The sequence below is a fragment of the Anolis carolinensis genome, chromosome 2, assembly GCF_035594765.1.
Source record: "Anolis carolinensis isolate JA03-04 chromosome 2, rAnoCar3.1.pri, whole genome shotgun sequence".
NCBI classification, from domain to species: domain Eukaryota; kingdom Metazoa; phylum Chordata; class Lepidosauria; order Squamata; family Dactyloidae; genus Anolis; species Anolis carolinensis.
The window spans coordinates 132,453,210-133,010,541 of NC_085842.1; the positions used below are offsets into that span (position 1 = coordinate 132,453,210).

A 557,332-nucleotide genomic window follows, 5' to 3' on the forward strand; every position below is an offset into this window, starting at 1 on the left:
TCTCCCTGCTCCGCTCGCTCTGGGCGGACTTCGCGCTCCCCTTCGAGGGTACAGGACGGGGCGCATCCTTCCTTTCCTTTTGGGCCCGCCTTGATGTGGGGGCCAAAGCTGAGTGGGGCGGCGGCGGGACGGAGGGAGCAACCCAGCAGCCAAGAAACGCGAAGGGATGGGATGTCCGCGCCACGAGCGGCGAGGAAACCTATGCGGACCAATCAATGAATCCAAGCAGCACAGCCCGGGAGATAAGCCTGAGGCGAGGCTCTCCGCTCAGGGCCCCTTCCCTGTGACCCCACGGACGAATAAGTGAACGCGGGGCAAGGGGGCAGCGCTGGGCGGGCGCGTTTTGGCGGGAATAATTGCGCGGGGGGGGGGAGGAGCGAGGCAGGAGGCGCCGCTCGCCTCACCACCACCACCACTAGCGCCCACTTCTTGGCTTTGGCCGCACGCGGAGTTCAAGGGAAGAGCCGGGCAAGACCGCGGAGAGTGCGGGATTATCTCTCCTCCCCCCCCCCCCCGCCGCCGCGGGAGACCTCGCGTGGCGTTTCTCTCTCTGGGCTCTTCTCCGCCTGAGTCTTGAGGGGACAACGTGGAAATGCAGCCGGAGGCACAGACGTGTTAGAGAGCCTTGCAGGGTAAAGCAGAGAATGTTTGAGGATCAGGACATTTGTAGGGATACCAAGGGGCTTGGTTTTTTTTGTTTTTTTTCGTGTCAAGAGCAACCGGAGTTGCTTCTGGAGTGAGAGAATTGGCCGTCTGCAAGGACGTAGCCCAGGGGACGCCCGGGTGTTTTGATGTTTTTACCATCCTCGTGGGAGGCTTCTCTCATGTCTCCGCATGGAGCTGGAGCTCATCCGCACTCTCCCCGGTTGGGATTCGAACCTGGCAGCTTTCAGGTCAGCAACCCAACCTTCAAGTCAGGAGGTTTTTATCCCCTAGGCCACCAGAAGCTCCAAGGGGCTTGTTTATAAAGCTGTTGTCCTCCCAACCCTGTTATACGCCTGTGAAACATGAACCGTTTACAGAGGTCACACTCAACTCCTGGAAAGATTCCATCAGTGTTGCCTCCGAAAAATCCTGCAAATCTCTTGGGAAGAGGAGCGGACAAATGTCAGCATGCTGGAAGACGCAAAGATCACCAGCATTGAGGCGATGCTCCTAGGGCATCAACTCCGCTGGACTGGCCACATTGTCTGAAGGCCCGATCACCCTCTCCCAAGGCAGTTACTCTACTCCGAACTCAAGAAGGGAAAATGGAATGTTGATGGGCAGGAAAGGATTTAAAGATGGGCTTAAAGCTAACCTTAAAAACTGTGGCGTAGACATGAGAACTGGGAAGCCCTGGCCCTTGAGCACTCTAGCTGGAGGTCAGCTGTGACCAACAGTGCCGTGGAATTTGAAGAGAACGAATGGAGGGCAAAAAGGAGAAATGTGCCAAGAGAAAGGCGCCTCAAGCCAACCCTGACCAGGACTGCCTTCCACCTGGAAACTGATGCCGTCACTGTGAAAGAATAGGGCTCCACAGTCACTTACATATCCACTACCAAGACACTGCGCTTGGAAGGCCCTCATACTCGGACAATGAGGGATCGCCTGAGTATCTATGCTTAGTGATGTCCACTAGGAGCCAGGGCTTGTAGCAGTGGAGCATTACGGATTAGCAGGGGTGAGGATGCCACCAAACCACACCAGAATCCACCCGTTTCTCTCTTCCTTCTCAGTTTACTGGCACTCCTTGTGATATCTGGTGAGAGGGATGACTTCCCAACAGCTACATATCCTTGTGAGTTGTCCATGTTATGATGCAAAGTATCCTGTGGTTTCCGTGGTCTGAGTGGCCAGTAGAAATCTTGATGGAGACAATAGCTCTGGTTCAGCATTGCTGTGCTCTTCACGGAGGCAGTGGTCTTGATGGATTCCTCCCCTTCAACATTTGCCCTTCCTGGCCAAGACTGAAACCACTTCTGCTATAATGAGGTAGAAAACATTCATTTATTGTGTGTACTTCAAGTGTTACATAGTCATTACAATAAATGCCTGAAGGAGGTGGGAGCCATGAGTACAAGTCTTCTTGCTGGAAAGTCTATGGTCGGTCAGTTGTCAGTGTGACTTACCTCACAAAGTCATTTTGCAGTTAAAATTGGGAAGAGAAGAACAGTGTAAACCATCTTTGATTCCTTGAAGCAATAACAAGCATACTGCATCATTGGGAATATGGAGATGATCCAATGGGTGAAGAGAAGACTAACAGGAAACTTCTAGTAAATAGAGCAATGTCATTGTATTGTTAATGGCTTTCATGAGCCGGAATCACTGGAGTGTTGTGTGGCTTCCAGGCTGTATGGCCGTGTTGTAGAAGCATTTTCTCCTGACATTTAGCCTGCATCTGTAGAGGAGAACATGACCATACAGCCCAGAAACCACAAAACACCCCAGAGCAATGGCATAGTGGTAAGCTTTAAACTACTACTTCTTGTTACACTCCCCATAGCCACATCTCAAAGGAAAATCTTGAAATTCAAACTACTTCTATTGATCTTATTCTTACAAGGTTTATAAGTTATAATTGACCATTCAGGAACAATTCACCCTTCAAGTACTTTGGATCAAAATGAGGGCAGCTCACAACAATACCATGATTACTGGGAAAATCCACTCTCTTCCTCAGCTTTCATAGGGATTGCGGCCAAACTCAAAGGAATAAAGAAGTCTAAGCTGATGGCAGGAAAACTGTGGTGTGCATATTGTTATATCTGCTCATCCAGAAGTCCCGGCTCCTTATCCACATGAGCCCTGGCATCAGGGAACCATTGAGAGATGCAGTGCCTCTTTCCTTTACAGAATCATAGATTTGGCAGAGACCTTGTGGGCCATCCAGTGCAACCCCCTGCCAAGAAACAGGAAAACTGCATTCAAAGCACCCCTGACAGATGGACATCGAGCCTCTGCTTAAAAGCCTCCAAAGAAGGGCAGAGAATTCCACTACTAAACAGCTCTCACAATGAGGAACTTCTTCCTAATGTTCAGGTGGAATCTCCCTTCCTGTAGTTTGAAGCCACTGTTCTGTGTCCTAGTCTCCAGGGCAGCAGAAAATAAGCTTGCTCCCTCCTCCCTATGACTTCCCTTCACATATTTATACATGGCTATCATGTCTCCTCTCAGCCTTCTCTTCTGCAGGCTAAACATGCCCAGTTCTTTAAGCTTTTGTATCTCTGTATTTTGCCTCCGGTGGCACAGTGGGTTAAACCAATGAGCTGCTGAACTTGCTGACCAAAAGATCGGCAGTTTGAATCTGGGGAGCGAGGTGAGCTCCCACTGTTAGCCCCAGCTTCTACCAACCTAGCAGTTCGAAAACATACAAATGTGAGTAGATCAATAGGTACTGCTCCAGTGAGAAGGCAACGGCGCTCCATGCAGTCATGCCAGCCACATGACCTTGGAGGTGTGTACCGACAATACCGGCTCTGGCTGAGAAATAGAGATGAGCACCAACCCCCAGAGTCGGATACGACTAAATGTCAGGGAAAAACCTTTACTTTTATCTTATTTTGCTATGAGCTAATAATATACTTTATTTATATTCAGCTTATCTCCGCAAGGAGACTCAGAACAGATTACAGGTACATATATGGCATATTCAATGCCATTATACAATTGACAGAGACAGACAGTACATAAACAGAGGCTGTGCTCAACTCGGCTATGGGGAGGTGCTATTGTTTCATTTTTCACGCCAAGGAGCTTGTCATCCATGGACTCCTTTCCTGAATGGACTTTTGTCAGCAAGTTTTTCAGGGTGCCTTTTACCTCCCCGCCAAAGTGGTACCTATTTATGTACTTATATAGTTGTTTTTTAAACTGCTAGGTGAGCAGAAGCTGAGCTGATGGTGGGAGCTCACTCTGACCTCGGCTTGAACTGCCATCCTTCCGGTTGGCAGGATCTTCTATAGTAGGCAGTTTAAACCATTGTGCTATTATGGCCCTTCTGTGGCTGTCCTATCTTTAAAAGAATAGGAGAACATCTGAACATGGCAAAAAAAAGTGACCAAAAGAACTGAATGCCACTAAAAGGTGGCAGGGGAGGGCACACAGGTATACATATGATGCCTTTAGGAAAGAGAATTGATAAAGGCAAGGAACTGGAGGTATGAAAACCAAACAACAAGGAATTGCTTCACCAATGGGGTTCAGATGATGAATAGATAAGTGAGAGGTAAAGAGCAAAATGAATCGTGGAATAAGCACTATCGGCAATACAGAAGAAAAAATAATAATAATTAAAGGTGGTGGGGTAATGATGTCTAAGCCTTCATCTATCTCTTGTTGAGAGTGTAGCGTCTATCATCCTGTTCAAGTGGCTATGCTACCTGGGGCTGATGCAGCCCAATCAATGGCAGCACAAGCTCTCCTGATATGGGAGAGGGAAGAAAAGGTGCCTCAAATATGCCAATGTTGCCCGTCCTTTGCTTTGCTAGCCCACTTTCCTTTTCACCACTCATCTCTCCTGGCCTTACTTCCCTGCCTTGATGCTGCCACACATTATCTGGAAAATGAACAATTTCAAACATGCAGAGAACCCGATATTGTTTTCCACAACACCAGCCCCTACCCCCTTTCCCCAAAAGCCCTTTCTCTCAGCAGATTGGCATTATGGGTGGGATGGCCCTTGAGAAAAATCACCTGCATGCTTTTATCTCTCTCTCAGAAAACATATTTTTGTATTGCAGACAAATGAATAAACCCAATAATTGTGAAAATACAGAACAAAAGAAGAGGAATAGCAACAATGTGGTTTCTCCAGCACTAGGTTAATCGCTTGGGGTAGGATAGATAAGAGCTGACTTTTCTGGATTTCAGAAAATCTAGCAAGAGCTTTCTGTGTCACTTTCCTCTCTTATGTTTCTGCTCTGTGCTCATGCCCCCAGAGTGTATAGCTGCTTCCTGGCCTGGTTAAAAACTCCAATGTTTCTATCGAGCAGCTGCTAAGGGTGCAGCTGAGGGCAGCCCATATACGGTCCTCCCCATGATTTAACGTTCTCTCAATTTTGTCAAAAATGCAGACTCTTGCCTAGTTTGGCCATGGAGTTTGGCCAATGAAATGTAACATTCTGCCTCCAACTGGCCACAGCACCACCGGCTTTGAATCCAATGTCTAGTTGGCTTCCAGCACAAGGACACAGTGAACGGGGAATGGATAGATGGACGAAAGGTTTCTCTTGCAGTTCCCCTCTTTTGTTGGAAGTAAGAAAGCAGTCTTGATGGTTTCAGTCAGAATGTCAAATAAAAAGTGGGGAGAAGGGAATTAGAGTGGCTTTGACAGCTGCCAACATATTAAAAGTCAATTAACTATGCTGTTCATTGGTGTTTGGGAAGTTGAAAGACTCAGACTTCAAAGACCGGATATTCAAATGCTGAGCTACTCAGTTAACCAACTGGAATTGGATTCTTCATACTTAACTACCAGATTGTTAAAAACAGGATAGGTTTTCTTGCTGTTGTTTTTAAAAGCACACATTCATTTTTATTAAATGTGACTTCTAATTCCAAAAGCCTCTAATTCAGGCTGAAGTAGATGTTTACCACTTCATATTTTATTTCATTTCTCCATGAAAACCTTCGAAGTGTGGTATAGTCAGCAAAAGAAGAAAAAAAAAACCCAAACAAAAACAAAAGGCTGGCTGAATAAAAGGATATTTCAGATCAAGTAAGAACTGATTTGATCCTTGAATACATTTGTGACTGTAGGATCAACCCAATTTAAAGTGGATACAGTCCAAAGACACTGACCCTGATTGCATTCTGGGGGCAGACTTAGACTAGTTTGGGGAGGATCAGGCTCTTGGGGTGCCAACCAATCAGGGCAACAACAGGATGCCTTCTTCACCATCCTGTCTCTGCCATGGGAAGAAATGGGGTTAGAATGAGAAACCTGTAAGTGGTGGCAATGATAGCTCTTCTTCCTCTAGTAGTGGTCTTCTCTGTGTGTTGCCAAGAGAAGACTTGAGGGCAATGTGGGTGTGACTATTGTTTGGACATGCCTGCTAGATCAAAGACATTAGGAGAGAGAAGATCAGGAAAATAATCTGTCCTGCAGCAGAGACACAGTCCCAATTCCCTTTTTCACAGTTTGTTGGCTTCAGCGGATATTAAATGGCTGGGTTTGGGTTACTTCCAACATATTCTCTCTTGTCAACGTGTAGGAGCCAACACTCTTAGAGGAAGAGGAGTCATCCCTGTTTTTCCTTCCTCTTCCTATGGGCAATGAGGGTGCAAGAAGAGGTGTCTATTTGTATATACACATGAATATTCAGGGAAATATGTATTGACAGTGGTGGAGTTGGATCTAGGAAAGACATTGGTACTAGTAGGGGAGTTGGAAAGAAGCATTGGGTACTGTAGTGCATTTATACCAGATATGCTCTTTTATGACATGTAATATATATTTCATGGGCTTTTTAGATTAATTAATTATTTAAAATTAATGCCCTGGCTTTCCAAACCTATCTTATCAGTAGCAGGTACCTCCAATAATAGAGCCCTCTCCCACCAGCAGGCATGTAGCCGGGGGGGGGGGGTGTTGAGGGGCTTTAGCCTTACATTTATTATTTAAACTGTTATGTTTATTCACATCATGATCTGATCACCATGCTCAATATATCCCATATTCATGGGGGTATTGGGATAACAATACGAAAGGTTTGATAGGGTAGATCCTCTCTCACCCAGACTCAGCACCCCCCCCCCCCCCGAATCAAAATCTCAGCCCTGCCCGAATCAAAATCCTGGCTACGGGCCTGCCCACCAGTGATCTGAATGAGAGGGATTATGGCGGCAGGATCACCTTTCTGAGAGCTCGCTCCGGGAAGGAACCACGTTGAGTGAACGATAGAGCATTCCTGCTCCCCACTCCGGGCGGATTGTGACCGGGGTGACGCAGGTTCGGCAGGTCAACTCTTGAAGACCCCAAAGGTCCCCTTCCCCTCAAGGGAGGGAGACCGAGTGGGCCCGAGGGGACCTCGAACAAAGCGGTTCGCTCCGTGGGAAGCAAGCTAACTACTTGCAGCAACTGCCGGCTTACCTCATTTAAGAAACCAAGAAGAAGCAAGAACTCAGCCCCGAAGAGGCGGCTGCAGGAACGTAAGTTCCCCAAGAAATTCTATCCAGAGCGGGGGGGAAGGAGCTGTACCATTCAGGATTAAACCAAAAAATTTTGAAATTAAGATAATAAAATAACAACTGTAGAAGAGATAAGAAGGGGAAGGGAAGAAGTATTCTTCTCTTTATACGGATTCTAAGAATGGGAGACTTCCCAAGAGAGACTTAAGAAATATACATGCTACAACAAACCAAGTAATTGCCTCTCTACTGACTATAAAACCTATCAGGAGGTCTCCCCCCCCCTCCCCCGGTCAGCGTAATTGGGAATTACGAACTAATAGGACGACCTTGGCAACATATTGTTACACTAAAGGATGCCGCAGTATAAACAATCTTCATAGACATCTGTGGCTTTAAGCTGCAGAAGGTGACGAAACATCCGGTGAAGCCAATCTCATCACTCTAAGGGGAGCCCGTAAGTAGCTCTAGGTGCATGAGGGCGGAAGCGCCAGAGAAGACATTGTAGAGGAGGTACCTGCATAGAAGAGAATGGAGAAGGTGCACCTAGAGCAATGAAAATCTGATACATGGGGGAAATGGCAAAATAATACTAATAGAGTCAATAAAAGAAACAGGCAAGCTACGGAGAGCAATAGAAGACGGAGGTCGATGCGAGTCAGGAGCAAGGAGGCGTAGACAGGGAGGCAGCAGCAGAGAGGAAAACCGACAGGACGAGATAGACGGCGGAAACGAGGGACGGGGCAGTGCAGACCGACGAGACTGGGCGACAGAACAGAGGGAGACGCTGGAGGACGCAATGCCGTGACAGAGATTTAATAGGAGAAAAAGGTGGTGGTGGTCCAACGGGGAACAACGGATCAGAGGAAGGAAAAAGGGGAAAAAAAGGGGGGGGAGAGAAAAGAAAAAGAAAAGAGGAATAAAGGGAAAAAGAAAACAAAAAATAAAAGAAAGGGAAAGAGACTAGGTTGGGAAGAGGGACCCAAAGAAAACAGTCTATTGAGGTAATGCCAAGGGTAGGCAGTAAGACTTAATAGGGAGTCAGAAGCATAGAGAAGACTTAAGTGTTCAAGAAGGTCCCGAAATAATGAAGTAAGAAGTAAGATCATAGGGAAGCATTGGGTTCGGATAGTGAGAGGCATTCAGCAGCCCTCTAGATAAAATCGGAGAATGTTATTAACTGAACTTGTTTAACAATGAATTGTATCGTTAATATACTTCTATGAATTTAATTAGTTTTTGATTGACTTAATTCATTAGAGAATCTAAAATATAACCAATAAATGTACATAGAGAGATAAGAAATTAAATCAAGTAAAATAAAATTGAATATATACATACATAGATATAAAATTTACGAATATAAATTACAATAAACTATAATAAACTACAATAAGAATACTAGCTTTCCCTATATATTCATAATTTTTAATAATAAAGGGCTACAAATTAAATAAATAAATAAATAAAATCAGTAAGTAAGACGAGAAGTAAGCCGATTCAAATGTCAACCTTTAAAGCAAAGGCGGAAAAAGAAAAGGACATGTTAAGAAGGGGTTCGTTAGGATCCTCAGAAGTAACCATGAAGGACCTTTTGTTGGAAATTCAAAAAATTGCAACAAAACAAGACACCTTGCAAAAGGAGCTCCAAGAGATGACAGCGAAACAAGAAGTCCATTATAAAGACTTCCAAAACTTTCAAGAGCAATTCATGGAAATGAAAAATGAAATCAAGGAGGAGATCGGTCAAATAAAACAAGATATAACCCAAGTTCAAGGAGAGATAGAACAAATTAAGAAAGACAAAATAAATCTTGAAGTAGGACAGACCAAGCTACAAGGGAGGATGGACATTCTCGAACAACAAAAAGGAAAACTGACAAAAATGGAAAGGAATCAAGAGAGACTGCTACAAAACGACTTGGAATACCAACTAAGACTGAGAAACATACAAGAGGAAGCGAAAGAAGATATAAGACAAATAATAATCCAATTGATAGCCAAAACCCTAGAACGCCCAACCAAGGAACTTGATCAGGAGATCGACAGAGTCTTTAGAATAACAACTGAATACGCAAAGAAAAATAAAGTTCCGAGAGACACGATAATTCAATTTGTAAGAAAGAATACAAGAGACGAAGTTCTTCGCAAGAGTACCAGAAATCCAATATACTATAAAGGAAAAAAAGTGGTTACTCTTAAAGAGTTCACTCAAACAGCCCTAAAAAGCTGTAGAAATTATTATTTCCTAACAGAAGAACTGAATAAAAGACAAATTAGATTTCGTTGGGAAAAAACAGAAGGGATCATGGTGTCTTATAATGACCAGAGACTCTGGCTAACTACCGTAGATAATGCTAAAGAATTTTACGAGATTTTGAAAAAAGAATCTAATCCTGACCAAGCCGCCACATCACCGAATAAAGGAAAGAAGATGAAGAGACCCAGACCCCCCTCTCTAGAAGAGGAAGCCTCAAAACTAGACAGAGGACGGAAGACCCCTACTTATACAGAAGAAAATAAGAAGGAAATAGAAATAGATAAGGATCACAATATTGATGGCGAATGAGAGACAAATAAGGTGCTTCTCTTGGAATGTCAACGGACTAAATTCTCCCAATAAAAGAAAAAGAGTATTTAATAAAATTATGCGTGGCAAATATGTTATCGCAATACAGGAAACGCACATCGCCCAGAAACAATTAAAAAAGACGAGGACATTAAAAGATACAAACAACTCCTGAAGGAGTATTTGAAGTTTAACGATATCAATGATATCGATCCACTAATAGTATGGGACGCTTCGAAGGCAGTCATCCATGGGCATATGATACAGCACAGCGCAAAAATAAATAGACAGAGGAATAAGGAAATGACGAAAATAGAGAAGGAGTTAGAGAGTAAAGAAAAATCTCTTAAGTCCAAACCAGGGAATAAAGAGTTAACACAAGAGATAAAGATCTTGAACCAAAGGAAATACCATCTGGAACTAGATTAGATAGCCAAACAATTGAAATTCCTAAAGCAACAAAGTTTCGAAAATGCAAACAAACCGGGTAAGTGGCTAGCAAGGCAGGTAAACAAAAAGTCACAATTGAAGCAAATAATTAAGATTAAAATAGGTGATAAAGAATTAAACACAGATAAGGAAATATTACAAGAGTTCCAAAGGTTCTACGGACAGCTATACACTCAGGAACAGATATTAAAAGGCGACATTTCCTGTTATTTAGGCAAGTTTAAATTACAAAAGATCACAGAAGCACAGAGGGACGCATTAAACAAAGAAATAACTGAAGAGGAAATAGAGAGGGCCATCAATAGATTGGACCCTAACAAAGCCCCGGTGTTATGGTTGAGCCTTCGGGCTCCGATAATGAAAGAAGGGGTCGTAAGACTCCTCGAGAGTCAGACACTCTCGAGGAGCGTGAAAGGAAACGGCTCCGGGATTTGTTTGCAGAGCCGACAGATGAGGACTCATTTGAGGGTTTTTCTCAGGGTTTGGAGGAAGAGATGGCCAGCTCGGAGGAGGATGACATGGAATGGACTCGTGTGAGGGAGGATTTGGGTGTTGGGGACACAGGCACTGAAAGCATGGGAGGTGATTGGCGGGTTGCAGGATCAGACCCATGGACTGGTTGGAGGGATGGAGCGGGATCCACAGCTGGGGATGCTGTGGGGCGTAGTCGAAGGTGCTTAAGCTCTGATGAGGATGATGATGTTGGGGTGTCTGGAATTGGGATGGCAGCTGACAGCGATGATGAGTTTGAACTGTGATAAAATGGGGTTTGGGACCAATGTCTAATTGCGTTGGGCAAGGTAATCTGGACGGACGCTTGAGCTCTTGCTGGGGAATTTCCTGAAGACGGGTGTGTTACCCTAAACCTGAATCTTGACTACAACCACGCTCTCGTTCGCTGCAGGAAGGAGTAAACAAGCCCGGTTTACTCCCCTGCTGTTCCTGAGTAGCAGAGAGGAATCTGCCACCAGTCTTTTGTTTACATTCCAACTCCTGTTGATTCTCTTTTGTTTGTATTGTTTGCCAAGCTGAAGTAAGCTCTTTGATTTAATCCGGATTATACTCCTGTTTAACCCGGTTTTTCCCTTTGAACTGTTTAAGCTCAAACTGAGCTGCTTTTTGGTTATTTAGCACACTGAAGTCAAGTGTTTGCCCTGTTCTTTGTTCCTTACGGGCGTTTTTAGTTCTGTAACCTTAATAAACTGAGTTTTGATTTACTTGCTGGCGTTCTGTCTTTGACAGATTGCCCAACGCCCTAAAAAACAGTTTTTCAGTGTGGTACCAACGTCAAGAAGACGATGGAGGAACTCAAGGCTCGTTTGGATCAGCTGCAGGCTGCTTTTAATGCTGCACAAGCAGCACAGCCAGCTAAGGGACATGTAATGACTCCTGAACGTTTTGATGGGTCCCGGGACAAGTTGCCTACTTTTTTGGCTCAAATTGAAATTTACTTTTCTCAGATTAGCCCACAAGCTTTTCCTACGGACACCAGCAAAGTGGCATTTATTTTGAGTTTATTGACCGGTTCAGCGGGACAGTGGGCAACTAATTTAATTTTGGGTAATGACCCAGTCAAGGACAATTTGGTTAATTTCAAAAGATCATTATCGGACACTTTTGGGGATCCCCTCCGTAAGGAAAATGCTAGCTGGGCTCTTTACCGGTTCAAACAGGGAAAAGGGTCTGTTTTGGACTATTTGAATAAGTTTAATTCTCTTCGCCATCAACTGGACTGGGGGGAGAACGCATTTATGCTTTTGTTTATAGCTGGTTTAAGTGACCATCTGCAAGATGAACTGGCGCGGTTAGAGCCAGCAGATAATTGGGACGCTTTGGTGGCTAAGGTTTTGCGTTTGGACGCCCGGTTTGAATCTCGTAAACAATCTCGGGCTATGTATGCGCCATCTGTATCTAGGGCACCTGTGGCTAAGGGGGAGGAGCCTATGGAGCTCGGGGTGTTTAGAAAGTTGTCGACGGCAGAAAAAGATCGTAGAAGGCAATTAGGATTATGCCTGTATTGTGGGACTGCTGGGCACTTTGCTAGGAACTGTAACATCAAGCCTTCTCAGTTTTCGGGAAAAGGCCAGCCCTAGTGCGATGTGAGTCCAACGCACTAGGGCTTACAAGGCAGTCACCAGAGGGAAAGAAACATGTTTTTGTACCCATTTCTCTGTCTGTTGGGGGAAATGAACTTGTTTCAACTCTGGCACTGCTGGACTCAGGGGCTACGGTCTCGTATGTGGATGTTGGGTTTGCTAGAAAATATAGGCTCCCTACAAAACGCAAAGCGTGTGATATATGGGTGGAAGGAGCGGATGGGAGATTACTGAAATCTGGGGTGGTTAATCGTGAAACCTCAGGGATAACATGGGAGGTGCAAGGGATAACTGGAGAATTTGTATGGGACATCACACGGTTACCAAGATACAATGTAATTCTGGGTATGGATTGGTTAACGTTGGTGAATCCTCAAGTGGATTGGGTGAAGCGTACTATAGATTTTAAAAGGCAGGGATGTTTTATTTTAAATTCTTCCCAGCTTGATATGGAGGGTGTGCCTATTGACACCCGGGTCCTGACGGGTTTACAGCGGGATATTATAAAAATCTGAAGGAGGAACTAATACCTTTGTTAAAAAAAGTAATGAACAAAGCGCTAACAAATAAAGAAGTCCCAGAAAGCTGGAAAAAGGCAGAGATAGTGAAGATTCATAAAGAAGGGTCAGAGAGAACAGATCTACGTAATTACCGGCCTATCTCACTTCTAAACTCTGATTACAAAATATTTGCCAACATCATGGTTGCACGCTTGAAGAATTTCTTACAAGATTGGATTGGAGAGGAGCAGACTGGCTTTCTTCCAAATAGAAACATGAAGGACAATATTCAAACAGTTATAGACTTAATAGAGTACTATGAGACGAATAATCAAAAAGAATTGGCATTATTAGCAATTGACGCGGAGAAAGCCTTTGATAATCTCAATTGGGATTTTTTTAAACTATTGATCGAAGAATTAGATATGGGCTTTCATTTCAACAATGCAATTAGTGCAATTTATGAAAAGCAGACAGCAAAGATCTTTATTAATGGACAAATATCGGAGGAAATTAAGATCAACAAGGGCACCCATCAAGGTTGCCCTTTATCCCCCTTGATATTTATAATGGCTTTAGAGATATTGATGAAAAGTTTCAAAGAGGACACTAAGATTAAAGGAACAAAGGTAGGGAAGCAAGAGTATAAAATAAGAGCATTCGCGGACGATGTAATTGGAATTATAGAAGACCCAGGTGATAATTTATGCAAATGGATTCAGAAAATAGAAGAATTCGGGAGATTGGCAGGCTTCAAACTTAACAAAAAGAAAACAATGATGTTAACCAAAAACATTGGGAAAAATAAGCAAGAAGAATTACAATATAAAACAGGAATATAGATAGCCACCAAAATTAAATATCTTGGAATATGGGTCACATCCAAAAATTCACAGCTCCTAACTAACAACTATGAGAAGCTTTGGAAGGAAATAAAAAGTGACTTGGAGAAATGGAGACACCTAAATCTATCTTTATTAGGAAGGATCTCCTTAGTAAAAATGAAATTATTGCCTAAATTCCTATATCTCTTTCAAAACTTGCAGATAATACAGAATGATAAAAAATTTAAAGAATGGACCAAGGAGTTGCTGAAATTTATTTGGAAAGGGAAAAAGCCAAGAATAAAATATCTAATTTTGACGGATAAAAAAGAGAGGGGGGGATTTGGACTCCCAGACTTAAAAATTTATTACGAAGCCTGCACATTAACCTGGGTAAAGGACTGGATGACCTTAAAAAAAGAAAAAATATTAACATTAGAAGGCCACGACCTTAGGGTAGGGTGGCATGCATATGCTTGGTACGATAGAACGAAAAAAGAGAAGAACTTTAGAAATCATTTTGTGAGATCCTCACTATTAAGAGTATGGGATAAATATAAAAAAAACTTTTACACCAAAACCCCGCTATGGGTGTCGACAATGGAAGCTAATCAGAGAAGACTACTGGGTTGGACTTCATGGCCATCTTACAAGGATATCTTGATCAAAAATACAACGGCGTTGAAAACTCATCAAGATTTAAAGCAGACTTTTAAAAATATCTCTTGGCTCCATTACTTACAAATCAGAGATCATTACAAGCAAGATGACAAGCTAGGATTTAGCCTTAGTGAAGTGTTTTGGGACAAAATTCTCCAAACAGACAGGAAACTGATTACAAAAATATATAACAAATTGTTGGAATGGGCTACGGAAAAGGAAACCATAAAAGCCTGCATGATTAAGTGGGCAGAAAATATACGAAGACCTATAAACTTAAATGAATGGGAATTAATGTGGAACAAAAAATTAAAATATACGTATTCATCTGACCTGAAGGAAAATTGGCTAAAGATGTTCCACAGGTGGTACATGACCCCTACAAAGTTATCTAGGATGTATACAAATGTCCCAAAGAACTGTTGGAAGTGTCATAACCAGGATGGAAGTTTTTTTCATATGTGGTGGACATGTAGCAAGGCCACAAGTTTCTGGAGTAAGATTCATGAAGAAATTCAGAACATTTTTCAAAGGAAATTCCCAAAAAAACCAGAATACTACATGCTAGGCTTAACAGATAAGGACCTTATAATGTCTCAAAACGAGGACATTCTATTCATCTATATGACGTCGGCAGCCAGGATCATCTACGCAAAGAATTGGAAATTAGCAGAAACACCAGATGTGGGGCACTGGAGAATTAAATTGATGGACATTAAAGACATGGACCAATTGACCTTTTTGATGAAAAAGAATTCAGGTAATCCTATAAAACAAACAATCTGGGACCAGGTAGAAAAGTATGTTAGAAGACAAAACAAATAATTACTGCAAGAGGTACAGTAATACAACAGTATTCAGTAGAACTAGAAAGAACCAAACTGCAAAGGACTGGAAGGAAGTCAAGAACAATATGGTTTTATTTTTTTATTTTTTATTTTTCCTTTTCTTTCTCTCTCTTTCTTCTTTTCCCCGTTCTTTTCTATCCATCAAATGTTCTCACTCTTTCGATATATTCAATTTCTACATATGTAATCAAAATAAATTAAAACATCATTCAAAAAAAAAAAAAGAATGAGAAAGGAATTGCAACAGATATCCAGCTTCTGAGTCCTGGGGGGGGGGGGGGGGGAGTCACCCTGCTGCACCCCAAATGCCAGCATAAGGGACCTCTGTTGTTTGTTGTAGCCATTGGCTCTTAAGGTAGGTGTGGATTTTGACTGTGGCAACAGTGCCACGACAGTAAACATGAATACTGAACAGTTACAAATGCATCAGTCTAGCTTATGCATTTGTAACTGCTCAGCAGGATGCCAGCCATTCTTTTAATTCTATTGATCATTTAATGCTTGTCATGCCATATATTATTTTGGCTATTCTGTTTTAACTTATATTGTAAGCTGATACAAACATTGTTTCTCCACCCTTATATCATGTAGAAGTTTGAAGATTCTTTGGCTTATTTGTTGGTCTGAATCTGGATCCCAAGGCTACGAGACCCAGTCATATCCAGTAACCAGACCAATACAGAATCCGTATTCCCCTAAAGTAATGGTTCTCAGCTTGTGGGTCCCCAGATGTTTTGGCCTTCAACTCCCAGAAATCCTAAGAGCTGGTAAACTGGCTGGGATTTCTGGGAGTTGTAGGACAAAACACCTGGGGACCTACAGGTGAGAACCACTGTTTTAAAATATTCTTAAACCTTGGTCCATTGTTAAATTAACCAGAGTGCAAGTTGCAGCTTTATTATTCTAGTAACACAGGAGACACCTATAAATACAATGCTGTCAGCTGTACAGCCTGGGCCAAAGCTGCTTTGATTCACAAACTAGAAGAAAGGTGGGAGATAAAGCAAACTGCTTTTATGCACACAGTCCCTAAACTATACCACCAATGTATTAGTACTCTGTTTCCCCCCAAATAAGGTGTACCTCGAAAATAAGACCTATCATGATTTTTCAGTGTTTCCAAATATAAGCCCTGTTTCAAAAATAAGACCTAGATATATTTCATTTAAAAAGTCAAATTGGAAAAATAAGACTGCCCCTGAAAACAAACCCTAACACATCTTTTGGAGCAAAAATTAATGTTCCTAACGGAAGACATTGCAGAAGCCATAGGGTCTTGTGCAGTTTCTTTTCCACATTGTCACGAGCAACTTCCCTGATGTGGCAAGAGGTTCCTCTATCATGGCTGTCCCAGTACCATAAGATTGAGAAAGACAGTGTAGTCAAGAATAGGTATCTCCTATACTAATTTTTGACCTCATCCCATTGTAGTGTTGAGACAGATCAGTGAAGGCCTTGGAATCACTAGATCCATACCACTCTTACATATACAATATGAGGGGTGTGTATCTAGTGAATCCATGTTTTCACTATGGTTGTCAGATCTTAGGGCCTGGTCCTGGATTTCCAGTTCTCAGGGGTCATCTGTGCATGGAAGATAAGGGTGTACATTTTCCAGTTTTGTGGGTAGTGACCTCCAGGCAAAAGGAAAGATCATGTGTCCCTCTCCAGCTAAGCTGGGAGAGCAGCAGCTTGCTATAGTTTGCAAAAAAAAAAATCATTCATTTGTTATTGCAATTTGCCAAGATACTCTGGGAGTTTGTGTAGCTTCATTCTTTTCACTTGTAGTGGTGCCAAGACACACCTTTCACTCTGTTCTGCACCCATTTTCCTGCTGAACGCAAGTATGTTAGATGAAACATTCTATATTCTGTCTGATTAAATCCCCTTATTTCATCTTAATCTGGAAACAACCTCTTTAGCTGTGATTTCTATTCTGATTTTCAAAAAGAAACATATGTTTTCTCTGTGCTTACATTTAAATGAAAAGCAGTAGGCAACTGTGATTGGTACTTAAGGTATATCATTTAATGACATATCCAGGGGCCATATCTGTGTCTCAGGTTTGATCTGACAAACCTGGGCTAGTTCTGAACTAGCAACCCTATCTCTCACATACAAACACCAGATGTCCCTGAGAAAGAGGGGGGAAATGTGCTTATTTCCATCTTTATTGGAAATAATGAAGAAAAGTTTAAAAAAGCTTATGTATATTAGAGAAAAAGTCACAACAAAAACAAGTCAGCTCATCTGAGCTTTGGATACAGCAGTAGATTTTCCTTCCTCTTTCTGCATAGCAGTTTGCTGTTCTAATATTTGTATTCCTTTCAAGTTGAGGTGCTACACCCAAGGGGACAAAACTAATTGAACTCAGTGGGACTTATTTCTGAGTAAATATGTTTAGGACTGTGCTGTAAGGGGAAGCTGAAATGAAGCACCTGAGAAGCAACAGTATACAACATGTTTGCCAAACTTGAGCATGAGCAGTAAAGATACACTATTAGAAATTTCAAGTATTAGAGATGAGTGGTGGGTTGATGGCAGGAGACATTCATAACAACGGTCCTTGCTGCCTTTTCGGTTGAAGGTTATGATCCCTTGACTCTAGCAAACCCTTGAGAATTGATTGTTAATGAGAGAAGATTAATAGTGATGTACTGTTTTTAATCTTTGTTGTAGCGCAATGTTGTAAATTATTTCAATTCTGCTATTAGCTTAATATTGTTTTATATTCAATTTTTGCATATTTTTTAGCTATATTTGCTTTTGTTATAATTTTCTGTTTTTTGTAAGCTACCTTGAGCCACAGTCTGGGGAAAACATGGGATATAAATTAAGTGAGGAACAAGATGGATCAAAATTTTAACTTTGTTATGTTGAAGGAGGACTTGTGGGTCTCTTAAAAATATATCACATTAATCAGCACAGGACAAACAGAAGTGCATCCTGATGTTTGTTTCTTTTTTGAAGCAATGGGGTGTACACTTTTGGTGTTCAGGCTGCAACTTAGTGTTCAAGCTGCATTTACTGTTTATAAAAATAGTCACTTGCTATTAAGAACCCCAGGAGCTGCCAGATTAGTAAGTGTTGTTGACCAATAATCTTACAAGGAAGATTGGCTTTAAAAATGTTGTCCTTAAATTCTACAGAAGGCATTTATACTGAATGGGTAAGAAATCTGAATGAGACATTTAATTGCGAAGGAGGGAGGTATTAAAGATAGATTCCAGAAGCTAACATGGGGGTTTCAGTGTGTTAACCTCCCCCATAAACCCTCCACATATGAGCATACAGATACAAACACACACTCTTCTCTGTTTCTCTATATTATTACTTTTTAAAAAATCCATTATCTTGGACTTAAGTGTTTGTATTAATATAATCTTGCAGTAAGGTCTGGAAATGTATTTGCATAAGCTCAGTGCCATCTTAGATGAAGCATCCCTCACTGCGGATAAAGCAGATGGATGCAGCAGACGCTTTTGATCTGATTTGCTTTGTAAACTGATAAAGTACAGGGGGACCTTTGTGTGTCATTTTGTTTGCTTCAAATCCATTTAAATAAACATTTTAAAAAACAGATAAAGCTCTGAGCCTGTAAGTGGGTTACCAGATTATGTGCTATCACCATTTTAATTACATTTTTGTTCCTTTTAATTTGTACATTTCTGTCAAATTGGACTTCTTTCTGGGAATGAGAGAATTTTCTAGCAGAATAATATAGGGAAGAGATTATATAATTTCCCCTCAAGTATTGTTAAGAACACTTCAAAGTCTACCCATGCTGCTCATCAAAAGAAGATGAACCAGTTAGAAGCATCATCTTTTCCAGTTTAGCTCTCATTCCTTGTAGTCATTTTACACATGACTTTTAAACCAGTTTTTGCATTTCTTGTATTTAAGTTTGAGTGGAAAACCCAGGTTGACTAGAATCTAAATTTCAGATGAAACAGCTTTGTTGCTTTGCCTACTTTATTAATCAATCAATCATACAACTTTTTAGTTTTAAGGTATTTTGGATGGCATCTGTCAATCCATCTGTTCTGTAAAGGCATCTATGTCAGACATGCCTGGAATCCTGTTGGTTAGTCCCAACCAAAGTAGATCTATTGATTCAAATGATTAATAGTGAGCCAATACACAGATAAACCCATTTGATTCAGTGGGCTGTGCTCTAGTTGATATTAACAATATGATTAAAACTCAAAACACATATCTCTAAGTGATTTTTCCCACTGAAATGCTATTAATCCGTTCTGGCCCCCTGAAACCCCCCCTCCATTTATTTTATGTGTTTCTTATTGAGAAAATGTATTTTATAAATCACAAATAATGTATACATGCATATTTGCATGGAACAATACAAAAAGAAAGAGCAACTTTAAAATAGTAGAAGCACAAAGTTGTGGCAAGGAAGCACAAAGTGAAGAGGCAGAAGCATTCCTTTGCTTAGAAGAGGAGATGATGATGATGCTGGTGGAAGTGGAGGAAGATGCGGCAGTGCGCATCTGTTGTGATCAAGGGTAAATGTTAACTTGGGACAACAGAAGCATTTGACTCCACATTAGTGTTCGCCTCTTCAAGTGGAATTGTTGAGACCCACTTGTATGATAGTAAGAAGATTAGGGGATAGAGCTATCTCTTTTCACAACAGCTGTCTTCCCTTGGGAACAATGGCATTGCAGTTATCAGGGAAGAAAGCTCATAATCTGGACATACGATTTTGGCTTTCTTTTTTTTCCAAAGGAGGCTAACATGACTACATGTGGAACAAAGTATAAAACCTTTTCTGATGCAAATTTGAAAGAGAATGTATCTTGTGCATGCTTAATATGGAAGTAGGATTGTGGCTATTTTTCTTCCAGTTCAGAGAATGGAGGCAAATCAAAGCATAAGCTTAATTTGTTGTTGCATGGATCCGCATGAAACTGAACCTGCAGCTGTAAAAGAATGATGAACATGATGGTAAACTCCACAGTTGAAATAATTTGGCATCAGTTTAATTATTGCCGCTCCCTCTTGTGCAATCTTAGTGTTATTGAAACACTAGAACCCCAAAACAGACCCCAAAACCTATGGCTCTGAGGACACCCAAACACGGAGACCACAAATGACTTTTTCCCCAGTTCCAGGTGACTTCTGAGTTTACTCACCAAAGTTGCCCAAGCACAGGTATTTAGGATTAGGTTGTATTCCCAGGAGTAAAGCTCGATAGTATCTTGGAAAAACCCTGTAGCTCTTCCTAGGTCCACTGTGAAACTCCCAGGTATTATGAGGGGATCATGTTCCTTCCTGGACAAAATGATGAGATATTCCTTGAGATGTGTGTATCTCAAGGAATATCTCATCATTTTGTCCAGGAAGGAACATGATCCCCTCATAATACCTGGGAGTTTCACAGTGGACCTAGGAAGAGCTACAGGGTTTTTCCAAGATACTATTGAGCTTTACTCCTGGGAATACAACCTAATCCTAAATACCTGATTTGGATCTTGGCACTCTGACCTCCAAACCTGTGATACTTGCGGAAACTGACATCACATAACATTAGGATTTTATAGTTTGATGAAGATACAATAAGGTCCCCATATCCAAGGGGGATGCGACGCAATTACCGGGGGATATGACTGAATGCCACTTAAATTACCTGATTTCTGGTCTTAGATTACCATAGAGTTACCCTGGAGGATACATGCTGCAAAATCAGCTGGCAGACCTAGCAAATTCCTAGAGAGAGTATTTTTTCTGGATGTGGATAAGTGAATCTGTAAATAAGACTACAGCGGTCTCACTATACCTAGATTTCTCTGGCAAATGATTGACGGTGTATGAGTGCCACAAATCAGCATAAAAAGATGTAGCTTCTATGGCCTCAAAACACATCACATTCTACAGGTAGCCTAATTAATCTAATGTGATATTTATAGGTGGAACAAGAGTTTTTAAAAAACCAAAGTGTACAATTATTTTCTATGGTGGTACTCAGTTGCTGTTCCCCACATTTCACAGATAATGCCTCCTTCTTTGTCCATAATATACTTTTCTGAGAATTGGTACAAGCATATTACTTCATGTTACAAGCAAGCTGGCTGTAGGATGAATAGCACAGGAACCTTATTATTTTCTACATATTTTGACTGCATTTTATATAATGTGCCAATAGTTGTCAGTGCTCTTTATTCTATTTATCATGTCAAAAGTGAATTGAGGGTACAATTATAATGTATTTTTTTAAAAAATGGTGCTCTGCATGTGCAAAAAACTTTGTTTCATAGAAGAATTACTACCATCACAGAGAAGACATTCTCCTGGGGACTTTTTACACTACAAAAATATAGCACAGGGATGCCTCTCTCATTGCCATGGCAACATCCTTCTGAATCTTGGGACTGGCACTTTAAAACCCTAATCAAGGGGTTTAAACTCTGGTGCTTCTGACTATCTGGCTATCCTAGGATTCAAGAGGATGCTGCCGTAGTAGTTAAAATGAAATCATAGCACTGTAATTATGTAATGTGAAACCCCCTCAGGATGAATGCATGTATCATATCACTTATCTGTTGTTACTTATTTCTTGGCTCCTTTTATCTGATCTATTTCCCTGGGATCAAGAAAAATCCCTCATTCCCTTGCATGCATATGCTCAAATCCATATGTTCTCTGAATAACCTAAAACATAGGCAATCCTAAGTGGATTCAGTAGTGAAAAAACAACAGGAAAGGCACAAAAATGCCAGTTTAAAAGAATGCACACTCAGGATACTTGGGAATCCATTTTGCAATAACAAAAAACTTTTAAAAGGAAGGGTTCCATTTGCATTGCCCTCTTTCCCATCCCCATAAACAACCCACCTGCTCCATAACTGTGTATATCTGATGTTAGACTTCCAACCCATCTTTTTGTTCTCCTTTCTAGGAAAAGCAAGCCAGGCATTGATAGGTAGATATCAACTTTACATTACTTCCTAACATGGACCTCACCCCTTATCTTCAGACTTCTATGAAACAGAAGCAGAAATATGTGGAAAGAGACAGGATCCCAATATAAAAGCAACATAGTGTCAAGCATGCCCCAAATTTGGCAAGCTTCAAAGAGAGGGCAATTAGGGCCCCTGAGGTATTTCAAACACTTTCCTTGAATGTTCAGATTCCCCCCCCCCCCCAAATAGTAAATTGTTAACTTTTTTCTTTCTAAAACAACCAGAAAAAATACACAGGCAGAGATTTATACAGCTGCTCTCTTTTTCCCCTGACTGTACTATCATTCTATATTTCTTTAACAAAATTACTCTATTTACTCAATTATAATGCTTGCCTTTTTGGCTAAATCACCTCTCTCCAAAATTAAAGTGTGCATTAGATAATCTTACTGTAACCTTAATACTGAACCAAATTAAAAGGGTAGCTGCTTCACCTGGAACCACTATTTGAGGGACATCATCTCTCATTTAATGGTTATTTGTAGTTAGGCGAGGCATTAGCATACTTTGGCAAAGAAGGCTCAAGGCCTTGTAAAACTACAGCCCCCAGGATTCCATAGCATTGAACCAAGGCAATTAAAGTGGATTCATCCTACAACATAGATGCACCCCAAGGTTTTATTTTTCATTGCTGGAAGCTTTGGTGTTCTCAATTACAAATAGTGCGGTTTCTGCCATTGCGCATTACATTCAGCATCAAATTTATTTATTTTTTTGTTTCAGGGGTTTGAAAATTGAGGTGCGTATTACATTGTATGATGCATTAAATTTGAGTAAATATGGTAAATTAAATTAAATGTATATCATGAACGAAATAGTTTAGAACTAAACATGACTAGGTCTTCTTGTTTTTCCTCTCTACTTGACTTTGTTTTCAAAACCTGCAGCCTGAATTCTATTAGTTAATCCCCTTAATTAGTTAAGCAGAATCTTTAAGTCTTCTGCATAGTGATAGACCACTGAACAATTGATTCAACAGGTTGACGTAGTTGAGATAAACCTATAGGATTTAGGTGTGTATGTCCTTTTCTTCACCAAGGATGGCATCTTTTTTTTTTTTATAAATCATTTTTATTAAAGAATATTTTTAAAAAGATTGACATCTTCTAGATTTGCTAAGGGAAGGTATGGGGGAGGGAAGGGTTTAGGTTAGTCGGGGAGGGTTAATAGGGGGTGAATGAGTGATTCTGAGAATACTGAGGGATTGGGTACATATTTTTGGGTTGGTGAGATTTATCTAAATAGATTGACAGATAGATTTGTAAGAGTGTGGGTTTTGGGGAAGTCAGAGGGGAAGTTCGGGGAGGAGTCTGAATACAGACATCTGGGAAGGTAGCCTAATGGGGGGAGAGGGGAGAGGGTAGACTTACAATCTTCTTTCTTCCATACTATGTCTTGTCTTATCCTTTCAGTTCTTCCGCTACGTATTCTTCAAATTCGGACCAGTCTGTTTCTTTCATCGCCTTACTGGTGCTTCTTTTTAGTAAATAAGTTAGTTTATCCATATTTTTTATGTCCATTAATTTCTCTAACCACATTGCTTTTTTAGGGCAATTAGGATTTTTGGCTATCACTATTCTAGCTGCTGTTACAGCATATACATAAATTTTAGATTTATTTTCTTTTTCCCCTGGAGAGTATATTGCGTCTTTGTTTTCCATATCATAAAGTCCTAATATGTAATATTCCGGTTTGCAATCAAAGTCATTTTTTAGAATTTTTTTACATTCCATGTGTATCTCTTTCCAATAATTTCTAATTTTTTTACACTTCCACCAAACGTGAAAATATGACCCTATCCTTTCTTTACATCGCCAACATTTCTTATCTCTATTTTTGTACATTAATCCGAGTTTTTTTGGTGTTAGATACCACCTATGGATTGTTTTTAACCAATTTTCTTTTAATTCTATAGCATAACAATATTTCATTTTTCTGTTCCAGATATTTTCCCATTCGTCCATGGTTATACTTCTGCCTACATTTCTGGACCATTTTAACATTGATTCCTTTACTATTTCAGATTCTGTCTTCCATTCAAGTATCTTATTATATAAGATCGTTATTACTTTTTTGTTTCTTTTTAGAAGGCCGTCCCAAAATTTATTAGTCATATTAAATCCAATCTCTTTGTCTGTTTTATAGCTTTCTTTTATTTGGTGGTATTGGAACCAAGATACGTTTTTATAAATTTTTTGGATCTCTTCTAATTCTTTAATCGATGGATTTTCTGAGGTTCTATTTATTTTTCTTATAATTTCTTTATACGTCGGCCAATTTTCCCATCCGAGTAATCTCCGTTGGTTTGCCTCTAATGGAGAGAGCCATAATGGAATTTTATTGTAAAAATATCTTTTATATTTTAACCATGTTTTAATCAAAGATGATCTCATAAAATGGTTCCCGAAATTTTTATCTACTTTCATTTTATCATAACATAGATAGCCATGCCAAGGATGGCATCTTTTAAGTGACATAAGCAAACAGAAGTTCAATGCACTCCTGTGGGTGTGTTTTTGGTCATTGTTGTAATAAATAAATAAATAAATTGTAGTTATGATATTCTTTTCTTTCCTCTCCAGTGACCAAAGTCCTCTCCTGACTGAACTCACTATTTCCCTGCTGCAGGCAGCCCACCTCCCATGGCCATTCCTTGACTGGGGGAGAGCAGAAAGTGTTGTTGAAGCACCGCTCCCACCCCAAAGAATGTATAGTTTCCTGAGGACATCCAGCCAGAATGAAATGCAATGGTGTCCTTCCCTTTAAATGAGTTCTTCCTCTCAAGCCACAACAGACCAGCAGCAGCCTAACCCTTTCAATAACTATAACTCAAACTATAACTCCTTTTTGTTTTAATCCTCAAGATATTCACTGATTCGAACCAGTGCATATCTCAATTCTCTCCAAAACAATCCATTTACCATTTCCTATAACCTTGCAACTAAATATCTAATCTCCCAAATGTATTGTATCTTTTAACTCAGTAAAGTATCTTTCCCGAACATTTTCTGTGTTCCAGTTTGATCTTCTGTGTTCCAGTGTTGCCTCCTGTGTTCCAGTTTGATTCTGTGCCTTAGACAATCCTTGATACCTTGCTTGGATTAATCTTGATACTTTTATTGGGACTAACTTTGATATCCTGTTTGGACTCTATTCTTTGAGTGACTTTTACAGACTCTTGCTTTAAGATTCTCAAGTACTTTGTTCTTGTGGACTTAAACCCCATTTTATTGATTCTGAACTTTGATTTGCTACTGCTTGCATATAATCTTCAATAAACAGCTTGCTAGCTTATATTCTTGGGCTCCATTGTGGTTTTAAGGTGCCTGCGAAGCCTAGAGCTGCAACAGCCAGAGCCAATCACTGATTGAGCCCGCCTGAGCCCACCCCTTGGCCAATCAGGATCAGAAGCAGCACTGACCAGCTACCAGCACTCAGCCACTCAGGGATAGAGGAGGGAATTTCAAAACTAGATAATGTTAATGCATGGATTTTTTACTGTATAAAATGCTTATGCTTGTGCAATTTGGCACTTGTTATGGTACACTGCATCCTTTCTTCAGATTGAATGAAGCCGTTGTTGTTTGCCTTCAACTGGTGGGTCCTAGTCTCTTCCTGGAACATTGTCGGTTAGCGGATCTCACCAGGCACCAACCCTCCTTTTTCACGGTTCTTAGAAATCAAATTTTGTGCTACAAAAGGATCAAATTGTCATTCCTCCCATAGCCAGTCACAGACCTCCAGAGAACCACTGTCTATCTCAATGGACAATTTCATTAGCTGCATTAGCTGTCTTGGTTACATTCTGTCTGGATTGCTGGAATGCTTTCTACATGGTGCTGATGACCGAGGCGCCAGCTCTTAAATTGATTTGAACCCGCAGCGGAGAGTTCCGCAGATCCATCACCTAAGGAACGGAGCGGGACCGCAGCAGACTATTGTTAAAAGATCTTTTTTTCTTCACTTTCCCCTTCCCTGAACTATGTAACAAATCCCCCAATAAAAGTAGCATTCATTTTTAACAGTAACACTCTCTACCTGGTTATTTTGTGTCTTTCCCTGACTCCTTCTTTTGCACGCAATCTCTCTCTCTCTCTATCTAACACGTCCGTCCTTTTAACTCTGGCTGAGGCTCCTCCGCCATAGATTAATACGGCGGGCGATACAAATTGGCTCATATCTTTATCAAAATTACACCTAGCACACTCCTCTTTTAGTCCTAACCCTTCCTAAGGCTCCTGACTCAAGGACCACCAGCGGAACCAAAATCGGTCCAGTTCTCGGCACCTCATCAGCTGACTGTCAAACGGAACCGACTGCTCTTTTCAAGCCAGACTGCTCTCTTCCAGCCTTATCCCGGACTTTCCTCTCCCCGCGACCCGCGGGATGGTTTTTAAGAGATCACTGGTCCCTTTCTGCGAACTGTGGATGGGGGATCGCTCTCCCGCTGGGGAGACATAGTTCTCCAAGGACCTTCACCCTCTCTACAGCTGCCAGGAGGGTGCCTGGACGGGCGCCCTCCACGTTTCATTCATTCCTTCATAATTTTATGAATGAGAGGGACACTCTTCCCAGACCTACCCCTGAACTTATGAAATCCTATATTTCCAAAGACTGCAACCCACATGTACCTCTTCCCCATGCTATTTCTATGAATTCCTTCCACCACAGATGAACTCTTTTCCCAATGTATCCGTGAATTTTCATATTCTATGTACCTGGACACCCTCATGAATCACTTTTGTATGAATTTCTAATCATTGGGCTAACTTCATGAAATGTGAAATCATGCTGCTAAAACTCCACTTTTATGAATTTCCATATTGGGTTCCCCAGATGTTGTGAACTTCGTTCTTATCAAATGTTTTCAATTGTTTATATCATTCCTGATTCCCCTTTATGCAATGTAACCCACCTTTATGGATTCTCCCTTATTTCCTTGAAATCTATCTATCTGCCTATATGTATTTGTACTCTTTGGGATCCCCGGAAAATATGTATTTTTCCCAGCAGGGTTTATATTCCAACTTTATTTTATTTTTCATTTTATTTCATATAATTGTCAAATCATGAAATCAAATAGGAAATATTTTGAACTCAATCTGAACCCCAGATCCTATGACCCAGGCTTCCTTTCCCAAAAACAAAAGGATAATCCGCCACCGCTTAACCCAATCAAATTCAGATTGCATGGACAATATAGGGCTTGAGTCGCCGAATTCGGAGTATTGACCTAAAGGTGATTCGCCCCTAAGGCAAACATTGTCATATCTCCTCCAAAAGAAAATCCAGGACACCTCAGGAAGGCGCCCTGCAGAGCCTGTCAATTATGGCCCATCACCACCCATCTCTACTTCCACCTCTGACACCCCAAGGCATATCTGAAATCTGTATACGTGACAGGAACCCTTGATTGCTGTCATTAATCCCTTTAGAAATCGGCCGGGCAGGAATTAATCCGATATTTCCTGCTCAGTCACTTCATTGTTTCAATAACTCCCGCCTTCTCCTCCCTGATTGGCTCGAATGGGGACAAAAAGCAGCTCCCTATTGGGCCAACAGAGCAAGGCGGGAAACGAAAGCCCGCCTCGTTCAACCTCCTAGCCAACCAGCGATCAGATGGGCGGGGGAGTGGGGCGGGAAATTCAAAGGGCTGTCAGACTGAAACTTTGTATAAATATGGCTTTATTTTGATTATGTGGTACCCTAGTAGACTGAATGATCACTACTGGAGTCCTTTTCAGCTGAATCGCTCAATAAAGACTCCTTGGCGGATTTTCCTTCAACTTTGGCGGACCTTCTTCATTTTGGCTTCAGGTTGTATTGCGGCTCATATTTTCCTATTGGCTCCGCCAAGGTCCGTTCTCTCAGGACCGGATCAGGACTCTCCTTAAGGGCCCGATCCCCTAAAGCGCAGTCGACAACAGTGCTGCCTCTGAAGAGTGCTCAAAACCTTCAGCTGGTCCAAAGAACTGCAGCCAGGTTGCTAACTAGGGCTGGTTACAGGAAGTGGACAACCCCATGTTGCAGCAGCTCCACTGGCTGTCAGTCTGTTTCCGGGCACAATTCAAAGTGCTGGTTATGACCTTTAAAGCTCTAGACAGTTCAGGTCCAGGCTATTTGGCTCCTTGTACGAACCTGCCGGGGCCTAGATCTTCAGGAGAGGCCCTTCTCTTGGTCCCACCTCCATCTCAAGCTTGGTTGGTGGGAACGAGAGGGCGGGCCTTCCTTCTCAGGGGCTGCCCCTCAACTCTGGAACTTCCTGTCCAGGGAAGCCAAAACGGCCTCCTCCCTGTTGTCCTTCCAGCAGTAGGTTAAAACCGTCTTATTCAGACAGGCTTTTAAAGATGAAGTTGTTTAAGATCTAGTAGTCAGGGGTGTTGTGGTTTTTAACTATGAATAGGTTTTGATGGATTTCAACTGGGAATTTTTTTAATGCTATTTGTGTTTATTTCTGTTTTAATGTTTGTATATTTGTATATATTCAATTGCGTACTAATGCTTTTATGTTAAGCCACTTTGAGTCCCCTTTGGGGAGATAAAGCTGGGTATAAATACATATAATAATAATAATTTGGCTGTTGGACATTACCAGACATGCTCAGGTCCTTCATGCTCTTCTCTTCATCAACCACAGACTGTGCAGGAGAGGCATAACAGTAGTTAAATGGCAAATCCACTTGTGTGAAAGAGAAGAGATAAATAGCATAGTTCCACCTGAAATTTACATGATATTGCAATATAATATAGGCTCTTCATCTAAATACCCAGCTACATACCTATATTAGTCCTTCAAACTAACAAGCAGATTTGTAAGTTCCTTCCAGTTATCATTTAACCACTCCTAACTTCAAATGCCAGTCCTTTGAAGGGGAGGGATAACAGAGCAATTCTGATACCTATTTATTGCACAAATTAATTTTAGCTATTTTATGAGTAGCAATTGCAAAGTCCAGTTATTAGTCTGCTGCTGGGGAGTTGAATAGTACTGTAATGCTTACTTGTAATGGGGCCCAGCACAAAAGTATCCAAGGTCATCATTATGTTTAAATAAATTATTTAGAAATGTAGCTGACTGATTAGGATGGGAGCATTGGGCATAGATGTGAAATCTACTCTGGAGTTTGTTAAGATGCCCATAGCTTTGGTGGCCTTCTGCTGTGTTCACTGCCAGACACATGAGTGACAGGAGAAGGAAAATCAATCCCTGAGAACTTCAGCAAAGGATGAAGCCACCAAAAGGATTAACAGCAAAGGAATTGGGAGAGTAGAGATGTAAATGAGTGAATAATACTTGATACTGCCTAAGGATCTAATGAGGTCACATTCATCAGCTGTGCATGCTCTTCTGGCCACCTAATTATATTGTGAGGGTAGCATGAAAATGGAAATGATACTGAGCACAGGATGACCTAGATGATACAAGGACAGAAAGGCCTGAACATGAAGAAACTTTGTGCTCCTTAATGAGGAAACGGAACTAACTGTTGCCACTAGAGTAACAGAAGCTAGGGATATAAATTCCCCTGCAGTATTTTGGATTCTCCTACACATGGGAGATCTGGGATGGGAGCCATATGTCAAAAGCAAGATGCTATGTGGGTATGCAGTAGCTGTTCCAAAGCCTGTGGGCAGATGAGCAGGTGGACCATAGATAGCAGCAAGACCCAGTTTCTATCTACCTACTTCTCAAGACAAATCAGAAAGAGTGAGATTAAGGAGACAATCAGGGTTGAGGTGTAAGATCAGTGGCTCTCTTCTTATTAGCTATCCATAAGAATGGGGGGGGGGGGGGTAGTCAATAAAAAGATGAGAGGGCCAACAAGGCGTGTGTCTCTGGCTGGCAGATTCTGGGATATAGGGCAGTATAGATCCAGAATCTCTGTTAACACAGCCACTCACCACCTCATAGTCAAAGGCAGTCCAAAGTCATATGTAAAGCAATTAGTCCAACAAGGGACAAGCATACAAATAGCCCAGAGTTCTTTCCAAGGGCCAAAGGCAAACAATCTCACCAACTCAAGACATAGTCCAAAACATAGTCCAGTCACCAAAGTCCAATCAAAGAGTTCACTGATAAATATTCAGACTGTAGCAGTTCCACAACATTGCTCCCAGAAACTACTAAATCCAGCCTCCAGCTATTTGTGTCACTTTCACAAGTGCTCTCACCTTTTGGTTCTCCTATGAGCCAGCCAATTAGATCTCCTCAATTGGATGGCATCAGTTCTTAATTGCAGCCTAACTGAAATGCTTAACTGCTGGTCTGCTTCTCAAAGTTCCTGATTCTGCTCTAACTCTGTGTCCCCACTTCTCTGAGGCTCCTGGTCTTGCTCTGCAGGGGTAAATTCCTCAGTGTCAGGCTGCTGCTCTCTGCTTGCCCCTGATTCAGATGCTGGGTGAAGAAGCCCTTCATCTTCATCTTCATCACAAGCCCTGGCAGACAGATGACCATCCAGCCTCTGTTTAAAAGCCTCCAAGGAAAGAGTTTCCACCACACTCCAAGGCAGAGAGTTTGACTGTTGAACAGATCTTACAGTCAGAAAGTTATTTCTAATGTTCAGGTTGAATCTCCTAACTCAGTTGTTGCAGAGTTCAAAGTTTGCACTTTGGAAAGTAAATACGCAACCCAGCAAGGAGGAGAGGAAGGGACAAAATTGTGCATTTTCCTGTAGTCTTAGGCAAAAGCAATCTGCTGCACTGTCATCTAGACTGCCCGTTTTTCCACATTATTAACTCTTTTTACCTTGACCATACACTGATACTGCTTAATTATATATGTTCTGATTTTTATCTGTGAAATCTTAGAGTATTTCTTTAACTTGTGGCTGAGGCAGATGTCAAGAAAGCAAGTGATAGATGACTCTTCAGTGAACTATCATTGTACCATGGGCTTTGACTTGCTAACAAATTACAGTTCGAATGAGGTTCTGAATGATAATCGGAACAAAAGAGTGAGAAATGCAACACTTCCTTGACTTATTAGTTAGCACAATCAGCTAAAAGTCTTTTGATTGATTGAGACCACGTTTTTGGCTAAGCTGGCAGCATTAAAAAAAGTAAATAGTTTAAATAAAAGTATACTGGAGAGAAAACTGCAGTTGATAGGCCTAATCTTAGAAGTGGTTTTCTGGAATGTTTCTCTCAAAGATGGGATAGGAATTTCAGATGTTTCCCCACAATTCCCAGCATTCCTTACCATTGGCTATGTTACTTTTGATTGCTAGGAGTTGCAGTTAATTCAGTTCTCATCCTTCTTTTACAATGAAGTCTTCTATGAAATGTCTGTATCATCTAAAAATGAAAAAGGGTTGACCCTTCTTCCCCATACTCAGATTTATGCAGCTGTGTTAATTAGCAAAATCATACAATAAATCAAACTTTAATTGGGTGACAGTCCTCCTAATAAACACCAAATGGTGCATCCTATGTGCCAGACATTAGAGAAAGGGCTGCACAGGAAGAGTCAGTCATGCCCCATTCCTTTGCTTTGATTGGAAGGGAGATGGGGAGAGATGCACAAATATGCCATGGTTTGGCAGTCCAACATTTGCAAAAGGTACATATGAGTTGAATGCTTGCTACTGAATTATATTTGCACCTTGAATTATATGTCTATGAATGTTTTAATCTAATTAATTTTAAATTGTAATTGATTGTAATTGTTTTATACATGTGTTTATATTTGCAAGCCGCCCTGAGTCCCCCCAGGGGGTGAGAAGGGCGGGTAGAAATGTTGTAATAAATAAATAATAAATACTGTATATGACAAAATTATTTGTCTTTGTATGACAAAGGTCACCAAGAAAGGGGTTGACCTGCTACTGTTTTGTATTCCTTAAAAATAATTATTTAAAGCTACTTTCAGGCTGTAAATATTAATCCATTTGGGAAACTGATATGGGTCCCAAATGTACATTTGTGTGTGGAAATGATTTGGGTTCTAACTCACTGCATGCTTTCTTGAGAACAAGCTCTGTTCCACAGTAGAAATTCCTTCTAAATAAATGCAGAAATGCTTGCATTTCACAACTGCAACCCTATGTTTATTTTATCAGAGTAATCACACCTGAACTCAATGGTGTTCACTTCAAAGTTTAAAAAATTGCAAAGAAATTTCATGCTTGACAGGCATTTTAAATTCAGGCTGGGCACCTTACTCCCAAAATACAGAATTCTAGACCAACTTATTTGCCATCAGAGGAATAGAAAAGTTGTCTTCAAATCGCTGGATCTTTGGAGATGCTGACACTTTGCCCAAAAAAAAAGATTATTCCTTTTTATCATTGTGAGCCATGACGACATGGTGAAATGGCTATTTAATAACACAGGAACCTGCCTTATCAGCAGGAATGAGATGGGCAGCAAGCCTACTGGCATACACTCAGATGAGCCATTCTTTGAGGGTCTACATCTGACCCAGGGCCAATCCTACTATTAGCGAGAGGGGTGTAACCACTTCAGGAGGCAGATGTTAACGGTCAGCAGTGGTAGTTACCAGAATGCCTCCTGAGCAACAATGTTTACTATATGGCTTATTCTCTCTTTAACTTGTCTACTCTCCTTATGTGAGACAGAATATGCTCTTTTGCAATGTGCCCTAGTAGGAGCCTCCAGTGGCACAATGAGTTAAACCCTTTTTGCTGGTAGGACTGCTGACCAATAGGTCAGTGGTTCGAATCTAGGGTGAACGGGTGAGCTCACTCTGTCAGCTCCAGTCCCTCATGTGGGGACATGAGAGAAGCCTCCCACAGGATGGTAAAACATCAAACCTCCAAGTGTTCCCTGGCCAACGTCCTTGCAGACAGCAAATTCTCTCACAACAGAAGCGATTTGCAGTTTCTGAAGGTGTTCCTGACACAAAAAAGTGCCCCAGTGTTGTGTCCTGGGAGGCTGTAACCTGATAACCCGGGTAGAGTTTAATCAGACAAGCCCAGGATAAGCCAATAAATTATTTACTTAAACAATAAATGAAAACATTGCGTTTTCCAAGGTCTGGATATCAGAGCACAGCACACAGCTGGGATAATTCTGCCTTGGTCAGACCACACCTGGAATACTGTGTCCAATTTTGGGCACCGCAGTTGAAGGGAGATGTTGACAAGCTGGAAAGCGTCCAGAGGAGGGCGACTAAAATGATTAAGGGTCTGGAGAACAAGCCCTATGAGGAGCGGCTTAAAGAGCTGGGCATGTTTAGCCTGCAGAAGAGAAGGCTGAGAGGAGACATGATAGCCATGTACAAATACGTGAAGGGAAGTCATAGGGAAGAGGGAGCAAGCTTGTTTTCTGCTGCCCTGCAGACTAGGACACGGAACAATGGCTTCAAACTACAGGAAAGGAGATTCCACCTGAACATCAGGAAGAACTTCCTCACTGTGAGAGCTGTTCGACAGTGGAACTCTCTCCCCGGGGCCGTGGTGGAGGCTCCTTCCTTGGAGGCTTTTAAGCAGAGGCTGGATGGCCATCTGTCGGGGGTGCTTTGAATGCGATTTCCTGCTTCTTAGCAGGGGGTTGGACTAGATTGCCCATGTGGTCTCTTCCAACTCTACTATTCTATGATTCTATGATTCTATGATTCTATAACACAAATTGAAGCCCAAAATCCCAAAGGTACAAGTCATAGTCAGAGTTCCAAAGTCAAGTCAGATAATCAAGGTCAGACTGAAGTCCAAAGGTACAAACTGAAAATCAAGCCCATAAATCAAGCCAGGAAGTCAGTCCAGAGTTCAGATGTAAGGATACACAAGGTCCAAGACAGGGTTCATCATAGGCTAACACTAGCAGCTGAGTATGATTGTCTTCCAATGTTAGAGTCTTGACATTGGGTCCATAAGTGACTGTAGAGACCAGTTCTAGATCAGCATGGTCTTTCATAATGAGGACATAGATTTCCAGATGGCAGGTAGACATGACAAAGATGTGCTTGACAAGCCTCCTTCTTGGTACATTTCTCACGTTCACCCTCTATTTGTTCCTCTTCAAAATCAATAACACACTTTGGTAACAGCTAACCTGCAGTTAGAACACTCAAGGGCCAGGGTTTCCATTTCTCAGTGTTTATTCCACATTTTCTAGTTCTGCTTTAAACCTGTCTTTAAATTTCTTTTTGCTATCAACCGACATTCCATTTTCTGTTCTTGATCTGAGAGCAAATAACTGCTTTGGGAAATGATGATTGGGCATTCAGTCCAGTGAAGCTGTTGGTGGAGCAAAGACAAGGTTACAGGAACAGAGATAACCCAAAACAAAATAAGGGCCTAGAGATCTAACCCCAGGGTTACAGCCAAGGCACAAGTACAGAAGTATGACATTACTGCTACCAAAGAACAATCTCTTCCAGACCCCTTTTTATCCAGAGATTCTCAACTGCTGCTCATTTCAGCAGGTCTTCATAAATAATCGTGGAAGCCTATGAAGCATTCCTCAGGAAGGGAAAATGAGCTTGACCTGTTCCTTGCAGCCAGATTAACCCATTCCAAGTACCCAGCAGCTGCCATGCTAAGCCAGACAAACTGCCAGTCATGACACCCATCTGCTGCTATCTTCTGGCACAAGTTATCCAGCCCTCCCATTGCTATCTGCTGGTTGGGTAGCCTTCATTGCAATACACCTCAGTTGCTCCTACTGGACCTGTCTGCACCCTGTCATGCTACACCTCATTTGGATGAACCACACACAAAGGTCCTATGGGTTGGGAGTACAGTGTTCCCTCACTACTTCGTGGTTAATTTTTCGTGGACTTGCTGTTTCGCTGTTTTTCAATAAACACTAAAAGAATATTATAAATCATAAAAAATATGGTTTACAGTGGCGGTGACCTCGGTCAGGTGCAGGCAGCAGGGCTGGGCGGAGAAGGCGCCCAAGTGGCAGCGGAGAAGGAGGGGCACCATGTTCCCCTCCCTCCCTTCCTCCTTCCTTCCTTCCTTCCTCTCTCTTTCTCCTTCCTTCCTAAGGAGAAGCCTAAGGAAGGAAGGAGAAGCTGAAAGGAGATGATAATGATAATGGCAGAGGCTGAAGTAGCTTCGTTTTCGCCTCACAAGGTGACAGCACCAGCGGCAGCAGCTGGAGCACGCATGCACGTGCTTGAGAGGAGAGGTGGGGACAGAGATGTGTGGCCGAGCACAGCTAGTAATGGATAAATATTAAAATAAATATAGTGTCCCTACTTCACAGATTATCACTTTTTGCAGGTGGTCCTGGAACGTAATACCCACAATAAATGAGGGAACACTGTATTCAACTGGACTAACTCTGAGTAAGAACAAAATACAGATTTCCCTTAGCATCTTGCAAACATTAAACTGATACAAAACATATTCAGGGGTACTCATGCTAACTATCCAGCAAAATAAAACAAAATCCACAAAGGGATGCTTCTTTTGTTGGTCATCTGAAATGCACAAAATGCATCAGGAAAGCTTTTGAAACCTCACTGGCTTCTTTATCAAGCAAAATATGTTAAAATATCATATAGGAGAAGAAAGGTGATGTTGTTGTTGGTGGCGGTGATGGTGATGATAGAGTCACGGTTCTACATTTTATTGAATCAGATGTTACTTCTGTTGTAGTTTGTTTGTTCTGAAGGGATCCCAATGCAGACAAAAGCCTCTCCCCTTGGCTGCAAAGGGACTAGGGACAAAGGGCCATAAAAGACAGGTAATAACATTTCAGAATTTACTGACTGTCTTTTATTGCTTTTTGTCTCTGTTAGCAACAGAAGAGTAACTTTCCTTGAGATCCAGGTTATCCCTGTCCTGTGTGAAACTAACTGCTCCTCTCTTAATCAAAAAGCATTCTCAAGGAATGTTATGCTCTTTGAACATACATTTCTGTTCCCAAAACATAGTTTTGCAAGTATTTCTTAAGTATCCCAAGAAAATGCAAAAGCATCTGTTTTTAATGATGAGAGCATTCTGACATTTTAATACTAGTCCCCAGTCAAAAAAGCCAATAAAAATCTGCTAATTTATTATAGCAAAAAGACATATTCAAGATATGACATGGTCTTATGGAAGCTACTCTGCCTTTGTTTTCCTATTGACATGTGACTGGATGGAAAAGCTGCAGAGTAAGTTTAATAAAGCAAGATAATATTTTTGATAAATTCTACGAGGCTCAAACCAAAAACTGTGTAAGCAGCTGCCTCAGCTGCTAGCCAATAATTTACAGTATATTCAGAAAAGACGCTTGCTCATTCCAGAACTTAAAAACTGAAGTGGAGATTCAATTTTATCTTCAGTGTCACGCTGGAAAACCAGGATTCATAGATAACTGTTTACAGCTCAGCCACATTATTAAGATACTGTTTGATGACAGGTAAGCTGCTGGCTCTATGCCTAACTGCAGGTCCAACAGAACTGGCATCAGTTTCCGTCAGGGGAGTAATTGCACTGGGTTTTGCAAACATAATGAGATTCTGAAGGGTTAGTAGTACATGCTACATTGGACTGTACTAACCTATCCAGTCAAATGATTTCTCTTCCATATGTATTAGTTGGTGTAAGAACTCATTTGCTTGTACAGTCGGCCTTCCATATCCATAGTTTCTGTATCCACAGATTCAACCATCCATATTTTGTAAATGTTAAAAAGATTTTCCTACATTTGATTTCTCCAATTTATATAAGGAATGCCATTTTACTATGTCGGATTTTTATATCTATAGAAGTCCTGGAACCAAGATCCTGCAGATACCAAAGGCTCAGTGTACAAAAACACACATAATTCTTTGTATACAATTCTCCTCATCTTTACTTTCAACCATTGTTTTACTCTGTAGGTCTTCCAGGGGTCTATGAGTGCATCTATACTGTAGAACTAATGCAGTTTAATTCCACTTTAACTGCCATAGTTCAATGCTAGAGAATTACCGGAGCTGTAGTTTAACATGGTCTTTAAACTTCTCTGCCAAAAAGTACTGGTGTCTCACCAGAATACAAATCCCAGTATTCCACAGCATTGAGTCATGGCAGTTCAAGTGTTACCAAATTATATTAATTCTACAGTGCAGATGCACTCAGTGAAACATCTTTAACTTCTGGCCAGTATGGTTTTAAAGGGGGCTCCCAAACCTTTTGTACTGTAGAAGCTCTATTTCCCTCTCTGAGTCTCCAGTTGATTCACTATTAGCAGGGGAATGTATGTTTCTGGAGATCATGGGCCAATTTCTCTCTCTCTCTCTTTCTTTCTTTCTGTCTTTCTTTCTTTCTTTCTGTCTTTCTTCCTTCCTTCCTTCCTTCCTTCCTTCCTTCCTTCTTCTTTCTTTCTTTCTTTCTTTCTTTCTTTCTTTCTTTCTTTCTTTCTTTCTTTCTTTCTTTCTTTCTTTCTTTCTTTCTTCCACCTGTCTTGCCACCACAGCAACATCCCTCCACAACATGGGTTCATTTCCTCTGACTATTCTTTCATCGGAAGAGGCTCACGGAGACTACATTGCCACAAAATGGCCACCTAACGCACAAGCATTGTGGATGAACATCTTCCCTCTTCCGTCCCCAGTTGTGCTTTTTGAGATGCTATAGCCCAAATAGGAACTATGAGAAGAAAGAGCCCTGCATTTCACTAAGAAAGGAAAGAACTTGGAAGCAACATGTCACAGGTCAAGATGCAACTTGTAAGACATTACTATGGGAAAAGGGGGTAATAATGAGTCTATCTTATCATTATTTCTGTGAAGTAACACAGTGATCTCTGACAGCACCAATGTGTGTACGTAACAATTACTAGAATTTTTCTAAATGTTGGTTTTGGGCAGCAATTCAAAAGGATTTGGGCCATTTTTTATTTTTAAGTCAATTTTTGTTTAGAAGAAATAAATCAAAGCATCACAAAATATGATTGATGTAGTGCTCAAAAAGTAATGCTTTGCTAGTAATATAGTAAAAATGAATGCTGGTGTATTAAAAATGCCAACATTTAAAAATAATGTGTTGGAGGTTATATTGGTGGCAAAGACTGAAACACGCCCACTTCAAAATTACATATACTTCTCCCTTTATTGTTGTTTATTCATTCAGTTGCTTCTGACCCTTCATGGCATCATGGACCAGTGCACCCCAGAGCTCCCTGTTGCCTGTGGCCACCCCCAGCTCCTTCAAGGTAAAGCCAGTCCCGTCAAGGATAGCATCAATCCACCTTGCCCTTGGTTGGCCCCAGGGGCGGCTGAAGCTATAAGCAAAGGAAGCAACTGCGGGTGGTGCAACTCCACTAGGGGCACTGTTGAGACGCCCCTGGAGCACTCAGGGAGCTGAGGGAGAAAAGGAAAGGGCCCGAGGCTGTTAGGAATGGTGAGAGTTGAAGTCCAAAACCTCATTTGCATGTTTTCGAACTACTAGGTTGGCAGAAGCCAATTTGTGTTAATTCTATGTAATGTGACTATATGAACATGATGGTGTAAATAAACTTCTGCTTTGTAAGGTAACTCTTTTATCCATTCTAATTCACCTCTACCTTCTACCTTTTATTTTTCAGTGATTGGTTTGGGGGAGGTGCCAAAATACTGTTTGCTTACACTTGAAAATTACCTAGGGCCGGCCCTGGTTGGCCCCTCTTCCTTTCCCCCCAGCATCATTATCTTCTCCAAGCTCTCCTGTCTTCTCAATATATGGCCAAAGTACTTCATCTTTGCCTCTAATATTCTTCCTTTCAGTAAAAAGTCGAGTTTTATTTCCTGGATACTTTTCCCATAGCAACAAAATTCAGACCTACTACTCCCGGCATTTTATTTCTTGCACCCAATGGTCATAAAATTTACCAACAAGAGAGTTTGAATCTTAGTAAAGTGCTGGATGTATCAGACCAATAAAACATTGGGTTAGAGAAAACTAAGATCTACTAGAAAACATGCCCTCTATATACCCAAGAAAGTCACCTGTCTTCTGCACTGTCAATTAAAGTAACGTCCTAGGATTCTTTGGGATCAGCCACAATTTTAAAACTAGTGTTTTCACTGATTTAAAACCCACATATAAATGTATATGTAATATTGATATAATCACATAGTTTTACAGATGTGAGTGTCGTACAAGATATGTGCTGAATGTTGCAATCCTTAAGGACATGTGGATCTCCCGCTTCCCCCACAAGCTGTTCTCCTGTCTTTTGTTGTTATTAACTGCCTTCAAGCTGACTTTGACATATGGCAACCCCGCAAACTAGAGACTTTCAAATCACCCTGCCATCAACAGCCCTTCTCAGGTCTTGCAGACTCAGGGCTGTTGCTCCTCTGATTCAGTCTATCCATCTGCCTTCTACCTTACCAAGCTTCATTGTCTGCCTTCTGTTGCCAGAGGTAGAAAAATATCCAGTTCTGGTCCTGAGAGTCTCCACAGGCACCACAGGGACTTCAAAGAAGCTCCCACAATGTCAAGCAAGCTCTCTTTGTGCCGAATCTATTCAACATAAAGAATTGTTTTTCTTACTCATTGGGAGAAATGTGCTGAACAGAAGCAGCACATCAGATGAGAATCAGTGATGGGAATCATGTCATACACAAAAGGAAAAGTGACTTCTTCTTGAAGGGGAAGTGTTTGCATTCCTGAGAGTGCCATGTCTGGTTCCTGTATCCAGATATCCCAGCAGTTAGTGCTGTTTCACAAGTGCTGTGCATGTTGCTCCAAAATTCCTGCTCTGCAGTGACCATACGCTGGTCAGTTGCTGCGCATTTGATCACCTTTTTCAGACTTTCCAGAGGGGTTTTTTTTTTTCATAAACTGTATTGTGCTAGACATGTGCTCCAGCGTTCATTGGGGGTGCGTGTTTTCTGGACATCACCCCCTTTTATCCCACTTCCTTTTGGATTTTCAGGCGTGTGTAGATGGAGTCTCAGTTAAGCCATCTTGGCTTCTAAGGATCCATTTATGTCTTTCTAGCAGTTCTGCTTTTATTACATTCCAAAAGCAAAATCTAAGTTTCAGGCTGCCAACTTCTGACCAGCAACATAGTGAGAAGAAGCATGTTCTCCCATCTGTACACTGATCAGATTTTTAAAAATCTGGTACAAAACAAAGAGTGCCATGAAGGAAGGTGGGCTCTGTTTTGTAGAGTTGTAGTTTTAGAGAACAGCTCTGGAATTCTACAGTTGAGGGTGGTCTGAGTTACAAGATGTTCTCCTGATAAGAAAAAGGACATTTGTCAGCCCTGTTGTCCAGTAACCACTCACCTTTTTTCTCCTACCTCAACCCACCATGGATGCACATCTTTCAGTAGACCCTTGGAATACTGTACCCGCAACATAGCCAAAAAAGCCAGCCTGCCAAATGAGAAACAGAGGATTGTTTTCCCTTAAGAATCAAAAAGCCCTTAGCTGGAATTTAGCATTTTTACTAACATTAAAGTGGAATTGCCCAATTAGAAAACACCGAGGAATGTTGAACCCTCCAGATGTTGTTGGACTAAATTTCCCATCATTCATAGCTAGCATGAGAGATTACGGCAGCCCAACATTTGGAGAGCGGAATTTCCTCTGCTGCCACCTTACAACTTCACATTTCTGCTTGCTTTTCTTCTTGTGACTCAAAAGACATACAAATACACACAGATTATAAAGGTCACTGTTTCCAGAATTATCAGTAGATATTAATTTCATCTTACAAACTGCAGTAATCTGAGCTTTGTCCCTTCTTCTGTCCCTTCAAAACCATCTTGCATTTTAAAATTTTAATTGTGTTGATTAAAAAAAAACCCTTAAGAAGAGTAGGTCATTTGGTTTGGGGCCTGGGGATTATTGTGGCCCACATTTTTGCTGCATTTTCATTGAGTTGTGGGCTTACGTATATTTTTTATTGCTGCTTTGTATTTGTTGATGCTGGAAATTTCTCCCCAAATCTTGTGGGATTATAACATTTGCTTCATTATTTATTCCAGGAGAAAGGAATATCTGGCTCTCCAAATGCTGCTGTATTGTCCCTCCCATCAGCATAGCCAATGGTGAAGGATCATGGAACTTGCAGCCCAGCAACATCTGGAAAGCCACACTTTGTCCATCCCTGCCTTGTAGGCTGCCATCCAGGGTAACTATTCCAAGGCTATTTGCAGCATTTTAAAACACAGTATTTTGAAACAGCTAAAGAATAAAATTCTAATACAATGGGAATACACACACATATATACACACTACATATCTAAAACTACAATTGCAACAGCCAGCGGCAGAGGTCTAAATCTAATGAGTACTTCCAACTTAGTCTAGCCAATTGTTATTATGTTATTATTATCTTTATTTATATCCCACCTTTCTCCCCATGAGGACTCAAAGTAGCTAACATCTATCCACACTAAACAGTTTAAAAGGAACAATACAAAAGTAAAAAGACAATTAAATAGTATCAGTGTGGGAAAAACAGAATTAAAATACAGTAAATACACTAAAATGGCCTCATATCATTTGCACAGTGTATAAATCCAATCAATTGAATGTATTGCTCTTGTTCAGACTGGCAACTGAAATTAGGCTGCTATCAGCAAATAAAACCACTCTTGCATTAATTTTCTTCCTCTAAGTTGTTTTGGATGATATGCACATTTTCAATAAGTAAGTTTATGTTGTGATGAATGAAACATGTGTAAATGAAACAAATATGAATGACCATGCAAGATATTTGCAAAACATCAGTGCTAGTATTTCTAGATAATGAAACATTTCAAGTGAGGCTCTGCAGAAGTGGGCGAAAGATGTTTCAGAGCAGCTTGCTTCCCATTAATAATCCTCTCATGGAGGAACCCTTGATAAGCTACAGAGGAACCCCTGGGTTCTCCAAAAAGCAATTACCTTTAACATGAGGGAATCCAGAAAGGCCTGGAGTTCTGCAATATTAAACCCACATAGTCATTTAAAGTAGGCTGGATCAATGGAAGTCTGCAGTATCAGGCTTCAGGACATTTACATTTGCCAACTATTTCGACAGCACATGACTAATGACTTATTAGCACATTCTCCCAGAACTGCATCCTAATGACCACCTTTGAATGGAAGAGCAGGGCAAGGTTTGTTTAAAAAGCAGAATTAATTGAAGTCTTCATTCACATTTGGAACTGAACCAAAAGTTCTGACTATCCCACATTGTTTCACCCACTTGTTGGTACACTGCTTTTCAACATGACAGTCTGTTCCTTACTATTTAATGCTATCTCTGAGGTTTGTCATGTCAGGACTCTCCCAGATCATGACATTTTAGGGCCAAATCCTGAGATCTAAGGACAACCTCTTGTCAAAGGAGGAGGGTCGTCGATGTGTCAAAAGGGGCAATCCTGGTAATATCATCAAGTGGGATATAATAATAATAATAATAATAATAATAATAATAATAATAATAACAACAACAACAACAACAACAACAACAACAACAACAACAACTTTATTTTTATACCCCGCCCCATCTCCCCGAAGGGACTCGGAGCGGCTTACATGGGGCCATGCCCAACACAACAATACAATAACAGTAAGACAATAAAACAAAATCACATCAATAAAACTTCAACATCAGTAAAACAGTCATAAAAGTCAGCAAACAATATAAAATGTTAAAAACGAGAGGCTAAAACATGGATCTGGGCCAAAATGCAGAAAACTTCACATGGGAGAGGTAGTTTCAGAGGTAAAATATTCAATAAAGTGCAAAGTAGTAAGTAATAGTGGCCAGGCATCCTATTGTAGAGTGGGCAGATAGATCAAACCTACAATGATCAATCCTCAAAGGCCTTTTGGAAGAGCCAAGTTTTTAGGCTCTTCCGGAAGGAGAGTAGGGTAGGGGCCTGCCTGATCTCCCTGGGGAGCGAGTTCCAAAGCCGGGGGGCCACGACAGAGAAGGCCCTCTCTCTCGTCCCCACCAACCGCGACTGCGAAGGTGGTTGAAGCGAGAGGAAGGCTTCCCCCAACGAGCGAAGAGAACGTGCAGGTTCATAGGGGGAGATGCGGTCTCTAAGGTAGGTGGGTCCCAAACCGTTTAGGGCTTTGTAGGAGATAACCTGCACCTTGAATTGGGCCCGGAAAGTAAACGGCAGCCAGTGGAGCTCCTTAAACAGAGGCTGTAGTTTGCTCCAGTTAGGAACCTGGTTGCTGAGCGTTGTACTAATTGTAATTTCTGGGCCGTCTTCAAAGGCAGCCCCACGCATTGCAATAATCCAGTCTAGAGGTAACTAAAGCATGGACCACCATGGTCAGATCAGACTTCTCGAGGTATGGTCGCAGCTGGATATATTAAGTATCAGCAACAATTGCATAGAGGATATCATTCTTTCAAAGCACATGCACACACACAGTCCAACAAACACTTTTCAAGGCTACAAAGTGTTCAAGGCTCTCATATTTTCTCCTGTTGTCATGAGATTGAATAAAATGCCAGGTTTTCCTGAGACCTGGAATCTTTATAATATGTATGCTCTCATTAATTTTAGTTAGGGACATGAAATAATCTCATCAGATCTTAGAAAAATTATACAGGCCTGCCAAGTTGAGGGTCATAAAAACTTCTTCAAAAACTGTATTCTGCTTTTACAGGAATTTGGTGTTTGAAATAAAAATGACCTCAGATTTGGTCTTTCAGGTACAGTTTTTTAAAAACTTGCTTTGACATTTCTATGTTGTAAGATGAGATGGAATGAAACTAGTGTTGAAAGTAGTAATGAAATTTGTGAAAAAAACTGTGTGTGGTGTGACATTTATTGTTATTATTTTCAAATTCAATACCCCAAAATACATTAAAATGGCTACATGTGTTCTTTCTTTAAATCCTTTTATTTAATGAAATTTTACATAGAATAAAAATTAAATTGAAAAATGTACCCATAACGTATACCTAAACTACTTACATCTATAACAAATTCTAGACTTAACAAAACAGAAAAATAGATGACTTCCAACTATCTTTTCTGCAACTATCATTTAACTCTTAGTTTTCTGACTTTTTCTATAAGTTACATCTATTCATTTAACACTAACAAAACCAACAGTCAACATTCATCACCCTTCTACTTTTAAAAAAACTGACCAGAGTTTTTAATTTCTTAATTTTTCTTTAATCAAATTAGATAATTTGTCCATTTCTGATATCATTCACTTTTAGTAACCAGTCTTCTTTAGTTAGTAATAGGCCACTCTTCTATTTCTAAGCATATAGCATTCCTGTAGCTGTTATCATATACTAAAACATTCTTCCCTGGGTCCTTTTTAATTGATTATCCCTCAAACCCAAAAGAAAAAACTTCAAATTTAAACTTAGCGTTATTTTTTTAAAAAAATGTTGTATTCAAGTTTCTAATGCAACTAATTATCATGCATGAGATCAAGTTGTTGTGGGTAAGGGAGATTAATCTGAAGTTCCAGATGTGAGGCCGAGAGCCTCCTGTCCTACCCAATCACTCTAGTGAACTTTATTACTATGGTTTTGACATTAACAGTTTGAAGGGATGATTCTGGTTCTTGGAGGAGACAGTTTCACCATTTATGCTGTATTAATGCTTTTTAATACCACAAGCAGCACAGATATTGATCATTTGGGTGGATGGGTGGACAACGTCAGTGCCATAGGACACACATCACGGGACTGCTTTCAAGTTGTATATGCCTGTTCTCAGTAAGAAGCTTAGGTGAGCAAAGATGCCAGGAAGTATGGGCTAAATCCAATGTTAGTCGCAAGTAGTCTCAATTCCATTCATTTAAATGGGGCTGCTTGAGATGAGACTAACTTTGGATTTAGCTGAGGAGTAGGAATTGTATGTGCCTCCAGATGTTGTTGGGCATACACTCTCAGCAGCCTATGTCCAGCACAGCTAATGGTGAGGAATGCTGAAAACTAGAGTACATCTAGAATGCCATATTTTGGCCACTGTGACCATTGCTGGGCTCCATCACACTTATTTGAACCAGTAGCATACTCCGCAGCAGGCTGTGGTTTCTGCTCACCAGTGTCTTAACAGTGAAGTATACTGCCTACTTTATGACTGAGAAAGGTTTGGGAATTCCTGATCTCAGTATCATACATGTAAAAATCTTCCTAATATGCACACAATATGTTGAAAAACCTATAGATACAACAGATTACACAACTTTTCGAAATTGTTTATTATCATTTCAGTTTATAGGTTTAAAATATCAGGCTTTGCCATAAAGGCATCAGGGTACACTGCCCACAGATAATAATAATTATTATTTTTAAAATTTAACATCACTTTAATAGAAAACAGAATTCAAAAGAGAGATTGAAAAGAAAAGGAGTAATTCAGAAAGAACATTGCATTCTACTAATCCACCAAATAAGAGCGACAAAAAATTACAACTTGTATGGCAAGAGAACATGTTGTTCTACAAATCTTATTACACTCCATGAGTTTTAGAAGAACTTAAAAATTGAATCCTACCTCCCATTTGTGAAGAGGTGTATTCAATGAGCTGTTGTCTTTGTGAGTGACTCTTTACACCAATGTAACACACTGAAAGCTCATGACTAGGGTTTGCAACCAAAATGTGCCACTAACTTCCACATCTTTTGATACTTAGAATTCAGGTCAAACCTATTTTGTTGTATGTCTTTCGGGCTGTGTGGCCATGTTCCAGAAGCATTCTCTCCTGACGTTTCGCCCACATCTATGGCAGGCATCCTCAGAGGTTGTGAGGTACCTCACAACCTCTGAGGATGCCTGCCATAGATGTGGGCGAAACGTCAGGAGAGAATGCTTCTGGAACATGGCCACACAGCCCGAAAGACATACAACAACCCTGTGATCCCGGCCATGAAAGCCTTCGACAACACATCAAACCTATTTTGTTTCCTTGGAACTCTGGTGTTGTTTTAGTTTGGTCAAAGACACCGGAGGAGAAGCTCTCTGGCTGAGGCTTCCTAATGCTCCTTCCTCCACTGTAAGCCCCATCATTCTACAGAATGGAGCCATCGCTGTTGAAGTGGAAATATAGTGCTATAATTGTGTAGTGTGAAAGAGTCTCTGACCTCCAGTAGAGAAGCTCAAAGAGAGTGAGCCTAGCAATAAGGAACCTGCTGATCTTCACTACTTTAAGAAACTTTGGGACTGTGACTCATACATGAATGACATTTAACTACCTGCAAACTTAAATAAAGTGGGTGCTCAGATCTTTTTTAAAAATCCTGAGTAAAAATTAAATTTCAGCCTCTCTTTTTCCCTTTTTCTCTCTTAATAGTAACTAACTATGGATCAAGGGAAATGAGATGTGCCCTTATCTCCAGGGTTCTTAACACTGTTCCACCTAGGAGCAGGCAATGGCAATCTTTGGTAGGAAAAAAAACTGGCTGCAGTTTCTTCACTGGGAGGTTGGCTACTAGAAAATAAGAATGGAGTCAAAAATGCCTATGAAATGCCCCTAAACTGGCACTATATGTTGTTTCTAGCATCCCTTGGGCATTTTAGGCCAGGAAAAGCCCTTGAGGAAACCAGAAATAACTTTTAGTTATTTTCAATAGCTGAAGCCAGTTTAGGCCGAGGAGTGACCTTTAATTCAAAACATAACAAGAATGTCTTTCTTCACCTTAGAGGGTATTGGAGAATATTGAGGCAAAAATGGTTTTTCACAGTGCGAAATGTGGACCCCAAGGTCTCTGGAGCATAATGCAGCTTCCAGCCTCCCATAGCTGCTCACTCCTGATCTAGCCAGATCTGTCATTAAATCCAGCAAAAAATGGCTAAATACCACATTCAAACCTATTAGAAGCTGCTTGGTTCCACCACAGTTTTATTCTTTTATCTGCTTTTGACCTGAATTTGGACAATTATGTTAAAAAAGACCAAGAGATATATCAAACCTGGCCATTGGTAGGAAGGTATTTTGGAATCAGCTTTTGGATTCTTTCCACATGATGAAACTATGAAAATGTAACAAGGATACTGCCCTAAAATTCATCCTTTGAGGCTTGAAAGTATGAAGAGTCATATTCCTAGCTCTGAGTTATTTTATGTCCAGATTTGAGACTGGCAGAGGAAGGCGGTGTGAAAAGTGGGGGAAGGAATATCTTAAGATATGCAAATGACACCATATTACCTGCAGAAAATAGCAAAGACATGGAGCTACTATTGATGAAAGTTAAGAAGATAATGTAAAAGCAGGGTTACAGCTGAACATTTTAAAATGAACAAATATGATTTACATTAATTTTAGTGGGTACTGAAAATATCAAACAGAAAAAGAATTTGCATACCTTGGCTGAGTAATTAATGTGGAGTCTGTGATGAGAAATCAGAAGAAGACTAGCTCCGGAGAATGGCAACGCAGGAACTAGATAAGACACTGAAGTGTAAAGATATGTCAGTAGTTACCAAAGTCAGAATAATCCATATCATATAGTATTTCAGATTTCTGTGTATGAACATGAAAGCTGGACAGTGAAGAAGGCTGATAGGAAGAAAGTAAATGTGTTTGAAATGTGGTGCTGGAGGAGAGTTCTGTGAATAGCACAGGCAGCTAATCAGGCCTGAACTAGGTATCTAAACTAAGGCTGTTGTGCTTCAGACAAATCCTAAGATGATATGACTCGGTGGGTAAGACAATACTGCTCAGCAAAGTGGAAGGCAGAAGGAAAAAGGACAACTACATGACAGGGAATTTCATTCAGTTAAGGAAGCCACAGTTTTTACTTTGTAAGACTTGAGCCAGGCATGTAGCGAGGGGGGGGGGGCTTGAGGGGCTTCAGCCCCCCCCCCCAAATTCTCAGGGTGGTCCATGAGAAGGCCTTACATTTATTATTTAAACTGTTATGTTTATTCCTATCATGATCTGATCACCATGCTCAATATATCCCATATGCATGGGGGTATTGGGGTAACGATACAAAAGGTTTGCTAGGGTAGATCCTCTCTCACCCAGACTCAGCCCCCCCCCCCCCCCCCCACAATCAAAATCCTGGCTATGGGCCTGACTTGAGCAGGACAAGCCTTGGAGGTTTCTCATTCATAATGTCAGCATAAGCTGAAATCAATTTAGTGGCAAGTAACATCAACAACCTACTGCTGATTACTAATCAAATCAATCCTTAAACAATAATTAAGTAGTAATTTAGTGGTCTGTCAGCATGGAGAGACTCTGTTCTCTTGAAGAGATACTGATATTTGAAGAGGAAACACAAAACTAAGTCTTTTGAAAAATAAAATGCCAGAAAATGCAACATGTTAACATTTTAAAGATGTGAAATCCGTTTAGAGTTATCAGATTTATTTCAAAGGGGGAAAGTACTCCCTATCAAAATCAATATTAATTTGACATATTAAAACAGCCTTTCTCAACTTGGCATTATGTTGAATTAGAACGCCTACTAGACCTACTGATTAGGGATTATGGGAAATGTAAACTAATGTAGTAATACACCTTAAATACCCCAAAAGCACTAGATCCTATTTGATCTTGGAAGCTAAGCAGAGTCAATCCTGGTTAGTATTCAGGTGGGAGATCTTCAACTAAAAAAATGAAGTTCAACAGGGACAGATGCAAGATACTCCACTCAGGCAGAAAAAATGAAATGCACAGATGCAGAATGGGGGACGCCTGGCTTGACAGCTAAGTGTGAAAAAGATCTTGGAGTCCTTGTGGACAACAAGTTAAACATGACCAACAATGAGGTGCAGCGGCTAAAAACGTCTATAGATTTTGGCCTGCATAAATAGGAGTCTAGTGTCTAGATCCAGAGAAGTCATGCTACCCCTCTATTCTGCCTTGGACACACTGTGTCCAATTCTGGGCACCACAGTTTAAGGGAGAAGTCAACAAGCTGGAATGGGTCCACAGGAGGGTGATTAAAATGATCAAGGGGCTGGAGAACAAGCCCTATGAGGAGCAGCTTAAAGAGCTGTGTGTGTTTAGCCTACAGAAGAGAAGGCTGAGAGGAGACATGATAGCCATGTGAGGGGAAGTCTTAGGGAGGAGGGAGCAAGCTTGTTTTCTGCTGCCCTGTAGACTAGGACACAGAACAATGGCTTCAAACTATAAGAAAGGAGATTCCACCTGAACATTAGGAAGAAGTTCCTCACTGTGAGAGCTGTTTAGCAATGGAACTCTCTGCCCCAGAGTGTGGTGGAGGCTCCTTCTTTGAAGGCTTTTAAGCAGAGGCTGGATGGCCATCTGTCGGGGGTGCTTTGAATGTGATGTTCCTGCTTCTTGACAGAATGGAGTTGGACTGGATGGCCCACAAGTCTCTTCCAACTCTATGATTCTAAAATGATGTGCTGTAAGCTATATTGGAACTAACTGGCCAAACCACCTCTGAGAATTCCTTTCCTAAGAAAACCCCACGAAATTCATGAATTCACTATAAATCCACAGGTGACTTGAAGTCACATATGCATACATATACCATCTAATGCATTTGGAGAAGGCATTGCAAGGTGTTGGGGTGCTCTTCCGAGCCTATTAAACAAGAGTGTCATTGATGAAAATAAAACAGGAGAGATGTAAATATAAGATTTTATTCATCTATCCAAGAGTTGTAGCAATATTTTCTGGCTCATCCTCTGCTTCCTGCCAAGATACCGAGAATCATTAACCTCCAGTCAATTAGATGCTAATCTAAGGCACAGCACCACACTGCAGTCCTTTCCTGTATTAAAGCATCTCCTGGTGTCAGAAGAGATGGCTTCACACTTTATGCCACATGTCTTGTTTTATGGGTAATTGTTATAACTGGCACTATAATGGTGCAGTAAACATGTAAAGTGTGAAAGGGAGATGCATAACTCCAAACATTGGAAGCATGTGGGAGAAGCAACAGAAAAGGTTTCTTGGAGGCATCTATTTGGAGCATGGCCACCAGCTACATATTTGGAGGCGGCCAATGGGCTGCATTCAGGTTTGTGAGCCAGAAGCTGTGAAAACCTGCTATAGATTACACCAAATCTGTGGCATAGGTTTTGAGTGAAATGACAATGTTGAATTTGGGGGTGTTGTTTAGGAAACCTGACTGAATCTGTCAGCAGCAGGTTTGTGGGTGGCAGAGCAAAACTCAGGATTTGTAGGGCAAAACACTACAAAACTTGGGTGTAGGGCTTGAAGGAATGCCAAGTTGCGTAGTTCATATTTAGAAGAGCTGTTCTGGAAAAGCAGAAAGATTTCAAACTTGATCAACCAACCAGATCCTGCAGCAAAAGAGTAACTCGAGCAAACTGACATATGGTAAGAAATATGGAACTATTACTCTGTACTCATAGCCTAAAAAAATTGGGACTGGTTTGATAGTGAGAAACTCCAAAATCCTTTCAGGTGCAACATCCCCCCTAGCTCAATTTTCTTGATTTAGGAGAGGGAACAAAATATTTCAGATATCACTTTTGTTGAATTGCTGGAGTCAGAAAACCTTGACAGATCTGGAAATCAGTCAGAATACTACCAATAGATCCCAATTCACCTTAACATCTCTCCTCTAGAGCATCTGTTTTGTTTCACCTGGAAGGCATAATCTCTCTTGTCAAATGCTGTTCACCATTTTGCATTTTCCTGGTAGCAATAGCAAATTCTGCAGTCCAAGTGTTGACAGACTAAGGAGGTTTAGAGGGTGGAGAAGACCCATGTAACTGTAGCTAATAAGGAGATTTTCTATTCACTAGCATGCTGACAGAGAATGAGCAGTGGTACCTGGTAGTTCCCATGTCAGTAGGGTTCAGTAGTCTGAACTTTAAAGGCTGGGCCTGTCTCCAAAATACATTGGAGGGCTAACTAACTTCTCCCCTCCATCTTACACACAAGCACACTGACATGGAAGCCACCAGCTGCTACTGAGAAGATAAAACCATGAGACACCTGCATTGGATTGGGGGCGTTCAGAAATAAAATGAGCAATTTCATCCAAACATGAAAAATATTTTAATGTAGACTTCCCTTCCTTCTCTCCACTCCAACACACTGCAGTTGCTATATCACCAATGCCAACTACATGGGTTTGAAGAAACAAGAGCAGAATTTGGGCAAATTACATTCTGAATGGTAATTTTCTGAATCTGCAGCATCTGTGGTGAATGGAGGCTTCAGGTTGTTGGTGTCCCAAAAAATTAACTTTTAAAAATCAAGGGAAAGGTTTGGGTTCTGAATGTCTAGGAGAGATCAGAGGGGGATCCTCTTTTATTTTAAATTTAAAACAGACACAGAATTTGAGCATGCTTTTCTGGAGGCAAAGATAACAAAATTCTGAGCTGCATTTTCCACTGGAAAATAGATGTTCCAGTGGCACCTTTATTTATTCCCTATAATACTTTGTCTACTTTCTTAAAGTGCAGCTCATCGCCTGCTGTTTTTCTTCCTGACTTCCCCACCTGGCATTGTCACTGTAGTGTAATTCCCATGTCTTCCCCATATTCGCACACATATTCTCCTAGTTTAAAACACAATCTAGTTCCCCAACAACACACATTCGACAGCAAACGTGTAAGTCTATGGGGAAGCAAGAAGCTCCAACAGTGCCATGCTAGCCAGTTCCTTCTGTAATTGAATCTTCAGACCCTGCCTGACAAGGAAAAATAAAAGGAAAGGAAATAAAAGGGTGGGAGGGGAGAGGGAAAAACAACATAAAAATGTAACATCAGCTCAGTTACAGTTGTGGCAGCTTAATCCAAGGCTGAATCCTCTCCAATAAAAAGGTTGTGGCTGAGAATCTTAACCCTCGTATCTGCTGTTTCTAAGGTCATGCTCGAAAACAAAAGCACTTGGCGTCATAAATATTGGTTAATTAACCAAATTCTGTCCTATGATGGCAGTTACTAGGTTTGATTCCTGATTCCCCTGCCTATCTAGCTCAGCAGTGCACAGTGGCATCAAAAATGGCACTATCTCCAAACTTGGGGGCTGGAAGACAAAGGAGGGAGGGAAGAGCTGGTATGTGGAGGCATGAGCTACATCATCCTTCTTGCTTCCAAAGCAGACCATTTTCATGATGCTATGAGCTCATGGGGGCTAGAAGAAAAGCATTGAAATGAGCGAGCAGGCAATAGTTGTCTCAGAGTGAAAGAATAACACAGGCCTTGTGATTAGAGACTTGAACCTACTTGGTTATTTCTCAGTGGTAGCAGTTGTTTACTTTGACAAGGAACCTATCTCTTCCTTCAAACTAGATCATGCATCTAGATCATATCATTGACAATCATTGCATTACATTGCATTTTATAATAACCCAAATAGTAATTGGAATCATGGCATTTATAGCGATCTAAAAGAAAATCTGACCTACTTTATAGGTTGTCCATGGGCAGCTCAGGGAGAGCAAGGGGAGCTTCAGTCCTTGTGGTGGCTCATGACTACCAAGTGAGGGAGTGGGGAAGGAAATGGAGAAGATTTTCATCCAAATTTGAAATGGCCTATCCAGAGTGTCACACCTAGTTCGATAATAGATGAGTATCTTGGATAGCTCCTTTAAAACCTGTTCATATTCACCACTCCATCGACATTAAAGCCATCAGCCTGCCTTCTACTAATTAGAATTAGTTGCTCCCTCCTCTACTCAATCCAAAATCCATAATTGAAGGAAATTTTTGACTTAAAGATAGGAAGTGAAACATTCAGAGAGACTGGGGGAGAAAAGGAGTGGGGAATTACACAGAAACAATAGAATGCCAACCCAGTAAAGCTTACATATAGGTTTGCATATACGCTACAGGAAGTACAATAGTTTATTTTTATCAAACTTTGCTCAGCTGAGATGGTGATGATGATATTTGTGTTGCATTTTTATCATTTTTATTGAGTTTCAAAGTGTCTAAAAACTTTTGAAGCACAGAGGACACTTGTTGGTTTCAATCGGGTAATGGCTTGTCACATCCTAGTTGTTCACCAAGGAAAAGATAACTCAAGCCCCATCTACATTGCCATTATAATTCAGATTGATCTGCATTATATGATCAGTGTAGATCAGGCCTGTACAACCTACAGCCCTCCAGCTGTTTGAACCTCCAACTCCCAGATTTCCTGGCCACTGGACAAGCTGGCTAGGGCTTCTGGGAGTTGGAGACCAAAACAGCTGGAAGGCTGTATGAGTCTATATGTGTAGACTCATATAATGTAGTTTAAATACATTGAACTGGATTATATGACCATGTAACACAGTTCAATCTGAATTATAAGGGGCCTCAGGTTGCTTCTAGACAGCACTTTAGTCCACGCTGAAGAGGGTTTAAAAAGCCTGCTTCGGTACGGGTTAAAGTCCACACACACACCCCTTGTGTTTTCTGGCATGCTTTTTGGAATACATCAATGTAGTGCTAAGAGATGGGGCAGGAGTGATCCCCCCCCCCCCCCATCTTCTCATGCGCCATTGATATGCTCCATCAGGCATGAACAGAGGCCTGGGAAGTTTTATTTTTATTTTTAAGGGTTTTGTGAAGGGGTTTTGTGAAGGGGTGGAGACAAAAAGGTGCGAGATGGGTGTAAGGACATATTCCAGGGTAGGCCTTCCCCGACAGGGGCCATGGGTTATCAAATTAATTTGGGATAAAGCGGGGTTTTCCTGCTTTATCTCAAATTAATCCTCTTTTACTGGAGGTGTCATTTGGACACCTCCAGTAAAAGTGCTAGAGGACCCAGGATATGGGCCTGTCTGGATGGATCCTCAGAAGCTAGAAAGAAACTGTTGCACAAGGATTGGCAGCTCCCAGCAGCCACCACCCCATCACCTGGATTGCCTCTTGTTCTTCTAGGCCAGTGGTTCTCAACCTGTGGGTCCCCAGATGTTTTGACCTTCAACTCCCAGAAACCCTAACAGCTGACAAACTGGCTGGGATTTCTGGGAGTTGTAGGCCAAAACACCTGGGGACCCAGAGGTTGAGAACCACTGCTCTAGGCCCTTCTCCATTGCCCATTTCTTCCATACCTAACAACTGTCACTTCATGCTTAAAAGTATATAAGAACCACTCTTTAGAACAAAAAGTTTTCTGATTTTTAAACCTATACCTTTTTTGCCCCTACATGCCCATAGCAGCCTCAATTCTCCCTCAGGCCATTTAGGCCAGGAAAGGAAATAAATGAACTGGAGGAGGGGGGCATTTGAGTTCTTAAGAGTATTTTTAACTTTGCGAGGGCAAGCAAGTGGAAATGACTGCAGCCCTCCTAGAGATCCAGTCTTGGTCACAACTTGTAATAGTTGCCTACTCATTTTCAGAATACTTCCATACACCTCCACACTCCACAAGCCATGTGAATCTGCTTGTCTTGGAAAGTTAAATGAAAGGGGCAGGATCCATGCATCTGTCCAACAAATCCAAATCAAATTATTGTGAGTAAGGCAATTCAATTTTCAATCTATGGATTGGGGGTGGAGGCTACAATAAAAAGCTAAATCATAACCATGTGCCTGTCTAGCCATAGGCAATAAAGCACTTCACCATGTTTAACACATCAGCTTAGGTTTAACATCACTTCAGCACCAGGCAAGGGAGTAACCCCATACATTTCAATGGGACTTGCCAGATGTTTCTAATTATGCCATTAATATCTTGCCAAAAAGGCCTGCAATGAATGCTGTACAGTATGAAGCTGTAAAATAATACATGCCTGTTTAAAAATCAGCATACGACATTCCCTTGCAATGTATGTTAACTCAAAAGTTAGTTCCATGAAACCCTCAGCACAAGTAAGTGCATATAGGACTGGAAATTAATGAAATCTTAAGGAGCAAGACTTGTGTGTACATCCTTATTTTGCTGACCCGCTGAAAAGTTCATAAGAGATATCCTCAATTTTTCATTAGATAAGAAAAAGATTAAATCTAAATGTTGACTTTATAACGTCATCGGGCCCTTCAATGCTCTGTTCCCCATTTCCTGGGGAAACATTTTCTGAAAGTTTTAAAAAAGGGATTTTTCAAATATAAAAAATGAAGTATGCAAGAGGGCAACTTCCTTTGAATCATCTCTGTGAGAAGGAGTGTCCAAAGAGCTTGATAAAGCTTTGAAATCTTGTAGGGTTGACTGAAACTGCCAATTTTACTTTCTTCCACATTTAGACCTTTTCACGACTTTGATCTCTCATGGTGATGGGGAAAAAAAACATCAAATCAGTGAATCAAAAACCGCACTAAGTCAGAATAACTTTTTATATATGATCTCAAAGTATTAATTAAATTGATATTTTTAAAAGAGTCTTATTTCTCATCTAAGTCCTAAATCAATTTATGAAAAGATGATATAAATTTATCATGATAAAAACGATGTCAAACAATTAAACACATTGCTTTTAATAAATTGATGATGGTATATTTCCTACATTCCATGTAGTGTTTCATGATTTTGTATACATTTTCTTGTTTCCTTGAATTATGTTTTGCTAATGTGTATATACCCTATTTCTTCAATAACTACGATGCACTTCTCCCTCCTCTTTTAAACTAATCTAAAATGTGGTGCAACTTAAAATTGCAGGTGCACGTGCATGTGTGTGTGTGCAACTCTTTCTTCTGTCAGTGCGCATCTTACAATGGATGGCATCTTAGTATATGTTATATGAGAAAATATTCAAATAGTTATAATAATGTTGTCGACGGCTTTCATAGCTGGAATCACTAGGTTGTTGTGAGTTTTCCGGGCTGTATGGCCATGTTTGAGAAGCTTTCCAGAATGCTTCTGGAACATGACCACAGTAACCCATTTATAATACAATTCATAAAAACCCATTTATAATAATGACCCCCAAAATCTCAAGTTTATCTGCCATTTATAAAAGCATTTGTGAGTTACTTTATCAAAAACAAATTGGACAAAGTTCTCATCCATTGCTTTCATGAAGATACCTAATTCAGATTTTTAGACAGAGTTATTATGTGTTCAGATATGCATTAGCAGGCTCATGCATATATACAGCAAAACTGTATACACAGGTAAAAAAGATACACAAAATTTCAAAGTGACTTGAGTTTTTTATAGCAGTTTTGAACGGATAAATATTTTTTAGTATGGAAAGAACATGAAGCCAGAATTACATAATGGTTTGAATGTTGGGCCATGACTTGGAGAACAAAATTTGGATCCCCGCACAGCCATAAAAGGATGACCTTTGGAAAGTTGCACTCTCTCAGCCCAGAAAACCCCAGGTTACTTTTGCTTTGGGGTCACTATTAGTCGGAAACAGCTTGAAGGCACAAAACAGCAAACAAACACAGTAAGTGTAATGCATGCTGGGAGTGGGAATCCTTAGAATGATGAAGATGGTGACAATAGCAAGAACGCACTGTTTCCTTAATTAAAAGGTAAAGGTTTTCCCCTGACATTAAGTCCAGTCGTGAGCAACTCTGGGGGTTGGTGCTCATCTCCATTTCTAAGCCGAAAAGCCGGCATTGTCCATAGACACCTCCAAGGTCATGTGGCCAGCATGACTACATGGAGCGCCGTTACCTTCCTGCCAGTGTGGTACCTATTGATCTACTCACATTTGCATGTTTTCAAACTGCTAGGTTGGCAGGAGCTGGGGCTAATAGTGGGTGCTCATTCTGCTCCCGGGATTTGAACCTGGGACCTTTCGGTCTGCAAGTTCAGCAGCTCAGCGCTTTAACACACTGCGCCACCACCAGGGGCCCCGTTTCCTTAATTAACTTCCTAAAACTATGTTTCAGAGAAACATAACCAAAAAGTAGGTTACACGCATAGTGCAGGCTTTCTCTGTGGAGTCCTTCACTTGGCTGTTCTGGGAAGCTCCTTTTGTTACTTTAATGAGGCTTAGCAGAATCACCAGAACAAGTAAAATCACACCTGAAGTAACACAGAACACAATGTTCTCTTTGCATGGAATGAGGAACTCCGGGCATGTCTTGGTTGCTTCTAAATTGGAGCTCAGCCTTGTACCCTGTGATATGCTCTTGTCATTTAGGTGGGCTATCTTTCCCAATCCCCTAACTCCCATCTCTTCATATTTTTCATCCATGTTAATTATCTCATAGAACAGCAAAGCCATAACAGCAGATGCAGTACGTTCATCATGGGGCAATAAGAGGTAGGCAGCCACACTACTTTGGAAAACTTTTCACAGGCAGATCTAGCACCTGTTTCATGGATTCAGAACATGGATTTAGATGAATAAAAGTTTCTGAAAAGTAATGTCTTTAAATATCAGAGTAGTAATTGCCTCATTCTTGCTGATGTGACTACTGTTATTCCTGTTGTTCAGAATCACTGAACTGTCAAGTTGGATAGGACCCCATCTCAGTGCAGCCCCCTACCAGCATAGGGAAGCCAATGCCAAAGCACCCCAGAGGTGTGGCCATCCAGCATCTGTTTAAAAACCTCACATGAAGGAGGCAGTTCTAGGACAGTTTGTTCCATTTTCAAACAGCTTTTAACACCAGGAGGCTCTTCCTAATAGTTAGCCAAAAATCTCCTTGCTTATAATTGGAATCCATTAGTCCTACACTCTGGAACAGCAGGAAGCACACTTGCTTTTTTGTGAGGTATGTTTGTATGCCTTCAAGCCACCTGTCAGTTTATGGTGAATTTCAGAGAGTTTACTTAAGCAAAAAATATTAGTGGTTTTACAAGTTCCTTCCTCTGAAATACAACCTATAGCACCAAGGTTCATTGGTAGCTCGCCCATCTCATTACTAACCAGGACTGGTCCTTCATAACTTCCAAGCGAAGATGGAATCATATGCCTTTAAAGCAGTTGTTCTCAACCTGGGGTCCCCAGATGTTTTTGGCCTACAACTCCTAGAAATCCCAGCCACTTTACCAGTTGTTAGCATTTTTGGGAGTTGAAAAACATCTGAGGATTCCAGGTTAAGAACCACTGCACATTAGATAAACATTCCATGTAGTCAGTTTGCAAACTGTAATGGCCAGCACTGGATTTTGCAGTTGAGGTCCGGCAAAAAGAGAAGTTGAATTATACTATCAAGTACTGAAATCAGATAACTCTCACTGCATCTCCTTTTGCACATTTTCACAGATATTCAAGATTTCAGATAGGTGCTGCCATGTTGCATTATGCCCCACCAATCATACTGTCCCAAGCATGTAGCTACTGCCAACACAAAAGCAAAGACAGCCCCCCCTCCCCAAGATGTCTTTATTTTTTAACTGGCTTAGAACCTACAGGCAGACTGAAATGTTTCACAAAATCAAAGCCTGGGTGTGTTTATAGAGCTTGTTTGGCCTCAGTAACTGTAGTAGGACCAGATAAAATGCGTTATATGGGCTGAAGACAGTATATTCCAGCCTATTCCAGCTGATCACCACCATTAATATCAGTTCCCTCAATTGGGGAAAAGTGAATTGGGGAATTGGGCGTGGGGTGGCAGTTGTGGAAATAGTGACTGAAACCATGATTGGTGCTCAGATATAATAGCAATAGGAGGGTAGGGCCCCGAGTGGGCTCCTTGGGGCTGGTGTATGTAGAAGCAGTGAGGCTCCAGCATTGTTGTCCGTGGACTTTAGGATGCACACTCCTTCTCTGTTTTTCCTCAGTCTCACAATGTGACATTCATGAGGCCAAGCATTGTCATCTGTGCAATCAGCCTTCATTTTCCACACTAGTTGCACCTTTGCTTGGAACAAGATGAGTTTCTCCTAATGGATCTTCTGGGAAATCTTGATAATGAATGCCCTTTTGGAACAAAATATCATTAAAAATAATACAATGCAAGTGAACATCCATTCAGAGGTTGCAACTCAGAAGGCTTAATAAAATGGAGCAGAGGAGAGCTGAAAGAACAGTCAGGGTTACTAGATGCCAATCCCAACCATGTACAGTAGAGTCTCACTTATCCAACTTCCACTTATCCAACGTTCTGTATTATCCAACGCAGTTGGCGTTTTTGTAGTCAATGTTTTTGTAATCAATGTTTTCAATACATTGCAATATTTTGGTGCTGAATTCATAAATACAATAATTACTACATTACGTTACCGTGTATTGAACTGCTTTTTCTTTGTTGTAAAACATTATGTTTTGGTGCTTAATTTATAAAATCATAATGTAATTTGATGTTTAATAGGCTTTTCCTTAATCCCTTATTATCCAACATTTTCACTTATCCAACGTTCTGCCGGCCCGTTTATGTTGGATAAGTGAGACTCTACTGTATATGGATTCCTTCATTTACAGTAGACTGCTAGGCATGTTTACTTAACAGTTCAGCGTTCAGTGGAACTTACTTCTTAGTAAGCGTGTTTACTACGGTTGCCTTTAATTAAGATTACGGTATTTGAGCCTCCCTTCCATTTGGATCATGTTGTAGATGAGTAGATTTCACCCCTGTCATTCCATGTATGTCCCTTCTCTTGCTTCCTTTCCTATGACCCCATGCCAGTGGACGCTTTTGTTCCTAAATAATTCAGCTGAACTCTTTTCTTCTCCACTAGTTCCTTTGCAGAGTTTGGGGGAGTTGCTTTTTAGATCACTACTCTCAGGATCTCGCAACAAGCATGACCAGTACATTTTGAGCAGATTCTGGAAGTTGTAGTACAAAAAGTGATTTTCTCAAATTGTCTGTCTTCAGTTTCATACTTGTTATGCCCCTTTCAACCTTTGATGGTGCACATATTGTGTAAAATAGCACTCTGTTGTAATTTAAACATCTTGCAAATGTTTCCAAAGGGATTGGACAAAAGAGGTTTGCAGGAACAAACTTAACCACAGGGCTAATCTTCTAAGCTGAACATCTTTGCAAGAAGAGTCAGAAACTGAGAAGCATCCAATGGATTCACAGAAGAAGCAGGATACATGTTTCAAGATGCTCAAAATGGGTTATTTTATTACTAGAAAAGCCCAATGTGTGTGTTTAGGGGCAGGGACACACAGTCAGGTGACACAAGTGCCTCTCAGATTTTATGTATATGCCCATCTCTGCCTTTGAATGCCCTGAACCTTATTTTCCCATTTTTCACCAGTTTCAATTTTCTATTTGATGATTATTGCAGTGCAGTGATCTTTCTGAGGAGCTCTCTGAGAAAAAGTGGGGAACTTTCTTTCCACCCTCCCTCCCGCAGGAATCCACTAGCAAATCAATCTTCCCACATTGGAAGAAGGCGTAAAGACAGGGCTCCCTACTGCCTCCCTTCCTCCTTGCTGGAAAGGACAGAGGGCTACTATGGGTCGATGGGAGCATGTCTGAGCCTCGGTGGCGAAGTGTGTTAAAGCGCTGAGCTGCTGAACTTGCAGACCGAAAGGTCCCAGGTTCAAATCCAGGGAGCGGCTTGAGCACCCGCTGTTAGCCCCAGCTCCTGCCAACCTAACAGTTTGAAAACATGCCAATGTGAGTAGATCAATAGGTACCGCTCTGGCGGGTAGGTAACGGCGCTCCATGCAGTCATGCCGGCCACATGACCTTGGAGGTGTCTACGGACAACGCCGGCTCTTCGGCTTAGAAATGGAGATGAGCACCAACCCCCAGAGTTCAGGGGAAACCAACCTTTACCTTTACTAGATACTATCTTGCTCACATTATTCATCATGACATCATCTTTCCTTTTCACTATACTTTCAGCAGGTGGACCTACCTAGGTTTTAAGAGCAGCACATTTTCAAATTGGGTTTTACTTTCTTCTCTTCCTATTTATAAATCCCTTCTCACCCCCACATTTGCCTTGAGGCTGAGATTAAATCTCATTACGCTAGCTAGGTCTAAGGTATTGGCCCCCTTTCCGTATTGCTCTCTCTGGCCTAATTGAAATGTAAGGCCATTTCAGAATGAATGAGAGTGCTGGTCTTTTGGGAAGGTGATGAAGACTCATTCAAACTTTATTTATTTATATTCAGTTCCCTGGGGACAGTCCTGCAGGCAATCACCTGAAAAAGACAGCGTACCAAGATTTAGATAGGAAAATGGTTGTGCAAGTTCCAAAAGCCCTCTTAAACATCTGCAACAACCATTTGCTTTTCATTTCCTGCAATTAATTTGTCTCTCCAGAGCAAGCAATTAAGAGACATGCAATGGGTGGTATCCAAATCACCTGGTAGTTGGATTGTGCACACAAAAAGAGGGACATACACACCGTACTCGCTCAGAAAATAATTGTCCAATGGCTGGTATAAACCAGAAAGGAAGCAGGAATTCCTTTAGCACTGGGGTAAATGAATTCCGACTTTCTATGAGTTTTAGACTACAAGTCCTATCAGCTCCAATCAGCATGGCAAATATTTGAAGACCATAGGAGTTTTTGTCCTAAACATCTCTGAGGATAGCAAGCTGCCTTTCCCATTCTAAGTGAAGAAGCGATATGCAAATACATTTGATGGTCACCTCTGTGAGTAACCAAACATTTTATCTAACAATGTGATGTACTGAACCAACTCTCCTTTATGTGCAGTTGCTGAAATGGCACCTGGGACCACACAGCCCTATGCTTTTGTTGCAGAAAATACCACACATTACATAGCAAGAGTTCAAAGTTTGCTATAGAGTGTATAATCAAGAATATCAACCAACCCTAAAAAGTGAAGAGTACAAATGTGTGCAAGCTGGGAAGGTAATTCTTCACTAATTTCATTCTTGAAGAAAACAGTGAGTAGTGTTAGCCATTTTCTTCTTGCAAAAAAAGTCTTCAAAAACTGTACATTTTTAAAACACTGCTTGCAGTTCAGAATGTATTCTGCACAAAATTCACTTGTGGGAGTTTTGTGCAGAAAAACAGCATTCTCTCAACAGAAAACATAATTTTGATGTACAGAAAATAACATTTCTGCTTAGGAATGTTGGCCAGCATTCAGTATGGCAATTACATATTTATAAATTCTTTAACTGATCTGTTTTTAGTAAGACTACATATTTTTATTGTGTAACTATGTAAATTCCATATAGTCCACCTTAAGAGCCAGATAGAATGAAGGATGTCTGTTTAGCTGGCACTTGGGGTGCAAAGTGAATTATATTTTCAATGGACTCCTACCAGAAAGTGAGACTGCAATGGTCAGAAAAAGGAACTGCGAAAGAATTCCTTGTCACAGCCTCCTGAGGGTTTAGGTCAGGGGACCCTAAAAAGTTACAAGTAGCCATGTCAGATATGAATTAGTACCCTATTCTTAGAACAGAAAATGTTGTTTTTATGCCAAAAAAAACCCACACGTGATTTTAACACAAATTTCTGTGCAGTGTTCTGCACATAAATTTGCACAGAAAACATTTCTATGCTGCAAATTTTCTGTACAGAATATGCTGTTTTCTGTGGAAAAAAATCAGATTCAAATTTTGCACATACAGTAGAGTCTCACTTATCCAAGCCTCGCTTATCCAAGCCTCTGGATAATCCAAGCCATTTTTGTAGTCAATGTTTTCAATATATCGTGATATTTTGGTGCTAAATTTATAAATACAGTAATTACTACATAACATTACTGCGTATTGAGCTACTTTTTCTGTCAAATTTTTTGTATAACATGAAGTTTTGGTGCTTAATTTGTAAAATCATAACCTAATTTGATGTTTAATAGGCTTTTCCTTAATCCCTCCTTATTATCCAAGATATTCGCTTATCCAAGCTTCTGTCGGCCCGTTTAGCTTGGATTAGTGAGACTCTACTGTAATATGTTCCAAACTCTGAATATTCTTCTCTGTTCAAAATTAATGCTTCTCATCAATGCTTCTTGACATTCTAGAAATATACATATTTTAAAATGTATTTTTCCATATTTTTCGATATTATTTTCTTTTCCAGTGTAAATATGTACCACAATTATGTGTTTTACACCTGCAGATGTTGTGGAGCCACTAGTGAGTGTGGGAGCCACTCCACAATAGAATCACCTTACCCCTTTGACAAAGCTACTTACATTTTATGGGAACTTGCAAACATTCATGCTTCATATTTGGATTCCTAAAATTGTACTGAATTCATAAAACACCATATGTTTGGACTAAAAAGAAAGATTAATGTGTGAAGTAGTCTTCAAATTTTGTTGAGCCAGTACAGTCAAGGAAAGAGTTGGGGTCAGACACTGAATATATTTGTGTGATCACTAGGCATCATATATCATCCAACTGGCTATGCCACCAAGTGGATGAGCAGAAGTTGACACACATGACTCCCCTGGCACATGCATTTCTGAATGTATGCTTTCTCTCATCCCAACATTGCATTTTATGAGGAAATTGGGGGATAAGGAAACCCTTAATCAAGCCTTCTAAAATGTCCTTAAAATGTAATGGAGCAGAACCTGCACTATCCTTAACAGTATGGTAAGTGGGGTCAACATATCTGGATGAATATATGACTCACTGACAGCCCACCCCCCCCCCAACCTGGATATGAAAAGCGCCTTAAATGTATATTTAAATGTATAATTATGTAGGTTTTTAATGTATATTTTAATTTTTTATTGTAATTTTTTAATTTTGAAAGGCTTTTAAATCTGATGTAAATTGTTTTTCTGATGTATAGGTTTATATTGTAAGCCGCCCTGAGTCCCCTGATGGGTGAGAAGGGCAGGGTAGAAGTGATGTAATAATAATAATAATAATAATAATAATAATAATAATAATAATAATAATAATAATGGGGCCTTATGTAAAGGCAGCTCTACATAACAGAGCATGACATTGTTGTGACTTGTTGCCATGGGAAAACAAGAGAATCAAGTGAACTTTAGGGCTGAAGAAGAAGAGAGGATGATCACTCCAAAATTTCTTTGCCCTGTTTGATACAGACAATTGGTAAATTTGGGGATTGGTGAGAAGGCTGCAGTTATCAGCTAAGGTGAAAAGTGGGGCTTCTGTAGAACTATTTGATCTCATGCTACAACACTAAGGAGGTCTAATAACTAGGTAAGGTTTCTGTGTTTATGCAAGTAAAGAATTTCATCCCTTTTGGGGGAAGATGAGGATTTCTTTTCTTTCAGCATTATTTTATGGTCTTATGAAATGCAGTCAAGGAGAACATGATTACCAAACCTTGATCTGAGTTGTCACTCCCAAGTTACCTTTTTACAGAAACAGTACCATAGAATATGCAAATGAAGAATGGTTCATTTAAATTTAATGCTAATGAGAAGTTTTCCTTCTCTTTCCAGCAGAGAGCAGCTGTTCTCGTTTCAAGCTAGTAAAGTGTCTCTAAATCACCTCCACCGCATTGAGGTGGACAGTGATGTCATTGTTTATAGGTTATTAGTTATTATTTTATAGAGATATCTGACATTTAACTTTTAAAGAGACTTTCTGGTGGCTCCTGGCCTTCTGCCATAGAACTTCTCCTGGCAATTTGGTTTGTCATTAGCATCCTTCCAAATGTCTGAATGCCAGCCCTCCCGGCAGCCCATCATTTAAAAAGCACTTTAGATTTTCTCTTCTTCAGCATTCTGACACTTTATAATCTATGGGAACAAGGGCGTATTTATCTGTTCAGCCCTGGTGGACAGACATAATGCAAACCTGGGTGAGATATCAGTGTGGAAGTGTTACTGAAAAACAAGGAAAGGAAGAAAGGTCCAGACAAGCAAAGCAAGAGATGGATGGCTACACAGATACAGTATAAGAAAGGAGACAGCTTGGAAGTAACTACTTTGAAAGTATTGGTGACTCCGTTAAATGCACCTGTTATTGAAGGCACAACTAAAGTACACATGTATTATAGGAAGGGATGACAGCACTCCCTTCCTGGTATGTTACCTCTTAGTTTCTTTTATAGTTATAAGGTGTGCAGACTTACTAAGTTGTGGAGGTGGGATATCACCTGATCCAAATGTGGGCTCAATCTGCACCTCATGCTGCTTCCTTGTGCCTTCCTGTATGTTCTGAGATGACAAGGGGACAGGTGAGAAGCGTGGGTGGCTGACATCCTGTTCAGCAGCTATGAGATCGTAAAACGTGAGACACAATCTGGAAAATGTCCAGAGAAGGGCAACCAAAGTGGTAAAAGGTCTGGAAACCAAGCCCTATGAGAAATGGCTTAGACATATGGATACATTTAACTTGGCAAAGAGGAGGTTAAAGGGGATGTGATAGTCATGTTTAAATATTTGAAAGGATGTCATATCGAAGAGGGAGCAAGCTTATTTTCTGCCACTCGAAAGACTTAGAAATGGAACAGCAAATTCAAGCTTCAAGAAAAGAGATTTCATATAAACATTTGAAAGGAATTCCCAATGGTAAGAGCTCTTGGCAGTGGAATATGTTCCCTCAAAGGGTGATTGATGTTGGAAGTCAACCTCACACTGCTCAAGTCTGCAGTCCTCAATAAGGAACAGCTAGTTAGCATTAGGCTAGGCTAAGGGAATCCCCCCCCCCCCCCGGCTCCTGAATTTTTAATAAACTCTTTTGAAACTTTAAAGATTGAACTCTGTATCTTTGCCTCATAAACTCGAGAATTCTTTTACAGCCACAACACTTCACCTTCTCATACCTCACCTTCTCCATACCTCACAACCTCTGAGGATGCCTGCCATAGATGTGGGCGAAACGTCAGGAGATAATACTTCTGGAACATGGCCACACAGCCCGAAAGACATACAACAACCCTGTGATCCCGGCCATGAAAGCCTTCGACAACACATCTTCACCTTCTGTTTGCTGTGAGTGGACTGCTCAATTAAGTATGCTGTTTGTATCTTTGGATGCTCTGCTATGTTGGAAGAATTTCCTAACAATTGAGTTTACTTCTCTGGAGGTTTTTAAGCAGAGGCAGGATGGCCATTTGTTGTGAATGCTTTGATTGGAAGGATTGGGTAGTACTGGATGCCTCTTGTGGTCTCTTCCAATTCTACAACTGTATGGATCTTGTAACTGTGAGAATTCCCATTTACAATTGCTAATGATGGAACATGACCCCCACTGCACTGCACCTTTTCATCTTGGCAAAACTCTGGCCAGGATGCTGGGACATGGTTTCCGCCAGGTTGAAAAGGTGTGTGTGGGGGGGAGGGGGGGAGTTACATAATTAGACATTCACCATTATAGTTATTTCTGATGATGAAGGATCACAGCTGGTGTTTTGTACCACACACCAGTATTTTACAGCCTTCCATTTCAAGCAATTCAAACTTCCTGTTTTGTTTATTTATTAGGAAACTAGCTGTGCCCGGCCACGCGTTGCTGTGGCGTTGTCTTGTGGTGTTGGTGAGAAATTGTTGAGGTAGTGGTGGTATTGAATGTCTGTTGTATGGTTGTCTTTATGTTTAGTATGCATTTGGTTGTTTGTGTACTGTGAAAGTGGTGAGGATCCTGTGTCGTATTGTATAGTATTTATATGTTGTCCATGTGTTGTGAATGCTTGGATTGTGTCCTGCTGCATAGTAGAAAGGGTTGGGCTGGATGGCCCTTAGGGGTCTCTCCAAACTCTTGGATTCTATGCTTCTATTGTTATTATTATTATTATCATCATCATCTTCATCATCGTCATTATTATGTAGAGGCTGGAGGGCCATCTGTCAGGAGTGCTTGGATTGTGTCCTCCTGTATGGTAGAAGGAAGTTGATCTGGATGATCCTTAGAGGTCACTCCAAACGTTAGGATTGTATGATGTTGTTGTTGTTGTTGTTGTTATTATTATTATTATTATTATTATTATTGTTATTAGTATTGAGAGGCTGGGTGGCTATCTGTTGGGAGTGTTTGGATTGTGTCCTGCATGGCAGAATTGGGTTGGACTGGATAGCCTTTAGGAGTGTTTCCTAACTGTCTGATGTGTATTATTATTGTGCAGATATTGGATGGCCATCTGTCAGGAGTGGTTGGATTGTGTCCTCCTGCATGATATAAGGAAGTTGAACTGGATGATCCTTAGTGATATCTGCTAACCTTAGGATTGTATGATCTTCTTCTTCTTCTTCTTCTTCTTCTTCTTCTTCTTCTTCTTCTTCTTCTTATTGAGAGGCTGGCTGGCCATCTGAAAGGAGGTGGAAAGAGGAGTTTCTGGAGGAGCCTTTTTTTCCCTTTGAGGCTTGAGTTGGCTGTTGGCGGGGTTTCCTCCATGAGGAAATGTGCCTGGGGGAAGAGGGCAGCGGTGGGAAGAGAAGGGCGGTCTGGCTGGCCGAGCCCTTCCCTCCCTTCCCTCCCAGATGGTCTTTCCCTGGGTGATCTGGGTGGCGAGCGAGAGAGGAGGTCTTTTTTGCGGCTGCGGAGATGGCGGTGTCCGTAGTCAAAGGGGCTTGGGTGAGTGAATGGGGCGGAATGGCGGGAAGCACGAATTGGCCGTTTTTTTCACATGCGCAGATGGCGCAGAGTCCGTAGTCCAAGGGGTTGGGTGAGTGAATGGGGCGCCATGACGGGAAGCGCGAGGAGGGCTTCTTTGAGCAAGCGCAGATGGTGCCTTGTGGGTTTGTGTGATTTTCTGTGTGCCTGACGTGATCTTTCATTGTTTCAACCTTAAGGCGTGGATGTCGTATTGTGTGGTTAAATTTCTAGGTTGGGGGATGTTTAGTTTCGTTGTTTTGCTCGGTGCCGCGATTCCATCACTCTTTTTTATATATAGAAGTAAAGTTAAAAACCACTGCTAGTTGCAGTAGACCCTCAGTTAACTGGGGATTGGTAAATACTAGATAGATGTAGTTTCTGGATGCTTAAGAGTTACTATTAAAATAGCTATAGCTAATGCTATACCCCATATTATTCCATACCATGAATTCTGTATTAGTTGGGTATTAATATTCCTGTATTAATACAGTAATTAAAAGCAAGAAAAATAAAGACAAACTTAACATAGGGCTTCATCCCACGCCGACTTGGGATCGTCTTCTTTCCGTTTCTCTGAGCTATGGAAATCGAGTACCACATGATGCAAGGCCACTTCCGGTAGGACTCCATAATACTCTATGGCGGCATCAAAGAGAAATGTAGGGAAGATGTTTTCAGAAGATGGATTCTACCCAATTCCCAACTACAGAAGCCACAGCAAAGGTGGGAAAAGGTGCAAAAAGGACATGGGATGGCTGGCCATCCCAGAAGATAGGGAAAGATGGGAAGGAATGGAGTAAGTCAGTTCCCTCTGCTTTCCGCTGTTTTCCTGCCGCTCATGGGATGAGGTCCATAACGTAAACACAGTTTTACTATACAGGATGTTTCAAAATGATGGACCTAATGTCAAAGCAGTATATTTCATGGTGGCAACTTATAAACAATTACAAAAAGTTATGAATGGTTTGATGAGTCAGCAAGGTAGCAAGATTTACTAACTATTTTGAGCCAGAAAGAACCTAAAAAAAATAATTCCACAAAGGGGGAACATTTAATTAGGCTTTATGTTGTAGAGTTGCCATCTTGCAAATGACAGGCTAAGGGCTCCTTGTAAGATGGGAAAGGCATCTAGCGGTGATCCTTTGAAACTCTATGCCCTACTCTTTCAAGGGGTAAAGGTTTCACTCATGGGTGGTTTCTGACTGTAAACATAAAACATAAAACAATTTCAAATTGGGACCATTTTTCTGAAAAATTTGTGTTATAAAAACTGATTTTACCATATTACAAAAAAAGATTTAATTTTAATTTTAAGTATTATAGCTTCATTTTTCTCTCTCAATTGCTTGAGAGCTCTGGTTGCTTGAGTTCAGATTACCCAAGAGTCTGTTGTATTTGTGGTCTTTGAACTACAGCATTAACTAATTAATTTTAAAGGTAATTTTCCAACCTCCAAGAGATGAAAAGTAGGTGGATGTGAGGCTCAGGAGAAGAAAATGAGAACCTTCTCATGTGTTACAGGTAATGTTGCCTTGAGACATTTTATTGTTGGCTGTGGAAACCACCTTAATGTCCCTCTTCCCTTGATGGAATCATCACTTTTTAAAAAGGGTTCCATTCAAACACCCATCTTTCACCTTTGTCTTATGGCGATAGCTGAAGCAGATTATTTTGCTCCAGTGCAGGCCTAAGTGGCTCTTTTTGGCATCAGACAGAAAGGAAGAGAAAGCCAAGGACCCCCCCCCCCCCCAAAAAAAAAAAAGGAAGCAAACCCAGAGTTTTCCTCCCTCAGAGTGGCCAGGGCAGACAAGGCTATTACTACAATCCACACTAGATGATATATAAGAGGGGATCACCAGAAAATAAATAAGCACTGTTTGGGTCACTGTGGAGCAGTGTTGGATGGGGAGAAACTGAGCCAAGCTGATTTCAAAAGAGCTAATATATGCCATCAGAGCCCCCGGTGGCATAGCAGGTTAAACCACTAAGCTGCAGAACTTGCTAACCGAAAAGTCAGCAGTTCGAATCCAGGGAGTGGAGTGAGCTCCTGCTGTTAGCCCCAGCTTCTACCAACCTAGCAGTTTAAAGACATGCAAATGTGAGTAGATCAATAGGTATCATTTCAGTGGGACGGTAACGGAGCTCCATGCAGTCATGCCAGCCATGTGACCTTGGAGGTGTCTTTGGACAATGCTAGGTCTTCGGCTTAGAAATGGAGATGAGCACCAACTCCCAGAGTTGGACATGACTAGACTTAATGTCATGGGAAAACCTTTACCTAATATATGCCATCAGAAGGAGACTATCACTGAAGGAAGGACAATTTTTTTGGGTGAGATCAATAAAGTCTAGCTCTGGCTGTTCAGTGAGCTTGTCATTCTTGTACTATTGCATATTACAATATTCATAAACTATGTCATTTTGATACAGTTGGTGTCCCTTTTGAGTTTAATTTAGTTTTTAAATTAAGTCCCCCACATCTATTTTTTCCTTTAAGCAAAGATGCTGCTTGTATTATGGAATGAGAGAAGAACCACAAGAACACTAGATGTTTGGAGCCAGGCTTTATTACTCTCAACTTCAATCACTCTTTTAAAAACACTATTTTAAAAGTTTTTGATTTTTTCAAAAAAAAATCCTGTTCATTTAACAGGTGGATAGACGAAGGAGCTTATGAAGAAGCAGCTTGTCATTCAAAGGTGTGAAAAATGGCACCTACTGAAATGTCCTCTCTGGCACATTTATTTAATTATTTATTTATAGAAAAACTCCCCCTCCTCATTCTTACATGTCACCCAAGAGAGTTATCAGAAATGAAAACTAGTCCTAAAATATAATAATGTGCAAAAGATATGTTTTTTCAAATGCTACAGATAGTAAAACATTGGTAAACTCATCACAGCTCATCACAGCCTGAATAAGAAGGCATTTGCCATAGCATACAAATAAACAAAACAACAAAGACTATGCAATCAAAGGTTGTCAAACTTGCCTCCCAGGGCAAAGAATCCCATAATTCAACCATCAAATGCTCCTACAATATAATTAAGGTACACTTAGTACTAAGGATGTACAAAGTCTAGTATAGGAGATGGTCATCCCTAAAATGTCCTAGATCTAAGCCATGTAAGAGTCAAGGATCATAATGTATCCCTTGCACTGTGCCTGGAAATAAACCCATAACCAGAAGATGCCTTGCAGAACAAGTGTGATTTGATTTTGGAGGCAAATAAATGCCAGAATTCCCACTACTGCAATCTGGACCAACTACCAGTTTCTGAAGACTTTTCAAAGGAAACCCCTTACTGTAATTCAGCCTAGATATCACTAAAGAAATGTGTTACCCTTGCTATGGCTGGCATTTATTGAAAGCAGGCAGTCCTTCTTTTGTCTTTGGTCATCCAAGTCTCTTGTTAATGGTCTATAGCTGACTGCTATAGGGGTAGGTTGGTGGCCACTGGCCATATTTGGAGGACAGGACACACTTACCACTGCAAACAAGCAAGCCCATCAAGTTTCAAAATGTTTGAAACTAAATGAGGCACTGGGTGGGACCCAGCTCCTGCCTTTGCCCCCTCTTCTTCCTCCTCCTCCTCTTCCTCCTCCTTGTCGTCATCGTCGTCCTCCTCCTCCTCTGCTGGGGCATGCTTCAGTCCAACATGAGAACAGGAGCACCAAGAGTAGGAAAAAGCAAGAAGGCAGCCAGCCAAAATTCCCAGCCTGCTTATGGTTCAATGCCTTGATCCCGCCCTGCCCAAACTTTGTCAGTGCCAGAAAAAAGTTAAAATTGTGGTGGAGTCTTCCATTTCTGAACTTCAAGAGCAGTTTTCTCAGCCGTTTTTATTACCCCTAATTTTCAACTTCTTACATTTGATCCTCTCCCCCAGAGACTTGGGGGCAGCACAAGTCGTCAACATTGCTGGTCTCAGTGGCGAGAACACCTGGTGACACCACACCCATCTATTCTGAACAAAGGTTTACTAACAGTTTACTATCTGTTAGGATTTCTGGGAGTTGAAGGCCAAAACATCTGGGGACCCATAGGTTGAGAACTAGTAGTATAGGGTAGCAGTGGCTTTCTTTGAGAGATTGACTTACTCCTTCTTGTAGTGTCAAGTCCAACCATTCAACCTTCACTGAAGGGAGGTGGGAAAGGGGGAGGGGAAATCACACTGTGAGAGAAAGGAAGCAAGGCCTCGCTTTTGAGGGTAAGGCAGCCTGCCTTCTCCTTCTCTCTCTCTCTCTCTCTCTCTCTCTCTCTCTCTCTCTCTCTCTCTCTCTCCAGCCTGATTCTGGAAAGGAACCAAGATAACTTCTTTCCTCAGAAATTGGCACTTCTTTATAGTTCCTTTCATACTCGTAGCAGTAGTAGGAATAAGGAAAGTCTAGGAGGGAGGAGGAGGAGGAGGAATTCAGAATAGTTTTTAATATAGGGTCTTAGTTAATCATTAAGAAAGAGACTTATTCCCAAATAAGTCCTAAACCAATTTATGGAAAGACAGTCTAAATGAATTATGATAAAACTATGTCCAATATAGTTAGTCATACTGGTTTCAGTGAATTAATGTTTGTGTGTCTCTAGAAGGTAGGTACTAGTCTATTACTGTTTCATGAACTGTTCTACAATCTCTTCTTTTATTGGACTGTGTATAAGAGAGTCACCTCAATAATGATCATGAATCAAAAAGCCTCATTTTTACATGCTATTTATATAAACATTTTCAAGTTATGTTATAATGAATTGGACAAAATCCTCCCCATTGCTTTCATGAGAACATCTACCGTGTTTCCCCAAAAATAAGACTTATTACATAATTTTTATTATATTAATTTTTGCTCCCAAAGATGCTCTAGGTCTTATTTTCAGGGGATGTCTTATTTTTCCATGAAGAAGAATTCACATTTATTGTTGAACAAAAAAATTAACATTTATTATATACTGTACAGTAGTTGTCATCATAAACCAGCATAACCAGCCAAACTGTGAATACTATCAAGAATTTCTTGTTACTACCAATATTTCAATGTACAACACTTTATGGTACGTACATTTACCGATCCTGCATGCCCTGGTGTTCTGTTCGATGGGCATGCTTCCAAACAAAAACTTTGCTAGGTCTTACTTTCGGGGGCTGCCTTATATTTAGCAATTCAGCAAAACCTCTGAATTTTCTGGGGATGTCTTATTTTAGGGGAAACAGGGTAATATAGGTTAAAATCTGGGAGAAAGCCACAGGAACTCACAAGACTCAGACTTGGCCCTGTTTAAGATTTTCAATCTCCTTCTTATTGGCTCAGAACCAGTTCATTCAACCATCTTGCTTGCTTTTTCTCTCTTTCATTCTGTATGTGTTTGTGTCTCTCTGTGTAATCCCCCCCTCTCTTACAATCCAAAATCAAGATCACTTTGCTTTCCTTGGTTAAATTGTATTTGTGGATGGACTTACCACATGTTCAAATCTCACCAGCACATCCATCTGCAGGCGCATATATGAAATGTATCAATTAATCTTGCTATTCTTGTAATAAAAGGGTTTAAAAATCACCAAATTAGAAGTGGCGATCAAAACTAGTTTTCATAGGAATGGGACACGGCATGCACCAAACCTGATTTCACTTTTCACTTTTAAAGAGATATCAAAGCTCCTAAATCTGTACCAGGTAACAGGTTTAGCCCCTTGAGGTATCAGGTTTAGCTCCTTCAGTATGTCCTTTAAAGTTCAGACTAAAACCTAGAGCAGATTCACCTCCTAACTGACACTGAAACCACCACCTGCCACATGGGAAACAGCAAGCAGTACATGGATATATACAGTAAGTGCAATTGTGTGCCTCTAATGGAACAGTATGGATCACTGTCCAAGGGGCAAGATTTAAGATGGCAACAGGAGCGGGAAAAGATTTGGTGAGATCAGAGCAACTATATTTACCTATTTCAGAGGAAGGGCAAGATGAAGAAGTCTACTTTTTAAATAATAACATTCAATCCAAAGCCTATTTCCTGTTGTGGATTCTCTCTTTTGCACAGCCTTTGGGTTATTTTGCCCATTTCACATATTGTCAGTGGATTGTAGATGAAAAATGGCATTGCATTATATTTGTAATCAGTTCATTCTCTCTCTCTCTCCCCCCCCCCCCCACTCTCTAATCTGAGATGTAAGTAAACACACCTAAAATTTATTTTATCTGGAGTTGTGGAGAACCTGCTTCCCAGGGAAGATTCTGAATTAATTCAGCATTGGTGAGTGGCAGAACCATCCCTGTGTCTCCTTTGCATTACTTGCCCCCATCAAAACACAGCACAGGATGCCTTTCAAACCTTTGAGTCTGTTTTCAAATAAAGCATCTTTGAGGTTTTGCAAGACATTATAAAGAAAGAAAGACGTTACGCCAGTCAGCTAAATGTAGAAGAAAGTTTTCCTAGTAATTCACATTTCAGATAGGGTAGCGTGGAAGAACAGAGTGTGACTTTATATTGTTAACAAGCCTACTTCAATCACTGCCCTTTCTTTGAAGAGGAATTTTACACAGCATTTCTCAGGTAAAATTGGATGCTGGAAGAACAGTCTGCACACTTGGTAAAAAAAAACGTACATTTTAGTGCACATATTCGGCTGCTGTTTATGAGAGTGGTATCCTGCAGTGAATACCACTGCTATTTCATCGTGACTGCCATTTTGGCTTTTCTAAATTGGATCTCAGAAATCAGAAAAGAGCCACAAGGACAATAAAAACACTCCCAATGTATTTTCTGAAAGAATCATTCCCTCCTACAAATATCAAAGAATCAAAATACCTCATTTGTTCATATCTAATCATTATAGAAATTAACTCCCCAGGAAATATAGCAACTTCCGCTTCAGTCAAATAAACACATGCCTCAATAGGCTTATGTAACAGAAGTTACAGATGGAGGTGCTTAAAAACAGCTGAATAAAATCATAAAAGCAAAGGAAATCACAGATTACCATGATAAACTGTGATGCTTATGATGTGATAGATGTTTATATGAATCTCCCAATCAGTATGGCCAAGAAACTTGTGTATTCTCCCTCTTGTAGCATTTTGTGAGTGATGCAGATCTCAAACAAGTGGATCAATGTATTCAATGCAATCAGCCTAGACTGGCTTGTTTTATACTCTATATATTCAATTACCAGATGGTTTGTTTGTAAGTGTGTGCATACACATCAGTGAGATGAATAAGGAATGGAATGCCCATGACTAACTGCACAAACTTTTAGAATGGCGATTTATATGTTTTAACCATTTAAAGTCATTGTTTGTGGGATGTTGCTGTGATTTTTTTATATACAAAGAACAATCTATTACAACAACCACAAAATCTAGCAGAAAAAAATCTTGCAAAAAAAAAAACCCAACAACAACCCTTGAACAAAAACAACTTTAAAATTGCCATGTTTTTCCAGCTGGGGAGTTATCTGTTCTTCAGGAACACTTGTGTTTTATTTTATTTTAAAAAAAACAACCTGGATCTCTGAAATCAGGAAAACAGTGATCTTTGTGCAAAATCACACAATACCTGCATAGCATTATTTCCCCAAATACATCAGGAAGTGTAAATGCCAAGCAAGAACTGTGCAGAAATACTCACTTTGTTCACAGAAGGAACAAAAGTACAGTTGCCACACTATTTTAATTGTGCAAATTAACTGGCAGCCATTACTATTGAAACCTGAATATCTAGGATCAGGAATGAATCCAGGAATATATCCAAAGTATGAGTCTGTGAGCGCTTCCAGTCAATGCCAAAATCTGTGCCAAAGCGGGTTTTAAAGCTCGTTTTAGCACGGATTCCTGTCCCCACTCCCCCCCCCCCAAAAAATCCTGGGCTTTCCTGAGAGGGGGTGGCTACATGCCATCCTGATTAAAATTGCATGCTGCCACCCCAAAGCTAAATTGTGCACTAAAAATTAAATAAAATGTATTTGGCTACCATAAATTCCATAGACTCGTAGAGTTGGAAGAGACCTCATGGGCCATCCAGTTCAACCCCCTGCCAAGAAGCAGGAAATTGCATTCAAAGCACCCCTGACAGACGGCCATCCAGCCTCTGCTTAAAAGCCTCCAAAGAAGGAGCCTCCACCATAGTCTGGGGCAGAGAGTTCCACTGCCGAACAGCTCTCACAGTGAGGAAGTTCTTCCTGATGTTCAGGTGAAACCTCCTTTCCTGTAGTTTAAAGCCTAGTCTCCAGGGCAGCAGAAAACAACCTTGCTCCCTCCTCCCTAAGACTTCCCCTCACATATTTATACATGACCCTCATCATGTCTCCTCTCAGCCTTCTCTTCTGTAGGCTAAACACACCCAGCTCTTTAAGCTGCTCCTCATAGGGCTTGTTCTCCAGACCCTTAATCCTTTTAATCACCCTCCTCTGGACACATTCCAGCTTGTTGACATCTCCCTTTAATTGCGGTGCCCAGAATTGGATACAGTGTGATTCCAGGTGTGGTCTGACCAAGGTAGAATAGAGGGGTAGCATGACTTCCCTGGATCTAGACACTATACTATTTATGCAGGCCAAAATCCTGTTGACTTTTTAGCTACCGCATCACATTGTAGACTCATGTTTAACTTGTTGTCCACAAGGACTCCAAGATCTTTTTCACACGTACTGCTGTCAAGCCAAGTGTCCCCCATTCTGTATCTTTGCATTTCATTTTTTCTGCCTAAGCCGAGTATCTTGCATTTGTCCCTGTTGAACTTCATTTTGTTAGTTTCGGCTCATCTCTCTAGTCAGTTAAAATCGTTTTGAATTCTGCTCCTGTCTTCTGGAGTGTTAGCTATCCCTCCCAGTTTGGTGTTGTCTGCAAACTTGATGATCATGCCTTCTAACCCTTTGTCTAAGTCGTTAATAAAGATGTTGAACAGAACCGGGCCCAGGACAGAATCCTGCTTATGGCACTCCACTCATCACTTCTTTCCAGAATGAAGAAAACGCATTGGTGCACACCCTTTGGGTTCTTTCACTTAGCCAATTAGAAATCCACCTAATTTCCTCCTTGTGCCTTCCTGGTGCGAGGAAATGACACACAAGGAGACAGGAGGGTGGGCAAGGAGAACAACCCCCCCCCCCCAGTCTCTTGGCACATCATTTCCTTGTGCCAGGAGGGTGCAAAGAGCAAAGTGTTTGTGGCCAAGTACATTTTATTTAATTTTAGTGGAAAATTTGAGGTTTGGGAAGAGGAGTGGGTGCTCTGTCTGCCTTGCAGGCTCCAGGACCCCAAAAAACTGAGATGGTTGTGTGGATTGGGTCTGGGAATCACGTGACTCAGTCCCCGGATCCAAGCTACACAGGGCCCATGCCTGGTAAGACCCGGATCTTACCTTAAGATCTGGATCTTACCCAATAGTTAATTAATTAAGAACAAACCAGAGAAACCTTGGTTTGTTTCAAAGTAATTCATTTTTACCAGAGCTGTCATTTGGTCACCTCTGTTAAAAACCCAAACAGGTCCCAGGATATGAGCCTGTCTGAATGGGCCCTGTGTCTTCAGGAGTGTATCCCTATTCAGCTCTAATTGAATTCAAATTCCTCAATTTGCCTTCCTGGAATAGTTCTCTTTTACTGGATTCAACATTCATTCTCATCCGCTCCCTTGCTACCAATAGATACCAGTAATCAAGAGTCCTGCAAAAACACTGCACAATGGTATAGGAGCCAAGTAGGATTATCCCTCTGGTAAACCACCATCACAGGTGAGTCTACATCTGTTCCCAGAAACCTGTACCTGAGACCCACTCACAAATTATTGGGGTAACAAGATAGGATACAATGGGTGGATCAAGAGATCTCAAATGAACCCCAACCCCTAAAGTACAATTCTCTTAGCAGAATGTCTTAATATTCAAGATAGTGATGAGTGCCAAGAACACTCCTGGAGGGGACCACCTTCTCTGTTAGTGTGAGATATGAAAGATCAAGGGTTAATTTTATTTACTACTCAGAGTAACTTCAGCAACTTTCAAGGTGCAGTGTTTACTTTATTAACACTATTGTGAGTTCAACCACTGACGTCAATGAAACCCCTGTGTCTCTGTGTGGCACTGATAACAACATTCCCTTAGCTCACAATTGTGCAACTGAGGATAACTAACCACATTACATTATGAGTCACAGAAATTATTCTATGGCTAGATTGCAAAAAAAAAAAAGACTCATGATAGCAGCATATTGTGGGATCATATTGAAAATAATGCCTGTTTATCATTTTCTCTGAAGCTATTAATCCAGATGCAATGCTATTGCACTACCAGATAGAGTATTTCTTACTGCATGACTGAAATAATTTCTGTATTTCTAAGTGTTGTATAACCATGGATATGAAGCAGAAACAAAGATCACACATCAGGTTCTTGAACACAGAAGGATTTACTGCTGGTGACATACAGGATGAGAAATGTGTATGGAGAGGTGACAATTGTTTAGAGTAATGTGCAAAGATTAGTGAAAAGGTTTTTAAATGGTAAAACCAATATTGAAGAGAAGCTCATGTACATTGCCATTATAAAGCATATTAAACTACATTATATGATCAGTTCAGACTCATACAACACAGTTTAACTGCTGGATTATGTGACCATATAATGTAGTTCAATCCGTATTATAATGGCAATGTAGATGGGGCCTAAGCAATGGAAGACTATTAACTGATGATTTGCTTTTCACTGATGAAAAGCAAATCAGATATGATGATACAATTCACACAGAACAGAATATGACTGTCCAAAAGACTGTTGAGGAACTTGGCTGTGGCTAGGAAAGTGTGTGTTAAGTGGGTCAACTGACAGCTTATTTAAAAGAGAAGTTACTGCAAGTGTGTTCAAAATTGTTAGCAACATTTGAAATCTACAAGGGCACCTTTTTAGGGAATGCTTGCATTGGTGATGAGTTCTTTATGACTCAGAGACCAAGGATCTCATCCAATTTACCACTGAAATCGCCACACATTGTGGTGAATCAGATAGTGCCCGGCAGGGGGATGGGACCCATTGCCCCATGACCCACATCGCCCAGATTCCCCCTTACCTCATTCCACCAGGGCGGGGGGGGGGGGGGGGAGCGTCCGCCACCCAGCTTCTTCCCATTGATCTCTATGCAACATAGTAAGCCTCCTGTGTTGCTGCCGCTGCAGCATATACCAGTTCCACTTCCCCTTTAACATGGAACCCCAGGAATTAACATTATTGGCAGACTCCGTGGCAAAGGGGAAGGGAAACTGGTATATGCTGCTGAATTCAGCCTCATCTGAATTCGCAATGGCGCAGTGGCACTCTACCTTCCCCTAGAATAAGGGAATTCAAAAGCCAGTGCTTAGCACAGAAGATTATAGTAAATATTTCCTGGGATGACAAAAGGTGCTTTTGTTTAATTTCCCTGATCATGGGACGACAATGATGAGCTACATAGCAGCGCTTCAGAAATGTTGAGAATCAATACATAATAAAAGAACACAGAAACAGCTGAAAGCAATCCAGTTACACAACAATAATGCATAATCCCACACTTCTTTGGCAACATTATAGGTTCTTGAACAAAGAGGGATGATCAGTTGTGCCACATCTATTTTACAGTCCCAGTCTGGCATCCTCAGACTTTCACTTATTCAATAAGATGATGGGAATCTTTTGAAGACACTGTTTCAATGATGTAGATCACTGTTACTAAACTGTACTTCTCCAGGTGTTTTGGACTCCAGCTCCCAGAAATCCCAGTCAGTTTACTAGCTATTAGGAATCGTGGGAGCTGAAGTCCATAACATCTGAAGGAGCACAGTTTGAGAAACTTTGATGTAGATGAAGTGGATTCTGTCAATACACTAGAGCAGGGGTCCCCAAACTTTTTAAACAGGGGGCCAGTTCACGATCCTTCGGACCGTTGGAGGGCCGAACTATAGTTGGCCACCGAGCAATAATAATAATTAATAATAACAACAACAGTAATAATAAAAAAGAGGGTTGGAAAGACCCTTTGGGCTGTTGAGTCCAATCCACTTCTGCCTTTGTGCACTGAAAGCACAAGCAAAGCACCCCTGACAGATGGCCACCCAGCCTCAGTGATAATAATAATAATAATAATAATAATAATAATAATAATAATAATAATAATAATAAAGAGGGTTGGAAGACGACCCCTTGGGCCATTTAGTCCAACCCCTTTCTGCCTTTGTGCACCAAAAGCACAAGCAAAGCATCCCTGACAGATGGTCACCCAGCCTCAATGTTAATAATAATGATAATAATAATGATAATAATAATAATAATAATAATAATAATAATAATAATAATAATGGTTGTAAGAGAAGAAGAGACCCCTTGGGTCATTTAGCCCAACCACCTTCTGTCCTTGTGCCGTGGGGGCCGGATAAATGGCTGCGATGGGCCGCATCCGGCCCCCGGGTCTTAGTTTGGGGACCCCTGCACTAGAGTATCTGAAAGTATTTTCCGAAATAAATTTGTTTCCTGCATAGAAAATGCTAATTTGTGTACAAAAGAACCATGTGCTATTTTTTTTCACAGAATAAGCTTCAAATTGTGAATAGCCTTCAAAAACGGTGTGCTTTTTGAAGCAGAAGAAAATTACACAACTTGCTCATTCAGGACGAAACTTAGTGAAAAATTACATCAGAATCCAATGAATCAGAATTCTCAGGCATTTATTTCCTAGCCTTTCCCACCCTACCATGGGTTGAACCTGGAACCTTTTGTATCCCCCGATGCATGCACAATCCTATTGTCCCCAAATATGGTATTTTTAACACATCTGCATCCTAGTCCTAGTCCTGCAGAGGAGAAATGCTGGGTTTTCTCTGCACCATCCCAGTTTTAAAATATGAGGCAGAAAGGCAAACACTAGCAGTGCATGAAATCCGCATGTGAAGAACAGTTGTTACGGGTAAGTACAAGTTAAAATTTCTTTCGTTTTTCCTTGATCATCCCAGGTGGATTTTCTTTCTCTATCCACCCAGAATGATTGGCTGACCAGGTTTCCACTTGAGAGAGGACCAAGAAACAAAATCACATTTTCCATCTGCCTACCAATAGGACTGTTGGCAGCTGTTCAGAAGGGAGACCCAGACTCTGAGTAGAGAAACAGAAAAGAGCTGTTTGCTTCAGTCAGCTATTTTCCTCTTTTTTTATATAGGTGAGTTGCTTCCTCCAGTCTTCCTTTGCTGTTCACAGTAAGATGCCAAGCCAGCTGCACCTTGCAAAAATATGTGCCAGATGCAAATCCCTTTGTAAGAGCAGCTCTTGTTCACTTTGTTACATATAAAGGAGAACATGGTTAAATTCAATGTATTTGGTAAGTCCATGGAAATGACACCTGATCCAGCAGGAAAGAGCAGACATTAGTTTCAGGCCCAGCCAAGAGTTCAGAAATCCACTTTCTTGCCCAAGGGCTCCAGTGGAAAGGAGTATTCCCACCCCCTCCTCCCTTCCTCCAAACAGTTTGTTTTGTCTGCTTCAGTCTTGCAGGAAATGGAGATGAAGGCATCGGCTGGCTCAGACAAAATCTATTATTTCCCGGACTTGAGATCCCCGTAGGCTCTCTCCGCCTTGAAAGCAGGGAGAAATGGAAACACCTGGAGTAGGATTTGAGTTCACCAGGCTATATGAGATCAGCTGGAACTGTGGTGCAGGAAAATTAAAACACCTGCAAGCAAATTGATGACTCCCAGAACAACTGCAAAGAATAAATGAATGCCAAGGGGTTAAAATACAGCCAGGGCAATTCCAATAGGCCACAATTATTTTCACTTCCAGCACAAGGCTTGGCAAATTCAGAATGATCAAGCCTGTAGCCAAGGTGGGTGAGGTGGAGGTGTATTACAGGTTCAACACCCCCCCCTCAAAGAAACCTTCCAGCTTAAAAAAAAACCCCAATGTGATTATAATATAATTATAATAATAATAAACCTTTATTTATATATCGCTTCATCTCCTCAAGAGGGCTCAGGGCGGTTTCCAACATGTGTGCAAAAAATAGTCACAGCAGAAACCTTCACACATCTCTTTAAATTTCAATGTGTAATAAAGGATTCCTTACACCACAATAAACTTCATTCGTCTTGAAGGTGCTACACAACTTTCATCTTTCTGTTAATGTGTTAACTTACTCAGAATATGTTGCGAGAGAAAAATACTGTTTAATACACATAAACTCAGATCAGCTATGAATGAAGTACTATATCCAGGTTCAATAAGTTACAGCCGAATTACACAGAGAGGAAAACAATGATTTGCAAACATCACCTACTAGAAATATGGACATTAGAGCTGGAACTGATTTCTAAAGAAAGTAGAATTGTGGGTTATTTTGCAACCTATCTTGATAGATCTTCAGTAGCAGCATATGTAAATAAAAAAAAGTAGCAGCAGATGTGTATGGAAGATGCTGGCTGTCACCTGATTAATGACATTAGGCAGCATATGTTTTCATGATTATTGTGCAAATATGAAAAGGGCTTCATTTTGAGGTTTTAGGTATAACATTCTCAAGTTTTAATATGCAAAATATTTCTATTTAGAAAAGCTCTTCTACATTCTCCCCCTCCTGTAATTTTTGTGCCAACTAAAAAAATCTACATAGAAGGTATTGCTCAACGCACATCTATGAGATGTAGGCCAGTGAATCTTATAGATATGGGTCAAAAACTTCCATTATAAATGCACAGGTGAACATTTTAGCCATGCCTACATGGATACATATATTCACACATGAGGTGCATATAAAGAGATGTAAACAATCATTCTATGTAAGGTGCCAACTTCGGCCCTCCTTCCAGGTGCTACTGGCTGTTCGGAACTGTGGGAGCCAAAGTACCAAACACCTGGAGTGAGGGTCAAAGTTTAATCATGCCTGCTCTACAGTCATTCTTTTGTTTTTGCCCTTGGTCTGGAAGAGGAAGGAAAGGAAAGAAAGATATTGCCTGTGTGACATTGTGTTGCATTAATTCCTGCACCTCGATCTCCAGCACACTAGAAGCATTTTGCTGGGACAACTGTCAGACTGAAGTGGTTTGGAAGTCACAGTTGGGCATTCAAAATCATAATTGTAAAAGGATATCCTTACGATAATCTCTGGGTTACATCACTGCAACTGCTGAACAGGATGGCAGCCTATAGGTAGTCACGGTAAAGGGACACAACAGCCCAGTATTGAAGGCAATGGCCCAGTCCAAAGCTCCACAGCTGCCAATACTTTTGCTTAGCACAGACAACCCAGCAAGAGATGGCAAGGTCCCCTTATCAGTGTGTGCACATAGTCCAACTCTATAACACAGGATAATGTCTGTCATTGTGAACTCAAGATGTTCAAGAGGTACTTCCTCCCTGGCAGTTTTCCAGAATGGTCTTCAGGAGCTGAATTTCCTCAGCCAGGAGCTGGTTTTCCTGAAGCAGCCATTGACACTGCAAGCAAGATGCATGGCTTGGAGCATCCCTGGGGATCTGTCCCACTGCCACCAAAGCTCCATCTATACGTCTCCCATCTAGACCTGCACTTTGAGATAAGCTCTTAGCTATGGTTTGCTTCCAGTCTGATTCAGTCTTCAGTTCTTTCTCTTCGGGATGTTTCTGGACTCCCATTTTGCTTGTCTTGGGACCTCCAGCTGCAGGAACCAGGAGCTTGGTTCTGGAAGGCTTGTTTTCCTCCTGAAGCTTTGGACCCTGACAGGCCACTGAGCTACCCAAGAGAGGCTCTTGGTGTATTGCAAATGAAGCTGGGTCAAGAGGGCAGTTCTGCTAAGCCATTCTTCATTCCATTAGGCAGTTGTTTATTTCCCAGGCGGGGCCTAGGGACTCCGGCGCCCTCTTCTTTCTTGGGCCCTCTTCCTGAGGTCTTCCCTGGGGCGTCTTTCCCTTGGAGGGCTGCTCCCTCTGGCGCTGGGCAGTGGGGAGGCCTACTTCCGGGAGAGAGGCGCCTCTTCTTCATGCTCGCCTTCCCCTGGGAGCCTCCTCTTTCTTCCAAGTAGAGGCTGCTCCCGCTCCCCGCTCTCGCGTTAATCTCCCCAGAGGAGGAGGAGGAGGAGGAGGAGGAGGAGGAGGAGATGGGCTTAGGACATGCAGTGGCAACCGTGTCAACGCCTCCCTCACTGGACTCTCAATTTCACCTCAGTCATGTTGTATGTTGTGTTTGTATTGTCTGTGCTTATAAGGACAACTGGCTAATCAATAAATTATTGTTGTTGTTGCAAAAAATATTCAATAGTCAAAACATCATACAGCAGCATGAACATAACAAACATGATAAAAACAACATCATAAGACAACAGTAAAAAAACAATTCAATTAAAATGGACACAGTTCCAGATCCAATCAGTATATTCCACCAAGGAGTCAAATACCAGTAATCAGGACTGCGAGATAGACATAGTCAATTATAAGGGATAGATAAAGACTTGTACATCAGCGTATCATAGGGCCTGGGGTGAATAGTGTGCAAAGCAGGGTCAGCATGTTAAACAACCGAACTAATCTTGCTCAAAGACCTCCTGGAACCACCAGGTTTTCAGTTCCTTGCGGAAAGAGGGCAATGTAGGGGCTTGCCTGATCTCTCTGGGGAGGACGTTTCAAAGCCGGGGAGCCACCACTGGGAAGGCCCGCTATTTCATCCACACCAATCGTGCTTGTGATGGCAGTGGGAGTGAGAGGAGGGCCTCCCTGGTAGATCTTTAACAGTTTTTGAAATATTAGGGGGAAAAACACCTGAAAGTAATCATGTCACTGCTCTCTTGCTCGTCCCCCTTTTCAGAGCTCTTTCCAGATGACTTTTCAGATCAGTGTCTCCTCATCTGGCACAAGATCTCAACAAGGCACTGAAATTACAATCATTCTGCCAAATTTCTTTACATGTAATAGGTCTTGAATCATTGCTTCCTCTTAAAGCAAGTTCTTGTTGGCCAAAAAGGACAATCGTTTCCACAATTGAAAAAGTTTCTTTGTGCTTTCTTCTGCTTCTTATTTCCTTTATCATGATGATGGGCAGGGCCAGCCCTAGGTAATGTTCAAGTGTAAGCAAAAAAAAAATTGGTGCCCCCCCCAAACCTTGGAAGCCCGAGAGGAAAAGGGGGAGAGGGAGAAGGAAGCGCCCCGGAAGCGCCCCGCGATCACTGCTGCAGTGATCGCGGGGTGCTTCCCAAGGGACGAGGGATTGGTCCAGAGCCCTTGTCCCTTGGGAAGCACCCCACGAGTGCTGCTAGGCAGCAGTGCTCATGGGGTGCTTCCCTGGGCTGAGCCCTCGCCTGGGCCAAGCTGCTTGTTTCTCGGAGGGACAAGCCCTTGCTGGAGCAAGGGCTTGTCCCTCCGAGAAACGAGGAGGTGCCTCAGGTTTTCCTTGCCCAGAGGGCGTGCCCCTTCCCAGCGGGGAGGGAAATAAAAGACAAAAAGGAAGCTGCTCATTAGCCATATGACTCCTGGAGGCGCCTCTACTTCGCCCCCAGTGGATGGCGCCTTCAGCAACCACGTAGTTTGCCTACCGGCTGAATCGCCCCTGATGGTGGACGGACTTCCGGTGGGCTGACATGGCGGCAGGACGGGTCTATTGAGAGCTCTCGATAGATCAACATTCCAGCGGTTGGGTAGAGCATTGGCTCCCCTCTTCTTGTGGATTGATACAAGAAGGGACGCAAGGCCCCAGCACCCCGTCGAGCTGACCCTCCGAATTCTGTCGGGGGGGGAACGGATCCGGGTTGTTGTTGTTGGGGAGCGCGAACCACGGGGACGGCAGCGGGCGGTAAGCCGGCACAAACTGCCGACCTAGCTCTTTTTAACTATCTGAGAAGACATAGAAGAAACCGAAGGCAAGGAAGGGCAAGGAAACGTAAGTTTCAAACAAACTCCCCTTCCTACTAGCGCGATAAAGTAGACAAATATCTAAAATCAATTTGCAAGACAACTTAAAGCAACAATCCAACAATGCCAATCTAAGAGAGACGAAGGAGACGAAGGAGACGAAGGAGAGAGGGAGTACAAACCTCAAAGCGCGACCGGCCAATGGTGCCAAACGGTGTGCCTCCTTCAAGGAGACACCTCCAAGACGCCCAGCAGCGGCGCGCACAGAGGTGCTGCTCCTCAATCCACCTCAGGGAGAGGGGAAAACCCACCCTCACTCCATAAACCCGGCTATCTCCTCGGAATCCCGTGGAGACACGAAGGCTACCAAAGAGCCACTATCCGTGTTCGTATAGCCAAACAACAAAGTTACAAAACTTTATTCCCTGTGTGTTTACCGGGATCTGCCTTAATAAGGGCTGAACTGTTGTTTCGTTTGCTTAGCTAAATTGGGCGAGTCGGACGTGATTGTAGAGAAGAAGCGAGGAATTCCTGGGGAAAAACACTCCAAACCTATATAATATATTTAGTCATTTGTTAAGACTCGAACGCGGAGGAGAGACTGCTTAGAAGGACATTGACGCAAACCAGAAAGGTGTCGCCACAAAATAATCAAATTCCTATGACCTTGACATAAATTGTTTTGACTACCTTACCCTCCTCCTCATCTGAGCGTCAGTGAAGAAACAACGGAATTCTCGCGGGACCAAAAAGGCAGAGAGTGGCAGCAACAAGCCGGAAACGGAACTTCATATCTTGCCCTGAGAAGGGAAAACTTCATCTGCCCAGGAAGTGCGACTGGTCCGTCACTTTCTAAATTCCGTTAAGGAAGAAAGAGGAGAAGATAAAGTCCAGCAAAGAAGGCAGGAAGACGAATAAGAGGAATACTTGACTCAACCACAGGACAGCAGGAGGCGTTTGCAGATGCTATTTGGAAACCTGGATACAAGCAGATGGTGCTAATAGTGACCTAAAGGACCCACGTTGGTCTCTTTTTTTTTCTTTCTTTTTTTTTCTTTTCTTTGCTTCTCCATCCTTCTCTGCCTCTTAGTCTCCTCTCTCCCTACTTCTTTTCCCCTTTCCCTCTCTTGCCTCTTTTGGCTTTCCCTCACTTTCTCTCTTTTACATCTTTTTCTCCCTTTTACATCTTTTACTTCCTTTTCTTTTCTTTTCCTTTCCTTTTCCTTCCCCCCCTTTTTTTTTATATATTCACAGGACAAACTGTTCATCCAAAATAACTCAAACCACACCATGGCGGTTCCCAAGACCAAATTCGATAAGGACATAAAAGACAACAGAGGATTTGTGAGAAGACCCTCTCAAACCAAGGAGGTCAATCTTAAAGATATCCTTCGAGAGATCCAGAAACTAGCAGAAAGACAAGAAGAACACCAAAAACAATCACAAATGAAACTTGACCAACAAAATTTACAACAAAGAGAACTCTATCAGGAAATGATGGACATGAAAAAAGAAATTAAAGAAGATATTGGACAGCTGAAAAAAGAAATGATTAAATCCCTCAAGGATATTAATGATCTGAAAATGGAAAATCAAAAACTAACTAAGACTCAAACACAACTACAAAATAAATTAGAAAGACTAGAAGCCAAAAATGAAAAAATGGAGAAACTACAGGAAAAAATGGAACAACATGAAAAAGAATTTCAATTAAGATTCCGTAATATTCAAGAGGAAACCAATGAAGACATTAGACAAATCATTATCAAACTACTATCCAAGTTGCTATCCCAATCTGAAGAATTCATTGAATATGAGCTAGACAAGGTTTACAGAATACAAACGAATTTCTCAAGAAGAAACAAGGCCACAAGGGATGTGATTGTACATTTTGTGAGGAAAAAAATACGCGATGAAGTACTGTTGAAAAACAATCGCAACCCATTAACCTACAAAGAAAGAAGGATTATAATATTAAAAGAATTCCCTCAACTAACTTTAATTAGAAGGAAGAAATACTTCTTCCTAACGGAGGAATTGAAAAGGCAAAAGATTAGATTCAGGTGGGAAAGAAACGAAGGCATTATGGTAACCCTGGAAGGAGAACGATACTGGCTCACATCTGAAGACAAAGCAAAAGACTTTTATAGAAAACACATACAAGGCAAAGAAAAACACTCTCCAGACACAACTCCTCCATCAACAAAAAGGAAAAAACCAAAAAGAGCAAGGCATCACTCTCCATTGGCTTCGAGCTCTAGGACAACCAAAACTCGGCCTGCCTCGGATATGTCGGATGTGGGAGGTGAAGACGAGGAAGAAGAAAAAAACATAACAGAGGAAGAAATAATAACCGAAGAAGAAGAAACTACCAACAGAGAAAGTAATAAGAAGAAAGAAGCACACGATGAACTCGGACAGGAATGCATGTAAATTGGAACGCCAACTGAAATTCTACTCTAATAATATCAACGGAATTAATTTACCAAATAAAAGGAGAATTTTGTTCAATCAATTAATCAAAGGAAAGTATGATTTTGTGGCCTTACAAGAGACACACATTGCTTATAAACATGAGGCCCTTCTAATTAACAGAAAAATTGGAAAAGAATTCTGCTCCTCAGATCAAAAAAAAGGGGGAGTAGTACTTTATGTTAACGAAAATATCCCAGCCACTTTAGAGTTTAAGGATAACGAGGGAAGATACGTGGCAGTGCTAATACATCTAGACATGCAGAAAACACTCATCTGTAATATCTACGCTCCCAACGGCCCCCAACGTCATTTTGTTAGCGAATTAAGAAAACAGATAATCAATTCGGACTTTGACCACTTGATTATATTAGGGGATTTCAATAGTATAATGGATATAAATTTAGATACAAGTAAAAAGATAAAAAATAAGAAACAGGCAAATTCGAGACTTATACCACAAAACTTCAAAAAATTAAAAGAGGAATTATACCTCCAAGACATCTGGCGGATACACAATTTGGAAAGTAAGGACTATACTTTCTACTCCCACAGCCACAAGTCGTGGTCAAGAATTGACATGGTATGGCTGTCTAACTCCCTTTGCACCAAAGTAGACTATATTAATATTTTACCCAGAGATAAGTCAGACCACTGTCCAATAGAAATGCGGATAAACCAAAAAAAGACAATGAAAAAATGGAGACTGGATGATAATTTTCTTAAAAAAGAAGAAGATATAGATAAATGCAAAAAACTTACACAAGAATTTTTTAAAATTAATTGGATCCCAGAAACAAGTGACCATATTGTATGGGACACATTTAAGGCTGTCCTAAGAGGTCACTTTATTCAACAAAAAGCGATAAGAAACAAATTGAAAAATCAAAAAATGAATGAATTTAGCAAGGAAATAACTCTAATAGAAAAGAAGTTAAAAGAGAGACCTCAAGAAGAAGGACTAGCTAAACTTCTAATGGGACTGAAAAATAACAAAAGAAACTTGGAAATGGAGCAAACAGCAAAGCAACTCAAATTCATCAAGCAGTATAGCTTTGAAAATGCAAATAAGCCAGGTGCTTGGCTAGCTCGGAAAATAAAAAAAAATTCGCAAAAACAACAGATAATTAAAATCAAAAAAGAAGGAAAGATCTTAACAAGAGATGAAGATATAGTATTACAATTTCAAGACTTCTTTAAGGTACTCTATCAAAAAAATAATATAGACCCAAATGAAATCTCACATTATCTGAGCAATCAAGGATTGCAAAAAATAACAGAAAGCCAAAGGAAACTACTAAACAAAGATATAACAGACGAAGAAATTAAAAAAGCTTTAAAACTGATGAGATCCAACTCGGCTCCTTGCCCAGATGGATTTACAACAATTTTCTATAAAGTTCTGGCCGAAGAGATCACGCCTTACCTAAAACAAATAATGAACTCAGTAATAAAAGAAAAAATAATCCCAGAATCTTGAAAACAAGCGGACATAATAGTAATACCAAAGAACAACACAAACAATTCGGACGTAAGAAATTTCAGGCCGATCTCACTATTAAACACGGATTACAAAATTTTTACCACAATTCTAGCAAATAGGTTTAAAACATTTCTGAATAATTGGATAGGAAATGAACAAAAAGGTTTCTTACCAAACAGGCACATGAAGGATAATGTCAGATGTGTACTTGACATCATTGAATATTACGAAACATTTCACCAAAAGGAAATCGCCCTAATAGCTATTGATGCTGAAAAAGCATTTGACAATTTAAATTGGTTTTTTTTAAAATTACTCGTAAAAGAATTGGACATGGGTTATTATTTCGCAAGTGCTATTGAGGTGATCTATACCAAACAGGAAGCAAAACTATTAATTAACGGCCATCACTCAAAACTAATTCCAATTGAAAAAGGAACAAGACAGGGATGTCCCCTTTCCCCTCTGATCTTTATTTTTGCTTTAGAAATCTTGACCAGGAGCATTCGGAAAGATGACCATTTAAAAGGCACTAAAATAAGAAACCAAGAATACAAAATCCGTGCTTTCGCCGACGACATTATATGTTTCATTGAGGAACCACGCTCGCAGTTATCAAAATGGATCAATAAAATTGAAAGTTTTGGCCAGCTAGTAGGTTTTTTCATAAATAAGGAAAAAACTAAAATATTGACAAAAAACATAACAAAAGAAAAACAGAGCAAATTAGAAGAATCTACGGGGTTTAAGATAGTAACAAAAATGAAATATCTTGGAATCTGGATTACTGCAAAAAACGCACAGCTACTAAAAAACAATTATCAAGATAAATGGAAGGAAATTAAAAAAGACTTACAGAATTGGCAAAATTTAAACATTTCCTTGCTAGGTCGAGTGGCGGTCATCAAAATGAATGTGCTCCCAAAACTATTATATTTATTCCAGAATCTACCCATCATAAGGACCCAAAAACCATTCGCGGAATGGAACAAAGACATTTCTAAATTTGTGTGGAAAGGCAAAAGACCAAGAATCAGATATACTGTTATGACTGATCTAACAAAAAGAGGAGGTTTCGGCCTACCAAATTTAAAACTCTATTATGAGGCCTGTGCTTTGCAATGGGTGAAGGAATGGACAACTTTGGAAGATAACAACATACTGACATTAGAAGGTTTTGATTTGCGCCGTGGATGGCACGCGTATGTGGGATATGATAAAAGAAAGGTCGAAAAGACTTTCGTGAGAGCAGCATTAATAAAAGTGTGGGAGAAATATAAGAAACATTTCCACAATAAAACCCCTTTATGGATTTCCTCATTAGAATCCCCTCAAAGACACATTTCACAATGGGTAACCTGGCCGTGTTATAAAGACTTACTGATGAAAAAAAATGGAACCTACGAGCTAAAACCACAGGATACCCTGAAGGAGAAATTCAAAAGTATGTCCTGGTTTCAATATGCTATTATTAAAGAGCAATATATTAAGGACTCTCAAATCGGCTTCAATGACTCCAACATGATTTGGGATAAAATTATGCAATTAAAAAAGAAGACAATCTCCAGGATATATGATACATTACTAGAATGGTCAACAGAGACAGTGACAATTAAAAACTGCATGGTGAACTGGGCCAGAAACATAGGACATCCAATCATGCTAGATGATTGGGAACTAATATGGAACAAAAAGCTGAGGTATACATATGCAGCTGAACTGAAAGAGAACTGGCTAAAGGTCTTTCACCGCTGGTATATGACCCCTAAAAAACTCGGACAGATGTACAAATCCTACAACAATGCTTGCTGGAAATGCAAGATCCATGAAGGCTCTTTTTATCATATCTGGTGGTCCTGTGAAAAGGCAAAAAAATATTGGAAGATAATACATGAAGAGACACAAACCATATTAAATAGGAAATTCCCAATCAAACCAGAATACTACCTACTAGGAATAACGGACTCAGACACACAATTTGAAAAAAATGATGATATTTTATTCATGTACAGTTCAACAGCAGCAAGAATAGCATTTGCTAAAAAATGGAAATTGGCAGAAACCCCAACGAAAGAACTTTGGCTACAGAAACTAGCAGAAATACAAGAAATGGATAAATTAACATTTTTACTGAAAGAATCCAGAGGAAAATGTATCAAGGAAACAAATTGGGAAAAATTTAGAAATTACTTATCAAAGTAAAAACAAAAAGAACGACTATTACAACCTTACTAAACTTACCGATATGGAAGTAATTGGAAGACTCTTACCATACCCTCCCTCTATTACCCCATCCTTTACCCCCCCTCCCCTTCCAATACTTTCCCAACTTCCTCACACCCTTCCTCACCCTTACCTCACCAATTCCCCCTTCCTTCCCCGATCCTCGCCCAGAATATCCCCTCCTTTCCTTTTAGCCTATGTAATTGAGAAATCTTTAATAAAAATTATAAAATAGAAAATAGAATCGCCCCTGATGGTGGGTTACATCAAAACTTTGTGAATTAACAAGACGTTTCAGCCAAGCAGAAGTTGTTCTGATGGTACTCTATTTTTTGGTGTACATTGAACCATTTGGGTTGGAAACTTAGATGCCACTTCTTACCCACAGGAAATACATATCCTGGCATTGGAATCCTGGATTTTGCACTAATTGAGTTTTCACTTGGTCATCAAAAATAGTCTTGCTTATATAAAGTCCAAGATCTAACAATAACAAAGTTTCTTGTCTTTGCTCCAGTTCGTTGGTTTCTTAGGCAGGGCTTGGATTAGCTGAACCAGTAGTAGATCTCTCAGTTTCCTCAGTTTTCACCTGCAATCCAGGTGTGCATGTCCTGGGGTCTTCATCCGTACCAGCTGTTGCAAAGGTTCTCCATCTGCTGTCTTCTTAGTCTTCAATATTTGGCTTTTCCTTTTTTGCCACGAACTCAAAAATGTTGAGTTGCTTTGATAGACATTTAAGCATCTTCTGGAGTCAGTTGGATGAAAGGAAGCACTGACAGCAACTAACAGGGCTTTAAATCTCAGAACAGCAAGCTAGCAGACAATTTCACAGTAGCACAGCTATGTTTGGAATGACCCACAGCTGCTTTCCTGACTTCCTTTTATACCCCAGTGGGAGGAGCAAGAAGGCCAATTAAGAGACATTTTCAGATTTTTTTAAGACTTGAAACTTTATAGCTAAAATAGAATTTTGATTCAATTAAGTCTATATACAATATAGAATTAGTCATAGAATTTAAATTATTTTGTGTTATGGACCTACTCTTCATGATTCGCGATTATACACACACACACACACACACACACAACACACATCCATGTCCAAACACTGGTCTCGAGAGTCATAGTCCAATGCGTGAACCACTACATCACACTGAATCTAAGATCCACTGGGCAACTCTGGGCAAGTCACCCTTTCTCAACCTCATAGACAAGCAAAGGCAAACTCGTCTGAACAAATCTTGCCATGAAAAACCAGTAAGTTGAAAATGACTTAAAGGCATACAGCAACAACAGCAGCAGCAGCAGCAAGATAGGGCTTAGGGTTTCCTGGTCCCTTCCCATAAGGCCAGGAAAATTAACAAAAATAATTCAGAGAATTTACAACATCCCTCGTGGAAGGAATAGGGTTCCTTCACACAATGTTGAACATATAGAAGAAGCCATGTTATTTTACAAAGGTTTAAAATAACAACTTGTTACTTACACTCAACTGCAGTTGTGGACACATGAAGGATGAAGCCAGAAGATAAACCTAATCCCATTCTTCTCTGACTGGTCTGTTTGTATGAGAAGTATTCACCTGGTGAATTCCCCTCTTCCACGCAGCTATTGAAAGTACAGGAGACTACCTCCGGTTTCCTGTCTGGCATCTCTTATATTAGTACAACATCTTGGGTGCAGATTGTTTGTTTCACTGTATTTACAGAACTGCCTTCTAAGCAAAGCCTGAAAAGATCAAGTGTTTCCAATTTTAAAACTGCTCTAAGCCACTTTGGGCCTCAGGTTAGAAGGGCAAAGGCAAAATAAAATGACCAAATAACCAGTAGTCAACATCAGAGAAGAAAAGAAAGAAGCTCAGATGGAGAAGGGCAGAGGCCGAGCTGAGATTCTGCAGGAATGTTTTGCCTTAAATGTTCCTTAAATGTTGAAGTGCAAGTGAAGTAAATTCAAGAAAGCAGGGAAAGTTAAAGTGATGCTGTGATTTTTGGAAGGGAGAGATGTTACCTCTGAGGTTGAGCTAGGTAGCAGGATATCCAGGAGGCATAAAGAAAGGAGAGATTCGGTAAGTAGGACAAGAATGAAGGAAGATAGAGTGAAAGAAATATCACAGAAGAAGGAAAAGGCTGAGAGACAGATACTAGGAAGGTGAGAATTTTGATACAGTGTTGTGAATGCCTTCATATTTTGAATGGAAAGAACTTGAGATTCTTTAAAAATGACTGTGGGGGGATTGTAATTGACAGATCTTTGAGTTTTTAAATTTGACTATATATTCCAATTTTAATGCTAAATTAGGATTGCTAAAATTTCCTCATCTTTAATATTACAACATAGGACCACAGCCTGCAAGTAAGTTAACATATTTAATTGATTTGAAGATGCCATCAATTCTAAGGTGCACACGAATTTCAGTACCACCAAAATGAGATATATGTATATGTGTGTGTGTGTGTGTGTTTGTGGCTTTTTTCTATTGGTGGTAGCAAAATTAGTGTGTGTGTGAAATATGTTAAGCACCTCCGATTATAAGATACTAGCTTTGCCCGGCCACACGTTGCTGTGGCGAAGTATGGTGGTATGGGAAATAAAGTATTGAGGAATTGGTGGTAGTTAAGGTAAAGGGTAAACGTTTTCCCCTGACATTAAGTCCAGTCATGTCTGACTCTGGGGGTTGGTGCTCAATTCCATTTCTAAGCCGAAGAGCCGGCGTTGTCCGTAGACTCCTCCAAGGTCATGTGGGATGACTGCATGGAGCGGCGTTACCTTCCCACTGGAGCAATACCTATTGATGCACTCACATTTGCATGTTTTTGAACTTCTGGGTTGGCAGAAGCTGGGGCTAACAGTGGGGGCTCTGTCCGCTCCTCCAATTCAAACCTGCGGCCTTTCGGTCCAGAAGTTCAGCAGCTCAGCGCTTTAACACGCTGCGCCATCAGGGGATATTATTTCCTAAAGGTTGTGAATATACAATATTTCTGATTGGGGTTTTTTTTGTCTCTTGGAGGCAAGTATGAATGCTGCAATTAGGAAAAATGATTAGGATGTAATGGCCTTGCACCTTTAAACCCTGGCTGTTTCCTCCCTGAGTGATTTTTTTTGTTGGGAGGTGTTAGTTGGCCCTGACTGTTTCCTGTCTGGAATTCCCTTGTTTTCAGAGTGGTGTTGTTTGCGATATTTTATGTGCTTCTACTGTCTGTGGCCCTGAGAAAACAGAGGATTTGCCAGACTTTGATGATGGGAATACTTTGTTGGGAGGTGTTAGCTGGCCCTGATTGTTTCCTGTGTGGAATTCCCCTGTTTTCAGAGTGTTGTTCTTTAGTGTTCTGATTTTAGAGATTGTATTGTTCTGTTTTATTATACAACATTAATTTTTTTATATTCTGATTTTAGTGTTTTTGAATACTTGGAGCCAGATTGTATTCATTTTCACGGTTGACCGCAACACAATAATAATAATAATAATAATAATAATAATAATAATAATAATGACGACTTTGGTAATACACAGTGCTTCACTGCCTTCTCAGCTTCCTTTCTGGAAGAATCCTTTCTTGGGAGGTGTTAGCTGGCCCTGATTGTTTCCTTTGTGGAATTTCCAATTTCCCTGCTTTATTTACTTTCTTTATTTCTTTATTTACTGTCCTGGTTTTAGAGATTATATTGTTCTGCATTATTCTATCCCAGAAATTATTTCATATCAAAGTAGAATCTCACTTATCCAACATTCACTTATACAATGTTCTGGATTATCCAACGCAGTCTGCCTTTTCATGATCAATGTTTTTGTAGTCAGTGTTTTAAATTCATTGTGATATTTTAGTGGTAAATTTGTAAATACAGTACAGTAGAGTCTCACTTATCCAACATAAACGGGCCGGCAGAATGTTGGATAAGCGATTATGTTAGATAATAAGGAGGCATTGAGGAAAAGCTTATTAAATATCAAATTAGGTTATGATTTTACAAATGAAACACCAAAACATCATGTTATACAACAAATTTGGCAGAAAAAGTAGTTCAATACGCAGTAATGCTATGTAGTCATTACTGTATTTATGAATTTAGCACCAAAATATCACAATATATTGAAAACATTGACTACAAAAATGTGTTGGATAATCCAGAACGTTGGATAAGCAAGTGTTGGATAAGTGAGACTCTACTGTAATTACTACATAGCATTACTGCGTGTGGAACTACCTTTTCTGTCAAATTTGTTGTATAATATGATGTTTTGGTGCTTAATTTGTATAACGATTACCTAATTTGATGTTTAATCGGCTTTTCCTGAATCCCTTCTTATTATCCAACATATTCACTTATTCTGCCGGCCTGTTTATGTTGGATAAGTGAGAGTCTACTGTATATTGATAATCTTAAATTATCTGCTTAGAACTGTATAAAATGCACACTGAAGTGGATTATATGGCAGTGTGGAGTCAAGATAATCCAGTGCAAAGCAGATAATATAAGATTATAAATGGGTTATATAGCTGTGTAGAAGGGCCTTGAGTCTACACTACCATATAATCCAGTGCAAATTAGATAATCTGTGGAAGAGGCCTAAGTGAGGCCTAAGTCTGCCTGTCCCCTAACTGAACCCTGGCTGTCCTTTGGCTGAATTGGTTGCTAGGCGACCAAGTGGGCAGAGATTAGCCCTCTAAACTGGCAGCAATTGGATAAAAACAATTATTGCTCTCCCTCTAATTAGGACTTTATTTTTCTTTTCTTTTTGTTGTATCAACCCTGAGGCGTGGGTGATGGGTTGTGTTGTCAAATTTCGAGGTTGGGGGGCCTGTACTTTTGTTGTTTTGTGGGTCGCCGTGATGCCATCACTCTTTTATATATATATAGATATGCCATTTTGAAAGCTGTTTATGGGGGGATGCATCTTAGAACTGATGAAGTACAGTAGGTTTCCAACAAGGACATAGCTGCATTTCATTGCAAGTAATAACCTCCCTTTCTTTCTAGTACAAGTGTAATTTCTAGTTAGTTCTATTATTTGTTACAGAAGGGTGGCTTCACTAAATGGTGGAGAATGAATATCACACAGTATGTGCTGAATAGTTGCTTTGTGTACTGTGAAGGTGATGTTGAGGTGGATAACAAGAGAGTACATTTTGTACCACAGACCAGTAGTGTGTAGCAATTGGGTTTTTAAAGTCACTAAAGATAAATAATTTCATTTTTTTGAGGAATCAGGAAATGTAAGTGTTTATTTTAAAAGCACTAATAATGACAACAAAGAATCAGAGGGTATCGAAGTACAACAGTAACTTTTGATGCTTTCTCTAGGAATAGTTGTGTTTATTGGCTTTGGCTAATGTAAATGGGGAAGGTTTTACTTCAAAATTTACAGGCAACTACAAATTTCAGAAGAAAATACTTAATTTTAAAATTTTGAATGCACAGAGGAAAATAAATAGACAGGTTTTCCCCACCCCTATATATAAAGCAGTCTGATTTTGTAACAAAGAACATTATAAAGTGGCCAGTGTTCTTGAGCATGGTCTCCTAGACCTATAGATAAAAGTGTGATTTTAAGCGACCTCCTGTGGCACAATGGATTTGTCTGCCCGAACCCACTGGCTCAGAAACATACTTTTGGGTAGCATCTACACGGTAGAATTAATGCAGTTTGACATGTTAACTGTTAAGATTCAATGCTATGGAATACTGGGGTTTGTAGTTTGGTGAGGCACTAGCACTCTTTGTCAGAGAAGGCTAAATTCTCAGGATTACATTGTATTGAGCCATGATAGTTAAAGTGGTACCAAACTGCATTAATTCTGCAATGTAGGTGCAGCCTTGGTCTAACCACCCACACCAGGTCATTGCAAGGAGATGGGATCTTCTGCTTCCATGATGCTGGGCTTCCGGAAGGAAGGACAGGATGCACAACCATGTGAAAAATGATATGCTCTTCAAAAGAAGCAAGGTAACCCTGGATAAATTAGACTTGTACTGTATTCTGCTCAGATCTGTGAAACCTGAACAGCTTCCTGTATTACAACAGCTACTGTATTCTGTTCAAAGCTAAAGTTTAATTGAGGTGAGGTGGCATACAAAAAATCAGACAGAATAGTACAGCTGTCCTAAATGTTATGGGCAACTGCTCACCGTTTTAAATCTATACAGTTGCGAAAATTGGTTGCTTACATTTGTGAAAAGTTGGTGAAAGATTGGAGGTGGACAGAATTTGCAAAATAGCAACTCCACGTACTCAGACTTATAAAAAGGGCTGGAACAAGACATTTTCTTGCCTGAGATAGAATAGCAAATTCTTCAAGCACACACGCACACCCCTACACACCTGCCCATGCCATCAAGCTCCACAGTGCCCAAGGTAAGACAAGCTATTTTGGCACCTGAGATGCAGAAGCCCACAAATAGTTCTTTCTTCCTGGCCATAAAAATACATTATGCTGTTGTTACCCCATGACCAGCTGCCTGTGATTTGTTCACTCTGCTTAAATGGGGAGGGGGGTTGCCTAGTTTGTAGATATGTGAGTATAACCTACAGGTGTCCCTCGGTACTTACCTTCCTGTGCATATGTGTTTTTAAATAGATAAGTGCAAAGTACCGGTCTCACCTCATGTACATCTAAACATGTTGGAGGCCTCGTGGACAGTGTACAAGTTGCTGATCTATGTCTTCGACTCCTTTCTGTCCTACAGTGATGCTAATGTGAACCTATCCGTGAGTTTTCTTGGCAAGATTTGTTCAGAGGAGGTTTACCTTTGCCTTCCTCTTAGGCTGAGAAAGTGTAAGTTCCTCAAGGTTATTCAGGAGATTTCTATGGCATTATAGTCTAGCACTCCTAATCACCAGCATCATAATCTAACACTCAAACCACTACATCATACTTTCTGATAAGATGTGCCATATTAAAAAGCAAGCAAAAGCAGTGGTGATATAAGCCATGTGTCGTTGATTTATGGCAAATAAAAATCCTGAAAAATGGAGTAAAATGTTATGTTTTGTCCCTGTTCTACTCCTAATGAACAGAGCAGACCAGTCATAGATGGAGAGGGTGAAATTGATGTAGATGAGCAGACTCTGGCTATGTAATGATAGTTTGAACTGAAAGGTAGACTAGAATAACTTTAGAACAGAATAACTTCTATGTCATTGTACATTGTACATTGTACAACAAAATTAAATGCTTTTCCCAGCACACATCACAAAAACAACACACCCATCCCTCCACACTCCAACCACCACCACACAGCCATCAATGCAAAACCATGGAGTTCAATATAGTTACAGTTCTAGAATAAAAACTATCTCTCAGTCTGTTTGTCCTTGTCTTTGTCATCCTGTACTGTCTACCAGATGATAATAATTCAAAGGAAGAATATGCTGGGTGAGCAGGATCCTTAAGAATGTTCTAAGCTTTCTTAAGGCTGCAGTTCTTCCAAAGTTCTTCCAAAGAAGGGAGAGGGCAACCAAAGATTCTCTGTGCAGAAGTGGTGATCTTTTGGAGCGCCTTCCTATCTGCCACTGTGCAGTTACCAAATCATACACAGATGCAGTAGGTTAGGACACTCTCTTTAGCACAGCATTAGAAAGTCACCAGCAGTTTGTCATTCAGGTGTTGGTTCCTTAGAAGTCTCAAATAGTAAATCTCTGTACTAGGCAATGGCAAGATCTTTTTGGACACTGGATGAGGTTAAATCTCGGCTGACATATGTATGCTGAAGGGCCAGAAGGGCAAAAACATTTAATTCTCAATAATACTTAGAATGGTGTGACTTTCCTGGTGCTGATCATGGCCAATCAGTACCTAACTTGTCAGGAAGGTTGAGCTGCTGCCTAGTTGCCATTGTACAGCCATTGGGAATCCACTGTATAGGGCTGAAATGGATACCTACAACATCCCTAAATGTACTTACAGTGGTAGGACTCTTTCCTCACTTCCCAAATTATGTTATGCCAGCATAAGGCTCTCGGGTGCCTCTATTGTAGAGCTGATACAGGTTGTCACCACTTCTGAGTCAATAAAAAAACCACTTTAAATACCATGGCTCAATGCTGTGGAATCCTGAGATCTTTAGCTTCGTGAGGCACCAGGATTCTTTGGCATAGAAGACTGAAGCCCTTGTAAAACCTCAACTCCCAGTATGCCATAATATCCCAGAATCCCATAGCATTCAGCCATAGCAGTTAAAGTGATGCATCTACGCTGCAGATGCTCCAGAGAGGATTATTGCTGAAACACTGGACACCTCTCTCTTAATTATCAAGAGAGTAGTTGGGATTGCCAAAGAACAAATAAAAATTAGAAGTCACTTTGTCTGATGCTACAGCTCATTTATGTTCACTCTAACAACCTCATCATATGGGGCTAGATTTGGCGGCAAATGCCGATCTAGCCCCGGTCACCAATGGAGGTGGCCAGCTCCCATCAAATGATGTTGTGCCAGTTCTGTGAGTGCAGAGGGGCAGAACCGGCATGCCGCCGCCACCACCCTGGAAACACTGTGTTGACAGATCTATGGGGGAAGCCGCATGCTCCAACTTTCTCCTATGTGATTGCCCTCTTGGCAAGGTGGGTAATGCAGGCTATATGCGGCATGATGTAACGGATTCCCATGCCTCGAGGCAAAGTGGACCACTTCTTTCTTCTGCTGCTAGCTGTCTTATGAGATAGTAAGTCATATGCCTCTTCTAGCAGTTGTGGAAGAGAGACCTTCTCTGAGCTGAGAGTGAAACTGCTTTTGCAACCTTTCTGCAAAAGGTTCTTTTATTGAAACATCTTGATCTTCCAGCAGATGCTGTTAACCACCTGCCACCTGTTCTTTGGACTCCAGCCCCAAAACCACTCATAAAAAAACAAGAGCTTGCTGTCTCCAGAGGATCAATCGTTATGCAAACACACACTTTTTTTCTTTTTCTTTTTACAGCAGGCTGTAATGGAGCAGCTTTGACACCTTTGAGATGGCAGGCATCCATACATATTGTAACTGGGGCTGGGGATACAGTTTTCTCATGTGATGATCCCATTGACTGGCTTGCCAGAATTTGCTTTGTGTTCCCTCACGAACGTGTCTAGGAAAGCTGCTAAAATGCCATTTATTTATACTAACAATCAGAGCATGGAAGATGTAACCAGTTACCATTTTGGGATTTTGTTTTTATTTGTTGTTGATGCTGTCATTCAGGTAATGAGAATGTCACCCTGTTAAATTTCAAAAGCAATGTAACAAGAGGAGGCAAAGCTCATCTTCTCAACTGCTGTAATGTTTTCTAATTGCTTTTTAAATTTACTTCTAATGGGTAATTTTTTTACACATTTCAAAAGGATTTTCCCCAAGTTCTATTCTAGTCTCTTATCAGACTTAATGACTATTGTGTTCAAAGTAACAAACAGTAGCAAAAAGACAATGAGCAAGGCTATGAGTTACTTTTAAACTCTGCCATGGGTGACAGCAATGAATTATTATTAAAACCCTACAACAGATAATGGAAACAAATTCCTTTTAAGAAGTGCTTTGAGCCTCCATCAGCGAAGCCACAAGCTAAGGCCCAAACTCCAATTTTAAAAGTAATTTGCAAATACATTAGATAAAGTAAATAAAGTATAGAGTTGATAACAGCATGGTGATGCAGAGCCATGTAGAACCCTATTTGTGCCTGTGCGGTATGGGAGCTCATTGCTGAACTGCTCTTGGCAAGCAGGAGTCCAGGAAGAGACAACCTGGGGAGGGGATACACATTCCCTCCATCTATCAGCAGGAATACAAGGAGCCATAAGGGTAAAGAGTGAGGAAGGGCCAGGCTGAAGTAATACAAATGTGCATGAAGGGGGCATTTGGATGCCAGAGGGGAGAAGAGCTTTTTCTTGAATGGCACAGGCTGCCAGATAGGGCTGGCCACTTCTGATTGCAAAACTCCAAGGGAAGGTTTCAGGTGGGATCTGTCTACATGAACCAAAGTGCAATCCTGGAACTGCCCTGAATTCACCTTTAAGGCAAAAGCTCTTCTTTTAGACTTTAATGTAGTACACTAAAATTCACGTCTTGCTCTGCAGTTTCCAAGGAAAACTGGGCTATTACTGTGTGTTGCTGTGCTTTGCTATTTACTGTAGATGTGGGTAGTTTCAAGGAAAGGGGGCAGGACAGGTTGCTGGGTGGCAAGTGTTGCCATTTTTTAACATGTCCATGGCTATTTTCTGGGATGTACACTTTGCAACACTACAGACCTGTTCAAATTTTCTGTGAATCCCACAATCGTTGCTCAGAGTAAGGGGAGTACAGTTTACTCATAAATGAGTGGAGGATCACCCTCCTTCACTTGCCAAAGCAGGAGTGGTGGCAGCTCCAGAGCAGCTCTGAAGGCCATCCATCTGCTTGGGAAGCTGGAGAGCACGAGCCACCCCACCATCACTAGGGCTGGGCAGGCAGCTGGTCTACAGAAGGGATGGAGTAAATTACTCACTCCTAGAGAACCCCTAACAATGGTGCTGATTCAAATTTGGAATGTGGACAGCAATGCAATTTCAGTGCTGTGTATAACAGATAGATGTGACATTAACAAGGTGAATTTGGGGTAGCTTTGGGGCTAAATAATCTAAATTATAGCTGGGGTTTTTTGGTGGTGTAGACAAGCCACTATAGGTGAGGTGGGATAGTCAATAACTTGGTAGTTTACTAGTTTTCAAACAGCAATAAGCAAGCTGTCAGAACAATTATCCTGTCTGGACCAATAAAATAATGACTGTTTGACAATGCAGAAATATTGGGCACCCTGATGGTGCTTGTATCACATACACGAAGAGTGCCCTACATCTTCTGCTTCTGTTTTCCCTTCTTCCCCAGGTGGTCTCAGACTTGAGACTGCTCATCCTTGCACTGTTATTACATTTCTTTCTTCATTTGTTCTTTGTATTCTGCCAGATTAGTTAAGAAGTTCTCTTATGCTTCCCTTGCTTGACTCACAGTGGCCATGTTTGCTCCATATCCAAACTAATATTGTTATATATTTCTGTAAAAATACATATTCCTCCACTAGTTTTAGAATAAAATCTGCATCTGTTTGGTTTAGGAGGGGAAAAAACTTCCCCAAGGCCCTTTCCCACATGATCAGCATTTTGTATAACACGTGCCTGTTGGCTGTGCACTCTCCCCTATGCTGGTCTTGAAGGCTGTGGTTCTATGGCAAGGATACTGCGTTTTCTGAGCATTCAAACCACAATATTTTTTATACTTGAGGAAAATGTGATACTTCCCCTCCCAGAAACAACATTTCCATTAAAATGTGGTTGCTCATGCAAATTTTTTCCAGTAACAGATTTACCAATACTATGAGGTTGTGTTTTTTTTAAAAAGCAGCCTTCACATTTAAAAAAAATCTATAATATTACTAGGAGCATTCCTTAGGATGGCAAAGGAAAAGGCAGTTGTACGTCACTATCTGCATATCAGTTTGAAAGCAGAGAAATGTGTAACTATATTTGCACAAGTAATTTTGTGTCTCAGGGACAACAGAGGTAGAGTGCTGGTTGAGATTCCCCAGTGTGATTTGGATGCATCTTGTTTGATCTGTTGCTTCTTCAGTGATAGACTGATACTCTCAGACGTGACTTCATGTTCTCTGACAGATCTACTTTTCCCACTGCTCTCTCTAAATGTTGAAGCTATGGAGAACATATCACATTTCACCTACCTCCCTAAATACAATTTTAATGGGTATATGTATTTCTCGATTATTGAGGATGGCCTTCTGTGGATGTCAAGTTCCATGAAGGTTAATACACCTGGGACAAGTGAGAAAAAACACATATCTTTGTTAAGGGGGAGGAAAGTCCTTAAAGAGGTTTTTCAACAATATGTTCTACTGAGTTTGTTGAGCTCATTTTAAAGTAAGTGAACAAAGGATTGCAGCCGGGAATGTATGAATCTGTTCTGTATCTATTTTTATGACACTCGTGATTATGGGGTTTCTACCCAAAGGTAGTTAGTATTAGGTTCTGAAGGGCCCTCAGTGTGAAATACCATGTGAATCCAGAATAGGTATCCACACTCATTTACAGATCCACCACCAAGCCTTTACCTCTGGAAGACAATCATACTGGCCTATGAATGGCGCATGATGCTGTGGGACAGAAGTATCAAACTTGTGGCCCTCTAGATGTTTGGGACTCAGACTCCCAGAAACCCTAGCCAGCTTGTCCAATGGTAAGGAATTCTGGGAGCTGAAGTCCAAAACACCTGGAGGGCTACAGGTTTGTCACCACTGCTATAGAATATATATTTCTCAGAGATGCTCAGAGATGTCAAAACCATCTCTGAGCATTCCTTCATGGGGAATTCATAGGGTTGTCATAAGTCAAAAAGCAACCTGTTGGCCATCAATATCTGCCACTCCTTTTACTTGCTTTTGTCTAAGGCATTTCCTTTACAGCTAAGAGTTCATGGCATTGACCATTCCAGCTTCTGGTCTGTCATTAACATTACATTGCATAACAAAGGATAAATTTAATACCTAGAGAGACATGGTGCAGAATATTCATACGCCACAACCCAAAATAAAGTAAATGCAAATCTTCATTACCCATGACAACTATTAAATATTGATATTTCCTTCCTGATAACATAAATTTGCAGCACAAGAAACCCAATTATGAGACAACTCAAAATCCCTTCAATTATACATAAACACAACACAAAGAAGAAACACAAGCTGAGCTATGTGAAGCATAAACTTCAGGAATAAACTTGAAACAACACAATGAGACCTGCCAAACAAGACTGTTAAAACTGCCTTTTTCTCGAGTGAGTGGTCAATTAAAATGATGAAGCATAAGGCTGAGATCCTGTGCAACAGTTGGAAAATTTGAACACAACTGAAATTGGAGAACAACCAGATTGTGAGCAGGCTTGCAACCTAGGGCAACTTCAAAATACAGCCAGGTTACATTTGTGAGTGATGGCTGGTCTCATACCAGAATTAACCCAAGATAATGACAGATTTATTCTCGGCTTCAGATGCTCCTTGGGTTTAAAATTAGGCTTTAAATCATGCTATTGTTGTATTATTTTTTTTAAAAAAAATAATTATTTAAAGCAGAGGTGGGAAACGTAATTTTTCTCCCAAATATTGGACTAAAACCTCCATTGTTACTCACCACTTGCTATGCCAACTGTAGCATACAGAACTGAACTTCAATATGGAAGGGTCAAAAGTTCCTATTCCAAGCCTGAAAATAATCCTTTTTCTTCTTGTCACAGGACAGCCACCCTTTCTCAAAGTGTGCTCCACTGAGCCCTTGGGGCACCATGAAGCATACTGAGGGGCTCCACAGTTTCCTCCTCTTCCCTTCTCCTCTTTCCACTCCAGGTTTTCCCTCCTCTTTCCTGCTCCTCCCCTTCCCCCCACTTCCCTTGCCACCAAAAGCCTTTTTCCTTCACTGCCCAGATCCTTTCCCCCTCGCCTTCCTTGCTTCCAAAACCTTATTTCTCTCCTACTGCTTAGGGAGTGCTTTGATTGTGCTTTTCCTGCATGGCAGAAGAGAGTTGAACTGGATGATCCCTGGGGTTTCTCTCATCATCATCATCATCATCATCATCATCATCATCACCACAAAGACTGGATGTCTATCAGTTGGGGATGCTTTGATTGTGCTTTTCCTGCATCATCATCATCATCATTATTATTATTATTATTATTATTATTATTATTATTATTATTATTATTATTATTATTTGATACACAACGAGATTAATACACAGCAAACAAGATCACTATGCTGGCTGTCGTATTGGATCACAGGTCGGACACTTCGTATTCACTGATACAACACGTAGTCCAAGTGTCTAGGACTGTGTGATCTATCGGCAATCAATGTGTGGAGATCCGAGTAAGGTGGCCTTTTGCAGATGACAGGTGGTAATTTTGTCAGTGCTGATTGTTTTTAAGTGCTGACCAAGGTCTTTAGGCTTTGCACCCAGTTTGATGATCACCACTAGCTTGTGTCAGAGTCTTTGCAGTTCAATCTTTAAATCCTCATATTGCGTAAGCTTTTCCAGTTGCTTCTCATCAATTCTGCTGTCACCTGGGATTGTGACATCGACAATCCATGCTTCACTTTTTAGCACGATCATGGAGTCAGGAGTATTGTGTTCCAAAACTCTATCAGTCTGAATTCTGAAGTCCCAGACTAGTTTCATGTGTTCATTTTCTGTAACTTTTTCAGGCTTGTGATCCCACCAGTTCTTTGTCACAGGTAGATGGTATTTGTGGCACAAGTTCCAATGGATCATCTGAGCAATGGTATTTATGCCTCTACTTGTAGAATCAACTGTGAAACAGAAGAACTATTATTATTATTATTATTACTACTACTACTACTACTACTACTACTACTACTACAAAGGCTGGGTGGCCATCTGTCTTTCACTGAAATACTATTAAGCTTATGTTGGTTGAAATCGTTCTTCATCTTAAATATTATATTCTTCTTTCTTTCCTTTTTTTGTACAGTAGAGTCTCACTTATCCAACCTTCACTCATCCAACGTCCTGTTGCCTCCCGCAGTCTGCCTCCCACCTGTATCCACAGTTGTTTCTCTAGGCAGCAATGTGCAGCGGGCCTCTCTGTGTGCCAGGCGATATATGTAGTGTGCATAGGAATTTGTTCATGTTTTTTTCCCCAGTTTGTTCAGACAAACACTCTCCGTCCATCTGCTACTGGCCCATCCCATCTGTCCAATTTTAAAACACATTGCGTCAAAATTTTTGCTCATTCCTGATATATATTATATCTAATATAATATATAAACATTTCTTGGGGCACCACAAGAAACCTTTGCTTCAAAAAGGGCTTTGCAGCTGAAAAAGTCTGAGAACCCCTGCTTTACATGCATTTCTTCTGTGGCTACACAGGTAAGGTAAAACACTAGCAAAGACTACTTTCCCCCATGCAAAACTCCTTCAAAAGACTCATGAACACAGCCATAGTTGTTTTATTTAAAACAAATGATAATTCTAGCAACAGTAAGAACTAGTACTGTTTTAATGAAGAGTCTGAACGCATGATTTTGAAACCATACCCAATGATGGGATATCAGATAAGAAGTGGCCAGAAGAGAGTTCATTTCTTGTGCATCATAATAATCCGGCCTCCTTTTCATAAGCAGGCATTGTGACACTGCTAGATAGGAGCAAACCAAGCCATGGGAGCAATGATTGTTTCTATAAATAGGGAATCATGAAAGCATATCCTGGGCCATTCAGACCCACAAGCATCTCAGAAATCCCTTTCTAGGCCTGGTGAAACATTTTCCACATTTAGGTAATCATGCTGCAACTTATTAGCCTTTAGAAATAAAACCTTCTTATAAATCCCTTGGGCCAGCTAAGGATCTATGCTTCCTGCAAAGATGATGATACAGCACAGAGCCAGGAAAGAAGGTAAATTGCTGCAGATTATTACAACAATATGCTGCCATAAGGTTTTTGAGAAACTATGCAATGATCAGGAAAATCAGGTACAGATGACAACCAGAAGAGGTTATGTATGAAAGCAAGAATAAAGAAGAGAAAGTAGTGCACACAGAGAGAAATGCACACATCTGTTTCTATTGCAGGTGCAAATTGGTTTAGTAGGAAGGGTTTCCCTCCAAGGACACATACAAACTACAATTCAGGATCTGCAAATCTAAAGGAATTTTCAATAATCCTATAAAACTATTATTCTGAGGCTGAAAACTAGTTTACATTATAGTGTAATTGTGGCCTCGGTTCAGCTGAATTTAGAAATACCTCAGTTGAATTAGATGGATCACAAGAGGTACAAAATGTCCTTCCAAAGAAATCTGGAGCCTGTTTTTGTGTTACTTTCATAGGTAAACCTCTCGTAAGTCCCTCAGCCTTTTTCAACGTGACTGGCTCAACACTTCTTGGACGACCGTCTTTATTTTACCTATGTGGAGCCCCTGATAGTGCAGTGGGTTAAACCCTTGTGCCGGCAGGGCTGATGATTTGAAGGTTAGGTTGCTGACCTGAAGGTTGCTGGTTCAAATCCAACCCGGGGAGAGCATGAATGAGCTCCCTCTATCAGCTCCAGTTCCATGCAGGGACATGAGAGAAGCCTCCCACAAGGATGGTAAAGACATCAAAACGTCCAGGTGTCCCCTGGGCAAGGACCTTGCAGATGGCCAATTTTCTCACACCAGAAGCGACTTGCAGTTTATCAAGTGCTCCTAACATGAAAAAAATCATACCTATGCCACCATGGCCAAATCCATGGGGATGGTGGCAGTTTACTCCATATTTTGAAGATGGCAGGATAGAGATAGTTTGACAGTTTTTAGGTAGCTGTGACTTACATAATGAAAATCCTAAAATTAAAAGGGGAAACAGACAATTTCTTGCCTATCATTCTATAACCAAACACCTTATAGTTCATGCTATCTCAGAATGGATTGGTCAGGCAAGCAATTTAAAGCTAAGGAACGAAGTGAGCACTTTGACAGTTGTGCCAGTTGTGCAGAGAGCTGCCCAAAGACCTCTCTGTGCAAGTGCAAGAGGGTCAACAGCAGCAATGATGAAAGTGGCTCAACCACTGAGCTGCTAGAGGAGGAGATGGCAGCCACCCCTTGCATGCCTCTGCCCAAATGCCAGTTCTTTCTAGAACAGTCCAATTAATTAATGCTTGGCTCGTAAGGATTCTCTGAGCCAAGGCACAATGGAAAGATGGCTTAGAAAACCACTCACTGGAAAGGCTCAGGTGACTTCACTAAAACAACTCTTCCCATATACATTTGGCTCTGAGAACCTGTTATTGAAAGCTGGAGGAGCTCACTGGGACAAGCCTCAGCAGGGCATTTGACTCTGCTGGAACTTAGTAAGAATGTTAACCATGACCAGTAATCATGTTCTGTAGGTTCACAATTTATACTTGCTTGCCTCTTATCATCCAGACATCCATGATTTACCTTGGTCTTTCATAGGCCCAAATCTAGATGTGGGAGGAGGGTGGAGTGCATGTTGTCCTGGCCCTGTATTGCCTTACAAATTTTCTGAGCTTGGCACCTTTATGAAGGTCATACTATAAATAGAGCCAAATAAATAAATGAGTCAAGACAGCCATGGCTACTCTTGCTAGCACCCCCTGTTTTCTGCCTGTTGCAATAAGCAGGATTTCAGGTATTCTGCACGGCAGGTGAGAGAGTGGGTGGAGGAGAGAACAAGGGAAGGAACAGTTGGAAGGACTATGCATGTGACTCTAGGATATAAAATAGCAATCCTGGTCCAATAAGATTGCTTATGTTTGCAGCAATATGATGGCTGGGAAAATTGGTGCCATTACAAGAGAATACATACAGAGAAATAGTAGAAATTAATGTGGTGTGGCTTTCTTGATGAAACAGAACTTGTTCTAAAACAGATTAGAGTCATTTAAATGAAGCAGTTTAGATAAAGGTCAGTGGTTCATTGTGTCTATTTTAGAGCCATTTCATGCATAGCTGTTTTATCGCAATGGTCCCACTTTAACTGGCACGGTTGTATTCTATGGGATCATGGCGTTTGTAGCTTCATAGAATTCCCCAGCCTTAGAATTCCCCAGACTACTTGACCATTGGGACACTCATCCTATGTGAGGCATTATGGGACTTGTAATTCACCGAAGACTTACTTTTCAGATTTCTGGGCGTATAATACCAAAAACAGCCTTCTTGCAGTATTGCCATCCTTAAAAGGAGGAACCTGAAGGCACAAATATTATAGAAAAAGACTTCTCTTTGCTCATTGTGGTTCACTTGAGAATCATGCGATTAATCTGTGTTTGTTTGGGTTTCTCTCCGTGCTCCCTTTTGTCTATAGAAACATTCTTTTTATAGAAGTAGACCTTCTTTTCAATTGTAGGAGGCTTTCAGCAACGAAATCTCCTGGGACACAAAAGCTTTCACAAGCCAAGTCACAGTAAAAGAGGTAAACATTTCCAGGGAATGTTCCTCATGCTGACCTCCTCTTCATTATGAATTTACATACTTCTTTATTTTGAAGCATATATTTGGTCTTTTATTTCTTTTCAGAAAGAACTTAGTAACCTGCATTTCCTTTAAGGTTGCCATCAGACATCTACTTCATGATGTTGGCAGTAACACTGAATGAATATGATTGCCTTTGTGGTATTGCTACCATATTGTTATCACCTTTAATGGCATCCCACCATGCATCTCTTTTGGAAGTGAAGAATGTTCTTTAGCCTGGAGAAAAGACTTCCCATTTTGGAAAGGCTTTGTGTGCCCCAGCAGTGTCCTTACTGCAAACTGGGTAGGGCCAAGTTTGGACATTTATCCAGTAAGTATACAGAGTACAGTTTGGTTCCCAATTATGTAGATAGTGGACCATCTTAAATACCTTAAAGGCATCAGATTATGTTTGAACTTGGAGTCCAAGCAGAGCCAGTTATGGTTAATTTTGGATAGGATATTGCCCAACTGCTGTAGACTATATTTCAGAGGAAGTAGCTGGCACCGGGGGCAGCAGGTTAAACTGCTGAGCTGCTGAACTTGCTGACCTAAAGGTCGGCAGTTTGAATCCGGGGAGCAGGAGCTCCCGCTGTTAGCCCCAGCTTCTGCCAACCTAGCAGTTCAAAAACATACAAATGTGAGTAGATCAATAGGTACCACTCTGATGGGAAGGTAACAGCTCCATGCAGTCATGCCAGCCACATGACCTTGGAGGTGTCTATGAACACCAGTGATTCTTAGAAATGGTGATGAGCACCAACCCCCAGAGTCGGGCATGACTAGACGTAATGTTAGGGGAAAACCTTTCTCTTTACCTTAGCTGGCAAAACCACCTGTATTTCTTGCCTACGAAAACCCTATGAAATTCATAATGTTGCCATAAGTCAGTAAGCAGCTTGAAGGTACATACACACACAAAGAGAGATAGCTGAAACAGACAAAGATCACCTAAGATGAAACTCAAGCCTGACAGAATGTTTTGCTGGTAGCACAAATCACACCAACTCAAAGAGCTATAGAAGCTGGAGAGAAACCTTAAGAGTGGTCAGAATTAGAGTTTTGCTATTTCACAAGGAGCAGTCAGAAAAGTACAAAAGCTCGCTGCAGCTGCCTGCACAAATTGCTGGTGGAGCAGTAGCTGACGTCCAATTTCAATAAGCCCCTGGACAGCTCTCTTGGTGTTTAGCCCTTGTGTTTTGTCCCCTTTGATCACCCTAAACAGGCTGCTGGACAGCTCCCTTGCTGGTCAGCAATCCTGGCTGCTGGACTATAGCTCTTCAGTCCTATTCAGGGATCCTTTTATGCTAGACAACTATTTGTTGTTGTGTGCTATTGGTTTTGCATGCCTTCATATAGTTTCTGACCTACAGCAACCCAAAAGTGAATCTCATGTGGGGTTTTCTTGGCAAGATTTCTTCAGAGGGGGCTTGCCTTTGTCTTCCTCTGAGGTTGAGAGAGAGTGACCTGCCCAAGGTCACACAGTAGGTTTCATGGCCAAATGGGGATTCAAACCCTGGTCTCCAGAGTTATAGCTCAACACTGCAGCCACTACGCCATACTAGCTCCTTATGGCATAATAATTTCACTTTAATTGCCATGAATGTTTCCTGTGGAGTTTGCTAAGAGACGATAGATTGGCTCCCTGGCCCAGGATTTGAAAGGTCCCTGCCTCAACCAAAAATCCCAGGATCCCTAGGATGTTGCTATGGCAATTAAAGGGTGCTATAACTGTGTAGTGTGAAAGGCACCCAGAAGACTGGAAATCAGATTTTGCAAATTGTTCATTTCTATTTTGTAGGAAAAGAAGGAAACAGAATACCTAAATGTATTGGCCATCTAATGCGCATTACTAAATGGGTGGAAGTCTGTGTGTGTTTCGACAGCCTCGTTATAACAGCTTGTTGTTGCTGCTACTGTTGTTGTTTGTTGTTGCTGTTGTAGCTGGTAATGGACTGGGTTTGACCTACATTGACTCTCCAAATGGGAGATCTCCAAAGGACCCTGTTATTGATCTTTGAAACAGGATTGGAGTCAAATCAACCTAATTAAATACTGCATGTTGTAAATGTGGAAACTGGATGGTATAAATTATCTCAACAGATGAATAACATGATGGTGCCTTATTTTTAGTCAAACAATTCATTCCATGGTTGTTGTATGTCTTTCGGGCTGTGTGGCCATGTTCCAGAAGCATTCTCTCCTGACGTTTCGCCCACATCTATGGCAGGCAACCTCTGAGGATGCCTGCCATAGATGTGGGCGAAACGTCAGGAGAGAATGCTTCTGGAACATGGCCACACAGCCCGAAAGACATACAACAACCCTGTGATCCCGGCCATGAAAGCCTTCGACAACACAATTCATTCCATCTCATCTATGCCAGGAATGGCCTTAATAGTGTTGTTGTATTCAAGCAGCAATGGTCAAGGGAGTTGCAATTCAGCAATGCATTAAAATCTACAGATTACATCACCACAAACTATACTGACCAGAAGCATTTCAGAGTTCTTTTTTCAAAAGTATGGTTTAAAAATACAAAGGAAAGAGAAAGGTGAAAAAAAGAAAAAAGGAGCAGGAAGAATACAGAAGACAAATGTGGGTTTGTGCAGACATTGAAATATATATATATATATATATATATATATATATATATATATATATATCCCTCTCCTCAACGTTGATATTTATATGTCTTTGGGTAACAGTCAGAACATATGAGAGTCTTAGGCATGAGTCTACTCAATCAGCTCAGCCAACCATCTACCCAAGCATCCAGAGGGCTCTGCCCATTCCCATTCCTGATTCAAACAATGTATTTCTCCACTGGGCTCCATTAATAACACAAAGCCCACTTTATGTTGTTGCAGAAATTCAGGTAAAGAGGAATGCATGGTGGTGGTGGTGGTTTTTAAAAACGCATACCTTTAAGAAGCACATGGATTATACAACAAAATCTAAAAGAACTGCCTAAAAATAATACAAGGAAAGCTGTTGACTGCAAATAATACACTCTGCTATACTTTTGTATAACAATAAAAAAATTTAAAAATCAAATAGACAAATATATTTTACATTGCCATGCTTATCAAAGATGTTTCACTTTGATTATTGATTTTGGTAGTTTGCAATCTTTAAGCTTTCCTAGAGGGACCAAATTCCATCAGATCTAGGAAGCGAAGCAGGGTCAACTCTGCTTAGTAATTGGAGGGAAACAGCCAACCAAGACCAGATGCTGTAGGCTATATTTCAGAGGAAGAATTTTGCAAAACTACTTCTGAAGATCCCTTACATACCCCAATGTTGTTAAAAATGAAAGGGTGGAATGAATATAAAGATTTTTAGGAAACATGTCTACATCCTGTGCATCAATTATAACCATGATTAGTGGATCTTGGCACAAACAAACCTTCCTATGATTAATACGAGCTACTTATTAATCAGATCCCGAAGTCTGATCTGAGACATAGTATCTCATATTTTAGGAAATAAAGCACCAAACAATTAAAGAAACAGAAAGAGAAAAGATAATGAGTAATTGGAAGATTAATTGCTATATGTCGTATTATTGTTGATAATATGAGTTATTACGATTAATATCAAGAACATTGTCATCATTTCATTATAATCTCTATGTATATAATTACTTCTAACACAAATATTTTGGATGCATGATTTCCCTACATATACATTTTTGGATGCAGTTTTACCTAATATACACACTCAAGAATGCAATTCCCAAGCAAAGAGGTGTATTGTAAAATCTGGATATATGCCCATTCCTAACTATGTTCTGACATGAGTATTAGTCTAGGACAGGCACAGGCAAGCCTGGTCCTCCAGGTGTTTTGGACTTCAATTCCTACAATTCCTAACAGCTGGTAAGCTGCCTAGGATTTCTGGGAGTTGAAGTCCAAAACAACTGGAGGGTGAAAGTTTGCCTGTGCCTGGTCTAGGAAGTATGAATTTGCTTACTTAAAATGTGGACCAAATCCCCATGCCTAGCTGCAATGGATTCCAGGCTGAACATGAATTACCAATAATAGGTATTTTGTGATTTATTTTTTTTACAATAGCAAAATGTTTCATTTGGGATTATATTTCCCCAGGGGAGGGGGGGAGGGGGAAAAGAGGAAGTATCCTACACCCCCCCCCCCCCCAAAAAAAAAGGGAAGGAATAGTACTGCTCTACTTGGCGCCACTTAAGGCTAAGCTGCAGAAATATTATGTTTAGCTGCCTGTGCCAGATTTTTAAGGAGGATGTGGACAAATTGGAGAGAATTCAAAGGGGACCAACAAGGATGTTGAAGTGTTTTGAATGCAAGAAAAATGAGAACCAACCAAAAAGAAACTGGGGACATAAAGCTTGGAGGAAAAAGAATTAACAGTTTTCACATGCTTAAAGGGCCTGCTATAGAGAAGATAGAGGATACCTCAGGGAAGGACGGGAATGAAAGAGTTTAAACTGCAACTTTGCAAAGAACAATTGGCCCAAGAACAGCTGCCCCAGGGTGTCATTACATATTATTTTTCTTCCTGGAGTTTTATTTATTTATTTATTTTGAGAGACTGGATAATTCCTTGTCGAGTATGGTTTGGATCAGGACCATGTTAAAAGATATGGGTCCCTTGGCTCAGCCATATTCTGGGGTTTTATGCCTTCAGCTTTTTAGTCTGACTACAATGCAAGGCATGGAAAAATGAAGGTCCATCACTTATTACATTTTTAGCTCCCAAAGCTGCTAGCCATAAAATACATATGTCATTAATAAAGTGTTCAAGAAATCATAGAATCCACAGTAGCCAATGCCAGCCTTCCCTAACCTCAGACCCACCAGATGTTTTAAAATACAGCTCCCAGCATCTCATCCACTGACTAGACTGGCTGAACTGATAGGCAATGTGTCCCAAAACAATTCAAAACAAATGTAACCCATGATCACAAATACATCAGCTTGTGGCACAATTGGGTGGGGGATCCTTACAATTCACCCCAACTGTTCTATATATTTTATTTATTTATTTATTTATTACATGCATTTATACCCCGCCCTTCTCCCCGAGCGGCTTACATTCTGCCACGAGGGCCAGCAACAAGTATACTATAAAACAAAACAATTAAATATAATCTTTGTACCAAAAACTTTCTGCAGTGCATGGAGCAGCTGCCTCTCCACAATAACCAGACTTATTTTCTACATTATCTTCCTCCATGGGGCTCTCAAGCCAGCTGAGACTATCAATTGTGGGTACCTGCAGGAGGCTAATGTTCTGCTCCTAAGACCCTCTAGACTGCAAAAAGTAAAATGATAGTCCATTTCTGGTTTTGAAAAATAGATATTTCAAATGTTAAATAGCGTGCATTGGAGAAGGAGGGCTATTTCCAAGGTGAACTGCCACTGACAGAGGCTTCTAAGAGAATAAATTCATGCAGAAAAAGGGCAGCCCAGGAAATCTAGAAGGGCGCATGCAGCATCAAATCTGTACCCCCCTCAAACCATTAAATCCTGTGTGTCAATGTTAATCTAGAAACAGTCAAATTATTTGCGCCAGGGAGCTGGAAATGAGAGGTCACAACCCCAAATACCTCTTCCATATCCTCTAACATTTCACAGATGGAAAACCGGAACATGCGTGGTCAAGCAAAATCAATATTTGATGGGGATAGAAAGATAGATAGATAGATAGATAGATAGATAGATAGATAGATAGATAGATAGATAGATAGATAGATAGATAGATAGATAGGCCAGGATGTGAAGCTTGGAAGGCCATTTAATGCTAATCAAGGTGATTAATTACAACATTCACACTGGCCTCCAAGAGACAAGAGTTATTTCTCCCAACCAGAACCTCCACAGATATATAAACCTTCCTTGCTTAGTTTCTCCATATACCTCACAACGTCTGAGGATGCCTGCCATAGATGTGGGCAAAATGTTTATCCATCTCAGCTAATTTACAGATCTTCATCAGTTATTCTTCTACTGTTTGGATAACTGGTTCCTTCCAATTTGGGGCATACATGATTCTCGCTGCCGTTATCATATACTGTACTAATCTTCCAAAATTTCTTTCTAGATGATTGTCCAATATTCTTAACAAAATTCTGGTTTCAATGTGAGTTTCACCTTAGCCACTTATTTCATCATTGTATGTACGTGAGTCCAATATTTTTTGGGGGCCTTTCTGCAAGACCACTGAAGATAATAAGCTTTATTAACAAGGAGAAATGTAACATTTTGAAGATGCAGCATTTTGCTTTTGTTTGTCCTTACAGGAAAGGACAGGACTCCACTTCTCTTCTCCCCTACTGAGCTGACTGCAAACTACTTCTTCACTTTGAATTCAGTTTACAGCCATTGAAGGAAGATGCTATAGTTACATTGAAAACAGACTTTTGAAAAAAAAATGCTACTGACTTAAGGGCTATAAGGTTAAATTTCATAATTTTTTGAAATAGGCTAATGACAAAGGGGGAAAGTCAGAGAACCTGGGATATTTTGAAATCAGTTCAAAAAGTGAGATGACAGAGAATTAATCAGGATGGTCTGTGAAAAATCAGGACATTTGGATGATATGCTCCTCAAGCAGCATTTTCACTTTCTGAACTTCGGTTACAGCAGGCAATGAATTGTTTTCTGAAGGGAGGAAGAGAGAAAGGTCTCTGATAAGCCAAAGAGAATACCTTGTTCTGTGTTTATTTTTAATATAAATGTGCCCAGCAATAAAAGCTCCAGGGGAGACAACAGCTGATAAGATGGTGAAATGCAGAAATTCCTGCTTGAACTGCTTTGGTTTGCTATTTCTACCAAACCTAAGCACATGTTTTACATAAATGCACATAACTGACCTCTGAAAATCCTTGCATTTAAGGAAAAGCCACTTTGGGATGCAGCAATTTGGAGGAGGAGAGAGGATAAAGGAAAGGGACTTCCCAGTCTCAAATCATCATAGAGAAAGTGAGGAGAGAGGGGGAGGGAGAAAGGAAGAGAAACAGAGAAAGAGATTATTCTCTCCCCGATTCAACCCATGTTTGCAAACAGACACTTGGGATCCCATTGTTGGGAAAGCTGCAGAAGGAGGCCTAAGGCATAAAAGTAACTTGCAATAACTAGATAAATATTAATCAGTGCTAGATTTAGGACAAATGAGGTCCTGTGCTAGTTACGTTATGAGGCCTCATCCTTCCTTGGGCCCCGAAGGAGGGAGGCCCAGTAGGCATACCCTGCCTGCTTTGTAGCCCACTTCCATAGATCATCAACTCTATCATTATGTCCAAAATCGCTCCAAATGCTTTTACATTTAGAATTACACCATATAAGCAAAATCCATCATAAAAATATTGAGCCAGAAAGACACCCCCTTTCCCCGTGGCCAACAAGGCCCTCTGCTTAAGCACACCTAAGCACAATGGTAAATCTGGCACTGCCTCCCCTCCTGCTTCTCCACTATCTTTCATATTCTGATTCTTTTGTAGGTTCTAAGTTTATATTGTGCAGTCATTCTGTCTCAAACTAAAATTGGGTGGGTGGAGATCTGTATGACATTGTTTTCCACTTCTAACCTTACCATGTTTTCACGCTGTTGTTCTTCCACCTTTCTTTCATCTTTCCTCCCCATTTTTCAGAAAACCCATTAAGCTTGAAACAGCGGAATAGCAGCACAATGTCGCTCAATTGGTAGCACTAGGAGCGCTTTGTTTGGAGGCACCTTTGTGTGTAATTTGTACTTTAGTCCTCAGCCATGGGGCAATTATGTTGGTGATATTAGTGAGAGAAAGGAAAGAACAGTGCCTTTGTCACTGCCGCCCATATTCAATACACTGATTATGGCATATTGGTGAGCATGGGGCTCATGATTATTGATTTGAAAAAATACACACCCAAATGAGTAGTTTGTATGGGATCTAATGTTTTTCTCAATGTGTTCTTTTTAAGAGACATGTGGCAAATTGCTGAAGCCCTTGAACTCTTCCAATAGCATCACCATGAGCACAATTGACTCTGGGACCTTTTTGGACAGCAGCCTGACAGAATTGTCAGGAACCCCTACTGTCTGCACTTCCTGGGGATTCTGGGAGTGGCAGCTTTCTGAGCTCTGCCTGTATCAACCAAGAACTCTCTCCACATTAGCCTCTTTCCCTCACTCTCCAAGGTATGTATAACAGAGGCCTGAAACAGGACCCTAATTAAATATGGATCTAGAGCAGGGAAACTCAAAAAAAGAAATCAGAAGTGAAGCACAAGAAGAAGAGCCAGAGCCTTTAGATATTCCAATAAACAGAAGAAGATGGGATTAGGTCATGCCTAATAGTATCAAGAGCCTTGCGTGATGAATGCATGTCTTGCGAGTGAACAGAAAACTATTGTAATATTTAGTATTTCATAGTGCTGTTCCTCCTCAAAGGCTCAAAATACTACCCCTGTGACTTTTCAAAATAAAGCAAATTAAAATTGTGGGATCTTGCTAAATTAAAACAGGACTCGGTATTAGGTAATGTAGTAAGAAGCAGCAGAGTGTGTTTTCCAGATGTGTGGGGAGGGGAGGTTGACATGGGAAATACCTTTGCTGGCAGGGGAAGAAAAGGGTTTTGAGATACTATAGGACTTGGAGGCTGGTGCAGGGGTGACTTTGTGTGCGTGTACATATGTGTGTGCTCATGAGCATGTAAGATTTATATCTCACATTTGGCAATTTTCCTCAGTATGTTAAACCAAATGCTGAGGTTATATTTTAGTTAACAGACCAAACTCATGCTTTGCATAAATATTATCTTGGGGAGCAGGGGAAATGACTGGATGTGTTTTTAAAATGGGACACAACATGAGAAGACCTTTTTGTAGCCAAGCATCAAGCCCTTCCTATCCAATCATTTTCCCGAAGAGACAAATTTTAAGCTGAAGTCACAGAAGAAGGTTGTCATCTCAACATGTTTTATATAATCATCTGAATCCTGTTATAAATTATCATCTAATTGCATTAAACATAATGTATGCCCCCAATCTTTGGTGTTCTTTCTTTGACACAAAACAGCTCTCTGTCTGAGTCAAGTTTTGATTCTGTGGCTAATTTTAAACCAGAGACCAAAAACTGCCTTTTGTTACTAAGATTCCAGAATTCCTGGATTGTGTTAGCGTTATCCCATGTAAACAGCATGGTTGTGGATCTCAACTTTTGATAAGACAAATAGTTTCAGTGCATGATATATCACACAAATAAACAGACTGCACTATATAAGGATCTTTGAAAAACATTTCTGAGGGCTTGGAAATAAATCAGTTGCTTTCTTTTAAAATCTTTTGCATGTGACAGAGACTCAAAACTGCCACCAAAGAACATGGTATGGAAGCTGCTGCTTTACTGTGGAATTTAAGTCACAGATAATGCAAAACATCCATTACTCTAATATACTGTAATATCATTATATGACCCAAATCACAAATGATAACCACTCTACTGGAATTTCAATGTGATCTTGTTAAGCCCCCTACTGCTACGAATGCTTAGCTTCTGACCTGCAGACAGCTGATTAATCTGTTTCAGTTTCACACACAATCTATATATATAAAAGAGTGATGGCATCACGGCAATTCACAAAACAACAAAAGTACAGGCCCCCCAACCTCAAAATTTGACAACACAACCCATCATCCACGCCTCCAGGTTGATACAACAAAAAGAAAAGAAAAATAAAGTCCTAATTAGAGGGAGAGCAATAATTGTTTTTATCCAATTGCTGCCAGTTTAGAGGGCTAATCTCTGCCCACTTGGTTGCCTAGCAACCAAGGGACAGCCAGGTTTCAGTTAGGGGACAGGCAGATTTAGGCCTCACTTAGGCTTCTTCCACAGATTATCTAATTTGCACTGGATTATATGGCAGTGTAGACTCAAGGCCCTTCCACACAGCTATATAACTCATTTATAATCTTATATTATCTGCTTTGCACTGGATTATCTTGACTCCACACTACCATATAATCCAGTTCAGTGTGCATTTTATACAGCTGTGAAGAAGGGGCCTCATATAATCCAGTTCTGAGCAGATAATATAAGATTAGAAATATACAGTAGAGTCTCACTTATCCAACGTAAACAGGTCGGCAGGATAAGTGAATATGTTGGATAATAAGAAGGGATTCAGGAAAAGCCAATTAAACATCAAATTAGGTTATCGTTATACAAATTAAGCACCAAAACATCATATTATACAACAAATTTGACAGAAAAAGTAGTTCAATGCGCAGTAATGCTATGTAGTATTTACAGTAGAGTCTCACTTATCCAACACTCGCTTATCCAACGTTCTGGATTATCCAACGCATTTTTGTAGTCAATGCTTTCAATATATCGTGATATTTTGGTGCTAAATTCATAAATACAGTAATTACTATATAGCATTACTGTGTACTGAACTACTTTTTCTGACAAATTTGTTGTCTAACATGATGTTTTGGTGCTTAATTTGTAAAATCATAACTTAATTTGATGTTTAATAGGGTTATCCTTAATTCGTCATTATCCAACATATTCGCTTATCCAACGTTCTGCCGGCCCGTTTATGTTGGATAAGTGAGACTCTACTGTACTGTATTTACAAATTTACCACTAAAATATCACAATGAATTTAAAACACTGACTACAAAAACATTGATTATGAAAAGGCAGACTGCGTTGGATAATCCAGAACATTGTATAAGCGAATGTTGGATAAGTGAGATTCTTCTTTAATATGAAATAATTACTGGGATAGAATAATGCAGAACAATATAATCTCTAAAACGAGGACAGTAAATAAACAGGGGAATTCCACACAGGAAACAATCAGGGCCAGCTAACACCTCCCAACAAAGTATTCCCATCATCAAAGTCTGGCAAATCCTGTTTTCTCAGGGCCACAGACAGTAGAAGCACATAAAATATCGCAAACAACACCACTCTGAAAACAAGGGAATTCCAGACAGGAAACAATCAGGGCCAGCTAACACCTCCCAACAAAAAATTCACTCAGGGAGGAAACAGCCAGGCTTTAAAGCTGCAAGGCCATTACATCCTAATCATTTTTCCTAATTGCAGCATTCATACTTGCCTCCAACAAACAAAAAAAAACCAATCAGAAATATTGTATATTCACAACCTTTAGGAAATAATATCCCCTGATGGCGCAGCGTGTTAAAGCGCTGAGCTGCTGAACTTCTGGACCGAAAGGCCACAGGTTTGAATTGGGGGAGCGGAGAGAACCCCCACTGTTAGCCCCAGCTTCTGCCAACCCAGAAGTTCGAAAACATGCAAATGTGAGTGCATCAATAGGTACTGCTCCGGCGGGAAGGTAACACCGCTCCATGCAGTCATCCCACATGACCTTGGAGGAGTCTACGGACAACGCCGGCTCTTCGGCTTAGAAATGGAGATGAGCACCAACCTCCAGAGTCAGACACGACTGGACTTAATGTCTGGGGAAAACCTTTACCCTTGACCTTAACTACCACCAATTCCTCAATACTTTATTTCCCAGACCACCAGACTTCGCCACAGCAACGCGTGGCCGGGCACAGCTAGTCTATATATATAAAAGAGTGATGGCATCAGGGCAGTGGACAAAACAACAAAACTACAGGCCCCCCAACCTTGAAATTTGACAACACAACCCATCATCCACGCCTCTAGGTTGATACAACAAAAAGAAAAGAAAAATAAAGTCCTAATTAGAGGGACAGCAATAATTGTTTTTATCCAATTGCTGCCAGTTTAGAGGGCTAATCTCTGCCCACTTCGTTGCCTAGCAACCAAGGGACAGCCAGGTTTCAGTTAGGGGACAGGCACAGTTAGGCCTCACTTAGGCTTCTTCCACAGATTATCTAATTTTCACTGGATTATATGGCAGTGTAGACTCAAGGTCCTTCCACACAGCTATATAACCCATTTATAATCTTATATTATCTGCTTTGCACTGGATTATCTTGACTCCACACTGCCATATAATCCACTTCAGTGTGCATTTTATACAACTGTGAAGAAGGGGCCTCATATAATCCAGTTCTGAGCAGATAATATAAGATTAGAAATATACAGTAGAGTCTCACTTATCCAACGTAAACAGGCCGGCAGGATAAGTAAATATATTGGATAATAAGAAGGGATTCAGGAAAAGCTGATTAAACATCAAATTAGGTAATCGTTATACAAATTAAGCACCAAAACATCATATTATACAACAAATTTGACAGAAAAGGTAGTTCCATGCGCAGTAATGCTATGTAGTAATTACAGTAGAGTCTCACTTATCCAACACTCGCTTATCCAACGTTCTGGATTATCCAACGCATTTTTGTAGTCAATGTTTTCAATATATTGTGATATTTTGGTGCTAAATTCATAAATACAGTAATTACTACATAGCATTACTGCGTATTGAACTACTTTTTCTGCCAAATTTGTTGTCTAATATGATGTTTTGGTGTTTCATTTGTAAAATCATAACCTAATTTGATATTTAATAGGCTTTTCCTTAACGCCTCCTTATTATCCAACATATTCGGTTATCCAGCATTTTGCCAGCCCACTTATGTTGGATAAGTGAGACTCTACTGTACTGTATTTACAAATTTACCAGTAAAATATCACAATGAATTTGAAACACTGACTACAAAAACATTGATTATGAAAAGGCAGACTGTGTTGGATAATCCAGAACATTGTATAAGCGAATGTTGGATAAGTGAGATTCTACTTTGATATGAAATAATTTCTAGGATAGAATAATGCAGAACAATATAATCTCTAAAACCAGGACAGTAATAAAGAAATAAAGAAATAAAGAAAGTAAATAAAGCAAGGAAATTGGAAATTCCACAAAGGAAACAATCAGGGCCAGCTAACACCTCCCAAGAAAGGATTCTTCCAGAAAGGAAGCTGAGAAGGCAGTGAAGCACTATGTATTACCAAAGTCCTTATTATTACTATCATTACTATCCTTACTATTATTATTATTATTATTATTATTATTATTATTATTATTATTATTATTGTGTTGCGGTCAACTGTGAAAATGAATACAATCTGGCTCCAAGTATTCAAAAACACTAAAATCAGAATATAAAAAAATTAATGTTGTATAATAAAACAGAACAATACAATCTCTAAAATCAGAACACTAAATAAAGAACAACACTCTGAAAATAGGGGAATTCCACACAGGAAACAATCAGGGCCAGCTAACACCTCCCAACAAAGTATTCCCATCATCAAAGTCTGGCCAATCCTCTGTTTTCTCAGGGCCACAGACAGTAGAAGCATATAAAATATCGCAAACAACACCACTCTGAAAACAAGGTAATTCCAGACAGGAAACAATCAGGGCCAGCTAACACCTCCCAACAAACAAATCACTCAGGGAGGAAACAGTCAGGCTTTAAAGCTGCAAGGCCATTACATCCTAATCATTTTTCCTAATTGCAGCATTCATACTTGCCTCCAACAGACAAAAAAAAAAACAAAACAATCAGAAATATTGCATATTCAAAACCTTTAGGAAATAATGTCCCCTGATGGCACAGCATGTTAAAGCGCTGAGCTGCTGAACTTCTGGACCGAAAGGCCGCAGGTTTGAATTGGGGGAACTGACAGAGCCCCCACTGTTAGCCCCAGCTTCTGCCAACCCAGAAGTTCAAAAACATGTAAATGTGAGTGCATCAATAGGTACTGCTCCGGTGGGAAGGTAACGCCACTCCATGCAGTCATCCCACATGACCTTGGAGGAGTCTACGGACAACGACGGCTCTTCGGCTTAGAAATGGAGATGAGCACCAACCTCCAGAGTCAGACACGACTGGACTTAACGTCTGGGGAAAACCTTTACCCTTTACCTTAACTACCACCAATTCCTCAATACTTTATTTCCCATAATACCAGACTTCGCCACAGCAACGCGTGGCCGGGCACAGCTAGTATACCTATATATTTGGCTTTAACTTTATATAGATTTGCTTGGAACATTTACATTTTTAGCTGATAAGGATCCACAGTGCAGGTGTAATCATGCCAGGTAGCTCCCATATCTTTGAAACAGAATCTGCCCTGTGTTTGAACTTTAGAAGATCTATCCAAGGAGCAGTGCCTTATCCACAGAATAGGTTCAACACACTGGATAGCATGCATTTAAACTTTGGACTAAAGCCCACAATGGACTGACACCACTGTGTTGAAGTGTTCCCTGAAATACCTTTTTCACAGGACAAATGCATCTCCATTTTTTAGTCTGATGTAAAAGAAAAAAGATCGTCGTTATTGTGCTGGATACATCCACAGTCTTACAATGGCATTCTTTTATTCTTTCTCTCAAGAAGTTTCAAACAGTGCACATAGCTTTCCTTTAACTTTTTTTTCCCTCATGGCACAACACCGAGAAATAAGATAGGCTTAGAGACAGAAGCAGACTTAACATCACTCCATGAACCCCGTGGCTAGGTGGATCACAATAATCCCTGTCTGGCACTCTAGACCAGGCAAAGGCAAACTTCAGCCCTCCAGGTGTTTTGGACTTCCACAATTCCTAACAGCCAGAAGGCTGTTAGGAATTGTGGGAATTGAAGTCCAAAACACCTGGAGGGTTGAAGTTTGCCCATGCTTGCTCTAGACACAATTCCACACTTATTCTCGCTCCTAACTATGGATCTGATTGCTGATCCCAGGAATGTCCTTTTTTGCAAACCTGGGAACCATTTGTACTCCACAATCATAGTACTACATTCCACTTTAATTGTCATGGCGGCATCTTAATGAATTGTGGAATTGCAGTTTAGTTTAGAAATCTAAGCCAGGAAGCTCCACAACCTCCACAAATGAAAAACCCCAGGCTTTCATAAGATACGGTCTGTCGGTCATAGTAGTTAAAGTGAAATGTAGCACTATAATTGCATAATGTGGATGGCACCCTGGTAAACAGCTTCCAGCCAGACCAATATCAACCACATTGTCATAACCTTCCTGGCTGCTTGCAACCACTGATCCAACATCTATTTCCAGAAGCATGGCAATATTCCCAATATGTTGGTGTAGAAATAGCAGAGGTGATTGATCTGTCCCCACTTCATTCCTTTTCCCTCTGCACCCACAGGAATACCCAGTTTACCAAAGGGCAAAGCCTTTGCTGGGCCAAATGCTTTATTAAAATGCACTCAATCCAGGCTTGTATAAACACTGTTCTGAGTAAACCAAAGCCAAGCCTTGCCTGAACAAAGGTCAGAACTGGGACAGGGTAATTCTCTGACTGCTGATACGGCCAAGAGCCACACGTCTGGCACAGCCAAGCATTGCCTTCCAGTCCAGAAAAGAGATTAAAGCAGATTACAAGCAGCATGTTGTTTAACTAACGTGCATGCATACACACAGCAGCATAGATGGTTCATGCTCTGCACAGCACAATAACTCAAATGACATTAGTTTTTATTACTATAACAGAAAATGAAGATTGAAATTGAAAAGGAGGGAAGGGAAGGCAGGAGGAGGAAAAAAAACAACTACTACCATAACTACTTCTGTTGCAACGTCTTTGTCCATTGTGATAATAAAAGTTTATAGGACCAAATTCATGCTATATCAAGATTTATGTTTTTTTGGAAGGGTTCAGAACCAGGAAATAGGATCAAGCATGCAGACAATCTTAGATCCTATTCACTCCCATTAAGTATATAAGTGAGGGCAGGTAGAGATATTACATCTAAGTGCAAGCAAAGCACAACCTCATGACTTAAACACTTTGTCTTCTTCTATCATCATCAAAACTAAGAAGAACTTGCTGAAACCAAATATTTGGCAGTAGAGAGACATTCTTAGTGTTTGCCGGAAGAGCTCAGTGTCCTGCTTCACACAAAGCCACCTGTCTTTTACAGACCTGGAAACTGTAAGTGCTGCATGAAATATATATATATTATCTAAAGTGCTGAAAGGGTAAAAGAAAACCGTTAGCATCCGTGTGCACTCACTTGAGGATTGCAAGTATCAAAACGTAATTGGGGAGGAAATGTTGCTATGAGGCTACAGACAATATCAGTTTCATCAATCATTTTGTAGAGAATAACCACATTTCTCACCCCTCTGTTGGCTCTCTGACATTTGGATCCAAGCAACAGGAAGGGGGAAGAAAGGAGGGGGGATATAAAGCCACCTTCTTCATGCTTCTAGCAAGATTATTCAAAATGTTCCATCAATGCCTAATACAAAACATTCTAAAGATAAATGTGTGAATTCCTTCAAATGTAAATCTTTCCCTAATTCTAGGTATGAACTAACTGAAAGGAATACAATGTCATATGGATTTATGTGTGCACATATACCTTTAAATCACCTGTTGGGTGATGTACATTTCATGGTATTTTCTAAAGCAAGAAATACTCAGTGCCAATTTCTTCCGTTGAATTACAGCCCACAGCACTTGTAATTTGTTGGCAATCTCCCAACAAAGTCATAATTAGGGTTCACCCTGCTTAGTTTCCAGATGAGGCAAGATGTAGTGCCTTTTAGGATATTTAGACCTTTTAACTGAGTTTTAAATTAACCAAATATATACTGCAATCTGTCCCACACCATTTCCCATATTGTGGGGACTATCACAATTTGTCCATTCACACTTGTGTTCCTGCCAGCCCCTGACCTCTTCAAACTGTTAGCTAGTGGGCCCCATGTCAACTGAGCTGTTCTAAACTTTAAATAAGTCTATGGTGCTGAACTTATTAGAACAGTGGTTCTCAACCTGCAGGTCCCCAGATGTTTTGACTTTCAAATCCCAAAAATCCTAACAGCTGGCAAACTGGCTGGAATTTCTCGGAGATGTAGGCCAAAACACCTGGGACCCACAGGTTGAGAACCATTGTATTAGACGGTAGTTCAGGACCTAACGGGAGTACTTAATTAAAGGAAAAGAGCACTGGAGATTAAAAGGAAGAAAAGAGTTAGGGATAAATGATTGGTTTCACTACTACCAATTATATAATATATTTTTAAAAGATAATAAAGTAGGTTTCACTAAAAAAATCAGAATTGGAGAATATTTTAGATAAGAGAAACAAGGGATTAATTTCCAGATTATATAGGTACACATTAGAGTGCAACCTAGAAAATAATTGTATAAAAACAGTAATGATCTCGTGGGCTAAAGATTTTGGGAAAGATATTGAGTTAGATAATTGGGAATATTTATGGAGAAAAGGATTAAATTTTTCAATAGTAGGATCTATTACAGAGAACATTGTATTAAATGTTTTATAGAAGCTATGTAACACCTGAAATAATAGCTAAAATAGACAAATCTCACCAGGGGATAGCTGGAAATGTAAAGTACAGAAAGGTATCATTTGTCATGCCTGGTGGACCTGTAAGTTGATACAAACTTTTTGGGGAACAGTAATTAAAGAAACAAATAATATGATTATTAAAAATATTAGGAAAAAATCTAGAGATGTGCCTCTTAGGGCTATTTGAAGAAAAAATCAGCAAAGAAGATGTAGAAACCTATCAATAGAAATCTTGAAAAGGAGAAAAAGAGCTATTGCTAAAGGACTGGAGTCTGGAGACAAAAATTATTAGAATATATTCAAATGGCCAAGCTATCCAATGGCATATGGGGAGGAAGTAATGAAGATTTGGTTAAGAAATGGAGGTTTGCATTTGGATATCTAGAAAAGAAGACAAAAATAGATTTCAGAGTAGTCACAAGTGGAATTTATTAATGTGGGTTAAAGGAATGATTTCTGAGACATTAGTTTCATACTGGGTGGTGGTTCAGAAGTGGGTGGAGGGATGGGGGGTTCGAGGGAATGGCGTCCCTGTATTAAGCATATTCCATTATCTTCAGATATTTTTCTTTCTTGTATTATGTATGCCATTTATTCACTTAATAAAAACTTATTTTGAAAAAAGGATCTTACATAATTTCTTTAAAGTTTGGACTAAAACCTGGAGCTGTTATTATCATAATTCATTTATCTAGCACCATTAAAACAGATGGCACTTTATAGGGTTTACATTCTAAAAAGGCACAGCATGCAGGGGAAATGGGATGCTAATGTGGAAGGAGATTAAATCTTGCAGATACTGTCTGCTGTTTTCTCCCCCCATTGCTAGGTAAGTTCCATTTGAGCTGGAAGGAGAGCTGTTCTTCAACTGCTGGGCCCAGATTTTCTTCCTTTTCTTTCAGATTTCATCAAACCATAGCTTATGTGAACTCTGGTTTACTTTCCAAACAACAGGTAAAAATCCATTTCAGATTAGGCTCTTGCTGTTCTGCTTTGAAAAAGAAAATTTAGTTTGTTCAAACCATCATTTGCTCGATAAATTCATCATGGCAAACTGTGGGACCCTTAAGCCATAGAGCAGTTTGTGAGTCTTTCTGAAAGTATATGATCAGCAAACCCAACAGAGATACAATGCCATATCTATTTCCTGACATAAACCATCCACCAAGGTGACCAAAGCTGTCTCTGTCTCTTAACAAAACTTGACATGGCTCAAAATAACCTGTTCCATCCAGAAGTGTATGGAGCTGGAACACCACAATGGAATCATAGATCTTGATCAATAGTTACATATCAATTGCAGGGGAAGACTTTTTCAACAAAGGCCTTACAAACCTCTTTTGGGCATATTAGAAATCTGCCTTGCAAGCATTGATGACACACTGAGCCAGGCCCCCTCTGGCCTTTTGAATGAATCAAGAAGAGCAAGGGGCCAGTGGATAAGTGGTAGCTCCGAGGATCTAGTCCACATTCTCAGGTTTTACAAATGGAAAATAAAACATTATTATTGGGCAAACAGGGCCCAATGTTATATCTCCCAGAATTGTATCAAAGATGGCATACAAGTTAGAATGGATTTGAGCACCTTTATCTCCAAAATGCCATACAAACTCAATCTAACTCATTCCACGCCTTATACCAATGTCACTCTAGCCTCCATGTCCCTGAAAAACCAAGGTACTGGTTTGGCTCCACTCCACTCCACAAGAAGGGACACTCAAAACAATTGTGTTCATCAACCTTGCCATTTTCTTCCTTCCAACAAGGGCTTAGACAGAATCGCTCACACAAGTGACAGGAAATTCTCAAGAAGTATCAAGAATACATCCAGATCCATCAAAATACACCCATAGAACTAGGAAGTTCCACCTAAAACTGGAACAGCAAAGTTCACGAAACAGCCATAAATCTCAGGGATCTGAAACAAATTGACTAGACTGTATGAAAAAGAGAGAAAGGCATGGAAATTGGTTTGAACAGAACTCAGACAAGGGAGCTTCTGGTGTTGTGGCATATTAGGCCTCCTCCTGAGCATCACTTGTTTGGATGCGAGGGCAAAAGAAGCGGTGGTTAGTTTGAAGGAGGGCTGTCTTGGGATTGGGACTGAGCGGAGCTGGAGGAGAGGAGTTTGTGTACTGCTGCTGATGGTGCTGCTGCTGTTGCGGCTGAGGACCTTATATAACCGTTCTCCCCAGCCTTCTCCCTCCCCCAGCCCCATCGCACACCAACCACTACTGACAGATTGGCTAAAGCTATTAAGGGACCAAAAGGATTGGGTTTTAATTCTATAATTATTTGCTCAGGGAGAGATACTTGTAATCACCGAGAATGAATCCGAGAGTATTGGTAAAGGGGGGAGGGAGAGATCAACCCAAGACCTTCAGTACCTCTTATTTAAGTAAAATGATGTCTTTTTGTACTTCCATTTGACCAACCCTGTGTCTCTAACCTCTTGCCCTGCTCAATGCTGACCAAGACAGACCAGCCCCTACTGACAAGCACATACACATCTCAGGGTGTTTCCTGATTTCTCTCTTGCCTTCGCTTTTCTCTCTTTGCCAGGTAAGGCTGAGCCAGGGTTTCCTTTTCTTCTTGAAGCAGGGATTCCCCCTCAGCTCAGCAACCCTGTCAGATGCATCTCAATGAGAAACTGGGGAGGGGGAAGAGTGTGTGGGCAGGAGCAGAGAGGCTTTCCTTCCCTGTACAGTACAGTGCAGGCTCAGCCTGTTGGCTCTCATATACATATACTGCAATGAATGTTGCCATGGAGACAGGGTTTTTGCGAACAAACAGTCTGCAGCGATGCCTTTTGTTGTTGTTGTTTCTCGTTTTGCTTCTTTTTTCTTTTTTTACATATCTAAAAAGGAAAGACTGACAAAAGCTCCCATTATTCTCTCCAGATTCTCCAAACACTTGGGGTGGTCAAGGAGGGAGGAACTAGCCATGGGTGTTTTCAAAAGGCAAGAATCCTAAACAGCAGCCAAATAGCAAGGCAGGACATGAATAGAACCAATGGGAGAAAAAACATGTAGCTCTTCACATATGAGCATTCATGAATGGTGGCTTTTACCATTTGGGATGGGAGGGTTCGAGTTCACTTACGCGAGATTCCATCAGCAGAGATGGAGAATGATGCACACAAAAGACAGAACTGAGCATAACCAGTTTGTTAAGGCCACATAAAACACAATGAGGCAGACTTGTGAAGGTCCCTGCTTAGTAAAAGTCCAATTTGCATCTTTCATATAGGGAATGTGTAGGAGGTGGAGGACAGACAAAAGTCTCCTGAAAGAAATTTCAGATTCGCCTTAAGTCACCTTTCTCCAATGCATTTCATTTTCTCCATCTCCACCTAGCCATTTCATGAAAACCATTTATTATATCCCGTTGTCTAAGCACCCAATTATAACTAATTCCATATATTATTCTGTTGTACGAAGAGATATTTTCTTGTGTCTTGAACCTACATGATGGGGGTTGGACTAGATGGCCCATGTGGTCTCTTCCAACTCTATAATTCTATGATTCTGCCATCAGTTGCCTTCTGTGGATAAGACCAAGTTCCAAAAAGGGAAGGAAGGAAGAGGGCAAAGAGAAAGTATTTCTCTATACTATGTCTATGCTATTCATACATTACCCCACATGTTTATTTAAAATGTCAAAGAAAAACTAATCTTATCTTTGTGCACCTATTTGGAGTGTCAGAGGGAAAACTTGAATCATAGAATTACAGAATAATAGAGCTGGAAGAGACCACATGGGTCATATAGTCCTACCCCCTAACATGCAGAAAAAACACAATCAAAATATCTCTGACAGGTGGCCATCCAGCCTCTGTTTAAAAGCTTCCAAGGAAGGATCTTCCACCACACTTAGAGGCAAAGAGTTGCATTGTTAAACAGCTTATGTGTTCAGGAAATTCTTCCTAATGTTCAGGTGGAATTTCCTTTCCTGTAATTTGAACCCATTGCTCTGAGTCCTCGTTTCCAGGGCAGCAGAAAACAAACATGTTCCCTCTTCCCTATGACACTCTTTCACATATTTAGACATGGATATCATGTCTTTTCTCAACCTTTTCTTCTGCAAGTGAAACATACCCAGCTCTTTAAGCCACTCCTCATAAAGCATGGTCTCCAGGCCTTTAGTCATTTTAGTTGCCCTCCTCTGGGCACCTTCCAGCTTGTCAATATCTCTTTTGAACTGTGGTGCCCAGAATTAGACACAATATTCCATTTGAGGTCTGACCAAAGCAGAATACAAAGGCATCATGACTTCCCTCAACATTATATTCCTTTTGATGCAGCTCAAAATTCTATTGGCTTTTTTTAAGATGCTACAGCACGCTGTTGGCTCATGTTCAACTTGTTGTCCATGAAGACTCTAAGATCTTTCTCACATGGACTGTTGTCGAGCCAGTCATCACCCATTCTGCATCTTTGCATTTCATTTTTTTCTGCCTAAGTGTAGAATCATACATTTGTTCTTGTTGAAATTGATTTTGTTAGTTTTGGCCCAGCTCTCTAATCTGTTGAGGTCATTTTGAATTCTGATCTTGTCCTCTGGAGTTTTAGCTGTCTGTCCTAATTTGGTGTCATCTGCAAACTTGATAAGCACGCCCTCTAAACTTTCATCCAAGTCATTAATGTGGAACAGTACTGGGCCCAGGACCAAACCCTGTGACACTCCACTAGTCACTTCTTTCCAGGATGAAAAGGCACCATTGGGGAGCACCCTTTGGGTTCAGTCACTTAACTAATTACAGATCCACGTAATAGTATCATTGCCTAGCCCACATTTGACTAATTTGCTTGCAAGAAGGTCATAGGAGACTCTGTCAAAGGCCTTACTGAAATCAAGGTATGCTACATCCAAAGCATTCCCTGCATCTACCAAGCTTATAACTCTATCAAAAAAAGAGATAAGATTAGTCTGTCATGATTTTTTTTGAGAAATCCATGCTGACTTTAGTGATCACAGCATTTCTTTTTAAGTGATTGCAGATTGCCTCCTTAATAATCTGCTCCAGAATCTTTCCTGGTATTGATGTCAAGCTGACTGGGTGGTAATTGTTGGGTCCTCTTTTTCCCTTCTTGGAGAGGGTTCCTGTACCATTACTGGTTGCATAGAAGAATGTCCACAGGTTCCTCCTTCTACACAACAATAAAAAATACAGGAGCCCACTCCAGTTTTACCTCTGGCCATGTTATATCTGTCATATGTGAGAATTGTTTCTGTAAGATAATGGTACATATACCTCTGGAGCACAAACTGAATTTGGGATATGAGACACAGACGAGTTTCTAATGGTGGCTAGCATATCACTGAAGTGGTGAATCTTACTTGGATTTTAATATAGATGATACCCACTGGGAGTAATAGTGTCACCCAAATGGGTTCAGCATCACGGGCAGCTCCTTGAAATTTCCAGCTAAATCTCAAGAGTACATTTACCCTCTCACTGGCATCCAAGCCACCATCCACAACATCCAGTTTCCATATCTTTTTTCCAGAAGAGAAATAAGGTAGTACTGAATGGTCACATTGACAGAGGGAGAGAAAGACAGAAAAGACACAGAATTGTGTTAACATTATATATGCTAATTTACATGTGTTGGTGCAAATCTGGAAGTCACTATGAAAAGCAGACGTCCTGTATACCAAGGGAATTTGTGGGCAGGTGATCTGCTGTCCACTGATTAGCCTTTCTGATGGTTCTTGACTTCCAAACCAGCCTTGGCCTTCAAAAAGGGGATTTCAGTGAAAGAACTATCCTCTGACAGGCCTTCAACCAAGGAATGGCTCTCTGTGAAGCAAGACCTATGGCCTCTCCAAAAGAACTGAAAAAGAGATTCACCTTGGATTCACTTTATTCTCCAGCTTTTTTAGCTGAGCTGCTCCTTTGGGAACTGTCAAGATGATGACCACATTTCTTCTGCTATATGTTTTGTATACACACACACACACACACACACACACACACTACCTTTGAAGGTCTGCCTGCAGTCATTGTGCCCAAATATGCTTCCAATTTGCATTCCGCTTGTGAGATTCTGATCTAAATACTTTGATGAAATGAAGCCAGAGCGTTGGAGTGCAATGCTTTAGTCAGCGTCTCATTGCTGCCATTGTTTTCATACCCAGTCCCAGTCACGCAAGGCCTCTCTCCAGGGACTTACAGTAACCCCGTGAATTATCCCAACCACAAGGGAGAAGACAAAGGAGGCAGATGGAAAGTGGACCTTTCCCCGAGCTTGGCTAAACAACAGATTTGTCCCAAATGCTCTCTTTTTCTCTTTGTTTTCTTCACACACACTTGCTTCAAATACACAAAACCTCTTAACAGCATGGGTGTACATGTTGTCTTAGGACACTCCCCCCCCCTCCACACACACACACACACACATATTTACACAGACTTACACAAACTACAAGTTCTCTCATACCTATATTTCCAGACAAATCCTTATTCATGAGCTCTCTCTCATCATATACACACTTATATAAAACTTGTTATTCCACCAAATAATGTGTGTTTAGCATCTTCTGCAGAGCATTTATATTTGAGAATAGAATGAAAGAATAATGGTGTCACTGTCCCCCTTGCTTTCCTATTCTTCGCCCCGTCTGTATTTAATTCAAAAACCTGGCCATTGTACATTTGCTATGGTCTCATCTCTGACAAATTCCCTTCAGTGCCCCCTGCTGGTTATATGTAAGGAGAGATTGAGGAAGAGAGAAAAAGCCTTCGACAACACAAGGTTGTATTCCTCTGTTAACAAAGCCTCTGACAAATAACCTCCTTTTAGAAAGTGATTTTATGCTTGCCCATCTCCCTTTCCTCCTCATTCTGTCTAGCTGGAAGGCTTTTAATGTCATTGGCATCAGGAGCATCTAGGAACACAGATTTTCATTGCCAGGTTGCAGCAGCATATCTGCAGTAAACAATACAATGAAACTTAAGAGTGAGAAAAAGCCATTTTTATTCTATCCAGTTCTACTGTAGCTGCGAGTGTCTGCCTATAACAGGGAAGTTAAATAGCAGCTCCCTCCAGAAATCTGTACTAAGTTAACATAACATGCAAAAGGTGGAGAGAAAAAACCTGCCTTAACTAGATTCCTACACCCTTGTGTGTGTATGTTTTTTTTTTAAAAAACAAACAAACCCATAGATTGATATTATTAATCACCAAAATGACAATTGTAAGAAAGACGGAGGCTAGTGAAATTAGAAGTTATCCCTGTATATATTTTGGAAAAAGTTTTTGAGTGGTCTCTACAAGGTTGAAAATGTTTTTGTTTTCTTATGTAAGGCTTGCTTGAGCCGGTTGTTTCCTTTCACATATATATATAGTTGATTTTGGATAAAAAGGAAGCTGAAACTTATTGAATTGTTGGGGGATCTTTTTGGTGGTATTGGAATATATTTCTGTTCTTTCCATGTTACTTTGGCTTTGGTAGCAAAGTCTCCCTGCCCTCCCATAGCCATCAGACAAGCCTTTTTTATTTTGCTTCCCTTCCTGTTGTTGCTGTCGGGCTCATGGATACAAAAGCAGGGAATGCTGGCTGATCAGTGAACAAGCAAGCTTGTGACACAGCTGGCCAGACATCTCTAAGGTCTTCTGGATTTTTGTTTTGCTTTATACTCACATCACCATCAACGTTAGATAGTAGCTTCCTTGTCAATGAAGTAATGACCCCAAATCTGGTTATAACTCATACTTTAAAGTGGTTTGGGACAAGTGCAGATGTGAGGATCATACTCCCCTGGTGAGAAACATGACTGCATTTCAATACACGGGAAGTGACATCATGTCACTTCAGCTAATTATCTGAGGAGTTAAATTTTTGTTTTGGGGTGTGATGGTGCCATAGGTCTACAAAAAGTAAATTGTCATATATGTGGCCATTTGGGAGCAGTTTGAGATAGGGCGGGGAGATAGGGCGGAATACAAATAAAGTTTTATATATTATATAAATGCAAAAAATGTTAAGCCATTTGGGAGTCTGGGGGCTTGAGGATCTTTTGGGGCCACACTTCAAAGTCTCAACGGCTATAGGAGGTTACTGTGATGACTCATGGGCCATGTAGTCCCGTTCCTAACACTGTTGTGACAGATGAAGAGGAAAACTTAGGTTTCCCACCGTTTCAGCCAGAATTGGAGCTTTTTCAGCCAGAATTGGAGCCCTTGCACCTGCAGGAGATTTGCCTTCCAGAAGTCTGCCAAACAAGCCTTGAGCCGAAATCTCCCCCATTTTCTCGCCGTGATTATTATAAACAACAGAAAGGCGCTCAGGAGGCTTCTCGCAGGAGCGCAAGGATTGCTGCCAGGCATTCAGCTGATTAAGCCTGCTTCCCATGGGAAACTTTAGGGAGTCATGCATCTGGACACAGAGAATGGCTTTCGGTTCTGGTTCCCCAGAGAATTGTTCTTTGGCAGGGAAACGAGACCCCATTTAGGTGTTTTGCCCACGTAGGAATCTTGCGGAGTCAATTCGTCAGCTTCGGGAGTAGGTTGTGTGTGGACTACGCTACTCCCGCGTCCAAGTCCTTTGCTCCCGTTTCCAGCCTTGCCTTGCTTCCCAGGACCTTGCCTTGCTCCACGGACCTTGCCTTGCTTTCCGGACCTCGCCACGAATTTACCACGGACCCTGTTCTTGCTCCTCGTTTCTTGTTGCCTCGAATTAAGCCTAGTGTTCCAAGAATCAAGTTTACTTCCTAGCCTTGCTTAAGTTTCATGGACTAAAGGACCTTGTCATCTCCCCTCACTTTGCTTGGCAAAGTGAGTGTTTCGGTTACTGGATTACAACTTTGGACCTTAATATTTCATATTGGACATTGTTTCTTTGGACTAATTTTGACCTTTCCTGAAAGGTCTACTTCTGGACTATTTTCTACACTTGTTTTTATTAACTTTATATATTTCCACAATAAAGATATTAGATAGATTCTGGCCTCTGTGTATGGTTATTGGTGCTCTGCAGCCTGGGTCCTGACAGTTTGACTCCGCCACCTTAAGCACCAATCAACCTAGGCCAGAATGTCTACCGGAGCCGGGCCGGGAGACCAGCCACTCAGCTACATCATTGCCAAGGATGAAGTGGACAGAATCCGTGATATGATCCATGCGCAGGAGGGAGAAATACGGGGCTTGAAGGAACGCGGAATCCGTCTCCCTGCCCTGGCATTGCCAACCAAGTTTTCTGGAGAAGCTTCCAAGGTTCACGTTTTCCGTCGACAATGCCAGGCATACCTAGAAGCCCGTCATGCCGAGTTTCCCCAAGAAGACATCAAGGTGGCGTGGATTTACAGTCTCCTGGACGGCCCCGCGGCCAATTGGGCCACGGCGCTGTACGATGAAGCCTCCCCACACCTAAGTTCCGCGCAAAACTTCCTGAATCACCTTAAGGCGACTTGGGGGATCGAGGACAATTTAGAGGTGGCCGGCCACAAACTCCGGCGCCTTTCTCAAGGGGACAGGCCCTTGTCCCAGTACATAGCCGAGTTCCGAGTGCTGGCTCAAAGCACCGGTTGGAATGACATAGCCCTCAGAGGACAGTTTCGGGAGGGTCTCAATATCGAGATGTTGGAAGAAATCTCCAAGGTGGATCCTCCGAACTCTCTTGAAAGACTTATTGACCAATGTTTACGAGCCGAAGTCATGCTTGCCAACAGAAAACAATGGCTCCGAGGACAGAGTGGGAGAGCTGGGGCAAAACCTCCCGCTCCCACCGGCGTCCAACCACGTCCAGTGTGGAGACCCCCGCCACCAGCCCCATACCCCAGAGAAAGCGGGGAGGTGCCAATGCAATTAGGCAATGTGCGCCCCAGGTTAGACGTTGCCGAGAAGGCCCGCCGCCAACGTTTAAACCTCTGTTGGTACTGCGGAGACGGGGGCCACTTTGCCAGAGAGTGCCCAGCCAAAAGAAAGCCCGCCGCTCGTTTGGCGGCGGCGTCCTCCGTGGAGTCGGAGACGGCCGAGGCGGCTGGCGCAAAGCCGGCGGGGGAAGCCAACGACCGGGCGTAGAGAGGCTCGCCAACCCGGTCAGAAACCCCACTCAAGAGCCGCCAACCGGGGTCCTATTTCTCCTAGTGGTCACCTTGTGGTCAGCGAAAAAAGGACTCGTCATGATCCATGCCATGATAGACTCAGGAGCAACAAACAATTTCATTGATAGAGAGTATGCCGACTCTCTGGGATTACAATATCACAATTTCAAGAACGCCCGGGTGGTGCAAGCCATAGATGGCCGCCCCCTAAAGACAGGTCCAGTAAGCCAATGGACTGAACCCACCAGAATGTGGATAAGGGAACATATGGAAGAGATTTCCTTCTTTGTTACCGAGGTTCCTCATTTCCCTGTGATTCTAGGGATCCCATGGCTGACACTCCACGACCCCAGCATCTCTTGGACCAACAGAGAACTGCAGTTTGCTTCTAAATATTGCCAAAACCATTGTCTTGTAGCCAAGGTCTGCCATGCCACAGACGCTGAATCCATCATCACCTTGCCCAAGAAATACTCAGACTTTTGGGATGTTTTCAATGAGAAGGAAGCCGAGAAACTGCCCCCGCATAGGCCTTATGATTGTGCCATTGACTTGGTGGAGGGGGCCCCGATCCCGCGAGGACACCTCTACTCCCTGACTGAACCAGAGCAAGAAGCTCTCAGGGAGTTCATAGAGTCAAACCTCCGCAAGGGGTTCATCAGACCCTCTCAATCCCCAGCCGCTTCCCCAGTGATGTTTGTGAAAAAGAAGTCAGGGGACCTACGCTTGGTGGTGGACTATAGAGCATTGAACAATATCACTAAGCCGGACCACTATCCCCTGCCTTTGATCTCGGACCTACTAGACCGGCTTCGAGGGGCCAAGGTTTACACCAAGCTGGATCTTCGGGGGGCTTATAATCTAGTTCGCATCAGGGAGGGGGACAAGTGGAAAACCGCCTTCCAGACTAAATTCGGATTATTCGAGTCCCTGGTCATGAATTTCGGTTATGTGGAGCTCCCGCAACGTTCCAGCATTTTGTCAATGATATCTTTCAGGATTATCTAGATCGGTTCTTGATCATCTACTTGGACGATTTTTTGGTGTTTTCTAGATCACAATCAGAACATGAGAACCACGTCAGAATGGTGTTACAACGATTGCGGGATCATGGACTTTATGCCAAGCTGGAAAAATGCGCTTTTGATCTACAAGAGGTAGATTTCCTGGGATACCGTGTCTCGCCACTAGGGCTCTCCATGGACCCGGCAAAGGTTTCAGCAGTATTGGAATGGCGGGCGCCAACCAACAAGAAAGAGGTGCAGCGTTTCTTGGGGTTCGCGAACTATTACCGCAAGTTCATTCCAGACTTTGCCCGCTGGTCTGATCCAATCACCAGCTGCATCCGTGGGAAACAGCCTTTCCGCTGGACGGAGCAAGCAGAGAAAGGGTTCCAGCAACTAAAGAAATTATTCACGTCCCAGCCAATCCTTCAGCACCCAGATCCTAAAACCCCTTTTGTTGTGCAGGCTGACGCCTCCGATGTGGCAATTGGGGCTGTACTCTTGCAACCAGTGGGAGATCATCTTCACCCTTGTGCTTTTTACTCCCGTCAACTAACAGCCCCAGAGAGAAATTACACTATTTGGGAAAAAGAACTTTTGGCCATAAATGCAGCCTTTGAAACTTGGAGACATTGGTTAGAAGGGGCCAAATTTCCCATTGAGGTCCATACTGATCATCGGAATCTAGAACATCTAAGAACTGCCCGCAAGTTAAATCAGAGGCAGCAGCGCTGGGCTTTATTCTTTGAGCGTTTTGACTTCCAGATCCATTATGTAACCCCAGCTCAGACCAAGCAAGCAGATGCTCTATCACGGAAACCAGAATATGCTGCAGGGCGCAGAGAGACCTTTGAATCCCAATTGCTGCAGCCCGAGAACTTTGCCACGCTCACAGTGGGGAACACCAAATCCACTCCAATTGAATCTACTCCCTCTACTCCAGGGCCCCTTTGTGCTCAGGAAATCAGGGCCAGTCAACAGGCGGATGCCTGGGCTCAAGATCAACTTCGCCAAGGACTACATTTTCCCTTCTCGCTTAAGGATGGGTTGCTTTGCTATAGAAATCACGTCTACATCCCTCCAGGACCGGGCAGGAAAAAGGCACTTCGTCTGTGTCATGACTGCAAGCCAGCAGGGCATTTCGGATTATTTAAAACCATGCATTTGATCCTAAGAGATTTCTGGTGGCCCAAGATCCGCAAGGATGTGGAAAAATATGTCAATACCTGCCCGGTATGCCAGCGTTCCAAGACAAGAAGGGAGAAGCCCTCAGGGCTACTGCATCCCCTCCCTACTCCATCTCGTCCATGGGAAATAATTTCTGCGGATTTTATCACTGACCTACCACCTTCCCTTGGATTCACCACGATCCTAGTGGTGGTGGACCTTTTTACCAAGTTAGCCCATTTCATTCCCTGCGATGGCCTCCCCACGGCCAAAGAGACTGCAGATTTATTCCTTCAGCATGTTTTCAGATTACATGGTTTGCCCAAGAGTTTGGTCACAGACCGTGGGTCTCAATTCACCTCTCGTTTCTGGAAAGCACTACAAAAACTATTGGGCATAGACTCTCGTTTATCTTCGGCTCACCATCCCCAAACGGATGGGCAAACTGAGCGCACCAATGCCACTTTGGAACAATACCTTCGCTGTTATGTAAACTATCAGCAGGACAATTGGGCTTCCCTGTTGCCGCTGTCGGAGTTTGCCTACAACAATGGTATCCAGGCTTCAACTAAAGAAACCCCGTTCTTTGCAAACTACGGCTTCCATCCACGTTTCTTTCCTTCTGTCATTGAAACCTCTGAAGTTCCCGCAGCAGAGGACTGGCTGCAAGAACTCACAGCGGTGCAACAACTTTTGCTCCAGCAACTAGACCAAGCCAAGGAGGATTATAAACGCCACGCTGACAATCATCGCCAGCCGGGCCCCGAAATCAAGGTAGGAGACCGGGTTCTTCTGTCCACTCGCTTTTTGCCCTCCCACCGCCCTTGCCGGAAGCTAGATGCCCGTTTCATTGGTCCCTATCCAGTGGTGGCGCAACTTAACCCCGTGACTTTCAAACTTCAACTTCCGCGCTCTATGCGCATTCATCCAGTGTTTCATCGCTCCCTGCTCCTTCCGGCGGATGGTGTGCGCCCTGATGCAGACCGGCCGGCCCCCACTCCTGTTTTGGTGGATGGGGAGGAGGAATTCGAGGTTCAGGACATTTTGGAGAATTGTTCTTTGGCGGGGAAACGAGACCCTATTTAGGTGTTTTGCCCACGTAGGAATCTTGCGGAGTCAATTCGTCAGCTTCGGGAGTAGGTTGTGTGTGGACTACGCTACTCCCGCGTCCAAGTCCTTTGCTCCCGTTTCCAGCCTTGCCTTGCTTCCCAGGACCTTGCCTTGCTCCACGGACCTTGCCTTGCTTTCCGGACCTCGCCACGAATTTACCACGGACCCTGTTCTTGCTCCTCGTTTCTTGTTGCCTCGAATTAAGCCTAGTGTTCCAAGAATCAAGTTTACTTCCTAGCCTTGCTTAAGTTTCATGGACTAAAGGACCTTGTCATCTCCCCTCACTTTGCTTGGCAAAGTGAGTGTTTCGGTTACTGGATTACAACTTTGGACCTTAATATTTCATATTGGACATTGTTTCTTTGGACTAATTTTGACCTTTCCTGAAAGGTCTACTTCTGGACTATTTTCTACACTTGTTTTTATTAACTTTATATATTTCCACAATAAAGATATTAGATAGATTCTGGCCTCTGTGTATGGTTATTGGTGCTCTGCAGCCTGGGTCCTGACAGTTACTAGGTTACACTTTCCCTGCTACTGCTTGAAAGGTGATGAATTTATCCCCAACATAAGTTCTGTGCTTCCAAGAGCTTAAAAACACAGTTAGAATGGATTCACATATACACACTCCCCTGAACTGGTGAAATTCAGTAGGCACTCCTAGTCCTCATATGGTAGACATACCTCTTGGCCCCATCACAATTTAAGTGGAAGAGCTGCTCTGGAAAAAAGGTAGCATCTCTCACTTCAGCATGGTAAACATGCAGGGATTTAAACTCAATTTTTTAAGATTTAAGCACTCAAAGCCTGGAGGGATTAATCAATCAGTTTCAGTATCCGCCAGATATGATTGGTTGTAATCTGCCATTATTTCCACGCCTGATATGAAGATGTCTGTGAACACCGGCAATGTCTTATAAGCAAAGAATGGAAGAGAAGTGCAAAACCCATCCTTGCCTACCACCACCTGCTTTGCTCCTTTCCTTTCAGCTCCCCCTGCTGGGAAGCAAACAGACCAGCAATCGATGCAAAACAGACAAGCCAGCAAGCAGGAAAAATTGACAATCTGAGCCACTACACACACATTTTAGATCAGACCCTCTCTAATTGTTCTCCCATCACACAGGGTTGATACAGCAGAAAGTGGGAAAGCAATGGATCCTTGCATCCAAGATGTGGATTGGAATCAAAATCATAACTCACCACCAAATGTGATGGATGGAATGGAAGTCTGTCTTTGCCCTGGGGAAACTTGCTCCAAACATGTGTTTCTCATATTGTGGTGGACTCCATGATGAGCACACACAGCTGAGTCACAACCGTGAACATATGGCTACAATTCCACCACTGACCATCTTTCCCAACCACATTTTGGGCAGACAAACCCTGAGGCAGGCGTCATATGTTTCCATCTCAGCCTGCAGTCTCCCATCCCTACCTGCCATGCCTTGAGCTGGTAAGATAGCACAGGGTTTAGAAACTACCTTCTTCAGTGTATTTGTGTCTCTCTTTTCAACCTCTGCTTTCTTCCCTGAGAAGCAAAATAAAGAGTACTCCCTGTGGGTTGTTGTGTGTTTTCTGGGCAGTATGGCCATGTTCCAGAAGTATTCTGTCCTGACATTTTACCCACATCTATGGCAGGCATCCTCAGAGGTTGTGAGGTATATATATACACAACAACCCTGTGATCCCGGCCATGAAAGCCTTCGACAGGACTCACTTTCTCACTGTGTCAGATTTTTATTCCTCTTCCTCAGCTTCAGTTTGGCTTTTCTCCAGGAGCCAAACTGGCCCTTTGTTTGCTCATGGATGGACTTGGGCATTGGGCATTGGCCCGAGATCAGGCCCACCTTGTTCCCCAGTGATAAAAGGTATCTTGATGCCTCATTTATCCAAGAAGCAGCCTGATTAGAAGAGCATTTGTTCTAAACCCCTGGGAAGTAAGCTATCGCACCCAATGCCCATTTTGGGGCTGTCTACTGTATTCCATCATGACGAATCCATCTCAAATGGACTGTTAATGAAAGGCCAGAATATAGCCTTGCCTGGCAGTAACTGAGAGGTTCATTAAAGTCTAAAAAAGGCAGCTTCAACTGACTTGACAGGGAAAGAAAGGACAGGAAATCCAGAGGGAGGGGAAAGGGCGGGAAGCAAAATGAAAGCCCAATTTTCTCCACACGGCTAGGAATCTCCAGCCTTCTACACAGGAGGAGCCTTGAGTTGTCATATGCGGAAACATTCACATCCAGACTCTCCCCCCTCTCCCACACACACACACACACACACACACACACACACATACATATCCCCCACCCCCTTGCAATGCTCCTCCTGGCTGGCTTCATGTGAAGTGGGAGATTTAAGTGACAGTGAGAAGAAAGCCAGGGGAACAGAGGAGAGAGATGGGGAAAGGGTTTAGGCAAAAAGCCAATTCAACAGCACTGCTAACTCCTTAGGGGTGCAAAGGGTTTCAGCAGCAGCAACACCTTCCAATCTGACTTGTAGTGACAGGGTGTCCCTTCCGCTAAGGCTGGAGAAGAAGAAGAGGCATCCCAGACTGGGAGCCAGGCCAGGTTCCCTGACAGCTTGGTAAGCAGGAACACAGGTTCACTGTGTTCCCAGTGGAGTGAGCACAGAGCATCAAGGGCTTTGCTGCAAATCAGTCCCTGCTTGTTATTTAATCACAGCAAGGAATGGGGGAGTGGGGTGGGGTGGGGAGGGGTTGGTCATACCTGAAGCAAGGCAGAGGGATCTACCAAGTAGGTGGGTAGGTCGCGGTGACCGGAACAGAGTCCTTAGGGAAAGAACTTTAGTCATGCATTCACTTCTCCTGAAGTTAATGACCAGCCTAGCTATTTGCCACAGGCTGTCAGGCAGTAATGTAAATGTGTTAACCATCCCCTTCTCCTCCGCAGAGCAATCATTCCCAAACCATGCATCCTGAACAATAAATGAATTCAGTCATGAGTAATTGCTTAAAGCTCCAAGTGACCACAAGGGAAGGTTTCTGCTGTATCTCTATATGAATCTTTGCTCTGGCGTGACACTGTTTTTACACAAAACATTGTTTTTGCACATTTTTTGCAAATAAAAATCCCAACAGGTAAAATGATTTAAAAAATCACACACTTAGATAAAGCCTCTTGTATTTTCACCCATAAATCCTTTGAAATCCTTCATTTTTACTTGCAAGAATAAAAAAAAATTGTATCTTTTAGGGCTGTGCAAAAATGAATGTATAATTCGTTTGTCATATCTGTTTTGTAAGATTCCTACATACAAAGCAATATTAAGAAGGGCGGCCATGCAAAAAACCTAAGGTTCAGAGCACTGACATATGATTTTCAGATGAGTTATGTAAGTCTCGTAAGTGGCTCCAGGTGTCCGACGTGGGCGCCGCTTCTCCCCCAAAAGGGCTGGGTTTGGTTCCCTCTTTTCCCCTCTTTTCCCAAAGGGAGCGGCAAGTGGGACCTAGGGTGGGATGCCTGGCCGGACAAGGAAAAAGCCCCTCCAGCACATGGCCAGCCCAGAGTGAGATACGCAGAGACCATCACATTGAAGCTTTAACTAGGGCAGGCCCAGTATTCTGAAGAAATGTAGTTTAGGGAGGGGCCTTTTGAATTCTCTGCTACAAGGGTCCTCGCCTTCTCAAACTACATTTCCCAGAATTCTGCTTACTGCTTTGTGCCACCTCTTCCTCTTCCTCCCTGAAAGTTTTGGTGGGGGAAAACCCATGTTCATTTTCTAAAGAGCTTTTAAGATAAAGGGGAATTGTTGGGAGTTGAATCATCCCTGTGCGATAGGCAGAGTTGAGAAGCAGTAATTCCAAAGTTTAACTAGTTGGTTTCCTGTTGTTGTTGTTGTTGTTGTTGTTGTTGTTGTTGTTATTTCAAAGCCTGGATGGGCATCTGTTGTGAGTGCTTTGACTGTGCTTTTCCTGCCTGGTAGAAAGAGGTTGGGCTGGATGGTATCTGGGCTCGTCCAGTGAAATAGTACCGTTAAGTTTGTGTTGGTTAAAATTCCCTAAAAATCAGTGGATGTGCAAATCGTTTTGAAACTTGAAGGAAATGATGCCCTGGTTATGTTGTATCATTGAAAATAGAAATTCAAGGAGATAGCCCTTGTCGGTTTTTAAAAAAAATGTTGTTCATAAAAACTTTTAAATTCCCAAAAAACTGTGAATGAGTGAAACGTTCTGAAACTTGGGTGGATGAGTAGCAGTGGTAAATGTTGTTCACAGTTATAGCAAGTTTCATCCAGATAGCTCTATAACTCCCCCAATTTAGTAATGAGTATTGAAATAAAATTTTCATTGATCACACAGCCTAATTTATATGATAAATTAGGAATCATTACCAGAGTGCAAAGGGGCCATTTTGCTTTTCAGCACCAGTAACCTTGTAACCACACCATCAGTCCAAGTCTCTGTGTGTGGTCCTACAGATCAATGGTAGAGGCTGGCCTACTTTACATGTGAATGGTACCAGTTTTGATCCTTGGCCAAAACCTTCATGGAAAACACTATTGGAAGGATCCTATAAACATTTAGCATAGCATAAATATACCCCAATACAGTTACACTGAATACTCCAGCTGTCAAGTGATTTGGCCTTGAGCTCACACATGCGTTGATTTACTCTCCACCCATCAAGTCAAGAGTGAGAAAGAAGGCTTTGATTCTGTGCTATGGTTGATTACATTTGCATGACCTTTGAGAAAGCAAAGCTGCCTATGCAACTGTTTTTGCACTATAATAGTGACACAGACATAGCACATAACTATGCATATTCCAGTTCCAAATACAAATACAACCCCCATATCCACAGGACTGGTATCCATAATTTCACTTACCTGCATCCTCTCTAAAAAGTTTTAACCAGGCACTTTCTAGGTCAGTGGTTCTCAGCCTGGGGTCCCCAGATGTTTTTGACTTACAAATCCCAGAAATTCCAGCCAGTTTACCAGCTGTTAGGATTTCTGGGAATTGAAGGCCAAAAACACCTGGGGACCCCAGGTTGAGAACTACTGTTCTAGGTCCTCCAGTGTGGTTCTATGCTATGCTTCAGCTGGAAGCTGACCATTGAGTAATAGTGGAGAACCTAGAAATGCTAGAAAAAAGTTCTCTCTAGACATTGTCTAGGTCAGTGGTTCTCAACCTGTGGGTCCCCAGTTGTTTTGGCCTACAACTCCCAGAAATCTCAGCCAGTTTACCAGCTGTTAGGATTTTTTGGGAGTTGAAGGCTAAAACATCTGGAGAACCACAAGTTGAGAACCGGTCTAGGTCCTCCAGTATGATTCTATGGTATTATTCCACAGGTTTATTTCTATAAGATTAGTTATTTGTTATAGTTTCACATTTCCACAGTAAGTCCTGGAATGTATCTCCCATGAAAACAACAATCAAGTTGTCTTAAGCATTTTTAAGCTCAGTGTTAAGTTTTTGTTCTGGTGTAAGAAAATTCTAGCCTTTTTTCTAGCTGATGTTTACATGGCTAATGTGTGCTTAAATCTTATGTTTATGTGTTTTAAATTATTTCATGTCTTTAGTTTTTTATTCTATTTTAACTTTGTGTTGTGCTTTGCCTGAAGCTTTAGGGAGAAAGAGGGTAAGAAATAAAATGTATTACTATTATTATTTTTTATTATTCAGGCAGAGGGGAGGTTTTCTCAGTATTCTGAGGGAGTGCTTCTTCTGTGGGTTTGTGTCCATCACAGCTTGAACCATCCTGCTTCTGATACTTGGCACATCAACCGCCCACCAGCCATGAGGGTGCTGACAAGGTCACAGCTCCACTTCAGAGAGTGTCAGTGGATTTGCTTTATTTTCTTGTGAGGCAATATCTCTTGTCAAGAGCTGTTTGTACAAGCATGGTGATGGCAATCATGTCTTGTTAGAAGTAATGGTCTTCTCCTTTTCCCTTTCTTGATCCACCTGTTCATTTATTCTTCCCCTTCCCTGCAATTTTAATGACTTCATAACCCCAGCTTTGCATGAGACCAGATAGAAAGAAGCTAAAGAGAGCTTCCCCAAGATATTTTGTTGGCCCAGCCTAGAGTAATATAATATGCCCCCACCCCACACACCCACAAAGTCACAGCATGCAAAGCTAGCTAAATCATTTTGGCTCCCAAAGCAGAAAAGCTCACAAGTATTTCTCCCCTTTTCTGGTGGAAAAAATGGCAAATTGAATACTTACTTACTTACTTACTTACTTAGGCGATCCTTCGTAGTTCGAGGACGATTGTCTTCCATTTTTCTTGGAAGACGCCTGTGCGTGATTTTTTTTTTAATGTGTGGAGGTTGGTGCACGGCCGGTCAACACACAGTCTTCACACAGTGTGGTCCCAGCAGTGGTGTGATTACACAACGAGAGTGGCTTCTCAGTCTGTTGCAGCCTTCTTCTGCCTTCACAGCCGTTGTAACATGTACCATGTTATCCTCCGCCTGCTCCGCCGTTGAGGTCTTTGGGTCTTCGGATTGTTCTTGGTCTGGATCCTCCCCTGTGGCCCCTCCTGGGAGTGCATCACTCCAGTGGTTGTGCCCACAGGTTCATTGGAACACGCAAGCCCCCTCACCACAACAAGGTGACAATCCATCGAGGGGCAAATTTAATAACAATATACTGTCCTTTCCTGCCAGCCAAAAACTCATGGCTATGATAAGGCTAGCCATGGAACTAGGCAATAATATTCCACACTAATATGTTCTCTGGCCATTCTAGTTCATGGAAAGGATACTGCTAAGGGAATATGCTCTACAGACAACACATAAATCTGGACCAAGCCCTAAACTATACTAAACAGCAGCATCTGTTGCACAAATTGAACACTTCCCTACCAAAATATCAATTTAATGTAGGCTGATCCAATGCAAAAGAAAACAGGTGTCCTTAATTGTCAAGTGGAAAAGGAAAATTCTGCAGATATATATAAAAAATTGATCTGCTAAAATTCCCACTTCCACACTGACATTAAAGGGAAGTGGATTATTTCCTTCTTTAACAGCACAACATACATTTCCCTCCAACTGTTTTTCAAATCTTCAGCATCTCTAGCTAGTCTGGAAAAGCATGTCAGGGTGAAACTAGGTGATAATACTTAACTTCTTTGCACAAAAAGTCTCCCCAAACTAGCAAAAGGTGTCTGTATCAATACATGTGATTTTCCTCACCTACATACCTTGCATTTAATATGCTTTGTGATTGTTCACTGGAAGGTAAACACTGGCTTTATGTGCAAGTCTGTTCACTAAGGCACATTTCTCTGAGCAAACTCTATTGCGGAGGTTGAAAAGCGTTACTTGTGTTAATCATAGAGACTGTACAGTCTTCTTTAAGTCTGTTTTGACTCTTAGTCAATCAGATGAGCTGCCAGTCACCGAAGAGCAGTGGGAGTAGAAATCCCTCCTGCTTCATGTTCTACCCCCTTTAGAAAGGGGCATTGCAGGCTGCTGTGGTCTATTCCCAGTGGGTTGGGTCTGCAGAGTTATTGCTGCCTCTGAATAGGGGAAGGGAAAGAAGAGTGAAGTTGGATTCCCAGCTGAACTGCAAAGGGGGGAAGTGCTTCATCCAGGGGTCCAACCACAGCAGAGGTGGGTGTGCAAGACCTAATGTTTCTGTTTGTATCCTGCCCCCCAACACACCATGAACAACAAAATGTGTTGATGTTCCATTAGATATAATGACATGGTAAAGTGGTTTCCTTATACATAATGACAAAATCAAGGCTTGCTTTTAGATTTTTTTTTTCTTTGCATATTTTCAAGCTGTGGATGTTTGGATCTGTGGATACAGAAACTATGGATACAATGGACTAATTGTATTTGGCTTTCACAAAGCTGTTATCATGAGAAGTGTGGGACAAACATAACCAAGTCATAGATACCCTGTTTCCCCCAAAATAAGATCTACTTGGAAGATAAGCCCTACCCCCAAAATAAGCCCCAGTTAAAATAATTAGCTGGAAAGGTGCATTTACTGGTTGTACATCAATTGCAACACATGACAAATGTATTAAATTATAAAATGTTAATATCTATATCTATCTATATCCATAAGAAAAGTGAAAACCTGTATATGTGTATGTGGCATGGGTGTCTGCTCACACAGCCTCCGGCCTCCACAAATAGGCTATAGTTCCCAGTGCTGAGGAGCCAGCATGTCACTCCCACCCAGGACATTGCAGATTACAGCGAGCACCATGAACATGTAGCCTCAACCCCTACCAATGTCCTCCCCAAACACTACGACCCACCATTCAAAGAATGCTTTTGTTTGGGGAGCATTTCATCCTAAATTGTGCATTGTCCTCCACCACAGGCAGGCATCCCAGGGTTCTCCATTGGTGTGGAATTTGCATGACCCCGCCTACTGCCCTTCCCTTTCAAATCTGTCTGCATAACAAACACAGCAGAACTGAGCAGCAAATAAACATACTGGAGGAGTTTGGGGGATTGACTCCACATGGAGAAAGTTGTAGTTCACCCTGCATCAAGTCAGAGCACTGTGACTCCTACTGGAGAATTTAGAGGAGTTGTAGTTCACCTACACCCAGAACACTATGAACCTCAACAACGATGGGTCTGGACCAAACTTGCAATGCATACTCAATATGCCCAGATTTGAATACTGGTGGGTTTTGAGGGGAATTGGCCTGGACATTTGGGAGTAGTAGGTACTGGGATTTATAGTTTACCTGCAATGAATGAGCACTTTGAACCCCACCGATGATGGACCAGGACCAAACTTCGCACACAGAGCCCCCATTACCAACAGAACATATTGGACATGTTTGGGGAAAAGAGAGTTATAGTTCACCTACATCCAGAGAAACAGTGACCCCCACCGACAATGGACCGGGACCAAACTTCGCACAGAGAAGCCTCATGACCAACTGAACATACTGCAGGGGTTTGTGGGAATGGGTCTTGATTTTGGGAGTTGTAGTTCACCTGCATTCAAAGAGCACTGAACCTAGCCAACGACAGATCTGGACCAAACTTGGCACACAGACTCAACATTGCCTGCTGTGGATACTGACAGATGTGTTGGGACAATTGCCCTGGGAATCTGGGAGTTGTAGTAGTAGTTCACCCCCATCCAGAGAGCACTGCAGCCATGCAATGACCAGCCAATGACAGATCTGGACCACACTTGGTACACAGGCCCAAAATGACCAACTTTGAATACTGGCAGGATTTGGGGAGGATTGACCATGATTCTGGGAATTGTAATTCACCCACTCAGCCTGGAAAACCACAAAGGCATCAACCCCCTCAACACCCCCCTCCCCAAAAAGCCTTTAAAAATAAAATAGCTTATGCTGCTGGCATTTCCTTGTTGCTGGCCCTCTACTGGTGTGTAGCAATGACACACATTGGGGGGGGGGGGAGGGAAATTGTCCTACCCCCTTCTCCTAGCACGTCATTGCTGCACACCAGGAGAGGGCTGGCAGCAGGGAAATGTCAACCCCGTAAATTACTATTTTTAAAGGCTTTTTTGGCAGGTGTCTTGGGTGTCTCCCTGTCCTCCTGGGAAGTACTGGGAGACATCTAGACACCCCCCACAAAAAGGCGTGGGCTTTTGGGGTCGGTGTGCAGACTACAGTCCACCCTGACCCGAACTTTTTAAGCCCAGGTTGGAGCGGACTTTTTGCTGTCTGGAACTGCCCTAAATCCTAGTTCTCTTAATTTCTGTAAAGCTACATCTTGTTGAGGCGGTTGGTGCCTTTGTGGTTTTCCAGGTTAAATCAGCCTGGGAAACACGATCTTGTCGCATCTTTAAACATGTATATTAAAGGGAAAAAGGGCATGATGAGGTAAAATTCAAAAGGAAGCAAAAAGAAGAAGAAAAGAAACCAAGAGGAATCTTTGGAGTGGGGTGGATGAGAAATGGGCTCTTAAAAAATTCATGCAACTGTTTTTTTGTCTCCTAAACTCATAACAAGAACAAGAACAGCATTGCGACAGATTGAAATAAAACCATGGATTACGTTTTTCAGCTTCAAAAACTGTAAAACTACTAGTGTAAGCATTTAAGCATTAAATTTAAATGGGGTAATTCAACATAAACTTAATTTTATTATTTTATTATTTACAGTATTTATATTCCGCCCTTCTCACCCTGAAGGGGACTCAGGGCGGATCACATTATAACACACATAGGGCAAACATTCAATGCCCATAAACACATCAAACAGAGACTGAGAGACACACGCAGAGGCAAGTTAACCTTTTTCTGAGGGGATGTTCGATTCTGGCCACAGGGGGGAGCAGCTGCTTCATCATCCACACTGACGGCACTTCCTCATTCCAGGTCGTAAATTAGTTAATCTTGCCTCCCCACTTTATAAGTGGTACCTTATCTCCTACTTGATAGATGCAACTATCTTTCGGGTTGCTAGGTCAGCAACGAGCAGGGGCTATTTTTTTTTTTAATTGACGGGTGCTCATCCCGCCACGGGCTGGCCTCAAACTCATGACCTCATGGTCAGAGTGATTTAAGGCAGCTGCTCAACAGCTGCACCACAGCCCGGCCCCAACACTTAATAGTTAAGTGTTCCCCTGTTATGTACATGCAGTTGAATTAGATTTTTAAAACTTATTAATGATTAACTAAATAAATTAACCCTTTTCAATCACTTTCCTTTGATTCAGTAAGAATAGCGAAATTTCTCTTGTGCCACTGTTATTCCAGTGTTACACTTCATATTGCTAAAATGGTTTCACTGTCATTTTCCCACGCAAGGTCTGCCATGAGAAGTACAGACTCTGTTGTGCCCTCCAGCCCTAGACCGAAGCCCAGCAAGAGCTAAGCAAAAGAGCAAAGCCTACATGAAAGCATCCAGCATCTATTTTGTAGCATATATACAAATATCCCCATCCTCTGAAGTCTGAATTCAGTCCTCTTGAATAAAATAGCTTATTCTTCCTAAACATTTGAGCACAGAGGAGTCCAAGACGAGAGAACATATTAAAGCAATTCTATGAGCAGATGTGTCCTGAAGTATCATAGAAGAAAAGGAGGCACAAGAGTGGGCACAAGAGGGCAAAGAATGTGAAGAAAGGCTGTAGAGAGAGAGAAATCACCATTCTGATTCATCTTGGAAAAAGTAAGCTATTGAAAGAGGAGGCTTCATGTTTCTCAGGGAACTTCCCTCCATCTCAGAGAGAAGGAACACAGTGCACTCTTGTGTGTTCAAAGATTGTTATCCTTTTGCTTCTACCTTGGACTAAAAGATCAACTAAGGTCATTTTTTTAAAAAATTGAGATGTTGGATTATTAAGCAGCCTTTTATTGACTATGTGGATGCCTAAGTTTAACTAACCATCAGATCAGTCCTAATTGAAAGTAACCCCCCCCCCCAACAAAATTTGTTCTCATCTTTTTGTAGGTTAAGTAAACCAAAGGTCTTTATACTCAATTGATGAATTTCACTGTAAAAAACAAAAGGGCATATTCAGGGAACTCTTAGGCCATGTCACCACCAATTGGGGCTCCTACTGAGACTATGGATTTTTGCTTGTAGCTGCCCTGTGCTACAGTCAGCAAGTGATCCAAGTGTCAGGTGGGTTGTGAGGCAGAGAGCTGTAGGATAGACCATCATGTCCATGTCCATCACAAGTTATCCAGCAGATGAAGAGAGTAACAAGAGCAAAATCCTTGCTATACCAAACCAGTAATCCAGACAAAGGGAGCCCACAGGGAATAAGACACTAAGAGTCATCCCTCACAGCCAGTCCAACATCAAGAGCACTGGATGTGGAGAATACTGCCAGTCACTGAGAACGAATGGTTGCAAACAGCCATTGTTATTAATAAGCAGTTGTCTCTAAACATCAGGTACTTAGTAATGACCTTATTGCACCCTATTTTCCCCCTTTTCTTACCATCTTTGAACGATGGCAAAATGGAGTCCCATGGAAACCATCCTATGATGCACAGCCACTTCTGGTGGCTGTGGGTGGAAATCCAATTTGCCAACATGCAAAGACAGAGAAAGGACTCCATTTTCAGAAGTTGGATATTCCCCGACTCCTGATTGAAGACAGTGGCGGGAAGCAGAAGAAAGCCTTAAATGGATGGGAAAACGTTGTGGGATGGCTTGCCATCCCTGGAGACAGATCTTGCTGGGGTAATTCGGGTCCCCACTCTTAAGGATGCTTTCCTCTGCTTTCCTCCTGCCTGTGGCTAGCATTTTCTATTTAAAGGTTACTGGGAATTACCTAAAAGGGTGTTTTACATCCTGCTGAGGACCACCAACTGCTTCAGAATCCAATTTCTTGGTCTCAGAGAGACCATTGCTATCTGTAGTCACACACCTTGACTCCTCTGTGTCCAGTTCTTCAGATTCTAGAGCAGTGGTTCTCCACTTGGGGTCCCCAGATGTTTTTGGCCTACAACTCCCAGAAATCCCAGCCAGTTTACCAGCTGTTAGGATTTCTGGGAGTTGAAGGCCAAAAATATCTGGGGACCCCAGGTTGAAAACTACTGTTCTAGAGAATTTTTTTCGTGTCAGGAGCGACTTGAGAAACTGCAAGTCGCTTCTGGTGTGAGAGAATTGGCCGTCTACAAGCACATTGCCCAGGGGATGCCTGGGTGTTTTGATGTTTTTACCATCCTTGTGGGAGGCTTCTCTCACGTACCCTTGTGGAGCAGGAGCTGATTGAAGGAGCTCATCCGCGCTCTCTCCAGGTTGGATTCGAACATAGCAACCTTCAGGTCAGCAACCCAACCTTCAAGTCACAAGGCTTTAACTCACTGCACCACCGTAGGCTCCGTTCTAGAGGATGAGTTGTGATAAACACTAGTTCTGAGTAATGCCTTTCTGAATCCAGCACAAGATCCCATTATCTTTACATGACCTCTAAAAATTTTAGAGGTCAGAACAAGTGACTCTCCAGGTGTTGCTGAAATGTGACTCCCATCTGCTTGAACCAACCAGCGACATCTAAAAGTTGGTCACCAAAGTCCTATGGTCACCAAAGACCATTAAAATCGCCCAGCTGTCCATTACCTGTTCTTGGTCTACCTACTCCCCACTGTTCATTACAGTCAAATAAGGACAGGGAAAGGCAAGGAAATGATGTCATTTCTGACTGAATAGAAGGGAGGCATTGCAATCATACATCTCCTGCTAATCTAGACTGCAATAAGCACATATTAACAATGACAGCAGAAGTTCTTCCCATAAGGTGGGAATGTAATGCCTCCTAAGCAGAGATGCATTTTATGCCCCTCCTTAATGCTATGTTTGCACCCAGGTTAGTTCTTGGACATGTAGTCTCAAAATGTCTTTTCCAATATTTTCTCTCTAGTAATATGTGACAGAAAATGTAAGGCATAACCATTCAGTTCAGAAAAGCCATATATGGAAAATATTTCAGACAACCTTCAGTTCCATGATGATAATAATGATGGTAACAGAACCAAGCCTTTTCTCCTGCCCCAGTGACTCCTCTTTACCTCTTCTTTCTACAGCGCACAACCACCACCTTCGAAAAATCCTGATCAGAACATACTTTTTTTCTGAAAAAAGCATTAATGGCTGCAATGTTCCAAGAAGAAACATTTTTCATCTTTAAATATTTATGCTTTATGTAAGAAGCTTCCAGGCAAGTCTGGTGACAGCTCAGCCAAAGAAACATGAGAGCACATCATTTCCAAAGAAAGTCTGTCCTGGCAAGTGTGAAAACCACCTATTTGAATGCTCTTAGCCAGACAGGGGCAATATGCAAAAGCTTCCAGAGTTGAACCAAATGTGAACTTTCGCATTGGGATAAACCTGAGCCATTTATTTTCTTGTCATTCAAGCTCATTATCTAAACAAGTCTGTTGTGGAACCATGGAGTTGGAAGAGACCACAAGGGCCATCCAATGCAACCCCCAAAAATGACTAGGGCATAATGAACTACATAATACTATAAGCCACTGATGGGGAGCATTTGCCCTCCAGACTTCAGATTTTAATTCCCATAATATTTCACACTTGGCCACACTGGGGAAAGAGATGTTGGGAGATGAAGTTCAAAACATCTGGTGAGGCAAACATTGTCATAGGTTTATTATTGTTTTGACAAACCTCAAAATCTGAACATCGATTACTTTGGGCTACAGTTTGGGACAGGTGGAGTGCCCACTGCTCATGTTGGGAATTCTGAGAGCTCTCTTTCAATAAGTGACTTTTCAAAGCCATGATACTCTATAAATCCTATAGAATGGTTGGGACTTACATCTACAGGTGCATACTACACATCATCTGAAGACATTTACAGTGTTCCCTCACTACTTTGCTGTTCACTTTTCGCGGATTCGCTGTTTTGCAGTTTTTCAATAAACTCTAAAATACTATTATAAATCATAAAAATTACAATTTACAGCCTAAGGAAGGGAGGAAGGAGAAGCCAAAGGGAGAGAAAATGTGCCCAAGTGGCAGCGGGAGGAGAAGGAGGTGATTTATCAACACACAGTTGGTTGATAAAGACTTAAAATAGTGTATAACTACTAAAATAATGTATAAATATTAAAATAAATACAGTGTTCCTACTTCATGGAATTTCACTTATTGTGGGTGCTCCTGGAACCTAACCCCAACGATAAATGAGGGAACACTGTATATTGCCTATATGCATGTTGCCTGAACTTGATCATAACATTTTTTGTTGATAGTACACTCTCCAACTTTCTCAACGAGGTGGAAACAATCCCAATTAATCCTCTGTATTCAGACTGCTGTTTAGATGTCCCACTGTCTCACCTGACATTCGCCGGGAGGTAGCAGCCAGTAATGAAAGGACCAAGGCAGTAACATCTCCGGCCCATCCCCTGTTTGGATATCAGCCAGCACGCCAACGCCTTAAATCAAGAAATAGTTTTCTAAGATCTACAGAGATACTTACAGGAACACCTCAGCAAGCAAGAGTCCAAAAATGTCAGGCTTAAACCCAGAACCTAAAGCCATGGCTGATACCAAATAAGAAAACCCCCCTCGCCCTGGGCACACAGAAGACTGGGCAACTTGGAAGGCACTGAACAGACTGTGCTCTGGCACCATGAGATGGCCCCAACTAAAGAAATGGGGCCACAAAATGGAGTCCACGACATGCGAGTGTGGAGAAGAGCAAACCACAGACCATCTATTACAATGCAGTCTGAGCCCCACCACATGCACAATGGAAGACCTTCTTATAGCAAAACCAGAGGCCCTGCAAATGGCCAGCTACTGGTCAAAGGACATTTAGTAGAATGCCAAGTTTTTAAAACTCTGTTTGTGTTTCTAAATACATTACAAATGTATCCTCGGTTCACTTCTGACACGATAAATAAATAAAATTCTCTTTCCTCTTTCCATTTCCCCCTTTTGTTCTCAGTGCAAGAGTAGCTTGAACCCAGTTATCTCAGCAAAGGAGATAGGAAAGGAGGGATAAAATCTTGTCTTTCCCAGTAGGCTCAGGGAAAAGCAAAGCACTTCAGCCTCTCCTAGTTTGTGTATTCTTCCTCATTAATAACTTCTGCAATTTTGACCACACTCTGATGTTACATGCATCTAGTCTTTCATCTGTAAAATGTTGGAGGACTCTGTACCAGTAGGTCCATTCATAATGCTATACATATTAAGGAAAAGTATGTAGTGACAGAGCCATGACAAAGAAAGAAAACTGCTATCATTCTCACATGATTGTTTTTCCAGTGTAATCATTTCATAGGGGAAAAGTAGAAAGTTGTGTTCTTTTTAAATAATAGTACCAGAAGAGAGGGGGATTATCCGATTTTCTTTAGAAGTGAAAAATAATGGAGAACATAACTACCCAATAACTAATATCCAGCACATATAATACTTTGGTACATAGGACTGAACTATTTAATACTCAGATCCTTTCCATCCTTATAGTTTGATGACTTCTACACATTATATTTTAAGGAAAAGTAGCATAATTTGTCTAAATCAAGCTTCAGTCTTTGCTGGTAGATGTGATTTAAAAGCCATGCAGTGACGGCATTTATGGTGCATGCCTGTCATCTTGAAGTATTTATGATTCTCTCTCCCTCATCCATTATCCCAACCTGCAATGAAGTCACATCTGTCCAAACAAGGTCTCCATCTCTTGTCAGGTTTGTTGACAGATTGGGTCATGGCTTTGATAAAGATACTTACAGGTACTTACAAGCTGTGAAAACTTCTGTCACAGTAAATTAGCACATGGCAATTCACCTCTTTCCTGGTGTTTCTCATGATTAGACATGGAAATAAAAGTATGTGTATGTGAGAGAGGGGGTATATTTGTGTCTTGGGCACTGACAATAACTGAAAGGATGGAAATCTTAGTAAGATGGAAAAACCTATCATTCTGTGGACTTTGAAATAACAATACATGCTGTGACATGCAAGTGAACTGTTCCTATTGGCTTTATTTGGAAAAATATTTGAAACACAAGAATAACAAAGAGAAGGTCTCAAAAAGTAACAGGAGGTGTCACATGCAAATGAAAATAAAAAAAGTCTTTGAGGTAACCGTTTACCATGTTAAACAGAGGTACTTACTTCTGAATAGACATATATTGGATTTAATTACAAATTGCTTCATTCAGAAAGGGCTCACAGATGTTGAAGGATTCTCGGTCTTGTTGCCCCCTTTCCTTGACAGGTTTGTCTCCTACCCTCTTAGGAGCCTTTTAGATGGACATTTTCATCCACAAAATGGATGCCAACGTATGAAGATGTATACTAGTAACCTTCAGATAAGGTTCTAAAATTGGTCTTGGCATTGCAAACCCATTTTGTTTTCAGCCTGAGTATACAAGGATAGCCCCACTTCTTGACACACCAATCCTTTCTGTGAGCACTTTCAGAAAACTGAAAGCACGTTTAGCTTACCACATCTAATGGTATATAACACCTCCCAATCTGTGTATCTCTTCATCCATGCCCCCCCTTTTAATGTTTTTTTTTCCTGGAAGAATTATACAACACTGCAAATTTAAAATCTTATGACACTAAGGCTTTGAAGTTAAGTACTTCTGCATTTTGCAAGTTCATAAATAGTGTTCTAAACACATGATTAAAAAAATAAAGACGCATTTTGTAATTATAGGAAAATAATTATATTCTCCAAGAGAGAGGTGTATATTTGATTGGCAAACCTTATTTAGAGCTGCACGAGCATGCACAAGTGGGAACTTTTGCAAAACATACAAAGGAACTTGCAAATGGTAAGGAAATGTGTTGTTGAAGGCTTTCATGGCCGGGATCACAGGGTTGTTGTATGTCTTTCGGGCTGTGTGGCCATGTTCCAGAAGTATTCTCTCCTGACGTTTCGCCCACATCTATGGCAGGCATCCTCAGAGGTTGTGAGTTTATTCCATACCTCACAACCTCTGAGGATGCCTGCCATAGATGTGGGCGAAACGTCAGGAGAGAATACTTCTGGAACATGGCCACACAGCCCGAAAGACATACAACAACCTGGTAAGGAAATGCTTAGTCAAAAAAAGAAATTCCTATCAATGCCTAAAATAACCCACAAAACTGTGCTGTTAGTTGAACTAATTCTTTTAAATGGAGTGAATGGGGCAAAAGTGGAGTCAGAGATCCTTTTGGGCTACTCACTGGAACTGGAACAGCATATAGTTTGGGGACAGCAAAGTAAAGCCCACCATAATATGTTACTGCCCTCAAATGTTCTGCAGCAGTACTTTGACCTTATTGCACCACTTGAAATAACTTTGAATATATTTAAGAAGTGCTTTCTCAATCCTAAAAATGGCTTTCTCCATCTATTGGAAAGTACAGCCTACAAATGACTGTGAAATGCTTTAATAACAATGTTGTTCACTCATGAGAACTTCTGTTCATGGCTAGGTAGCTGAAAACGTGTGGTACAAGCCTTGTGTGATAATCTCCTAAGTATGGGACAGATTACTTCCTAATGTGTACATTTAGGAATGCAGGCCACAATTTATGTGATATTTAACACTAGTTGTCACTGCTATTAAGGCAGTAGTTGTATACTTCCACTTACAAGGAAATAAGCCACAGTAAACTCGATAGGACTTGTTTCTGAGCAGGGATGCACAGGATTGTGCTGTCAGTTAGCATTACAAATCTTCATCCCAACACAACACTGCTCAATACCTTTTACACACACACACACACACACAGCATTGCAGTTCTCTTGAATACACAGTCCAGCTGCCCTCCCCCTTTTAAAAATGAAGTGAGCCCTGTGGCAATTGTTATTATTTGTTATCATTTAAAAAGGCATTTTCCTTCTCAAGCAAAGTGACAAGGCTCTAGGAGAATAATCCATTCCCAGGTAATTTAACACCAGTCAAGGGCTCTTGCTGAAAAACAATGTGCTCTCACTAAATATGGATGACTTTAACAGTGATGCTTCCTATGTTTTGAAATCTCACCAGAGTCACAGTCTCTTACATTTTCATGGCACTTTATCAAATTGCTTCATTTTCATTCTCCAGGCTATACTGCCAAGAAAAAGAAATTTGGTTAGGAAATCGTGTTTTCTCCTGCAATTTCAGACAAGTTTGCCTAGGATTATATAATTTTAGGAAGTAGTTTCTCAATTCAGAATGACTTTCCACAAATCAAGTGTACATACACAATTTATTTAATTTTTGCTGACAAATTTGCTCTTTGGGAGAAAAGATAAAATATTTTTGACATACGGAATTCAACTCCTTCCCATTAATGGGGCTAGCAGCTCTATGTTAGTTGACTTGGAAGAAAATCCTGTGGAGACTTTCAACCTGCACAACAGCAGCACTTTGATACTACTTTCACTGCCATGGGATCCTACAAATTCCTATGATTCCTACGATTTTTAGTTTGGTGAAGCACTAGATCTCACTGGATGATGATGATGATGATGATAACTTTATTCTTATAACCTGCACCTATCTCCCAGAAGGGACTTGGTGCAGCTTACATGGCGACCAAGCCCAGCATAAAACAAGCAGTACAAAGATACATAATTAAAAATATAACAATATACAATCCAATTAAAACAGTTTAAAAAAGTAAAATAATCATAAAATAACACAAATCAGCATCAAACCAGTGCAGGAAAAGTGGCCATGTTCAGATATTGAAGGAAAGGGCAAGGCTTGTGCAAAATGCAGAGCAACAGGGCTGGGGCTGGGAATAAAGTGCTGGAAAAAAAAACATTAAATTAGGGCTGGGCAGCCATGATCAATGAGCTAAACTGTTATTCAAAGGTAACATTGGAACAGTCAAGTTTTTAAGTCTTTACAGAAAGTGGACAGGATGGGGGTTAATTTACTCTTCCTGAGGAAAGAGTTTCAGAGTTGAGGGGCCACTACCAAGAAGGCCATCTCTCCCGTCCCCACCAACCGTGCTTGTGACGGAGTGGCAGTGAGAGAAAAGCCTCCCCAGCCAATCTTAGCATCCACGCTAGTTCATAGAGAAAAATACGGTCACCAAGATATGCAGGACCCAAACCGTTTAGAACTTTATAGGGATCTCATGAAACTTCAAATCCCAGGATTCCATACAATGGAACCATGGCCTCAGGAGTAGTATAAAAATGCTGTTGTAGTGTGTCTTTGATATCTGGTAGGATGTGGTTCCAGGATAGCAAAATCCTTGGATAGTTTTCACACAGTAGTCTAGTAAAATGGTGTTTCTTAAATAAAATGATAAAATCAAGGTTTGCTTTTTGGATTTTTCAAAAATATTTTGAAACCATTGATGGTGGGAAGCATGTTTGCAGAATCCATGAATATGGAGGACCAATTGTATTGTTTGTATGAAAGAGATTCCAGTCACAGTGAGAATACTGGAATTTAGCCTTATTATCTTAGACAGAGAAAACAAATATTTTGTTCATTGGAGACTCACAAAATGAACCATTTTCTGCACCTGTACAAGACATAAGGGACTTCTCTTCGAGTGTTAAAGATTTTTTTTATTTTTCATCTCTTTGCTCACATTCTCTCCACTCTTTCTTCCATTTAAGCTGCCAGATCTATGAAAGGGCGGGCAGTCAAGATCTCCACGTTGGGCATCTGTCATGAGAGGTTAATTACTCAGATATAGCAATTATCACAAGGCTGAAGTAGGTTAAACAAGCCCTCAGACCTGAACATGCGATTCATCCATCTATTGTGAAATGAATCCATCTGGTCATGTTCATGTCAGCCAAAGGCAAAAAGATTGGCCAGCCACACTTGACTTTAATGTTCTGGGTAACAAGCACCACCACCAAAAATAATGCCTTAAAATAAACTGTTCAAACAGCACACTGCCACTGATGAGAAAAGAATTAGAGTGTTTCCTCCTAGCTCCCTCTCCCTTTTTACTAGTGCACCAACATGCAGAGATTTCACATATGGAACAAAGGAAACTGAGGGTAGATCTATACTATACAATTAATGCAGTTTGACACCGCTTTAATTACCATGGCTCAATTCTATAGGATCGGAGGAGCTATAGTTTGGTAAGGCACCAACACTCTTTGGCAGAAAAGGCAAAAGACCTTGTAGAACTGCTGTCCCCAGGATACCAGAACAGTTGAAGTCTTACTGTATTATATTTTGTCACCCAGAGTATTGTGGCCAATTTTTGCAACATGTCTTTCAGCCCATTGACAAACTGGCCCATGTCCAAAAAATAAAGCTCAACAAAAACAGAGAGATATTTACTTACAGATTTATTTCTGTGCAGACATTTCAAAGGAGCTGACAATATTGAGTGTAAAGAAGAGATGATTAAGAGATGATATGATAGCTATCTTCAAATTTCTGAAGGGCTGTCACATGGATGATGGAGCAAATTAGTTCTCCCTTGCTCCAGAGGTTAGAACCTGAACCAATGGATTTATGAGAAATAAGATTTGGACTGAATATGAGGGAGAGTTTCCTTGACAGTGCTGCTATGGAAGAAAGCAGACTCTCCTTCATTGAGGGTTATAAGCAAAGAGGGAGAGAGATTAAAGGGTTGCTGTAGTAGTGGCAAATTGTCCTAGATGAGTCCTGACATCTCTTACAGTCCTATGAACTTGTAAAAAGAATTTATAAAAAGATTGGGTGCAAAGTTTACAGTTTTACAGGACTGAAGATCTGACTGTATATTACTTTCTAACTCACAACACCAGATATATATACAGTTCTAGGGTATATCCATGCTGTAATATGAGCACTCTGACCCCATTGTCAAAGTGCTGGGATTTGTAGTCTTCTTGAAGTATTTTATCAAGTGTAAATATCAAGTATGGATTTAGCCCTATAATTTCATATCCCACTGCCATTGGAAGTATTTTGGAGTAGAGGTATACATTACCATTGGCTGTGGGAAGGGGAAAAGGGAGATTGCGATGTTTTAGAGATGCAGGGGGTTTGAGCTGATGGCCCAGACTGCCCCTTCCAACTCTATGATTCTATGAAATAATGTTCAAAAGTAGTTTGCACTGCAATTAACTCATCTGGTGAAAAGGAAATATGGGATGGCAGAAGATTAATTAATACTGTCTTTGCCAAAACAGGACAGCTGGAGGGCATGCAAAATGATAATCTGGCAATACAAAGAATAAAGAGTAGTAGGGTGTCAGATTGCAGTTTTGCTATCCAACAGATTCAAAGTGCTAGTTTGTTAATGTATTAAAGGGACAAAATGGCTTTAGTCTCCTATGAATATCAGTAAATACAGTTTTTAAAGCATTTGGACAGTTACAGCAGGCCTCTGCTTGGCCTTCAGCGTATAAAATGTAAATACAAATATAAAATGTAAATCCTTGTTATGCTTTACATGTATTTTCTGGCCATAATAAATATGATTGCAACAAACAGATCATTTTTATTTCCGCTTGCAGTTGCTATTCTAGTAAATTGCTACTATTTTTCCCCGAGTAGTAAAACTCATACTGAAAGTCAGCAACTGGCAGCCCTCCACCTGTTATTGAACTGCGACTGCCATAATTCTTGACTATTTGATGAAAAGGGGGTTATAAACACTTGTTATTATTGTCCATATTAGCTGGGCTGATGCGAGATGCAGTACAACAACATGTAGAAAACACAAATAGTCCAATGTCAGGTGATGCAATGAATATTATACAGTAAATACAGCCATTGTAAGAGGAATTGTTATCTTCATATGGAAAGGAGGGAATGATATATCCCATCAATCAGATCGGTTCAACAATCTAGGTTTTAATCATCTTAGCTTCTGAAGAGGATTAAGACTTCATTTGCTCTCTGTTGTTGGTGCCTTCAATTCATTTCCAACTTATGGCAATCCAATCATAAAGTTTTCTTGGCTTGATTTATTCAGAGGGGATTTGTTCTTGCCTTCCTCTGAGGCTCAGGGAGAATTACTTGCCTAAGGTCACTCAACGGTTTTCCATGACTTAACAAGGAGTCTGTCCCTGGTCTCCAGAGTCCAAGTCCAACACTCAAAACACTGCAACATTTATTTATCTTTTGGCAGCCCACAGTATCAGCAGAACCTTCCTCCAGTTAGTTTTCTTCCTATCAGCTTTCTTCCACTTTCACAACCATACCTAGAAACTGGAAATACAATGTCATGGACTACCCTAAATTTAATATTCACATATATGTTTTTACACTTCGGATCTTGCCTAGTTCTATTATAGCCTCCCTGTCAAGTCATAGTAGGAGAGAAAAGGAGAGTAATTGGATAAATATATAGCCTACACACATGTCCTCAATTATTCCAGTTTAACAAGAGCAGGCCCAGTTAATCCTCTGTCATATCACTTTACAGCTGCTTTTAAGGTGTCCCAATTTTTCTCCCTTTTTCCATGAGATGGTGCCAGGAGAGAGGGCGCTGTATGCCCCTCCTGGCTCGCATGTTATAGGTTCACCATCACTAGCCTAGAAAGTGGATGGAGTCACTTTTGGATGTCTTCAAAAAGAGGCTTAAGTAGGGAGCTTTGATCTGATGGCCTATACTACCCCTTCCAACTCTATGATTATATGAAATATTGTTCAAAAGTAGTTTGCACTGCATTAACCCAATGGGATGGAGAGGAGGAAGCAGAATCTTATCCTTCCCTGTAGGCCCAGCCAAAAGCAAACAGCTGCAGCCTCTCTTGTGTCGTCTTCCTTTTTAATAACATTTGCCCTTGACCATATTCGGATGTCACTTGGTTGCACATGTCCCAGTTTCCCAACTGTGAAATACAGGAGAGTATACATTCACATGCACAGGCATGCATGCATACACTTCTATCTAGCTCTTCTTTTCCTAAGCTTCATTTTTCACTCTTGGCTTGCCTCCATTACCCACTGGAGCTCCAAAATGGTATTCCATCCTCCTCTTCCTTCAAGCAATTGTTATGTGCTGTCCAGCACAGACCAAAATGCTCTTGCTGTAGCATCTTTAAAAAAAAGCCACCTTAAATATGAATATATGTTATTGTCTCTTTTCCTCACAAAGCCTAGAGAAAGGAACATGCCGAAGCAAGGCTCAGAGTTTATTAAAATGATTGTCAATGAAACTGCAACCCAGGGAGCCAGCTTTGTTAACTCACGCTTAGTTGTGTTGCCTCTGCCAGCAGGGCAGATCGAGGCCTTTGCAGACAAACAATAATACCTCATGGTCACGCAGAAAATACAGAACCCATTACCTCTGCTTATTCCACAACAACAGCGCTGTGGGTTTTAACTGCAATATAATAGATGGATGGTGGGAGTGAGAAGATGGAAATATTGAAGTGGCACAGGGGACAGATTTCGGCTAGTGCAACTTTAGATGGATTAGAGATTCAATATTATGACTACGCTGGGAAAACAGTGCTCAGATCTAAATCAGTTTCCATTCCAAAGTTTGATTGAATATGGTATATTGTACGCAAGCTTTAAGAGGTTAACCCAAACTGCTGTAGAAGTTTGAAGTGTGACAAATTATTTCTTTCAAGGCCAACTCAAAGCATTTTGCTGCCTGAGGCAGAACATTCAATCAGTCAATACACTGATTTATAGCTTGTATTCTTTCCTAAGTGGGACTCACAGCAGCACTAAATACCAGCTCCTTGCTTACCTGAATCAAGGTACTCAGAAGCTAAAGATTACATGGACGTATTTCTCACAATTTCTTGTTGTTGTTGTTGTATGTACCTATCATGAGGTTTTCTGAGGCTAAGCATGTGTGACTTGGCCAAGGTCCTTAGGTGGGTTTTCGTGGCTGAGCAAGGATTCATACTCTGTTCTCTAGAGATGTAGTCCAATGCTCATATACCTACACCATGTTGAATCCCATTCTAGGGAGTAAAATAACAACAAATTACACAATTAATAATGTCCTGCCTCAGATCTATTGCCTGAAGAGATAACCTAATTCTGCAAATTCTGCTTTGTATTTGTGTTTTACCAGGTGCAACCCTGTTAACATGCAGGGGGTTGAGGGGCAGCCGTTCTTGCCATGCCTGATACACATCTATCTGTCCTCCATTCCTCCAGTGGTGTACTGGAACCAGGGCTTGTAAGGTTAAAGCATCGAGATGGTTTTATTAGTGAAGACAATAATATCAGCCATCCTCAAGCCTTCATGTTCCCTCTGAGCTTTTCTGCAATCCTAATAACAAAATAGATTTTTCCAGCAATTATATATTATTGTGACTTCTAATATTTTAAGCCAGTGAGACCTGCAAGAAAATGCGGAAACCCTGACTTCTTCCAGGATGTGTTCCTTCTCCTCTCCTCACTGGCTTTCTCTCTCTATCCTCTCCAAGTTTCAGCACATATCCATTTGATATGTTATATGCCCTTATGGCTGATTTCATACCTTCTGACTATGCCAATTTGGCAGGGAAAATCTCAATACTTCTCCACAATCCCAATTTTTCAGCTGCTTTAAAATATTTCCCCACCCTCTTGTCTTCAGCTTACTTTTACGTATTGCTGTAAATGGATTTCACCATCCCAAAACACTGTGCATTCAGTTAAATTCTTGACAGGGAAGGGGAAAGTCGAGTGGTCTTTCCACACCCAATAGGTTCAAACAAAAGGACACTACTACAGTCTTTCCTGGATAATGTGTTCTTCCTTATTAATATCCAATTGTTGCCATCTTGACCACACACTGATGTTGAGTGGCCTAAAATTCCCCAGCTGAGAGTTCTAGCAGCTTCTCAAACTACAAATCCCAAAATACCATAGGATACAGCAATGACAGACCTAGAGGAATCATAGTGTTATAAATGTGTGGTGTCAAATTACCAGTTTTATCTGGGCAAGTGGAAGTTAGGCAATTACAGGAATCAATGCATCAAATCATTATGACAATGAAAAAGGTTGACATCGAAGTTGCTTCAAAGTCTGTAGTCTTCAATTCCTTGGCCGGGCTGTGGCGCAGGCTGGATAGTAAGCCAGCTGCAACAAATCACTCTGACCAAGAGGTCATGAGTTCGAGGCCAGCCCATGCCTGCGTCTTGTCTCTGTCTCTGTTCTATGTTTTGGCATTGAATGTTTGCCTTTATGTGTGCAATGTGATCCGCCCTGAGTCCCCTTCGGGGTGAGAAGGGCGGAATATAAATGCTGTAAATACAAATAAATAAATAAATAAATAATAGCAAAGGTGGGTCATTTAACCCTCACTGACTTATTTCAACCAACATTGTACAGTTCTAATTTAAATATATTACATACTGTCATGTTTCCTAAATGTCATATTTTTTCAGTTTTGAAAAACAAGAAAGGACATTTTTAATGTAAGTTTATTTTTTGTGTCAGGAGCGACTTGAGAAATTGCAAGTCTCTTCTGGTGTGAGAGAATTGGCCATCTGCAAGGACGTTGCCCAGGGGATGCTCAGATGTTTTACCATCCTGTGGGAGGCTTCTCTCATTCCCTGCATGGGAAGCTGGAGCTGACAGATGGGAGCTCACCCTGCCCCTCAGATTTGAACTGCCAATCTTTCGGTCAGCAGTCCTGCCAGCACAAGGGTTTAACCCATTGCGCTACCGGGGCTATTAAGTATACCAATAGTTATACTGCACCTGTAACAAAATTCTTTTAAAAAGTAAATTGCTGCCTTTGGATGAGGGATGCCTGAAAAAAACATCAGACACCAGAGAAGTCAAGTGTCTCACCCTTACCCTTGTTTCAGCTCCAACTCAGTAGACCCAGAACTAGAAAATCATTCAAGTACCATTGTAACAACCCTTTTCAATCTATCATGGTCTCCACAACTAATTCTGTATTGTGGTGCCCATTTTTAATATTCTTCTATAAATATTCATTAACTGTCAGCTATGAAAAAGGATCCCAGCTCTGTATGCATTCCCTTGCTGGAAATGAAGGAAAGAGGGGCAGAGATAAGGACAGCAAAATTCTGCTAACAGCGAAAGAAATTACATCAGCAAGTTTGCATTCATTTACATGAGCAAGGAGAGTCTTATCCAGAAAGACTGTAGTCTAAATAATAGTGCAAGTATAGTCTATAATTCATTACCTAACCCAGAGCTCAATTTTCTTGTTGTACAAACTCTTGGAATACAAATGGTCCTCCAGTACAACCAACCAGTTTTCCCCAGTTTAGCAGATATTTTATTTATTTATTTTATTTGTCACCTTCTGTCTGAGCACACTATAGAATAAAATGTACACCCATTATACCAAGCCAAAGAGCCATCCTGGCATAGTGATTTGAGTATTAGACTTTAGGGTTCCAATCTCTACTCGATCATGAAATCTCAAACAAAAGTCATATTCTCAGTCTCCAAGGAACTGTTTCCGAACAAATCTTGCCAAGAAAACACTGTGATAGATTCACCTTAGGGTTGCCATAGATTGGAAACAACTTGAAAATAAACAACAACAAACATTTCCAACCAGCAGGGTCAAAGCCCCTGCTAGCTGGGGGGAAATGAGAAGGAGTATCATATAATTCAAGAAATCTGAAAGGTGCCTGGTTAGTGAAAGCTGAATTGGATATTCTGCCCATTTTTCTTCAGTAATGAAAGGAGTATGGAGTATTTGTAGCCCAGAAACCATATAACACTCTAGAGTGTGGAGTATTATAGCCTGTACCACTCTAGTCAGAGAATTGTCTTGCCTGAATCTCCCCCTGAATCATAGAATCATGGAAAAATAGAGTTGGAGGAGACTGCATAGGCCATCTAGTCCAACCCCCTACCATGCAGGAAAAGCACAATCAAAGTATCCCAGACAGATGAATATTCAGCCTCTGTTTAAAAGTTTCCAAGAAAAGAATTTCCACCACACTCCGAGCCAGAGAGTTCCATTGATGAACAGTTCTTATGGTCAGGAAGTTCTTCCTAATGTTCAGGTGGAATCTCCTTTCCTGTCATTTGAACCCATTGCTCTGAGTCCTAGTCTCCAGGGCAGCGGAAAACAAGCCCCCTCCCTCATCCTCATGATACTCTTTTACATATTTATATACAGCTATCATGTCTCACCTCAACCTTCTCTGCTGCAGGCTAAAAATACCCAGCTCTTTAAGACACGGTCTCCAGACCTCTGATCATTTTAGTTGCCCTCCTCTGGATACCTTCCAGCTTGTCAATATCTCTTTTGAACGGTGGTGCCCAGAATTGGACACAGTATTCCAGGTGAGGTCTGACCAAAGCAGAATAAAGAGGTAACGTGACTTCTCTCAATCTAGACACTATACAATTTTTGATGCAGCCCAAAATCCCAATGGCTTTTTAAGATGCTGCATCATGCTGTTGGCTCATGTTCAACGTGTTGTCCATGAAGATTCCAATATCTTTTTCACATGTACTGTTGTCCAGCCATTCTGCATCTTTGCATTTCATTTTTTCTGCCTAAGTGCAGTATCTTACATTTGTTCTTGTTGAAATTCATTTTGTTACTTTTGGCCCAGCTCTCTAATCTGTTACGGTCATTTTGAATTCTGATCCTATTCTCTGGACAGAGGAGGTCCAAGGTAATTTTCAAGTATAGGTGTCAGAGACAGAACGCCAGTGAGTAAAGCAAAACTCAGTTTATTGAGATTACAGAACTAAAAATGCCCGTAGGAGACAAAGAACAGGGCAAACACTTGACTTCAGTGTGATAGGTAACAAAAAACAACTCAGATTGAGCTTAAACAACTCAAAGGGAAAAACCGGGTTAAACAGAAGTATAATCCGGATTAAATCAAAAGTGCTTACTTCAGCCTGGCAAACAATGCAAACAAAGGAGGATCAACAGGAGTCAGAATGTAAACAACAGACTGGTAGCAGATTCCTCTCTGCTACTCAGAAACAGCAGGAGACTAAACCAGGCTTGTTTATTCCTCCCTGCAGCAAAGGAAAACGTGGTCGTAGTCAGGATTCAATTTAAGGTTCAACAGCCAACGATATCCAGGTCCAGGCTCAGCAGTCAGGGAAACGGCAGTCAGCAGGGTCCCAATCCGGTCCAGAGGTCAATAGCCAAACGTAGTTGTCTAGGAATCCAAAGGTCTCACCGATAAGCAGCAGAAGGGATAATCCAGAATCGAAGTCAGTCAGTCCAGCGTCAATCCAGTGTGAGTAGGTATTGCCCGTCAAAAAGACGACGGAGGTCCAAGCTATTGAGATTAAACACAAGTTGCACAGAGAAAAACCCCGCACAGTTCCTCCCGCCGTCGATGCCCAGTGTCCTTGGTAAACTTACGTATCCAGCAACGAATCACACCCGTCTTCAGGAAGTTCCCCAACAAAAGCCCAAGCGTCCGTCCAGATTACCTTGCCCAACGCAATTAGACATTGATCCCAAACCCCAATTTATCCCAGTTCAAGCTCATCATCGCTGTCAGCTGCCATCCCAATTCCAGGCGCCCCAAACTCATCATCCTCATCAGAGCTAAAGCACCTTTGACTACGCCCCACAGCATCCCCAGCTGTGGATCCCGCTCCATCCCTCCAGCCAGTCCATGGGTCTGATCCTGCAACCCGCCACTCATCTCCCATCATTGCCTGTTTCCCCAACACCCAAATCCTCCCTCACACGAGTCCATTCCATGTCATCCTCCTCCGAGCTGGCCATCTCTTCCTCCAAACCCTCAGAAAAACCCTCAAATGAGTCCTCATCTGTCGGGTCTGTAAACAAATCCCGGAGCCGTTTTCGTTCACGCTCCTCGAAAGAGTCTGACTCTCGAGGAGTCTTATGCCCCCTTCTTCTATTATCGGAGCCCGAAGGCTCAACCATAACACTATCCCCCCTCACAAAGGCCCCACCCTCCAAAGGTGGAGACACCGCAGAGATCTCCGCGGCTACAGTAGCCCGTTGCCCAGAAGTGTCCAACTTTAACAAAGAGCGATGGAATACAGGATGGACCTTAAGAGAGGACGGCAACTGTAATCTAAACGCCACAGAAGAGATCTTCTTAACAATAGGGAATGGCCCTAAATACCGTGGTCCAAACTTTCCCCCAGAATGTTTTACATACTTAGAGGATAACCAAACCAGATCCCCCTCTTCTAACTCCTCTCCTGCTTGCCTATGTCGATCTGCTTGAGTTTTCTGAGCTGCCTTGGCTTCCAACAACAACTTACGAGCGATATCATGCAAGGCAGCCATTTCAGATGAGCGATATACAGGATCAGAAGAAACCACATTGGTTGACGGTGCCACTCCCCCCCGCGGATGGAAACCATAAGTCAACTCAAATGGTGTGTGTCGACTGGACGTATGCGTAGCGTTATTATAAGCGAACTCGGCTACCAACAACCACTTCACCCAATCACCAGGTTGTTCCAGACAAAAGCAGCGTAAATACTGCTCCAACAGCCCATTAACTCTCTCAGATTGTCCATCCGTTTGCGGATGGAAAGCAGAGTACACATTCAACTTGGTTCCCAAACACTCGTGGAAATGCTTCCAAAAACGAGATACGAACTGAGGAGCCCGATCAGACACAATAATCTCAGGAGCCCCATGCAAACGGAAAACATGCTTAGTAAAAAGTAAAGCCAATGTAGGAGCCGCCGGAATCGTTGAACAAGGTATAAAATGAGCCATTTTAGAAAATAAATCTACCACCACCCAGATACATGTGTAACCCCCAGACCTAGGTAAATCAGAAATGAAATCCATAGAAATAATTTGCCAGGGTATTTCAGGAACGGGCAGTGAAGACAATAATCCCCTAGGGCGCCCGACAGGCGTCTTACTCTGTTGACATACTGCACAACTATCACAATAACAAAGAATGTCCTGTCGCATTTTAGGCCACCAATAATTTCTGGTAATAAGTTGTACAGTCTTAAACCTACCAAAATGCCCAGCCATCGGCTCATCATGATGTGCCCTGATTACTTCCAACCTGAGTAAACCCGCCGGTACATAAACTTGCCCATTACGCACCAATACCCCCTCCTGTTCCTGTAAATGAGGTAGCACAGTACGAGTCCCTACCGAAAGCAATATGAGTTGTTCTTGAGTCCAGTTATCATTCTTTTGAGCCTCCAGAATCTGAGTGTGCAGCCCCGACTCGTTTTCTACCACACATAAAGAAGCAGTTGGTAATATCGTCTGACGCACTGTTTGCTCGCAAGTCTTAAACTCTGGTTTATGAGACAAAGCATCCGCCCTTAAATTAACCTTCCCCTCCACAAACTGTACCTTAAAGTTGAACCTAGAGAAAAACAAGGCCCATCGAATCCGGCGTTGATTCAATTTCTTGGCAGTCTGTAGATGTACTAAGTTCTTGTGGTCAGATCTGACCACGATTTGATGACGTGCCCCTTCTAACCAGTGCCGCCACACCTCAAAAGCCACCTTTATAGCCAACAATTCCTTTTCCCAGATGGTGTAATTTTGTTCAAAAGGTGTTAGTTGTCTGGAATAGAATCCACAGGGACGCAAGGTCCCTGATGAATCCCTTTGAGATAACACAGCCCCCAACGCATAGCTAGAAGCATCTGCTTCTACTATGAATGGTTTATCAATGTCTGGATGTATTAGTACACTATCATCTTGGAAACTAGATTTCAACTGTTCAAACGCATCTCGAGCCTCCTTTCCCCACACAAACGGTTGCTTCTTACGTAATAGCTGTGTTAAAGGTACAGTAAGTTTAGCGAAGTTTGGAATAAACTCTCGATAGTAATTAGCAAACCCCAGAAAACGCTGTACATCTTTTTTAGACTTAATTTCCTGCCAGGAGTTGACAGCGTCAACCTTGTGAGGGTCCATTTTTAGTTCTTTTCCTGAAACTACATGTCCCAAGAATTCCACCTCTGACACGTTAAACACGCATTTGGAGGCCTTAGCAAAAAGCCCATTATCCCGTAAACGTTGCAACACCTGCCTCACATGTTGCTGATGTTCCTTCTCATCTTTTGAGAAAACCAATATATCATCCAAATAAACAACCATAAATTGATCAATCAAATCTCTAAACACGTCATTTATGAACCTTTGGAAGACGGCGGGCGCATTACATAACCCGAAAGGCATCACACGAAATTCGTGACATCCGAAGCATGTATTGAATGCCGTCTTCCATTCGTCACCTTCCCGTATCCTAATCAAATTATACGCCCCCCGTAGGTCAAGTTTAGAAAAGATCTTAGCCCCTTGAACTCTTGAGAGAAGCTCCGAAATCAAAGGTAGCAGATACCTATCACGGATGGTATACTTATTAAGAACCCGATAGTCACATACTAGCCTAAGCTCCCCCGTCTTTTTAGCCACAAAAAACACAGGTGCAGCAGTTGGAGAGCTAGATAGACGAATAAACCCTTTAGCCAGATTCTCATCAAGAAATTCTCTCAAGGCTTGTCTTTCAGGTACCGTTAGAGCGTACAACCTTCCTGCTGGTAACTTAGCGCCTTCCACCAGTCTAATCGCACAATCGTATGGTCTATGAGGCGGTAACTTATCTGCTTCCCTCTTACAGAAAACATCTTGGAATTCCCTGTATTCAGTAGGCACACCCTCCATATCTATCTGGGAAGAATTTAAAGCAAAACATCCCTGCCTTTTAAAAGCTATAGTACACTTCACCCAATCCACTTGAGGGTTCACCAAAGATAACCAATCCATTCCCAGAATTACATTGTATCTTGGTAACCGTGTGATATCCCATACAAACTCTCCAGTTACCCCTTGCACCTCCCATGTTATTCCTGAGGTTTCTTGATTAACCACTCCAGATTCCAGTAGTCTTCCATCCGCCCCTTCCACCCATATATCGCATGCTTTACGTATTGTAGGGAACCTATGTTTTCTTGCAAACCCAATATCCACGTACGAGACCGTAGCCCCTGAGTCCAGCAATGCCAGAGTTGAAGCAAGTTTCTTTTCCCCAACAGATAGAGAAATGGGTACAAAAACATGTTTCTTTCCCTCTAGTGACTGCCTTATAAGCCCTAGTGCATTGGACTCACATCGCACTAGGGCTGGCCTTTTCCCGAAAACTGAGAAGGCTTGATATTACAGTTCCTAGCAAAGTGCCCAGCAGTCCCACAATACAGACATAATCCTAATTGCCTTCTACGATCCTTTTCCGCCGTTGACAACTTTCTAAACACTCCGAGCTCCATAGGCTCCTCCCCCTTAGCTACAGGTGCCCTAGATACAAATACAGAGGGCGCATACATAGGCGGAGATTGTTTACGCGATTCAAACCGGGCGTTCAAACGCAACACCTTAACCACCAAAGCGTCCCAGTTTTCTGCTGGCTCTAACCGCGCCAGTTCATCTTGAAGATGGTCACTTAAACCAGCTATAAACAAAAGCATAAATGCATTCTCCCCCCAGTCCAATTGATGGCGAAGAGAGTTAAACTTATTCAAGTAGTCCAAAACAGACCCTTTTCCCTGTTTTAACCGGTAAAGAGCCCAGCTAGCGTTCTCCATACGAAGGGGATCCCCAAAAGTGTCCGACAATAATTTCTTGAAGTTGACCAAATTATCCTTGACTGGGTCATTACCCAAAATCAAATTAGTTGCCCACTGTCCCGCTGAACCGGTCAGTAAACTCAAAATAAATGCCACCTTGCTGGTGTCCGTAGGAAAAGCTTGTGGGCTAATCTGAGAAAAATAAAGTTCTATTTGAGCCAAAAAAGTAGGCAATTTGTCCCGGGATCCATCAAAACATTCAGGAATCATTACATGTCCCTTAGCTGGCTGTGCTGCTTGTGCAGCGTAAAATGCAGCCTGCAGCTGGTCAAAACGGGCCTTGAGCTCCTCCATCGTCTTCTTGACGTTGGTACCTCACTGAGGAAAAAAAAAATTTTATGAGGGCGTTGGGCAATCTGTCAGAGACAGAACGCCAGTGAGTAAAGCAAAACTCAGTTTATTGAGATTACAGAACTAAAAATGCCCGTAGGAGACAAAGAACAGGGCAAACACTTGACTTCAGTGTGATAGGTAACAAAAAACAACTCAGATTGAGCTTAAACAACTCAAAGGGAAAAACCGGGTTAAACAGAAGTATAATCCGGATTAAATCAAAAGTGCTTACTTCAGCCTGGCAAACAATGCAAACAAAGGAGGATCAACAGGAGTCAGAATGTAAACAACAGACTGGTAGCAGATTCCTCTCTGCTACTCAGAAACAGCAGGAGACTAAACCAGGCTTGTTTATTCCTCCCTGCAGCAAAGGAAAACGTGGTCGTAGTCAGGATTCAATTTAAGGTTCAACAGCCAACGATATCCAGGTCCAGGCTCAGCAGTCAGGGAAACGGCAGTCAGCAGGGTCCCAATCCGGTCCAGAGGTCAATAGCCAAACGTAGTTGTCTAGGAATCCAAAGGTCTCACCGATAAGCAGCAGAAGGGATAATCCAGAATCGAAGTCAGTCAGTCCAGCGTCAATCCAGTGTGAGTAGGTATTGCCCGTCAAAAAGACGACGGAGGTCCAAGCTATTGAGATTAAACACAAGTTGCACAGAGAAAAACCCCGCACAGTTCCTCCCGCCGTCGATGCCCAGTGTCCTTGGTAAACTTACGTATCCAGCAACGAATCACACCCGTCTTCAGGAAGTTCCCCAACAAAAGCCCAAGCGTCCGTCCAGATTACCTTGCCCAACGCAATTAGACATTGATCCCAAACCCCAATTTATCCCAGTTCAAGCTCATCATCGCTGTCAGCTGCCATCCCAATTCCAGGCGCCCCAAACTCATCATCCTCATCAGAGCTAAAGCACCTTTGACTACGCCCCACAGCATCCCCAGCTGTGGATCCCGCTCCATCCCTCCAGCCAGTCCATGGGTCTGATCCTGCAACCCGCCACTCACCTCCCATGCTTTCATTGCCTGTTTCCCCAACACCCAAATCCTCCCTCACACGAGTCCATTCCATGTCATCCTCCTCCGAGCTGGCCATCTCTTCCTCCAAACCCTCAGAAAAACCCTCAAATGAGTCCTCATCTGTCGGGTCTGTAAACAAATCCCGGAGCCGTTTTCGTTCACGCTCCTCGAAAGAGTCTGACTCTCGAGGAGTCTTATGCCCCCTTCTTCTATTATCGGAGCCCGAAGGCTCAACCATAACAATAGGCGAACAGAAATTTTGCCCCCCCCCCCCCCCACACACACACACACACATACACCAATCACTGAAAAATAAAAGCGTTGATTCTGGTCATGACAACACACAAATTATTATTATTATTATTATTATTATTATTATTATTATTATTATTATTATTATTAAGATCCAAACGAGCAGGGTGTGAAAATAGGATCCCAGGCCAGGCTTTTGATGTTAAACTGGATTATATGAGTCCGCGCTGCCACATAATCTGGGATAAACAGAAAATTTGTGATTGGATCCTGGGATATAGGTCCCGTCTGGAAGGGCCTTAAGTGGCATATAAACTTTGGCAAGCTGGGCATTCCTTCTGCATGCTACAGCAGGCAGAAATGCAAATCATGGGTCAGTTGAGCAACATGACAAGGAGGCAAAGAGAGAGGACCCTTGCACACAGCCATATAACCCAGAATATCTGCTTTGAACTGGATTATCTGAGCCCACACTGCCAGATAATCCAGCTCAAAGCAGAAAATGTGGGATTTTATTCAGCTATGTGTGGAAGGGGCCAGAGGGAGGACCCTTACAGAGCCCTGCATCCCATAATAACTGCTTTGAACTGGATTATCCAGTTCCAGATAATCCAGCTCAAAGCAGAAAATGTGGGATTTTATTCAGTTATGTGTAGAAGGGGCCAGAGAAAGAACCCTTACAGAGCCGTGCATCCCATAATAACTACTTTGAACTGGATTATCTGAGTCTACACTGCCAGATATTCCAGCTCAAAGCAGAAAATGTGAGATTTTATTCAGCTATGTGTAGAAGGGGCCAGAGAGAGAACCCTTACAGAGCCCTGTATCCCAGAATATCTGCTTTGAACTGGATTATCTGAGTCTACACAGCCAGATATTCCAGCTCAAAGCAGAAAATGTGAGATTTTATTTAGCTATGTGTAGAAGGGGCCAGAGGGAGGACCCTTACAGAGCCCTGCATCCCAGAATATCTGCTTTGAACTGGATTATCCAGCTCCAGATAATCCAGCTCAAAGTAGAAATTGTGGGATTTTATTCAGTTATGTGTGGAAGGGGCCAGAGAGAGAACCCTAGATAACCCAGTTCAAAGCAGATATTGTGAGATTTTCTGCCTTGATATTCTGGGTTATATGGCTGTGTGGAACAGCCCTGATGGTCCTTTCAAACAGCCATATAACCCAGAATATCAAGGCAGATAATGCTCATTATCTGCTTTGAACTGGATTATATGGCAGTGTGGAGTCAGATAACCCAGTGCAGAGAGAGTGGGAGAAGAGAGCCATGGAGATAAATAGCAAAGATAATAGGCTTCTTGTTGAAGAAGAATCACTCAATGTGTTGTATCCAGAACAGAATAATAGAGTTGGTAGATCTAGATATGTGTATTAATGAAATAAAAATAAATCTCTTGCTTGCACTTGTGTGTCTTGTACCATTAATCTGTGTTGGGTAATGTTTCATGTATTTTAAATTTGTTTTAATGATTCCTTTGTAGGTTTAATTCTATTTTAATGCTTATTGGTATACAGTATACATTAATAGTAATATCAAAAATAAAATATAGTATCCTAACAATAATGCTAATTAGCACAACTTCTAGTTTTTAACACATTTTCTAAATTGTTGCTATTTTAATGGATATTCTCTGCTTTGGAGCATTTTTAGAGGGGAAAAGGTGACATACAGAATAAATAAATATAAGTAAAAGGTAAAGGTTTTCCCCTGATATTAAATCTAGTTGTGTCCAACTCTGTGGGTTGGTGCTTATCTCCATTTCTAAGATGAAGAGCCAGCTTTGTCCATAGACACCTCCAAGGTCATGTGGCCGGCATGACTGCATGGATCACCATAACCTTCCTGCCAGAGCAGTATCTATTGATCTACTCACATTTGCATGTATTCAAACGGCTAGGAAACCCGATAGGTTTCCTAAGGAGTCATAAGATCCTAGTATGGGAGAAAGCTGAACCCTAGGAACCACACAGTCAACAGGTGGCCATCAGGCTTTTGCTTTAAAGCAGGCATGGGCAAACTTGGACCTTCCCTCCTTCCCTACCGGCTGTTACAAATTGTGAGAGTTGAAGTCCAAAACACCTGGAGGGCTGAAGTTGGCCCATGCCTGCTTTCAAGCCTCCAGAGAAGGAGGCCCCACTGTCAACTCGAGAGAGAGAGAGAGAGAGAGAGAGAGAGAGAGAGAGAGAGAGAGAGAGAGAGAGAGAGAGAGAGAGAAGAGGGGGGGGGAGGGAGGGGAAGAGGAGCTGGCAGTCCTGCAGAAGGCTTTTTCCAGCTCCTTTGCCGGCTTTCCTTCATGCATATAACAAATATTCACCTAAAAATCCCGTGACATGAAATAGAAACGGAGGGCTGGAGCATTCTCTCCTAATGTTTCACCCATATCTATAGCAGGCATCCTCAGAGGTTGTGAGGTCTGTTGGAAACTAGGCAAGTGGAGTTTATATATCTGTGGAATGATGTCCAGGGAAGGAGAAAGAACTCTTTTCTGCTTGAGGCAAGTGTGAACGTTGCAATTGGCCAGCTTGATTAGCATTAAACAGTCTTGCAGCTCCAAAGCCTGGCTGCTTCCTGCCTGGGGGAATCCTTTGTTGGGGGGTGTTAGCTGTCCCTGATTGTTTTGTGTCTGGAATTCCTGTCTTCTGAGTGTTGTTCTTTATTTACTTTATTTATTTAGAGTTTTTTTTAAATACTGGTTGATTATTATTTCCAATAACCCCCACAATTCCTAATGTTGCCATTGGCCACCTTGATGAGCATTGAATAGCCTTGCAGAGGGCTCAGCTGGGAAGGGAAGTGAGGGGGCGGAGCAGGATGCATATAGATGCACCCCTCAGGTAGGGGGCAGGGAAAGTGGTGCCAAACTGCCTCGGAGCCTGCATGTAGATGCACCTGAGGGGCACCAGGCAGTGGGACGGGGGCTGGATGGCAGGGGGAGGAGGGAAAGTGAGGCAGAGGTGGAGCGGGAGGCCCAGGGAGCTCCAGTTTTCCTGGAGGCCCTTGGTTACTGTTTAACCCCTCCCCCCTACTCACGTTTCAGCAGTAAATGGATCCGATGAGTCCAGGGCCCCGGTTCTCTTGGCCCGGCAGCCATTGAGCCCAGGGCTGCCCTCTTCCCTCCAGGCAGAAGGCAAGGGGAAAGGGCCGGCCGTGCTTGCGGCCTTCCCTTCAAACAGGCCTCATTTGCAGCCCTGGCCTCGAGTAGGGGCGGGGCCACGGGGGCGGGGCCGCATGGCACAGGGGCAGGCCAGGCTGCGTGGCCCCGCCCCTGCACGGCCCCACCCCCCGCAGGAAGGCCTGGAAAGGAGGAAGAGGAAGTGGGGACTGGTGCCATCCCTCCAGGACCTCAATGGCGCCCCCCGATGATGGCGCCACAGGCAAATGCCTCCCTTGCCTGGTGGGTGGACCGCCTCTGTCTCTGGAGTATTAGCTGTCCCACCTAATTTGGTGTCATCTGCAAACTTGATAAGCATAACCTCTAAACCTTCCTCCAAGTCATTAAAAAAGATGTTGAACAGTACTGGGCCCAGGACAGAACTCTGTGGCACTTCACTAGTCACTTCTTTCCAGGATGAAGAGGAACCATTGGTGAGCACCCTTTGGGTTTGGTTGCTTAACCCATTACAGATCCATCGAATAGTAGCATTGCCTGGCCCACATTTGACTAGTTTGCTTGCAAGGAGGTCATGGAGGACTTTGTCGAAGATCTTACTGAAATCAAGATATGCTACATCCACAGCATTGCCTGGATCTACCAACCTTGTAACTCTATCGAAAAAAGGGAAAAGATTAGTCTGGCATGACTTGTTTTTGAGAAATTCATGTTGACTTTTAGTAATCACAGCATTCCTTTCTAAATGATTGCAGACTGCCCCCTTAATGATCTGCTGCAGAATCTTTCCTGGTATTGATGTCAGGCTGGCTGGACGATAATTGCTTGAGTCTTCTTTTTTCCCTTCTTGAAGATAGGGACAACATTTGTCCTCCTCCAGTCTGCTGGGACTTCTCCTGTTCTCCAAGAATTCTCAAAGATTATTGCCAGTGGTTCTGAAATGACTTCTAATTCCTTCAATACTCTTTAATGTAGTTAATCTGCCCCTGGAGACTTGAATTTGTTTAGAGTAGCCAGGTATTCGTAGACTACATATTTACTTATTTTGGGTTGTATTTTCTCATTACCTCATCCACTCCATATTGCTCAGGTTGAACATCAATCTCCTTTTGAGAAAAGACTGAGGCAAAGAAGGTGTTGAGGGAAATTAGGCAAGCTGCCACCTTGGAAGTGTTCAGGAAGAGCCTGAAAACCTGGCTCTTCACACAGGCCTTTGAGTAAGTACCGCCCACTATACGCTAAACCCTTGTACTAGCAGTTACTTCTGACCAGTTGTACCTGTTGGTTAATCTCCTCAACATAGCCACAGGGTTCACCCCAGTTTAAGGTTCTCCCCATGATCTCATAGCACCTTAACGTCCTTCATGTTTACAAGTTTCACTCAGTGCACTTTGCCCAGTCCATTGTATGATTTTATGGCTGTGTTTATCATGTGTTTTATAATGACTGTGATTTTATTTTATGCCTTTTAATCTTATTTGTGTGTTTTTGGTATTTGATACTCTGTATGCTGGTTTTATATTTGTGAGCCGCCCCGAGTCCCTCTGGGGAGATGGTGGCGGGGTATAAAAATAAAATTATTATTATTATTATTGAGCAACTCTGCCTTTTCCCTATCCCGTTATCATTTCGCCACCTTCTCCATGCAGAGATCCTACCATTTCTGTTTTCTTTCTTTTTCTACTGACATAACCAAAAAACTGTTTTTTATTGGTTTTAATCTCTCTGGCAAGCCTGAGCTCATTTTGTGCCTCACCCTTATGAACCTTTTCCCTACATCTGTTTGGTTATTTGTTTGAATTTCTCTTTGATGGATTTCCTACCTTTTCCATTTCTTGTGCATGTCTCTTTTAAATCTTAGCTCAGTTAAAAAACATCAGAATCAAGACAGTAAATAAGGAACACCTCTTGGAAATGGGAAAGCGCCAGACAGCAAACAATCAAGTGCCAGTTAACACCTCCCAAACAGATACCCTGACTCATTGACTTTGCAGCTTCATGGCTACTCAGTGCTATTCAAGCTTGCTAATTGCAACATTCACACAGACAAGGGCTCTTTCTCCCACCCTGGACATTCTACAGATATATACTCCACTTGCTTCAATGTGAACAGACCCTCAAAAGATGCCAGCCATAGATACAGGTGAGATGTCAGGAGAGAATGCTTCTGGAACATGGCCATACAGCCCAAAAAACTCACAGCACCCCAAGTTGTTCACTCTTTGTATATATGTAGCACACCTTGAACACATCCAAGAATTTTTGCTGCCAATATGATGGCAAATTCAGTGGAGGGACTATATGTAGCCCATGTGTTGTCCATCCCTGTAACAAATCTAGGAATCCAGAAAACCCATTGGATTCACATTTTTGAGGGGAAAATGAACCTCTTATTATTATTATTATTATTATTATTATTATTATTATTATTATTATTATTATTATGGTATTATTATTATTATGGTATTGTTGTTGTTGTTGTTGTTGTTATCTTTATATCGTGCCTTTCTCCCTGTAGGGACTCATGGCAGCTAACAACCACATAATCTAATGACAGGGTAAATGCACCAAAAAACCATTTTAATATTAGTGTAGAGATATAAAATTAAAATACAATTAAAACACAATAAATACAATTAAAATTACATTTAAAATTCACCATCCACCCCAAAATGCCACCTGCAGCCTCCCCAGTATCGTGCCCTTCATCCTCCCCAAAATGCCTGATGGCAAAGAAATGTCTTAATTTGCTTGCGAAAGGCCAGCAGGGATGGGGCCATCCCAGTCTCTCTTGGGAGGGAGTTCCATAGTCTGGGAGCAGCCATCAAAAAGGCCCTCTCCCTTGTCATCACCAAATGTGTTTGGGACAGAAAGAAGGCCTGTCCCAGATGACCGTAGATCTGACAGGTTTGTAGAGAGATATACGGTCCTTGAAATACCCTGAAATAAAACTCTAGATATTAGATATGCAATGGATCTTGTTATATCCATAAACTGCCCTGCTTGATAGGTTATCATCCTCCGTGCACAAGGGAAGGATCAAGAGCTATGAACGGAAGGAACGTAAGGAAGAAAAATTGCAGAAAGCAGACTGCAATAACACTACCAGATAGAACACAATAATAATAATAATAATAATAATAATAATAATAATAATAATAATAATAAGGGGCATTACCTCTATCTTCCAGCCAAACTGCTAGCTTCCATTCGCATACTCTCAAAGCTGTGCTGTATCTGCAAAATCATGATTCACTTATATAGGTCTCAGGGGAAGTCTACACGTAATGTAGCTAAACACAAAATTGTGCATTCCTTTGTCAACATGTTCACCCATTCTAAGCCTGGCGCATTGTTCTTCATCTTTCCCAGCTCCAGCTGATCACACACATAGGAGGTATATGAAAAGAAAAACTCAACTAATTCTTGTTCATTTGAAAACAGGCAGCATGGGCAGTGCAGCCTGGCAGTGAGGCTTCTGCTAAAGCTTTTGTGCAATCATTTTAAGCAAAAGTATGTTTTGGAGAGGAGGATTGGGCTGTTTCGTTATCATCACTTGTCCTCTTCCATTTACACAAAAGCTTCTCCTTTGTCATGGCTGGGAATACTTCACCAGGGCAAAATTTGCAAGATCTTAACATCATTTATTTTTCCTGAGGAGATTAGGGAGGGCAAGGGTAATCTCATACTCCGTACTTGCTCATCAGTTCAGGAAAAAAACCCTTGACAGTGACAGTCATAATGTGATGTATTTCCCTGACAGCCCCATCAATGAATCAGGCAATCATTCACGGCCAGAAGCTTTCCACTTTAATCATTATTTGGAAGAGGACTATCGATTTGTATTGTGTGTTAGATCATCATCAGTACAATTGTTTACATCTTTCTCCCATTCAATCTCTCTCTCTCTCTCTCTCTCTCTCTCTCTCACACACACACACACACACACACACACACACACAAACACAGACACACACACAGAGAGAGAGAGAGAGAGAGAGAGAGAGAGAGAGAGAGAGAGAGAGAGAGAGAGAGAGAGAGAGGATGCAAACAACCAAGTTACCTCCTCTGCAGACTCATCTCAAAGCGGAAAGAAGGACAGAGTAGTGTACGTTTGTTCTGATATCTGAGTGGGTAGGATTTGGAAAAATTACATTTGTGAGCTACAGTTCCTAGAATCCCCCATCCTGTAATGACTATTCACAACCTGCTGAGTGTGGAGAAAAAGAGAAGAGGGAAACTTTTCTGAGTATCTATTAATGAAAACGACAGCAAATGTCAGACAAAAAGGGCTGTACATGATATGAAAGCTTGTACCACAATAAATGTGTTTTTATTTTTCAGGTGCCAGTTGGCATTTCACGGTTTTTCGGCTAAATTTTTGTACAGCAATCCCTTGCAAAAATGTCACATTTCACCTTTAAAAACAAAAGCCTCAGCCCTGGTAATAGTCCCAATTAGAGTAGGTCCATTGAATCGGGGGGGGGGGGGGATTTATCTAAATGCTGACTCACCATCCACCAATTGCATCTACTCTAATTGGGATGAAGCAATAAGATGCAGGCTCGACATATTTATTTTGGGATACCCAACGGCAGTCAGTTGTATATCTATCCAGCGAGAAGAAAGAGGTGTTCAGATTTTTGTTTACAAGAAATTCTGTAGCAAGGCAAACTAAAAGTATGGGAACACAATGAAGACACACAGACCTCTGAAATCTTTCTTATTGGACAAACTCACAACTGACTCCTGATTCCAAGCCTAATGTGTCCAAACCTGCTTCTACATTACATAACAGGCCTCAAAAGGCTTCCTTTCATCCTCTCCCAGTTCTACAATCTAAATGATAAGTCTGCTGAATCTCCCTTTACAATAAATATAGCTTAGGATGTTCCCTGAAAAAAGCCCACGGCATTCCACCCAGTAACGCGCTGCTGCTGCTGCTGTTGTTGTTGTTGTGACTAGCCTACTTATTCATAGTGCTGCCCAATTCTGTTCATAATCATTAAAAGCACATAAAACTGATTCTGGCAACCTTAGCTCCCAGAATCACCAATCACTCCTTGGCTCTGTTTACACTAACACCTTGGGTTGGTGTAGAGCTGAATTGGTCCTGTCAAGGCCAAATGGATTGATCCAAAGTAACACAGGGCAAGACAACCTTGACATCCTTTCCGTACATTACTCAGTCAGGGGAAACTGTTCCCAAAGACTAACTTTAAGCCTGTTGGAATAGTTGGGCCATTTCCAAAATGGAACCAACCACAACTGTCCCAACTGCCAACCCATGTTTTCCGCACTCGGGTGGCAAGTCAGACTGGCTCTGGATTATGGATCAGAATAGATCTGTCCTTCAAAGACAGCCCCAAGTAGAGTGCATTATAATAATCCAAATGGGATATAACTAAGGTATGCACCACCTTGGCCAGATCTGAATTCTCAAGGAATGGGTGCAGTTGGCACACAAGTTTTTAAAGTTCAAAGGCAGTCCTGGCCACTGCAGAAACATGGGCCTCCAAGTTCAACACTGTCCAGGAGTGTCCCTAAACTGTGAACCTATGTTGTCAGGGAGAGTTTAACTACGATCTAACATGAGCTGAATCTGTATTCTTTGACATGCTTTCCATTTGACTAAGAGTACCACTGTCTTGTTTGAATTAAGTTTCAGTTTGTTTGCTCTCATCTAATACAAATAGTAGATATAAGAAAGATAAGATAGTTTGATAGATCAATAAGATAGATGAGACAGATGGACAGATGGACAGATGGACAGACAGACAGCTGCAACTAGAAAAACCAGGAAAAGTCTCCTATGGCCTAAAATGAGACTGGGGTGAGAGATAACCTTTATATGCCAAATTGTGTCCTTAAGGTTTTTTCTGGGAATGTGACCTGCCATTTGAGGGCAATTCCTCCCCTCCAAAAAGGAGGGGTACCGCCCCCCATGAGAGAGCTGCTGGCCTAGTGCAGGTTCCCCATGCCCGTCCTTCTCAAAATAGGGAATGGTCCATTCAGGATGAGTTTTAAAGCTATTTTTGTTTTGTTTTGTTTCGGGTTTGTTTGTTTTTTTTACAGAAAATCCTTTATTGGTCAAGTTGATCTCCTAGTATCTTGCTTTCAGAATATTTGGTACCAAATATTTGGTGGAAGCAGAAAATGTGTTTGTTTTTGAGCTGTTGCCACTGTCACCTCTTCCCTAACTCCAGTGAAATAATTTCAAAAAGAAATAGCAGGTAAACAAAACTAAACTCTGAACAATAACTGAATGGCAAACAACACAAAACTCACCAGTCCAGACAAGAAATTATCAAGAGAAAAATGTCATTTCATTAATCAGAGCAATGAGGATGGAGACATGCAGAACAGTGTAATATGCCAATATAAACTTGTAGACCACAGCATGTCATAACAATGCTGCAGTTTGAAAAGGAAGTATGAGGAGCTGACTCCAAACTTAAGGTACAGAAATACCTCTATGTATCTTTAAATGATTTGTCAGGCCAATGGGCAGGCAAGCCACATTTTCCTAAGCGCTTATCTGTAATTGCCAGGCAGGGCAGACCCAGCAGAAGCGTTTTCATTCCCAGTAATGAGTGACATCACCATTGTGCAAAAGGTAGCCATGAAGCATTGCTGCCCCCTGTGTAATCAACACAACAGCAAGATCCAGTACAACTCTGCTAGAACATAATTTTATCACAGTTATATTGCTGTGCATTTACTCTATACAGTAGCTAAACAGGGTCTCCTTTAGTACTTGTATTCCCTTGATGGAACAATCTCCCAGATGGAGCCCATGAACTGCATAACCTAAGAGCATTTCGCATTTGAGAGGCCATCCTTCAGCAGCACTTGGCTACTTTGGCCATCCTTCCACACATTCATTCCTGCTGTTCTTGTCAATAATGGTTTTTGCCACAAAAAGGAGTTGCTTTCTAAAGGCAAATTCTTCCTATATATGAAGCTTGAACTGCATGTCACAATAAATACATAACCATCCTCTCTCAATAATCCAAATTTTCCAACCCCTGCACCTCACCTCATGTCAGGAGCTTAAAGGAAAAGTATATCACCCCGAGGTCTTTAGATAAAAAAAGGTTGGTTATAAGTATTTGGACCAACTCTTCATAGTTTCCATGGGTTAATACTTCCTCTCTGTAACTATAGTCAGTAGCTGCATATCCTCAAGAATATTGTCAATAGTCCATATATATCTCCCTGTCCTTACAGCATGTTTGGGGGACTTCACAGGGATGGAGTGGAGTTGCCACTGGGAGATAGTTCCTCTAGCGTAATTCCTGCCACTGTGCTGCTACCTGCACCATAGGCCCAACTCTGAACAGCCACCAGTGCAGAGTTTCAAAAGAGAAGTTGCCTGATAGGGCAGAGGAACTGGGAAACAAGAATGTTGGAGATGCCAGGCTCAGTTGGAAATGCCAGGCCAGGGTGGCTGAAGCTTTTTTTGTTGCCTAAAGCACCTTTCTCATTCCATATCCAGAAGCAAACTGAACATATGGTTGAATTTCAGTTCAGTATTGGCTGAAGGTTTTAACCATTTTTAATTGTGGGGGGTTTTTGTATAGATTTTAATTATATTTGATGTGGGTTTTACAGTTTTATTAGCTGGAAATGTGTTTATGGTGGATTGCTTAATGTCATTGTATGTGATATCATTGCTCTTTATATGTTGTTCGCCGCTTGGAGTTCCAATGTGGGAGAAAACTGGGATAGAAATAAATAAATAATAATATAATAATAACAATGTTGTATCTGAACACAGCAAGCTAGTTTAGGGGGTGAAAGATAGGCTGTTTAGAACAGGCGGCAATGCTATCCTGCAACAGTGGAGTGCACATGGTGGTTCAGGAAGAATAGGCAGGAACTCCTTCATCGCTCATAAAAGGCTGAAATGATGGTATGAACAGTCATGTTGTGGGTATTGTGGACTCATTCAGGCTTCAGGGCTTCTCTAACTAGATCCATCAGTTTGGAGTTATCCAGAATGCTTTCCCCAGGTCAAACTCATTTGCTTGTTGTGTGCTTTCCAATAATTTTTGAGTGAATTATGGAAAACCTTCTGAACAGATTTTGCCAAGAAAACCCTGCCATATTTTCCAATAAGAAATAACTTGAAGGTACACAGCAACAAAGATAATGCTATCATGAGGTTTCCTAGCAGGATTTGTTCTGAATTGAATTATCACTAGGTTTTCTTGCTTGGATTTATTCTGAAAGAGTATTCCTCTGCCTTTCTCTGAGGCTAAGAGGATGTGACCCAATGTCACCTAATGAGTTTCCTTGGCCAAGCAGGGGTTCAAAGCCCTCTTGGTCCAGCACTCAAACCACTATGTTATGTTGGCTCCAGTCCCACCTACTACTGCCACATTTGATACTCTGCCAGCTTCCCCCATCCACAGCTTTCTCTTGCCCATGGAGTCTAGATCCACCTATTGTTGGATTGCAACTCCCAGTTTTCTCCATCATTAGCTAAGGCAGGCATTAGACAGCAACTGCTGAGTTACCATGGATTCTGCAACAGGTGAGACAGATGGGCTTGAGCCCCCTCTTAGACTAGGTGGATCTGAGCCTCCCTGAAATTAGCAGGCATGTTTGGACCTCCAGGACTCTTGTGTAATTGAGCATCCTCAGAAATGATCAAAAGTGTGCTTACATGATCAAGCACACACACACAAATAAAGCAACTCTTTTAATTGAGTCTTCCCAGGAGTAGCAAAGACTTCATGAAATCTGCCTTAGCTATACTTAGGAATAAACTACATCGTGGAAATTTCTAAGAGACATTGACCATGAACCCCCACCCCCACCACAAACCCTTGGTCAGTTGTCACAAGTCCACATCCCATCAGTGGACATGAGAAACTGGGATTTCCCGCCTCTAAATGTCTCCTTATTTCCCCTTATTTTTATTTAACAGTTTAAAGCCCATTCTCCCAGTTTAAAGGGACTCATCTGGTGCTCCTTCCAATCTCTTTTTATTCTCGCTATCCTAAATAATGTATTGTTCTTGGCAAATGTGACTTCTTCCTGTGCTCCATCTGGCTCCATTGTTCTCTCAGAGGAATATTGGATCTTCCCTGATTCCAGATTTTACAACAGTTCTCTATAGCTGAATCTTTATGGATAGATACATTTTACATCCCCCTGTGAGAGTATTATGTGTGTGATCCCATTGTCTTCTAACATGTCTCCTCTGCAACTTTTGTTTTTAAAATTATTGTTTTGTAAAAATGTATCTCAAAGTATGCAAAATTAATGAGTCCCTTCACTTTAAGAGCGGGTTTGTGGCCTCTATACACAAAGTGCAATACATTCTTATTAATGTCAGATTTTTAAAGATCTCTTCCCACAAAATTTAGGTCATAATTTAACTTTATGTTATGATAGAACACCATAAAGCAAGTTGCTATGATCAACCAGACTTTTCTGGTCTTTGCACAACTGTTACCTCTAATTTAGCTACAACTGAACATTTGCTATATATTTACCTTAACCAAGAATGAACAAAATGCATTGGCCTTTGCCATACTTACTCATTTTGAGCACATCAATCTTTTGGAAGCCCTCGGTTTTCTTCATATATTTCACTCCAACCTATCGATCTGATTAGTCTCTGTAATTCAAGCTAAATTAACTGTCATTTAATGTAAGCAATTTGTTACAAGTCAGCTGCTGGGTAGCCTCCCATTATGGGTCTGATCTTTTGCTGAAAAAGATCAAAGCTATTTCTATGGTCATTGAATCCACAGGCTTAATAAATAGTGTATTCTACTGAGAAATAAGATACACATTCATGGAATGGATGTGGCATTTAGTTTTTAAATAAAGGGAATACTGGTATTTTCTTTTCTTTTCTTAGAGACACAACAATCAAATGCATTGCTAAAATATTGTGAAAAGAGATGTGTTTGAGTATAGATGATTAAGCCAGAGGGGAAAAGGCTTCTTCAAATAGGAAAGCCATTACACAGTATTGCAGCTGCCAACGCCAATCTACAGATGTTAATAAATATGTTCATCTCTCAAAAAAGATACATTCTTTACCATTTACTGGGCATTTGATCCTTAAGAAAGCCAGTGTGGTAGAATGGTTAGAGTGCTGGTTTTAATTAAAACTGTTTTCAAATCCACTGTCAGCCACAAAGTTTACTTTGGGAGAGAAGATGCAACTTCCAATCCAACCTATTTCAAAGGGCTGTTGTGGTAATAAAAAGAGAAAACATATGCTCATGAGCCTTGAAGAAGGGAAAAGTTCAAAATCAGAAAAATAGTCTGGACTTCTGTGGCAGCAATATATAGTGGATCCCAAAAGCTAACTCTTTCTGTGTCTTGGAATAAAATTAGACCATTCCAGTCTCAAGAAAATCTTGGGATCAGTTCTAATTTCTATATACTACAAGCATAGAAATAAATATAGGCTAATGTGTATTTCCAATTCCATGGAAGAAGCTGACAAAACTCTTCCATTCTCTCTTGGCTAGACAACAATGTCATTAAAATTGCAGAATATTCTAACAGATATACAAAATAATGCAAGTGTATATTATATTCCGCACAGCAACTATCCTGGCTATACCTCTGTGGAGCACCGTAAAATCATGAACAGAGACAGGACTCTTATCAGTATGTTACATGAATGTAATTTCACTTGCATTGGTGGTGATAACAAAAGGAATAGAAGATAGAACATGGCCGTGACCAAGAAGGAAGTTAGGCATTAGATAAGCTGACTTCTCAGATCCCAGATACTTTGGCCAATCCCCAACTACAGTATGTCCACTGATTCAATACAATTTGTTTTGACATCATTGTCTCATTCTTCAACCACCCTAAAGGATAGATGTCATTGTTGGGCTTCCTTTAACACTACTGTGTGATCCTGGGAACAGCACAACCACTTTCCCTAGTACACCAGCAAGATTATGACTGGAGGGGAGAAATACAGTCAGTTTTTAAGTCAAACTGAAGGATGTCCAAAGGGCATTTCCAAAAAAGGTTTAGTAGTCCAACAATGATGTAAAATTTAAAATGTTTTTTTAATCTAGAGGGCTCTCTTAATCTGAGTCCTAAATTGTCACTTTCCCAATTTGTGCATAAATCCAGCATTGTGTGCATGCTACAACATAATGCTGAAGGTACAGGAATATGTTTCTTTATGGCATGGTGCCCCTTCTCAAATCTTGCATTTCCTTTGAAATGGCCATGTGCAAATTGCTCGGCTCAAGGTGTTCACCCTCAGAAAGGACTATAGAGGGAATTTTAAAACCACAGCACATCAGAGAAACCTCCTGGAAAAAGGATGGCCCAGATTCTCTGGTTGCAGAGTGCCTCAAAAGCTCATCCTGTGCCACCTCCCTCCCTCCCTCCCTCTCCCTTCTCTTGCTAGCCTGTGCATCTGTCATCGTGCCCTCTTTTATTGTATGAGCATTGCATATACCGTATGCATGTGATAACGGGGAGAGAGACAAAGCCCTCTGACCCTCCTTAATTCCAAGGAAGAATAAAGGAAGAAAAAACAGCAAATCTTGAGACTAATATTCACTCCCCCCCCCCCCCCCCCCATATTCTCTGCATCCCTGACCAAATGCAGGCTTCTTTCAGATCTTGAAATGAAGAAAGGAAAAGCAGAGGGAGGGAGGGAGGGAAAATAGAAAGGCACCTTTTCTATTTTGATTAACAGGAGAGTCTTCCGGGGAGACTTTAGTGCCTGTTTCTTCTCAGCAGCTGGCTTGTTTAATTCAACCCTCACATAATAGCCACTAAGATGAAGAGGTTTCCTCCGGCACTTCAGTTTTCCTTCACCCCCCTCAGCACACACCTGAGCCACCAGACAATGCCAGCAGCCATTGCATAGTTGGTTTATTGAATTCTTCAGGTTGTGACACCTTGGAATATTGGGCTGTCGGAGGCATTTGTGAAAAGCCACGTTCTCTGCAGGTGCTGTCACAGGTAGGGAAAGAATTAGCCTTCAGAATAATAAGGGACACACCTGCTAGTCCCTCTATTCTCTGTCCCTTTTTTATTTTTTAAAAATACCCTGTTACAGGAGAAAAGAATTGTGCTGCTCATTGTTATGAACAAAAACACAAACCAGCAGTGTTGCCTTGCCTTGGTCTAGGACGCTCAGGCACAGTTTGATGGGCATCTCTCTCTCCCTTTTTGGGAGGCAAAGGAAATGGGGGAGCAGCCAGCACAAGAGATAAATTGGATCCTAACAGTTTGAGCCAATAAAGTGTATTGTTTGTGTTCGATGTTTTAATATTTATGTAATTGAAATGCCAGGTTAAACAAAACAGACATGCGGGCTTCAGCCAAAGCAGTTCTCTACTTAGATCTTTCAAAGGCCAGAAGGTTGTGTTCCATAATTCCATGTATTCAGCAGCTGAGGAGAAAAGAGAAAGAGACTACTATGGAGTCCATATGATACATAGATGAGGGTGGGATGGTTACTATAAAGTGTGGAGCAAAAATACAGAATTACCAAACCTTAAAATCATCTGTTGACCCCATGAATTTCTAAGGGTTTTCTTAGGCAAGAGAGACCCAGAACTGGTTTTTACAATTCCTTCCTCTGAAATACAGCGTACAGCACCTTGGTGGTCTTACATCCAAATACTAAACAGAGTTGAATTTGCTTAGCTTCTAAGACCAGATGGTATCTAGTGCCTTTAGGGCAGTGGTTCTCAACCTCTGAGTCCCCAGATGTTTTGGCCTTCAATTCCCAGAAATCCTAATGGCTGGTAAACTGGCTAGGATTTCTGGGAGTTGTAGGCCAAAACACCTGGGGACCCACAGGTTGAGATCCACTGTTTTAGGGTATTTAGACATACCAAACCACCTGGCCACAATACAAATGCTGAAGAATCATCAACAAAGACTGATTTCATAAAAGAAACTCCATATTTTTTATTAGTTACTATTTATTCCAAATTTCTTTCCATAAAGTAGATAACTCTCCTCCTCTTCCTCCTTGCCACTTATATTTCATTCTCCTAACATATATTTGTTTTAGGCCAGTGTTCCCTAAACTCCGTCCTCCAGGAGTTTGGAGTTCAATTTCCAGAAGCCCCAGCGGCCTTAGCCAGTTAGTAGGAATTCTGGGAACTGAAGTCCAAAACACCTGGAAGACCTGAGTTAAGGAAACATTGCTTTAGGGAAACAGATTTTCTTGCCGCTAAGGAGTTACATGGCTTGCAAAGCTGACTCATATAATTCTAAGGAAATGTGAGTTGCCCAGAATCATCCATCTCTGGAGACTGAGAGGAAGATATTACGAATGAGAGAACTGAACATCTCTTGTTGTGTCTCAGTTTAGAGAACAAGAACACACAGAGAGTCATAATAAGTAGTGTGAAGCACATTTCTCTCACTGTTTGCTGCATAATAACCAAACCCAGACAAAGCAATGAAGCACTTTTTTAGACTTTTCCCCATAATATTGGGCTGCATCCCTTCATCTCTGGTCCTATCTCCTGTCTTATTTCTAGAGGCTAATGCAGAGAGCAACATGATACATGTAAGCACACTCTCTATATTAGCTATGCTAATCCTTTTTTTCTACAGTGCCTTGAACATAGGATTCACCTTACCATAGTAGCCACTTGAAGATGAAACAACCTTTTCATTTCATTCTGACTGCCTTAGCTTGGTGCTCTGGAATGTATAATCCGAAAGCCCAGTATTGTCAAGTGTTGCTCTTTCTTGGGTAACAGTTACTTCCTTTTTTGGCTCTTTAGCATTTCCTCTGCACCATTCTCACCAGGATGTACATCAGATCAAAGAGGATTGCCAGGTGAAGATTGTCCCAAATGCAGAGATTTCAGGGACAAAACTTGAGATCTAAGGAACAACCCTGATGATATTATTAAGCATGATGTTTAAAACATCCACTACAGTTGCAGAGAATATGGCATTGAATTTTTTTTTTAAAAAAACCCCACTACATATAACAAATAAGAGGTAGAAAATGTATACACCCTTTTTAAAAATGCACTTTCATCCTGAGATTCCTCTCCTTTGGCCTGAAATCTGGGGAAGAGAGACCAAGCAATGAAGATCAGGAATCATAGACACAAGAGTCCCTTAAAATAACAAGAAAAATCAAAGACTTATCTTTTCAAAGTGCAACAGCAGTGGTAACAAAATATTTATTTGATCATTAGAACTATGAGTTCACTTCAGTTATTACCCACAACTAAAGTAGATGTTGTCAAACCGTGGGATTTACCTACATTTTGGCTCACCGTTCAGCAGTTGTTTCAGTGACTCTACTCTACCTGGGATTAGTAATTAAATTTTGGCTAATATGGTAAGTGACGAAAAATAATTTTCCAAGCTTTGTTCTTTGGGCACCTTGGGGAAAATTCAAGCCTTTCCCTGCCACAGTCTTACACCTCTGTCTGACATTATCCAGGTATGTATAGGTATGAACACATCATTCTTGCATACAATGAATAATTATTTCCTTAAGCCTCTCCCTACCATGGAGAAAATAATGATTTCTACATATTCTTTGTGGTTTCAGAGCATGCAAAGTATTCTGCTCAGAAATACCCACAAAAAGCATATTTTCAGTGAGAGAAGCAGCCTATTTTCTATTAAAAATGCTGTTCCCTGCATAGAAAAGTGGTGATAAGATTTCCTAGATGCTGGGAAACCCTTTCCTCTGCAAGAAAATGAATAAAAAATAAAACTGCAATTCACAAGCACAGTTGCAAAGGTGTAACCTAGAGTTATGTCTTTGTATCTAATTTATATTCATAATTTCTACATATTTAATATATAGAAATTGTAAAAAAAATCCTGATTTTCTGGGCAGCAGCCATTGTAAATATGGGATATGTCTTCTGTCAATCAGGAAGCAGCAGGCGAATGTTCTCACCTTTCATCCCATAAGCATTCTCCAGTTCAAGGAAGAAATGTGACAGGGATCCTGTTTTATAATGGCGATTGCTGGAGGAATGTTAGTTTGCTGCATCCTAAACCTCAGGACTTTTTTTCCTGTGTCAGGAGCGAATTGAGAAACTGCAAGTCGCCTCTGGTGTGAGAGAATTGGCCATCTGCAAGGATGTTGCCCAGGGGACGCCTGGATGTTTTGATGTTTTTACCATCCTTGTGGAAAGCCTCTCTCATGGAGCTGGAGCTGATAGAGGGAGCTCATCCGTGCTCTCCCCAGGTAGGATTCAAACTGGCAACCTTCAGGCCAGCAATCCAACTGTCAGGACAAGGGTTTAACCTACTGCGCCACCAGAACCTCAGGTGAAAAGACTCTTGTTGGTTGCATCATCTGATGCTTTATAATTCAGGATGGTGGGGAGTTAGACTAAGGAACATTTCCTAACTGTATTCTAGTTACATAGCTAAGCAGCTAATCTAAGACAGGGGCCTAATATTCTTTCCTGCCTTTCCATGATTGAATGAGCATATTGGTGTCCTGGAGCTGTTTCAAGAATTGGGTCTCCTTTCTGGACTTGTGTCACATATCTTAGGGGTGATGGCACAGAAACTGAATGAATGAAGAAATCACAAATAAAATGCAAAGGACAATAGACACACGAATTAAAGTCTTCATGTGTGAGCCCTCCTGCAACTTCAGCAAGTTTAGTCTAACTGTGTGGATTTTTACTGATGATAACAGAAATACTAGGAGATTCAATTAATATCTGTGGAAGAAGAAGAAGAAGAAGAAGAAGAAGAAGAAGAAGAAGAAGAAGAAGAAGAAGCAGCAGCAGCAGCAGAAGCAGAAGCAGAAGCAGAAGCAGAAGCAGCAGCAGCAGCAGCAGCAGCAGCAAATTACATTTTTTTTTTCAACACTGCCCCTCTGATAGTCCGGCCCTGCTCCTTGCTTGTGGGCTCTCTTTTTCTGCCTGCAAATAGCCCATCAGTTCAGCAAATGTACTAAGCCTCCAAAATGTTCATTTACTTTATATTTAATAGGAGAAATAGTCATAATCACGGAAATAGCACAGATGTATTTTAAAGGGACAATTAGGTACACTGGCTGAATGCTTTGTGCCGAATGCCTAATGTGCATATTTCCTTCTGTATTGCAGAAGTTTCTACGTGCCACCATGCTCAGGGCTCTTTCCCTCCTCCCCTGGCCCTTCTAATCTCTCCCTTTCCCTCCCCTTGTCTAAAGCATGGCCTCTTCTTGTCCCCTCCTGCCGATGACTCTGCTGTTACATTAGCAGCCTCTCAGATGCCTTCAGCAATCAGTTTTATTTCTCCTGAGTCGTGGCGGAGACCAAACAGTCCCATAATAAATTAATGAGTTCACTATGGTGCTCCCTAGTCAGAAGGTGGAGAATTTAAAGTTATTAAAAGATTCAACCTTCATTGGAGCAAAAATGCAAAAGCCACACAGTGAAATAACTCTCAGAACACAGACAAAGGCCCAGACACCCCACACACAAACACACACGCCTTCTGCCTTTCTCCCTATCATTAATATCAAATAGAGAAACAAGTTTAGAGGGTCTTCCCGGTTAACTCATCCCTCAATAATCCATTACCCCACAACAGAATGTTCTTTGCCATTGAAAACAAAAAGTGGAGGGAGAGTCAGGTCAGGTAACTGAAAGTACTTTCTCACACAGCATATCATTGTACTATGGAGTTTGCTACCAGGAAGAGTTAGCAATGGTAGCCTCAACGTGAACAGTTTGAGTGGAATATTGGATCTACTTTGTGAGCTGGGACAAACTGTGAGCTACAAGTTGTGTTGGCTTGGTTATATGTACCCCCTGGGGGACATCTACACTGCAGAATTAATATTATTTGACAACACTTTAACTGCAATGGCTCAATGCCATTGCAGTTGTAGTTTGGTGAGGCACCAGCATTTTCTGGCAATGAAGGTTAAGGACCTCATAAAACTACAACTCCCATGAAAGGTTAAATAGGGCTCAGCCCCATAAACAGTTCCTTAGTGTCAGGCAGTGAAGTCATGCTACCCCTCTAGTCTGCCTTGGTCAGACCACACCTGGAATACTGTGTCCAATTCTGGGCACCACAATTGTAGGGAGATGTTGATAAACTGGAATGTGTCCACATCAAGGGTCTAGAGAAGAAGCCCCATGAGGAGCGGCTTAAAGAGCTGGGCATGTTATCCTGCAGGAGAGAAGGCTGAGAGGCTACAATATGTGAGGGTGTTGTCGACCGCGTTTTAGGGGATCGGGCCCTTAAGGAGGGACCCGATCCGGTCCTGAGAGAACGGACCTTGGCGAAGCCAAAAGGAGAATTATGAGCCACAATACAACCTGAAGCCGAAATGAAGAAGGTCCGCCAAAGTTGAAGGAAAATCCGCCAAGGAGTCTTTATTGAGCAATTCAGCTGAAGAGGACTCTAGTAGCGATCATTCGGTCTACTAGGGTACCATACAATCAAAATAAAGCCATATTTATACAAAATTTCAGTCTGACAGCCCTTTGAATTTCCCGCCCTGCTCCCTCACCCATCTGATCGTTGATAGGCTAGAAGGTTGAGCGAGGCGGGCTTTCGTTTCCCGCCTTGCTCCGTTGGCCCAATAGGAAGCTGCCTTTTGTCTCTATTCGGGCCAATCAGGAAAGAGAAGGCGGGAGTTATTGAAACAATGAGGTGACAGGGCAGGAACTGTCGGATTAAGTCCTGCTAGACCGATTTCTAAAGGGTGCTTAATTTATTAATGGCAGCAATCAAGGGTGTCCGGGTTTCTGTCACGTATACAGATTTTAGATATGCCTTGGGGTGTCAGAGGTGGAAGCAAAGATGGGTGGTGATGAGCCATATTGACAGGCTCTGCAGGGCGCCTTCCTGAGGTGTTCTGGATTTTCCTTTGGGTGAGATATGACAATGTTTGCCTTGGGGCGAATCACCTTTAGGTCAACACTCCGAATTCGGCGACTCAAGCCCTATATTGTCCATGCAATTTGAATTTGATTGGGTTTAGCGGTGGCAGATTATCCTTTTGTTTTTGGGAAGGGAAGCCTGGGTCATAGGAAATGGGATAAGTTCTGGGGTTCAGGTTGAGTTCAAAATATTTCCTATTTGATTTCATGACTTGACAATTATATGAAATAAAATGAAAAATAAAATAAAGTTGGAATATAAACCATGCTGGGAAAAATACATATTTTCCGGGGATCCCAAAGAGTACAAATACATATAGGCAGATAGATAGATTTCATGGAAATAAGGGAGAATCCATAAAAGTAAGTTACATTGCATAAAGGGGAATCATGAATGATATAAACAATTGAAAATATTTGATAAGAACGAAGTTCATAACATCTGGAGAACCCAGCATGGAAATCCATAAAAGTGGAGTTTTAGCAGCATGATTTTACAATTCATGAAGTTGTTATCTCTTGCCTCAGGCTAAAACCTTTTGTGCAGGGAGTCACAGTAAACTCCAGTAAAAAGTCTCAATCACCTTCTACTATAAATATATGGAATATAGAACATAAAGTCTTGATTTTTGAACTATCTTTTACAAAGTCCTGGGGGGGGTGGTCACCTCAATCACATTTCCCCCCCCTTCGGGGCTTGGAAATGGCTATGAACATTTCCCAAAGCCCCGACATTTCACTGCATGCAGGGCCTCTGCCTTGGTAGATCAGATTGTGCCTTTTTGTTGGAGGGCAGGAGCTTGAAGAGGTGAAAGCTGAGGTTCAGTCAGTGGTGGGTGATCCCATGGTGTTGAAACAGATGTCCCTTGGTCTGGAGTCATGGGAAATGGAGCATGAAGGTGGAGGTGGTGAGGGTTGGGGATAATGGAGGCTGTGATGCAGTACTCCCATTTGGCTGCCTTTTCTTGGCTGCAGCTTGGGCCCCCCTTTGTAGTTGGCAGCTGGGGGCAACTGGGCACAGCTTCTGCGCCTCACAGCACGGCACCTCCTGGTGACTGCAGGCAGGTCCAGCACTCCAACAGAGGAGACGGAAAGGAGAGAGTGCCTAGGGAAACTAAGGACAGATTATAAGCCCCCCTCCCTCCCGTGGTGGGGTTAGTCAGGGAAGTCACTCATACCTTGTGAGGGCTCCAGCAGTCCTGGGGTTCTTCTTTGGCACAGCTCTGGTGAGGGCGGAACATCCTTCCCTCATGGTGGTCACTGGTAGAATCCTGTTCACTTCTTCTGGGACATCTCCTGCCATGGCGGCCAATTCTGTCCCCTGGTGATGTCATGAGGGCCTCCTTGGCAGCGTCAAAGGCAGACCTGCACTCAGTAGCCCTTTGCCAGGGCAGAACCAGGCCAGCTGGAGGGCACCATACGGTGGTCTGGCCATAAAAGCCTGCCATGTGCAAGAATCCTTTCAGCAGTGTCTTAGTCTCTAGCCCCTGAGCCAGGCAGATGGGGCTGCTTCCCCTGTGGGGGTCTCAGATCAGCTCCAGGTGGGGCTGTCTCTTCTGGGTGACTGGGGTTCCGGGCTTACCCTCACAGGACCATCTCCAATGGCCTCTGGGTTCTAGCTGCTGCATGAAATCCACAACGCACTCCGAGAGCCCCTACCCAGGTCTTAGAACTGTTCATGGTGGCAGGTATGGATTATGGGTCTTGCAGTCTGGTCTGATGTCCTCAGTCAGGTGGTTGGGTCCGGTCCTCTGGATCTCTTCAGCTGTGCCTGGAAGGTCCCCTGGACTCTGTAGTGCCCTCCTCATATTTAAAGGCAGTTAGAGGGATTTTTAAAACATTCACACGCATGCACTCAGGGAAAGGGAGGGAGAAGGACCCGAAAGGAAGAAAGGAGATTGTTGGGGAACTGTGGAGAGTGAAAGAGTGCCTTTACTATAAAAGTAAACCAGGATTTTGACTGTATGTTTATAAGGAGAAATGGGGATGCTGGGAGTCCCCTTCACAGGGGAAGGAAGGGGGGGGGGGGAGAGAAAGCTTTGAAAAAGGAGAATGTTGAAGTGCATTTTGGCCTAGTAAAACATGAAGTGGAAGAGAGAGAGAGAAAAAAAACTCACATATAGGAAAATACATCCATTCTTCCACCCCCCTTTCTCCCTAAGATAAGGGAAGTTTGAAAAGAGAGAGACAAGAAAAAGTTAAAACCACAGAAGCAGCAGGATTTCTCTGGGGGGGGGGGGTGGTCACAAAATATTAGGGCTTGAACCTTTGAAAATAGGGAGGTGAGATGGCACAGAAGAAAAGGGAGAGAGAGAGAGAGCATAGCACTAAGCTAGTCCATTCCAGCCCTCCTTCCCAGAAAACTATATATCACTGGTGGCTTTTAAGGCAAAGGGATGAGTAGAGAAGAGTTTACAGCCCACACATTACATAAACACACAAAATTTAATCAACACTTTTCTGGGAGTCCCCCTCCCCCACCCAAATCCTTTGCCATGCTTCCCAGATGGGAGAGAAAGAAAATGGGAAATTAAGAAACAGAAGCGGCTAAAGGAATGCCCCCCCCCCATTTGTAAGGACCAAAGGAAATATAAGACAACACTGAGGTAAAATCTTAGGGATAGTGTCTAGAAAATGGGAACAAAGGGAAATAAGGGATTTTAAAAGGTGAGAAGAGAGGAAGGAGAGGAGAAATGGATTTGAGATTTGAGAGAGAGAGATTTTCACTCAGGCCGGGGAAGAGAGAGAGAGAGGAAAAGAAAAAAAAAGGGTACAATTTGAGGGTAGGCAAGGCAGAATATCAAGTTGGGGAAGGTTTGATTTGAAAGAAGGAAGGGATCCTTGGAGAACTATAGATCTCGGTGGCAGGCTTCAGGACTGAATCTTCTCCCCCCTTTGCCCCTCCAAAAACAGGAAGAGAAAAAAAGTGTCCTCTTTGCACAATCTCCCCGCAGCCCCTCCTTCTCCTCTCTCTCCAAGAGAGGAATGAGCGCAGAGAGAGAGCCTGGTGGGGGCAAGAGAAGGAGGGGGGGATGGTGGGGTGATTCTTCCCATCTGAGGAAAACTCAGAATGTGGCAGGAGTTGAGTGGCAGGGGCAGATACAATTTGGGGGGGGGCATCAGGCTTCAATGGAACGGCTGGGATGGGGGCTGAGAGAGAGAGAGAGAGAGAGACAGGAACAGAAAAGATAGATCAAGGAAGAAAACCATGAAAAAGGAACCAAACTTGGCTCCCAACATTTAAAATACAGGCAAATTCCAAAATCAGGACAACAAACAAAGAATATTACTCAGAGAACAGGGGAACCCCAGGCAGGACTCAGCCAGTCCCTGAAGATGGAAGGTTTTCCATAAATACACAATAACCCCCAGAGAGGGAGAGGCTGAGAGAGAGTGGAAGGTTGGGGAGTGGAGGGGGGATGAGGCTGAGAGTGTTCAAAAAGGGGAGGGGTTTTGCAGGGTTGCCCAAAGGGATTAGGTGAAAAAAAAAGAGAAAAGGGGAAAGGAGTCTTTGGGGACACAGGATCCTTTAGTTAGAAGCTAATTTCAGGATGTGACCTGACGATTTTGAAAGAATGCCAGATCAAAGGTCCCACTTGCAAATTGTAACCAACAAAAATGCAAATTGACAGTCCAAAAATTTATGTTCCTCTGGGGTCTTTGGGGAGTTTCTGGAGCTATGGGTAATGTTTTGAAAACAAACAGAAAAGAAGAGGGAAAAAGGGGATTGAACTGTGACTCAGAAATTCAAAAACAGATAGCTTTTAAAAGGAGGGAGAGAGGGGAAAATAATTCTTTGGAAAACTATTGACTCAATATGCAGGCTTCAGATAAAACAGAGGATGGCAATGGATGTTTTATGGTCTCTGAACAGTCAGTTCCCCCTTTTCCACCGTTCCCCCCTCCTTCCCCTGATGGTCCTCATCTCCCCACGGCCCCTCCTTTCCCCCTGTTCCTCTTGACAAAAGGACGAGCAAGAGGAAGAGAGAGAGATTAAGGGAGGGGGGCCGCAAGGGGGGAGGAGTTTTGGGGTGGAATGGGAGAAGGCTTAGAGGGATTTGGTTGGGGGGGGTGGAAGGATTTCGAGAAGAATGGCTGAGAGAGTGTGACTTGAGAAGAGGAACAATGTTTTGGATCAGGTGTGTTTCGGGGTGAGAGGGGAGGGGGCTGGGAGCCCTCCTCCACGTTAGACTGGGCTGAACTCTCTGGAGGGAGGGGAATTTCTTGGTGGGGGGGATCCCTGAAGTAAGGGTTCCCTTGGAAGGCCAATTTGGGAGTCCTGGATCAGTGTAGGACTCAGGGTGAGGAGAAAAAGTAGGGATAGGGATGGGGCAGAGGGCCTGGGCTGATGGGGTGGGGGAGAAGGCAAGCAAATGTGTCCAGAAAATCCTCTGGAGGAGGGGGTAAGGGGAAAGGGTCTAGAGAGGAATCTTTGGGGGGGTTGTTTTTTTGGAGCCCAAATCTCTGCATGGGAAGACGTGGACCCCCTCCCCCCTCCCATTCTCTCACTGGCTTAGGGCCATGAACATCGCGGCATAAGCAAGCTGGGACCACTTGCCCTCCCCATGGCAATGGCTCTGGAGTCTCAAGATGAGACTCTCATCCGCACTGCCATGTGGGGGGGGGGGGCAAGCTGTTCCCCCTTCAAGGGCCACAAGGGGCCACTTATGCACGCTGAGTTGGCCCAACCTGGCCTGCACCATGTTTTTCGATGCAAACCCACCCCAAATTGCCAGGATCTTACCCAATGGAGAATCCCTGGGGATGTCTGCTGTGGTGGGACACCCTAGACGTGCTGAACAAACACCCATCCTTAGCTCAGCCCCTGCCTACACCGACAGTTGATGGAGTAACGACTCACCCAACCGGTAGGATGCAGCTCGTCCTTTCAATAGTCCCCTCCACTAAGGCTGGATGGCTAGCGTCCGTAGAATCCGTAGGTGACCCGGGAGCACAACCGTTCCCCTACCCTACGATCCTTGAACCTGCAATCTGCAAGCTAGACTGCTTTCACACGCTTTTAGGTGCCAGATGTTCCCGTGTTTCACCAGGATTTGTTACCGAGCTCTGATCCGAAGTGCAATACCACCAGAGCTCCTCCCACCTGGGTCTTAACAACGGAACCGGTTCCTTTTCAGGGCGTCCCCTGTTTCACGTTGGCGCCTTTCCTTCGAGGAGCTAAAAATCTGCTTCCTCCTATCTGGCTCCTTTGTTCAGTACCCTGAATCAGATCTAGAGAGAAAAAGGGACTGCCAGAGAAATTTGGATGTGAAATGAGGTCAAATTGTTGGTCGGAGGGCCCTCCTTGCAGCCGTTTCTCTCCCCAACCTGTTACAGAATATCTGGACCAAGGTCGCCGCTTGGAATTTTAGCCTAAAAATTATTTTTTTTGGAACTTCCAAGCAAGTCCCTTCGTGGTAGAGCCAAATTATGTTGTCGACCGCGTTTTAGGGGATCGGGCCCTTAAGGAGGGACCCGATCCGGTCCTGAGAGAACGGACCTTGGCGAAGCCAAAAGGAGAATTATGAGCCGCAATACAACCTGAAGCCGAAATGAAGAAGGTCCGCCAAAGTTGAAGGAAAATCCGCCAAGGAGTCTTTATTGAGCAATTCAGCTGAAGAGGACTCTAGTAGCGATCATTCGGTCTACTAGGGTACCATACAATCAAAATAAAGCCATATTTATACAAAATTTCAGTCTGACAGCCCTTTGAATTTCCCGCCCTGCTCCCCCGCCCATCTGATCGTTGATAGGCTAGAAGGTTGAGCAAGGCGGGCTTTCGTTTCCCGCCTTGCTCCGTTGGCCCAATAGGAAGCTGCCTTTTGTCTCTACTCGGGCCAATCAGGAAAGAGAAGGCGGGAGTTATTGAAACAATGAGGTGACAGGGCAGGAACTGTCGGATTAAGTCCTGCTAGACCGATTTCTAAAAGGGTGCTTAATTTATTAATGGCAGCAATCAAGAGCGTCTGGGTTTCTGTCACGTATACAGATTTTAGATATGCCTTGGGGTGTCAGAGGTGGAAGCAAAGATGGGTGGTGATGAGCCATATTGACAGGCTCTGCAGGGCGCCTTCCTGAGGTGTCCTGGATTTTCCTTTGGGTGAGATATGACAATGTTTGCCTTGGGGCGAATCACCTTTAGGTCAACACTCCGAATTCGGTGACTCAAGCCCTATATTGTCCATGCAATTTGAATTTGATTGGGTTTAGCAGTGGCAGATTATCCTTTTGTTTTTGGGAAGGGAAGCCTGGGTCATAGGAAATGGGATAAGTTCTGGGGTTCAGGTTGAGTTCAAAATATTTCCTATTTGATTTCATGACTTGACAATTATATGAAATAAAATGAAAAATAAAATAAAGTTGGAATATAAACCATGCTGGGAAAAATACATATTTTCCGGGGATCCCAAAGAGTACAAATACATATAGGCAGATAGATAGATTTCATGGAAATAAGGGAGAATCCATAAAAGTGAGTTACATTGCATAAAGGGGAATCATGAATGATATAAACAATTGAAAATATTTGATAAGAACGAAGTTCATAACATCTGGAGAACCCAGCATGGAAATCCATAAAAGTGGAGTTTTAGCAGCATGATTTTACAATTCATGAAGTTGTTATCTCTTGCTAAAAGGTCAAACACCTTTTGTGCAGAGAGTCACAGTAAACTCCAGTAAAAAGTCTCAATCACCTTCTACTATAAATATATGGAATATAGAACATAAAGTCTTGATTTTTGAACTATCTTTTACAAAGCCCTGGGGGGGGGCGGGTGGTCACCTCGATCACAAGGGGAAGTCATAGGGAGGAGAGCAAACTTGTTTTCTGCTGCCCTGGAGACAGAACGCAGAACAATGTCTTCAAACTTCAAGAAAGGAGATTCCACCTGAACATTAGGAAGCACTTCTTAACTGTGAGAGTTGTTCAGCAGTGGAACTCTCTGCCCTGGCGTGTGGTGGAGGCTCCTTCTTTGGAGGCTTTTAAGCAGAGGCTGGATGGCCATCTATCGGGGATGCTTTGAATACGATTTTCTTACTTCTTGGCAGGGGGTTGGACTGGATGGCCCATAAGGTCTCTTCCAGCTCTAGGATTCTATGATTCTATTGTTGTTGTTGTTGTTGTTGTTATGTTTATTTATACCCCGCTTTTTATCTCCGCAAGGAGACTCAAAGCAGCTTACACTAAAAGCATTTCAGTACAATTTACAAATATATAAACATTAAAACAGAATCAAATATCACGAGTATTTAAAAATCACTTAAAGTCAATACACACATATTCAAACGAAAAAACATAGCTATCCTTGACTTAATCTTCAAAACTATCTTTATTGAAAGCCTGCCTGAATAAAAAGGTTTTAGCCTGCCTCCGGAAGGACAACAGGGAGGGGGCTTCCCTGGGAAGAAGGGAGTTCCAGAGTCAAGGGGCGGCCACTGAGAAGGATCTCTCTCTCTCTCTCTCTCTCTCTCTCTCTCTCTCTCTCTCTCTCTCTCTCTCCCTCTCTCTCCCTCCCTCCCTCCCTCCCTCCCTCCCTCCCTCCCTCCCTCTCTCCTTCCAACCAAGCTTGGTGGGACCAAGAGAAGGGCCTCTCCTGAAGATCTCAGTGCCTGGACAGGTTCATACATGGGGATGCAGTCAGCCAAACAGCCTGGACCTGAGATAGAAGTCTAGTGTATAAACAAGTGGCCCGCTTCATAAAGATTAGTGAACAAAATAGATTCTAGAACAGTTTCAAGAGGGGTTTTCTACATGTTTTACACACTTTTATTTTTGCAGCAGAACAAAAGTATCTACTGGTTAAAAATATATGCCATCTTCTTGGTTTGGAAAAAATACATCTACATACACACATCCATGGTATTCTACTGCAATTCTTAAAAAAAATAATCATTTTTCAGTAGGAATCTAGTCCATTATTACAAATATATTACTGAGCAAGACTGAGGCCCCCTTTTCCAAGGAGTTTATCATTTGATGAAGAAAAGAGAGACAGAGGTAGGCAAGAATTGCAGCAAAATGGATCAGTGCATACAGTTTAACTAATGATAGAGGTAGAATTTACTTGTCTACTGTAGAGATGGAATACAGCTGCTGACTTCTTTGTGTTACCGTCCTGCCTGGAAGAAGAAAAAGAAAGCATGAAATGTGTCTGACAATGTGTCACAGAGCAAATGTGCTTCTCATTTTCACTTGCATGAATGGCTATTTCTGTGCACAGGAAAAGAGGGGGAATTGCGCTGGAGTGAGTACTTGACTGGGCAGCTGAGGGAGAAGGAGAGATTGAAAAAGAGGTGACACAACCTATGCCAGCCAGCCAGCAGAAAAGAACCCTTTTGCTATCAAGTCACATCAAGGCAAAGCAAAAGACTCTTGGGAAGCTGAGGGCGCTGGAAAATTCAAAAGAGCAAAGCATTCAGAAGGAAATGTGCCTGAGCAAAGCTTGCCAGCTATCAGCAGCATTCCATCTGGACATTTTAAGTCTGCATCATGCTTTCTGCCACTGATTCCTGTGCTTGAGTGAAGTTTTGGGCTTTCTTATAGAATTTTGTCTTGATGGATGTCTAGCCACTGCATGCCACAACTAGGTTCAAGTGTGGACGTCTTCATTTCTCCTAGGCCATGGCTTAGCTCTTAACATAATGTTCAGGCACTTGCAAATAAAGTATTTTTAGGGGGGAAATGTGTGATCACATTGCCATGTTCCTACTCATTGCCTTATTAACCACTAAGAAAGAGCTACACAAAATGTAGACGTTCAGATGTTGTTAGGCAGCAAGTCCCAGAATTCTTACCATGGGATTTTCTCCAACTTCCTTTGATGAGGTTGGCCCAAGTCTAGAGAGAGTACTTGTTTCCTGAATTCAGGATATCACGTATTGATGAGTTTACAGGAATTTGGCCTTCAAGTGTCAGACAAACCCATAAGGACATGCTCTCACTGCTTCCATATCAGTTCCCCTAGCTCTATCATTGAGGAAACATTTCTTCATACACACTCCTGAGAATTGAGTATAGGGAATAATAATATACAGAACCAACTCATTCAGCTATGTATTCCACTGCCCAATATTATCTGTCCTGACTAGAAGCTGATCCCCAAGGATTCAGGAAGAGGTCTTCTTCATCCCCCTCCTTGAGGTCATTTAAATTGGGTGGGCAAAACACCAAACATTGGATCTTCTCATAATGTGCATCACTGAGCAACAGTCACATTTAAATGCTAAGGAAGTATGTGATGGTAAAATATGACGGTCTGCTGAATCAGTCTACTTTTTTTAAAAAATGTTCTTCTAAAGGTCCCAGAAGACCCTGTCTGCACACCCAAGTCATCTTCAAAGTCCTTGCTTCATATGCTCTAATTATGGAATTCCCACCCTAGAAAGATCCATATTGTGTTCTTCTTATCAAATATTTGAGATCAATTATGTCTTTTCTTGTTTGAACATATTCAATATTTTTGAATAATTGAATATCTACTGGTTTCCATCCCCTGCTTTTGTGTTTGTGTTATTGAAACCCTGGGACCCTAAAACAGACCCCAACACCCACAACCCTAGGAGTGTCAAGTCATGGAGCCCGCAGGTGACCTTTCCCCAAAAAATCCAGTTTCAGACAATCTTCAGTCTGGATTTACTAAAGTTGCATATCAGGACAAAACTCATCATTTTCCCCAGGCAGGAGACATAATCCCTTCACAATAGTTCCGTGTACTTAACAATAGATCCAGACCAAAAGGTCACAGACGTTACCAACACTCAAGCCAGATGCTTTTCCTGGGAATTCATTCAAACCATGGCAACATTGGGTTGCTGTGAGTTTTCTGGGCTGTATGGCCATGTTCGAGAAGCATTCTCTCCCGACGTTTCACCCACATTTATGGCAGGCATCCTCAGAGGTTGTGAGGTCTGTTGGAAACTAAGCAAGTGGGGAAACATGGCAATATCCTTGCCACTCATTGTTTAGCCAATTAAGACCCATTGTCTTATTTTAGACAGACAGGAAAGGAGTTATTAGCACCTATTAACTCAAATTCTACCCACATTCATTTCTTCCATGGCCCCATAAGAGGTGGACCAAAAAATAGCCACAAGACCTCAAACTGAACAGTGACAATTTATTAAAGTTCTCACAAGACCCAGGAGCCAATCCGTAACAGTGGTAGATGGTGGGTCTCAACCAACCAACTTGTAGATCCTAGCTGGCTCCAGGCTGAGCCAATCAGTACTTGTAGTAGCAAAAGTCCCTTGTTGTGAACTGCTGTCAAACTCCTATAAATATTTCTGTAAGTTTTCAATGTGGCATGTCAGTTTTGAGAGCATAGACTCTGCTGGCATCCACTTTGGCTGAAGTGAATAAAGCCTCTGTTCCTTTTGCTTTCAACCCATTTGTCTCATTCAGTCTTTGAAGCTAAGCACACCAGGCCCTGAACCCACAGCTCTTGCAGCAGCTGAAATCATGTATCAGTTGCATCTTTACCAATGATCTAGACACCTCAAAAGCCTGTACACAGTTTTATGCTCTTTTGATCTTACAAAGATATTACCTTGATAGATAGCAGGGGTGGGCAATTACTCAGAAGTTGTATGGCCATTTTTCCATCATTTGCAAAGCTTCTTAAACTTGGGGCCATGAGTCCATTTGGTTGGGGTAAGTGAATTTTTGGGGTGGCAGCTGTTCCTTTGGGGAGACTGACTGAACCATCAGTCCATACCCTCAGCCATTTGCCCTGTATGATAGGAAAGTGAAGATGGAGGAGAGATTTGGCTGCAGATTGGGGGAAAGGAAAAAGTAGTGTTGTCGAAGGCTTTCATGGCCGGAATCATAGGGTTGTATATACCTCACAACCTCTGGGGATGCCTGCCATAGATGTGGGTGAAACATCAGGAGAGAATGCTTCTGGAACATGTCCATACAGCCCAGAAAACACAAAACAACCCTGAAAAAGTAGTGTGTTTGCAATAAGACCCTGCAACCCAATCCTTCCTCTGTCTTCTCCCCAAAACACCAATTTTTGTTTTCCCCAACCTGCAGCCCATTTCCTGCACTGTCTTCTATTTTATATACCTATATACCAGGGTCACATAAAAAGAGGTCACAAGTGGAAAAGGTTTTAGAAGCCCTGACTTAGAGGTCTAGCAAATTCCTAAAGAGAGAATTTTTCTCTCATGCCCAAATAAGTTAAACTGCAGATATGGGTTCTATGGTTATGGGGCAGGGTAGTCTTTGTGATTTTAAAAACTTTAATGAAGACATTAAGGTCCTTTTTTCATATTAAGCTTAATGTTATTTAGAGGTTGTTTCCCAGAGAATTATATCAATGGCTTTTCCAGCTTCTCTTAATGTCCTTGCCAGAGTTTTTCACTCCATGGCAAGTAGTTGCAAGTAGCAAGCAAGGTGGAAGTCTAGAGCAAAGAAAAGAAAGATGAAATACTAGTATTTTGCCTCAAAAAAACCAGGTGCACAGGGCCAGGTGGCTGATCCAAGATATCTTGTTAGCCAAAGCAGATAAGATGGCACTTGTTCCACTTTTCCTAACTGACCTGCCAGAAGAAGCTCACTTTAGTGGTGGGATGGGACAGCTTCCTTTATCACACCAGCGGACAGCAGGCTGTTTTAAAGGGTGGAGGACAAGCTGTGAAGCTCCATAATCCAAGGGAGGAACAAACCAGTGCTATCTTTTAAAAAGCATGTTAAAAAGATCAGAAAGTCCAAGTTTTTGTTCCTGTTTTTTCTGATTTTATTTTGAAGATCTATTCTACATTTTGTTTATCCCGGAACATTTTTTGTCAGCTCCCAGTATGTTCAGAAACTTTTTATAGTAACTCCAGTGTAATGTAACGCAGTATAAAATTGGAAAGAACAGGAACAAAAATTGAACCTTTTTTGTCTCAGGAGCTGCGACTGCATTCTCAGTTTCTGCTACCCAAATTGCTCTGCCTAATGGTTGGGCTGGCTTTGCAGGAACAGATTACTATCTGGGTCTGAACAGAGATATTCTGCTTTTGACTCTTAATGAAGGGGGTCACTATAGAAAGGATCAGGTTTAGTTCATTCTCCAAGTCTTGGAGACAGTGCTATGATGACTCATTTCTTTACTTTTCTCATTTCAATGAATGGCTGCTCATCTACCCCCTCGGGTGTACAGGAAGCACTGGCTGTGGAAAATCTATTAACACAAGGGCAAAATGCCCCACACCTGAAATTAAGGCTGCCTACCCTTCCTGGCAGGACGTTGCAGTGGTTCATTGGACTCCTTGCAATATGAATATGCAATGCAATTCATCATTGTGGGAATCATAATACTTTTTTGATTTATATGTCTCCATCCAGCAGAGCAATTTCAGGACTGTCTATAAAACCCATAAAATAATAAATATTAATGTCTTAATTATAAGCCAAATAACACTATGATATGCCTCACATTCTGAATGCAACACCTAAAGCTGAAAGAGTTGCTGCCTAACAACTGTACTTTCTTCAGAATAGCCAGGCGCATTTGAAAACCTTATCTTGAGACATATCTCCTGCACAATTGTAGCAGTTTGATAGCATAGTCACAGCTGCATCTTAAGGAATCCTGGGATTGTGGTTTAGGGAGGTGTACTTAGAATTTGTCCTGCTGGGCAGCTATAGTTTGCAATGCTTTCTTGCAGAAAGTTCAGTGCCTCAAACAGTACTCACTAGAAGTTGTCAATCATCATGGGGACGGCAAGCACTGGATTTAAAGGGTGTCTACTTTTTTTTTGCTTGTGTAGACTCACTTTTAGAAACCACAGAAACAAAACTGTAGTGAACTGAAACAGTCTGAGGACAGAATAATGTTATACACATTCTTTTCCATCCCCCCTCCCATCTGCTTGCCATTAGCAACCCTAGATAGTTCTTCTCTCTCCCTGGCCATCACCAATGAATCAATAATAGGCATAAATCTTCAGTGACAGAATAGTTACCCTCCTGTCAAATAACATCACATCTCCATTTACTCTAAAAGTCTCTCTTGGATCACCCAAAAAGAGTTTTTCATAAGAAGACTCCTCTTGATCATTTCAATGACGAAAACTAGCCATTACTTGTTAGTTTGGAGTTAATTGTAAATTGCAGTCAACGCTGAAACTGTTTGTGTTCCCTGACGGAATCAATTTACTTAATGACACACAATTCATTGAGTGACAAGTGTCAGGAATGATGCATGAAGAGAGAGGAAAGCTCAAGAGGAGAAAAGCAACTGACATATTTTTAAAAAATCGTTGACCACATGGAGCAGTAAAGAAAGGGGAAATCTAATCTGCGAACAGAAGTAGCAGATGAAAATTAGAAGAGTCAAATTATACACCCCAAGGCATCCTCCTCCCAATAATTTATGCACTTCAATAAGATTTCAAGCAAAAATTATGGTGTTTTTCTTTATTTTAAAAATATTTTCTGCTCTTTCAAAGTTTTTCATTGTTGAAGCTGCTGGAGGCTCTGGGAGGACCCAGCAGCAATTGTACTCTGACCTATATCATAGCTAAACCCTTTAATACATTTATAAATATGATATTTTTGTGTAACCTGTATTGTTTGTGTGCTGTATCAATTTCTAAATGTATAAACTTGTATCAAATGTATTCTGAAGGCATCTGCTTCCCTTGTGCCCCCTATTTACATGAGCTCTAGGGAACAGAGCTACACAATTAAAGAAAGGTCGCTCCAGCGATCTCCCAGACCAGGTAATATCAGATCTTTTTTGTGTATTTTTAAAGATGATCCGTTTGTCACCAGGATGGGCTTAGGATGTTTACCTGTTTCATAGAATCATAGAATCGTAGAGCTGGAAGAGACCTCACGGGCCATCCAGTCCAACCCCCTGCAAGAAGCAGGAAAATCTCATTCAAAGCACCCCCCGACAGATGGCCATCCAGCCTCTGCTTAAAAGCCTCCAAAGAAGGAGCCTCCATCACACTCCAGGGCAGAGAGTTTCACTGCCGAACAACTCTCACAGTGAGGAAGTTCTTCCTGATGTTCAGGTGGAATCTCCTTTCCTGTAGTTTGAAGCCACTGTTCCACATCCTAGTCTCCAGGGCAGCAGAAAGCAAGCTTGTTCCCTCCTCCCTATGACTTCCCCTCACGTATTTGTACATGGCTATCATGTCTCCTCTCAGTCTTCTCTTGCCCAGCTCTTTAAGCCGCTCCTCATAGAGCTTGTTCTCCAGACCCTTAATAATTTTAGTCATCCTCCTCTGGACGCTTTGACTCACCATTCCCCTGAAAGAGGAGGCTAAAACAGATTTGAATACATTAGCATTCTGAATGGGCAGCCAAGCCTCTGGTTATCCAAGATTGTCACCTTTCTTGACTCTTGCACCTTTGTCTCCATGGAACTGGACTCTTAAATTAATCAAGAAATCATCTGCATGCATCATTTTCCCCAGTTTCCTACTCTCCGAGAGAGCATCTCTGCAATGGACCGGACCTTTAAACCTACCAATAGTCAGCTGTTTCTCTTCCTGCCATGGGGATTTTGTCATCCTGACACTAACGTCAAGGAAACCTCAAGCCAATCCCTGCATGGATCCTAGCCAGTCCATTTCTCAGTCAATCAGGAGGAGGCATGGGAAGTCTGAATAGCTGTCAACAATGTATAGAAAGTTTTGCATTTTTCTATGGAGTTATGCTTGCACATTATGAGCATTGTCTGGTACATGCATTCCTTTTTGCCAAACTGTAATAAACCTCTATAATTTGCCTTCAACGCAGAGTGCTTCTTCTCTGTCCTGGCTGATGTGGTTTAGCAAAAGCTCACTGGAAACAGGCTTCCTTATCCATAGCCTGAGCTGAAATCATATCACTATCATTTATTTTTTACATTTATTTTTTATCTTGAGTTAGTTGAAGTACCTGTGAAAGTACCTAAAAAGGGGGGGGGGAGAATAATTTCAGTGGCAACAATGCTTGGAGACTGATTCAGGTTTATGTGATGAAAAAAATATATGATTATTTAGCAGATTATATGCTTCAAGATTATATTATTGAAAGGAAAAATAAATATAGAAACGATATTCTGTGGAGTACTGAGACTCAAAATGGAAAATCTGATAGCCAGAGTAAAAAGAAAAAGAAAATACAAGGAGCTGAATCAGACCATCTTCATGATCAATCAAATAAAATAAAAGTCAAAATAAAAATATAACTATTCCCCTAGGGAGGGTGCAAGAGGGAAAGGGGGGGGGGAGGATAGATATAAGTAGGAAATAAGTATAAAATTGGAAAAGATAAGAAAATAGGCTATACCAGAACAGTATGAGAATTTATGAGAAAAATTCGTATTGTATCTTTTCCCTATTATTTATGTAATGTGAATGATATAATCCTAATTATACAATCATTTTTTTAAAAAAAAATTAAAAGGAAAGGGAAAAGGGTTAAACTTGACTTGAACTGCATTAACAGAACTATGGATTGCTCCAATCTCTCCACAAGTATACAGAACAAACTGCAACTTTGGGCCTGTGTAAGCAGCTGGACTGGTTCTGAGACAGAGGCAACCTTTATTCTCTGGGCTCAGGTGTCACAGGGAAATGGGATGGCACTCACAGTCCTCCTCCTGTTCTCATTGTCGCAGCAGCCATTGGGCACAACATGGCTTGTCTCCAATGTTCATCATCTGAAGTAATGCTAGCCAGAACAACAAGACAATTCCAAAAGGGAGAGGTGAATGGAGGGGGCAATTCCTTCTCTTCTCCCCACCCCATGTGACTCTGGTGCTATGGCCAACATCACTGGCTGCTGTGATGACAAGGATGGTAGGGGAAATAGTAGCTGTCCAGTTATGCTGAACTGGGTTCAGCACTGTCAGACAGCCAGGAGCCTCCCACCACTCTAGATTGGCTCTGGAATAAAGGTTCTGTGTAGAGTTGCCCTGAGAAATAGCAGAGGAAGGAGGAAGATAGAGTTTTTGGTTGGCTGCTCTATACTGTATTTTTGTGGAGTATTATGCAGGAAAGGAGCTTAAAAACAAGGACAAAGAAGGAGGAATCACATTGAAGACATGAAGTATGTTGGGAGAACATCTATTTGGAATTTATAATTCTTTACATCTATATTTTAAAAGCTATCATGCACTTGGTGTATTCATCTATTCTGCCCAAAGAATAGGAGTGCTAGAAAGTCAGAGGTCAGGCTACCTATTGCCAGACAATGTGTTGTCAAAGGGATCCTCTCACTTCGGCAGGAGTCCACTGTATACCGTGCAGCTGTAGACAAGTCTACATAGGGACCACCAAACGCAGCGCCCTGTGATGTCTCATGGGCCATGTAGTCCCGTTCCTAGTACTATTGTGGCAGACGAAGAGGAAAACTTTGGTTTCCCACCGATTCAGCCAGAATCGGAGCCCCTGCACCTGCAGGATGTTTGCCCTCAAGAAGTCAGCCAAACAAGCCTTGGGCAGAATTCTCCCCCGTTCTCTCGCCGGGATAATTATAATCGAGATAGAGGCGCTAGGGAGGCGAATCGCCGAAGCGCCAGAATCGCTGCCAGACAATTAGCTGATTAAGCCTGTTTCCCTTGGGAAATCTTAAGGAGTCATGCATCTGGACACAGCTTGGGTTTCACTTCTTGTTCCCCAGGGAAAGTATTCCTTGGCGGGAAAACAAGATCCTATATAGCTGTTTTACCGCAAGGAGACCCTTGTGGAGTCAATTCGTCAGCTTCGGGAGTAAGATCGTGTGTGGACTACGCAACTCCAGTTCCTTGTTTCCAGGACCTTGTTCTAGTTCCAAGACTGCCTTGTTCTGCGGACCTCGCCACGGACCTTGTTCTTGCTTCTTGCTTCTTGTTGCCTCATATCAAGTCTTGTTTGCCAAGAATCTAGTTTGTTTTCCAGCCTTGTTGTCAAGCTCCATTGGACTAAAGGACCTTGTCATTTCCCCACACTTTGCTTGGCAAAGTGTGTGTTTCGGTTATTGGATTATAACTTTGGACTCTAATATCACATATTGGACATTGCTTTTCTGGACTATATTTGACCTTTCCTGAAAGGTCTACTTCTGAACTTTATTCTTCACCTGTTTTTATTGACTTTATATATTCCTTTAATAAAGATATTAGATAGATTCTGGTCTCTGCGCATGGTTATTGGTGCTCTGCGGCCTGGGTCCTGACACGCCCAAACACGAGTCAAAGAACATGAAAGGAACTGCAGACTCACTCAACCAGAGAAATCAGCCATAGCAGAGCACCTGATGAACCAACCTGGACACAGTATATTATTTGAGAACACAGAAATGCTGGACCACTCCAACAACTATCATGTCAGATTACACAGAGAGGCCATTGAAATTCACAAGCATGATTCACTTCACTTCAACAGAAAGGAGGAAACCATGAAAATGAACACAATCTGGCTACCAGTATTTAAAAAACTCAAAAATCAGAACAGTAAGTAAGAAGCAACACTCTGAAAACAGAGGAGTTCCAGACATGGGAACCAGGGGCAGCTAACGACTCTGAACAAAGGATGCCCCCAGGCAGGCAGAAGCCAGGAGATAAAGCTATTCAATGCTAATTAAGGTGATTAACTACAACATTCACACTGGCCTCCAACTGACAAGAGTTCGTCTCTCACCCTGGACTTTCCACAGATATATATAAACCTTCCTTGCTTAGTTTCTCCATACCTCACAACCTCTGAGGATGCCTGCCACAGATGTGGACGAAACGTCAGGAGAGAATACTTCTAGAACGTGGCCATACAGCCCGGAAAACATACAGCAACCCTATTGCCAGACAACATGTAGAATCCACACTTGAACTGGCTGGGTTGGTGTGAGCTATGAGATGTTTAGAGTAGAACACTGTTTCTCTGCATATCTGAGGCTGTCTCAGACATTTGTTTGGGAAAAGGCCTTGGGGAAAGGTTTAATAAACATGTTTTCTAAATGTGGATGGTTGAAACAGTGGATGAAGAATCTGTGGCAAAGGAAGGCTGATTTTATCGGCAAGGCCTCAACTCCAAACATTTCAAGTAATATTTTCTACATGACCTCCTGGTGAGGACCTGGAAATCTGCTGCATTAGAGATAAAACATGATCCATGTCTAAAACCCCTCTAGGCTAGACAGGCCTTTAAGCCAACTTTGTGGGATTGGCATTGACTCTAGCTGGGTGTGTGCAAAGGCTAGATGCTTGGAAAGCCACAAATACTATTTGGTGTTAGAATGTGTACGTGTTCGTGTGGGTGAATAGAGAAAGTTGTGTCAGGCAAACATGTGGAAAAGAAGCCTTCTGCCATTTGCCAGTTCCCCATCTGCATTTCCCTGTTTTGCCTGTGTATTATCTTTGCCTGGCTGATAATTATTGCTGCTCCCTCATGCCGCACATTAGAGAGCCAACTCCCTGTGTCTACCCCTTTCTGCACAGCTGGGCAATTTGATGCAAAGCATGTAGGAAGGGAAGAGCATGTTTGCTTGTCGGTTAATCGTTCTCTTGCTCCTCTAGACCAGAGAGAGTTGTTTTTGGATGTGCTACAGTAAGTGCACGGCTGCTTTTTCCAACCATTTGTTCTAATGTGTTTTGAGCATCTGTATTATTGCTAGTCACAATGGGCAATGCTGGTCTTTCCCCCTAATGGCTTTAAACAGTCTTAGCTCTATCAGTCACGATAATAATATATGTATTCTGCAGGAATTCAGGAAATGCGTGGTATACGATACTGAGCATTGAAAACAACCTCACGAAAAGCTCATTACTTATTTCTCACTTTTTAAAAAGCAGTTGTCTAGTTAATATGGCTACAAACAAATATGAACGTTTCTAGGTCATCTGCTGAAATCTTCGAATTGCACCAGATGACCCAGAAATGTGGCAGCATTGACTAAGACCTTCCAATGGTTAGACATCAAAACTCGATGACTTCCAGAGCATGCATTCATCGCAAAAAAGCTCTGGAGCACATTGTGCAATGAAAGGAAAATAGATTATGGACAAAAAGAAATAATTTAGGAAAGTTGTATACATTTCCTTTGTTTAGTGCAGATCTTGGGTTGTAAAGTTATAGATATTTATTTTTTCTTAATGCATGGTATACATCACTATTTATAAAGCCAACCATTGCAGAGGTTGAAAATCAAGAGAGTCTATTGTTCCCAAATTGGCAAGTGATTTCATGTGGTAGCTTACAAGGTAGCTGGTTTTACACATTAAAGCATCCTATATGGGAATATACATTTTCATGAGAATTTATAAAATCACGTTAAACCCATCCTCTTAAAGGCCTTAATTGTTCTCTAAGGACTGAACTGGGCTTAATAGTCACAGTTAGAAGCACTATTGAAGGGTTAAATTTTTGTAAAAGTCACTATGGAAAACCAGATGTTGGCAGAGAGAATATTCTGGGATATATCTCTCAGCAGTATATTGTATTAGGTATAAGGTTTTAACTTTGAGGCCTAGATCAACATAGTTGGTATAAAATGTACTGCCCCTACCAAACAATTCCTGTTTGCATTGGGTATTCAGCCAGCCCTACCATCCACCTGACCTTGGAGGAATAGAGTGATCACCTTGTGCCAATTTATTTTCAAACAATGTTGGATCACTGTTTAAAAGTTTGGGAGAAGAAGGTGTGGGAAGGAAGGTAGAGGATTAAACTTATCAAGCCGGCTAGCCATGGGTCATTTATCCCATTTCTCAGCAAGACTATAGGCTGAAACACAGCTTCTTAAACCTTTTCCACTCATGACCCCTTTCTACCTAAGAAGTTTTTATGTGACCCCAGGTATATAGGTATATGAAATAGGTATGAAAATCAAACAATTACTGATTACAAGGAGTACTAAGGCTGGTTTTCCTTTTTGTGGAGTACAGCTGAAGTATTTTCTGCAAAGTCCACTATAAATAGTGCTTGCTGATGCTAACAGATTTGTGTAAATGGGTAGCCATTTTTTTCGTGACCCCAAAATTGAGCTAAGGGGAGATTCCATTTGGGGCTGGGACCCAAAGTTTAAGAAGCAGTGGGCTAAATTGACACTTACAAAAGCCACAAATAACTGTTCACTTTTGAACAGCGCTTGGAAAATGTTGGACTACAACTCTCCAAATCCTGAATAGTTATGGCAGCTGGAAAGCAGGGAAAGTCGTCGTTTTCAAAAAGATTTTTTTCCCAAGCTCTTTTATTGAGTTAGGATGGTATCTTTCCTCTCCCTTCACCCACTACAGATGATGTATGCAAGAGCTTGTGCTTGTAAGAGAAACAGCAGATTTTGAGTGGGCTAGATTTGAGCTACCAAAGGTGCCTTCTGGCATCGGCTTCCTCTCTGGGGGCTGAATATGGGGCAGGGGAATGTGCTGTTTGCAGAAGTTAATCTACGATTCAGCTTTCTGCTCAGCCTGTAAATTTCACATAAACTTATACATTACAAAAACCTCTTAAATCTCCAGTGGTCCCTTCTTGCACAGGAAACCAAATCCAGGCAATGGCTAGGACCGGCTGTAATCGCTCACCCTTTGGGTGGGCAAAAACATGCACCTGACAGTATATTTTGGCAAAGGCCAATATTTTTATTCAGAGAAGAGTTCCTTTCTCTGCTAGTCTGCAGGCTAGCAAATCTATTAATGATTATATGCTATTTAAAAGAAACCATAACAAGCTCTACAAAAACATTCAGGCTCAGTAGAACCAGAAACATGAATTATGAATTACAAAAAGATGGGGAAGGACACATACGTGAAAGACGCATTACCAGTTTCTCATTCTTTTTAGTATTCTTGAACACCTTCTGTTCATTAATTGGATATTCTACACTTTTTAACTTCATACACACAAAACTGGAAAAAACAGCAAACTATTCCGGAGTAAGCTCTTACAATAATTAAAGCTAGTACTGGTTTAAAATACCTTGTAGTGCATAAAGGAAAGCCCCACTGAGAATTGTATGGAATGGCTAGATAAGAACACAGCTAAAGGCTTGATATTGTAATGGAAAACAATATGAGAAAATATCAATAATATGATCATATAGCGCAAAGAACATTGTAATTATGCTAAAGAGCATATTATGGTTCTGTTGTGCATCTTCAAATTTCCGATTCATTACAGGGTTTTCTTGTAAGAGGAGGAATGTCATTGTTTTCCTCTGAGACTGAGGGCCCTTCCAGACAGGTCCTATACCCCAGGATCTGATCCCAAGTTTTCTGTTTATCCCAAATTATCTGGCAGTGTGGACTCATATAATCCAGTTTGAAGCAGAAAACCTGGGATCTGATCCTAGGATATAGAGCCTGTCTGGAAGAGCCCTGAGACAATGTGAAACTCCCAATGAGTTTTCCTAGCTAAACTGGGACTTGAACCCTGATCTCCCAGAGCCCTAGTCCAATACTCCAACCACTACACCACATTGTCTCCACCACAGTTAGGCACCACATTAGGTCCTATGGGTCCATCCTAAGAACCTTGGGAGATATAGTTTGTTGATATACAACAATATTTATCTGCCAGAGCACCCTAATGTTGTCATTTGGGAGGAAGGTGCATTGCAGTTCTTTAGCAAAGGTTTCTAAGTACCTTACAGAGTGGAACCATTTAAGTTTAAGTGGTCTAAAAGTGCTAAAATTGTGTCATTGACAGAAACGCTCTCAGTTCAGCCAATAATCTCAGAATAACCACAACTCCAATTCCTTCCCCTTTCTGTGATGACTCAAGGGCCTTGTAGTCCTGTTCCTAGTACTATTGTGGCAGACGAAGAGGAAAACATGGGATTTCCGCCGTTTCAGTCAGAATCGGAGCCTCTCCACCTGGAGGATGTTTGTCGTCAAGAATTTAGCCAAACAGGCCTTGGGCAGAATTCCCCCCCGTTTTCCCGGAGGGACAATTATAATAGAGATAGGGGAGCCAGGGAGGCAAATCGCCGGAGCCTGAGAATCGCTGCCAAACAATTAGCTGATTAGGTCTGCTTCCCTTGGGAAATTCTAAGGAGTCATGCATCTGGACAGAGTTGGGTTTCGCTTCTCGTTCTCTAGGGAAAGTGTTCTGTCGGCGGGAAAACGAGACCCAATATAGGTGCTGCTCGCAAGGGGAACTTTGCGGAGTCAATTGTTCAGCTTGAGGAGAGAGATCGTGTGTGGACTTCGTAACCCCAGTTCCTTGTTTCCCGGATCAAGTTTCCAGCCTTGCCTTGTTTCACGGACTTCTTTGGACTCTGTTCATGTTTCATGTTGCCTCGTTTCAAGTCTTGAATCTAGCCAAGAACCAAGTTTATTTTCCAGCCTTGTTGTCAAGCTTCATTGGACTTAAAAGACTCTGTCATTTCCCCACACTTTGCTTGGCAAAGTGTGTGTTTCGGTCAAGTGGATTATAACTTTGGACTCTAATATCTTATATTGGACAATACATTTCTGGACTATATTTGACCTCATCTGGAAGGTCTGCTTCTGAACTTTATTCTTCACTTGTTTTTATTGACTTTATATATTTCTATAATAAAGATATTAGATAGAATCTGGTCTCTGCGCATGGTTATTGGTGCTCTGCAGCCTGGGTCCTGACACTTTCACACTCACAATTCCTTTTTTTTTTTTTTTTTTTTTTTGGTAAAACATACTAACAAACCATGTTTGTGGCAGCACAAACCATAGTCACGGATATACAGTCCCCAGTGACTATGTTATTAAAAATCCATACTATATGCTTTGAGTTGGATTATATGGCAGTATAGACTCATATAATCCAGCTCTAAGAAGATAATCTGGATTATCCACTCTGAAAGGCATGATTCGTTATGGATGAAGCATGGATTTTATTCCCTTTACACTGTATATTTATGGGGCTATTCTAACAAGCAGCTGCTATGACCATTTCTTGTAAGTTATTAAAATCAAAGTATTTTCATAATCATGTCATGTTTAAAATATATTTTGAAAAAATGAGGAAATCTTCTTTTTAGGTTTAAATCTCTTTTCTCTTTTTAATCACACCTTTATGCTAATAGGACGTGAATCAGATAAGAATGCACAACGTAAAAGTAAAGAAATAAAACATTTCAGTAGTTCAAGGGCACATGAAACTTAATATCTATATTTTTTCTGACTGGATTTCTCTACCAAAGTTATTCATTGCTATTTTCTTTACAGCAGGGCTGGGAATTAAACAGCCCTCCAGATATTGCTGAACTGCAACTCATATCAAAATGATCCAGCATAACCAATTGTGAGAGATGCTGCAATTGCATTTCAACTACATCTAGTTCTCATCCCTGTATTAGAGCATGGGTGAGGAAATATTGGCCTTTCAGATGTTTTAGAAGAGTGAGCTTGGTGTACTGGTTGGAGAATTGGATGATGATCCTGGAGCCCATGTGCTTATAGTGACCCCATGACTTTTATGGGATTTTCTTATCCAAGGAATGCTCAGAGATGGTTTTGCCAGTTCTTTCCTCTCTTTCCATAGTGGTTTTAAAGTACTAACCAGGACTTACTCTGTTTAGCTCCCAAGCTCAGATGGGATTCTAGTGTCCTTAGGGTATTTAAGAAACCAAGGTTCTAATCCCTAATGAGCCAAGTAAAACCCTTTAGGTCAGTGGTTCTCAACCTGTGGGTCCCCAGGTGTTTTGGCCTACAACACCCAGAAATCCCAGCCAGTTTACCAGCTGTTAGGATTTCTGGGAGTTGAAGGCCAAAGCATCTGGGGACCCACAGGCTGAGAGCCACTGCTTTAGGTGATCTTGAGCAAGTCATATTCTCTCAACCACAGAGAAAGGCAGAGGAAGACAAACCCTCTCTGAACATATCTTCTCCAGAAACTTCCCTCTAATCGGTTCACATAAGGGATAATATAAACCAGAAAGTACTTGAAGGTACACAATAATAACAATATTTTAAATTACCATTCTTATAGCGCTTTACTATTACTATCAAGAATGTCTAGGAGTTGAAGCTAAACATATCTGGAGAGTCAAAAGTTCCCTGCCCGAACATAGAGTTTGTCTACAATCATGTTTGCTTTTCAGTATTTGAGGTACAGCATTTGCAATTAGATATGAGCAAGTACATGAGTTTTGTTTTTTCTTGTTATGGTTCTGGGACAAATTCCCATGGAAAGTGAATAGCAACAGCCACCTGCATTTGAGGAGCAGTTTAATGACTGTCTTCTCATCAGATGAGAAGAGCAGGAATGCTGCCAAAGCAATTTCATCGACCAATTCGAAGAGGTAGTCAAAGGTATTAGTTCTGCATCATGAGCCAAATTTCAATCATATACAGTACACAGAAAAAAGGGGAGAACTCCAGTGTGCAGAAGGTAGCTTCCTAACAACTATTTGGATAGGTTCTCTAATAATCAAGGCTGTATCTGCATTATACCAGTAGAACACCCTGCTACCACTTTAACTACCATGGGAATATCTACACTGATTATTTACTTCGGGTTCACACCAATATTGAAGCATGATGGTGCAGATGATTCCATAGGAAATCCTGGAACCAGTTTGAAGCCTGGATGGTGATTCCAGAAACCACATAAAGCTGATGCATATTAAGAGCTTTCTTTTGAGCACTTTTGTGGGCATTCATTGTCTAGCTGCCACAGTTTGAATAGTCAGCGTAGATGGGGCCCTGGTGACACCTAACAGATTCCTGGGATTTGTAGCTTGGTGAGATATTTAAAATTCGTTGCCAGAGAACTCTAATGCTGGAGAGCAGGGGACTCCATGACAGCTCTCTACTAGTAGAGAATTATAAGTATCTCATCAAACTACATATCCCAGGATTCTGTAGAACAAAACAATTACCATTAAAGTGCTATCAGACTGCAATAATAGTATGATGTGGATCCACTACTGAAATGACTGTGATAATATAGTTTAGCTAGAAGCAAAGCATGGAAATGTGGCTGTCAGTTTCATTATCCAGAATCCTCTAGCCAGCCTTGCTAGTACTATATATTAAAATATTACTTTTCCTAGCTCTGTTTAAAACTCTCAGAAGATATGTATACCACGTTTGCATTAATGGTCCTTAAAATACATTCTAATAGTATGCAGGCAGGAAAGAACACACATGCACATACATTATACCAAGAAACCCATTCGACTCCGTATCCCTGAGGCAGGACTCATGCAAGTCCTCTAGATTCATGTGGACTTCAACTCCCAACCTGCCTCACCATTGGCGATGCTGGCTAGGGCTGATGGGATTTCTGGTCCAACACCTGGAAGTCCACATGTAGCCCTTTGTTTTCTGATCAATGACATATCAGAGTAGAAAAAAGCTTATGGCAATAGAGAGTTCTTAAAACCAGAAGCACACCAACTGCCTATGATAAACCATGGTGTTGATTGTGAGGACATTCTTTCTCTCTCAAACTCTGATCCTGGTTGCTTTGGAAAGGTGGGCCAGAATGGGGAAAAACACATACCAAAGAGTAAGGAGTGGTTATGTAACCTCTTAGACTTGGGAAAGTTCCTGTTTAAACAAGAAGGAATCACACAAGCTGAGTTAAAGCACAGTAATTATTCTGGAATGACTGAGGTTAAGGTCTTTCCTTGGCAGCAGCTCCTCAAGCCACTCATAAAATACAGAAAAACTTGGTAATGTATGACTGTTGGTATTTTATGACCAAGAAGACAAAAAGCCAAGCGATGGGGGAAAGAAACAATGTTAATAAGAATTTTTAAAAAATTAGAAACATCAATATTGGAGCATTGCATTGTTTTTTTTAAAAAAATACCCATTTATAAATCATACCCATTTATAAATCATAAGTCAGAAGGTGAATTTATATTTTCTACTACCTCCTCTGCCAGTAATATATAATTGAGGAAGGTCCTTAAGACTTCTCTGCTAGAGTACTCTAGTGCTATAGTTGAGGTGAGAATTGACCAGTGCTCTCAGAGTAGAGAACTCTAAGACTGGTTCCACACAGCAGAAAAGTCCTCACTGAAGTAGGATTAAAATACCTAAGACAGGGCTGACATTAGTCTGCACACCAGCTCCAAAGCCCATGCTTTCCATGGGGGGTGTCTAGATGTCTTCCCGGTACCTTCTGGAAGAACACCCAGGCACCCCCCCCCCCCCAGAAAAAAAGACTTTAAAAACTGAAAATACTTACCCCGCCACCATTAAACTGCTGCCAAAGCTGTTTACATCAGTATCTCCTTAGGACAGTGGTTCTCAACCTGTGGGTCCCCAGATAAAAATTGAGAACCACTATCTTAGGATATCTTGAATGTTGGGTCTCTTAAGAAAGTTTCTTTAGGAGAGTACATTTACAGCTTTATAATGAATGGCTGGTATAAGATAGTTCTGAATGCATAACTGCAAGTTACACATTCATGATTGTTTTGTATTCATGTTCCATATATATTTTTACTACTTTCGGGATGAAAGACCTCCAAAATTGGTCACATGCATAGCTGAGAAACAGACACCCTTTCCTTTCTAATGGTTCAGTGAACACAGACTTTGTTTCATATACAAAATTATTTAAAATGTTTAATAAAATTATGTTCAATTATGTTACATATATATGTGCATTTTTTTAAAAAAAAATCAAAATCACTTCAGGTCTCAAACATTTTGGATAAGGAATACTCAACCTAAAGTGGACACAGAATTCTGACCAATACTTATTTTTCTTGAAATAAATTCAATAGGCTCAGACGTATATTACATACAAACACTGACATTGCTTATAGTCTGAGTATATTTTATATGTTGATTACACTGCAGTTGACATAAGGAATCTGACTTCTCTCAACATTACAGTTCTGACTTCTTTTAGTATAGTTCAAAATAAAAACACATTACATTAATCCAGAATAGTTATAATCCTTGGTTCAAAATGTATGACTAAGTGCATTTGTTAGAGCACAGCATGAAATGCAACAGATACATGATATAAATGGCAAATCCTTACAGTATTGCTAGGAGCACAGACCAGCAGTTTGCAATAGAAGAAACAGCAGGAAATGAGGCAAACAGCCTTCTTTGCTATCTCCACTTGCCAATGCTTTCGCCAGCTGGGCTGGGTCAAATCCTGACCCCATACCCCACCAAGAATCTCTCAGTAAACTGCCCTATGAGTGAGAGCAGAAGCTCCATTTGTTTTGGAGGTGGTAAGGAGTGTCGTTTCAGTCTACTTAAACCTCACCTGCTGTGGTGAGAATGGTAAGAAATTCACAATTCAAATAAGACTCCATATGGCCAACAGCTTCTGGATGCATTACAGCCATATCTAGGAAGGTCAGGTCACAGATTTGAAACCCAGCTAAAATCTGCTTTTAAACTGTGAGCAACCCATTTACACTTCAGCAGGTGGTAAGAAGAATTTTGTAATAATATGAACTGGTGCCTGATTGCCAACCAGACAATTGTCCCAATTTGGCAAAGACAATCCGAATTCATCCTTTGCCACGGGGATTCTGAAACCTTTTTGTTCCACGGACTCCTTTGCCAGTTAGATGAAAAGCACAGATGCCTTCTCAGAATGTAGTGGCAGATAGTTTAATGACACTAAACAATGACATGTCACACAATACTTTGTACACAGCAGGACTGTGATCACATGTGATCTAAGTTTGGGTCTAAAAACTACTTCAATTTCAAAATATGGATAAGCATAAGCAATTTTTTGATACATGAAATGAATATGACTGTAATTTATTGCATACATTCATAAATGAAGAAAATGCTTGATTTCAATTAGAGGTCAGAGAAAATATAGATACTAAGTTGATTCTGTTCAAGCTCACAGACGGACTGAAATCTTACCACTCCACCGCCCGCCCGCCCCCCCCCCCCCAAGTTAATTCCTGCCCTGTCATCACATTTTAAAGCTAATGTCTCAGTTTCTCTCTTTCCTCCCACTTTCCACCTGAACAGAGCTCAAATGGTGTTGTATTTCACCGTCAATGTCAACTTTTGTGGAAAGGTGGCTGCTTAGGTAGCGGAAATGGTCATCATTTTCTAGTGATGCACAATTAAGCTTTATTTCTGACATTGCAGAGGAATTTGTTCGGGCCTTCTGGTAGAGCACTTTTGGGTTTTTTTGATGTTAAGTGAGAAGTCAAGCTTTTCATATACTTAGAATCATAGAATTGTAGAGTTGGGAGAGACCTCATGGGCCATCCAGTCCAACCCCCTGCAAGAAGCAGGAAAATCTCATTCAAAGCACCACCAACAGATAGCCATTCAGCCTCTGCTTAAATGCCTCCAAAGAAGGAGCCTCCACCACTGTCCGGGGGAGAGAGTTCCACTGTCGAACAGCTCTCACAGTGAGGAAGTTCTTCCTTATGTTCAGGTGAAATCTTCTTTCCTGTAGTTTGAAGACATTGTTCTGCATCCTAGTCTCCAGGGCAGCAGAAAACAAGCTTGCTCCCTCCTCCCTATGACTTCCCCTCACGTATTTGTACATGGCTATCATGTCTCAACCTTCTCTTCTGCAGGCTAAACATGCCCAGCTCTTTAAGCCATTCCTCATAGGGCTTGTTCTTTAGACCCTTGATCATTTTAGTCGCCCTCTTCTGGACACATTCCAGCTTGTCAACATCTCCCTTCAACTGCGGTGCCCAGAATTGGACACAGTATTCCAGTTGTGGTCTGACCAAGGCAGAATAGAGGGGTAGCATGACTTCCCTGGATCTAGACACTATACTCCTATGTATGCAGGCCAAAATCCCATTGGCTTTTTTTGCCGCCGCATCACATTGTAGGCTCATGTTTAACTTGTTGTCCACAAGGACTCCAAGATTTTTTTCACACGTACTGCTGTCAAGCCAGGCATCCCCCATTCTGTATCTTTGCATTCCATTTTTTCTGCCTAAGTGGAGTATCTTGCATTTGTCCCTGTTGAACTTCATTTTGTTAGTTTTGGTCCATCTCTCTTATCTGTCAAGATCATTTTGAATTCTGCTCCTGTCTTCTGGAGTGTTAGCTATCCCTCCCAGTTTGGTGTCGTCTGCAAACTTGATGATCGTGCCTTCTAACCCTTCGTCTAAGTCATTAATAAAGATGTTGAACAGGACCGGGCCCAGGACGGAACCCTGCGGCACTCCACTTGTCACTTCTTTCCAAGATGAAGACGACGCATTGGTGAGCACCCTTTGAGTTCGTTCACTTAGCCAATTAGAAATCCACCTAACCATAGTTTTGTCTAGCCCACATTTGACTAACTTGTTTGCCAGAAGGTCATGGGGGACCTTGTCGAAGGCCTTACTGAAATCCAGATAGGCAACATCCACGGCGTTCCACAAAGGTGTTTAAAGTGGCTTTTAGGTCTTCCTCTGAATGAGCACAGACTACATTATCATCAGCGTATTGGATTTCTATAATAATTGTTGCTATCTTCTTTTTGGCTTTCAGCCTGTTGAAGTTAAAGAGCTTGCCATCTGTCCGATAAATGATTTCCGCACTGACAGGAAGATTCCAGTCAACAAGATATAGAATAATAGCTATGAAAATGGAAACTAAAGTTAGGGCAATAAGGCATCCCTGTTTGACACCTCATTTCACCCTAAATGGGCCATTATGTCATCATGGAGGAGCTGCAGGATGTTCCGTAATTTATCAGGTCATCAAATTTTTGAAAGGATGGTTCAAAGATCATTATGATTTATGGTCTAATGCCTTTGCAAGGTTGATGAATGCCACGACAAAGGTTGATTTGGTTCCTTACATTTTTCTTGAAGCTTTCATGCAGTGAAGATCATATCTCCTGTTCCTCTGGAGGGGTGGTAGGCTCAGGCAAAAGCAAACTGCTGCAGCCTCTCCAAGTTTGTATGTTCTTCCTTATTAACTAGTTTTATTATTTTGACCACACTATGATATTGCTCGGCCACACATGCCTCATTTTTCATCTGTGAAAGCATAAGATAAGCTTTTTTTCCCTCTCTTCTCTCAAGCCTTCTTTTCTTTTGAGTCATTGTATTTAGATTGCATAGACTCAGGATTGTCTTAACAACATTATAGAGCCCAGGGCAAAGCAGTGCACTGGGCCATTCCTACACAACCAGTCACAGTAAATTATCAGTATACCAAATTTATATTTATTGATACCACGTAATAAGTCTAAAGTTGTTTTTTTCTCACTTCATTTTCTTACACTTCATCTGTCCCCTCAGCATATGAATAGAATGTCTGGAACACAAACAGCGGAGACTCTTCTTCCAATAATAGAAATGCACAAGGGCAGAAATTGTTGTCCTCCCTCAAACTCATTACAATATTCCAATACAATATGAAAAACAATAAAAATGATGAAAAATTCATGCCAAATAAATAAATGGCAAAATATGATCTGACTTGTATTAGCAATTCCAATCAGAACAGATCTACTGGCTCAAAGAGGTTTCTATAAAAGTTCACTCACCATTCAGCAGTGGAATGGCTCTACCCCAATTGGGACTAATAAAGGATTAGGCCTATGCCATTGCAGCCAAAGGGTTCATACACGTACATAGCTTCTTTGTAGCAGTGCAGGGCAATATAACATATTCCAGGTAGAAATGGCAGGAGGAAATCCATACAAAAAATGTGGAGCATTGACTCTTACTTTTACTACTGGTATCTTCTTGATGATCTACAATGGGTTTTACCTGCATATATGACCGAAAACCTGGGGTACTTTCACACATCTCTTAGCCTAGCACTGAGGGTGAAAACACTTGGAAGACTGCTGCAAGCTATATTTAACAATCCTCTTGTGCTGTGGTGCTAAAACTTTGTTTTTAGAAAGCTGTAGAAATGAAATAGGATATGATGTTTTAGATATTGTTAGAAAACAACTCCCAGCACAGCTAATGGTGAGGGAGAGTGGAAATTGCAAAGTATATGAGAGCCATATACTTTGCCCATCCATGCCTTGGAGCTTCAGGAATTTGACCCAAGAATAAGACTTGCTCCACTCTGTAGGAGAGGAAATAAAGGAGAAAGACAAAGAATGTGGCCAGAGACATGGAACTGTTAAGGGTCTGTCCCTCTGTGTTTAAAAGCAATGCTTTCGGGTTGTAAAGATTAGCCGTTTACAAGAAACGTTGCCCAGGGGACACCCAACTAGATTTACTCAGTCTTCGAGGAGGCTCTTTCCATATCGTCTCCTAAATATCTTTGTGTCACCTTAGATCGAACACTAACATTAGTGTTAATACTAATTAACATTAACACTAATTAACTAACTAACACGTTACTGTTAACATTAACACTAGGAAACACCGTATGAATACCAAGCACAAAGTTGCTGCACGCGATAACATCCTGTGGAAATTTACTGGCAGTGCATGGGGTGCAGACCCAAAATTAATAAGAACATCAGCCCTCGTCTAATCTTACCCAACTGCTGAGAATGCCTGCCCTGACTGACACATGTCTGTCCATACGAAGCAGGTGAACATAGCACTGAACGAAACATGCAAAATACTCAGAAGTGGAGTGGGCAGATCAAAAGATAACCTGGCAAGATGGCACTACCTGGAAGAATCCTCCACCTTGTGTGACTGTGGAACAGAACAAACAACTCTGCATCTGTATGCTTGCCCACAATGCCCTTTGTCATGTACAAAAGAGGAGTTGCTTAAAGCTGCAGACAATGCCGTCGGTGTTGCCTGCTTTTGGTCTAAAACTATTTAGCTGCTTGTGATCCCTTTATTTTATTAGTTTTAAACTAACAATATTTCAGTAGTGGGCAGCCAAATGGTCTTCTAACAGTTCTACCCATGCCACGTACCCACCAAATGAATGGCATAGGAAGGTCAAACCTACTGAATTGTTCTGTCTTCAATATTTTGATTTAGGGTTGTTGGGTTTTTAGTGGCGGTAGGGTCTTTCTTACTTACTTTTCAATACAGTAGCATTCAGCAAAGAAGCAAGGTATAAAGGAGACAGATTCAGAGTAGACTGCTTTTGTACATGAGAATTTCATTTATCTACCCTGGATACTTGATCAACCTACTATTTAACATGTCACAAAGGCTCCCTGTGTCTTCCTAGACCTCCCTAGAACCTAGACTTATTTTGCAAAAGAAACAACTACTGTATGCATGTCTGGAATTTATACTTTAAAAATTGACTCAAAAATTGGACCGACCTATCCATGGGTCAATGTAAATTCTGTACCTTAACTTCTATCAAAAGGGAACCGCTCCCTTCTTCGAGTAAAGCGGCAAAAGGCAAGAACTTAGTCCCACCCAGGAGAACCTAAAAGCAGTACCCACCTATTCTATCTGCCACAAAGGCACTTCTGGCTCTTTTGAATACCTGGGTGGGAAAATGGCAGCAGTTTCAGCTCTTTGGTGCTTTCCCTCAAAGGAGCACTGACAGAGTAGAAAGGCTTAGCGTTCACGGGACAAAGCACTTACATTTGCCATTCTGCTCAGATAAGAGAACGGTTCCTTTTTATAAAAGAATACTGTACCTTAATTTTTATCAAAAAAGTGAACAATTTTTTTCTATGAATAGAGTGGCAAAAAGTCTTTTTGAATACCTGGGTGGGATAATGGTGGCAGCCAACTGTAATTGGCTCCCAGAACTGGCGCTTTTCCATCCCCATAGAATGACCCTCAACTTATCCTGGGGTCAGATCAAAATCCATAATTTTGCCCCCCCTCCCAAACCTACCCTTGATTTATACATGAGGCTAACTTGCACACAAGTATATACAGTATGGCATGTCATATAGAACATGCCATAATTGTGACTGAAAAATGGAAGATAAATGTGGCTTGGAAGAGACTTTAAGGGTTTTTCTTCCTCTGACTCTCAAAGCCATCGTGTGAGAAATGAGGCTGCTTTTCCTTCTGGTACCAATTAAAGTGTCCCTAGTTGCTATTTACAACAGTACTAATCAAGTGTTTACCCTATATTGTTCAATTTGAGAGAAAGCCTTGTTTAGTATTACAGTCGTAAGCCACGAAAGCCCATTAGATGTACTAATCAAAGCTATAGAAGTCAGACCATGACTGAGCCAAGGAAGAGCAGTGCAAGATAGTTTGAAAATAATTCTTCTGAGCAATTTCCCACAATGCCTCCTGGAATAGTGCAACTGAACATGCACGAGTGCCTGTTTAAAGCTATGGAAAATAAAAAGAAACATTTGCAGAAATGACTTTCTATGCCTGTGGCTAACATTACCCCGTTATATGGGATCTGGCAGTGAATGCAGAAGTGGAACAGGTTTGGTGAAAGCTTTATAGCATAACCTTCCCTTGCTGGGAAGAACATACAGCTCCAGAACCATGCCAAGGAACTCTGAGTGAGGAGGGAAAGGCTGAAGAAAACAAAACTGAGAAGGGAGGGATTAAACAAGCTAGTAACTGTGGCAATCAGCCTTCATGCAGTAGAGCTCTGATCGGCCCACGAGCGCACAGTGGCATGAAAAAGTCAACAGAGAAGTCTGCTGTTTGTTTCCTCTCAACTTCCTCCCTCACTAGCAATCCCAGGAGGCTGCTGGGACACGCTTCTCATCTCTTTATTCTTGTTGCATGGCAATGACAGATGCTCCAGGAGGGAAAAGGCAAAAGGGAGAGCTCATTAAGCCACAGCTTCCTTCTGCAGGCAGATTATTTCACCTCCGTTTCATGCCTTGTTTGAGGCCCACTTGGCTTAGCTCTTGGCGTCTCACCCCATCTCTTGCATCCTTTCAAGGTTGAAGAGGAAGCCCAGATTGAGAGTTTGGAAAGAATCACTACAGTTAAGAGTCCCAGTCCCTTTCCAAGCATTCAATCATAGCTACAATTCAAAAGTAATTCTCCCCCCATACATCAAATACAGTATATTAGATCCCTGTACAGGCAGTCCCCAAATTACAAACATCCAACTTACAAACAACGAATTGTTAAGAATGGGGTCGAGACAACAGGAAGCAAGAGAAATCTACCCCTAGGAAGGGAATTCACTCCTGAAAGAGTTATCATGAGGAAAAGGTGTCTCCACTGAAACTTTATCGCCAATCCTTTTTTCCACAACAAAACAAATTTTTCAAAATCCAATTTTCATGGGGACAGAAAGTGAGGTGAAGTCTTCTGAACAGGGCCACAGGGAGCAAAACTAACACCACAGGCGGGTTAACCCTTCCCTATACTTTTCAAAACATGTGTGTGTGTGTGTGTGCATGCGCGCGCACACACACATATATTTGGCTGGAGTGACTTCAAAAAATGTTCCTGTTCCGACTTACATACCAATTCAGCTTAAGAACAACCTACAGAATCTATCTTATTCGTAACTTAGGGATTGCCTGTATTCACAATGCCTAAGTTTTTATCTACCTGCATCCAACAAAATATGTTCATTCTAGGAATTTTCTAGGTCCACCAGGGAATCCTATGGTATGCTTTCACCAAAGGTTATTACAGAGTTGTCCTGTAGGATGTAGAAAATTCCTAGAAATGATACTTCTCTAGGAGTTTTCTAGGTTCTCCAGGGTGTCTTTATGGTAACTTCCAGCAGAAGTAATTCATTTCAACAGGATTCACTATGGCCCATGGTTTCCTGTTTTCACAGTAAATCCAGACGTATTGAGCACCCAGAAAAAAGCACCAACCTTATACTGAGAACAGAGCCTATTTCTAGGCACACCATCCAACCAATATGGCAGGGACACGCCCACTTAATCCTCTACCCTCCCACTTTTTCAGCTGTATTTAAAATATGTCTGTGTTTCTTACCTCCTCATTCCCCTCCTCTTCCCCTTTGTCCCCAGCTTACTTTAGTTTTCAATTAAAGTAATTACTTAAGTAGAAAGTGCAAAATAATTGCAGTCAGCTTAGCAGAAGGGAGAGGAAAGAAGGGTGCAGAATCTTACCCTTCCCAGTAGGCTCAGGCAAAAAAAAAAATCTGCTGCAGAAATGTCTAGATTGTCTGTCATTAACAACATTTTCCATTTTTTCCATACTCTTATGTTGTTTAGTCACACATGTTACAGTTTTCATCTGTGAAGTATTGGAAAATATGCCTTGATACACTATCTGTGGCCAAAATGAAATCAAATAATAATAATAATAATAATAATAATAATAATAATAATAATAATAATAAACCAGTACAAGAAAACCACACTACAAACTAGAGCTGACAGCTGGCACAACAAAACATTGCATGGAAGTTCCTTGACAAAATTGAAGGAAAAGCTGATAAGAAGACTTGGCTATGGCTCACGAATGGGACCCTGAAGAAGGAGACAGAAGGCCTGATCCTTGCAGCCCAGGAGCAAGCCATCAGAACAAATGCATTTAAGGCCAATATTGAAAAAATCAGCTGATGACCCAAAATGCAGACTGTGCAAGGAAACCAACGAAACCATTGATCATATCCTCAGCTGCTGTAAGAAAATTGCACAGACAGACTACAAACAGAGGCACAACTATGTGGCCCAAATGATTCACTGGAACTTATGCCTCAAGTACCACCTCCCAGCAGTAAAGAACTGGTGGGATCACAAACCTGCAAAAGTCTTGGAAAATGAGCACGCAAAGATACTGTGGGACTTCCGAATCCAGACTGACAAAGTTTTGGAACACAACACACCAGACATCACAGTTGTGGAAAAGAAAAAGGTTTGGATCATTGATGTTGCAATCCCAGGTGACAGTCTCATTGACGAAAAACAACAGAAAAAACGCAGCTGCTATCAGGACCTCAAGATTGAACTTCAAAGACTCTGGCAGAAACCAGTGCAGGTGGTCCCGGTGGTGATGGGCACACTGGTTGCCGTGCCAAAAGATCTCAGCCAGCATTTGGAAACAATAGACATTGACAAAATTACAATCTGCCAACTGCAAAAGGCCACCCTACTGGGATCTGAGCACATCATCCGAAAATACATCACACAGTCCTAGACACTTAGGAAGTGTTCAACTTGTGATTTTGTGATACGAAATCCAGCATATCTATCTTGTTTGCTGTGTCATATAAATAATAATAATAATAATAATAATAATAATAATAATGATGATGATGATGATGATGATGAAAGATCGCACAGACAGACTACAAGCAGAGGCATAACACTGTTGCTCAGATGATTCATTGGAACTTATGCCACAAATACCATCTGCCTGCAACAAAGAACTGGTGGAATCACAGGCTGGAAAAAATTACAGAGAATGAACATGTCAAGCTCCTCTGGGACTTCCGAATTCAGACAGACAGTGTTAGAGCACAATACTCTTGACCTCACAATTGTCGCACCTCACGTTAGCTTCACCTTGCTCAAGACACCAAGCCACACACAGAAAGTAGTCTTTTGTAGTTTATTTAGAAAATAGGCAAAAGATGGTTCATAAAAAGGTAAAAGTTCAGTTCCAAAAGATAGGTGCAAAACAAGGTTGTAAGCAATAAGTCCATAAAGGCATTCCTTTGCCCTTTGACCTCCCGTTTATTAGCTATTGGAAGACTTCTGCACAACCCTCTAAATTCCAGTCTCGAAGCCCAATTGAGAGTCAAGGCCACTGAGCTTGTTAGTGTTATCAAGCGGAGGCAAAGAGCTACCCTCCTTTTCTGCTTCTTGCACCTGAAATCTGTCATTGGAAATAACATCATCATTTCTTCCCATGGGAACAACTCCCTATTCTTCATTTCCCACAGCAGGAACACTTTGCACCTGGACCCTATAATTCCCAGCATCAGAGTCATCATGATGATGACCTGCGGCAGGCTAGACGGCTGGCCTCCTATCTGTCAAGGGACGACTTAGCTACAGTGATCCAGGCCACGGCCATCTCAAGACTGGACTACTGTAACGCCTTCTACATTGGCCTTCTTTTGTCGGTGATCTGGAAGCTCAAGTTGGTACAAAATGCAGCTGCTCGACTTCTTGCGGGAGTCCTGAAGAGATGTCATATAACACCAATCCTACTACAGCTGCACTGGTTACCAATTGAGCACCAGATCACTTTCAAAGTGATGATGCTTACCTTTAAGGCCTTACATGGTCTAGGGCCAATGTACCTGAGGGACCGCCTCACCCCCTACCAACCCCAGAGATCCCTCCGTTTGGAGGACCAAGATCTTTTGGAAGTTCCCAGTTTTAAGACCTTGCGCCTAACAGCAACTAGACGTAGAGCTTTTACATCAGTGGCGCCATCACTCTGGAACACTCTGCCGCCTGAAGTTCGTGCCCTGCGGGACTTATCAGTCTTCCGCAGGGCATGTAAGACACACCTGTTTCGGCAGGCTTTTGATCGCCGCTATTGCTATTTTTAAATTGCTTAGATTTTAGCTGTTTTTGTAAGTCACTCCAAGCCCTGGGGGAGTGTTTTTGAGATTTTTTTTTTAAAGATATTTTAAAGATGTTTTTAAATTGTTAGATTTTAGCCTTTCTTGTAAGCCGCCCCGAGCCCTAGGGGAGTGGCGGCATATAAGTTTAAATAATAAATAAAAAAAATAAATAAATAAATTCATCCTGAATCTGTTGAATCCCATCATTATGCACATATAACCCAGAAACCTCATCAGAATCACACAAAGGCACATCAGAGTCACACAAAGGAAAAGGCTGAGTCACAACAACGATCGTGTTAAAAAACAAAGTATGGATTGTCGATGTTGCAATCCCAGGTGACAGCAGGATTGAAGAGAAACAACTAGAAAAGCTGGTGCAATATGAGGATTTAAAGATCAAATTGCAAAGACTGTGGCAAAAGCCAGTCAAGGTGGTCCCAGTGGTGATCGACACACTGGGTGCAATGCCTAAAGACCTTGGCCTGCACTTGAACACAATCAGCGCTGACAAAATTACCATCTGCCAGCTGCAGAAGGCCACCTTACTAGGATCTGCACGCATTATTCGTCGATACATCACACAGTCCTAGACACTTGGGAAGTGTCCGACGTGTGCTCCAATACAACAGCCAGCAGAGTGTCTGCTGTGGACTCATCTTGATGTGTTTCAAATAATAATACTTTATTTGTATCCGGCCCATGGGGACTCAGGGCGGATTTCCAACATGGTAACAGGCAAACATTCAATATCTATATAAACAAAAAAAACCCTATATAAACATATAAACAAAGCCTCAGTGGATAACAGCTGAAACTTTTCAAGCTATTAAAGGGAAACAAAAAGCAAAAGTTAAAGGTCGCAAAAAAAGTCAGAATCCTGAATGCAAAATTCAGCAACTTGTGCACATGGACAAGGAGAATTATAATTAAAAACCAACAATCAACAATAATTTATTTCCCTTTTGAGAAAAATCAGGCTCAAAATTCTACAGTAAAGACTTTTACCATACATGGAGCAAGAAATGCCAAACATCCAAGCTGGTTTCAGAAAAGGAAGAGGCACTAGAGACCATTCATTAGACAATGGAGCACCAAAGAATTTCAGAAGAAATTCGGCCTGTGCTTCTTATTGAGCACAAGATGATTTACAGACGTGTAGACTATGAAGACATTGAAATAATCAAAGATTTTGTATACATTGACTCAGTCATTAATGAAAATGGAGACTGCAGCCAAGAAATTAGAAGGACAGCTATGATGGAAGTAGACAAAATCCTGAAATATAAAGATATATCTTTCAATACTAAACTTTATATGGTCTATGTCATTGTATTTCTACTTTCTGTGTAAAGTTGTGTTAGCTGAATTTGAAATGTGCTGAAAAAGAGTTCTGCAGATACCATGGACCACTAAAAAGATAAATAAATGGATCATAGGGCAAATTGGACTTGAACCTTCCCAGAAGTCAAGATGACTAAAATTTGGTCATCTCATGAGAAGTCATAACTCACTATTCATAGAATCATAGAATCATAGAATAGTAGAGTTGGAAGAGACCTCAAGGGCCATCTAGTCCAACCCCCCGCTAAGAAGCAGGAAATCGCATTCAAAGCACCCCCGACAGATGGCCATCCAGCCTCTGCTTAAAAGCCTCCAAAGAAGGAGCCTCCACCACGGCCCGGGGGAGAGAGTTCCACTGCCGAACAGCCCTCACAGTGAGGAAGTTCTTCCTGATGTTCAGGTGGAATCTCCTTTCCTGTAGTTTGAAGCCATTGTTCCGTGTCCTAGTCTGCAGGGCAGCAGAAAATAAGCTTGCTCCCTCCTCCCTATGACTTCCCCTCACATATTTGTACATGGCTATCATGTCTCCTCTCAGCCTTCTCTTCTGCAGGCTAAACATGCCCAGCTCTTTAAGCCTCTCCTCATAGGGCTTGTTCTCCAGACCCTTAATCATTTTAGTTGCCCTCCTCTGGACGCTTTCCAGCTTGTCAGCATCTCCCTTCATCTGCGGTGCCCAAAACTGGACACAGTATTCCAGGTGTGGTCTGACCAAGGCAGAATAGAGGGGGAGCATGACTTCCCTGGATCTAGACGTTATTCCCCTATTGATGCAGGCCAAAATCCCATTGGCTTTTTTAGCTGCCGCATCACATTGTAGGCTCATGTTTAACTTGTTGTCCACGAGGACTCCAAGATCTTTTTCGCACACACTGCTGTCAAGCCAGGCGTCCCCCATTCTGTATCTTTGATTTCCATTTTTTCTGCCGAAGTGAAGTATCTTGCATTTGTCCCTGTTGAACTTCATTTTGTTAGTTTCGGCCCATCTCTCTAGTCTGTCAAGATCGTTTTGAATTCTGCTCCTGTCTTCTGGAGTGTTAGCTATCCCTCCGAGTTTGGTGTCATCTGCAAACTTGATGATCGTGCCTTCTAACCCTTCGTCTAAGTCGTTAATAAAGATGTTGAACAGAACCGGGCCCAGGACGGAGCCCTGCGGCACTCCACTTGTCACTTCTTTCCATGATGAAGACGACGCATTGGTGAGCACCCTTTGGGTTCGTTCGCTTAGCCAATTACAGATCCACCTAACCGTAGTTTTGTCTAGCCCACATTTTACTAGTTTGTTTGCCAGAAGGTCGTGGGGGACTTTGTCGAAGGCCTTACTGAAATCTAGATATGCTACATCCACGGCATTCCCTGTATCGACCCAACTCGTAACTCTATCGAAAAAAGAGATCAGATTAGTCTGGCATGACTTGTTTTTGGTAAATCCGTGTTGACTATTAGCAATGACCGCATTTGTTTCTAAGTGTTTGCAGACCACTTCCTTAATGATCTTTTCCAGAATCTTGCCTGGTATTGATGTGAGGCTGACCGGACGGTAATTGTTTGGGTCGTTCTTTTTTCCCTTCTTGAAGATAGGGACCACATTCGCCCTCCTCCAATCTGCTGGGACTTCTCCTGTTCTCCAAGAACTCTCGAAGATGATTGCCAGTGGTTCTGAAATAACTTCCGCTAGTTCCTTCAATACTCTTGGATGTAGCTGATCTGGCCCTGGGGACTTGAATTCGTTTAGAGTGGCCAGGTGTTCCTGGACAACTTGTTTCCCTATTTGGGGTTGGATTTCCCCCAATCCTTCGTCCATTCCATGTTGCTGAGGTTGAAGATGGCTTTCTTTTTGTGAGAAGACCGAGGCAAAGAAGGCATTAAGCAGTTCTGCCTTTTCCCTATCCCCTGTCACCATCACCCCATCTACTCCTTGCAGTGGCCCTATCGCCTCCTTTTTCTTCCTTTTTCTACCAACATAAGCAAAAAAACCTTTTTTGTTGTTTTTTATGTCCCTGGCAAGCCTGAGCTCATTTTGCGCTTTAGCCTTGCGAACCTTTTCCCTACAGGAGTTGGCTATACGTTTGAATTCTTCTTTGGTGATTTCTCCCCTTTTCCACTTCTTGTGCATGTCACTTTTGAGCTTTAGCTCAGTTAGAAGTTCTTTGGACATCCATTCTGGCTTCTTTGCACTTGTCTTATTTTTCTTCTTTGTTGGCACTGTTTGCATTTGCGCCTTGAGTATTTCACTTTTGAAAAACTCCCATCCATCCTTAACTCCCTTGTTTTTTAATATCGGCGTCCATGGAATGCCGCTCAGTAATTCCTTCATTTTTTGGAAGTCAGCTCTCTTAAAGTCCAGAATGCGTGTTTGACTTGTCTTAGTTTCAGCATTCCTTTGTATTGCAAACTGCAGGAGCACATGGTCACTTGCCCCTAAGGATCCAACCACTTCAACTGTATTGATCAGGTCTTCCACATTTGTTAAGATTAGATCAAGAGTTGCTGATCCCCTTGTTGCCTCTTCTACCTTCTGGACCATAAAATTATCTGCAAGGCAAGTGAGGAATTTGTTGGACTTTGTACTCTTGGCTGAGTTTGTTTTCCAGCAGATATCGGGATAATTGAAATCGCCCATGACTACTATATCTCTTCTTTGTGCCTGTTTGGCCAGCTGTTGACAGAAGGCTTCATCAAGTCCTTCATCCTGACTCGGAGGTCTGTAGTAGACACCCACGACAAGATCTTTTTGAGTCCCGGTTCCCTTGATTCTTATCCAGATGCTTTCAAGCTGGTTTCCCGGATTACAGTCTTGCATTTCTTCTGCAACGTAACTGTTTTTGACATATAAAGCTACTCCCCCTCCTCTCCCCTTTGTTCTATTTATGTGAAAGAGGTTATAGCCCTCAATGGTTAAATTCCAGTGATGGGAGTCATCCCACCAGGTTTCAGTGATGCCTATGACATCGTATGTGTGGTGCTGTGCTAGGAGTTGGAGTTCGTCTTGCTTATTTCCCATGCTCTGAGCATTAGTGTAAAGACATGTAAGCCCCTGTGACCTCCCCTCGAACTGTTTATTTGGGATTATTGTGCTCTCTGTACTTGGTCCTTGCTGTGTTTGTGCAGCCCTCCGTTTAGCCTTACGGCGGTTCCCTGTGGTCGTGGGTAATATAGTGTTCGCCAGGCTGTTGTTCCCCTCCCCCAGTGGATTTAGTTTAAAGTGCGCCTGATGAGGTTTGTGAGTCTGTGTGCAAAAAGATGTTTTCCTACTTGTGTGAGATGCACCCCATCGCTTGCCAGTAGTCCATCCTCTTGGAAGAGTAGACCATGGTCAAGGAAGCCAAAATGCTCCTCTTGACACCATTTTCTGAGCCAGTTATTGACCTGTACTATTTTTCCGGCCCTTGTAGAGCCATGTCCTACAACGGGGAGGAGGGATGAAAAGATCACATGTACATTATACAGTTTTAGCTTTGTTCCCAGAGCTCGAAAATCATTTGTGATCTTTTGAAAAGTATGCCTAGCGGTGTCATTGGTACCTACATGAATCAACATAAGGTGGGGAGGGTGATGGGGCTTTAGGAGCCTGCTGAGCCTCTGAGTGATATGGTGTATTTTTGCCCCCGGGAGGCAGCATGTTTCTCGAGCCATCCCATCCGGTCTGGAAATGATGGCTTCCGTTCCTCTAAGGAGGGAGTCACCTACTACCAAGACCTGTTTCCTTTGAGGATTGACAGGGTCCCTTTTGTGCAAGACAGTGTGTATGTCCCCTGAAGAGTGTTCCTGTTGAAGTGAATCATGTAGGTGTAAAGTGTTTTCCTCCTCCTCAACATCCCCAGTGCATTCATCAATGACAATCCATTGAGATACATCCGAGAGCCCATTACTCTCCCAAGGATGTTCCTGTTGCTCCTGGTCTATGATTGGGGATGGAGCATTTGCATGATTGCATAAGTGTGACTGTGGTGATGCACTGTCCCTGTCAGGGCTATCCCCTGCGCATTGATCCAGGATGGTCCACTGAGTGGTATCTAAGAAACTGTGGTCCTCCACAAGATGTGTTTCCTGATTGTATGTTAATGATGTAAGAATTTCAAATCTGTTGTGTAAATGCAGCTGAGCAGAGGAGTTCTGCGGAGGCTGCCTGGTCCTGCGTCTCCTTCTATGGGTGACCTCCTTCCAAGCCTGAGGGTTGTCTACCTTTGAGTTGATCTCCCCATAAGGTTCCTGATCATGGTCTTGGTGGTGTTGGTGTGATGCAGGCTGCTGATCTACAGCAGCGTGTTGTGCAGTGTCCAAGAAGAGCTCGAGTGCCTGAATGTCCTTAAGGGTCTTAATACGGTGCTCGAGCTGTTGGATCCTCTGCTCCATCAGAGTCATCTGTTTGCATTTGGGGCAGATGTAGTTGTCTAGTTTTTGTGTGAAAAAGCGGAACATGCCACAGCTGGTGCATGTGATGGGAATGTTTTGCTTTTGTTGCATCTCTTGGTGAGCGTGGTGGCCAAGTGGGATCTTTGTACAGTTAAGTAATATGCACGCACTTTATGTGCAGACTGCAACAAACCACGTCTTTGTGTATTTGTTTATGTTGCTTTGTTTCCTGTATGTACTGCAAAGGATAGTTAGTAACGGTGCCTTTTCGCGGTGCCTCTGCTTCTGCGAGAACCAACTGCCCTTCTGGGATCAGGCTCTGGCAGAAACTCACACTGGCAAATAAAGCTTTCCCAGAAACTCAATTAACAGGGGACAATGCCTGCTGTCAATCAACTTAAGTACCTGGCTCTCTTTCAACACAACAGTCACACAACAGTTAGACTTTGACCACAGGAGCCAAGCCCAAACTCAGTTTAAAATCTTAGCCAAATCTTAGCCAAATCCTACCTGAAGCCAGGGAGCAAAAATGTCCTCCTGCTTCCTCTGCTTCTGCGAGAACCAACTGCCCTTCTGGGATCAGGCTCTGGCAGAAACTCACACTGGCAAATAAAGCTTTCCCAGAAACTCAATTAACAGGGGACAATGCCTGCTGTCAATCAACTTAAGTACCTGGCTCTCTTTCAACACAACAGTCACACAACAGTTAGACTTTGACCACAGGAGCCAAGCCCAAACTCAGTTTAAAATCTTAGCCAAATCTTAGCCAAATCCTACCTGAAGCCAGGGAGCAAAAATGTCCTCCTGCTTCCTCTGCTTCTGCGAGAACCAACTGCCCTTCTGGGATCAGGCTCTGGCAGAAACTCACACTGGCAAATAAAGCTTTCCCAGAAACTCAATTAACAGGGGACAATGCCTGCTGTCAATCAACTTAAGTACCTGGCTCTCTTTCAACACAACAGTCACACAACAGTTAGACTTTGACCACAGGAGCCAAGCCCAAACTCAGTTTAAAATCTTAGCCAAATCTTAGCCAAATCCTACCTGAAGCCAGGGAGCAAAAATGTCCTCCTGCTTCCTCTGCTTCTGCGAGAACCAACTGCCCTTCTGGGATCAGGCTCTGGCAGAAACTCACACTGGCAAATAAAGCTTTCCCAGAAACTCAATTAACAGGGGACAATGCCTGCTGTCAATCAACTTAAGTACCTGGCTCTCTTTCAACACAACAGTCACACAACAGTTAGACTTTGACCACAGGAGCCAAGCCCAAACTCAGTTTAAAATCTTAGCCAAATCTTAGCCAAATCCTACCTGAAGCCAGGGAGCAAAAATGTCCTCCTGCTTCCTCTGCTTCTGCGAGAACCAACTGCCCTTCTGGGATCAGGCTCTGGCAGAAACTCACACTGGCAAATAAAGCTTTCCCAGAAACTCAATTAACAGGGGACAATGCCTGCTGTCAATCAACTTAAGTACCTGGCTCTCTTTCAACACAACAGTCACACAACAGTTAGACTTTGACCACAGGAGCCAAGCCCAAACTCAGTTTAAAATCTTAGCCAAATCTTAGCCAAATCCTACCTGAAGCCAGGGAGCAAAAATGTCCTCCTGCTTCCTCTGCTTCTGCGAGAACCAACTATTTAAAAAGACCAAATAATACTTGGTAGAAGGCAATCTGAAAAATGGAAAACAACATTAAATATGGATGGACTCATTCAAGAAAGCCTAGACCATGAATTTGTGGGATCTTCATAGGATCTTTGATGACTTCAAGGTCTCTCATTCATAGGGCTGTCATAAATCAGCATCAGCTTTACAGCAGTCTACAACAATCAAAGGGAACACTTGGTCGCAGTGTGCAGCCAATCAAAATTCACTGGCATAAAAGAAATAGAAAAAACATTTTGTCCATATTTTGATATATTGTGAAATATCTCTAGGCATCTGTAAACATCTTTCCGTTAGTGACATCATGAGAATTTAGGATGGGCTGTGATGAAATAAACCGGAGGCCTAAATAGTCCCCACAGGACATGATTGAAACAGCATCCTCTTGGTCCTACTGCACAGCCTTCCAAGGGCAGCATGAACTGGGTTTAGACCACAGCATTCCAAAGCAGTGATGATTTGTCCTTCTTCCCTGCTGCCCTTAACTGTGGCTTTGGCTTCTGCTTCCGCCTGCAGTGACTGCAGCAAAACTCAACTGTTGGCTGGGCTACTGTGCCACTTATCCACAGCCTCGATATGGCATGGCTCTGGGACTCTTGGGAGTGCGAAAACGGTAGCTGCTAAATGAAGGCCACCAAAAGAACTATGTCCTTGCCTGCACTAAGAACTATGCTTTAAAAGGAAAAGGACTGCTGAGGCAGCTGCCATCAATTTGGAGCTCTTTTATAAACTTTCTGAAGAATTTCACCCACTCCGGCCTCCAAAATTACTTTAGAAGCTCACAAATTCCTCACTCCCTATATTCCATTCTAAGATGAAAATGAAAAGTCAAAAATAGTCCTGTGGGCAGTAAAATCAGGCAATTCCAACTGGATGGCCTTCTACGAGGGTTTTCCTCCAGAGGCGAACCAAGAATGGACAACGTGGAAATCCCTGAACAGACTCAGAAGCAGAGTGGGGAGATCAAAAGACAACCTGGCAAGGTGGCACTACCTGGAAGAATCCTCTACCTTGTGCAACTGTGGAGCAGAACAAACAACTCCACATCTGTATGCTTGCCCACGATGCCCTGCCTCATGCACAGAGGAAGAACTGTTTAAAGCTACAGACAATGCGGTTGCTGTTGCCCATTTCTGGTCTAAAAATAATTTGGCTGCTTGTGATCTCTTTATTTAATCAGTTTTATACTTATTTATTTATGCAATGTTTTTGACACAAAATAAAAAAGTCAACCCTCTGATTCTTATACATAAACTTAAATGTACATATTACCAGGTAATGTCCCAGAATGCACTATAATTTTCCCAGGGCTACAAAGAACAGAGCAGCAGTAACTGAAAATATTTGCAAACCTGACCTATTTTCTGCGCTTGGGAGACTAAAAATGGGAAGCATGGCAGAAACCACTTGCATGTGTTGAAGCTACTGGTCACTGTCATGTTGCAGAAATAAACAAAGCAACCCTATGGGATATTTTTCAAGAATATTCTGAATAGTGAAATACTTATCAGAAAAGCACAAAGGACCTCATTAGACTGGGCTTGGGAAGCATCATAGGATGCATCCCTGCCAGTCCCTAGATGGATGGGCACGCTGCCCATCCCACTATATCAATGGACTTCTGGTAAAGACCCTGCCCACAAGTGGAGTGGGAGCATTGTATGACACTTCCCTCCCAACATGGGAGCCTGCCCGTGTTGGCTTGCCACTCGGCCGATGCTTCCCATGTGTGATGAGGAGGTAGTACACAAGGCAACAGATTCACCTGGCTCATGTGATAAGGTTGTAATACTAGTTTGCTTACTTTGCAATGACAGTCAACATAATGAACCAGAACATGGCATCTGAACATTTCCATCACAAGAACATACATGTTTTCCATGTGATTTATTCTGCTTGGTTTATTTGCTTATTGCGCTGTCTCCTCCTGCTTTATTAGCTCTCTCCTGTTGCTCCAACATCACAAACAGATTTCAAAGTCTTCATCTCCCATTGATGTAACATCAATACAACTGAGATAAAAAGCAAAAATTCCAAGAACCAGCTGCTGATCAGACAGTGTCAGCTTTTCCAGGGAATATTAATTAGAGAATTAGAAGTAAAGTTTCATTATTCTTGCAACCAAGTGGAAATACCAAGAGCTAAGCTTTAAATAAGCAGGATTCAATCAGACCCAGTTTCAGAGGTACTTCACAATGTGGAGTTTGGGTTTATTTACACTGTGGCATTAATACAGCTTGACATTACTATAACTGCCAAGGCTCAAAGCTATAGAATCATGGGAGTTGTGGTTTTACAAGGGCTTATGCTTTCTATGCCAAATAGTTTTGGTGCCTCACCAAACGATGACTTCAAGGATTCCATAGCACTGAAAAAGTGGTGAAGTCGAAGGTGACCCTCCCCCCCCAATAAAAGATAGTTTATAATCAGGGAACTTATAGTTTTGCCAAGGACACTAGGCTGGGTAATAAGAGTTAAATCTTGGACAATTTGCAAAAGGGACCAACGACAATCACAAGGAACACTTCCCATGTTAACTCTGTGTATATTTGACCAAGGGTTATATTCTATATTTTACATTTCATATATTTACAGCAGAAGGTAACAAATTTATTACTGGAAACCATGTCACAAAAATTATTTGACCGTTTCCATCTGAGCCACACCTGAGCTAAAGAATTAATGACTCTTCTGATTGTTTCCCATCTCAGTCAATCACTCACAAACAAAAGGGACTCCCTTTGTCTAGAGTTGGGCTGAGAAACATTTACATATCTAGGTTAAAGGTTAGCAAAGAAAGGAAAAAAGCCAAGTAAACAATATGTTTTATAATCTGGCCCTTACTTCTCAAATTTGAAATGTATCCTTTTGCCCATCCCATCTCATGTGTGTTTTCCCCTACTATCCTTTTCTATAATTTCATATTTTTCCCCCACAAGAAGGCATGAGGGTGGTTGAAAACCACTCAAGACCCTCATGGGCCCCATTGTGTATATGTTTCCCCATATCTCCACAGGGGCAGGCTTCCACTCGTTCAGGAAAACCTCAACCTTTGTGGACCCTCATGTATATCTTTGTGCTGTTTATGAATTATATGTTGTATGTTATGTAAAATTATGAAGTAAGGTGAATTCCAGGTGAACTTTCAACCAGCCTATCAGTACCTGGGCATCCCAGATGACTCCAGGTCACAATCTCAATTTCAGTGGACCTTTCAACATCTCATATGGACAATAACTCAAGTTGGCCCCCACTTTGGGATCTTGGAGGGCCAGAGGCCAGGCCAACTCAAAGATGGGGGGAAAGACCCATGGACATGCTGAATGCCTTTCACAAAGGACATTCTTCCCTCTGCGAGGAGAGGAAAATGTTGCAGCCTTTTCCGAACAATGACATTTCCCTTCCCAATAAATTAGATCAGTTGATCCCATCAAAAACTCTCAGATTGTGAACTTTGGACAATAGTACTGGTGCTGTGTAGCCAGATGCTCTCAGGAGATTTGTATATTCAGCTTTCATATCCATAGCCAGGACAGAGCTGGAGGGCTAAAATCAATCGCCCTGATCCACTTGACAGATACGGCCCAAAAGGGGCCACTCACTAATCTTATCATCCATTCAAAACCCCATTATTGTACCTAACCACAGCCTCCTTCCTCACCATTGGCTGAGTGGCAGAAGCATGGCCCGAGCCCTGATTGGCTGCCACTCTTCCTGGCACTGTGACTCCCTGACCAATCACAGTGAAGCTGACTCTGGGGGGGGGGGGGGGCAGGAAGTTCAAAACTGGGAAAACTGTATATAAGCTGTATTCTGGTGTATCTTGGTGTCAGCTCCTTCAGAAGATTACTGCAGCTGTCATCCTTTCCAGCTGGAATAGTAATAAAAACTTTGGTGGTCTTTGCTTCAACCTGGTGAGAATTCCTTTGGGGAAAGAGAAACTTTTACTGGCTTCTGTAGCTCGCTAGGCACTTGCAGACCCTCAGGGCGACCCCTGGCAAGGGCAGCCATCTCTGGCTTTACCACTTTCCCAAGGGACATATTTTCTGCCTTCCGGCGGTCCCTGCTTGCTGCAGGACCCCCAAATTCTTGCTCAGTAACAGTGCGATGGGAGAGGATTGCGGATGCCTAACCAGGACATTTGGAGCTTATACCACAGTGCTTCTCATTGAAAGATGATGGTGGAAGTTCTCTTTAATTCAGAGGTATATGAGAGCATTCTCTCACAGAAATAATTTGGAACAATAAATTGGGGGCAAAAAGTTATCCCCCTAGAAGCCCTGTATGTGAGAAGCCTAGGGCATACTTTGCCCACCCCTGCAGTAGAGAAACAGGATGGGATTCAGTGGAGGTCAGTGAATGTGGTCACAGATAAGGAAAACAATCCCACAAGTCAAAATCCTGAGTACACATTTCAGTGGCCTTTGGTGTCCATTGCAGGTTGGTTCAAAGACCCATTGTAAACATCAAAATCAGTGGATGCTTAAGTCCCATTTTAAACAATGGCAAACCACTCAAGTGCTGGAGAGAGTCTGTGACTCTGTGAAATGGCAGGAGGCTAGAGCAAGTGTAGCACTTGGCAAGTGACAAAATTAAAATTTGCTTTCTGATTTTTTCCAAGTATTTTTAAGCCATGGTTGTTTGAATTTGTGAATGCAGATCTTGTGCATATTGTATTTCTGTTAAGTCAACCAGAAAGTGCAAAAGTCATTGTGATAGCTTTGATTATTTATTTATTTATTTATTTATTTATTTATTTACAGCATTTATATTCCGCCTTTCTCACCCCGAAGGGGACTCAGGGCAGATCACATTGCACACATAAAGGCAAACATTCAATGCCATGACATAGAACAGAGACAGAGACAAGACGCAGGCTGGCCTCGAACTAATGACCTCTTGGTCAGAGTTATTTGTTGATTTGTTGCAGCTGGCTTGCTTTCCAGCCTTTTGAAACCATTGTATTCTTCATCAAACAGTGATGTTTTAAAATAATCATTCAGGGAAAGAAAACTGGCACTGTTGAGATGTGTTTGCTTGAGGTATTATCACTTCCCTCTGCCCATAAAAACGACTGTGGAATAACCGAGAATACAAACAGTAAAAGAAAGCAATAGAGCATCCTTTCTACCTTGCAGCCCCATGACAAAAGTACACAGGGAGCTAAGTCAAAGAGGGGGTGAATGTGATACCTTCTAAAACCTCCCCACACACAATCAACTCTGTGATTCAGTTTGATTTGTATAGAAAATCAGAGGTGAAGTATTTCAAAATCAAGACTGTCAGTTTTCCTATATGTTAAAGCTGTATATATAAAGAAGTAGGAGCTGGAAAAGATGCTTATCTCACTTTTTATTTGCTCTCTACTTTAGATGTACAGTCAGCTCTCCTCAGCTGCCAATTTACCTTCTGCAGATTTCATTATTCACTGATTTGATTAATATGGTCCCTCTAGAAATCTGAGTCCTCCAGTACAATTTCATGGTCAATTTCTACCTGAAGTTGATCACTGAGCTTTGCTGAAGGCCCTACAATATCTAGAGAATATTTCTATGGGAATCTCCCAATGAAAATTTAACAAAGGGTCACACAGAAGGACTTAGAGATTCCTAGAGCGGTGTCCTTTCAGGCAAAAGAATATAGCATTTTTATTCACCATTCATTCACTTTCACAGGGAGGTTCCTGTACCTATAACGCCAGCAAATGAGGAGGGCTGACTGTAGTATAATGACACATTTGTCTCTATGTTTTTGTGATATTTCTAACTACAGTATTAATAAATAATATATTTTAAGGATGTTAATCATGTTTAGCTTTGAAGTCTTTCTGCTGCTCCATTATTACTCAGTACTACTTGTGCTTTTTAGAAAAACTGAAGAAGGGTGGCACATCTTATTGGGTATATGTGTGGGAACTGGGCAAGATGTGAAATATGCTGAAGCCATATCAAGGTGAATATCTCGAAGCGAAGGCCATGGTTGATTTAACAGAGTACTAAGTAGAGAGATTTGGGTTATAAGGAGACTTAACCAGTATATGCATGAACACCTGTTGTTGTGGCCTGTGGAATGGAAAGGGATGAAGAAGAAGAATCCACTCATTGAGATATAGTAACCTGCGTCCTTACTGTGTTTCCAGTAGCCTCCAAGATGAAAATGGAAACATAAATCCTGTTCAATGAAAAATATAGTTCATTGAGATCTTGTAGGTTCTTAAAAATAAATTTAATCTAGTGTAATGCTGACTCAGGTTGTGAAACAGAGAATCTGTTTGTATTACAGAATTCTAGATTGTTTTAACTGCTATGGCTCTTCATCCTAACTTTATTTTTTATACTTTTATTTTTTTATGATAGAATGATAGGATTTTATTTATTTTTTACCCTATTTCTACCCAGCCTTTCTCTACCCCGAAGGGAACTCAAGGCGGCTTACAAATGGCAACCATTAGATGCCTTAAAATACATACAAACAGACTTAAAATCAATTAAATTTAAATTTAATGCATATTAAACATTTAAAATATTACATTCAATATTAAAATCACATCATCTGAAAATCATAGTCCAAGGCCGTTCTGTCATCAATTATCCATAATTCCAATTAATTGCCCATAATTTTTGGTGAGGTGCTTAGAATTTTCTGCTAGAGAGCTCAAATGCTGTGGTTTTCAATATCTGGCCCCAACCAACATGTCAACTATTCAGTGATTTGGGAAGAAAAAGTCCAAAATCTTAGAAGTCCAGCAATTGGGAATCATTCACCTGAGTTACATACAATACTAGAGTAGTCTGGTAGGGATTTCTGAGACCCTCACCAAACTACAAGTCCTAGGATCTCATATGTCAAGGACAGAACGCCACCAGATAAGATTCAACACAGTTTATTAAAGATACAGAACCAAAAATGCTCGTAAAGAACAAAGAGCTAGGCAAACACTCGTCTTCAATATGAAAAGTCACTCAAAAACGGTTCAAAAGCTAAACCGGATTAAACAGGAGTTTAATCCGGGTTAAACCAAAAATGCTTACTTCAGCCTGGGACTTTAAACAAACAAAAGCTGGTAAACAAAGATTCAATTAGAACATAAATACTGGCAGCAGATTCCTCTCTGCTACTCAACAGCTGTGGTTGAGCAACTAAGTTGTTACTCCTCCGTGCAGCGGGCGAACTCCGGGTCCAAACACATCAATCAGGGTTGCAGCGGTCAGCGGGGTCCCAATCCGGTCCGAGGTCGAAGGCCAGGTGCAGGCGTCTTAGGTTCCACGAAATCCTCCGATAGCCAAAGAGAGGGTAGTCCAAGGTCGTAGTCAGCCAGTCAGTCAGTCAGTCAGTCAGTCAGCCAGTCCAGCGTCAATTCCGAGTAGGTAAATAATGTCCGTCAAGAAGACGACGGAGGTCCAAGCTAATAAGATTAAACACAGGTTGCACAACAAAAGCCCACACAGTTCCTCCCGCCGTCTATGCCCAGTGTCCTTGGTAACTTACGTAGTCAGCAAACGAAACACACCCGTCTTCAGGAAATTCCCAACAAGAGCCCAAGCGTTCGTCCAGATTACCTTGCCCAACGCAATTAGCCCTGGATTCAAGACCCCATTTTATGCCAGTTACAACTCCTCATCGCTATCAGGTGTTACCCTAATTCCAGGTGCCTCATCATCATCATCCTCATCAGAGCTAAAACATCTTTGACTACGCCCCACAGCATCCCCAGCTGTGGATCCCGTCCCATCCCTCCAACTCGTCCACGGGTCCGATCCTGCAACCCGCCAGTCGCTTCCCATGCTATCATTACCAGGAACACCCAAATCCTCCCTCACACGAGTCCATTCCATGTCATCCTCCTCTGAGCTAACCACCTCTTCCTCCATTCTCTCAGTAAAACCCTCAAAGGAGTCTTCGTCAGTTGATTCTGCAAATATGTCCCGCAGCCGTTTCCTCTCTCGCTCCTCAATAGAGTCTGACTCTCGAGGAGTCTTACGACCACGTCTCCCAGTATTGGAGCCATAAGGCTCAACCATAACATCATAGGATATGGCCCTGGTAGTTGCAAGTGTACCTGTGCCGTCGCGCCTGGGGCTGTAAACTCTTAGTGAAAGAGGCATGGACGTGACATCTTTCCCCAGGGGATTGCTTCTTGCCCTCCTTTAGGGAAACTGGAACTCCCAAGGACCAAAACACTGTAGATAATTCAAAAACTGGGTTTATTGTTCACAAAGGGGGTAAAAGAAAATATACATTACAGTCTTTGATTGTTTAAGTCCATGAAGCTTGTCCAGATCCCTCTTTCTCTGGCTGTGAATGCCGGAGCAAACTCAGCCTCAGTCCAATGACCTATATCTGAAGACAAGAGTCTTCCTCTGTTGCCAAAGGACTGATGTGAAGGCGCTTGAGACTCCTCAACGTTGTTCAGGTTGGCCCTGAACATGAAGTGCGAGTCCCAAGGGTAAGAACCTCAGAATTGGTGCTGAGAGGTAACTTTTGAAGGGCTTTCAGAGCCAAGCCTCTCTTTCACGTCCATCCGATAGAGTGGAATGAAAAGGAGGAAACACAGTCCTACTCCAGGAAGAGGTGGAGCCAAACAGTTTTGCTGAGTGAGCAATATAACAGGTACAAACAACATTGATTGACAGATATAAATAACCAATCCAACTACGTTTACAGGGTAAGGGCAAAATCAGGCATGATACAACAATTCAAATCTTGAAACTTATAGTTCCAACATATAGATGGCGCCACTCGCGCCGTCACAGTACCAATTTGCTGAAAGTGTATACTGCAGACACACCAACTCTGATAGCCAAACCGAACTAATATAGGGAGGAGATACTGTAATAAAATGTTTGGGAACCAGTGAGTGAAGCCTTAAAGGAATCAAAAACATTCAGGTCAGAATCCTGCTGTGCATGGCACCAGAGGCTGCACTTTCTCAACATTAAAATGGTGGCAAGGAAGGCAGACAAAATCCACAAGCTTCAAACGGATGGTTTCTCTGATGCTCCCTCCTTCACAGCTGTAGGGCCTCTAGCCTTTCCGCCCTTTTGCTGACACTGCCTATGCCAGGAGAAGAACGCCAGTGCAATGCACCAATTGGATTCTGCCTGTGGTTTGCATTATCACTTGCTTCTTATTTATTAAATGCGTGACTTGGGGGTCTCTGATTTGTAAAGTCACTATAAGTTCTGTCACTAACAGAATAATAATATTATTTGGCATGAACGGCAATGAATCCCTCCATAATTTTGTTGGTTACACATTGCTATGCACTTGGATAATTAAGTGATTAAAGATAATTAATCTTTTCCTCATTCCCATCCCCATTCACTCCCATTTGCTTCTCTCTTTTTCCTCACTCTTATTCTGCTTTTTATGCCACCTTCTTCTGCTTACTTGCTCCCTTCTAATGATATAATTAAGCTGAAGTGGGTGAATTGAACAGTAGACTTGTAAGATATCTGATTATTAAAAACTGAAGGTGTCACAGACTGAAGTTGGTCTTCCTGGCTTCTGCACGCAAAATGTGTGTCTTACCACTGATTTTTGCCAACTGCACTTCTCAACTGGAGAAGGTAGTGGAGAGGTAGAAAGGATGCATGATACCTTTGAGCAGAAAGATGTTCTGAATAAACTAAGATTTTCAAATTTCAGATTAAGAATTTTTGTCTTGATTAAGTAGACAATAGCTATCCACTTATTGCTATATAGCAATACTCCATTCACAAAGAAGCTCCTTCTTTCAGCCTTCCATTTTTCTTGTCTCACCATAGATCTATAAGTTACCAAACAAAAAAGGAAATAATCAAAAACAAGTTGAAGTATTTTTTTTCTAGTCTTATTGAGGGTAACCCCTCCTGATAAAAGATTGTTTATAATTAGGAAACATATAGTTTTAACAAGGACACCAGGCTGGGATGATATAATAAGGATTAAATCTTAGCCAATTTGCAAAGGGACGAACAACAAGTACCCCTTCCCATGTTAAATCTGTGCACACTTAACCAGGTTTTTCTATTCTATATTTTATAAATTTTTAGCTTACTTACTTACTTACTTACTTAGGTGATTCCTCCTAGCTCGAGGATGATGGTCCTCCAAGTGTAGTGTCTTAGCGGTGGATGCGTAGGTGGCTGTGGAGCCCTATTCTTGATCCTTGTGTTCTTCTGCAGTGGAGACATCAGTTTCCAGATGGAAGGCGGTCCCGGTCAGGGTAGGCTTGACGTGCCTTCCTCTTGGCACGTTTCTCCCTTAAGTCCTCCATTCGTGCCTCTTTGAATTCTGCAGCACTGCTGGTCACACGCGACCTCCAATTAGAGCACTCAAGGACCAGGGTTTCCCAGTTCTCGGAGTCTATGCCACAGTTTTTAAGGTTGGCTTTGAGCCCATCTTTAAATCTCTTTTCCTGTCCACCAATATTACATTTTCTGTTCTTGAGTTGGGAGTATAGTAACTGCTTTGGGAGACGGTTGATCAGGCATTCGGACAATGTGGCCAGTCCAGCGGAGTTGATGGCGTAAGGGCATCACTTCAGTGCTGGTGGTCTTTGCTTCTTCCAGCATGCTGACATTTGTCTGCCTGTCTTCCCAAGAAATTTGCAGGATTTTTTGGAAGAAACGTTGAAGGAATCTTTCCAGGAGTTGAGTGTGACGTCTGTATGCAGTCCACGTTTTGCAGGTATATAACAGGGTTCGGAGGACAATAGTTTTATAAACAAGCACGTTAGTATCCCTATGGATGTCCTGATCCTCAAACACTCTCTACTTCATTCAGAGAAATGCTGCACCCGCAGAGCTCAGACGGTGTTGTATTTCAGTGTCAATGTTGACTTTTGTGGAGAGGTGGCTGCCAAGGTAGTGAAAATGGTCAACATTTTCTAATGTTACACCATTAAGTTGTTTTTCTGGCATGGCAGAGGGATTGGCTGGTACCTGCTAGAAGAACACTTTGGTTTTCTCGATGTTCAATGAGAGGCCGAGCTTCTCATATGCTTCTGCAAAGGTGTTTAGAGTGGCTTGTAGATCTTCTTCTGAATGTGCACAGACTACGTTGTCATCGGCATATTGGAGTTCTGTAACAGATATTGTGATCTTAGTTTTGGCTTTCAGTCTGCTGAGGTTAAATAGCTTGCCATCTGTCTGATATATGATTTCCACTCCGGTGGGAAGCTTCCCATCAACAAGGTGAAGTATCATAGCGATGAAGATTGAAAATAAGCTTGGGGCAATAACACATCCTTGTTTGACACCTGATTACACCTTAAATAGGTCACTTTGGGAGCCATTGCTGTCCAAGATTGTTGCCATCATGTCATCATGGAGGAGCCACAGGATGTTCATAAATTTGTCAGGGCACCCAGTTTTTTGGAGGATGGTCCAGAGAGCACTGGGATTCACTATGTCAAATGCCTTTGCAAGGTCAATGAATGGCATGTACAGAGGTTGATTTTGCTCCCTGCATTTTTCTTGGAGCTATCATGCAGTGAAGATCATGTCCACTAGGCAGGTATGCATCGGTAACATAGGTACTAGGACCCATGGTACAAAAGGCATTTGACCTTTGCTCAATCTAAGCAAATGGCCTGCCTGAGCCAAAACTAACAACTCTACTCAGGGTCTTGTCTATCTAGGCTAAAGGTTAGCAAGGGGGAAAAGCCATGCAAACTATGTATTTTATAATATTACCCTTATTTCTCAAATACAAATTTATCCTTTCTGCCTGTTCATGCCTCTTTGTATCTTCTTTGACTCAGCCTGCTGTTCCCTTGATGCTAAACCATCATCCCTGGCTGCCTCCTGAGCCTTTCCTTCTTTTGTCTTTCTACTCTCCTCAATCGAACTATACATTCCATAGCCCTATCCTTCTCTCAAGTCTAGGGTCCCACACTATGCGTCTGTGCCCCATTTCCTCAGACCCCTTGTGTATGTTTCCCTTTCCTCAGGGGTCTCAACAGGCTCCAGGGAGCTCTCATGTATCCACTGAGTCTCTCTTAACCTTCTGCCCTTTTCTACCCCTTATTTCTTCCCCATGAGAAAGCCAGGGGAGATAGGAGCCCATTGCAAGCCTCATGTGCCCAGTCTGTGTGTAACCCCCATAACCTGTGGGGTTCGGGTCTCCAATGCATGGTACCCCCCCCCCCCCGGCAACCATAGGTTCCTTGTGTTTATATTATAATCTTGTCTATATTTTATATCCATATGAGTTATTGGAGAAGCCACCAGCTCAATCCTGTGGTGATCTTTTGCCTACATTTTCCTGCCCTGGAAGAACAAGTCAACAGTCTTTCTGAGCCTCATTTGTATTTAATCAATGACTCAATTACCTGCATATGACTCATAGACTGGGCTGAAAGGATGGTTACAGGTCCCTTCAAAGGGGCCACCAGCTCTTTTACTATTGTCATAACCATTCCCCAGAGGGTTAGTTGTGCCCCACTTCCAAAGACAATGCCATTCCCCTTTGTTGTTTCCCCTGTCATTGACTCATTTATGGACAATATTTTCCTGCTATGGAGAAACCAAGAAGAACAACGGCAGAGGCGTTGGAAAGCAATCACCTACATATCTTTATTAATAAAGGTTTTTCAGGGCCTTGTAAAATCCTTTGTTATCCCAGTCTGAGATCATTACAGCACCATTGTTTCCTAGACTGCCAGCTCCTCTTCTGTCATTGGGCAGAGGGAAATCTGCATCAAGAGCAAAGCGTGCTTTCCCATTGGCCGGCAAGGGCCAAGCTCCTGCCTTTACTGGGAACCTCCTTTGATGTCATTGGGGCTCAGCCAATCATGGTGGAGTCAGTGCAGCTGTGCAGGAGTGGGAATGTGTTCTGTATAAAAATGCCTGTTTTGTACTGTACTATATCTCAGCCTCCTTTGGCGAATTATCGCGAGCTGGCATCATTTTCAGCTGATTGAACAAAATACCTTGATGGCTTCTCTTCACTTAGTGGTCTTATTTCTGGCTTCTTTGCTTGCCAAGCTCACAGATCCATACGCAGCCTGGATCTCACTATTTGTGGCCGCTCTAAATTGCTCTTTTTCATTGGTACTTAGGTTTTTCTTAAATAACTAAAACCCAGGAACACATATATTTCCTAAACTGAGATATACTTGCCATCTAACCAAATTATACCCTTATTAACCGTTAGCAACTAATGTGTCTGATGCGTGAGGGAAGTTTACATATTAATGAGGAGGAAAGAAAAGAGAGATGCATTCTAGTGCCTACCTACCTGAACAAAATCAGTAAGGGGAGAGATAATGAGATATACACAGATTGGCTTCCACAACCTGACAGTTCCCAAAGATTCTGGGCTCTCACCATTTCCAGGCAGAAATCCTGTTATCAGCTTTGTGGTTCATGAGGGAGGAAATGCCTAGGTTGAAGGAAGTGAATTTTAAAAGGCAAAAAAGAGACCTTTTTGAAAGGGTCAATAACAAAGTGTGGTCTCCTGAAATCAACGGTGACAGTCTCTATGCCACTCCCTCTAAATCTCAAGGCCTGGCCTAACATTAATGTTCCAAACAATGAATTAATTGAAAATAACCCAAACAGTAAAGCATTTTCATTACAGTATTGTGCCCATATACATGACAGTTACATTCCAAGACCTCTGTGAATACCTGTATATTTTAACTATACTTGGGCCAGAGTCACACCATAGAATTGCACTAGGGAACCCAGAGAAGTGGGGAGGGGGGTATTTTTTGAGTGTGGATAAGTGAAACCATGATTATCCAATCCATGGATAAGAGTGCTGTACTATATTCCTGTTTATTTGTTAATGTTAAATGTGAAAAATAGAGTCTTAATTTTTTATGTTTAGCATTATCAAATTATTTTCTAAGCTCTGGCTTGTGCCACATGCCAGGCAGCGCTTGGACACTGTGTGGCCATGGGTTCCAGGAAGAGAAGGGGGAGGGGTCACCTGAGGCCCCATTGAACACAGAACACAATCAGCATGTGAGTCACCAAGTGGAAACTTTTCACATCACTGCACCTTGTCATGTCTGTGCACTGTGGCTGTCAACAGAACTTTAATTTAATTGTGCAGACAAGCAAGGGGTGGAAAACAAGAGTTTCAGCAAATCAACGTAATTTGCAGGGAAATGGGTGACTTGCTGGCAGGAAATGTAATGAGGACAGAAGGAGCTTTAATGGTGTATAACTTTTGAGCTGCTTGGGTTGCAGATCTCTAGGGCCGTCCTCTCCACTGTACCACAGATCCAGAAGCTGACAGGGATGCTTGACAGCCAGACAAGTTGACACCTTCTGGCTTGCCACAAGGGGCATACCTGCTTAGCTGCCAACAGGATCAGTTGCTACCAAGCAGTGCCCACGGAACAGCCTTTCCTCTGATGGCTTGCCCTGCTGGAGCACCACCCAGCCCTCCTAGCAGCTTCAGCTTCCTAATAATGCAAACCACAACAACTTGTTCTTCCTGGCCCCATGCACTTTGGAGCTCCATCGCTCACTCCCAGATGTAACCTTGTTTGGCGTCTCTAGCAGCAAAATGCCGAGTCTTCCTGCAGAAATGGACCCAGGGGGACCCACCCTTCCTTAAGCACTTGGGTTGTCTGCACTGACATATATCCCACTGGGCTCTATGCAACAGCCTGACTTTGGAGAGTCTGTGGATCTTGATCCAAGGTTAACCTTGCTGCTGCCATCACTGATGTATTTTACTCTGTTTGGCGGAGGAGGAGAAAGAACAGGAGGAAAACAAGCACACATGCTACACCACTGAGCTGAAACAAGGCACAAAGTCCCAGGAGACATCTCAGATGGATTCTTTTATTGCAGAGGGATAGATATAAGCTTGATTGTCCTTTTCCGAAGCTGGAAGAATATTTATCCTCCTGTGCTCCTCTTTCCTCTTTGCACAGCATGTGCCATTCCGCTTTTGTTCCTTTAAATGGAAGTTTTATTCCAATGCAGAGAGCGAGAGGAGGGGGGAGGGAGGCGAGGGAGGGGGAGACCTTCTTCTGTTTTAACCTACATTCCTCTTCCTTTCAAATCTGCAAAAGCAATTAAAATTTAAGTGGAAACCTCTGCACTGCAGTAGGGACTGGTGGAGGGTAGACGGAGAAAGTCAGCTCTGTCACTCAGCTGTTTTGCTCCACAATTCTCTGGAATTAGAGGCAAGAACTCTCTCTCTTACTGACCCAGAGTGACAGACTAGCACTTTGAAAGTCCCCCCAAGAGTGGCTGAGATTACAATATAGCTGCAATTTGGGGTTTGATGAGCCAGTTTTTGGTCCCAAAGGCTCCTGTGTTTTTTTCAGCTTCTACAGCAGGGTCCCACTCTTGTTTCTGACCCATGATAACCCTAAGGCAAAGCTATCATGAGGCTTTCTTGGCAAGTTCTGTTGGGACTACAGTTTTCAGAATTCCCCAGACAGTATGGCTAGTGGAGCTGTAATTCCTCCTCCCGGTACAAATAAGAAACTGCCTTATAAAAAAAACTCTGGATAATTTGTTTCGCCAACTACATTTGCTCAGGAAGAAAAATTTCACATTTCTGGACTCTCGGGTTGCTTTCCTGAACCATCCTAGTTAGTTTCCAGGAATCTAGGGCTCACAGTCTCATGTTTTTAAACCCATTAAAGGGGGAAATCCTGCCCTGAAAGAATAAAGGGCTTACATCTGCTGACTTGTCCAGCTTTAACTTTCTGACTGAAACAAAGCAGACTTGAAAACTTACTCACAATGGAAAGTGAGATAAGAGAATGTAAATGCCAATTTGGAACAGTCCTCCTGTACTGGTGCACAGCCTGTTTGCTTTCAGTTCATGGTGAACCAGCAAAGGAGCCATTCCGATTGGAAGCACAAGCTGTAATTTTCCTAACCTCCACAATCCCCATAAATTGTAAAAATAATGGTTTGGGATGAATGGCTCATGCATTGTTCTAACATGATGACACTTTGGAAGCTGAACAGAAATTGGGCTCCAGATGGGCTCTCCTCAAGCAACACAGAAATCAACTAGTATCAACTAGTAGTCACAAGTAGACCATAACTTCACATTGTAAAAGCTGCAGAGAAATGACTCTGGCTGTGGGACATTCTCTTCAACAATAAAATTCAAAACCTCTCCTGCTGCCAATTTTTATACAGCTGTAAGATTTTTAGCTGATCTTTGCTCAGTCTTATGCTACATTCACATTTGTATCTGAAGGAGGCCAGGCAACCTGACCTTACCTGCAGTTACCTCGATGCTAACGCCTATTGAACACCGCCAGAGCTCCAGAGGAAGAAATCAAAGCTGGTGTAAAGCCAGAAAGACAGTCAAAACTACAACTGCATCAAGAAGGCCCTTGCTGTGATGAATCTCTATATTAAAATGTAGTCTAACCAAAGCCATCTAGTTGCAAGCTGAGAACCTTCTACCGAGAACCTCCAGAATAGATCAGTATAGATCCAAACCACTTTCCTAAATGCTCTTATTTCATACTTTCACAATGGTCAATTGATCCCAACTAGCTGACACTTTGGGCACAGAAGTCAAAGCCCAATAAAACCCAGTTGAACCACACAGTAAGTAGCTTTCCACTTGCTTCCTTGGCCACTGACATCAGGAAGAGCACTGTTTCCAATATTGGTCCAAACAGTAACCTCAGCTTAAATGAGATTCCCCTGCTTGCCTACTTTGGGACCAAAGATGCTGTGGAAGAGACTGACATTACCCTAGTGACATTCAGCTTCTGTGAAGCTAAATGAGCTGGGAAAACGTGATCCTCAGCCAAGGATACAGTACATTGGGTCATCCAGTTCGACCAGCATGTGAGGAGACTATGTCTATCACATGCATTGAATTATCCTCTGTTTTAGGCCTTTTTGCTACTTGGGGCAAAGCAGGCAATAGCCTGGCAATCCCCAAGTCAAAACTCATGAAGCCCAAGGGCAGGCAGTACATTCTGGCACCTCAGGCAGAAAATTTCATAAAGGCCATTCTCCATGCTTGGCAGAAAAAGAAATATTGCAATAATAAGTTAAGCAACTAACAACATAGCGCCCTTTCACTATACCCAAGTTCAGTTGCCTCACAGGTTTCTTTCTTCTGGCTTAGAGAAGAGATGTATCAATGTTAATGGTATGATGGATCTGGTGGGTGAAGGGAGAAAGAAAATGTGTGTGTATGAAAGAAAGAAGGGAAATGGGTGAGTGCTGCTTTCAGGCCCCTTTGTGCCAATCACAGTAGACTTTGACTTTTTCTTTTTAGGCCACCATTCTCTCACAGACCTGAACACAGCATAGCCGATCCAGACAGAGACCAGACCCACCCCTGGTTTGCTAAGCTCCAGTGAAGTTGCTCTCTTGGGATGTCTTCAGGCCACACTATGGGATCCTAGTCGCAAAGGAACAAATGTGCTACAAATCTGGCTGCCAATGAAGTAAAATAGGCAAGGTCGGTGAAGCTGAAGCACAGCCTAATATAGGACACAGCTACCAACCATTTGTCTTTTTCTGTATCAGACTACAGAATGTATGCACAATAGGCTACTGAGATGAATTAGAGATAATAGCTGGATCCAAACATCTTAAACGTTTATGTTTGGTTCCCATTTTATGTAACCTAATCCTTTAGAAGATATCTGGATTAGGATGGTCTTCTCTCCTTCTGAATTACTTGGCATTACAAAATGTTTCTTAAATGTTGACCATAGAACTATTTAGGCTGGCTTGATTTATTCCTAACAGAGAACAGGAGGGAAGTGTAATAAAATCTCTGTCCTACATGTGCAAATGTACTGGAAAAAATAAGACCTTCTACATTGTAGTCTGCAAGCACCTAGGAATGAGCTTGGAGGATTAAGTTGCAAGGGTATCTCACAAGGACATTAAGTGTCACTGACCCTTTTCTCTCTATATCAAAGTGTTTCGCTGTTGTTTCCCCCACCACCACCACCACCACTACATCTCGATCCAATTAAACCTGACAGCTTGTTTACAGGGTCAGTATGAGAGGGCATAGAAGACAACAGGACACAAACAGGGAGAATACAATAGTTAGCTAGGCTGGGAGGAACTATATTTGGAAAGAAGATAAGCAAATGGCTCTTGGACTCCTGCAATAAATTTATAGACCTAGGAACCTCCCTGTACTGCCACCAATATGTTTAGAAATCAGGGACCCATTCTAACCAAAAATGTTTTGTTTTCCTGATCTCATATGAGTTGCAAGGAGAGCAATTCATACTAAATAGGATGGCAATTGTTCTAGCAAGCACTAGTGCCTTGCTAGAATTGCTCTCAACCTAAACCCAACCGCCTATAAATTCCCTTCAATGTCTCTTGCTGGTCATTCACTTCCCATTGTCTCTTGCTCTCCATCCCTAACTCAGGCCCCCATCTACACTGGCATATAATGCAGTTTGAAACTGCATTATATGATCAGTATGAATTCGTATGATGCAGTTTAACTGCTTTGAACAGCATTTTATGAGTTTGCACTAACCATGTAACGTAGTTCAAACTGCATTGATGCCTGTCACATACCTTGCAGATAATCTTACACTTCCTACCACCCCATTTATCCCCTTGAGAAGGTAACATCTACTGCAGAAAATTGACACAATTCTGTCCCTTCAAGAAGAGTAAAAAGAGGATACAAATAATTATTGCCCAGTGAGCCTGACATCAATACCAAGGAAGATTCTGGATCAGATCATTAAGGAGACAGTCTGCAATCACTTAAAAATAATGCTGTAGTCATCAAATGTCAACATGGGGTTATCAAAAACAAGTCATCCCGGACTAATCTTATCTCTTTTTTCAATAGAGTTATGAGCCTGGTAGATGCAGGGACTTTTGTGGATGTAGCATATCTTGATTTCAGTAAGGCAACAACAACAACAACAATTTATTGATTAGCCAATTAGCCTTATCAAGGACAGACAATACAAACACAACATACAACATACATCTGGTTCACTTAAAATAAAATATAGATATACAAGTATTTGCCAGCTTGGTGCCAATGTAGCTTAGCCATAGATGTGTGCATCAACTATCCTCATCTCCCCTACACTGCACCCCAATCTGATCTATGTACTCCAATCTCCTTTTAGCAGCTTTAAACAAATACAGGGCCACTTTTGTTGTCAGAATGGGGTTATAACTGGCCAATAAAAATGTAGTTTTGGCCGCTATGTCCCAGCTTGTTTTATTAAAAATAAAAGGCCATAAGTATTATTTCCTTCTTTTTTGTATAGGTTACAATTATGCAAAGTGTGGTTCAAATTTTCGATTTCAGGGGCACCACAGATACATAATCTTTCTTCATGTGGGATGTGGTTGAATCTGCCGTATCTCTCCATGGACTACCTTTGTTCGAATCTTGCCCTGGTGAAAGCGATTCTTAGGTGTCTTGGCATATCTGCTTTTAGGTACAATGCCCGCTGGAAATTATGTTTAAAGCATCAGAGATCCTGTGTTTGATTTCAGTAAGGCCTTTGACAAAGTCCTCTATGATCGTCTTGCAAACAAACTAGTAAAATGTGAGCTAGACAATGCTAGTGTTAGGTGGATTTGTAATTAGTTAAGCGACTGAACCCAAAGGGTTCAATGGTTCCTTTTCATCCTGGAAAGAAGTGACTAGTGGGGTACCACAGAGTTCAGTTCTGGGCCCAGTGCTGTTTAACATCTTTATTAATGACTTGGATGAAGGTTTAGAGGGCATGCTTGTCAAGTTTGCAGATGACACCAAATTGGGAGGGATAGCGAATACTCCAGAAGATGGGATGAGAATTCAAAATGACCTTAAAATATTAGAGAGCTGGGCCAAAACTAACAAAATGAATTTCAACTAGGAGAAATGAAATATACTACACTTAGGCAGAAAAATTAAATCCACAGATACAGGATGGGTGATGCCTAGCTCGACATCAGTCCATGTGAAAGAGATCTTGGAGTCTTAGTAGACAACAAGTTGAACATGAGCCAACAATGTGATGCAGCAACAAAAAACGACAGTGGGATTTTGGGCTGCATCAAAAGGAGTATAGTGTTGAGATCAGTGATGGTGATCCTTTTAGGCCCTCATCACATTGAAAAATTTCTAGGACACTTCAGCCTCCTTTCAAGCATGGAGAGACACAGCGCTCATCACATGACATTAAATTACTTCTTTCCAAGGAGCTTCTGTGTCAGAACCAGAGCTTGGGAAATTCCCAATAGTTATGTTACTTACAGACACTTACAGACTTGGGGGGGGGGGGATGTTAAGAATTGAGGGTTTGATCTTCAGTGGTTTCTTGTGATATCTGAACTCCTGTGTAATTTCATTTCACTCTATTTAAACTGGGCCTTTGAATTAAAATGGAAATCAGTCTTTCTCATCATCATTCAAAGGAGCTATCAGTAATATTGCAACCTTGTTTTTTCACATTAAGACAGATCCCAGTAGCTTCTCTAGCTATCATTAATCCCTTTCCTGGCAAATGATGCTGGGAGATAATTTCAATAGACCAGGTTTTGGCCAGCACCGTTCCTTTTGAAAAAGACGGTGATCCCAGAGACAAAAGGAAGAATGGGGTTAGAAGGATAAAAGGTTAGGAAGTTATGATGGTATTGGAGGGGATATTTTTCTTGTCCATCCCACATTTTCCTCTGTTAAAAAAAAAACTTCTTTCAGCCTCCTCTTCCTCCTCCTCACCTCTCTTCCTCCTTCAGCCAAGAAAATACATTCATAAGATGAGGTGCAAAATTCCTCTCCCACTTCAAAGACATTTCTCTTGGCTGCCTCTCCTTGATTCCTGGAACATCCCCTTGGAAACCTTTGGACACAACCAGCTGGCAAGCACATAATACAAAATACTCACTTCCCCTCTCCATGGCATAGGTCCAGATTGCTGCAGACACTCATTAAGGTCGGCAAGAGGTGGGATAGAGGAGGCAGCATTTCACAGCCTGTTTCACAGTGGAGCCTCTGAATACCAGGCGCAGAAGCAGAAAAGCAGGGAGTAGCTCAGGGAAATGTTTCCTACCAAGGTTTTTCCTCATCACTGGGGATGGTGTTTCAGCATCTGCTCAGACAAGGAATGGATGATGTAGGAAACAAACCCGCCTTTCTTATCTTTGTGAAGTAGAAATAACTGGCATGCTAACATAAGATAGTCAACCCCCCACCCCCCACCCCCCTTATCATGAATGAGAGTTGTTCTTTTGCAGGCTGTCCTGCTGAGAGACATGATGGTTTTGCTTGCTGTGCAGTCTCGCTAGTCCAGGTTATGAGTCAGAACTCTCTGTTGAATTTGTATGTCTGGTTTAAAATATCACCAGCATTTGCGGGTGGAAGAGAAATGCTCCCCACACATACACACACACACACACACACACACACACACACAATGCAAACCCTAAACCAAACATCAAACCCTAGGAGACATCTTTTAATTGCTCACAGCAAATAGTGATAGAAAGATGCATTTCTTCAGAAAACTCATCTCATTTTTCACTTGTATAAATATCTTCATGTTGTAGTCAGGGAACAGCAAAATGAATATCAAGATAAATTCCAACTCCCACCCACCCAAGCATTCCCATTAGGATGATAACCCAAGGGAGATTGTCCATTCCAGAAGGCCACCAATTTGCCATCCCTGTTCTAGGCTATGCTATTCTGGTGATAAAGCCAAACCAATCAAGCAAGCAAGCAGCAGGTTCAATGCATACCACTGTATTTCTTCAATTCCAAGAAACACTTTTTCCTTTTTAAAACATCTTCAAAATATATATATATATATATTGGTGGTGGTTGTGGTGATACTGAAATTAGGGTGTGTCTTACAATTGATGAAATATGGTATTATACATCCCCTGAAATATGAAATATGAAACACCCAGCCACCAGAGGTCCACATGCGAAATGTAATGTTACAACATGTGGGAATCCCCAGTATATTGGGGCCTTGATATCCATTGGAGTTTGATTCCAGGTTACCTCCTGCCTGTATATACCGAAAATGGTGGGTGCTCAAGTCCCATTATATACTGTGGCATAGTAAAATGGTTTCTCTTATATAAAATGGCAAAATCAAGGTTTGCTTTCTGGATTCTTTTCAAATATTTTCAAGCTATATATGGGTGAATCTGTGGATACAGAATCTGTGGGTATGGAGGGTTGGTTTCATTATTGTGTCCCCCCCCCCCCCCCATTTTACTTCATTTTCTGTCCTGTTCTGGCACTGCCAGAAAGATGTGTCATTTCAGTGCAACATCACTGCCCCCAGACATAGGGACTGTTGGCTTCTCAGTTTCATACTGAATGTTCCTATCAAACACACAACAGAGTTCTTCTATTGCTTGTTGATAAACATTAGGTTTACATTCTGTGTACTATATCTATACACATAATAAAAGTGAAAAATGTGTATGTGTGTATGTGGCAGAGATATCCATTTACACAGACAGCCTCCCGCCTCAACAGCTACAACCCACAGTGCTGAGGACCCACCGAAAGCACTCCCTCCACTGACATTGCAGGTTATAGTGAGCTCCACATCCCAGGGTTCCTTTCTCTCTCCATTGGTGTGGAATTTGCATGACTGCACCCACTGTCTCCCCCTTAACCCTTTCCTATTCCTTTTACACCCCAAAACAAACAATGCCTTTTTGAAATAACCCAGGCACCACCGGGTACCCAAGCTACTTTTGTAATATATTCTACACAGCACTGTTACTTTTTCAATGTTCACACCAATTTTTTTTAATAAAATGAGCCCATGTTCTGCTCCTTATTTTGCTATTCAATACCACATTAGTTATTAATGCAAAACCACCAGCACCACCCAGTTTTGTGGTTTCAAATGGAGTTTGACCACAAAACAAAGTTGCCAACGGGATGAAAAACATTTAATAAAATGGAAGAAATGGGGACAAAACATTTAATAAAATTGAAGAAACTAGGCTCCTAAAATACGCAATGTGGACAGATATATTTAATTACAAATAAATATGCAAATTGTCCTGGAGAATACAAACCTATTTCAAATCTAGTCAGACAAGTCAGCATGTGCTTGCTTGAAACATCAAGCAGAGTTCCCAAAAATGTAATGAGCACAAAATGGCACACACAACATGACACCCAAAATGGGCACCCATCAGGTTCTGTGAAATTCGACTTGAACAAGGAACATGGTTGTGATGGTCTAGAAAAAGGACCTTTTAAACATGACACTTTTATTGTGTAATCATCGGCTAATTTAGAAAAGTTCCACTTTGGGGTTTAAACTCCCAGTCAGCATGGACAATTCTGAATCATGATTATACTCACAAAGTGATCTCATAGGATTATCCTAAAAGGCCATCCCTAAAGTTATTGTCTGTCTTCTGTATACACAAATATATACAAACAAAACTGCATGTGTGGATTACTCTATGCATAGCGTTGCCTCACAGGGTTCTGGGCAGTAAGGACACATGGCCCGGTATTGTTTTGGCTGACCGTGGCTCACAAAATCTGTAGGCTTTCACTTCTCTGATACATAAAATTGGGGGGTGAGGAGTCATGTGCAGCCTTACAGCTGCCACTGGACTACAGCTTCAGTGGGCCCTCCACTCTGGCTGTGCGGGCCAATGTGGATGCGAGTGATCATCCAACATCAGCAATTTAGGAGGGCTGCACATTGCCCAGCAGTGCTTACATGTTTTAACTGGAGATGTCAGGGATTGAATTTGGAGCTTTCTGCATGCAAGGTACATGCTTTTCCTCTCAGCTAAAGCCCTTTCCTTCACTATGTATTTGATCATGCATTCAACAGACACCTTGGGATTTGCTTGCAGTCAAGTCTTGGCTTAACAGTGTCACTCTTTGACCCTCTCTTCCTTCTGGGGTTGCACCAATTAGCTCAACGGGGTGACATACATAGCTAGTCTATGAGCAACTACCTGCCTAGGAATTCCAGAACAGCCAAGCCATTCAGTTATAAGCCAATAACTCAGCACAGAATTGGAACTAGATGCAGAGCAACTCGTTCATAGATCAGGATGAATCACATTGTACAGTGCGGGTCTAAGACTAAAGTAACAGGGTCCTATGAACACATACTCAGGAGTAAGCCCTATTTGAATTAAGGAGGCTTGACTTCTGATTAAATGTGTGTAGATTGCTGCTGCTTTCCAGGGCTTCATCCAGTCACGTTTATAGCTAAGTAATCTAAATACAGATCTCTCTGATTCTCCTTCCGCTTTAGCTGTAACAACCTATAGAAGAATACTGAAAAGAAATTTGTAACACCAATTCATTTTGATCTGCTATATTGATGAACCCCTTCTTTTAAAAGCCACTACTTACTTGTTAACATTTATATCTTGCCTTACCTTCAATGAACTCAAAGTACAGTGAAGTTTCCCTCTCCAAACACCGTGCGCTAGGCCTGGTTGGGAAAAAGAGACTATCTCAAGGTCACCCACTGAGTTTCATAGCCCTCTGGTAACCAAGATCAGGATTTCTCAAGATCCTTTATTTTACTTTAATCCTGCACCATTCACCGGCAGTAGAAGCAATTTGTTGGTGGCCTATCATTCTTGTGGTTCTCTGGTGCCAGAATCAACCCTGATGACAAAGTAGAAAGATCCACTTAATGTCATGCACTTGTATTTTGTAAATATTGTTTTGTTGACTGCATATTAGAATATGAGACTGTTGGGAGCAGAGAGAGAATAAAATGTTGGAGTGAATGAGGATTGGTGGTAATGTCTGAGATTTGCGTAAGGCTGGTGAATGACAATTTAATGTTCGATTAGACAATACTAGGACTGTAGTGAGAGTGAGAGAACAGAGCTTGGGTTGGGGTATGAGATTAGTTTTAGTGGTGTTTGAGAGTGTATGGTGTATCAAATATAACAAATAATCTGGTGTGTTATGTTTAACTTCTCCAAATAAAGAACTTCTTTTTTTTACACTGTGGGCCTCTCAAAATGCAATATTTATGAGAAACTGGATTCAGACAAGGTGTTTTATGTTGTGGTGTCCATTCAGAATAGAAGTTGCATAAATCTTCATAGGTACCTATGAAGGGCGGGGTAGAAATATCAGAAATAAATACCTTGCCGGCATTTAGACTATCCCCACATTTGGTACCACAGGAGGACAAAAGGAATTCCTGACATTGCAGTTGAGGTATGTATCAGGAAAAGCTTTCATTTTGGTAATTGCAGTGAGTATCACAAAAGTGAAAATAGTGAAAAGCAGAGACAACACACTGGCAACGAAGGTCCGCATAGTGAAATAATGGTATTCCCCACAGTAACCCATGGTTGCGAGAGCTGTACCATAAGGAAGGCTGAGTGAAGGAAGATAGATGCTTTTGAACTTTGTTGCTGGAGGAAAATCCTGAGTGTGCCTTGGACTGCAAGAAGATCCAACCAGTCCATCCTCCAGGAAATAATGCCCAGCTGCTCACTGGAGGGAAGGATATTAGGGGCAAAGATGAAGTATTTTGGCCACATGAAAAGACAGGAAAGCCTGGAGAAGACCATGATGCTGGGGAAAATGGAAAGAAAAAGGAAGAGAGGTCGACCAAAGGCGAGATGGATGGATGGTATCCTTGAAGTGACTGGCTTGACCTTGAAGGAACTGGGGGCGGCAACAGCCGACAGGAAGCTCTGGCGTGGACTGGTCCATGAGGTCAGGAAGAGTCAGAAGCGACTGCGTGAATGAAGAAGACCACAAAAGATCTTCATATTTGTTGGGTTAAAATGTAGAAAACCTACATTTGTCTACAGTGGTGGGACTGCCTGAGAGGTACTTTTGTACCTGGCAGCACTGGTGGGATTGGCTGATTGGAGAACCCAAGGGTTGATGGGAGAAACATTGGGAAAACTCCACATCCCATACCTCACCCACATGCTGGTGCTTTTTAAAATGAAGTGCCCCTCCCCATTGCACCAGAACACAAGTATACACAGGCAGGAATGAGATTGGGTCTTTCTGGCTTTGGTTTGATCCCCTTGTTGCAAAGCAAAAATTAATGAAGGAACTGGGAAAGCATTGAGTGAAAGTGTTCCTATCAGGTCTGGAAGTACCGCTATCTAATTTACTCCTAGAAACAGCAGCAGGGCCAGAGGACCCCATAACAAAATCTATCTATCACTGTCACAACACAGCTAGAACTTCTGCTGCACAGAATTACACAATCCTTGTTCCGGGAGACCTTTCTGTCCTGCTCAAAATCTTCTCTGCTACTGCTTGGCTAGAAGCCCAGCATCTGCCAATAGTGACAGAGTTCAAATTACCTGAAAAGAGATTGGCAGAGGTCCAGCTGGAGATTCAATAGATGGCAATGCACATCTTTTGCAACCTTATCCCAAGTTTCTCCAACTAAGTTTGGTGGGTTTCAGTCAGAGAGCTAATTTACTATTCTGGCTAAAACTGAATTAACAATCAGATAGTTTCCTCCATCACAAACCCTGCTATAACTATAGGCATTGTTATTCTATCCATATCCGATAAAATATGTACTCCTGAGGCACTTCCTAGGTCCTCCTGAATGACTCTAGGATACTAGGATATTTTTGGGCCAGGTCTCCATTTAAACAGGGTTCACTATTATCCATGGTTCTGCATGTCCATGGGAAGTCCAGGAATATATTTTCTCCAGAACATATCCTTCCATGCTCTATAAGTCTGGTGGTACTATCACAGTCCACCATATAGTAGAGATAGGTACAAATATAATAACAAAATTGGGAACCTTTCTAATAGTAATTGCCTCAGTTTAGGACTTACGTCGCTCAACTTGGAGTTTATTGGTGTTATACATCTACTTCCTCCAAATATGGGATAATGAAGTGCACAGGTCGTCTTCCTAACTAGGCACCTTGTGCACATTTAAAATTAGGAAGACAATATTCAAAAAGTAGGAAATCACCTCAGATGAACCTTCTGTTTACAACAATGAGTGTTTCCAGATGGATGGTTACTAGAAGTACAAATCAAAATAAAATGTAGGTTTTATTTCACCTTTTCTTCCTTTATAGTTTGTCTCTTCTTTATGTGTATGTGGGGGAAAAATTGACAGAAAGTAGTAAGAAAACCTGCAAGGGTTTCAAGTGGAAGATGTCACCTGGTCCCCATGTAAAATTCTGTTTATGAGGCAAGTCAGTTACACAATGAAAACCACAACTAGCAGCACCCAAGGGTTTTATTATGGATCGGTTTTGCATATCCCACAAGCACCCTAAAATAGCTTCTTTCACTTCAGAAAGTGACACATGCATACCTCCTTCCCAACCTTCCTTTCCTTTGGCACAAGCAGAATATTGATTCCTGGCAACTCCTGCATATCTGACGTGGGAAAATTAAAGGGAACAAGAGAGCTGTCACTTGGATGAAGGGCAAATTCAGCTCCACCATAGGTAAAGATGTTGAATAATTCAGTCTCTACAGCCCCGACATTGCCATGGGGAACAATCAGAACAGCAGCATGCTCTACTCTGCTGAAGTGCAAAGCTTCTTGGTTTCACATGTCAGCCTTTGTGCTGGTTCCACATCTCTGATTCTAGTTAAAACTTCTCTAGCATAACCAGCGGCACCATTCAAAGGCCTCAGTTGGGGTAGCACTTTGGAGAATTGCTCATCCATAAGTGAAAATGACTTGTTTATTAAGAGTTAATTGTCATCTTACATGGAAAATGACATCAGCACTCCCTACTTTTTCCAGATTGTCCTGAGATGCTAATGATAAGAGGTGGCACAGTAGGTTATACCCTTGTGCTGGATGAACTGATGACTTCAAGGACTTTTTAAATCAAATACATTGAGCCCATTTTGAACCAACAGGGTTTAAGGAAAGGTATGGAAATGCAAAAATGGAGGAGCCCAAGTAGAAGTGAAGAGTAAAAGAAGAAGGAAAGGAATGAGCAAACCCAGTATTCCTTGCCTACTAAAACCTTATAAAATTTATTGTGTCTCTATAAGTTGATAGGCAACTTGAAGGTGTACACCCACATACATACACAAACATACACTCAAGCCTTGAAAAATTACTTTTTGGACTACATCTCCCATAATACCCAACATATTAGCTGATTAATTCTGGGAGATGAAGTATAAAAGTAACACTTCTATGTTTTGAAAAAGATGGACTTCACAAGAGAAAGAAAACCATAAATGATGCTATTGCAAATTATCTTTTCCTGTCTCCACAGAAAGACAGTCACTGGGCTCCTCACTGGGGTTCTGTATCAGCTATGATTAATCTTTTAGTACTGCAGAGACAAAAAGTATTCCCTAGCTCTATGCTTTAAAGTTGTGTGTTCTTTAAATTCTATAAACCAAACAGGTTCTACAAAATATGTTTTTAAATTATACTCACATTAAGCCAATTTATTTACATCTATTTTGTCAGAATAATTATATTAATAAAATATTCTTATTGTGAATCTGGGTAGTTTCATAGAAGATTCTGAACAGATATAATACAAAAAAGAAGTACTGTCACATCAGGAAAATAATGCAGTAGGTACAGGTCTTTAAGGGTGCAATTACTGACCCAAAGTATGTGATAACTGCCCTTTCATTTTCAGTTTTCCCTTCCTAATTTATGGGAAGAAACTGCTCTTTAATTTAGAAATGGGGAAGAAAGTCAAGATTCTATTATACATTACCAGATATTGCCTTATACCGTTCAAGGGGAGGTGATATAGCCAAGGCATTTTCTGAATTATTAAGATATATTGGTGCCATCCATCTATTTCATTTGGAATGGAACTGTCTTGGATATCATAACTTTGCACTATGGTTTCTCCAGAGTTGCACAAAATATTATTTCTCCTTATCTTTTAAAATTACAACACACATTAGTTAGGATAATAAGAACCCTAGAGTGGGGAGGCAATTCATGTAGCCCAGGATCTCCAAATACCTGCTGAAGTCCCCAGCAGGCAGAATGGAGGTGGTTGTCTCATGTTGTTTCTCCCTAGCATTTGCTCCAGCAACACAGTCATGTTTAGACCTATAAAAATGTTACCAAAGAAAGCTACATTTCAGAATCAATATGACTCTTCCGTATTTAGTTCCTTTCAGATGAATTGCTCTACACCTCACATGTCTTACATATGCCACTCGAATATACCAGCATAGCCAATGCAGAATATATACATATCTAGAGTTTACAACCATGAGGTCACGAAGAGTCAGAAACGACTGAACGAATAAAGAAGAAGAAGTTGTCAAACATGTCCTTCCATGGAAATATTATTGTTGGAAGCAGGACGGGCTTCCCCTTGTGAAACTGTCACAGGCAAGCTAAGTGGGAATTAAAGGACTTGGCTCATTTCCCTAAACAACCCTAAATCAAAATTTAAAGATCTTGGACATCCAGGAAAAAGGGAACCTGGCCCTTGAGTCAGGTGACTTAAGGTTGGGAGCTAAATGACGTAATTCCTGCAAAAAAGAGGAATAACCTTCTCTCCACTTCATCACATTCATTAAATAATACTGAGCCACCTGCTTAAGAAATGGCAACCTATTGTGTTCATCACATGACATAAGCTTCAAGTGCAGGGAAGGGATATCTTGGTGTTTACAAAGGGTTGCAAAGGGTTATATTTTCAGATGCTTTCTGAGCTGGTTGGCAAGTGACTTTTTTGGAAATTATCCAGAGAGATGAGCAAAATGGCCAATTCCGTCATGTGACAGTATTCATCGTTCTCAACTTTAAAATGATAGTTACGCAATTTGTGGGAGGAGCCAAAATACCCCTTTGAGAAAAAGCACCACCATTACCTTTTGCTCACAGAGGGAAGATTGGCAGTATATAGTGTTCCTTTCTGGGGGCCTTCCTCCCGTGTGTTGTGTGTGCCATGTGTTACCTTTCTCCTCCTCTCCTTCCTTCCCTCTTTCCTTCTTACTTCCAACACGGGGAAGGAGAGAGAGAGAGAAGGATCATTGAGAAACAAGAGAAAAATGTGCTATAGCAGGATGTCCCTCCTGCAAAGACAAAGTTTTTGCAGTTTAATAAACTTTTCCTATGTGTTTATGATAGAACCAATTAGGAAATGACATTTATAACCCAGGAACAAAAATCATAGTCCAGGAGAAGAGATATTTCTTTTCACAAAGAAAACAGGGGCGGGGCGGGGAAGAAACAACTCTCTACAATGTGATGGCAAATCAATTGAGAATTCCTGAATAAATCAGATAGTTTGCTAGTGTGTGATGGAGGTAGGAAAATTATCCATTTAATTTCAAACCATATGCCTGAACTGTATGGTAAACCTACACTTACAAACACTTGACATGTTCAATGGGATTAAGTACAGGGTGTTTGAAAAAGAACTCCCTATTCACCATTTAAATTAAATGGTGAATAGGGAGTTCTTTTATCAAACACCCTGTATTATGTCAAAGTTGTAGCAAGATCTGAGATGTCACAAGTTCCCATCAAATTATTTCAAACAATGATTTCACTGCTCTACATCTTGAAAGCTCGTGGAATCTAAAGAAATGGAAAGGACCTCAAGGTCCACTTGTCCAGCCCTGTCATATAGCAACACACAAGCACAGCACCCTGAAAGATGCCCACCCATCCAATATTTACAGACTTCCAAAGAAGGAGTGGCTACCACCTTCCAAGGCAGTTAGTCCCCTTGAGTGAATTTGAAGTCCACTGACTATGCATCTCCTTGGATTGAAAGATGAGAAAATGCTATTATAACACAAAGGGACAAGTTGAAAGTGGCCAGAACTAAGCTAGTCTGAAGGCGACTTTATTGAGAGGGCCAAGTAGCTAAATGGTGCCTTATTAAATGTAGGGGTCTCTTTCCTCTTGATCACTGAAATGCAAGGGGCACAAAGCATGGCATCCTCAGGACAGCAACAAACAGCGCAACTCTTGGCTCGAAGTGACAGGCAAGGAGCAGGCAAAGTTCTCACACAGATAAGCGGTAGCTTTCCCATTTTTCTTCTCTAGAGACGAGAGGAAGCCAAGCTGCTGGTATGGGAATCCTGTTGTGTTCCCGTCAGCAAAAATCAGCACCTGAAACAGAGAGGAAAACTGTTATAGTAATGCAATATTATACAAATATGCATGCACACATAACAATACAGCCATGGGTGAGATGTCATCTATGGAAAAATGGAGTTAATCAGACTGGTTGAATTTGTAATTCTTATTTTACACCACAGTATATTATTTTGGATTATAGTTAAGACAAAATCCATTTTTACCCATCCCATGCAGCATAAATTAATTTTGTTAGTTAACCTGAGTTAAACCCTCAGGGGTTTCTCACATCAATCCTCTGGCACCTCTACAATAGATGGACTCTCTTGCTCACTGCTTGTGACACAGAGTATTTGATGTTCAACCAGTGAAATAATGAGACCACACCAAAACATTGGGTAAAACATGTCATCTTTATTGAGCTAGTTATTGTAACTGTGAACCAGAGATATCAAAAACCAAAAAGGGACAGAGAATATACTGATGTGGAAAAGGTGGCAGCACAGGTATCCTCTTAAACCTCCCCACCACCTAACTTGGGCAAAGACACCTGAGCTCCAAGAAAAACCCAAACTTGGTTCACTCCCCAGACCTCCCGCATTTGGAAGCCTTCTCTGAGGATCTCTCCTTCCCGGGTCCCAAGCCCCCAAAGTCAGGGGAGTAAGCCTCAGGGTCACTCCGAAGAAGAGTCTCTACCCTCCCCTCCCTAGTCCCAAGACTTAAACAAGTGATTCAAGAGGACTCCCTCCCACCCTGCATGGGTGTTCATCAATTTCCATATTAACAAAAACCTGCCAATGACCAAAAACTAATCACAGACCACACCCAAAACCAATCCTCAGTCCCCAGCTCACAGTGTGGGGTAGACAAAATAATCCTTCATAAATAGGGGTATAACATCAAGATCCAGGGAAGTCATGCTCCCCCTCTATTCTGCCTTGGTCAGACCACACCTGGAATACTGTGTCCAATTCTGGGCACCACAATTGAAGGGAGATGTTGACAAGCTGGAAAGCGTCCAGAGGAGGGCAACTAAAATGATCAAGGGTCTGAAGAACAAGCCCTATGATGAGCGGCTTAAAGAACTAGGCATGTTTAGCCTGCAGAAGAGAAGGCTGGGAGGAGACATGATAGTCATGTATAAATACGTGAAGGGAAGTCATAGGGAGGAGGGAGCAAGCTTGTTTTCTGCTGCCCTGCAGACTAGGATGCGGAACAATGGCCTCAAACTACAGGAAAGGAGATTCCACCTGAACATCAGGAAGAACTTCCTCACTGTGAGGGCTGTTCGGCAGTGGAACTCTCTCCCCTGAATTGTGGTGGAGACTCCTTCTTTGGAGGCTTTTAAGCAGAGGCTGTATGGCCATTTGTCGGGGGTGCTTTGAATGCGATTTCCTGCTTCTTGGCAGAGGGTTGGACTGGATGGCCCATGAGGTCTCTTCCAACTCTACTCTTCTATGATTCTATGATTCTATGAAAATATCCTCTGCAAGTTCAATTAGATATTTCCCTCTTTCATTTTTTGTTTTGAAATGACTTTCTGCATCAGTAGCATTACTCGCACACTTTCTGTTGGTTAGTTATCTTTTCAATAAAGGCTTTAAAGACTAGCTTCTTTTTTAAAAAAAATAGTGTACTCTCATAAGAAAAAATAAGAAAAAAACGATAATAATTAGTCACTCTGTGGGGAATAGGAATTGGCTATGGGGCAACCCATGAATAACTCCACAAACAAAAAGCAATTACAGACAATAGTTATGAGAAGAAAGCTTCTAATCCAAGACTCAGTAGTCTTGAAAAGCCTCCACATGATTTTGAATACATATGTTGAACAGAATGACAATACATTTAAACAGAAAAAAAATGCTACAAATCATTCTGAAAATATTCAAAAAGGCAACACACACAAAAAAAAACCAGGATGCCATGCACTGGCCACAGCGGAAGGGTTACTCATACAAAATGAGTGAACAAAGGACAGTAATTCCACACCAAACAGTCTGTGTAGAACTCAGAGTATTTGGGATGGAAGATATTGCTCCAGTGCAGTCATTTCAGCTAGATGATTTCCAGATCCTTCCCAGTCATAGAGTTCTGACAATGCCTGCAAAGACTTTTTGGAACAACCAGCAGCTTCTCCCACAATTCCTTTGTTCACTCAAAGGAACAAGCAGCATAAACAAAACAACAGTCTTTAGCAGCTGGGGGAAAGGAGGGGGTTGAATTCAGGACATCCCACAGCACCACCTGTTTTTGGTACTGAGAGTCTTCATAGCTATCAACTCAAATATGAGGTGAAGAACTTAGCTCAAGGCAATGAAGCCTGGGGAGATTGCTTTTTGCAAGTTGTTACCCGGAATATTAGACTCTGTAATATTCTAGTAGGAGCTCAACCATGTAAACAAACTCATGGTATTCCCCTGGATCAACATTCATTGATGGGGAGATTCTAGACAGAAGGAGAAGAGTCACATGTGACTCATTCAAGCAGGTCTCTTTTCAGCCAACCTCTGGGCCACATGATCTGGAGCTGCGAAGTAGTTTGGGGAAAGGACGCCTTTGCTCCTGACCTTTCTATACCCTTCCTCCCTTCAACCCCATCTGTGCCACAACTAAGCTGTGATCAACACAATGCTGTCACCAACCCCTCTGGTCCAGAAGACTTCAAAGATGACACTCTAATTGAACTCAAATGGCATTAATTACTTTTATATCATGACAGCTTCCTTCACACGTGTAGAATCCATAGCCTGAGTTTAAGTCTCATCTCAAATCCTAGCCAGCACTGCTGCTCTCCTACTGTTGGAGAGCTCAAGACTATGCGAGAAGCTGAACCATAAATGAAACTGCTGGTCTTCTGGATCTGCTGCCTGCAGAGAATGAGCCTGACATAAACTAGTTTTATCGTGTACACCATATACCAGAACTGGAGAATTGTATTGGTCTTGAGTAAGACCAACTGGAGGATCAGGTGATGTTCGTCCCATTATCCACATCAAATTTAATGTCACCAAATGCTCTCTCAACAATTACCAGTATTTTACCTTCTTCCATGCAAATGCAGAAAGAATATCGCACATACCCTCTTCCATTATGAATCCCTACGGCAGAAATCTGCAGGACACATGCATGAATCTGGCAGGACGCTTCCACACCCCACTACTACTACTTCAATAAAGGGTCAAGATTTCATCACTGTATTATTATTTCCATAATAGCAATGCTAAAATGCAATCTCAGAAGTCATGGCTTCAGAAAAGAATTTGTCAGCTTCCCCATCTCAGGTTTAACTCCACCTGCTTGCTAGCTCTTTGTACTGTGTCAACCTTGGTGCTTTCAAAAGTACAGTCTCTATAAACATTCTCAGATTGCTCAGTGTTTGCCGCATTCTTCAAAGGCAGGACTCTTACATCTTAAATGCTTCTGCATTTGTCCCTCTTCCCCCCTCATCTTGTCCTTTTAGGGACATGTGAACTGTAATTGAATTACACCTGGTTGCTTCTCTAAATACTTTTTCCCTGGTGTAAACTCTCTCCGTTTGACAGCTTCCCTACTGACAAGAGCCTTCTTTCATTATATTCCCAAATTCATCTCACACCTGGAAAAAGCCCCATGTCTTCTCCTATGCAAACACACACACAGCCCACTTGCTCTTTCACTCCAGTGATGTTTCAAACGGGGGCCGTCTGGGTGTTTTCTAGGCCATCAAAGCTGCAGAGGCGCCTGCCGCAGTCATCAGGTCACCCCTGTTAGAAATCCTCTCTAATCATGCCTGAGAAATGAACGTCTGCAGTGCTAATTAATTTTTACAATACAGAAATTATTATTAGCTCCCTTGGGTCCTGGGTGTTAATAGAAAGTGCACCAAGATGAAACTTGTCAAGAGCGAGGTTTAGTTACCTTTGTTCAAGGTGTAAAACACAACAGGCCAAGTGGATATCACAGAGGATGGGAGATACACTAAGCACTTCTGTCATTGCAAGACAAAGAACTTCTCTCTGTGTGTCAGGTGCACACATGCACACACGCACTGACCATCAGGCTACTTTATTGGGGAAGGAAAAAATAAGTGGAAATGGGAATTAGAAGTGTAGAAAACTACAATGATAGTTCTGCAGTGTGTGTTGGCATGCATGCAGACAAATACTCCCTTATAAATACCCACATGCAATCCATTAAAAAACAAAAATATACTCAGTCCTATTATTATATTAAGAAAGAGCATTCCCCCATAGCAGATGCCAAGAAAAAGGAAGGTGACCTGTCATTTCTGTGAAGCATCATCAGGTTGGAATTGGAAGTATGATGAATTAGACACAAGCTCCCTCTAGCGAGGGGAGGATTATAAGGATTCTGGATACTTTCAGAAGATGTTTATATGCTCTAGCAGCCTATAATCCTTCTGTTCTAGAAAGTCAGGTGATATTAGAAAGCCAATCTTGTACTGCAGACTGATAAAGAGCTCCGAGAACTATTACCATCCCTCAGCTCTACCCAGTGGTCACCGAGAGAAACCATCACTCAAGACAGCAATGTTAAGCGCCCTGCCTACCTGCCTGTTACTTGTGCAAGGGACTTGCTCTCATACTTGTCAGCTGTCAACTGGCCAGTAAACAAGGGATCAATTTACAAAATGGCGTTCTTACAGATTATGGTGGGTGGTACAAGCAGCTTAAGATAGGTACTAGCAACTTAAGACATTGCTTTCTCTGCTAGCACAAAGAATAAATGTGACTGGAAATATATTCTGTACTCTGTGTATTTACTGAATCTGCACAAATAAATATAGATTTGGGTGAAACAATTATACTTGCCTCATCACCAGAAGCAACCTCAGTGTTAATCACAACTGTATCTACTTAATATCATTGGGAAAAGTTAATAATACAAATCCACTTCCCATTTGGTTATAGATAATAGCATATTACATGTATTTAAAGAAATGTTTGACACTCACCCTTCTTTTCCTAAGACAGCAACAGCATTTGCCGCCTCAACCCACATTTTTGAAAAAGCTTTCATTCTAACCCAACATATCTACATATTTCCAAATAGTACCTATATTCTCAACCAGCATTTGGCCTATACACATTTTTTCTTCTAATTTTAAGAAAGGCAAAAAAAAATCATAGTCAGAATTACCCAGGCAGTGATATAACCTTAAAAGTTAACTTTAGGTCTCAAAGACTCCCTTGATAAACTCTACTGCCATGACCTGCCCTATCATGCATACTTTGCCTTTCCAGTAGTTTTCCTTCATACCTGCTGCCTGACACCTGACCTGTCTGACAATGGCCAGAATCATCTCTTAATTTTCTTTGACAATTCCTTTTGATTCCCTCTCTAAAGGAGTCTCTTCTTGACACAACTGATCTGTTTCAATCAGAGCCACTCAAGCCTGGCCATACAGTCCTCCTGTGGGCCATCCATTTGGCTGGCACAATCTCCCTGGTGCATTCAACCCATCTTCAGGACAGCTATGACCCCAACCCACCCATCTCTACCATATTTCCTTTATTACATTTTGGTCTGTCAGTCTCTCTCTGGTTCATTTTATCTTGAATTCTAGGAGTGATTAATTACTAATTCATGTCCAACCTGAAATGCATTAATTCCTTTCTTGCAGTCTCCCTGAGGTCCTCTTGCTCAAACAGGATAAAGGAAAGCCAGGGCATTAGCACTCCATGGACAAAGGAGATAATGAAATCCTCCATAATTACCCCTAGGCCATTAGCAGGGCAGAGAAAAATAAACCAGAAAGCAAACTCAAGGCAAAAGCAAAGTCCAGTCTCTTAAGATTCTGTGTCTGAATGGGGCATGATATAAAAACACAAGTCTGTGGTTTTGAAGGACAAGGAATGTCTAGATGAGAGCAACACTGAGTCTTCTCGATTTCAGCACTCAACTTTTGAACTTACTGAAGGGATTGTGGGGAAATCACCACGTATGAAGAATATTTACATTTTGACCATTTCCAGCAGTTATTTTATTTCTTTGATGGAAGCCTCTTCTCCTTTTCATTCTTCTCTTCCCTCCCCATTCATAGCCTCATTTGTTATCACATTGACATCTAATCCAAGCAGCTGTGGTGATCCAGTTGCCTTTGTTCACAGGCATCCATAGGATCATCATGCCAAATGAAGCATTGTGGTATCAGAGAATTAGACCGCCAAAGCCAACAGAATTAAACAGTATTGAGGGTAAATAAGGTTAAGGACTGTGTGGGAAGAAAAGAAAAGAGACGACACTGACAAGAGCAGGAAACAATAATATGAATTTGTTTTGCAAAGAATGCCAAATACCACCCAAACCAAGACATACATTTCAAAGAAAGGCAGTTTTGCATTAAAATTGGGCTGTATGCAAGTGGTCGGTATAAGAGAACCTGGGAATCAAGAATTAAGCTGATAAGTCAGAATGAAAGGACCAAGCCAGGAGTTGAGAGCTGGAGGAGGCACAGAAATACATCAGAACCACCAAGACAACTATCCTCAGAAAAGATTTCAGTCCAAATAGGAAGCGTTTTGTACTCCTTCCAGTCTACCAGAGATCAACAATCAACCTAGCTGGGTGAGGCCACCTCAAAGCAAGATAATACTCTGCTGCTTAAGACAGTGCCAAGCCATAATTTTCAAATATGGAACAGTTCAATAAAGAGCCAAAAGATTCTCGGTTCTAGCCAAGGTGGTTCGTGGCCTTCTAGTTCTGCCTTTAACCAAAAAGTTTTCCAAATTTGCCATTCCTTCCCATCTGGTTTTGTAAGTCTTATTGTCCCCAACATTTGGACCAGAAAATGTAAGAAGCCCTGCACAAAGAAGAAAAACAGAAAAATTGACTCTCGTGCTCTCCTTCTGTTGTAGCTCCAAGAAGTGTTATCTGATAAAGTTGGTGTAGCCAATATTACTTTGTCCATATTTCAGAGGTATCCAGAGCGGATAATTTGGGAGACAAAATGGTGACCCTATCAAGGATTTTCTTGACAAGATTTGTTTCAGCAGGTCGTTTCTTTTGCCTTCCTCTGATGCTACCAAAGTGTGGCTTGCCCAAAGTCACCCAGTGTACTGCCATGGCTAAAAGGGAACTCAAACCCTGTCATAGTCCAGAGTCATAGTCCACTACACCACCCTGGCTCTTGAAAGAGTTGTGTCCCATGTAATTTTGCTTTCACTTGTTATTTCAGCCCAGGGAAGCCTTCTAAGTAGGCTCTCTAGTAACAGTTTACATGAATGAGTTCAATTTGCTTTCTCTTTCCAAACCCTAAAATAGGTATCTTTGTGATTGCTAGTTCCTTTTCACCCCAAGCAGAATATTGCTGTTTTGGTTTTATGTGAGAGAATTCATTACTGGAATCACCCAGTTGATTACATACATCCTGGCAGCCCCCCTCAATGGATTGTCACCTTGACGTGGTGAGGGGGCTTGGTGTTCCAATGAACCTGCGGGCCCAACCACGGGAGTAACACACTCCCTGGAGTGGCCACAGGAGAGGATCCAGACCAAGAACAATCTGAAGACCCAAAGACCTCAACAGCGGAGCAGGCAGAGGATAACATGGTACATGTTACAACGGCTGTGAAGGCGGAAGAAGGCTACAACAGACTGAGAAGCCACTCTCATTGTGTTAATCACACCACTGCTGGTACCTCAATCTATGAAGACTGTGTGTTGACCGGCCGTGCACTGACCTCCACACATTAAAAAAAATCACACACAGGTGTCTTCCAAGAAATGGAGGACAACCAGCATCTTGCACTCAGGATGCAAAGAGGGATGCCAAGTGATGTGCTCGTATTTTTAAAAATCTCACAATTTGGCTTGTCTTCACAGCATACCCATCTCCTGGAGGAGATGGTAACATGTTATAAGGTTAAGATATTAAAATGTTTAAAATCAGTAAGAAAATATCAAGTCCTGAATGACTGATGGAAGCATAGTTTTAGTCTGGCATCTAGATGCTACCAATGAGGACATAGGGCAGTTATCCTTTGGGGGAGCATTTTACAGACTAAGGGATGGGGCAGTGTTAGGAAGTCTCCTTCCTTAAGAACCGCTGCACCATTACAGACAAAGGTACTCCAAGAAAGCACTTCAAGGATCACCTTAATAATGCATTATTTAAGAAAATATTGAAAGTCACAATAAATGCCCATCAGGCGGACTTTCGGTAGTTAGTAATATAAAGTATGTCAAAAAGTGTAACCATAGATGGATGCCTAATTATTGTGCCCTTCAAGTGTGTTGTATTTCCATAGCATAAAATCAGCACTGAAGAAGCTAAATGAGAGGCTGAGTTTGGGGTGTACAAAAATATCCTATGATGCCATTCTGAGCCCAGCTGTTACCCACATTTATTAGAACTAGTTTGCTCTTTCCCCTGAAGGAATCCATGCCCTGGTTCTATCGTTCCTCATGCTATTACTAAGGATGATCCCAGCGCTCAGGAATTTGAATTCTTACAACAAAAAGTGGGAAATAAAAGAATTTATGTGCACTATAATAATGACTGAACAGATCATATGTTCAATTCTAAGGAAGGATTGAGTCACACTACAAAATATATTGTTTGCTGTCCCTTGTTCCACTTCCAAGCTTTCAGGGACATCTGGCTGACCAAAGATGGAGACACATGACTGGACTAGAAGAGCTTTGGCCTGATCCAGTGCAATTCATTTTTTCTTTCTCTATTCCTGCCTGACAGAGCGCCAGCAGGACTCAAAGCTCCCTCTTACTAAATCTACAGAGTGGCAGTGGAAAGCTAAATAAGATCTTTTAGAGCCAGAACCTCCCAGGTGCTGACTTCAAAACCTATGGCACTGTTGTGGTGCCCCAGGGCTCTCTTAAATAGCATACATAGCATATTGAGGAAAAGAGAGAAAAGCAGCATGCAAGACCGTAGTGATTACCATGGTACCCTTTTCATCTGCAACAGCACAGAAGCAGAAGTATGATAGAGAAATATTTTCCCCTTTTTTTACATTTCATCCAAGAACTTCAAGGCATCACACATTGTTCTCCAGCTGCAATGTATCCCTACAACAACTCTGTTGGATGTCTTTGGTTGATACCCAAAGATACTTAATAATAATGAAAGATGAATTGTGATTTGAAATCCATTCTACCCAGCCCTAATTCCCAACACTCGACATACTATGCCACATTGGCACAATCCAAAGCAAAATGGAACTACAGCAATAGGGGCAGGCCCATTTCATCCAGAACTCGGCTAAAATGAAAGGCCGATGAGGAGTGCTCTGCTTGATCTCACTACAAGAGTAGTCTGTCACCAAGGAGACAAAGGAAAGGGGAAATTAGATCTGCTAATTCCGCAGTGTTGATGCGGAAAGGATCTATATGAAACTAACATATACCAAGCTCGCTAAGCTGTTTCTCATAGGGCTTCGCTTCCAGAGCAAAATACTTTTGTTGCCTTTCTATTGACACATTTTTGCATGTTATGAACTTGTTATATCACAGTCCCAGCCCCACAGTTCACTCTGGTTCCAGTTCTGTGTTTTGTGCTGGACCTTTTGACGTTACACAGATTTGGCAGCTTACTTTGGATTCCAGTAGTAATGTGAAGAACCAGATGAAGTGCCACTCTTTTTTTTCTATTTCTGAAGGAAATAACTGATCCCATCTCAGTGGGAGCTTCTGGTGAATCCTAGAGCTGAGATTTCTTTTGTGACAAATGCACCTGAGGATGGTGAGTAAATGATGTCAACAGGCCATTGAAATATTCTGCAGGAGGAGGAAGAGAGAAGACTGGTAGTCCAAAGTTATGGGTCTTTCAGAAAGCCAGGCCTTGAATAGAGGGACTTTACAAGATACCTAGCATCACATTCCTCCCCTGCCCCCACACACAAGCACACATTCATCACATGGAAAGCTGAATGTGAGTACCAACTGAATGCCACTTCCTTATCTCATGCCCCCAAATTGCTAAGTTGTCATTTTTGGTGAATTTCCTTTTTTCCTCCCTCACCTTTTTTTTTTACTATCACAACTCTTTTTCCATTGCTCTGTACTTGTTAAGAGGAAACTGAATTAAAACAGTGAGAACTGAATTTAATTTCCATGCTGGTTGATTTGATCATGCTGCCTTCTCTGGGGCCCCTCCCTCCAGTTTGCAGGTGGAGGAGATCCTCCCAGAACATTGTACAGGTTGCAGAGAACAAAAAGCTGATGCAGCTGTTGGAAAAGAAGTAATTTACTAACAGTGGCACGAGCAGGCTTGGCTCCCTGCTGCCAACACAGTGCTTTCAGTGGTTGTAAAGTGGGTCACTGCTTCTAATCCTTCTAAGAGATGGCAGAGAGAGAGAGAGAGATTGAGAGAGAGAGATTGGGAAACAGAAAGCAAAACCATGAAAGACCCAGGTAATGGACATCAACATAAGAGGGCTCCATGTGCAGCATAGAGCACAGCAGGAGCAAGTCTGGAAGAGGTCAGATATTTTCCTCCTTCACATTACCGTTGCCTGTTGAGGGCCAAACATTTGTCACAGGAATGGCTGATCTATCCATGAGAGTGCCATGAGAGTGCACATACACACCCTTACCCTTTCCTCACCAGTGGTGTTTGACAGCTCCTTGAGAATTTTTCCTTTCCTATTCAAGAGGTGCATTGTTGTGGCCTCCCTCTATGAGACATTCATTGATGTCCTGATGCAACTGTGACAGAAATACTACCCCCCTCCCCCCTTTACAGTGAGCATTACACCACGCTGTATTATATAGCTTGGTGCTGGAGAGCATCCATTGCGACTTGTTTATGACCATGTATAACTAAACCATTATTCATGCAACTCTTCGTATCCTTCTCATCCTCCTTTTCGCCTGTGATACACACATTCAGCTTTCTTCCAGAATTGTGCTCGTAGCAGCAGATACTCCCACTTTATACTCACATCAGCCTTGTGAGGTAGGTTAGGATAAAAGAAGCTGTAATTGAGCATCCCTTGCTCTCTAAAATTTACTGATTTGGAACATGAGAAAGCAACTACACAGCTTAAGATTTGTGTCTTAAGGTAGTTTCAAACACCATACTACCTTCCTCATGTTTTGTAAAACAGCACTTCAGGAAAGCATAAAGCATACATATATAGAGGTGTTTTATCCCTACTGCTCCATGATTATTCAATATGAGAAAAGAGTAGCGAAGCAGGGTTTCTCTTGCCCTTTTACTAGTCAACCATACCTTGACATTTTTAGAGGATCCCAGTTTGGAGCTTGAAAAATCACTTACTGAACTACAATATTTAGAATCCCTGAACTAGCATGGTCATTGGTTGAGGAATTCTGGAAGGTAAGGTCCAAAAATTAAAGGATTATTTCCTAACATTGGTTTAGGCATATCTAGCCACAAATATTCCCCTCATGTTCTCCCAGTTTCATTTAATTCGACAGATCCTCCCATAAGCAAGCTCACTATGAGATGGAGACAGACCATATAGCCTACCAAACATGGCAACTGCTGGGAAAGCCTTTGCTTTCAGGGGTCCGGCTCCAATAATCACTTCACTCCGGCCCTCTTGCTCTCTCCAATTTGGGTTACAAAACTAACTCTTCATCAGCAAGGTCTGCGGACACTGAAGCCAACCTCAGCATGCCCCACAAGTGGACTCATACGTGACAATATGGGATAATCTGTACAAACACTGCTCATCATCACAAAAAGAATCAGAACTCAAGAAGCACAAACTGAAGGGACAGCTGAGCCCTTGAGGCTGTTTTAAGAACAAAAAATAAAAAGGAAGACTTTCCTGATCAGTAGGAAGAGAACCAGGAGCTCAGGGCAATAAGCACAGGCCTGCCTACAGAAGTCACCGAATGCCCAGAGGAGGATTAAAACGCACATGAATCCAAAGTACTATATAATTTAGTAGAGAGCAATCCCATGTAGTTAAGTGAGCCCTAAGGAAAGCATGATGCATCTGTGGTTTAGAAATAGATGCCAATCCACCTGCTTCCTGCTTGCCTGTATCAGCAGAGTCAAATACAACCTTTAATGTTTACCGAGCAGCTCCATGTGCAGTTAGATTTCCAAATCCCATAACGTCCACATTAAAATCCTCATTTATATTGCAAGCCACAAAATATATTTTGCAGATGTGATATCTTGACCTTAAATTATAACTTCTCCAGTCACTCCATCACTGTCCAATCTCAGCTATTTTTTAACCAATAGCCAAGATATGACTGCTTGTCTGCCAAGACAAATCTACATTGCAGGCCCATTGTTGAGACTAAATGCCATGGACCTTCAGAACTGCAGGCTTACATGAGATAGAAGAATCTGTGCAATATAAAGGCTCATCTTAAGGAATTTAAAGCCCTACTTTTTCATTTATTCTTTCCAAAGCTAAATAAACCCCGCAGGCCTCATTGTCTTAGACCTAGCCTATCATCTTGGCCATTCATTTTGCTAAGAAAACAGAACATTATTCCATATTATTGGTATCTCTTGGATGACCCAGATACATGGGACATCCAAAGCCAATGCCCAGGTAAGAGACATGCTAGTGTAAGTAATGCTTCCTGTACAGTACAACCTACCTGATCTATTGACTGGATATTCACAATTTCACTTACTCACACTTCAACCCCCTCTTGTTTATGGGCCTCTCTAGGTCTCCTAGTGCTATTCTATGGTATGCCTCCAGCTCGAATAAAGTCAAAATATAATGTTGGCTATTATCCGTGATTACAAGTATAAAGGCAAGGGAGTCTTGGAACATAGCCCCCATGGATACGGAGGGTTATACTGCACAAAGAGCTCTTAAGACAGATGTGACAAAAGTTAGAACATACTGTTTTCTGGGGAAAGGAGTAGAAAACAAAATCCTGTTATTATTGCTACAAAGTGTAGCCCCAGCACATAAGAGGCTGCAGCCTTTACCTCAGAGAATGAAAAGGGTAACAAGCTGGGAGGGACTGCATTGAAAAGTGGACATCAAAATCAAGGGAAAATAAGAGGTCAGAGAACAAGAAAAAAAAACTTCCCAAGAGACAGAAAACTATGGGAAGGCTTCTTTGTTTTGTAATGTTTTCATCCATAGTTGTCTACTTTGCAGTTAGCTTGGCTCAGAGCATAGAAATCAAGCAAGATAACATAGTGATATCAAAAACCTTGCCTTCCACAACCAGGCCCTTCCATCTGAAAATTATTGGACTTGTTGTCTAGTATGTATGGAAGGTACCATGCTGAACAAGGCTGGCCTAAGACCTACATCCCTATCCCAAAGTAGGTAAACACTGACATGTTGTGCTCTCTTCCCCATCTTGGTAACTGTTTTTACAGTCTTCTAGAGCTGTTTTAGCATTTGTTCATTTCTTCCAGCTAACGCTGCATACCTTTACCAGGAGGTGAGCTTTGCTGAATACAATGTAAAGATGATGCGTAAGTGCAGAGGAGAGGCTGTGAAGGAATAAGAGAATGGCCTTCTAATCAGGTTGCTTTGGAAAAGCAATCAGCAGCTTGGTAAAGCAATCACAGCACCGAGGAGGGTCATTGTTAGGAAAGCCTTCCTATCTCACATAAAGGTCTACAAAGGATGGCACCTTGGCTAAGAAACTATAGTAGGAATGTCTTGGTTGACTGTTCATTTTTTTATGGGAAACTGGACTTTTGCATCACTGGCCGACAATCAACTCCTTGACCATCGGTATAAAGAAGGCTATCTAAAAGCCCACAACTAGACAGAGAAACAGAAGCAGCTGTTCCTAACATCACTAAGATGGAATCAGATATATGCTTCTTGGTGTAAAGTAAGAAATAAGGATTCAGCTATATGCTGATATGTTTTAATGAGCCTGAACAACTTCATTTTGACAATAGCTGACATCTCTCCATGGCCTATATTATTTGCTAGGCTCTGTCATTTATGTTTTGCTAGAAATGCTATTATGTGAATCTTCATAAACAACAAACCGTATTTAGCTATTTTGTACTTGATTACCACATATGCATTAGATATTGCTCATGTACATTTTGACTTTGCTTGCCTATGTTCTGGAAATACCGATGCTTGGAACAATCTATCTCGGCCAGTACTGTGAGTTGGTTGGATTGAGAACACTGCTGGGGACTGGTAGGTCCTTTTGCCTAAGTTATTGTTTGTTTTCTGTCTGCCTTCCAGTTTTAAACCTCATCCTAGTTTTGTATCCCACAAAAGGAAGGACATTGAAAGGCTGATACTTCAGCCCTACCAAACATGCCTACAACCCTGCCTCACCTGTCCCTGGGGTCCTCGCCCCATCTTCAATTCTTTTATTCACCAGAATTTTACTGGTTGTACTATTGCCATAAAAAACTATCCTTTTTCAAAATGAACTTTGAACTAAAGGCCAGCTTCTTAGGGAGGACACTTTCTGGACCATTCCATTTAGGATTGGCATCCCTCTTCCATTTGCTCAACAGCCTTGACTGAGCTACAACCATCTTCTATTTCCTGCTGCTTAAGCAGCCTCGTTCTTATGGGATCTCCCATTTGCTGGCATACTCATCAATATCCAACCAAGGCCCAGACTAAAAGGAGGACACTCAATCACGGAGGAGCCAGTAGCTTGTGTGTGATTCTTACCCTGTTCGGAGTGAATGTAGAATAATAACAATGCAGCAGCTCTCTGGTGTCTTCTCCTTTTGGATCGCCACAGATAACAACCTGTCCAAGAATAAATCAGAATTAAGGGTATACTTGAATGTTCCCTAAAGTGGGAAAAAGCAGACAGAAAAGTCCTCAGTGGAGACAGATCAGCAAAACACAACTACATATTATGTTCATAATCAGAGGAAAAACAGTCCTCATTCCCTGAAGAAGACTCTCTCAATGTGCTTCCCATAGGACGAACTCATGCTATTTCTGGGTTGAATCTGTGGGACTTGTCAGCTAACAGAACCAGATTTGTGAGGGCGCCAGCAGAAAAGTATGAGAAAAAGTAAAGTAGAGGACAAGTAAAGAAACCACACTATGCTCAGAGGGTACTATGCTTTGATGGGATTTGTAGGGCAGGGCAGGCTGAAAGCAGCCACTCTTGATTCAAAGAATGCTGTGAAAGGGACTGCAGGTGTAAAGAACTGAACTAAAACAGGCTGTCTCCATGAGAGACAGATGGATCTGGATTTGACAGAGACAGGGAAGAGCTGGAACAGAGGCAGGAGAATCAGTGAGAGGCAAGAGGTGAATATAGTTTTAGAGACGTATGACTGATTGAGTTCAACAATCAATATATTAATTACTCATGTCCTAATAAATTTCCACTTGTTTGTTTTTACCACTGTTCCTGTTCTCGTTATGTCTGGTGGTAGCTAGTCATGCTAACCATAGCAAATGCCCTAGCAGCTACAGGTCCACATATAAGGGGTCCATCCAAGAAAGGATTGTGTGGGGGGAGCTTAGACCCAAAGCAAAACTGCTGCATCTGTTCAGCACTCTGATCTCTACATTTTGGAACCAGAGGAACCACAGTCAAACCTGGAGACTGACTGCAAAATTGCTTGCATTGATGAAGCAGAAATTGGAAGCTGAAGAATCACAGATCTTCAGAATGTGGATGCATGCATTTCCAACCCTTCCACTGAATTACAGTTGTAACAGATTAGCTAAAACGGAGGGAACAGCAGGGGGAACAAAAGCAGAGAATGGAAGGGCCAAGACAAAAGGGTGATACAATAGTGACAACAGAATGCCCAATATAATATATAAGAAAAAACACAGCTCTTTTCTGATCTGAACAGGCTAGAATCTAAGAAAGACTGGACCTGGACTCTGGGAATTCAAAGAACCACTTAATAAATCTCAAACCAAACCATTCTATAGGCAGAAGCTCATACTGTTCCCCAAATCTCATTTTAACATACCAGTATTTCTGAGCATTTCATGCAGTATGCTAAGTCCTTTTTCAAACAAACATCATTAAACCTTTCCCAGCTAACAACAATACCTGTTTCTGGGTCAGGTGAAAAGCAGCGGTGGCTCGAGCCATCTCAGGGAGAACCACAGGAATCTTCAACAGCCTCTCTGAAAAGGCGGACAAAATCTGACCGGCTTTCTTTACCCATTCTTTGTGGCCAGTGTAGCTGGCCGCCCGCAGCAGGTTACTGACAGCAACAGAGTTGGGGCTGGGTTCTGCACCATCTTGATCTAAAAGTAAGAAAAACAAGTCCATCAGTCAGCTACCTAAGAAAGCCTGGTTTTCCCCTCACAAAATTCCTACACTGTAAAGTACAAAGATAGGAACCTAAGAAGGATGATGCTGAAGAAATGTATAAGATTCAGAAATATGTTCACACAGCGGCCAGCTAGATGTTTCTGGGAAATCACAAGCAGGACATAAGTGCACCAGCACCTTACCACGCATGGCCCATAGTAAATTCAAAGGTATATCACATTTGGCAGTGAGGCTGGCATATAGCTATCCTGACTATAACCACTGATAGCCTTATCCTCGTGAGCCATCATCATATCTTACGATAACAAATCCCATTGTTTACTACGGATTAGGGTTAGGGTTATCTTAACGGATTATCTGAGGCTGTTTATGGCCACTTTTTCCAGTTTAGGGGTCTGAAACCTCACAAGTAATTTGTACCCTACCAACCCCAGATATTTGATGTAAAAACAGAGCTTCAAATGTTACTTTTAAGAAATAATTAATTGGATAATGCATTAGAATGTGTACACCCACCTAGCCTGTAATTTATTACCATTCACAGGGAGAAGAATGTTTAGTTACTCAGTATTTGGGAGGGGGAAAAAACCCTAAGGACTGATAATTTGAAACATTCCAAAATGCATTTAAGATTTCAACCAAAAAAGGGAAAAGAAAATAAATCACATTGTTCCAACTTATTATTTTTTGTGATGGGATACCTTGTTACAAAATGAAAAGTAGAGTTATGATCAATTATGTTACAGGCTGTGCATCCCTTATGCAGAAATCCAAAATTGTCCATATGGATGGCCGACAGTGACACCTTTGCTTCTGATGGTTCAAGTACACAAATCTTGTTTCATGTACAAAATTATTAAAATACTGAGCATTAAATTACCTTCAAGCTATGAGCATAAGGTGTCTACATGAAACATAAATAAATGATGGATTTCAACCAGTCCCATCTCCAAGGTCTATCATGATGTATATGAAAATATTTCAAAATCTGGGGGGAAAAAATCCCAAAACCAAAACACTTCTGAACTGAACTTAGTGAAGCTTACTGTGAACAGAACTTGGCATGTGAAGTCGATCATCTCATGGAACTTTCTTCACGGTTAGTCAGTAGTTCACTGATTACCTGTTCAGTCTTTATATAACCTGCAAGCAGCTAACTCAACACATAGATGGGCTTTGATTTTCCCACTGTGTATGCATATACATCAGCCCAATGCAGATCAGATTCTTCCACTCAGTGCCAAGCACTGGCAATCTGTAGATTATGAGCATGCTATATTGAAATAATGAAGCATTAAAGCATCATGGTATGACAAATGTGCAAGAACAACCATGCCAAACAATCAGCCCTGTCTGCTGCCTCTACGTACGTTTAATTCAAGCCAAGGGAGATGCTTTCCTGATTCATATATCTAATTCCAACCTATGTCCCATGTTTCATATGCCCATGCATTTTTTAAAGGGGAGAAATCTAGATGAACATGAGACAGGAGCAATGGAGGCATCTCCTTTAAAAGATAGAGTGGACTTCAGTCTCAAAAGCCAACTGTGTTGAAACAATGGTAACAGATTTTTTTTAAGTACTTAAACACAGGCATTGGATTCTTAAGAGTTTAGAAAAGATTTTTTTGACTGTTACTCTTAGAATCATTCCCAATCTGCATGGCTAACAAAAACAAATATACAAAAACATTGTACATGCTTGGTAGATTATCAAGGTGCTTGATATGTGTCTTCAATATAACTCTGACTTCTGGCAATCTATCCTGGGGGTTTTTTGGGCAGTATCTGTTCAGAGTGGGGCTACCATTGCCCCCCTTAAAGGCTGAGAGGGCACAACTTGCCCAAGGTCACTGAGCCCCTTTGATACGGCCATGTAATCCAGATTATCAAAGCAGATAATCTACTTTATTTGCTTTGAACTGGATTATATGAGCCTACACTGTCATATAATCCAGTTCAAAGCAGATAATCTGCATTTTATATGGCGGTGCAGAAGGGGCCTCAGGGCCCTTCCAGTCAGGCCCTATATCCAAGGATCTGATCCCAGTTTTACTGTTTATCCCAGATTGTCTGGGAGTGCGGACTCATATAATCCAATTTAAAGCAGTAAACCTGGGATCAGATCCTGGGATATTGGGTCTGTCTGGAAGGGCCCTCAGAGAGCATTATAGGAAAGAAAATAGAAGATGGAGAAGAGAGGAGAGAAGTGGAGATTCTCTCTTAGGGGGCTCTCAGAAAATTTGCCTTGCTTTTGAGCTGAATCTGTAAGAACCCGATGTTTTTTTGTTCAGGCTAGACCTGCGGGAATCTCCACAGCTTCCCTGGACAATCCTTGTAGATCCTTGCTTGCAAGTCTCACATATAAAGAATGTGAGACTTGTAAACAAGTATCCATAAGTTCTGCATATAAAGTCTTGGGGGTTTCGTTTTTTTTATGTCAGAAGCAACTTGAGTCGCTTCAGGAGTGAGAGAATTGGCCGTCTGCAAGGACGTTGCCCAGGGGACGCCTGGATGTTTTGATGTTTTTACCATCCTTGTGGGAGGCTTCTCTCATGTCCCCGCATGGAGCTGGAGGTGATAGAGGGAGCTCATCCATGCTCTCCCCGAGTGGGATTCAAACCTGGCAGCTTTCAGATCAGCAACCCAACCTTCAAGTCACAAGGCTTTAGTCCACTACACCATCGGGGGCTCCTGGGGGGGGGGGGGTTAATTCAGTTTCCCTTACTGTGATAATTATTTGGTACAGAGTTCTGCCGAACACTTGAAGTAGAAATAATCACTGCATCAAAATAAGAAAGAGTTTGTTTTGTTTTGTTTGCTAAGATTCTCTAATTCTCTCAGGGTGGGATGGCAGATGCTCCTGATTCTGAAGGGTACATACCATCTTTCATACGGAGGAGCAAGGAAGGGTCAGAAGCCTCTGTGGTGAAGTAGGCAAACCCTTTTGGATCCCAGAAGAGCTCATCCTGCTTGTGCTGCAGCTGCACGGCCCACTCCAACCAACTCGGGTTCAGCGAGGCCTCATAAAGGTCGAAAAGGGCTTGGATTACAAAAACATAATCCTCCAGGAAGCCATGGATGGGAACAGAACTGTGGAGAGCCACAAAAATGACATCATCATAAAATATATTTGCAACTCATTGCCTCTGCTTTTGATTAATATTATATGTCTCATAAAGGATGAAGCATGATTAAGAATGAAGCATGAGGATCTCAGATGAATGGAATTAATTATATATACGTTTTTAAGGTTTTTATAATGTGTTTTAACAATGTTATTAATAGATCTGTTTATATTGTTTTGTTTTTATGATTGTATTTTGGGCATTAAATTTTGCCAATTTTTGTAAGCCGCCCTGAGTCCCCTCGGGTGAGAAGGGCGGGGTATAAATGTTGTAAATAAATAAATAAATAAATTATCTTCACATGTTACGCTAATTTTTCCCAAGGGAGGCCCTTCAGTATCGAGTATAATAAGGTAAAACCTGGCAACACAGGAGGTGATATTCTCTAATAATGAAGCAAAGTATCAATTTCCTTGGATCTCAGAGTAACCCTTTTAATTCCCTCCACACTCTCTTTCATTCTTTTGACTATTTCTTTCTTGGTCAGAATGAGATACTGGAGTGCAATGGGCTAGTTGCTATGGGTTTACCATTATTGCCACCAAAAACCACTGCTTACATTACAAAACAGTCCAGCAATGTTTTTGTTGTTGTAGGCCTTATAGTTATCCCAAGGCAAACTTATAGTTATCCCAAGGCAAACTTATTAAAGAATTTTCCTGGCAAGAAGAGGTTTGTGATTGGCTTCTTCTGAGGATGAGAATGTGTGACTTGCCCATGGTCACCAGTGGGTTTTGTGGCTGAGCTGGTTTGAAACTATATTAGAGTGTGTAAAGAAGTGTGTGATTTTATTTTGTTTATGGATAACATGTGTGAAGAAGTGTATAATTGTATTTTGTTTATAGATGATATGTGTATTTGATTTTGTTTATACAGCCAGGTTTGGCTAAGTTAAAGTGGTGAGTATTTGAATTGACATTATGTATGGGGGAAGGTAGCCATCTTAGAGTGCTAGAGCAGGTTACCATAGCAACAGGGGCGGAGCCAACCGCCGCCTGGAAAGGAAAAGGGAGAATATTTTAAAACCCAAGGACAGTCTGTGATTTTCTAGTCACAGGGAAGGATCTGATTCTTGTGTGGAGAATCAGGCTGGCTTAAATAGGAAGATTTGAGTCAGATTTAGGTTGGACCAGACTAGGCAAGTTAGGTGATTTGTCTAGGGTCTTTTATAGAGCCTGTGGATTAGGGAGAATTAATCCCAGGGGATCCAGTAGGATCAGGGTTTAGTGTAACTTAAAGAAAGAAGTATTTTTGAAAGTTTAACCACCTTATAACCGTTTGTAACCATTAAGCGAAGTGCCTTTACTAAGTTATCTGAAACCATCAAGCTCTGTACCTGCAATAAACTTGTTTTGATTTTATTCAAATCAAGCCTCTGTCATACTCTTATATTAAGTTAAGTAACATCAACACCTGAAGTGGAACAAATAGAGAAAGCTTATAAGAACCAGTACCATCTGCCTGACGTCTCCATTGGTGGCAGCGAAGAAGATAATCAAACAAATCATTAATTAACATCATCTCTCACAAAACATCTTTATTAAGTGGTGGTATCTGTGTGTGTGTGTGTGGGATTAAAAAGGGTTCCATCTCTGACACACATTCCTGTCAGACACCTCACCTCTGTACATATTGGTGGCTAAGCTGAGGGGATTCTAAAAGGGATTCCATTCCTCTGTCACCCTCAGTTCTCTACATAAATTGGTGGCAGCGAGGGGATTTCAAAGAGGGATTCCATTCCCTGTCACCTCAGCTCCTTACATTAATTGGTGGCAGCGGTGGGATTTCAAAGAGGGATTCCATTCCCTGTCACCTCAGCTCCTTACAACATGTTTATTTGATTTTTGTTTAAACAGTCAGGTTTAGTTAAGTTTAAAATGGTAAGTATTGGAGCTGATAATGCCAGAGGGTGACCAGCTCAGCATTATGAGACAGGTTGCCATGACAACGGGGGCGGAGCCAACCGCCGTTTGGAAAGGAAACCAGGGAAGTTTAAATCTCAGTCTGTGATTTTTAGTCACAGGGAACAGACTGGTTCCAAGTATAAGGAAACCAGGGAGGCAGACCTCTCATAGGCCAGACTAAGCAAGTTGGGTGACTTGTTTAGGGTCATTTGTAGAGGCTGTGGATTAAGGGAAATTAATCCCAGTGGATCTAAGAGATCAGTTCTAGTTTAGTTTGGAGAGAAGGAAATATTTTGAAAGTTAGAACACCTCATATCTATTTGTAACCGTTAATCTAAGTCCCTTTAAGAAGTTATAGAAACCACTAAGCTCTGTATACGAAATAAACTTGTTTTGATTTTTAATCCATCTAAGTCTCTGTCACACTCCTATTCTAAGTTAAGCAACATCACCATCTGAAGTAAATAAAGAAGGCTTAAAAAGAATAAGTATCCTCTGCCTGACACCTCCTCTATTGGTGGCAGCGAAGATAATTAAATACATAATAATATAATTAAAATCATCATCATCCAGACACCTTTATAATTGGTGGTAACTGTGTGGTGGGATAAAAAGATTCCATCCCTGCCTCAGTCCATTACAAATTGGTGGCAGCGGTGGGATCAAAAGGGATTCCTCCCTGTCACAGTTCATTACAAATTGGTGGCAGCGGTGGGATCAAAAAGATTCCTTCCCTGTCACCTCACACCTTTACAGAGTGACATATTTTAATATGGAGTGTTAATGGAAGAGCTTAATGTTTCCACCAGGATGCTTGGGAAAGAAAGCATGGGCATTTTGGAATGCTTCCCAGGTGGCACAACAAGAAGCCGAGGCAGAGGTCTCCACATTCTCTGACTCAAGGCAAGTAAATCACCAGCAGAACTTCAGCCCCACCGTGTAGACACTGAGGGTCCTTCCACACAGTCATATAATCCAGAATATCAAGGTAGAAAATCTCACAATATCTGCTTTGAACTGGGTTATCTGAGTCCACATTGCCATATATCCCAGTTCAAAGCAGAAAATGTGGGATTTTATTCAGCTGTGTGGAAGGGGCCTGACAGCTGTGAGGTAATTTGCCAGGGACAAAAATCTGGGAGAAGGCCAGCACTGCTTCAATATGTGTGTAGAAACATAGTTTTAACATGATCCCCACTCTGCACATGCTCACCTCCCACATGCACCTTTATCTCCTTATCTCTCTTATTTTTTCCCCTATCTTGATTTTTCAGTGACTTAAGCATAGTTCAGCCTGACTAGCAAGAGGCAGGTATGGAGCGGAGCAACTGTCAGAGTTAAGTAGCCTGGCAAATTGTCCTCTTTGTCTGATTGTCTTAATCTCTATTCATACAGGCTTGATTTGTGTTTGCTGAAGAGCACAGCAGACTTGGGAAGGAGTAAGTAAAGGAGGAGGGTTTGTCACAGCTTCTGTTGTCAGAAGCTTGACACTAGTTTATTATATATGCAAAGCCAGACAGAGTCAGGTGAGCACCTGTCGGGCTGCTGCAGAGAGCCAAGAGGAACCGCAGCTGCTCCCTCCAGTGAATGGCTGCACATCTCGGGGATAGGGAAGCACCTGCACCCTTGGCCCTTTTTATGCATGCCCACGCTGGCAACTCAACCTGCATCCATCCAGTACAAATCTATCCTTAATTGTAACATGCATTTACACCCTTCCACATAGATTCCACACAAGTATTTGCACTTAATGGCTTGTGTCACATACTAGCTAATTCTGTCTGATGGTTTATGAGTCTCAAAGTTGCTGCACCTGCAATTATAGCCTCAAGCAGAACTTACAAGGAGATATATTGCTTGTTTGCTGACTGTTTTATGGGTCTGAATGTACTGGCCTACTTTACAGGGCTCTTAAAAAGGGACATCAAGTTAATACACTTGTAGCACTTTGGATACTTAGAGGAGTTTTTCCACAGAAGGCAGGGAAATCACGATTACAGCAAGACAACGGTGTCTTAGTGGGCTTATCCTAGGATGGTGCGTCTTTCCTACTGTTCTGCCAGGGAGAGATCATTGGAAGGTGTTTCTTTTACAAAAGGAGTTAAATAAATGCTTTTCAGGTTGTTTCCTATGAGGAGAGCAGCAGGAAAGGAACAATGTCATGTGGTAAGTCCAAGGCAAAGACATTATTATCTTGCTGTAATTTTGATTTGCTTGCCTTGCATGATAAACTCCTCAGGCAGAAATACTATCTATTTCAAATTGGTTGTGTATTTATTAATTTTAATAAGAGTATTTTTATTAGTAAGCGTAAATATGTGATTTTTACAGGCTCCCCAGTAACTCACAGGGGTAAGAAAATGAGGAAATACAAGTTCCTCAAATCAACATTAAAGTCACACACTTCCCTGCTCACTGACACAGCAATGCCACATCAGTCCAGCAGTGGGAGCCTGCTATTATCAGTAGAATAAAATCTGCTTCTTGTGCTTCAGGAAACACTCTGGGATCTTGAACCATTTCACAAAAAACTCACAGATCACTATCTCTCCGTTTCATATCCAGAACTACACAACTACACAATTCCAACATAACATGAACTCTGAATTGTAAACACAAATTCTTTCTCAGAATGTGGAGATGAGATAAAAAAATGAGATAAAAAAAAGCCAAAGGAAAAAGAGAAAATGGGTCTTAGGAGGAAAACAGCAAGTTATACAGAGAACTGAAGTCCTGCTATTAGACATCTTGTCTGGTTGATTTCCGATTTCAGTATCCACAAAATATTAAATAGTGTTTCCCAAATTTTGTTTTTCCAGGTGTTTTGACTTCTGTTCCAGAATTCCTGATCAATGGCCAAGGCAGCTGAGGCTTCTGGGAGTTGGAGTCCAAAATACCTGGAGAACTGGAGTTTGGGAATCACTACTTTAAAGCAAGGTCAGAGAAGTTTTTGGGCCATAGCTCTCACAATACTTTACTTCTGGTTGTGTTAGGTGAGATTGATAAGAGTTGTTGAGCAAAACTGTTCTTGGGCCAAATTAAAGGTTTTCTCCTCTTGAGAGATCTCCAGCACTCCCCACTCTCCCCGCAAAGGACTATGGAAACACAACCAAACCTCCCAGGCTGGATGCTCTGTCCATTTAGGATAGACAGGTCTTCAGGCAGAGCAGAGTCTTCCCCACCATCTATAGAAGATGCTATATAGACTGAACTTGGGACCTTCTGAAAGCTCAGCAGGTGCTTTACAAGAGAGCTGTGCTCCTTTTCTTCCCTCAAGACATAGCCAGTTTCTCTTCCCCTTTTCTAGGCTGGGCTCACCTCTTGTCTACTGAGTTCTCTTTTCCCTGGTAGCAGCTTCTCAGCAGTTTTCCATTGCTGGCATTAAACATGTAGTTCCGCAAGAAGTCAGCTGTGTTCACAGCCCGGTCAACATACTCCTTCTTACCCAAGATGGCTCCACTCTGAGCAAAGCCAGAGATCATCAACCCTAGGAGACAAGGAGAAAGCTAGAGTCCCCAACAGGGCTCAACTGGAGTTTACAGCTGCAAAATATTCTGTGAGAAGCTCCTAGTAATCAGCAAAACACAGGGCAGGGGCCACTTAGAGATCCTAACTATCTCATTGACCCAAGTTCCTTTCCTGTTGAGATAGCTGCTCACAGAGGAACTTTCCAAATTTACTCATGGTTCAGTTGAATACAGGAGACAGGCTATGATTGTGAAGCAGTAGCATTTATCATATCTAGGTAAGGATAACTTACTGGTGTGTACAATTCAAACATTTTACCTTTCACCAAAGATAAACAATCAACAATCAAAAGTCTTCATGATTTGCAATGCTATTTACTCCCACTGTGTTTTGAGAAGAAAGAATATCCATGAATTCTGGAACCCCATGCTGCAGGCAGTCTCAAAACCAGCATCCATGTCTACCACTTTTTCCATTATTAGGCATCTCCATTTCAGCATGAACAAGAATGTGCCCCCTGCCCCTTTATATATTGTGAAAATATGCGCAAGGGCTACATGGGTGAACAAAGAGACTTTCTAAAACTCCTGTGAAGAAAACAGGAGAAAGCTGCTGCTGCTCCCTGCTGGCGAGATGAAAGAAAGCATTTTGCTCTCATGCTGCCATCAGGGGAAAGAAAAATATACCAGGGACAGAGAAACAAGGAAAAATAATTTTTCACCACATCAGACACTTTACCTCCAATATCAGAGAGGTAGATCTAATGGGATGTTATTAAGCTTACATAGAGTATATACCGTAACTTGGCAGATCGCTGTATTACGGCAAAATGAACAGCCAAGACATTTTGCCATTTCCCCGTGCCCTCCCGATGTGCACAAACATTTGTGTCCCTGAGCTCAGTGCTGGAGAACCCACAAGGGGAGGCTCACCATTCCAGGAGGCCAGCATCTTGGTGTCCAGATGGGGCCGGGGCCGCTGGGCCCGTGCCTTATACAGCTGATCTCTGCTTTTGACAAGCATTGTCTTCAGCTGCTCCAGCCCCAGTCCAAAACGGGCAGCTGTAAGTTCCAGGGAATACTGCACAATCAGGACATTTTTGCCTTTCAGCTCATTGTGAGGGTCCTGAAACCAAAAGCCAACAAAAAGAATAAGCACTTTCTAAGTCAGACTCATGCTGTCATCCTTCTAAGGCCTCAAATACACACACACCCCATTACTGGGATTATTTTTAATTTCCTGATATTCAACCCAATACTAAGACAATCTCTATAATGGGGTGCTGTTCTGCTTCCCTGTTATACATATTTTAGAAGAAAGGAGGCCACTACACACAAAGACAGAGGGAATACAGGGAGAAATTAAGTGGCTTTAGTGCTGAAGGTGGGGATTAAAAGATTGATTCTATACCAGAGGTTGTTTCTGCACTAGACATTGATGTCACTCATGCTGCACAATATTGCCATGGTTGCATTGCAAGAAAATGATTCCTCGGGGCCCATAAAAAGTGACTCTCTCTCTCTCTTCTGAAGACCAAATTATCTGAGAAGCTGTTTACAATTGCTTTGGGGGATACCCAGTAACTGATCTACTTCTGAAGTCAAGTCTCTGCTGATGAGCAGTCAGCATTGTTTGGAACAAGCCATCCCTCCCACCAACCAGAGATCAGCTCTGGCTAACACAAAGATCACTGCACCGGCCTGTCATGGTGGTGTACTCAAAGTCTTTCTTTCAAACGTCCTTCCCAGACTGGTGCACAACAAATGCACTCTTCTCAATGATTCATTGTGCAGGTTCAAGGCATATTCTCAGAAATAAATGCTCCTAACTGGTGGACATCATATCCTCCCATCAATCAAGCAAAAAAAAAAAATATTGCTGAAAAAATATGGTTCCTGCTCAGCTGACTAGTCGATGGTCAATACACCCTACACTTTCCACACCTGCCCTTTGGCCTTAAACATTTGCAACTTTCATTCTCATACAAGAACACTCAACTGCTCGTATAGAAGAAGTGGCCATCCAAAAACATTAGCAGAATGAGAATATGCTTCTGTGACATAGCTATCACCTGCAATCGGATGTCATTAGCACTTGCAGTATTTGCAAGAAGTACATACAATATTTTAAAGCCTCAATACTTTGTAGGAACCAGAATTTGCATGCTAAGCTAAGCACAGTCAGGCCTGGTTAATACTTGGGTGGGAGATCACCAAGGAATACACACTGCCAGAGGTTATATTTCAGAGATAGATAACAACAAATCACCTGTGAGTATTCCATGCCAGAAAAAGCTCTATGTAATTTATGGAGTGTCGTAAGTCAACAACTCAAGCATCCACACACATACACACCCACCTACATATGGAAACAGACGGGTCACATAGTTGGCATACAAGCCATATATCTCACCATATGGGACAGAAAAAGATGTGGACAAAATAGTAGAATCAGGAGAAATGTTAAGGGCAAGACAATGAAAATGGGATAAGAGCAAGCAAAAGAATCAAAATGTAGATTCTAGATATAACCAATGAGCTCCAGCCAGGACCTGTTGAGAAGCCTCTTCCTGCTTTCTTTTCTATCTGCTGTTGGGAGTTTGGGGCCAAAGAAGCTCTAGGCATACCCACATAGTACAGGATGAATTGAATGCAAGTACTGATAAATATATGTAATTATCTGTTATAATTACAAATGATTCTTTGTTTGAAATGATGCTATTTTACCGTATTTCCAGTGTATGATATACCGTATTTTTCGCTTTATAAGACACACTTTCCCCCCCCCCCAAAATAGAGGGGAAAAGTCAGTGCGTCTTATAAACGCAATATGACCTCACGATGACGTCATGCAGTCGCCCAGGCAGACACGCCTCCAGGCGTTCCCACGAGCCCTGCGCTCAAGCCAGCTTTAAGGCCTGCCTCCCATTACATTTTCCCTCCGGAAATGTGAGGGGAAGCCTTGAAAAGCCCACTTCCACGCAGCCGGCGCTCCTCATACCCCCTCATGGAGACATATTTGCATGTGAATGTCTGAATAAATGCCCGAAAGGTGTTCTTTCGAGGGCTGTCCCGTTCTCCCCCGGGTCCTCACCATCCTGAGGGTCGTCTTCGGGGTCCTGCGAGGCGCCGGGAAGCGGGTTCAGGAGCCGCTCCAGCTCCTCCGCCAAGGGCGCCGCCATCTTCCCTGGCCTGGCTTCTCTTCCACCTCGACGGCTGCGAGACTTCATTTCCCAGAAGCCCTCATCATTGCAGAGCGCAGCCGAGGCTTCTGGGAGTTGAAGTTCGCGTGCTCTGAGGTGAGCCAATGAGGAGAGAGAGCCGTTGTGAAACTGGGGAGGGGGGGAGAAGGGTAAGGCACAGTATAGGGGCAATCCTAATGCTGCTGTTGACTGTTTGGTAATGTCTACATACTACATGTTATTTTATTAAAATGTTCTAGGTCATCTTTTAGTTCAAATTATTTTTCCCCATTTTCCTCCTCTGAAAACTAGGTGCGTCTTATCATCTGGTGCGTCTTATAAAGCAAAAAATACGGTAACTGGAAACACCACAAAATGTTTTTAAATGGGTAAGATGTGTGAGAGGCAGAGAGGAAGAATTACTTGAAATGGGCAAGTAATGTTGCATTTTCCTTGGTGATTTTCAAGCTTCTGAGTCATGCCATATCTTCTGATTGTTGTTATCAGTGAGCAGAATGTGGCTAAGTAGAAAGCTGGAAAGAGACTTTGAATTCTAGGGATCAAACTAGACAATACATTTAACTTTTTTTGAATAAATTCTCACTGAAATGGTGAAAGTCATTTTTTTATCACAGCATGTACTTTCCTCACCTATAGCTATTGTTTTTAGTGTGTTTTGGTTAGTGATTAGTTGTAGAAAGTAAATATGGAATGTATACATCTAATTGATGAGACAATATTCCTGAGGAAATCCCATTGTGGGATGTATACAACTCCATGTGTCTGTGTAGTAAGGGATGAGTAGAACTCTGTTTCTCTGGGAGAGAGTGTGGCTTGCCATGTGCTTCCCTAAAATCACATGTTCCTCAGCAACATGTAGCATTTATTCCCTTTGATGTTGGTGGCCAGGTGGTTTTTTTTAACTGACACAGAGTTCAAGAGGATCAAACTGTTCCACACCCCTCTGCCATCTAATTCAGAAGTCTCAATAGCACTTTCTCTGATTGGTCATCTTCCTCAACAACTGCTCAGCTTGCAAGCAGGTAGATTGCTTTTTCTCCCATAAGAACTGTTCTGACATGGATTAGGACAACCCAATTCCAAATCCCAAATTAGGAATTATTAGGCCCATGTCCCACCCAGGCCACCCCTGGCTGCATCTTCCTGCCAACAGCACCTTCATTGGGTTCACATTGCCATCTTCTTTAACCCCATAGTGGTGCATAAAGACATCTGCCACGCTCTTTCTCTCAGGGCTCCCTTCAATGAGGTCTGGCAGGAGGTGCCTGATTTCCTCGGCTGTCCACACACAGAATGCCCCTTCTTGCTTCTTCTCTGATTTGGCAGTGGGGTAGGAATCTGCATCTTCTGCACTGTAGAATCCCCCAGACTAGAAACAAAATCAGCACCATTAATGTACACCTTATCTGAAGTACATGCACCAGTCCATTCCTCCAACACAGAGACATCATTGACAAGGCAGCCAGGAAAATCTTGCTCCAAAACATTTAGGAAGTCTGGACATATGCATGGTCATTCATGGTCATGGGATGTGGCTTGGCAATTTACATCCCAAAGTGTTTGCTTTGATTGAATGAGTTTGTCCCAGAGAACCAATGCTTAAGCTTCAGGAGCAATGCTTAAGCTTCAAGAGCCTTAGAGGTATCCAAGGAAAATTTGGAAATGTTGGCTCAGAACCATGATTATTAGAACATGCTGCAATCAAAGGAGCAATGAGGGAAACCTCCAGTAAAAGAAAGGAGTTCTGCATTTCATATGATTCAAATAAGCCTCCACACCACCTGAAAGAATCACAACCCATTTTGGAGGCAGTTAGCTTCTAATCCATTATTAATTTTTATGGCACATGTTAATGACATTCTGAAAGACGCTGAGAGATGATCTGATGTGGTAACTCAAATACAGTGGCAAATCGACATAATACTATGTATACTCAAGCACAGGTCTAGAAATTTTAGACAAAAATAAACTACAAAATCCTCCATCAATTTATTCATGGGTTAATTTAAACACTTTATGTTTAATTGTTACAAAAATAGAAACCACCCCTTTCTCTAAGTAGAATGAAGAACTCTAAAACATCAGTGTATTTCACAGCTAACCCAAGTTGCTTTCTCTAGAACTGGCCTAAACAACTTGCAGCCTATATCAAGTAAAACATGCCTGAGAAGAATAAGCTCTGTATTTCTTTTAGGGAAGGATGCACTAGGACTATATTATTTCCAGCCCATGATGCTGGAACCTAGGGCCAGAATTAAAAACTGAGATGGATGCTGGTGGCCACCAAACAGCTTCTAAAGGTCATAAGAGAAAACCCTGAGATGGTAGCTCACCTTGTCACTCAGGTCCCGGGAAGCATACAGCAAAATATCAGCCACAATGTCTGCAAAGAATTCATCGCCAGAAATCTGTTTAAGAACATAAAGAAGATTTTATTCTTGAGAAAATGAGAAGTGGGCGTTGGTTAATAATTTTTGCAGCTTACAATGTGCTGTGCAAGGAGAATGATGCTTTAATTGTGGGAAATTATGCTGGTGCAAGGATAATTAATCCATAGTGAAGCCAGCAGGGGCTTGCCTTGAGTCCCTATACTGGGAGAAAGGCGGGATCAAAATCAAGTATATTAAAAAATAAATACATGTAAAAATTCAAAAGTATAGTACTGCTATTGGAATAGAAAAAAAGGTTTTAGTTTGCCATTACAAATCAAATTCAAAATACAAGCTCAAAAGTCTTTCTGGAGAAGAAAAACCCAGTTGTGGGAGAAATCCACACCCAGGTTATTCGGACCCAGGGCATTTGAGCAGCTGTTGCCTACTGAATAAATGATAGGAACTGGGATCAAGGGATACATGCTCTCTTCTTGGTTTTCTTAGGACATATATGGTTCAATGGTTCCCCCACTCTATAAACTCAGAAATAAAATTGCCACAAAATAGATATAGCTCAGGACCTGGCAGGATGATAAATAATCAGTTCACCACTCCATGGATTTCCTGAGACACTTGTACACACCCTGCCCATAGAGGCATTCCTTTCCGAGCACAACTGGGTATATCTCAAAGAAATTTTGCAACAGTCTGAGTTTGTGTTTTCTGGCTACAGAATCTGGAGGAATAACAGAATCCATACAGTGCTTTGGCTCAAATCTATTTTGAAAATACTGGTGATCTGAATGTGACACCCCTAGAGCTATGAGCAGAAGAGAGGACATGAAACCAAGATCATCTCAGGGTATGGGGAGGCCAATAATCCAAATGCAAAGGCAGCAGGGAGGATGGTTTAGAGGCTTGCTTGGCTAATCTTCTTAATTCTCATGGATTCCACAACAGCAAATCCTTTTCAAATTGCATCTGGAAAGCCTGGTAATGGGGAATTAAAATTAGAATGGAGTAGGAGAATGGTTTGTAAGAAAAGTTCTAATCTCTAGCTGCATTTGAATCAACAAAGACTTTTGCTGCACATCTAGAATACTGTATATGCAGCCGATTTGCCTCAAAAGAACCCTCCAAACAGCACAGAAATGTTGCTTTAGTTTCCATTGGGTGAAAAAATAACACAGAACCTATCTCTCTCTTTTCTGCCTCCTAGCTCCCACCCACCAACCCTCACTCAACCTGTAGGTGCTTGAAGGCTTACCTTTTGAAAAAAAAGCTAGATGGAAGTTGGATATACCTACAGAATTGGGTGACTGTGTGTGAAAAGTAATACAGGGAAAGTCAGGTCACGTAACCCACTTCTACCCAGTCACTTTCCCAGAAGGGACTGCTCTGGCTGAAGTCCCAAGAGAATTTGTATCACCATAGAGCATGACTGCCATAGAGAAGGAGTGTAGATGTCTTTGTTCCAGAGAGCCAATACTTGTTTCACTCCCCTCTGAAATCCTGTATAAATACCAGCTGCTTTACAATACACAAAGCAACAAGCCTCCATGTTGCTGTTTTCATTTCACTACTGAATTGCCAGTAAAAAAAGGGGTGAAATGTTGTACAGAATGCACTATTGCCCTCTATTACCAAAAACAGCCTAAGAGGAATAAAGCAAGCAACACAATCTTTTTCTTCCCTCTGCTTTATTCTCTATGCATGAATCACAGAGTTCAAGGAGCTAAGTATCTGTTTATAATAATGTCTCCTTACTTAATCTTCTTTCACCTAGTAATTTCCATCTTGTCAATGACAAGTGGGAAATTTGAGGTTAAAGTGGGTTCAAGTATTTTCCTTTTTAACGGGCAATTATATCTCAAGTCATGAATTGACCTGGATTCCGATTGAGGATCCAGACATTGGAAAATATACAGCAACAAGGATAATTATTCTCTTGGACTACAACTTGCAGAATGTCAAAGCCTACTGAGGGATTTCTGTGAGGAACAGACAAAAAAAAAGTACTTAAAAATACAATACTTTTCCAGAGATTCATCAGTCTTTTCATGTTCTTTTTATGCTATCAAAGTGAATGTTTTACAGACACATCTATGAAAGTCCCTAACACTTATCACCCAATCCTTGCCTAAATGACCTGGGTCAGATAGTTCACAAGTAGATGAATGTATTTTGTTTCTTGGCTAACTGTAGCATTTCCCTTCTCCAGCATAGCTAACAATAGTCGTCTAAATGTCAAGAAAAAGGGGCAGTCATGTGGGATTCCACTACTTTGGAAATTTACCATTTCCTCCTTGTATCTTGGAAACATCCCAGCATAAGAACCTGTTTCCTGTCCCACTTTTGCTAGAAAAAAAGCATTGTTCATTCACCAGTCTTTCTGGCTGCAGAGTGAACTCTATGACATATTGCTTAGAGAGCTCTTGCTGGGTAATACCTGAAATGCCTTGGCAAAAACTACTGCCAGTTGCCCTTGATCATATAGCATCTTCTCAAAGTGAGGGACATGCCAACGTTGGTCAGTGGAGTAGCGATGGAAGCCCTAAAGAAGAGGAAGAAGAGACAATAAAATGAAAAGTTTAATAATTTCTCCCCAATTTAGAACTGCGGTTAGATCTCCCACACCTAGTTTTTAACTGAAATGTTTGTTTGTCTAAACTAGGGTTATCTTGAGTTAATTCAAAAGTACAGACAGTCCAAGCCACTCAAACATAGAGGTTCCAAAACAGGCCAGAGAGCCCAAAGGATGGGGAGACCATCATCATCATCAAAATTGTTTTTATTATGATGTTGCCGTATAATTGATGACTCTATGATGTTCAATGTATTGATTGGGCCTGGTCCCCATGTGAGCCACTCCGAGTCCCCGTTGGGGGAGATGGAGGCGGCATGCAAAAATAAAGTTATTATTATTATCATCATCATGGGCAATCATTCGTGGTTGAGTATGACTGTCTTCCGGAGGTAGAGTCTTAACTGTGGATACATAAATGACTGTGAAGACCTATTCTGGATGCATGTAGTCTTTCACAATGAGGATATATATTTCCAAATGGAAGGTGATCACGACAAGGATTTGCTTAAGCTGACTTCTGGAGGCCAAAAAAATGAGGCCACATTTCCCCCAGGGAGGCTCAAGAGGAGGAATTTTGTCACTATCTGCTTGTTATCCTGGAATTCTGATCCTATGTAATATCATATACTGTATTCTATTTCTGAGTTTCCTAAATACCATTGAATTGTCTGAATGTGCATTCAAAATGCACCACATCTGCACAAGGAGATTCTGGCAGTCCCAGGAAAATCCCACAATATGAAGAAGTATAAAACTTGACGTACATTGACCGGAGGCAGGAAGGAACCACCCCAGAAGAACTATTCCCATGATTATGTCTGACAACTGAGAATGGAGAAATGGATAGCCAGTGGCAAGGATGGCTGGAATAAAGTGATTGAAAATGGAAGGAAGAAGAAGAGATGCAATGATGTGTGTGTATATGTGCAAACCGTCTGTAAAAGTATGGTGACCCCATGGATGTCATATGGTTTTCATGGGCAAGAAAGACTCAGAGGAGGTTTTACAAGTTCATTTTTCTGAAATAGTTTACAGCACCTAGTATTCACTGATGGTCTACCATCCAAGTACTAATCCGGGCTGACTGTGCTAAGTTTTTCTTTAACATCAGTTGGATTCTGGTGACTTTAGGTTTTTAGGCCATCCAATGAATGTATAAATTTAAATCTAGAGAGACCATCTCATTGTCTAGTCCTCCTTTGCAGTGAGAAGCTATTTTAAATGCACTCTCTTGCAAAGACAAGCAATAGCTTCTGACAGAAATCAGCATAGAAATTTCAGGTTTTAATACAGCCAGAGATGGACATCCCAAAATAGTATGATGAGAACTGAACATAGTCAGCAAGTCAGGAGTGCTGATTCACTGAGGGAAGTCAGGGGATGAGAGAATAGGGCATTTGTGTGGACAGCATAATTTGGCTGAAAACCTGAACAACTTTTTGAAATCAGCCTGGGGCCACAAATGCTTTCAGTCAGTCCAGGTGCATATATTTGTCAATAACATCTCTGTACCAAATTGCCTTCCTTGCATCAAAAAACTGACACTATTTCTACTTTATCTCATAAGCAAGTAGAAAATTCAAAGTATGTTAAAGAACTCCACCTGCTGCCTAGCATTTATGGGTCCTAAATTTCAATTCACAGGCTGACCTGGGTCCCAGCTGAGAATAGAATATTTCCCCAGAGATGGTTGAACTATGACCAAGCCACCAACAAATCTCCTAGCAAAGCCTCCACCACTTTCATCAAATATTCCAGCAATTCACATTCCCACAAGGCTCAGCTGTCCAGCAGACTCACAAGAAAGAGTTTCATGGAGAAGGAGACACAAAAATCCTTTCTGTGTAAATGGTATTCCTCACTTCACTTGTTTGGCAAATTGTAGGGAGGGTGATTTTGATTGCAAAGACGAAGACAGCAGGGTGAAAAAAATATTACTTTAGAAACTTCTGACTGCAAAAAGGGGAACCCACCAACATAACATCTCCCTTTTTACCTGAGCAATATGATCATGAATGCCACCATATGCCATCATCTTGAGTGTGTGCAAGGCCATCTGAAGAGCACGAGCTCCTTCAGAAGTGGATCGATGAAGAGCCCAATAGGAGAAGAGGAAATTCATGTTAACTGCAATACAAGAAAGTGGGCAAGTAATGAATCCAACACAATTGCCTATGCAGAGCTACCTCCTCCTAATTGACCTCCAGCCCAGGAATAGTAAAAGGCATCCCACTGTTGTTAATCTTGGACTAACCTGGAGTTGGGAACTTGGGAGTCTCTGAGAATCCACCATATTCTTCATCATAGGACTCTGAGAGTTGCTGGAAACATCTGCTCATCACCTCCTTCAAAGAAGGAGGTATTTCCTCCCCTCGGACACCAACATCCACCCTGGCTAACAGTGCAGACAAGATTTTCTGGCTGTTTTCCAAAAGTGCAGCTCTGTTCCGTTTCCACTGGAGGAAAAAAAGGATGTGAGGAGGGAAAGACAACTAAGTCATAGTTCAGCTACTCTCTGTTCATATTTTTTGCCTAACCCAACCATCAATCTCCTATGGGCGGAGGGGGAGACCCACTCCTTTCTCAGATAGATTTTGAGGGTGCTTTCTAGTATTAAAGCAAAACATGTTATGATGCTTGAAAGGTGTCTGGTTTGCCCACTGAAGATATTTCTTCACAAGTATGAATCCAAGGATAAAATATTAATACAGAGGAGACATTCATAGTGAGTGCTTTTCAGGCATCACCACATCTGCATGGAAGTGTTCCCATAAGCTTTCATCCAGCAGCCATGATGTCAGAATTGGCCCCAGAATGCCAAGTGTTAGTCTTATCGACCATGAAAATGTTTACTGAAAAGACTACATATGTAGTATTAATTAAAACTAGACTCCAAAGTTATTTCAAAGGTACAATAAAAAGAAGTGGCAACATTAACTAATTTCTACCTCATATTGATGCAGCATAGGAAATCTGTACCTATTATCCACTTTCTCCTTCTTTGTCTTCATGGAACCATCACTAACTTCAACAGTCCAAATTAGTCCACATTCCCCCATTAATCTTTACTGTCAGAACCGGCACTAACAGCAGATCAGTTTGATCACTGGTATTCTTTTTCCAATAAGAACCTGAAATTACAACACAATCTTGGGTGCTGAACTCGTACCTGCTCTAGGATGCGGATCAAAACAGTCCGAAAGCCAACTTGGTAAATGCCATCCTCAGGAGGAAAATAGGTCCCCCCTACAAATGGTTTGAGGTCAGGAGTCAGCCATACACTCATTGGCCAGCCCCCTCCACTGCTGGTTGCCTGTAGAAGACATAATGAGATGTGTTAAGATTCCCTTCCCACCGCCATCCAGAACAACCAGGGAGAAGAGTTTTCTCCCACTTCTCCTTCTGCTGCCTCTCCAAGTACCAACTCCGCACCTGCACAAAGGTCATGTAAACTTTGTCCACATCTGGCCGCTCCTCACGATCCACCTTGATGGACACAAAGTTCTCATTCAAAATTTGAGCAATCTCTTCATTTTGGAAGGACTCATGCTCCATCACGTGGCACCAATGGCAGGTTGAATAGCCAACTAAAAACAAATGCGGTCTGTTAACAAGGGACTGGTGAATGTACAAAGCAAACTTCAGAAATTATTTTTTAAAATCTATTTTTAAAATGACAGAGAGATGTAGCCTAAGAAGAAACACAACAGCTGTGACCCTATGCAGAAATATAATTTAAGGAGCTTAGAAAATAAGTGAGGAAGAATATACATATGCATAAAAATGAATGCATGAATTAAAGTTCGCAGAAAGGTTTTAGCCTCGCTGATAAGAAAAATTATGGCATAATATGTTAAGAACCATTTTGAGAGCAAGGAGCTACCAGCAAGGAGCTAGTAAATCTAAGAAACATGAAGGAAAGTGTTGAATATGATATTTCTGTAGCAACTACAATATTCAGTACATAATTAAAATTAACAATATCAACCCAAAGGAGCAGACACTTTTAGAGGTTTCAGTTCCTCTATTTGTTACATCAACAAAATATGCCAGAAAGGTCTGCAAGCTTTCAAATTTTCAGATCACCTCATCAGCCTAAGTGGTACCAGAAAAGATGGGAAAGAAAAAGATACAAATGTATTATTGCCTTGTAAACTACAAATCCTAAAAGAGAAGCATCAGAACACTAGAAAAAGAAGACAAGAAGGCATAGCTTATGTCTCCTAAAAACTGATGAAAAACAACAAATTCCCCAGGGAATGAGGGCCTACTTCTTACAATCTTTCTTCTTCCCAAATACACATTTATTCTCTCAGGTTTCAAGCAACTTTTAAGAGAATAGGTAACACTGCTTTCTTTTCTATGTTTCAAAGAACTTGTGTATATGCCCTATACATAAATGTATAATTTATGAACCTATGCATATGGATAGCATGGAACAAAGCAGTTCCTTTATTACCTGACAAAAAAATCAACTTATCCTCTTTCTTTGCTTTATCGAAGGCTTCCTGGCCCCATGGGTACCTAAAGGAAAGGGAATGGGAGGAAGATTCAGGGATTTATTTCTGCATATCATCATTTAATATGCCTGTTATTTAATGCAGGCAGCTGGTTTGAAGCATAATATTCACATGCAAGCACTTTTAAGTAGTCACTAGGCAAAAGAAGGAACACGTTTTCAGATGCTTATTGACGGTTGAGTTTTGTCCTCTAAACAGACTTTTTTAGTTATCGTATTCTGTTGTATAAAAACCCCAATGTTTTCCAGCCCTTGTACTACTAACTGGTCCTCTTTATGGGCTACACATTTAGCCTAACAACAGCAGATATTTCTGGAATTGCTGGAAATCTCTCTCCACAGATGATTTGTATAACAGTCCAGTTATATGGAGATAGAGAATGCCAGCAACTGCAGCTTTGTTTTAAACAGGATAACCAAAAAAAAGTGTAAAGAATAAAACTGATTCATTTTTGGCTGTGGATTCTAGTATGTGATTTCCAATACCTGTTGTGATACTTTTAAATAAAAGATAAGTATGCAGTATCCACTGTGGCTGGGGAGTTTAACTCTCCCTGATCCATAAAAGGCAGAAGAGAATAGGTAGAGAATCACAGAAACATGGATTTGGAAATGGTCCATAGGTCATTGAGTCCCATGCCGCCGTCCGTCCGTCTCCTCCCCCCCCCCCCCACATACACACACACACACACACACACATACTCACTCTCAATACAGGAACTCTAGCTAAAGCATCCCCAAGAGATAGTTTACTTGAAGACACCCAGAGGAGGAGACCCCATAACCGATCTAAGCAATGATTCCATTACTGAAAAGTTTTTACTGTCAAGAAGTTTCTTCTAATGCTCCATCTATCATCCCATTACTAATTCCAAAGAAAGAGCTATGGGGCCAAGGAACAAAACACCTGCCAAAGCAACTCATCCACCAAATCTAATAGCATGTTGAGGGCTGTGTCTGTGTACGTGTTTGCTCCACCTCAAGTGTGTACTGAGATGAAGGATCACTTAGTACAGGCCATAGAATAGATTGTACACTTCATTAAAATTCAGGCTTGCTATTGATTTTAAATCTCTATGGACCACCAGAGATTAACAGCATCTTTCTGAGTACTGAATAACAGCAAGAAATTATTGACGTCTCCTGCAGAAATTGGGAGGATTAAACTGAGGGACTGCAGATTTCAGGATTCCGCTTCCCATTAGGAAAGGAAATCAGACCGCTACAAAAGCTGTTGCAACCCCCAGCACTCCTCAACTTTGGTAACGCTACTGTACAATCCAAGAGCATCTGTTGAGAGACGCCTTGCCCACTCCTGAACTATGTAGTCAAACTGTCTCAGGGTGTATCTACACTGCAGAATTAATGCAGTCTGGCACCACTCTAACATGGTTCCATGTTATGGAATTCGGGGAGTTGTAAGTTGAGAAGGTCTTTAGCCTTCTCTGCCAAAGAGTATAATGCCTCATCAAACTACATGTCTCAAGATTCTATAACACTGAGCCATAGCAGTCAAAGTGTATTAATTCTGCAGTGTAGATGCATCTCCAGTGTTGATCAATACTGAAAGAGATTAGGCCCTTTTAAATAATGTAAAATTAAACCTGTTCTTCATTACCATCATATTTTCATACATTCTGCTTGGAAAGGTAAAATTAAGTTCCAAAACTAGAGATACCTGCTTTGCTCACCCTTTTTCAGTGTATATTTACTATTTACTCCATTTATATAGAACCTTTACACAACAATGCATATACAACACAGCATGCAATGACATAATCATATGCTTTTTTAAAAGAGTAATTGAAAACCATTGGCACCAAGGACTAAGCATCACAAAAAAACAATGCAGAACTCTTAAAAAAGGCCTTATTGAATAAAAAGGACCAATTTTCAAAAAAAAATGTTGCAAAATGGGAGAAAGTGGGGCCCTTCAGATCTTTCAAAAAACAGCATTGCAAAGTTGCAGTACCACCACTGAAAATATTCTGCCTCTAATGCCCAATTGTGGGATTTCTAGCAACAACTGAGGTTGACCTATGTGCATGAACGTTTTACATAGATATTTCATAGTCTCATTTCCACCCTCCTTCCCTCTCTTTCTCTTTCTCTCCCTCTCCCTCTCACACACACTCATTTACAGCTCAAGGAGCTTATAGCTAAATTTAAACAGTAACAGAGACAAGAAACGAAGGGAAGGGAAGGGAAAGGATAAAAAAGAAAGCCACAGGACTAAATGTTTTTGTTAAATACTTTAGCTTTGTCACAACCCAGAATTAGATCAACAAGAGATAAGGCATCAACTTCATGGAAATGTTCCATTTGGAAGAGAGACTTGAAACCCAAGTATGGGTACAGTGCGTCACGGGGAGGGTTTCCAAGCCTATGACACTGCTTTTTAAAGTGTAGATCTCGACCCCATTAGCTCAATGTTGCAGTCATGAAAAAACTAGCAACAATAAAAGGTTTTTGAACACCACCCATTTACACAAATCTTTTAGTTACAACATTCAGTGTGTACAGTGGACTCTGGAGAAAATGCTTCAGCTGTACTCCACACAAAAAGGAAAATCGGCCTGTTTAGAAAACATTGCAAATGTTGGCTTTTCATGAGTAAATGTTTTGTTTTTATACCTATTTTATATACCTATATGAGCCATGTAAAAATGTCTAAGGCAGAAAGGGGTCACAAGTGGAAAAGGTTTAAGAAGCCCCAGGGCCCTTCCACACGGCCATATAACCCAGAATATCAAGGCAGAAAATCTCACAATATCTGCTTTGGAGTGTGTTGTCTGAGTCCACACTGCCATATATTCCAGTTCAAAGCAGAAAATGTGGGATCTTATTCAGCTGTGTGGAAGGGGCCTCAGTCTATGAAATTCCAAAGCTATTTTCCCCACAGTCCTTCCATCTTTCCACAATCCACCACTCCTGAAATGAAAACTACTCTTACCAGTCAACAGGATTATGGGCATGTTGAAGGAGGTAAGGAGACTTCTCATGAACCAGACGATTAGTGTGGAGAGCACTGGAATGGCTATCCTTCCCTCCTGTGGCCATGGCTAAGGCTGTTCTCAGGAATATCGTTCTGCAACAAGAAGCAGGGACAGAAGGCTATTAGCCTGGCTAATCTCCAAAGCACCAAGACCTGGACTGATTCCCAGTATTAGTCCTCTTGTGAGACCCACAGCAGACATCCTGGGGAGATCAGCATCTGGGCAGGCTAAAGGCTGCATTGTCAATAAATATTGCAGGCTTGTTTCATTAATGAAGAGGAGAATAGGGAGCAATGAAATGCTGACTTGGAGGCCTTGGGGGCAGCTTTACGGGGTTTCTGCCAGATCTGAACTACTTGTATACTGATCAGAACCATTTCAGGAGCTCCCTATGTAGGCCTACTGAAAGAAATCTTGCTGTTATGTGTGAGCTATAACAGAGCTAACAATGAGCCTTTCTCCTAGCCTAAGAATCCATGACCTGCACACCCCCGTGATCCATACATACAAAAACCTACAACTGTTTCTCGATATATAATGTTTATGATAAACACAACAGAAACAGGCTTAGTTTTGAAGTGCCAGAATCATTATCAATAATAAAGGCAATGTTCACACATCATGATCAGTTATGGTGTGAATCATCAGGATGGGCAACACTGTCTCTGTTAGAAGGTCATTATGATTAACCTAAGAGAGAGATCACTATTAAACTGTATGCTACAGCTCTTTTTACAGTGGTAATTCTTTCAGTATTTATGTAATCTTGTTTGTTATCCAGCCACAAAGCATAATCATAACCCATAATTTCTTGTGGGCTTGTTGAAACTATCACTTATTGTGATTTCCAAGCCTATAATAATGTCTTCAGCATCTCACCCTTGTAAGAAGAGCAGACAAAAGAAGTGGAGCATAAAAACAAACTAGAAATGAAGAAGACATGCCAAGGTTTGTTTGGTTGTATTATCATGAGTTTATGATGAGCTCTGATTAGAACTCGGATGGGAAACGTTCAATGAACACTGGGTGCAGCAGGGTACACAGTATTTCAGAGATTGGAACTGGCAAACCACCTCTGAATTTTCCTTATCTAAGAAAACCCTATGGCTTTCAGTAGACGACTACACTGAGACAGCCGTACTCTGGCCATATTGTCCCTAGACAAGACAATGATGCTTGGCAAGGTAGAAGATAGCAGGAAATGTGGATGGATAGGCTCAGTCAAGGAAGCCATGGCTGTCCTGGGTCTGTTGAACCTGAGCAGGGCTGGTGATAATAGGGTGGCTGGAAATCTATCATTCATGGAATTGACATAGCTCAAAGTTAACAATGGCAGTTATCAGCAGCAAGTACTTAGTATTTCTGAGATTTGTACAGAGATAACATTGAAAAGGTACTGTCTACCCACATGCTCATAATTTAACAAATTGGTCATCAAAAGAAAAATGAGGTAGACAAGCTACCATTTTAAAAACTTTTTTGAGGAAAGAGGAAAGCAGGCAAATTCAGGCACCACAGTTGAGGTCTTGTTATAAGGGGAGTTCTAAAGCCAACGAAAATTACAACGGTTAGAAAACATTCAACAAAATTGGAATATCATCCAGCTATCTTCTCTTTAATGATTGAATATCCTTAGATTCAGGCTACCTGTTATTTCTATACCGGACAACTTCATTTAATAAAAACAGCTCTTTTGTTTCAGATCTGCCATGCTTACAGCTCTCTGGCGTTGCTTCTATTAAAATTTCTGATTAGGCTGCCTCTCTTGTCTACCCGTCTCAACAGGCCTTGACAGTTTCTGCCATTACAACGAACATATGCAGAGTTGTCAGTTTTCAAAATAGTTCTAACTCCACCCACATTCCAGAATGTTATTTGTGTTGACCAATCAGAATCTACATTTTCTGTTGGGAGTCAGCAGTATCTTGGGAATCTCTAACTCAGCTCTTCTGCAAACTAACGCATAGAAACTGGACCATCTTAAATAATATGGCAAACTGTGATTTGTCTTTTAAGGCTGTTGCCTTAAAAGTACATCTCAAAGAGTTTAGCAGATACACTTGAGAAGATGGCTTGTATACTTGACAAACCCTCTTTTGTCATCTGAAAGTCCAAGAAGTCAAGTATAGTCAAGGAATAATGCTATGTATTAGACGTGTACATTTTGGCTGAACCTCAATCTATTTCTGCTGCTCAAATTTCGGGAGACCGAGATCCATTTTTGCTTGCCTCTCGGGAAAAAGGCAGGTAGCTGAATAGCTGTGTTTGGTCTGCTGCCAAAAAATGCAGCTACAGTAGATCCGACCCAGTAATGTGGCGGCTCCCCAGGCTCCCCTTCTGGTCATTTTTAGGGCTATCGGGATGAAAATGACCACACTTGGAGGAAACATCAATCACTGTTAGCCCACAATGTTTCGTAACATTTGGGTCATCCTCTGATTTTTAGGAATTTTGTTTCTTTTTAGAAATAAACTCTCCTTAAAAATTGCACAAAAGGTACCCCCTGCTCCCCCCCCCCCCCCCCCGCTGTAACCTTTCCAGGAGCAGCAGCAGAGCACCATTCCTTCCTGCCAAATGTCAAAGATGTACTTCCACATCACACAGCCCAGTGCCTCACTATTACACTTTCTTTTGTACTAATAAAAAACAACAGCAAGCAACTTCTTATAGTGTGATTTGTATTATGTTGCCTATGTTTTGTTCTTATGTTGTTTGGGCCTCTGCCCCATGTAAGCCGCCCCGAGTCCCCGTGGGGAGATGGTGGCGGGGTATAAATAAAGTTTTTATTATTATTATTATTATTATTATTATTCCAAAGTTTTTGCATTTCTTGTTCTCACAAAACATACTGGAAGAGGCCAGCAGCAGCAACAAGCGAGCATTGTCCCCTTATTAGAAAAACACTCCTGTATGATCCACTGGGGAGGGGGGACTTTTTCAAAATGTATTGTGGAAAATCTAGCCATGTTTAGAGGAAAAACATATTTTTGAAGCATGTTATTTTAAGTCTTTGCGGTTCAGAGTTACATTCTGAAAAGGGGTCTGTGTTTTTATCTAACTTGCAAAGGAACAAAACATAGGTTAAGAACCTCTGACTTATAGAAACTTCATGAATTTCATAGGATGTTCTTAGGATACTTGCAGGTGGTTTACTATTGGCTTCCTCTGAAATATAGTCTATAGGATTGTTTCTAAACTATGTGATATGGGGGACCAGAAAGGGTTTTCTACCCAGTGTACTAGGAACAGGCACCATATCTGTGTCCGTTAACTGCAACTGTTTTTTTTTTTTCCTGGAAACTTGTCAGAACTTGTATCTGATGGATCTGGAATCCGTAGTACTTTAAGTAACACTGGCCTATGATGCCTGGTATTCCCTGAAGGTCTCCCTTCCAAGTACTAACCAAACTTAGCTCCATTCAACTTCCAAAATCAGATAGGAACTGATTCAGCATATTTAGGCTTACAATTGGCCATCTAAAATATCACTAGTCCCCCACATGCCTACACAGTGATATTCCTCACAAACCATCACTATGCATAGTGGTATCCTACCACAAACACAGTGCTATGTCTCACATATGATTCCTTTTACAACATGACTACAATTCGGTTTATTAATAATTTTTATTCAAACACACAAACAAAGAAAAAAGATACTTATAAAATACAGCAGCAACAACACAAAATGAAATTAAGAGTACAAAGAAAAACAAAGCAAAAACCACTACCATAGAAAACAAAAAAATTCTTTATATACAAAAATACCTAATACTCCTATATCTACAACATACAACATATACACATCCTAAACAAACACATACTAGTTTACATGACTAATAATTCTTGAATTTCATACGTTAAAAAACTGTCAGAAACATTTATGTATAATCTGGTTTTACAGGTGACATTTACAGACTTCTGCAAAAAGGTTCATTAGGTAAGTGACAAAAGCATTTTTACAAGCAATTTAGGAAACATTACTTAATTTGCAGTTGGCCCAGAGAAAAAGTTTTGGTATCGGTAGTAATTAAGGAACCAGGATAATAAAGAACACAAAGGCTAATACAGATAGAGTATTTCTTCTCCAAAATGCCTGGGACCAGAAGTATTTTGGATTTCTTCTGATTTTGAGATACCTATATGTGTGCATATATGTGCATAGAAAGATATCCTGGAAATGAAACCCATGTATAAAAACGGAACCCATTAGTGTTTCATATACAATTTTCATAGCCTGAACATAATTTTATGCACACTATTTAAATAATTTAGTTCATGAGACAAACTTTATGTACATTGAAATGTCAGAAAACAAAGTTGTCACTATCTTGGTAAACCCATGTAAACAAGTCTAGATTTTGGAGTATTTTGGAATTCCAGATAAGGGATGCTCAAGTTGTACCTACACTCTTCTTGAGACATGTGCTATGTATGTCCCCAAGGGTTTTCAGTTGGGATTACTGTACTTGACAATAAAAATACATAGGATCAGGTCTCTGAGAAAAAAAAAGTATGGCATCCTAGTCTCGTCCAGGAAGACAATCTGCATGGCATGAGATGAAGGCATCAGTTTACAGCCATCTGAGCAAAGAATAAATAAGAAAGTGTGGGGGTAAGAATGTCTGAAAACATGGGAAATGACAGTAAGAACTGTAAACTGAAGTGCAATAGCAATTATATCAAATAACAGCCAAAGGTGCAAAACATTTTCCTCAAACTACAGGAAAGGAGATTCCACCTGAACATTAGGAAGAACTTCCTCACTGTGAGAGCTGTTCGGCAGTGGAACTCTCTGCCCCGGAGTGCAGTGGAGGCTGCTTCTTTGGAGGCTTTTAAGCAGAGGCTGGATGGCCATCTGTTGGGGGTGCTTTGAATGAGATTTTCCTGCATCTTGCAGGGGGTTGGACTGGATGGCCTGTGAGATCTCTTCCAACTCTATGATTCCATGATTCTAAGTTTGAAAACATTAAAGGGGCCTCCTACTAAAACAAGCTGACAGAAAACTGTATTACGATCAACCGAATAGAAGACATACTAAGAAATAGGTAAGCAATTTGGTGTTCTCCATTTTTATTTACCGTATTTCATCGATTCTAAGATGCCATTGATTGCAAGACACACACTAATCTCAGTACTACCAACAGAAGAAAGAGTGCTGTATGTGTGTCTGTGTGTATGTATGTGTGTGTGTGTGTGTGTGTATACATCTGCTATTCTAAGATGCATCTCATTTTTAGAGATGTTTAGATGGTTAAAAAGCGTGCCATAAAATTGAAGAAATACAATATGAAAAAAACAAGAAGCTAGCCTGACTTGTAAAAGGAAAGAAAACAAAATATATCTAAAGACCCATACACTGCAATATATAATATAGCTATTTAAAAGGATTTTAAAAGCCATCATATTAAAACCAAGCAGTTTAAAAACATAATAAGGAGCAGGGAAAAGAAATAAAGCACATGCTAGTACAAGGCTCTTCCACAGCAACCACTTAGCAGCCAATAACCTGTCTGAATAACAAGTTATTAGCCAATAAAGAGGAAAGAGGAAGAGTGGAGACTGGCATTGCCTACTATGGACAGGAGTTGTGCAACTTAGGAGCAGCACCAAGAGTTTTCTCTAGATCTTTGGACCCTGTATAATCCATCCAACAGAGCCAACAGGAAAGGGCCATGAGAGTTGCACATTGGGGAGAACCAGGTTGCCCATCCCAATATTAAAGTCCAGAGAGAAAAGCAAACTCGGCCAAACTGCCTTTTAAAAAAGGAGTCCGGGACTGCACAAACTTCAAACTCTATAGCAGCTCCTCTCAATCTTTGGTGTTTTGAGTGTTTTTGACTTCAGCTTCCAGAATCCTTGCCCACCAACTATGCCAGCTAAGGCTCCTGGGAGCAGAAATCCAAACCATCCTAAGAACCAAAGGCTAAGAACCTGCTCGTGTAGGGGACTGGGAAGTTTTCCTCCTATTGTACCAGGGTAAATTACATACACACACACACCCTGGCAAACCTATAGGATGGCAATGGCAAGCTACCTCTGAGTATAGTATTCCTTACCTATGAAAACCCAGTTTGCCATCAGGTTGTCATATCTGAACATTCACTATGAAGAGATAACTTCCATAGGGTATTCTTAAGCAAGGAATACTCAGAGTCAGTTTGTCATTTCCTTCCTCTGAAATATAGCCTTTAGCAGTTGGGATTCCCATCCAAGTACTCGCTGAACCTGGCCTTGCATAGTTTCCAAGATCAGACAAGATCTGCTGCCTTGAGGGTATTTAGGCTTCATGCAGCAGTTGTATTTATTACCATTGTCTACAACTGAGTCCTTCTTTTCTTTTTTTAATAATAATTTTTATTGAAAATGAAAGAAAGATTTGCCTTTACATAAAAAGTGGGAGAACATTTTGAATATAGAAAAGTAGGGGAAAAAAGATTTTTTTAAAAGGGAGAAGAGAAAAAAAGAGGAAAAAGAAAAAAGAAAAAAATAGTGTGTACGCAAGATCATGGAGGCAGAAGGAAACACCAGACAGAGGATTGGATAGAGAAAACTATTGATATTATGAATATGGACTTATTAACAACACTAATATCTAAATCTCAAGGAAAGACTATCAAAACGCCAGATTGAGCTCTCTTCAAGGACTGGCTAAAAGAAAAGAAAACAAAAATTTTAATTTGAAAAATGGAAAAGGTACTAAAGACCATGCGTGAGTCCTTCTTTTCTGAAAGCTTGCACAAACCTGGCAGCCAACGACCTGCATCAGCCCAAAGATCACCACAGCATTGCTTGACAAGATAGCACTTAAAACTGAATAATGGCACTATAAAGTGTAATAGGGGTTTAAGAGTTCCTCTTTGCTTTTAATGCTCCTTGGAGCTAATCTGGATGTCAGTATCTTGTAGTGGCTTGAGTATTGTACTATGACTCTGGAGACATGGATATGAATCCCTGCTCAGCCATGGAAACCCACTGGGTGACCTTGGTTGGGCATTTTCTCTCGGCCTCAGAGGAAGGCAAAGGCAAATCCTCTCTGAAGATGAGAAAAGTCCACGATTAGTGCCACTGTTGCTTTATCCCTATCAGAAGGGACAAAGCATCCAGTCCCAACTAGATCAATGTTTCTGGCTCCAAGAATTAATGACTGTAAGGCAAACTGGTTGGGGCTTCTGGGAGTTGAAGTCTGAAACACCTTTGGGGGGGGGGGGGAGAGAGAGAATCAAGGTTTGGAAACCACTGCACTAGATCCACTTCTCTATCATTCCCCAATGGAGGGCAAACCATCTGTGGAGGCAGCGGGATTGAGAAAGCTGCAGCGCAATCCAAATGGAACCAGGTGGCCACTGTGTCACCATTAGGAACCTGCTGTGCGACAATCACAGGGGAAGACTTGGGTCAGATGGAGGCAATCTTCTGCAATGCATGCAAAAACCAAGGAAGGGAGGGGATGAAGTTTTACTTTCCTCCACGCCAAAGTAGCAAAGCTGTTTATGGAGGACTGTGGCTGCATCTCTTCCGGAGAATGAATGCAGTTTGACCCCACTTGAACCCCCAAGGCTCAATGCTATGGAATTCTTGGAGTTGTCCTTTTGCAGGATTCTCTAGTCTTCTCTGCCAAAGAGGAGTGAAACCTCCCCAAACTACAAATCCCAGGTCCCCAGAGCACTGAGCCATGACAGTTAAAGTCATGTCAGGCAGCATCAATTCTACAATCTGCATGCAACCTTAAGATACGAAACTAACCAGAAGACCTGGCAAAAGTCACTAATGCCATCTCTCAACTTGATTTATATGGTTTCTGTTAGGATAATCTAAAAACTCCTTAGAAGAAGTGGGGTAACTGACTATTTAATGCTGTTTCAAACTGGTACTGAAGAAAGTGGCTTCACTGTGCATAGGAAATCCTGGAACCCGTCTGAGGCTTGGATGATGATGATTACACAAACCGCAGAGCACTTCTGTGCATTAATGGCATTTTGCACTGTGTTTTATTTATTTATTTATAAATTGGACTTTTTTGTAATGTGTTGTTTATCTTAACTGATGTTGTCATTGTTTAATATGTGATGTAATTTTACCTCTATTTTTATGTATTTGTAAGCCGCCCCAAGTCCCTGCGGGGAGATGGAGGCGGGGTACAAAAATAAAATTATTATTATTATTATTATTATTATTATTATTATTATTATTATTATGGCAGTTGTATGTGCTTCTGTAAGCCACCCCAAGCTCTTCTGGGAAATGGTGGTGGGGTATAAATAAAGTTATTATTATTACTATTAAGGGCTCTTTGCATGGTTTTGTGGGAGGGGGTACAATCTGTACTCTTGGTTCACTTCTGACAGGATAAATAATTCACTTCTGACAGGATAAATAAATATCTTTTTATAAGGAGCTGATTATCTTCCGGGTTGCTAATAAAACTGGATGACTGTGTCACAAAATGATGCCTGTCTCAAAACTATGCCACCCACATGAAATGCCTGGAAAGCTCAGGTGCAGTCTGTGTTGCTCAGGGCTACATGCTCCCTCCTCCTACCCCGGCTTATTATTATGATTATTGCGGGTTTCTTGGGAGTCATTCCCCCGCCTATAAATCAGGCATGGGCAAACTTGGGCCCTCCGTGTGTTTTGGACTTCAACTCCCACAATTCCTAACAGCCTACCGGCTGTTAGGAATTGTGGGAGTTGAAGTCCAAAACTCACGGAGGGCCCAAGTTTGCCCATACCTGTTATAAATGCAGGCCGGGCAGGAGGGCTGCACAGCGCACCATAGAATGAAGGCAGTTGGGCTGCACAGCGCAAGGCCGCGGAATCCTGGGAGTTGTGAGTGGCGGAGACCAAGCAGCCGGGCTGTACCTGCGAGGCCGGGGAGGCGGGCTGGCTCCCGGGCGGCGGGGCAGGAAGAGGAGGCGGTGGAGGAGGCGGCGCGCGGCGGGGCCGGGGCTCATCCCAGCGGAGCAGGGGGGCCCTCGCCCCTCACCGCCCCCCGCAGGAGCCCTTTCCGGCCCGGGCCGCGCCGCCCCAGGGCGAGGGAGAGGGCGAGGGGCCTGCAGCAGGAGACAGGCTCCCCCTTTCGCTTTCGTCGCTCCTCCGGCGTCAGAGGAGGCGCCCGCCACGGAAGGGGAGTGACGCCGCTTTGCAAGAGGTGGAAGCCTGCAAACTTGGGCCCTCCCGCCAGGGGTTTTGGACTTGAACTCCCACCATGCCTCACAGCCTCAGGCCCTTTCCTTTTCCCCCTCAGCCGCTTAAGCGGGCCTGAGGCTGTGAGTCACGGTGGGAGTTGAAGTCCAAAACCCCTGGAGCCTCCCTCGTGTTTGCCCAGGCCCAGGCCTGCTCTAGCTGCGGAATGAACGCAGTTGTGGACCCCCCTTGAAACGCCCTGGCTCGGCGCACAGGAGGCCGGGATTGTACGGCAGGGATCTCCCAAGGGCGGGCCTCCAACTCTCTGGGCCTCCAATTCCCAGAATTCCCGGCCATTGAGCAAGCTAGCTGAGGCTTCTGGGAGTTGGAGGCCCAAACAGTTGGAGGGCCGCCTGCCATACACAAACTGCCAATCACTTCAAGGTCTTTCTCCTGCTCTGCCAGACAGCGGAAACTTCACCACACTACAGCTCCCCTATGAAAGCGGTGTCCAAATGCATGCATTCTCCAATGTTGCGAATTTTAGCCTTGTTATTTATTGTGTCTGTGATTTGTGTTGTAGTGATTTGTCTTCTGTGTTTAGTTATGATTCATTGTTTATATTATCTACTATGTACTAGCTTGGGGACCCAGGAAGTGAGTGAAGCTCCCTCAAGTCCCATGATCTGTGGTCCATCCTCCCCCAAACCGCACCAGAACGTAAAGTGGGTCATTTGGGGGGAGGGGGCTCTGTGTGCCAAGTTTGGTCCAGGTCCATCTTTTGTGGGGGTCTCATTGGCCTGTGGAAGTGGGAGCCAATTGGAAAGCTGCCACATACATACATACATATAAACACTGAGTTTTATTATATAGAAGATATATAGATTGTGTGGCATCAAATGGTTGCCATCCATGTTGTGAGCCACCCTGAGTCCCCATGGGGAGATGGGACGGGATATAAATAAAGTCTGATGATGATTGAGTGGAGCTTTCCAAATGTTTCCTGTTTGGGACCAGTGCCACATTTACCATTTGCTTAGATGTGCTGAAGCACAGGGCCCTGCTGGCCAGGGAAGCAGGGAAGGCATCTTCCTGCCTAAATTTTTTTTATGGATTTGGCTTATCTGGTGCAATTCTAAGTTTGAAGGCATTCTGTTTCAGAGTGATTCCAAGCATGATAAAGTTGATAGTCTATGGGAGTGTGCCACAAAGCAGGCAGTGTAGGCCTACCGGGCCTCCCTCCTTCGGGGTCCAAGGGGCCTCATAACTAGCAGCAGGCCTCATTTGTCCTAAATCTGGCATGCATCATTTTGCGACATGCATCATTTTGTGATGCAGTAATTCAGTTTCACTTCCCTAATAAGAGATACCGTGTTTCCCCGAAAATAAGACAGTGTCTTATATTAATTTTTGCTCCCAAATATGCGCTAGGTCTTATTTTCAGGGGATGTCTTATTTTTCCATGAAGAAGAATTCACATTTATTGTTGAACAAAAAAATGAACATTTATTATATACTGTACAGTAGTTGTCATCACAAACCAGCATAACCAGACAAACTGTGAATCTTATCAAGAATTTCTTGTTACTACCATTATTTCCATGTACAGCTGGTATGTACATTTACCAGTCCTGCATGCTCTGGTGTTCTGTTTGGCAGGCGCTGGGCATGCTTCCAAATAAAAACTTTGCTAGGTCTTACTTTTGGGGGAGGCCTTATATTTAGCAATTCAGCAAAACTTCTACTAGGTCTTATTTTTCAGGGATGTCTTATTTTCGGGGAAACGGTATGAGCACATGCATAAACTAATAACAAAATGTATGGGGGCACAACATGCCTCATGAACAACTTTCAGTTATATTTATAAAATATGATGATTAGTAAGAGAAAATACTGTACCTGTCCAAGATTTTGGTCATTTCTTTTTATGTTCATGTGATACACCTACACATGGAAGTGTCACAACACACATTTTGGAATGCTCTGGTGTAGCTGCACCCATTGTTTCCAGTACCTTGTTTGCTTATATTGTCCATTGCATAGCATGGAGCCATGGCAGTTAGTGCAATATCAATCTACATACATTCTGTAGCAGGTGTCTTTCTTTTCTTTCTTTTTACATTTTTAAAGGTCTTATTGAAAAAAATTAAGCATAACACAGAATCTATAAGACAAACCCTTTGAGTCTGCGACACTGTAGCATTAAGGCAGTTTACCTGGGAGTTGTAGTTTGGTGAGGCAGCAGTCCTCTCTGGCAGAGAAAGCTAAAGACCTTGTGAAACTACCATTCCCACAATTCCATGGCAGAGCCCAGGCAATTCAAGTGATGTCAAACTACATCATTTCTATAGTGTAGATACACCCTAAGAGTCCCACTATATTCTGTTTTGGTTCACCCAGAGTATTGTGTCCAGTTATTGTTACCATGACTTTAAGCAAACTTCCAAAAAATAAAGCACCTCAAAGATAGTTGAGGTACTTACAGATCTAGTTCCCATGCAGACATTTCAGAGAAGCTATGTTGCATGCAAAGAAGAGATGATTAAGAGGTTATCTGATGGCGATCTTGAAATATTTGAAGGGCTGTCACATGGATGATGGAGCAAATTAGTTCTGCCTTGTTCCAGAGGTTAGAACCTAAACCAATGGATTTATAGGTACCTAATCTCCTCTTAAAGCCAGCCATAACAATAAACTTTTGGTGCTGAATTCTATCCAGTCCAGTTTTTTACCTACCACGAGAATGCAAAAGAGACACACTGAAATTGGATGGGTGGTTGCCAAGTCAGACAGCATCCATTTCACCAGACTTTGATGTCAGCATCTAAATTTAAATTTGTCAGCACTTGAAGCTGAGAACTGAATCTGTGTTGCCAACATCCTACAAAAGGAAAGCTAACTAAATTAATCTGATGTACATCTTGTTGAAAAGGTGATTATTCAAACATTTCCTCTTGCCAAGCTGTTATTGATTACAATATTGTGGGGGAATGGTGCTTCTGATATAAGAATGATGTTAAAAGCTTTTACATAGAGACATCAGAATGTCACAAATTTCCATAGAGAAGAATGTATTCATTTCCCAAGATCCTATCTGAAAACGGCTTGATTAACGTTTACACAGCAATTAACTTTAACATTGTGTCTTATGCCCCCTAGGGAAATACAATCAGGCCTTTTTCTATTGTGTTGTGAATATGCTGACACATACAGGCATATCTTGTGCTAGATTATGATAACCCCATGGAAAGCTGAAACTTGAAGTAATAGCTTAAACTTTTCATAGAAATTCCATAGAAAATACCAAGATATTCAGCAGCTGGAATCAATCAGAAGTGATTTCTCTTTCGTCTTGAGCTAGGACCTTGCTGGTTGGTTAGTTAGAAATCATTTTAATTGGGTTGTCCAGAAATAGAGTAATAATAGATTTAAGGGAGGAGTATAAAATCCCAATGAATGGTAGCAGCTGAAATCTCTATCTAGCAGAAACCCAGTAACGGAATACACAATTCTTCATCTGTTAACATAGAGCATCTGATGGCGCAGTGGGTTATACCCTTGTGCCGACAGGACTGCTGACTTGAAGGCTGGGTTGCTGACCTGAAGGTTGCTGGTTCGAATCCAACCCAGGGAGACCGTGGATGAGCTCCCTCTGTCAGCGCCAGCTCCATGCGGGGACATGAGAGAAGCCTCTCACAAGGATGGTAAAAATCAAGACATCCGGGTGTCCCCTGGGCAACATCCTTGCAGATGGCCAATTCTCTCACACCAGAAGTGACTTGCAGTTTCTCAAGTCGCTCCTCACACACACAAAAATCTGCTAACATATAACTAAAACACATTCTCAATCACTTCCACTTCTAATAGCTATCAAAAGAACAAGCCTACCGGTGGACTGGTAAGTAGACGAATCACTCCAATCTCAATAATCTAATTTTGTTCAAAATGAATTACTTGTAGATCCTGATATAGGGAAGAAATATAAGCGGAACCTTTTATGTTTCCAGCTTGCTCTACCCTTCACAGAGCTTAAATGCAATTAGATATACTCTGAGGATATTAGAGTTGTGGTTGGGAGCTGAAAGGTCTTTGGATCTAAGAAATCTAGGTCTTCTTCTTCCTTCCCAGGGATCTTGCCCTCATCCGATCTCCATTTCTGTACTTCTCCAAGGTCAAAGTTCCACCACTGGAGGAGAGATCATCAACCCAGAAACATCCACAGTCACTGGGAGTGATCAGGGTCCAACAATGGATCCTTCCGTTCAAGGCTGAAGTGATCTCTGAGTCAAGGTGTCTCTGTGGCCCCTGAGTAATGGTTTTGTGGACCACAAGATTATAACTGAAAACAAGTGAAGTTCATTCTGAAACTCAAGGTAGATTTGAGAGCACAAGTTAGAAAGGGCGGCAAGAATAATTTCCATTTTTGTTTTTGCAGTTCCCTGTCTAATTGGGTTATAATTTGTTTTTAAACCTTTAAACATGTAATGCATATATTCAATAATCAAGTATGCTTCATATTTCTATAATCCCGGAGATTTAGTCATTTTTGTGAAGCACAGTTGAAACTGTTGTTGCCTCTTGGCTACAGTAGGAATCCCTAAAGGTCTAAAAAAGTGTGTGTCTTTGTTTAACACTCCTAGAATATACAACATGACCATATTTGATTGCTTCTGCACCAAGAGTTTAATTTGAAATTGCCATCCTCCCTGTCATCACTTATAGAGAAATCAAATAAAATTGTTGCCAAATTATAGGCTTTACAGAAGCTTTGCTGCTTTGTCATTTCCCAGTTTTTACAGGTCTTCTTTGCGGCAGGAGTCAAGGAGATGCTTTCCAATGAATGCATTTGCAATGTTTTGTGAGTCCACTTTAGGCAACCAAAGTGCTACCAAAACATTATCTCCTGTTGAGCACAGTAGCAGGACTACAGTTGAATAGTCTAATCACCTGCCTTTTGAATAACCTGTTAATTGTCCTTTAAAGTCAACCACAGTTCTTGCAGGAAAAGGCTTCCATAATGTATTTCTTTTCCTTTTTGATTTAGATACATTGCTATTTTATATAAAAGTAAAAAGTAAAACAATTATTGAAAGCTGCTCCGCCCACAACTAGCAAAGGGCTCAAAGACAAGGCAATCAAAGGTCAAGAATTTCAGACTGCTCCATCATCATCCCTCTCTTTCCCACTGAACAGAAAGCAATAAAATGATTCAGATTCAATGCCATGAGGAGGAAATTTAGAATGAATGTTAAGATTTTTAAATAAGCCAAATAGAAGGACACTGGCTACGAGGAAGGCCAGTGTTAGTTGATACAGCTCGGATTTGAGGGCTGCTTCATGAAACCATTGTTTTGACCTTGTTTCCAGCTGCCTGAATACAGCATTCCCCCTGCACAGTTAAAGGGCCTTATGAGGCCTTATTGTATCAAGCTAAAGAGATCAATTTGTTTTAAAGACAGATATTAAACCAAAGGATTTCAATGTGCTGATTCCTGCACAGAAACGGACACAATTGATACCCACTTATAGGTCCTAGAAAGGTAACAAGGCATGAATAAAAATGGTAGTTACTATTCAAAATGTGTTTTAACGAGGATGCTCATTTGGTATGTCCAGTCTTTTTACCAAACATGCACCCACAAGCACTAATGGTAGCCACAACAGAATTAAATTAATAAATATGAATTCAGAATAATTCAACTTCCATATACTTGAAAGCACAGTTCTGTCTAGCCGCTGAGTTTCTGAATGGCCGTGAAGCTTGCGAATGTGTGATAAATTAGCTGTGTGAGACTCAGAAAGTGACGAGTTTTAAAATTATTGCAGAAAATCTTCAGAGGTTTTGTTGCCACAAACCTCAGGACATTTGTATTAGCTTTGGAGGCCATGAAAGAGAAAAGGCTTTGAGATATAGGAGATCTTTATCCAATTACATCCAACCATAGTGAGAATACCATAGAATTATAGAGTTGGAAGACACCGCATCCAATCCATCCCTCTGCTATAGAGGAATCATGACAGGAGCTGGACTGGATAGCTTTTGTGGTCTCTTTCCATCTCTTCTAACTCTATAATACCTGGTAGTAGAGGCAGAGAGTGATTTGCATCAACTGTCTGCTAGGGAATAAGTGGAATTGTGTCATTCACTTCAGCTCAAAGAAGTTAACAAGAACCACCCTAGGTTGGGACTATCTCATTAGGGGCTACTATTTTTACCTGCCCATAAATCAGCTTTCACTTATGGCAACCCAACCAAAATAGAGTGTTGGACTGGGCCTCTGAAGACCAGGCTTCAGATTCCCGCTCAGCTATGAAACACATTGGTGATCTTGGACAAGTACACATTCTCAATCTCAGAGAAAGGCAAACACACTCCCCTCTGCCGGACAAATCTTGCCTGGAAAGCCTTTCAGTGGGACAAGTCTCCATAAAGCTAAGCCATTGTGATCCTAATCAGAACCACACATATTTAGATAGAAATGTGAAAATGTATCTCAGCTGTATACTATAGATTGTTTAATCTAGAGTGCGATGTCAAGGGACATTGCATGATCCAAAACTGGCTTCACCAAATTGTGTCACATGCACATTTTATTCATGACTTGGTGCTATAGTGACTGCCCATTCATAGTAATGTTAAGAAACTTTGCCTTAACCCTGAACTGCATGGGATCACAAACTGCATGGGATCACAAACTGTATGGGATCACACAGCTTTCAAATGAGACATAAGACCTGTAAACATTGGAGGGGGGGGAGGGGGAAGGTGTTCATGACGGTTGGGGCTCACTCTGTCCACACCAAATGTGTATTACCCACTCTTACCACTAGGTAGGACCCTTGGTTGCCCAAACAGAAGGGAAATAAGGAACATAAGGAATTTATCATGAAATGGGAAACATTAAGCACATTTTAAGGTTTTATTGACTGTTTCTCCCACCCACTCCCACCCCATGTTCAATTATAGTTCTGTATTGGTCTGGTGATTACTGTGGTGGTAGCAGTAGTAGTCATTAAGCAGAGGCAGAAAAGCCTTAAGGATTGTAACCACATCTCTTTTTCTATCCCACCTTGCCTGCTCCAGATGCAATGATACTCCACAGCAACCTTGTCCAGAAGGTACAACTTCTATTGGCATGCTGATTGGAATCTTCCCTTTAAGACACAGCTGGTAATTGGGGTAGTAACTTTCCCTGTGCACACATTTCGTCTCTGCCTTTATAGTTCATTTCTTTGAAGTCATCTATTAATATCCAGGACAGTCCTGGATGGTGGACTGAAGTTCATCTGAAGTGGAAGGTAAAATATAAGTTGATGTCTTTTTGAATTTGTAAAAGTGTGTCTGAGCGGCAGCAAAATGACCAAGTCAATTGAATCCAGTGGCAACACACCTTATGTATATCGGTTCTTGAACTGATAATCAAACCATGGCCCTTCATAATTTTTCTCTATTAAAGCTGCCCAGAATTTTTGACTGAGCATCACTAAGTTCACTCAAGTGTTGTGGGAGTGCAGGATTTGCTCCCATTACAGCAGCTGCATTACAATAGTTCCCTTGTTCCACAGAGCTCCACAGTTTGAGAGGTAGGCACTGGGGATAGCAGCAAAGTCTATTTTCAACCATGTAATGGAGAGACCATCCAAGGTGGCAGGAAAGGAAAAAACTGATTTCCCCAGATGAACAACAAATTGTCCAAAGAAAAATCACTGGGATTCAGAGTGAGCAAAAACTTTAAAAGGCTAAAATGACCAGTTTCAAGAAAATGGATGTCTGGGTCCAGAAATGGAGTGATGGCATCTTCAGAATCCCGAGCCTCTCAGTTTGAGGGCTGCATAAAGGCATGTGTTTAACTTTTCTATTTTATTCAGGATACATTTGGGTTTTATTTATGTTTTTCAACTGAAAAACCAGAAGCCCAAAGAAGTTGGCCAGACAATTCCAGCATTCAGGTAGCTCGAGGCTATGGTGCAGATTCCAATCCTTTTTCATGATCCACAGGTTTTACCATCAATCCCAAACTGTATCTGAATTCATTTAAATTGTCCAGTCTTTTTAATACCCCTTCCAAATTTTTCAGTCCTCGTTCTGCTCTCTGATGCTAAATCTCAAAAACTGTTGACTATGCTCCAAACCTTGCGAGAAGACTAAAGGAGGGGCATGAAGAACATTTATGGAACTTATCTTTCTGTTTTATTGTTTAAGATCATGAAAGTTTATATCTGTCCCCTTCACACACATTTATGAGCTTTTTTCAAAATAAAAACCCAAGTGTGGAAGTGGCTCTCCTTCATTGCACAATTTAGTGAAGAGGACTCTGGGTGGGGGAAAGAAAACTAGGTTCCCCTCTTGGAACTAGCAATGCTATGCATGCTGAGCAGTCTTGATTTCCCAAAGTGAGCCTGTGGCCCTGTCATGCAGGCAAATTAGCTGCAAGCCTTGGCAAACATTTGTGAGCTTTCCATGCAGGTTGCAAAATTATTTTACTTCCCAGAGAAGGGACAACCTTGAGTTATTTGTTTATCTTTGGGTGCTTCCAGACAAGACTTTTATTGTGCAATTATCCTGCTGCAAACATGAGAGAGATATCCAGATGACATCATCTCTCATTTGTAACCCTCCTGTATTTTCCCACCACTTTACCAATCTTTTTCTCATCACACACGCAAAAATAAATCTATTAAAGAGGACAATATGGAATAGATGCACCATGCCTTCTCAGTGCCAGAAGCTATTGGTCTGGAAACGCTTTTTGTTGCTGCCCATCCAACATTAAAGTACTGGAGAACAGGATCCCTGGACAAATAGAAACTCTTCCTCCAAAGGGACTTCTCATTCCTTTTGTACCCATCAAAACAAAGGCCAGGTGATGAAAGGAATATCACAATGCCTATCTGAGGCAGACGACAATGTTCAAAATGATGGAGTAGCTGATCCTTCTGTAGCCCACCAAGGAAGGAGATTCATGCTAACAGGCTCTGCTTGGCCAGGGCAGAAACTGGAGAATAGCTTCCAAAGAGATGGTTCCTCTCATCAAAACTTAACTGCCACAAAGCCTTTGAGTGGTAGGTACTGCATAACAGCAAGAAAAAGAACTAGAGAGATCCTAATGCAGTCTTCTTAGAGGAAGGGGTTCATACTGCCTTGGGAAGGGAGCGGTGGTGGGACTGAGCCAGATAGCGGGAGGAGAGGTTGAGGCAAGTTGTTGGGTAGCTCTGGGAATGGCCCTGCCCCAGACTGAGGAAAGGCACTCACAGAGGCCGGAAGGGTCATTGCTGGTGGGATGCTGCTGAGGGGAAGAGGGAGAGAAGCACTGTAGGTCATGGAGTTCATGCTCATTCCCATTGCAACACCAGGCACTGGAGAACTGGTCCTCATCTGATTGAGAGTTGGTTTGGGCTGGTCGACGATATTGAATGGATTGGTGGGAGAAGGTGTGCTGAGACCTGGAAGAAGCGAAAATAATATCATCACAGATTCCATCTGGACTCTAGAGTTGCTCTCCACATTTGTGCATTTGACTTTGAGGAATTGGTTAATATCTTCTAGAGATCTCTAAGTCTTCCAGGGCAACTCTATAGTCAGCTTCTGGCAGAGGCTGACCACAGAGTTGCCCTGAAGGACCTAGGGATTCCCAGATGTATTCTCAGGTTTTAAAAAATCAGGTTTTTATTTATCGTTTTCTATTTTCATGGGGGCCCTGCATCTCCAACCCCTGCAAAGGAGGAAGCATTTGCTGTAGTGTGCAAGCTCAGAGATCCAGAACATACGCAAACTCTGCATATGTAAATGTCAAATTTTATGGTACAGTAACCAAAATTCTCTCTTACAAAAACTATGGGTGCTTCATCTATATTCCTGAGCGTGTGAACTTTGTCATGTGTAGTGATGGAATTTGGGTTAACGGGGTGAAGTTCTGGCAGCCACTGCTGCATCAGAAAGGGATACAAGCAGTACCTTTAGTAAATGGCAAATATTATCTCTGTGGGTATTTTTCTGACAAGGACTGGCTATTGTAATGAAATTAGAGCACAATAAAGTTTACAGGGGAGTGGAGGTTTACGGGTGGAAGACAACATAACTGTGCCAGGTTAAGTTTGGGCAAAGACACATGTGAAGCAAAAACCAGTAGGCTATTCTTGAATCTGCCGTGGATCGTTTAGCTTCTATAGGACTTACCTGCCAGGAATGGGTTGCGAGACTTCATGTTCTGTGGTACTGTGACCAAAGAGTCTAGATTAACTAATGAAGAAGCATTTGGGCCAAGGAAAGTCTCTGGAGTTTTGTTATCTTTCTTGTCTTTCCTTGGATCAGGAAGAGAGTCTCCTAAACCAGTCATGTCAAAAACATCCTTATTGTTCACTCCGTTTTCCCTGCTGCTTGGAATAAAATCATCAAAGAGGCCAACGTCTAGCAAAAAAGGAAGGAAGGAAGGAAGGAAGGAAGGAAGGAAGGAAGGAAGGAAGGAAGGACGGAAGGAAGGAAAGAAAAGAGATGTTGATGAGTTGTCTTTAGTCTTACAACTGAAATGCTCCATGCTTTGACTCTCATTTTTATGCATACGCCTGATTTTATGTACTTGGTCATTTCTGAGTTTTAGTAACTCATCTTTACTTAAAGCTTACAAAAATATTTCTCTAAAGTTATCTTGTAATTTGAAAAAATGTTGTAAATACAACAAATCAGTGATTAAGACTTGACTCCAAAAGTAACAACCAATAGACTAAAGACATAAAATGTTGTGTATCTGCCATTTTTGAGTGCCAAACCTCTGGTTCTCAAAAAGAGAACCTTCCCTTGAGATCAGAATATATAAAGACCTACAGTTTGCCCCTGATGAGAATGAGAAAATTTAGAAAGGTTAACTTCCCAATTTAATTTTTTTTTAAATACTAACCATTGATGTAGGTCGAAAGGGTGACTGGCTTGTTTGAAGCATGTATTACTGTCATGATTTATACCAAGTTGTTTCTGACAAAACCATATACATATGATTACTTCTTTTCTCAATATTGGTTTATGTACAGTATCTGCATCAATTTCTGTACAGCTGTTTCATTTGTACAATGTGTCCAAGCTTCATAGAAGTAGGTGTAATTATTAACAAAAAAAGTATTCATTTAAAAAAAAAAACCACAGGAGACATTTCATACTCTGAAAGGAGACCAACAAATACCAGATACCATATTCTATATTTCAGAGAAAACCAATTGCAAACCACCTTTCTGCCTAAGAAACCCCATGAACTTCATGGAATTGAAGTTACCAATCAAAATATTGTCTGATTAATTTTCTGATCTTTAATATGGCACATTTCAACCAAAGTCCCCCTTTTATCCTATTTCACTTTCCATATGTAAACATATTCATCTAAGTTGAGAACCTGCAAATGAAGTCATCTGGTAACATGAAGCCCTAAATTATATGAAGTCTCTACATCCTATCTGATCTTGGAAACTAATCAGGGTTGGGCCAATTTCATACTTGGAAAGGAGACCAACAAACACCAGGTACCATGTGCTATATTTCAGAGAAAACCAATGGCAAACCACCTTCTTGCCTAAGAAACCCCATAAAATTCATGGAATTGAAATAATTCAATAGGCTTCTTGAAGCACAAAAATCCATGAGCATGAGATCAAGCAATGTGCACAACTTCCAGAGTAGAAAATGTTGTTCAGGCCTGGCAAATTTCCAGGGCAACAGCCAAAATGTATGTCCGTTAAAGACTTGTCACAGGAAAGCAAATTGTATTTTCTGTTTAAATAATTGTCTCTGCCTCCCAGATACACTGAAGCAGAGCTTCCCAATCAGAGTCTCTTCCATAATTTCAGCCTACATCTCCTGTCATCCCCAAGCTGGATGGTATTGGTGCTATTCCAAAACATGGGGAGGCTGGAAACAACTATGTGATGGTTTCACTCACCTACAGGGCTGTTGGATTTCACAGAGGATGGTGCTTGAGAACCATCGTGTTCTGGTTGATCTGTCTGTTCTGGTAGTTTTGCAAACAAATCCAGTGAAGCACTGCCTGCAAAGAAGTGAAGGGAGAAAGAAACCTCAGTTACATTACATGCTTTAATCACTAGCTCCTTCCCCTCTTCCACCTTCTCCTTGCACAACTGCTGATTTAAGAACTTTGGAAAATGGAAAGAACTCTGTAGATAAGCCTGGGCTTGTAGAGTTGAAACTCTAGGATATTTTTATTAGTGGGAATAAGGATACCATTTGCCGCTTCCACCAAAAACCCCTGTTCCTTCTGAGTTTGACTGGAGCTCTCACAATAGTTGGGTGAAAATGGCATTGTCACTTAGCAGCTGCCACAACTGTTCCATCAACATAGCTCAACAACATTGATAAGGGCATCTTTAGATACTTATTAGGGGTGGGGCTTTAAGGATCAGCATGGTGAGTACCTGCACTTCAGAACTCACGAGTATTTATTTATTTATTTATTTGCGACATTTATATACCGCCCTTCTCACCCCGAAGGGGACTCAGGGCGGTTTACAAGTATATATACATACAATATATTATATTATACAACTATATCGCAATATTATTAGCAATATTGCATGTAATATAAATATACAATTATAATAGTGAATTATAATTATTATTACATTGTATTACATCATAATATTATTATTAATATTACATGTATATACAATGTATTATAATATTAGTATTATAACTAATACAACATTGTAGTACAACATTGTGTGATGGAAGTGAGTGATCCCTATGCTTCTCCTACTCCTATACTGCAAAAGAAACTTAAGAGGGATTTCCCACAGAGACAGATGTCCTGGAAAAGTCATGGTAAATATGTGTCTGTTCTGTTATCCAGTTTGAGAGCATTTCTCAAATGCCCAGACCTAGAAATAACAACAACAAAGATGCACACACTGCTGCTGCTGTTACTCCTAGTATATAAAATTGTGCATGAAACTCTCTTGTTTTCATCTGGCTCTAAAATGCAAGTAGCCAATAAGTAGACACCAGAAAGAAAAGGAGATACACAAACAATCTCACATAGAAACAGCCAGTTTCTATGTGAGTCTAGACCCAAGCCCTAAAAGGCTTGGCTCCAGACTATTTTATGAACTGCCTCTCCCACTATAGACCAACTCAGACACTGCGGTCATCGGAGGAGACCCTGTTCTCGGTCCCACCCCAGCACAAGCACAGCTGGTGGGAACGAGAGAAAAGGCCTTCTCCGTGGCCGCCCCCCACATCTGGAACTCCCTTCCTAAGGAGTTAAAGATGGCCCTCTCCCTCCCCGCCTTCAAGAAACAGCTGAAACCTTTGCTCACTGGCTTATGAGGAGGAATAGATGGTAATACTATCATTATACTTCGGATTAATAGCTACCATCTGTATATGTGCCCTGTTCGCCACACCAGCTCAATAGACATCTTGAGCAATGTTCAATTTATTTGCCCCCAAGGAACTGGGAAGGCTTCTGTTTGATATTTTCTTTTTTGTCTCGTAAAACAGTTGCATTTTTAATTTAATTTTAGTTGTTAAGTCATAATTTGTTTTTATATGTTGGGTTGTCAATTTTTGTTATTATGGGTGTATTGTTGTGTTCAGGCACTGAATGTTTGCCTTTTATTTTTGGGATCTGCCCTGAGTCCCTCCGGGGAGATAGGGCAGAATATAAATAAAGTATTATTATTATTAATGCCTAGACCTTGCCCTTTTAGCCTTAAAGCTAAAGGCCTTTGCAAGTTCCTGTGCACAAAGAGGAGACATATTTGGGTTACTGTCTACTGGTTTGCTGGGAGCTGCACCACACCTCCATTGCTCAAACACTGCAGTGACTGCTGAAATCCAGTATCTGCCACCGAAGTTCCAGCCAAAATTCAGTGACAATTGCAGCAGCTCTCCTTTTTGAAAGAGGGTGCCAGAGCATATTCTCATTCCATCGAGACCAGAAGATTGGCAGGACAGGGCATTTCCTTCACTCCCAGACAGAACAGGAGGGAGAGAAAGTCTTTCCTTTGTAATCAAGTTTTTAAAAGGAGACATGTCCTAGATTTCCTCTCAGGCACGTACCTAAGAACAGCTATTCCTCTCTCTAGCTGAGCAGATAAACAGCATGTTGAATGACTCACAGAAAGCAAAAGGGAATTGTGGATGCCAGATATAAAGACAGAAAGGAAAACTGGTCATTCTCTACCCTAAATAGAAAATACAGGTGAAAACAATATTCTCTGACCTGCTGTGTCAAGAGCGCCCCAGGGATCAGCAGCAGAAGTAGTGGCTGCAGAGACTGGAACAGGTGGTGAAGGTTTCCCCCAAGGGTCTGAAGACGGGACACTTGAAGGCTGGGGTTTCATCCCCCAGGGGTCTGAGGCAGAGGCCTGAGGAAGATCCCAAGGTCCTGGAGAGGCCTGGTTGGTAGATGTTCCCTGGCTTGGAGGATCTCGTGAAGGTACAGGAGCCCAAGGGTCTGCAGTGTGTCCCCAAGATGTTCCTGTGGATTCCATAGTGGCTTGGCCACCTGAACAAAATGGATCAGGGATGCAAAGTGAAGACATCACAAGTGGGGACAAGAGAATAAAACAGATTAAGGGATGGATAAACCTATGAGCAGGTACATTGTGCAATGAAGGGTGGTTGAATGAGGGCTTGGAAATGTTATCTAATTGAAGACATATTAGCTGATTATACAGATTATACATTAAATCTGTATACATTTGTATATAATGTTTTTTAGATACTGCAATCATCATTTGGCCTGATGGGTGCCACTCTTGAAGAACCATTTCATCCATGCAAGGGCAGGATGCTTGGCACCCTACAACTAATTGCATCCAAGTAATAATATGATGATGTTTGAGGTTCCATAGTATTGTTCTAACATTATTCAGTTGTGGGTGTTTCCACATCATTTGTCCTTCCAAGTTATCTATTTTTTATTAACGCCTTAATAAGACACATACAAGTACTTTGGTACTTGTACATTAAATTGTACATTTACAAATATCTGTTACCTGATTTATCAGAACACTTTTAAAATTAATTTTCAAGTTTAAATCACTGGAAACTCAGTGCAATTGCTAGTCATAAGTACAGTCAATCCAGTTCTAATCGTAGTGGAATGAATTGGTTTTATCTAAACATTGATATTAATCAGAAATTGATTTGATGGCTCTCTACTAGTTGAAACTAGCAATTTTAAGAATGTGTATATCATTTGTAACACATTTTAATTTTTTGGTGTTTAATGTTGTAACCTATACATTGTTTATTTTTTTAGTTTAGTTTTTTAAAAATCTTATACTTTTTCCAATTTTTGTATTTTTTTTTAAATTAGTATTGTTTTAGATGTGCTGTCAGTCACCTTAGGTCCCATCACTGGGAGAAAAGCAGTATATAAATGAATGAAATAATAATGACATATCTAAGTCTTGAGCTGATTAATTAGCTCAAATACTGCAGTGACAAGCAATTGGTTAACATTTGCCCAAGCCAGCCAAAAGCATGAATGAAATGGGAGAAATTTTCAGAAGAGAGAAAGGAAAGAGCAGCTCCTTACTGTTATGCTCCCAAGAACTGGACAAGGACAGAGCTGGGGGAGAGAAGGCTGTGTCATGATTCCAAACCTCAAGAGACCGAGGGGTGCCCCCACCTGGAATATCCCATGGGTCAGCAGATGTGTGGGTAGAGGAGGCTGGTGCTGGTCCAAAAATGTCCGCCAGCTCTAACACAGAAGACTGGAAAGATACAAAGGCAGAAAATGTGTCGGGGCATCACAGATCCCAAGCATGATTGTTAGGCACAGGGCAAGACTGTTGCATGTGACAGGTTAAAAAGCAATTTAAAACCCTCAAAATCCAAAATATTATTTTCACTTGACTCAATACTCTGACACTCTTGTTTAAGGACCAGATTTTCAGGAAGAAACATTTTGCTTAAGTCTTGGTGCTGTGCCATAGGAACGAAGCAGCTGTTACCTTTGAGAAATTTTGGACTACAGCTCCCATTATCATAGAATCAGAATAATAGAGTTAGAAGAGACCACAGGGGCCACTGAGTCCAACCCCCTGCTATGCAGGAAAAGCACAAAGTACCAATATTCATTGTGCTCACTTAGACTTAAGGGGACTGGGATCCATCAAGAGCTGGATGGCGAAATATTCTTCACTGCTCCTAGTTGTACTCCAGGCCTGAGAATGGCCTATGAGGTACCGGTACTTATTGCTGTCATATGGTTACAAGCCAGAAAAGGCAACCAAATATGCCACAAAAGCCATTCTGATCTCTACAGCACAGCATATGTGCAAAAAACGTATATAAGTAGCCTGGCATATTGGAACCTAGAACAATTGCAGCTGAGATAACTGAAGTTTTCCTCTCAATTGTAGAAGGCCAATTCTCTAGATAATTCTTCTCCTGTCTTCATGGTATCACCAAAAATATTAACATGTCCATTTTTGGTGTTTTCTGGTAAATATATTTTGAAGAGTCTCATCCAGAAGCAGTAGTGGGCTTAGAAACTTCACAAAGATAGTGATAAAACACCATGCCTTAGGTAACACGCCAACTATATGTCCAGTCTGTGAGTATGCAAGCAAAAATTGCCAGCGTTGAGTGGGAAGGACTTAAGCTCAAGCTAAGCAATCTGCAGTATTCCATCTCAAGCAGAACCCAACACAGATACTTCAAGGAAATACTGGAAGCGGCAGCATAGGCAACAATGCAAATTTGCAGACTCCTGGAGTCACCCTATCAGCCCACTCAACTTCTGAATTTGTCAGCTTGGTGCCAATGTAGCTTAGCCACAGATATATGCACCAACTATCCTCGTCTCCCATACACTGCACCCCAATCTGATCTATGCACTCCGATCTCCTTTTAGCAGCTTTAAGCAGATAAAGGGCCACTTTTGTTGTCAGAATGGGGCCAACAAAAATAAAGTTTTGGCCACTATATCCCAGTTTGTTTTATTACAAATCAAAGGCCATAAGTATTGTTTCCCTTCTTTTTCATATAGATTGCAATTGTGTAAAGTGTGGTTCAGATTTTCAACTTCGAGGGCACCACAGATACATAGTCTTTCTTCGTGTGGAATGTGATTAAATCTGCCGTATTTCTCCATGGACTCCATTTGTTCGAATTTTGCCCTGGTGAAAGCGATTCTTAGGTGTCTTAGCATATCTGCTTTTAGGTACAACGCCCGCTGGAAATTTTGTTTAAAGTGTCCTAACCACTTCAGGGATCCTGTGTTTGACAGGATGGCTATGTCTTTCTGGACTTCAGTATCTAGGATCCTTTGAATTACTGTTTTTTTTCCCAGCATCCCTATTCTGGCCTAAGGAAGTAATTTGTAATCCGCAGATAGGAAGATAACTTGTTAATTATTCTGCCCAGGAAGCATGGTTTAGACCATTAAATTGTTCTAAGAAGCACAATTTTGGGAGTCTATTATTTTTGAGATTTTTTAAATTTTAGACCAGTAATTAAAGGCCCTGATTTTGGCGAGTCCTTCAATAGAATATATTTCTAACTCTGCTCTGACTGCAGCAGCGGTAGTCTTAGTGTCAATGCCAAATATCTGTCTTAGAAATTTTGATTGTGTTCGTTCCAGTGTTGGTAGTTTCCTTAGGTCCCAGATTTCTGCTCCATATAATATCATGGGGACAACTTTTGCTTTATAAGCTTTGATTATTGGTGATAAAGAGCCAGGATATCTATGGTTTAGCAGTATTGCCAGTGTGTTAGAGCGTGCCCTAATTTTAATCACACAAGATTGAAAGTGTGCCAGCCAAGAGCCAATCTCTGAGTATACTAAGCCTAGGTATGTAAAAGAGCTAACCTGTTCTATACACTCTGCATCTAGAACCCATTTGTGTCTAGATAAGTGCTTTCCAAACACCATTATTTTTGACTTGGATTTGTTTATTGTCAGCTCATTTTTGTGGGCATAGGTGTTAAGTTTACTCAGTAATCTTCGTAATCCTATTTGAGTATTAGACATCAAAACCATGTCGTCCGTGTATAGAAGAGTATGTGTCTGTTAACCATTTTTGGCATGTGGACCTCAGAGCTGCTGAGGTAGTCTGGCAGGTCATTGATATAAAAGTTGAAAAGTAAAGGGGCCAATAAACAGCCTTGTCTTACACCTTTGCAGGAATCTCAGGCAAATCAATGTTTTGGGGCAGGTCTGATGTCTGCCTCCAGATAACAGATTGACTGAGGATACATACCTGACTTTTCTTTGTCTTATCATCTTCCTCTTCTTCCTCAGCACCCAAGTTACTTTCTTCCAGTGCCCTCTGTAATAGAGAATTTTCTCCTTGCCAGGCCCTCACTTCCTGCGATCCAAAAAAAAAAAAGTGTACCTCATTTGAGTTGAGGACAATACAAGAAAAATGAAAAAGTATTGCACATTGGCCATGATTATCATTTAGGGAATGCCATGTGTATGTGGCAACCACGATTGCAGTTTTTCAAAGAGGCTTGTATAACCCATGTTAAGTACTCTGTTAGGAATAGTTAGTCTTTAGAACAGTGAAAGTTAAACTTATGAGCCACAAAAGAACCAGAAAGCAGAAGGAAACAGCAATAGTTGTAGATGATGGCAAGGAAAGGAGTCTAGAATTTTCTCATATAAAAGCCCTCAAAACCAAGGGTCCATTGTAATGTTTCTTGGGACTAATTGCCATTGTGCTTATTGAGAGTTTACTTTCAGGCCAATATGCTTAGAATTTGATTTAATAATTCTGGACATTTGCCTACATTGATTTTGCATCATTGGTCTGATTGTCCATGCTTCAGTTTGGCACATTTCAAAGCTTAATAATACACTTGGATTCAGCTTTGGGTTTTTAAGTCTTTGAAATGAATTCTGGTATGAGATTGCATTTATAACCAAGAGGACTAGAAATGCAATTTTTGAAATATCAATATTTTTAGGATCCCAACAGCATCCAAGGCCTATGGCAAGCTTAGAGATCTGCAGAATTTCTAGACCCTTTCAGGCACAGCAGCATTATCCCAGGAGGAGGATGCAAAGCTAGGCCAAAAGGATGCTTCACTGGGGGAGAGGAGAATTCAAGAAGGGAAAGTGAAAGTGCCTTTGGCCACCGAAGCTTCGGGATACCTTCTCATGCTCCTCTTTGCTCAGGCTAAGTGCTATCTGTAATTGCAATTCTTCATCTGTGCTGGAGATGGGAGGATGTGGCTGCTGATAATGAAGGAGAATTGGGTAAAAGTTCGCTCTACTCAAAGACTATGCATTCAGTCATTTATTCTGGGTCAGCGTTACAAACCCTTTATGAATAACCCCTTATGAATATCAGAGAGTAAGATGGCTTTGAAACCAGCATTACACTCTTTCAGATGTTTTTGTGTACAGTCAGCCCATGTCACTGTGTTTTATTTATTTATTCATTTATTTATTTTACTGTGTTACAGTGAAAATCCACAAATTTTAAAAAATCCAAGGGAATACCTCAATAGGAATTTCTTGGACCTCCAGAATGACTCTCTGGCCAACTTCTGCCAGACTGGAAGACCTAGAGATTCCTAGAGAGTCCATTTTAATCAAATTCATGAATAATCAGGTCCTCAAAAATCAAACCTGCAAAGAACCAACTGTATTTAGATATTTACCGCAGTATCTTGATGAAATCAGTATCTTTTTTCATCGATCTGCAGCTTTTCCTGATCTTCCTCCACCCACTGAGCTTGTCTGTTCCTTGTGTTTCCATTTTTTTATCCACCCACACTTTATTTATTTATGGATGCACTAATTCCCTGACATTGTTTTTAAAAAATATCATATGCTTTGTCACATTTCCCCCACATTATATTCTCCTGAAGTTTCATTCTTGAATGAACATTTAATTTGAGGATACTGAAAGGTTTCCCACCTGAATATTGTATAATATAATGAATTGATGTCACTTTGTTATAATTAACTACAAATAAACATGAAAAATGTGGGAAGAAATAATTTCCCAGACCACCTTTTAACAAAAGCATTCACAAGCATAAAACAAGGCCATAGCACAATTGATTTAAATCTATTTAAAATATGAATATTCACAGGGCATGTATGACAACAGTCCCTCAAGTGGTGAGATAAAACAACAACACTGTCCGACAATCGAGGAGCAATATTGGCCACAAGAGCAACCCCAAGCCATTGTGTGAGATTTTGTGTGGCAAAATCTGTCTTGGTTGATTTGCTCTCTGGGACTATTGATTATTGGGCAATGGAGTTTGCCTTGATGATCCAGGCATCAACACATGGGCTGGACCGTAGCACTGTTGTTAAATCACCAGCAGTAATAAGATCTACCAATCGAAAGGTGGCCAGTTCGAAGCCCGGTTGGGGTGAGCACCCGACTGTCAAGCACAGCTTACTGTTTACCTAAGCAGTTTGAAAACAGCTTAGAGCTGTAATTAGAGAAATTAGGTATCGCAAATTGCAGGGGAGGTATTTTACGACACCATAAAGAACAAGACCAGGGGGCCGGGCTGTGGCGCAGCTGTTGAGCAGCTGCCTTAAATCACTCTGACCATGAGGTCATGAGTTCGAGGCCAGCCCGTGGCGGGGTGAGCACCCGTCAATTAAAAATAAAAATAGCCCCTGCTCGTTGCTGACCTAGCAACCCGAAAGATAGTTGCATCTATCAAGTAGGAGATAAGGTACCACTTATAAAGTGGGGAGGCAAGATTAACTAATTTACGACCTGGAATGAGGAAGTGCCGTCAGTGTGGATGATGAAGCAGCTGCTCCCCCCTGTGGCCAGAATCGAACATCCCCTCAGAAGAAGGTTAACTTGCCTCTGCGTGTGTCTCTCAGTCTCTGTTTGATGTGTTTATGGGCATTGAATGTTTGCCCTATGTGTGTTATAATGTGATCCGCCCTGAGTCCCCTTCGGGGTGAGAAGGGCGGAATATAAATACTGTAAATAAATAAATAAAATAAGACCAGAAATGCGGTGACCAAAAGGAACACAGGAAGAGGAAGTCCTGTGGGCTCTTCATCACAGAGAATGGAGCAACAGCACCCCCCTGTGACTGAATCTGAGCTCAACCTCCAAGGCACCAAAAACTGGACTTCAGAACAACATACCTCCTGTCTGTTCTGTTCTGTCCTGTTATGTCTGTCCAAATGGCACTGAATGTTTGCCATGTATGTGTACTATGATCCACCCTAAGTCTCCTTGGGAAGATAGGGTGGAATATAAATAAAGTGTTATTATAAATAAAAAGTGTTATTTTCCAAAATGTCCTGGAGTATTTTCTATTTTCACCCCATTAGAGGGATCAGCCGCCTGCTACACTGTGATCTGTATCCTATAGCAAACCTATCTACTGGTTTATTCATGTGCTGGGTGTTTGTGTGTGCATGTGTCATGGTTGTGAGTAACTCCTTCCTATCCCCTCCTCATCTCTTATTTTCACATTTAAATTTCCAATACTACAAAACAAACTGCTTTTTTGATAATAATTTGTCAACCTCTTTTCACTCTATACTCAGTGGGTCCTGACCCTAATTCTTCATGTTTCTTCTCTCCAGAGGCATAGAGAGGTTGAATTTGGGATTTCTTGCAATTTTCTATGGATACCCATCTGAGTAAGAAGTATACACTGTTTAGATAATCCTCCTTCAGGGAGGCACAGCATCTTATCACATATTTCCCCCGCATTCTTCCGAGTTTTAACTCTAACTGTTTGTCATGCCGGCACAGTCCTTGCCGTGGGACCTTGTTTGCCCTTCACTGCCCAGTTTTAGTCTTAGCTGTTCTCCATGCCTTGATGCTCCTCTCCCAGAGGGCTCTCTGGGACCATCTGCAAGAAGTGCAGCAGTTTCTTTTTCACATGTAGTGTCTGTGGCTTTTACATAACAATTGTCCTACTTTTGATTTTGTGTATCTTCCACCATCCACTATGTTTTCCCAGTTGAAGGAAAAAGGAAGATAATATCCCAAACGTCACTAGGGCACATGGGGTAAGACAAGAACTAAGATAGTTGTGGGAAAGCCCTCCTCGTGAAAAGATGATGGATTGGGAAACACATGATTGCAGGGAGATTGAATGCTCTTCCACTGGATGCTCCAAGTGACACAAAGTATAATGAACTGTGATGAAGCAAAAGTGACAGTTTGGATCTAAACGAACTGAAGAGTGAAAAATGACATCCATCTGGATTTCCCTTGTGATTCCATTGGAGAGGAATTTCCCTCACCGGTCAGACATCCACTGAGTCCCCAACCCCCATCATCTCTATCCAATCCAGATTCACACTTATCCACACTCATACAACCTACTATTGATTTCAATTACCTGTTCAGAGAAGCAATCACCTCACTTTGACACATTCTCACACATAAACCAAGGAGCAGAGCAGAGTGTTATCAGAATTGTGATGACATTCACCCCATATCACTGGAAAAATGCCACCTTCCACCAGCATTCCCATATTTCAAAGCAAAATTGAACCCTGCAAAACTTCATAGGACAATTCTCCCCACAGTTTCCTCCCTGAAGAGAAGCAGAACCACCACAAAGTTGAAGGCCCGTGATCAATAGTACTAAAAGTCAACATGAAACGAGGGGGTATTCTACACTGACCATTTAATAGTGTTTCAAACCAGTATTGAAGAAAGTGTTTTCCCTGTACAGATGATTACATAGGATATCTTGGAACCAATTTGAGGCCCAGTTGGTTTTTTTCTTTTTTCTTTTTCGTGTCAGGAGCAACCGGAACATCCGGGCGTCCCCTGGGCAACGTCCTTGCAGACGGCCAATTCTCTCACTCCAGAAGCCCAGTTGGTGATTGCACACTTATGCACATCTTTCCTTTGCGTACTTTCTTAAGGGTTTGTTGTCTGGATGCTGCAGTTTGAAGCTAGCTTTAAACTACATTAAATGGTTAGTATAGATGGGTCTCCCTCCCCCCTCCCCCCCTCTCTCTCCCCCTCTCTCTCCCCCAGTTGTCACCCAAAGCAATTCATTGTCCTTTGTCCTAAATCCAGGCTAAAACAAATCTAAATAATCAAATATGCCTGGATTTCTCCAGCTGCATTCATTGGGTGCACCTAGAATTAATGAAGTTTGACACCACTTTAAATGCCATGATTTGAGGCTATGGAATCATGGGAGCTCTAGTTTTACAAGGTTTTTTGCTTTTTCTGCCAATGAATGCTGAAATCGTACCACACTACAACTCCCATAGCATTGAGCCACAGCAATAAAAGGGGTGTCAACCTGCATTAATTCTACAGCATAGATGTGTCCATTGTCCAAAAAAGGGCAAATGCAGTTTGTTCCTATAAAAGCATTCTCCATTGTCCCTTCAATTAAAATAATCCCATAAAGTTTATGACTGATAAATATTAGAGTCTGGTCTGCAGTTTGTAAAGTCAGATGGGTCTAAAGCTGGCATGGGAAAACTTCGGCTCTCCAGGTGTTTTGAACTTTGACTCTCACAATTCCTAACAGCCTCAGGCCCCTTCCTTTTCCCCCTTCCTTCGCTTAAGCAGCTGAGGGGGGGAAGCAAAGGGCCTGGGGCTGTTAGGAATGGTGGGAGTTGAAGTCCAAAACACCTGGAGAGCTGAAGTTTGCCCATAACTGGTCTAAAGACTTTTTCTTCCAGTAGGAGATGCTCCTTTTGAGACAGGAACACATAGCCCACCTGGAAGAAGCAGCAACAACATTTCCTTCATGTAGGGCTGGCTTATCTTCCACTACTGGAAGACTAATTGATCAAAAAGGGCAAGGATCAAGAGGCCTAGAATGTTCCACTTTTAGCCTAGAATTCAACTAAAGCACATTCAAACAATCATAGGTAACACTACCAGAGTAGTCATTCAGTGTTAAACTTGCCGTTTCCAAATAGTGATGTCCTATTTTTACACTTCACCAAAGGAAAGAATGCTGATCTGCATAAAATGTATATAGGCTGGTTTAAGTATATTGCTGCAACTTTGGAAATAATTTATTTAATATAAACAGTTTGTAAACTGTTTGATATTTCTGGGAGTTGTAGGCCAAAACATCTGGGGGCCCCAGGTAGAGCACCACTGCCTAGAGTGAGATGTATTGTGATTTTCTTTATATTAAAGAAATTATTCCCAAAGTTGCAGCAATATACTTAAACCAGCCTATGTAAATTTTATGCAAATCAGCATTCTTTTCCTTTGGTGAAGTCAAAACATCTGGGGACCCACAGGTTGAGAACCATTGGAGTAGATAGTCCTCCAAAGAAAGGAACAATCTCTATACAGCAGTAGCTTACAACCAAATAGATGGCAAATGTCTTCAAAACAGTTTGCAGCATATGTCTAATCGTTTTATGAATTTGGCATGGGTGGTTGCAAAGCATAATTGTGACAACATAGGAATGTTTGTACATTTCTCACATGGTCAAAGAAAACCTTCCTTTGCCACTGGGCCACTGAAAATGTCAACACCTACTTATAACATAATGATCCAGACAATGATCCAGACTATCAAGTGAACAACCTGCAATACATGACACACCAACTCATCTATCCCATTGCACCCAGTTGCTTTCTATATGCTTCCTGGTGTCAACAGCAGGGCAGGTGGAGACAAGGAGATAATGTTTTGGACTTTGATCAAGCAGGCTGGCCTCCCAACCAAATGAAACTAAAAGCTTGTCTTGCCAGATGCTATGATCTTCTGTCCTTTCTTCAGGCTGCAGCTTATCAAGTGAGCTTCCAAAACTCAAGTTGCTACAGTGATCCAATGAACAGCAAGCAAACAGTCCGTGGCACCAGTAGATATGCTTTGTTGTTATCCTAATGGAGAAAGGCACAATCACACTTCTGCAGCAGTGCAAATAACAGTCATCGTCACTCACTACAAGGGAGGAAAAAACAGCATTTTTATGTTCCACCTTAATGCTGTGTTGCAGAGTCACAGTCTAATTGTTAGGAAGCACTGGCCTTGCCCTTTTGATTTACAAAAAGCATCACAAGACTGCCTTTTGCCCCAATACAGAAGATAATTCCAGACTGATCTCTATTCATATATGGAAGCCACAAACAGCCTGATGCAAAGCAGATCAGAGATCCAGAGAATATCCACTTCTGAACCAGCTTCAAGTGCCAGACACTAGTATATCCCCCTTTGTTATAGCTTTTGCATGTGGATCTCCTGTAACTGAGAGATATCACTGTTGGGAGTTGCATAGCTTCTCAAACAAATGTTCATCTCTTCTGTCTCCATAGTGTTTATCTTCACATCATCTCTGATAGTAGCTCATGTCAATCTGCAATGGGATTGGGAGAAAGTGATTTGCTCAAGGCCACAGAGTAAATCTATGGTAGAAGTGAGCCCAAGTCTTTAATATCAAAGATTACCAAGATGATCTTCCAGTTTCAAGAATTTCTCAGGCCCCTTCTACACTATCCTCTTATTCCAGGATCTGATCTCAGGTTTGAACTGGATTATATACATCTCCACTACCATACAATCTGGGATAAACAGATAATCTGAGATCAGATCCTGGGATATTTATTTATTTATTTTGTGTCAAAAGCATTGTATAATAAATAAGTTTAAAAGCGATAAAATAAAGGAATCTCAAACAGCTAAATAGTTTTAGACCAAAAGTGGACAACAGCAATCGCATTGTCCATAGCTTTGAACAACTCCTCCTCCGTGCATGAGGCAGGGCATTGTGGGCAAGCATACATATGCGGAGTTGTTTGTTCAGCTCCACAGTCACACAAGGTGGAGGATTCCTCCAGGTAGTGCCATCTTGCCAGGTTGCCTTTTGATCTGCCCACTCTGCTTCTCAGTCTATTCAGGGACTTCCAAGTTGCCTATTCTTGGTTTGCCCTGAAGGCAGACCCTCGTGGGGGGCCATCCGGTTGGGACTGCCTGGTTTAGCTGCCCAGAGGGATACTCTTGCTGTTGCTGGGGGAATATCAAGAGGAGTGGTGGTTCTCATAAAGCTCCTCCTTGACTTGAGTCTACTGGGAGGAGGCTGATAGTCATGCAGTGGGTGGCTCTCACAATGTTCAACCTTATTTCTCTCATTGCATTGCTTTTAAACATTTTTTTTATCCTGGGATGTAAGGACAGTGTAAAAGGGGCCTCAGCCACTCACCATAAAGGTCGGGGATTCAGGCTCCAAAAATAGCAATATTTCTGAGCTTTGAAACAGTTGCCATAATGATGCCACTATGTAGACTGAATCTCAGCAGGTCTTTGCTTGACCACTGCCTAGGGCCTGTCCAGACAGTGCCTTTATCACAGGAGCTCCTGCAGCAATCAGGAGGGTGGCCAGACACCGTTCCCTGTAAACCTGGAAGCAATCGCTACAAAAGGCATGTGGACCTCTTCTGAAGTCCTGGAATTTTTTGCCTCTGTCACCCGTGATTTAGTGCTCTCTGGAAGCGCCCCTAGGTAGTAGACTGAGCGTTCCAGAATCAGAATGAGGCCAATTGCATTGGATATAAACAAGTAACCTAACTAGGGAAGGAGGAACCCTGCTATTCCCTGCCTGTGCTCAATAATGCTGCCCAAGCTTACCCAATATATTCTGAACACACCTGAGTTTGAGATCACAGCTCCCTTCTCTGGAATGCTGGGATTTTAGCTGAGGAAATTATTAGAATTCTCTGCCAGAGAGCACCAATAAATCCTCTTGAATTACAGCTCTCTGGTGGAAAATAAATAAACATCTTAGCAAACAGCTAATTCCAAAAGTCCATAGAAGGAAGCCATGGTAATTAAAGTGGCATTAAACAGCAATAAGTCTATAATATAGATAGATTCTGATCTCGGCCTCTTGGCAATTGTTCCCCAAATCCAAATTCCTACTTTAGAGGCTTTTTTAAAAAATCCCTTGTTCCTCCATCTCACAAGATTTTTTCTCTACCATTTATATTTCCTCTTTCTTTCACATCTGATAGTAGCAACAGAGTCCTTTCCATTAAAGTTCTTAATATATTCTTTAGTGTATTGTTCCTTGGTGCATTATTTTCTTATTAGTTATGTACAGAATGTCTCTAGGAACTCATGCCTGCCATGTTACAATTTTGCATATAGTGCATAGCAGGCTTCTTCCTTTCCTATAAATATAGCTCTTCTTTTTATTTAATGATGAGAGGGAGGCAGATTTAGTGCTTCTAAAAATGTCACAAGAAACAGGCATGGGGGTCCTTTCAACACAGCTCAAATACATCAAGGTGCAAAACACTCGAAAACAGAGAAACCAAAAGGCTGAGAGGAGATTTTCTACAAAATCTGAAGTATCACGTAAACATATGCAATAAATTGCTATCAATTCTCATTTTTAAAAGGTAAATTTTCCAAGCACATCATCCATGCTGATCTCCCGATCTTACATATATGCCTATCATTCAAGAAAGCATGCCTTGCCCAACATCGCTTTATGGCAGAGTTGCCAAACACTGGAATCAACTTGTACCTCACAACAACAACAACAACAAACTGCAAAACTGTTGGGGGGGGGGAGAAGTTTATTTCAATTGTTTCATACTGAGTTCAAAGTGCAAAAATAGTTTGCACCCAAAGAGGAAAGTAGGGAATAGGATTTTGTCTTTGTCAAGAAGCTCAGATTAAAAACAAACTGTGGTAGCCTCTCCATCTTTGCTGGACCGTTCTTCATTATCAATTTTGTGTCACTTTGACCACACACTAATGTTGAATGGCTACATTATCCCAGTTTTTATCTGTGAAATGTTGGTGAGTTGCTGAAATTACTGACCGATAGGTCGGTGTTTCGAATCCGAGGAGTGGGATGAGCTCCCGCTGTTAGCCCCAGCTTCTGCCAACCTAGCAGTTCAAAAACATGAAAATGTGAGTAGATCAATAGGTACCGCTTTGGCGGGAAGGTAACGGCATTCCATGCAGACATGTCAGCCACATGACCTTGGAGGTGTCTATGGACAACGCTGGCTCTTCGGCTAAAAAATGGAGATGAACACCAAGCCCCAGAGTTGGAAACAAGTAGACTTAATGTCAGGAGAAAACCTTTACCTACCTAACAGGCCTAAATACTCTAAAGGAACTGGATCCCAACTAATTTAGGAAGCTAAGCAGGGTCAGCCCTGGTTAGTACTTGATGGAAGATTCCAACAAATCCCAGGTGTCATAAGCTATATTTCAAAACCATATGTCAAAACCATCTCTAAATATTCCTTGCCTAAGAAAATCTTATGAAATTCATTGAGTTGCCATAGGTCAACAAGTTTTTTATTGTGTCAGAAGTCGCTTTTGGTGTGAGATAATTGGCCATCTACAGAGATGTTGCCCAGCGGATGCCCAGATGTGTTACCATACTGTGGGAGATTTCTCTTATATCCCCGTATGGAAGCTGGGGCTGACAGCTGAGAGCTCATCCTGTCTCGAGGATACGGACCGCTGACCTTCAGATCTTCAGGTCAGCAGTTCAGCTAGCACAAAGGTTTAATCCATTGTGCCACCGCAGGTCTACAAGCTATTTGAAGACACATGTGTGTATGCGTGCGTGCACACACGTGTTATCGGTCTTGCCTTCTCAAAAAGTTTCAAAAATCCATGTCTATTAAAAATCAAAGGAAGGTTCCTATTCCTGGAGGCAAAAAAACAAATGATACTCTATGCTCTCTCTTTCTTGTGAGGGAAGGAGAGAGAGGAAGTAACCATAGGGAAAAATAGAGTGTATAATTACCTGTATGCACAAGCATATGTTTAATTTGTCATGCCCAGTCTAAAGAAATGAAGTTTCTATGTAACAGACTGATGGACATAACTACCACTGACCTGTTTTCCAACTCGGTATGCAACAATTACAATAATGAGAAGGATGTGACTGGATCCCCATGATTACTACTGTGGCTACAGTAATCTCACTCATGTTCTGATGTCTTATTTTGCTGCTTAATTGAAAGCCATCCTTCTTAGGTTCAAAGCCCAAGTTAGAAAGGCAGCTCTTCCTATTCTTTATCCACTCCGTCCCCACCCTGTCTCTACAACTTCTGTCTCCAAAATTTCTGTCCAGGCCTCATTGGCTGAAAGGAATTAACACTGAGCTGTGTCACATCAAGTAACGTCAAACTGTATTAATTCTGCATTGTTGATGCATCCTTAGAAATATTTTTTTATATTGCTTGAGCATAACATCACCAACACTGCCATCACCACCAACAATAGTAGTAGTACAGTAGAGTCTCACTTATCCAACATAAACGGGCCGGCAGAGCGTTGGATAAGCGAATATGTTGGATAATAAGGAGAGGTTAAGGAGAAGCCTATTAAACATCAAATTAGGCTATGATTTTACAAATTAAGCACCAAAACATCATGTTATACAACAAATTTGTCAGAAAAAGTAGTTCAATATGCAGTAATGTTACATAGTAATTACTGTATTTACGAATTTAGCACCAAAATATCCCGATGTATTGAAAACATTGACTACAAAAATGCGTTGGATAATCCAGAATGTTGGATAAGCGAATGTTGCATAAGTGAGACTCTACTGTAGTAGTAGCAGTGACGTTGATGAAAAGGAAGGAAACAATGAAGTGCGAAAAGACATTGTTTATGTGGTTTATAAACATTTATTTCAAGTCATCAGTCAATAATATAGACTCCTTATTACTTATGCTGGAACAAAGTGTCTCCTTTTGGAGAAGGTTAAAGAGGGGATGACACATGTGTGTGTTTGTATGAATGAGAGAGGAGGGAAAAGCTCTTTTCACTCTTGTTCCACGAGGCTGAAACGCTGCTGTTGTTGAAGATAGTAAAGCTGCTTTTTCTTTGCCCACAATCCTGCTTTTATTGTACAAATGAGGAATCATGTGCACAGAGACTCAAAGTGCATATGCACTGTAGAATTAATGTGGTTTGACGCAATGGCCCAATGCTATGGAATGATGGGAGTTACAGCTTAACCAGGTCTCTAGCCTTCTCAGCCAAAGACTCCTGATGCCTCACCAAACTACAACTCCCATGATAACATGGCAAAGAGTCATGCCCAACTAAAGTCATGCCAAAAAATTTTAATTCCACAATATGGATGCACTTCTAAGATATGAAGCTAACTAAAAGACCTGAGGAAAGTCACTAATGCCATATCTCAGCCTGATTTATATGGCTTCCGTGTGAATAACATGGATAAAACTCCTTGGAAGAAATAGGAGATACAGATGTGATAGCAGTTATGTATTGCAAGTCCTAGGATGCTGCGAGGCCCAGGACTGGCCTCATGATCTCAGGACATGTCAGTTAAGGTAGAGGTACCAAACCTCAGACCTCCATATTTAGAAATTTCTTCCAATATATCCAAGCAGAAACAGATATACTATGCGTGTGACTCAATAAGGCCTGAGACATCCTGAGGAAATGGGGGGACAGACGGACTATTCCTGTCTGCAAAAGAGAAAGGACCAAATAGGTGAGAGTGCTATCACTTCCAATTATCTGTATACATTTGTTAAGGACACATGTCCTTAAGCTTCCTGCCTTCTCTACAGTGCTGAGAAATGTGAGAACTACAATCCCACAGGTCTTCATTGCCAAAAAAAAATCTGTCCCTCTGCAAGAACATAGTAAATTTGTCTAACCTAAGTCTCCCCCCTGCTGTGTTTGCTGTCACTTCTTCAGCTGGAAATGGCTTTATTGCCACCCAGACTGTGCAAAGGAGTTTGAATTTCTGGACAAAATATAACAGATAGAAAACCCAGAGCACATAGAGACTGTAGACTTGGCCTATGTGTGGGGTTCAAAAGTGATTCAGCAATGCAGGCCTGTGCCCACTTTGGGCCAGTTCCGTCTAGACCCCATTTGTTTTACTCTGGATGATGAATCTGAATCATGATTCAGAAATGCAAATCACCAGCCCTCCTCTATCAACTTGCATTGGAGAAGGAAAAAAATAGATATTACCTGTAAACTCTGCCGTCTACAAAAAAATAGTTATATAAAGCTGCTGAATCTTGACAATTCACTACTCACTGGTTTTGCCCCAGCATGTCAACTCAACCAGTTTAATTAATGACAGTCAAATTGAACAGACAAATTATATAAAAAGATAAAAATATAAATCAGGTTATTCAATAACCCAAAACTAAATTTTAAAATGCCTCAGGCCCCTCTACACTGCCAGATAAAATCTAGATTATCTTCTTTGAACTGGATTACATGGCAATGTAGACTCAGATAATTCAGTTCTAAGCAGATAATGTGGAATATCTGCTTTGATCATCTGGATTATATGGCAGTGTAGAAGGGAACCCAGGGAGACCAACAAAAGGCCACCACTTTCCATAGCCCTTTCATGACCTGCTAATAACACGGACTGACAAAACACCAGTGGAGATGGACTGCATTTAGTTGCAATGACCTCAAATAATGTCTCCAATTGGAGAATCATTGCCCTATATTGTATATCAGAGCTGCCAATGAGCCAAATCAACTCCTCCTCTTCCCTTTTGCATCACACCACTTTGACATCTTCCCCATACAATTGAAGCGATTTGCCAGTTATTTTTGACATATAGCTCCAGCTTGGTCCAAAGGGCTGTGGAACATCTGACCTTCCAAATGTTTGAACCTATAACTCCCATCAACTCCAGAAAGCATGGACAATGGGAAGAGACTATGGGAGCTGAAGTGCACTTCTAAACTCTAGGTTGTAGGTCTTCTCTTTGTGCCATAGGACTCAACTGTCCTAGCCCTAGACTGATGTGCGTAGTGGATTGTTGTGCCAAGATCTCTGGAGTGAATTTGACCACTTCACAGGAGATGTCTTTACTTTCACCAACGAATTCTGAAATGATTTTTCCTAAGGCATACAATTTCATATTTTAGAATATTTCACTTTCATTTTGCATACATTCATGAACAAATCAGGGTGCATGGAGAGAACAAATCCAAATGTTCATCTTTGCACATCAAGATATTTTCAGCAGAACATCACAACTTGACATTACTTCCAGTTGTAATTTCTAACTTTGTGTTGGCAGTGGGCAGGGCTCAGGTTGTTTTAACATAATCTGACATTCCAGGAAAGCTTCCAAGGACATCAAGGGACCTTTTGTGGGTGTTTTTTCAGTCCCAAAACCTTTTTTTTACACTGGGAGTTTGATGGTTTTGGGAGGGTGCCCCAAAGCCTGTAAAAAGAAAATAATGGGGGAGGGAGGGGGATGCATAAGTCAGCCTATATAAGCATTATTTTTCTCTCCAAATTCAATTTCTTTGCAATCCCATCTTTTTAATCCCCAGATTTCCTCTCTGAGGTAGCTCTCCTACCAAACAAATGTCTGGCATGACAAACTGGCTCTTTAAAATCTAGCTAAACTTTTCTAAATGAAGTAACTGGGGAAATGGTTCGCTAAATTGAAGGAGTGGGTATGATATTCCATTGGAATTTCTGCAGTACGGACACAATAGTGATAACTACTAAAACACTGCTTTTAAGTTTGAGCTTCTGGGGGCATGTACTGAGGACATTTTCTCCCATAATGTCTTGATGCAACAGCTGTGTTTTATTCATTCAATATACGATACTGATAAGGAAAAGCAACTTTGATTTTAACAGATTTTCCTATAGCTCAGCTATCATGCTTTTCTTCTAAGCAATTCAACACTTGTCATACATCCCTCAAGACAAGATGGAAGTACATTAAATTATACTGTTTTTTCTCTCTTGATTACTCAGAAATTGCTTCATTCAGATGAATTATATACGTAGATTAAAGGTTTATTCAACCATATTTACTGTGCATGCGCTTCTCAGGTCTAACGCCTGACTAGAAGAAACAGTACAATATTCATGAGTTACTGTGCCTTCTTTGATGGGTTAAGGCTTCATTAAAAACTCTAATAGTAACCTGAGACATTTTTGCTTGCAAAGCAAAGAAATAAGTAAATAAAATTAAAGGGAGCCAGCTGTGGAAAGGATAATTAGGTTCAGAGAGAATATGCAGTATTTAACTTATGCATTCATGCAAGTCAGGAGGGCTTCACAAGAATGTGCATTTAAGAGACCCTCTCAGTCAAAGCATGGATGGAATATCTAATCAGTTGGCACGGCTCAGGAGAAGCCGGAGAAACTTGGAGGTAACACTTCAGCAGTGTAACGTATGTTTAGTTATTCATTCATTGTGGGTTGTGTGCATGAAAGTGTCTTCAGGTCACCTGTTGATTTATGGCAATCCCATGAATTTTTCATAGGGTTGTCTTAAGCAAGGAATATTCAAAGGTGTTTTTGCCAACTCCTTCCTCTGAAATATAGCCTACAGCATCTGGTATTTGTTGGCTGTCTTTCATCCAAGTACTAACCAGGGCTGACTTTGCTTAACTTCCAAGATCAGACATGGTCTGGTGCCTTGAGATTATTTAGGACCTTTATGTTGGTGGCAGTGGCTACCAAATGTTATTGCTTTCAGTACTCAAGCGGCAAGGGTTTGTAATGCTTCTTCTACTCCCCAGAAATGAAGAAAAGGAGTTTCTCTGCCCTCATTGTAGATACATGGCTTAAACAGTAAACAGCATGGACCCTTTTATTCTACCCGTTTATAGTACTGTGGTCTCACTTTAATTAATATGACTGCCTGGGACTGAAAAATCATGGGATTGAGAGGGGGAGCTTTAAAACTCTCAGCTAGAGACTTCTCTGAGGCCTCTGACTAAATTCAAATCATGCTACTATAACTGAATAGAGTGAAATAACTACAAGACACTAATATTAAAAGGCAAAAGTAGTATTAGGACCAGTAGAGAAGGTCCTAGAAACTGCAATGTTACAACCATAAGGTACTCTGGAAATTCTACCATTTGCCTTTCTGAGGGGTTCCCACTGATCCTATATTTGCAGACACCTATATTTTTGTGAGGCCTGGATTAGTTTACAGGGGAGGCGGAAGGAATCAGAGATCAGTTATGCAGTAAGCTTCACAAAGTTCAGATTGAAGGGTATCGTGTTCTTCAGGGATCCTTGAAGAGCTTATCTACCTATGAGCATGGGGCAATGATAAAAATGGCATTTATGTGTGATTAGTCACACATAAAACCAATAACAAAAAGGTTAACAGTAAGTGGAAAGCCATTTGCTCTTTCATTACAGCAATATCCAAAGCTTTGCTGCTGCAAATACTTGTAGCGACTTACTTTTGTTACTTCTAGCTACTTATTTTTAATTGATAAACCATAACTGAGATACATTGGTACAATTTTAGCATAATGAGAAAATATGCCATTTTTAACAGTGTAACTGTAATGGATTTAGTTACTTTTTGCACTGTTTGGGATTGATTTTACCAAAGGTTGGTAGTGATAAGGAAAGTAATGTGGCGAGTTTCTTTTGAATAGCGAGGAACTAAAGTTTTTAATAAATTAATGATAATGATTTCTAACCAATTTTCTATTGAGGGATGGCAACTATAATCAGCTATAACTACTTTTTTAAAACTTTGCAAGCTCTAGCCATTAAGTGAGAAACTACAGTGTGGTGAGCCGCCATTTCATTTCATTCCTTTACCAGCTTCATCTTTCTCCAATGTCACTGGAGTCATTTCGAACAAGAAAGTCAGTCTGAGTTAATCTTGTGTTTCCTTGTGTAAACAAATCCTTGAACTACCTGGAAAGTGAGAAGTAGATTTGCTGATAGGAAGGCTCCCTTGCGTATAAAGCCAACAAGAGATGGAAACCACAGTCCTTTGAACTACACCAAAGAACAACTTCAAAGTCAGCACACTTTTGCCAAATCCCATTATCTGCCATTTGGAAAGGTGTTAGAAGTGAACACAGTCTGTGTACCTTCCATTTCAAACATTAAAGGATGCAGTGGCTTGTGAATGGGAAAGCATGGTTGCTTGCATGGAGATGGCAGAGAAGTCTCCTGTCTTCAGTCCACCTTCCTTATCTTAGAAGAAACACATGACATGATGCAGGTGTAAGCTCATAAACAGACACTTCACCTTTCCTTGTGAACTATACAGCAGTAATTTGCAGAGAGCCTTTTTTACACCAACACAGATCTTCAAGTAGAATAAGCATACAAGTTAGTTCGCATTGTGATTGAACGTTTAACCATTCTGCTGATTTGTCTTAATAACTGCCATGAAAATCACCTAAACAATTTTCTTCAGTCATGCTTCCTGGGACTCATTCACATTTCACAATGTAGCACCATGGCTGCACTTTAACTGCATCCAGTGGTATCTTAGGTTTTGTAATGTAATTCATTAATTAGAATTTGGAATTTTTAGCCAAAGACATCTAGTACTGCATCAGGCTACAAATCTCAGAACTCTACTGGATTCAGCCACAGCAATTAAAGTGGAACCATAGTACTATATCTATGTAGTGTGAAAGGTCCTTGTTATAATTATAAATCCCATTTATTTGTTTTTGATGCTTCTTCCAACCCGTCCTCATATCAACGCCCCCAAAAGCTCATATACAAACAACTTACTCTAAAGCAAATGTGTAGACAGCTAAAGTCTCTAAGTGAAATCCAATGCTGCATAAATAGAAGGCAGATTTCCCTTTCTTTCCCACCCCCTGCAGCCTGCTAAGAGACTTCTCCAGGAGGCTGGGAGGTAATTCAAGTTTTGCAGGTTGCAACGGGAAGGCAGAGTAGTCTGAAATGTAGTAACGATCACTTGCATCAGAGGAATCAAAGTGATATGGCAATTTGAGCATTTGACTACAACTTTGCACACAAGGGTTCAAATCCCCATTCAGCCATGAGACCCACTGGGTGACTCTCTCGGCCTAGGAAAAAGACAATGACAAACCATATCTGAACAAATATTTTAAAGAAAATCTTGTGTTAGGTTTGCCTTAGGGCCACCAAATGTGGAAAACAACTTGAAAGCACACAGCAGCAGCAACAACATTTGCATCAGTCACACAAGATTCATGATTCGGGATAATTTCCTTTGTCCATGGGAGCACAGAAAGACACAACCAGTCTACAACGTTTGGCATGTCCCTGACTCACTAAAGAGGCTATTCGAAAAGTATGAGGGATGGGCTACTGGAGCCAGAATGGAAAGAAAAGGTTGTTAATAGGAACTTTTCTTCGAATCACATTGCATTTTATTCTTTGTTTTCTGTAGGTTTTGCCATTATTGTTATTCTTCTGTGGGGATCCTGAATACGAGACTTTAATTTTTCTTAAAGAGAAAGCTTCAAAAGCATTAACCATAATGAAGTTGGTGACTGCAAATTGTTGCATATCTACCATAACCTATTTTATTGATATTAGGCACAACCAAGCCTACCATCACAAGTTTGCCTTACTTCTAGGAGAGGAAATCAATGGTGCCACAAATTCCTCTCCTAATGACATGCCGGCATGGTTGAGGCTTATGAGAAGCAGCCAATAAAAAACAAATACTGTGTTCAATAACATTGCAGTTTAAAGTGCCCCATGTCCCGCAGCCCCTCAAACCTGGACACCAATCCAAGATTACCTTCTCTGCTTCTTCTCGGCTCATAGCCAGTGCGAGCTGGAGTTGGAGCTCCTCTTCTCCGGTAGTTTGTGGCCTTGCTTGCTCCAGGTCAGAACTGAACCGAGGAGATGAGGAAGACGCTGGAGGATTAAGGTAGAAAGATATTAGTGGATCAAATGATTCAAAAACTAGCTGGATGTTCTCAAGAAAAGTCCAAATATCACATTTTCCCAGGACACTCATAGGTGATATACTGATTCCACCCTAATTTCAAGTGGCATTTTGCCTAATTTCAAAAACCCACCATCACTTCTGTCTCTCTCCTCATTAGGTAGAAAGGGGATGGGAGGGAGGAAGGTGACAGCAGGAAAATATAAATTGAAAGAGAGAGATTCCGATATTGAGCAGATGAAAACCAGAGTTTGTGTGATCACATCAAAGTGTGGTCAAATGGCAAAAGTAATTAATGAGAAAGAACGCACAAACTAGAAGATGCTGAAGCAGTTTGCTTTGGCCTGAGCCTATACTGAAGGCCAGCATTTCATCTCCTCCACTTCCCTTTTATTGTCTAAGTTAACTACAGTACTTTTGCATTTTAAATTAAGTTTATAGCAATGGATGTAAGTTGAGGACAAAGGGAGAAGAGAAACTGGGGCATTTTAAACGCATCTAAAGAAGCGAGACGATGGTGGATTAATTGGGTCCTGTCAAATCCAGACAGTTGGAGGCTCTGAAGAAAAGAGATCGAGGAAAAAGTGAAAGAGAGAAACTGACTGAGAGAGGATGAATGAAATGTAAATGCAAAAGCTTGCAGGAGTCAATTCTTCAGTACAACTGCATTTAACTTCAATAACTCCAATCCTTTTGTGTTTCCACAGCAACATCCTTAAGGGGCAGAAAGAACAGCAGTATATTGCCAATGCCCTAGAACTGTGGCAAAAGAAAAGCACATGGTATACAATTCATTTATGTAATAAAAAAAACCTGTGAGGCGCAGAAGGTTGAAATTAAACCAAAAGTCTTTGCTTCCATGTCCTCATCCCAATTTCTATCACATAGCAAGGCTACAGGTTATGTCTACCTTGTAGTCTTGCAGTGCAAGTACACTGTCCTTTGCATGTTCACTTATAAGTGCCAATATGGGACTGCCTCCCAGGAAAACAAACATAAGATTTTAACTATCGTTCTTGACACACTTGCCTAGCAGTAACTATCATTAAACACAATGTGAGCTACCTCTCAGAATAAACCTGGCTAGATAAAGGTTTTCCCCTGACATTAAGTCTAGTTGTGTCTGACTCTGGGGGTTGGTGCTCATCTCCATTTCTAAGACAAAGAGCAGGCGTTGTCTGTAGACACCCCCAAGGTCATGTGGCCAGCATGACTGTATGAAGTGCCTTTAGCTTCCCGCTGAAGTGGTACCTATCTACTCACATTTGCATGTTTTCAAACTGCTAGGTTGGCAGAAGCTGGGGCTAACAGCGGAAGCGCACCCCGCTCTACAGATTCGAACCGCCAACCTTTTGGTCAGCAAGTTCAGAAGCTCAGGGGTTTAATCTGCTGCGCCACCAAGGGCTCCTTGTCTAGGATCATGCTATTGCCCGAGTTCAAAAGAAACTCTGACCTATGATTCTAAATAAAAATACAATATGAACTGCAGGTATTTTTACCTTTATTTTTTTGGTGGAAAATCATGCAGATAGATAGACAGACAGATAGTTTTACAATTATACACTCACACATATTGATGGAATCAAAACTTTAAGGCATTTTCCCAGGACACTCATAGGTAATATATTGATTCCACCCTAAGTGGTATTTTGCCTAATTTCAAAAACCCACCATCACTTCTGTCTCTCTCCTCAAGGCTATGTAATTGAGTCAAAACACCAGCACCCAGAAAAAAAATAAGGAACTGGAACTTCCAAGACAAACTGGGTTCTAATCAGATCCACACAGACTCCAATTTGTATGCACACCCCTGAATGTTTTGTTTGCATCGTTCTTGTGTAATTTCAAGCAGTTTCTAACCTATAGCAATCATAGGGCAATCTATCATGGGGGTTTCTGGGGCTAAGAGTGTGTGATGCATTCAAAGGTCACCCAGTGGGTTTCCAGAGCTGAACAGGGAACTAAATTCTGTTTTGCAGAGTCGTAATCCAATGCTCAAACCACCACACCACCAGTTAACAATGCTAAAAAGACAGCGAGTAAAGAAAAGAAAAGAATACATGCACAACTGTGAGAGATGAAGGGTTAAGATGAAGGCATGCAGAAACCTGCATAAGACAGGCAGCAGAAGACAGCTTTGTGCATGCCTAGATTTGAATGCAAAACACCAATCATCCCACGTACTATACATTGGGAGAGAATTGCAGAGTACAGTTACACTGATTGATTCTACCCCAGGAATAATTGGCCCTTGGGACACGTCTAATGCTGGCTCTGGGAGGGGAGCAGAGGAAACAAACATGTTGTAAACGGGAATCAAAAAGCATTTCACTATTTATAGCATTCTGAGACCAAAGGTAGGAGTCAACATAATGCCTGTATGTAGCTTATACGTAACTGCACTTGTGATGAGTGTGCATGTTCTGGTGCATTTTAGTCTATCACCAGATACTAATGTATGTAGACCAGTTGCCCTCAGCATGGCCCCACCTCTAAATTGTTGGACTACAACTCCCATCAACCTCACCCAGAAAGCACTAGGGAAAGATAACCCTAATGTACACTATTTTCAATGAAAAATTTGGTTTCAGACAAAATGAAATACTAAAATTAAGAATGTGTGCAGCCACCTCACACAATGATCTGTCTTCATGTGACTCGGATGTTTTTTCCCCTTAGGCACTGTTTTATAACAACTGTGCAATGTAAGGAATCCTCTGAATTTTAATGCAGAACTTGCTATCATTTCCACCTCACTTCACCCTCCTCTTCTGGATCTATCTTCACAGTTATGAAGAAAATTCTGAAAACATGTATGGAAGTCCAAGCTAAAACTTTGACAGGTGAAAAGTCTTGTTTGGAGATTCTGCTGATCAAGGCAGAAGCAACAGGAACACTAGGATAATCCTATGCCTGGTAGTGTCTGGGCCAAAACCTGAGACTTAGGGAAGGTCCCAGGTGATCTCACCAAGCATTCTATATTAAATACTGACTACAGATAGTCACAGCTTCCCATTCTCACACACATATTTTCATGTTTTAGAATTAAGACAGAAATCTTCCCCAAAGACCTCTTCGCAAATAATGGTAAAATAAGAGAATTATTCCTTCTAACGTTTTTAGGGAGATGGGATAAGGATCATTTAACATAGTCTACTTCCTTCTAAAATGTTTAGAAGCAATGTCAGCTGTTAGGAATTGTAGGAGTTGAAGACCAAAACACTTGGAGGGCCAAAGTTTGCCCATGCCTGTTCTTGGCAGAATGTGGATGTAGAACATAGTGGAGGGCGAGCCTAGACTCACAATGACTGAGAGGAAAGGAGGGAGAGAACTAAGTGAATATATAGACTCCCTGGAGAATTGTTGCAGTTGCAGCAACAATCAGTCAAAACTTCCAGATTATACCAAGTCACTGCCCTACACGAGCTAAACAGGAGAACTTCACATAGCCCTTTTCTATTGTTCAGAGTCCACAAAAACTGGAGAATTTCCACAATCAACTGCATAGTGGTTTGTGCATAGTATTATGGCTGATCAGGGTCTGAGTCCCTGCTCATCCATGAAACCCCACTTGGTGACTTTGAGCAAGTCACACTTTCTTGGACTCATAAGAAAAAGAAAACAAACTTTGATCTGAAAAAAAAATCTTGCCAAGAAAATCCCATGATAGAAAGAAAAGCTGATGGGAAGAAAATTAGCTCATTTTAAGATGAGCTGGAGAATAGCTCTGCAGATACTGTGGGCTGCTAAAAAGACAAATAAATGGGACCTACAACAACTTTCCCTGGAAGTCACGATGACCAAACTGAAATCATCATACTTTGTCCACATTGTGAAAAAGGATGTCTCACTAGACAAGAAAATAATCTCAGTGAACAGTATGTAAACACTAAGCCTGTGTTACAGATGGAAAGACTCAATCAATGAAGCTATGACCTGGACTCTACAAAACCTGTTGATAATAGGGATGACCTGGAAGGTTACAGTAAGTTCAGGTTGACTTGATAGTTAATAGCAAAAAGGTTCACTTTAGGATTACCATAAATTAGAAATGTCTTGAAGCCACACAAGAACAATGAAGAGCTTCCTGTACCCCAAGGAAATAAACAGCATTCACAAATGATACATACAATTGTGAGAGCCTCATTCAGACACCCAGGGCCCTTCCAGACAGACCCTATATTCCAGGATCTGATCCCAGGTTTTCTGCTTTAACCTAGATTATATGAGTATCCATCTGGGATAAACAGAAAACCTGGGATCAGATCCTGGGATATAGGACCTGTCTGGAAGAGCCCCTACTGGCTAAACCACTGCTTTGTCATATTGTGCCATTAACCAACTGAGAAAAAGCAGCTTGCTTCCTGTTGAGCTGCTCTGCTACTCACAGTTGAAGGAGGAAGGAGATCCCCTTGTCCTGCCATAGTCATCGCCATACTGTGATGCCCGCCGTCCATAGGAAAGCTGCTGGCTGTTGCTGCTGCTGATACCCATGCCCTCCAGGGACATCCGTTCTTTAGTTTTCAAGGCATAGGCTCTCTCCTGCTTCAGCCTCTCCTCATCCTTCAGCAGGCTCATTACCTGTTTCACCTTTTCACGAACATTAATGCCCTGGTCTTTGCCATCACGGTCTATGTACTGAAACTCCTTTAAGGTCTGGATGGTGTACAGATTCTCCCGGCACTGATGAGCCACTTTCTCTGAGCCAGTTTTGATGAGGTAGTCCAGAAGAGTCAGAGCCTTATAGACGTGGCGCCAGTTCTTGCCGCTATCATTCAGCCGCCTCCAGATCATGCCCATAACTTCTGCGAAAGCCACCGTATTGAAGGTCAGGTCTGCAATCTCAGACATTAAGGAGCTGGGTGGTCCCCATGGATCATTGGAAGTGGCCTCACGTACTTTGATTTCTGCCTCAGAATAATTATGCACAATGTTTTTAACCTGCCGGCGCAAGGCAGAAGTAGTCATGGTTGCACTGTGTAGAAAGACCTTCTTTTAATGTAATGGGGAAAGAATCAAAGTCCCAGTGTGATCAGATGAGAGGGTGCTACTTCTTCAGCCTGTATAACAATGTTAAAAAAAGATAATTAGAAATACATTGAGGTTTCAAATTGGTGTAGACATTGTAGTTGACAAGTTGTTTACCTATATTGTCAAATTGAGTTAGATTTGGCTTATTCACCCATCACTTAGCTTGCAATATTCTATGATTATTCTCCTAGGCCAAGGGCCTTGTTATCCTTTGTATGCATTAAAACGAATCCCAGACTTCTTCACCATTGACCGTGCTGGCTTTTCATTTCAGCAATATTCAGAAGGCCACATACTTCTTATACCTGCTGCCATTCCCTTAAGTAATGCAAGCAGATATTCCACCTGCTCTACTACTCACCATAGGCTTAGCGTTGTAATCTTTAGGTCATAAGTGGGGAACTTGTGCTTCTCCAGAGGAGTTAAATTAATCTCACATCAGAGGCTAGACTGGCTAGGGTTGGTGCTACATAAAGTTTGACAACATCAAGGGGGGGGGGGGGGGGGAGAGAGCACACAGGTTCCCCTGGTCTGCATTAGGTGATGCTAGGATCTAGAGCAGTGGTTCTCAACCTGTGGGACCCCAGATGTTTTGGCCTTCAACTCCCAGAAACCCCAACAGCTGGTAAACTGGCTGGGATTTCTGGGAGTTGTAGGCCAAAACACCTGAGAACCCACAGGTTGAGAACCACTGATCTAGAGCAATGGTTCCCAACCCTTGGTCCTCCATGTATTTTGAACTTCAGCTCACACAATTCCTAACAGCTGGTAAAATGGCTGAGATTTCTAGGAGCTGAAGTCCAAAACACCTGAAAGACCAAAGGTTAGGAAGCACTGTTCTAGAGCAAGAGCAATCTTGGCATAGTGGTCTGAGTGTTGGACTACAACTTTGACTAGGGTTTGATTCTCTTGCCTGGCCATGGAACCTCAACAACTAACCTTGTGTAAGTGACATACATTCAGCTCAAGAAAATCCCAATGAGCAGCTAGAACATCTACTTGCCTCTCTTAAGGGCAGTTTCACATTAGGATCACTATAAGATGTAAATATGGTAACTTAAAGGCACACAACAGCAAGTATACAGAGTAAGAGTGGACAAGTGTGGGAAGAAGGAAGAGGCCTCAGCAGGCAGTACCTCCTTTATAACACCCATTTTCAGAAAATAATTGCCCCATATCCTGCTGTCTTTTTTTAAAAAAACTTCCTTTTTACCATGTTGTTAGACATTATGGGCCAGAAGAAGGTTTTTATTTCCTCTTTTAAAGCCTTGAATATTAAAATAGTGCACAGGAATAAAAAAAACAGTAAAAATGCCCCACAAACCTCCTAGAGAACATTTCAGAGCAAAGTGGATTACGGGTCCAAAATGGCCATGGAGACTGCATAATATCCACAGGCTACACACTTACCACACCTGATGAGGAGAGTAATCTATAGTGAAATAGTACTTTTGAGAACTAGACCAAAAAAATTATCCCATCTATTGGATTTGTGTTGATTACCGTATATATATTTTCATACAAAAATTTGTTCAATCTGACAGCAGTGCTGAACAAATGATCCAAAACATGTCAACATTGGTTTCTATGTGCTTGGTTTTGGGATACTCTTAATCCCCACACCCAAATACTGCCATAGAATACATTGAAATTCTCATTGGGATTCCAAAAATAGCCCAGTCAACCTTTTTTCCCTCCTCTACTTGGATCAGGGTGAAAATACCTATGTAATCCTTTGCTAACAAACTGACAATCTAAAATTGACCAGCACTATGGAAATTGATAGAGAAGTTGTGTTTGTACTAAACTTTTCAACTGGCAGCATATTTTCATTTGCAGCTTGATCCACCTGAGCCAGTGAAAAGTTCATTCACATTTCACAAAGGAATCAAATCCCTCCTTCTTATCTGTAACTTCTCAATTTCTTCATTCATTTCTTTTGTTTGAAGTGCAAATTGCCATTAAACAAAGATGTCAGGGATGAAAAGGGGAAGCTATGGTGATCTCTCCCCACTTCTGACAAGGCACACAAAAACAGAGAAGGCCACTGATTCAATCCCACATACACTAATATGCAATGGGATCCCATGGAAATCAATAGATCCTCAAATCCACAAGAAATACACTCAAGCTGTTTTGTGTTGAGATAAACAAGTCTTACCAATACCTATGATTCAGCATCACAAAGAAGACTTTTGTCTCTCTCTCCCCCCCCCCCCCTCCTTTCAGTGCTTGGATCTCTTAAGAAGACCCTCCACTAAGAGGCTGAGATAGGGTTTGATGCATATGAGATGTTCTACATAGAAGGGGGGGAAGCCACATCCATCACCTGAAAGCTCTTGGTTTATCTCCAAAAAAAACAGTGATGTGTGAGCCCTGAGGCATGACAAGGGTTCACCCTTACTGAGAAAAAATACTCAATGTGCCTGATATGTCTTATTCATGATGGAGAAAAGATGTCTTATTCATGATGGAGAAAACTTGTTTTCTGCTGTTTCAGAGATTAGGGTTGCATCTACATTGTAGAACTAACACAGTTTTACCCCACTCTAACTGCCACAGTTCAAGGTTCTGGAACCATGCACTATTTGGCAGATAATGCTAAAGATCTTGTTAAATTACAACTCCCATGATTTCATAGTATTGTCCCATGGCTGTTCAAGTGGTGCCAAACTGCATTAATTCTACAGTGTTGATGCAGCCTAGAACCTGGAGCAATGGATTTCAACTACAGGAGAAGCGATTCCACTTGAATGGTAGGAAGAACTCCCTTATGGTCCGAGCCATTCAACAGTGGAGTGTGCTGCCTAGAAGCATGGTAGAGTCTCCTTCTCTGGAGGTTTTTAAACAGAATCTAGATGGCCATCTGTCAGGAGTGCTTTGATTGTGTGTTCCTGCATGGTCAAGTAGACTAGATGGCCCTTGAGGTCTCTTCCGACTCTAGGATTCTATTATTCTAGTTCATTACAAGGCACAGGATCATTTTTTTTTGCTGAGAACATAGAGGATAAATATAAAAGTATATCTAATGCAAATGGCCTTGGGGCTCTGCAATTGAGAGTGATTATATATTTAAAGATTCTGTTTTAAATCTGTATGGCTTCTATTGTGAAATGCATTGACTCAATCAATCAATAACTTGTTAAAGGGGGACAGCAAGGACAGGGGCGGCAGCAGCAGTACTGACCAAGCCCCTAGTTTCTGAATGGCAGACAAGAACTCCAGGCTAGAAAAGAGATCCCTGGCATGGGGTTAATTCTAGAAGGTATTACTAGTGTAAGGTCCCAGCAGCCTTTATTGGGGACAACATGACTACAAGAAGCTCAGGCACCATTTTAATTTCTCACAACATAACTTCATGAGCAATCTCAGAAAATTGATTAAATTTACACCTCAGCTTCCTTTGGGCTAGTACAGTAGTTCTCGACCAATGGATCCTCAGATGTTTTGGCCTTCCAACTCCCAGAAATCCTAACAGCTGGTAAGCTGTCTGGGATTTCTGGGAGTTGTAGGCCAAAACTCCTGGGGACCTACAGGTTGAGAACCACTGGGCTGTAGAAGCCATGATAATTAGACTGAAACTATCATACTTTGGCCATATATGAAAAGACATGATTCATTCGGAAGATAGGAGGAAGCAGGAAAAGGGGAAGACCATATTCCTGGTGTGTAGACTCAATCAAGGGAAACAGGGCTCTGAATTTGTAAGACCTGAGCAGAGTGATTGATGTTAGTTGGATGTGGAGATCTTCCACTGATAGGGTCACCATAAGCTGAAGTTGTCTTGACATCAATTAACAAGAACACCAGAGCTATCTAGCGCTAGTTGGAAACTACCATCACAAAAGTCTTCCATTGTCTGTTGGGAGGTATTAGCACCATAGCAGGCCAGAAGAGTTTCTTCTGAAAATGGGTGCAGGCCAGGCTGATATCCAGGACAGCCACTACTGGGGTGCTGGCCAATCCCAAGGATGCCAGATATTGTAGCCATAGTCACTATGGAAGGATACCCCAATGTATTGCTCACCATTCACTAGCTGTGCACCTAGAGAATGTTGGGAGACTACCCTGCCTTGAGTGCCACTCACCCATGCCACACAGCTTCTTGGCTGCCACAGATGTGGTATCTCTAGGCAAAAACATCTCTAGATTGCCAGGCACAATTCTAATTGTGAAGAAAGGACACAAGGCCAAGGCTTGCTACCACTATGTGGACAATTTGCATGCCAAGCAACACTATGAATAGTCCCCAGTGGGCTTAACCTACATTCAGCATTGCTGGTGTTGTTGTTGTTGTTGTCTTCAAGTTGTTTCTGACTTAAGATTACCTTAAAGTGAACCATTCAAAGGATTTTGTCATTGTTCATAGGGGGGTTTCATTCCCTTCCTCTAGGCAATGGCAATTCCCCTCTTCATCTTGTGAGCAGCAGGCATCACAAATTGGAAAACTGGTCTAACGGACCTTCACTGACAAGATCAAAAATGGCACAAAAGCTTTCCCAAGGGCAACCTGTCAGCCTCTACCAATCGTTCTCTTCAGTATGCAACCCCAAAGAGACTGTTGGACAAGTTCTTAAAGGTCCCTCTTAGTTAACATGAAGTCTAAGACCGTTGGCCAGTGGAAATCAGGCAGAAATTTCTAAGCAGAAAAGTTGAGGTGGAGAGCCCTTCCCTAAGATAATATCTGGGGGTTGAGACAATCTTCCTAGAAATCACACGCCTTAAGCACCTAACAGGATGCAATGGGCTGGTTTTTAAATATCAGCTTTATACCAATGGATCATCACTATACACTATATAGTCCCTGAGTTACAAAACATCCAACTTACAAACAACTCAGTTAAAAATGGGGGTGAGACAACAGGAAGTGAGAGAAACCTACCCCCCCCCCCTCGGAAGGGAAAATCATTCTTAAAAGAGTTTTCATGGGGAAAAGGTGTCTCTACTAAAGATTTATCACTAATCCTTGTTTCCACAACAAGACAATATTTTCAAAATCCAATGATCACAGGGACAGAAAGTGAGGTGAAATCTTCTCAACACTGGCACAGACAGAAACACAAACATCACAGAGGTGTTAATCTTTCCCTATGTTATCCAAAGTATGTATGTATGTATGTATGTATTATGTGTGTATGTGTTTATGTATGTATGCCCCTGGTGGCACAGTGGGTTAAACCGCTGAGCTGCTGAACTTGTTGACCGAAAAGTCGGCAGGTCGAATCTGGGGAGTGGGGTGAGCTTCTGCTGTTAGCCCCAGCTTCTGCCAACCTAGCAGTTTGAAAACATGCAAATGTGAGTAGATCAATAGGTACCACTTCAGCGGGAAGGTCATGGCTCTCCATGCAGTGATTCTGGCCACATGACCTTGGAGACATCTACGGACAACACTGGCTCTTTGGCTTAGAAATGGAGATGAGCACCAACCCCCCAGAGTTGGACATGACTAGACTTAATGTCAGGGGAAAACCTTTACCTATGTATGTATATATATGTGTGTGTGTGTATACACACACACACACACACACATACACAAACATATACTTTGGAGTTACACTTTAAAAATGTACCTGTTCTGACTTACATACAAATTCAATTTAAGAACAAATTTACAAAACCTGTCTTGTTTGCAAATTGGCAACTGCATGTAATTTGATTTTGGGGATGAATTGCTGTATCATATTATACACTATTTCATTATATTTTTAAAGATGTTCTAGTAGTTTAAACAATGGACTACAAGTCTGAAAATGTGGTTTTGAATGCCATGGAAATCAAAAGGATGATCTTGGGCCATTCACATTCTCTCAGACTCTGAGGAAAGCAAAGGCAAAGCTCCTATGAAAGAAAAGTACATGACATGTTTGCCTTAGGGTCATCGTAAAATGGAAATTACCTGACAGGCACACAACAACAACACCTAATGCTGCCTAAGGGCACCAAACCATGTCTAATCTTGGAAGCTAAGTAGGACCTGCACTGGTAAGCTTGGACAGGAAACACAAAACAACAGCACATTCTATCTGAGAACAACGAAATGGTGCCCCCACCCACCCCCCACCAAGTACTGCTTGCCTAGGAAAGCCCTATGAAAGTCATGAAGCCAAAATAAGTCAACAGGTGACTTCAAGGCACACACACATATATATTTGAACACATTCATTGTAAAATGTCTTTAATATTCACAGCAAAAGTAGGGAATATTAATAACCACAACAACAACTGAACTTCAGGACAAGCAATAACTCTTAATCTAGCTGACTCAAGCAAATAGAGTAAGTTATTAGAGGAAGGCAAAGCAAAATTTCCAAATTAATTTTGAAACATTTTTCCTTCTTGATTCCAAGAATGAAAACAGTCTTGTCATGAAGGCAAGGTTCACCAGCTGAGTGATGTTTCCATCATTACATCTCTATAAACTTGTTGTGCCTGTCTTCCCCAGGCTGAAGAAATAAGGGTAGTCATGAAACTTCAGCAGTAAAATGTGAGGACATTTCAAATATATTTAAAGTCTAGACTTTCAAATCTATTAAATAGATTACCTAAGATTCAATGACATTTCTTTTCAGAGTTGCTTGTGAGCAGATCCAAGCAATCCACTGAAGACTGTTCTCCCCATTTTGCTTTTGGAGAAAGAAAGATTGATGACCTCACCTTTGTTTACCTCATGAAGTAAAACCCCCAGAGATGGTGCCTTCCTGAAATTCAGCTGTCTCATCTTCTTGATTTCAGCTTTTACCTTCTTAAATGACTCAGAATACAAGCTCTACTTACAAAACTTAATTTTCTCCATGACAGGAAATGGGCGGCCGTGAAGTATGCACCCAGGAAGTATGAGTGGATTCCCAAAACCAACAAAATGAGTCACCTACCCTACTTTTTCTCTAGGGCAGCTCCACCCTTTGCAGGAGGCATGACCTGGGCACACACCTCCTTCCCTGTTCAAGGGAAAGGATGAAATACAATAATTCTCTACCCAATGGGAAGCATCGCTGATAGCAAGTCAGCAAGAGAAAATCTGGAAATGGAACACAATTCAGAAGATGCTCTGCTGCATTGATTTCTGCACACAGTCCAACCCACTTACTGTTTTTAGATCTTAATAGAGCTTCACACCCAGAAAATGAGTTCATCGCAGGAGGTGGAGCTGGGGAAGGTTTGAAGAAAATACATAATTTCATTGTTACTTAAAAATGAGATTCGTGGATAAAGAATACCACAGCCACCCACACTGGAACCCAGCGTGCTCATCATTACTGAGTTACTCAGATGGCACCCCTTTTCCATAGCTATATCGACCATGTGCTCACTGCAGAGAAGGACAAACCCATATAGCAGAGGCCATGAAGATTACATCCAGTGAATCGCTGTCATAAACTGCAGGGAGGTTGAACTTTACACACAAGAAACTATCTTACACTCTTTGTCAATCTCTAGTCCAGAGTTCTCTGCTCCAGTGCTGGATTCCAGACATCTCTGGACTGCTCATTCCATTGATTATGATGGGTAGGGCTCAAGGGAATTGCAGTAAATACTGAGCACAGATGTATCAAGTTCTTATCCTGTAGAATCAAAACTTGAAAGGGACCACAAGGACTATCCGGTCCAAACCGGTCCTACAGGAATATGCAATCAAAGCATTCCCGACAGATGGCCATCCGGACTCTGTTTAAAAACTCCAAGGAAGTAGTCCACCACAAGCAGTGAGATCCACTGTCAAATAGCTCTTGCCATCTGGAAGTTCTTCCTGATGTTTACACAGAATCTCTTTCTCTCTATTTTAAATCTATTTGTCCCTGTCCAAGCCACTGAAGCAGCAGAAAGCAACCTGGTTCCTTTTTCAATATGACACCCTTTCAAACATTTGAACATGGATATGTCAGAGGCCCCACAGCATTATCACAAACACAAAAGGGCATGAACCTGCCAGTGGCTGCTTAACAACAACTTCTTCAATAGGCCAAACATTCCTCTCATGTCAAGTCTACTATGACTGGCAGAAAACCTTTTCCTCATCTTGCTTAAACCGGAAGTGCCAACGGAAGGGCACGCAAGCCCAGGGTCTTCTCACTAAACTCCATTCTCTGTTTAGAGATCAGCGGGCGGGGGGGGGGGGGGGGGAGAGAGTAAGAGGGATGATTATGAGTGGAATTCAAAGGCATTGCATGGGTGTATGTGGGAGTATGTGATTCACAAGACTTTAGTGAGCATCAGGGAGAATAAATGAGCAATACCACCCTGTCACCACCACCCACGACACCTCACTCACCCCATCTCATCTGATCTTAGAAATTAAGCAGAGCTGGACCAGGAGGATGGGAGGCTACAAGGAAATTCCAGGATTGGTTAGTACTTGGATGGGAGGCTACCAGGAAATTCTAGGAACCAATCTTGCAGAAACTCAAGAATTGACAAAACCCTGCTAGATGGACCAATGTTATGACTCAGTTTAAGACAGCTTTACCATGTCACACAGTATGAGCTTTCATAGCTACCAATGAAGGGGAAGCAATAAAGACGTAGAGACCTTGAGGCCACAGAAACTACTAGATGGCAGTCTAGTTAAATAACAGAGGTCTGTGAGCCGGAGGGGGGGAGGGGGAGGGAGGGGAGGAGGCACAGACTGAAGGGAACACAGTGGCATGAGGGAACAGCCTTGGATGGGCAGAGCAGCTTTTTGCCTGAGGCAGCAAAACACATGCCAGTCAGTTCCAGAGATCAGCATTTTCCTTCTGGCTTCTACAAGGTTGAGGATAAAGTTCTGCCTTCTAAAAACACATCTCCCTTTGCCTCCTTGACCCCATCCCCATCGTCCCCCTTCTACAGCAACACGATGTTACTGCTGCTGATGAAAATGTCCCTTGTCTTGGGTCAGGACATCCCTTTTGGCAAACACCTGGTGCCTTCCTCTGGAGGAGCTCCAAGTGCAAGACGCAGGGAGCTGTGAGTTAATTAAGTCTGAGTAATAATATACACCAGTTAGAACACTTCCCAGACATTTTCACTCCACATGTGTAGAAAGAAAATCTCTTGAGGGTTGACAGGCAGGGCCTGGTAGGACACTGCTGGCAGGAGCTAGCTGCAAAACACCTATTTGGAGTGGCACTGGTCAAGGCATGGCCTTGGAAGAAGCACTTGTAATAATGTGTCCTTCAGCATGCAAAGAGTGCTTTACCAGGACTGTAGCTATGGAGGCCTCAAAATGAGGACACTGGCTCCCAATGAACATTTCTTTCAGTCCTCAAATTTTTAACATTACAGAGAGGGAGACAGAAAACTGTTCACCCCCAGCATTGTTCTATTTGCTGTGTTAGCATTCCTTCAGGAACTTTGGCTGCTCATTTTCTTTGGATACCTAAACTTTATCTCTCAATGCTCAACGAATGCTTTAAAATACTGCAATCCTAGAAATTGGAGGTGTCACTGGTGGTGCAATGGGTTAAACCCTTGTGCTAGCAAGATAGCTTTCCAAAACGTTGGTGGTTTGAATCCAGGGAGCGGGTTGAGCTCCAGTCTGTCAGCTCCAGCTTCCCATGCGGGAACATGAGAGAAGCCTCCCACAGGATGGTAAAACATCCGGACATCCTCTGGGCAACGTCCTTGCAGATGGCCAATTCCCTCACACCAGAAGTGACTTGCAGTTTCTCAAGTCACTCCTGACACAGAAAAAAAATTGGGGACTGAAGAAATATTTTAGAAATGGAGGAAAGTGCCCCCTTTTTGTTCTTCCTGTAACTAAACCCCTGTGCCTTGCCCTTTTATCCACATAGATACTGTGGACCAGGAGCTATTGTGTGCACATGGGCATGTGTTTTAATGTTCCCACAGCAAGAGTTTGCTGCCTTCAAGACCAGTAAAGGACCAGGAACACCTTTTTTCAGCACTATTGGGAGTGTTTGCCTCTGGAACCCACCAAGGATGTTAAAAGCAGTAAGTTGCATTAAACACAACATTTCCACCACACAAGGAGAGGGAAACAGAAACTGCGGGGCAGATAAGACAGCAGCAGCAACCAGTCACATATGAAATTACTGCAGTGACCTTGACTGAAAGCCATTGTCAGGTGGGGAAGGCATGCCATCCGAGGAGGAGAGGAAGGAAGATGTCTTGGGGGCCTTCAGAAGTCCCTTCCCTGCCTTGTCATTTTCCAGAAGAGCCACAATATTCCTCTGTAGCCACAAGAATCTATTTCCTAAATTGAGACGCAAGGCTTCCTAGGCTGCAAGAGAAAGCATACATGTTTTGCATGGCTCCTCATAGAAATCATTTGTTCTTCACAGGACTAGGGTGTTAGGACTTGCTAGTGAGTACACACAAGAATTCTATGTCTCACTGCCCCACATCTCCAGGAACAACAGAAAATGCTATTTACTCCAGAAATGCACAACTCCACTGGGAGAAAAAAATTAAATGGAGGGGCATACTGTAAAAGTTGAAATTGCTCATATCCATCCCTTGCTACTTCCCCCTCTTTCCCCTCCCCTCTCTTTGGGAGGAAAAAGGAAGATCATTGGGGCAGGAACATGTGTGCAAAGGGAGGAAAGGAAGCAAAGTAACAAATAAAGTTAAGGAAGGAGATGGGTGAGCAAATGAGCACGGGCAATGGAGGGAAGTCCCTGGCAAAGTGCAGGAAGCCCTGCATCTATTTCAAAGGACTACAGGCAGGCTGGGAGCATGAGAGCTGAAAACTCAAGCCATTTCCTCAGTAAGATTGCCACCTCCTGAAACTGTAAGGCCAAATATCTAAGGATTTCCCCTCTGGTGAAGAGCAGACTGATTTGCTCCCAGTTCATGAACTCTCTTCACTTAATTTTACTCTATCCCTTCACTCTTCTCCCTAACTCCCCTTTTCAGAAAACAACAGGTCAACTTTTTTTTTTGATGTCAGGAGCGACTTGAGAAACTGCAAGTCACTTCTGGTGTGAGAGAATTGGCCATCTGCAAGGACGTTGCCCAGGGGACGCCCGGATGTTTTGATATTTTTATCATCCTTGTGGGAAGCTTCTCTCATGTCCCCGCATGGAGCTGGAGCTGATAGAGGGAGCTCATCCACGCTCTCCCCAGGTAGGATTCGAACCTGGCAGCTTTCAGATCAGCAATCCAACCTTCAAGTCACAAGGGTTTAATCCACTACGCCACCGGGGGCTCCTATATAACAGGTCAACATCAATAGCACTTGCCAGAATAATTAAGACATTAAAGGCAGTGCTTTTCTTCCCCACTTTGATCTCTGAATTAATTAACAAGAGAAGTAGAGCAGCAACAGCCTGTATGGCAAAGCCCCCCAGTGGTGCCGTGGGTTAATAATAATAATAATAATAATAAAACTTTATTTATACTCCGCCACCATCTCCCCGCGGGGACTCAGGGCGGCTCACATGGGGCAAGGCCCGAACAATACAATTGAGCAAAAAACCACAGAATAAACCACTGAGCTGCTCAACTTGAGACCAAAAGGTTGGCGGTTCGAGTCTGGGGAGCTGGGTGAGTTCCTGTTGTTAGCCCCAGCTTCTGCCAACCTAGCAGTTTGGAAACATGCAAATATGAGTAGATCAATAGGTACCACTCCAGAGGGAAGGTAATGACGCTCCATGCATGCCGACCACATGACCTTGGAGGTGTCTACGGACAACGCCAGCTCTTCGGCTTAGAAATGGAGATGAGCACCAACCCTCAGAACTGGGTATGACTAGACAATGTCAGGGAAAACCTTTACCTTTACTACTATGGCAAAGTAGTTTGAGAGCTGGGACCCTGATTTCAAACCCCCACTCAGCCATGGAAACCCACTGGATAATCTTGGGCAAGTCACACTCTCTCAGCCTCAGAAAAAAAGCAAAGGCAAAACCGCTCCGAACAACTCCTGCCTGCAAAACCCTGTGATAGGGACGCTCTAAGTTCAGCCTGCAACTAGAGAGCAACCCAAGAGTCCTGGGCATCCTGCCTTGATCTGAGGTGGGATGAGTCAAGACAGTGAAACATAACCAAGGGGGCAAGGCAAGGTCTTGGAGTCTCCACAGCAGTGGTTCCCAACCTGTGGTCTGCGGACCACCAGTGGTACCCAAAAACTAAAATATGATGTGCAGCCTCACCGTTACTACACTGTTGCAATGAAAGTGACTAGTCTCATGAAACTGTCTTATAGTGCAGATGCACCGGCAACGGCAACCAGGAGGGGACAGGCAAGGCAAATACCCACCAACATCAAGCCTTCTGCCTGCTGCTTCTCCTCCTCCTCCCTCCCTCCCTCCCCCTGAATGGAGCATTTCCATGCGGTGCCTGGAAGCAGGGGTGCCTGGGTGTCTTCATTTTTAGGCCTGTTCCTGGGGTTATTTGGGGTGATGATTCAGAAAATTACCACAATATTCCTCTGTAGACCACATCAGCTTTAGATTATTAAATATAGTTTTCTGTGGGTGAGCAGATGGTGACTACTGGATGACATATGCTCTGTATCAGAAACTAGAGCTGATGTGGTCTATCCAATGCAATTTTCAGCACACCAGATAACCAAACCGAATCTAAAGTTGACTAAAAACTGATTTGTAACCCCTTTGGTACTAATGTTGGAGAATGGTCCCAGGTGATATAAAAAAAAAAGGTTGGGAACCAGTGGCGTCTGGGCCTGTGTCTTCTTTTTCACTTCACCCACTTCAAAACATGATAAGCTGCACTTTCGGATCCCAAAGTCCCCCTAGGGCAGTGGCTCTCAACCTAGGGGTCTCCAGATGTTTTTGTCCTTCAACTCCCAGAAATCCCAACCAGTTTACCAGGGATTTCTGGGGGCTGAAGGACCCCAGGTTGAGAATCACTGCCCTAGGACGACGCCAGGGACACAAGGACTGGGAAATATGAGCCAACCGGGAGACTGACTGCGGGATCGGGGAAGAGGAGCAGGAGGAGGAGGAGGCAACTTTCAGCGCCTGGTTGGCGGAGGAAAGGGGGGGGCAGAGCATGTGCCGGGACCCTTGGGCCGGGGACTCCTCCGCCGCCCCCTCCCCGCCGCCCTTTCCCCCGGAGCCCCTTCTCGCGCGGGGAGGGGCAGGGAGGGGGGCGGAGTGGCGCGCCAGGCAACATCCGAGCTCTGTATTGCCAGAACAGCCGGCATTACATAATCCTGCTGAAACTCGTTGCCATCCTGAGTTGACCCCCCTCTCAAAGCAAGGGGAAGGGGGGTGGGGGTCTCGGTGTCAACACCAACACACACAAGCACACCTTGAAGAAATCACAGAGGCGGCGGGAAGGAGGAGCTGCCAGGCGGAGAGGGAGGCCAGGTCCCTCCAAAGCACTGCGGGCCGAGGGAGGAGGAGGCAGGGAGAGGGGCCCGGAGGAGAGCGGAGAGGACACGGGGACACACTCACACACACACCAGCTACCTTTGGCAGCGCCATTGAAGAGAGAAAGAGCCCAGCGGGAAACTTCAGGCGGGGGAAATGGGGCGGCTTTCCTGGCCGAAGCAGCATTGCCCGCCAGCCTGGCTGCAGTCGGGGAGAGAGAGCCCTGGCGTCCAGAACTTTCCTCCCTCCCTCTCGGCTTCCTTCCTTCCTTCCCTCCCTCTGCGCGCCAAGGGCTACCTGGCTGCGGCTCCTCCTGCTTCCTGGCTCCTTCTCGGCGCTCTTCTGGCTCTTCTGCCGGGGCGGGTGGCCTCCTCCCCTCCGGCAGCAGGGAGGACGAGGAGGAGGAGGAGGAGTCCGCGGGAGCTGCCCCCGTCCGACCCCGGTCCCCCGCCTCGCTCCCCTAGACCCTCCGCGCCGGGCAAGGGGAGCCGCCCCCCATCTCCTCCCCTCCCAAGGCTGGGCTCCCGGTTCTCTGCAGGGCAGAGCAGAGGCCGGGATGCGCAGCTCCTCAGCCCAGCCGGGTGCCTTTCCTCAGGGAGCCCCGACCTGGCCCCAAGGAGAGAGAGCGAGCGAGCAGGGAAGCCGAAGGCAGGCACTCCTGGGGTTTAACCCCTTCGGAAAGGAGAGCGGGGAAGGGGGCTGGAGGTGGCGACGATGCCTTCGCGGTTTGTTCGGAGACTCGGAGCCACTCCGTGCTCGCTTTCCTATTTGCCCTGCTCAGCGGAGCCCGCGTGCCTCTCCACCACTCCGCGCAGCCCTCCCCCGCGGGACGGTGACGGGCCTCCTGCGCGTGGGCCTCCCCGGGGGGCGGGGGCGGGGGGCGGGAGGCGGAAGCAGCGGCGTCACGAGGGGGAGGGGGGCCAGCCACGCCGAGTGACGCCATCCAAAGCCGTGACACCCACGGGACGACCTGTGGGATGTTTGTGCAGGGCTTGGGCAGAAATGCATTATGACGTTTTATATGTGTGTGTATGTGTGTGTATCCCTTTAGTTAGGTATAACCACAAAAAGTTTTAGAAAGTCCAACTGATATGTAGGGATCAATACATTGATTGTAATAACCTTTTGCTCTTCTAATGCAGGCATGGGAAAACTTTGGCCCTCCAGATGATTTGGACTTCAACTCCCATAATTCCTATCAGCCTACTGGCTGTTTGCCCATGCCTGTTCTAACGTGTTCAGGTTAGACTGTCATGATTATTATTATTATTATTATTATTATTATTATTATTATTATTATTATTAAACTTTATTTGTACCCCGCTAGCATCTCCCGAAGGACTCGATGCGGCTTACAAAGGCCAAGGCCTCAACACACAATATAACAATACAAAACAAAAGGCAAATTAAAACAATTAAAACAGTATAAACAACAAGCAATAAACAATACGCTAAAACACAATAAAACTGGGCCGGGCCAGAGCAATGGGTACAAGATTAAAAGTGCTGATGTGACAGGTGATATATAAGGCTTATAGGGCAAGTGCAGAGTGCGATATACGATCTTAGTTCTAATAAAGTGCTTATGGGACTTGGTATTGGAGATTTGGAGATTTCCTATTAATCTGGGAAGGCACATTGGAACAGCCAGGTCTTCAAGTTCTTTCTGAAGACTGCCAATGTAGGGGCCTGTCTGAGATCCTTGGGGAGGGTGTTCCAGAGTCGGAACACCCTCCCCAAGTAAATGATTAAGTAAAGGTAAAGGTTTCCCTTTGACATTAAGTCCAGTCGTGTCCGACTCTAGGGGTTGGTGCTCATCTCCATTTCTAAGCCAAAGAGTCAGCGTTGTCTGTAGACACCTCCAAGGTCATGTGGCTGGCATGACTGCATGGAGCGTCGTTACCTTCCTGCCGAAGCAGTACCTATTGATCTAATCACATTTGCATGTTTCCTAACTGCTAGGTTGACAGAAGCTGGGAGCTAACAATGGGAGCTCCCCAGATTCAAACCATCAACTTTTTGGTCTGCAAGTTCAGCAGCTCAGTGGTTTAATTCGCTGCACCATCAGGGGCTCCACTGTCATGATTACCATGTTACAATGACACATCAAATTTTCCTGCCCTACAACCACACTCATGTTTTGTTTTGTTTGTAGTTACAGACAACCACAAACAACTTTTGTAGTTGTTTGTTGTTATGTGCAAAACACTTGTATTGTTTTTTCTGATATTTTAACTCCCATACTGCCGCATGGTCTGGTACAGGATGAGGCAATGCCATGAACTGCCGCACCACCAGGTGACACCAACCCTAGTGGTGCCAACCACTAGGCAGAAGAGAGATAAGCCTGGGTCCTTCTTCCTCTTCTCCCACAGAGCCATCAGATGCCAATAAGAAATAATCCCTCTCAACTCCAGCCCTCTGCAAGTCGCCTCTCTGCTACTTTGCTGCTGAATATGCATGCCCAGCATGGAACACATCTCACCACGTTAAAACAGTGGATGTGGCTCTTAATGAGACATGCCACATTATCATAGGATGTCTACACCCTACACCACTGGAGAAATTATACTGTTTGGCCAGTATTGCAGCACCAGACATCCTCTGGGAAGTTGCAGCCAGTAATGAAAGGTCCAAGGCAGCAACATCTCCAACCCATCCGTGTTCAGATATCAGCCAGCACGTCAATGCCTTAAATCAAGAAATCGTTTTCTGAGATCTACAGAGATACTCGCAGGAACACCTCAGCAAATGAGAGTCCAAAAGTGACAGGCTAAAACCCGGAAGCTCAAGCCATGGCTGATGCCAAGTGAGAGATTCTCCTGTGGGCACACAGATGCAGAGCCAACCTTAAGAAATGGGGCCACAAAGTGGAGTCCAGGGCATGCGAGTGTGGAGAAGAGCAAACCACAAGCCACCTGAGCCCTGCCACATGCACAATGGAGGTCCTTCTTATAGAAACACAAGAGGCACTCCAAGTACTGGTCAAACGACATTTAGTCTAATGCCAAGTTTTTAACTTTGAGTGTGTTTTTAAATACATTACAACTGTACCCTCGGTTCGTTTCTGATATGATAAATAAATGCATCTATGGTGTTAAAACTCTATGCTATATTACCTTTTGATCTTCTAATGTGTACAGGCCAGACTGTCATGATTACTGAGTTACAATGACACATCAAATCTACCTGCCCTTGTAGTTGCAGACAACAGTACAGTAGTTGTTTATTCTTATGTTCAAAACACTTGTGTCCCTTTTTCTGATATTTTAACTCCCATATTGCAGCATGATCTGGTACAGGATGAGGCAATGCGATGGTCCCTGTGTCATTCATTGGCTGTGGGTCCTGCCAACGTTCCAGGAAAGAAACAACTGCAACCAATGGGCAGAAATATGCTGCTATGCCTTGGCACACTAGGAAAAAACTTCTGCTTCCATACAGCCCCAAAAGAATTACTGTTAAAATAACTCTGCCTTTTCAGCTGATTGTGAATTAAAAATTAACTTATCCTACCCAAAAGACAGAACCATTGTGGTAGGGTTGTCTTTAGGACACCAGGAATTGAATATCCTCTTGACCATGGCAAGTTGGCAATCCACAGAGTAAACTTGAGCAAGTCACACTCTCTCAGCCTCAAAGGAACGCAAGGGCAAAGCTCCTCTGAATAAATCTTGCCAAGGAAACCCTGTGGTAGGGGCACCATAAAGCAGAAGCGACTTGAAAGTGCACAACCTCAATCTCCCCATGTGAGTATGCCTGAGTTTAAAGATCTTGCAGGGCAGCTTTCTCTCCACCCCAGCTCCATCAGTCTCAGGCACATATGATGAAGATGCAGGAGACAGTTTTCCCAGTCGCTGCTCCCAGACTCTGGAATTTCTTCATTTGGGAAATTACTTTGATCCCTGTTTCCATGAGTAGGCAAAGACCTTTCCATTTACTGAGACCTTTGAAGCTAAATTGTCTTGATGCAGAAAGACTTTAAAGTGGCTGCATTGCATTTTCATAATCATCATTACTATATTTTAACAGCCTTTAAAAACTTTTAAATTTGTTTGTAATATGATTGCCTGTTTTGAAACATTTGCCTTACTCCAGTTGTTTGTTTGTTTTGGCAATGAATGTTTGCCACTTACAGTAGAGTCTCGCTTATTCAACATAAACAGGCCAGCAGAACGTTGGATAAGCAAAAATGTTAGATAATAAGGAGGGATTAAGGAAAAGCCTATTAAACATCAAATTACATTATAATTTTACAAATTAAGTACCAAAACATCATGTTTTACAACAAATTTACAGAAAAAGCAGTTCAATACACAGTAACGTTATGCAGTAATTACTGTATTTACGAATTTAGCGCCAGAACATTACAATGTATTGAAAACATTTGACTACAAAAACATTGACTACTAAAAGGCAGACTGCGTTGGATAATACAGAACATTGAATAAGCGAAGGTTGGATAAGCGAGACCCTACTGTAGTTATTTTTGTCTGTAAACTGCCCTGAGTCCCTTCAGGCAGAGAGGGTGGGTTATAAATAAAGTATTATTATTATCTATGGTTTAACTGATATAAATAAAATACCAGCAAATATTACTGGAGTCACTTGCATATACAGTAGAGTCTCACTTATCCAAGCTTCACTTATCTAAAGTTCTGTATTGTCAAAGGCAGTCTGCCTTTTAGTAGTCATTGTTTTTGTAGTAAATGTTGCAATGTTTTGGTGCTAAATTCGTAAATACAGTAATTACTACATAACATTACTGTGTATTGAACTGCTTTTTCTGTCAATTTCTTGCAAAACATGATGTTTTGGTGCTTAATTTGTAAAAGCATAATGTAATTTTATGTTTAATAGGCTTTTTTCTTAACCCCTCCTTATTATCCAAGATTTTCGCTTATCCGATGTTCTGCCAGCCTGTTTATCTTGGATAAGTGAGACTCTACTGTATTGTGAAGTTGTGGAACAGGGGCCAACTTCTCATCACAGCACGCAGTAGTGACCTCCCCTGTCCAGAGCCTGACGATGTAAAGTGCAAACGCTAACATCCCCTCTGAACTGGATCCTGTATAGGGAAAAATTATGGAGTAAGGATACACTATGAGGTAGCTTAGACTGCAGGATTACATTTCAATCCCATTTTCCTTCAGCTGAGACCAGATCATAAGGTTCTTAGAAGGTCTCCCATTCAGAAATTGACTAAACTCAAACTTTCTTAGCTAGACTTATGATTCTTAGTGTAGTTTAGTGCTTTGAGTGTTGGACTATGGCTCTGGGTGACCAAACCCTATTCCGCCATGGAAACCCACAGGATGAACTTCGGCAAGGAACATATTCATATCTCTAGAGAAACGCAAAGGCAAATCTGCCCTAAATAAGGCATGCCAAAAAACTCCCACAAGTCTAGGATTACCTTAAAGTCACCATAAGCCACAAACAGTTTGAAAATAATCAATAGCAGCAGCAGCAGCAGCAACAACAACAAATTGCTTCCACTCTAATTGCTCTGGCCCAACATACACACAGAACAAGTACTGTAGCCCGTTTCTTCCTAGACCACTAGATAGCAACTCAGTTTTTACAGAGGGCAGATTTTTTGTTAGGAATACTCACAAGTTGAACCAGACTCCTGACATAGTCAAGGACACTTCCCAAGGGCTTTCCATCCTTCATCTCCTCCACAGCAACAGAAGGTATGTGGTGGAGCCTTCTCTTTGGATGGCTTAGCTGCCCACAATTATTTGCACTGTCCTCTAATTTGTGTATAAGAGTGAGTGGCCTGAGGGCCAAATTTGTCAAGATGTGTTGCACAACTAGGAATTTTGTTAATGACATACAGTGGCTAACACCCCCCAACATGTGGACCAGAACCTGCCATATGCAGTTAGTCAGGCAATCCTGTAGGGGAAAAATCCTCCTAAGGCAGCTTATGCACACACACATGTACATACATGTACATACATACAGGAACAGCATACCATTTCTATGTATAGTTGTGAAAGCTCGATAGTGAACAGAACAATAAAATAAACTCATTTGAGACATGGTCTTGGAGAAGGGATACTATCGATTACTAAAAATACAAATGGATGCTGGAGCAAATTAAGCCTGAACTCTCCCTAGAAGCCATGATGACTAAACTGTGACTGTCATACTTTAGACATTTCATGAGAAGACGTGACTCACTAGAAAAGACAATTATGCTTGGTACAGTAGAGGCCTTAGGAAAAAGGAAGTTACATTCCAAGTTGATTCTCAATGGAGGAAGCCACAATTGAGGATGGATTACAGTAGAGGAGGAAAGGATTAAAAGCCCCTCTGCCCTAGTAGGGGCAATATACTCTAATCAAAGAGCAAGGTTAAAAATAAATGGTCAACTATCAGACTACATTGACATACAAAAAGGGACTAGACAAGGCTGCCCGCCTTTATTGTTATTTATTATGGGACTATTATTTATTATGGGACTGGAAATCTTAAATGTTAGGATAAGAGAAGAGAAGGAAATTACTGGCTTTAAGACCAGTGGCCAAGAATTAAAAATTAGGGTTTATGCAGATGATATAGTCTATATCCTAACTAACCCACAACAAAGTATTTAAAAAGTATTGGATATAATTTAAAAATATGGTGATGTATCAGGATTCATTATAAATAAGGAGAAATCTAAGTTTTTAGTAAAAAAAATATAGATGCTAAAAGCTGTAAAAAACTGGAGGCCGCAGCAGACTGTGAAGTGATTTTAAAAGTAAAATATCTAGGTATATGGGTCACAAACAAAAATATCAATTTATTTCAGGATAATCATGTCAAAACATGGAAAGACACTAAAAAAATCTTACTAGATGGCAAACAATCCCACTAACATGGATGGGCAGAATTGCAGTAATAAAGATGATAGTACTCCCCAAAATGCTATTCCTGTTTCAAAATATGCCCATTATTAAAGGAATAAACATTTTTGAGAAATGGAAAAGAGAGGTTACTAATTTTATTTGGGCAGGAAAAAGAGCGAGCATAGCATACCGAAATTTAATTGACAATAAAGGAAGAGGGGGGCTAAGCTTACCCAATCTAAGGACCTATTTTGAGGCTGCAGCGCTGTCCTGGATGAAAGAATGGATAAAATTAGAAAACAAGACCCTATTAGATTTGGAAGGATATGGATTAAGATTCAGTTGGCACACATATATGTGGTATGATGGAGATAAACTAAATAAAGATTTTAATAAACATATAATTAGAGCGGGACTACTAGACATTTGGAAAAAATACAGAAAAGATATGGAACCAAAAACACCTGTTTGGCTGAGGCCACTAGAAGCAGTCACAAGACCAGCCCTAAGGGTAGAAACAAGAACATATAAAGAATACCTTATTAGAGAAAATGAAGAGTGGAAACTAAAAGGGTGGGAAGAATTGGAGATTAATGATTTTGATATCACCATTTGCATGAAAGATACAAAAAACATATGAGGGTAGGTTTCACAACCAAAAAATCAGAACTGGAAATAATATGGGAAAATGGAAACAAAGGGTTAATCTCCAGATTATACAAATACATATTAAGTTACAACTTGGAGGACAACACAGTCAAGACAGTAATGATATCATGGGCTAAGGACCTAGGTAGACCAACAGAATTGGATAACTGGCAATACCTATGGAACAAAGAATTCAAATTCACACTATCTGGATCAATTAGGGAGAATTAATATAAAATGTTTTATAGGTGCTATACCACCCCAGCAACATTGGCAAAAATAGACAAATCACAACAAGGTATTTGCTGGAGGTGTAGGAAACAAAAAAGGACATTCCTACATATGTGGTGGACCTGTGTGACCATACAGGCATTTTGGGATAAGGTAATTAAGGAGACAAATAAAATGCTACATAATAAGATTTTAAAAAGCTCAGGATTGTGTCTATTGGGTTTACATAGAGAAAACAACGATTAAAAAGACCAAGAAATATACCAATATAGCTTTGCCGTGGCAAGACTGACCATAGCCAAAGACTGGAAAGGGGGAAAAGGTTTAACTAAAAAGGATTGGAGGGAAAGATTGCTGGAATATATGCTAATGGCCAAAATTACCAATAACAGGAGGAACAAAAGTAATGAGGACCTTTTAGAAAAATGGAAGTTGACCATAGCATATCTGAATAGAGAGTCAGTAACATAGAGGAGCTCTGTTAAGAATGTAGGATTACTATGAACAAGGATAGATAAATTGGCTTAAAGGCTTCATAGTTCTTCAGTGTTGGAAGTCATGGTGAAGGTGCACGGGTGTGGGGAAGAGGTTTTATTTTGTGTGGGATAGGGGTTTTGGGTGCATGTTTAGTCTGTTGTGTGTATTACGTTGTATGCTATTGTTTGATTGTTAGGGTGAACTCTTATATTTTTAAAAAAAAATGAGTAGAAAGCCTAGATTAGTGGATAACATGCAGAAATAACAAGTCTATGTTTTAAGTTACTGATAATAATACAGTAGAGTCTCACTTATCCAACACTCGCTTATCCAACGTTCTGGATTATCCAACGCATTTTTGTAGTCAATGTTTTCAATACATCGTGATATTTTGGTGCTAAATTCGTAAATACAGTAATTACTACGTAACATTACTGCGTATTGAACTACTTTTTCTGTCAAATTTGTTGTAAAACATGATGTTTTGGTGCTTACTTTGTAAAATCATAACTTAATTTGATGTTTAATAGGCTTTTCCTTAATCCCTCCTTATTATCCAACATATTTGCTTATCCAACGTTCTGCTGGCCCGTTTATGTTGGAGAAGTGAGACTCTACTGTATGTACCCAATGTTAAAATTAACCGGTTGATTGACTAAAACGTAGATATGCATGTATACATCAAAATTATTGTTATCTGACTATATCGACTATAATTTGCTGTTCTGTTCTGCACCATAACTTTAATAAACTGTTTACCCAAAAAAAAAAAAAGCCCCTCTGCCCTCAAGGCCCCAATCCAAACTGACTACGCATACCTGCTATTTTTTAAAAATGAGTAGAAAGCCTAGATTGAAAATAACGGATAACATGTAGAAATAACAAGTCTATGTTTTAAGTTACTGATAATAATATGTACCCAATGTTAAAATTAACCGGTTGATTGACTAACGTAGATATGCATGTATACATCCAAATTATTGTTATCTGACTATATCGACTATAATTTGCTGTTCTGTTCTGTACCATAACTTTAATAAACTGTTTACCCAAAAAAAAAAAGCCCCTCTGCCCTCAAGGCCCGAATCCAAACTGACTACGCATACCTGCTATTTACTATTTAAAAGCCAATTGCCCCAAAGCCCCCTCATCTCTTAACCTCCAAACTGCCCATTAGTTTCTGGTCAAGGTACTAAGTGCTGGTTTTACAATTAAAGTCCTACATATTTGGGCTCCAGGTTACCTAAGGGATTGCCTTGTTTCATACAACCCATGAATTCAATCTGTACACTTAGTTCTTCTGGGGAATATTTACTTCAGTCATCCAGAATTAGGGTGACAAAAAGGGACTTTTTCTTCAGCCACCCTGTTTGTGGAATGGCCTGTCAATAGAGCTCTGGATACACTGTCTGCATTCAAATCAACATTAAATATCAGTCTCTTCTGATAGCTCTATCCAGATTATTTCTAAATTAAACTATGGAGCAATTGTTAAAATTATGGCTCAGTTAATATGTTTTGGTCTTATACATTAATTTAAACTGATGTTATATGTTTCAAATGGTTTATGTGTTTTTAACTGATTTTAGGTAGTGTGTTTTAACTTGTTCCCTGCCTCAACCTATGGGGAGAGGCTGGTAAGAAATAATACTGTCAATAATATTAATTGTATTTGTTTATTGTTGGACTTATATGTTAAAACTATCTTTTGTATGTTTTTTTTAATCTTAACTGTTTTGTAAAAGAAAACAATGTGATTAAAAATCTTGAAACTTTTTTTTTTCACAGCAGGACTTTGCTATGAGGGAGCCTTATGCTCTTTTAGTGTGTTTTTTATAGAGCTATATGAACGCTATAGTGACACAGATATGCACTAGGCTTGTCCGATCGATGGAAAAAATGTTTCAATTCTCGTTTCTAAAGTAGGGGCTGCCGGCTCTTCGATGTAGAAATTATTTCTAAATGTTTCACCCAAAAATTTTGGATATTTCCGAAAATTCGTAATGTTTCTAAAATGTTTCTAAAATGGTGGACGCGCATGCGCAATTGCCAAAAAACAGGAAACCAGGGGGGACTTTTCTGGGGGTCTCCCGCCGTCATTTCTTGAGCTATTCTCATCAAATTTGGTACAGTGGGAGAACACATTCCACACTCTTTACTCAACAAATTGCAGAATGTTTCCTGTCTCCTATGATTTTTGGCGAATTTTCATAACTTTTTATAATACACTATTTTTCAATATTTGAAAAAACCTGTTCCTGGTTTGAAAGTCTTATTTCCTGTTCAATTGGGTTCTTATCACTGTAAAAGTCCCTCTTCTACTTGTGTAGACTTTGGATTAGAAATGCAGCACACGCCAAGCAATGCCTTGACAGGATTGGCAACGTCCTTTGGAAACTATAAATTGCCTTTGAACCTTTTGATCAATGGTGCCACTGGCTGACCTTGTGATTACAAAAATGAAACTCTGGCTGAGGACTTTGGATTAGAAATGCAGCACACGCCAAGCAATGCCTTGGCAGGAGTGCCACTGTCCTTTGGAAACTATAAATTGCCTTTGAACCTTTTGATCAATGGTGCCACTGGCTGACCTTGTGATTGCAAAAATGAAACTCTGGCTGAGGACTTAGGATTAGAAATGCAGCACACACCAAGCAATGCCTTGACAGGATTGGCAACGTCCTTTGGAAACTATAAATTGCTGTGGACCCTCTATTGAATCAAATCAATGTCTGACTTTGTGATTGCAGAAATAAAGCTCAGCCCAAGGCTTGGGAATAGAAATGGAGCGTGAGGGAAGCAATGCTAATATATAATAATATATAATTTTCAAGCTCCCTCCTTTTAAGGCTTGGAAAGAAAGGCTTATGGGGTGATTGCTTTATTCCAAAAAAAGAAAAATAGAAAGGCAAAAGGTCTACCTCAGGAGAAGGAACCAACCCAAAGCTCAGCACTAGCAGGGAGGGACGCAGACTCCTTTGGGAAAAAAAATTCCCAACATCCACAGCAAGGACTCTGCCCCAAGCCCCAAGCCAATTTCCCCCCAACACAATATCTAAGCACTGCAGCAACCCTCTACCCCCAGTCACTTTGCCCTCTCAGCTTCACGGCGCGCGCGAACCACCCTCTCTCCTCGGTATCCCAACCCAGAATGGCTTGGCTCCGTGCGGAGGCGATTTTTATAGCGATTCTAAACATGGAAGCGGAGGACGCTAGCCCCCACCTTTTTTAGCCATCGTGGAAGACTCTGATTGGCAGCGAGCGGGAGCCATGTTAGGCTGCGCTAGGCTCCCGTTCATGTTAGGTTGCAGAAACAAATAATAATAATAATAATAATAATAATAATAATAATAATAATAATATTTAAAAAATATTTAAAAATGTTTATGGAGGAAAAAAATTAAGGAAAATTTTAAGACACAATTACAGAATGGGCCAATGATGGATCGTATTACATTGCCAGTAGCGCCCAGGGAAAACGTTTCAATACTCGTGTCAAAAAACGGGAACAATACGAAATAATTACGGTAGGGGAATTTTTACGACAATATGGACAACCCTAATATGCACATCTGCTTTATACTGCTAATGACACAATCATTTACATGGGTATTCAGAGATAATCCCTAATGAATTGAATGGGAAGGGCATTTAGGATTATATCCCTATTTTTTTTAAAAAGAAAATCCTCAAATACAATGTGGGTTTAGAGTGGTTACTTGACATCACAAAAGTAGGGCTAATGCCCAGGACATGCCTTTGAGCATTCACATGCATATCTGTGGCTATGCTGCTGGAAGGGGCCTGCTTGTTCAGACATTTGTTTAAATTCTATCAACCTGGTTTAGAACAAAAGGAATAGGCACACTTATGTACATACGTGTGTTATGCCTCTTGAATGTTATTTACAGCAAATAGAAGACAATATTGACAAAACTATGCAGGAACCTACCATCATAACTCACAGCCCTGCTGTGCACAGGAACAAGATCTGTATCTCTTGAGATCTACATTTGCCAAGGGGACACAGGCTGGCCACCTTGTCAGAAAAACCTTTGGGTTTTTCAACCACAAGTTAATTACTGAGGCTTTCTCCTAGGCAATCCCTCGTAGTTCGAGGATGATTGTCTTCCACCTTGGGGGGGGGGGGGTGTCCGTAGATCGCTGAAGAGACCTGTTCTTGATCTACATGTTCTCCCGCAGTGAGGACATCGGTTTCCAGGTGGAAGGCGGTCCTGGTCAGGGTTGGCTTGATGCTCCTTCCTCTTGGCAAGTTTCTCCCTTAAGCCCTCCATTTGTGCCTCTTCGAACTCCTCAGCACTGCTGGTCACAGCTGACCTCCAATTAGAGCGCTCAAGGGCCAGGGCTTCCCAGTTCTCAGTGTCTATGCCACAGTTTTTAAGGTTGGCTTTAAGCCCATCTTTAAATTACGTTTCCCGTTCTTGAGTTCAAAGTAGAGCAACTGCTTTGGGAGATGGTGATTGGGCATTCGGACAACGTGGCCAGTCTAGCGGAGTTGATGGCGTAGGAACATCGCTTCAATGCTGGTGGTCTTTGCTTCTTCCAGCATGCTGACATTTGTCCGCCTGTTTTCCCAAGAGATTTGCAGGGTTTTTCTGAGGCAACGCTGATGGAAGCGCTCCAGGAGTTTGGTGTGATGTCTGTAGACCGTCCACGTTTCGCAGGCGTAGAGCAGGGTTAGGAGGACAATGGCTTTATAAACAAGCAACTTGGTCTCTCTACGGATGTCCCGATCATCAAACACTCTCTGCTTCATTCTGAAAAATGCTGCACTCGCAGAGCTCAGGTGGTGTTGTATTTCAGTGTCAATGTTAACTTTTGTGGAGAGGTGGCTGCCAAGGTCCAATTGAAGGCTGAAGCATGAGGTTTTTAGACAAATAGATCTAATTTACATATGTTTTAATTGTTATAATGTATTTTAACGATGTATTTTTAGAGTTTTAATTGATTATACGTACTGTTTTTGTTTTATTATTATGTTCTTGGCATTAAATGTTGCCAACTGTTGTAAGCCGCCCTGAGTCCCCCCGGGTGAGAAGGGCGGGGTATAAATGCTGGAAATAAATAAATAAATAAATAAGGTAGCGGAAATGGTCAACGTTTTCTAATGTTACACCATTAAGCTGTATTCCTGGCACTGCAGAGGGATTAGCTGGTGCCTGTTGGAAGAGCACTTTGGGTTTCTCAATGTTCAATGAGAGGCCAAGCTTCTCGTATGCTTCTGCGAAGGTGTTTAGAGTGGCTTGTAGGTCTTCTTCTGAGTGCGCATAGACTACGTTGTCATCGGCATATTGGAGGTCTATAATGGATATTGTGGTGACCTTGGTTTTGGTTCTTAGTCTGCTGAGGTTAAATAGCTTGCCATCTGTCCGATAGATGATTTCCACACCGGTGGGAAGGTTCCCTTCAACAAGGTGATGGGAAGCTTCATAGCGATGAAGATGGAAAATAAGCTTGGGGCAATAACACATCCCTGCTTGACATCTGATTCCACCTTAAATGGGTCACTTTGGGAGCCGTTGCTGTCCAAGACTGTTGCCATCATGTCATCATGGAGGAGCCGCAGGATGTTCACAAATTTGTCAGGGCACCCAATTTTTTGGAGGATGGTCCAGAGAGCGCTGCAATCCACTGTGTCAAATGCCTTTGCAAGGTCAATGAATGCCATGTACAGAGGTTGGTTTTGTTCCCTGCATTTTTCTTGAAACTGTCTTGCAGTGAAGATCATGTCCACTGTTCCTCTGGAGTGACTGAAGTAGTTCTGGGATTCTGGGAGGGTGTCTTCTGAGACAGGGAGAAGGCGGTTTGCAAGGATTCTTGTGAGGATTTTCCCAGCGGAGGTTAGAAGGGAGATACCACGATAGTTCCCGCAGTCTGTTCTATCCCCTTTCTTGAAAAGGGTGATGTAAAGATGATGTGACAGGGAGGAATCCTTTTGATCCCACCGCTGCCACCAATTTGTGAAGAACTGAGGCAGGGAGGAATCCTTTTTTTGATCCCATCGCTGCCACCAATTTGTAAAGATGTGGGGTAGAGGAGGAATCTTTTTATTCACTTTAGATGGTAGCGTTACTTAAGTTTAGGATATGTGTGACAGAGGCTTGGATGTTGAAAGATAACAAGTTTATTTCAGGTACAGAGCTTAGTGGTTACAATTTGTTTCTCAGAGTTAAACTTTCTTAATCTGTTGCAAATATAACTTATGAGGAATACACTTTCAAAATACTTGCTCCTTTCCCTTGAGCAGTCTAAACCTGATCACTTTGGATCTAACCGGGATTACTTCCCCTTACTATTCAGACTCCACAATAAATATAAACAAGTCACCCAACTTGCTTAATTTGACACAACTAGAGACCTGAGTTTCCCTGGTTTTTCCTAACTTGGAACCAGTGTCTTCTCTGTGACTAAAAAACACACACTACCTAAAATAAGTCACCTTATTTTAGAATTGACTCAAATTCCCTCATTTGAGCCACCCTGATCCTCCACTTGAGAACCAGTCTTCACTGTAATTCCACCATTACAGACTGACCTGTTTTTAAAACATTCCCTCCTTTTTCCTTCAAACGCCGGTTGGCTCCGTCCCCGTTGCTAGGGTAACCTGCCTCAGAATGCTGAGTTGGTTACCTTCCCCCATGTATTGATAACTCCAGTACTTACCCATTTTAAACTTAGCCAAACATGACTTCTAAAACAAAATCAAACAAACATGTCATCCATAAATCAAAACAAAAACACACACTTCTTTACAGGTGATGATGTGAATAATCTAGAGGAATTGCGCAGACGTTTCTCCTTAACAGGCTGTTTTTCCCTGGTAAGCAGAAGTAGTAATGGTGCAGCTCTATTCTGCTTTGATCAGACCTCACCTGGAAGACTGAGTCCAATTCTGGGCACTACAATTAAAGAGAGAGATCAATAAGTTGGAACATGTCCAGGGGATCACAAGTAAAATGATCAAATGTCTGGAGAGGTTTAAAAAGCTGGGTCTGTTAAGCCTGCAGAAGAGAAGGTTGAGAGGAGACATGTTAGCCATGCATATATATGTGAAAGGGTGTCATAAGGAAGAAGGAGTAGGCTTGTTTTCTACTGCCCTGGAAACTATGATTCAAAGCAATGGGTTTAAATGATAGGAAAGAAGATTCCAACTGAACATTAGGAAGAACTTCCTGATTGAAAGCTGTTCAGCAGTGGAACTCTCTGCTTTGGAGTGGGTGGAAGCTCCTTCCTTGGAAGCTTTTAAACAGAGGCTGGATGGCCCTGTTGGAGGTGGTTTGATTGTGCTTTTCCTACATGGCAAAATGGGTTGGACTGGCTGGTCCATGTGGTCTCTTCCAACCCTATGATTCTATGAATCTTCTGATGAGTCCTAGAGCTGAGATTTATTTTGTGAAAAATACACCTGAGGATGACCAGCAGATGATGTCAACAGGCCACTAAAATATTCTGATGATTCTATGATTCTATAAGTGACTGGGAAACCCAGGAGGATTTCAAATGGAAAATGAAAGCAACGTGGCTGCAAACTATGCCTACATGCATCTAGCCTGTGGACTCAATAATCGTAAGGGGAAATGGACATTATCACTTAGAACAATTAGCCTTGGCAGTACTGATGATTTGCCCTTGTCTCTATGCTTGAAACTTCTCAACTTTGTTATCAAATACATTACGCTGTAAATCTCAGTCATACACAGAGTTACAACCATAATGCTATATGCTGTCTCGGATCCAATGACAAGAGAAAGGTGGGATATTAATTAATTAATTAATTAATTGTATTCAGATCTTGTGGTAATTTAAATGAAAAAATTATCCCCCAAGTCCATCATCAACTACCTGTTTCAAAGACCAAAGGAATGCTAAGACACTGTATATAAAATATATATAGCCCTTTATTTCATTACATAATAGAACTATTCAGAGCAAATGTGTTTTAGCCTTTTCCTCTGGGGCATCTTTCTTCAGCTCCTCAAAGAGGAAGGCCATCTTGTCCATCACTGAATTCAGCAATCCATAAACCTAGAAACAGGAACCAATTCAAATATACTTTTAGAAGAGAAGTAACATATTTAAAGGAAAATACGAATAAACACTAATCTTTCTTACATATATACTCAAATACACCTAAACATTTTTCATGGGTTTTGTGCTTCCTGTAGCAAACACAAGACAGGGCTAGTTGTAACTGTAAGGTTGTTTTGTATTGTGTATCACACGCCTATATTAAATGCTGACTACAAGTCTCAATGCACTTAATGATGGAGGGGTTCCATCTATAAACTTTGGCTATAGCAAAGTTTTAATGTGTAACTTTTGGAGGCATGTAAATTTTAACCATATGCCAAGTTATACACTATGCATTAAATCCACTGGATGCTACATAAGGAAGCTAGAAAGGAGCCCTAGCCAATTCCATGCAAATGCAGTCTGTCTGTCCAGTTGAGGCACATGCAGACTCACAAGTACAGGTTTTGAAAAGAGGCATCACTCACATCATTGCACCAGAGTTAAGATTTTAAGTTCCCTGACTGATAGAGCACGTGTTTGAATCGTCACAGAAGCCACCCCGACTCTCAAACAGTAAACCTAATCTAATCTAAGTTTATTCCAGAATAAATCCTGTAATATAACTGGTTTCCAAAAAAGTGTGTGGGAGTGAATTTAACATCCTTCTTGTAGATCTTCAATTTTATTTTATGCTTTGGAGCTGGGCCAAAAAAAAGTATCGCTGCTTGTGGATTTACAGCTTCAGGGTATTTTGACAATAGTCAATCTTTATTCAACTTTTTTAATGTACCCAGAGGCACTAGATCCTGTCGAATTTTGGAAGCTAAACAGGGTCAATCCTGGTTTGTACTTGGATGAAAAACCTCCAATGGCCCCATAAAAGCATGGGGGAATAAAGACACACAACAAAGCTAAACCTAGACACTCTTTCAGGGAGTATGAACGAAGATGAAAGAGATGTTAAGTCAGTGCTATTCAAAGAAGCAGTCAATGGACCAGTGCTGGTCCACAAATCAACAGCTGCTGAGCCTGCAGAATTTCTAGGAAAGAAAGATACAATTTTGTGTGTGGCAGATAGCTTAACAACCACTCCTTCAAAAAACTTTTCTTTTCAGGCAGTTTTGAAAATTTTTAGGACCATGCCAATGAGTGCTGCAAAGTGTTTTAGTTATGTTGATAGTTTTTTTTAATGGTTTAAACTGTTTATTTTTAATACTTCCCATGTATTTTAGGGTTTGTACATTTTTTAGGCTTTGGATTGTATACTATATTGTTTTTGGTGTTAGCCACTTTTGGGATTCTTTTTTAGAGAGATAAAGAATGATAGAAATAACAATAACAACAATAATAATGCAAGGTGGGTTGCAGCACTTCAAAGAATATAATTTGGTCTTCTAATGATCTAATTTGATAGGGCAAAGTGAATTAGGCTGAAGTCCTATACTCAATTTCTTTCCGTAATTTTAATTAACTCAATACTTCTCAATAAATATGAGTAGGATTCACTGTTAGAGAAGTTTCAACTGAATATTATATTTCAAGGTACTATTCTGGAATATCAGGGCAACTCTTATTGGTATATTATCTGGGGTGAGGGACCACTGACCCTTACTGGTCTAGATTTGGCATCCTAATCCTTGGTCTCTGTGGCATCTTAAAAGACAGCCATCCTAGAATAGGGATGTTCCTATCTGCAGAGAAAAGCAGAGAAATCACCGAAGAATAAATCTGAAAGCTGGAGAAGACCCTAAAAGGAGTTATGTATGAAGGATTCACTCCAAAAACATAACCTAAAAAGTTCAGAAGAATCAAGAGTTCAGGAAAAGTTACTTTTTGGAATACATCTCACAGAATCTCTCAACCAATCACTCTGTTAAAAGATAGTCCAAAAATATTGCTTTTCCAAACTCTAGACAAAAATATTTCAATCATCTCACAATGCATGTCAAGCTCTAAGGGTAACATAAGGCACCATGTACTGAAAATGTGGTACAAATTCCTAGATAAGACATAATCAGAAGAAAGTCCAATTAATTTTACTGGTATGTACAGAGAAATAACCAGGGAAAGTAATAAAGTAATAACCAGGGAAACAGAAGCAACAATTCTGGATACACTTACTTCACCATAAAGTTTCTCATGATATTTTTCCTGCACAACAGGATCCACTTGTTCACGGCGGTCTGGTTGTTCTGCTTCAGCAGCATCCACAGATATTGAGACTGTCTCTTTTGCTTCCTTGACGGAACTTTTTGATTTTTTCTCCTCTTTCTGTTTCATCTTTCTGCTGTTTGAACGCTCCTGCTAAGAAAGAAGGATAGTAAAGAGATCAGAGACAATGAACTTGTACATAGACCAGACACGGAATTTCATAAATCGCTGACAGTGGGTTGTGTGTCTGAGACTGTCCTTTTAGAAGGTGCTCAGCCCAAGAAAGAAACATCCAACAAGTTTCTTGGGAATCTTTCAAATACCTTCCCAGAACTAGTTCTTCATTTTCCCAAGACTTGTATTTTTGAAAGGCCTAAATATATACCTCTTTAGAGGCTCTTCCTTTTTCTTTTTCTTTCCCTGCAACCTTCCTATCTTCTTTTTGAACTCTCTGGTCCTCCCTCCCCGTCTTTACAGGTACTGGTGTCATTTCAACTGCTCAAAAAAGAAGGAGGAGGAGCAACAACAAAAAGGGAAAAGAAAGAGTAGTTCATTTATTTGTGAATCCAAGCCTTACAACTGATCAATATTATACACATCTCTCTGATCCTATAGTAACAAGCATTGATTTTCTTTATAAAACAAAAAACCCTGCAAATATTTACCATTGACTCTATACTTGGATTAGGAAGACTATCTGGCATCTCACATACTCCACTCCTTTTCCAAGTCACATCTGGTCTGTTGAGGTGAAAACATACCTGACTCTGTTGGTACAACTTCAAGGTAGGTGTCTTTCTCAGGCATACCAAGCAGGGATCTGAGCATCAGAGAGTGCGTCACCAGGCCATCAATTACCTCACACCACAACTGGAAACTGTAATAGCAAAAAAAGTTCATTTTCCTTCTGGAAGAAGAGGAAGGCAAATTAGAATTTTCTCACCTGTTTCATGGTTCTTCCCTGACCCCATAACAAAAGGCAGACTAAAAGGTGAAGAAACTGTTCTGCTTCCAGTAAATTTGACAAATTCCTCAATATCCTTTTGCAGAGAGGTAAAGGCCATTTTAATCCAGCAGGCCTTTAGTTGATTTTTAGGGAAAACCAACTTTCTATTATGTAATGGGCTTTTTACTTGTTGTGGTTTGGTGGTTTATGGTTTTAATTTTCTATGTTCTGTTCCTTTTTAGCTTTTACTATGAAATACTGTATGACAACAGCAAAAATTCCAAGGTGTTATAACCAGAATTTCTGATGTCAAAAAGTATTCTGATTTTGTTTTTGTTGTTTGGTTGATTCAATTTAAACTGGAGGCAAATTATCCTTTGACACATGGGTGAGTTCAATTTTAGAATGCAAAACTTACTCATCCCATTCCTCTATGTTTAACTTGCTCATATTGAAAGAAAAGAAGATATAGAACTAGCAAAAGTATTATGTACTAAGACAACATCTCCAAGCTAAAGAATGTTACAATACCTTTCAATCTGCTGATAATATCAAATTGCACAATGAGCCATGTTTCTCTATGTAGCCCTCTATTTTTGATGTCTCTTAATTATTCAAATCTTGCAGTTTTTGTCTTAATTGCCCACTTTTATGGAAATCAATTCTTATGTATCAATGTGAGGTTTATTTAAAAGCGAAATAAAGTTATGGCTTCTCTGGTGCAGTCTTGCGAGTATTGGAGCTCCAGTCCTGATCTATGACACAGGGTCTTCTTGACACAATAAAGGAAGGGGAAACAAAATGCTCTGACCATCTTAAGACAGTGATGAGTAAAAAACATATAAATAAGGAATGTATAGTACAGCTTTTATAAACAGGGCAACTGGTAAGTTTGAGTATTAAACTAAGAAGACCCAGGGTCTTGTTCCCATTGAACCATGAAACTCACTGGGTGACCTTGGGCTACTCACTCTTTTTCAGCTTAACCTAACCCATGAGGCTATTGTGTAGATAAAATCAGGAGTAAAATCATGTTGACCAACTTCTACATATTAGGAGGGAAGGTAGATATATATGTACCTAATGAACAAAATTAATTTGGAACACCTTCTCTTCCATGCATCAAACTACCTTTCTGGAAGCTATGCATCTTCTCTAGTCTACAGAAAATTGATTTAGATTTTCTAAGCTAGGTAAGGCTTTTGCAAAAAAAAGTTAAGTCCTGTGAAGCATCAGCAACCTACCATATGCAGTACAAGAGTTCTGTCCATGTCGTCAAAGGTGCAATACAAAGTTCCAGCGCTGCTTTATTGAGCTGAGTCAGGGCAGCTTCTCGCTCATCTTCCTCAGGGATTGCAAGCACAGACTAATGAGATAGAAATTACAGTAAACTCTCCCTCTCTTCTAGAACTTCCAAGTATTCATTGCTTTCCATATCCAGCCCAATAGCATCAACAACGCCAAAGTAACAAAGGAGCAGTAGGCCTTGTCCCACAAATTTATCAATAGCAACAGTTGATTAAACTATCCACACCACAACAACATGGTATACTTTTCCACTCCTTGCTCTTATCAAAACAGCAAAATATATACAGTATTTAGAGATGATTTTTAAATCCAAAAAGTTTATGTGAACATGGAGTCTCTTCTATGTTTCAGAGGTCCAAATCCATGCCTTGTAAATCATGTGGCTTTTAAATTTTAATGTATAACTCTTGTTAGTCTCAATTTTTGAGTTTTGTTTTTAAATGTCTATTTGGCAAAATGTGATTTTTTAGAATTTTTAGTTGTGTGATGCCTAATTTGTTGTAATGTCTGATGTTAATGTCTAATACATTATTATTTGATTTATGGTTTATTTATTTGCTTTTTTGGTTGCACTTTACAGCATTGAATGCTTGCTGCTGTATGTTATGAACTGCCCTGAGTCCCCATTGGGGAGATAGGGTGGGATGGAAATAAAGTTTTTATTATTATTATTATTATTATTATTATTATTATTATTATTATTACGCAGAGTAATATGCATATTTCTGATTCCAGTTCAGGTAAACATTTTGGATTTTAAAAACACAACTCTGAAACCTAGTTTGAAATTATGTGTGACCTGTTTCTGTGCACACATGTTAGGGTCTCAATTGTGAACATGATCCTGACATCCTTCTTTAAATATACCTGCTGCCAGGACTAGAAATGTTTAGATATGTGAGTAAGAAGGTAAAACAAAAGATATTTCCAAAAATAAGACAAATACAGAACATGGTCATAACACCTGTTTGAAATCTGCAACGGAAAGATTCCACTCCACCCGATCCACTGGATCCACTGGCTTCATCTCCTGCACCAAACGCTCAGGCAAGCGAGGTGTCACCTCTTCTACCATAGACTTCCTTGCTTTTGAAATATCTGGGGAGACACTCTTACGGTGACTAGTGTCCTCGGGACTCTTCTGTGCTTCCACCGCACTCTTTGGTGGGGAGTCACTGTACATATAGACTTCCACCACCTGAGGAGGGTTCATGAGCTTGTCCCATAAGTCATGGAGCTCCCTTACCACTTGGTGCTCGTAGTATAGCTACAATAAGAGGAGATAAGAAGGGAGAGCAAGGAAGAATGACATCCCACATATTCTGGCATATTTAATAAACATCTGAATAGATTATAATTAATAGATCAAGAAATCACCTCTTGGATACATTTTGAAACCTCAGAAACCTTATCTTACGAGCAAGCTAAATTTCAAGAAAGGGTAGCTCAGCCTACCGGAGGCTGTATCATTCAGTTTTCTTTTCAAATTAAATCTCTTTTTCCCCCCAGCTAGTCTGATCAGACAAGGGAGTTTCAGGTATCCCAACAGAGTGAAGTCATAAAGCAGAGATGAGTAAAATTAAGCCCTTCACACATTATTGCTGTTCTCAGATCCTTCAGTGTTGGCTCTGTTGGTGAGGGCTGATGTGAATTGAATAAAAACATCTGGAGGGCTTAATAATAATAATAATAATAAATAGTAAATCTTTATTTGTACCCCACCTCCATCTCCCCGGGGGGATTCGAGGCGGCTCACAAAAGCACTATAAGTGCCACATATAAACCACAATGCATAAGTACACAAGTATAAATATATAACATAAATATAAAAAGCAACAATAAATAAAATCATAAAATCCCACTAAACATTGTAAAAACTATAAAATTTCCTAAAATGCAGCAAAATCTGCGAACAAGCCAGCTATCTACAATAACAAATTGTGGAGTGGCGCAATCGGTGGGTCATGGGGCTGGCCAGATTACACAGGCTCAAAGGCCTGTTTGAAGAGCTGTGTTTTTAAATTCGCTTGGAAAGCTTGAAGGGTAAGAGGTAGTCTAATTTCTTTAGAAAGGGTCTTCCAGAGCCGGGGGGTCACTCCCAAGAAGGCCCTCTCTCTTGTCCCCACCAACCATATTTGAAATGGTGGTGGGACTGAGAGAAGGGCCTCCCCAGCAGATCTCAAAGCCCACACCGGTTCAACACACAGCTATTTATTTATGTCCCATTGTTGTTGTCGTGTCCCTTCAAATTATTTCTGACCTGTGGCAATACTAAAGGAAGGTTTTCTTGGCAAGATCATGAGGCTGTGAGAGTGCTACTTGCTCAAGGCATCATGGCTGAGTGAGGATTTGAAACCTGGTTTCCAGAGTCGTAGTCCAATACTCAAACCAGTATACCATGCCGGTTGGCCATATGCTTCTATTAACAATATGCTGAGCCTCAAAGACAACCCAGATGTTAGCTGGTCACAAAGATAACCTTAAAACACATTTTGTCCTTCACTGACTAAGTGCCAATCAGCACACGTTACATAGGAGTAAGTCCTATTGGAGTCATTGAGATATATTTGTCAGGAGAGACAAGTTCTACAGAAAAATTCTGTCTTTTAAGGAATCCTTTTGAAAATAAAATACTCTATCCTATTTATTTATTTTTTATTTATTTATTTATTTATTTTTCAAACTTATATGCCGCCACTCCCCTAGGGCTCGGAGCGGCTTACAAGAACCGGCTAAAATCAACAATTTAAAAAACATTTTAAAAACATCATTTAAAAAAAATCTTTAAAACATCCTAAAAGCACCTTTTAAAACATCAGCAACAGAACTCAAAAGCCTGCCGAAACAGGTGTGTCTTACATGCCCTGCGGAAGGCCAACAAGTCCCGCTAGGCACGAACTTCAGGTGGCAAGGTGTTCCACAGAGATGGCGCCACTACTGAAAAGGCTCTGCGTCTAGTTGCAGTTAGACGCAAGGTCTTAAAACTGGGGACTTCCAGCAGGTCTTGGTCCTCAGAACGGAGGGATCTCTGGGGTTTGTAAGGGGTGAGGCGGTCCCTCAGGTACATCGGCCCTGGACCATGTAAGGCCTTGAAGGTAAGCACCATCACTTTGAAAGTGATCCGGTGCTCAATTGGTAACCAGTGCAGCTGCCGTAAGATTGGTGTTATGTGGCATCTTATGGGGACTCCCGCAAGGAGCCGGGCAGCTGCATTTTGCACCAATTTGAGCTTCCGGATCACCGACACAGGAAGGCCAATGTAAAGGGCATTACAGTAATCCAGTCTCGAGATGACTGTAGCCTGGATCACTGTAGCCAGGTTGTCCCTAGATAGATAGGGGGCTAGCCGTCTAGCCTGCCGAAGATGAAAAAAGGCAGTTTTGGTAACGGCGGAGACCTGGGCCTGCATCGTCAGTGAAGGGTCCAAGAGGACTCCCAGACTCTTTACTAGTGAAGACGGGCGTAGCACTTCACCATCCAGGGTTGGCAACTGGATATCCCCACTGCCCGGTCGGCCCAGCCATAGGATCTCCGTCTTTGCTGGATTCACCCTCAAACTACTGGAACGCAACCATCCAATAATGGCCTCGAGGCACTGGTGAAAACTGTCGGGTACAGACTCCGGTTGGCCTTCCATCTTTAACACAAGCTGAGTGTCGTCAGCATATTGATAACACTCGAGCCCGAAATCTCGGACCAGCTGAGCAAGTGGTTGCATATAGATGTTAAACAACAGAGGGGAGAGAATGGCCCCCTGAGGAACCCCACAATGTAGAGGGGACCTCTCAGAGACCAGGCCCCCCCTCTCCACTCGCTGTCCACGGTTGTGAAGAAAGGAGGCCAGCCAATTTAAAGCTGTCCCCCTAACTCCAGCAACGGCAAGGCGGTGGGTCAGAAGATTGTGATCGACTGTGTCAAATGCTGCTGTGAGATCCAATAACACAAGCAACACCGACCCGCCCCGGTCAAGCTGGCATCGGAGATGATCTGTGATGGAAACCAATACAGTCTCTGTCCCATGCCCCGCACGGAAGCCAGACTGGAAAGGATCCAGTCCGGCTGTGTCGTCTAGGAACTGCTGCAGCTGCACCGCTACTGCCCTCTCAATCACCTTGCCCAGAAATGAAAGATTCGAAACTGGGCGGTAGCTGGAGGGAACCAAACGATCTAAATCTGGTTTTTTCAGCAGAGGAGAGACCACTGCCTCTTTTAATCCCTCTGGAAAGACTCCTTGCTCAAGGGAGCTGTTTATTATCTTCAGCAGCGGGTCACGTAATCCCTCCAAGCAGGATTTTACTAACCAAGAGGGACACGGGTCAAGGGAGCAAGTGGTCGGTCTAGCTGCAGCTATGAGCCTATCGAGACCCTCTGCGTCCAGTGGGATGAACTGGTCGAGGGTGGGCCCAGCAAGTGGCCACGGAGTCTCAAGTTCTCTCATTGTATCAGTTGTGGCGGGGAGGTCCCGGCGTAGTAGTGAGATCTTGTCAGCAAAATAGCTTTGAAAAGCCTCGGCTGAAGGGGTCTGATCATCACTTTTTGGGTTGGTAGGAACCGTCGTTAGAGATCTAATTATTTTGAACAATTTTGCCGGGCGTGAGCTGGCGGACTCTATCAAAGAGGCATAGTATACTCTCTTTGCTTCGATGGTAGCATGCTCATAGGACTCCATAAATGCCCTGTAAGCTGATCTCGAAGCTCTGTCATGAAGTTCTCGCCACACGCCCTCTAGCCGTCTCTTTTCCCGCTTCATCGATCGAAGTTCCTCGGTGAACCAAGGAGACCGATTTCGGCGGGGTTGGAGAGGGCGTCTAGGGGCGATCTCGTCGAGTGCATTGGACAGCCTGATGTTCCACATGTCCACCTGCACATCGATTGAGTCGCTGACAGGCTCCAGATCCTTCAGAGCATTCTGGAACCTACTAGGTTCCATAAGTCTTCTTGGGCGAGCCCAAATCGGCTCGGCGCCCTTGCCAGGTGGGTAGGCATGCTCCAGCCTGACTCTCAGGGCACAGTGATCCGACCATGGAACCTCTAAAATAGAGGCTTGGGTCACTTGAATTCCTGCGCTGAAGATCAAGTCTAGCGTATGTCCTGCTTGATGCGTGGGCCCAGTACTGCAGAGCAAGAGTCCTAGTGTCTCCATGGTAGACACTAGGTCCATAGCCGCTGCTGAGCAAGAGTCCGTATCAGCGTGGACATTGAAGTCCCCCAGGACAACAAGTCTGGGGAACCTCAAGGACCACTCCGACACAGTCTCGAGCAGCTGGGATAGGCTGTCTGCTGGTGCACTAGGCGCACGGTACACCAGCAGAAAGGCCATGCTCTCAGGGGAATCCCACACCAGACCAACACATTCAGTGCCAGAGATGTCCACAACAGGAACTGCCCTAAGAGAAAAGCTTTCTCGGGAAAGCATAGCCACCCCACCCCCCCCGCCTCCCACTCCGCATCTGGTGGGTGATTACATAACCTGGAGATGTTATTTCCTGGAGTAGGATCTCGTCCCCCTCTTGGATCCAGGTTTCAGTGATACACACTAGGTCAGCTCCCTGGTCAGTAAGAAAATCTCTGATAGTAGCAGTTTTATTCCTTATGGACCTAGCATTCACCAACACCAGGGTAGGAGGGGAGGAAACTGGTCGCCTGTCATAGGTGCACTTGGGGATAGGCCGCAGGTCAGAGGGGGGCCGAGTCTTCCGTCGACTCAGCCTCCCTCTAATATTCGGCCTGAGCCTACCGTCATATCTCCCCCTCCCAGAGATCGTAGGAATTCCCATACACAGACCTACTTCTCTTGGGGGCTCTACAGCAGAAACTAGGTGCCCAATGTTCGACTGGCCCCCTGAAAAGGAGGTGGGGCATGGCCAATTACCAAGTGGTCATAAATAGAGCCCTCAAAGTAATGAGGGGCAGGTGTAAAGGCCAGAACACCCGGCCAGCATTGTGGGTGGGGGGGTGATCTAGGGGACGTCAAGTCTAGGTTCCCTCGAGAGTGTTGGGATAAGTTCTTAACTCCACCACACCGGGAGGTCACTCTCTCTTTTATGTCCACAGTTCTGATACTCGAATCCCAGGTACTAGTGTTTTGGGGGCGTGCTCCCTTCTCCATATTAACAGATCTAGAACCACTTGGTGGAACATTGGCCAATTTGTGGGAGAAGGGAGTAGTTGTCCGGTTACCGAATCCTACTCCCCAGAAGATTCTAGTCTTAAATTTCTTTTGATGACAGCCACGTCTCTGAGACCTACGATTTGGAGGCTTACCGGTTCCCATCATTGTATATTTGTCCATGTCTGGGGCTTCAGGTTCTATGGGAATAGGGTTGTGACTCTTGCATTTAGAGAAGCTGCCTTTTGTATCAGTGCTAAAGCAGTTTTGTTTTTATGAATTCATGTACATCAACTAAGCACATAACCACTGAATAAATACACAGTCTTCTATTGCTGATCTACTAATGTTCAAATATGTAGCTGTATGTGCAGCAAACTAATGCAGAATTAGAACACAGATTAAAAACAGTTGTATGTTTGGAAAAAATGTCTTTACTAATGAAAATGACTATTTAGTGTTTTCAACACCACACAATCCCCTTTCATTGAGCATGGCAACTGGAACTTTTGGGATGAAGTCCAAAACATCAACCAAATCAAAAGATTTCCAATCATCTATATACTGTATATAAAAATGTAATGTGCGTTTTTTCCCATGGAGTAAATAACAAAACCACTGAACCAAATCACACCAAATTTGGCCACAAAAGACATAGTCATCCAATCAATGCCTTTCAATAAAAAACCTAGAAAAATAAAGTCCAAATTACAGAGGGCAAGGAAGAGCCGTTCTCCCCCTGGCTGCCAGTCAGAAGGGTAGGCCCCACTCCCTTTAGGCCCCGCCACCTTTGTATCCTACCAACCCAGTCAGCCACAATGGCAAGAGGCAGGGTTCACTTAGGCCTCTTCCACACTGCCTATATAATACAGATTATCTGATTTGAACTGGATTATATGGCAGTGTAGACTCAAGGCCCTTCCATACAGCTATATAACCCAGAATACCAAGGCAGGTAATCCACAGTATCTACTTTGAACTGGATTATCTTGAGTCCATACTGCCATATAATCCAGTTCAATGTGCATTTTATACAGTTGTGTAGAAGGGGCCTCATATAATCCATTTAGAAGCAAATAATATAATATTATAAATATAATATATAAAAATTACTGTGATATAATAAAACAGAACAATATAACCTCTAAAATCAGGACAGTCAAAAGAACAACACTCTGAAAACAGGGGAATTCAAGACAGGAAACAGCCAGGGCCAGATAACATCACCCAACAAAGGATTCCCTCAGCGAGGAAGCTGAGAAGGGAGAGAAGTACTGTATATTATCAAAATCATCATCATCATTATTAATATTATTATTATTGTGTTGCTGTGAACCATGAAAATGAACACAGTCTGGCTCCAAGTATTAAAAAACACTAAAATCAGAACACTAAATAAAGAACAACATTCTGAAAACAGGGAAATTCCAGACAGGAAATAATCAGGCCCAGCTAACACCTCCCAACAAAGGGAGAAAACAGCCAGGCTTTGAAGCTGAAATGCCATTAAATGCTAATCATTCTGGCTAATTGCTGCATTCATACTTCCCTTCAACATACAAGATTTCATTCTCCCGCCCTGGACATTATTCCATGGGGATATAAACCCCACTTGCCTCCTATGGGAATGCATTTTTGGCCAGCATGAATAACACTGAATATTATTATTATTATTATTATTATTATTATTATTATTATTAAACTTTATTTGTACCCCGCTAGCATCTCCCGAAGGACTCGATGCGGCTTACAAAGGCCAAGGCCTCAACACACAATATAACAATACAAAACAAAAGGCAAATTAAAAACAATTAAAACAGTATAAACAACAAACAATAAACAATACGCTAAAACACAATAAAACTGGGCCGGGCCAGAGTAATGGGTACAAGATTAAAAGTGCTGATGTGACAGGTGATATATAAGGCTTCTAGGGCAAGTGCAGAGTGCGATATACGATCTAGTTCTAATAAAGTGCTTATGGGACTTGGAGTTGGAGATTTCCTATTAATCTGGGAAGGCACATTGGAACAGCCAGGTCTTCAAGTTCTTTCTGAAGACTGCCAATGTAGGGACCTGTCTGAGATCCTTGGGGAGGGTGTTCCAGAGTCGGGGGGCCACCACGGAGAAGGCCCTGTCTCGTGTCCCCACCAACCGCGCTTGCGACGCAGGCGGGATCACGAGCAGGGTCTCTCCAGATGACCGAAGTGAACGCGTGGGTTTGTAGACGGAGATGCGGTCACGGAGGTAGGATGGTCCCAAACCGTTCAGGGCTTTGTAAGTAAGCACCTGCACCTTAAATTGGGCTCGGAAAGTAAATGGCAGCCAGTGGAGCTCCTTGAACAGGAGGGTTGACCTCTCTCTGTAAGGGGCCCCAGTTAACATCCTGGCTGCCGCTCGTTGGACCAGTTGGAACTTCCGAGCCGTTTACAAGGGCAGCCCCACGTAGAGCGCATTACAGTAGTCCAGTCTGGAGGTGACCAAGGCATGGACCACCCCGGCCAGATCAGCCTTCGCGAGGTACGGTCGCAGTTGGCGCACGAGTCTCAATTGTGCGAAGGCCCTCCCAGACACCGCCGATGCCTGAGCCTCGAGCGTAAGCGATGAATCCAGGAGGACTCCCAGACTGCGAACCTGTGGCTTCAGGGGGAGTGTAACCACGTCCAGCACAGGTTGCCACCCTATACCCCGGTCAGGTTTACGATCAACCAGGAGGACCTCTGTCTTGTCGGGATTGATCTTCAGCTTGTTCCTCCTCATCCAGATAGACACAGCGGCCAGGCACTCGTCCAGCACCCGAGAGGCCTCTTTGGAATTAGGTGGAAAGGAGTAGTAGAGTTGTGCGTCATCTGCATAGAGGTGACACCCAACTCCAAAACTCCGGATGACCTCTCCCAGCGGTTTCATGTAGATGTTAAAGAGCATGGGAAACAGAATAGAGCCTTGCGGGACCCCACAGCTCAAAGGCCAGGGGTCCGAGCAGGCGTCTCCCAGCTTCACCATCTGGGATCGACCCTCCAGGAAGGATCGGAGCCACGACAAAACCGTGCCCCCGAGACCCATCCCAGAGAGTCGTCCCAGAAGGATACCATGATCGATGGTATCGAAAGCCGCTGAGATGTCCAAGAGAACCAACAGGGTCACACTCCCCCTGTCCAGCTCTCTACGGAGGTCATCCACCAAGGCGACCAAGGCTGTCTCGGTGCCGTGACCAGGCCTGAAACCAGACTGTGACTGATCTAGGTAGTTGATGTCATCTAGAAAGCCCTGGAGCTGGGAGGCAACCACCCGCTCCAGCACCTTACCCAAGAAAGGGAGGTTGGAGATTGGTCTGAAATTGTTCAGCACCGTGGAGTCAAGGGAAACCTTTTTAAGGAGTGGACGAAGCACAGCTCGTTTCAGATGAGATGGAAAAACCCCCTGCTCCAACGATTCATTAATGATCAACACAAACCAATCAACCAGCCCCTCCCTGGCCAATTTAATTAGCCAAGACGGGCAAGGGTCCAGAGCCGACGTGGTTGCCCTCACAGCCCCAAGGACCTCCACCACAGTCTCAGGAAGAACAAGCCTAAAAGAATCCCACAAAATCAGACAAGCAGATGCCTCAATCACCTCCCCTGGCACTGTGGTGAAATTGGAGTCGAGCTCAAGGCGTATCTGAGCGACTTTGTCTGCAAAATGGTGTGCGAAATCGCGACACCAAGTTGCTGGGTCGTCAAAAGTCTCCTCCACCACAGGTGGCTGAAGGAGTTCCCCAACGACCTGAAACAACTCCGATGATCTATTTGCTGCAGACGCTATACGGGTAGTCATATAGGACTCCTTGGCTGCCCGTATAGCCACGGTATACGCCCTAAGAAAGGCTGTAGCCCGTGCTCGGTCGGACACGTCCCGAGAACTCCTCCAAGTGCGCTCTAGCCCCCTCCTCGTATGCTTCATCACAGCCAGCTCCCCGGTGAACCAGGGAGACGGCTTGTCATGACGCAACGTGATGGGGCATTCGGGAGCGATCGTATCTATCGCCCTGGTCACTTCCCTGTTATAGAGATCGACCAGGACGTCAACAGGATCGCCAGGCTCCATGGCAGGAAGGACCCCAAGATTCCTCAGGAATCCCTCCGGATCCATCAGTCTCCTGGGGCGGACGATCTTAATTTGTCCTTCACCCCAGCGGAGGTTTAGGGTCGCCGAAAGTCTAAAACTGACCAGATAATGATCAGACCATGACACAGGAAGGGTGTTTTGTTCTTCCACTCTGATCATTCCACTGTCCGCCACAAAAACTAGGTCAAGTGTGTGTCCAGCCTGATGGGTAGGACCAGCTATAATTTGTGATAGCCCCATGGTCGTCATGGCGGCCATGAAATCCTGAGCTGCACCAGTCAAGGGGGTCTCAGCATGAATATTAAAGTCTCCCAGAACCACCAGATGCTGGGAGACCAAGGCCGAATTGGAGACCACCTCTGCTAGCTCAGTCAGGGAAACTACTGGGTCGTGGGGTGGGCGGTACACCAGCAGAAACCCCACGCTATCACGGTTCCCCACCCTCAGGTGGACGCACTCAAACCCAGATGCCTGCAGAACAGAGCATCTGACCACGGCGATGGATTGCCGATAGACAACTGCGACCCCTCCTCCGCGCCCCCCCAGCCTAGCCTGCTGATGCACTCCGAAGCCTGGTGGGCACAGCTGAGTGAGAATAGTCTTGCATCATCAAAGCCTGGCAAATCTTCTGTTTTCTGAGGGCCACAGCCTTTCGTTTTGAGTGTGTGCGCTCAAGTACTGCATATGGTCACTTCTTCATCTACACAGGGAGTAGAAGAACAGAAAATATTGCAAGGAACAACATTAAGAAAACAGGGAAATTCCAAACATGAAACAATCAGGGCCAGCTAACGACTCCCAACAAAGGATTCCTCCAGGGAGGAACTGCCAGGATTTGAAGATGGAAGGCCATTACATGCTAATCATTTTGACTAATTACAGCATTCATACTTGCTTCCAACAGAAAAAAGGAACAACCAGAAATATTGTATATTCACAAGCTTTAGGAAATATTATATACTAACTACTATCACCAATTCCTCAATACTTTATTTCCCATACTACCACACTTTGCGACAGCAATGCATGGCCGGGCACAACTAGTATTTAATGTTTTTAGATGCCCTCACCATTAGTCAGGCTAGTTTGAAGTAATGGGAATTGCAAGCCAGTTGATCTCTGAAGTGACTATGTTAATTACTCCTAGGATAGTTGTAACAAAGACCTAAAAATGAACACACGTTCTTAAAGTGTCTATTCCAAGTCTTAAAATACTTGGAATAGACATACAAAATCATCACATCTTCCATTCTTCAGATAAAATAATAAGAACAGATCTCATTTTGAAAGATCTTGTTTCTTAATTTCCTCTACTATCTTGCAACATCAGACATAATCTGCAATTTTAAATTACACATACCTTTTATTAAAATATAATTCTCTAAAGTAGCAGTTCTCAAAGTGTGCTCTACAGAGCCCTTGGGGCTCCATGAAGCATACTGAGGTGCTCTGTGGTTTCCACCTCCTCCTCCCTCTTCCCCCTCCCCTCCCTTGCTGCCAAAAGCCTCCCCGCACCTCCCTTGTCATCAAAACCCTATTTCCCTCCCACTGCTTAGAGGATGCTTTGATTGTGCTTTTCCTGCATGACAGAAGGTAATTGAACTGGATGGTCCATGAGATTTCTATTATCATCATCATCATCATCATCATCATCATCATCATCATCATCATCACAACAATATTGTATGACACAGCAAACAAGATAGATATGCTGGATTTCGTATCACAAAATCACAAGTTGAACACTTTCCAAGTGTCTAGGACTGTGTGATGTATTTTTGGATGATGTGCGCAGATCCCAGTAGGGTGGCCTTTTGCAGTTGGCAGATCGTAATTTTGTCAATGTCTGTTGTTTCCAAATGCCGGCTGAGATCTTTTGGCACGGGACCCAATGTGCTGATCACCACTGGGATCTATTATTATTATTATTATTATTATTATTATTATTATTATTATTATTATTATTATTATTATGAAGTTTGGGTGGCCATCTGTTAGGAGTGCTTTGATTGTGCTTTTTCTGCATGGCAGAAGGGGGTTGAACTGGATGATCCTGGGTGACTTCCACTGAAATACTGTTAAGTTTGTGTTGGTTAAAATTGTTCTTCAAAAATTTGCCCATGTCTGACATAGTAATACAATATATAATACTATATATAAACATTTCTTGGGGCTCCATGAGAAACTTTTGCTTCAGAAAGTGCTCCGCAGCTGAAAAAATTTGAGAACCCCTGCTCTAAAGAAGTAACTGCATGTGATCATGGCTTCTATTCCTCATAACTGTTAATGAACAGCATAGGATCTGATTTGATTTTTCAGGACAAATTTACAGTATTATCCAATTGCATTTTTAGTCTTTTCACAACGTTAGTTGTTATTTTTTTGAGGCTGAAATGCTTAAAAACCAGAAGAGTTGGGCTTGGGATACAAATTACAGAAAATGCAGTAGGACATGCTACCTCTGATGTCAAACAGAAGGAGGGAGTGCCCAGGTGTTGAGTGTTCGGCATCCTGAATGCTCAGGGGAGACAGTTAAGTGGGACCATCCCAATAACCTCAGGCTTGGCTTCTGACAGCATGCCCAAAGGAGAGAACTGCTGAGCATGTGTGAAAAGTCAAAACAAATCAGGAGACCATGTCCCATGTGCCGATGGATGGTCACTTGCTTTGTTTGCTTTCATTATTTTCTCCTTTTGTTTTGATCACTTTCAGAGTCGACCTTCTTCACAGGTGGCACAAGTTACCTCTGGATTTTTTCTTAGGAATAACTCTTCCTCCGTGACGTAGGCATCAAGAGGAGACCGTGCTCGCTCTGGGGTACGAATTTGATCAAGCAGATCCTTGAGGTTCTCTTCCACAATGACAGCAGCTTCACGCTCTTCCAATGTTTTCTAAGAGTTCAAAAAAGGCACAGAATCTTCATTCGTTTGTAAATATCAACTAGTGCACATTCTTAGTACATTAGCCTTTCCAGCAAGATACGTAAATCATGTGGCTCTGGCAATGCAAAAGCAAGAAGGGGGCAGGGAACTATGGCTTCCATGATGAGCAGAAGAAATGGGGTCCACTGGGAGACTGAATCCACACCTCTCTACTCAAGAAAGAACACCACAAAAAGGGAAAGATGGCCCTCACCCTCAACCTGGATATAAATTCACAGTGCCCTACTTGGTTCTAGCATAGTCAAAATCTCTGTACTCCTTTCTCTTGTCTTTGCTTTTTGTTTATACATTCAAGGGCAGGGGCAATTTTGTAACTAGTGGGAAATATTTGGGGCCACTATATGTATCTGAAAAGGCAAGCATGTGTGACATTTATGAACAAATAATGATATGTCACATACCTGAATTTCCAGTTTGGTTGAATATACCATAGCTTCAAATATGTTATTTACAATTTCCTTCTATCAAAACAAATGCCACATTCTATTTCATGTGAATCTTTGAAATAGAGAAATATGGATTTCTTCTGTGAAATGAAACCACTCAAAATGCTAGAGCAGTTTCATTTCATCATTAGTTTTCTGAGATATTCCTAACTTTATGCCACATATCCTGAAATGTGCTAACTGCCAAGGTTTGCCTTGGAGAATAACATTCTTGAGAAAGAGGTTTTTGTGTGTCCTCCCAAAACCAATCCTATTGAAAACCAGAATACATAGGTGGTGGGACCATCATCTGAGTGAGTGAGAGAGAATGAGAATGAGTGAATCTTCTTAGTACCTGGCTTTGTCAACCCATTGACGAATCCCTGGTTAAAAAAAAAAATCACCTGCTTTTTGAATTCAACCACCATATTTGTGTTCCTCATGAGATATAACAAGGAACAATTTGAAGACTGCTTATTCATGCCTCTTTGACCATTCAGGAATGTTACATAAGTAATACCTAACAATGTATTAGGAACATTTTAAATCTGTGTGTCCAATAAATACAAAGAACATACATGGATGCCTTCCTCCCTCAGCTACTACTTATCTTCATAAACTCCCCATGATGCACAGCAGGCTGAACATGTGTTGTGGGCTCCATGATGAAATAGATATTTAAATTCCCTAGTCTTAAATGGCCGCTCTAGTCACTTCACCAGATCAAAGTGGTGGTTTATGGACTGCTGCTGTTCTGTGAGCTATAGGCTGCTGGTGCATGATATGTTTCCAGAAATAAAGAAACAGTTATAGCCACAGGGCACAAATATTGTCCCAGTCGCTAGCACATTAGGAAAAACTCCACTAGTCCCACATATCAGATAGCTTGAGAAGGCTTTATGGGTGACGTAACTCAGTGAGATCCATACTTCTGCATCCATTTGTCCACCTGACCATGGCAGAAAAGGTATTTGTGTGTATCTGCTTTTGCAGCTGTAAGCCCACTCCGCTTGCAACACCAACCACCTAGATCTCATTCCTCTCCCCGCCTTGTTTAAAGCACAAAGTTCAGTTTCTGCCCCAGCTACCCTGTTTCCCCTAAAATAAGACATCCCCAGAAAATAAGACCTAGTAGAGGTTTTGCTGAATTGCTAAATATAAGGCCTCCCCTGAAAGTAAGACCTAGAAAAGTTTTTGTTTGTAAGCATGCCCGCCGAACAGAACACCAGAGCATGCAGGATCAGTAAATGTACGTATCATAGTGTGTTGTACATGGAAATAATTGTTTAAAGCACAAAGTTCAGTTTCTGCCCCAGCTACCCTGTTTCCCCTAAAATAAGACATCCCCAGAAAATAAGACCTAGTAGAGGTTTTGCTGAATTGCTAAATATAAGGCCTCCCCTGAAAGTAAGACCTAGAAAAGTTTTTGTTTGTAAGCATGCCCGCCGAACAGAACACCAGAGTATGCAGGATCGGTAAATGTACGTATCATAGTGTGTTGTACATGGAAATAATTGTAGTAACCAGAAATTCTTGATAGGATTCACAGTTTGTCTGGTTATGCTGGTTTGTGATGACAACTACTGTAAAGTATATAATAAATGTTCATTTTTTTTGTTCAACAATAAATGGAATCTTCATGGAAAACTAAGACATCCCCTGAAAATAAGACCTAGCACATCTTTGGGAGCAAAAATTAATATAAGACACTGTCTTATTTTCGGGGAAACATGGTATTTGATTACCTGCAACTCTTCCCTGATTCCAAAGGATATATCTTCATACAGGGCAACTCCCCATAAAGTCACTTGCAACACAGCCCCTCCTAGTAACGTGGGACGAGTACTAAACTCCCAGGACTCATGGAAGATGCCTGTGTTCATGGACTTGAAAATGAAGGAAAACCGCTTGGTTTCTCCAGGCAGAATAACCCCTTAGGAGAAAAGAAGGAACATATTTGCAAGAAAATTTCTGGTAGTTTTCCCTGGTAGAATGACTCCTCCATTTTGAATTTTTATGCATGTATTATTTTAGTTTAAGCTTCATTTTCTATCTGTTGATAAATAAGAAGGTTATTAGGGCTTGGGCAAGGATTAAACATTTATGTGGCAAAACCACAACTTGTCACTATATGCTTCATGCAAGGGCTTGTACTATGGTCATAGCTCCCAACTTGGAAATGTGTAGAGCAAGCCTGGACAAACTACAGGCCTGCCAGACCTATGTTAGTTATAAACAAACCATAACCTAAGATCCCAAAACAAACAAACAAATACATCACATACCTGACCTGGTGTTAAAGTAAAAATTCTGTACCCTTTCCCTCTTTTTCTCCTGGAAGGAAAATGGAGGAGGCAGCCTTCGCCAATCATACCAGATGGCTGCAGTGCCATCATTGGTCACTGTGAGAAGAGATTCAGCCTTTTCTCCTACCAGAATTTCAAAGGTGACCCGGGCAGCAATGCCAACCTCTCCCTATTGGAATGAAAGAAAAGGATACAAAGGCACCTGCAATGCTGAATTTTTAGCTTGGCACATATGTTCCGACCCGAACCCAGGGGCACAGAAATCAATTTTTTCCTTATTTCATTAAATTTCTTTTGCTAAGGAAAGACCCAGAACTTTTTTTTTTTTCGTGTCAGGAGCAACCGGAGTTGCTTCTGGAGTGAGAGAATTGGCTGTCTGCAAGGACGTTGCCCAGGGGACGCCCGGATGTTTTGATGTTTTACCATCCTTGTGGGAGGCTTCTCTCATGTCCCCGCATGGAGCTGGAGCTGATAGAGGGAGCTCATCCACACTCTCCCCAGGTGGGATTCACCCAGAACTTAAGAGTACATTAAAAAAAAAAACAGTTTACCTTCGGCACTGTAGTGTTGATCCAGCGAGCTGGCTGTCCACAAAATTTCAGCGAAGGACCCAATACTGGTTCTGAAAAGATATCTGGATATTCTTCTAAGAGGTCCCTATCAACCAAAGCAAAACAACAACAACAACAACACAAAAATTTCAAAAACATACAAACCAAAAATATCTCTCTGCCCCCATAATCCAGATCTGTTTCACATAGTATTACAAATTAATTCCCTTTTACAGACTCTCTCTTCAGCTACAGACTATTTTGCCTTCCTTGCTCAACTAGGAGCTAGATAAGCATGTGGCTCAGATACGGTGAAACAAAAAAAAAGGATGAAGTATTCACTAAGGGCAAGATGTCTGTTGTTCCATTTTTGAAAGGCAAAGATGAGAGAATGGGGAATATAGGAAAGAGGGCATTTATGGAGAAGGGGGAAAGGAATGCTGCTCAACTCTTCCCCTGCCCCAGACATGCTCCCTTGAATGCCACCTCCTCAGTACAGCTGCCAGAGTGAAAACTGGAGAGGATTAATGTATCTTTAATGAGTGTGCAGAAGAGGGAACTTCAGTAGGGATCGCTTGTTCCCTGGTTGCATGACGAAGAACACATGCTGCACAGTCATTAAAAGTAAGGAGCCCCTTCCAGTTGTTACTCTGGCATCCACACCACTGGGCAATCCATCACCAGATACTTTACTTGCTTTTGTAGGGAGGAGGACATATGAAAATGAGAAAGGGATTGTCACATATAATAACTGGGGGTGAGGGGAAGAGTTTATGCAACTAGTTAGCACTCATTAACTTACAATTATTACAGCTTTTCACCCAGAAATTGAAACAGGAGTTGAGCACCCCTACATCTTTAGTAGACTCATAGAATAATAGTTGGGAGAGACCACATGGGCCATCCAGTTCAACCTCCTGCTGTACAGGAAAAACACAATCAAAGCACCCCTGACAGATGGCCATTCAGCATCTGTTTAAAAGTTTCCAAGGAAGGAGCTTCCACCACACTCCTAGGCAGAGAGTTCCACTGCTAAACAGCTCTGACTGTCAGGAAGTTCCTCCTAATGTTCAGGTGAAATCTTGTTTTTTCCCATCCATGTTCCTATTTCTTACTTACGGGATTTTTTTTTCATCAAGAAATTCTTTATCTTCAGAGATTGAAAAGCTCTTTGCAGATACGCTAGTGAAAGGTCGATTTCTGCCTATGACCTCCAGGCCATCTATGTCCTTGACAAAAGAAGGAAGAAAATAAGAAAGTGCTGGTTTTGATTCATATTTTTATTCTGCATTTAACAAGAAAAAACAAGAAATGTTTAGCAGAATTTATTTTACAGCCAATTTTAAAGCAATATGGAAACTATACCAAAGCTATGCCTGTTTCCTATAAAGAGTATATGCCTTGAAAAGGGTATCATCATACCGGGTTATAAAAATCCAGTTTTTCTAAGACTTCCTTTAACTCATTTCGCCGATGCTTTAAAAAGAGACTCTTCTCCCAAGTATAATGGAAAACTTGGTATTTTGGAGGTCTGGTACCTGTGAAAATTGAGGATGTGTCAGTTCAGTTTTGAATGCAAATTTATCACATTTACACTTCCCAAACCTAGACACAAACTGGAAAGCAGTATGTCCTAGAAATCTATACATTTCCAAAATCAATTATCAGTTCACACACACAAAAATGTACACAAAAATGTGTATTTTAAAAAATGGGCACAAAAATGTATATTTCTGGAAAAAAGTATACACACACACAAAATGTTTATTAATTAAAAACAATCCCTGGGAAAATGTGTTCATTTCAAAAATTCACAGCAAAATGTGAATATTGAGCAAAACGCACATTTTAAAAAATAAATATGAAAATATATGATCTTGTATGCAAACTTAAAATAAAAAGAATGCAACTTGCACTAAATTTGGGACACTGGGGAAAAAAGAACCTGGGCAAAATCAAGGTTGATAAAATCTCCTACACTTCAAAAGGAATGTTCAATGTGACCTACGTATATGTGTACACACATCTTGTAACTGTACTTTTGCAACTCTATTTGCTGTGCTTTGAGGTTTCCTGATAAAAAATGTCCTTGTGGAAGTGATGTTGCAAACTTATGTCTGGCAAGTTTCTAAGTTACCTCAGCTGATCTTAACAGAAGCTGACACTCCCAAGAAGTGTTTTGGGTTGTTCTTGTTCCTCAGAGTTTCTCCCCCTTCCACCTAAGGCTTTATCTGAAGAAGCTGAGATTACCAAAAATGGAGGAAAGAAATTGATGCACCTGTACCTATGTAAAATTCTAGAATAGTTCTTCTGCAATCAAGATTCACTTACTGAGGCAGGACACAACTGATTTTCCCTTCAGCATCAGTCGAGATTCATTGTTGACCCTGCTAGGCTTTGCTGTGTGTTCCCCTACAGCATACCTCTCATATTTAAAGAGTATGCAGGGTATGCTTTATTTAGACAAAAATAAATATCTTGCCACACTACTGTTGCTCTTGAGGAATGTGTGGATGATAATTATCTTTGACTTGACATTCGAGTGCAAAAGGTTTTTTGGGGAAGTGAATGTAGGTTTTTGCTTTGGGCCCATACTCTTATGGATGAGTAATGTTTCTCCTTGATCATTTTCCTCTGTTTTGTGGTCCAATACATACACTTGCTTAATAGCTCTTAACTTGGTTTGGTATTGGAAAAAAATCAGACTTAAATACATTAAGTTAGTTTGAAGCATTTTTTTATCTTTTCATTCTCATCATTGTACTAGTTATCATTCAAACCTAAGAATGAGCAACACTGCACTATGATGCCTTGCAATTGTCAAAGTACATTCAGCTCACACACGCTTCTCCAGATGAAAGCTGAATTAAGAGGAAGAGATTTCTCTTCAGAAGATCCACCTTCAGTGTATCCCAGTCACAGAGTGCATCATTCAAGCTTGTGATTCCTCACCCATTTCCATCCAGATTCTGTGAGGTTTCCCAACATGTGTGACTTCTTCCGGGAAGCCTCGTTCAGTTTGACCCAGAGTTACCGCCAGGCCACTGACCTCATCGCCAAAGCATACAGGCTCAGTCCAGAATTCCTGTCCGCTATAGCCCTAATAGCAAAGAAAACAAAATTGTGGGAGAAGTACAACTGAGCACGTAAAATAAAGCTGAATGGGGGTGGTAGTGATCCAAGAAATTAAAAGAAAACATGGCATGAGAGAAACAACTCAAGATTTGGCAGAACAATTCAATTAAGAATGGATCCTCTCTGCTTTAATTAGCATCCTACCCAATCTAGTTTCATATCTAAACAACTGAGCAGCAGCATGCCTTCACAACTGCCAGCTTTCCTGTTCTGAAGATAGTGATTTAAACAAAAATGCTTATTGATTTGATTTATATCTTGCTTTTCTCCTACTGTACAATCCTCTTCGAACTGGGTTCCACATGGATAGAAAGTCCAGTGGTAAAAATTAAACTTCTCATTTGATGGTTTCTTCATTCAAGGGGATAGGTAAGGTAAAGGTAAAGGTTTTCCCCTGACATTAAGTCTAGTCAAGTTCGACTCTAGGGGGTAGTGCTCATCTCCATGTTTTCAAACTGCTAGGTTGTCAGAAGCTGGGGCTAACAGCGGGAGCTCACCCCATTCCCCATATTCGAACCGCTGACCTTTTAGTCAGCAAGTTCACCAGCTCAGCGTTTTAACAGCAAAAATATTACTATTAAACAGATTATGTTATGAATATCTGTGGCTAGGGACTACCACTGAATGCGGATGGATATGTTTTTTCAGCTTACTGCACTGCTTAGTAAGTCCTAGGCTTCTTTGGAATGTTTTATAGTGTAAAAGCTCAAAAGACATGTAAATATATGACTAAAGATTTTGGTTTTACTCTTAAGTTGAAATGAGTTTTAACAAAGAATTAGCCTACCACTGGATGTATGTCCTACATACTCATGTTTAAGTCTAGAAATTTTAGTCAAAAAAATCAACCTCCCAAAAACACTGGGTTGACTTATCCACAGTCCAATGAGAGTACCGTTCCTTAACTCTATCAAAAACCAATCTGCTTTCATTATTTTAATGTTACGATTTTCAATGACATCATGGTGCAATGACTACTATTCTTTCAGTTTAGATAAAATATTCCAGGTTTTTATTTCTGAAATGGCATTTTTTTTCTGTATGATAAAAGTCCCTGTGTCACAGTCTTAATTGCATGAGTATAGAATTTATCAGTTCTTGTGAAAAATAGGCCTAAGGAAATTGAGGAGCTGAGGAACTTTCACCTTCCCAGAGAACAGAGCAGGAATACTGCGGTCGATCAGCGTACGCTGTTCTTGAACTTTCCTGTAATTCTCTGAAAAGTTCATCACTAAGTTGCTTTCTGATTTCTGAAGATATTCTAAAAATAAGCAAAACAACCAAAGTCATTTCAGACTAATGCACTGTCTAGTACTATAGATCAGGAATGATCTCCAATATGTACAAGGCTGAAAATATTCTCTTAATAGCTTAAAGTTTATATAGCCTGAAGTCTGCTTGTTACAACATGTTATGTTTGGTCCAACCTCTTGTGGCATATCCACTCTTGATGCGGTGCACTCACTTGTCCACATTTCATTCACCTGACAGCTTTTTCTGCTGCTTCCTCCTGAGTGCCATATTGCGGTACCAGTTCTGAAGGGCCATGTTCTGTGATGAAGGTCTCTGCTCAGTTTTCTTTTCTTCTTCATGTTTCTCTCTATACTTCCCCAAAACAGAGACTCCACATGTAAGCTGGGAGTCATCAGGAACTAGACTTGCTACCTGAAAAAGTTCATGGCTTTAATGTTTCTTTTTGGAATGGGCAAGAAAGGAGAAGAAATAAATATATTAAAAAATAGGTGAGACATGCATCACTATCTATTATGTTAATAATTTATGTTATCTGATGTATCCCAGCTTTGCAATCAATGCAACCAATTCGCTACCAAGAAGTATTGTCTCCTATTCTTCCAACAGTAAGGATTTGTGCTACCCTTTGAATAAACAGAACAACCTAAATGATATTCTCTCTCTCATATAATACAGCTTTACCTATAAATAAATAACATTATTATTATTATTAGTAGTAGGATTATTACTGCTGCTATTGCTGCTGCTAATTCTATTACAGTAGAGTCTCGCTTATCCAACATAAAAGGGCCGGCAGAACGTTGGATAAGTGAAAATGTTGGATAATAAGGAGGCATTAAGGAAAAGCCTATATAACCTCAAATTACGTTATAATTTTACAAATTAAGCACCAAAACATCATGTTTTACAACAACTTGACAGAAAAAGCAGTTCAATACTCGGTAACGTTATGTAGTAATTACTGTATTTATGAATTTAGCGCAAAAATATCTCAACGTATTGAAAACATTGACTACAAAAACATTGACTACTAAAAGGCAGACTGCGTTGGATAATACAAAACGTTGGATAAGCGAGACTCTACTGTACTACTACTATAACTATATGTTGTGGTGTCTTCTTTCTGCACTAGTATTAGACCTCTCAGAAATGAAATAGGGATATCTCTGTCATTGGGATGGGCTTTAGAAGTTCTACCCAACCACATACTCTCCAGACATTTAGGTCTAACATGCCAACAATCCCTTTCTACTGACTATGTTGGCTCCAAAAGATCTAAGGGGCACAAGGCTGAGAAGAATAGAGGGACAGCACTGTCTTATTTGGCACAGGTTCACAGCATCTGGGACTTCTCAAGTTGCACCAGAATGAACCATGTTGTTTCAAGGGATCTCAAATTCCCTTGCAACCTCCTAGCTGATGGTAGCAGGCACTAAGAGACCATCTGGGATTTTAATCAAAAGCCACAACATCCATTTTGTTCCTTCCAAATCCAATTTTTATGGTTCCATGGTATCCCTTGCAGAATTCAAACAAAACACTTACTGTCTCCTTTCCTTTATTTTGGCCTGCCTGAGAGGAGGTGTACGACAACAGAATGGAACGATACAAGATATCTCTTCCACTTCAACCCCATCTGCACTGCCATATAATGCAGCTTGAAGCTACATTATGTGGTCAGTGTAGACTATTGAACTGCATTATACAAGTCTATCCTGACCATATAACGCAGTTTGAATCTGCATTAAAAGCAGTGGAGATGGAGCTTTCCATATCCCCTCAACCCACACAATGAATGAGATACACTTCTTTGCAAATGAAAGGAAGAAAATACTTTTGCCTGGCATTTCTTGTTTTAAAGTCAGAAAAATGTTTTTAAAGAATAAAGTTAAAAGTAGAGGATCATATTTATGTTCACGCTATAAACAGAAGATATCTTCTATGGTAACTAACACGGAGAGACTAACATCAAAAGACAACAGCATAAAACAAAACATAGCAGGGGCTTCTCTATTTCAGCATTAAGAGATCTGATGAGAGAAGGAACCTGCTAGCCCTCCAAGTTCACAAAGCCATCCTCCATGTGTACATAGTGAACAAGAGAAAAAAAGGGCTTGTGGACTCTCCTCTCCTTATTTATTCAATTAATACACCCACAGTGCCAGAATTGGGGTAATGTGAAAAGGGCATTCTTGTTATTATGTGACTTCATGTAATTTTTGCCTTATGCTGATCGTAAAGTGTTTTCTAGGTAGAATTTGTTCTGAGGAGATTTATCACTATGCTACATTGGCTGTCCAAAAATGACGAGACACAGAGAAATGCCAGTGTAGATATCACCTATAGATAACAATACATGTGACTCTTTTTATTTTCGTAATACTATCATTATAACATAACACTATAACAGAAATAATCTTGTTGCAAAGTCATATATTCCACTAATGGCATTATTTTTTCTACTAGCTTCATTAGAAAACAATATGTCACACAGCAGGTAAACGCAACCTGGGAGTGTCCTCTTCTTAAAGCTTCTTCTTTGAATTCCTGGAGAGTTCCTAAGATTGTGTGTGGGAGGATATGTCCATAGCTGTCAATTACTGGTCCTTCTATACCTGGAAAAATACAGGAAATTATAGAACACATTTATTAAAGCAAAACTTCAAGAAACTTGAAACAGGATTCCTATTTAGAAAGATGAGAGCTTTGGCACAGAAAATCGTAGAATAATGAAACCACACTAGCTAACATAACCAGCTGGAGGCAACTTTACCAGAATAATGCAGTGTTTTCTTGGATTCATCTGCGAGAGTTGGATAAGCAACCAGGAATTGTGCTTTCTTCTTAATCTCCTGAGGCCTGGATTTGCGAACAAGGAACTTCTTCGTTACATGAGATTTCTCTTTCTCCTCTTGAGGAAGATGTGCTGTACGAAGCTATCAAAACAGAATGTTGCTGCTGTTGTTAACTGATCAGGCCTTAGCCTGACACATTTTAGTTTGACACCACAAGTTGGCTGAAATTTATGGTGGCCTTATAAATGAGACACTTTCACCTTTATACTGTTATCAATAATTTTTATCATGAAAACTCATTGATGAAACAATCCAAAATGAATATTGTTGTTAACTGCTATAAAGACAACTTATCAATGAAATTATATATAAAATGGCTCTTCTCATTGTCCTAATAATAACAGGAACTAATGAACTTCTTCAAACTGTCAAACAACTCAGTACTTATATTCCCCTTCATGAATATGTTGATAGGTAAGTAAAACATTCAGTTATATTCAGCATTCAAGAAACTGACCGAGTAATGATCAAAGCATTTATCACCAGATGTTCTAATCTGGAATATGGAAATTTTCATAGAACCCTCAAATATGTCAAACTAAGATATGTTATAGTTCACCCTGTGTTACCTGTGTTAGTGCCTGATGTCAATGAGGTTTTTGGGCCTGGGTCTGTGTCTAATTCTGGGCCTATGTCTGATTGCAATGAGGATGATGGTCTTGACAGACTTGCCTTAGAGCCAGAGGCTTCTACAGAACAGAGACCGGAGCCTCAAGGCCAAATTCCTGAAAGTGGCCTCTTTTTTAAGGGAGATTCTTCAGATACAGCTGCAGAGGGTAATGAGCTGGCAGATAGGAGGCGACACTCTTGTAAATAGGGAGAATTTCCAGTTTCTTTGTTGGTCAGTTCATCGTCGAAAAAAAAGAGCAGATAAATTATCTGCTGACAAAGTGAAACAAAATGTCTTTGTCTCAGGGGAGGAGGTTTATTAAGGCAAAGGGGAAAGCCTGTTACTTCACTGGGGTCAACGTTGATGCTTCAAGTCAGTCATGCCTGTTCATGATCTAAGTTTCCTATATGGATTTTGATTCATGGTTCCTGTCATGCCAAGTTTTGCTCTTGGAATCCAAGTATATGCTTTCCTGGTTCCAGTTTACCAAGTTCATGCCTACTCTTTTGGGAGTTACTCTGCCTTGTATTTTTGGATTTTACAATCTTGTACTTTGTGATTTAGTCCTGTGCCTTGGAAGTGGTGGACTATTGCTGATACTTTGAAGAAACCTTTTGAGACTTTACCTTTCAATTCTTTTTATTGCTTGTGCGGAGATGTTGTTTTTTAATTTAATTAAATATTATATATATTATTATTATTATATTATTATATAACTGCTGCCACCAGTGTAAAAATGGTTTTATTTAAACACTGCCACCAAATGTAAAGATGTTTATAATGTGGCCACCAGATGTTAAGGGGATTATTAACGCTTGCCACCACTATGGGAAAATATAGCCACTAGCTACTTAGAGAGGAGACCTTTTAAATTTTGTTTTTCTTCCTTCTTCTTGTTTGCTTTTGATGGTAATATATATATGTGACAGAAGCTGAGATGTTTGAAAGAACAATAACACGTTTATTCAGGCACAGAGCTTAATGGTTACAATAACTTTCTCTTTAGAGGCACTTTAGTTAACAGTTGCAAAGCTAGAATGAGGTGTTTCAAATTCCTTAAAATGGCACTTCTTTATCTACTGCTCTAAACTGCAGTCACCCTGTGAATTACAATCACAGATTATCTGTTCCTTATCAGGAGACAGACTACCTTAAAATAAGTCACCAAACTTATTTTAAACTGACTCAAAAATAAGCATTTGAGCCTCCCTGATCCCTTCAACTTAGGGTCAGTCTTCACTGTACCTCATCAGGGCACAGATCAACTGCTTCTTTTTCAAACCTGCACTTCTCCACCAAAACGGCAGTTGGCTCCGCCCACTTCTCCATGGCAACCAACTCATGAGTGCAGAGATGCCATAACTGAAATATTGACCCTTTTAAAACACAATTAAACATGACATCTGTAAACTAAAAAATTCACACTTCATTACAACTTGGTTTTTATATATATTCTTCAATAAACTGCTTGCTGATATATTCAGTTGGTGTGTGGTGTCTTATGATCAGAGAGGTGTAGCTCTGGGAAACAACAGAGCATCTGTGAGGGCTGTGTGAATTCAACTCATTTCCAACTTATGGAGACCCTAAGATAAACCTATCATTGTTTTTCTTTATTAGATTGTTCAGAGTGAGTTTGCCTTTGCCTTGCTGTGAGGTTCACCCACTGAGTTTCCATAGTGAAGCAAGGACTCCAGAATCCCAGTCATTTTTTTTAGGGGGGGGGGAGAGATATATTGTGTAGATCTGGTATATTTATTCATTCAATTATTTATTTACTTTTTTGAAGATAAAGCAACTTATGAATGTCCTGAGGTGAAAAATGACAGCATCCATAGTTTTTATGTCCGGACACATATGGTCAGAAAATCTGAGAGTACCAAAGTCTAATGCCTACCTTCGCTAAGTCTTCTAATTTTATGGCTAACGCTTGGATTTCATCTCCTTGCAGGACACAGCTCACAGGCTCTGGCTCCTCTTGCACCGGGCAGGTAGGCACCTCAAGGGTCTTTATCCTTTTCTTTTCTGAAACACAAACATTTCCTTTTTTTATAAACTAATTTCAAAACCATGAATAGAACAATCCTATGCTCCCTGGGAGGAAGCTTGAGGGGGTCAAATTGTGTGTCTTGGCCAAATCATGGATCTATCTAACCTTGTTCCCCCAATAGATTCTAAAGCTATGCCATTCCAGGAGGTGGATTATTTCATTCCCTTTCAATGAAATGAAATGGCCTGGATGGTGTTTGGAGGAGAGAAGCCAAGATGAGAAAGATACAGAAACCCTATGAGGAACCATTTAGGAAGCTGGGCATACTTGGCTAAGAGAATCCTAAAGGGTGTTTCAATAGACCCCTTTAAATATCTGAAGGACATTCAGATGAAAAATGCTTTGAGCTTGTCTGTTCTTGTTCCAGGGAAAAGACCCAACCCATGGAGTCAGTTCATAAGAAGAGAAATAATGACTAAGATCTGTTTGGTGATAGAGCAAACGTGGAACTGACTGTTTGAGAAGGTGATGGGTTCTCCTTCATTGTGGGTTTTAAAACAAGCCTTCTGTGGGTTTTCTCAGGTTTCTGGGGATTGGACTAAATGAGCCTAGGGTCCCTTCCAACTCTACAGTTGGCTTTCAATGGGAATGAGGCTTTAAAAACTGTCATAAGCAAAGATATATGAAACAAGTAGTCTGGAGCCATACTGTGAAAGACTCATAGCATTCTCAAAACTTCTTATGATGATAATATTTATTTATACCCTGCTTTATCTCCCCAAGGGAGCCCCTGGTGGTACAGTGTGTTAAAGCACTGAGCTGCTGAACTTGCGGACTGAAAGGTCCCAGGTTCAAATCCCAGGAGCGGAATGAGCGCCCGCTATTAGCCCCAGCTCCTTCCAACCTAGCAGTTCAAAAACATGCCAATGTGAGTAGATCAATAGGTACTGCTCTGGTGGGAAGGTAACGGCACTCCATGCAGTCATGCCAGCCACATGACCTTGGAGGTGTCTATGGACAATGCCAGCTCTTCGGCTTAGAAATGGAGATGAGCACCAACCCCCAGAGTCGGTCACGACGGGACTTAACGTCAAGGGAAACTTTTACCTTACCTTATCTCCCCAAAAGGGGGCTTAAAGCAGCTTCACATAAAAGCATTAGTGTAAAATTTAAAATATACAAACATAAGAACAGAATTAGACACAAATAGCACTAAACAATTCAGTTAATAACCATCAAAACATATTGAAAGTTAAAAACCACAGCACCCCCTGATTAAGCCAACTAGATATGTTTTGAGATGCACAAATATTATATTCAAACAGGTGGTCCCCTCAGGAGCTTTTAATATTTGGCACCCAGGCCTCAGTCTAAATGTAGCCCTGCCATGCAAGTACTATGTGCAACTCAAGAGGAGTGTTTGGGTCACACACTTCCTTATTCCCATGAGATGCCTTATAATACAGGTAGGAAATGCAGTACTGGACAAATATCCATTTGAATCACAAACGCCTATCTCCTCCCAGGCCCCAGCTACACTGCCAAATGATGCAGTTTCAAATTGAATTATATGGCAGTGTAGATAGGGTCCCAGTCTGCATCAATGATTCTCAGTCAACGAGACTGAGGAGAGGAATTGTGTCATCTTTAGATAGGACATGGGGTGCATCTGCACTGTAGAGTTAATGCAGTTTGACACTACTCCCATGGCTCAATGCTATGGAGTCCTGGGAGTTGTGGTTATGCAAAGTCGTTAGCCTTCTCTGCTAAAGAGTGTGTGTGCCTCCCCAAACTATATCTCCCTTCATTCCATGGCCCTGAGCCATTGCAGTTAAAGAGGTGCCAAACTGCATTAATTCTCCAGTGTGGATGCAGCCTATCCCACGTTTGGGGGGTGCCTCCCTCCTGCCAGGGGTCTCCAAGAGCGTCCTACCGGGGGGCGTTTTGCTGTTGCGCGAATCCTTCTTCCCCGGTTTATTACTCATCATCCCGAAGCGCGAGGGTCAGCTTTGTAAGCAGCAAAGTCTCCAAGCAGAAAAGCCCCGCCTCCTTCGGGTCGCGCGGCAGTCGCTGCCTCCGGACAAAACCCAACTCGCAAGCCAAAGGAGCGTCCTCGTCTCCAGGGCGACGCGGCGGCTTTCTCCCACCCACCAATCAAGCGGATGGAGGGAGGAGACAGCTCCGCCCACCGCCGCTTAGGGAATAAGAAAGGCCGCCTCCCCCGATGCCTGAGCAAAAGCTTCCCAGGCGCAGACACACGTGGCTTTGGGCTGCGATGCCTGCTCGCCTTTGAGGGAGTGGAGCTCGGGATAGGTAGGGTATATACCTACAGGGCGAGCAGGGCCGGCCCTAGGTCATTTTCAAGCAGTATTTTTGGCGCCTCCTCCCCAAACCAATCATGAAAAATAAAAGGTAGAAGGTAGAGGTGAATAAAGTACATACGTGTGTGCAATATATATATATGTATATATATATATATATATTGCACACACATATATGTGTGTGTGTGTGTATATATATATATATATACAGTAGAGTCTCACTTATCCAAGCTAAACGGGCCGGCAGAAGCTTGGATAAGCAAATATCTTGGATAATAAGGAGGGATTAAGGAAAAGCCTATTAAACATCAAATTAGGTTATGATTTTACAAATTAAGCACCAAAACATCATGTTATACAACAAATTTGACAGAAAAAGCAGTTCAATACGCAGTAATGTTATGTTGTAATTACTGTATGTACGAATTTAGCAGCAAAATATCACGATATATTGAAAACATTGACTACAAAAATGGCTTGGATTATCCAGAGGCTTGGATAAGTGAGGCTTGGATAAGCGAGACTCTACTGTATATATATATATATATATATATATATATATACATACACATACATACACACACACACAGTCTCACTTATCCAACATAAACAGGCCGGCAGAATGTTGGATAAGAGAATATGTTGGACAGTAAGGAGGGGTTAAGGAAAAGCCGATGAAACATCAAGTTAGATTATGATTTTACAAATGAAGCACCAAAACATCATGTTAAACAACAAATTTGACAGAAAAAGTAGTTCAATACTCAGTAATGCTATGTAGTAATTACTGTATTTACGAATTTAGCACCAAAATATCACAATGTATTGAAAACATTGACTACAAAAATGTGTTGGATAATCCAGAACGTTGGATAAGTGAGACTCTACTGTATGGCACATATGGGCCCTGCATATGTGATCGTGTGTGTATAGGTAAAGGTTTCCCCTGACGTTAAGTCCAGTCGTGTCTGACTCTGGGGGTTGGTGCTCATCTCCATTTCTAAGCCGAAGAGCTGGCGTTGTCCATAGACACCTCCAAGGTCATGTGGCCGGCATGACTGCATGGAGCGCCGTTACCTTCCTGCCGGAGCAGTACCTATTGATCTACTCATATTGGCATGTTTTCGAACTGCTAGGTTGGCAGAAGCTGGAGCTAACAGCGGGCGCTCACTCTGCTCCCGAGATTTGAACCTGGGACCTTTCGGTCTGCAAGTTTAGCAGCTCAGCGCTTTAACACACTGTGCCACCGGAGGCTCCTTATGTGTATGTGTGTGTGTGTGTATATATATATATATATATATATATCTTATAATATATACAGTACATACACATACACATGTGGAGAATATGCGGCAAGATAGGTAGGGAGCCACGGCGGAGGAACCTTCCCGGGAGCAAGGCCTAATAATAATAATAATAATAATAATAATAATAATAATAATAATAATAATAATAAATCATCTCAACAAAGGATTCCCCCAGGCAGGAAGCAGCCAAGCTTTGAAGCTGAAAGGCTATTCAATGCTAATCAAGGTGGGCAATTGAAACATTCAAACCTGCCTCCAACAGACAAGAGTTCTTCTTCTACCCTGGACCTTCTGCAGATATATAAACCCCACTTGACTAGTTTCCAACAGACTTCACAACCTGCCATAGATGTGGGCGAAACATCAGGAGAGAATGCTTAGGGAACATGGCCATACAGCCTGGAAAACTCACAGCAACACAATGATTCCAGCCCTGAAAGCCTTCAACAACACATTTTAATTGTATTTCTTGTATTTTAGCTATGTTTTATGACACAAACAGTTAATTTTTTTAAAAAGCCTTGTTTTTGAATTTTTATTGCGTTGTGTCCTGTTAGTTAATAGTGAGCTTTAAATGTCAGGTTGATTTTATTTATTGTATTTTCAAAACACTTTCTAGCCATGACATGAACATTGAATTGCGAAGGTATTGTTTTACATTTTTTCATTGGGCTGTGTCCTGTTCAATTTCCTTGTGAAGAGGAAAAGTGTGGTATAAATAAATACATTCTTCTTCTTATTATTATTTTTAATTATACTGTATTTAAAAAAATATTGAGCTTTGTCCTGTTATTGTCTGCCTTGTGGAGAGAAAATGTGGGGTACAAATAAACATTTTAATGATAATAATAATTGGATTACTGTGAGTTTTCCAGGCTGTATGGCTATGTTCTGGAAGCATTCTCTCCTTACATTTCACCCACATCTATGGCAGACATCCTCAGAGGTTGTGAGCTCTGTTGGAAACTAGGCAAGTGGGGCTTATATATCTGTGGAATGTCTAAGGTGGGAGAAAGAAGTCTTTTGTGTTGGAGGCAAGTGTGAATGTTGCAACTGGCCAGCTTGATTAGCACTGAATGGCCTTCCAGCTTCAAAGCCTGGCTGCTTTCTGCCTGGGGTAATCTTTTGTTGGAAGGTATTAGTTGGCTCTGATTGTTTCTTGTCTGGAATTCCCCAATCTTCTGAGTGTTGTCCTAATTTTAGAGTTTTTTAGATGTCTGCCACAGATGCAGGCAAAACATCAGGAAAGAATGTTCCTGGAACATGGCCATACAGCCTGGATAACTCACAGCGACCCTGTGTGGGTATTGTTTTAAAATTTTTATTGTGCTGTGTCCTGTTGTAGAGTCTCCTTGTGGAGAGAAAAAGTGGGGTATAAATAAACATTATAACAATGTACTCATAAATGTTAGTCACCTTAAGTCCTTATGGGGGAGAAAGGCAGGGTAGAAATAAAGATGATGATGATGATGATGATGATGATGATGATGATGATGATGATGATAATAATAATAATAATAATAATAATAATAATAATAATGGGGCACTATTTGTGGAGCCCACTGCTCCCCCATCCCCAAAACCTGGATGGGAGTCTGCACCCTGCCCATGCTCTTGGGTGCCCTGCCTTCTCCAAGTGGTGAGAAGCAATAATAATAATAATTGCAAGGCTGCTTTAAGTCCTTATGGGAGAGAAAAGTGGGGTAGAAATAAAGTTCATAGTAATAATAATGATGATAATATTGGGGCACCATTTGTGGAGCCCATAGTTCTCCTATCCCCAAAACCCGGATGGCACTCTGCACTCTGCTCATGTTCTTGGGCATGCTTTCCCTGCCTTCTCCAAGGAGCAAGCCATCAGAACAAATGCAATTAAGGCCAAGATCAAAAAATCAGCTGATGACCCAAAATGCAGACTGTGGAAGGAAGCTGACAAAACCACTGATCATATCCTCAGCTGCTGTAAGAAAATCGCACAGACAGACTACAAACAGAGGCACAACTAGGTGGCCCAAATGATTCATTGGAACTTATGCTTCAAGTACCATCTCCCAGCAGTAAAGAACTGGTGGGATCACAAACCTGCAAAAGTATTGGAGAATGAGCACACAAAGATACTGTGGGACTTCTGAATCCAGACTGAAAAAGTTCTGGAACACAACACACCAGACATCACACTTGTGGAAAAGAAAAAGGTTTGGATCATTGATGTTGCCATCCCAGATGACAGTCGCATTGACGAAAAACCACAGTTAAAGGGCACCACAGTTGAAGGGAGATGTTGACAAGCTGGAATGTGTCCAGAGGAGGGCAACTAAAATGATCAAAGGTCTGGAGAACAAGCCCTATGAGGAGAGGCTTAAAGAACTGGGCATGTTTAGCCTGCAGAAGAGAAGGCTGAGAGGAGACATGATAGCCATGTACAAATACGTGAAGGGAAGTCATAGGGAGGAGGGAGCAAGCTTGTTTTCTGCTGCCCTGCAGACTAGGACACGGAACAATGGCTTCAAACTACAGGAAAGGAGATTCCACTTGAACATCAGGAAGAACTTCCTCACTGTGAGAGCTGTTCGACAGTGGAACTCTCTCCCCCGGACTGTGGTGGAGGCTCCTTCTTTGGAGGCTTTTAAGCAGAGGCTGGATGGCCATCTGTCGGGGGTGCTTTGAATGCAATTTCCTGCTTCTTAGTAGGGGGTTGGACTGGATGGCCCATGAGGTCTCTTCCAACTCTACTATTCTATGATTCTATGAAACAACAGGAAAAACTCAGCCGCTATCAGGACCTCAAGATTGAACTTCAAAGACTCTGACAGAAACCAGTGCAGGTGGTCCTGGTGGTGATCAGCACATTGGGTGCCATGCCAAAAGATCTCAGCCAGCATTTGGAAACAATAGACATTGACAAAATCACGATCTGCCAACTGCAAAAGGCCAACCTTCTGGGATCTGCACGCATCATCTGAAAATACATCACACAGTCCTAGACACTTGGGAAGTGTTCGACTTGTGATTTTATGATACGAAATCCAGCATATCTATCTTGTTTGCTGTGTCATAAAATAATAATAATAATAATAATAATAATAATAATAATAATAATAATAATTAAAAGGCTGCTAGGCAGTTAACAAAAACAAGAGAAAACCTTTGAAATATAAAAAAGATAGAAGTATATAAAATAAACATTATTTTTCCATCTTATTGTAAAGTGCATTTCATTTTGAAAAGTAAAATTTTATTTATGGCTTAAATTTTTAAAGTCTCAACTCTAGCCCTGCTTGTCTACATTGTGAGTCAATGTAGTTTGACACCTCTTCAACTGCCATGCCTCAATGCAATGGAATCCTAGAAGTTGTAGTTTTACAAGGTTTTTAGCCTTCTCTGCCAAAAGGTACTGGGGCTTCACCAAATTACAACAGATGAAGTTCTAGATCTAGGCTTCTAAAGGTGGAAATAGATGGATATAGGCATGTTATGTACATCTGGATAATGGAATGGTGATGGTGATGGTTATGCTAAATGTGCAATGACTGACCAGCAATGCTCTTTGCTATGAAGAACTGTGTAAGTTTGTTGAGTTTATTTCATTTTTGATTTTGCAACTCTGTTGACAAGAGTAAAGATTTTTTGTTCCTTTTCCCTCTTGTTTGTGTGTCTATTGTTTTGGACCTGACTGATATTTGCTTATGCATAACACAGACTACACAGAGAAGCCATTGAAACCCACAAGCAGAGAGGAGGAAACCATGAAAATGAACAAAATCTGGCTACCAGTATTAAAAACTAAAATGAGGAAACAGGAATTCCAGACAGAAAACAATCAGGGCCCGCGAACACCTCCTAACAAAGGATTCCCCCAGGCAGTAGTCAGCAAGTCATTGAAGCTGCAAGGTCATTCATAGAATCATAGAGTTGGAAGAGACCTCACGGACCATCCAGTCCAACCCCCTGCCAAGAAGCAGGAAAATCGCATTCAAAGCACCCCCAACAGATGGCCATCCAACTTCTGCTTAAAAACCTCCAAAGAAGGAGCTTCCACAACACTCCGGGGCAGGGAGTTCCAGTGCTGAACAGCTCTGACAGTGAGGAAGTTCTTCCTGATGTTCAGGTGGAATCTCCTTTCCTGTAGTTTGAAGCCATTGTTCCGCGTCCTAGTCTCCAGGGCAGCAGAAAACAAGCTTGCTTCCTCCTCTCTATGACTTCCCCTCACATATTTATACATGGCCATCATCTCAGTCTTCTTTTCTGCAGGCTAAACATGTTTGATTCAATGCTAATCAAGGTGGCCAATTGCTACATTAACAGACAACTTCTTTCCCCCAACCTGGACTTTCCACCGATATATAAATCCCTCTTGCCCAGTTTTCAATAGTCCTCACCACCACTGAGGATGCCTGCCATAGATGCAGGCGAAGCGTCAGGAGATAATGCTTCTGGAACATGGCCATATAGCCCGGAAAACTCACAGCAACCCTATTATTACAATTATTATTATTATTACTATTATTTATTACATGACATGCCAGTTGGCAAGGGAAAGAAAAAATGTACTATGCAAACCCATTTACAACTCAATACACATACAATTTGCATTTAAAACTATCTGGTTCTGTTTAAAATTAATGGATTACATTCCTAGTTTTTTTTAATTAGAAGACAGCACTAACTGAAAAAGTTTCCATGACCACTGCTCATATTTTTCATTAAATAAGCAAAAAAATGGCATGCTGAAGTTTAAAATAAAGTGGTTGTCAGAATGGAAGCTTTAGAACCTTTAACCACAATAGGCTCCATGGCTAACTGTCACAGGATTGTGCTTTGAATCATGTCATAGTTGTGCTGAATCTTTGCCTTTATGTTTATGGCTTATATTAGAAGTTCACTCTACCTAAAAACACCTTTACTATGCAAAGATTTTTCAAAAACCTTTCTTGACTAGATGACTTCTCAGTAGTTTTAATATTCAAGGGATTTCTGAATCCATTTCAGCCCATCATAAGGGTTGGGACAAAGAGTGCTCTGTCTTCCACTATGGTGAGCAGCTTAATTAAGAAACAGGATAGGGGAGTGTCTTTGTTAATACCTTTCAAAGTCTTCCGTGTCGCCATATCCTTCTGAGGCATATATGAGGCATACTGAGGAATGGACCCAGTGAATGCTTCCTTTTAAAGGATTACATCACGCTCTTGTGTTCTAATTTAAACTGTTGCAGTTCCATTAGTTCCAGGGAAAAAAATCTCCTTCATCTCTTTGTTATAATGTCTCTACTAATGCACATGCTTTCAGTTACAGTAGAGTCTCACTTATCCAACATAAACGGGCCAGCAGAACATTGGACAAGCGAATATGTTGGATAATAAGGAGGGATTAAGGAAAAGCCTATTAAACATCAAATTAGGTTATGCTTTTACAAATTAAGCACCAAAACATCATGTTATACCACAAATTTGACAGAAAAAGTAGTTCAATACACAGTAATGCTATGTAGAAATTACTGTATTTATGAACTTGGCACCAAAATATCACGATGTATTGAAAACATTGTCTACAAAAAAGCGTTGGATAAACCAGAACGTTGGATAAGCGAGTGTTGGATAAGTGAGACTCTACTGTATCTCAAAATTGAAGTAGTTAGGGGTGTGACTAATCCCATGACCCTGTGGGTGTCCCTCTCTATCCATGTTATCTACCCCTTCACCTCCAAATCGTCATGACATCCATTGATTTGTCATTGCTAATTGTCAACAACTCAACTTTGTCTTAACGGGGACCTTATAAATGAAAAACATTCAGAGTCATTCTATCCTCAACTGCCCATCCCAGCTTCCAATGCTGAGAGCATTGAATAAAAACTAGATATTTACACACCCAATGATCTTCCATTACTCAAAAAACTAAAGGAACACTCCTGAAACTCTGCTACCCAATGCGTTATGATCCTAACAGATCATAATCCCCAATAGGTTATGATCCTAACGAGGTCATAATCCAATAGGTCAAATGTACATTTATACCTCTTGTCGTTCTTCTAATATAGATTTTTTTTATTCTATATATCACTTTTATATTTCCATGAGTTTTGCATAGGGCTTTCTGAAGCACAATTCAAGACATAATTAAATTCTGTTGCCTTGAACTCACCATGTCAACGTTTATATATGTAACAATTCAGAAGTACGGTAAATAAAACAAAGCCTTGTTGACTGCAAGGGGCTTTCTCCATTTTGTACTCAGAATGCCCTATTTTGTCCCATCCTCTCGTTAAGGCCTCATCTACACTGCCATATAATCCAGTTTCTAAATCCAGACTATCTGATTTGAACTGGATTATAGGGCAATGTTGACTCATATAATCCAGTTCAAAGCCGAAAAGTCTGGATTCAGAAAGTGGATTATGTGGCATCGTAGATCCAGCCTACGAAAGAATTCTCTGCCTCTTTATTATCCTTTTGCTACCTGACAAAATATTTTTATTCAGGCAGAAAGTTGACATTTAATCTTAAGTCTGTCCTTGAGAAGCATTTTACTGCTTAGGTGGCTGGTTCGATCTTTTGTATTGCATAGGATTGTTGTGCTTTGACATTTTTCATCAAGACTGTGTTCTTCATCTTATCTTCTTGAGCAGTTTATTTTAAAATAGAAAGACAGCACATATATTTAAAATAATACTATAAAATGATCCAGTAGATAGAATCTGAAAGGTTTAAGAGGAATTGTGAATGTGTCAAGGAAAACACAGTAAGTAAACAAAAATTAATAACAATAAATAAGAAAGATTTATCATATTTATTTTCTGTTAGGCTGTTAGGGTTTTATATATATATATTATCATTCATGTATTATGTTGTAATTCTGTGTTTTGCATTGTGTTTTTACTTCTTGTAAGTCACCCGAGTCCTGTTTGGAGAGGGGGTGGGATATGTATTATTATTATTATTATTATTATTATTAATTAACCTTTGGTGGCATTTTATTTCATATTACAGTATTGGTGATTTTTGGTGCATGAGACCATGTGTAAGAATCTTAGTTCTAGGTCAAAATTGTTTTTGTTTTGTTTTTTGATATATATATATATATATATATATATATATATATATATATATATATATATATATATCTTTTTAAGATAAATTATATTTAAGAGCACACTTCGGGTGGGATGCTGTGCTATATTTATAAAGGTCTGCAATCATCCAAGAGCCTAACAATGCACTGAAGAGACTGAAAATAAACGGCTGAGGGGGAAAAGGAAGGGGCCTGAGGCTGTTAGGAATGGTGGGAGGTGAAGTCCAAAACACCTGGAGGGAGAGCCCAAGTTTGCCCAGGCCTGGGCTATATCTCCAAATCTAACATGCTACTAAACAAACATGTTGAGGAAATACTTCTTTAAAAATCACAATATGGTTGTACATGAAAGAAAAGAGTAGATGTGTCAAGTATAGGAGCCACTTATCCTTACCGTTACTTGGATCACCTTCTCCACAGCAGATTTCCTGGAATAAATCATCTCTAGTGGATGTGGATCAGGCTCAACTCCTTGCTTGTGAGCAATATGTCTTTCTGTGGTCTGGGCCTAGTCACTCTAGGCCTAACCTCTGCACATGCACAGTCTGTGAAACGCTTCAGGAGAGCGGACATGCAAGCCAAACAAAGCTGTCCTTTCTGTGGCACCGTATGTATCTTAAATCAGCCCTCTGTATCCACGATTTCATCAATATTTTTAAAATATATATTCCCAAAAGCAAATGTTGATTTTGTTTTTTTTATATCAGAAACATTTTGGTATCCACTGGAGATCCTGGAGCCAAACTCCACAGTGTTCCCTCACCTAGGTTCCAGAACCACCCACAAAGTAGGGACGCTATATTTATTTTAATATGTATACATTATTTTAGTGGTTATACACTATTTTAAGTCTTTATCAACCAATCGTATGTTGATAAATCGCCGCCTCCTCACGTTGCCACTTGGGCTCCTTTTCTCTCCCTTTGGGTTCTCCTTCCTCCCTTCCTTAGGCTGTAAATTATAATTTTTATGATTTATAATAGTCTTTTAGAGTTTATTGAAAAACTGCAAAATGGTGAATCCGCAAAAAGTGAACCACATAGTAGTGAGGGAACATTGTAAACACAGAATGACTTCACAAAACCCCTCAGACTAAGCTGTTCCAAAGAATCCTCCTGTTCATGTACTCATTTTACGCAAACACAGAAGAGAATGTGCAGTTCACAAACCTCTCCACCTCAAACTCCATCAGTCCTTCCTCTCCCCACAAACGTGTCAGATTACCTTCAGCCACACATACAGTGTGCATGAACACAAAGCCCAGCCAGGATAGTCTCCCCTCCCTCCATTTTCCCTTTCCCTCACCTTTGGTTTCAGATGCAAGCTTCTTCAGTCTGAAAGGAGACAACTTCATTTTGGGAAGACTCAAAGAACAGTGCCTGTGGTGATATCTGAGCCGCCCTAATGTGATGACTGCTTTGAAAGGAAGTTGGAAATGCGTTGTCGAAGGCTTTCATGGCCTTCAACACTGGGTTGCGGTGGGTTTTCCAGGCTGTGTGGCTATGTTCCAGAAGCATTCTCTCCAGACGTTTCACACACATATATGGCAGGCATCCTCTAAACCAGGGGTCCCCAAACTAAGGCCCGGGGGCCGGATCCGGCCCTCCAAGGTAATTTACCTGGCCCCCCGCCCTCATTTATAATATAATATTTTATATCAGTTTTAATAATATAATATATTGTATATACATATAATATTGATAATATTATCATTTTATACAATACAATACTAACATATAATAATATTAATTATATGTTATATATTACATATAATATTACAGTATAGTATAGTTCAATATAGTATAATGCTAATATTGTGCTATGCTAATAATATAATATATTGTATGTACATACAGCTGCTCTGAGTTCCCTTTGGGGTGAGAAGGGTGGGATATAAATGTAGTAAATAAATGTAGTAAATGAATAAATAAATAATTTTGGACTTAGGCTTGCCCAAAGTCTGAAATGACTTGAAGACACACAACAACAACAACAACAACAACAATCGTAATTAACCTATCTCATTGGCCAGAAGCAGGCCCACACTTCCTATTGAAATCTTGATAGGTTTATGTTGGTTAAATTATTTTCATTTTTAAATATTGTATTGTTCTTTCATTGTTATTGTTGTTTTGCACTACAAATAAGATATGTGCAGTGTGCATAGGAATTTGTTCGGTTTTTTTTCCCAAATGATAATTCGGCCCCTCAACAATCTGAAGGATTGTGGACCGGCCCTCGGCTTTAAAAGTTTGAGGACCCCTGCTCTAAACACTCAGAAGACAGGGGAATTCCAGACAAGAAACAATTGGGCCCAGCTAATCACCTCCCAACAAAGAATTCCCCCAGGCAGGAAGCAACCAACCTTTGAAGCTGCAAGGCTATTCAATGCTGATTAAGTTGATCAATTTCAACATTCACAGCTCAAACAGAAAGGAGTTCTTTCTCCCACCCTGGACCTTCCACAGATATATAAATCCCACTTGTGCTTAAGCGGCTGCGGGTGGGTGGGTGGGGGGGGGGGGCTGAGGCTGTTAGGAATTGTGGGAGTTGAAGCCCAAAACACCTGGAGGGCCCAAGTTTGCCCAGGCCTGCTCTAAACCAACCAAGCAAAAAGAAGTAAAAGTCACAAGTTTGTTGTTTACTATCTGGAAGAAAAATGTAAACCTGTATAAAATTCAATTAAAGGAAAGTGGGAAACCATTTTTAATTATTGATGTATGGCTGTTTGTGTTTTCGATATGTGTTTAAGTATGGCAGAGATATATATTTATGCAAACATTTGTTTAGTTATATAATGCTTGGCAATTTTGTTTAGATAGATATGCATATGTTTAAGTACAGGTTTCTTCTTTTTTATGTTAAATATTCAAATAAAAAGCATATGCCAGTATATAAAAACATAAAGCATGAAAAGCAAGCACCTGCATGTTCATTTGGTTGTTTATTTACTGCCTTAATTGGCAAAAGGAAAACAGTGAAGACAAGTTTAGGTTATACAAAGATAAATAAATCAGAAATACAGGAAAACTATTTCACTTAGAAATCATCTGTTTGTGTGTATACAACAGGCCACCTTATTACAATAACAACAATAATTTATTTGTTACCTGCCTCTCCTTGTGGCTCGAAGCGGGTTACAAAATAATGAAAACACATGAACATTGTAAAAATACCACAAATACACATATTAAAACATATTTCTATAAAAGATACAAATGAAAAAGTATTTCTATAAAATACATATTGAAATACACAAAGCATAGATTAAACAAAAGGCACACGTTGAACATTCATGTTTAAACACTGGGTAGGCCTGCCGGAAGACATCGGTCTTTAAATGGTTTTTAAATTGTGACAGCTGATCTAGCTGTCAGAGTTCTTCCTGGAAGTCATTCCACAGTCTTGGGGCGGCCAATGAAAAGGTCCTCTGGGTGACAGTTGCCAGTCGGGGTCTGGCTGGTTGGAGCAGACATCTCCCTGAGGAGCTGTGTTCAGGATGAATTGTACAGGAGAAGGTGATCCTGTAGGTCAGTGGTTCCCAACCTGTGATCCGTGGACCACCAGTGGTTCCCAAGAACTAAAATATGGTCCACAGCCTCACCGTTACTACTTGTTGACTGATTTCAATAAGTCTGTATCTGGGTCCCACTCAACATGCATATTAAGTAAATACCTTCCCCCACCCCCACCCCTTGTGAGAGTCTCTATATTTTGGAGAGAATCCTTTAAAGAGAGGCATGCTGGCGGTGGATGAGACCAGTGCCAAAACAGAATACATCACCTCTTTTCTTTTATAGGTTGTGCATCCCTTATCTGGCATTCCAAAATACTCTAGAATAATTAATCTCAGTGGTTGAGATAGTGATGCCGTTGTTTTCTGATGGTTTGGTGTACATAAATGTTTTTCATTCACAAAATTATTAACTATATTACATATAATTAACTTCAGACGATGTGTATAAGGTATATGAAATATAAATGAATTTTCTGTTTAGACCTGGGCCTCACCTCCAAAATAACTATTTATTTATGTATATAGAAATACAGGTGTTCCAAAATCCTAAATACAAAACCCTTCCTGTCCCGAGCGTTTTGGATAATAGATACACCACCTGTACTGCCATTTCTTACCCTTCCAGCCTGACTGCCTTCCAAAAGAGAGAGCAAGAGAGAGATTGCTTTTGGGATTTTATTGAATACTTGCTGGGGCCTGATTTTATTCCTCGCCGCTGTTATATTCACTCTGTCCTTTGCCACTCTCTCCACTGTATTTCTTCTCCTTCCCTAACTGTATGGAAATTACATACTGCTTTTGGGCTGCAGGTTGCCCACCCCTAGTGCAGATAATCCCAGCCATTTCCCTTCAAACACATGGAAAGTGATAAACATGATCACATCTGTATAAGGGCTGATTAAAAGGAGTAAAGCCATTAAAGCTTATTACAGTCGCCCTGGGAGGCAAGAGTAAACTGCTGGGGCAGGGATGAAACTGAAATTGGGATAATTACAGCTCTTTTAATTGCATCTTTTTCTTACACTGAATTTCCATCCACTCTGCTTTTGTGTGCACACAGCTTCTAAGAGTAATAAACCTCTCTTTTAAGTATGACTGAGGTATTTAATATTTATAATGTTTCTACAGCAGCCAAGTGCTTGTATACAGAACAAGTTGACACAGCCCCTGACCAGCAATTTACTATCTCTAAGTAGAAGGAGGATAAGGAAAATAGGAGGCAAGGGAATTAAGAAAAGAAAAGGGAACTGAACTGGAAGTGGCTAAAGATGATAAGGGAGGAAAGGTTGATTTTTAAATTTACATTTTGGAAAGTATGTGGCACAAGATGAATTAAGATGCAACTGTATTCAGGCACTTCGTTGTTAACTGCCATCAAGCTGACTGCGACCTACATAGACCTTATGAATGGGAGACCTCCAAGTCCTCTTATCACTTGCAACCCTCCTCAGGTCTTGCAGCCTCAGGGCAGCCGTGACTTCCTTGATTGGGTCCATCTATGTAGCCTTCCTTTTTTCCTCCTGCCTTCTACCTTATCAATCATTACTGTCTTTTTATTACCGATTTTTTTGAGCCATATCTTCTCATGATACATCCAATGTACAGCAGTCTTAGTTTAGGCAGCAGTGTTTGTAGGATTCTTCTCCCGCACCGCATTTTAAATTAATTCAATCTTTTCCTCTCAGTTTTCTTCCCCATCCAGTTTCACAACCATACATAAAAATTGAAAATTCAATGGCATGGGCAGCCCTAACTTTGGAATTTGGTCATATATCTTTATATTGAATAATTCAGGCACTACAATAGCATAAAATGTTTGCAGAATTATTTGTGGTTACTGTTGTATTAAATGTGGTCCCTGGCACAGCCACTCATGGTAAATGACTATTATCTAATGGTTGAGGTTACAGCTATTGTGCTTATGTTGTGCAGCTGTAGGATCCAACATCACTACACTGGAGAATATTTACATTATACTAAAAGGGTATAGTATCTTAGCCATGTGTCTTTCATTGGAAAGGGAATGTTACAAATGATATGCTGTGATAGAAAAACTGACAGGTATGGTCAGAGTCACATAACCTAAGGCAGGAAGAAGAGAAGAGATGGCGAAAGGGTTGAACAATATAAAAACAAAAATAAGTTGTTTTCCTTTTACAAAAAGAAGGCTGCCTAGGAAAGATTAAAGGGAACAAAGGAGAGACAGTGAAGTATCATAAAGTTTTGAAAGTCATGTTTGTGGAAGTGGGATGGGAAATCTGTCAAGGAAAAAGGTAGTGGCAGTCATAATGCCTTCACATTTTATGGGCTAAAATGCCTAGCTAAATACATAGGAAAGGGGGAGTAGGGACACAACAAAGGCCTTTTATGTGAAAATAGAAAGAGATACACATAGTTGTAAAACCTACTATAAATGGTAGAGCTATTAAAACAAATGGAGGTTGTTCCACATAAAAGAAAATGCCATTTCAGTTTATATGCTGTACAGGTTAAGCATCCTTTATCAAAAATTCCCAAATCCAAAATATTCTAAAATTGTCTATATAGGTACATTGGTTAGTGGTGCTTCTGCTTTCTGATGGCTCAGTGTACACTGTACATACCGTGTTTCCCCTAAAATAAGATCTCCCCAAAAAATAAGACCTAGTAGGGGTTTGTGGGGATTGCCAAATATAAGGCCTCCCCTGAAAGTAAGACCTAGCAACTAAGGCTGCAGCAGAGTTCCATTGGGAAACATGGCTGCAGGGCAGAAGCAGCACTCATTCATACACACCGGAGGGAGGGAGGGAGGGAGGGAGGGAGGGAGGGAAAGTGCTTGCTTTCTGTGCCTCCCTCCCTGGCTGGCCTTGCCTTGCCTGTCCCCCAGCCTCCCGTGGCTGCTGCTGCGCTGCCATTTCTTCCTTCGGAGACAAGGCTCCGTCCTGGCCATGCTCCCTTCACCCCCAAGGCTTCTGATTGGCTCCTGGAGCCAGGGCAAGGGAGGGTGGGAGGGAAGGAAGAGGGCTTGAACACCGTCCTGGTCCTTCAGCTTCTTAAAGGTACTGGGATTCTCCTCTCATCCTTATTCTTATCCTATGCCATGAAACATTATTTTATACTATTATTCTATTACCATATTATTATCATCATATTCTGTTACTATTATTATATCCCATTATTATATTATCCAATTAATGTATTTATATCATTATATTATATTTTTCTATTATTATTATATCATATTATTATTCTATTATTATTCTATTATATTTTCATATTATTATATTATTATTCTGTTATTATTATATTCCATTTTATATTATCCTATTAATATATTTTATATCATTATATTCTATACTATTATTCTATTATATTATCATATTATTTTTTTTATTATTAGCATATTCTGTTATTATTATATTCCATTTTATATTATCCTATTAATATATTTTATATCATTCTATTCAATTCTATTATTCTATTATATTATCCTATTATTATTATATTATTATGCTATTCTGTTATTATATCCCATTATTATATTATCCTATTAATACCATATTATTATCATATTCTGTTATTATTATATCCTATTATTATATTATCTCATTAATATATTGTATATCATTATATTATATTATTATCATATTATTATTATAGTATATTATATTATTCATCATTCATGACTACATTGAAACTAGAATAGAGAGAAATCAGCGTGGAAACCTTGTGAAACCTAAACTGCAAGAGGTACCATAGATTGTTGTACATGTAAATAATGGTAGTAACAAGAAATTCTTGATAGGATTCATAGTTTGTCTGGTTATGCTGGTTTGTGATGACAACTACTTTACAGTATATAATAAATGTTCATTTTGTTGTTCAACAATAAATGTGAGCTCTTCTTCATGGAAAAATAAGACATCCCCTGAAAATAAGACCTAGTGCATCTTTGGGAGCAAAAATTAATATAAGACCCTGTCTTATTTTCGGGGAAACAGGGTAATTTTTTTCATACACAGATTTATTTCAAATATTGTATAAAATTACTGTCAGACTATATGTATAGGGCGTATATGAAATACAGTAGAGTCTCACTTATCCAACATAAATGGGCCGGCAAAATGTTGGATAAGCGAATATATTGGATAATAAGGAGAGATTAAGGAAAAGCCTATTAAACATCAAATTAGGTTATGATTTTACAAATTAAGCACCAAAACATCATATTTTACAACAAATTTGACAGAAAAAGTAGTTCAATACATAGTAATGCTATGTAGTAATTACTGTATTTATGAATTTAGTATCAAAACATCACGATTTATTGAAGACATTGACTACAAAAACATTGACTACTAAAAGGCAGACTGCATTGGATAATCCAGAATGTTGGATAAGCGAATGTTGGATAAGTGAGACTCTACTGTATAAATATTAGTTTTAGACTCAAGTCCCATCTCCAAGATGTCTCATTATGTATATAAATGCTCATTCAGGTGTTCCAAAATGCTACACACACACACACACACACACACACACACACACATCTGAATTCCTAAAGACAGCTGGTTTCAAGCATTACGATAAAAGGATATTCAACCTGTACAACAGTAGGGTTGGGTTACAATGGCAACACTGCAATCTAGAGACATATTAATTAGTCACATAATTCCAAAACAAGTTTGACACTTCCTATGGCAGCAATGGCTTTGCAAAATGAGATTTTTTTAAAATGATCTGGCATGCCCTAAGTTATTTGAACAGTTACGTACTTTCAGAACTCCTTGGTAATTTTCAACTGAAATGTCATTGAGTGTTGGGAAGCTTTGCTTTCTCAATTTAAATCCATAGGACTAAAATAGACATTCCAACTGCATGTACATTTAGAACAGGCCTCACTGTTTGACTGGAATTAAATTCCACATAACTTGTTACTTGAGATAAAATTCCACAGAAATCAATCACATTTAACTTTTAGTCACCACTGACTACCGTGGTTTTGAAGGTGGCAAGAAAAACAGCATTTTTGATCCTGCACAGAGTTAGTCATGCTTCCCTCAAGGACTTTAAACAGTCCTACTCTACAGTTGACTGTGATGAAATGTTCTTTGTGTCAGGACTAGTGTGTTTATGTGTAAGCAAAACTGTGAATCAACATCCCTACTTTTCATATCAGGAGCTATTTGAGAAACTGCAAGTCACTTCTGGTGTGAGAGAACTGGCTATCTGCAAATGCATTGCCCAGGGGACGCCCGGATGTTTGATGTTTTACCATCCTTGTGGGAGGCTTCTCTCATCCCTACTTAGTATGTGTGATGATGAGTTAAGGCTGCAAGTGTTATCTTTATTATTCCACCTGTTGATGAAAACATGCAAGCACCACCCATCTTTTTTTAAAGGCAACAGAAACATGATCGCGTAGAGTGAGGCAGAAAGTAATTGTAATTGCCTTTGAGATCAAGTCATGAATTTTGAGCAAGTGTTGAAATACTTGAGGCCGCTTCTGAGTATTCTGATTAGTAGGGGAGGAAAGGAGAGGCGTGCTTTTTGACAACTAGCTAGAAAAGAGCCTTCTAGTGTAAAGGAAGGCAAAGGCAACCCTGTGAAGACACACAGCCACCATCACAGGATAAAGAAACATACTCATGTGTTAGTTTATATGTATATAAAGACTTTAAGGCCCTATAAAGCAACAACACTGATCCATTTAGATTCTGTGTATGCACGCGCGCGCGCACACACACACACACACTCTAGATGGGTCAATGTTATGGCTTTAAAAGGTCTGAAGATTCTAATAATTATAAAATAAAAAACATTATTCATAATTCTCAAACACATGAAATTTTGCTCAGAGATTTAGTGCATTAAGGCATATTGAGATAGATGTGATGGTCAGGAGCACTTACTACAAGCTTCAGCTGATACGCCAGCTGCACCCCTTCCTAGTTTTGGAGGACCTAAAGATGGTGGTGCATGCACTGATGATCTCAATATTGGACTTCTGCAATGCACTTTACATTGGGCTACCCTTGCACCAAGTTTGGAAACTCCAGTTGGTTCATAATATGGCAGCCAGATTGGTTACAGCAGTGGTTCTCAACCTGTAGATCCCTAGATGTTTTTACCTACAACTCCCAGAAATCCCAGCCAGTTTGCCAGCTGTTAGGATTTCTGGGAGTTGAAGGCCAAAACATTTGAGGACCCACAGGTTGAGAACCGCTGGGTTACAGAAACATCTAGGAGTGAGCATATTACATCTATCCTAAAGTCACTGCACTGGCTGCCAATTAATTTCCGGGCAAAATACAAGGTGTTGGTTTTGACCTTTAAAGCCCTACATGGTTGGGTCCAGGTCACCTACAACAGTGGTTCCCAATCTTTTTATTTTTTTACCAGGGACCACTTTGACCAAGTTCCACTCTCCAACATTAGTACCAAAAGGGTTACAAATAAGCTTTTGGTCAACTTTAGATTTGGTTTGGTTATTTGGGGTGCTGATTCAGAAAATTGTATTGGATAGACCACATCACTCTAGTTTCTGATACACAACATATGCCATCAAATAGTCGCCATCTGCTCCCACACAGAAAACCATATTTACTAATCTAGAGTTGATGTGGTCTATCAATGCAATTTTCTGAATCAGCATCCCAAACAACCCCAGGAACAGGCCTAAAAACAAAGACACCAAGGCGCCCCCCTTCCAGGCGCCACATGGAACGGCTCCGTTCAGGGGTAGGGAGGAGGAGGAGAAGCAGCAGTCAGGAGGCTTGTTGTCGTGCCTTTCGTGGGTAGTCAGCCTCTCCCCTCCCAACATCCCCATTGCCTCGACACTATAAGAGGGTTTCGCGAGACCAGTTGTTGTCATTGCGCAGAAGTGGGCATGTTTGGGGAAGATTTTCTTTTTGCCAAAGCTACAAAACAAAAATTCAGAATTGGGCAAAAGTCCACTTCTGGTCTAAAAACAACACTGCTTTGCTTGTAATCAGTGCAGGTTTGCTTTCCTGACATCTCGGGAGCTAACAATCAGGGCCGGTCGGAGATAAATTTAAATATTAAGCGGGGGCGCTGAAAAGCGCCCCCCGCCGGCCCCGCCTCCTGCGCCCTGGCCCCGCCTCCCAACCAGCGTGCCCTGGCCCCGCCTCCCGCGCTGCGTGGGAGGCGGGGCCAGGGCACGCTGGGTGGAAGGCGGGGCCAGGGTTGGCCCCGCCTCCCATGCTATTCGCCCTGGCCCCGCCTCCCACGCAGCGTGGGAGGCGCGGCCAGGGTTGGAAAGAGGGAGGCTTCGCCGCCCGGGGAGGGGAGGAGGGATCGCCTCCTCCCCTCCCCGGGCGGCGAAAGAACCAGGCTTCGCCGCCCGGGGAGGGAAGGGGGGATCGCCTCCTCCCCTCCCCGGGCGGCGAAAGAACCAGGCTTCGCCGCCCGGGGAGGGAAGGGGGGATCGCCTCCTCCCCTCCCCGGGCGGCGAAAGAACCAGGCTTCGCCGCCCGGGGAGGGAAGGGGGGATCGCCTCCTCCCCTCCCCGGGCGGCGAAAGAACCAGGCTTCGCCGCCCGGGGAGGGAAGGAGGCGATCCCTCCTCCCCTCCCCGGGCGGCGAAAGAGGGAGCCACAAGGCCAGGGCGCACTGGTCGGGCGGCGGGGCACCGTCAGAGCGGTGCCCCGCCTCCCTCCCAGCCTGACGGCGCCCCCCGGGACCTGCGCCCGAGGCGGCGGCGTCAATGGCCTTTATGGTGGGGCCGGCCCTGCTAACAATGCTCAGGTAGGTAGAAGCATGGCACCTATCACCATTAGTAGGAAGGCTTTGGTGGCCAAAAGATGAAAATTGAAACATTTTCAAGACTAGAAATGTACCCCTCCAAGACATGACAGTTACCCATGCCTGCTCTGCAATAAGAAAATTAAAAGTCGCTGCCAAATTGAAAACTGGAGGAGCCTGTCCCATTAATGTCTGGGTAGAAGAGGAAATCTCAGCAGGTACTGTATTGCTTGTCATGCAACTACGTATCAAGCCACACCTGCTGAAATTCCCTCTTCTACACAACTATTAAAAGCACAGAAGCTGTCTCCAGTTGACACTTTGGTAGCCTTATGTTTAATGTACTCTCTCTCCGTGCTTGTTCAGGGGCTGAGGGGTGGGGAGCATGTAAAAGTAAGCAATGTTAATTCTTAAGAACTTTCCACCAAAGAGCTGAAATGAGTTTCCAAATGCATGACAATGCCATTATGAATCCACGGCATTCTTTCCAACTGTGCGTTTGAACCACTGAATTAACACAATTAAGCTGTTCTCCTTACAGATAGGATTCTGAAAGAGAGCTTTGGCATGACATTTCCAAGTGCAAAGTGAATCTGACTTCCTTCTGGCTTCAGTTGTAAAATGCCAGGCATATTAGGAATGCCAGGGACCCAACAAGGTATCCTTTTGGGGTTTGAGAGCAAGAACTGATGACAAAACAGTGACCAATCCGCATTGGCATATAGCTGGCATCTCCTTTAGTCTTACAAAGGATAAACTTGGACAGCCAAGGGATGCTGGACCACTTCCAGATTGGCTCCAGTGCTCAAAACATTTTAAGTTTTAACCCCACCATTTTGGCCTCTGTTACTAATTGCAAGCTAGATTTTGTTTAAAAAAATTACCATCCCAATTCCAAGGTTTTTGGAACGTTAGGGAGGAGATGTGGCTGACCAAAGAGATCTTTGACATAACTCCATTAATTGCCATAGTTCCATTTTGTGGTATCCTGAGATTTGTAATTTAGGAAGGAGAATTTAGCATCTTCAGCCAGAGGGTTTCTCCTCTGGTTCCTCTGACCAAATTACAAATCCCAGGATTCCACAGGATGCAGCCATGGAAATTAAAATGGAAACGCAGCACTACAGTTGGGGAAGTGTGAAAACATTGGAACTATATTTAATAACTCCAAATAAGCTCATAATATATCACATTCATATCAAGGAAAGTTAATAGCTGTCATTTGACCACTGTAATGGTTATGGGAAGATTTGTGACTATTATCTACTACCTTTGAGGACACATTTGGTAGGAATTTTTGATGCTCATCTAGCCAGCTCTTGTAACACAGCATCATTTGTAGATTTAAATCTCCTTGGACATACCGTACACTTATCTTATCTTTGAAACCACCTTTTGAATTGTAGTCCTGATATGTTTTTACTGTATGCTTATTTAACAATGGCTGGAATTTCATCCAGCACATAATGAGACCAGTTCAGCTGGTTGGACCTGAAACAAATGACGCCACGTGGTATATGTCATCTGAGGATAACTAAGCCCTGCCCCTGTCCAGGTCAATTCACAGCACTGCAATTGGCTGCCATATGTTTCCATTCCTGCTACTAACACCATGAGAATGTTATAGTTTTGTTGCAAATCTTTCATCTGGAGAACTTATGTTCATCATCCCTGTTTAGTAGGTGGAGAAATTGATACTAAAGCTAACTACATGATTAGTGAATTACATGCAGTGAATTAATGCACAAGGTGGAATATCCATAATCTCTATTTCATAATTTCCTGTCCAGTCTGGTGAAAATCTCTGTCTCCTGTGAGAATTTCTTTTTTAGAATCTTAAAGAAAAATAAAATCTTTCTCTTCTTTTACTGTTCTGCATATTTCCTTTGTCGTGATTTCCATTCTGAAATCCTGTTTAATTATGACAATTATTTAAGCATTAGGTTTCAGTTGGGCTGTACAAATAGATTTAATTTCATGTACATTTCTTCCACATCTTCCTTGTGTATTTATAAAATGCTACAAAAAGTAATCCTCATGTGCTTTTCTTTATCAGGGAAGGCGGTTATGGCCTCCAAATGTTTTCTAGACTGCAGTTTCCACTATAGTCCATCATTTTTGTTGCTAACACGGGCTGATAAAAATTGCAGTCCAGCATTGGAAGGAGCCACGGTTGCCTACACATTGATATACCAGGCCAGATTAAACAAGTTGGGGCCCTGGAGCAGTTCCAAAAGTAGGGCCCACATTCTGGACACATAGGAGCTGTTTTAGATGTGATGGTAAAGAAATTAAATGAACAAATGAAGTCACAATGAATAACATAAAGTTCAGTGACCTGCAGCACAAAAACCTTATTGTGAGAATGCTTGTGACCCCACAATGAGACTAACAGGCCAATCTCTTTTTTTTTTTACTCAGTTGCACAAATAAATGGGGCAACGGGATTAATCAGGATTGTCCCTGACAGATCATGCCAGTTGTAAAGTATGAGGTGGTCTTTTCAGACATAATGGGCTATGTAATAAGGAAGTCCCTACATCTTGTACTGTATTTAAATGTAGGGTGGTAGCTAATGCTTTTGAGGCAATCAAGACTACAGTTATATAACAACATTACTTTTATTATTGCTGTTTTTGCCTTGCTTTTGTAATGGAGTATATAGTACCTATTGGACAGTAAAACAGAAAGAGAGCAAGAACTGAATGCTGTGACCAAACAGCACATTTCATACACACATTAGAAAGCAAAACTGTAATGGAGAACCTCTGAAGTATCAATCCCACCTTGGAAACAGGGAAATCTTTCAAAGTGCAAAATCAGATAAGATAATTCTCACAGGGACATAAAATGAGGTGAAATCATATATATATTTGGCTACAGTTACACTTAAAAATGTACCTTTTCTGACTTACAAACAAATTCAGCTTAAGAACAAACCTACAGCACCTATCTTGTTAGTAACTTGGGGATTGCCTGTACTATATTGAAGCTTGTAATATTAAATTTATTTTCCAGTGGGTGTGGAATGCTATGAAATTAGTGGGGCCACCATAGATCCAGAGATGATGTGAAAGTACAGTCTTTATTTTTAAATGTCAAAGGACAGAACACATGTCCATGTTCTATACAATAAAGGTGGACACCCAAATTGCAGCTTGACCTGTATGCAAGCGTATATAGGGAGGTGCCCTAGGACAGGTACTGGGCCAGTGGGTCAGAAAGGATTAATGGGATAAAGCAGCCATTGACCTAGAAATTAGGATGCATGCCTCAAATTCTCTGTCTCTCAGCATCCTGTTTCCTGTTAGCTATGATAAATCCCAGCATCGCCCAGTTAGGGACAGGTTTGCCTAGCAATGCCAAGGGTTGTCTGTAAGAAAACAATGATGAGTCACTGATTGGAGAGTCAGAGCTAACGTGTATTGTAGTTTTGAAATTCATACATATTTTTTAAATAGTGATATACATGCAGACCAAAAGAGTTTTAAAGTTGTGTGTCTGCATTTATGTGACTAGGTGTAAGAAAAGGTACATCCCACACAGGAAGCCAGTGGAAGGTAAAATCCAAAGGTTACACAACATCAAACAAAGGAAATCAATCTGTGCCGACAAGAGATTACACTCCCTTCTTAATAGCTATCAGGAAATTGGTAACAGGAAAGTTTACTCTACTGGCCTGTTTGCAGTTTTGATCTTTCAGGTTAAAGTGAAACTATGCAGTGGGTCTTAATAAACACAGTATAAAATTTGTATGCCACTGATCAGCTGTTAAGGCTTGACCATGATGTTGACATGGACTCCATGTGACCCCCACTACATACCCCACTCTTAGACTAGACCTCTTTGCCTGTAACACCAGAGACATCTGAATCATTGTGGCCAGGCCCGTAGCCAGGATTTTGTTTCGGGAGGGGCTGGGATTTTGGTTGGGGGGGGGGCTGAGTTTGAGTGGGAGAGGGTCTACCCTAGCAAACCTTTTGTATCGTTATCCCAATATCCCCATGCATATGGGATATATTGAGAATGGTGATCAGATCATGATATGAATAAACGTAACAGTTTAAATAATAAATGTAAGGCCTTCTCGTGGACCAGCCTGAGAATTTGGGGGGGGGGGGGGGCTGAAGCCCCTCAAGCCCCCCCCCCCCCCCTCCGGTTACATGCTGGTTGTGGCTATTCTCCTGCTTTGATAGGGCAACAAAAGAAACTATGGCAAATAAGAGTGGAGGCATGTCCAAGACACCACATGAAGGCATGAAATCATGAGCCTCATGTCCACTATTTCCTTCTCTGATAAATTTGCTTCCTGAACAAGTTTTACCATATTTTTTGGAGAAAGAGATTATATCTTTCTTTGTGCCTATTAATGTCCTTAAGTGGAAGGAGTAAAGTAGTTCTCTTTGAGGTTGACAAGAAAGAAGTGACTCTCCAAACAGAAAACAATGGACCTGAAGAGTATTGATACTTTTAGGAAGATATCCATATACAGTTATGTGTAGATACCCTCTAGGACAGAGCTTTTAAAATCTTTTCCACATGCAACCCCCTTCTGCCCAAGAAATTTTTACATAACTTCAGGCATATAGGTATATGAAATAGTATAAGGACCAACATTTACTGGTAATATATCGGCATTTGCAAGTTTTGCTAAACAGGCTGATTTTCCTTTTTAAGGAGCACAGCTGAAGCATTTTGTGCTTCAGCTCTAAACACTGCATGTTGTTGCTAACTGATTTGTGTACATGGGTATTGTTCAGAAACCTTTTACTGTTGCAAAAATTTTCATGACTCCAACACTGAGCTAAGGGAACCCCTTTTGGGGTCAGGAAATACAGTTTAAGAAGCAGAGTTCTAGGTTAATATGAGTAAATATAATTAATTTTGTAAAATATAGTGAGTTTTGTAAATCTCAATTTTCATGTACTTTTTGCACCAAACCATGCAGAAAACATCTCAAATGCATGAAAACATATGAAAATACCCCTTTCCTAAGTACCTTAGAATCTCATACTACCCAAATACATCCATTTTCTTTTCTATTCTCTCTTAAAACGGTAACATGAAGTGATGCAGTATTTCCATTTTGAGAAGGACAACAGAGGAAAACTGATATGTGGGTTTACTGTGCAGTGAGGTCAGAGGGGGAAAAATTGGCTCCTGGACTCCAGAGTTGCCCACCCTTGAAGTAGAGAAAGTTTTAATTCCAAGTGCAAGTGTTTCACGGGAATTTAAAAAGCCAAATGTATTTCAACCGGATCTTTTGGGGGGAACATCACCCTTCTGTAGAGCCAGGTTTCTGAAAAGAGATGCTGATATTATAGCATTAACCAAAGGGACTCTTCCACTGTGCTAGGAAATTTGCACCATGTTTGTCCTTTCTTTACCCCTGCAGGAAAGAAACCCATTTGTCAAAGTTTGGTAGAAACAAAGTTTTTGTTAGAAATCTTGGACTCTGTAAATGTTATGGCCCTTCAGGCTCTGGAGTGGCTGGCCTTCTAGGGCTTTCTGTCATCTGTGAATACGCAGGAAAGCCACCAACCTTGTAAGCCTTGGGAGAAATAAATTCACATTAAGCTGGCTCTAAGAAGTAGACTCTTCTGCTTGACCTGAGGCAGAAGTGTCACAGCAATATTTGTCAAGGCCAACTCTAGAGGGAGAAAGCATGCACCAAAACTAAATCCACTTTTTTTATCCTGTGCAGAGTGACTCACCATGCCCAAAGCCTTCAGATTTGGGGATAATAGAGAATCTTCAGCGAAATGCAGAATAAAAGGAGACAAGGCTGTGGAGAATCACCTCTCACCCTTCTGTGCCCCCCAGAAGGGGGAAGAGACTCCTGGACCCTTTTTGATGGTGGAGGCAGGAAGATGGGAGCTCGCCGCTAGTGCTGGAAGCAATCTAATAGCTTTCTTCCAGTGGCAGACTTGAATTTACAGATTTAATAGTCTTTTAATTCAGATGGAACAGGCATTGCTAAATAATGCAATTTAGATTTGTGTAATGGGCACTAAAGGCAGGCCTGTAGCACCCCATAGTGGTGGCCAAAATGACATTAAGTTATCTAACAAAACATTAGTGGAAATCAAAATGGCCATTTGCCATTTGAAATTAAGCAAAATGGCTATTCTGAGCAAGGTTGGGGGTGGAGGGGGGGAATGAAACTGCAAAATGCTTCTTGGCAATGCAAACTCACACATTGGTTAGGGCTTTGGGACCTTTTTTTCACAACTTAGTGAAAAGTCCATATGTCTCAGCAATCCCTTGTCTCTCATTGGGTCATCAGAATCTTACATATCTTAGTTTGCTCCTTCCACATGTGACCCCCCCCCCCCCCGCCGCCGCCCCCGTGCTATCATAGTCAAACACAGAGGCCTCAAAAGCACTGTTAGTAACACTAGAGTTCATGGAGGATGAAACCTCTAGCAAAATAATCATTGCTGCTTCAAAGGCTTGGAATTCAACAAACACAGCCGCTCAGCAAGGTGCAGGGAGTATTCAATTATGAATATGGCAAATGGACAATTTTCAAGTCCTATTGCCCTGTTTGCCCAGCTTTGAAAATCTTGAGAGGGATTTCTACACAGCTGCTATGCCAAAAGAGATAAAGAAGAGGAAATAGAAAGACAGAGGAAACAGGATGTTTTTTTTTAAGGAATGGAAAGGTATTTATTAATTAATTAAAATATTTGTCTTTCATTCTGTATCATACAATCTCAGTTTAAAACTACAAAATCTATTCAACCAAATTAAACTATGGAAAAGAGTAAGGAATAGTTTAAGTAGACTAAAGCATATTAAACAATTTGTCAAGTTAACACAAGATAGTTAAAAACCATAATATGCAAATTCAAATAAAATCAATTATACCTCAAAGACTTTAAGAAAAGACATGTTTTTATTTGATGGCAGAATGACACCTATGTTGGCACCATAGGTTATGAGCCTCTGAGTTATTCCATGACTGAGGTGTCACAGTAGGAAAAGCCTTCTCCCACATCCTTTGAAAGTAAATTACCTATGACGATGAAACACCAAGGAAGGCCTCCCTCCAGATCTCAATTCTTAAGACAAGTATAAAGCGAGAGGTGAGCAAACTGAAAGAAGCGCAGAGACCTAAAGTGGACTTCAGGCAGATAAAACAGCTGGAGAGGAAGCTAACGGAACAGTGCAAAGACTAAAACCCCATCTACACTGCCATTGAATACAGTTTCTGAGTCCAGATTTTCTGCTTTAAACTTGATTATACTGCAGTGTACTCATATGATCCAGTTTAAAGCAGATAATCTGGATTAATAAACTGAATCATATGACAGTGTAGCTCCAGATTAAGACTGGATAGAATCAGGGAATCATAGAAACGTGGAGTTGGAAGAGACCTCACGGGCCATCCAGTCCAACCCTCTGCCAAGAAGCAGGAAATCGCATTCAAAGCACCCCCGACAGATGGCCATCCAGCCTCTGCTTAAAAGCCTCCAAAGAAGGAGCCTCAACCACAGCCCAAGGGAGAGAGTTCCACTGTCGAACAGCTCTCACAGTGAGGAAGTTCTTCCTGATGTTCAGGTGGAATCTCCTTTCCTATAGTTTGAAGCCATTGTTCCGTGTCCTAGTCTGCAGGGCAGCAGAAAACAATCTTGCTCCCTCCTCCCTATGACTTCCCCTCACATATTTGTACATGGCTATCATGTCTCCGCTCAGCCTTCTCTTCTGCAGACTAAACATATCCAGCTCTTTAAGCTTTTCTCCAGACCTTTGATCATTTTAGTCGCCCTCCCCTGGATGCTTTCCAGCTTGTCAACATCTCCCTTCAACTGCAGTGCCCAGATTTGGACACAGTATTGCAGGTGGGGTCTAACCAAGGCAGAATAGAGGGGTAGCATGACTTCCCTGGATCTAGATGTTATACCCCTGTTTATTCAGGCCCATTGGCTTTTTTCGCCGCTGCATCACGTTGTAGGCTCATGTTTAACTTGTTGTCCACGAGGACTACAAGATCTTTTTCACACATACTGCTGTCGAGCCAGGCATCCCCCATTCCATATCTGTGCATTTCACTTTTTCTGCTGAAGTGAAGTATCTTGCATTTGTCCCTGTTGAACATCATTTTGTTAGTTTCGGCCCATCTCTCTAATCTGTCAAGATTGTTTTGAATTCTGCTCCTGTGTTAGCTTTCCCTCCCAATTTGGTGTCATCTGCAAACTTGATGATCGTGCCTTCATCTAAGTCATTAATAAATATGTTGAACAGAACCGGGCCAAGGACAAAACGCTGCGGCATTCCACTCGTGACTTCTTTCCAGGATGAAGAAGATGCATTGATGAGCACCCTTTGGGTTTGTTCGCTTAACCAATTACAGATCCACCTAACCATAGTTTTGTCTAGCCCACATTTGACCAGCTTGTTTGCCAGAAGGTAATGGGGGACTTTGTCAAAGGCCTTACTGAAATCCAGGTAAGCTACATCCACAGCATTCCCCACATCTACCCATCTACTCTATCAAAAAAAGAGACCGGATTAGTCTGGCATGATTTGTTTTTGGTAAATCCGTGTTGACTATTAGCAATGACTGCATTTGTTTCTAAGTGTTTGCAGACCACTTCCTTAATTATCTTTTCCAGAATCTTGCCTGGTATCGACGTGAGGCTGACCAGACGGTAATTGTTTGGGTCGTCCTTTTTTCCCTTCTTGAATTCACCCTCCTCCAATCTGCTGGGACTTCTCCTGTTCTCCAAGAACTCTCAAAGATGATTGCCAGTGGTTCCGAAATAACTTCCGCTAGTTTCTTCAATACTCTTGGGTGTAGTTGATCCTGCCCTGGAGACTTGAATTCATTTAGAGCGGCCAGATATTCCTGGACGACTTGTTTCCCTATTTGGGGTTGGATTTCCCCCAATCCTTCATCCACTCCATGTTGCTGAGGTTGAGGGTGGCTTTCTTTTTGTGAGAAGACTGAGGCAAAGAAGGCATTGAATAGTTCTGCCTTTTCCCTATCCCCTGTCAGAATTTCCCCATCTTCTCCTTGCAGAGGCCCTATTGCCCTTTTTATTGTTTTTAATGTCTCTGTCAAGCCTGAGCTTGTTTTGCGCTTTAGCCTTGCTAACCTTTTCCCTACAGGAGCTGGCTATTTGTTTGAATTCTTCTTTGGTGATTTCTCCCTTTTTCCACTTCTTGTGCATGTCTTTTTTGAGTCTTAGACCAGTTAGAAGTTCTTTGGACATCCATTCTGGCTTCTTTACACTTGTCTTATTTTTATTCTTCGTTGGCATTGTTTGCATTTGCACCTTGAGTATTTCACTTTTGAAAAACTCCCATCCATCCTTAACTCCCTTGTCTTTTAGTATTGGCGTCCATGGAATGCTGCTCAGTATTTCCTTCATTTTTTGGAAGTCAGCTCTCCTAAAGTCCAGAATGCGGGTTTGACTTGTTTCAACCTTCCTTTGTATCGCAAACTGCAGGAGCACATGGTCACTTGCCCCTAAGGATCCGATCACTTCAACTGCATTGATCAGGTCCTCCGCATTTGTTAGGATGACATCAAGAGTAGCTGATCCCCTTGTTGCCTCTTCTACCTTCTGGACCATAAAATTGTCTGCAAGTCAAGCTAGGAATTTGTTGGACTTTGTACTCTTGGCTGAGTTTGTTTTCCAGCAGATATCAGGATACTTGAAATCGCCCATGACTACTATATCTCTTCTTTGTGCTTGTTTGGTCAGCTGCTGACAGAAGGCTTCATCAAGTTCTTCATCCTGGTTTGGAGGTCTGTAGTAGACACCCATGGCAAGATCCTTTTGAGTCCCGTTTCCCTTGATTCTTATCCAGATGCTTTCAAGCTGGTTTCCCGGATTGCCGTCTTGCATCTCTTCTGCAATGTAAATGTTTTTGACATATAGGGCTACTCCCCCTCCTCTCCCCTTTGTTCTGTTTCTGTGAAAGAGATTATAGCCTTCAGTGGCTACATTCCAGTGATGGGAGTCATCCCACCACGTTTCAGTGATGCCTATGACATCATAAGTGTGGTGTTGTGCTAAAAGTTGGAGTTCGTCTTGTTTATTCCCCATGCTCTGTGCATTAGAGTAAAGATGACCCCTGACTCTCCAGAGCAGCAGTGGAACACTCATGGCTTCTTCTCCACTGCCAGGACCCGTGAGCAGAGTTCAGTATTCTTTGAAATCTTCTATGGCTTAAATAATTTCTCCTTACCAGATTTCCCCATAACATTTTCCCCTCGCTTCAACACAAAGGCACTATTCACAACTGTGTATTTACCGCTTAGCCTTAGGGACTTCCTGGATTCATCTTTAAACTGCCAATACTATGTGAATGTTTATAGTTTGAGGGAAGAGGGGCCCAGTGATATATGGCCATCATAGCAGCTGGAACTGTTTCCTCTCTTTTTTTGAGCACATTTGGCAACTTATTGCTGGGAAGCAGTTATGATATCTGTAGGAGGAAAGAGAGAGCAGGGCAGCCTCCCACATAAGAAAGTGCTGCTTCTTTCGCTATGGAATAGCACCATTCATGTAGAGGTGCCTGAAAATCATATATGATTTGGATGCTCCTATCCTGAGTTGTAAACTGAAGGAACTTCAAAAAAAGCTATATCAAGTTAACATTTATGTTTTGTGGGTAGTGTTGTGATAAATGTGGAGGCTTTTGAACTGTAGCTACCTAAAATAAAGATTGGTTTTTAATGAAGAAAAGTAGCTTGTGCATTCCAACCCTATGAGCAACCCGCACAAAGGCTATTTCCATTTTTGGCACTTATCTCTTTAAAGTAGTCTGTCATTGTGATAAAAGCTCAAGCAATAATTTTAAAAACTGTACCCAGTTTAACAGCACCAATTAAGATAAGCATCACCATAGTTATGGAGTGCAGATGCTGAATATGTATAATCTCACGTAGGAAGCCCCAGATGTAATGTAATTATTACTGTTACTTAGTGAGTGAGTGAGTATATGTGTGCCTATTGAGCCAGAAGCTTCATTTCTGAGTACTTCAAGATATACAGTAGAGCATGAATTAATGCACACGTGTCTCACCAGGGCTAATTTTCTGAGACACAGTTCAATTATCGTGTCTAATACCTAGCATGACATAATGATGCCTCCAGCTAGCTCCTAAAACAATTATAACTTGATCATGGCATGGATCAGGGACCAGTAATTTTAAAGATTATGCCTGATTCATCATTAAACGCAAACTCAATCCAGTTCATGTGCTTTGGATAAAGCCTATTAATCAATTCACACATCTTCATAAAGAGAAGGTCCCAGGTTCAGTCTATGGTATCTCCAAGAACAGCTAGGAAATTCTGAATGAAAGTCTAGCTCAGGACAAGGTGGAAAACTGCCATTAAGAAAACAACCAGGATAGAGATTGATAAAGAATAATAATCAGAGGAAAGTCCAGTAGCCTAACTAGATTCTGAATCTAGCCCTTAATTAAAGATTTGGATTGGAATCTGGCCATGAGAGAGACTTCTAAACAGGAGTTTAGAATTTGAAATTAGGTTCATGACTGAACTGAGGAACACTGTCAAAAAGGAAGCATATTCTGGGACCAGACTAAGTAGGGTGTTAGTGGCAGATTATTCTCAGGGAAGCATTTCTGGATTACCTACGCAGTATATGGGAATCTTGGGGAAGAGAACAATTTTAACCATCTCAGCTGTACTCTTCAGATCCAACCATGACCATGGGAAGTTGTCCTGTGGCTACAACCTACTGTTTGTGATCATTTTTGTGTTTGGTCATTTCCTCCCACAGAAACACTTTTTCATGGTGCGTTCTTTAAAATGTAAGACTTCAGTCAAAGAAAGTCAGTTACAATGTAATCAATTCATCACCTTGCCTTAAGACATGCCAAGCTTCATTTATTTCTTGCATGACGTCCCACAGAGCCCCTTCCCCTCCAAAAAGCCCAAACAAATCCATACTGTCTTCCATCTTTGTTCAAAGAGAAGAAGCACAGAGATGCAAAAACAGATTCACGGAGTCTTGCACTCAGTAACAGGAGGATGTGGTTAATTCACCAGTTTTCTTTCAGGGACAGCACTTCTCCTCTGGATTCGGACCTCTGCATTAGAACATCCTTCCAGACTGGGAATATCTGCACATTCTCCAGCCTCCAACTTAAGAAGACCTTTGACTTCTGCTTATGTCAGCTAAATACTGTATGAGGACTTCAAGTCTCACTGAATATTTTGTCTCTTATGGCCCAGGCCTGCTGGAGCTGGTTAAGAAGTGTCAGCAGGAGAGAATCTAGTACTGCAAGGCCTTTCCAAGAACATCTAAGTCCTCTGCAAAGAAAAAAAGTCCCTATCAATGCAAAGCTTGGATTAGTTTCCCCATAGCTCAAAGATAAGCAACACCAGGGGTTTGGGAGTTGCATTGGCTCCCACTAGGAAGACTGCCTTACCCCCCCCCCCACCCCACCCCACCCCGGGCAGCCCTGTTTTTTTAGGTCCAGAAGAAGCTTTCATTTACCAAAGAAGTCAACTGCAACTCAATTTCTGGTTTACTACTGTGTTAATTAAGCTTCAGCATCAAACAGCTGAGGTAGATCTAAAATGTGTCATAACTGCCCCCACTTACTGATGTGTATTTTTAAGTCAAAAATGTTGGAAAGTGGGAGTAATAGAGGAATGGGGGAGGCACAAAGTTAACATAAGGCCACACTTTCTCCACCCACTTGCTATAACAGCATTATTTTTCCCAAGGTGCACAACTCCTGAAAGTCTTTACCTGTCATCCAGAATCATTAAGCCATGTGCCTCCAGCTCCTGCACCTCCTCTGATTGCCCAAACACATCCCATAGATTGAGGTCAGGAGCAAACTGGAGCCAGTGCTGTAAGGGGAAACAACAACAACAACATCCTAGTATGAAAAAGTTTATTTCAGAATTTTGAAGAGTTGGCTTTGTGGGTTATCTTATACTGAAGCACCAGTCATGAATGCATGTTTCTTCATAGTCAGATATCTAACCTATATAAGAATAAGTGAACTTCAACCACTTTGCCTCCACACTTTCATCCTGTTAATTGGCACTTAAAACAGGATGGGCATACTCCTATTTATTTATTTGCTGTATTTTATCCCACTCTATCTCAACCCCGAAGGGGACTCAGAGCAGCTTCCAAATTGGCAATAATTCAATACGCAGGTATACACATCCTACCCTTCTGAATGACAGAGTTGATAGCAGCTTTCTGACCATCCAGTTGATCAGTTGCTAACACAGAATCCAAGTTTCACTGGGTGGAAAACCTATCCTAAACACCAGAATATTTAGACCTCCACAAATACAAAATACCTAAGGTTTACAGAATTTTGTAACTGAACTATAAAATATTTGCTGACCGGCTTCTGTTTGAATTTCAAAATTTATTCCAGTAGCAAAAGAAATATGACTAAGATTTTTTCCCATAAAGTAAGAACAGCAAAAGAAATTCACTATTATGCTCAAAGCAATGGTGATACCAAAATCTGAAACCTTGTGCAGAGATGTTTCCCTAATCTTGTAATATTTAATAATACTAACCTCTGTTCTTCCCTCCCCCACCAATGCACTTATAGGAGCAATGACACAAAGCTTTGCCTGGCATTTGCAAGAGAGAGATGAGAACGTGGCACAGGGCTGGCCAACTATTTTTCGCAAACATCACTTGTAATCTCACTGACATTTCTGATGGGAGGGGGTACAGACAATGATTTGTGGAAACTGAGAAAGGATCTGCGTATGTTACATTCTGCTTCATGGCCTCAATCAGGTCTCTTTTAGATGATGATGATGATGATGATTATTCCCTGATTTATCTCCCCAAAGGGGACTCAAAGTGGCTTGACATAAAAGCATTGGTATCAAATTTAAAATATCCACTATACAAATATTAAAAGAGAATTAAACACAAACAGTATTAAAAATTCAATTAAAATCAATCAAACATATTCAAAGTTAAAAACCATAGCATCCCCTGACTAGATCTTAAAACACCTTCAGCTTTAAATGCCTGTTTGAATAAAAAGGTTTTAGCCTGACGCCAGAAAGACAACAGGGAGGGGGCTATTCTGACTCCCTTGGGCAGGGTGTTCCAGAGTCAAGGGGCAGCCACCGAGAAGAAAGGCCCGCTCTCTCGTTCCCACCAACTGAGCTTGAGATGGATGTGGGACCAAGCAAAGGGCCTCTCCTGAAGATCTCAAGGCCCAGGCAGGTTCGTACAAGACGATGTGGTCAGCCAAATAGCCTGGACCTGAACTGTCTAGGGCTTTAAATGTCATAACCAGCCCTTTGAATTGTGCCTGGAAATAGACTGGCAGCCAGTGGAGCTGCTGCAACAAGGGGGTTGCCCACTCCCTGCTGCCAGCCCCAGTTAGCAACCTGGTTGCAGCTCTTTGGACCAGCTGAAGTTTCCAAGCAGTCTTCAGAGGCAGCTCCACATAAAGTGTGTTACAGTAATCCAGACAAGATGTAACTAAGCCAAGCCCCCTGATTCCTGGCCTTCAGAAAGATGGTAAAGACCTAGCTGTGGAACCAAGCTTTTGGGGCAGTGCAATAATGGCAGCAATAGGAAATTTCAACCTGCTGACCGGATACAGTGTGGCTGTCTTGTGATGGTTTTAAATAATGGTTTTAATGTGAAGATAGCTGATTTTAATGTTTATGTATACCGGTATATTTTTTTTAATGTGCTGGCATTGAATGTTTGCCGTATATATGTTGTGCTCCGCCCTGAGTTCCCTTCGAGGTGAGAAGAGCAGAATAGAAATGTTTTAAATAAATAAATAAATAAATAAATACCACCATGGCCAGATCTGACTTCTCAGGGAACGGGCTCAGTTGGCACACAGGTTTTAATTGTACAAAGGCCCTCCTGACCACCGCCAACACCTGGGCCTCCAGCTTCAGTGCCGGGTCCAGAAGAACCCCTAAACTGTAGACCTGTGTCTTTAGGGGAAGTGTAACCCCATCCCGCACAGGCTGGATCACTATTACCCTGCTCTGCCTTTCGACTGACCAGGAGCACTTCTGTTTCTGCCCATTTAAAAACCATAGCCCTTACAACCAACCCAGCCAGTTTGAATCATGAATTTTAAACTCATGTCCTGTGTTTTAATCTTTGTTCTGTGTATTTTAATATCTATTTTATAGATATATATATTAATGTGTGTATTTTATTGAATGTTCACAATGATTATGTGTTTTAACTATGTTGTAACCCGCCTCAAGCCACGAGGAGAGGCAGGTAAGAAATACATTATTATTATTATTATTATTATTATTATTATTATTATTATTATTATTATTCACAACTTTCTGTACTAGAGCCACAAATCTAGTATTTTAAATTGTTGTAGTCAGCCGCACACTTCACTTCCTTTCAACTATGTCTCCATGGGCATCTGAATGCCATTAAAATGGAAGGAGGAATAAGACATTGTTTCTGCATTGCTGCTCCATCTAAGGTCTCTGGAATTAGAACACTACCATCCCAAGTCCATCCAATCCACTGCAAAAGGCTCTGCTGCTGCTATTATTTCCAAGATACTGAAATCTCACCTGGTGTGTGATTCCTACATCCATGCGGAGTCCCAGCATCAGAACTTCCTCCAATCTATGTAAAACAGATAGACAAAGGATCTAGCACTCTCCAGTAATGTAAGAATTGACCTTAGAATATAACATTTCATTAACAAAACAATTATTTTAATATTTTAGCTTCCAAAACAGTCATATAACTAGGAATCTATAACTTTTAACACCGGCTGAGTACACCTTATCTGAAATGCTTGGAACCAGACATGTTTTAAATTTTGGAGTTTTCCAGATTTTGGAATATCTGCATATGCATAATGAGATATCTTGGACATGGGATCCAAGTCTCTACACGCAATTAATGTATATGTCATATACAGTACATTTTATAAACATAGTCTGAAGGAAATTTTATACACAATCTTTTAAATAATTTTGTGCAAGAAATAGTTTGCATATACTGAACCACCAGAGAACAAAGGTGTGAGTGAGTACCTCAGCCACTCATGTGGAGAATTTCAGATCGTGGAGTACCTCAGATTTCCTCGAAAGAGAACTCAATTTCTAATGTTAACATACTTATCAATTGGACAGTGCATTCAGCATGCCTTTTGTCTGATTCCTAGCAAAACCCTCGTGTACATATGTACTAATAATACTGCACACAGGAGGCAAAGAAAACATGCCATGTCTAAGGGAGTTCATAACTGAACCCAAATCTAAAGCAGTCTTTTCAACTGATTCACAATTTTGAGGAATATTATTCAGGATGGAAAGGAAACAAGAGACTTTGGACTCATCTACACTGATCACTCCTTTATACTGACACTTCGAGCCCATCCACTTCACTTAGGCGATCCCTCGTAGGCTGAAGATGATGGTCCTCCATTTCTGGTGTCTTCGGGGTGTGTTCTTAGGTGGCTAAAGAGATCTATTCTTGATCCGCATGCTCTCCAGCAGTGAGGACATTGGTTTACAGGTTGAAGGCGGTCCCGGTCAGGGTTGGCTTGATGGGCCTTCCTCTTGGCACGTTTCTCCCTTAAGCCCTCCATTCGTGCCTCTTCGAACTCCACAGCACTGCTGGTCAAAGCTGACCTCCAATTAGAGCGCTCAAGGGCCAGGGCTTCCCAGTTCTCAGTGTCTATGCCACAGTTTTTAAGGTTGGCTTTAAGCCCATCTTTAAATATCTTTTCCTGCCCACCAACATTACGTTTCCCATTCTTGAGTTCAGAGTAGAGTAACTGCTTTGGGAGATGGTGATTGGGCATTCGGACAACGTGGCCAGTCCAGCGGAGTTGATGGTGTAGGAGCATCGCTTCAATGCTGGTGGTCTTTGCTTTGTCCAGCACGCTGACATTTGTCCACCTGCCTTCCCAAGAAATTTGCAGGATTTTTCTGAGGCAGCGCTGATGGAAACGCTCCAAGAGTTGAGTGTGACGTCTGTAGACCGTCCACGTTTCGCAGGAGTATAGCAGGTTTGGGAGGACAATGGCTTTGTAAACGAGCACCTTGGTATCTCTATGGATATCCCTATCAACAAACACTCTCTGCTTCATTCGGAAAAATGCTGCACTCGCAGAGCTCAGGCGGTGTTGTATTTCAGTGTCAATGTTGACTTTTGTGGAGAGGTGGCTGTCAAGGTAGCAGAAATAGTCAAAGTTTTGTAATGTTATGCCATTAAGCTGTATTCCTGGCTTTGCAGAGGTCTGCTGGCTTTGTTGTTTTTTTGTTGGCTGATGGCATTGTTGCCTTCTTCCAAACTAGGCAGTGCTGCAAGCTCATCCCTGGTTTGTTGTTGCGGGATTTGTGAGAGGGCCTCTTCGGCCACATTGGAGCTGTGATTCAGAAGGTTCTGGTAGTGCTCTTTCCAACATAGTACAATTGATGTTTTTTCCTTCAGAAGTTTGGTTCTATCTAATGAGCATAGAGGCTGTATGCCATGGTTTCTTGGTCCGTAAATGATCTTTGTTGCTTTGAAAAATCCCTGAGCATCATGGGTATCTGCAAAGTGTTGGATTTCTTCAGCCTTCTTTGTCCACCACATGTTCTTGAGTTCTCTGATCTTTCTTTGGACCTCAGCTTTTGCACTAGCGTAGATCTTTTTCTTAGCAGCACAGTTGATGTCTCTCTGCCATGTTTGGAAGGCTTTCCTTTTGTTATCAATTAACAGTTAATTGATAATAGTTAATTGATTCGAGCCCAGTTAATTGATTCGAGCCCATATCTGCTGTCAGTGTAGAAGCGGCCTTTTTTTTTTAATCACTAGCCTCTCCCATGTTTGTTCTCACTTACATTTCCAGCCGGGTGAGTGGAGTCTGCTTCCGGGTCCCATGACCAAAGGCCAATACTTCCTTCATCCATATATCTGGCTCCAGAGTTTGTATTCTTGCTTCTCGATAGACTTTTCCATTTCCCCATGGCACAAATCTTCCATGGGCTCCTAGGAAAAAGAAGTCAATTGTGTGACTAATTCTTCATTTCTAGAAGGAAGCAGGTATGAGAAGCAATTGTCTGACTACCCAAAAACACCAGAAAATCCATCCTTCTTTAATTTTCTGTGTTTAACATGAAATATTGGAAATGTACCACCGGAAAAGGACTTCGATGTACATAATTTACCTGTATTGTGTGTGTGTGTGTGAATAATCTTATAGTTTCTTGTACTTTAAGTACTAAGTGTGATACTAAAATGTAACAATTTTTTTAAAAGAACTTCATTGTTTTTACTGGATACAGAACTTGGGCCTACTCAAGCAAGCTCACCTGGTCCCACTCCAATATATTGACTGCCTCGCCAGTAAGACAGGTTGTGAGTACTAAGTGCTCCCTGTAGGGAAAAAAACAAGACGTAAAGTAGTAAGAAATGTCTTTGTACATATATTACATGAGGCTGGATGATAATGGTAATAATAATAACAACAGTAATAATTATAATTTCTATTTCTAACTCACCTCTCCTAAAGGTTTGAGGTGGCGTACAATATAGTTAAAATACATAGAAACATAAAACTACTAAAAACATAAACCCAAGAATAAAATATATTAAAATCATTCATACCGATAACATGTAAATTTAAATTAATTTAAAACTGACTGGGTTGGCCTTCCAGAAGAGGCAGGCCTTTAAAACTGGTTAACATTATGACAACTCATTTAATTGTTGGCAGTCGTTCCACAGTCTTGGGGTGGTCGATAAAAAACCCTCCACGTGTTTGTTTGGAGTAATGACTCCCTAGAGAACCTCATTGGATTGTGTAGAAGAAGGCAATCCTTCTAACCTGGGCCTAAACCATGTAGGGCTTCAAAGGTCAAAACCAACACTTTGTATTTTGCCAAGAAAAAAACTGGCTTAGGTGTAATATGCTCGTTCCTAGATGTTCTTGTAACTAGTTTGTCTGCCACGTTTTAAACTAACTGAAGTTTTTGAATTTGGTACAGAGATAGCCCAATGAAAAGCATATTGCAGAAGTCCAATCTTGAGGTTACCAGTGTGTGCACTACCATATTCAGGTCCTGCAAATCTAGGAAGGGGCGCAGCTGGCTTATCAGCCGAAGCTGATAGTAAGTACTCCTGACAGGCACATCTGCCTGGGCTGACATTTGGAGAGACAGATCCAGGAGCACTCCCAAGCTGCAAACACAGTCTTTCAGGGGGAGTGTAACCCCATCCAGGACTGGCTGACACACCTCCATCCCCAGGTTAAGACCTTTGATGGCAAGCACCTCTGTCTTGTCTGGATTCAATTTCAATTTGTTTTTCTTTATCCAGGCATTCATTCAGAGGAGACACGCTATCCTTAGCTAAAGCTATTTTCGAAGGCATAAAGAAATATATTTGGGTGTCATCAGCCTCTAGATCAGTGGTTCTCAACCTGGGGTCCCCAGATGTTTTTGGCCTACAATTCCCAGAAATCCCAGCCAGTTTACCAGCTGTTAGGATTTCTGAGAGTTGAAGGCCAAAACATCTGGGGACCCCAGGTTGAGAACCACTGCTCTAGATAATCACTCCCAGTGGTTTCATGTAAGTTCTTAAAACACACTGGAGATAGAACAATGATCTTCAGTGACTGATTCCTAGGGAAACTTAGCTCCTCTTGGGAGCTAGTATTAAATTAAAAAAAATCTAAGCCTTTGTTGTAACAACTTTCTCAACATTCTTTCTTTGGATGGGAACAAGGTCTTGTATCTGACTGTCATTCTCAGGCTGTACCTTGATCAAAGTTGTACTTTGATGCTCAGCTCTTCTTAAAAGAACATCCTTGAACAACAATCTCCCTTTCAGGTGTGAAGTGGGACAGCATTATCTCCTCTTTCCTTTAGCCACACAAAGTTATTTCACTGTCAGGAACTTCCAGATTATTTTGGTTCCTCCCCTATATTTATGTTATACATTAAAGGAAAAAGCTTACATTCCGAGCAAAGTTGGAAACCTCGTACTGATGAAAATCTGCGTTCTGCAGGATGTTTCTTGCACACTCATACATTTCTGATACAATGTCTGGATCAGGCAGGGGCAAAAAGCCCTGATGGACCTGTTTGAAGAGTGAAGTACCCCTCTCCAATGTCAGCTGGTAGAGAGAAATGTGGTCATCACACATTGCAAGCAACGCCTCCAAATCTTGAACCCAAGAGGCAGTGGTTTGGTCTGGGAGGCCAAAGATGAGATCAACAGATATACGGCCTGGAAAGAGTTTCTTGGCTTCTTCTAAAGTTCTCAGAGCGTCATAAACTGAATGGTTCCTTCCAAGCAGCTGGAGTTCTGCATCATTAAGGGACTACAGAGAAGGAAAACATGAGTATGATGGGCATTTTTATGGCAAGAAAATGAAATAAGTGGCTTGGGGAAATACATAACTGATGGGGAAAGTATTTGAAACAATATAAAAGTATGCATGTAGGTGTACATATGAAAACAACAAACAATAATCAGTAGTGTAAAGAAGTATGAATTTTAGTTTACAGATGCCATGTTTAATTGTGTTTTAAAAGTCATGTTTAACTGTGTTTTAAAAGAGTCAGTATTTCAGTTACTCTGCACTCATGAGTGGTTGCCATGGAGAAGGGGGCAGAGCCAACTGCATTTAGCTGAAGAGAGAGTAGAATTTAGAGGGAAAGTCTGTGGTCAGAGAACCACAGAGAAGGTTGATTTTAGAGTCTGTGTTCTTATGAGACACAGAGAAGACTGATTCTCAGTGAAGGGATCAGGGTGGCTCAAATGTTTGATGACTTATTTTAAGTAGTGTGTGCCCTGATAAGGTACAGGGAAGTCTGATTCTCAGTTGAGGGGATCAGGGAGACTCAAGAGTTTATTTGAGTCATTTTAAAAATAAGTTTAGTGGCTTATTTTAAGGTAGTCTGTGTCCAGATAAGGAACAGATAGTCTGTGATTGTAATTCACAGGGTGACTGCAGGTTAAAGCAGTGGAGAAAGAAGTGGTATTTTAAGGTTATTGCAACTGTTAATCTAAGTGCCTCAAACAAAAAGAGAAGTTATTGTAACCATTAAGCTTGTGCCTCAATAAACGTGTTATTGTTCTTCAAACATCTCAGTCTCTGTCATATATACACATATTCATCAAGAATAAACAAGAAGAAAAAAGAAACATAAAATTTTAAAAGTCTCCTCTCTAAGTAGCCAGTGGCTAAATCTTCCAATAGTGGTGGCAAGAGTTGATAATCCCCTTAACATTTGGTGGCAGCATTATAAAACCTCTATAATTTGGTGACAGCTTTTAAATAAAAACATCTTTATATTGGTGGCAGCAGATATATAATATAAATATAATTAATTAATAGGAACTCCTCCACATCTCCGCAATTGGTGTCAGAGATGGGATTTTAAAAAAGATTTCTCTCCCTTTCTGACATCCTAGCAAGTAGGTTGAAAGAGCAGCAGAATGGTAAGTGCTTAAGAGGAAAATTACACTTTCTTTGTGAAATCCCTGACTTTTTACCTCAGCTGAAATGTGGCCACCACATTGATCAAAGCAACAATGAAAGTGTTTGCAGACATATTTTCCAGTGTTCTATTCTTAATCAAATCTCTTCCTTCTGAAATTGGTTTTCTGCATGAATTACCCTCAGATAACACTTCTGTAATTACTATTCTTCTTCTGTCATTCTCCAGGGAAGGAGTGGTCGAAGTTATCATGAGTAAGCCAGGGTAAACTTGACCCTTCCGTCTACAAGATTATGACAGCTATTATTTATTATTATTTCTTTATTTACCTTATTTATATCCCACCTTTCTCTACCTCAAGGGGGACTCAAGGTGGTTATAATGACAGCTATTATTTATTGTTATTATTTATTGATTTACCTTGTTTATTTCTCGTCTTTCTCTACCCCAAAGGGGACTCAAGTTATGCCCCTGATCACTCACCTGGATGCCAACAGAAAGCCGATTGACACCCGCTTTCTGGAATTCTGCAAGGCATAAGGCATCTGCTGAAGTGGGATTGGCTTCCAGTGTAATCTCAGTGCCTTCTGCTACAAAGACATCACGGGAGATGGCATCCAAGACAGCTGCAATGGTGAGTGGACTGGCCAAGCTTGGTGTTCCCCCACCAAAGTACACAGATGTGATTCTGTGAAGGACAGAAAGGAAGCATCAAATCTGAAAAAACCAATACAGAAATATATTTGCCTTCCTAGCTTCTTCCACGAAGAATTTGACATAAGGCTTTTTAGAAGAAGGAAGTGTGAAGCAGTGGTTTGAATGCTGGACTAGGGATGCAACTACACGGTAGAATTAATGTAGTTTGACACTACTGTAATGACCATTGCTCCATGCTATGGAAACGACAAACTCTTTAGAGTGCTGGTGCCTCACCAAACTACAAACCCCAGGATTCCATAGCACTGAATTGTGACAATTAATACGGTGTCAAACTGCATTAATTCTATAGTGCAGATGCACCCCAGGACTCTAGGAGACCAGGGATTGAATTCCCACTCAAAACCCAGTGGCAGACCTTGGGTAGTCACACTCTCTCAGCCTCAGAGGAACGCCACGGCAAAGGCAAACCTCCTCTGAAAATATCTTGCCAAGAACAGCGTTGCCACAAGTCAACTCTAAGGCATTTAAGTAAGTAACTTTATTTTTCTATCCCGCCACCATCTCCCTGCAGGGACTTGGGGCGGCTAACACAGGGCAAAGGCCCGAAAGCAATAAACAAAGTACAACAAATAAAAACATATTACAATAAGTAAAAACAGTAAAATCGCCTGTGCAAAAAAAATACATTAACCATAAAAACTCATTTAGAGCATAAAATGAGTAAAAATAAAATAAGATAAGATGGACCACCAGGTTGGTGGAGGGGATAGTGTGGAGGGGCCATTTAGACTAAAGTGCAATAATGCAGTTATAAAACACTTCAGAGCAAAAGGACAAAGTGCAAGCAATTCCCGGCCATTGGGGTGAGGATGGATGTCCAATTAAGTATAGGGAAAGGGAACAGTGCGAAAAATAATATATTAAGTTTAAGTTTAGGTCATGGGGACTAAATTATTCAAATGTGCAACAAAAAAAAACAAGTTTTTAACCCGTTTTTGAAAGATGCAAGAGTGGGTGCCTGCCTGATCTTCCTAGGGAGTTTCAGATCTGGGGGGCCACTACTGAGAAGGCCCGCTCCCTCGTCCCCACCAGCCGAGCTTGCGATGGAGGCGGGAGCGAGAGAAGGGCCTCTCCTGATGAACGAAGAGATCGTGCAGGTTCATAGGGGGAAACACGGTCATGAAGGTAGGCAGGTCCCAACCATTTAGGGCTTTATAGGTAAGAACCTGCACCTTGAATTGGGACCGGAAAATAATCGGTAGCCAGTGGAGCTCCTTAAACAGGGGGTTTCACTGCTGTAACTGTTCCTTCTCTGACTTCTACAGTCCCTTATTCAAACCCCTGCCTTAACAATGATGTAATCCAATAACGGATTGGTTTTATTCCACAGTGATAAATCTCTCAACATAAATTTTATTCCTCACTTAATTATAAAACATGTCCTCATTTGCCATGCACCCCCATTCCTTCTAAGGCTCCCAACTATGAATGTTGATTCTTCAATACTTTCTTCCTCCTCTTCCACTGTTACTTACCTCTGGACTTGGCTGAATTGAATCAAAGTTCTTGCCTCCTGAATGAGGCAATTCCTCATTCTGGACTCATCAATGTTTCGTGGGATGTACTTGTTGAAGTTACAGTAGCTGCAACGTTTCTCACAATATGGCCACTGAGAGACAAAGGAAACCAGAAAATACCAACAAAGACTAAACATTTTTCCAGCATCTTTTCCATCATCATCCCTGGGATGAGTTTTAACATCACTTCCATCTCACTTCAGCAAGGTCAAAACACTCACTAGGAACAATTACCAGCAACTTTATTCTGTACCATGTTCTGCTCATGGTGCTCAGAAATTCATTGGGCAACTACTAATCATACTGAATATCTAACATAAGTTGAAAAATTCCATCCTGCTTCAAAATGATTCTCTACTTCTGGTTAACATCCATCCAAACAGACATTATAAACACAATCTGGTGCCTCCATGTAGTATTTCTTTGACATGCAGATGATATCGGTCAAAGTATATTCTTAACCATTACCAATTTAATAGTAGCCGCGGTGGCGCAATGGGTTAAACGGATGACCTAAAGGTCTGTGAGATGGGGTGAGCTCCCATCTGTCAGCCCCAGCTTCCCATATGGGGACATGAGAGAAACTTCCCACAGGATGGTAACACATCTGAGCATCTCCTGGGCAATGTCTTTGTAGACGGCTGATTATCTCACACCTTAAGCAACTTGCAGTATATCCTCAATTTGTTTCTAACACAATAAAAAACCTAATTTAATAAGGAGTGAAGGCACACTATGGGCTCTTCCAAACAGCCATATAGCTCCGAATATCAATGCAGAAAATCCTACAATCTGTTTTGAACTGGGTTATCTGAGTCCACACTGCCATATTCAAAGGATTTTATTCAGCTGTGTGGAAGGGGCCTATGTGTTTTAAATCCATGCATGGAAAATAACCAAAGTAATTTCATTAATTGTTTTTGAGGCTCTGTCTTGGACAAGGTTAACAGGATCAAAGGCTAGAAGTAGGACCAAGAATGAAAGTTCCACTATTTTGCCTTTTTACATTCAGAACTATTTTTTAAATTTGTTCTTTGAAAACTTTTGTGTAAGTGCATAGAATTACAACTTTGCTGGATGCTTTTGTGGTGATTCTGAGAAACTCCAGCCATTTTCAGTGTTAAAAAATAGCTAATTTGCTGTTAGTTGACATCAAGTCAGTTTCGATGCATGTCAACCCTATGAATGAACCACCAAGAGTACATCTACAACAGCCATGGACAAACTTCAGTCCTCCAGGTGTTTTGGACTTCAACTCCTACAATTCCTAACAGCCTCAGGCCCCTTCCTTTTCACTTAGGCGGCTGAGGAGAAAAAGGAAAGGGCCTGAGGCTGTTAGGAATAGTGGGAGTTGAAGTCCAAAACACCTGGAGGGCCGAAGTCTGCCCATATCTGCTCTACACTGTAGAATTAATGCAGTTTGACACCGCTTTAATTCCTGTGATTCAATGCTATAGAATCATGGAAGTAGTAGTTTTTCAAGCTCTTTAAACTTTCTTTGCCAAACAGTGCTGCTCCAAAACTATAGCTCCCACAAATTCATAGCACTGAGCCAGGGCAGTTAAAACTAAATTAAATCTATAGTGCAGAGGTACTCAGAGTCATTGTGTTGTCAAGGCTTTCATGGCTGGAATCACTGGGTTGCTGTGTTTTCCCAGCTGTATGGCCATGTTCCAGAAGCATTCTCTCCTGACGTTTCGCCTGCATCTATGGCAGGCATCCTCAGAGGTAGGAGTCCCCGATGGCGTAGTGGGTTAAAGCCTTGTGACTTGAAGGTTGGGTTGCTGACCTGAAGGCTGCCAGGTTCGAATCCAACCCGGGGAGAGCACGGATGAGCTCCCTCTATCCGCTCCAGCTCCATGTGGGAACGTAAGAGAAGCCTCCTACAAGGATGGTAAAAACATCAAAACATCCAGACGTTCCCTGGGCAATGTCCTTGCAGACAGCCAATTCTCTCACACCAGAAGCGACTTGCAGATTCTCAAGTCACTCCTGACACACACACAAAAAATCCTCAGAGGTTGTGAGGTCTGTTGGAAACTAGGCAAGTGAGGTTTATATATCTGTGGAATGTCCAGGGTGGGAGAAAGAACTCTTTGTCTGTTTGAGGCAGGTGTGAATATTGCAATTGGCCACCTTGATTTGCAATGAATAGCCTTTCAGCTTCAAGGTCTGGCTGCTTCCTGCTTGGGAATCCTTTGTTGGGAGGTGTTAGCTGGCCCAGAATGAGTCATGTCTGGAATTCCTCTGTTTTCTGAGTGTTGTTCTTTATTTACTGTCCTGATTTTAGAGTATTTTTAATACTGGTGGCCAGATTTTGTTCATTTTCATGGTTTCCTCCCTTCTGTTGAAATTGTCCACACGCTTGTGGATTTCAATGGCTTCAAAGGAAAGGCACTGCAGACTAGCTCAACCAGAGACGTTAGCCATGGCAGAGCACTTGATGAACCAACCTGGACGCAGCATATGATTTGAGAACACAGAAATGCTGGACCACTCTCACAACCACCATGTCAGGCTACACAGAGAAGCCACTGAAATCCACAAAAACAAATCCACATTTATAAGGTTCCCCCAGTAATGATGGAGACCCTTCTCTTGAAGAAGCAGCTTACGGCGCGTGCGCAGCAGGGCCGTGCAAATGACGCATACGCGCACGTTGACGTCGCTTGCTCACTTACATGGAGGTAGAGGGCTGCTTGTGCCTCTGAGTCTTGACGGGGCGCTTGAGTGACACCGCGGAAGGCGGGGTCTCTGGCCGGTGGCCGAATTCTCCGCAGGAGACCCGTCGCAGGGAGCGCCTTCACCAGGAGGCGGCCCATGTCTTGTCGCTTGCTCACTGGCCGGAAGAAGCGGCGAAAAGGCCCGCTAGGGGAGAGAGGGGAGGAGAGCAGGCCGCAGGCGCCGCCGGTGTGAGTGGCAGGCCAAGAAAAGGGGCAGCCTGCCGAGCATGCGTAGATCTCCTTCCTCAGCATTCTGTGCCCTGGCTCATCGACGTTATCGAAGTCATGCAGTTAGATCCCACTGTAACTGCCATGGCTCAATGCTATGGAACCCTGGGAGTTGTAGTACTAGTTTGGCGGGCCATCAAAGGCTGAAGAGTGGGTTGCTGTGTGTTTTCCGGGCTGAATGGCCATATTCCAGAAGCATTCTCTCCCGACGTTTCGCCTACATCTATGGCAGGCATCCTCAAAGGTGGATTCACCAAACACGAATCAAGGAACATAAAAGGCACTGCAGACTAGCTCGACCGGAGACGTTAGCCATGGCAGAGCACTTGATGAACCAACTTGGACGCAGCATATGATTTGAGAACAGAAATGCTGGACCACTTGCACAACCTCCATGTTAGGCTTCGTAGAGACGCCACTGAACTCCACAAGCATGTGGACAATTTCAACAGAAAGGAGGAGACCATGAAAATGAACACAATCTGGCTACCAGTATGAAAAAAAAAACTTTAAATAAACAGTAAATAAAGAACAACACTCTGAAAACAGGAATTTCAGAAATGAAACAATCAGGGCCCGCTAACACCTCCCAACAAAGGATTCCCCCAGGCAGGAATCAGCCAGGCTTTGATGCTGCCAGGCTATTCAATGCTAATCAAGGTGACCAATTAAAACATTCGCACTTGCCTCAGGCAGACAACAGTTTTTTCTCCCATCCTGGGCATTCCACCAATATATAAACTTCCCTTGCCTAGTTTTCAATATATTCACAACCTCTAAGAATGCCTGCCATAGATGTGGGCAAAACTTCAGGAGGGAATGCTTCTGGAACAAGGCCATACAGCCCGAGAAACACAGCAACAGTGATTGCGGCCATAAAAGTCTTCAACAACACAAAGGCTGAAGGCCTTATAGTTTCTGTAGCACTGACTGAAAAAGGTTTCAAACTGCGTTAAGCCTATATGCACCCATTGTGAATATGTGCTTTTGCTGGCTCTCCCAAGAAAGAGGAAAGTAATAATGTATCCAAAAACAAAGTATAAGTTACTTATTTATCATGTCAGAAGTGAACTGAGGGTCCAAGTTGTAATGTATTTGAAAACAAAGTTGTTGTTTTTTTTAAAAAAAAAAACCCAACAATTTGGCATTATACTACATATCTTTTGACCAGTAACTGGCCACTTGGAGTCCTCTGGTGTTGCTATAAGAAGGTTCTCCATTGTGCATGTGGCAGGGCTCAGACTGCATTGTAGTAGGTGGCCTGTGGCTTGCTCTTCTCACTTGCATGTCGTGGACAAAGTACAGGTTGAGTATCCCTTTTCCAAAATGCTTGGGACCAGGGAATGTTTTGGGTTTTGTAATATTTGCATATACATAACACTATGTAATACGATTTTGCTCCTGTGTTATAAATGTTTCGTAATTGGTTCTGTTATAAAAATGGGAAGAGGACATCCTGCAGCACATTTTGCTCTGTTTTTTCAATGAATATCTCAGCGTCTCAAGTGGCAGCCATAAAAATTAAGTTTTTGGAGTATAACAACTACTTTCAAAGCAAGTTGTTGTTTATTCAGGTTATCACCTACAAAGCCCTTAACAGGTTTATGCAGGTTATCACCTACAAAGCCCTTAACGGTTTGGGACCCACCTACCTTCGAGACCGCATTTCCCCCTATGAACCCGCACGACCTCTTCGCTCATCGGGGGAGGCCCTCCTCTCGCTTCCACCAACTTCGCAGTTGCGGTTGGTGGGGACGAGGAAGAGGTCCTTCTCCGCCGTGGCCCCCCCGGCTGTGGAACTCGCTCCCCAGGGAGATTAGGCAGGCCCCTACCCTACTTTCCTTCAGGAAGAGCCTGAAAACTTGGCTATTCAGAAGGCCTTCGTTGACTGATCCTTGTGGGATCATGTTATTTACCTATTAAGCAGTAGACCCTCTGGATTGTTTTTAGGATTCATTCAGCACTTTAAGTATTACACCTGCTGTATAATTATCCCTCCCTGATAACTTGATATTGCTTTGCACCTTGGCCTGGATATTTTGACCCAAATCGGGATTTTAATATTATTGTGTATATTGACTTTTATGACTGTTTTTAATCATGTTGAAGTTTTACTGCTCAGTTTAATGTTTTATCTGATTTGTGCTGTCGTGTCTGGGCATGGCCCCATGTAAGCCGCCCCGAGTCCCTCCGGGGAGATGGGGCGGGATATAAGAATAAAATTATTATAATAATAATAATTATTATTCGTTCAGTCACTTCCGACCTTCTGGACCAGCCCACGCCAGAGCTCCCTGTCGGCTGTGGCCACCCCCAGTTCCTTCAAGGTCAGGCCAGTCACGCCAAGGATACCATCCACCCATCTTGCCTTTGGTCGGCCCCTCTTCGTTTTTCCTTCCATTTTCCCCAGCATCATTCTCTTCTCCAAGCTTTCCTGTCTTCTCATGATGTGGCCAGAGCTTCTGATGGCCTAGGGGATAAAAGCCTTGTGACTTGAAGGTTGGGTTGCTGACCTGAAGGCTGCCAGGTTCGAATCCCACCCGGGGAGAGCATGGATGAGCTCCCTCTATCAGCTCCAGCTCCATGTGGGGACATGAGAGAAGCTTCCCACAAGGATGGTAAAACATCAAAACATCCGGGCGTCCCCTGGGCAATGTCCTTGCAAATGGCCAATTCTCTCCAGAAGCAACTCCGGTTGCTCCTGACACACACACACACACACACACACACACACACACAATAATTATGTGGCCAAAGTACTTCATCTTTGCCTCTAATATCCTTCCTTCCAGTGAGTAGTCGGGCTTTATTTCCTGGAAAATTGGTTGGATCTTCTTGCGATCAAGCAAGTACTGCACAATTAAACAGCAAATACCACTTTCAAACCAGGAGCTGAAAAGTTTTCAACATTTTGTTACATAGTGTAATGAGATATCTTGGAGCTGGGACCCAAGTCAACACAAAATGCCTTTATTTTTCACATATGCCTTTTACACATCACCAGAAGGTTATTTTATACACAGTATTTGCAATAATATGCTGGAAGCAAAGGTTATGTACATTGAACCAAGAGATGTCATTATCTGTCAGGTCCCTGGCTGCAGAGCACCAATAACCTTACACAGAGGCCAGTCTCTATCTAATATCTTTATTAAAGAAATATATAAAATCAATAAAAACAAGTGAAGAATATAGTTCAGAAGCAGACCTTTAAGATGAGGTCAAATATAGTCCAGAAATGTATTGTCCAATATAAGATATTAGAGTTCAAAGTTTTAATCCACTTGACCGAAACACACACTTTGCCAAGCAATAGTGTGGGGAAATAACAGAGTCTTAGAGTCCAATGAAGCTTGACAACGAGGCTGGAAATAAACTTGATTCTTGACTAGATCCGTGACTGGAGACAAGACGAACATGAAGCATGAACAGAGTCCGTGGTAAAACCGTGAGACAGGGCAAGGCTTGAAGCTTGATCCGGAAAGCAAGGAACTGGGATTACGAAGTCCACACACGATCTCTCTCCTCAAGCTGATCAATTGACTCCGCAAAGAATCCCTCGCGCCAAACACCTATATTGGGTCTCATTTTCCCGCCAACAGAACTCTTTCCCTAGAGAACAAGAAGCGAAACCCAACTCTGTCCAGATGCATGACTCCTTAGAATTTCCCAAGGGAAGCAGACCTAATCAGCCATTTGTTTGGCAGCGATTCTCAGGCTTCTCCGATTAGCCTCCCTGACTCCCCTGTCTTTAGAATAATTTTCCCTCCTGGGAAACGGAGGGGAGTTCTGCCCAAGGCCTGTTTGGCTGAATTCTTGAGGGCAAACATCAACATCCTGCAGGTGAAGAGACTCCGGCTCTTGCTGAACCGGCGAAAACCCCATGTTTTCCTCTTCGTCTGCCACAATAGTACTAGGAACAGGACTACAAGGCCCATGAGTCATCACATTATCTCAGCTGTTGTGACTGCGCCTTCGGGGACTATGGATGATGGTGGTGGGATCAGGAGAGGAAGGAAAAACCCTCGTGAAGAGGGCTCGTTGGAGGATTTGCGCAGAAAAAGGATTAGGGATTTCTATGGGGAATCTTCTGAGGAAGATTCAGATGGGGAGTTTGTGGAAGAAATGGATGCTGGTGAACAGGTGGTGGCTGAGGAAGTGGGCACTGAATGGGCACGGCCACCGGAGATGTCTGGGGAATTGGGGCCTATGGATACTGCTGAACCTGGGGTATCTTCAGGAGCAGATCCCACTTGGGCTGCTTGGAGAAGGGAGGATGGATCTTCAAGTGTGCATGGGGTTGTGTGTGGGCAGGATGATTGGAATTCTGACGAGCAATTAGGCACACCTGATCCACGAGCCCTAGCTGTGTGGAGTTCTGACTCTGAGTAGGATTCGGGACACCTGCTGTTTGGGTGTGGGTGTTTGGACACACAAGAGGAATGGGAATAAATGGGGAATGTTTGGTCACTTCACTTTGCGTGTGGCAAGGTGTTGCTGAAGCGCCATTGGGATTTCTGTTCGTTCAAGAAGACTGGACTGGACTTTGCTTCTGATATAAGTTATCTGGGTTGCTCTGCAACGGAGGGCTGGAACTGTGTGGGTTTCCCTGGATTGCACTGTGATTACTATTCTAGCTGCTGTTGCCTTCGTTGCCTTGGCTCTTTGTGCCATTTCGTGGACCTGGTTTTGATGACTGCAACCTTTGGACCCTGGACTGGAATTCGACCCTGTTTCTGCCTTCGCTCTTTGATTGATGTCTACCCACGGCTCTTGACTTCTGGCCTGCCTTCTTGACCCTGCTTCTGTCTCCTGCCCTGACCCTGGATCAACCTGACGACGCCTCTTTGCCATATCCTAGGAGCTTCTGGCATTATCTGCATCCTTGAAGCAGGTTGCTGCTGTTCCTGTCAATTTGTCTTCGGGCCTGTTTGGTGACATCTTTGTGAACTGTCCCTTTAAATCCCCAGAGCCGGTTGCCTACAACAGAAAGGGTTTGGAACCACAGTTCTTTTTGCATCGGCTCCAAGTCTGTTTTTCCCTGGCTTTGTTTTCTGTTTGGAGCTCCGTGTTTAAACTACTAGTTGAAGCTCTTGGGAGTTTTTTGGAAGGTTCCAAGTCTTTGTTTGTTTTGACTACTTTCCTAAGCCAACTTAACCTGTTTTGAGCTGAAGTGAAGCACCTTTTTAGTTTTATCTGGGTGGATAATCCGGTTGGCTTGTTAAAACATACTTTTGATATATTTTTGTTTGGACTGCTTTTAAACACTGATAGCTAAGTGTTTAAAGCCATCTTCTGTGTTTACGTTTACTTTTTGGCCTATCTCTTGAATAAACTCTGTTTTGTTTCTTAATTGGCGTCTGACTCTTGACATCAGCCATCCATCGTCGTTGTCTCACTCGTTCAGTCGTTTTCGACTCTTCGTAACCTCATGGACTAGTCCACGCCAGAGCTCCCTGTCGGCCATCACCACCCCCAGTTCCTTCAAGGCAGCCATCCATATAGACAGTTTTTTTTAGTATTTAAAATGTGGGGATTCCAGATCAGAGATGCTGAGCCTGAACCCCAACTCACCCCTCCCTCCCTCACTTACTTTTCCCAAATCCCTCCAAACCTATCAGGCTTCCCCTCTGTTTGTTTGTTTTTTAACTCAATAAAGATTATTTTAAAAAAAAGATGAAGGTGCCTTTTGTAGAAATAAGGAGCTGACCAAAGTCAAATGGCAAGGGGTGAATGGAAGCAGAAAGAGGAATTCCACCCTTGTGTGTGGCCATCTTTTCTGCTCCTGAAGAACGTGATAAAACTAGGCACAAAAATGATTTTGTAAAAGAAAAATTGTGAACACATTTTTCATTAGGTTGCTGTGGGCCCAAGCCCTGCATAGGAAAGAGGATTGGATCAACATCTGTCATGTGTTATATTTGCAGTTCCAACAGCAAAGCAGCAGGTGGCAAGCATCTACCAATTTGTTAACTTCTTATACTTGCTGCTTGAATTCTATAGCTGGGGCGGTTTTGATCATGGAGATTTCAGAAGTCTCCTGAGAACAGCAATAGCTGAGAAAGGTGGAAGTATGTGGCACCTATGCAGTTCTGGCAGGTGGGAAAAACCCCCTCCAAAATCCACTGGAGCAGATAACTTGTGGAAACAAGAGTGGGACAAGACCCCAAGGGCCATCCAGTCAAAACCACTCTGCCATTCTGGAAAAGCACAATCAAAGTATCCCCAAACAGATGGCCATCCAGCCTCTGTTTAAAAACCTTAAAGGAATAAGCCTCCATTACACTCTGAGGTGGAGAGTTCCACTGTTGAACAGCTCTTACGGTCAGGAAGTTTTTCCTAATGTTCAGGTGGATTCTTCACTGCAATTTGAAACCATTGCTCCATTGTGTCCTAGTGTCCAGGGCAACAGAAAACAAGCTTGCCCCTTCCCTAATGTGACATCCTTTCAGGTTTTTAAAGATGTCTGTCACGTCCTCTTTTCTCTAGGCAAAATTAACCCAGCTCCTTAAGTCATTCTGCATGAGCTTAGTTTCCAAACCTGTGATCATTTTGGTTGTCCTTTTCTTGAAACTCTCGAGCTTGTCAATATCCTTCTTGAACTGCAGTGCCCAGAATTGCACACAATATTAGTTGCAGTGGCTCCGCACATTCCTGGAGGGCCAGGTCCAGAAGGTGGTGCTGGGGGACTTCTGTTCAACCCCATGGCGTTTGTTCTATGGGGTCCCTCAGGGCTCAGTATTGTTCCCCATGTTATTTAACATCTACACAAAACAGTTGGGAGAGATCATCTGGAGTTTTGGGGTTCGGTGCCATCTGTATGCAGACAACACCCAATTCCTATTATTCCTTTCCACCAAAAGCCAAGGAAGCCGCCCTGACCCTAAACCAGTGCCCGTCAGCTGTGATGGAGTGGATGAGGATGAACAAATTGAAATTTGTTCTGACAAGACAGAGGTACTCCTAGTTAGTCATAAGGTAGATCAGGGTATAGGGCTACAGCCTGTGTTAGACAGGATCACACTCCCCTTGGAGACACAGATCTGCAGCTTGGGGGTCCTCCTGGGCTTAGCGCTGACCCTGGAGGCTCAGATGTCGACAGTGGCTAGGAGGGCCTTTGCACAGTTAAAGTTTGTGTGCCAGCTGTACCATACCTTGAAAAACCTGATCTGGCTATGGTGGTACATGCCTTGGTTACATCCCGTTTAGACTACTGCAACACATTCTACACGGGGCTACTTCAGAAGAACATTCAGAAGCTCCCATTGGTTCAAAGGTCAGCAGCCAGATTGCTTACAGGGGCTGGTTACAGGGAAAGAACTACTCCCCCCTCCCCCGGGCTAAAACAACTGTACTGGCTATCAGTCAGCTTCCAAGCACAATTCAAAGTGCTGGTATTAACCTATAAAGCCCTAGACGACTCGGGTCCACTCTGCTTAAAAGACTGCATCTCCCCCTATCAACCTGCACGAGCCCTGAGATCAACAGGAGAGACCCTTCTCTCGATCTCACCACCGTCGCAAATACGGTTGGTGGGAATGAGAGAGGGCCTTTTCGGTGAATGCTCTGTGGCTCTGGAACTCCTTTCTGGAAGACATCAGAATGGCCCCCTCCCTACTAACTTTCAGGCACCAGATAAAAAAAAACTTTTCTCTGGAATCAGGCCTTCGATGAAGAATAATACAAAAGTGATAGGTGCCATAGTAACATTTGGGCTGAACATTTTTGTGCAATACTTTTATGGACAAGTGGCAATTGGACAAATAATGGCTACGGTTTATGTTTATTTAGTTTTAGCTATGCCTAAAGTGTTGAATGTACAGTAGAGTCTCGCTTATCCAACATAAACAGGCCGGCAGAACGTTGGAAAAGCGAAAATGTTGGATAATGAGGGATTAAGGAGAAGCCTATTAAATGTCAAATTGTGATTTTACAAATTAAGCAACAAAACATCAAGTTTTACAACAAATCGACAGAAAAAGCAGTTCAGTACACAGTAACCTTATGTAGTAATTACTGTATTTATGAATTTAGCACCAAAACATCACAATGTATCGAAAACATTGACTACAGAAACATTGACTACTAAAAATTGACTACAAATAAAGATAAAATTGCATAAAATGAACATACAGTAACAACATTGTTGGAAGTTAAATCTGTAAAAAAATTCAGTCTTTGCTGCCTAGAGAAAGAACTGTGGATCTGGGCGGGAGGCAGACTGCGTTGGATAATTCAGAACGCTGGATAAGTGAAGGTTGGATAAGCAAGACTACTGTATTTTAATCTGTAACATGTTCTATTATGGTCTAACTTCTTTATTATGTTTCAGTTGTTATTTTTTAATTATGTCTACTTCTTTTATCCCATTGTACTTTGTATGTTTTATATACCTTGTTAACTGCTTCGAATCCCCGATGGGGGAGAAAAGTGGGATATAACCAAATTAAAAAAAATATTCCAGATGAAGTCTGACGAAAGCAGAATAGAGTGGGACTGTGACTTTCCTCAATTTAGATGCTGTACTCCTTTTGATGCAGCCTAGAATCACATTGGCCTTCTTAGCTTCCGCATCACAGTGTTGACTCATGTTCAGCTTGTGGTCTACTATGACTCCTAGATCTCTTTCACATGGATTGCGTTACCCTATGTAGTCTTTGAAAGGCCTGCAAGCTCATGACCCATGTCTATTCTGGATAAATCTTTTAATTAATATCCTAAATAGGCTCCAAGTGTTGGTGCTGGTGTTCTTTTTTTTTTTTTTTTTTTGGCACTTGATCAAAACTGCAGAGTCTTCAGAGAATAAAAATTGTGAACATGTATGCTCTAATTTGGAGCCCTGCGTGGCGCAGCAGATTAAACTGCTGAGCTCCTGAACTTGTTGACTGAAAGGTTGGTGGTTCGAATCCGGGGAGCGGAGTGAGGTCCCTCTGTTAGCCCCAGCTTCTGCCAACCTAGCAGTTCAAAAACATGTACATGTGAGAAGATTAATGGTGGGAAGGTAACGGAGCTCCATGCAGTCATGCCGGTCACATGACCTTGGAGGTGTCTATGGACAATGTCAGCTCTTCAGCTTAGAAATGGAGATGAGCACCTACCCCCAGAGTCGGACACGACGACTTAATGTCAGGGGAAAATGTTTACCTTTTATTCTCTAATTTAATTTACCCTATATACTCATCTATATGTTTAGAAATGTTAGGTTTTTTAAAAAAAACTGGATTGAATTATCCACTTGTCAATATAAGAATTTGTACCTTAACTCTTAAAAGGAACAACCCCTCAACTTTCAGTTTGGCACTGCTTTCGGCCTTTTTGAATTCCTGGGTGGGGAAATGGCAAGTGCTTTCCCCCTCCATAGAAGGACGTTCAGCTTATCCACAGATCATATCAAAATCCATAATTTGGGCCCCAAAATCTGTCCTTGATTTATACATGAGATTAACTTATACATGAGCACAATGGTAAACATTCATGTAACTAGTCAGTGAATGTGTATACAGTTTCTTATGCATGTTTGGGGGGAAATTGAACCCATTGAATGTGCAAGCCTACTCCCAAATAGGGCTGTAAGTCTTGGAACATTTTTAAAATAATAAAATTAATCAGAACCAATTTAATGCCTTGTGTGCAATTTTTGAAGATACCCAACACTTCAAAAACCGTTAAATTACTTCCATATTTCCACAGTATTGTAGGCTGAAGCTACAAATAGCAGTAAGAAAAAAAATGAATATTATTAATACAGCCCACCTCCCAAATCAATTTAAAAGGTAAACTTATTTCAGTGCAAAGTAAAAAAAAAAAAAAACCTTTTCCATCCTTGAGCTTAATGGAACTTAATTCCAGCTGACTAATGTGCTAAAAATTTAGGTTATTATATGCCAGTGGTATGTCTCGAGTTCTGTTGGCAGAGCAGGGTTTTCACCACTTCCACAGTTAGCAGCATTGGATTGCAAACTAATTTGAAAGAAAATTGAGCTTCTTCATTTGATCCAAAACGTACAGTTGCCAGAAAAAGATCAAATAAACCAGTAGGAATTTTAGAAAAATACTCATCAGTTATTAAATACTTTTTGAAGTGAAAAACAATTATAGACTCCTTTTGAAAAATGAAAAGTGTTTCTCATTCATGCAGGAGTTGCAAAAATTCTCATCCTTTCTGTCTAAAATTACCAAAATTAATTCGTAAACAGTGAAGCTATAAAACAGATTAAAACTTTGGTTTCAGCCTTCATCCTGTTACAAAGCAAAAAAAAAGGTGAATCTTAATGGTTGTAAACCCTAATGAATCATTTCTGCCAAAGTGACATCACATGATTTAACACTAAATGGCATGCTCAGTCAAAATGTGAAGAAATGACATTCTTCATTATATTTGGGTAAACGTATACAGTGTTCCCTCACTTGTGGCGGGGGTTACATTCCAGGACCACCCGCGAAAAGTGAAAATCCTTGAAGTAGGGACACTATATTTATTTTAATATTTATACATTATTTTAGTAGTTAGGTGGCCTTTCTCCCCTTCGCAACCCTTGGAGAGGCTCATGGGCCGTTTGCTGAGGGGATGAGGCGCAGGCCAGGCCTACTGGCGCTGCCTGCGGGTGGCTGAGGAGGACCTCAGCCGGGGCCCTTTTGTGCATGTGAGGGAGGGAGGGCTGTATGGCCATGTCCCATAAGCATCCGAGAAAACCCACAAAACAGCAAGTCCGCGAAAAGTGAACTGCAAAGTAGCGGGGGAACACAGTATGTCTCCAATATGGATAGTGTGCATTGAGAAAGCTTAAAGCTTACCTCCAGCGATCAGTTTTAATTTCAATATTCCACCAAGTTAAATATGGAGACTAAAAAAAGGAAAAGTAATACTAAATTGGTAGCAACAATTCTGTTAGCCTTGGAGGAAAGCAAACACAACCCCCTCCCTGAACAAATCTCTCCTCCCCAAAAAACCATGATAAGTTGTACGCTGTAAGTCACAAATGACTTGGAGGCACGTGACAACAAGAAAGAGTCTCCTGATTTTAGGACTTCATATAGAGGGATCAAAGCTCTTGAAATGAAAGTTGGCTGAGGGGTAAAGTTTAAACCTGTTGTCTGTTTATCTGTGGTGCTCCCAGTCTGGACCGGAGCCATTTGTAATAGCTTAAATCCATATTTGAATGAATTAAAATTGCATGCTATGTAGAACATAATGTGCTTTCCTTGATGCACATCCACCATGAAAGTAGGTTGAGGGACACAGACCAAAAATGTAGAGAATAAAATGATAATTAAGGCCATACGACCAGTGTTTATAGCCACACTCCTGATTCACAACAGTCATGGGACTGGTATACCTCCAATACCCCATATCCAGTGTCCAATGAAGGATCCAGTTCATTGAAAGGGATGCTGCAATGTCTCTCGCCGCAATGATCTACTGTGACTTGACTGATTACAATGTTGAGTCTTCAGTGTGGTTTCACAGCCACCTCTTGTGGATCTGTTGCCAAATAGCCACTGACTTCTCATGGATCTATGGCCAGTCAACCATTGGCCCTCAGTGATGAAGCATTCATTTTATTATTTGCTTTATTTTTCCAATACATATTTTATAATTGATACATGGGGTACACTTGGGGCGTTAATTAGAGTTTTCTCAGATTCAGAGCTCTGAATTTTTTCAAAGATCTCTTATTGTGTTTGTCAGCCATTCTTATACAAGCTGTTCAAACTGAAGACTCAGCCACTTTTTGGCATATCATATTATGTACAGCTAACTATGTTAGCCCTCCGATAGAAAGCCATATCCCCTCAGGGTCCTGGGAAGCATATTTTCAGGACATATATAAAGACCATATTGGTGGGAATACTCGTTCCACCCTAAACTTGGAAAATCTCCCCACATGGCCTGCTGTTACTCCGACAAAGATCAAGAGACTTGTCAATCAATTACAGCAAGAGAAGGCCCCAGGAGAAGATCTCATTCCCTCAGAAGCCATGAAGAACAATCTAGACTTCTGGGCCCCCACGTTAGCATCACTTTTCACCTGCATTGACAAATACGGCCAAATTCCCAAGGACTGGGGGAATTCATCTGAACCCAGATTCATCTGATAGGTCAGGTACAATTACAGGAACAGGCCCAACCCCAGGCTCACCTGACAGCTCAGATGCAGGTTAGAATGCAACAGTTTTTGAAAGCAAGTTTCTAAATTGAGTCCACCAAACCTTGAGAATATTTTCATGGATGATGTGTGCTTTTTATGGAGTTTAAACATGTTAAAAGCTCTTGGAAGGTAAGCAGGGTCAGGCCTGGTTATTATATGGATGGGAGACCACCAAGGAATACCAAGTGCAGTAGGCTATATTTCAAACAAAGGATATGGCAAACTACATTTGAGTTTTCCTTGAAAATTCATTAAGTTGCTCTGTCAGCTCAAACCACACTCATAAATATTAATTCGTACATGGCAATTTGGAATGACACATACAAATTACAAATACAGTTAGCAGCATACAAATATTTTAAAGTTTAATAAAAACTGCATACTTAAAACTGGATGATTTCTGATCCATTGGTTAGGCCTCCAGACTTTACAGAAAATGCCTGAGCTGTACCATATTTAATTAAATCCATAATACCTAATATCTGTTGAATCCTTGACATCTGAGAACTGTAACCAGTTTTGAAGTGTTAAGTTTTGCTAGATGTTTTAAATGTAGGCATGGTGGGACCATTTTCTGTTATATCAGAAGAAAGGGGATTTGGGGCAGACTTGCCTCATAAATTTTGCAAGAGTTAATGATGCAAATAGACCCTTTTTGTTGCCACTTCTTTGAAAAAAATATAAGTGACCTATTTAGTATTTGTCTCGTCTTGCTTTACTGAAGTTGGGATGAACACACTGAAACTTCAAGATATGCAACATTTGAGAGAGATCATCAAATTCTTCTTGTTTGCATTATTCCTATAAGGAACTTGTGGTTAAGGGGACTTTTAGAATGATTTGTGTTGCAGTGGTTAGTGCTTCTGATTTGATGAGCAAATCCAAGCATTGGGGACATCGTTCCACCTGAAAATTATTTCTCTTTCTTTTCCTCTTTGTATAAAATTTTTTAACTAGTCAGCACATTCCCTGTTAATAGTTGGATTCATTTTATGTTGCATAAGCTGAAAATGGCTAAACCAAGGGAAAGCACAGAGCCTTATAAGTGAGTCATATCTTTTAGTTCACCAACAGGATAACTTCTCTGATTATGAAATGAAGAAATACTTTGGCAAGATTGCAGGATCAAGGAGTTGCACCAATAAGCAGATGTGAAATTTCTGGTGCACTCTGGGTTGGAGTTTGGAGTTATTGTGCTTAACCTCTGCCTATTTTTCTGGCTGGTCCACTCAAATCACCCACCTTAGAAAAACAAGCTTCAATTAATCATAATGGCCCATTCTTCATGCAGAGATGTGTTCTCAAGTTTTAAATTTAAATTGCTCACAAGTTAACCTCAAACTATCACTTCACCACTGTGCTGTATTTTAAGCCTGCCTCATTATGTAAAACAGTTTTATTACTCATACTGGTTTACTTCCACAGACACATAGCTGTTTGCATGTTGTATCTGTGAGAACACTTTTTCCAGATAATGCGGTAGTCCTTTGCAAAGACTAGATGGCAGGGCAATTATGTCTACCCACAGAACATCCATGGCCCTTCACAGTTTTTAATGCAGCCTGGGCATTTCCTGCTCTCAGAACATGTGCAAGTATCAGTACATCTCATACATGGAAGCATGCTTCAGTTTTGATTTTGAGCCAAACTATACAGTAGTATAGATGCATTTTTGCAATAAAAGATTACAAAAAAGAAGAAGCACAGTATGACTTCTAATGTTTAGCTCCCTATTTTATTTCAATGAACTCTTTACTCTAAGCTGTGCCACCATAAATCACAGTGACGACTGCAGTTTCTACCACATTCTGGACAAAGGTCATTCCCAAAACACAACATGGGAAGGAAAACACAACATGGGAAGGAAATAGATCTAATTAGTGCTTCTTCCCTTCTTTGATGGGGCATTCCTAAGTAACTTGAGTTTACTCAGATATAGAATGACAATTAATCCTTGTCACATGTTGTGCGTGTTATTGCCTGGCAGTGGGCATTCCCCTTTTCAATATCAACTTTCTATAAAGAGAGCAAATGATATAGCTGGAGAGGAAACAAGAGCCAGCACTGTCTAAGGCAGTACTATGCACGATCACTGTGATCCAAGTGAGTTTTTCAGTTGCCTTTCAGGTATAGTTTCATTTGGGTTGGGGTAAAAGATCTGTGACAGTGTATTCTGTATTATACAACAGTCTAGATCAGTGGTTCCCAAACTTATTTGGCCTGCCGCCCCCTTTTCAGAAAAAAATTACTCAGTGCCTCATGGAAAGGGGGAGTGGCTTAGAGGGGTGGGCGTGGCTCCTGCTCAAGAGGGCAGGGCTGAGCCTCTTCTCTAGTCCAAGATGCAGGGCTAGGAGAGGGAGGGGGAGGTGGGCGGGACCACAAAGGGTGGCCAGAACTGGGATGGGTGGAGTTATGAGCTCTGAGGCAGGGCTGAGCTTCTATCCCCGTTCTACGACACCTCCCAGGACACAGGAGGCAGGACTAGAGGGGGGGGCTTCTTCCCAAGTGCCTGATGGGGCTCAACCTCTATACCCCACCCCCATGTTCTAACAAGCGCCTCAGGGGAGGTATACAGAGGTTCAGGCCTGTCTCGAGCTCTTGGGAAGAGGCCCCAGCCCCACCCTTTAGTCCTAAAAGGCCTCTCAGGAGAGGTATAGAGGCTCAGCCCTGTCTCGGGCTCTTGGAAAAAAGCCCCTCCCCTCCCCTGGCCCCGCCCCCATGTCCTAATAGGTGCCATCACCACCCCCCTGCATCACTGTAGCGCCCACCAGGGGGTGGTAGCACCCACTTTGGGAATCACCGGTCTAGATGAAGAATGGTATGTTACCAGGGAAACAAATGGTTATCATAGCAACAGAGAATAAAAGTATTGCTTAAGACCTTTTCATGTTTTATGTCACTTGCGCCCCAGCCATGGGACACCTTTTCACCCTAATACCATGAAGGGATGAGAGAATCCACTAAGTAAAGTTTATTGATAAAAATATTAAAAGATATAATAAAAATATTAAAGATAAGAAGAATCACAATAAAAAGAACAAGTACAATAAAAAAAATCCAAAAATACAAATCCAGAAACTACAAAGTTGCTGAGTATACATGGCAATTAGGTTTATGAATCAAATCACAGTAATTCAAAAACTTGAAACTGCATTTTGAGTCAATACACTGAAACAAGGCAAACTCCATACACTTGGTCAAAGTTATATCCAGAAGTTGAAAACAAAACAGAGAATAAACCAGACCAAAAACCATAAAGACCTGAAACGTGAAGTTTAAACAAGGAAACAAGGACAAGACCCAAAATCCAAAAAACTTGAACATTTGAAGCAAAGCCATAGAACATAAAAGTTGTCCCCACTTGAAATGCAACTTTGTTCTCACAAAGAGCAGTCCACTTGGAGCCCTTAAAAGCCTCAATCCTACCCTGACATCACTCCTTGTACATCTGGTTCTATGCTGCTTATCTCGAAGCCGCTGGGAAAAGCGAGTCTGTCTCTCACAGCTGTAGTTGCTCTGACCTAGGGAAGGACTCACACTCCCCCACATTCCTCTCAGGAGCAAACTCTGGCAGATTCTCAGGGGAACAGATTTCACTTTCTCAAACAACTTGAGAACTACCAGGAGATTCACTAACATCTCTCCATGCCACTTTCACCCTCCAAAACCCGCTCCTGAGACCCCACAAAATCCCCTTCCTCATCCTCTGAAGCATCAGATTCTTCACAAACCACAACATTTTCATTCCTGGATAACAAGAGGCTGCTGTGGACTGATTTATGTAATGGTGTAGTACAATTCAGATGTTGAGTTTGCAGTGTTGGCTTTACAGTGGCTCTTTCACACATTCAAGAGCACTAGATGTCTTGTACCTCAGCTGCTGAAAAGAGCTATATAAAACATACCAAGTTAATATTTACCTCAAAGGTAATGGAATTTCTCTCATGACATTTCTTCGCAATGGCACCAAGGAACAAACTGATCACTTGCAAAATGCCAAGTTAAAAATCTTATATATTGAGCACATGGCACAATGTGACCACAGCAAAGCATTTGTAAAACTGTTTCATGGCTGTTCCAATGTGGGTAGACTGTAATGTACAGCATGGAGAAATAAGATGTATTGCACACCATTTACCTTGTTCTAATGACGTTTGTTCTAATGATGTCAAATGGCTGGGTTTTCCCGTAGGTATATGTACGTATTTCTAATACTTCTTCCTATCAAAGAAACTATCAGCGCTTCCATAATGTAGAATTGAGCACAATTGTTTCTACTGGTGAGTATGAATTTTGTGATATAGAACTGCTATATAACAGATATGGATGTCCGGAACCCAGATATGTAAATTAAAGTATTTCTTGCCACACACACACACACACACACACACACACACACACACACACACACACACACGGGCTGGTCCATGAGGTCATGAAGAGTCAAAAGCAATTGAACTAATAAACAACAACATAAATGGTGATGGAAAGGCAGCTAGACATGTATATAGTTTTTCTCCCCCAAATCTAAGGCAAACTTACACAATATTTTCAGTTTAATGTTTAAAGGCTAACATCTTTTGATTGCAGATTTTGGGTTGGCAGTGATAATGTTCTCAGGCACCTCAAGTTTTTGTGTAAATATGCTGAAGTGTGATCACTCACACAGAAAGCTGTCTGTAGACATTAAACAATCTATTTGCTACTATAATCACAGGGGATAGATTCCTGGTCAGACAGCAGTTACCTGAAACTGTGTATAAGACTGAACACCATTAAATTAATTCACTTCCAGTCTCAATGTACTGTAGACTTGTCTAGAAGGTCTTAGAGCAGTATTTCTCAACCTGTGGGTCCCCAGATGTTTTGGCCTTCAACTCCCAAAAATCCTAACAGCTGGCTGGGATTTTTGGGAGTTGTAGGCCAAAACACCTGGGGGCCCACAGGTCAAGAACCACTGTCTTAGAGACTAGAGAGGTATCTTCTCTAGGAATTTGATGGATCGTCCAACACAATTCTATGATAACATCTCGGGGAAGGCATAACATAGAATTGTCTGGAGAACCTAGCAAATTTCCAGAAAGACTATTTTCCCTAAGCAAAAGTAAGTGAAACTGTGGATATGGTTCTGCTTTTATGGGGACCTTACCATCTTGTAGGAAGAGATTAATTTAGTTATGGACATCTTCCACCAGTTCAATCCAGTCATACTAGTCTCCCCTCCTACCATAGAAGCTATTGATGATAAAACAAAGCAGAATATGCATGCATCTCATTTTCCATATGACTAATATATCCCCATTCACTGATGAGCTCCATGAGCACTTTGAAGGAAGACACAGTTGCTTGAGTTATCAAAGCATGTTTTCATGAGCACTGAATATAAACTGGAAAAGTTACTTAACCTGTGGCCATGAGCTAACTTAATTTATGCTTATCCTTGCTTTCATAAAAGAAGTAGATGACAATTCGTCGTAATTGCATAGTCCGTCAAAAACATTTTTTTTCTTGATATCTTGGTTTTTAGATCTGTTCCTGGGGTTATCTAGGTCACTGATTCAGAAAATTGTTTGGATAGACCACATCAGCTCTAGTTTTTAAAGACATGGTTATCATGGTTTTCTATGGGCAAGTAGATGGCTACTAGTAGATGACATCTGTATCTTAAAAACTAGAGTTGATATGGGAAAATTGGTGCCATTTTTGAAATCAGCAAGTCAAATATACCAAGGAATAATATCTGAGACACGAAAATGTGCATTGGCCGGTGTAATAATTCAAAGGCCACCAAGTTAAGTTTGACAAAAATCTGTTTTCTTTCAGCTACGAGCAGACAGTAAATCCTAATGCCTAGGCCTCCTGCTTTCAAGGGTAGAGACCGCTTCCCAGCTGTATGATTAAAGGTAAACTACTGGAAAACAATAAAGAGCACATGTCCATTTTGCTGATCCTCCTTGGCTTTTCCATGGAGAAATTAGCATCTTCTCCTGTAGCTCTTCCCAAAATAAATTCAGTAACAAAATAATGCATTACCACACTGACCTTTGCTCGCAAAATTGCTCTGAGAAAAGGAGACACTGCTAATTATGGAGTGTGAGCTTTTTCAGGATTTTCGTTCTACAGATATTCAAAAAGAAATTCATTGGAGAAAAACGGATCCTCATTGCAAAGACATCACTTCAGTTAATGAACTTTTGTTTAGAATTTGGTTCTGAGCTTTATGCATTATGAGATATGCCTAGTGCAGTGATCTGGGCTGAAAAGCCAATCAGTAACAGAAGAAGACGTTTTAAGTGGGCTGCAAATGGAAGATGTGGAACAACCTTGTGGGGAAAAAACTAGCTCCGGTGTGGCACTGTAGCTGGGGAAGATTTTTTTCCCAATCAACCTCTGCAGTCAGTGTATCATGGTTGTGAGATGCCAAATGCTCCTGTAAAAAAAAGTACTTTGATAGGATTGAAAGTTTGATATTTCTACAATATGTGCAACTATTTAAAATATTTGTAACTATTTCAAATTCAGAAATAAAATTATTAAAAACCAAATCTGTTGGAAACTTCTATCTCACAATATAATGCATCACTGGGAATAAAAAAAATGTTCTCTATTAACTGTCATGGAGTTGGTTCCTTGACTTTTGGAAGCATTCAATCACAATAGATCCTGGACTTGTCTTGTGTTTAAACTCACTTAAGATACATATTGTTTGTCTATAGCTGGAGAAATATATTCTTCCCTTCCCTCTTGGTCATAACAGTTCTATACTTAGTGTTAAATAGTAATCTGTCAGCTACAGTAGCTGGGCCATGGGACATACATAATTTCAATTGACCCTATTATTCTTAACAATGCTGCCCCGGGGCTCATGGCACTAGAGCAATGCTCAGTTCTTCCTACCTCAAACTGCCTCTCTGAAAATACTCACTGAACCTTCCTATCCTAACACCACAGTTATGCTCTAAATCACACGTTTCATGTCTGGAATTCCCCTGTTTTCAGAGTGTTGTTCTTAATTTACTGTCCTGATTTTAGAGTTTTCAAATACTGGTAGCCAGATTTTGTTCATTTTCATGGTTTTCTCCTTTGTGTTAGAATTGTCCACAGGTCTGTGGATTTCAGTGGCTTCTCTGTATAGTCTGACATGAAACAATCAGGGCCAGCTAACACTTCCCAGCAAAGGATTTCCACACGCAGGAATCAGCAAGGCTTTGAAGCTGCAAGGCTTCAAATGCTAATCAAGGTGATTAATTGCAACATTCAGACTTGCCTCCAACAGACATGAGTTCTTTCTCCCACCCTGGACCTTCCACAGATACATAAACCTCACTTGCCTAGTTTCCAATGTATCTCACAACCTCTGAGGATGCCTGCCATTGATGTGGGAGAAACTCCAGGAGAGAATGCTTCTGTAACATAGCCATACAGCCCGGAAAACTCACAGCAAACCAGTGATTCCAGCCATGAAAGCCTTTGCCAACCTATTTAAATTATTTAGAGATTAGCCAATGAAAAGCAAGTACCACCAGTGCCAATAGCATATCATGATGAGGCTTTTACTGATCCACTTTGCAAGTGGCCGCCAAAGTGCTTTTAGTAAATTACATGAACTCCCCGATAAAAAAAGATTATATCAAGGTCCCCCAGAGACCTATACTTCAAAACCACAACATGTAATTCCATAGTTGCTCAGAATATAACATAACAGGAAAAGGAATTGGAATATTATTGGAATGAAAAATGTCCATGGTCAACATTAGTGAGAGGAGCCATCTGGATACTCACAGATGTGTCACTTCATTTTTTAAAAATGTGCATGAGACAGCAAGCAGGACTTGTCACTGGTTTATTTAAACAAAGAAGCAATCTCTGCTAAAGAAACCAATCTCCCCTCCAAACCAACAAAGAGATGAAGTGCACTTGATTTGACTAATACATTTAAGGCAGGCTGATGGTGGCAGCAGATTCCTGACAGCTTACAGCTCAAGTATAAAAGGAGAAAGCATTTATTCCAGATCCGCTTGTGTTGCCCTCCAGTACAGTTCAAAGTTTAAGGTGTACCTCCATTTGTTCTCTCAGTTTGTATTTCTGAATCTAAGATTAGGATATAAAGAAGAAAAAATAGGGATTAATGTTAAGCATTTGCACACCTGTACATTTTTATAAATGTGTAAAAGAAAATGTATCTTCTCTTTGCAAGACTGCCCCTCCTGTATCCATTAACAGTGTTCGGCCTCAGCCCAAGGCAAGCATCTACTTGAGGCAGCCAAAAAATGGTCACCTTCACAAATAAGGGTTCCACACCTTCTTGAACTCCTGTGGGCTGGTCATGCTGGAAATACACCAGTGCAGTGTGCCAGATCTCAGTGATGATGGTAGTAGCAGAACCTAGGAACCTGGCCTCAGAACACCAGCCATTTATATCAGGCCATCACTATTTACGTCTCTCAAACAAAATGCCCTGTGTAATTTTGGTCATTGCATTTTCCAGGATTTGAAATGGTATCTGGTGCTTTAGATCTGAGCAGGTGCTTCACTCCTGCTTTCAGCGGCTGCTAAGTGCCTGGGAATGGGTAAGTACTGCTGAGCACAGGAGAAAGAGTGCTAGTAGCTGCTGGTAGTGGCAGCACCACCAAGCAAGAAGACCTGAGCCTGGCTTCACCTGCTGGCATTGCAACCACTTCCAGTCATGGGCACCTTTACCCTAAAGCAGCAGTTCTCAAAGTGTGCTCCATGGAGCCCTTGGAGCTCCGTGAAGCATACTGGGGGGCTCCACGGTTCCCTCCTCCTCCTCCCTCCTTTTCCCCCAAGCTTTACCTTTACATACTCACTTTTCTCTATTTTTGTCTCTGTTTAAAATTTTAGATTGAAAACTACTTCAGGTGCAATGAGTGCCTGCCCTCTTTTCCCCTGGAAAGTTGCTTCAATTTGATCCTCTGACATGGACCCAGTATTCTGTTGTCAAAATCACCTTTTTGTCTCTCTCGAATGCTAAACAAGCAAATGCAAGCTGTCACTCACCTTGCCAGAAACAGTGAGTGGGAATTTCTGCACAAACACAATGTACTTAGGGATCTTGAAATGAGCAATCTGTAACAGAAATGCCTATAGTTAGAACTGGGGCACTGTCCTACATGGCTTACTTTTAGTTTAAGGCAAGTAGCCCTCAAATTCAGAATACATAGTGAAACCTGATCTAAAGTTGGAAAGCACAAATGTCATACAAAAACTGATTCCAAAGAAACTCAAGTCACTGCCAATTTCTGAAATCTGGTTCTTTCTTATTTTGGAAATGGCAGGTGCAATTGTTCATCCAAATATTTATTTATGTATTTATTTATTTATTATTTCCATCATTTCTATCCCGCCTTTCTCACCCAAGGGGACTCAGGGCGGCTTACAGATCTGGCAGAATTCAATGCCAATACACCACAGTACAATAAAATAAAACAATTAAACAGTTAAAAGAAGTTAAACGAAATAATAATATACAACATACAAAATTTAAAACAATATAAAGTACTTGAACCATTCATCTGCAAAACTTTGTACATAAACCTTAATCCAGACCGAGTCGAAGCCAGCAGAACTTATTCTTTAAACGCTTGCGCGTACAGCCAGGTCTTCAATTTCTTTCTGAAACCCAAAAGGGATGGGACCTGCCAGATGTCACTAGGGAGGGAATTCCACAGCCAAGGAGCCATCACCGAGAAGGCCCTATCTCTCGTCCCCACCAGCCTTGCAAGGCAGGTGGGATCGAGAGCAGGGCCTCCCCAGTTGATCTTAGAGTTCTCGTAGGCTCATAGGAGGAGATACTACAGACAGGTAAGTTGGACCAGAATCGTTTAGGGCTTTGTAGGCCAAGGCCAGCATTTTGAATTGGGCTCGGTAGCATATTGGCAGCCAGTGGAGCTGATGCAACAGAGGAGTGGTATGCTCCCTGTACGCTGCTCCGGTTATAAGCCTGGCTGCTGCCCGTTGTACTAATTGAAGCTTCCGGGCCGTCTTCAAAGGCAGCCCCACGTAGAGAGCGTTGCAGTAGTCCAAACGGGATGTAACCAGAGCGTGGACCACGGTGGCCAGGTCAGACTTCCCAAGGTACGGGCACAGCTGGAGGACAAGTCTTAGTTGTGTGAAAGCACCCCTGGCCACCACCGAAACCTGGGGATCCAGGCTGAGCGATGAGTCCAGGAGAACCCCCAGACTGCAAACCTGTGTCCTCAGGGGGAGTGCGACCCCGTCCAACACAGGCTGTAACCCTATGCCCTGTTTGGCCTTATGACTGACCAGGAGGACCTCTGTCTTGTCTGGATTCATTTCAATTTGTTAATAATTTGTCAAATATTCTTACCTTCCCTTTGCAAAACTCCTTGATTTCTTCGGCCGTGCACTCCTTTCCAGCTTTCACTCGGACGGAAGCACAAATTTCCTCTCCCATTCGCTCATCTTTCACACCAACTACCTGAGTGAGAAATGGATCTTTGGCAGGACTGTCAAGTAGGTCTTTCTCCGCCTACAACTCAATGGCTTTTCTTGTTTCTCTGATGTCTACCATTGAGTAGGATACCTTAAATCAGGGGTCCCCAAACTAAGGCCCGGGGGCCGAATGCGGCCCTCCGAGGTCATTTACCTGGCCCCCGCCCTCAGTTTTATAATATAATATATTGTATATACATATAATATTGATAATAATATTATTATGTAATACAATATAACACTAATAATAATACCATATAATAATATTAATTATATATTCTATATTACATATAATATTACTAATAATATTACAGTATAGTGGTATAGTTCAATATAGTAATATATAATGCTAATATTGTGCTATGCTAATAATATAATATATTCTATGTACATATAATTTGTAAGCCACTGAGTCCCCTTTGGGGTGAGAAGGGCGTGATACAAATGTAGTAAATAAATGCAGTAAATAATAAATAAGTAAATAAATTTTAGACTTAGGCTCACCCAAAGTCTGAAATGACTTGAAGGCACACAACAACAACAACAACAACAATCCTAATTAACTTGACTATCTCATTGGCCAGAAGCAGGCCCATACTCTCCATTGAAATCCTGATAAATGTATGTTGAGTTAAAATTGTTTTTATTTTTAAATATTGTATTGTTCTTTCATTGTTCTTGTTGTTGTTGTTGTTTTTGCACTACAAATAAGACATGTGCAGTGTGCATCAGAATTTGTTTGTTTTTGTTTTTTCCAAATGATAATCCGGCCCCTCAACAGTCTGAAGGATTGTGGGCCGGCCCTCGGCTTAAAAAGTTTGGGGACCCCTGCCTTAAATCATATTGTGCTAAGTGTTCATCTAAGAATCTCCCCAAATCCCACTTCACCATCCTTCTTACCTGTACCTCCTGAATCTTAGGGTGGGTGTGCAGAAACTGTTCAAGCTCTGCAGGGTATATGTTCTCGCCTCCTCGGATAATCATGTCCTTGCAGCGACCTACAATCTTGCAGTAGCCGTACTCATCAAGAATAGCAATGTCCCTGCAATGATATCACAGCCATCCCATTCTGATGCCATCAGACTCCCCACTTAGATGTTGAGTATTTTCAAGTTATCATATCACAGCTAGTTCTCTGTACTTGCAAATGTGAGAAAGTATGAGCAGAACTCTATAACTTTGCCATGACAAAATACTAGACTCCGCAATGCTGTAAGACATGACATGGTAAGGCATCACATGGGACATGCTAGAGGACAAAGGCTCCTTTCACACACATCTAACAGCCCATATTTCATTTATAAAAACACGTGTCCCACTGTTCAGCCCTAATGAGCATGCCAAAAAGTAATTATGTAACAAGAAAGAAACACAAAAAAACCCAAATCTGTAAAAATAACAAAAATAAAGCTAAGTCTTAAAATGGATAAAGAAGAAATAAGATCTTCAATTACACATTAAATCCATTAAAAGTTAAGTAAGATAAAAATGTTTTCATTGCCTCGCTAACCGTCAGTAGGAATGTGGCAAGTCTTCTCTTTCAGGTCTTGTCACAGAAAAGACTTTGGCTGGATCCACAGTGCCATAACAGGATTATATGAATCTACACTGACATAAAATGCAGTTAAATGCAGTTAATCTGCATTCTGAAACTGCATTATATGGCAGTGTGTATCCATCCTGAATCTAATGAATCTCTGTCATGCTCTGCTAGATAAAACTATGCCTATATTGTCAGGATTAAAAACCTAATTTCAGCTCACACCCAAGCCATCATTATATCCAGAAAATGGTTAGCAATGTTTATAGTCTCCATGGTAGTAAGAGGTAATTTATTTACATCACTTTTACCCCACCCTTCAAACCCGTAGGAACTCAGGGCGGCTTACAACAGTCAGCAATTTACATTGCCCAGAACACATTCAATAAAACAATAACAAAATCAATAAACATTACAACAATACCACATCAATTAAATCTCTATTAAACTCTATTAAAACATGAATTATAAAATTTTAAAATTATTATTATTATTATTATTAAACTTTATTTGTACCCCGCTAGCATCTCCCGAAGGACTTGATGCGGCTTACAAAGGCCAAGGCCTCAACACAACAATATAACAATACAAACAAAGGCAAATTAAAAGAATTAAAACAGTATAAACCACAAGCAATAACAATACGCTAAAACACAATAGAACTGGGCTGGGCCAGAGTAATGGGTACAAGATTAAAAGTGCTGATGTGACAGGTGATATATAAGGCTTATAGGGCAAGTGCAGAGTGCGATATGCGATCTTAATTCTAATAAAGTGCTTATGGGACTTGGTATTGGAGATTTCCTATTAATCTCGGAAGGCACATTGGAACAGCCAGGTCTTCAAGTTCTTTCTGAAGACTGCCAATGTAGGGGCCTGTCTGAGATCCTTGGGGAGGGTGTTCCAGAGTCGGGGGGCCACCACGGAAAATGCATATGTAGTTGGATTTGTCCATTGACACCTTTCACATATGCCTTGATTCAAGCCATATCACCCCAGATATTTACTCCTCGAATGCTTGAGCACATAGCCAAGTCTTCACTGCTTTCCTAAAACCTAGGAGAGTCGGGGCTTGTCGAACACTACTGGGGAGGGCATTCCACAGCCGGGGAGCCACTATCAAGAAGGCCCTGTCCCTCGTTCCCACCAGCCAGGCCTGCGAGGCAGGTGGGATCGAGAGCAGGGCCTCTCCAGATGATCTTAACAACCTAGTTGGTTCATAGGAGGAGATACGTTTGGACAAGTTGTTTGGGCCAGAACCATTTAGGGCTTTATAGGTCAAAACCAGCACATCATCTTCAGACAAATGAGGTCAAAATGCTAGTCTCTCTCTCCCCTTCTCTCTCTCTCTCTCTCTCTCTCTCTCTCTCTCTCTCTCTCTCTCTCTCTCAAGCCTCTGTAAGATATTAAAGACTACAGGTGATAGACACTGAACACCCCAAATTATGATAACATGAAAATGATGTCCACAACCAAAATGACCCAGAGATATACAGTAGTATCCAGTGCTGCTGAAAGGCATGGCAGAACCAACAAGGACACATATCCTGTCTAGTTCCTGGAATAGATCATCCACCCTAGTGACCAAGGGCTGAACCCAAACTGGAAATCAATTTGTCCATATTGTTATTCTGGTGGGCATAAGCACAACTGAATCACTCAGAAGCAGACCAACAACCAGAAGGGGATCCTTGCAACCATCACCAGTTAACACTCTGGCAGCAGCGCTTTGTACCAACATAAAATTTCAAACACAAGTCAAAGGCTGCCCCATAAAGAGTGCATAACAATAAGCCAAACAGAATGTTATCAAGATGTGTGACACGGTGGTGAGACCAAGCATCTCAAGGCATAGCCCTATCATTTCCTATTAATGAAGTAACTCAACCCAATTAATCTCTATATACACATTTTAATTTATAAATTATTTTACTTGAATTTGTTTTCAGATAACTCTGAAGAGATTCCAGTTTGCTCAAAAAACATCCAGTAAATATATATGTATTATTCCAATTTAATTTGACTTCATGAAGAGTCACTAGATCATTCCTAAAAACTAACCGAATGTGCTTATGGCTTATTTCCCCACTTACCCAGTCTTATACCATTTCTCATCATCCATCACTTCATTGGTTTTTTGGGGATCTCCCCAGTATCCCAGCATTACACAGTAGCCCCGAATCTGAAGTTCTCCTGGTGTGTTGAGTGGGAGGATTTCCTCAGTTTCTGGATCTTCAATTTTTGCCTATAGCACAAATGATAAATAAACTTGAAGGAGGGGGCTGACCTGGATTATGTGAATGTATGTATGTGAGAGATGGGGGAGGAGGGGGTAGATGCAAAAACATGCTAGTTACACATGTGACAAGTCACCTCTGTGTGAGGGATAGCACATCCAACAGTCTCTGTTTTTTGAACAATATTGTCTTCAGGAAACCCCATGAAAGTAACAGGACTATTCTCTGTAGTTCCATAAGCAACCTGTGAAACACAAATGGAGAACAGTTGTCAAAGAAATGAAACTCAAGGGAAGTTACCAAAGTGTGAAATTAAACTTACATCAGCAGGCAGAAGTATATTAGGATAGCTACCAAATGGATGTGTGCTGTGTTCTTCCGCAGTATAGTTCATGTTATTGAGGTAAAATAAAAATATAGATAAATTCAGGTGTGTTAATATAATTTGTATATTTCACCCTTCTGGCACCATTTGGAATGGTGCAGGATTAAGTTTCCTTACAAGAACTGATATGAAGGTTGGTTGTGTCATAGGAGGAAAAGCTCAAGGAACAGGAAAAAAATTGTTCTCCCTTGTCTTGCTTATGGGTAACCCATAGACAGCTGGATTGACATTGTGAAGGAAAGTATGCAGGAATAAACAGGCCTTTAGTCTGATTCACAATCACTTTTTATATTTCTGCAAGTCACATTGGACAATTTATGCTCATCCAGGTATTGGTCTTCTGTGACTCCAATGACACCTCATCACTTTCTATGCCAAGTAGATGTTTTTCAGTTGCAGCCCAACATCAGGATGGTCATAGTAGCTCATCCATCATACATGGCACTACCAGAACCTTCTGAATCGCAGCTCCAATGTGGCTGAAGACGCCCGCTCGCAAATCCCGCAACAACAAACCAGGGATGAGCTTGCAGCACTGCCTAGTTTGGAAGAAGTCAGCAATGCCATCAGCCAACAAAAAATTAATAAAGCCAGTAGACATGACAGGATCGCTGCTGAAATCTTGAACATGAGAATCAAGAATAGGTCTCTTCAGCCACTGAAGAGTTGGTGTTGTCCATAGACACCTCCAAGGTCATGTGGCCGCCATGACTTCATGGACTGCTGTTACTTTCCTGCTGGAGCAATACCTATTGATCTACTCATATTTGCATTGTTTCAAACTGCTAGGTTGGCAGAAGCTGAGGCTAACAGCGGGAGGATCAATTCAATGGACAAATATTACAAGTCTAGGCTCTGAGATAGATGCATTTCTTTGGTAGCTAAAATAAGTTTTGCTTATCATTTGCATGTTAGTACAAAGTTTGGAGAAATTCTTCTTTGGTTTGAAGGAGGCTATCGAGAAGATAATCACATGACTGGATGAAAATAATTTTCAACCACAACTATTTAACAAGTGGGTCACCTCATTCAGTGGACTGACCAGGAATCATTTTAAGTATTTCAACCTTAGAGTTTATTTTTGGGGACAAGTGTGTCTTTCTTGGGGAATTCTGAGCCTTTGGCTAAACTGGGAATAAGAAACATCTTAGCAGGAGTGCTTGGTCCTGAATGCTGCACAAACCCTCTTCTTGGTAATATTGTTCAAACATCAGCCAGTATAGCTTACAGTACATAATGTCTCTAAAACTGGATGAAATAAACATGTTTGGAGTTTTTGTAAGTGGCAATTTCTTGGAGGCACCTTGATTTAGTGGGCAAAGCCATTCCTTGGGAGGCCAGAATTCTATTTTTGGTTCTGCCACTGTGTATTTGTGCTAAGAGAAAATTCACTCCTGATGATGTTGTATGTATTTCACATAGTTGCATTTTTCTGTGTGAAGGGACACTCTCTACCTATCAGTTTATGATGCAGCACAACAGAATAAAAGGTAGATTCACTTCTGAATTATTCTATGATACAATAATGAGGCAAATTGCTAGCTGCGATAGGACCATAGTGCTACTGCCCAGATATTGCTGTTATTTGAAAAAGAAATGTCAATTTCCCAAAAAGTCACATTTTGCTTCCAAAATTCAAGAATTTCCTCACAAATTCCCAGCTTTTTCAATCCACACTCCAGGAGATAATGGTGGCATTTTGCTGCTTGAGGCAAAAGACAAGATGGCACCCCCTCCCATTCCATTCAAACACAGTTGTATAGACAAGCAGCAAAACAGTATTTCAAAACTGGTGGTGGAAGAGAACGTTTGCCATCCCTAAGTTCCATTGCACAGCTTCATCCTTCAGGTTTTCATCGTCCCTTATTGCCCTCCAGCATCTTCTACCTGAAACAACTGCTTCAACTTGCTAATGAAGACTGGTGTTGATCCAAGAACATATATTTAAAGATGTGATGCACAAAACATATTAAGATGTAGTAAGGAGGAGGCTAAGGACACAGGTCTCTGTGAGTAGCTATGACCTATACAGAGATATACACACACCATTCATCTACCCCTAATGATGGGCTAAGATCAAAGAAATGGGGTAGGTCAATCAATGCGTCTGTGCCTCTCTATACTAATGATAGTGGCAACACAGGCCTGCTCCCTGACACTGTTCACTAGCATATGCCACATCATGGTATGAATTAAAGTTGGACAACAGGAATTGTGGGCAAAGAGGTAATTCTGACATCTCTGTTGCACAGAAAAGCTTCTGTGAAGTTTAACAATTCTTGAGTCAAGAGAGAGTCTGCTTGATAGCAAACACTAATGAGAGATATAAATGAATAAACTTCAGACCACAAGGGTTCTGTCTCTATTACTCAATCAAGTATTCAATCATCACCTATAATAGAGAAAGCATATGAACCTCTTTTCCCAAAGTCAATATTAGTATTGTAGTCAATAACTTGTGCTCCCCCTTTTTGCTATAAAACAGAAGTTAACCTTTACTACCAGACCTGTATTATGTCAGTCAGCCACAAATAACATTTATATTAAGAGTCCCCTTTAAAGTCCATTCAAAATACCAGGAAGAAAATCAAGCAACATTGGCTTAAGGGAAAAGGGTAAAACTGGCCAGAAAACAAGGGTAGTTTTTCAACTTCAAAGCAATGTCACAAACACTGGGGAATAAAATAATAAACCAAAGGAAGTACTTAGGAATGAAGGAGCCAGTTGCCGATCCCTGTCCCTCTTTGCCCTGTGGGATGGATTTAATTATACTTCTAATATTGAGTATTTTGTCTAGACTTGAAATCAACACCAATGTTCTTTCCAAACCCTCCCTTGGCAACTTGCTCCCAGTTTCCCAGCACTTTTGTCCTCATGTGGTTGGAACTAGCTGGCCCAGAACTGTGTCAGTTTAGGGTGTGTGTGCAAGACCCTAGTGTAAGGCCATTCTTGTCCTAAGCTGGAAAGGACTAATTTCAATTTCGGAAGATAGTTCTTGTAGATCTAGCAATACTCAGCTTCTACAAAGGCTAGGAGAATTCAAGACTCCAATGGCACTATGTCATCTGACCTGGAAAATGCTCCTCTTAATATCTGTCACGCCCAGGCAGCGGAGCACTAAGAACCAAACACGGAGACCAATTATAATCTAATATCTTTATTAAGGAAATATTATAGTAGAATAAAAACAAGTGTGAAATGTAGTCCAGCAATAGACCTTTCAAAGAAGGTCAAATATAGTCCAGAAATATATTGTCCAATATATTATATTAGAGTTCAAAGTTGTAATCCCAAAACCGAAACACACTCTACTTTCAAGCCGTAGAGTAGGGAAACGTCCAAAATGTTTCTAAGGTTCAAAGTAAGTCCAAAGCAAGAACTGGAGACAAGGTTAGATACTTGAGACAAAATCCAAGGCTGGAAACAAGACGAGATAGTCCATGAAAACTTGACAAGGCAAGGCAAGGGAAGGCAAGGCAAGGGAACTGAAGTTGCAGACTTAAAACGCACTCCCCACTAGGCTGGAACTGAAGTTATTCCTGAAGCTGATCTGTTGACTCCGCACGGATTCCCCTGTGTGGGGAACTTTTAAGAGCTTCAATCTTCCTGAAAAGCAGGTGTCCAGAGCTTCCTTTCCCAAGGGAAAGAGAAGCGAAACACATCTTCCTGCAGCTGCGTTCCTCCCTGCAAATTCCCAGGAGAAACTTAGCCAATTAACGTCTTGTTTGGCTGCTAATCTGAGGCTTCTCCTTGATAGTTCTTTCTGGCCCCGACTCGCAGCATAGGATTCTCTTCTCGCAAAGGGAGGAGAGGCACTGGGAGAAACTTGTTCAAGGTCCATTTTAATGAGGTCCTGGTTAGAATCGTCAACAACAGGCATCTGGAAAAAATCCATCTCCTGCTGAGACGGCAGAAAACCCATGTTTTCGTCATCATTATCCATGATGGCGCTAGGATCAGAACTCTGAGGCCCATGAGACATCACAATATCTGAAGGGGAACACATGTTCTGTTTATCTGTGGCTGGGCTACTGAGCCAATAAGATTGCTTCATACTCTCAGACTATTCTCCAGGCTCAGCAAAGAGCGGGGTAGGGGACACAAAGCATCTGTAAGCAATGCTTTTTTTTTGTCTCTCCAATAGAGATGAGTTGGGCCTCTTATGTCTGCATAGCATGCAGCATAGCCTCTGGGAAACAGCCAACCACTAAGACAGTAGACGCCCCTATCCAATGGTCTTTCTGGCACTGCTGTTGTTTTTCAGACCCTCTGCAGACTACTGGCACTGCTGTGGTGTCTGCCTATTCACTCTGGACTGCCATGTGGGGAAGACTGGGCGCCTTAAGACTCCTTCTTTTACTTAGGTTGCATGAGCAGCTGAAACACAGTGTACTCTCTCCCTTCTGGGAGCACTTTATACTTAATCAGTTAATTCCAATTTTAGTGCTCTTTTAGAAGAAAAACACTTTTATTTTCTGGAGAAGCTCTGTCTCCATGGCTTCACAAATAGCATATGAAGGCACTCCTCTAACCACACTGAACAACCTCAATGTTACCCATGGCTGCTTTGGACCAGGACCCACCAAGTGACATCAGATATATTCTGAGAATTATGCCCAGAGTTATCTTGAGAGTAACCTGGCCCTAGGTTTCAATTTGAGCTAAACTATGCTTTTGCAAGGGGGGAAAGGATGGGATTGACGACATTTGTGGATCACAGTATTTAAATGAGCAATGAGACGTAGGATGTGAATGTGTGTTCTCAGCAAAAAATGGGAAAATAATGTGCAGAGTACGCAAAATTTAATTGATTAATCCACAGGCCAAATAAATCTGACAAAGACATTTGTAATGAGATTACACAGCCCTAGAAATAATACATGATGTGGTTTATCCAAACAGAATTTGTATCATCAGATTGTTTCAAGAAAAGCAAACTTGATGGGTCTTCCAAGAGCAGAGGCAATGGCACTATCATCTTGTGTACCATGTGGGAAATGCCAATACATTCAACCTGGCCAGACCACAGAAGATCCGGGGCTGTTTTTCCAAACTGCTGAAAACCAACCTCCAGTTATTTTTTTGGCTTCAATGGCTTGTAGCTAATACTCTTTCCAGAATGATTAGCATTCTTGTGGTACATAAGTATTTCTCCAGCTTCACTTGTGTTTTAGAAGAAGTGCTGCTTGGCAGCCATGACAGAGAGGCATGTGACATTAACCTGTGATTTTATCAATGCCCTCAGAAATATCTTCCTGAGTAATTAATCCAATTCTCTGAAAGTGAGAGAGAGGCCCCCATGTAGAGCCCAGAGGGACAAGACCCCCCTTGCTAAATGGACAGCGAGAGCTATATGGGCAGGAGAAGAAACTATAAAGCTGGGGTGATTTGAGGGTTGGTCTCTATTAATAAAGCAAAAGCAGAGCCAATAAGGGTAGAAAGACTAGTTTTAATTCAGGCATACATATAACATGTTTTGTATAACCAATCCACAAACATAACTTGAATCACCTTGAGTCCCATCCAGGGTTGTGAAAGGCGGGGTAGAAGTACCGTAAATAAATAAATACCTTTTGGCAGATGCCAGATGTGGGTTGTAAAGCTCCTATACATCCATTATAAAGATTGGCATTACTGTTTTCATGCAACCAATGTAGGAGCCCATGGTGAGGAATTCATGGAGTGGCTGATAACAATTTCTGGAAGGTGACACTTTGCCCAGTCTTTCTTTACAACTATGGCTGCTAAATTATGATGGCCTTAAGTTGGACATAGGGGGCCCCTGGTGGCACAGTGTGTTAAAGCGCTGAGCTGCTGAACTTGCGGACCAAAAGGTCCCAGGTTCAAATCCCGGGAGCGGAATGAGCGCCCCCTGTTAGCCCCAGCTCCTGCCAACCTAGCAGTTCAAAAACATGCAAATGTGAGTAGATCAATAGGTTCTGCTCCAGCGGGAAGGTAACAGCGCTCCATGCAGTCATACCGGCCACATGACCTGGAGATGTCTATGGACAACACCGGCTCTTTGGCTTAGAAATGGAGATGAGCACCAACCCCCAGAGTCGCTCACGACTGGACTTAACGTCAGGGGAAACCTTTACCTTTACCAAGTTGGACATACCTTACCACAACTCACTTTTTTTCATCACTGCATCACAAAATTGCTTCCAGATCCACATTGTGAGCAGTGCAGTCTTCACTCTCATGGCCATTTCCATGATGTTGGAGAGCAGGAGAATGAGCAGGGGGGATATCCAAATATTCATCAGTAAGGATGCACTGTGACAAAATCTCTGCAAGCCTTCAGGGAATCATGCAGATTATGACTTTGCAGTATGTCCAACTAAACTGAAATAGCTGAACATGTTCTAGCTGACTTACACTACTTTCCAACATGGAAATGGCCATGCTGAAAGGGACTGCACTGCTTACAAAGTGGGAGTTGGTGGGTAGCATTGGGAGACATAGCTACAGAAATATAACTATGTGATACAGATAGATCTCCCAATATAGGACTTGGGCAATATTTATGCTGTTCTGAAAAATTGTATATTTATTTGCTCACTGCACAAGGCCCTCTATGAAGTAGGAAGGAGGGGAATCTGGCCTAGGTAAATAATTAGCCACTTGAGTCACACACTTTGTTCAGTAGCAAACGTTTGCTGAACTGTTAGTCAATTAAGAAAGGGGGATTGCAAGATAATCCTGCCTCTTTTGAGATGTCCTACTGGCCTTCTCCCTAAGGCATCTCCATGTTGAGGGACTGAATAGCAGCCCAATAAATTGTGGGACCTCTTGCCCTGGAGTAGAAAAAGCATGGACACTGGGGCCATTGTCACTTGCCGACCACATGCCACCCAGGAGACACTGGCATGAACTAGGCAAACTGTACGGACCTATGAGAAGCACTGCTGGCTCTTTGCCCAGTTTTTACTTGTCCCCAGTACAGAACTGTGAAATGTAGTATGCAAACACTAAACCCTGTCAGCACACCACAAAGACTTTTAGATACAAACAGCAGAGAAGCCAAAGATCCTCTATCAGAAGCAAAATTATGTTCAGATAGAGGAAACCTATTGGCTCCCAACCATTTTCAGAAGTCAGTCCCCTGAAGCAAATGTGAAGCTCAAACTTGTCAAAAGAACTAATTTTCCTTTTGTTCAAGTGACCATGGACATGGAAGTGGGGTTCTGCAAGTAATACTCCCTCCAGCCCATGTGTATTAATAGATGGATGTATACGGCTACTGGTAAACCACAGTATTGCCATGGGGTGACATTACACACAGCACAATAGATATAAAAATCTCTCTGTCTCGTTGTTGTTGTTGTAATGTACCTACAAGTTGCAATGAAGAATTGTAATGCTATGATTCCATCTTTGCTTTTCTGGCTGCATTCTACAAAATAATGCACTTTGCAGTTTGTCAGAGTCACCATAGGAGCCCTCCCCGTCTGTGGATTCCAGATATTATAGTAAAATGCTTGATCCCATAAGATTCATGCAAGCCTGTAGTAGGGGGGTGGGGAGGGTATGAGTGAACTGCCCCCATTTTCAGGTTACAAAAAACCCCACCCTGGTTTATTCATGATTTTTCACTGGTTAATCAACTCCCCATGCTAAGTCTATGAGAAGAAAAATTAGACTTCCTCTAGAACTGCAAAGTACTATCTCAAGCAAATTTTGATAATTTATTCACATGATAATTACCCACCTTTCCGCCAATTTACATTGCAATCGCAGCAGTAGACGACATAGTGGAAGCGGCCAAGTTTTGATGTTGCGGGTGAGTAATTAACATTTTTGACATGAAGACAACATAATCCACTGAAACTGACATCAGAATCAGATTCCTCAGGTTAAACTTCATTAAAAAACCTTAAGTTTAAATACGATTTACGATGTTTCTAGGTATATAACAACTATATGTTTGCTTTAAAAGTTTATACTTTAACTTCCCCTAAACTATCAAGTATTTTTTAATACCAGATTAAAGGTATTTTATATAGTTTCTACAAATGTAGTAATAAGTGTGGGCCTTAGAGCTTGATTTTTTAGATATTTCAATTTAAAGTGAAAATATATGTGTAAGAGATCTTTCAAAATGCTGTATCTCTGATTCTAATTAATTTTTTTTGCGAAATTTGAACACTGTTGTAGATTTTATTATGTAGTTTCATTTGTTTTTAACCCCGTGTTATTATCTTTAAAAATTTTCGAAATACTATTTTAAGACTCTGAAAGTATTCAAGTCACTGCTCTCTTGCTCTTTCCCTTTTAGAGCTCTCTCTTGTGTCCACCTTATTGCTCCTCCCACTGGGGTATAAAAGGCAGGAAAGCAGCTGTGGGTCATTCCAAATGCAGCTGTCTTACTGTGCAATTACCTGCGAGCTTGAGATGCTGTTCTGGGACTTAAAACCCTGTTAGTTGCTGTTAGTGTTTCCTTTCATCCATATAACTCCAGAAAATGCCTAAAGGTCTGTCAAAGCAACTGAACGTTTTTAAGTTCATAGCAAAAAAAGAAAAAGCCAAATATTGAAGACCAAGAAAGCAGCAGGTTGAGAACCATTGCAGCAGCTGATACTGATGAAGACCCCAGAACATGCACACCTGGATTGCAGGTGAAAATTGAGGAAACTGAGGTGTCCACCACTGGTTCATTCTGCCAAAGAAACCATGGAACAGAAGCAAAAACAAAACGCTGTGTCATTCTTAGACCTTGGACTTTATATAGACAAGACTGTTTCTGATGACTAAGTGAAAACACAATTAATACAAAATCCACAGACTCCATTGCCAAGGTACGTACTTCCTGTGGATAAGATGGGGCATCCAAGTTTTCAACCCAAATGGTTCAAACAGAATTTCCTGGTTAGGTTACTTATTTCATGTACAAGATGCACTCTAAGTACTGTGTGGTGTTTGGAGGAGACATTGGGGGTAAAGGTGGTCATTAGGAGCTTGGTTCATTAGTGGCTAAACCATTTGTGTAAAGGAGAGATGCAATACAAGTCTTCAATGGACACTTGTACTTGGCTGAAAACTTCTTGCTAATTCACAGTAGAAAACGTTTTGATGTAACCCACCATCATGATAAAAGAAAAAAGAAGGAAACAGAAACAATGCTTTTCATACCACGAGTCTGGAGCCCTTATTTGGCAACCATTTATGAATCCAGAGAGAAAATCCTCCAGACTTCCTGTTGCTTCTGCACCCTCCAATGGCCAAAACCAAAATGGAACAAGAATGAAGATGGTGGTAATCTTATTTATTTAATTTACAGTATTTATATTCCGCCCTTCTCACCCTGAAGGGGACTCAGGGTGGATTACAATGAACATATATATGGCAAACATTCAATGCCATCAGACAAACAACATACAGTATAGGCACACACAGAGGCAGTTTTAACATTTCCAGCTTCTTGAAGGTATGCTCGATTCCGGCCACAGGGGGAGCTGTTGCTTCATCATCCACAAGTGACACTGTACTTCCTTATTCCTTTCCACGTGCTGATGGCAATTTTTTTATGGTGGTGTAAATTAAATTAGCCTCCCGCATAAAGTGTACCTAAATTTCCCAGTTGACAGATGTAACTGTCTTTCGGGCTGCTTAGGTAAACAGCAAGCCCGGCTATTTAATGGTTGGGGGCTTAACCTGACCCGGGCTTCAAACTCATGACCTCTCAGTCAGTAGTGATTTATTGCAGCTGATTACTAGCCAGCTGTGCTACAGCCCGGCCCTTAGATCAACTCATGCTGGAGTTGTGGTGAATTTATGCCAATGGAGAAAGGGTGATGTTTGCACATTACTTATCTTTGAAAGTTGGGTTGCTGACCTGAAAGCTGCCAGGTTCGAATCCCACCTGGGGAGAGTGTGGATGAGCTCCCTCTATCAGCTCCAGCTCCATGCGGGGACATGAGAGAAGCCTCCCACAAGGATGGTAAAAACATCAAAACATCCGGGCGTCCCCTGGGCAACGTCCTTGCAGACGGCCAATTCTCTCACTCCAGAAGCAACTCTGGTTGCTCCTGACACGAAAAAAAAAATTACTTATCTGAGCTTTGTAAAATTTCACATGGCAATTTGTAGCTTGTGCATGCATGATACCACACGTGGAGCTGTATGAAAAATGTCACTTAATCTCAGGGTATCAGAAGTAAATGTGATAACTGTTAAAAGAACAATGGTTTGGATGCTGGGATGTGGTTCATCAGGTCTATATTTAATCAGGCACAAAGAAATGAAAGCACAAGAACTCAGAAGAGATCAGAAGAGAGAGCTTAGCAGGCCAGAAATTTAGTGGAGGCTGAGTATACATACAAGAGGCAGAGAAACCATGTATATAACATGCTGGCCAAAATTTCAAGCAGACAAAGCACCAAAACGAATAGTGAGAAAGAACATAAGATACTCCAAGAAACTGAGAGTCCGGACAAGTCAAACAAAAAGGGCGAATGAGTGATCTGGACTGAAACCCCATCATCATTTAAAATTGATTGTTCTGGTTAGGCCTGATGAGAACTGCTGTTCAAGAACTTCTCATGAGCCAGACATTGCCCCCCCCCCCCACACACACACACTAATGGAAGAGAACAAGCAGCACACGTAGGCCTGGGCTGCATACCATAACCACTATAGGGGTGGGCATCTCAGTAGTGGGACTTCTATATCCTGACATGGGAAGAATTAAAAATATTACATAGTTCCTTTGCCAAAATGCTGACTGAAAAATTATACAACACATACACCATTATTATTATTATTTTTAAACAACTCCAGTCCAAAGTCCCTTTGAAATATACCTCTGCAAAACAGAGGCTTGGTCACTGCCAGCCAGTTTGCATAACATCACACAGCGCATGCTCAGCAACACCTCCTCCCAACAATGGAAAAAACCAGGCATCTCTATGAATAATCTTTCCTCTGTGCTCTAAGTCAGTCTTTGGATTTTCTCTCTTTCTTGAGACTGTCTCACCTCCGTAAACACCCCAATCTGCCGAGCTTCATAGCCAGCTTCAGCAGTGGAAGCCTCAATAGGCTCACAGTTAAATGTCCTCAGCTCTTAGCTGTTTGCTGCAGCCAGCACCTGGCGGAAGACCAGCTCAAAATGTTCCATCTCCAGCCTCAACCTCCTTCCTGCTCTCTCTCCCATTAGCCTTCCACTCCAAATGATACAAAAGACTGAGACTTGTAGCTCTTGATTTTTCTCTGTCATCATTCTTGATTTCCACCTCTAGTGCTTCTTTTGACCGGGGGGGGGGGGGGGGATGGATTCAATAGCTGTTCCTAGAGTGCCTGATTAGGTGATATCATTTGCTGGGCATATTATAAACACATAGACTCCCTGCTTTTCTAGTTTATTACCCAATGAAATTCTGCTCTTTGAGCTAATTTTTCAATACCAGAGATACAATGTGCCTCATTCTCTGATTCAGCTGGCATTTTATATTTTCCTCTTCTCCTTACTCACTGGCCTAGTTTCTACATCAGCAGATATAAAAATGGGTGATATTAGTACTAAGGTGATCAACTTTCAGCCATGAAAATAAGGGAGATTTTGTTGCGACACATTTTGCACATTTTTAGCAGCACGGTACCACTCCAGCAAATGTTCATAAAATTTATAATATTAAACAGATGAATTACTTTACATTGTATGTAATATATATAGGGTACAAAGATTTACAATTTTTAATTCCACATTATGACCTGTATATTATATCCAGTGTAAGCAGTGGGCCAGGCGTACTACACTTAGCTAGAATCTCCAGAAGGGGAAAGGGCAAGGAGAGTTTGAGAGGGGGGGGGGGGAGTAAACACATCCCTACATCAGGCTCAGAAGGTGAGAAGTCATGCATCCTGCTCGGGAGGGAGCTTTTCTCAATTCTACCATCCCTGCCCAGGACAAGGTGCCATCCTCCATGCTTTCTCCCTCCTCCCTGCCTCCTCCCTGCCCTCCTAGCTTAACTCTCTGCTGTAATGTGTCTAAGATGGAAGTCCTTTGATGCTTGATTTGGTCCAAAATGCAGCCATCAGTATAAAAATGGAACTGACAAACTGGTATGAAATTTTCTGCACTAGTTACCAAATTCTTTCTGGGTTTAGTTTATAGTGCTGATTGGGACTTGTAAAGACTGAAATTTTTTAGAACCAGGGTATCTTAAGACTTATCTCCAAGAATACGAAAATGCTTATGTCTTAAAAAAACAGCCTTTCTGTTGTGACACAAAATAATGTGTAAACCTACTCAATGGTATTCACCTAGTCTCTGATTTCTCCTTCCAGTAGGCGTTTTGAAACAGTGCATCAATCTTTAACTCTTACTTCAGAACCATGGAAATGAATGGGATTTCTTAAGCACCACTAAGATAAATCTTACTGATTCTAATCGGTCTACTTTGGTTGAAACAAAACTGGATTTAGCACTGTAGTCACTTTGTCCTTCCTTTCTAATAAAGGTAGACTCAACATGTGCTAGATTAACAAAAATCTCAATTATTATCATCATCTCACTCCAACATGTATATGACAGGTTACAGTTTTTGCACACTGATATTCTATAGCATCACAATCTTCCTTGGACATTGTCCTCTTATCTTCAAACACTCCTCTTTCCCAGGAGCATGTTCCCCTCCCTTGCTCTGAATTCCCCAGGAGGGTTTTTTGATGATCAAGAAAAGATCTTGAGAACATGGCAGGGGGTGCAGAATATGGGAAGGTTCCTTCTCTCCATTTCACTAAAGGAAACTGTCCAATTTGTGGTAGATGTTGGCTGGATATTATCCCGTGTTATGTAACAGCCAAAATGAATGGAAGGCTTATCTAAAATTATTGTGCTTTGTTACAATAGTATTTTCTTATAATAACAACATATTAGAAAAAAATACACAAAGTTTGTACATCAACAAAATCCATGTAAGCTACACTGATCAGAGTGAGGGAAAGATGTGTTGTGTTTACAGACATTAAAAGAAAATCCTTAATGAAAGATATTTACAAAGAACAGTTCTTTCACAACAGCTAAAGACATAGAGAGGTAGGGACTGGTTTACTTTCCCTATGTGCACAATTTAGGGCCTATGGAGTACTGTTCGCTCATATGATGTGTTGGAGAGCAAAAGCACCTTGAAAAACATTCAAGCTTCAAGGAGGGTGGGGCACGAGAGGAGGGAGGAATCATCTCTGCTTGATGCCAAGGGGTTAAAGCCACACCAGGTTCCTGAAGCCCATTACTTCCAAGTCTGGCTGTTGCCTGTGGTTAGTGGGCAGGGATCTTGTTTTTAATAACATTATAAATAGAGCTGTGTTCAGCTTGCTGCAGACTCACTCTCTCTTTCACTCCACCTTTTCCCTTCCTCTCCTCCTCCTTCTCCTCCTCCTTAAACACCCATCATAGCTTTGTGGATATGAACCGGTCAGCCTTCCTATTCAAGCTGTTCTGCTTGCTGGTATGCCTGCTGCCCATACTGCAGGCATGTCCCCAGAACTGTCACTGCCATGGTGGAGATCTCCATCATGTCATTTGTGACAACGTTGGGCTGAGAAAGATCCCCAAGGTAGCCGAACAGACACGGCTCCTCAATCTTCAGAGGAACAATTTCCCTGTCTTGCCAACCAATGGTTTCAGAGATTTGAGAAATCTTGTATCGCTCCACCTCCAACATTCCCACATCAGAGAGATCTCCAGTGGAGCCTTCCGGGGTCTGAAGCAGTTGGTCTATCTTTATTTGTCTAATAATGACATTAATGTCATCAGAATGGGAGCCTTTGATGACCTGACAGAGCTTACTTACCTCTACATAGACCATAACAAGATTGCTGACTTACCCAAGGGACTCCTCTCCCCAATGATTAATCTTTTTATCCTGCAGCTAGGCAGCAACAAGCTGCGAGAGCTGAAATCAGGAGTCTTCAGTGGCACCAAGGACCTTCGCTGGCTCTATCTGTCAAACAACTCCATCTCTTCTATCCAGCCAGGAGCACTGGATGATGTGGAAAATCTGGCTATATTCCACTTGGATAAGAACCAATTGACCAGCTACCCACTTGCTGCAATGAGCAAGCTGAGGGTGGTGGAGGACCTGAAGCTATCACACAACCCAATAAAAGTCATTCCAGACTTAGCCTTCCAGTCTTTTGGGCGCTACATGGAGACCCTCAGCCTGGACAACATGGGTCTAGAAAAGGTAAGAGTTCATGGTGCTCACTTTCTCCTTATCTGTCTAAATGTATCATCTGTAAATTCTGTCTCAATCTCCCTGAATTTCCTCATTCTGGCACAGGAACGGGCAACATATATCCCCAACCCACAACCTTTGTTGCAACCCTTCCAATAATCCCCATGACTTCAGGTATTGCTGCAAAAATCCTATGTTTCCCAGAAGAAGAATACTATTAACTGGTTGTTGGAACCACAGTTTTAGTGGGAAACATACTTTTATCTGAAAATGCAACAATGGGGATTTAAATAGCAGTGGAGGTATGAAAATGTTGGGGGTAGGAGGCTTGTTGGCATCCAAGGTTGTCCACTCCATGCTGTTGCATGACCAAGAAACATAGTCTGTGGCTATGGAGATAGGATCTGGTTTGAGACTCTGCTGCTAAATTTACCAGGGGAAAATGTGAGGTTTAAAGCCCACCTAAATGAGGTTTTCTCACATGAAAGGATATTAATCTCAATGGCACTGTGAAAATATAATTTCACTGACAACTCATTCTTACAAGATACAGGAAACAGCTGCACTCAGAAACAACTTGTAGGAAAGTAAATACTGAAAACCTGAAAGTAAACCCATAGGAGGTGGAGGTAGATTTGATGCTGGAAGAGCATAACTTCTGCCAATATTCGTGAAGTCTAAGGGGGAGGGAGGGGAATTCAGGAGGTATGAGACAGAAGACAACAGCATGACAGAGAAGATCCATGTCTATTTGGAGGAGGAAGACTTGCACCTGATACTGTCTGGCTGCTACTGCACAGCTGGAAGAAATCATTGCACACTCCATGTGCAGTGTTTGAAAAAGTATTCAAGCTGATGGCACTTCTACAAAGGTTCTGGCAACAATCTCTTCCTCCTGAAGGTGCTGAGCAGCAGTGGGCACAACTGATTTCAAAAAAAGTTTAGGAATGTTTTACTTTCTCACAAACAGCTGCTGTAATTGGCTGAGAGCAAAGATAGCCCTTCCCTTGTCTTCTCTTCAGCACCTTGTGACCATGTTTGATTAGCAGAGCAAGTGGCAGTGCCACATTAGGAACAATGTGTTGAACATGCCCCTTGCAGTGCCAGAAGGGCGTTAAGAAGTAGGACAACAAGATTGGGGAAAGAGAGGAAAAAAGGGCCAGGTCAAGAGGTGCTGGGGCCCTGTTAAGTTCCAGAGGCCCACACAACAAACAAAACAAAAGCAAAATATATGTTATTTTAACAGAAGATGATTACACTATGTAACACAATTTTTGTCCTTGGGTTATATGTCATTTCCTAATTCTATCATAAAAACATGGAAAAAGTTTATTAAACTGCAAAAACTTTGTTTTTGCGGGACATCCTGCAGCATATTGTTACAGTTTTTTTAATGAACATCTCAAAGTCTCAACCAATTTAACATAGTTTGTGGCAGCCAAAAAATGAAGTTTCTGGAGTACAACACTACTTTCAAAGTAAGTACCACACAAACAGGAAATAAACAGATTTTTTTTTCAAATTTTGTTACATAGTGCTATTTGTTTTGGCTCTTTTTTCTTTTTAATGGAAGGCTCTAAATTGTTATTTAGTTGGCTTGTGCATACTGTTTAGTGGGAGAGAGAGATCCTTGTCTATAAAGGCCATCAGTTTTCATCTTACTGATAAGAACAATCCACTAATGCTAAGTAGGAAAGTGTATGCCTACAGAATGCTTGAGGATAATCGATAATCACAAAAAACAAAAACTGTGAGGAGCCATTTTGACAACTACACCAATATAATTGGGGTAAAAATGATGTAATTCCAAAGAAGGGTATTTTCTGTACAATATAGTGAGTTATATCACTGTTGAAAAATTGTGGTTCTTTCAAAGAGCTATAAAACCCAAATCCTTCAGTCTTTGAAGGAAAAAAGACAATCAAATATTTAATACCACTTCAACTGTGCTTAAATGAGAAAAACTTTGTGATAAATAAGAGCGAGAAATTTGATTTCATATATTTTAAGATCTAAAATAAGTAGTTCTGAAATAAATTTCTCATATCAGTTTCTGACTCCTCCTTCCTTCATCAAACTATGGAACCTTTCCTCTTGTAGGTTCCATTTCGAGTACATCATCCAAACTCTTCTGCTGTTGCCTCCCTCTTCTCACTTGAGTTACACATTTCAAATCTCAGCCCTCTGCCTTCATCTCGTCATGAAATGACATTAACCTTCTGTTCAAAATCTCATAGTACTTATAATCTACTGAATTAAATCAAGGTCCAATGGTACTAAAATAATTATAGTGAAATTAACAAAGTAAATGAAATGTAAGGATGTGTCAGTGTATGCTTGTATTTGCATAGCACGGGTCAGTGAGAGACAAAAAAAGGCAATCAGGCTGAGTTGAAAATGAAACAACCTATGAAAACTGAGGAAAGTGAAGTCCTATTCCTAGACAACAGATTAACTGGCTGTTTTTGGAAAGACATTGGAGTGTCTGAGCGCAGGGATCTCTACAGACGAGATGGCTACTAGGCAAGACTGGCAAGTACACAGCAGTAGGTAGACGGAGTAAACATAAGGATTACCTTTCTGCTCCACATCCCCATTTCAACTCTATACTTTATAAAGAAGGATTTGTTTATTGACTATCTCTCAAGAGAAACCCTCACACCATTTCACAAAGAAGCTCTATCCTCTCCAAAGAGCCAGAGGGATGTTCAGGCAATGCAGCAAAATACTCTTCTTCATCTCAGCAAATGAGTCATGAACCAGAGGGGAAAATGTCATGCATGAGGTGCTATTTGTAAACAGGAGGTGACATCATGCTAGATGAGACCACTTCAAAGAGCAGCAGCAGATGGAAGACTTCCAGGTGAACAAAGAGTGCAGTTTCCAGAGTGCTTTAGGACCACACCGAGGTTACCCAGGTTAATCAGCACAGCACCTCCTACCAAAACAGTAATCCTCCAAAAGATGAAAAGAAATGGAGAGTGGTAAAGAGAAGGAAATGAGTAACTTGAATCAATTTAAAGCCAGGTGGCATAGCATGTTGGCAAGCAAAATCAAATACACACTATTTACTGAACAAATTCACCAAAGGACACAGGATGCTAGGTAATTAGGTTGGTAGCGTTGATGTTTGGGAAGAACAGTAATTTATTCCCAAGTAAAGCAATGTGAAACTTTTTAAATGACAGTACAGAACTTTTCCATCTTCATATTACATCATTTTGACTGCTCAGAATTATGGATAATTTTGTTTTGTCTTTAAAAAATATTGTCCGACTGTGGATTTTGGAATCATATGAAAAGTTCAGCATTATTCAAATACGACTCAAGCATAGTCATAAAGAAATCTTCCAGTACAGGCATATAAACAAATTCTCAAAGTAGTCATACATAACCTGAAGAGGATATCACACAAACAAATAATGCAGGTAATGACGTGATTCTAAATTAAAAGCCACTCAAGAACCAAGATTAAAGCAATATTTAAGGAATTATAAACATTCTTAACTGTAATGGTGATTTCCTCTAATCCCGAATTCTGGATCATAGTCTGAACTTCACTTTGACCAGGTACACACATTTTTAAAGTTGAGGACCAGTTCATGATCCTTCAGCCTGTTAGGGGGCCAGACTATAGTTTGAAAAAAACATGAACACATTCCTATGAACACTGCATATGAAAGAACAATGCAATATATAAAACAAAGAACAATTTTAACCAATATAAACGAACCAGTCTTTCAATGGGGAGTGTGGGCCTGCTTTTGGCTGATGAGAGAGTCAAGTTAATTACGATTGTTGCTTTGTGCCTCCAGGTTGTGTCAGACAGTGGCAAATGCTGCTTCAGAGTTTGGTGGTTTCCTTCTCTGGAGGTTTTTCAGCAGAGGCAGCATGGTCATCTGTTGGGTGGGCTTTGATTGTGGTGGGGGGAGGGGCTTATAATTGCTGCCTGGCTCTCCTCTTTTCTTCCAAGGGAGGAGCCACAACAAAGGTCAGCCTTTTTGAAAAGCACAGTGAGATGAAGTGGGATGAAGGCATAGCGGTGGGTTTTCAGCCCAGAAACAGAAGCCTATAGAGGAGCTGTCCACAGCACCATAACCACACTACGTCTTTCACCATGGAGTTTATCAGAGGAGGATTTCTTGTTCCTATAGATGAGTGGTTCTCAACCTGTGGGTCCCAGGTGTTTTGGCCTACAACTCCCAAAAATCTCAGCCAGTTTACCAGCTGTTAAGATTTCTGGGTGTTGAAGGCCAAAACATCTAGGAACTCACAGGTTGAGAAACACAGCTATAGATAGACTCTACAGTGAACAACAAATGTTACAGCAACCAAACCACCACTTAGCTGTTGTATGGACCCTTTTGTGAAATCATACTTGTCTCCACACTTTTTATTTCCCAGAATGATGACACAATTTTCTGTATACATTATTTAATTTACAGTATTCCATGTTAACATTTGCTGCAGGCCATCAATTCTTGTTTCCTCAATGTAGCCATTTATATATGCCATCTAACCCCATTTATATACTTTCTAAAATTATGTAGGGAACCATTTTGATATGGCTTCTTCCAATACATGTGAAAAGCCGGACCACAACATAGCTCCTGCGTATACCAGCACTATTGTTAACATAAGAAAGAATACCTTGATTTCTTCTGCTACTCTCTCATAGACTTAGTCTCTGAACAATAAACTCAGTTATCTGTTGGTTTATCAGTCCAGCATAGTATTCTGATTATTTTTACTGGTATACACTATAATATTGGTCTACGCAATATGCACTGTATTGGAAAAACTCTTCCTACTCAGTATCATAAAGTGCATCTATACTATAATTAACAGAGTTTGGCATTTCTTCAATTGCCATGGCTCAGTGCAATGGAATCATGGGAATTGCAGTTTTACAAGGTCTTTGGCATTCTTTGCAAAAAGTGATGGTGCCTCACCAAACTGCAAATGTTATAATTCTATAACATTGAGCCATGGCAATTAAAAAAATGTCAAACTATGTTAATTCTACAGTACAGATGTGTCCTTACTTTCATTCTGGGAATAAAAGTTGCTGCAACATATTAGTGAAATGGTAATGCATCCTGGCATGATGAAGCACACTAATACGAATTCAACTGAGCTCTGCCCTTTCCCCTGAAACTTATAAGTTTGTTGTTTGCAATCAGTGTTTCCTTTTAGTGTGCATAGTGATTAACTTTTATTACATTATAATATATACATAGAACATATGTATTGAACAAATAATGAAAAGTAACAAAGCAAAACTTTCAAAGGATCTCGCTGTATGAATAAAGTGGAATGATTCTGCAGAACCTAATAAAAATACTTGCTCAAAGATGACTACTTAATGGATTTAACAGAGCATCATAATATGCATCCAGGTAGGTTTTCTTTCAGGGTGAACAGTATTGGCTAGATATTTAAAAGACATCCCAAATGTGTTAAACTTTTCACTGAACTTAGCAGATACAAATATGGATCCATTATGCCAAGATGCATAGAATGAATTCACATTACCACATTTCTTACATTTTGTCACATTATTTTGACCTCAGCACATACTCAGGATACTAGTAACACACAAGAAATATTGTGGAGGTCCCATATACTGTATTCATCAACAAATGTCCACAGCAAAAAGGACCGGGTTTCAACAGTTTCAATAAATATTCGTTTCAAACAATCATAGTGAATATTAACTATAAGTTGTTAGTTTAGACAAAATGACAGAGCATAGTTAAGTGAAAATGTCAGTGGATATTGCAGACTCCTCTTCTTGGTTATGTCAGATATTCCTATAATAAAAATTCAACATCAAGATGAACAATATTCAAGAGTAAATATGTACCAGAAAAAGGAAGAATAACAGTAACTGTTAATGAAATATAAAGTAAACTACACTGCTGTGAAATGTCAACAACTGTTTCAGTGTCACAGATGGTTAGATGCTTGTTTACAAACCACATGTGAAAGAGAGCCCTGCCAACAACCCAAGCACAACCTGCTGGATTCATTTAGTGATGGACCGTAAGAGGACTGCTTACACAATGTGTTCCTTTTGTCTATTCCTTCTGGCCGTTCATTCAGCTATTTTATGCCAGTACTGCTTAACAACCAAGTACTAACACAGCTATCAAGGCGCTAAGCAAAGGAGACAGTGCCAGGGCATGTTCTGATAAGCAGTTGAATACGGAAATGCTCTGGTGGTTTTGGCATACCTTAGCTCGTCATATCCTTGAAAAGAGTTATGAGAGCAGTGAAGATGGGCAAGAAAGAAGTACTCTTGTAACCACACACTTTCAAGGAAGCTTGATTTTATGGTGTTTTGCCTGTAAGAATTATTTCAAAACAAGGGAGCACTGGCAACGAAAATTCACTGGGGAAATTCACTGTGGGAAATGGGCGATTTAATGTTTTAATTTGATCACAGAATTGTACAGAGAACTCTCTTTTTGAAAGTAAACCTTTGGGGCATAAATACCCTGATTTTGTAGGAACCTGAAGACCTGAGAATGAGGAGTGGAATCTAAGGATTTGGAAATGTGTCGTGCTCTTTCTACTGTGTTTGAATGCCAAGTGTAACTTTCCATTTAGAGTCCAATGGGCGCTGCCAAAGTCTACTGGCCATTGAGTCTCTGCAAATATTCTCTTCTATGAATGTGGTTGCTGGGTGCCAGAAATAAAAAAAATATCAGCTCTGAAAAGCTGTTTGCTGCTTTAGACATGAAGACATTTCTAGAAAGAAATAATATACTTCTACTTTACTTTTTTAAGGGAGCATGGAATAAAAAAAGTTATTAATATCTCCATATTCAATATGTGCTCTCCACATGTCTAAAGCTAAGGATATGCTTTCATAGAATTTTATATTGAGCAAGAGGCATCCTTTTCATTTTCTCAGAGGGAAGGGCACTTAACACTTTAAAACCAACGTCTACAATATTAGGGAATGCATATTGTATTTGCTCCTGATTTGCTTTGTTCTTCTATAAAATTCATCAACAAAGGTTAAGTTTAAAGTGAAAGACCCCAATGTGTGACTCCAATACACATAGGTGCTCCCTCTTATCATAGAAAATGATCACATTGTCACTTCCATTATTTAAGGAAAGGCCTGTGCATGCCTAAATCAGGCAGGGAAAGACTAAATATAGGTCAAAATTGGCAATCAAACCCTGAAGGCTTTGAGGGAGGTTTTGGCCATTTTCAGGTAAAGAAAGGCATTGGATGAAACTCTGGAAATAAATGTATGACCCTATAAGTTCCTATGGGAGGCCAATGGAGCAACACAATTACTAGCCAATTAGCAATAGCCACTGCAAAACAACGACTAAAGCCTTCCCCAACTCTTGCTTGCCTAGAAAATGTCAAAACCTCATCCATCCATTGCTTCTTTCATTGTCTCATTCTCTATTTTACTGACCTCATCTGTAATTTTAGGGAAAGAGAGCAATTCATACAAAATAGTCTAAAGGCATTTAACTATTCTGACTTTTCCTCTTTATTTACTTTGTGGTAAGATTATTACAATTATGATTATCCACAAAGAAACTCAAAGCGACTATAAAAAAAATAAGAAAACCATGAAAGGATTATGTATACCAAATGATATCTTGCACCCTGTCAGATTCAGTTTGGGGACTGGTCAATCATGCAGAAAAGGCCTTATCTGCAAGTACACTAGGAATGTGGGCACTGCAGTTGAAGGGAGATGTTGACAAGCTGGAAAGCGTCCAGAGGAGGGCGACTAAAATGATTAAGGGTCTGGAGAACAAGCCCTATGAGGAGCGGCTTAAAGAGCTGGGCATGTTTAGCCTGCAGAAGAGAAGGCTGAGAGGAGACATGATAGCCATGTACAAATATGTGAGGGGAAGTCATAAGGAGGAGGGAGCAAGCTTGTTTTCTGCTGCCCTGCAGACTAGGACACAATGGAACAATGGCTTCATACTACAGGAAAGGAGATTCCACCTGAACATCAGGAAGAACTTCCTCACTGTGAGGGCTGTTCGACAGTGGAACTCTCTGCCCCGGCTGTGGTGGAGGCTCCTTCTTTGGAGGCTTTTAAGCAGAGGCTGGATGGCCATCTGTCGGGGGTGCTTTGAATGCGATTTCCTGCTTCTTAGCGGGGGGTTGGACTGGATGGCCCATGAGGTCTCTTCCAACTCTACTATTCTATGATTCTATGGGGAAAGCTTGGGTTTAAAGGGCTACTATATAAGAAGTCTCATTTTTTGCCTCAGTTTTCAGATAAAGCATTTGCTGGCACAACCACACTGAAGACTGTTCACATTGAGAATAACAAACTTTCCAGTCTTCCTGGAAGCTTTCCCTTCAACCGCCTTGAGACACTCACCATGTCCAATAACCCATGGCACTGTTCCTGTCAGCTAGCACCTCTGCGCAGGTAAGAGAGCACTTGCTCTCTCCTATCTCATGTTTGTGAGGATATGTTGATTAGTTAATGAGTCCATGCAATACAAGGCAAAAGAATTGACAAACAGGCTCCTGGTGACTATGTAAATGCATTTTTTTCCTCCTTTAGGTGGCTGGAATCCACTCGCTCACGCCCTGATGCAGCCTGTGCCTCACCCTCTCAGGCTCGAGGACAGCAGATTCGAGACACAGCGGCACTCCGTGGCTGCAAACTCCCCACTAGGAGGTCTAAGAAGGGAAGTCGGCATTAAACAGGCAATTTAGTTTTCCCCCATTTTTCTGTTAGATATCACATACTTGTTAGGATCCTGTTAGTTACTCCAAACTAAAACAGATCCATGGAATCAATTGCTCAATGGCAAGTTAGCCCATAGGTAAATCCTTTGATTCAGTAATCTATTCTAGTAAGGACTAACAAAAGGATCTAACTCTACGTTTGAAATGACCTTCAGAGATTTTTTCATGCATCAGTCACAAGTCAATGTTAGCTTTTCTCCAGACATGAATTAGTATGGCACAGGCTTCAGAATATTTCTTCCCATCCATCTATTTGATTGTGGTCATATTTGTGAATTTCTGTGGTTTGATTCTAACTGAGTTGTAAGCCCTTGAGCTGCATTTTACAAGACAAAATATCTAAATGTAAATGGTGTGGATTGCACTAATAGCATATTGATAAACAGTGTGCTTTATGTCAGAGAATTAAAGGTCAGCACAAGTGAGAAGATAACAGAGATAAAGATAGCACAGGATGAATTTGTATAGCTTGACAGATTAAGGGTCTAACGGTACAGCCAGCTACATCTTGTAAAATGCTGGAGTAAATTTCATGGCAGTGTGATATTTTGTGCTGGAACTGGCTGGAACTCCTGACCTTCCAAAGACTTCATTAGATACCAGGAAGTAACACACATCAATGCTATAAGATACGATTTGTTCATGAAAAATAATGCAGCAAGTGGTCTACAGCAGAAGCATCATCACAATCCTTTTAGATTATGGATTCCAGCATCCCTACACAGCAGGTGGCAGGATTGGGCCACTAAACAATGCATGGTAGCCAGGCTATCCCAAGCCAACATTCTTGATCCCTGTGGCTGAGCCCTGGATCCCATCAGCTGGGCTCTACCTCTACCCATGCCCCCTTCACATAAGGTAAGTGGAAGACATCCCTAGGTTATTTAGGGAAGAACAAAGAAAGCAAGTGGGACCTATCTCCCATTCTAGTAGCTATGAAAATGTTACAAATTACTAATGGTTAAAGTTTACTTTCCCCTTTGACTATCTGTTCTCAGTTGTTTTGTTGTGTGACTTCAAGTCAGTTCATACTTATGATAACCCTATCACAGGGCACTCTTGGCAAGATTTGTTCAGAGATGTCTTTGCTTTCCTCTGAGAATGACAGAGTGTGCTTTGCCCAAGGGCATCCAGTGGGTTTCCACAGCTGAGTGGAGATTCAAAGTCTGGTCTCCAATAGTCCAATGTTCAAACCATTACACCATACCAGCTTTAGCCACAGGTCTAGGTCTGGTGTTGTTGTATGTTTTCTGGACTGTATGGCCATGCTCCAGAAGTATTCTCTCCTGACGTTTCGCCCACCTCTATGGCAGGCACCTCAAAACCTCTGAGGATGCCTGCCATAGATGTGGGGGAAATATCAGGAGAGAATACTTTTGGAACATGGCCATACAGCCCAGAAAACATACATCAACCCTGTGATCCTGGCCATGAAAGCCTTCAACAGCACAGGTCTAGGTCTGTTCCCAACCTTGAACTGTCAGGTGAAAGTAAAACTTTGAAGGCCTACTAACCTCACTGTACAGCTTTACCGTTTAGCCATGTTGACAAAAACCTTAGAATCCTAATTAAACACTCAAACCAGCATACCACTCTAGCTCCCATTGCTGCCTCTATGATTACAATTTTATCTGCTTAGAAGGCTTTTCAGACAGATATGTTTGTTTTTTTGTTTTTTATGCAGGACCTGGGAAAGCCAGTCCAGGTGACTGGCCAATTCAACCAATCAGAAAACTACTGATTCCTTCCAAGCCCTTCATCTTAAAGTGTCTTCTTTCCATCAAGGAATGTTTCATTTATCCAATCACATCTATGTCCTGCCAAGTGTGGATTGCAAGGTGGAATCCACCATTACATTTGCCTCACCTCTGGTATTACATGTATTATTTTAAAAGATAAGGTTTTTTAAAATGTAAACTATGCATGACATTGCTAAAACAAGCTACGGTAATCTAGATCCTGCTGGTAAAATACAGTCATCTCTCCTGATACCATTCAGTTTTTCACTTTACCAGGATTTCCTTTCCTAAATGCTGAGAATTGACAGAGGAACATAAAACATTTCTCTACAATCCTAGTTCCACAGTTCCATGATTGTTCTGTTGGAAGTATATATTTGTACTCAAGTTCACAGTCTGCAGTCACAAACCTATGCATTTTGAGCAGAATCTATAGGGTGAGAGATGTCATTATCTCTTATAATTGCTGATCACAAAGTGGAAAGTCCTATTTCTATGAGTACAAATCCCCAGGCAGAAAACTGCAATGGTTGTCAGTCAGCAGGAGGCAAGCAATGAGACAATGATAGTAAACTTTTAGGAATGTGTGTCTAAATTGAAAGTAATAGGATTGAATGAAGAAGAAATTGCATCAAACATCCATTAAGTAATTTGCAGATGTAAATTTTCCTAAACCAGTAAACCTTTTGGACTAGATGGGAGAGGGACACTGGATCTATAGCTGAGATTTTTCTCTGTATGATCACCATACGCTATATCCCAGTAAACCTGGCACCCAGTTAAAAGATGAAAATACAGGTGGAGAAAGTACAAACTTAGTGCCATTTTTATAGACTACCTACAATGCCTATATTACCTCACCTCCGCAAAAAACCCCAGATATTCCCACCCATTCAAAATAACCAATAACAATAAACAATACACAAACAGAAAAACATAAGCCTTGAGAATGGAGATTACTGGTGGCCAATAGGCCATATTCAGAAAACGTGGTTGATTCCTCACATTTAAAGAGTCAAGTCAGGACTTTTCTTCCTATTTCAAAATATACCCCAATTGGAACTGGAAAAGGTATGAGTGTGTTAAAAGGTTCTCCCAAACAGTGAAATGGCCAGCAGCAGCCCCATTCCCAGAGTCCTTAAAGTGATGGTGGTGGAAAACACAACAATTTTAAGTTTAAGACTATGTGCCAAAATAGTTTTCCCCTGGTAAGCAGCAGCTTTCAAAGTCTGGAATCAATTAGATTCTAGGGACTGCATGGAAGCCTTCTCCAAGTGAGTGTTTATCACATAGAAGATCGGTCATCACACAAAAAAGGATCCTTTAAGATATTCTGATCTTTTACCACCATTACCAAACATCTACAGACTTAAAAGGTAGTTGTGTTATTTCTCGACTGCATTGCCAAAGTCACGTGGAACAAAACATTTGGAGAGTCTGGCTGATGTCCCTTGTGAATTGAGAGTGTATCTTGAGCATGCTCTCAAAACATATGCAAAAATGGCTAGAATCCCAATATATAGACCATTTCCCAAGACTGGGAAACCTATAACCTCCCAGAAGTTGATGTCCAGTTAACATTAGCCTAAGACAGCTGGGCCAATAGTGAGAGACAATGGAAGCAGCAAGTCATCAATATCTGGAGGACCAAAGGTTCCCCATCCAGGTATAGGAAATTTGAAGATCCTGACCCCAGAAAGGAACAATGGTGTTGAGAAGAAAGCCGGTAAGGATTACTACCTGGCATCTTGGGAAATGACCTCTCTACCATCTATGCGCCACAAAAACTTGGCTGTAGGCAGCAAGATGACTGTGGTTTATCATCATGGATTTTGCAATACCACAACTTCAATTTAACTGCATTTTTAATCCTAAAGATTTATACAAATATATAATATTTATTCCTTTGTTACCAAGTGTAAATGACTCCTAAGAGGATCTTTTTTTTTCAAAATTAAAAATTCCTCTTACTCTTGTGTAGAGAACAAATGGTATATTTTCTTATGTACAACTTCTGTATAAAGCTCTTGTTGCAAAGATGAAGTGACCAGGTCTTCCTTTGTTCTTATCACTTTTTTCCAAGAGTCAGAAATGAAAGTCTGTGTATCTGTAACTAATAGATCCATGAATATTGGAAGGTTTTCTAATCCTACTGAGTAGCCCCCAAACCTATCAAAAAGAAATTTCTATTTGAAGGAGACATGCAACAATTACAGCCCACAGTTTCCAAGGTCTGCAGCATTTTCTATATTATTCTAGTTGCACAAATATAGGTACTAAAGTGTAGTTTTGTACCTATATCTGTGCCAACCTTACATTTAGAACTGATTCAAACAGGCATGCTGGAAAGAGTATAGTCACAAAATATAGCAGGATCAATAAATAAGAACACAGCCTGTCTGTTCTATTTTGTGGCAAGGAATTGTCTAAGGGTTGCAGCTAAGAATGTTCTAATATTAGCCTATTGTATAAATTAGCATTGCATAGAGCTGTGAAATGTACTCAGATTTCTCAAAATACTTTTCCAGATACCATATACAGATTGGCAGAAAAGCTCCATGGTAACCTAACATGATTCTCTCCCTAGAGCCTCCACTTTAGTGTCCCTGGCTCTATCAGCAGAAGGTGAACATATGTGTATGAGATAGTGGTCCATAGCTAATTAGTGATCCATGGACTACTACCAGTCCACAAGCCATCAGCTCCAGGCCTGTAGCGAGGGGGTTAGGGGTTCAACCCCCCCCCCCGAAATTTGTCAGGTTATTTAAAAAAAACCTGGTTTACTCATGAATTTTAACTGGTTAACCAAATCCCCATGCTAAATCTATGAGACGCAAAACATTAAAGAGTCCCTCCAGGAACTATCTCAAACAGATATTGACAGGTTTGTAGCGGGGGTGGGGGGTGCCAGGGGTTCAACCCCCCCCCCCCCATTTTCACACACACACACACACACCGAATTTTTTTTCTGGCTACGGCCCTGATCAGCTTCCAGTCCCAATGAGGACAAGATGACATCATTCCCTGGCATAAGGAGGGGAGAGGGGACTGTTCAGACACCTTAAGAAACTGGTCTATAGTACAGTATCCTCAGAAGCTTCAGCACCAAATCTGAGATTCCAGTTTAACAGATTTCCTGAAAAGGGGCTATAAAGAACATGTTCAATATGATCTGCTGGTACCAATGGAGGTAGCCCTTCCTCTTTTTTAACCCTTGTGAGTAAGGGCAGTTCTTTCAGGTAAGTACCAGGTAGGTAAGATTAAATCTCCTTGCACATGCCTACTGGTCCTGAACCAAACTGGGAGTATATGCACTTACTCCAGAGAAAACAGAAAAGGCCATAAAGCATGTAGTTTAACCTTGTAAGTTGCATATCTTCAATAACTTAAGAGCATGAAACAACATACATTTTTATGTGAAAGACTTTTTGATTAACAACTGTTAATCTGTGACAATATATAACTATATAATATACTCAGGTTTGTGTTTGATATGTTCAGAGGCAAGGCTGGTGCATTTTAATGTGAAAGAATTCAAATATAAAAGCCAAAAAATTGTTTGAATGGATACAACAACATGCAGAACCAAACATTTTTCTTAATAAATTCCAATTTTAATTCATGCTTCTGGAAGGGATAGCTCCTACATGTAAAGTCCATTTTGAATGTCCAAGTAGCTGCTATACCAGAAGCCAAACCTTTTAAGCCAAATGAAGTGAGGAGGACTTTCCCCAGTAACTCTAGGACAGTGGCTCTCAATGTGTGGGTCCCCAGATGTTTTGGCCTTCAACTCCCAGAAATCCTAGCAGCTGGTAAACTGGCTGGGATTTCTGGGAGTTGTAAGCCAAAACATCTGGGGATCCACAGGTTGAAAACCACTGCCCTAGGAGATATTATAAAACCATGCCTGGTGAACCAACAATCTAAGTTCATTTACAGGAAGGAATGCATTTGACCTCCCACCATGACAGAATAGAATCTGAAGATAATAGGAGTCCTGGGTGATGAACTTATACATCTAATATTGTTCACCAAGGTTCCTAAATCACTATTGCAAAGTCAATGTATTGGGGGAAAATCTATGAAACTAACAAATGTGATAGAATTCAATATTTCTAGACACCAACTGATCATGTACAGCCTTCTATAAAGACAGCAGCCATTTCCCCAGCCTCTTAGTGTCCATTTATTCTTCTGGAGGAAGACTAAGGCAATATAAAACAATTTTACTAAGTTAGCTCATGTGAGATCATGTTTGTTTTATCTTCAAGTATATCTGTACTTGAAAAAAGAGAATCAGAGGATTAGGTGTTTTTTTTTAAGCTGACATCAGACTTCCTAGCAACATTTTATTTTCAAAGTCATTATTGAGACTATTGCATATTCCATAACCTCTTGGAAAATAACTGCACCCAGTCTCTGGGCACATATCTTTTTGGCAAATGTGAATCTCCGTAAATATGTGGAGACACCTTTTGAAAACCACGAGTCAAGAAAAGCATGAACTTGTTAGAAGTCAACTCTTCTATAACAACAAGTGATATTCATAAGCATTCATGTAATGGCAAACAGGCAATTAAGCCGTTAAACTGAATAACCATGTCTTTAAACTGACAATGATAAAGACATGCCACTAAAAATATTTTTGGTTAGCAGAGCTTTGAAGACGTTTCTTTGCAGTTGTAGTTGCCCAAAAAGACTGCCCTCATTAAAGTCTAAACAAATACTGAATAAAAAAAGAGTCCTGAATCTGCACATGCTCAGTATAATCACATGTCTATAACCCCTCCCACATCAAAGAAGTACAAGCTGGCAAATCAACATACACATAGAATACATATTAGCAAATATATACATTAACAAATAAATAGTGAATGGCTTGGGAGGTTGCTATTTCCAACAGTGACAGATACAAAATCCAAAGCATACTAATGTCCCAATCTTAATTTTAGTCCAGACAAATTTTAGATACAGATGATATATGTTCATATCAGAAACCAAACTGAATGAATTCCTTCAACATTGTTAGCCTTAGCAAAACAAGCCTTTTTTCTTCAAGTCAATCAAGTACCAAAACATGACATTGCTAACCATTCCCAACTCAACTTGCCTGCTCTTTATCTTTCCCTCAATGATCCATAAGTCTAATGGTTCTTAAGTTCCACCTCTGCCTTCAGATCTCAGATCAGGCATGTTAATTATGAAATGGAAGTTTAAAAAACAAATGAGTTCTCCAAATCACCATGCTATGTATGTGTTTGGTGTATCCGTGAGAGCGTGCATGCATACAGAGACAAGGAACTGTTCCATGGACAACAATGGAAAATGTATAACCCAAAGATGGAGAGACTCACCACTAGCTCATGCATATTCATTTTCTTGATCATTTTTTTCATGACTTCAGGAGGCACTGGTGAGCCTGCAATGATTCCTGAAAGTAAGGGAGAAAAAGGAAGGATGTCTTGGAGAATCCTGTTCTTTAGGGATTCCACTATTAGTTCTGAAATTCGTTTGTCTTCAAATGTCTCGAATAAACTGAGATTTTAGTACAGTTCATTGTGACAGCAAACTCAGATGATATTATTAGAACCTGATGTCGTTGATGATGGCTGCATTGATGGTGACTGTGAACAAACTTGGACAAATGATACATGCATTTGGAATGATTTACTTTGGAACCAGATTCCATTCATTTCAATACAGATGAGTATAAAATGCCTAGTATCTGCTGCCACACTCTGGTAGATACAGGAATAAAACAAAAAAGCCCACACTGTAGTCTGGCATGTGATTTTCTTTCAGAAAGAGGAAAATAAGAACACTAGAAAGCCTTGCAGTAATGGAGCAACAAAACAGAGAAAATGCTTGATAAATATCCTTTTTTGGGATTCCTATACTTTACTGGGTCCAGTGCACACACACACACACTGCTCACTGTGCCTTGCCATCAGATTGGTAGTGAATGTTAATTTGTGAATCTGAAAGATAATATGACCAGATTTAACAAGTTTAAAAAAAATCTGGAAGTTTGCTTCTCATCCAGTGGCTGCACAACATGTGTAGACAAGAGTATAAAACAAATACGTTTTTCTCAACAACAACAAAAACTAACATGAAAGAGTTTGGCTATCCAATTGCATTCACGCATTGTGATTGAGCAACGATCAGTCCTGAGAAACTGAAATACGGATTGCAAATTTTGAACATTTTAATTATTAATACCTTTACTAAAATTAGCTGGGGCCAATTATTTGGAAATACAATCATCCTTGGATTGGGAAGAATAATAGGGTACAAAGAGTACATCCTAGTTTTAAGACTACTTTGATTCTGGTATTGGGATGAAACAAAATATTAGATATAACTTCCCTTTCTATACATGTATTGCCCCTTTGATTATGCTGTAAAAATCTTCAAGTAGTTTAAAAGGATTGTTGTGTGTTTTCCGGGCAGTATGGCCATGTTCCAGAAGTATTCTCTCCTGATGTTTCACCCACATCTATGGCAGGCATCCTCAAAGGTGTTGAGGTATAACCTCAACACCTCTGAGGATGCCTGTCATAGATGTGGGTGAAACATCAGGAGATAATACTTCTGGAACATGGCCATACTGCCCAGAAAACACACAACAACCTTGTGATCCCAGGCATGAAAGCCTTCGACAACGCAGTTTAAAAGGAATCTGCATTAAGATTTCCATAATATGCATTTCATTGAAATCAAATAGTTGTGGTTAGAAGGTATGAGTTAGGAGGTAATTTCCCCAAAATCAGATGATAAGCCTAATGGAATCATAATTACATAATTTTCATGCTCACCTCCCCGGAGACATGAGAGGTTGTAGCTGGCAAAGTCAGGCTGTCCAAGTATGTCTATGAACATGGTTGGAGTCCCGTGAATATGCGTGCATCTTCAAAACAAAAAGACAGCGAGTTATACATTCCTGGACTAAGTTCATGAGTTTGACCGTTGTGTTCTCTACCCATTTTAGATTATGAGTATAAACCCTGAAGTTCAATTTTATCTTCATAAGGCCCTACCACATAGCCCTATATCCCAGAATATCAAGGCAGAAAATCCCACATTATCTCAGTGTAGACTGAGATAACCCAGTTCAAAGCAGATATTGCAGATTATCTGCTTTGATATTCTGGGTTATATGGCTGTGTGGAAAGGCCCTTCTTCACCCAACCAAAATGAAAAACACATTTCCCACCAACTTTATTAAGACTAGATATTTGAACTCAAAGAACTCAGCACTTGCACTGTATGCAGAAGGTCTCAATTAAATCCCTAACATCTCAAGCTAAGACTAGGAAAGAGTTCAGCCTGAAAGTCTGGATAGCTATTGCTGCCAGTTAAGTGTTGGCTCTACATATCAGCATCAGTGTTGCAGAGTTCCCTTCACTTCATAGGATTTTTGCAGCCTTTTCAGACAATCTAGAAACAATGCCAAAACTGTGAAGAATTCAACCAATGAAGAATTAATTAGCAGTGTGTCAGGGAAGAAATTTGAAGAAGCAATACTGTTCCCCCCCCCCCCCCCCCCCGATTCTAATATGCACTTTTTTCACCATATAAGCATGTCTAAAAACAGGGTACAAATTAGAATTGCAAATAGAGAGATAGAAAGTTAGATGGATAGATAGGCTTATTTCTGTTGTTGACACTGAAATGTGTGGGTTTCTTACAATTGATGGCATTTTAGAATCTAAAAATACAGTATTTTTTAAAAAAATAAAAATAATGATGCCTGAAAGACACCTGCCTTGTTGTGATTCCAAATGACAAATCAGCAGCACAAACTCTACTCAAAAATAGCAAGTCTTTGACATTATGTAGTGAGCATGTACTACAGAACAATTACTCAGGCCCCCTTCCGCACAGCTGTATAAAATCCACATTGAACTTGATTATATGGCAAAATGGACTCAGATAATTCGGTTCAGAGCAGATATTGTGGATTATCTGCCTTGATATTCTGGGTTATATGGTTGTATGGAAGGGCTTTCAGTTCTTAGGAAAGAGAAAACAGTTGCTGCTAATTAAAGCTATACAATGGTTAGTCCAAGATAAATTGTTCTTGTCTCAAAGCTGGTAGGAGTAGGAACAATTCAGAAGCTAAGCTCACATGTCAATAGGGACCCCAAAGACAGGGTTGTTCTGCTCAATACAGGTATACATCAGATAATGAAGCAGATGTGTCCCTAGGCATTATTTATTTAACAGAAAATTTGGTATGAGAGGTGAATGGAAAGTGAAGGGGGGGATAAAAGCAATTCAACATATTTCAGAATAACTTTTATTCAAAACTTGTACCAATATGCACATGTGAATATCTTAAAAAGCTATGCCTTGTATAAGTAATCAAAGCATTTTGAACCTTTTAAAGACCTTAAAGGTTATTCCAAAATACTTATCCATCTCTTATTAACCAGAAAGACAGGTCTGGGGGCGTAAAAAAAAACTTTTGGAAAAGTGGTTTCATTGCCAGAGGCTTTGTTAACAGAGGTATCTCTGTATTGATACACAATTAAATCTTAACTTGAATCAAAACTCTTACTTTTCATTGTCCAGTGCCTTCAGTGTGGCTTTTGCATTGAAGCTTAAACTTGGGAAGACAAGAGAGACACCATGAATAGCCATCACCGTGCAGCCTGCCACAGAACCCAGACAGTGGTAGAGAGGAACAGGAAGACAACAACGAGACTCCTACAGCCAAGACAAAGACATTTTTATTCATTTAAATAGGTATAACGCATTCTGTGGCATCTCAGAACCACAGGCAGATAAAATAATATGAACAATCAAAACCCTCTCTCATGCCCTCAAACATGATCCGGCCTCCACTGGTGGAACACAGAGGAGGGCCTCACCAGTGGACCTCACCTCATGCCTGTACTTTTCAAATAAGAACAGAGGTGCCTTCGGGTATCAATACCTCAACTCACTTTCAGGCTTTAAATGACATCAACAGCACCCTGAATTCAGACTGGAAATTAATTGGCAGCCACTGTAGCTTTGAGATCAATGTTATGGGTTATCTGTCTAGGACTCCGTTTAGCAATCTTGCCGATGTTACTTTTGCACTAGCTATAGCTTCTGAGTTATCTCTCAAACCAGCCTTCACATTGAATGTTAACAAGCTAAAAAGGGCATTGCTGATCATTCCTCATTATAACAACAAGAAGTCTACCTCACTCTATTGGGAATACAATTTTACTCTTTACAAGCAGTGCTTCCTCTGGCCAACATGAACCAACAAGCTAAAAAGACTTACCCCTTCACCAATTCGTATTCTTGTAGCAATCAGGTTTGCATTGTTCACAATGTTGTGGTGTGAAAGCGTGGCCCCTTTGGGGCTTCCTGTTGTTCCCTGGAAGAAGAAAAATAATTGATTAATTCATGCCTCTCTGGAACTTTCTGCCACTAGAAGCATGTAGGCTTGGAAGATTAGATAGGTAACAAAGCAGGCAGCAGCTGTCCTTGAGGAGCTCTCTTTTCCTCTCCCCAACTACTATTTCTTTTGATCTTAATACAACCATATAAATTGTGCCATCGTTTCAGATATTTCAAAAACTGAATAGATTCTTCAGAAAGGCAAATCTCTCAAATATTGTTTTTTTAAAAAAGAACTGGCAGAAAAAAGTCACGCAAATGCAGAGAGAAGGTCCAGTGCAGTCAGTTTCTTAAATTGGCAAAGTATACACATTTCTTATAATTGTGACCTGCATTATACACTAAGGGTGACAGCACATCTGGTACCTACTGAAGTGAATTGGATATTGATGGGCTCCTTGCTGTCCAGTGTCTTCCGGATGTCCTGTATCTGTTTCTTATGGCTGCTATCTCCAGCCTGCATCAGATCATCTATGGAGAATGTGCCAGGCAGCTTGGCATCCACATTAACTACAATAGAAAGGTCTGGAAGCCTGAAACAAAGGATGATCTAGTTAATTACAGCAGGCACATACTCAGGAATTTAGTCCCTGGTACACAGATTAATATCCATGTTGAGCAGCAACACACAATGTCCTCCATTTTGGCTTTCAGTTTGGCTTCAGGCAGATCCTTGAAATCTATGTTTAAGATGAATTAATATAAAGATATGCTGACAGCTATCCATAACAGTTAGTGCTAGTGTGATGTCTTAGCACTGTTCAGTTATGGGTGTCATTATACAAATTCTTCTTAAGTCTAATTTTCCATTCTCCTGCTCTAAAATTTTGCAAACTAGGGTAACTGTACCGTAGCCTTAGAATAATCCAAGCATCAGCATTGTTAGAACTCACCTCTTGCTTTTTAGTGCTCCAGGACTTGATTTTTCTAACTCAGGACAAAGAGCATTCAAGATCTCATAATATTTTTGTGTTTTAAATTGTGTAGGAAACACCAGTGCTTTGCACCCAACCTAGAGAGAGAAATATAATGATAAAGAAAATGGGTTGCAAGCCAAGCTATGCAAACATCTCACAGAAGGAATAAGGAACTGAATTCTTTATTGGGGCATCAGCCACACAAATGAATGTTGATTGATCCATTCCATGATATCCTAGCTCACTTTTACTGTTCTTGGCAATGTAAGCCTAGTGTTTAAGGAAATGTCTGTGGCACAGCAAACACACTAGCTTATAGTAATGAGGACAGTGGGGACTTAAATACTCTAAAAGACACAGATTCCACCTGTTTTCAGAAGCTAAGCAGGGTCAGCTTTTGAACTTCTAGGATGGGATACCACAAATGGATGTCAGGCTATATTTCAGAGGAAAGAATAGGCAAAACCACATCTGAACGTTCCTTCTATTATCAAACAGTGATAATGATTCTTCATAGAAGGGTTTCAGATTTGGCTTGCAGATCCCATCCAGCATGGTGACTGGTAAGAGATTGGGTAAGTTGCAGCTGAAAGAATGTGGAAAGCCAAAGGATCCCCACTCCCTGTTTCAGGCTCTTATAATGATGATAGATGAAGGCCATTGATGCACAATAAAGCCCCTAGGAAATAAAGGTGAAAATATGGAAATAAACATTCTTAACTTTTCCAGAAATGAAATGTAGATGCTTTGATATTTAAGAACTTAACAATCACTTTGTCAAATATCAATCTAGGGTTTTTTCCTATATCTAGGATCATATAAGCAGAGCTGGGGCATAATAGTCTAGCCTGTTGTTTGTCCACAGCATCTGGTGTTTACAAGTATGCTCCTTTTACATATTAGAAAACCTATTCACAAATATGGCTAATAGTTGTGAACAATCACACTATCTTCATAACATGTCTAAAAATAAAACTAGTTATTAGTTGTAATCTACAAACCCTATGACAACAAATTTGGTCAGGTAGGTCTGTAAGCTTTCCAAGATCTGGAGCTCAGGCCCCTTCCGCACAGGTGAATAAAATTCCACATTATCTGCTTTGAACTGGAATATATGGCAGCATGGACTCAGATAACCCAGTCCAAAGTAGCTATTGTGGGGTTTTCTGCCTTGATGTTCTGGGTTATACGGCTGTGTGGAAGGGCCCTCAATCTATTGCCACTTAGCACCATGTGAAGTTCAGAGTGCTAAAAGAAAACAAGAGAGTAAATATATGAAGCTCAATTTTTTTCCAAATTAATTTCAGAAATTACAAGCTAATTTCAGATCTTGTAACTAATTTTTTCCCATGTTTTCCTATAATCCAAGGAGCTACTTGCATAAACATTTCAGAATTTTTTTTGGATGTAAAGAATCTGTGCTGACTATGTTAGGTCTCTCTTACCTTCTTCACTGCAAACTCCAGCTCATCGGACTGATATGCTGGGTTCACAGATACCTGGAAATGAAAAGAGGCATTAGAGTAGACTTAGATTGGCAATTCCATACATGCAAGGTGATTTGTCTAGCTGTTTTATTTTCTAAGGGCCCTTCCACACAGCAATATAACCAAAATATCAAGGCAGATAATCCACAATATCTGCTTTGAACTTATCCAAGTCTATGCTGCCATATAATCCAGTTTAATGTGAATGTTATACAGTTGTGTGGAAAGGACCACAGAAGCCACTACAATTCAGTAAAGTGGGTAAACAGGTTATCTTCTCTGATCACTCTCATTTTCAACCCAAATGCAATTACTATTGTACTAGACTTTTTACAAGAAAATTTTATGTTCTATCAAGTAATAATAATAATAATAATAATAATAATAACAACTTTATTTTTATACCCCGCCCCATCTTCCCGAAGGGACTTGGGGCAGCTTACATGGGGCCTTGCCCGATAAAACAATCAAATATCAAAACACAGCAATAAAACAGTTATCCAATAAAAAACATCAATTACAGTAAAAACAATAGTTAAAATCAACATAAAACATACAATATTAACACTGGAGTGCTCCTTCGATATACAATGTTATTTTAATAGCATTGCACCGCTTCAGGAAAACTTACTTTTTACCTCTCACCAAACTACAAACCTGTTTATAATCAAGATAAACTTACCAGGATGATTCCCACCTGGGCTGTGGCAAATTGCATCAGGGCCCATTCATACATGTTGGGACCCCACATTCCTAGTCTGTCTCCCTTTTTCAGACCAAATGCCAGAAGCCCAGCTGCTGCCTGATTCACCTACAGTTTGCAAGAGAGACAGTCTCAGCAAAACCAATAGGAAATGGCATTGGATGTAGAATTTCTGGTCAGATGATGCTGAAGTATAATTAATTTAAACAAAAACAATTTACATGCTAAACATGCCCATGCTCCAAGTCAAGGTAGACTACGAATATAATGAGAAACATTCACATCATATTTACATTTGCCAAGAAGGGGTGGTTCTTCTTCAGGTGGAACGCTTCTATTGGGAAAGTGATACAAACAATGCATGAAATTAAAATGAATGCATTGGTGTGGTCATTATTTAACTGATATGAACACATTTATAAATACAGATGCCTATCTTTCATATAATCACAAGAGTGGGGGAAAAACATATAAGGGCCTTTGTTTGTTTGCTAAGACAACTTAATTGGTGCCTGATTTGGATAAAGGCTATGATGCTGTGAGAATGAGGATCAACACATGTAGGCATCTTTTTTGTGCCAGGATGTTTCCCTTCTACAGTTAATAGGGACTTCAGAACATGGTTTGGATCTTTGCCACAGGACAGAGAAAGAGAAGAGTTTGACCCTTCCTCTGCCAGTACTGCCATCATGCTTCAAACTGAAGCTGAACAAGCCTGCTTTTAGCAAAGCAGTATGTGATACATTCAAACACCTTTGGAAATCTACTTAGCCTGTGTAAAAGCAGTCATATGCATTGCTCTTTAAACAAGTGTGAAAGAAATAGCTGAAAATTATACAATCGCCCTTTAAAATGTAAAGTTCTTGATCTATAGAGCCCTAAATCATATTGGTGCATATATTTTAGCATGTAAGGCTTTTATTTTGTAAAGAAAATCAGACTACATACAATGAGATCAACATCTGAACAGAAAGGGATCACTTATATTTGAGCAAGATCTCATCAGGGCTTAGTTAACAACTCAATTTTCATTTCTAAAACTCAATTATAAGAAATTGCAATAATAATAATAATAATAAAATACTGCATCATTTTTTGAGCATGTGCAGAATGTATTCTCGTCAACGGTAACCAGCCCTCACATATCCAGGATTATAGAAAACACTTTTTTCACCGTGTTTATAATTACCAAACAGGGGAAGAACCTCTGCAGTTTTCATTTCACAAACGTATCTGTATATGTGGCCTTTTATCCTTGCATGTTTTAAAATAATATTTACTTATTTTTGTTTTTAACATATCCTGTTGTTGTTGTTGTTGTTGTTGTTGTTGTTGTTGTAAGTCTTCAAGTCATTCCCAGCTTATGGAGACTAATGCAACCCTATCGTGGGGTTCTGTTGATACATAGTGCAATTATGGGTTGACAGGTTTCTACTTTACTAGGGTAGGTTGCATAACACGTGAATGGGTTACCTACATCTTGTTGAAATTGAGAAAATGTCTTTCGAGTTCCATCTGTGGAGAATATCAGGGCTTCTCGATCAGGATACCGGTTGGTTGTGTCTTCTAGGCACTGGTCCAGAGTTTTAGAGAGAAGTGGAATGTCTGATGTCCCAGAGACATAGCTTTTGTTTATGACAGGAGGAGGAGAAGGCACACCAGCTTGGAGAGCACTGCAAATAGAAGAGGCACAAATCTAAAATGATAAAACCAGCATAACAGCAGGAATTAAGGTGTGCAATGAATTATTTATCATAATCAAATATAAATCAACAGAATCATCACAAATGATCATCATGTATGACTTTCTACACATGCTGGCCACATGATTCTTTTTAATTTTTGAAAACACTTTCTCCAGGTGAAAAGGGGACATAATCCCAATCACCTTATGCACACAAATCTGAGTATAGAAAGCGTTTTCTATAGCCATTCAGCCCACCAAACTCATTGACCTTTTCTTAATTAGCAGAATAAGCCAAAACTGCCTTGGATTTAGTGCATTCAATGTACAGGAGTAGGCAACTGTACCCAACAGAAAAAGAAAGCATAAGTTATTTTGATTGCCTGCTTTCAAAATAGAGGTATTCATATGATTTCGCATTCTGGTTGGTTGCAAAGTTTTGAAACAGTGTCATTTGCATAGACTTTCTCTGCCAAATAGCACTGGTGCCCCACCAGACTGTAGCTCTTGTTATTCCACAGCATTCAACCAAACTACATTTCTCAGAATTCTGTGATAATGTTGCCAAACTGCACTAACTCTACAATACATATATGCACCCTATGTATTCATTCAAAATTCAAAAATGGAACGAAAGCTGCAAGCCACATAGGCATTATTTTGTGCTGTTCAAAAAAAAAACATCCTGAAGGATGAGCTACCCACTGGTGGTTCTGTGGATATTTCTGGGATGGCATAGGTACTATTTAAGGACACTGTGTCTACCACCATTTGGTTAAAATACAATTTGGATAAGTAACATTAAGGCTTTGTTCTGGACTCAGTGGTGCTCTTTGGGAAAGGGGGAGGAGGGAGTAAAGCTTTCTATTTCAGTATTCAGTACAGACAGATCTCCTTTGGTGAATGTGGCCAAAAATTCAAAGCTACAGGGCTGGCCCACCCCTCTTCAGTGCTGCAAAACATTTTCAAAACACTACTTCATGTTGTGATAGCACTGCCGCCAGTTACATTGCAAATAGTAATTAATGAATTCACTTAACCATATGTGGTCAACAATTGGTTCAATATGACAACTAAGTGTCTAAACCGTGTAAGAATTAAATAATGATTGTTTGCAAAATGACACCTTCCAAATGATGTAAATAGACTTACCACTGGAAATGGGAACATTTCTGGCTCTGGAATAGGCCTAATGATGGGTAGCTCCCGTATGAGCTGCACCACTACTGAAATATTGCCTTGTTCCCATGTTTAAATAAATGTTAACATTAATATGACAATATAATTTGTATTTGGTTAAATAATTAAGGAGGGAACCTCCGCTGGTGCAGCAGGTTAAACTGTTGAGCTGGTGAACTTGCTGACCAAAAGGTTGGTGGTTCGAGTCTGGGGAGCGGGGTGAGCTCCCGCTATTAGTCCCATGTTCTGCCAACCTAGCAGTTCGAAAACATGCAAATGTGACTAGATTAATAGGTACTGCTATGGCGGGAAGGTAACGGCGCTCCATGCTGGCCACATGACCTTGGAGGTATCTACAGACAACGCTGGCTCTTTGGCTTAGAAACGGAGATGAGCACCAACACCCAGAGTCGGACACGACTAGACTTACTCAGGGGGAAACCTTTACCTTTTAGTTATATAATGTCAAATCTCATATCCATGTGTGATGCCACTGTCTAGTCTAGAAGCACATGGAATTATTTTAAAAGTAGCTGAAAAGGTGGGATGTAAGAAAGTGCATTGGGACGGTTGCTGACAAACCAGAAAGTTGAAGAGTATGGAACGGTTAGGGTTTTTATTACTTGTGTGACTGTAATTCCATACAGAGTCATTTAATTCTAACAAGTATGTGATCTGGCTTCGCTTCCAAGATAACATTTATCTGAAGGAAATTACATGTTTACACCGTAAATGGTCTCTGATTACTATGTGCACGTTTAGCCAATTTTCTGCCTCTGTGGAGTGAGAGCCTAAAATGATATCTGAAGGATTGCAAGGCCTTTATGATTATCCTGTGTGAGAAGAAAATATTAAAAAGCAAACGCTAACGAAGTATCTGGAATACCGGTAATCGATTAAATCTCACATCAGCTAGAGTAGATGCGTTTAATCAATTTCTGAATGATACATCAAAATTTAAGTAAATATTGTTAATTCAGTTCTGATTGGGAGTCACAATTAGATTTAGTCAAAGAGTTTATTTATTTGAAAAAATTAGCACTACTTCCTCTCCAGGCAATTTTATGTAATTATTTGAAAGGCAGAAGCAAATCATAATTCACCCATATAAATAACTAAATAACATTTTTCTATGGTATTGACCTCCCTGGATGAGGCCTCAGAAAAGCAGTGGGCATGTAATACAACAAAAGGGAAAACCTAGAAGAACTAGTGAAGCAGACATGGAAAGTAGCGAAAGAGAGCAGAGGGTTCATTGAGCTCCCTGCCTTTTTATTTTCTCAGATATACAAGTATTAATTTTAAACTATAACTAGGGACAATAAAAGAATAAAAAGAAACAAGTACAATTAAAGAAAAACAAGTATAATTAAGTAATTAATTTATCTCTCTTTCTTTGTACCCTGCCATATCTCCCCATGGGGACTCAAGGCAGCTTCCAATTTATTTATTTATTTATTTATTTACAGCATTTATATTCCGCCCTTCTCACCCCGAAGGGGACTCAGGGCGGATCACATTACACATATAGGCAAACATTCAATGCCTTTTAACATAGGACAAAGACAAACAACATAGCTCCGAGAGGGCCTCGAACTTATGACCTCCTGGTCAGTGATTCATTGCAATTAATTGCACTGGCTTGCTCTCCCGTCTGCGCCCTAGCCCTGGGCCCCACAGCTTCCAACATACCCTGTTTCCCCTAAAATAAGACATCCCCAGAAAATAAGACCTAGTAGAGGTTTTGCTGAATTGCTAAATATAAGGCCTCCCCCGAAAGTAAGACCTAGCAAAGTTTTTGTTTGGAAGCATGCCCGCCAAACAGAACATCAGAACACGCAGGATCGGTAAATGTACATACCATAGATTGTTGTACATGGAAATAATGGTAGTAACAAGAAATTCTTGATAAGATTCACAGTTTGTCTGGTTATGCTGGTTTGTGATGACAACTACTGTACAGGATATAATAAATGTTCAATTTTTTGTTCATCAATAAATGTGAATTCTTCTTCATGGAAAAGTAAGACATCCCCTAAAAATAAGACCTAGAGCATCTTTGGGAGCAAAAATTAATATAAGACACTGTCTTATTTTCGGGGAAACACGGTAGTAACAGCCAAATATTCAATGTCTATATAAACAAAAAAACCATAAAACTTTTAAACAAAATACAATACTAAACATTGTTCAATAAGTTAAAATAAAAAGTTGCATTAAATAATTATTATTAAAAGCAATTAAACCAGCTGTGGTAATTCTAGGATCTTTGTAACCTGCAGCAATTCCTCTAGCTCATCTCCATTCTTTCTTCTTGACTGTGTTCATATTTTTGCATGTTATATCTTTTTTCCAAAAAATATTTTTGGTTCTTTGGTGGTTTCCAACTAGCTGGATTTCAATTAATAAAGAGTTGCCATTATTTGCAAACCCTTCCAGCCTTTTAACTTGGTAAAGAGTTTTTCACTGTACTATATACCTGTTCTTTCTATGTGTTTATACTGAGTTCCTTCATACCTTTGTTCTTTGTTGTTGCAGTCTAGCTGCAAGTAAAAGAAGTGTATTAAATTCTTGTGGGATAGACCTATATGTGGGTCATCAAAATAAATAAAATCAGAAGTTGTTTGGTTTAATTGCTTGATTGGTTATTTATTTTTTAAGTTTTTTGTCATTTTATTCCTCCTTAGTTTAATAGTTCGAAAGTCTGTCTATATGTGGATGAATCTAACTGTCCATTTACTTACCAATATCTGGTTGGATTTGGTTTAAATGACATCTATACACGATCATAACTGCTATATCTGTTTATATCTGGCATGAAGGGGAAATTATGATCATAAAGGATTCCAGTTTTGATTTTCTCCTTTATTAACTACATCATTTTCCCAGGATACATTTAATCCTGTAATTTTCCCAAATTGGTGGGTGATTTTATTATTGAACATTTCTGAAGCTAATCTAATTGTATTTACCCTTAAAGAATCCCTGTTGGTCATTCTGGAGGTTTCAGAAGTCTCTATTCTGGAGGTTTCCATACAAATCACTTCTCAAAGTTTAAAAATGAGACTTTGATGAGCTATTGTTGTTTGAAACTGTTCTGCATACAATTAAAATCTTGTGTGTGTGTGAGGGGAAGATAGATAAGAATATTTAACAATGTTAAAACAGTTACAAAATATTTCAGGGCATGGTCCAAATAACACCATAGTTGTTCACTAATTGGCTCTATCCAATTAGCTTTTGGTGCAAACCAGCACAATGATATTCTCAGAACTTGACTCTGCACAGGAAAAGGTGTGTCTATTTTGAAGGGGAAGATCTTACCTTCAAAGTAGTTCAACTACTCTAACCATGTTAGAGAATAGCTTTAAACACTGAACCAAGACACAAGCCACACCTCTTACACTGTGGGAAAGGTAAGACATAAGAAAAGACAAAAGCTCCTTCTCCCAGTCCTCCTGTTTGTGTAGCTGCACACATTACTCTCTTTGATTACATTACAAGCAAAGGCAGTCATGATGGCACTATGGCAGGATGTAAGTGATAAAAGAAGGGGAACAAACAGAGAAATTATAAAGAGCTAACAGGCAAATGTTTATAGGATTAAATTTTATCATTTGAAAACATCTGGACATGTTTAAAGAACAAAGTTGCAGAAAAGATACTTTACATTCCAAGAAAGATACTCCCAGTACTATGAAACATTAAAAAAATTGGATGTATACAATATGTTGCTAGGAGCTCATATAAAAATAAAAATTTGGATGGCAACTTGCTATCTCCCAACCATCACATGCCCTAGATAATGTTTTCTTTTTTGTGCAAATGTTTTTTTTATTTTAAATGGTACAAACACAAGAAGATAAAACATAACAAGACACAAAAATAAAAACAAAACCACACATTGGGGCATAGGGGGTCCAGGAAGGAAGGAGGGAACATAAGATAAAGTAGTTAGGGAGGGGTGATGGTGAATGGAAAAAGGAACCCAGTCTTCCTTAGTCAAGGTCTATTGGGGGGAAGATTTAGGCGGGGGGGGGAGGGGGAAAGGGGGAGAGAAACAGGAGGGGGTATGTAGGGAGTAAGGGGGGAGTAAGGGGGTGACTTCCATTTTCTTCTTCTTCCTTTTTCTTCTTTAACTTGTTTAATTCAACATTTATAATCTTTCATTAAATAGTCCTCAAAAATAGTCCAATCTGTTTCTTTCATTGCTCTGCCATTGATTCTCTTGATCAAAAAAGTTAATTTGTCCATTTCCTTTATTTCTAAAATTTTGTCTATCCAAAGCTCTTTCGTTGGTATAGTTTCAGATTTCCATAATCTTGCTAGGACCATTCTTGCTGCCGTAATACAAAAGGTAAAAAGTTTGTCAGTATTCAAATCAAGCTTATAGGTAGGGTCATATAGCCCTAACAGGAGAAGCTCTGGTTTCAATTCAAAGTTAATTTTGAAGATTTTGGTACATTCCTCTTGGACCATTTTCCAATATTTCCCTATCTTTTTGCAGTTCCACCACATGTGGAAATAAGATCCTATCTGTTCTTTACACCTCCAACATTTGTTATTAACATTTTTGTACATCAACCCCAGCTTTTTAGAGGTTAGGTACCATCTGTGTAAAAGTTTTAGCCAGTTCTCCTGAAGATCTGTTGCATAAGTATATTTTAATTTCTTTGTCCAAATTTGTTCCCGTTCATCTAGTAGAATTGATCTGCCTATGTTATTGGCCCATTTAATCATAGAATTAATTATTAGATAATGTTTTCTAAAGTTGGCAAACTCGCTCCTAACAGCAGAAAGGCCTTTTAAAACTTTCTTTTCCTACAAACCATGTTTAGTTTCTTTCAGGTATAATAAGGCTGAATAATCTGCCTTCTCTTTCTTCATTAAGGGCTGCTTCTTTTATTACCTTTTCCTTCTCTTAATTTTAACTCAAATGTACCTGCAGTGGTTAAAGTGTATGTTTCGAATTGCAAGTGTTCAACAAATCTCCATGAATGTGATCCACTCGAAATTCATTTCTGATTTGGATATGACTATTCAGATGAAAAGATGCCCATCCTCATCTTTAGTTTCAAAGTTAGAATTGTGGCAGAAATAAGACCAAGCACGAACAACACCCAGTTTTTCACGAAATCCTCCTGTTGCACAGCCAATGATTGTCATAAATGGCTGGGCCTTATAAACACGCTCAGGAAATAGAAGAATATGCATATTTTATGAAGAAGGTTGCTTGATGCACGAAAAGAAGGCCCAGATTCTTTTTCTGGAAAGTATACCACCTAAACTGTACAGATGTGGAGAAGAGATCTTTAAAACGACCTTAGCAGTAAATGAAATGAAAATGGGGAGAAGGGACTGGCAAGGATGCTAAATTCAGGCTGTAGAACCGTCAAAACCAACACCTAGAAATGAGTCTGGAAAAACACTTGTAGGCTGCATTGGTACAGAAGTACTGTCACCTCCTTTCAGAGGTAGATGCTATTTCCTATAGAACAGCATAAAATCATTGAGTGGGGCCTTATGTGCCAACAAGTCCAAACCACTACTCAATATAGGATATCCAATTCAAGCACCCAGCAGGTAGCTGCCCAGCATCTTTTTGAGGGTAGCCAGAGAGGGGACCTCAGCATCTCCTTAGGTCATTCTTTCCATTGTTGCACTGCTCTTACCGATAAGAAGTTATCCTTAATGATCAAACAAAATCTATCCTTCTGTACCTGTAAACCTTTAGGCCTTGAAATAGTGAAAAGTATGATAATGTGACCCCTCAGTCTTCTCTTCACCAAGTTGAACATATCCTTCAATATTTCTTCTTAACAACCTGGTGCAGCTTGTCTTTATCCTTCTTAAAACAAAGTGATGAGGTCTGACCGGCACAGAATATAGGGGGACTATTACTTCCCTTGCCTTAAAAAACTATTAATGCAACTAAAATAGCATTTGCATTTTTGCTACAGCATCAATTTGCAGGCTCATGGTCAATTTGTTTTCAACAATATTCACATGGTCCTTTTTGCATATAATACTGCTCAGTCTTTTTATATCTGTGTATTTGGGGGGTGTCTAAAATAGAAATTTGCATTTGTGTCTATCATTTTTTTGATTAATTTATATCAATATTAATTAAGGTGATTAACTGCAACATTCACACTGGCTTCCAACTGACAAATAACTCTTCTCACGCTCTGGACTTTCCACAGATATATATTAACCTTCCTTGCTTAGTTTCTCCATGCTTCACAACCTCTGAGGATGCCTGCCATAGATATGGGCGAAACATCAGGAGAGAATACTTCTGGAACATGGCCATACAGCCCGGAATATATACAACAACCCTGTGATCCTGGCCATGAAAGCCTTCAGCAACACATATATCTAGTTTTCTAGTTTATCATAATCCTTTTGAATTATGTCTTCCAATGTGTTAGCCCCCCGCTCCCAGTTTTATATCATCTGCAAACTCTATAAACATTCCCTCCATCCTGTCATCTAAGTCATTAGAAGGATTGTACTGGAAATTTAATCTCCTCTTTCTACACACTGATATATTACAACGCTTCTCAGCTTAAACCACACTCCCATATCACTGGTGTAATGAATCTGCTCTGGTTGTTAAATTTCAGACTTCGAGTGAGCTATCCAAGGTGCTGAGCTCTCTTCAAAACTGGTCCAGCACTTTCACCAGTATTAACTTTGTATCTATTTCTATGTCTGCTTGAACTGTAAGTTCCTTCCTTCGTTCCTTCCTTCCTTTTTCAGCTCCCACTTCAGATATCAGCCACAACCAATGTCTAAATAACAACTATACCTAACTCAACTGACTGCGAATCTGTCAATGACCACAGTTTTTCTTTCTCCATCTCCCAACTGATTCTATGATTCTATGATCCACAAACACTCCATGGACTATCATTGGCTCATCTGTGGCATGCAGATGCCTTCTGACTGTCTGGAGTAAAACCCTGTGTGAATTCATCCCACCACTGACAAAGATGCCTCTACTAATTTGAATCTGACAAAAACTATGCTGTAACATCCAGCAAAATAATAACAGCCAGCAACTCCAATAGGTTGTTAGGAATTGTAGTAGTTGAAGTCCAAAACATCAGGAGGGCCGAAGTTTGCCATTGCCTGAGCTAGGGGATATGGCATCATTTTTACTTTTCTTTGTAAATTATAATAAATTAGTATTTTGAATACTACTTCTGTTTCAAAGCAAAATCTATTTATTACATTGATGTATTCCCTAAAGAGCAAATGTGTCTATACATTTTATGAACTAACATCTGGGCTTCAAGTCAGTTTTTTCAATTGAAATAAAACTTTCAGAATCCTCTCCCATAGGAAAAAAGAAAAATGAAAGATTAACAGGTGCCCAGTTCTCTTGCTGTCGTAACTTTAATCCTTCAGTGCCTAGAACAATGTTTTTGGCAACAGTAGTATTAAGAACAGCCAAAAGTCCCAGATTCTTTTGTAACCATTAAATTAGCTTGGGGGAAAAAGAAGCAGAATGTGGGAAAGTGTGTAAATAATCACATTATAGTGATGGTCACTTAAAAACCCCTTGTGCTTCTACATTCCAATCTGGGAATAGCTTACTATCACTATCAAGATGAAAGAACCTACCTTTCAGGAGATCAGCAATAATAAATTCCTAAAAGTTACTGGGTGTACAAGATACCCAACATCTCTTAAAGGCTTGGTCTCAGCAAACAAAACTAGGCTAGTTTTTCTCTCTTTTTTGCAGTTTCCATGGGGACGGAGCCCAAAAAATAATTAGTAATTGGCAATGCTTAGATTTTGGCACAGTGTCCAAGTTCCTGCAGGGGTAACTGGATTTAGAAGATCAGAACATGGATGAAATAATCCTGTTCTTTCTGATGAAATGTGTATTTGATAACTAAGCACAACTGTATTGCCCCAATGGTTTATAAACTATTTAGTGGCACCCATATGTATCCAAAACCTCAATTTCCATAAGATTTTGTTTAAATGTAAAAAGAGAGCTACAATTACAAAAATTATGAAAACTTCATCTTTTTAAGAAATACTTGTGAGGCCATGGCATTTATTATGTGTTCCCTAAAACTGTCTGCCTCTTTTCAATCCAATAGTGCTGAAACAGAGCTGGTCACAAAACTGAAGCAGTCTGTTCTGATTTATTTCTGGCACTTATTTGAAAAAACAACTCATAGTCTTATTTTTGTCATTCACAGAAGCTGAGTGTCACATGGAGTATGAAAGCACCATCATAAATTCCTGGGAACCTGCCCACTGCAATTCAGACATATTTGCTTTAGCCTTAATTGACAACTGCAAATAAATGCATTCATATATGCACAAGGGATATATAGTGTAATATCACAATTCTATAATGCAATGAATCCTCATGGGGTGGAGATGGGAGATTTGCAGGTAGATTTGCTATCTGGAAAGTACTAGGATTCATAAAATAGGTAAAACACTGCTGCAAAAGAAGAGTGGCTTTGCTGTTACCCACCCCGTTAGTTATGTTATAAAAATTTTGTGCACAATGCTACCATGTCAAAAATATCAACAACCACTAAAAGCAAGTCCTTGGTATCTATTGAGGTTTGGCTACATGCTCCTTGTGGATATCAACATTTGTGGATGCTCAAGTCCCATTATATATACATAAAGGAATATTAAAATGATGTCCCTTATATAAAATAGCAAAATCAAAATGTGATTTTTGGATTTTTTTAAAATTCAGGCTATGGATGGTTCAATCCATTCATGTACAATCTGTGGATATGAGAAGCAGATTGCACCATATTTCTGTCCATTAGCAAAACCATTTCCTTCCTCTTTGCTGTGCATAACCCATCAGTGGTTCACAGATGGGCACCAGCCCACAGATCGCTGTATTGAGGAGCACTGTTCTAAAGCATTTTTGAAAAAAAAAACAACTTAAAAAAAAGACAGAATTAATTTTTAAAAGTATGTGTGAGTTGGTTATTCCTGGTGGAGCTATCAATATCATAATCATAATATCTTGCCTTTTTTTTCAAGATTGGGACTCAAAATATCATATACATGAGAAAGGTTACAATAAAACATACAAAAAGTTAACTTTAAACCTTATTAAACTATTAACCATATTAAAACATGCATTAAATAATTTTAAAAGTTAAACAATGCTGTTAAAAAATAATACAGTTTTTATTATCCTTTCCTCAAAAGATCTGAACTGTAAAAACTTATCTGAATAAAAGGAGTCTTTGCCTGCTAACCAAGGGTCAGGAAAGAAGTGGCGATTCTAGTGCTCTAAGGTGGAAGCTCCAAAGTCTGAGGCAGCCATTGAGAAGACCTGCTCTTGTGTTCCTACAAACACACCTATCAGGGTGATGGGACTGAAAGAAGGGCCTTTTCAGTAGATCTCAAGGTCCAAGTAGACTTGTATAGGGAAATATGGTCTGCCAGATAGGTTGCAGCTAAGCTGTCACAAAGCTTTACTGGTCATAACCAGCACAACGGACTGCCTTTGATAATTGCATACCCCATTTACATAGCATTCATTGGGCCATTTCACATGTCACAGCCTAGCAAAGAACCATACAAAACCTGGCCTGTTAAGTATAGATAGTCTGGTGGTGCATACTTTCCAATTGTGCTTACTGGCAATTGGAGCAGCTAAACAAACCACAGAATGTTTATATTGCTTGAATTCAGGACACATCACCCCTTTGGTTTTTCTCCTCTCCAGAAAGTCGGGGAAAGATGCTATTAAATGAACAATTGTTTCTTTCTGGGGGACAGGGCAAGGTGAAATACAGGCATTTGGATGACTTGATGTGTCAACAGTTGTGATTAGCTGCTCTTAGGCCCCTTCCACCCAGATGTATAAAATCCACATTGAACAGGATTATATGGCAGTGTGGTCTCAGATAATCCAGCTCAAAGCAAATATTGTGAATTATCTGCCTTGACATTTTGGGTTATTTGGTGTGTGGAAGGCCACTTAGTGTGAGTAGGAACAGTTAACAGTTTGCATCGTATGCTGCTTATGTTCAGTGAGTCAGGTTTCCCACATTTCCCTGGCTTGTCATGGGAAGACATTACCCCAACTGACATTTTATGGAAGAAGAAAAAAACGCATCTCCCCAGGAACAAAGTACTGCTGTTTGATGGGGTCACAAAGTGCAAAGTAAGAGAATGCCAAAAGTCATATAGATGTCATACACAACTAAGTAACAGTAGCTTTTTAGAGGTTGAACTTTAAGCTTATAGATACATTTCATTGCTTTCAAACTACTTCTTTCTTTCTAAATCGCATCCCATAAAACCTATCATATAATCCTATTCTATATGTTTACTGAGAAGGTCCACTGTGCTAAATGGGTCCTCCTCCAAAATACACAGAATTTCAGCCCTAAAGTGCAAGTTTAGTCAGAAGGGAGTCTCATTGGCTTTACAATTGTAATCTTTGTTCTGCTTTCATATTCTGCTTATTTTCTATGATGCTCTGCTTTCAGGTAAGCCTTTAAACAGAAGTAAGAACCATGCAATTCAGTATATATTTTCCAAAAAGGGTATACATTGGATTTCAATATAAGAGCCTTCACTTCACTAGTAGCAGGTAAAAAGGGGAGCCAACATGGTGTAGTGGTTTGACTAGGATTCTGGGAAACCGGGGTTCAAATTCCTATTCAGCATGGAAACCTGTTAAATGAACTTGAGCAAGTAACACTTTCTCAGTCTTGGAGGAAAACAATAGCAAACCTCTTCTGAAGAAACATTGCCAGGAAAACCCTATGATAAGACTTGTCATATAGTGGAGATTGACTTGAAAGCTCATAACACACACAACCTTGGAAAACCATCTGCTTAATTCTGTGAATTGGTTTTGCTTTAAAGTGATGATATATTTATTTATTTTATTTATTTTATTTCCATCATTTCTATCCCGCCCTTCTCACCCGAAGAGACTAAGGGCGGGTTACAAAATTGGCAGATATATAATATTTCCATATAGTATTATGGAAATCAATGACATCAACAAATGTGGCCAAGACAACCCCACAATAGGTTCACTTTAGAGTTGCCTTGAATCAGAAACAATTTGGGGCACATCTACACAGAATTTAGGTTAGATGTGCCTGCAGGGAGCTGCGTTAAGGTCAACTTAATGCAGTCTTGCCCCATATTAACCAAAATTGGGGGGTAGTCTGAATTCTGGTCCAGAATTTTGACTATTCTCAAACTTTGGACATGTCTGAACAGTGGGGACAGTTTTAGAATGGAACTGGCTGCAACTGTTCTCACCGCTATCCTGTGTTTCCCAGGCTTGGGTGACCCCGAGGACATGGGGTGGAAGTGCCCCCCCCCCGCCCATTCTCCATGCCACAGTGATCTCCAGCTGTCACCTGTCTGCCATCCCTGCAGTGACATTGGCTAGGGTAATGGGGTGATCAGGAGAGGAGAGGAAAATGTGATTTTTCATTTCCCTCTCCACCTCGTTGCTCCACCATCTAGATGGCAGGCAGGTAAGACACGTGTTGCAACCATGGTGTGGAGGATGGGAGGGGATGGTATGGTGGTCATCCTTCTGGATGTTCAGGGCTCCCTTTGCCTCCAGTAGCTTGGGGGGGGGGTGCCTGTCTGACCCATCCTAGGACTGACCAGCATAATGCCACACTGGATCAGACCAGGTGTAGTGTGCCAATGTAGATCTACCCTGGAAAGCCAACCTTTTGAGTAAGATCTGTGGCATGCAGATGTCTTCTGACTGTCTGGAGTAAAACCCTGTGTGAATTCATCCCACTACTGACAAACACGCCTCTACTAATTTGAATCTGACAAAAACTATGCTGTAACATCCAGCAAAATAGTAACAGCCAGCAACTCCAATAGGTTGTTAGGAATTGTAGTAGTTGAAGTCCAAAACATCAGGAGGGCCGAAGTTTGCCATTGCCTGAGCTAGGGGATATGGCATCATTTTTACTTTTCTTTGTAAATTATAATAAATCAGTATTTTGAATACTACTTCTATTTCAAAGCAAAATCTATTTATTAAATTGATGTATTCCCTAAAGAGCAAATGTGTCTATACATTTTGTGAACTAACATCTGGGCTTCAAGTCAGTTTTTTCAATTGAAATAAAACTTTCAGAATCCTCTCCCATAGGAAAAAAGAAAAATGAAAGATTAACAGGTGCCCAGTTCTCTTGCTGTCGTAACTTTAATCCTTCAGTGCCTAGAACAATGTTTTTGGCAACAGTAGTATTAAGAACAGCCAGAAGTCCCAGATTCTTTTGTAACCATTAAATTAGCTTGGAAAAAAGATGCAGAATGTGGGAAAGTGTGTAAATAATCACATTATAGTGATGGTCACTTTAAAACCCCTTGTGCTTCTACATTCCAATCTGGGAATAGCTTACTATCACTATCAAGATGAAAAGAACCTACCTTTCAGGTGATAAGCAATAATAAATTCCTAAAAGTTACTGTCATCTAGATGGCAGGCAGGTAAGGCACATGTTGCAACCATGGCATGGAGGATGGGAGGGGATGGTAAGGTGTTCATCCTTCTGGGTATTCGGGGCTCCCTTTGCCTCCAGTAGCTGGGGAGGGGGGGTGCCTGTCTGACCTGTCCTAGGACTGACCAGCATATGCCACACTGGATCAGACCAGGTGTAGTGTGTCAATGTAGATCTACCCTGGAAAGCTAACCTTTTGAGTAAGAACAAATTCTGTTTGTATCTTTGCGATATCTGGAATCAGATCCTGAGATATAGGAGTAGTGTGAAGGAGCCTATATCTTGTGAACATTTGTGAGTGAAAGCAATCTAAAAATGAACTTAGAAACATAACTCTGAACAGCAGAGTTTGCTAGCTCTAATTCATTGTACCAAATATAATGCTGACCTCAAAGCACAGTAAGCAGTATTTGGCTAGATATCTATTTTCTCATCTCAGCAAAAGGGCCAAGAACAACACAGAATCTTCCTAGTGGAGGCCCTCCTTACTGAAGTACAGAGTACAATAAGAATGCATTTAGTCTTCTCAATAGCAATCTAAAGATGGCAAATGAGCTTGGAGATACAATAGCCTCTCAAAGAAACAAAATATAGGGCTTGCAGAAAATTGGTTCAGGCATCAGAGTGCACACCTATGGTGAATGTTTGTTTCATTGAAGTAGTGATTCAATTTAGAGGAAACTACAATGTTCGGTTCTAATGTTTAAAAAGTAAGGTTATCTTATCTTGACTTTCCGCTCTATATTACAGTACTCTCTCCACATGCAAATCAGAGAGCAGGAAAGCCAGGATTGTTTAGAGGATTCTCTGAGAAAAGAAGTACCAGGCACTGAGTTCATTAACAGAGTCATTTAACTCAAATCCTTTTGTGCTTGAATCAGGGCCGGCCGGAGATAATTTTTAATGGGAAGCGGGGGTGCTGAAAAGCGCCCCCGCCACCGGCCCCGCCTCCCGCGCCCTGGCCCCGCCTCCCACGCTGCGTGGGAGGCGGGGCCATGGCGATTAGTGAGGGGGCGGGGCCACAGTTGGCCCCGCCCCCGCCCAGCGTGCCCTGGCCCCGCCTCCCACGCTGCGTGGGAGGCGGGGCCAGGGCACGCTGGGCGGGGGCGGGGCCAGAGTTGGCCCCGCCTCCCACGCTACTCCCACTCGCCCGTCTGGCCTTCCTAGCAGGCCAGAAAGCAGCGGAGGTCCCTCCAGGCCGCGATTGCGGCCTGGAGGGACCTCCGCTGCTTTCTGGCCTGGTAGGAAAGGCCAGACGGGCGAGCGGGAGTAGCGGAGGCGGAGCCAGCTCTGACGCCGCTCCCCCCCCGCCCAGCGTGCCTTGGCCCTGCCTCCCACGCAGCGTGGGAGGCGGGGCCAAGGCACGCTGGGCGGGGGGGGGGAGCGGCGTCAGAGCTGGCCCCGCCTCCCACGCTACTCCCGCTCGCCCGTCTGGCCTTTTCAAGCAGGCCAGACGGGCCAGGGCGCACTGGGCGGGAGGCGGGGCACCGTCAGGGCGGTGCCCCGCCTCCCGCCCAGCCTGACGGCGCCCCCCCGGGCCTGCGCCCGAGGCGGCGGCGTCAGCTGCCGCATGAGTGGGGCCGGCCCTGGCTTGAATTGAACTTACCACTTCAGCACACTAGAGTTTGGATCCACTTTAAGTCCACTTTAGGGAGGGGCCTTTGAACGGCTCAGCCAGACAGGTCCTGGGCCTCACTAAACTACAAACCATAGAATTCTGCAGGAGGCAGAAACTGGGTTTATAGTGGATAAATGCTCAAGTGTGAGGAGGCCCTTATACTACTCTCCCACAGATGATGGATCTGAACCAAACTTGGCACACAGACCCCCATGACCAACAAAAAATACTGGAGAGGTTTGGGGAGAATTGACCCTGGAAGATTGGAGCTGTAGTTCACTCAAAACCAAAGTGCACTATGAATCCAACTGATGATGGATCTGGACCTAACTTGGCAATGCTGGAGGGGTTTGGGGAGAATCAACCCTGGAGGATTGGAGCTGTAGTTCACCCAGAATTAAAGCGTACTTTGGAACCCCTGGTGACACAGCATGTTAAAGTGCTAAGCTGCTGAACTTGTGGACCGAAAATTCGCAGATTCAAATCCGGGGAGCGGAATGAGTGCCTGCTGTTCGCCCCAGCTTCTGCCAACCTAACAGTTCAAAAACATGCAAATGTGAGTAGATCAATAGGTACAGCTCTGGCTGGAAGGTAACGGTGCTCCATGCAGTCATGCCAGCTACATGACCTCGGGGGTGTCTACGGACAATGCCGGCTCTTTGGCTTAGAAATGGAGATGAGTATCAACCCCCAGAGTCAGGTACGAATGGACTTCATGGGGAGAATTGACCCTGGAGGATTGGAGCTGTAGTTAATCCAAAATCAAAGCGCACTCTGTATCCAACTGATGATGGGTCTGGACCTAACTTGGCAATACTGGGGGGTGGGGGGTAGAGTTGACCTTGGAGGATTGGAGCTGGGGTTCACCCCAAACCAAAGCGCACTCTGAGCCCAACTGGTGATGGCCCTGGATCTAACTTGGCACATGGGCCGAAACATGTCCCTCTATCATTTCCTTCTTCCCCTTGGTTGTCCCGGGACTTCCTCCATGCCTATGCCGTGCCAAGGGCAGGAGACGGTCCTCCTTGGCGGCTGCTCCTTTGGCCCATTCCAGCTCCCTTGCCCTCTTTGAGAGGCGCCCTTGCCCCCTTGGCGTGGGCTGCCTGGGAGTCTCCTGCCTCCTTGCCAGCCTTGCCCCCTCTGGCCCCCTCCCCTGCCCTCCCCTCGCCCACGTACCTGAGGCGGTGGATGCCGCGGAGGTCGGGCCGGAAGCCCAGCGCCGCCCAGACGTGCCTCGCCGCTCTCTTCAGCAAGGCGCGGCCGGCGGGAGAAGAAGCCATGGAGAGGCTGCGGGCTGGGCAAGGCTCGGCGCAGCCAGGAGCCGGGCGGCTGGCAACTTTCTGGCCTGTCTCGAAAGGGGCGGCGCTGCCCACTGCCCGGCCCGCCTCAAAGCCGCCGCCGCCCCGCCTGTCCGCTCGGCCGCTTCAGCGAGAGGGAAGCCAAAGCGGGCCGAGGAGGGGGCTGCTCCCTTGCGGCTTCCTGGGGGAGCCTCTCCCGCGCATTTTGGAGCGGCGGGAGGTCGCCCGGTGCCTGCCGCAACCCCCTCCCCCCCGGTCTCCTCTCGCTTTCTCTCTGTCTCTCTGTCTCTCTCTCTCGGCGCCGCCCCCGTCACAAAGCCTCGGCCAAGGCGGAGGAGGGTGGCCCCGGCTGGGAGGAGGGAGGCGCGCCTGGGGAGTGGCCCTTCGGGGGGAAGCGGGGTCAAGCAAGGCTCCTCTCAGGGCGTTGCACCGCCGGCCCTTTCTCAACCAGGCCCGCTTCCTTCTCTGCCTGGCTGCCTGCCACGCTTCGGGTTTTTCCTGCGCAGTGGCGGGAAAGAGGGCTGGGAGAAAGCCCGCTGTTTTCATTTTCTGCCTTCCCACCCCGTGGCTGGAGCGGGGCTCCGGAGGCACCGGCAACGTGGTCGAGAGCAGCGGTGCCAGACTCCCTTTCACTGACTGCCACATCAGCCTTATGCATGCCTTCAAAGGGCTCTTTCTGATTGTATGACTGCTTAAAAGCAGGATATATTCCAACCTCTCTAACAAAAGGCAACTGTAAGAACTTTGTATAAATAACGTTAATGGGACTATGTGTTGTCGAAGGCTTTCATGGCTGGAATCACTGGGTTGCTGTGAGTTTTCTGGGCTGTATTGCCTTGGACCGCAAGAAGATCCAACCAGTCCATCCTCCAGGAAATAATGCCAAGCTGCTCACTGGAGGAAAGGATATTAGAGGCAAAGATGACATACTTTGGCCACATCATGAGAAGACAGGAAAGCTTGGAGAAGGGAATGATGCTGGGGAAAATGGGAGGAAAAAGGAAGAGGGGCCCACCAAAGGCAAGATGGATGGATGGTATCCTTGAAGTGACTGGCTTGACCTTGAAGGAACTGGGGGCAGTGACTGCCAACAGGAAGCTCTGCCGTAAGCTGGTCCACGAGGTCACAAAGAGTCAGAAGCAACTGAACGAATAAACAACAACATAGCCATGTTCCAGAAGCATTCTCTTCTGCCGTTTTGCCCATATTTATAGCAGGCATCCCCAGAGGTTGTGAGGTATACTGGAAACTAGACTAGTGAGATTTATATATCTGTGGAAGTTCCAGGGTGGGAGAAAGAACTCTTTATCTGTTGGAGGCAGGTGTGAATGTTGCAATTAATCACTTTGATTAGCATTGAAAAGCCTTGCAATCAATCAGTTAATCAATTAATCACTTTGCAATCAAGATGATTAATTGCAACATTCACTCTTGTCTCCAACAGACAAGAGTTCTTTTTCCCACCCTGGAGCTTCCAGGGATATATAAACCTCCCTTGCCTAGTTTCCAATATACCTCGCAACCTCTGAGAATGTCTGCCATAGATGTGCATGAAACATCAGGAGAGAATGCTTCTGGAACATGGCCATACAGCCTGGAAAACTCACAATAACCCACTCTTATGGGATTCCTCCTAGTTTCTAATCTAAGTAACATCCTAAAGAAGTGCTGGAAACACTAATGCAAGTATTCTCAGATTAAATGGATCACCTGGATCCATTCAAATCTGGATTCAGGCACAGTTATGGAATAGAAACAGCCTTTGTTGCCTTTTTAGACAAGCTGTTAGACTAGGGGTGTGTGAATCCTGCTGGATCTTTCAGGCTCATTCAGTCCCATTTGCCATCTTATCTTTCTGGGTCATCTATCTGATATGGAATTTGAAGGAATTGTTCTGCAGCGGCTCTGGTCTATCTTGGCTCAGAGTGTTAGAGGACTATTGTTCAGCTTTTTGGCCAATGGCTTGTGGAGTTTTACAGGAGTTAATACTGTTCCCATGGCTTTTCAACATCTACATGAAGTTGCTGAGAGAGACCATCTGGAGCTTTGGGGTTGGATGCGATCAGTATGCTGATGAAAACCATCTCTCTCTCCTTTACAATTCATCCAAGGTGGCAATTGTAGTACTGAACCATTACCTGGGTGCAGTAAAAGCCTGGGTGTGAGTGAATAAACTGTAGCTCAATGCCGGCAAGATGCAAGTGCAATCTCAGTTGGAATTACAGCCTGTTCTAGGTGGGATTGCTCTCCATCTGAAAAATCAGGCTCCTAGGTTGGACCCAGTGCTGCTTCTGGAAAGTAAGGGTGCTGTAGTGGTCAGGAGCACTTTTGCCTATCTTCAGATGATATATCATCTGTGTCCTTACTTGGGGAGGGCAGATCCCAGTTCATGTCTTGGTTACCTTTCAATTAGACTGCTATAATGTACTATTAGTTGGGCTGCTCTTGAAAAGTGTTCAGAAGCTGCAGCCGGTGCAAAATGCCGAACTGGTGTTGGCTTTGCATTTCAGAGATCATACTACATTGGCCTTGCTAGAACTGGACTAATTTCCAATTTTGTTCTAAACTCAGTTCAAGATGCTGGTATTGGACTGCAAAGCCCTAAAGTACTTGGGGACAAGATATCTGAAAAACCACCTCCACCCATATAAGCCAGCCTGAAATTTGAGATCTTCAAAGGAGGCCCTTTAGGTTTTCCAACACCATGTGAATTAGGTTGGTAGGTACACATAATACAGTTTTATCTTTGACAGTGCTTTGACTTTGAAACTCCCGCGAAGTTATTCTGGCCCCATCCCTTCTAAGTTTCTGGTGGGTAACTCAAACAGTGCAGTTCCACATGGCATTGAGTGTTTGAACTGCCTCAGAATTTGATTCTAGGATGCCTTTCGAGTTTTTAATGAGTATTTTAATCTGCTTTTAAAATGTTGTCAACCTTATACTGTTTGGTTTTTTTATTTATTTATTGCATGGGGGTCCTTGTGGATTATGAGACAATAAAGAAATAGACAATAAACAAATCAATAAAATTCCTTTGAGTACCATTCCAGAGTGAAGATATCCTGTTTACCTCTGAGCATGAAAGATTGCTTCAGAGAGCCCTTTTGCAAGGACAATGACAGCCTCATCAGTCTTTGTTGAAGTCAAATGTTGGAGAAGGCACTCTTATTGAACAAAGATTTTATCTGTAGTAGGACTTGGTGAAAAACTGTACTATATTTGATTCAATTTTCGGTTGCCCCCTGTAACGGAAAACTAATCACCATGGTTACGTAGCTTTTGCAGTAGAAATGTATCCATTTTAGAGTGGCTAGCAAGAAAGGGGCGGAGCTAGCTGAGAGGAAAAAGAGGGAACTGTTTGAAAGTTATTCAGTCTCTAGCCTGGGAGCTAGAGTGAAGAGGATCCTTGTTTAGGTTTGGGACTTCAGTTGGAGTACTGAAGTAAAAAGAGACTACTTTGAGTCTAAGTCCTCAGTAAGGTGGAACTGAGAGACAGAGAGTCCTATGGGACTAAGTTTTCAGTCAGACTAACAATGGAAAAGAGTGACTATAAGATCTAAGTTATCCAGCCAGAAGGTTGAGGAGAAAAATACATTAGAAAGAGAAGAAACTTGCATAACCAAGTTGAAATAAGTTAAACTGTTCTGGAAGTTATATAATAACAGTTTTATGTATTCAAAAGAGTAAAAGACAATAGCAATAGTATCCAAGTGGAACTGAAGTAAAGTACTTTGTAACAAATATGCTTTTTTTGCAAAAGAATTCATAAATAAAAATTTCTTTGTATCAACTTATATATTAAAGTCTCATGTTAAGTTACAGGACTGAAGTTACATATCTGAAAGTCGGTCGGTGATTATATTGATGTAACCCTGTGAGGAGAAGTTGGAAGCTACATGTTGACTCCAGGTTTAAGTTAAACATGAGAGAGAGAGAGAGAGAGAGAGAGATACAGACATTTAAAATGGAATCCTGTAACAAAATTGAATCCTGTAACAAAAATACAAAGAAAGGTGACACAGAGACAGAGATAGCCTATTTCAGGCGTGAACTGCAAGTCACTGAATTTGTGAGGCTTCTTCCCTCTCCCCTTATCAGTTGAATCTCCTCGCACACACACACACACACAAATATATATGTTTATCGGTGGCAGAGGTGGGATATCGAAAATAAACTTACTCCCTGCCTGAAAGGTTCTTTCCCTCAAACCCCCATTCCATTTACTAGGAAATTCCCAAAACTAGGGGGGGGGGGTGTCTGTTTTCTTCTCAGTAAGATTTGGTCCATTGGCGCTGATGGAGATACTTAGAGGCTCATTTCTCCATCATTTTTAAGCCTATCAGCATGAATCTTGCCTCACTTGTAGGCCACTTGTAGCCTCACTTGGCAAGCTTGGCAAGTTTCAGAACATTCCACCAATCCACTGATTTTTGGGAAAATTTTAATGTTTTTACCATAACATTTTTTAAAACCCATATTGTTCAAATATTTAAAATGTTATACTGTCTTTAGGCCTGTTTTAATTACATTGCATTTCCAATTCTGTGTGTGGTGTGAAAGCTGAACAGATAGGAAGAAAAGCAACTCTTGGAATGTGGTGCTAGGGAAGAGTTCTACACATACTGTGACTTCCCAAAAAGACAAATTAATCTACAGCACACCAAGCACAAACTCTCCTTAGAGGCCAAGACAGCTAAA

The 557,332-nt window shown here is 41.5% G+C and overlaps 6 protein-coding genes and 2 long non-coding RNA genes across 27 annotated transcripts; 3 read left to right on the forward strand and 5 right to left on the reverse strand.

Annotated features, from left to right (window-relative positions):
* Positions 1–20,528: 20,528 nt before the first annotated feature.
* Positions 20,529–341,238, forward strand: LOC134296238 (uncharacterized). The gene is made up of 2 exons (XR_010002855.1): positions 20,529–25,249; positions 340,502–341,238. It is a non-coding gene; the product is annotated as an uncharacterized LOC134296238 (long non-coding RNA).
* Positions 266,726–320,246, reverse strand: spata20 (spermatogenesis associated 20). 3 transcript variants are annotated; one of them, XM_062970567.1, is made up of 16 exons: positions 319,753–320,246; positions 310,848–310,982; positions 307,835–307,899; positions 306,808–306,962; positions 306,545–306,688; positions 305,630–305,831; positions 305,372–305,502; positions 303,238–303,342; positions 300,750–300,824; positions 299,573–299,785; positions 296,147–296,339; positions 295,065–295,233; positions 289,599–289,807; positions 286,487–286,686; positions 285,127–285,207; positions 266,726–270,580 (listed from the first exon to the last, which is right to left on the reverse strand). In XM_062970567.1, the coding sequence occupies exons 1-16, from the start codon at positions 319,842–319,844 to the stop codon at positions 270,410–270,412; spliced, it is 2,340 nt and encodes a 779-aa protein (XP_062826637.1). In that variant the 5' UTR covers positions 319,845–320,246; the 3' UTR covers positions 266,726–270,409. The 3 variants fall into 3 exon arrangements, with proteins under 3 accessions (XP_062826637.1, XP_062826639.1, XP_062826638.1); XM_062970569.1 differs by lacking the exon at positions 319,753–320,246 and adding an exon at positions 312,608–312,729; XM_062970568.1 differs by lacking the exon at positions 319,753–320,246 and adding an exon at positions 312,538–312,691.
* On the forward strand, positions 319,460–324,781 carry LOC134296239 (uncharacterized). Its single transcript, XR_010002856.1, has 2 exons — positions 319,460–319,719; positions 324,145–324,781. It is a non-coding gene; the product is annotated as an uncharacterized LOC134296239 (long non-coding RNA).
* On the reverse strand, positions 326,923–375,776 carry epn3 (epsin 3). Of its 8 annotated transcripts, none has more exons than XM_062970572.1 (10): positions 375,204–375,776; positions 360,987–361,658; positions 356,449–356,567; positions 339,129–339,209; positions 338,233–338,340; positions 335,655–335,739; positions 334,239–334,523; positions 331,941–332,045; positions 330,194–330,424; positions 326,923–329,460 (listed from the first exon to the last, which is right to left on the reverse strand). In XM_062970572.1, the coding sequence occupies exons 2-10, from the start codon at positions 361,564–361,566 to the stop codon at positions 329,135–329,137; spliced, it is 1,920 nt and encodes a 639-aa protein (XP_062826642.1). In that variant the 5' UTR covers positions 361,567–361,658; positions 375,204–375,776; the 3' UTR covers positions 326,923–329,134. The 8 variants fall into 8 exon arrangements, with proteins under 8 accessions (XP_062826642.1, XP_016846862.2, XP_016846859.2 ...); XM_016991373.2 differs by having other exon boundaries at positions 335,562–335,739; XM_016991370.2 differs by having other exon boundaries at positions 335,562–335,739; positions 339,129–339,212.
* A 13,452-nt stretch (positions 375,777–389,228) lies between these two features.
* mycbpap (MYCBP associated protein) lies at positions 389,229–434,077 on the reverse strand. Of its 7 annotated transcripts, none has more exons than XM_062970574.1 (19): positions 433,826–434,077; positions 421,732–421,859; positions 419,143–419,305; positions 418,878–418,984; positions 416,600–416,780; positions 416,261–416,376; positions 414,933–415,080; positions 413,403–413,518; positions 413,100–413,209; positions 411,981–412,086; positions 411,409–411,598; positions 410,869–411,056; positions 408,501–408,647; positions 396,505–396,807; positions 395,477–395,598; positions 394,048–394,163; positions 393,672–393,781; positions 393,257–393,439; positions 389,229–390,021 (listed from the first exon to the last, which is right to left on the reverse strand). In XM_062970574.1, the coding sequence occupies exons 1-19, from the start codon at positions 433,872–433,874 to the stop codon at positions 389,872–389,874; spliced, it is 2,733 nt and encodes a 910-aa protein (XP_062826644.1). In that variant the 5' UTR covers positions 433,875–434,077; the 3' UTR covers positions 389,229–389,871. The 7 variants fall into 7 exon arrangements, 5 of the variants coding, with proteins under 5 accessions (XP_062826644.1, XP_062826645.1, XP_016846857.2 ...); XM_062970575.1 differs by lacking the exon at positions 433,826–434,077 and adding an exon at positions 430,536–430,638; XM_016991368.2 differs by lacking the exon at positions 433,826–434,077 and adding an exon at positions 423,758–423,925 and having other exon boundaries at positions 393,257–393,436.
* Positions 434,078–455,613: 21,536 nt separating this feature from the next.
* rsad1 (radical S-adenosyl methionine domain containing 1) lies at positions 455,614–471,290 on the reverse strand. The gene is made up of 9 exons (XM_008104510.3): positions 470,129–471,290; positions 467,406–467,539; positions 465,694–465,898; positions 463,722–464,087; positions 462,076–462,139; positions 461,605–461,752; positions 459,337–459,391; positions 456,524–456,627; positions 455,614–456,078 (listed from the first exon to the last, which is right to left on the reverse strand). Exons 1-9 carry the CDS (start codon positions 470,420–470,422, stop codon positions 455,964–455,966), a joined length of 1,485 nt encoding a protein of 494 aa, XP_008102717.2. The 5' UTR covers positions 470,423–471,290; the 3' UTR covers positions 455,614–455,963.
* A 19,083-nt stretch (positions 471,291–490,373) lies between these two features.
* Positions 490,374–553,072, reverse strand: acsf2 (acyl-CoA synthetase family member 2). Of its 5 annotated transcripts, none has more exons than XM_008104509.3 (16): positions 552,513–553,060; positions 535,830–536,025; positions 534,332–534,460; positions 533,608–533,661; positions 532,139–532,257; positions 531,616–531,778; positions 531,127–531,222; positions 530,410–530,558; positions 528,665–528,756; positions 527,201–527,277; positions 496,934–497,041; positions 496,654–496,805; positions 493,921–494,062; positions 492,896–493,006; positions 491,566–491,634; positions 490,374–490,638 (listed from the first exon to the last, which is right to left on the reverse strand). In XM_008104509.3, exons 1-16 carry the CDS (start codon positions 552,614–552,616, stop codon positions 490,588–490,590), a joined length of 1,812 nt encoding a protein of 603 aa, XP_008102716.2. In that variant the 5' UTR covers positions 552,617–553,060; the 3' UTR covers positions 490,374–490,587. The 5 variants fall into 5 exon arrangements, with proteins under 5 accessions (XP_008102716.2, XP_016846855.1, XP_062826646.1 ...); XM_016991366.2 differs by lacking the exon at positions 552,513–553,060 and adding an exon at positions 534,646–534,686 and having other exon boundaries at positions 535,830–535,971; XM_062970576.1 differs by lacking the exon at positions 492,896–493,006 and having other exon boundaries at positions 552,513–553,069.
* chad (chondroadherin) lies at positions 510,500–523,885 on the forward strand. Its single transcript, XM_008104507.3, has 4 exons — positions 510,500–511,368; positions 519,618–519,781; positions 519,920–520,065; positions 521,792–523,885. The coding sequence occupies exons 1-3, from the start codon at positions 510,589–510,591 to the stop codon at positions 520,059–520,061; spliced, it is 1,086 nt and encodes a 361-aa protein (XP_008102714.1). The 5' UTR covers positions 510,500–510,588; the 3' UTR covers positions 520,062–520,065; positions 521,792–523,885.
* Positions 553,073–557,332: the final 4,260 nt, after the last annotated feature.

What these genes read in the sequence shown, in the direction of transcription:
- spata20 (XM_062970567.1), bottom strand. Translation starts at nt 319,844, where the DNA reads ATGAGCCCCGGCCCCGCCGCGCGCCGCCTCCTCCACCGCCTCCTCTTC. An exon ending in TTTACATGACCTTTGTGCAG is followed by an intron (nt 306,689 to 306,807) that starts GTGCGGAGTTGG and finishes TGTCTTCTACAG; the next exon opens with GCAACCAGCAGTGGAGGGGG. An exon ending in TCCCAAGTTCCCAACTCCAG is followed by an intron (nt 305,503 to 305,629) that starts GTTAGTCCAAGA and finishes CTTGTATTGCAG; the next exon opens with TTAACATGAATTTCCTCTTC.
- epn3 (XM_016991370.2), bottom strand. Translation starts at nt 361,566, where the DNA reads ATGACTACTTCTGCCTTGCGCCGGCAGGTTAAAAACATTGTGCATAAT. An exon ending in GGGCGCTCTTGACACAGCAG is followed by an intron (nt 332,046 to 334,238) that starts GTCAGAGAATAT and finishes ACTTCTTTGCAG; the next exon opens with GCAGTGCTTCACTGGATTTG. An exon ending in GAAATCCAACAGCCCTGTAG is followed by an intron (nt 330,425 to 331,940) that starts GTGAGTGAAACC and finishes CTTTTTTGCTAG; the next exon opens with ACGTTGGCCTCTTTGATGAT.
- mycbpap (XM_062970573.1), bottom strand. Translation starts at nt 423,812, where the DNA reads ATGATGAGTAATAAACCGGGGAAGAAGGATTCGCGCAACAGCAAAACG. An exon ending in TTACTTTAACACCAGGTCAG is followed by an intron (nt 411,057 to 411,408) that starts GTATGTGATGTA and finishes TTTTCTCCTAAG; the next exon opens with GGGTTATTCTGCCTGGAGAA. An exon ending in TCCTAAGAAAAAATCCAGAG is followed by an intron (nt 396,808 to 408,500) that starts GTAACTTGTGCC and finishes CTCTTATTGTAG; the next exon opens with CTATACTACGAGCACCAAGT.
- rsad1 (XM_008104510.3), bottom strand. Translation starts at nt 470,422, where the DNA reads ATGCTGAGGAAGGAGATCTACGCATGCTCGGCAGGCTGCCCCTTTTCT. An exon ending in CAATTCAGCCAAGTCCAGAG is followed by an intron (nt 465,899 to 467,405) that starts GTAAGTAACAGT and finishes TGTCCTTCACAG; the next exon opens with AATCACATCTGTGTACTTTG. An exon ending in ATGTAGGAATCACACACCAG is followed by an intron (nt 456,628 to 459,336) that starts GTGAGATTTCAG and finishes TTCCCCTTACAG; the next exon opens with CACTGGCTCCAGTTTGCTCC.
- chad (XM_008104507.3), top strand. Translation starts at nt 510,589, where the DNA reads ATGAACCGGTCAGCCTTCCTATTCAAGCTGTTCTGCTTGCTGGTATGC. An exon ending in ACAACATGGGTCTAGAAAAG is followed by an intron (nt 511,369 to 519,617) that starts GTAAGAGTTCAT and finishes TTTTTGCCTCAG; the next exon opens with TTTTCAGATAAAGCATTTGC. An exon ending in CAGCTAGCACCTCTGCGCAG is followed by an intron (nt 519,782 to 519,919) that starts GTAAGAGAGCAC and finishes TTCCTCCTTTAG; the next exon opens with GTGGCTGGAATCCACTCGCT.
- acsf2 (XM_008104509.3), bottom strand. Translation starts at nt 552,616, where the DNA reads ATGGCTTCTTCTCCCGCCGGCCGCGCCTTGCTGAAGAGAGCGGCGAGG. An exon ending in TTTCTCAATTTCAACAAGAT is followed by an intron (nt 534,461 to 535,829) that starts GTAGGTAACCCA and finishes TGCAAACTGTAG; the next exon opens with GTGAATCAGGCAGCAGCTGG. An exon ending in CCTCTCATGTCTCCGGGGAG is followed by an intron (nt 527,278 to 528,664) that starts GTGAGCATGAAA and finishes CCTTACTTTCAG; the next exon opens with GAATCATTGCAGGCTCACCA.